The sequence below is a fragment of the Gopherus evgoodei genome, chromosome 3 (genome assembly GCF_007399415.2).
Source record: "Gopherus evgoodei ecotype Sinaloan lineage chromosome 3, rGopEvg1_v1.p, whole genome shotgun sequence".
NCBI classification, from domain to species: domain Eukaryota; kingdom Metazoa; phylum Chordata; order Testudines; family Testudinidae; genus Gopherus; species Gopherus evgoodei.
The window spans coordinates 143,847,600-144,374,952 of record NC_044324.1 but is presented as its reverse complement, the minus strand read 5'-3'; the positions used below and the strand labels follow the sequence as shown (position 1 = coordinate 144,374,952).

General features: G+C 41.6%; 4 protein-coding genes across 8 annotated transcripts; 1 reads left to right on the top strand and 3 right to left on the bottom strand.

The window, feature by feature from the left end:
• Positions 1-81,250: 81,250 nt before the first annotated feature.
• MAP3K21 (mitogen-activated protein kinase kinase kinase 21) lies at positions 81,251-145,128 on the bottom strand. 5 transcript variants are annotated; one of them, XR_003999667.1, is made up of 12 exons: positions 144,333-145,128; positions 122,643-122,823; positions 106,826-106,974; positions 105,688-105,863; positions 97,911-98,151; positions 95,665-95,787; positions 92,431-92,547; positions 91,718-91,868; positions 90,324-90,418; positions 86,799-87,587; positions 84,705-85,684; positions 81,251-83,751 (listed from the first exon to the last, which is right to left on the bottom strand). XR_003999667.1 is itself a non-coding variant. In XM_030556905.1 (11 exons), the coding sequence occupies exons 1-11, from the start codon at positions 145,126-145,128 to the stop codon at positions 85,227-85,229; spliced, it is 3,276 nt and encodes a 1,091-aa protein (XP_030412765.1). In that variant the 3' UTR covers positions 81,251-85,226. The 5 variants fall into 5 exon arrangements, 4 of the variants coding, with proteins under 4 accessions (XP_030412765.1, XP_030412769.1, XP_030412767.1 ...); XM_030556905.1 differs by having other exon boundaries at positions 81,251-85,684; XM_030556909.1 differs by lacking the exon at positions 92,431-92,547 and having other exon boundaries at positions 81,251-85,684; positions 144,333-145,088.
• Positions 145,129-145,528: 400 nt separating this feature from the next.
• PCNX2 (pecanex 2) lies at positions 145,529-393,855 on the top strand. The gene is given in 36 exon segments (XM_030556904.1): positions 145,529-145,757; positions 164,801-165,006; positions 169,202-169,319; positions 172,442-172,478; positions 174,033-175,343; positions 183,036-183,183; positions 183,355-183,500; positions 184,824-184,917; positions 205,539-205,674; positions 208,378-208,520; positions 210,583-210,736; positions 210,831-210,863; positions 223,983-224,154; positions 244,976-245,086; positions 246,126-246,217; positions 270,456-270,565; positions 274,146-274,242; positions 279,165-279,257; positions 279,814-279,964; positions 285,904-286,045; positions 291,695-291,872; positions 314,328-314,436; positions 319,284-319,413; positions 345,307-345,365; positions 347,813-348,028; positions 360,872-361,125; positions 362,830-363,063; positions 365,429-365,532; positions 378,518-378,662; positions 380,429-380,659; positions 381,093-381,367; positions 382,643-382,827; positions 391,028-391,126; positions 391,129-391,161; positions 391,164-391,432; positions 391,435-393,855. Coding segments are annotated over 35 exon segments (6,066 nt in total). The 5' UTR covers positions 145,529-145,757; positions 164,801-164,896; the 3' UTR covers positions 391,582-393,855.
• Positions 393,856-399,517: 5,662 nt separating this feature from the next.
• NTPCR (nucleoside-triphosphatase, cancer-related) lies at positions 399,518-416,979 on the bottom strand. The gene is made up of 5 exons (XM_030556903.1): positions 416,643-416,979; positions 412,665-412,827; positions 411,645-411,741; positions 406,559-406,768; positions 399,518-400,797 (listed from the first exon to the last, which is right to left on the bottom strand). The coding sequence occupies exons 1-5, from the start codon at positions 416,674-416,676 to the stop codon at positions 400,756-400,758; spliced, it is 546 nt and encodes a 181-aa protein (XP_030412763.1). The 5' UTR covers positions 416,677-416,979; the 3' UTR covers positions 399,518-400,755.
• A 92,739-nt stretch (positions 416,980-509,718) lies between these two features.
• On the bottom strand, positions 509,719-512,583 carry MAP10 (microtubule associated protein 10). Its single transcript, XM_030556902.1, has one exon. It carries the CDS (start codon positions 512,502-512,504, stop codon positions 509,841-509,843), a length of 2,664 nt encoding a protein of 887 aa, XP_030412762.1. The 5' UTR covers positions 512,505-512,583; the 3' UTR covers positions 509,719-509,840.
• Positions 512,584-527,353: the final 14,770 nt, after the last annotated feature.

The following is a 527,353-nucleotide window of genomic DNA, read 5'->3' as shown; positions in this document are numbered from 1 at the left end:
CGCTGAGCCCAGTGCTGAGGCATGAATAAATTTGTCTGCAAGCTCACTGTTCTGTAGGGGAAGATCACACATTCTTCCAATTCCGCATCTTCCTATTTTCCTACCAGTGAAAGTGGTAGAGGACAAAACTGGAGGGCCTCCTGATTTCCCCCACAAAAGTAAACTGGCAGCCACATTTCTGTGATCTTTATGCCTGGTCTGAATGCCAAATGTGACAAGGAGTCACTGATCTTCTCTGACACTACAACTGAGCAGCAGTGGCAGCCTTTTCTTGTCGCTAGTCGAGAGGCTTCTCCAGCATGTAGTCCAGAAAGAATGGGGCATTGTCTTCTAGATTATCCTCTTCCAGATTATCCTCTTCCAGTGTAGTCAAAGAATTTAAGGCTCTCAGGCCAGATTTTTTTTAAAGGTATGTAAGCACCCAGTGAGATTTTCAAAAGCACTAAGGCACTTAATACTATTGCCTGCAATGGGTGTTAGGCACCAAGATGAAAATACCTTTACAAATCTGGCCCCTTATTTAATGAGGATGATTCCAGAAGAAAATATCCCTTTAAATACCCACCTTCTATTAGGAGTAAGTAATAATATTGAAAAACTTTTGAACTCTGTGCAACATACCAAATAAAGTCCCCTGCCTGAACCCACATCATGTGAACAATCTTCATTCTGCTCTGTGATAGCCACAGTATGACATCACAGCACAGTCCACACTACGGTATCACAGCAGAATGGGAGCCAGATAGTCATTACTTTTGGAGAACCTGAAATAAACAAAATTAGCTTCAAGTTACAATGAGAAGACTGAATTGCAATAATGAACTGCCGCATCCTTCATGACCTTCCTTCAAATTTGGCTTTAGGGTAAATTATAGATGCATTAAATGTAGGAAATCAAAACCTTAAATGGTCAGATCATAAAGTATTAGTACAGTGTCAGCCAGAAATGTAGGCCCTCTATGACTTCACTTATAATGATACTCACAAGGTCAGTTGGTCCTGTGAACACATTTTATTAATTAAAAAAAAAAAGACACAAAAACAATTTCCTTCCACATCCTACGGAATCCGTTAGAGCTCCAAAATGAGGGCTAAAACATACCTAGAATCTCTGCTTCTTAGTGGGTCATGTACCAGAGGAATTACTTTAGAGCACTGGATTTATTTGTGCTTGTAGATATGTATATCACTCCGCTTGCCTGCTCTGCTCTTGTGAGCAGACGGCACGGATTTATAAGAATCCTACCCCTACAGCTTTGTGATGCACCAACAAGAAAGAGGTAAGTTGAGAAGCAGAAAATTAGTAGCCATGTTTTGCTGTTCTACTTGAACTAAAAGGAGTCCTGCCTAAAATGGGTTATCAAATATACATCTTTTAAAGTCAAAATTCACCATCTGATTTTATCCAGTAAAATAATTTCTCAAGGGAGGACTCCTTCCCAACCTAATGTAGTAGGAAAGAGACATAGTAGTAGGAGATTGATACATTTTAAAAACCTGAATGTGTCTGACCAATTTTTGACAGAAAAGCTATTGCTATGAAAGAAAAAAGAAACAGCAGAATTTGTCCATAACATTTTCAATATCCTGCCTGGTCCCATTAATCTAGAGGGATCAATGAATGATGGAGATAGAGTAGCTTCTTCAGATAATCCTTTTCTGTCAGTAATGGTGCAGAATTGTCCACAAAAGCTAAAACTACCAATTTGAGGCAGCAAAAAAAAGAGTGCTGCCAGTTATGGGTTATATTTAGAGAAAGGATGAGGTAATGGAATGGTATCATTTAGAATGCTTATTTTTCATATGAATGGCCAGACACAAACTTTTTCTAGACTGTTAGTCATGCCACATTCTTTGTAAAGGTAATATTCCTTAAATTTGCAATGAAGACTTATGTGACCTATTATCTCAATATCCTGAATATATTAGTGATGGATATGCACTTTTCACAGTGTAGTCAGTCTGTATCCAATAGGAAAGGTAATTTCCCTTTCTAATAAGGTTTACCCTATAGTATTATCCAAATATGAGTTTGGTCATGCTGAGTGTAACTCTTCCTAGCTTATTAATAGTTCATATTATAGCACATCATTAGCTTTATAGTAAGGTCTCCAGTAATGAACAAGGCTCTGTCTGTACCATCCTTTAAATTGCACCTAACTATGAAAGCCACTTAAGTGGTAGTGTAGTTATACCTACATAGTTATACCTACGTAGGTTATGTCACTCAGGGATGTGAACAAACCACCCCTCCCAGTTTAGAGCCACTACACTAGAGATTTTACAGCTTGTAGACCCCCTCACAATATGCACAAACAGGCAAAGTTAAGGATGTACATGCAAGCTTAACTTTCACAGTTCTTGACTTTTGAATGCATGCAGTAGTGAATGAACTAGTTCTTGGTGGAGAATTTAAAAAAATAAGTTTTCTTTGGTACAAAACACTTGATTGGAAATGTAGTGATGCAATAGTCAGTTATGCTGTTTTAGGATCAGGACTAGCCCTGGAGTTCGGAAACATAGGATGCATAGTAGATGCATTAATGGGTGTGCAGGTTATAGTAGCAGTCGGATTGTTTTGCCACTTAATACTATTATCTTACTTTTTGGCTCCTATTTAGGGGAATGAATGATCTGGCATGCTTAGCTTCACTTTCTGTTTCATGAATTAGCACCCTGTTTCTGGGTTTTAACTAAATGTTTAGAGGAAGGTTTACATTAAATTGTATATTTAAAATCATGAAAATATTTCAATTAATACTGGATACTAGTATCAGAGGGGTAGCTGTGTTAGTCCATATCCACAAAAACAATGAGGAGTCTGGTGGCACCTTAAAGACGAACGGACTCCTTGTTGTTTTTGTGGATACTAGTAAAATCTCTCCCCTCCCTCCCCTTTCTTTCTTTTTAAATACAAAAACCTATACTCTGGCAATATCCCTACCTTCACTACACCGGGGTGGCCCTGGAAGATCCAGTGGGAAACAAAGCAGATATCGTCTACCTACTCCAGATCCAATAGTTGACCCCTGTTTAACCACTCTAGATTCTCATCTTCTTCCTCCCACACATCAAGTGGAGTGGTGGAAGAGGGGATAGAGAACTTACAAATTCAATACTTTTCAGTCTCTCTGGCTGAATGAGAGGACTCTTTAGATGGTGATCTGGCAATCTGGTTTATTCAGCCATCGCAGTGGCTTTCCTCTCAACAAAAGCTGTTGTGTGCTTGGGCTCAGCCTCGCTGCCTTTCAAGCTGAAGGTGATGAGATTTGTGGTAGGTCTAATTATTCTTGCCAGCTGATCAGAAAACACTCACTTCACCCCTGCCTCTCTCATGCAGACACCTCTCACTGTTAAGGTTGATCATTCTGTTGTTCCAGTGGAACACAATTATTCTGAGGAGGCCATGAGCTTGAAGAGCAAGGTGTCTGATGTGTAGAATGCTTGTTTCACTGAGGATCAAAATTGTTCTTAACTCATCTCTCATACCACTATGTGAACATTACATTAACTAGGTTACTTCTCCTAACCCCCAAACTGTAACTGCTTTATGCCTTAACTGAAAAGGTACTTTCTAAGCAAGTTCATCTCCAGGACCAATGGGCTTCCACTTGTTTCTTTTAATGTTTTGTGAAAGGTTATCCTTATTGTGAGGTAGAAGAATGGTGCTGATACAGTGCCAAGCAGGCACAAACTACTGCCTGAGTAATGTCTGCTTGTATCTGGCTGAAGTATGAAAAAATGGCTGGCCTAATGATGCAAACAAACAGAGCAGCTGGTGGCAGCTACTTATGGGGAGGACACATTATGGAGTGCAATTTATGGTACAGATTTTGGAGCTGCGGTTGCTGCCACTTTGGAAAGGCTCATTCTCCTGGCTATCCTGCCTCAGCAGGGACAGTTTTGGTAGGTCTAACTCACACCCCCACTGGCACTTCTCTTTGAAAAGTGACCATTGGTGAAAATTCCATCAGTACCTGTTATTACAAGCACAAAACCCACTCCAGAGACCTGAACCCTGTGAAAATTTAGTCCTTTTATTCAGAGGTAAGGAAAACAAGCAACAGTGTCCTACTTTTTCCTCAACTGTGGGATCTGACTCAAAACTGAATCTGAGTCCTATTTTCACCCACTGACTCACAACCAACCTATCAAACTTATCAAAAAAGTAATGTAAAAAACTTAATTCAAATCAATTAAGATCTTCTTGCAACTCCTGAATCATCTTTTATATAAAGTTCATAGTGAAATGTTTTAAGATTTTAAAAAAGGTTTTATCTAACCTATCCATCTAAGGCACTAATCCTTCAAACACTTTCACTCTAAGGGAAATATTTTGATAGAGCAGCTCAGGGCAGTAAAGAAATCTAGTGAACTAAGTTGCCTTTAATATTAAGGCTTCTTGATTTCTGACTGAGCCAGATGAACTGCCGTACACTGTCATCTTAATTTAATCCAGTTGTCAGAAAATACTGTATATTCTTATACTATTTCCCTGGGTCCACACACACACACAAACCCCTAGGTATACAAACAGTTATTTTCAGCTTTCATTTGACTGGGGAGAATCCTTCAGTGGTTAAAGAAGGAAATGTGTTCATTTGCTTTTACCTAAATGTAGCCACTTTTGATGCTGTTCTTTCATTTTCTTGGTTTCATGTGTTTTATCATTGAATGTACAAACATAGGGGGATGAAATTCTTCTTGCACAAAGCTGAAGTGTAATGTTGGCATGCAGAGCTCATCAAATGCTGAGGAAGAAATACAAAGAGTTTTTGGCATTCAGCACACTCTGGCTAACAAAGTGCAATTCTAGTCTGAAAAAAGTCACTATATAAAAGTGGCACATTCTTACTAAACAGCTTTATTTACTGTGTGTATTCAGAGTCACAGCTGCTGACTTTAAAAGATAGAAATACGTTTTTCCTGCTATTATCATGGCAGAATCACCACATAGCTGTGGTGAGCTGGATTCTACTCTGGTGCATGGATCATCAACAGAATTGTTTTGAACTCCAAATGCAGGGCCCAACTCTGTCTTCAGTTACTGCTTGTAAGCATGTGGACTTACCACTGCAGTGCCTTCTGCTGGTCTTTGTTGGGAATTAGCTCTCCAGCCATCACAGTGCCCTCTGCAGGCCAGTGATCTGTCTTACTGCTGGCCCCATGTCCCTCCCAGGACCTTTCTCTGGGGTGCTGCCCCTCTGGCAGTAATCCCCAATCTCAAGGTCTCCCCACTCAGGGGAACCCCCACCCCCTATCCCCACATCACCTCAGTCGTGGCTGGTGCCAGTCACCGTCTAGCCCTCGCGCCCTGGGGCGGACTACAGTCTAATCAGAACAAGAACTTTCATGACTGTGAATCACTCATTTATCCAGTTTGAGCCTTCGAAGAGGCCATGAATGAGTAATCAATCAATGTTTTTCTGCTCAAAGTGGAGCTTCAGAAGGATGGATTAGGAGGTGGGTCATTTGCATTTCCCTTCACTCCACCTGTTTCCTAAGAAATCCACTTCATATGTATTGTCCCAATAAATCCTTTGAAGTTTCTAATACTTCCCAGAGATTGCATTAATCCTGTTTTCCTCCTAACAAAATTTTATTCAGTCTCATAACAGTATAGAAATGTTGTGATTTTTAATAATATGAGCTCCTAAAATACTTAATCCAGTAAGATTTACTTAATTCCATAAGGTTTGCCAGGATATTGCAAGGTATTATCCAGTCTGTCACACCATTCCCACCGGTGAGCTCTTTCCCTTTTCTATAGGAGCAGTTTCTCAATGGACTTGGCACATCCTCTTTCACTGAGGCCAAACAAGTGAAACTAGAGAACAGACAATCTACAGTATTTCCTGCCCACTTGAATTCTGGCCAGTTTCTTTATGGATGCTGTGACAAAGTGGGAATGTTCTTAATGTTTTCTCTGAATATTGTGTGGATGTCTCAGTTTCCCCTATGCATTTCTTAAGTACCTAGGTGGTGGACTAAGGGTGTGTGATTGTTGCAGGGCCCTAGAGGGCAGGTGTGCTGCTGTCTGCACAGAGAATGGCCGACATCCTGTCTCTTGGCAACTGATGGCCTGGGCCCTACCCCTGCAAGGTGCCAACTGAAGGTGTTGGAGAACTAAGAGATCAGGTGGCCTCCTTGGCCAGGAAAGACAGAAAGGCCAGAGGAGGGGCTGGAGGGAGTTTCAGTTTGGTGCTTGCTGGGGAGAGGCCCAGAACCTGGGTCTGGGCTCCCCACACCTCTAGGTAGACCTGACTGAGAGGCCCTGTTTTCTGTACCTTCAAGCTCTGTTTTAGACTGTGTTCCCGTTGTTTAATAAAATAAACCTTCTGTTTTACTGGCTGGCTGAGAGTCACGGTGAATTGCAGGAAGTGGGGGGTGCAGGGCCCTGACTCCCACACACTCTGTGACAGATGCATTATCTGCATTGCACCTCATGTGATTTTTATTCTTCCAGATGGGCCCAACTTCAGATAGAAGGGTAGCCCTCAGTGACAGGACTGTCAGATTAGGTCTTGTAATTAGTACTGAGCATACTATACCTCTTCATTATTAATGTTTATTCCATTAACAGAATATTAAAGTTATCCCACTCTCAATCATTGAGTCTGACTTCACTAACATCTCAGCACCATTTTCTAAGCTGTACTTGTCATTGAAAAACTGTTACTGCTGCTATGAAATATTGGTAAGGTTATATCAGTGTAACCCTGGGAGCCCTTCAGTACCAACTTGCAGAGGGAACACTGTACCATAACTCACATAAGGCCTGACACATTCATTGCCTCAACACATTGTCATAATCTGCATCTAAAAGGTTCTGTGTAAAATATAATATGCAAACTAGTAACTAGCTGGTCCCAAAAATCATTGCATGTATGTAGAGGTGGGGTGCAAAGAATTGTAAGTGTTTGCTGAAATATGTTCTTAAAACGTGTTTTGCAGACTGCGCATAAAGCCCAGCCTGCCCTAGACAAATGAACTTGGTATTTACATGTCTGAGCAGCTTCATAGCAGAGGACAATGAAAAGTATATTTACATATAAGGTAAACAAAGCCATAGAACTGGCAAGTGGGTGAGATGACTGCATAATGATCACAATGGAGAGCAAGAGTCTGTACCCCCAGGAAGCCTTCCTGGCTCTTGCAACAGAGACAATGGGGTAATATGAGGGGGGCAAAGAGACATTTGAGTCATCCATCACCCGAGGGACTAAGGGGAGTTCATGAAAAGGGGATCCTCTTGGCCTAGGAGGCAAGAGGACCTGGAAACTGACTATGGGGGAGAACTCTGCTTAGACAAAGATTATAACTTGTGAAATTAAGTTTTAGTCATTACAAAGCAAGTTTTGTTTTATTTGTAACAACCCGTCTCTCTTATTCTTGCTCAGTATCATTTAAATCTCTGTTAATAAACGTATTCATTAAAAAAAATCCCAGTGCTATATAAGAAACTGGAGAGTGAGTCCTCAGCTAACCTAACAGGCTGGTGTGAATGCTCTCTCTTTGGAGACAGCAAACTTAATAATGAGAGAGAGAGAGAGAGAGAGAGAGAGAGACTGGACACTGCAGAGAGACTCTCAGGGGAACCAGGAATTCACTGGTTCTTATCTGCAAGGCAGAGCTGGGACTTGCAGAGCCCTATAACATTTACTGGCAAGGCAGACCACTGGAAGCTGAGACACAGTGGCTCACAGCTCTGGGTGCCCCAAGAGAAGCATCACAAATAAGTAGCAATGTCTTTGATGTCATCAGTCCCTCGGCTGAGCGTAGCTAAAGTGGCACTACAATAGCCTTAAAATAAAATGGTTGTTTTTTATCAGCTAATAGAAGATTTAAGAAAAATCCACAGAAAGAACATGTCAGAGAAATAAATTGTAGTCAATCAGCCACATTCAGCTTTCAGTTACAAGTCTGAGCCTGGAGTAACTGACTACAGTATGAGACAGATCCTCAGCTGGAGTCAAGTGTCAAAGCTTCATTGATCTCAGTAGAGAATGGGGGGTGGGGCACCAGCCTATATTATAATGCTCTGAAAACAAAGGAATTTTCAAAATATTACTTATAAAATGTGTGCACTATTCCTGTTGCACTTTCCTCTTCTACATCTTTTAAGTGTTTCTGAGAGTACATACCTAGGCCTAATTTTTCACTGAAGTTAATGGGAGTTATAGACATTCAGCACTAGTGCTGTGCCAGATTTTTTTCAATTAACTTTTCTTTTGGCACAAAACAGATTCAGCTATACTGAAATGTTTTGTGAATTCATGTCAAAGTTTGCCAAGTTGTTTTGGCTAAAAAACAAAACAACCAAACAAGCATGCACGTGCACACCCACCCAGCCACCCCCCTAAAACCAAATATTGGGGGGAGGGGAAATCAAATCATTTTGTTTCAACATTAAAACATTTCATTTTGACAGGTTTTTTTATTCAAAATGGCTTTTTGTTTTGAAATTTCCTTTATTTTAAAAGATTTTATGATTTTAAAAAATGCCTGAAGTCAAAATGAAACATTTGGTTCTGGGTAGAGTAAGTGTTTTGTCTGAGCCCATTTAATTTTTTTTTTTTAACTTTTTGATTCACTAAAAATGTCAAAAAAATTTCATTTCCAGTTCAACCCAAAATGATTTCATGTATCGATTTGGAATTGTCCATGTACCAAAAAAAATCTGTTATTTGCCCCACTCAGCCTGCTAGAAAATTGGGAAATGTAGGTTTTGATACTGTAAGGTACTTAAGTACATTCATACTCGGAATCAGCACGTAATCCCACAGAAGTTAGTGAGAATTCCCACATGCATAAGTATTTTGTTGAATCAGGGCTTTAAGGTGATCCAATATGGAGTAGGTGCCTAGCTTTTGGCACACAAGTTGAAATATATTTGCCACAATAACATATTGAAGTCCTTTCAATAGAGCACAGACATAAGCGTAAAAAAAAAGAAAGAGCACCATGACCAAGCAGGAGTTAGATGGCAGCATGGCCTTGCCCTTTCCAGTAACATCTCTGCAATACTTATAAGTAAAGGATACTCATAAGATAAATTTACTATTTTCCACAGTGTATACTGAGCTTGCAAAATCACTGGGCAAACACCCTGATGCACCATTGTCAGGAAGAATTCCCTCACCAAGCAAGCTAGACAATCAATGCACTTTCCTTAGCTTATCAAAAATTCAGTAGGTTTCAAGTGACTATTGAAGAAAAGTGGTAGAAAGAAAAATCTGGCCCAAGGTACTTACTTTGTAATATGTTAACAGGGGAAATCACATTAACAGGGTTAATTCTTATTAAATACATGTGGTCATATGACCCATTAAGGAGTATAATATCAATGTGTGAGAGACACTAACAAATAAAAATAGTGTATTCAAGCACAGTCACACATGTAATAAGTTTAAAAATAAAGGCTTTGAAGAGCTATAACATAGCCCCAAAAGCTCTGTGCAATGAAAGTAGTGCCAGACAGATAGCAGGTGCTTCAAAGGGCTAACAACCTAAAGGCACAAAGAAAACAAACAAGGGAAGACAAAAACAGAGTGCACATACTGGCTGCTACAGGCTGAATTGCAAAACCAGTGAAGAATCATGTGATTGTGTACTCTTAAGTGAAGCATGGTGTGTATTTACTTCAAACGTTGAGATCTTGGGAGAAGAGCACTAGATAAGAGCTAAGAATTATTATTGTTAATTATTTTCCTACTATGTAGAAAAAGTAATTATGCTTAAGGTTACAAAAACTTCTTCTGGGCAAGTTATTCTATAATTGCCCATTACAAGGATTCTCAGAATACTGTCTAAGTTATTTATATGCCCCCGCCCCATAACTACAGTAACTGAGGGCCTCTCTTTAATGTATTTATCCTCACAAGTGCTTATTTTACAGATGGGAAGCTGAGGCACAAAGGGACTAAGGGGCAGATTTTCAAAGGTGTTTAGATGCCAAAAGATGCAGATAGGCACCCAGTGGTGTTTTCAAAAGTGCCTTAAGCAGATTAGGCACCTAACTCCTATTGAAATTCTAACTGTGTGTGCTTTTGTAAATTCCTACTAGATGCCTATTGCATCCTTAGGTGCCTAAATATTGTTGCCCTTTGACTTGAGCAGTTAGCCAACATCTGGGGCCTTGCCAGATTGTTTTCTTAAGGAGGAGAAATTATGTGCATAGAATTTTTGGTGCAGCCCTGTTTTTACCAAAAGTGTACACACAGTCCTCTTTCCCCGAACACGGTGGGAATAAACAACAGTGACAATTCCCTTGCTCAGAATTTCCAAGCCTGCCTTTTTCAGCCAGTCATGTGTCCCAAGGAGCTTTTTATCTCTACTCCGTCTCCACACATCTCATGTTGTCTGCTGGCTTTCACACAGATACACACAGCTATAGCCACTCAATGTCCCAGCCACTGAAACTGCAATCAGTACCCAGGAAACTCCTTCACCTGCATGCCTTAGCTGCTGATGCCTCATGCATGAGGCCTAGTGCATTGGGAGGTCGCTTCCATGGTCTTCGGCTGTCTTACTCCTAAAGGAGCTTAATTGCTCTTCCAATGAGCTTGAACGAAAGGTGACTAGCATGCCCTCCAGCTTTAATGGGGTCTGTGATTACCTATAGATCAAAAAACAAGTTTGTTGGAAGCTATAAACACTTTCCAGCACAACAAAACCCTTGAAAAACCGAGCCTTAAGGATATGTCTACAGTGCATCGTAAACCGAGGCTCAGATTCCAGTTTGAGCCCAACCCCACCACATCTGACTCAGGTCAGTTAGCACTCAGGACCCTGGTTTACACCACAGTGTGGAAACTCAAGCCTGGGCTTGGAAACATGGAGTCCAGTCTTGGGCCCACAGCTCTGGATTTACAATGCAGCATGGACGTACTCTTAGTGACCTGCCCAAAGTCACATAGGAAGTCTGACAGAGCAGTCTACTACATCCAAAGCTACCATCCTAACCACTGAACCACCCTTCCTCTCCAGTACTGGACTACCTAGACCACTGGTCTGACATAGTATGGCAATTCCAACAGTCCTGCAATTAGAAGCAGAAACTACCCCTCTTAATCTGTGTGATTATTTCCGTAGACAAGGAGACCATTAATCCCAAAGGACCATTTTGCTAAATCTCAAAGGGAGCTACAAAGGCTCAGCACCAATGAAAAAACAGACACCTTTTGTTTAGTCATCTAAATGCTGATTTAGGCACTTAGAGGTTGAACATTTTGGCCATAGACTACAGTGTGTAGAAGAAAAGCTTTATAGCTATCTAGCTTGGGGGCAGGGGGATGGTTCTGACACCAAATTACATAAGGAAAAGCCTCTCATAGAAGAAAATCTAATGCATAGCAATCCAATTCTGATTTGCTTGGCAATCACTCTTCATGTTATGTGATAGGTATATGGACATTTTTTTAGCAGAACAAAACGTTAAATGCCACAGAACCACATAATCTTGCCCCTGTCCTGAGTGGTTTGAATTGAAGTAGAGGCTAGAAGTACTTATCCTAAGGCATTAAATATTTATGAAAATTCAGCAACATTTTAAATATAATAGTGCAGCTTGCTTTTGACATTTAAGTGACTTCTATCCCAAGGTGCTTCTTTTATGACTGAAGTTACTGCCAAATAGTACAATACATAGCAGCAGAAAATGAAACACTTCAAATACAAGACTGGAAACATATTTCTTTTGTTGTGTTATAGCAGAAAATTGAATCTTCAACTTGTCACTTTTGTATTGACATTCCTGTTCTCTCCCACAAAAGGGGAAAAACAAGGAGACTATTTTAAGACTAGCCACAGTTAACTACAGAGAAAATTATATTGCCTGTTGAGTTTTTTTAAAAAATCTGTATATAGTTCAAGCATAACCTGTTTGAGCACATTTTCACATTCCTACGAACTGCAACCCTAGTGGAACAGACAGCTATAGCCTTTCAAAGTTTAGTCCTCTGTTATGAAAATTGCATTCTTGCAACATACTTTAGGTGGAATCTGTCTTTATATTTAGCTATAAAAATAACCTATTGTTTAGTGCAGTAATAGATTCTTCTAATGCCAATAGTACAATTTGTTATTTTCCTTGCTTCATGTGGTGCTATAACATAGAAGGAAATAGGCTCTTTTGTGGTTCAGGATAGCATAGAATTTTATTATAAATACCTTTCATTCTGTGACAGTGAAACTAACTCTTATTTGCTCTATTTAAATAGCACCTGCATTTCAACAGTGATATTTTATTTTGTTCTGGTGTCTTTTTATAAAAGCAAAGATTTAACTAAAATATTTGAAATGGTTATACATAGAAAAGGTGCTATAGTAATAAAACTGTGATGCATTTGTTATAATCACTATGGTAACTTACCAGCGTGGTTCCCTCTTCCCCCAAGAATGTAAGAATACAACTAACGACATCATTTACAACAACACATTTTTACAGATTCACTTGCAATGGCTATCAAAATGATGCTTGTTTACTTTGTGATAATATTGGTTTGCCATTTTATTTATAGATTTGTTTTTTAAACTCTTATGTTTGTATGTATTTTATCCTTTAATTCTTTATCTGTCACTTGCTCTAATATATCAGAAAAAACACATAAACCACCTCAGTGGAATGTAATAAAACTCATGGTCCTCTTAAGATTTTCTCTTAATTACAAAACCAAATGACAAATAATGTTGAGCAAATGGCTTGTAAGGATTATTATTTTAATTTCAACATTTTTTTCTGTCTATGGAATATTTGTAAATAGATTTCAATTTTCTAAAAGTAATTCAGCATTAATTTTGTTTAACTTTATAGCTGTTGTGTTATTTTTTCTTATGTAACCCTTCTGTCATGTAGAACCAGCAGCAACGAGGGCTGGGTTCAATATCTAGGGGTTCCTTTTTTACCAATACAACACCAAATCAGCTTAAGACTCCAAACAGTGACCTGGAAGAATTACACAGTGTAACAAGACTCTCAAAGTCTAAATTAGCTAAATTACCACAGAAAGAGGACAGGTCAAATAGTGTCTAGGACCCACACCACCAGATACAAATACCTATCCCCTCATCACCCCCGCTCCTCCTACTGGCTTTGGAACCCATGTCCTCTGCCTAGCAAATGCTATTCAGTTGAGGGTGAGTCCCCCCATTGTGGTATGCCAGGTACAGTTCTGCTGCCTTCACTTCACACAACAAGGTAACAACCTTTTATTACTCCTGCCCCAATAACAAGTAGATTGAGGATCCAACACCAGCCACAAGTGATCATTTGGGCAAGCAATCCCATCATGCTGAGCACCTAGGCAGGGTGGGTATGACCATGCAAATGCGATCAGCTCCTAAAGTCCTTTTCCACAGCTCACCACTAGATGTCAGGGGAGAGCTCATTCAGACTCTGCTTGCACTTATGATAATTAAGTTTCTGGAATGTAATGGGGACAACTTTTTGTTTCCAAAAGTGGAGAAATTAACTAGAAGAACAACTATTTTAGACTTGATTCTAATCATCAGAGAGGAAGTGGTTGTGAATCTGAAGGTGGAAAGCAATTTGTGTGAATGTGATCATGAAAAGTTAGATTTCATGATTTTAAGGAAAGGAGTGAGAGCAGCAGCAGAAGGACAATGGACTTCAAATAAGTAGACTTTAACAAATTCAGAGAATGGGTAAGTAAGGTCCCCTGGGAAGGAAATCTAAGGGATAAAGGAGTTGAGGAGAGCTGGCAGTTTCTCAAGGAGACAAGATTGAACGCACAATTGTAAACTATCCTGATGCAAAGGAAAGGTAGGAAGAATAGTAAGATGCCAATATGGCTTCATCAGAAACTCTTTAATGACCTGAAAAATCAGCAATCCTACAAAGAGAGGAAGCATGGATAAATTGCAAAGGAGTACAACAAAAGAATAGCACAAGCATGTAAGGATACAATCAGAAAGACTAAGGCACAAAATGAGTTACACCTCAAGGGACTCAAGAAAAGGTCCTTTAAATACATCAGAAGCAAGAGAAAGATGAAGGAAAGTGTAGGTCCTCTACTTAGCGGAGAAGGAGAGCTAATAGGACAGCAAGGAGGCTTATTTTGCTCCAGTCTTCACTAACAATGTTAATGGTGATCAGCAACTCACAGTTAATATTAACAATAAGGGGGAAGGAATGCAAGCCAAAAGAGGGAAAAAGCAGTTTAAAGACTATTTAGATAAGTTAGATGCATTTAAGTCAGCAGGGCCTGAGAAAATTCATCCTAGGGTACTCAAGGAACTAGCTGAAGCAATCTTGGAACTATTAGCAGTTATCTTTCGAAAACTCATGGAGGATGGGTGAGATACCAGAGGACTGGAGAAGGGCACCTATCTTTAAAAAGTGGAACAAAGAGGACCTGGAAATCACAGACCAGTCAGCCTAACTTTGACACCTGGAAAGACATTGGACCAAATTATCAAACAATTTATAAGCACCTAGAGCAGTACTTCTCACCTATTTACCATTGTGGGCTGCATCCAATACTACCTGTATGGCCCTGAGGATGTCACATGGGCCACAGCTCTATGCTGATTGGGCCGCAAGCAGCCTATGGGCCACAGGTTGAGGACTACTGACCGAGAGGATTATAGGTTTATAAGGAATAGACAACATGTATTTATCAAGAAAACCTTGCCAAACTAACCTAATTTCTTTCTTTGACAGGATTAATGTCCCAGTGGATAGGAAGAAAGCAGTATACACATGATATACCTTGATTTTAGTAAGGTTTTTGATATAATCCCACAACATTCTAATAAGCAAATGCAGGAAATGTAGTCTAGATGAAATTACTATAAAATGGGTGCACAAGTGGTTGAAAGCCAGAATCAAAGGATACATCTCCACTGCATACTTCTTTGGGCAGTGTGCAGAGTTCCTACCCACATAGCCCACCTAGCACAGATATAAATGTTTGGCCCCTGCCCCCATCCAGTCCCCCGCAACCCTCACCCCTATCCAACCCTCCCTGCTCCCCAATCCTGACTGCCCCCCCCGGGACACCTGTCCCCTATCCAATCTCCCCTGCTTCCCACACCTGACCGCCACCCTGGGACCTACCTGCCCCCATCCAACCCTCCTTGCTCTCCCCGCCCCATGTTACCTGTGGGTTGGGGTGGGAGAAAGGGCAGCTCAGTCTTTTCCCTGTGCATTTCCCCTTGCACAATGGGAATCTGACTTCAGCTGAAGCCTGCAGGTGCTACTGTAATACAAATTGTCAGAGAATCGTAGAAATGTAGGGCTGGAAGGGATGTTGGGAGGTCATCAAGTCCAGCCCTGTGCACTGAGTCAGGACCAAGACAACCTAGACCATCCCTGACAGATGTTTGTCCAACCTGGTCTTAAAAACCGTCTATGATGGAGATTCCACTACCTCCTTTGGAAGCCTATTCCAGAACTTAACTATTCTTATAGTTGGAGAGTTTTTCCTAATATCCAACCTAAATGTCCCTTGCTGCAGATTAAGCCCATTATTTCTTGGTCTACCTTCAGTGGATGTGGAGATCAATTAATCACTGTCTTTTTATAACAGCCCGTAACATATCTGAAGACAGTTACCAGGACCCACCCTCAGTTGTCTTTTCTCAAAACTAAACATGCCCAATATTTTTAACCTATCCTTATAGGTCACGTTTTCTAAACTTTATTTTATTATTGTTGCTCTCCAGTTAATCCACATCTTTCCTGAAGTTTGGCACCCAGAACTGGATGCAGTACACCAGCTGAGGCAGCATTCGTGCCAAGTGGAGAGGGACAGTTATCTCCACGGTCTTACATACAGCACTCCCATTAATAAACCTCGGAATCATATTAGCCTTTTTGGCAACTGCATCACATTGTTGACTCATATTCAGTTTATGATCCACTGTAACCTAACGCCCAGATCCTCTTCAGCAGTACTACTACCTAGCCAGTTATTCCTTATTTTGTAGTTGTGTGTTTGATTTTTTTCTCTTCCCACGTGTAGTATTTTGCACTTGCCTTTATTGAATTTCATCTTGTTGCTCTCACACTGATTCTCTACTTTGTCAAGGTGATTTTTAAATTCTAATCCTGTCCCCTAAACTGTTTGCTACCCCTCTCAGCTTGGTGTCAGCTGCACATTTTATAAGAATACTCTCCTCTCCTTTACCCGAGTCATCAATGAAAATACTGAATTGTAGCAGACCCAGGACTGACCCCTGTGTGCCCCACTAGATATGTCCTCCAAGTTAAACAGCAGTTAATTGATAATTATCCTTTGGCTATGTCTACACTACATACCACTTTCAGCAGCATGTAGTATATGTAGCTACACACTAGGGTATGCAGCTACATATCAGTAAAAGGCAGAATGGAGACAACAGGGAAAGACTTCAGCAGCTCCTTGCTGCCAGAGCCTTTCCCTGCTAACAGAGTGTTTTCTAGAGAAAGACTCCAGCAGCAAGGAGGCAGTGGGACACTTATACAAGTGTAGATGGGGAGGGGCAGCTTGGGTGAGTAGAGAGCCATGTAAGGTCTGTACTCGCATACATCCCCACAACCCTTCAGGCATGTCTTTACTCTATTTGCCTAAGCCGGGCCTCACTGGCTACCCTTTCCTCTGGCCCCCGAGTTCCTGCCAGGGAGCAGGGTCAGGACAGGCTTGTGGAGGAGCCAGGCCAACTCCCTGGCAGCATGGTGAGCGGGATGGATGCTAGCCCGACACCTCCCCTTCTGCTCCCCTCTCTCCCTGCGTCCCTCACAGTCTCAGTTCCCCCAGCGCCTGGGCAACATGGCTTCAGCTCCGGCTGGGCAGCACTGCTATACCACCACCAGACCTGGTGCTCCAGGGCAGCACAGTCAGGGGCAGGAAGCATTGCAGGGGCCTGGACCCTGCTGCCAGGGAAGGGGCAGAGCAAGCCAGGGCCCCCCTTAACCCCCAGCATGCTTGGCCCCTGCCCCCCAGCAGCCAGGTCCAGACAGGGAATGAGCCCTGCCCAGCTGCCAGGGAGAGCAGCCAAACGAGCAGGGGAAATACACAGGGAAAAGACTGAGTTCCCCTTTCCCCCACCCCAACCCACAGGTAACATGGGGCGGGGAGAGCAGAGAGGGTTGGATGGGGGCAGGTAAGGTCCCAGAGTGGCGGTCAGGTGTGGGGAGCAGGGGAGATTGGATAGGGGACAGGTGTCCCGGGGGGGCAGTCAAGATTGGGGAGCAGGGAGGGTTGAATAGGGGTGAGGGTTGTGGTGGGCTGGATGGGGGCAGGGGCCAGGCCATGCCTTGCTGTTTGGGGAGGTATAGCCTCTCCCAGCCTTCCCTACCTAGCCCTCTATACAATATCTGAACCTGATATGGCCCTAGGTCCAAAAAGTTTGCCCATCCCTTGGCTAGATGGACCTTTGCTCTGACACCATGTGGCCCTTATGTTCTTGTCTATTTAGACTGTAAAGCTCTTCATGGCAAAAATTGTTTCATATGTTTCTCCATTGCACAGCAAAATGGGATCCCAATTTGGTTTGGGACTGCTACATGCTACTGTAACACAAATAAACCACAATCACCACCACCACGAGTCTGGCCACTGACCCTAGTGGGAGCATAATCAAGCCTAACATGATATAAATCAGGGGGTGGCAACCTTTCGGAAGTGGTGTGCTGAGTCTGCATTTATTCACTCTAATTTAAAGTTCCGCATGTCGGTAATACATTTTAATGGTTTTTAGAAAGTTTCTCTCTACAAGTCTATATATTATATAACTAAACTAGTGTTGTATTCTAAAATAAACAAGGTTTTCAAAATGTTTAAGAAGCTTCATTTAAAATAAAATTAAAATGATGATCTTATGCCACCAGCCCGTTCAGCCCGCTGCTGGTCTGGGGTTCTGTTCACCTAGGCCGGCAGTGGGCTGAGTGGGGCCTGTGGGTGGTACAGGGCTCAGGGCAGAGGTCTGGGGTGTGTGTGTGGGGGGTGCAGGCCTCAGGGCAGAGGGCTGAGTGTGTGTGTGGGGGGTCAGGGCAGAGGGTTGGGTGACTGCCCCCCATGAGAACCTCCAACCCCCCCCCCCCGCTCCTTGTCCCAACTACCCCCTCCTGGGACCCCACCCCCGATCTAAGCCTCCCTGCCCCTTGTCCCCTGACTGCCCCAACCCTTATTCACACCCCTGCACCCAGACAGAACCCCTGGATTCCCATGCCTATCTAACCACTCCCCACCCCCAGAACTCTGGATCCATACAACGCCCCCCTGCTCCCTGCCCAAACCCCTACCTCCTGACATCCCCCCCCAGAACTCCCAACTCATCCAACCCTCTCAGCTCCTTATCCCCTGACCACACCCTCCAGAGACACCCCCACCCTAACTGCTCCCCAGGACCCTCCTTGCTCCCTGTCCCCTGACTGCCTGACCCCTATCCACCCCCACCCCCTAACAGACTCCGGGACTCCCATGCCCCATCTAACCCCCCCTGATCCCTGCCCCTAACCACTCCCCCCCAGGATCCCAATCCCCACATCCAACACCCCCCCCCCCGCTCCCTGTCCCCTGACTGACCCCACCCCTTATCCAACCCCGGACCTCTTACCATGAGGCTCCCTGCTCATCCGGAGCCCTGCCGCCATGCACGGAGCGCTGTGCGCAGGGAAGCAGGGCTCCGGATGAGCGGGGAGCGTCTTTCCCTCCCCATGGAGCCAAACGCTGTCCTGCCGGAGCGCACAGCCCCAGCCCCCAGAGCACTGTATGCGCGGCTGCAGGGCTCCAAGGGAAGGCGGGGGCAGCCCGCGACTTGCTGCGCTCAGCCTGGCGCTCCGGCACGGGAGCACTGACCCCGTGGCTTGCCGCGTCGGCAGGATTTTTAATGGCAGGCTGGAGTCCAAGCAAGCCCCAGCGTGCCATTAAAAATTGGCTTGCATGCCGCCATAGGTTGCCGACCCCTAATATAAATTTTAGTTATGTGCTGATTTAATAGGAGTTTGATCAGACCTTAAATGAACTGAAAGGCTTGCACTGACCTCAGTAGGGGCTGGATGAGGCTAGTCTATTAGGGCCCAATCTTATGATGGGCTGAAGAAGTTTATAGAATTGAACCTTTACTCATCATTTACTTGTCTAATGTTGAGAAAACCTCATGCAAAAGCCCTGGAACTTGATTAGATAAATGCCTTTTAGGATACCAGCTGCTTCTTGTATCTCAAAATCTTTTCTACTCCCAACTTTCTTTCTAGAGTTCAAATACAATCAGGTGTATGGTTAATTTATCCAAATCAGACACAAACATAGATGCATTTGTATGGAAGTTGCCAGCACTGATGTCCATGCAGCCAGGGCTTTATTTTACCGGGCATGAACTATACACATTACTCTGCAATTACATAGTGCTGGATTCAATAAAATATCCATCTAGTCTCTCCACTGTGGCAGCCACACAAGGCTTTGCTAGCTCTTAAATATTGATTTGTCTGCAGAGATTGTGCAGAAGCCATACAGGTTTTTTTAAATCAAATACACTCCTGCCATAGGGTGCATGGTCAGGCCCTCTTCTTCCAGGCCCAGTTGCTCTCCCAGATAAGTCCAGGGAAACTTCAGCTCTGTGCAATACCCATGTCCTTTATTCTTTAAGCATTTTCCCACCACCAGTGTCCAACTACATACTAGCCTGACAGGTTTCTTGCCTACTGCAGGCTAGGTTTGTCAAGGTTCCTCCTCCACTCTGAACTTTAGGGTACAGATGTGGGGACCTTCATGGACACTTCTAAGCTTAATTACTAGCTTAGATCTGGTAACACTGCCACCATCCAGAAATTTCAGTATCTGGAACACTTCCAGTCTCCCCAAAACCTTCCCCTCCCTGGGCAGCCTTGAGAAGCTTTTTCACCAAGTTCCTGGTGAACACCGATCCAACCCCTTGGATCTTAACACAAGGAGAATTTAACCACCCCTCCTTTCCCCCACCAATTCCTGGTGAGTCCAGATCCAATCCCCTTGGATCTTAAAACAAGGAATAATCAATCAGGTTCTTAAAAAGAAAGCTTTTAACTAAAGAAAGAAAGGTAAAAATCATCTCTGTAAAATCAGGATGGAAAATACTTTACAGGGTAATCAGTTTCATATAGCCCAGAGGAACCCCCTCTAGCCTTAGGTTCAAAGTTACAGCAAACAGAGGTAAAATCCTCTCAGCAAAAAAGAACATTTACAAGTTGAGAAAACAAAAATAAGACTAACACGCCTTGCCTGGCTGTTACTTACAAGTTTGAAACATGAGAGACTGATTCAGAAAGATTTAGAGAGTCTAGATTGACGACTGGTCCCTCTTAGTCCCAAGAGCGAACAATCTCCAAAACAAAGAGCACAAACAAAAGACTTCCCTCCACCAAGATTTGAAAGTATCTTGTCCCCTTATTGGTCCTCTGGTCAGATGTCAGACAGGTTTACTGAGCTTCTTAACCCTTTACAGGTAAAAGAGACATTAATCCTTAACTATCTGTTTATGACAAGGTTATTAACCAACTAGAGGGCTTCCACCTCCCCTTCCCCTTCTGTCTCCTTCCCAGCCTTTGTAGCACCTGGACTATCGGGCTGGTAAGTGTTGCCAATTCCCAGGCAGACAATAGGCTTTTCAATAAGCCCAAATTTATCTCCCTTGATTGGGGCTGATTAGGTGTTTGCAGCAGCACCCTGCCACAAGTCCTTGTTGTTATTTAAGCTATTAGCCATGCAATTGTTGTGCTATGATTACTGTAGTATATAGCTAGAACACACAGCATATAAAATATGCTCCTTATGTATGATACCTTTTTTGGCAATAGCAGAGAATCGTAGAGATTTGAATGCATAAGGCCAGATTTACAGCTGGTGCAAATCAGAATAGCACTATTGAATGATGCTGATTTACACCAGCTGAGGATCTGGTCCATGGTGATCCTGCTTAGGCAGGTTGCAGCTTTTTTCTATGCCTGCTGAGCCAGCTTGACCAAGGCTTTCAAGCCTAATGCCCCTACTCACCATTTTAAACACTACTCTAATTACGGAAAAATCAATCACTTGTAGGGGACAGCCAGGGAGCAGGATAACTGCCACATTGTTCCATAAAGGGCTGGATTTCCTCCACTCCAAATAAACTGCAGTTCCCAGAGATTTACCTTTGTCTTAATTGTTTTATCGGTAAATAAAACAAACATTATTGGTTGTCGATCACATATTCTCTATTTAGCTTTTCTGAATCTCAAAAGAAAAAATAACCATGTTACTCAGCTCAGCCATCTGAAAGGTTAAAAAAAAGATGCATCTCAGCATAAATTGTATTTGAAAACAGTTTAGATTAGATTGCAATTTGATTTCTGCTTGCAAGGATAAAGCGGTACCACTCGTGACATTAGCCAGATGTGGCAGAGTTTCAAACTACAGCACTTTTTGAACAGTGGCAAGTTCAAAACTGTAATTAAGAAATTTACACTGGAAATAGAAGGGGACCAAATTCTGCTCACCTTGCTCATGTGAGCAGTCCCACTGGTTACTTAGTGAGTATTTCTGGTGGTCTGGCTCTTACCTTTTAGATTGCTGGGCTTAGCAATCAGATGTCATTTCTTTTAAAAAAGCACAACAGGCTCACAAGATCTGTCATTGCGAACAGTCCCAATAATAATATATTTTTTAAAATCAATACTAAGGAACACATTCAACTAGAATAGTGTGCTTGCCTGGTTATTTTGAACTAGATGAAAGAAGAAAATGTAAAGAACAGCTAGCAGCCTGTGACTAGAACCATGAAAATACAAAGGTCTGAAACTAAAAACGAATTTCTATTGGAAACAATCCTTGATTCAAGGCCCCTTGAAATCAATGAATGAGAGTAAAATAGTAGTGTTTTTCTGTGTAGTTCTGAGAGAGCGCTGTGATGAAGAGATAGGATTCATTTACACTTTGTAGTTATTCTGCTACATGGGGCAGAGTTAAGGTTGTTTAGGTGCTGGTCATTGGAACTGTTTCTGTTTGATGGGTCACGTATGTGTGTGAGAAAGAACTGGCTGTTAAGATTGGCATTAGAATTCTTTATTACACCTTTCCCTGTGATTTTTTGCTGTTGGAAACAATCTTTATTTCTTAATAAGTATTCCTATGAACATAAATGGTTCCCAAGGGTAACAAAGGCAGCCAATATGGTGGTATTTAGGTCTTGAAAAGTGAAACTACATTCTGACATTGTTTGATGGATCAACACGTTCTTGAGAGATCCATATGAATAGATCCCCTTGGGAAATATGTCAGAGTGGATACGTATTCCCAATGGCAACTAGCTTTGAAATGCTAATAATTTGGTGCAAAAGAATGATTTTCCTTGAAACACTGGTTTCCTATGTATGACACTGGAGCCTCTCTTCTCTGAGTGACCAGGAGCAACCCTACCTGAAGTGTGCATGGAGAACCCTCTTTGCTTAGATCTCTTCATTTTCATGCAGAAGGGGAATTGTCCATTCCTGTCATTGTTCTCTCTTTCTCTGGAGTTCTCTCTATGGGTCTAGAATCCATGATACGGGAGGAGTTAGAGACCAGGTGGGTCAGGACACACATCTTTCCCCCTCTTTAGCACTATGGAAATTCCCTAGAAAAAGGGATATTACAGGTAGGGTTTTATCAGTATCAATTTCCATGCGGGACCTGGAACATGCATGGGCAATGAGTCCCCAGCAGTACAGTTGCAATGGAGGTGGTCTTGGCCTCCCATGAATCTTTGGATCCCCCATAACTATTTTCATAGGAAGAGGGAGAGCATTCCCCAAGTAAGATAATGAGGGTGTCTCAGTGAGATGATCTTCATGGAGAATTCCTCCTCAGAGAAGGGGATTTTCTGACTCAATACAATATACTTGATTAATATTCTCTCTGATTGCCAGGAGCGTACCATAGCCAGCCAATAAGCTACTTGTACAACAAATATCTTCCTGAAGTACTTGTACAAAATAAATGATTTTAGATTGTTCTATAAGTTGGCTGTATTGCCTTTTATTGCGTTAGTTACCCTCCATTAACATGGGGAACTGTATTTTGCAAATGTATTATGAGATATCTTGAAGTGTGTCATAATTACTTTTACTCTGACACACCAGGTTTGCTTATGGTTTAATAAGAATGACTGCATTTATACATCACATTTCATCTAAGGAACTCAAACCATTTCACCAACATCAACAATCCTCATACCAATATGAGGTAGGTAGATAGTGCTAATAGAAAATGTTCTTATATTTAAACAGTGTCCATTAGCTTTTTATCTCAAAGCCACTTTCAAATGTAAAGCTGTACCAAAGACCTATACTTTATATAGCACAGAAACTCAGTGTTTAACAGCAATCCCATACCACAGTTTAGGACAGGAAGTGAAGAATACCTTCACCATTTGAAACCATCAGAGGGATTTTCGGGAGGTGAAATGTAAATAACCAAGTTGGAATCTTGCCAGGATATCAAGGTGAACATCCATGATCTGACAGAAAGTTCTCTGAAACCCTTAATGATCCAAATGGTAACAAAATTCATTCTACAAGTCCTCCAAAAAGACAGCATGCTTACAGCAGCGCAGTGACCTCTCACAATATTGCTGGACTTTGTTTTAATGTCAAGCTACTGACCATATGTGACTGCTTCGATCACAGCATAAGGTAGTATGACTGCAGACCATAATATTATACCTATTTTAGAGATGGGTAAATTGAGGCACAAAAGGCCAAGTCACTTTACTAAACTAACACAGCAAGGCAGTAGAAGAGCGAGGAATAAAATCAGGGAATCCTGACTCCCAATCCTTTACAGTAACCGCTAGATGACCGTTTTTAAATGTATGCACAAATAACATACTATTAAGCTAATGATTTTTTTTGCCGAGTGACGTGTATGGAATGAATATAACAGTGTAAATAAGTTAATGTTAGAAATGAATGAGCTGTGCAAACTGAGCAGCTCATTTTGAGCTGCTTCTGATTAGGCAGCTGATCTTCTGCAACTAATGCTTTTCATGCTGAGCAGTAGGGTCTCTTTGTTGCCTTCTACTCACTCGCCTGTCTACAGCTACCTGTGTCTTGTGTCTTATACTTAGGTTGCAGACTCATGTGATCAGGGTACATCTTTTTTCCTGTGTCTGTACAAGACCTGGCAAAATGGGCTTCTGCTGTTTGACTGGTTCTTAACACTAATCAAACGCTAGTAGAATTCTAGCCAGTTTTACATTCCTGTGTATTGCTCATATGGAACATGTGAGTAATTGTTGAAGGCAGGATATCACAGTATACATATATTGCATATCTTGAAAAATGTATCTTTCAAAACAGCATGATCTCCTAAATCACAGTGATCTAGAAGAAATTCAACTCTAACTTTTCTTATATTCAGAATCCCTCCATTCCAGTGTCACTCCCATAAGCACTCACTGCAGAAAGCTCTCATCAACCAAGCGATTTCCATGGTGAGGTTCACTATTTAAGGAGAGAATGGTGAGTGCGTATATTTACTCTAATTTTATTTGAATAATTGTCTGTTAAGACATTTTGCTGGGGTAGTTTTATTATGTATGATCAATCCTAAAAGGGCTATATTAAAAAAACAAAACCAAAAAAAATCAAACACAAAAAACAAAACAAGGATGCTTTCCAAACTACTGAGATTTTCGCTTGAAACCCTTTCCCCGCACTTGGTTACATGCCATGCCTACTAGATTATATTGAATGATTTGGATACTGCATTCATGCTACAGACATAATATATTAAAGATTTTTGAAAAAAGATGATGGAGGAGAACTCTATTCAGTTTTGCCCCACCTACCTTTCCTCACCCCATGTCTCAACTACAGGACCATCCTTCTTCTCAGTTACCCAGTCCAGCCTGCTGACTAGTGCCTCTTTGAAGCAGCTGTCCCTGCTGGCTGGTATTTAATATGCATGTTAATGACTTGTAGTATTTTCTAGCATGCAGTGATGGCCTCTGGGCCAAAGGGGCTGCAGCAACCTTAATTAAAAATGCAACAAATACCGCAGAATGAGTTACTGCTAGCTAAAGGGGTTAAAAGAAACATGGAAAAAATGTCACATGTTGGAGCTGAAGGGGAGTAGTACTCAAGAGACAACAGCTCCATTAAAAATGAGAAAGGGATGAAATTAATAGTGACAAAATGGTTGAGATGGTGATTTTTTACAAATCTCTCTTCACTGTGTTAAATAAAGAAATTTGAACAATTAGGAAGTAGGAATAACCCTGTAAAATTAATTGCTTTAAAAAAGATTATTGAGAAAACGTGACTGTATACATACTAATACTAATTCTTATCTGTATCCCAGAGCAGTGATTTTCAACTGTTTTTCCATTCGCAGACTTCTAAAAAATTTCAAATGGAGGTGCGTATCCTTTTGGAAATCTTAGACACCACTCTGCATCACCTCAGGAGGAGCCCAGGGAAGGAACTGTGAATGAGAATGTAAATTAAAGTCTGACATTGACAATATTTCTATTTTATTCAGGTTATTACACTACACTCATTACCATGGTATTACAGTCTTACTGATACTGATCTCACTAGCTTTACTATTGTAACTTCACTGATTTTATAGCCTATAAGTCAAACCAGAGTCAGACCCTGAGAAAGGAGTGGTGGCTCCCTGTATATAGCTGTGCTTCAAGTGGCAGTGCTGTCATGCCAGCATCTTTCACCAACACTAAATTTGGAAGGGTTAAAATTTAAAGGAACTGACATGTCTTCTTCACTGCATTCCCATAAAACAGACATAAAAAGCGTTAGCAAAAAAATGTTTTTCCTGACTCCGATCAGAAAAGAATTTTCCCCCCTTTTTAAAACAAGACTAGTATAGACTCATAGACTCATAGGTCAGAAGGGACCAATCTGATCATCTAGTCTGACCTCCTGCACAGGTATCTTCCCCCCTTCAGTTCATTGTCATACCTTTAATCCATCAAAGGCAATCCCTGACAACAACCAGTCTTCATTAACTGGAAGCAGTAATGAGTCATAGCATCAATGTCTAAAAGCAATCACATCTTGTCCTAAAAGAGAACGCATTAGGCCAAGAAAATGAGACTTCTAAAGACCCGTGGTTCATCCTTTTGCCTTCTATCAGCCCAGTCCTCTTCCATCATCCACAAGATTTAAATTCACTGCACTGGTTTTGAAACTGATGTTGAGCTGCTGTAATCTGTACGCATTGTAATCTGGAGGCAGTGCTCCAATAAAGTCTCAGAGGCATCCCATAGAATGTCTGCGAGAAAAGAAGGAACACAGCTATTTTGCGAGTCGACACAATATGAAATATTAAAGGTTGCTTACTCTTGACATGGTGTGCTTGTACTTAGCACACCAGACATTAACATCAAGATGCTCAACTTGTGGTACCAAGAGATCAGTGGTTAAAAACCACCAGAATAGAGTGTCTGGTCAATTTACAAATCTGAGATGCTCAGAGAGTTGGCAAAGGTTCCAGTTCATTGCACTGACAAGATGTCTTACTTCACTTTGGACTTAAATAGTGTCATTTCTATTCCCTGATCTCAACTCTTCATGTCATTGTCAAATATAGCTCTGTGGCCAAGTGGAAAAAAAGGATGTTTAGATGTATCAAAATTTAAAGGATTGTAGAAAGTGAGATTCTCTCACTTTTGCATCCAGTGAAGTTCAATAGAAAATGGAAGATTCACCCATTTATCTGATTCTTCACTGCCCCAATTTATGTGGTCATTTACACCTGTGAAGAGTGGCTGCAAAACACTACCAGTCCAAACTCTCTATACAGTGACACCACTGGTAGCATGTTGTACCTTCTTTGCACAGGTGTCAATGTGTACATAAGGGTAAGGGAGGAGGAATGGTGCCAGTGGGGAAGGGGGGACAGCTGACTTTCCCCATGTTTTTCCCACTGTGGAGTGGGGAAGAGGGATCTTGGGCACACGATTTGGCTCAGAGGCAGGAACAGCATTAAGACTTCATGAAACTTCACCCCATTTCTCTTTGCCCACAGGATATGTGGTGGATGGCTTTCCACCCTGTGAGGACATTAGAATACCCCCATGGCAAGACACAAATGAGGGACAAAATCCATGTCAAATAGTCCCTCCAACTGATTTCAGCTTCCAGCAGCAGCACCCAGACTTTTTTACCCCAATCACTAGGTCTGCCAGTAACTGCATAGGGATACCAAGTCCCAGCTATTTCACCCATCTTAGAGACAAATATTTTAAGATGTGCAGCTCTCATCCATATCATACGTTCCCTACTTTTGATAGTATAGGTGGAGAGCAGCACCAGACTGGAGGAGACAGGGCTGTTCTCCTGGACATCACTTGATTTAAAGACAAAACACCATGACTGTGCTTTAACCAGGCTGCAACTTTATTAACTTAACAGATCTGGGAAACTATCTGGGAACGTTCATCCAGTGCAGGCCATCCTTCCTCTAGTAATCTGTACCACCTGGGAAAGGGCTGCCCACAGCAACATCCTATCCCTACTCCATCCTCCAAATCCTTGACCTGGTCCCAGCACCACTATTGTGACCCCTCTGGCTCTTCCTTCAGACCAGGGTTGAGGGCATGGAGAAAAGGAGGTGGCTCCTTGCTGTACCAGACATTAGGATTACCCCCTGCTTGTCCTCACTTTCTTTTGGGGAAGCCCTCCCCCAATCAGATTCCAGTTACAGGTTTTCAAGGAGCTGGAGCCTCTGTTAAAGGAGGGCCTGTATGAGAAACCTGCCAAGCTGCAACAGCATAAACACCTTGATAACCCACATACCCACTGGGCTGCTGAAACCCTCCCCCACTCCTAGGCGAATCTGGCAGTGAGGGGAAAATTCCTTTGCAGCTCCAGAAGGCAAGCGGTGTCTCATCCACAACACGCCCAGTCCTATTCTAACCCATGGCAGATGATGGGCATCTACCACAGCATGGCCAGTCAGTCACATGGCTAGGGTACACACAGTCTGCCATAGGAAACCCTCTGCCAAGCTCAGGAGGATGCTGAGAGCCAGTGGGTGTCACAAACCCATAAAGGGCCTCAGATGTTTCTTTTCCTGATATCCCAGAAAAATCCCCACAATTGCTGAGGCTGCAAAGGGGACATTTAAATCAACCCCGCCACTCCTGTGCGCACTTGCTGCCCCCATTGAGTTTTCTCCAGCTGGCGGGGGAAACAGAAAATAAAGTAAGTGACTAACTTACTGTGAAACAGAAAATAAAGTAAGTGACTAACAAACACTAAATATAATGAGATTCTGTGTCCCTGCTGAGTTTTAGCCAACTGTCTTTGAATGACCCATATAGTTACTATTAGTTAGAGAAGATTTTTTTTATATACTAACATACTATAATAATTATCACAGATGAACTTCCAGATGAGTTGGTAAGTCCCTCACTGCATGCTCTAGTAGATAACTTCTGCAAGCACAAATGGACAACACAACAAGTGCTGAAGAACTTTAAAACAAAAGATTTATATAACATGAGCTGTAGGCTTGTGTTCCCCAGAAAAATTAACGCCACAGGACAAATTAACAACCTTCTCATAGCACCCAAAATCCACATAAATAAAGAACATTTATGATCTCCCACAATCCTCTATTGGAACACTAATCTATGACCATATATGCCATTTTATTAGCTAGAAAGTGTGATATTGATGACCAATCTGTGGCAGACAGTGCTCTTGCATTATTAAGATACATCACTTCACACGTACAGCACAAACACTGTGTATAAAGACATTTCTGCTGATGAATGTTTTTGAATGAACACTTGGAGAGCAGAACTCAAAACTCTCTCATAAACTGGAGTCATTGACTCTTCCTTCCCCTCCACCTTCCCCCCAAGTAGTACCATTATAGTTAAAAATTATAACAAAGTATTTGCAAAGATTATACAAAGTGTGGTTCAAATCCTGCAGTCCTTTGCTTCAATGAGAGTTTGGACTGAACAAGGATTAGAGGGTTTTGCCCTTGACTTTTTTTTTTTTAAACATACACCCTCCCTATCATGTTCATTTCAATGTACAGAAGTCTAGGTAAGATCAAACAATGTCATGGCATTGATTTATTTTTCCATGGGCAGTTGAAAGTTGCACAAAGGACTCTGCTAATTATAGCTTGTGGCAAACTGACTCAACCAAAAAAAAAATCATCTATTGTGCAGCATTTGCAAATGCAAAGTAATGCACACTGGAAAACATAATCCCAACTAAACATATAAAAATGATGAGGTCTAAATTAGCTATTACCACTCAAGAAAGACTTTGGAGTCATTGTGGATAGTTCTCTGTGGATAGTCCTCTGAAAACCTCCACTCAATGTGCAGCAGCAGTCAAAAAAACAAACAATGTTAGGAATTATTAAGAAAGGGATAGATATTTTCTGTTTTACCATCATTTTGCCTCTATATAAATTCATGGTACTCCCACATCTTGAATACTGTTTTCAGATGTGATCGCCCCATCTCAGAAAATACATATTGGAATTGTAAAAGGTTCAGAAAAGGGCAACAAAAATTATTAGGGTTATGGAACAGCTGCCATATGAGGAGAGATTAATAAGAGTCGGACTTTTCAGCTTGGAAAAAAGAGGACTAAAGGGGAGGATATGATAGAGGTCTATAAAATCATGACTGGTGTGGAGAAAATAAATAAGGAAGTGTTATTTACTCCTTCTCATAACTCAAGAACTAGGGGCCACCAAATGAAAATAGGCAGCAGGTTTAAAACAAACAAAAGGAAGTATTTTTTCACACAACGCACAGTCAATCTGTGGAACTCCTTGCCAGAGGATGTTGTGAAGGCCAAGACTACAACAGGTTAAAAAGAGAACTAGATCAATTAATGGAATATAGGCCCATCAATGGCTATTCGCCAGGGATGGTGTCCTTAGCCTCTGTTTGCAGAAGCTAGGAAGGGGCAACATCACTTAGAATCATAGATTATTAGGGCTGGAAGGGACCTCAAGAGATCATCTAGTCCAACCCCCTGATCAAAGCAGGGCCAATCCCTAAATGCCCCCCTCAAGGATTGAACTCACAACCCTGGGTGTAGCAGACCAATGTTCAAACCACTTTATGATTACCTGTTCTTTTCATTCCCTCTGCAGCACCTGGCATTGGCCACTGTCAGAAGACAGGCTACTGGGCTAGATGGACCTTTGATCTGACTCAGTATGGCCGTTCTTATAATACAGTGCTTACTGTAGTACATAACTCTTTAAACATCACACGATTGTCATGGATAGAGCTTAGGTTTCACAGGCTGTGCCCCAGCATCCCCACCAAAACAAAATGTAGGTAGATTTGATTCAAACTTGTTAAATTGTGCAAAGAATCTGCAGGAGAGCTCCTCTGTTCCCACTGGCCATCTGTATTAATTGTACTTTATTGATAGGGCCTTCTCAAAATGTGCCCCCTGCTTCCACTACACTTCTCTCAACTCCAGTATGGAACGGAGGAAGCTACAGGCACAATCCTAGTGAATTCAGGTGTGGACAGAACTGGACCTATACTTAAGGTAAGGTACCTGGATGGAAAGAAGTACAAAAATGCTGAACAGCAAGTGTACAATATCAAAACAGAAACAGCCTGTTAGTAAGAGAGACTCACAAACGTCAGGGTCAGCTTTCCAAAAAGTTAGTTTTTAAAAGAAAGTGGGACAGGGAGGTTGGACCAAAACTGCCTCAACTGAACTTTTTAGCTGCTTGCCCCTGGGGTTTGGTGTTTGATTTCTCATGCTTGGAAGGCAAGATGATGGACTTTTACATTTTGCTCTGAGAATCTGTAGCCCTGACATATTTCAGCAGCAGCTGCCCTCAGTCAGGGAGCGCTGTTTCCTGCTGTGAGGTAATTCCTGTCAGTACAGTATGCTTGGGAGCCAGGGGTAAAACCTTGGTGAAGAGGGACATCCCAGCAGCAGCACCCAGCTGTGCATTAACAAGGTGGAATGGGAGGACAAATCCCCCTAAGCTGTTGCCGCTCCACAGCGCTAGTTTCTCAGGATTAAAGTAAGGGAGAGTTGGGGAAATGCAGCTCCCCAGACCCCTTTTCCAAGATCCATCTCAATGGAATTTAAATGGAACCTGATCAGGCTGATTCTCCTCTCACACTTGCAGTTTTGTGTCCAGTGCTTAAGACAGACAGGAGTCAGAAGAGCTGCCATAAATCTACAAACCACCATTTCACTACAGTGTGACCTGTAAATATCAAGGAAGGACACTTTCTTCTTAGTATCACTTTAGTAGACATCAGAATACTTAAATGTTATGAATTTTCCAGAGAGTGGATGTGGAAAGCAGGAGAGCGGTGATAATTCACTAAATGTTTACTATAAATGTCCTCTTTAAAGGAGATCCTTGTTTCAGCAGTAATCACTATCCAGTTTTAACTGCCACAACTCCATGAACCTGAGCAGAGCCATGCTGGTTTATATCAACAAGGGATCTAGCCCTAGATCTGTAAATATGGGAGGTAAATTCCCAAATAAGAGAAGATCCCTTTATGCATAAGGAAGATGGATGGAATGACATTGCTAAGCCTTTGTCCCTGTTCCACTGTCAAAAAGAGAAAACATTTGCGCATGATGTAACTTTAATTGTAAATGGCATTCAGAGTTGGAACTCCAAGTGCTAATTATATTAATGAGAAGGAAAGACTTTCCTGGAAATAAACTACTTTTTGTTGTTGTTTGTTCATCGCTTTGTTTATTTCAGATCATTTCTGATTTCTATTCAGATGCTGCAGCCATAATTTACAGCTGTCCTTGAGAAAACTGCTGTAGCATCAAAGACACTTTTTTCTTTTTAATTGTTTATAAAAGCAATGGATTTTTGTCTTTTCAATCCTTTGATAACTGCACTCACAGAGCTATTCCCAGGGAAGGAAAAAGTGACTCACCAGCCGCAATATATGTCCACTCTTGGAAAAGATGCTGAAATTTGCCATTGTAACAGATACAATGGAAATTAAGTCCCTGTCCACAGAGACCTCACTATTGGGCTGAATTATCACAGCCCTATTTAAATTCTTAATTGCACAATGAGCAAGAGAAGGTGGAGTAGATCCAGAGGGATCTGCAAAGAAAGTAGATTCTTAGACTGAGCTTGCTGTAGATGTAGTCCTCTGCTCAGAAGCAGCGCCAGAGTTTTTGGGGCCCTAGGAGGGGGTCCTTCCGTGCTCCTGGTCATTGGCGGCAATTCTGCGGAGGGGGGCTCCTTCCGCGCTCCCGGTCTTTGGGGCTCTTCGTAGCGGGTCCTGGAGCGAGTGAAGGACCCGCTGCAGAATTGCTGCTGCTGATCCAGAGCACGGAAGGATCCCCGGCACCGAATTGCTGCCCTCCCAAATTCTGGTGCCCTAGGCGACTGTCTAGGTTGCCTAAATGGAGGTGCCGGCCCTGCCTCTGCTCTACAAATTTTGAGTGTAAGAAGCAAGTCTATGATCAAAGTCTATGATCACATAGGGAAGTCTCCTTGAAGACTGAAGACCCAATTCTCCTCTCACTCACATTAGTGGAATAGCCCAATCCAACTCTCATTGAGAATGGGAGTTTGATCTAATTATTGATATACTCCTATGGCCTGTACTAGTGGAGTAACCTCCAAATCATAAATGGATTTTATCCTCACAGCACTCCATGAGGTGGGGGCAATTTTATCCCATTTTCCAATTGCAGAATTGGGAAATAAGATAGATTAAGTGACTTTCCCAAAGTCACACAGGAAGTCAGTGGCTGGGAAATGAATTGAGATCTCTGGAAAAGGCTGTATTGGCAGATTACTGCAAGTCTGAATGTACAGTGGAGCTGACAGAAATGTAAGATAGATAAGATGGCTGAGGAGTGGTTGCTCATTCAAAGGACACTCTGCTGTTGGTTTCACTCACATTACTTAGAATGCTAGCGTTATACTATTGGCTAGTAGTGTGGCATAGCAGCAGCTAGTCTCATTTCCCTTCTCTGGAAGCGGTTTAGAAAAGAGAGTTTTCTCCCTTCCAATTTTTAACCAGTGCATGAGTCTGCTCCATGACTGATAGAGATTCACAGATGTAGTGGTGCTGGTGCAGAGAGCAGAATTTGTGGAACTTGTAGAGGACATACAAACTCACCATGGAGCCCAGTTCCATGGGGAGTCCCTAGCTGTATTTCTCAACGGGCATTTGTGTTGGGCATACTGGGAGGAATAGTGGGGGTGGGGCTGGATGGAGAAACTGGGACGGTACCAGCAAATTTGAGGCTATATAGATCACCCATTACCCCAGGCCTGCAATATCAGCTACAGAGCTGTCTGGTGGGAGCATTCCAACCCCTCTTCCCACACCTGCAAAAAAAATTAGTACGTGGCCCAGCCACTCAGCAGGTGTACCAAGTACAGAATTTGTGTCCAAACACATTTAATAGAAGGATACAAATATTTAAAAAATCCTAAAACCTTGTCATCTTAATGGATTTACACTAGTTTGCCTGTAACTCAGTACACGTTTTCTCCATTAAAGAAGAACTCTTTATAAGTCTGAGATGATACTTACTCATTCTGCCCGCTGTAGCCTGCTTCTCTGTCAGTGCTTTCCTGCACAATATAATCTGACTATGGAAAATGTGAAAGATACGCAAAACCTGTGGCTAGCCTGAGACACTCAAACACTCCGACCTGGATTTAGGAGTTATGCTTAGCTCAAGCAGGTGGCTCCAGATCATTACACCACCATGTTTTGATGCTTCAGTGGCTTTAGTAACAATAAAATCCCATCAGGGTCTATATTAATAGGCATAAAACTGGAACAATCTCATAGCCATACACTAGAATCTTGTGATCAGCTTGGTCAGCAATAATTACTAGCTTGAACTGGGCATGTGAGAAGTCAGTTATAGAAAACCGATTCAGAGAAGCAGATGGTCAGATACAAGCAAAAACAGCAGAGATTGTAGGGGCTCTGTTTGCTTCACTAAATTACGTTCTGTATTTTTAAGAAAAAAAAGTCAGTGATCTGCAAGAAAGCAGCCTTTCCTTTCTCCTTCACGAGAGCCTGCCTTAGGCTTACAAAAAACAATAATGGCACCAAGAGGTATTGGGTTCTGATCCTGCCAGACTGTGTGCTGTGCTCTCATGGTCTCTAGTGGGAGTTCTGTGCTTGGAGTCTTGCAGAATTGGGACTGATTATTACTATTTGTCAGCTGACTAGAGAGGGGCTCATTTGGAGAGGACGAGAGAAGAGTAAGACAAGTAGGGTTGTGGTGGAAGAGCAAAACAAAGCATAAAAGGCAAGGTAATAACTGAGTTAATAAGTAGAACTTGGAGGGAAAGCCTAATGTTGAAAGACAGACCCCAGGAACATTTAAAAAAGAAAGATTGTAACAAACTTTAGAGAGGCATTGATGAAAGACTGTAAATTCAGTTCCAAATGTTTGGGAGGTTGTTAGGAGGAGTAATATTAAGAGCTATTGTAAGTGTAACGGCATGTAATATAATTTAAGTAACTAGGGAAGCATTATATAAGCTGAGAATGTTGATCTGTGACTGTGGGACTTCAATACTTTTAACAGAGTTTTTCACTGAATTTCATTTATTGCTATTAGAGGAAATGCTCATGCTGGAGAACCTGAAATTAATTGAGATAATTGATCACCCAGGGAAGTGTCTAAATTCATTTAAAGAAAAGTTTGAAATAGCAATTTTAAATGAACAAAAAAAAATTATGTTAAAGCCTATTTAGGGAATATTGGAAATTAAAAGGACATTCCAAGCAGTGTACATGTCTTGCCTAAAGGCTTGACAGTTATGTGGTCCTAAATCCAGTAGAAGGACGTGGTTTTTAAATCAACCCTTCTAATGCAACTTTTCCCACCACAAAGTGGCATCTGCACAGCCACACTGGCCATTACAACAGCACATTTAGGAATAAATTCACTAGTGGTGCAAGTGCCTGCAGATCATCTAAAACTGAGACTGCATGTGCATTTTAGTTGTGGCTTCTTATTTGGGGGGCTTACAGTAATGCCCACTGTAGGAGGCATAGCAGCAGAGGATCCCTGCCCCAAGGTCTTACAGTCTAATAGGCAAGACTGACAAAGGAAATATTGTCACCCTCATTTTAAAGAGGAGGAATGGAAAGATTATACAATATGACCAGGTCACACAATAAGTCTCTGGAATTGAACCCAGATCTCCCGAGTCCCATTCCAGTGCTCTCCAAAATTAGAGGAGATAAAAGATACCAGCATTCTGGAGAGAAAATTTAAAAAGTTACCATTTTTTATCCACTCTGGAAGCCTGGAAAACATCCTCAGTTACAATATTGAAATTTGGTGCCAAAATGAACTCTGTGCACATACATAGGGGGTGACTTTATATGGCTAATGAGTTCTTTAGAGCTATTCACTGAATTCAGCTCTAACTCTCCACAAAGTCCCTGAGCTTGTGTAACAGACTCAGACCCGGATCTGATAAATAAAAGGGGGTTCTGACTAAATTTTTCAGGTGGTTCAAAAGGCACTTCTTATCAGAAATGTGCTAGCCAGTCCAGCCCTGAATCTGGGGAATGGAGGGTGGTTGGAAAGCCATGTGAGCTAGAGAAGCTACAACGAGTCCCTTTGATAGTATGCTCTGTCCAGACCACAGAAGAGGGCTGCAGCTTCCACTTACACCACCTGTTCTTCTGGCTTCCCAAGACCTGCCTTCTCTTGCTCACCCAGCTACCATCTGACTTTCCAGCTTTTCTTTCCTCAATATTACCCTCCTGCATTTATTTGCCTGCTGGACCCTGCTCCTTAAATCCACCCCAGCTACTGTTAAAGCACTTAAGTATCATAAGAACAGCCATACTGGGTCAGACCAATAGTACATCTTGCCCAGTAGCTTGTCCTCTGACAGTAGCCAATGCCAGCTGCTTCAGAGAACGAACAGGCAAACAAGAAATCAATCCTCTGTTGTTCACTCCCTGTTTCGGGCAGAGGCTATGGAAACCCAACACATGAGGCTGCGTCCCTGACTCTCTTGGCTAATAGTCATTGGTGGACCTATCCTCCATGAACTTATCTAGTTTTTTTTTAACCCCATTATAGCATTGGCCTTCACTTCATTCCCTGGTAATGAGTTCCACAGGTTGACTGTGCGCTGTGTGAAGAAGTATTTCCCTTTGTTTTAAACCTGCTGCCTATTAACTTCATTGTGACACCTCTGGTTCTTGTTATATATGAAGGAATAAACAACACTTCCTTTTCTCTTTCTCCACACCATTCATAATTTTATAGACTGCTACCACATCCTCCCCTGTTCCCGCCCTACCACCCCCCCGCCAGTCATCTTTTGGCCAAGTTTAAAAATCCCAGTCTTTTTAATCTGTCCTCATATGAAGCTGTTCCATACCCGTAATCATTTGTTGCCCCTCTGTACCTTTTTCAATTCTGAGTTTCCAATCCAATTCTAAGTGTCCTTTGGATGTTTCATGGAGGTGGGAATTTCATAAATTCACTGACAATGAATGCTTCATAAATGAATGTAATTGAAATACTTCAGCCAATTAAATTGTTAACTGATGTGAACTAATTTTTAATGAGTGTTGAAGCAGGGAATCAGATTCTGCGGCAGAAGCAGTTTAATATGTAGCCATTTTAAAACTTTGAAGAAAGAATCTGGCTAATTAACAGAATATTAGAAACAAAATAACTTATTGGCAGTCAAGAAAGAGCTCCTTTGTAGCTGGATGGGGTTTGTTGGGTTAATTTGCTCATTTATATATGAGATTTAATGACATTTGGAATCCTTCTGCCTTGGAAAAAATCAAACATGATCTGGCTAAGCCTTAGCCCCTGCAGAGTGCTGAGACTAAGCGAGAGTTGGCCTGTGTTAGGGCAGCATCCAGTTAAATGAGACAGCAATCAGTTAAAAAGCTATTCAGTATTAAGAGCTAAGACTTGTACGCTGGTGTTTCAAAACCACATTCTGCTCTTAGGTCAAATGTTCTTCCCTACTGGCATACACTCCAACCCTCAGACCATGAGCAGTTGGGACCTCATCATTAGAAAGCAAGCAAAAAGTCTGCTACACCTGGTACCTTTAATAGGAGATAGAAAAATTAATGGAGGAAAAACAAATAATTCTCTCATCCCTTGTGTCTTTCTCCTCTCTCTTTAGAATTGTATCTCATTCCATCTAAAGGCTTTACTGAACGCAGCATTTCCCTTTTTGCAGGAGCCTGCCCGAAAGTGCCAGTGAAGAATAGTAATGAAAAGCAACACTTTGAAATAACACCCTACTGGGAACTAGGTCTGTGGGTTAGGGAGATGGTCATTCTGCGTGTTTGATTCTGTGAACTGGGAATTAGCTTTTTCTTGCCTTCCAAATGCACATGTAAACATCCCTGTTCTCTGCCGCACTGCCAACACTGCCTCACTTAATTAGAGGATTTTTCGTTGTTTATAGACAGTATTTTGCACTTCAATAAAGTAATCAGAGGGATTCTCAGTATTCTGAATTTTTTCTTTTTTCTTTTTTTTTTTTTTTAGCACTAGTGACCAACATTTGAGATGGCAAATAGGATATGGCTCCAACATATGCATATTTCTCTCCAGGGGTTTGATCCTGCACTCAGTAAAGTCAGCAATAAAAACACCTATTGACTTCAGTGAGGCAGGATGAAGCACCAGATTCCTTCATGAGTCAAAATAAAGTAATTGGACTCTTCATCTTCCCGGTATATAACTTCAATATCTTACCTCTTCAACACTGTGCATCTTTGTTTTTCCTCACTATTACATTCACTCGATTATACAGCTCATCCCTAGTTCTACTCTATCATATTATGAACATCCGTTCTTGGCAAATTTTCTAGTTCATTTTGTAACCAATGTTCAAACAACCACCATACACCACACACACCCTGGAGATAGACTTTAGACTAAGCAGCAAAGAGTCCTGTTTCACCTTATAGACTAACAGACGTATTGAAGCATGAGCTTTCGTGGGTGAATACCCACTTTGTCAGATGCATCTTTAAACTGTTTTGCACTTCAAGAAGTTAAACAAGAATGAGGGAAATAGTGTCTATCCTATACCTAATAAGGTGTTCTTGTTCCTGGTCTCACTATTAAGTCACCTACAGTCTTTTATAGACCCACACAACCATCCTCCTTTTTATTATTTTGAACCATAAATTGTGTAGTTATCTTTAAAGAGCCATTATTGTCCCATTTAGATTTCACTTCTATTGCTGTCATCACCTTCATTTCTGTTAAACGGTTTTATATTACTAATTGTGCCCTTACTTTTCCACTGTGACTGTTTTATTAATAAGGTAGTGAGGTAATATCTTTTATTGGACCAACCACTGTTGGGGAGAGAGGCAAGCTTTCAAGCCTACACAGAAGCTCATTCTTCCTTCAGATGGATGCCACACAGAGACTTTCAAGAGCAGAATGTAGCACAAGCAAATTCCTTTCTCTCCCTCTTACTTAAAATTGCAGATGTTCCCTTAGTTTAAATCTTATCCAAAGGTTATGACAAGGGAAGGATGATCACTTTCTACCCCACCCGCTCTTCAGAAGATACCATGAATATGGTAGATTTGGCCTTGAATATTGACTTTAGCATAACCTATAATGACTCTCACTGTCCCCAAAGATACTCATGAAATATTTTAGTAACCTGCAAAGTTCTTAAGTAAAAAGGACATTTTTTAAATATCTAAACATATTTGCTCTTTTATATGAGCTTCATTATTTTCTACCTAAAGAGTATTCTATTTTGCATTCATAACATTTTTCTGACCTGTTAAGCTCAATTTAGCATTCAGTTTTGTTACAGCCAAACTAACTATATCCAGACTATTTAGTGTTACATTTTCAAATGCATTGCTCAGCTCATTTAATATAATTTCTCCATAATTAGTCCCTAATGGGGGGCTGATAGTTGTTGCTATATCTTCACTGTTTAAATCTACAATTCACAACAAAAAATACACATGGATTTTTTTTGTAAATGTTACTGCTAATTGTTTTAGAACATTAACCTTAAATGAAGGCTGGAAGTCAATCTTGGATGAGCATTTATTAATTAGAAAAGTTTGATTATTCTAAAAGAATTTTAATTTACCGCCATAAAATATAAAGAACTGACACCGTGGAAAAATCGTTCTCTGACTAAACACAAATAACACATGCACAAGGAATTAGCACTGTGGTTGGACGTGCAACCCTAATTCTGTCATTTCCTGACTTTTGTATGTTTAACCATATAACTTCAATATTATCTTAGTTTTATGCATGGAATTTCATTTCTAATTTTATCAGAGATAGGAAATGAAGAAAACTAAAGGAGCTTCACTCTCCAGGTAATAGAAGCTCTGCTGTTATGGAAGAAATGGTGAGAGCTCATGTAAATGTCATGATCTGGAAGCATTTGGCCAGACACTGTCATACACTGTTGATTTGTTCCATACACAGGTGGACCCTTGGAGCTGTGCAGATGTGGAAGACCACTGCCTCTTTCCATCTGTGGACCTACAAGGTATGTTGGAGTAGGCATCTCTCCTGAGCAATTTACAAAATATGAAGGAGCCCCACTACCACTAACTTTGGGCCTGATTCTGATGTAATCTTCGACATGAGTAAGGGTACCGAAATCAGACACCTTATAAAATGTTCATCTTTTGAGACAAAGGCAGAGAGGAACTCCCCTCCTGAACAATGTGTAGTGGAACAGGATATTGTTATTATATAACAATATATTATTATATTCAATTACACCATTTTATCCCATTAAGTAAAATGGTGCTGTTGTTCAAGATGGCAATTTCACAAGGAATCTCGTAATTGTGCCAGCATGTCAACACTGAATAGCATTCTGACTGAGATAAAACTTAAGGAGCAGAGGGAAAAGCTTCAAAGCCAGAAGAAAACCAAGAGATTTTAGGAATGTAAGAAAATGAAGTATATTGATGCTGGTAATCTGAGAGCCCTAAAAATGTGCCCAATTCACAAAGAAATACTAGAAAAGTAGCTATTTTAGCTGCTGTGAAACTACTCACCAGTGGATGCAATAAATGAAATTTAGATAACATTTTATTTATATTGCCCTAAAGACTCCAACCAATACCTATTGATTTTACAGCTCTGTAAATCTAAAGATATTGATCCTATCCCCTCTGAGTGTAGTACATTTCATTTTCTACTCAATTAAGAGGGACAGTTTTGGAACAAAAGGTCTGCCAAAGACAGCTGGGATAACTCTGTAACAAGTTCCAGCATCCTGAGGGCTGCCCTGTACAGACAGGCTGTTTGCTCCATCCTTTCCTCCTCCACGCACACAGTTGCTTCACCTGAGTTTCATTCACCACCTGCCTCCTTACTCTATTCTCCCTCGCCACCTATCCTCCTCAGTTCCTTTCAGCTGATCATCTCCTATGTAAAATCCCTAACGAAAAAAAAAGAAAAAAAAAAGAGTTGAACTAACATGATATTTGCCACATCACACTGTTCACCCTGCTTGTCTATGTCTGGTCTGTTTGGACTGTAAGCTATTCAAGGCAAGGACATTCTATTGCTTTGTGTCCATACAGTGCCTAGCACAATGGGTCCCCATTCTTGATTGGCCCTTAGGTAATACTGTAATAAACATGAAATTGAAATTCCATTCTTCTTGGGATATTTTCTTTTAAATAGATGTCACCCGCCTGTTGAGACTTGGGCTAGACATTTTCAGATACTGTATTTAGTTCTTTCTGCTATGTCCACTGTGACAAAAATTTTCATGAGTCATCCCCTGTCCCATAGTCACTAACAAACCTCTAAGGACCCATGTACTATAATTTGGGAGGGAATCCTTGTTGTGCACCCAAGCTACATCATTACAGTATTTACTGGCATTGGAAAATTGTTATCAATCAGTTAGACTGAATCCTAGGCTTTCTGCCATCTGCCTATCCAACAACCATGCTCTCACTTAACTGAAAGTATATTTACCTGAGCTGCAGATTCCACGTATCCCTTTGCAACATTTGATGATGAGATTGTCAAGAACCATCTGCAATTTATTGTTTGGGGAAAATTTACATCCAGGGACATTCAGAGTGGACTACAGGAAAGGCCAAAAGGGCTTGAAAAAGGGAGGAAAAAATAGAGAGCTTTAGCATGTTTGGTTATGTCAAGATACTAATGTAAACAAATCTTGGTCTATATTATTAAAATGTAGGCCTTAATTCTGCAGTCCTTATTCCGGCAAAACTTCCATTGATGCCAACAGAGATTCTTTCAGTGTCAGAGGAAAACTAGATATTTGGCTTCAAGAATTTTTTATCATAAAGTGAGTTTAAAGATTATAGGGCAGGTCCAGAGTTTGGGACCCAGCTAGAGTTTCCAAAGCATAATACATAGATTTAGTAAGGGCTATAGAGGATCTTGGCAGAGCTAAGGTCTAAAGCAGGACAACTAAAGGTATTCTTTACCTTTACTTTCAGATTACTTGCTCCCTGTGCCCTGCTTAGAAGTTTGGAGATTACCACTTTTATGCAAAGAAACAGAATGATACTAGGGAGAAAGAAAATGAACTCATATGAAGCTACATTACCCTAATAAAGGCTCTTTAACTTGTTAGGAGTAACATGGCAAAACAATTTACCAAGGAACGGTATTACATGAGCAAGTGTCATACTGTTCCCTTCCTATTCATGTACACTATGTGCTCATATGAATTGCGATATTGATAGCTGCTTTTTGGTACAAGATATAAAGAATCTGTTAGGAATGCCAAATACCAAAGCAAACTTTCTTTGTCTGAAAATTGCAGATGCTGTAAATTGTATAAAACCCCTGCAGCATGCAGGTCAATAATTTATCGATATCAGAGCCTAGATTTAAGAGAAACATTTCAATGGTCTCTTGGAATGGTTGAATGCTGAGCACAAAAACAAGCAAGTTCTGGTCTCTTATTAGTCTGGCAACAATCAAGGTTTTATCCTGAACTACCACAGAGAGAAGGGTTGATCTGAAAAACAATAGTTCGAATGCCAATTTTGTAGACCTCTTCTCTGTAGCGGTTACATGGATTAGAGATATTTATCATTGTAGGAGCTTGTATCAATACCCATAGTTAAGACTGCCTGACATTTTTCATTATAAGACCTTGTGTTTTGATGCTTATAACGTTGCTAAACTTTAAACATTCTTGATGAAATTTTCTATGCCAAGGATCTGATCAGGCTGAATCATTTATGATAATTCCCATTACATGCTAGGCACTTTCTATAAACTAGAGAGAGACAGCAAAATGATCTTGGAGTTCATTAAACAACCTAGTGAATGAGAAAGGAATAAAACTTCTGAAAAACTAAGGTGTATCCATGAACTGCTGAATTTACCTACCCTTTGTTCTCAACCCCGCTGCTGTCAGGGCATCTCTCAAAAATCCTGTATTCATACTACTGTCCCTTATGAAGGAGTCTTTCTCAATTATAATATTTCACAAACATCTCTCTGGCCCAGGCATCCCTTTATGTCCATAGGATTGAGCACAGATGCAGAAGTTCACCTATGTGGATTTGACAGCAGGATACTGGCAACATAGAATCACAAAATGTAAGGATTGGAAGGGACCTCAGGAGGTCATCTAGTCCAACCCCCTACTCAAAGCAGGACCAATTCCCAACTAAATCATCCTAGCCAGGGCTTTGTCAAGCCTGACCTTAAAAACCTCTAAGGAAGGAGATTCTACGACCTCCCTAGATAACACTGGTCTACAATTTTTGAGAAGTCATCTGCTTCAGAGATAAAATGTGATATTTGTTATGTATTTTGATGTGCTGAATTCAAATATGGCAATTAAAACAACTGATTGGCTACCGTTTCTAAGATATTTAAGTTTTTACATTTTATGTCTATGTACATTGTGTAGATAGTAGAGTTTTAATCATAAATTGTAAACCTAGGTCTTTTCATGTGTTTATGGTTGCTTTACATGATAATATTTCACCTGTCCTGTTTATGTAACACTTTAAACATCAGCAAATGGGTTATATAAATAAAATTTATTATGAAACAAAAGGCAAAAAACTATTATGTACATAGTTTAGTCCTATTCAGTGTCTACTTGGAGCTTCTTGGCTTGTCTCTTGTATTCATTAAATGGAGCATCTCTTGTCACTGTCCAGCAATAGTCTGTAAGCATTGATGGGCTCCATTTGCCCTGATAGCCTGCCAGGAGATTCCACTGCTGTAGTCTGGAGCCCAACAGCTCTGCCTTACTCTTGGGTAGTTCCAAATCCCTGACAAGGTCATTCAGTTCACCTTGTGTTAGGAGGAGGTTCAGAGGAGGAGGATGGGAGAAAATGGGGGTCCTGTGACATTGATGGTTCAGGACCAGAAGTTTCATCCTCTTCCTCTTCCTCATCTGACTCAAGTGAGAATGATTCTGGTGCATCAGGAACCGGCAGTCCTTCTCCGTGGGGTACTGGGTGTATAGCTGATGGAATGTTTGGATAATGCACAGTCCACTTTTTCTTCTTTGACACACCTTTCCCAACTGGAGGCACAATGCAGAAGTAACAATTGCTGGTATAATCTGTTGGCTCTCTCTAAATCATTGGCACTGCAAAAGGCATAGATTTCCTTTTCCTGTTCAACCACTGGCGAAGATTTGTTGCACAAGTGTTGCAGCATATGTGTGGGGCCCGTTCTTTCCTGTTACTTTGGCCAGGTCTCCTCTAATTTATGAATCACATTACTGGCTCTTTTCTGGGCTTTACTTCATATTCAGTGTTTGTGTCTTTTCCTTCCAGGCCCCTCACCACACAACCCATGACTAAATCTGGGACCTGGTCTCCTTTTGGCTTTTCCAATCCCTTGCCCTTAATCAATGGTGCCAGACTCACTATGTTGATGAGAGAAGCCATTCTGCCGACATAGCACTGTCTACGTGGGAGATTAGGTCGGTATGACTGTGTCACTCAGGAGTGTGAATTTTTAAACCCCTGAGCGAAGTAGTTATACTGCTATAGGTCTGTAGTGTAGACCAGACCTAGGAAAGAACAGGTGTTAGCTAATGCATATTAAAATCCTAGTATGAACAGGCAATTGTGGTTTTAACTTGTTCTCTGGTTGTGGAAAACACCAAGGTCTTCCCCCAAGGTCTACCTCAATCAACTAACTTGTTACACACACTTTTTTCCTGGGGCTTGTCTATAAGAACAATTAGTGCGCAGCAAGGTGGGGTGTACATCTGCAGCACATTAGCCAGCTATGCACTAAATATGTCCATATGGACTGTGCTACTGAGCACTAAAAGGTCCCTAGTGCACTTTGATTTACTCTGCTTTGAGACAGAATACACTAGAGTGCACTAGTGAACTTTCAGCGCACTGTAGCAGGAGCAGCACGGACAGTTAATGAGCAGCAGACTAGTGTGCTATAGTACATCACAGCTTTTGCACTCTAACTATTCATCTAGACACGCTGGTAAGGTAGATATGGTGCTAGTTTCTCTGTATCTGATTTTCCATTCTGATTGCTTTCTGCTCCTTCCCCCTCACATCTGCTCATGAGAATTCAAGCTGAACTTTCAAGCCTGTAATGCTAGAGTGAGTTCATAACTAGGCAAGCAAGTTTGCCCATCCCTACTTCACATTTTCCAGAGGCAAACTACACAGCAGGGATGTCTGCCATAACTCTACTGTTGTATTATTAACAAGTCATTTGTTCAAATAAATGAAGCTTCATTAATTAGAAGTAATGACTGAGGAAGAGATACATAAAATGTCATCTGCACAAGATGTGCTTTATTCAGCTTGAATCCTAACCAATTTCTCCTTCAATTACTGATGGAATGAACATGGTGAAATTTTAGGTTACAACAACATTAGCAGATTTCATTTTTGAGAAGATGACTTCTAACTGGAGATCGCAATTAAAACAGTGGATATGTAAATGAGAAACATCATTTATACAGAAACTGTGATCCCCTGCTCTCTGAATTCATTTTAGTTAAAATCCTCTCTCTTTCCCCCAAATAAACATAATTCAAGATTTTAATGTATGAACATTGCTTTCCCCACCCCTTAATTGGTAGTAATAAAAGAGATGAGACTTCTGCCAAATACCTGCATTTCTTTTCCTAACTCTCCTAACAGGCCCAAATCAACAATTACCTAGAAAATTAAACTGGGAATATTTACAAAATTGATTTGGAAAGATGAAGCAACTAGACCATGGGTAAGAGGGTATAGGCACAAGTCAGTCAAGGTGGCCTCTTTCTGCCAAATCTCATCTGTCAGATAGCTGTTCTCTCTCTAAATAAATCACTTTCCTAACTCGGATGGATATGTCACCTCCAAAGATCACTGTCTAACACACAAACTAAGGGTGTGATATATATGAAAGAATGAATGTTTAATGAAATAAGTATTTGCGTACTATTGTGAAGGCTGACAAGACATAATAACCATTGCAATACTAAAAATTTGAACTCAAGATCTCCTCTAGGCTCCTCAAGGAGATTCTCCAACACCTGAAAATCTTCAGCTACAAGAAAGCACTTCACATGTGGGATGATGTGACGAAGTGGGGACTTATTCTTGGGGTTTTCTGTCTTTTCCAGGGTTTGCATGCACAGGGGGTGGGACTCAATGTACCTGGGTGTTACTGGTTTAATGAGGTGAGGGGAGAGGGAGTTTGTTGTTACAGAGGACCGGAGAGGGACTCGGGACCCCAGCCCAGAAGACACAACCGGTTCTGGCCAGTGGGAGGACAATGGGCTGCAGAGAGAGGACCCCGGTGACCTGACCAGCCGGTTCCAGCCAGAGGAGAGCTGCAAGGAGAGGGGACTCAGGCCTTCCTGTTTACGACCCTGTTTACCTGGAGAGAAGACAATGGACAGAGGCGGGGCTTGAGGCCGGGGATATCAGAGGCCCAGCTGGGAAGCAGGGGGGCTCAGGGCTGGCGAGGGAAGCAGGCAGAGCCCACCTGGATGCAGGGAGACTGGGATGTGCTGTTATTGTGAGAGGCCAGGCCTGAGGCCCTGAGAGTTTCCCGTGCTGTGTTCAACTCTCAATAAACCCTCCCATTTTATGCTGGCTGAGAGTCACTCTGGTCTAGAGAACAGGGTTGCATCAGCCCCTTCGGGGGTGAAGAGGCCCAGGGGTGCATGGACTCCAGGAGGGGGCCCGTGGCAGAGACAGACGTGTTAAGGCAGAGAGGTGCGGCTCCAGGAGGTGAAGGGGCCTGACCCCGAGAGAGAGTGGACCCCCGAGAAGGGCTGTCTCACTAAAAGGGGCACCACCCACGGATCGCACAGGGCCAAGAGTGGGCACGATCTGTGAGTCCGTGACAGATGATAATAGAGTTTCTCTACCACTGGAGATATTTCTGTAACTATGCAACATTTTTTCATATTAGTAGAGTAGAGCTTAGCAAAGTGTGGTCCACGACCCTAGTTTGTCAATAGACACATGCCAGTGGTTTTAAAAGCTGAGAAGTCACATAAGCTCAGATCTTCAAAGGTATTTAGACACCTAACTCCCATTGAAATTAATGAGAATTAGGCACCTAAATATCTTTGACAATCTGGGCTGTAGTGCTGGATCCCCAGCTTGTTTCCAGCTGCTAAATTACATGGAAAGATAAATTACATTAAATGTATAGATATAGAATAACATAACTTTACCTCCCAAGATGTAATGTGATATTTCACTAGAATTCTGGAGAACAATTAACAAATATAAATCACTTTAGTATCAGCCAAACAACAAGGCCAGCAACTTTTCAAAATACAGTTATTCTGTTCCCTGCTCATCTCCTCATATATACACACATATACTCAGACTCAAGAACATTTCAGTTAGAATTTCTCTTATGTAAGAAATGCTATGAGAAAGTCTGTCTTCATATCTGTCAGTGTCACAATGTTCTGGAACTGAAAAGAAGAATCTAATGCCATGCTAGTTAGAGAAGGACAGAACTGATCAGGAAGTCTCCACACGTAAGGTTAATTTGACCCCAACTATTTTGTTATCTGTCATCTAAGAACAATTTATAAATGTAACACCTGTACTAAATATCCACTGAACTGAGAGGGACAATAATTTTTTAATGGGAGCTTTTATGACACTTGGCATTTAGAAAACTTGACAGAGGCAAGGCATTTTACATAGAAGGTGCTGATTTATTGTTCATATGAAAAAAGCAACGAAGAGTCCTGTGGCACCTTATAGACTAACAGATGTATTGGAGCATTAGTCTATAAGGTGTCATAGGACTCTTTGTTGCTTTTTACAGATCCAGACTAACACGGCTACCCCTCTGACACCTGTTCATGTGAAAAAGTATCTTGATGAATAATCACATACATAGTATGGCTAATTTTTTCAGAAATATTCACTAATTTTGTGCACCTCCATTTTTTGAAGTCAATAGGATCTGTGGATTCTCAGCATCTCAGAAAATTGGGTACAAAGGTTGTCTTAGTTTCAGGACAAAAGACTGAAGGCACACAAAATTAGTGGATTTTTCTGAAAGCATGGATGTATGGTCCCAGGAGCCTACAGATAGTGCTTTAGCATAGCTTCCTTTCTCCTGGGTGGACAGGACCTGCTGAAAGTTAAATTATGTTTAGGAGAGGGAAGAGGTGAAGTGCCATGCTGGTCACAGAATGTCTAGGAATGTTGTGGTCTTTAGAGGGCCTGACAAAAAGCAGATGAGGTGAATAATTGGTTATATAGAGGGGAAATAGCATCAGCCAACACTAAGTAAATCATTGGCCCTCTGCTGCCTTTCCTACCAGGGTCATGTCCAAACACTGGGGCTTCTCTAGGACTGAGATGTCACAAAGAAGCAACATGGTGATTTATCCTGAGCTTGGGAGATTTGGCTTTGCATTAGTTGTGGCCATTGAAGACAATGTATAGTTCCAAAGGCCATCTCTCAAACTTACATGGAGTGATACGCAGCAGCAAACCAACATTTGCTATGCTACTCATATGAGAATGAAGACTAATTACCTAATCCTTCCTACTTGCACTATGATAGCTAATGTTTATTGTTAGTATTGTACAGTTCTGTTGCTCAAAACCGCTGGATATTTTTATATACAGAAATCTTACTGAAGGTCACTTTGCACGGACATATTTTTAATAGAACAATGGTCTTAGAGGAAATCAGTGATCATTGCAGTTAATGACTGGAATGCTGTGATGTAGTGTAATTACCAGGGCTATATGAGCTGTTCAAATGAGTGAGAATTCCTACCATCCACAAGAGCTGTCCAAAGAAAACCAAAAGTTTGAGGTCTAAGAGAAATGTTAATGAGAACACACTTTAAATGAAAAGTCACCACAACATAATTACATCTAATTTCCTGTGTAGTTATTGTATGTGGAGGTGGATGTTTCAATCTCCTGCAGTGGCTTAGAGCACATTGTAACAATTTTCCACTCAACACTAAGCAATTTTTATTATTTCTTTTTTTGTCATTCTTACCTATTCTAAACTTTAGCAGCTCACAGACCATCTTCCTGTCAGCAACCCACCATGATAGCTATGCTCAGTGAATGAGAACTCTGCAACGGACCATCCTCAGTGTGAAACTCTTATGGACTGGAGCAGTGTGTTCTCCGGGGAAAGTCCTAGCTGGCGTATTTCTCTACCACCATAAATCAGCAGAAGACAGAGCTTCTTTACCTTTAGGACTCCAGTATCTTTCTCTTTGTGCAAGGCTTCTCTCAATATAACCTGTGGCAGAAGAGCTTGGAAACATCACTTCTGGAAAGGATCATAAAGTGTGAATTTTCACTTAAGTTTGCAGAACGGGTCTTGTCCTTTAGAAGGGAAACATCAGTTTTCTTAATCAGGTATATGGCAGCCTATGACTGTAATGATGAGGCTATTATAAATGACTAGACAAGATATGGGCCTGAGGTTATGACAAGTATGTTATCTGGCAGTAGGTCTTTGTTTGTCAGGTGGAGAGGTTGGGTTTGTTTGTGTGATTAAAATAACTAGCTTGCCTGTAGCAATGCGGACTCACCCCTGCGGTGCCTCCTGCTGGTTGTCCTTGGGAATTAACTCTTCCAGCATCCAGAGTGTCCTCTACAGGCCAGTGATCTACCTTACTGCTGGCCTGTGCCCCTCCCAGGACCCAGTGCCCCTTTTACCTGGGGTGCTGCCCCTCTAGCAGTAACACCTCACAGCCTCAGGGTCTCCCCCTTCCAGGGGAACCCCCACCCACTATCCACACTTCACCTCAGTGTTAGGCTACTACCAGTCCCCATCTAGCTCCTACTCACTGGGGCGGACTGCAGTGTAAGCCACTAATCATAGGCAAAGGGGGTTTGGACCTGCTGCCTCTGCCTACCCATGGACTGCCCCCTGCAACCCAGTACCTAATAGGCTTTACCAGGCCTGCAGCCTGGGGCTTTCCTAGGCCAGAGCACCCCAGCTCCCTAGGCCTTTCCCCAGCCCTGCTCCAATTTCAGTTCCTTGCTTGGCACCTTACAGCCAGACTCTTCTCCATCTACAGGCAGAGGGAGACTGCCTGGGTCTCTGGCTCACAGCCTTTTATAGGGGCCAGCTGGGCCTGATTGGGGCATGGCCCCAGCTGAGTCTGCTTTTTCCCAATCATCCCAGGCTTCTTGCCCCAGCCACAACCCTCTCCTGGGCTGTTTCAAGCCTGGCAGGGCAGGAGCAGGTAACCACCCCGCTACATTGCCCTTTGTCTGCCTGCCCACTTCCCAGACATCCAATAGGTACATTGCCCTTTGTCTGCCTGCCCACTTCCCAGACACCCAATAGGTACATTGCCCTTTGTCTGCCTGCCCACTTCCCAGACACCCAATAGGTACATTGCCCTTTGTCTGCCTGCCCACTTCCCAGACACCCAATAGGTACATTGCCCTTTGTCTGCCTGCCCACTTCCCAGACACCCAATAGGTACATTGCCCTTTGTCTGCCTGCCCACTTCCCAGACACCCAATAGGTACATTGCCCTTTGTCTGCCTGCCCACTTCCCAGACACCCAATAGGTACATTGCCCTTTGTCTGCCTGCCCACTTCCCAGACACCCAATAGGTACATTGCCCTTTGTCTGCCTGCCCACTTCCAAGAAACCCAATAGGTACATTGCCCTTTGTCTGCCTGCCCACTTCCCAGACACCCAATAGGTACATTGCCCTTTGTCTGCCTGCCCACTTCCCAGAAACCCAATAGGTACATTGCCCTTTGGACTGACAAAAATTTCACATATAAACAAAGAGAGCCTTTTTGTAGGCTTCTCAAGGAAGTAAAAAGCAAAACTTCACTTCACCATTTGCCAGCACACAATGAAATCACAATCAAACAACATGGTAGAGGAACAGGCTCCAAGAATAAACATCTGCATCACAAGATCTTAATCTGAATTTCTTGCAGTGTGCACAGAGTGGCACAGTTTGGATGTGAGGGAGATTGTGACAATGTTGAAAGAAAATATAAATAAATACTTAGCACTTTCCTACTACTTTTCATCTTCAATGCTCTTCACAAAGATTAGGACAATCCATTTTTAAAGAGTGCCAAAAATAGGTAAGATTTCAATTTATATTTAGAGTTTGGTTTGGTTTCAGTTTTATGGAAGGTGGGAAGGATGCAGTGCAGGAATGTGAGAGCCTGGAGTTACATACACACAAAAAAGGAGAGAGAAAATCCCACCTGCAGAGTGGAAAAAGGACCAAGAAGGAGGAAAGAGAGAGTGGGATGAATCTGAGTGACTATTCCAAAGCCTAAGAAGTTTTCTTTGGCATTTATTTGAATGGAAAAGAGGCAGGGTGAGAGGGAATCTAGTAGCAGCACCTTATTGTCCTATTATAATCATGTGCATTTCAGCCTTTCATTCTTTAAATTATCAGTCTCCATTCCCATCTTCCTCAGAGTTAGAAACATGTGCTAAGTACATGGAGCTAGATCCACAAAGAGACTTGTGGTACCTAAATGTTGGACTTAGGTACCTGAGATCCTCAGCTGTCACTTAACCTTGTGAGCACCTAAATGCCCAATGCGCCTAAGTTTCTGCCAGTAGATACGCGCAGAGCAGCTCAAGTCTGACACCACTGAACTGCTCAGTGTCCTAGCTCACGTCTTAGCCCCAGTGGGGTTCACAAAGTAGGCACTCACCCACCTGTCTTGCCTGTGGTGCCCAAGCATGGCTAATCCACAAAAAAGACAGCTGGAAATGAGATCAGGAGGAGTGGTGGTGGTGTTTAAGTCCATCTCAAAATAGTCAAGAGCTCAATGGCTAGGGCATTCATCTGGGATATGGGAGGTCTATTTTCAAATCCCCACTCTGCCTGATTTGGAGCAGAGACTTGAAACCAGGTCTCCCGCCTCAATGCCCTAAGCACTAGGCTATTGACTATTCTGGGGTTGGGTTCTCTTAATTGCTCCTGTTGAAGGTGTTCCACTTTGTATAAATAAATATTCATTGGGCTAAAGACAAAGAAAGATTAACTCTAAAGCCCTGTAGTTAAGGCACTTCCCTGGGAGATGGGAGACCCCACTTCAAATTCCTGCTCCACATCAGGCAGAGGGAGAAATTGAATCCAGATCTCCCACAGCCTGGGGGAATGCTCTAGCCCCAGGGCTAAAATTTATAGGGTGGGGCACCACCTCCTCCTCCTCCCTTAATTTTGTGTGGGTTTAAATGTGCCCAGAGCAAGTCTAGCAGATTGGGACCCAAAGGCAAAAAGGGCAGGGGAATGCCTACTTTCTGAACCACACTGGGGCTTAAGCACAAGTTAGGTGCCAAATTGCTAGGCAGGGTCAGGACTTAGGTGGACACATGCCAAGCTGACAAAATTTAGGTGCCTTGGAGACTTTTGCAGTGGAAACTAAGCAACCTAGAGATTTTAGGCACTTAGAGGATTAGGTGGCAGCTGAGCAGGGGTTCTGTGCATATCAGTGGGCCTAAATGTGGGACCAGGCGCCTAAGTCCCCCTTGTGAATTCCATTCATAGAGGATGTCACAGGCTCACCACATGCATAACCAGCTGGCAGGAAGCACTCACAGGCCTATTATTCCCCACTTTGAGCATAATGACTGAGACCAGGAGAATGGAAGAGGGAGAAGATGTGGTCAAAGTTTTATACATGGTTAGTAATAATGAGGCAGAGCCAGAGAACCTAGAGTCCCAGAATCTCAATGTAGTGTTTGAAAGGCCTCCAAGGCTCAAAGGATTTGAGGAAGACACAATGATACACTACATGAATGTACATATTGCTTTATACAATGAGCAGAGGTACAAGAATGCCTAGATAATTGCAGACATCCTAACTAATCAAGAGAGAACAAGCAAGCAATACTTCACATACACTAGGTGGAAGAGTAATCATCTCTGAATGTGCTACAGTCTTAGAATATAATGCATTTATTTAGATGAGCCCACAGTAAATTATTAGGAATTAGCTGTTTTACAAGCAAGGAGACCTGGCATAATCTTGATTTATTGTCTCAATCTTAATCTCTCAGACAACTCTTCTTGTCCACATTCAAGGGTGCCTTGAATTCAAATATAGGGTTATGATTGCCATATAGTGGAGCAAACTTCACTAGTTAGCATGTTCCCTTCCTCACTGAATGCATTCTTTCAACATTGTGTAATCTAAGACCTGAGAATCAGGACTCCTGTGATCTTCAGGCAGCAGTTCCAAGGGAGTGAGCAAAGGGAGTTGTTGAGGAAGTAAACGTTTGGAATACAGTAGCTCTGTCAGCTGGAAGTCACTTATATATGACATCACATTTCCCTTCACGCCTGATAGAACTTTGGGTTTCACATTCTGCTGCCACACAAGACAAAGGTCTCTAGTTCTGTCCTACTTCAGAACAGGCTCCCTCCCCAGTACTCATGCTGACAACTATGAAAACATTCTGACATTTCCTTTGTGTGCTTTAAGTTTTATGCAGGGTTAACTGTACTCTTTAGTCTTCTCACAAGCTCAAGGTCTCATTCAGATCATAGGGGTTCCTTGAGGCACTGCATACCCCTGATTGCTTCTCACATCCCTTCTATTGAAAGATGACAAATTCAAGTACCTCTCTCAGTCTCCATTTCCAACCCTTTAAGAGAGTCTCCAAGAGCCTGTTGGGATCCCATAGATCACTCTCCCTGTTTTTCCCTCTGCTCCAAAACTCACAACCCCACATTGTGACAGTTAGCTGGAGGGAGCTGCCTACAATGCTCCTTTGAAAGTGTCAGAAAGGTCCCTTCAGGATAATACTGGGTCCTTCATTCCTTACTGGGGCTCTGAACACATTACCTCCTGTAAACGTCCAGCTACCCTTATCTCACTGTACAGTACATATGCGGTGGCAGAAAGACCTGGAGCAGCCACGGGGGAAAAAACCCCTCTAGAGATGGATGTTTCTTGCAAAACCAGGTGTTCATTATTTAAATGCATATAAAAGCCATATTTAAAAAAAAAACCCAACAAACGCTAACACATAAGCCAGTAAGCTTTATACAACACAGGACAGTCTGATAACCAAATGCATGTCTGCAGGTTAGTTTACTGCTGGGACTCTCTCACTCCTATCTACCACTGCTTCCTCTGACACAAAGGAAGGAAGAAAACCATGTATTAAAAAGGCATGAGCCAACTCCTTCCCAGGTCATTTCCTCCAAAGGCAGTTCTCTGTGAATACTCTGCACCTTACTTCTCCAGCATAGTGGAAAGGAGTGTAGAACGACTACTGGAGGGGACAAGAACACTCTCCGTCTCCCATTTAAAAATAAATAAATAAAACCCCGTATCCATTGGTCATTAGTGACCAAAGCAAGGTTATCTATTTTCTGTTTCAGTGGTATAAGTGAAGAGCCAGTTCTTGCATCAATACCGCTGAGCTAAACTATGATTAATAAAAAAAAGCAGTGCTAAGTGGCAGATATTGCCGCATTTTGGTATTCTGGTAAATTGTTTCGGTCCAGCCCTAACCCTACGTTGCGGAACCCTACCCACAGAAACCTCAACCCTAGCTCCAAGTGCCCTACCCACAGGAACGCCAATCTTAGGGTGGGGAGCTCTAATCATAGGAACCCTAACATCTGCTCCAAGAGCCCTATCCACAGAAATCCTAATGCAAAGGAGGAGAGCCCTACTCATAGGAACCCTAATCCTAGGGCAGGGATTCTCAAACTGGGAGTCAGAAGTGGGGGTCCCCATCCTAGCGTGATAGTTCCTCTGGGCAGGGCACTTGGCGCTAAGGTCAGGGTTTATGGGTAGGGCACTCGGAGCTAGGGTTAGGGTTCCTATGGGTAAGGCACTTGCAGCTAGGGTTCTGCTTTTTATGGGTAGGGCCCCCAGAGCTAGATTTCAAGGTGCCATGGAGATGGTTCCTATGAGCAGGGCTCTCCACTCTCGGTTCCTATGGGTAGGGCATTTGGAGCTTGGGCTACGATTCCTATGGATAGGGCTCCACACCTTCCAGTTGGGGTAGGGCACTTGGCACTTAGGCCCCTGTGGGTGCCAAGGTCAGGGTTTCTATGGGAAGGGGCCCCCACCCTAGGTTTAGGGTTCCTATGGATAGGACATTTGGAGCTTGGGCTAGTGTTCCTATAGGTCGGGCTCCTATGGGTAGGGCTCACCACCCTCTGGTTGGGGTCCCTATGGGCAGTGCCCTCAGGCCTAGGGTTCTGCTTCCTATGGGCAGGTCCTCTGGACCTAGGGTTCAGGGTGTCGTGCAGATAGTTCCCATGAGCAGGGCTCTCTGCCCTCAGGAGAGTGTTCCTATGAGTAGGGCAGTTGCAGCTAGGGTTAGGGTTCCTATGGATAGGGGTGCCCACCCTAGCATTAGGGGTTCCATGGGTAGGTTCCCTGCCCTAGTGTTAGGAGTCCTGTGGGAACCTATCCTTGCAACAAAGCCTGATGCCAGCTCTGTCCACATATCTATTCAAGTGACACCATCATAGGATCTAATCACATCAGCTGCGCCATCAGGGGCTCGTTCACCTGCACATCTACTAATGTGATGTATGCCATCATGTGCCAGCAATGCCCCTCTGCCATGTACATTGGCCAAACTGGACAGTCTCTACGCAAAAGAATAAATGGACACAAATCTGACATCAGGAATCATAACATTCAAAAACCAGTGGGAGAACACTTCAACCTCTCTAATCACTCAGTGACAGACTTGAAGGTGGCAATTTTGCAACAAAAAAACTTCAAAAACAGACTTCAAAGAGAGACTGCTGAACTCGAATGAATATGCAAATTAGATACAATTAACTTAGGTTTAAACAGAGACTGGGAATGGTTGGGTCATTACACTAATTTAATCTATTTCCCTATGTTAAGTGCTCACACATTCTATGGTTCATCTCAATTATCACTTCAAAAGTTTTTTTCCTCCTGCTGATGATAGCTCATATCAATTGATTAGACTCTTCCTGTTGGTATGCATACTTCCACCTTTTCATGTTCTCTGTATGAATAATATCTCCTGTCTGTGTGTTCCAGTCTATGCATCCAAAGAAGTGAGCTGTAGCTCATGAAAACTTATGCTGAAATAAATTTGTTAGTTTCTAAGGTGCCACAAGTACTCCTGTTCTGTGTTATACAGTTGCGTAAAAGGCTTATACACATCTGGGGTTTATTAATAGGAATATTGTATTTAAGATACGGGAGATTATTGTCCCACTCTATTTAGCACTGATGAGACCTCACCTGGAGTACTGTGTCCAATTCTGGTTGTCACACTTTAAGGAATATGTAGGGAGAGTCCAGAGGACAGCAACTAAAATGATAGAAGGTTCAGAAAACCTGACCTGTGAGGAAAGGCTTAAAAAAACAGGCATGTTTAGTCTTGAGAAAATAAGACAAAGAATGGACCTGATAAGTCTTCAAATATGCAAAGGGCTGTCATTAAGAGGACTGTGATCAATTGTTTTCCATTTCCCCTGAAGGTAGGACAAGTAGTAATGGGGTAAGTTGGCAGCAAGGGAGGTTTAGGTTAGATATTAGCAATAACTTTTTAACTATATGGGTAGTTAAGCTCTGGAATCAGCTTCCAAGGGAGGTTGTGGAATCCTCTCCATTGAAGGTTTTACAGCCTCCAAGGGAGGTTGAACAATCCCATCAGGAATGGTCTAGATTTATTTGTTCCTGTCTCAGTGCAATGGGGTTCCTGCCTTTCCAAGATCTTTGCCAGCCCTATATTTCTATGATTTCTATTATTCTACCCAAGGGGGCACCAAGCCTAAATGTTTTGGGTGTGATTATATGATGAACAGTGTGTTGGGGGAACATATCCACCAGAGCTTTCCACCATTTGGGGGATCACTTTTGTCCCACAGCTTGTGGTTCTGTAAGGGACACCTGAGCACTTTTGAAGGAGATTCTTTGCCAGCCTTCCATGCCTGGCTTTCTAGAGGCTGGAGCTAAATCTCCTCTTCCTGCACCCACCCCATATCCCACCCTGCAGATGTCTGACTAATGTAGGGCCAGATACTCACAAGGTTCTAGATGCCTAATTACCACTGTTTTTTTCAATGAGAGTTAGACACCTAAATACCTTTGAGGATCTGGGCTTGAGGCAGGAGCCTGGCTGGGAAGAGACAACACAACGCTTGGTTTGATGCAAGCTGGGCTGTAAATCTACCCCTCACTAGTCTGACATGCAGTAAGTGCCTGTGTGGATGCTGATGCCACAAACTAACGGTTCCCTAGTGCATTCTGTTGTAATAATTGGGTTTATGAATTTACTTGACTTGTAATCTCAACTGCAAAGAGTGAGTGAAATTTCATAAACTGTCATAATGTTACATAAAATTGGTTAAGAAAAGATGTATGAAGGAGACAGAAAGACCGAATTAATTTGAACAGAAAAAAGTTGTACTGATACCACTCAAGGATTGTGTTAAAATTATGATTGGTAAACAAGAGGAGTAGAGCACTGGAAATCAATGAACCAACATTGCTGTATTGGAAATTAGGCCTATTGGTAGACACAATAAATGAGGGAAGGAATGGTCCATCCTAAGATTCCTTTATTTTCTTCTTGGGCAAAAAATAGCAGCTGTCTACTAACAACCACTGCAGCAAGCTTTAATTCTGTTAAATCTCTCACAGTTAGGATCGGCTTAGTCCCAATCATGAGAGATGCCATAACCAGACTGGGTGACAAAGAGAGAGATCCAGATGATATCTCCACCTCCTACAACTTTGGCTAAATCATGACCATCACCTGGTATGGGAGACAAAGTCTCATGTCTTTCCTCCCATTCCCCATGTGTCTTTTTCCTTCCCCATCTTATTTCTCTCTCTCTCTCTCTATCTCTCTCAAAAATGTGGCTTAGCAGGCCAAGACTGCATATTTCACAACACTGCTGTGAGCTTGTGACCAGAGAGGCAATTTGGTACAAGTTTGCCAGCTTTCAAAGTGGCTAATAAGACTTTGGACTTGTGTCTCTCCAGCAGTGAGGCTGCAAGTGTCTCTCCAGAGACAAGCTGTTTTCTCTCTTTGCTGTTCTTTCTTCTCCCCTTTTATGTGTGTCTGTCTTGTTTGTCTTCTTAGGAAGCTGGACTGGACTTTAACAACAACAGTAATAACAGCACCAGTCCACCTCAGCTAACTCCTTTCCTCATAAGGATAGTTATTGCCATCTGAAAAAGACTGTCAAAGAAGGGTTGCTTTTGCTTCTAAATACTCTCTCCAGCTAAAGGGAAAGAGAACAAGGGATGTTAAAATGAAAGCATCATTTAATACTCTATATTTTAAGTGCTTTAACTTTTTTCCCCTTTTTTCTGTAACTTTAATAAAAGGCTAGGATTTTTAAGGATGTGTTTTCCATGGGACTAGGCAGCCTGATGTCTCTATATACCATCCCCCGAACCTTATTTAGTGCTGTTTAATGTTGGATGGTTTCAGGGTCATGTTAACACCTTTGACTCTTTGGCCCTTCATTCCATCTAAAATTTATGCAACATTTCTGATCTACCATGCTTTGAAACCCCCGCAGCGTAATATTAAATTGCTTGTTTAAAAATTGTTTAAAACTTATACCATATTAAATTGCTTGTTTAAAATTGTTTAAAATGTATGTACATTAATTCTTATGGGGAAATCAGATTCGCTTAACATCGTTTCACTTAAAGCCGCATTTTTCAGGAACACAACTACAACGTTAAGTGAGGAGTTACTGTAATAATAAAAAGTAAAGTAACAGCAACCCAATGGAAAGGGAAAAGAGATGTCAAAATAGCCAGCCAGCTCTACAGATCTACATGAGTCTATAGATCTACATGAGTCAAGTATCCACAGAAACTCAAACGCACCAAATGCACTGTGTTCCATGACTAATAATGAACTAATTTCTTAAGGTTGGCTTTGCAATTGGTCCCCTCCCATTGCCATGTTTTCTCCTAGTAATTTTCTTTCATCAGTTGTCGTTTTCAGTGTCTCCTTTCATATCTTATCAGCTTTCGCTTCATTCTCTTCTTTTGGCCCTATTGTATTGTGTTCTTGCCTGTACACATAATTCACTTTGTGTCTTGTTAAAAACTGTGGCACTGGGGAAACAGGGAGAATTTAATTACTAGCTCTTTCACTGATACAGTTTTAAAATGGCAATTTAATGTTTATTGCCTGCTTATTTTACTGCTGGGTTTCAATCTCGGTACCTCTGAGTCTGAACATGGGGTTCAGGGGTGTCCTGAATCTAGACAGATTCAGTTGGGAGGGGTTTCTGAGCAGAACTAAATTGGGTTGTCAGAAGCCTAGAGATTCTAGAGGAGTTCTGAGCCAGGATGGGGATGGCTTAGATTGGCAGGGTTTGGCAAATAGGGTTAAGTGGAGGGAATGGGTGAAAGTCCATGTGTGGATGAATGGGTGGGGGAGGGGACAAGTGTAGGAGCTAGACTGGAAGGTTAGACATACACCACACTAGGACTGGGACAGTATAGTAAAGGGTCACTATTGTTGTCTCATAGCACTCCCTTTCCTGCAAAGAGTCTCTGTTTTTTTCCAGTATGAAAGGGGCAGAATTGTGGGTAAGGGGACTATAAAGAGGACTGTTTTTCCTTCATGCTTCCCTCAGAAAAAACACTTCACTGTGACACTCCTGCTGATGTGCAATTGCATTTGGAATATTTGGCCAACCTATACTGGGGGTCGGAGGGAACAAATGGAGCTAGTGGGACTCCAATTCTGACTGCCCCCATGCCACCACGTATAAAGAGCCACTTGGTCTGTAATGCAGTCCAAGCAGCTGAAATCACTTTATTCCACGCAGAGCAATTTAAAAAGTTTCTGGAAAGTTTTATAAGCCCTTCAATTTACAAGCGTGATCAATATTCTGGAAGGGCACAGTACAGAAATGATTTATATTTTTTAGAGGATGTAACATTTTACAAGTGCTTCTCTTTGGAGGCAATTAGGATTTTGTATTTGCATGGTGCTGAGAACCCGTCACTAGTTATAGAAATACTTTACAACTGCAGGAGAGCTTCAGGCGCCACGAATTCCAGGAAATCATAGCAGAATGCACAAGTAAGAGATCCCTACTGATTAAAGGGGAAAAAAGATTTGAGAGATTTGGAATAAACCCAGAGAAAGACTACATTTCTAATGCAACAGTAAATTATACTTCCAGTGTCCTATCAAAATTAGGTATTTTATTACCCATATTTTTAAAAACATTAAACATTCATGCAGCTGCTGCTTATATATCCAACCTGATTTCATTTTATGTTACTTCCACTCCTTTCACTCTGTACAGTGGTGCCAGCCTCTACAATCCCTTTATTTTCGTCTCACAAATATCATGGTGATTTATGCTGTGCTACCCTCAATACCTGGAATGTTCTCTCAAAGCCACCACCATCTTCACCTCATGGAAATCTACAGGAAGTGAGTGATAACCTTATACTAGAAAGGTCACAAACAAGTGTTTCAGAAGTATGCACAAACTAAGACCCTGATCCTGTGCTGACATCTATTACCTTGGCTTTCCCACCAAAACAAAGATGTGTCACGCCAGCTCTCCTGGAAGGATTGACCTTTATTTCCTGGCCCCATGAAATGGGTCAAGGTTACAAGAGATTATGGTCCTGTCACATGCTCATATCAAACACAGAACAGCCACACACTAATAAAGCCAATTAAAAGAAACTTAAATAGAGACATAGATAGGGGGCAGAGTATTGGGCATCTGCATCCCAGTGGCCACAAATCTGCAATCTGAACCTCAGCGGCATGCTGATGATTCTGCCATTTATTGTTCTTAGAAGATTTCCTTATGCAGGGGTAGGGTGGGCTGCTGAGGTCAATCTGCCTGGTCTACACTACAAAGTTTCGTCCACCTAAGTTGACTTATTTCAGCTTAGTTTTGCATGCCTAAAATTGTCTCCCACTGGCACAGTCAGCCCATTTCATTGACACAATACCAGCACCCCAAACAATGGAGAGCCAAAGCAAGATCTACTTCCATCAATGTAATGCCAGTGTAGACACTGCATTACCTGTTTTGACCCTAACAGTCCTCCATGGCAGCTGTCCCACAATGGTACAGTCCCTACAACAGTGGCTGTTCTGGTCACAATTTTGAATTTCACAAGCCTGGGGGTCACAGGTAACAGAAGCTAACCTCCTGCCACCACCCCTTCACAAAAACCAGTGTGTTTTTAAAATGCTTTTTCCTGGTTGCCCACCACAGGGATGAGAATCAATGCTGGGTGAAAGCCGTGGAACTTCAGCAGATATATCAGAATCTGAGGCTGCTACACAGACCCGCTGTTTCTACAATGAACTGCATGCCCCACTTGGCAGGGAACCTACCAGCACTCTAAATGGAACTGTGGACATTTTGCAAGAGCTAGGAACAAAACCCCCTGCAGTGCACAGTGAGGAGGAATGGGGGAGACACAAACCATGTAGTGACCCTGGAGCTCTTTGAAACTCCACTTGAGTTGAGCCAGTTCTGTCAGGTGAGCACAGATGAGTCTGGTGATGAAGCATGTTTGTTTCCTTTTCCGGTGACCAAAACCCTTCCTCTTTCCCCTCCACCCTTCTTCCCTATTTAAAAAAATGGCACCCAGCCCATACACAACTTTACAGAACAAAGACATTGACTTTTGAGTCTTTGCTTTAATTTTAAAAACAGTACTTAGAATACAATTAAAGTTAATGCTTTGGAATGCACATATTGTTGCCATTTAATCAACTACTACTTACGAGGAAATGAATTTTAAAAGATTAGCATAGCAGTCAGAATTACAGTGCCCACAGTAGATCACTGTCCTGTGCTTGGATAGAGGGAGAATGTAGATGTGGCATTTTCTTTCCTTTGGTTTGTTGCCCGGTGCAGGGGCCAGGCACAATTCTCCCTGTGCACTGTACTTTGTTTATCTGAACAGGGCTGTCCCTTTAATTCTCTCAAACCATCTCCAAGACTTTCATGGAGATACTCTGCAATCCTCTCCTGAACATTTCTAGGAATGGCAGCCTTGTTTATTCCCCCATAAAAGGGGACACTTCCATGCCATTCTGGGATGAGATGTGCTGGCCGTGTTCAGTGAACAGGCTGGCAGCATACAGGCCCAGGTGGCTTCAGGACGCCAGTAGCAGCTGCTTTCTCTGGACTTTTGGCACCCTCTGGAGTGAGATATCAGCCAAAGTTACCACTGCCTGGAATGTACTGGCGATATTCACTGCACTTTCCCTATACTCACAGCCAGGGGTGCCCAGCATTCAAATTTGCCATTTAGCAGTTCCCCACCCCCTTTGCTAGTCTGTACTCCCTTTGGCTTGAGCTACAGAATGGTGTGGTAATGAGGTGATCCAAAGCTAAAGCAACAATTAGCATTTTTTATTAGGGGTGGTTATGGGAATAATGTAAGGGAGTTCTGAGACGTATCTTTCCTGTCTGTTGCAACTGTAAATGTAATGCTGTGTCTGTTTTTATCAGCAGCCTCTGGCATGGATGCTTTGAGATGTGCCCCCTCTCTGCCTGCTGAACAGCTGTCCTGGATCAAGCCAGGAAAGAAGCAGACCGAGGAGGATACTTTTTGCCAGAGTCTCCACTCCTCTATACGTTTCAGAGTGGTAGCCGTGTTAGTCTGTATCAGCAAAAAGAACGAGGAGCCCTTGTGGCACCTTAGAGACTAAGGTGCCACAAGGACTCCTCGTTCTTTTCACTCCTCTACGCAGGCTGCTTGCGAACATAGGGAGTGGAGAGGCTGAAGGTCTAAGACTGAGATGAATGACCAAGAATGGAGAGAACGATTGCTACCAGAGGCACAGGAGGTGCAGCAAGAAGTGCACCAGTACCTCATGGCTTTGCTCAGGCAACAAATGCAGACATTGCAGAATGTTACTGAGCTGAATTCCTGAAGACCTCACCCACAGCAGCCTTGCCATTACCTGGAATACTCCTTGGTCACTGCTCACTGTTTCCCCCAGCATAACAGGTGGCAGCATGGCATGAACCCTTCCTCCTACCCCTCTGACAGGGAAAACAAGGAGAACCTACACTGGCCTGTCATAATAACAGGATCAGTCAGCAAGCACACTGTAGTACTTATTTTTAACATGAATGAAACATTGTACTATGTAAACGTGTGTTTATTGCTTTCCTGGGCTTTTATAAGTATGGATCACCTTCTTACAGTGTTGCTAAAATGTTTTTAACTTGTTTGTTTGCACTTTAACTTTGTTTCCTCTTTATTTGCCTGCAATAAAGTTTTGTTTTTTGAAACTCAGTATATAGGTTTGCTCAAGGCAGACGTGTCACATTACAAAATTCATAACGGGAGTATAATGGAGAGCAGAAGCCCCACACCAGCTGAGAAGGGGTTAAACAGAACCTCTAGTCCAGCTAGTCCCACTCCACTACACCTGTAGCCAATGCCGAGCCTGGAGGGGAAATTACAGGAGACAAGATGGCTCAGTGCAGGGCTGAGGGTAGGTCTATACTTCAAATGCTGCATAGGTGCCGCTGCGCTAATGGAGCACTTAAGTGAAGGTGATACCTACACCAACGGGAGAGCTTTTCCCATCCGTGTAGTTAACCCACCTCCTGAGAGGCGGTAGCTATGTTGCTGGGAGAAGCTCTCCTGCCAACACAGCACTGTCTATGCTGGGACTTAGGACGGTATAATTGTACCGCTCAGGGGTGTGGATTTTGGACACCCCTGAGTGGCACAGTTATACTGATGTTAATTTATAGTGTAGATCTGGCCTAACTGGTGGGGAAGCAGGACAGAGGTCTGCCTCTCTGCGTGAAGGAACTTTGCTGGTGGAGAAACAGTCCTGATAGCCCAGGCAGCCACAAGGGAGAAGCACATAGACCCCAGGAGAGAGCGATGCTCAACTAAGAAACTGTTTAGGAGACTAGGGATGAGCTAACAGTGAGTTTACTTCACTTTTGCTTGGGAACATTTTGGGATAAGACCCTCCAGCAACTCTTTTGCAGGGAAGACCGTAGGAGCATCCAGTGGATACAGGGGATAGAGACTATGTCCCCCTACCTACCCCTTGCTTCTGAGGAGACTTGCAGCTGTGTCAGGCTGCCAGGAAGGTCCACAAGGGGCTGCTACTCCAGCCACACCATTACAGAGCATTAGCAACCCACACACGTTTAAGGTCTATTCATATGAAGGTAGACAAATTCCTAAAAGCATCATGCAATGCTACTATGGCTGACTGTTAGAATGATCTTTTATGGCACCTCTCAGCTTTATAGCTCCATGGTGGCTCTAACAGCCTTGTGCCTGGTTGTTCAAATTCAGACAACTGATCCACCTCACCCCTCTACCCTGCCAGTAGCATTTCCCCCTTTGCTTTAGAGATATTATGAAATATGCAATATGCAGTAACAATAGGAATGTTTGTCTCACTGAGACTGAGTCATTAAACACTGCCACTCGAATGGTATCTGCTGAGCCAGTAGTTGAATCTTTGCGTGATGCTGTTGAGGTGGTCAATGTATGGTTTCATGAGCTAGGGGCGTAAAGAGTAGGTTGGGTCTCCACAATCACTACTGGCATTTCAACATCGCTACTGGTAATGCACCATCAGGGAAGTATGTCCCCACTTGCAGCTTTTAAAATAGTCCTGTGTTCTCATTGGCAAGGGGGAGTAGTTCCAGAATAGGAATATGCATCCCCTCTATTGCCCCTGGCTGCAAACCTTGCACTATATCCTGCACAGTGCTGAGTCACACTTCTATGCCTTAATGCCCTCACACACTTGGATAACTATAGGCCCCATTGTGGATTTTCCAATTTCAAATAGATTCTCCTCTGATCAGGAGCAATCCATATTACAAGCTTCTAGAGAGCAAACTGCCACTTACTTTTGCACAGTCAATGCTGCTCTCATTCTGGAGGGTTGGGGTGATCTCAGAACACACAGATCAAGGAGTGAAAGCTGCAAGAATAGATTCTGCTATCTGATCTGCAGAATCTACAATGACAATGTGGGAAGGGTTTGAAAACGTAGTAAACAGATTAAGCACATCTCAGGTGCACTTGCCATAGGATTGCACTGAGATAAATTGCTCCTCCGTTGCTAGGTGACAGAGGATAACAGGTTTATTGTTTTGGCATGGTTGTGTTTCATTTTTGTTCTGCTACATTTGCCTGAGTTACTCTGGTGCTGTTGTTTCCTCTCACTGTTTTCTTTGCAGGCCAGGAAGGAGAAGGAAAAGTGCTTTTAGGGCCAACTGTATAAACAAATCCAAACTAATTTCTATCACATATTTTTGGGGCCTTTGGGGCTCAGCATCATCTGTGCCAAGTTTTTCCCAATTCCTAGGTGGAGGGAATGAATAATAGTGTCATGAGCCCATTTGCATCCTGAGGGGGTGGGCCTTAAGTCCACCTAGAACTAAAGGCCCACATCCTCAGTCATGGAAGGTACCACTGGGTACCATTGAGCCCAGAAGAGGACTGATTTTGGGGAACAAAAGAGCTGACAAAGGAAGAGTTAGGGACTATCTTTTGTTCTATTTGTCCAGCACCTAGCACCATGGGGTCCTGGACCATGAGCAGTGCTCTGAGTTGCTACCATCATAAAATAAATACATTTCCCTGTTTTGCAGCTAGAGAATTGGGGAGATTAAGTCATTTGCCCCAGGTCACACAGGAAGTCTGAGGAAAAGCCAAGAATTGAAGACTTAGGGCTTCAGAGTCCTAGACCAATTCCCTAACTACAAGCCAGTACACCCTTTTAGGCCATCATTTTCATGCCTAGATACAGAGAATTACAATAATCAAACCTGGAAGTCATGAATAGTTGCTACACTGTGGTGAAGTGCAAATCCAGCAAGAGCAGGTGCAGTTTCCTGCCAGCCATAGATGGAAAAGGAGATTTCTCCCAGCTCTGGCTCTTGATGAATCCAGAAACAACAAGGAGTCTAGGAGAATACTGGTACACTTATTGCATGCCCCTCCAGTTTCTCACATGGGTATCACATATAAAAGTACATAAACATGCCAAATTTTCCAGGACTTCCTGGTTCACATGTTCTACCATGTTTTGCAAGGCAGTCTGCAGAAGCATGATGAGCATTGATAGCACCACCCAGTAATTGCTTACAGAAGCGTAACTATGAGCTTATTACTCATGCTTAGCAACAGAAAAAGTAATGGATGTCATGCTGAATGCTCTATGTTCTTCTTCTTAACTGTATGCTTAGCTTTTAATAGGTTTAGATGTGTTGTATTCCTATAGTGACTGACAGTATCACTGCCTAAAGAAACAACTTCAAAATCCTTAATCAGTTTAGAGTGCAAATTGGCTGCTGGTCTGTGACTAAGGTTCCAGGGTGGTAGATTGAATGGAGCAGATTTCCATATAATTGCCCAAAAATATTTGAACTGGGGCTTTGAGTCGCTCTTTTGATTGAGAACACAGCAAAAAAATGTGTAAGTTTACCATTAGAAATTGTTCTATAGAGTCCTTTGCCTAAGTGTAAAAGCATCCCTTCGATTTGATTTGTGATGTCATACATTATCCGTTCTAATGTAGAGGTGATATTCTGTGTCACAGTGTTAAAGCAAGTAGATAAAGAAGTGCATTCAGCAACAGCTGTGGACTACATGATCCTTTGCCCTTGAGAAACCCATGGGAACATAGCAGAGGGAAAACGAATACTCCAAAGTTCATTTTATGGAATTTTCAGGAGTTAGTTCACCCTAGTGGAAGGGTCTCGTGGGAGAACAATGGAGTGGGCAGTGGAGAACGCTTCCCATCCCCACCATATCAGAGGACTCAAAACCAAAGGCACTCTCAAATCTTTGAAGACAGAAGCTTTCTTTGTATGCTTAGCCACACAGACTCTGCTGCACTGGTCCACATTTTCCCAGCAGCATAGCTCTTTCTTTAAGCCCCTGCTTCAATCTGCACCCCTAAAACCCAGGAGAATGAAGACTCTTATTGAGCAACAAAAAAGAGCTTTTCTAGGGTCCCAGGAAGGGGGAAATGCAGTATTATCTTTCTTCCAGATTACACCATCTCAACTCTAGTCATAATTTAAATATACATGGTACCTTCCGTTCAAAAATCTCAAAGTGCTTTACAAACATAAGTGAGCAATTCCAACCTCCTTATCAGGAAGTAGGTAACTATCTTCCCCCTTTGTAAAAACTGGAATATGGAGTCACAAGGTTAAGTGACTTGCCAAAGGTTGCCAGGAAACCTGTGGCTGACCCAGAGCTTAAAACTCAGATTTTCTGATACTCTGACCAGCTAATGCTCTTTCTTTACACAATATGGTTCACAAATTGTATTTATTCCCCAAGCCCTAAACTAAAGCTTTTGTGCACTTGCAGGAAACTAGGTAGCTTTTTCAACAGCTCCTATTAGGAATATGTAAAGGCTGTTCTCTTTGTATTCCCAGCCATGCTAGAGTGAAAATGTGGAAAATCTGATGTGAAAAGCCTCTTCCCACGTTTTTCCCCAGTAAGGTGCTTTGTGGCATGATTTGATGGGTGTTGAAAAGAAGTCCTAGAGCAATCGTTCTTTCAAACTGCAGGCATCTATTGCTTTCCCTTTTAGTTACCTCCATGGCTTTTATTTATAAAAGGAAAGATGGGAGGGCCTCTTGGTTTTTGAATACTGTGCTAAAGGTGAACATTCCTTAATACAGTGCTAACATTGAAACAAATTAGAGTTTTGATAAATACAGTAGAATTGCTAACAATAGAATGTGCATCATCCTCTTGAGCAGGGTCATTCACTCATGGCTGACTATCAGCAAGCCCAAACAAAGACCAACATAATGAGGAGATCAGAGACTGAGCAGAGACTTTTTTGTTTTGTTTTGTTTTTATTTTAGAGTTTTGTACTTTCAAATTCCCAGTGAACTATGCAGAGGGAAAGCTTTTTAGGGAAAAATGGCCATAAACACAACTGTAAATGCCTCAGAGAATTTTTTGTATTGATAGCCTAATGAGGCCATACGTGTAGTTATGATGATTCTTGAGTGGTTGCTACTGCCAGATGTATGAGAGAATTTTTTTAAGTTGATTTTTAGTAACCACCAATGTAGGGAGAAGAGAAAGGTTAGTTACTTCTTTACAGCCAGTGGATCTCATTCAGTAAGCACATTTCAGATGATTTGTCCCCAAACACACACACACTTGCTCAGGGGCAAAATCCTAAACAGAACTGAGATAAAAGTCCCAAAATGAATCAGGTAAGAGAGAACACATTTTAATTGTCTCCTTTTCTTCCACGTTTCCCTTAATAGTTCAAAGAACAAGACAGAGAAAAAGAGAATGACACAGCCCATGATAGTCTCAGATGAGCAAAAACAAGTTGTGAATATTCATTTTTTCCTCTTTCCTCAGACAGGAATGGCAGTGCTGCAGTGACTGTATGATCTGCATGCTGAATGCAGAAGCCTGGTTGACCTCTAATTTCAAATGAAACAACACTTTTGCATTTTAATGCTCATTAGCGTACTTATTATAATTCAATATTTGTATTACAATAGCTCCCAGAGGATCCCAGTTAGGATCAAGACCCCATTCTGTTAGACTCTAAGGCCTGGTCTACCCTATAGAGTTAGGTCGATGTAAGGTGGCTTATGTTGACCTAAATGTGTAAGCATCTACACTACAATGTTCCTCCTGCCAATTTAATTCACCTGCTACACCAATCTAATAATTCCTCCTCCGCTGAGGTTGATGTAGTTACGTTGATGCTGTGTCAGTGTAGACACTGCATTGCTTACATCGCCTGTTGCTGCCATTCACAGCCTGAACTGTGAGTCCTGCTGCCTCTGGGCTGGAAGCAGGGATTCGGCTGGCAGTGCCCCACAATGCCCCACATAAGTCGGTGCAAAGTGCTTCTGGTAAGAACATGCACTACCGACAGAAGCAGCATAGTGTGGACATGAAGAGCAGATTTAATTACTCTGGTGACTGTAGGTCGACCTAACTTAAGTCTACTTAATTTTGTAGTCGAGACATGCCCTAAGACATGTCATATTAAGAAACAAGCTCCACCCCAAAGATCTTAGCACATGTAGACCCATTGCCACATCTGGCATCAGATGCACACTTAATTTAAAGTGTATGTTAAAACTACCTCTGTCAAGAAGTAACACGAAAAATAACTACGTCTGAACTATTTAGGGCATATTCCTCTAACTCCAACTCATGTAAGTAGTATTGAAGTGAAGTGAGTATTGAAGTAAGTCAGAACTACTTGCATGAGTAAGGGTTCTAGAATCTGCCCCTTGATATGAACACAGACACACTAAGCCCTGGTCTACACTACGAGTTTAGGTCGAATTTAGCAGTGTTAGATCGATTTAACCCTGAACCCATCCACATGATGAAGTCATTTTTGTTGACTTAAAGGGCTCTTAAAATTGATTTCTGTACTCCTCCCTGATGAGGAGATTAGTGCTGAAATCCACCCTGCTGGGTCAAATTTGGGGTAGCGTAGACGCAATTTGATGGTAATGGCCTCCGGGAGCTATCCCAGAGTGCTTCATTGTGACTGCTCTGGACAGCACTCTCAACTCAGATGCACATGGCCAGGTAGACAGGAAAAGCCACGCGAACTTTTGAATGAGCTCCAGTATGGACAAAATGGGAGGTTCTGCATCTGTTCGCTGTATGGAGAGATGAATTCGTGCTATCCGAACTCTGTTCCAAAAGACGAAATGCCAGAATATTTGAAAAAAATCTCCCAGGGCCTGAAGGACAGAGGTTATAACAGGGACCGTAGAGGTGCCGCATGAAATTTAAGGAGTTCAGGCAAGCCTACCAAAGAACCAGAGAGGCAAACGGCCGCCCTGGACATGCTTCTTCTATGATGACCTGCATGCCATTCTAGAGGGTGCCCCTACAACTACCTCATCCCTGTGCTTCCCTCCTCCCCGACCCCTCCCAGGCACTTTGGCAGTTATCCCCCTATTTGTGTGACAATTTAATAAAGAATGCATGAATTTGAAACAACAATGACTTTATTGCCTCTGCAAGTGAAGATCAAAGTGGAGTGGGGAGGGGAGGGTGGTTGGCTTACAGGGAAGTAGAGTGAACCAAGGAGACGGGTTTTCATCAAGGAGAAACAAAGAGAACTTTCACACCATAGCCTGGCCAGTCATGAAACTGGTTTTCAAAGCTTCTCTGATGCACAGCGCGCCCTGCTGTGCTATTCTAATCACCCAGGTGTCTGGCTGCGTGTAATCACCCAGGTGTCTGGCTGCAATTTGCTTCAACCTCCCACCCTGCCATAAACGTCTCCCCCTTACTCTCACAGATATTGTGGAGCAGACAGCAAGCAGTAATAACAATGGGAATATTGGTTCGCTGAGGTCTAACTGAGTCAGTAAACTGCACCAACAAGCTTTTAAATGTCCAAAGGCACATTCTACCACCATTCTGCACTTGCTCAGCCTATAGTTGAACTTCTCCTTACTACTGTCCAGGCTTCATGAGCCATGGGAGCAAGGGGTAGGCTGGGGTAGGTGCGACCGCGTGGTGCTGCTGACTGGGAGAGCAGCCTGAGGCAGAAGCCTCCAGCTGGCATGATATTCCAGGCAGGACTGAATCTCCGTTAGCCAAAACTTAAAGAAGAGAATGACCTGGAGTCATTCCCATTTTTGCCCAGGCACCCCCAACCAACCTGGAGCACCCCTGTCTGACCAGGTACCCCTAATCTACCTAACCAAGGTTGTCCAGGAGCACCCATGGGATGATGACGATGGTTAGCAGTCGTATTGCACCGTCTGCCATCCACAAGGCAAGGCAAGGGGATGCAACTGTGTAGCACTGCAGTACTGCATCTGCCAGAAGCACCCAGGAGACATACGGTGACAGTGAGCTGAGTGGGCTCTGTGCTTGCCATGGTATGTCATCTGCATGGGTAACCCAGGAAAAAGGCGAGAAACGACTTTTTTCACAGAGGGAGGGGGGGCCTAATGACATACCCAGAACCACCTGTGACAATGTTTTTGCCCCATCAGGCACTGGGAGCTCAACCCAGAATTCCAATGGGCAGCGGAGACTGCGGGAACTGTGGGATAGCTACCACACTGCAACGCTCCGAAAGTTGCCGCTAGCCTCGGTACATGGGTGGCAAGTTTGTAGAAATTTTGGTGGTGCCCAGAACCCGCCCCCCAACTCTGCCCCCACCTGCCTAAGGCTCTGGGCGGGGTTTCGGGGGGGAGGTCTGGGGTGCAGGTCCTGGGCTGGGGATTAGGGTGCAGGAGGGGTGCAGGTTCTGGGAGGGAGTTTGGGTGCTGGGTGCAGGCTCCAGGATGGGGCAGGGGGTGGGTGTGCAGGAGGGGGTGAGGGGTGCAGGTTTTGGGACAGAGTTTGGGTGCAGGCTCTGGGCTGGGGGTGTAGGAAGGGGGATGTGGTGCACTCTCTGGGAGGGAGTTTGGGGATAGGAAGGAGTGCAGGGATGAAGGTTGTGGGGCTGAAGATGAGGGTTTCATGATGTGGGGGGGCTCAGGGCTAGGGAAGAGGGTTGGGTTGTGGGGTGAGGGCTGTGGGGCTGAGGATGAGGGGTTCATGCTGAAGGGGGGCTCAAGGCTGGGCCAGAGGATTAGGGGGCGAGGGGATGAGGGCTCTGGCTGAGGATGAGGGGTTCATGCTACGGGAGGGCTCAGAGCTGGGGCAGAGGATCAGGGTGTGAAGGGATGAGGGCTGTGGCTGGATTTGAGAGGTTCACACTGCAGGGGGGGTCAGGGCTGGGGCTGAGGATCAGGGTGCAGGGGGATGAGGACTCTGGCTGGGGCTGAGGGGTTTGGGGCGTTGGAGAGGCTCAGGGCTAGGGCAGAAGAGCAGGGTAAGGGCAGCCTGCCTTGCCATTAGTGGATGCTAGGACCCTGGGGCAGCAGAAAGCAGTTCTGCTGGGAGCCGTTCTGCTCCGGCAGCAGGAGCAAGCAGAGAGGCGGCTGTGGGGGGCGGTGACCCGCAGGAGCCGGGGCCCGATATAGGCAGGGCCGGGGGAGAGACCCAGCTCCAAATATTGCTGGAGCAGGGCACCCAGCCCTGAATATTCCTGGTGCTCGGGCACTGCAAATGTATATAACCTGCCGCCTATGCCTCGGTACTGTGGATGTACACCGCTGACTTAATATGCTTAGTAAGGACGCACACAATTGACTGTATCAAATCAATTTCTAAAAAAATCGATTTCTATTAAAATCGACCTAATTTCATAGCGTAGACATACCCTTAGTTTGATTCTACAGTCCCTCCTCAGACAAAATTCACCACCAACCTTAGAAAAGTAGTTTTTCCTGAGCCAGGACTGGGTTCTCTAGATACGCACTGGATATGCATACACAGCCTGATCCAACTTCTGTTGAAAACAATGAGTGTCTGTGTCATGCTATCTGTTGTGGCTCACAGCTGTGAGTGCCTGTCTCAGGGCTGACTGTCAGAAAACAGGGCAGACACTCCAACTGGTGGTGTGTTCTGTAATGAGATTTCACCAAGCCTGTACCAAATGTGAACTCCTGGATCACTGTAACAGTCTACAGATGGTCCAGTCTATCTTGCGACCCAGATACACTGGACTTAGTGAAAAAAGGTCACTCAAACCAAAAATCACACCACATCAGGCTGTTCTCAGTCCCAAGAGACCTGTCACTTACCCCAGATCAATTAGTTCTCCAGATGTTACACTGAAGCCAATGCTGGCAGGCAATTCTATAGAAAACTAAAGATTTATTAGCTAAGAAAAAGAAATGAGAGTTGAGAGGTTTTAAAGCAGGTAAAATAGATGTACAGGTAAGTCACAGTCTATAATTCCAAATGGTAGTAGAGATGTAGTAAACTGCCAGCAGGGGTGGCTCCAGGCCCCAGCACGCCAAGCATGTGTTTGAGGCTGCAAGCTGTGGGGGGCGCTCTGCTGGTGTCATGAGGGCGGCCGGCAGGCTGCCTCCGGTGGTTTGCCTGCGGAGGTCCACCGAAGCTGTGGGACCAGCAGATCCTCCACAGGCAGACCGCCAGAGGCAGCCTACCTGCTATGCTTGGGGCGGCAAAATCCCTAGAGCCGCCCCTGACTACCAGTTTTCCAGAATTCTCTGAGGGCTACCCAGAATAACTGTGGGGATCTGTCTTTTTGTTCAGTTATTCGGTCCTGTTAGAATCCAAACAGCCCAGAGATGAAGGATCATTCCTTGAATCCATTCTTATGGCTTCTTCTCACAGAAAACAAGCTGACAGGGTCACTACCCACAGGGCTTTTCCTCTGATGATGCAGAGTGAGCAATGCATTTTGAGTCTTTGACTTCCAGTCATCACACACGACTACTTGCTTTGAAATCAGCACTATTTTGTTAAAGTTCTTCATCTGTATTTCACAAGGTTTCTTCCTTGTCTGATGGGTTATTTAGTTACAGGGGTATTTACAAAGTAAATTATAAAAGACTTCAGATAAACAAACAATGCATGTAACATCCCATTAATTTTAATGAAATTTAAACACCAAATACACTTACACATTTAACAATTACTTTGATCTATACTAACACACAAGTGAATTGACTGGTTTTGGCATGAGCTGGCACCTGGTCTGCCGGTGTCAAAGTCTTTCCATTAAATTTAATGGAAGTTGGCCTATGGGATGAAATTCACTCCTGTGCAGAGGGCCAGAACAAGGCCTATGCACCTCTTAAATGTCATCTTATCCCTGTCTGACAGTTTAAGTGAGACATAAGCAATACATAAGCCTTCTGCATAAGAGTAAATTTCACCCAGAAACTGTGTGCGATCACACAAGTAGAATTTTTTTCATAACATATTTATTGCTATCTTTCTTTGGAACAGAAATATGTATATGTATAAGCCTTTTATGCCAGCTGTGGCACACCAGCCCCTTAAATACCCCTGGAGGAGTAATTGGTCTATTAACTCTTTCCTAGCTGTCACAGATTGAGGTCTATACCCCTCATCACAGGCCCCTTTAGGTAGAAGCAGGAGCCCCAGGCTTCACACTGAGGGATGGGATGGGAGAATCAGGAGTTGTGATCTCCAGCAGTATTGATTGATTGATTTTCTTTTCCCCCTTCAATGTCATTTTTAAAAACTTTTTTTATACCAGCATTGTTACATGTGTAAGCATGCACACAGTCCTGCAACTGGATCCACACGAGGTGATCCTACATCTGTACACAACCCCACTGAAGTTAGTGGCACTCTAAGCAGGTGCAGCAGTCTGTTTGCCTGGATGCAACTGTGGAATCAGGGGCTATGAATTTAACCCATGTTAGACTAGTCTATAGTTCTCTTTCAGCAATACTTTCACTTGCTTCTTTCAAGGAAGCAAATTAATTATCTCAGAATTTAATGAAGGTAAGTTGCTGAGACACAGTAATTTAGACATCTTACTAGTAGATAATAGAAATTTTACATATTTATTATGAATCATTCCAAAATCAATCAAACCTGAATTGTCTGAAATATTGAATACACTGGTGACATCTAGTGGATACAAGTAACAAAATAAATCAAACTATATTTATAAAGATTCAGTTTGTTAAAATAATTCATTCCTAAACCGACAATCTTGTGCATCTTTCACCCATTCCTCTTTACCACCATTCCGCTTTGCTCCCAGGAAACCATCCTTACCAGCAACTAACAGTGCCAAGGCACCAACACATCCAGTCAATGGCCACTTTTACGACTTGTGAACTGTGCACTATGTCCCTCTTACACAGCGGTCGTACCTAGTGGATCTGTAACATCGATGCCAACCCCAACTCCTTCACAATCCTTTCCCACATGGTATGGTTCTGTGGAATAGACCATAAGGTAGCACAAGTGAGTTTTTGTGTATGGTCTTTCAATAGCCTGCCCTCAAACCATATAATACAATAGCAGTGGTTCAACTGCATTTCAAAGACTTCTGTGGCCACAGTGGATGAAATAGCAAGGGCAGCAAGATATTACTCTTGGCCAGTCATATGCTGCTATAACATGGGAGTGGGAATAAAACTTTACACTTTCCCCCAACAGCCAAATTATGCTTTGAAGCAAGAGCTTTCATTATGTTTTTAACATTCTCTTAGCTTGCATAATTGCCACTGTTGGTGATGACCATAAAAGTATCCAGTCCTCCTCATAATCTTGTTGTACTATCTGACTCTGCACCCTGTGGCAGTGAATTCTACAACTGATGGTGCTGGGTAAAGAAACACTATTTCCTTTGTCTTAACTGTCCTTGATTTTGTCACATCTTGCCTGTGGCCACCTACTTTTCCTTTATTTGGATATTTCTCATTTATTTATTTTTTGTAGCTGAGGCATTCAAAATTGGACTCATCACTCAAACTAACTTCTGGCACTCTTTGATTTTGGCTAGAAAACTGATGCACATTAATGATAATAATAATGCAGCATTACTGAGTCTTTATTCTGGTTAGGCAGCTACAGCTTCCAGATTACTCCGGTTTCTGGCAGCAATAGCCTGGTATTTATAGTGTGGTGCCATAGACAAGTTAGGGTGTGTTTGAGCTAACACACACAGGCCTCACCTCAGAAGAACCCTCTGTTTCCATTCTTGGAGGCCCACAGAAAGCCTGAACAGGGGCTCTTGTGAGAGTTGGGGAGAACCAGAAGTGGAGCAGGATACCTTCACACTGGGCTTGCACTCCTTGTGCAAACATCTTTGTTGAGCAGAACACATTGACTTTGTCTACACTGGGAAAATCAGGACACAAAATTCACCATTACAACTGCTCTGGTTCACATCAGCATAAGTTCTGGTGTGAAAAGGACTTGGGCATGTTCTCTAATTCTCCTCCAACTCTACACCACACTCCCCACTGTTGCTACTGCTGGTAGAGCTACAGCAGCAGAGCACTATGTGTGTGTGGTATTCTCGAGAAAGCAGGGAGATTCAGGTTTCAGGAAAATGCTTCTAGTGAACAATTACAAACAACATCATGGAGTCAAGATGTCTTACTCATAGAACCCCTGTCTATCTCCCTATTTCCTACTAACCTACTTCCTGCTGCCTCTACACTTCCTGCTAGATACATACAATATCCATAAGATGTCCCTATTCCACAATAGGTGCCAATTTTTGTAGTATAGATGCAGCCAATGACCATTTTCCTAAGCTGATGTTGCTAGTTTTAGCTCTATTGTTACCTATAAAATGTGTAAATCCCCCCCCGCCCCCAGTAGGCCTGTTACTACCAGTATCCAGGCAACAATAAGCCTTTAAATGTGTTATGTTTTTCCAACAGCTAGTGGGGACAAAATGTCAAAACATTTAAACTGCGTTCAAAGAGTATTTTAGCCTACTAGTGAACTCTCACAAATCTCACCCCCAACAATACTTCAAAACACTTTTCACCATTGCCTACCTATAGTACCAGAAAAATGAGCACATTAAAATAACACTGCCTTTGTTCAAACAGGTTAATAGAAAGCCTGTTAGTATTTTTTTAATTACTTTTAAATACAGGGACATACAGTATTTGTTTAAATAACAGGACTATAAAACAGTTTTTATGTGCTCTTTTAAGTTGCTCCTGAAAATATACTTCTTTCAGATAACCTTTTTATTCAGAACAGATAGTGTGGTCCAGTGGATTAGATGCGGATTGATCTGGAGACCTGGGCCTTAGCCCCTATTCTAATAGTGACTCATCATGTGTCATTGGACAAGTCACATCCTATCTGCCTTTCCATTTCCTCACCTGTCATAGTGGGTCTCCCTACTTTGTGAAGCACTTTGAGATCTCCCAAACCCGCTCTCATACCTAGCTCCTTGCTCAAGTAGCTTAATTTTTGCTAGGAGGATGACTAAAAAACCCTGTCTCATTATTAGTATGTTGCCTCTTTTCCTTCCACCTTGGTTTGTATTTTGTACAGGCCTTCAAATTAAAATTGTGTATTCCCTTTGCCCATGATACAGGGATGCCCACGGGGAACAGGGGGCAAGTGGGGCAATATGCCCCAGGCTCCACAGGGGCCTCCACGACAATATAGTATTCTATAGTATTGCAACCTTTTTTTTATGGAAGGGGCTCCCAAAATTGCTTTGCCCCAGGCCCCCTGAATCCTCTGGGTGGTCCTGCCACAGTAAAGACAATAAGAGAATGTAATGTATATGATATACTAAAGTAGAACGTTGTTGTAAATACTGACGCTGACATTAACGCCTCTTATAAATCATGGCTTGATTCTGGACTTGATTATGCCCATCACAACATATTTCTTCCTCCAGCTACTGCAATTGTCACAATTTCTACAGTCACCAAACTTCACTGGCTAAAAAGAGTAGATTAATTTAATTCATATTTCATTCTGTGGGAAGATAATCTACTACACAAAGAGCCTTTGGGCAAATCTCATCTACTCTCCTCTGCTATTTACATTTACAAAAGCTTTTTAACACTATTTCAGTGTAGCAGCACACACAATAGTAACTATATTAATCCATTCCCACCGCTTCCTTATTGCGTGCTTAGGAAGTGACTTACTTTTCATGTAATATTTCTCTATTCATATTTTTTTACACACCGATTTATTCAGGTTAGAGTTTTGATTTGTGCAGAGCTGTTTTGATAAGACTGGGTAATACAAAACCAAGTGTCTAATGCATGTCCTGTCCATTAATAGGAGTCAAAGTCTTGGGCAGCTGAAACTTGACTGAGTAAAAGAAAGATTTATGTTTCTATAACTACTATAAAAAAATTCAAAGCACTTTATAAATATTAAGCAAAACTCACATGTTCTCACTGTGAGATAGGTTAAGGACATACAGGGACTACTGTGTGTTGTCACTGAAATGCCTCAGAGGGGTAGCCGTGTTAGTCTGGATCTGTAAAAGTAGCAAAGAATCCTGTGGTACCTATAGACTAACAGACGTTTTTGGAGCATGAGCTTTCGTGGTGAATGCATCTGACGAAGTGGATATTCACCCCCAAAAGCTCATGCTCCAAAACATCTGTTAGTCTATACTGTGCCACAGGATTCTTAGCTGCTTTTACTGAAATGCAGGCACCTGTGGAGTGCAATGGAGCAGTTTAATACCAGTCTATATCAACACTGTACAGCAAGTTAGGATCAGAGCAGCTGCAGCTTCATTATATCTATTAGGGAATTTAGGGAGGCAGAACTTAATTCTTGAACACAAGCTGGAATCTGGCCAGGATATTAGTGCTACTCTTGGGGGAAAATGGAACAGAATCTTGCAAACCACAAGAGGACAAGATTTTACTTTTTGTGTCTCACTCAAAGAACAAGGCCCAGGTCCTTAAAGGTATTTAGGCACCTAACTCCCATTGCAATCATACTTCTGCAGCTGATTTGAAACACCAGCTTGGAGCATTGGACCATATGGACCCAGAGGAGTATGCCACTTACACCACTTCCTGCAGCACCAAAATGTTTTGTAGGTTCTCCCATTAATGTACCAGCACAACCTAACACTGGTACGAGGTTCACTGCACAAGGTAATGATGAAAGCTGCTCCACTTAAAATGGAGGGGGGGAGCCTAGGGAGGAGCATCTAATCTGTTGGAATTCTCACTTTGAATTCTCTAGCTATTTAACTTCAAGAAAAACAACTACACCTAGGACTTGTATAGAGAGATGGCCCATTTGTTATACTTCTGCAACATAGGCAATGGAAGCCTCCTCTCCCTCTCCTGCTTTGCTGGGTGGCTCCCTATTAATTATTGTAGTGCCGAAAAAGAACCCAACCCATAGACCAGGACTCTGTTGTGCTAGGCACTGTACAAGCAGGACAGAAAGCCACTCTCTGTCCCAAGTTCAAGTAGACTCAAAGCTGAAGGCAGGAGACCATGCTGTTTGATTTTTCTTACTGAGATCTTGAAAAATGCTCAACTTCACCCCTGTAAGGCACTCAGCTACCATGGTGATGAATGCCAGGTAAATGCCTGAAATAAAGAAATTTTCTCCCATGCTTTCTTGTATCTTAGCACTGTCTTCAGTGCACACGTCCTGTCTCACATTACCTTAGAGACAGGATGCAATGTATAAAAAGTGCTATAGACAATTGAGAAGTAATGGGGAGAGGAAAGAGACTTATATATAGCATCTGCTTGAGTCAAGATCTCACTCAAGCTTCTGCAGCAAACTATCCACCTACTCTTTCTTTTCATCTGGTCTCACCATCACCAGCAAAAAGTATCAAAATGCTGCTGTGTATAAGCAGCATTAAACAGGAGCTGCTGAAATTTACTACCCTATCTTCAAATGCAGGAAAACTAGTATTCCCTGGGCTGGGACACATTTTAGAGGGAGAAATTTAGCAGCATATCGTGTGTGAATTAAGATTAAAAACAACAGCTGTCAGTGTTGACTGATGAAACTTTAAAAATAGATTTAATGAATGTTTATGAAAGTATTTACGTAAAAATGGCTTGAACCCCCCTCCCCCTCCCCGCACGCAAAATCCAAAAGCTTCTACATTGGAGTTTGAATGCAGAGCTCAATTTTTACAGTTTAGGTCCATCTTTAGAATTTAAGAATTATACAAATTAAATCTATTATGCTATAGTAAGACACGGTTAACATTTGCAATCAGAGTTTAATACAAGAATTCCCTACCTGGATCAACATTTGACTTGCTTGGAACTGTGCGTGTGTGCATGCGCATTAATAGCATAACCAATACTGTCAAAACCAAAGTTTATTAATAAACTACTACTTACCACCTCCAGTAACTTTCATCCCCAGATCTCAAAGTTCTTAACAGTGATGGGTGAAACAATTATTCATGTCTTACAGATAAGGGAACCAAGGCGCAGAAAAGTTAAGTAACTTGCCAAAAATCAGTGGCAGAACAGGGAGTAAAACTCAAGTGATCTGATCACCATTTGGCATGGTGCATAGTTAATACTTCACTTCTGATATCATTGCATTAAACAAGGCAGAAACTCAAATGACCAAGCTACTTTAGAAGTTCCTAATTCACTGCCATGTTTTCACTGTATGCAATTAAACTTGTCAATGAGGGAAAAGATAGAAGATCTCTAACTGATCAAAGGCAACATTTTCAAAAGCATCTAAGTCCCATTACATCTCAGTGGGATATAGGAGTCTTCTAAATCATGTATACACTGAAAATTTTATGCCCCCCACCCCTCAAAAAGATAACTAAAGTGACATCATTGAATCAATACAATTTCACAGCATTGTGTTTAAAACCTCTTCTGAAGGGGCACTGCTCATTATTGTTGAATATAGTCTTGAAGTGGGGCAGTGACTGTTTGACATAGAACAGATTTAAGGCCTTAATTCTTAATTAAAAACCAATTGGGACATACACAGTGTAGCAGTTGGGTTATTTATGAACCTCTCTGGCTGAGTTAAGGATATAAAACATAAAAAGTAACTTGGGAACAATCTGGCAGCATATGCAGAACAGGAGGTAGCAAGTCAGCAGCAGTCTTCACCCTATGGCAAACAAGGGAATGAGTCTCTTAAGCCCATGAAGGTGAAGTAGTGCAAGACTGTGAAGGACAGGGCTCTGGTTGTCCCGTCTCATCCTGCCCCCATAGCTACCTGCCCAAAAGTGCCTAGAAAGGCATCAGGGTCATTTGCCGGGCCCATTTTACATAGTACCAAGCCCGGTGCTTGCATGCCATCCCCCACTTGGGGACTCATCACCTTCAGGAGGAGCTGCTATTGAACAGTGGTCTGCTCCCGAATAAAATCTTGCAGGCTCCTCTGCTGCTCAGCTTACAAGCTGAGCTGGGCCTGCTTCTCCAGCTGCTGGGATTGCTGAAAGGTTTGCACTGCCTTCTACAGCTCTGCCTGCTGCTTGATCAGTCACTGCAAGACCTCTTCCATCTCAAGCTGCCAAACTCTTGCTCTGGCACAACCCCAGACAAGGCCCCATGTGTAACAGGGTCCCTGCAGGGCCCTCCTGGCTCCTGCCCCCGCTGGGCTGAGAAAGTCACACAGACAGCTTTAGGTGCAGTGCCCACCTGATACTCTTATTTACAGGCTGTGCTCCCACCACCTTTCCACCATACAAGTAGTCCCCTTCTTGCAGTCCACCAGCAAGAGAGAGGGGGACAAACTCTCTCTCTCTGCTTCCCCTCACTGCCTTTCCTCTGCTGCAGCTTTCCTCTTTCCAGCTTCCCCTGGCTTCCTTCCCCAGGGGCTCTTATCCATCCCCAGCTTGATGAGGCAGCAGCTGTTCAAACTTCCCCAACCAGGGCCAGGTGGTCTATCCTGCTCCAATTCACCTCCCTTAACTGGAGCAGGAGTGACAAAGGGTTAGCTAAGCAGTTTTCTGCTTAGCACCCTGTCACATTCAGATAATGAAAATGCATTGGTCCACACTGCTTTGGACTGATATCGAGCAGAACCAGTCATCAGCATGGACGCACGTCCCCTGGAATGGTGGTTGAAGCATGAAGGGACATATGAATATTTAGCGCATAGGCACATAAATATCTTGTGAAACCAGCTACAACAGTGCCATGAGAATGCCTGTTCTCACTTTCACGTAACATTGTAAATAAGAAGCAGGCAGCATTATCTCCTGCAAATGTAAACAAACTTGTTTTAGCAATTGGCTGAACAAGAAGTAGGACTGAGTGGACTTACAGCTTTAAAATTTTACATGGTTTTATTTTTGAATGCAGTTTTTTCTTTTAAACCAGACAATTCTACATTTGTAAGTTCAACTTTCGTGATAAAGTGATTATACTGCAATACTTGTATTAGGCGAATTGAAAAAAAATATTTCTTTTGTTTTTTTACAGTGCAAATACTTGTAAACAAAAATATAAAGTGAGCACTGCAGACTTTGTATTCTGTGTTGTCACTGAAATCAATTTATTTGAAAATGTAGAAAACATCGAAAAATACTTAAATAAATGGCATTCTATTATGTTCAATTGTGTGATTAATTTTTGCAATCGCTTCACTGCCCCTACCAGTAAATTTTTCAATCGCTTGACTGCCCCTACCAGTAATTACAATATGCAAAATGGCTCAGTTACTGTGAGAATCTCAATCTTTTGCAGTTCCTGACACATGCTTAAATACATAATTTTATTGTAGTAGTTTTTTTAAATGTATCCTTTTTTAAAGGAAGCCTGGAAGGGACTGCCAATGTCTGTTAACATATAAATGATCCCAACTTGGGACTGAATCCTGCCATTCATTACCCACATAAATATATTACTTGAATGGTTTCATTGAATTATTACTCACCTGAGGAAAGATTTTCAGGACTGGGCGCACTGCTTTGAAATTCACACCATCATTAGAGTTCAATGTGATGGGAGAGGTAATATTACACTTTTCCTGCTGCTATTGTATACACGGAGACACTTTCTTTTGCAAGGATGGGTTAACAAGGCAGAAGCATATCTCAGAAAAACTGGAAGGAACCCATAAAAACGATGAATACAAAAATATAAGGAGCAAAGTCCTGGCCCACTTAAAGTCACTGAGAATTTTTCTACTGACTTCAATGGGGAGAGGATTTCACCCAAGGTTTATATTCTTGTTCCAAAGAAAGTCAATTCTGCCACAGATTCACTATGTGAATCTTCCAGTGCCCAAATTATCTTTACAAAACAAGACACCTACTCATCATTGTAATGCACTGGGTTCTACAGATGAGAAGTGTTATGTTTACATGGATGAAAGAAAGTGCAGGCTGCTACTATTAATATTTTAATCTGCATTTCAAGATTGCAAAAATCTGCAGGACTTCTCAGATTAACATTAATCACTTACATTTAGTTCAGTGACAATAACTACATGTTCCCACATTCTGAAGGACTAAGAACAGGCTATTCATAGTTCTTGGTTACTCCCTGAAATTTGTACAAGGGAATTTAAGATATAAAAATGCTTTAAAACCTGCCCTAATTTCAAGAAGGCCAAGGCCAACATTAAATACACTAGCTACACAAGTTATTTTAAATAAAAAGATTTCAGTCATAAGGCTTATAAAACAGCATGTCAGTAGTTACCTTAATCTCTGCAGTGTAAGCACCTTGAAATTGTATGCTAACATGATCAGTATAAATTATCACTTATATGGTCAGACTATTCATATACATGACACTAAATACATTTTTTACCGCTATACCCAATACAGAAGTAAATTCATTATAAATATACACCAGATTCCCTTACTTGTACAAAGGTATCTCTGGTAACATGTGAAATAGAAATTGTGAAACTATGGATTTAATCATCTTTATTTTTAATCTTTGCATTTTAGTGAAGATTGGCCTATAATTTTAAACTACAGAAAAGAAGAAGTGAAAAAATAATTCTAAAGCACTATATATTACAGCTAAAAGACTGTATCAATAAAACCAATTTGCTGGAGATGGCTTATATACCTTCTTTTTCTTGGGGTGCAAACTCTGAGTATATAGCTCTTAACATTGTTACCATGCACTAATTGGGCCATAGCACGCCATTCATTTTTAAGAAGAATCCCCCATTAAAAGCAATGGTGAATTCTGCTTAAAAACAGATCACGATAAGGACCGCTGGTAAGAGAAAACAACAGCCCACAATGGGTCGTTTTTATGCTGACTGTAGACTCCAAAAATCTATGGTGCATAATTCAACATTCATAATGAAATAAAACCAAGTAAAATGAACAAAAATTTACAAGACAATATGACTACAGCACCTGAGATTTTCCTTTAGAAAGCCTAGTAGAAGTACTTTCCCCAGAAGGATAGTTGTATAATATAATCAATTCAATGTCTCTCAATATTATAAAGGCATGATTCCTCCTGAAACAGTTTAAGGAGACACAATGTTTCACAACTGTAACTTTCATCTTCAAAATTAAATACACTACCAAACTATATTTAAGATTTGATCCATGTTTTCCACAGAGCATTGAGTGTAATTAATTGTGTACAACATGAGAACCAATCATTACATTTTCAATTAAAAACTAAACTTCATCTACTGAAGTATACCTGATAAAATTAAGTACAAGTTTAAAGAATACAAGTTAAAGAACATTGTATGGTATTTGAAATTTGTGGTACCTAAGTTTTGAAGAATGCAGTACTTACAACAAACTTAATAGAAATTATACAGGTTACTGAAAACAACAGGATAGAACAAAAATGCAATAATTAATAATAACCTGTTATACAGTCACTCAGTTTACAGCCAACCATTGGTTAGTGTGTCAACATTTTCTGTAGAAATAATACTTTAAGAAATATTCTCTCATTTTCACTCTTAATATTGTGAGCTTGTTCTCAGGGAAGTTATGTCCATCTATCCACTTCTCTGCAAGGTTAAAACTGCATGATTGACATTCTCCAATTCTTCTCTCCCACTTTCAGTATAACCAATGTAGTGCACTAGAGAATAAAAACGGCTTTTTAATTCCTTTGCTTTGATACTAGGTGCTCATGAATTCTGCTTAACAATGGACAATCTGAACTCCCAGACTTAAGGGTAAAGGAGACAAGTATTTAAACAAAGGCCTTAAAACAAGAAATGTCCTGATGGGAAATGAAATTTCTTTTTCATTTAAGTAATTTTATTTCTGCAGCGTATCTAAGTCTAAAAATGACAGAGAATTTCTAGTTGTCAAAATTCAAGAAATACTCCTTAATTCGAATGCTGCTCTTCTTCAGCACTTCCAACAATTACTGGTAAAGCAGCCTTTAAATAAGTTACCACTAATTTAGTGATTTGGGAAAATGAAGTTGCTACATGGTCAAGTTTAAGTACACTTCCCCCCCCCCACAACTCTATATTTATGAATTTGTTGGACATTTACAGACAAGTGTATCAGATTTTTGCCTTTTCATACCACACCTTGGCACGAAAAACTGGGCTCCCCATTGACAATATAAGGAAGAAATGGCAGAGTTGACTTTGAAATAGACTCTAAAAGTTTGCAATTGTGCTAGAAACTTAAACTTGGTTAACTGTACTCTCTCATTTAAACAAACTCCTCTTTCCCAAACATATGGTACAGTAACCCAGAGAACTCAGTTTTAATTAAAAATCATCAGGAATACTTGTCTCAGTGCAAATATACTGATGTGTTCAAAAGAAGTCAGAGCACAACCATTAAAGTTCCAGTTTATCTTTACCTAATGGAATGTTGCTTCACATACACAAAAACCAAAGAACGTTAAATACCTTGAATCAAAATCCAGTCACTCAAATTTAAATTTAGTTTTAATTTAAATTATAGCACAACTTTCTAGGTAAGCTAATTCTACGATTGACAATCTACTGTATTTCAAAATAGTCAGGGGCAAAACTATGCAAATTCATTTGGTGGTGGTAAGTTACTCACATAATGTAATCAATGCCAAAGGAAAACCAACTACTTGGGGCAGAGTGGGTAGAGCACTTCTATTCAGGCATCTTAAAAAAAAAAATCCTTAACTCCACAGTTCGTAAGGGGCTGTTCCTGAAAAATGTATGTGCACAAAACTCCCCATGATCTGAATGCAAATCCTCTGCATGCCAATTAGTCCTTCAATGTGTGAGAGAAAACAAAAACAAAAAAACCACACCAAAAAGCAAGAGCTCTAGCAGAGAAAAGGTGAGATTTTGTGGGAGGTAATTGGACAAGTTAATTTAGCATTTCAAACTGTGCTTAGAGACGTATGTCAAGAATACTGTTTTCCAGCATTGTGTTTTAAAGTTACTAGATGGGTTTCCCATAAAAATTCAAGATAGGCCCCTTGTTATACATTGTACAAAATTAGCTGCCTGTTACAAAAATTTTGGTAGTATTGGCCTCAGTATTTTAGAAAACAGTAGCATGAAATAGTAGATGTACAAAAGAATTTAAATATTTTTCTTCTTCTCCTTAAAAAAGGCAATACTTCAAAAATGCCAGGCACTTAAGACAAAATTCTCTCTCCAGTTCATATATAGATGGCCGACAAGTTTTGTTCTTCATTCTACACAAAGGCACTGTGCAGTCTCTGTTTTGACCTTCCACATCAATATCAAGTAATGAGGGCATGTGGGATTTAGTTCTCTCCTCAGTATCTGGAACAAAGTTAACATTGGGACCTACATAACTCTCTAAATAGTCCACTTCTGAAGAGTCTGGTTTTATACTTTGTGGAAGAGCCTGCCATGGATCTATTCTGCTTCTTAGAGAAGAAGGTCGAGGCCTTGATATAATATTGACAGCTCTTTGCTTTTCAGGTGACGGGTCATGGTGCATGCTTCTTTGCGGAACAGATGTAGACTGCAGAATCCCAGAAACTGGAAGAACTGGCAACAGAGAGACTCCGTTAGGTGAAGTGATTCCATTAGCTAGATGGAGGAGAAGACAAGACAATATTAGATGATCACCTCTACTTCTCACATCTGGAAAAGCACATACCACTGACAGCAACTTTAGTGGTACTACTTGAACTACTACTTCACCAAAAAAGTTACAGAGGCTGGTAGGAATTAGTGATGCCCCATAAAGGCATGGCAGCATCAGATAATGGTCTGACACAGTCATTCAACACACAAAGAATTTCTCTGAACCGTATTGTTCCTGTGTTGGAAGCTAAGAGAGCCTACTTCTCATCAGTCAGAGAGTCAGCAGAATTCAGTCAGCTCAATAGCAGGATGCAATAAAGCTGAGAAGTTTGTCAAGTTTTGCCAAATCATTTTAAGACACATTCAAGTTGGAAACCCTCAATTATTAAGAAGAAAAACAAATTAATTTAAGGAATTTAAACCGCAAAATAATATTGAAGAGCAATCTTGTGTCGCAAAAGATGCTCTTCAAATTACATAGGGCAATGCTAGTATTAATAGCAAACACAAAACTCAACATTTCTACTGGATACCAGTAGATTAGAGGACAAGTGTTTTCAGTTTGGATATGTCTTAACAATAGCTCATTAAATATTCATTGTGTGGTAGGAGTCCTGTGCCAGTCAGGGAAGTAAAACTTATTAAACCTGTTTTGCTATGAGTTAATAAATGGACATCACTAAAATGACATTAATGAATTAGTCTCAGTTGAACAATTGCCAAGCTACATTAAGTAACAATTTCAGCATTTATTTCAGCCTCTTGAAGCTCTGATGCTACAATGTTTATAGAAATACCAACATTTCCCACTACACTTGGCAATCCTCAGCATCAATTTTGGTAATTCCACTGGCAACACTGATTTTGGTATATCCTACCAGGCAGCACGTCCCCACAGACTTCCACTAAATCCTTAGGTGAAGTTATTTTGCTGACATGAGTGGAATTTATATTGTACTTCAAATGAAACACCTGTCCTCCCCACATACTGGAGTAAGATACTATTCTTGATAATTACTTATTGAAAATATATTCAGTAAGTTATAATTCCATGAGATTTTCAATTTTGTTTATGCACTATAGATAAAGCATCTCTCTGATATTCTATGTTACCCACATGTAGTCTGGAAAGTATTTCCATCTGACATGGTTCGTCTGTGACCCAATCGTCTCAATTTTGATGAAGAGTCATTTGGCACTTTTTCAGATTCTTGTTTCAGAGGAAGAATAGGAGACTGGTTCTTTAACATCACAGGATCAGTGTCAAGCACCGGCTTTACCCTTTGTTCCCCCGTCTTAGTTGCTGAAGTTTCAGATGAAAATGCCTCAGTGGGAATGCCTGTGTCACAATCACCGGGAGCAATGCTTACAAACGCATCTTCACTGTCAGACTGAAGCAAGCATTTGGTGGAAAGGGAAGCCATAGAGAGAAGATTCACAGTATTTGCAGATGGACTTAGAGATGGAATATGGGTTTCCTCTTTTTTGGACTGCAATCTTGTAGGACTTGCACTCCTGCGAAACTTTGAAGCACGTTGAAATATTCCCTCCCGCTTCTTCTTCTCCTCCTTTGGCAACAGTTCGTCTGGAACCTGTGATTTGTTTAGCTCTCTAATATCTAAGCCCAAAGCTACAGATGCAAGGAGAACAGCACATCCATACAATATAGAGTCAGTTTTCTTTTTCTGCAGTGTTCTATTGAGACTGTTTGTAGGAGTCATTTGTGGAGTACTATTTGCAGAATTAGCAGAGGTTCCTTCTTCAAAGCTTTCATGTTCTATAGTGTTTTCTCCCTGATCATCCTTCCAAAGAGGTAGATCAATATAAGCCTGATTTGGCAACTTCATTTGCTTTGGTCTTTTTGCATCTGAACCTTCAAGGAAAAGTCTCTGCTCTGTACAAACATCTATAATGTAAAAATATTGGAAGGTACTTAAACATTGCAAAATAAGATACTTTTTTCTGGCAAACTTGTACATGTACCTTAGGATTCCTCATTATTAAATATACACATACATACCCTGAGATGTTCTGTGTCCCCCATATACACATCTTTTGGAGACTCAGAGGAACACACAGGGATAACCATTAAGTCAGATTCAAAATTTCCTCAAATCAAAATCTTTCCATATCCTTTGTGATAAATATCAAAGAAATCTCTAGTACTCAAAACAATAAAAGCAATTTTTCAACAAATACACTATTTTCAAAATGTAAATTCAAACAGCAGCATTTTTCCATGATACACCTCTACCTCGATATAATGCTGTCCTCGGAAGGCAAAAAATCTTACTGCATTATAGGTGAAACCGTGTTATATTGAACTTGCTTTGATCCACCGGAGTGCGCAGCCCCACTCCCCCGGAGCACTGCTTTACCGCGTTATATCCAAATTTGTGTTATATCGGGTGGCGTTATATTGACATAGTGGTGTAGTTATAAAACTAGCTACATATTGTTTGTAAAATTTGAAAAAAAAAATCTAAAAAACTGACCCTTACTTGTGAAAGTCTAAACACCAAACTGCCTCTGTATCTCTACCCATCACACAGCTAATACTGGGTGGATTATAAATACTTTTTTCCAAGACTATAAATACATATATTTCGCTGCTTCCATTTTCCTTTTGTGTTGAAGAACTTAAATTGCAGCATATTTCTGTGAATAGATTATTGTGAGTAGTATACACGATTTTTATACAGACACAAGCGCACACACACTCACTCACTCTATATTTGTGTGCAGCTTCTGAAGGCTGTGGTGTATGACCTGTTCAGTTGGCTCTGAATCAAAACTTGTATGAAGTCAATGGGAGTATTTCCATTAAGTTCAATGGACTATTAGGTCCACTACGAATAAGTTTGATATTTCCAGTCTGTATGATGAAAATGAACTCAGAAGTTTTAGCTCTTTGGCTCACAGTGGAATAACAAATGAAGGCAAGTGATGGCTGCAGAATGTTTCTGGACTCTTTAGAAGGCAAGCGTTTAAAATAAGAGACTGGGTCTTTTCTCTATGTGGTGGTAACTATATGGGGGGAGTCACAGTTCAAGTACATGAACTGTTATTCTGTACAGTAGGATAGGATGAAAGAGAGTTGACAGTAAACACTGATCGTTCAAATTACTGTTTCAGTCTCAACTACTGAATGTCCTGTCTTAGATAGTCAAGCTTAATTATAATGTTTTGCAGCTGAGTTCCATCCCTTCCCTTCCCTACTTTGCTCCCAACAACTTTGATGTTTTGCTTACATTTTCCTAAAAGTTTCAGCATAAAATTAAAAAGAAAGGGATTTTTTGTTTGTTTTTAAGGGGAACCTTGGAAGTAGATCAGTCCTCAATTTTATCTTATTTAAAAAAAATCTTTGAAAAGATGATGATGATAAAAATGGTTCCTCGGCTTTTTAAAATACCAAGAAAATTGTTTTGATATAAATATTTCCTAGCATAGTTAGCTAACTACAGTCCAACATTATACCAGTGCATGAGAAACAGAAAATGAAGCTGTTATTTTCATTGTCCGAATGGAGTGCAAATTCTAAAAATAGAAACAAGACATATACATCTAACTTCCCTTTTATTAATAAACAAATTTACTAAAATTTCATAAAATATTTTCAAGATTCCTTCTGTGTTGCTGATATTTTAACCTGAGGTGTCTTAGTTAGTAAAAACAAAACCCTCCAAATTAAAACTGGAAGTCTCTATGCTCAGGGCCATAATAGATCATCAGCTGTGTGTGTGGAACAGATACAGATCAGGCTGTGCCGGCAAAACTTGGGCATTCTCTATGCAGTGCCTGTAGACTATGCAAGCTTCTAATCAATAAATCAGGAAACATAAGGATTGCAGCACCTAAAGTTTTCTGTGTTTTTATGCAGTTGAGAGATCTGTACGTGACGCATACTTCAAAGCTCTGCAAAATATTGAACAGAAGTTATATTATTATTGTGGAGAAATCTGAGTAGCAAGAGATACTCTGGAAAGAAATTTAGGCTTATGCAATAGTTTTATTAAGGGTCAATGAGTAAAATATGTGTCTTTTCAATAAATTTTTTGAGATGTGAGTGAAGAATGGCCAAAGATTTCTCCAAAAAAGTAGAAAAAATTGTTTATATTTGTAAGTCCCATAATTTTAAGATTTCTGGCCTGATTACAAGCTTTCTAAAAACACATTTCTTCTGGTCTAAGACTAGCTATACAAATTTCAAAATGAAAGATTTATTGCTCATATTGGACGAAAGCATTTCAAAACTGGTCCAAGGATGGAATTGGTGTTACAACCCTAACTAAGGAGCTTTTACTAAAACTCAGTTCTATAGTTCTATGCAACTAAAACATCAGGATTGGTAAATGAAAAACAATTTCTAGTAAGAAATGGTGATACTATGGAACTTTATGGATTTCTCAACACAAACCAAGAACTACACTTCCAAGGCAAGTGGTCAAGACAGACAATGATTACTGATAAAAAAAAAATTAAGTCTTTGCAGAATTGGCATCTAAATATGTGCCTTAAATTTATATACAGGAATAGTTCAATGGACTATTTGTGTGCTTAACGTATAGCATGTGCGTAGGAAGTGGTGCCTTAATTCATATAATTTTATGGCAATTTCCATAAATTGATAAACAACTCTTACCTTGGTCCACAAACAGGGAGGCTAATGGAACACCTTTCTGACTTTTCATTAAAATAGTTGACCAAGGATTGTTGCCATCTGAGAGAGGTCTTATTCTGAAATCAGAATGATTCTTTAGACACTGTACAGAACAGCATGTTTCTATAACTTTTTTAATGAGAACTAATATAGGTTTAAAGAGAAAAAGAAGGAATAACTAGAAGCTATCTATTCTACAGAATTTCTTTTCTTGTGTATGTTTAAACACGTAACACACAAAGTGCTAAAACAGTAAAAGCTACAGTGGCTAGGAAGTTTGTATATGGTACAAGGTCTAAAACTTGTTTGATGGGGGTTTATAAAATTCTTTAAAAACACAAACTTTTGTAAAAGAGAACTGGGCAAGATCAAAGAGCAAGCACAAAAGAGGAAGCTGTATTCAGAGGTGAAAGTAAGCCAGTACGGTATGGTGTACCGGCAAGAACTAGTAAACAGCCAACTGTACCGGCAGGGGGCAGCTTCTTCAGGCCGGCAATTTAAAAGGGTCCTGCTGGAGCCCCAAGCCCTTTAAATTGCCACCAGAGCCCTGGGGCTTCCAGCCGCTGCAGCAGCTACCGCTACCATGGGGCTCCGGCAGTGATTTAAAGTGCCTGGGGGATTTAATGGCCCCACCCTCTCTGTGCAGGACCCCGACAACTGCGTACAGATAAATCCTTTAGTTACTTTCACCGTGGCTGCATTTAACATAGACTTATGAATTTATATTGATATTGTATGTTTAACAATCAAGGAAGTGCCCATTTCAATTGATGGACACTTGACAGACAAGGAAATATACCCTGAAAAGGAGATAAGAAGGATCTTGAGTGATTTATTTAAAAAAAAAAAAAATGAAGAGTACTAGTGAAAATTCAGACAGTTGATTTCAACACTTAACAACAAAATGACAGCATTCTAAAAACGTATTGCCTTTCAAAGTAGTAAAAAGGAAATACTTCCTTTACTCAGCATCTAGACAGCCTGGAATTCACTGCAGCAACAGGTACAGGCACAATGCCCTCGACTGCCTCTTCGTTTCCTGACTATTTCAGAATTCCAATAGAGCCTGACTCCGAAGGTGTGGGGTTGGAGAGTGGGTCATTGAAGCCACATCAAAGAATCAACAGAACATCTCAAAGAATCAGGGACTGTAAGGTAAGTGATTGTTCTAGCACCTGTGAGTCTTTGTCTGCATGAATCCCATTTATGACTACCAGAAAATTCCCAGATTAATAAAATGAGGGTCTGAGGAATTCTAGCTAAAAACAACCTAGCTAAATAAGGGTTGCAGAACTGTGCTCCCAAATTTGGCTTCCAATCTAATCATCAGAATATCTGTCCTCATGTTAAGTGAATATAAAATATAGCGGTCATACCTCTCCTTACAATCTGCACGTTCCTTTGTTTGAACTGAGCTTGGTCCCCATGTGCAACCTTTCTTTTTAAAGCTTTTCTTCAAGTCTTCAAATTCTTCTTGGTGGCAAGCTGTGCTTCTTCCCCAGGTTCTGTTGCTTTCATCTGAGGTTACTAGAGACAGGTACAGTAGTTTAGTTCTCATTAGAAGGATTGTTACAGCCAATGAAAGAATTTGGATTTTAGCAAAGCAGCCTTCTCCACTAAAACTGCATCACAATAGCAAAATCAAAAAGGTTCAACTTAAAAATTGAGATGATTCCCCCCCCCCACTGATGCCAAAATACAAACTGCACTGATCAAAATGATAAGCAAGCAAGGAACAATTTGTAAACTGACAAGAAAGATGAAAATGAAAGACAAAGCAGCAAGAAAGATCTTATTTTTCATGCTTCTTAAAACTCAGTACTTTATATTTAGGTAATTCATATACATGAGGCAAACTGAGCATTTACCAGTTAATATTTTGTTCAGTAGAACTTTTTTTGATGCAATCATATCAAATGAATTAGAATATCTCAGTTATGACCAATTACTGTGATTTTGTTTTTCATTAACCCAATACAAATATTTTAAAATAGATATTTTCTGTTTAAGTGCTCAGTCTGTCACTTAACACAAGTTCAGCTACAGAGTTAATACAACCAACACCCTTTACAATTTATTTGGATCTTGCCTTTTTTCATAACCCCACTGGAAAGTTCATATTCACTTGTGATATCTACATCTTGCTGGTACACATATACACTGTTTCTTCGGCCATTAGCTGTATTTGTGTCTGCTTTGGAAATCACTGAGGAAAAATTAAGAGAATGCAGTAGAGATCTTAGTAGTTTTACTTTATTTGCAGAAGAGGGACCAATTCTTCCTTATACTTTTAGCTCTAGAACCAGAAACCCAGTTCCAAAGGTGTAAAATGCCTCCTGGGAAGAGCCAAGCAGTCACAGGAGTACACAGTAATTGGCCCCAAAGTCTGTGAATCTGAATCAGTTAAATAAAATTCTTGTGTCAGATCAGCATCAGGTTGACAACTAGAAAAGTAAATTCTCAATATGCTCACAACTAAGATGATAGTATTGACATAGCACAACTTTTGCCATGACAGACCGTCTTTAACAAGGTAAAAGTTTAGGAGGTTTGTAATTCATCTATTTCTCACTCCTGCCCCAACTCTTACTCCAGTTTAACTTGCTCTGCAGCACAGATGCTTGTCTTTGCTAAGATATTACAACTGAGTTTTCAGGGTCCTCTGGAGACTACTCACAACCTACTTTTTTTTTAAATTAGTGTTCAGAAATAGCTGAATTCAAACCTCTGACTAAATTTTCTTTACAATAAGCTAGGATTTCTTTTTCATTTTTAAGAAACTTAGATTTGGAAGCTTGAAATATTATGAACAAAAGAGGTGTTATCAAATAAGCAACTGTTAGATACTCTTGCTCAATGCACACAGACTTGAATAAATCTTCTCTAAACAAGGGAGCTCTGAAGTTTAATCAAGACTAAATAGCACTGGAGGAAGGTATTTTACATAGGTAGAAGACAATTACACAGGGATGCGGAAATTAAGTTGCTTCAGCCAGATATATTCAAAAGATCTGAGCGCTTTGGCTAGAAGCTTGGGAATCCAAACTCAAAATTAGAAAGTATTCCATTTGAGGGAGAGACTCTTTGTTTAATACAGTAATTTTTATGGTCCTACAATGGGAAACATTTGCTCAGTTAGACCCATCAATTGAATTCCTCACAGGCATATGGGTCTGCACTGGCGGATCTCCTTGAAGGACAGGGGCCTATGACTGTGGGAGTTAGAATGGGTACAAATGTATATTATTTTCTGCCTTTTAAAAAAATTCTCAAGATTCTAGAGGTGGGCTAATACCTGAAATTTTTATTTCATTTCTATGTTGAGTGCTGTAGACATCAAAAATTAAATAGCAACCTTATTTCAAGATTTTGGTTTTATGAGATATACCATTAGAAATGTTTTGCCCTACCAAAAATATTAAAAAGATTAGCAGAATGTATAAAAGGTGATGTGCAGTAAGTGTAATTGGGACAGGTAATTGTGGTTTCACTCACAATTACAGAGAGTATGAATTCCAAAAACATCTCATGTAATGTGTTTTGTTTCATTTTAGCTGTCAAGTGCTAGAAGTCCTTTATAACTTGGGAAGGTCAATTTAAATTCATGATACAGTTTGCCAGAGTGGGTATTAAGCTGAAAGTATTGTCATGAAGTTGAAAATAGCTTACACCTAAACAGCCATGGCAGCACTTCAAATTTCACACGCAAACAAGGTAGATTTAATAAAAAATAATTTCTCTTCAGGCTGTAGCAAAAAAGGGAACATCAACCACACTTCTTATACCAATCTTGAAAAGACAAACCCCACAATTTTCTCTTGATGCTTTTTTCAAGCAATCTTGAGACTACGATAAAGAAACAGGTTATCCTTAACTCCTTCCCGTCCCAACCAGGTATGAGGTAACAGAGTGCTCCAAGTCTATGGACGTAGATCAGCTACACCCAACAAACGCTCAGCTGGTCATTCTAGTAAAGACAGCCCTCCACCTATAACTAGTGACTATGAAGAGATAATGATGAGGGCAGGCTTAAGAAGGTGATGCTCACCCAGAGGGAAAGAGTCTTTCTACCCAAGATTAGAGGGAGCCCAGGCAGCTAGTTCCCAAGATCCAAAGGCAACCAGAGAAGACCTGATCTCCAGAAGGGAATAGCCAGGAAAGTGAGCCATATACTTCTGATTAAGCACCAGAGAAAAGACTGGGATCTTTCTCCTCAGAGGATCTCGTGGGGGAAAGAGAGAAGACTGTATCATTCAGAAGCAAAAGATGACCTAGATTCTAAACTACTTTGGCACTAAAAACTGGTCCTGGGTTCATTTGTTGGGATGGACACTACATGACATGTTTGTCTCTTGGGAAATGACCCTGAATAAACAAATGGATTTTGCTTTACTGTTCATCCCATGTGGTGTTCCATTATGCCCATGGGCAGTCGGTCAGCCTGCTTTGTACACAAGGCCAGACACTATTAAAATCAAGAAACGACATATATATTAAAAGATCTTTTCTATCTCTAGATATTGTGTTCTCAAAAATCAATAGTGAGCATAACATCTTGAGTGTCTTGTGGACTAGTTCCCCTCCCATTCATAATTGCTACCTCATCCTGCCATTTATACAGACAACTTCCCTACAGCAACCCCAGGAGTTGCTTACAAAAAACAGCATTTAAGTATTTAATAAGTGTGTGATTTTCAATAAATAAAAAAATAAATAAAAGGCACTTATCTCCTCCCCAATCTGTTCTCTTCCTCCCTCCCCTGCTTCCCATGTGCTTGGTTCCCCTTCTTCCCCGCCTCCCATCAATTGGAGTTTTGCCCTTCTGAACATATTATGGCTGCATTATTCCCTGTGTCTTTGGACATTATGCTCCTGTGCTTGGCTGGCAGCTCTGGTCCAAGGACAGCTGATTTTCTAACATTCCATTTGGCAGCAGCCCCCTCTCACATGATACTTTGCCATTTATCATTAGCCCTTTGTTTATGATCCTTCAGTACTTCATCCAAACCAGATTATATTTTTTCCAAGTACAATGTCCTGAAACAATTCAACATTTTACTAAAAGCCAGATAAGTTACGATTTGCTGCATTCTCTTCAGCTACAAATCTTGAAATACTCACTAAAAACAGTCATTCTAGCAAGATTTTCTCTTTACCAATTCATGCAGCATGTTGTTCACAGAACATCTAGGGGCCCAAACACATTCATTTTCTTTACATCCACATATAACATATTCCTTCCAGTGTTTTGCAGTGTAGTTGTGTAAAATGAGTGTGTTCATAATGGTTAAAAAAATAAACTGAAATGGTGACGAAAACTTACGCTGTATAGCTCGAAGGCGAGGAATTATTGTGGGGCTATTTGGTGGACTAGAGCTGTTACTGTTTAAGCTTCTTCGTTTATCCAAATTAGGGGAAGCCTGCACTGTTATTTTGTGCTGGAAATCTGTTGTGAAGAAAGCAAAACTAGGTAAATTTCACTGTTCTAAAGAAAGAAAGATTATATTGTATTTTTTCAGCATTAACCAAAATGAAATTTATATTTATGTAAGTGAATTTCATTGGATAAGATTTCTATTGTAACAGAGAAAAATTCTAAGCCTGCTGGTACAATTATTGGTTTGAACTTCGAGTCATGCTGGTAGAATTTTACAGCTTCACTCTAAATTAGTTTGGTGGCTCAATGGGAGCTCAACTAAGAAAATCAACATTACAAGCCAATCTGCAGCCTTGTTGGTGCTCAGTAGATTAAAAAAAGCTAAACAGCTATTTTGTTTGGTTTCAGAGTGTTCTTTATAGGTCACAGTTGAGACATATTGGCAGGGCATTGTGGTGAAGGCTGTATTGGTGCTGGATGTTCTGTACCATTACGGGAATAGTCTTAGGACTCCAGTCTCTAGGACTCTCCATCTGGCACCCTTACAAATACTTAATTCACACACATTAAAAAATGCAGCAATCAATGGCAGGATTCTACTATCACGAAACATGTCTTTCCACTGCTTCCCACAGTCTTGTGAAGTGTACAGTGCCATCTAGTGACACCATTAGTACAATGCCATTAGTGAATAGATATTTTGCCATGGACTCCTGTAGGAACAATAACTTGATAAACCAGCAACGGGATATATCCATTGGGGGTTCAGATGCCACGATGGTGACCTTTTGCTACATGCCCATGAAGCCTGAAAACAGATCCTGAAGTGATATCCTCTTTAGCTATTACCACATTTTTACGCACTACATACAGCACGAGCACACACACCCCACACCAACTCCGCTCTCTTTTTTCTGCTCACTGTGCTTACAAGTCAAACACTCTAAGATAAGTGTGGTCAACAAGGCAGTGGGTTAAGAAAATTAGCTATCTACCTGCATTCAACCCAGGTGTCACTTTTTCTTTTGCCTTCTACAAAACGTTACATCGACTGCATAGTTCCAATACTTTTAAGTACTGAAATAAGTTTATGCCAACTGATCTTTCTGGACAGAGGACTGATTCAAATTTGTTTCTCACAATTTGGGAAAGGTGAGTACTGCTATGTCCACAAGTTTTGGTAACATTAAAGTAATTAATTGAACAGGATAGAAAAATAAGTTTTATCCACACCTCTCAACTGCAAACTTGGCCTATGTCTGCACCATATCTTTTAACTATGAAACCTGCTTTAAAGGATGTTTCCTCACTGAATTAAATAACATGTTTTGTTTTGTTTTTAAATTGGTGGGGGAGAATCTATCAAGTGGAAAACATGAAATCCTCCTACATGGGTCACTTGTGGGGTTTGAATTGTGGCACTTCTCATTCCCACCACAGACCTCTTATTTATACGGACCAGCCATGAGGGGGACATGACGCTTTGTTAATAAGTTATACAACAACTGTATGCTAGACAAAGCAGAATACTGAAGATCACAACTCCTGGGTTCTATTCCTGGCTCTGGGAGGAGACTGTTATCTAACTATTAGAAACTGGATAGCTAAAGCACGTACAACAGGCCCATTCATTGTGAGACACAATGTGACGGAGTGAATGAGACATGGTGTCTACTCCCAGCCTGGTATGGGGGACCTTCTTTTAACTCGTTTGTAAAATCCAGGGTGTGTGGTCCTAAAACTTGACTGCTACGTAGGATGGAGGTAGGTATTGGCGGCAGCAAAGGGACAGAAGTGCACAGAAATATAAACACTAGTTAGGCCAGATCTCATGATGCCCTGGCTCCAATTCAGTGTACCTTCCTCTAGGATACAAGATGTTTTTGGAGGGTAAGAGTCTCTCCCTCAACTTTATTCAACTGAAATGAGAAACATTTTGCAAACTCTGGTACATTTCAGAGTTCTGATTTTATCCCTTAAAGGCCATTTAGATTCTTTTTTTTTTTTTCCCTTTTTTTTTTTCCTTTTATCAACCATTGCATACTTTTTGCCTAAAAGATCAGAGACCATGGTGGTGTAATTAGGCACCTTCAGGGTAACATACAATATCTAAATGTTTCAGATAGGGAACTTTAATCTGAATATTTAATTGTGAAAGGAAGATTTTGTAGAGGAGGAGAAAAATTTCAAACCTGAAGGCAAACTAATTCTATGTCCATCTTTAAGTTTTAACCGGCTCCTTTTAAACTTTCCCTTCCTCTTCTTCACATTGGGCTTCTCTTGATTTAACTGGAATATCAAAATATTCAGCTCACGCTCCAGTACATCAATCTCGCGTTCCGCTAACTGCTGCTCACGTCGTTTTAGTAATTCTTCCTGAGATTTTTGCTGAAGAGCAGCCCTTGTCAGCTCTTCTTCACGTGAACATAGCTCCTAAGAATGAGATTTACATAGATATAGGTAAATCACAAAACAATTCTTTCTGCTATTAGTCTATTTAAAACATAGCACTAAATTATATATCCTTAATTAATTTTCTTGATACACTGTGTGCACATAATACAAGTAAGCATTATATTCACAGCTATTCAGGTCTTCAAAAGACGGCTCTTTCTGTAGCAAGCAAGTATACAGAAATTTCTTTCAGGCATCTATTTGCAATCAAAGTTTATTTAAGCTAGGGTAGCATTAGCACTATCAACACCACCATACACTGGGATCCCAGCATTTATAATCATGATATTGGTGATCATGAAAAAATACTTGGACCAGAACATATCTTCCATTTAGGGCTTGTCTACATTGGCATTTCCAGCGCTGCAACCTTCTTGCTCGGGGGTGTGAAAAAACCACAAACCCGAGTGCTGCATGTTTCAGCGCTATAAAGTGCCAGTGTAGACAGTGCACCAGGGCTGGTAGCTACACCCCTCCTGGAGGTGGCTTTTTAGCTATGCCGTGACTACACAAACCACATTAAAGTGCTGCTGTTGCAGTGCTTTAACACTGCCAGTGAAGACATGCCCTAGATTGTAAGCTCTTTGGGGACGTGAGTGTCTCTTATTCTATGATTGTATAGTGCAGGGGCGGGCAAACTTTTTGGCCTGAGGGCCACACCAGGTTCCAAAATTGTACGGTGGGTCGGTTGGGGAGGCTATGCCTCCCCAAACAGCCAGGTATGGCCTGGCTCCCACCCACTATTCAACCGCTCCCCCCTGCTTCTCGCCCCATGACAACCCCGCTGGAACTCCTGCCCCATCCGCCCCTGCCCGCCCCCATCCCTCCCACCCGACTGCTCCCCACCAACCCATCCTCTCATTCCTGACTGCCCCTCGGGACTCCTGCCCACATTCAACCCCTCCTTCTCCCTGACTGCACCCAGACCACCCCCACTGCCCCATCCAATCTCTCCTCTCATTCCTGACTGCCCCCCGGGACCCCTGCCCCCATTCAACCCCTTTGTTCCCTGCCCTCTGACCGCCCCAACCCCTATCCACACCCCCACCTCCACCTCCGACTACCACCCTGAACTTCTCTACCCTCCATCCAACCCCCTTGCTCCCTACCACCTTACCGCGCTGCCTGGAGCATTGGTGGCTGACGGCGCTACAGCTGCGCCACCCAGAGCACCAGGACAGGCAGCCACGCTGCCTGGCTGGAGCCAGCCACACCACCATGCAGCACCAGGTCAGGCCACAGTTCTGTAAGAGCCCCGCTGCCCAGAGCATTACGCCGGTGGCGGAGTGAGCTGAGGCTGTGGGGAAGGGGGAACAGTAGGGGAGAGGCCAGGGGCTAGCCTCCCAGGCAGGAGCTTAGGGGCCAGGAAGGAGGGTCCTGTGGGCCAGATGTGGCCTGCGGGCCGTAGTTTGCCCATCTCTGGTATCGTGCCTAGCTCCCTGTTCTCAGTTCAGAACTAGGTGCTACCACAACAAACATAATAAAACAAAACAAACTGATTAAATTGTTTGCAGCAGGCCCTGAAGGAATCCCCTTTGGCTAGGCAGCGCTGGAGGGTTGTTTTTTTTTGTTTCGGCGGCGGGGCGCTCAGGGGGACAGACTTCGGGTGGCACAGCACTCGGGGGCTTGGCGCGGTGCTGGGGGGGCAGGGGCTGATGCGGCGCTTGGGGAGGGTGGGGGCTTGGGGCAGCGTGGCACTCTGCAGGGGCGGGGCTTCGGGTGGCATGGGGCTCGGGGGTTGGCACAGCGCTCAGGGGGGCGAGGTTTCGGTGGTGCGGTGCTCGCAGGGGGGAGGTTACGCTTCTTTTTTTGCTCGGGGCAGCAAAAAAGTTAGAGCCAGCCCTGGCTGGCCCAGAGCTCACACAACTCCCAGGAATGCCTGAGCTGGGTTCTTCCACTCTCTGAGTTAACTGTTTTCTCCTTCTGCCCTATATTTAGTCCTGTAGCACAAGTGGAAAAGTCTGCACTGCAGTGCTGAAGGTTCAGGGTTCAAACCTTGCTGGCGATGCACGTGATTTCTTTTAAAGAAAAAAAGGTAACACCAAATTCTAGGAAATTACATTTTAAGAAAAACTAAGTTAAAACAAGTTGTAAAGTCAAGAACTTGAAAGGTAGATTTACAGTTACCTGTCAACCGCAGTTTGGCCCCTTTATGCAGGTGCATTATCACTTACACTTCATTCCTCAAGACCCCTGCCTCATTCAGTGCACAGACTGGATGGACAAGGGGCAGAATTAAGGATGCATGAGAAACCATAAAATTGGCATCTCTTAACTTTCAAGCGCTTTGAGTTTTGTTCATATGTGATACATGACCCCAGCACCAACAATGTATGAATTTGGATGAGGAGGATGGTCTTCTGGTTAAGGCAACTGACAGGGATTTAGAAGATCAGAATTCAGTTTCTGGCTCTGCTAAAAGACTTCATGCATAACCTTGCATACGGGAACTAATGGCTTGTCCACACTGCCACTTTCATTGGTATAAAACTTATGTTGCTCATAGGTATGAAAAAATACAGCTGAGTGACATAAAAGTTACACCAACAGACGTGCCGATGCGGACAGCGCATCTGCTCCCGTCAACATAGCTACCGCTGCTCGTGGTTGTTTCATTATGTAGACAGTTGAGCGGCTACACAAGCTATATTACAGTGGTGCAGCTGCATCAGTACATCTATGCCACTGTAGGCTCGCTAGTGTAGACATGGCCTTAGCCCCTTTGCCTCCTTTTTCCATCTGTAAAATGATGGAACTTCTCCTCCTCGTTTTTGTCTGCTTTGTCTATTAACACCACGCAAGGTCAACAAAGCACACATTAAATGTGTTACTGGCTAACAACTGGATCACATACATTTATTTTAAATGGGGAATTGTCATCCAATGAGGGCATTTCTAGCAGGGTTCCACACTGCGAAATGCTCCTCAACATTTTTACCAGGAATGCTCTTATATTTTCTTTCAGATCATTGATCAAGTGTGCAGACAATATAAAAACTGGAGGAGTGGTAAATAATGATAAGGACAAGTCAGTTTTACAGAATGATCTAGATCAGCGTGGGCCTCATGGGCTGTGATGTGGGGGGGGGGCAAAATTCCCCATACTTGTTGCTCCAGGATGCACCACCTTGGTGCTGATTGCTGGGGCCACCAGCAAGGGTTGGCCCTGCCCCCTTCTGAAGACTGCTGGGGCACAATGCTGAAGGAGCAGGCGAGTTCCTCACCTTCCCAAGGGTAGCAGGGCTCAGGCTTTGGGCTTCAGCTCTGGGCTAGTGGGACAGCAGGCTCTGGATGCACGGCTTCAGGTTCCAGCCACACAGCTTAGGGCTCCATCTGCCGGCCATGGGGCTTCAGGCTTTGGGCGCAGGGCTTCAAGCTCCAGCCCTCTGCTGCCTGCCCTGCCCCCCACAAATCTCCCCATTGCTCCTGGACCCTGCTGCCCCTCCTGACTCCCCATCCAGGGCTTAATTTCTCCCTAGGCTTGCCAGGGTTAAGTAAAGCCGCTGTAAAAAGTGATACCTGTATGTTTGTTACTATCACTTTTCATAACAGACTTACTAGCTAGCAGTAAATAAATTGCAATGATCTGGATGTGCGTACATACATATTTATTTGTTTTTTCTAAAGTTAATTAAGTATTTTAGGAAAAATTGCCAGAGTTGCCACCAGCAGGAGTTGGTTGGTGGCCGCAGTCTGAGGCCACAAAAAATTTTGTCCTGAGAATCATCTCTCTTGGTAAGCTGTGTTCACTTTAACACAACTAAATGCCAAGTCACACACATCTAGGAACCAAGAATAGAGGTCACACAGAGAACAGAGGTGTTGGGAGGCTGGTATTTTGGGAAGTGGTGACTTAGAAAAGAACTTGGGGGCCATGGCAGCTAATTCACTGAACATTAGCTCTCAGTGTGACGTGGTGGTTAAAACAAAAAATTGTAATCCTTGGATATACAAGTAAGGGAACAAACCATAGAAGCAGGAACGTGTTATTGCTACTGTACACAGCATAACTGAGGCCATCACTGGGGCCATTAATAGAATACAGTCCAGTCCTGGCACCCACACTTAAAAAAAAAAAAAAAGGAAACAGAAGCGGCAAACGGGAGTTTCAGAGGGCATATTTGCGGATACTGAGCTTGGAGGTAAAGGGACTTGGTGAGTAGTGTGTTTAGTTTGTCTGTCTGCTTTCCATGAAGGTTGTTTAGCTGGACTATGGACTCCTGAGCAGGTCAATTGAAATAGGACTGTGTTCTTTGCGTCTCAAAGCGTGATACGTGGCTAGGACCCATGAGTCGCCGATCAGCCCCAGTGTTTGGGGTCTTTGAGTAGATAATCCCTCCATTAGCGAAGGGGTGAAGCTGAGCAGTGAGTGTTAGTATACAAGCCAGTTGTTAGGTGAACTCCTGAGTAGGCAAACTGGGCAGTTATGAAGGGAATATGAGAGGCTGTCTTTATAGGTGCAGTTTTACACTCAATAGTGTGATGGCCAGAAATGGCTCAGTGGTTGCGACCTGCTATGTATGTGTCAGGTTTCCTTTCCTGCCTGAAGCCAGAAGGGACTTCCTATGTACGAGGCACAACACAAGTTGATGGCTGTGCTACATGAAAAGACTGTCGGACTGGAAGCACAATTAGAGATACTGCTCAGAGAGGCAGTTCTTGGACAACCAGATTCCAAAAGCATCATCACTAGTACAGATCCAGGAAAGCCCTATGGCCTGAATTGAAACATCCCTAATATTACTGTATTGAGTTTTAGAGCAGTGGTTCTCAACCAGGGGTCTAAAAAAATAAACCAGAGACCAAAGCTATTAAACTTGCTGGGGCGCAGGGCAGAAAACTGGATCCCGAGCCCCTCTGCGCGGGGCTGAAGCTGGAGCCTGAACAACTTAGGTTCATGGGGCCCCCTGTGGCATGGGGCTCCAAGCAATTGCCCTGCTTGCTACCCCTAACACTGCCCTGGCTTTTAATCTACTAGATATGCAGAAAAACAGTAGTTGTGGCACAGGTGAGCCATGGAGTTTTAATAGCACGTGGGGGGTGGGGAGAGGACCTCAGAAAGAAAAATGTTGAGAACCCCTGTTTTAGACTACAAACGTTGCCATGTTTTGTTGTACCATGTAGCAGTTCTGTAACAAAGAATATCATCCACCAAGGACTAAGGCTTTTTTTTTTTTTTTTTTTTTTTTTTTAAACTTGCAACCGTCAATCAGGATTCTAATCCTTAACTACTTTCTCATCCCTCTGATTGTGGTTCCGAAGTGCTGGAAGACACCATGTTCCCTTATGGGTACCAGCCACTACATTCTGCATGTCCTACTGATTTCCCTTCCAAACACAGACCACAATTGTTTTTGAACATTTGGACTTTTTTTTTTTTATTTAACATTTAAATATATTCTTTAAAAAAAACCAAACAAAACAACAACAAAAACTTACTCCCTCAGGGCCTGTGTGTTCCAAAAACTGATCTACTTTTTAGTATCAGTGAAAGCATAATCATCATCATCTTCACATGTCTGGATCTGTCTTTCAAAAGTACAGAAAAATAACTGCATATAACAGGGGTCAGCAACCTTTCAGAAGTGGTGTGCCAAGTCTTCATTTATTCACTTTAATTTAAGGTTTCGTGTGCCGGTAATACAGTTTAATGTTTTTTAAAAGGTCTCTCTCTATAAGTCTATATATTATAACTAAACTATTGTTGTATTGTAAAATAAAAAAGGTTTTTCAAAATGTTTAAGAAGCTTCATTTAAAATAAAATTAAAATGTTGATCTTACGCAGCCGGCCCGCTCAGCCCGCTGCTGGTCTGGGGTTCTGTTCACCTAGGCTGGCAGTGGGCTGAGCGGGGCCTGTGGACGGGACCCCGGCTGGCAAGAGTCTGGCAGCCAGAACCCCAGAGCGAAAGTGGGCTGTGCGGGGTCGGCGGCCGGGACCCCAGACCAGCAGTGGGCTGAGCGGCTTAGCCCACTGCTGCTCAGGGGTTCCATCTGCCGGCTTCTGCCAGACGGGATCCTAGCTGCTGGATCCGTTCAGTCCGCTTCCGGTCTGGGGTCCCGGCCCTGCCCACATACAGTGGGTACCTACCTCCTCCCTGGTTCTGGCCCATTCTCTTCCTCTCTGCACTGAGCAGAGGGTGGAAGTGCACTGAGCAGAAGGCTGGGGGTGAAGGGTCTGGCCAGGAGCTAGAATGAGGGAGGGGGCTCAGGGTTGGGACAGGAGGTTTGAATGTGGGGCACTTATCTGGACAGCTCCCATTTGGTGAGAGGGGTGCAAGTGGGAATGTGAGGAGGGGGTGCAAGAGCTCCCGCTTGGTGCTCAGGGTGGGGGTGGGGGGTTGTAAGGGTCTGGATATGTGTGGGGTACCAGAGTCAGGGCAGGGGTTATGGGGGTGTGTGTGAAGAAATCAAGTAGAGGGCTGGGTGTGTATAAGAGGGGTACAGGGCTCAGGGCAGGGGCCTGAGGGGTGTGTGGGGCTGCGGGACTCAGAGCAGAGGGCTGTGTGTGGCAGGGGTCAGGGAAGGGGGCTGGAGGGGATATGCCCCTATTCCACCTCCCCTTCCCCAAAGCCCTGCCCCCACTTCTCTGCCTCCACCAGGAGCAGCGAGCATGCTGACTCTGCTCCTTCCCGACCCCCTCCCTCGCAAGGGTCATCAGCTGATCGGCCGGCAGGGAGGGAGGGACAGAGACACAGAGGAGGGGCAGGAACCCAGCACACTATGAGAAGAGGCAGTGGAGCCAGCAGGACCAAGCTTCTGCCCCCTGCCCCTGGGGGGGGACTTGGGGGGAAGAGCGGAGCGCAGAGAAGAGCAGGCCAGGTCGGATTTTTAATGGCACGCTGCTGTCTGCCAGGACTTTGTCAGGCAGCAGCATGCCATTAAAAATCGTCGTGTGCCGTCTGTGGCGTGTGCCATAGGTTGCCGACCCCTGGCATATAAACTGGAGTATTTTTGTTTGATTTGGTTTTGGCGGGGAGAAGAGGGCTTGCACCTCTCTAAAGGGCCACCGTAGTCCTACTGTATGGGATAAAATCACTATGACTAACACAAGCAAGAAATTAAAATCATGCTTAAATTTTCAGAGAGTTCTCTTTGACCATGCTGCATGCAGATTTTAAAAGAAAAGAACATTCATCAATACATAATTATGCCAGTGTTCCCTCTTCCGAATCACATTCTTATGCAGTTACTTTATTTTTGAAATTAAGGAAAGTATGAGTATTTGAAACTTGAGATGAATTAAGTGACAGTTAACAAGTCCTTTAAACCTCTTCCAGAAGATTTACATATTTCAGTAATTATATGCATGAGAAAAAAATTATGAAATTTAAGAAGGAGTTTACTTATGAAAAAAGCTTAATCTGTCCTACAATAAATTCACACTTCTAATATTCTGGAACACTACCAGGAATTCCAAACCCACCTACTGCTTTAAAAAAAAAAAATAGCAGCTCCTCAATTGCCCTATTCTCTTGTTAAAATTACTGCATTTGCAGATGGAAAAATTCACTCACTTTTTCCTTTGTCCTTAGTTCACTAAATATCTGCTGAATTTCCAATTTCCAGTCATCTTGCATGGAGTGGAAAGATTCTTGAGGCATCTCAGTCATAACTGCCTCCTCAATGGCAGTAAGCTGTTCAAGAATTAAGGCAAACGATGGTCGGATATGAGGATCCTGCTCCCAGCATTCTAAAATTCATCAAAATCCCATCAGTTCCACTATTGACAGAATTTTAGGGGGATTATTTACACAATGCATGAATTTCAAAATATTTGTTATTTATACTTCAAAAGTTCTAATGCTTACTCCCCTCCCTGAGAATTGCCTAGTTTTATCATTGCTGGTATAGGGCATGCTTACCCTACAGTACATCAAGGTTTTTAAAAGGTTATGAGAAGTCAATTTTTTCCAACATAACCTCTATTTTCAGGATGTAAAGCAGCAGAACTGCCAGCACCGAAGTAGTTAAGCTTCTTGAGCTAATAAAAAACCTCAAAGAACTCCATTTGGACACTGTAGCATAGGGGGAGCGATAGCTCAGTGGTTTGAGCATTCACCTGCTAAATCCAGGGCTGTGAGTTCAATCCATTTGGAGATTGGTCCTGCTTTGAGCAGGGGGTTGGACTAGATGATCTCCTGAGGTCCCTTCCAACCCTTATGATCTACGATTCTATGATTATGCACAGTTGTCAGGGTCCCTCATCTCTCTGGAGAAGGAGGGAGAAACCCAACAATCTTTGGAAGTCAAAAAGACTACGAGGTAACAACTAGTGATATCTCCTCCCCACAAGAAGTCAGTCATATTGATTTTGTATTTTACCGCTACATTTGGTGGACATTATAGTTAGTTACATATAAAAGAAAAGAAAACAAACCACAAGAATACAGAAGAAATAATTCAACCACTGCTTAAGGTGATGCATTTTTAAAAATGATATGGGATACTGTAGTATTGCATGGCTTACTCTGAAATGGGTTAAAATGTCTTAGTACTGGATTGCCAAGAAAGGGAAAACCACTACTTTATACAGAGTTAGCACAGTACCAAATGAAGTGTTTGAGTTGTGTAATTATTATAAATCATAAGAAAAAGCATAGATATTAAAACACATTTACTTCTAGGATAAGTAGAGAGAAGCAGCACAGGTACCTTTCATTAGTTTAGCAAATGGTTCAGGACAGGTGGATGGAATGGGCAAGGTAAGCTTATTGACAGCTACTCCGTAAGCCACAGCAAGACCATCAATGCCACGGTAAGGAACTTCTCCTGTAAGCAGTTCCCACAGCAACACTCCGTAACTATAAAGCAAATTTTTAAATAGTTAAGTTTATCTTCTGAATACCGACACGGTTTACTCAGGGACAAAACAGATTGATACTCTGTCCAGTATGTAGTCCTAAAAGAGAGACTGTCTTCACTATCATTTGTCAAAATCTTCAGGGGACTATTCCCCCTCACCTGTTATCTTCTCTCTGATAGCAATTAGTAAAACTGGATATGCTAGTCAATGGATGGGCTATTGTAACCATATCCTACCTAAATCACTGTCACTTTGCTGGCAGAAAAAAAAACAACAAAACAAACAAAACTCCTATTTAAAAAAAAAGACTTTGGTTCCAGTCAACTTTTAATCAGATGTCACTACCATATAAACCTTGATGGAAAGAGGATGGAAAAGGAAGAGAATAAGCACAAAGAACAGATGAGAACTAAAAAGTTCTACTTCAAAACAATGAAGTATCAGACTGATCCCTGGACAATTTATCCCAATGGACACACCATTTTGTTTTTTGAATTAAAAGCGGCTTCATTTGAGAACTGAAATTTCTGCATCCCTATGGCATACTGCAGAACGAGCCCCTAACTTTTTTCCCCTTTCATAAAATGTACAACAGGATTGACTCATGACATAATTTCATTTTTGCCAGGCTAGGCAAGGAAAAAATATTGCTTGCTGTCAGAAGTAAGGGAGGAAACATTTCCTAAATTTTAGAGGAAAAGTTTTATCTCCTGATTGTGTGTCAGGTACCAATATACCTGTCACTGCTAATTAGATTAGCCAAAAGAAATTCGGATACAAACTCCACCCTAAAATTAAAACAATTTCACTCTCTTTACTTCTCTGACTTCCAGTAAATCTGTCTTGTAATAAGCATGTTTAATACTGGCTGGCCCATAGGCACTACCAGAGTAGAGTCCCATTGCATTAGGCACTGTACAGAAAAGTATATGGTGACTGCCCTGAAGAGCTTACAGTCTAAACAGACAAGACAGACACAAGTTGGGGAACGAGCTATCACACACAAGCAGAGTGAACAATATGACGATCGTAAATGTCATGTTCGTTCCACAACTTTTTTGGGGGTGGCTTTAATTGGGAGAGGATAAGGTAAGGAACCAACTTGAGCCTCATTATTTGTAGTTCCCAGTTCCTTATTCAAAGGCCAAAATTATTTAAAAATACATCAGTGTAGGATTACATTTTTAGAAGTTTCATCAAATTCTTGTGACTGAACGCAATAAAAGTTTAAATTACTAATTATTAAATAATCAAATAAGGAGTTGGATTTTGACTGGTTGGGTACATGACAGTATACCAGGTCACCCCAAGTGATATGCCCCTGTGACTGTCAGACTGTTCTGAAGTAGCTGGGACATGCTACCCTGACCTGAAGCTTCAATCCTGTGCAACATGCTGCCACATATCACACCTCTCACTTTTTTTTCCCCCATGACCCTCGAATAAGGAATTGGGATTTGACTAGCTGTATGAGAAATGTGTCTCAGATCATCCCCAAGAGACATGTCCTCACAAACATCAGATTGTTCTGAAGGAGCTAGTACATGACACTTGCCAACCCAAATCTTTATTCCTGCGCAATATGCTGGTGAATTCCAGACCTCCACCTCTCTTCCATATTATATATGGTATATGCATAAGCAACTGAGTTTTGACTGGCCGTTTGTGACAAAAGAGGTTCTGGGTCAACATAAGGGACACATCTTGGCAAGTGTCAGACTGTTCTACAAGCAGGACCAGCTCCAAGCACCAGCAAACCAAGCAGGTGCTTGGGGCGGCACATTTTCGGGGGCGGCATTCTGGCCATCTTTTTTTTTTGGCACGCTTGTGGCGGCAAAAACCTAGAGCTGCCCCTGGCAGCAGCAGTGCGTCCTGCACGGGGGCTGCCCTGGTGCTGCTGTGGTTTGCATCGGAGAGCAGTGCCCACACCTTACGGCCGGCTGGGCTCTGAGCGCGGGACACTCTGGCTGGGGGCCGCCCCCCGGGGCACATGGAGCTGCCTGCAGGTGCAGCCTGGTGGCCACCACCCAGCACCGCAGCCAGGGCTGGGAGAACCAGCCCGAGTCACCCAAGGACTCCAGCAGAGTGGCCAAGAGCAGCAGCAGCAGGGAAATAGTGGGGACCAGTGCCCAGGGCACTGCCGTGCAGGGCCCGTGCCCCGCTCTCCGGAGCTCCGCTCCCTCTGAGGCTGCCCTGCCCTGGCTCCTCAGCCCTCTGCCGAGTGGTCCCCCATCTCTGCCGTCCCAAGTCCTGGACGATCCTGAAGGCAGGAGCCCTGGCTGGAGGGACTCTGGGCTAATGCACAGCCCGGGAGCTCCGCTGCTTACCCCGACCCTGCCAGAACTGGACTGACTGGAGATGAGGGGGAAAGTGGGTGGAATCAGCATTGGTGGGGGGAAGCCCAGGGCTGGGGCAGCAGGGAGTGCAGATGGGGTGAGGGGGAGAGCCCAGAGTTCGGGCAGCAGGAGTGCAGGTGGCAGGGAGAGCCCAAGGTTGGGGCGGCAGGGGGTACAGGTGTAGGAGGGGGCAGAGCCCAGCGCTGGGGCTGCGGGTGAGGGGAGAGCCCAGCGCTGGGGTGGCAGCAGGGTGCAGAGGGAGCCCAAGGCTGGGGTAAGGGGTAGCCAAAATTTTTTTTCTTGGGGTGGCAAAAAACCTAGTGCCAGCCCTGTCTACAAGGAGCTAGGATATGCCGTCTCTGACCCAAAGCTTTGTTCCCCCACCTACATTTTGTATATGGAATTTATATAAGGGGCCAGGGTTTGAAGGGCAATATGATTTAAAGAAGAAAAAAGAAAAAAGTTTCATCTCAAGGTGGGTGAGATAATGTCTTTTAGTAGAACAACTTCTGTTGGCAAGAGAGACAAGCTTTTGAGCTACACAGAGCTCTTCCTCAGGTCTGGAAGAGCTCTATGTAAGTTCAAAAGCTTGTCTCTCTTGCCAACAGAACTTGTTCTACTAAAAGACATTATCTCACCCACCTTGTCTCTCTAATACCCTGGGACCAACATGGCTAGAACACCACTGTATATCTCACCTCAACTGACATTTCCCCACCACTGTTAAACTGTTCTAATGTAGCAAGGCATGGAACTCCCTGAACTGTTGCCCATGTCACCATTCCTCCCCTCAACACACATATACCCTTTAGCAGGGCAACAGCAGCAGCTAACAGGGATTTCAGAAGGTGAAACTGTGGATTTGTTCATTCTCTGTGCGTGTTGTGTGACTCAGCTGCGGAGCCCTGACGTGGCCAGGTGAGACAGGTCTCTGTGTCTGAGTAAGGGCCTTGCTCCTGGAACACTTGAGGCTTTGACCAGAACCAGCATTTGAAGTTTCTGTGTAGCTATTCCCTCTCTGTTTGTGAGGGAGGTAGCCTGGCAGTGAGGCTTAGTATACAAGAACTGTCAGGTGAACGGGAGTGGCAAACTGGATCAGTTTTATGAGGTACATAACCAGGGAGCCTGAGTCTAATTTTAGGTCTGGCTATACACATAAGAATGGCCATACTGGATCAGACCAAAGGTCCATCTAGCCCAGTGTACTGTCTTCCAACAGTAGCCAACGCCAGGTGCTTCAGAGGAAATGAACACAACAAGTAATCATCAAGTGATCCATCCCATCACCCATTCCCAGCTAACAGAGGCTAGGGACATCATCCCTGCCCATCCTGGCTAATAGTCATTGATGGACCCATCCTCCATGAATACATCTAGTTGTTTTTTGAACCCTGTTATAGTTTTGGCCTTTACAACATCCTCTGGCAAAGAGTTCCACAAAATGACTGTGCATTGTGTGAAGAAATACTTCCCTTTGTTTGTTTTAAACCTGGGGCCTATTAATTTCATTTGGTGATCCCTAATTCTTGTGTTATGAGAAGGAACAAACAGTTCCTTTCTCAACATGAGTCATGATTTTATAGACCTCTATCATATCCCCCCTTAGTCGTCTTTTCCAAGCTGAAAAGTCCCTGTCTTATTACTCTCTACTCATATGGAAGCTTTTTCATACCCCTAATAATTTCTGCTGCCCTTTTCTGTACTTTTTCTAATTCCATTTTTTTTGAAATGCATGCAGATCTGCATTCAGTATTCAAGATGTGGACCTATCATGGATTTATATAGAGGCACCTATTTATGTAGAACCACCTTTCAGGCTAGACTACAGCAGTGCAATTTCCTGGCCACAAAGCCTTCAGCACTTAGGAAACTTCAGCTAGTACAGAACACTGCACAACCTCTCCTCAGCAACACATTCATCCGCTAATACATCACATCCATACTCCACACTGGTTTCCCATAGAATTCAGAATCTAGTTCAAGGTCTCAGGCCCTATCTTCAAGGTACGCAATGGACTGGTCCTAGGATATCTAAAAGATTTCCTAAACTCCAGAACAAAGACCGTGGTCAACAATTCTGCTCGTCAGGAACAGTGAAACTCTATAATAAGGGTAAAGTTTGTCTGTGCAGTAGAAGGAACTTCCTCGTGGGCCAGCCCCAGACTGTGGCATGAACTCTCTCAGGAACTAAAATGCATCATAAACCTTGCCACTTTCTGCTCCAAGTGCAAGACTAATTTCTTTGAACTTACCTTCTCTAGCACATATATAGCAACTTGTATAGTTAAATTAAAAAACAAAACCTAAATCCCTGCAAAAATAAGAAACTCATTTGCACATGCTTCTTTTCCTGGGAAGAGGATGAAAGCACAAACACCATATGATAGATGTGTAGTCATACTGTTTGATCAACTACTGGAAGGTGCTCAGATACCTGATGAGGAGAGCGGTATAAGAACATCTGGAGAGTACATATACTTTGATTTAGTACTGCATGACACAGTGATACTGTATAGTGCTTTAAAAAAAAACCAAATCATTAAAGCATGTTATATGGATTAATAAATTGCTAATGGGGAAGTCTCAATGAGAAGCTGTCGATACAGAGTCATCACTGAACATGGGTGTTTCTAATGGGCTTCTGCAGGGAGCAACAGTAGTCCAACATTATTGAATATTTTCACCAATGAATGGGAAGTAAATATAAAATCATTATTGATGAAATTTTGGACGACAAAAGATTGGTGGAGCGGTAAATAATTATGAGGACAGAGCCGTCCTCCAGAGATCTGGATTCAAGCAAAATATGTTTTAATACCTCTAGGAACAATGGATGGAGGACTACCAAATGGAGGACTGCATCCTGAAAAGCAGTGACTCTGAAAAGTATTTAGGCATCAGAGAAATGTAGGGCTGGAAGGAACTTTGAGAAGTTATCCAGACCATCCTCTCATGCTGAGGCACAACCAAATATACCTCTAGATTATCCCTCACAAGTGTTTGTCCAATTTATTCTTAAAAACCTCAAACAATGCAGATTTCACTGCCTCCCTTGGAACTTAACTATCCGTATAATTAAGGAAAACTTTCTAATATCTAATTAGAATCTCCCCTGCTGCAGTTTAAGCCCATTACTTCTTGTTTTACCTTCAGTGGACTTGGAGCACAATTAATCACAGTCCTCTTTATTACTGTCCTTAACATATATTTGAAGACTTATCAAGTCCCCCCCTCAGTCCTCTTTTCTCAAGACGAAACATGCCAAGTTTATTTTTTTTTTAAAACCTTTCTTCATAGGTCAGGTATTCCAAACCTTTTATCGTTTTGTTTTCTCTTCTGGATTCTCTCTAATTTGTCCATGTCTTTCCCAATATGTGGTGATCAGAACAAGACAAAGTACTCCAGCTGGGTTACCAGTGCTGAGCAGAATAAGACAGCTACCTCCCATGTCTTATATATTCCTCGTAATATCCCAGCACTGTTAGCTTTTTTGGCCACTGCATCACATTGTCGACTTATATTCAAACTGTGATCCAGAATAAACCTAGGATCTTTTTCTGGAGTACCACTGCATAGCCAGTTATTCCCCATTTTGTATTTGGCATTTGATTTTTTCTGTCCTAAATGTAGTACTTTAGACTTGTCTTTATTAAATTTAATCTTGTTGATTTTATACCAATTCTCCAATTTGTCACGATCGTTTTGAATTCTAATCTTGTCCTCTAAACTGCTTGTAATTCCTCCCAACTAGGTGCCAATCTAAGTTTTACAAGCATATTCTCTACTCCGTTATCCAAGTCATTCATGAAGGTGACAAAAAACTGAACATGTGCTCCCACTGTGATGCTATAGCAAAAAAGGCTATTGTGATCCTTGGATGTATAAACATGAGTTATGAGTAGGTCTAGGGAGGGATTTTACCTCAGCGTATGACAGTAGTGAGACCAATACTAGAATACTGCATTCAGTTTTGGTGTCCACATTTTAAAAAGGAAGCTGAAAAATTGGAGCACACACAGAAAAGAGCCACAAAAATGATTGAGGGGTTGGAGAAAATGTCTTATGGTGAGAGAATTGAAGAGGTCAATCTATTATTTTATCAAAGAAAACTGAGATGTGACTTGATTACAACATATAAATACCTTCATGCGGACAAAACACTAGGTACTACTCAAGGCTCTTTAATTTAGTGGGGAAACAACGAACAAGAACAAACGTTTAGAAGCTGAAGACAGACAAAAACCAGTGAGAAATTTTATTTTATGAATTTATTAACAGTGAGCACGTTTACTACCAGAACAAACTACCAAAGGAAGTGATGGATTCTCCATCTCTTAATGTCTTCAAATCAAGAGTGGATGCTATTCAAGAAGACATATTCTAGTTAAACAGAAGTTGTTACTGAGCTGGGTCACTGGATGGCATCCTATGCTGATATCACAGGAGGTCAGACTAGAAGTCCTAATGGTCCCCTTCAGCCTGCAAATCTTTGAAACCCTGCTTGCCTGCCTGCCTGCCCACCTGCCCACACACACACCCCTTTATTAAAGTTTCCCCTCCATGTGGGGGGTTTGGTGCAGTGGTTGGTTGCGTTAGGACTACAGACCATAAAAACCTCTTTACGCAGAGAGACAGCACCAAATTATGCAGCAATACTATGAGGAAATTCATAAAAAACTTCCTTTCTGTGCAAAACAAAAAGTCTTATATAAATCCTTGTGAATACTTAAAGATGTCACCAGTGATCAGCACCAACATCAACAATTGCACAATTTTTTATTTTTATAAATAGCGACTTCTTTACTGATTTTACAGTTTCAAAGCCAAAGCAAACAAATTCAATCAAGTACATGTCATTTCATTAATGGTGAACCATTACTCACTACACTTGCATATAAGTCTGATCATAAAAGGATTAAAAATGTGACGGCTTGGCTATTTCCAGAAATTTCTGTGCATGATAGCAAATAAGTTGAAAGAAACCAAGATGCATTTTGGTGGAAGCATCTCAACGTGGTGACCTGCCTCTTTCAGATACCATTCATTGACTATTCAGACAAAATTGATATGTCCCTACCCAACAAAAATCCTTTATCTACCTTCTCTGTAGCTCTTTTCTATGTAACTGGAATAAAGCATTAATATTTAAAATAAAGTTTCAAATATTGCTTAGTTCAACAGAATCATCAACATTATTTACATAAATAGTAGACTTCATTATAGCAAAAGTGTTGTCATTACAGGTGCAAAGTTGCTGAGATAACATACAACGCTGGGAACCATTTTGGGATAACATACAACGTTATATGGTACTTTACATGTTTCCATAAACTTGGCCAAATTCATGAGTGGCACTTCTATGATGTATTTTGGGATGAAAAAGGAAAGGGATGTAGAGATATTCTAGCAACAAATAGAGTTCTCCGAATTCTTCTGAAGTGTACCAAGTCACATTCCTGCTGTATGAATCTCGGAGCAACATAAAGACATATATAGATACAGGGTAGCAGTCATTTAAGTAGTTTGTGAGCACTGTATTGGTGCTCATTGTTTTCTATGGTTTAAGAAGTATTCATTAAACTAAGACCTTGAATATTTGTATATAGTTAACAAACATGATTTTGTGGCAGTCAACTGTGTCCAGATAGTGTCGTCTTGATATTTTGTTGTGTAATGAGAAAAGGACATCACTAATCACAATAAATGTTTTCTATATTAACAATTTTTGATAAATGTAGCCATTTGGGAGGGGGCTCAGAGCTGGGGAAGGGGGGGTTGGGTGAAGGAGGGGATTTGGGGTGCAGGCTCTGGGCAGCTCTTACCTAATGCAGCTCCTGGAAGCAGCCAGCATGTCCCTGATGCCCCTTGGCACAGGGGCAGACAGGGGGCTCTGCGTACTGCCCCAGTCCATAGGCACCACCCCCAATTGGCAGTTTCCCAACAATGGGAACTGTGAAGCCAGTGCTAGCGGAAGCGCATGGAGCCCCCTGGTCACACCAGCGCCTACAAGCCGGAGGTACATGCCAGCTACTGTGGCCTATCAGGCTTTTAGCAGCCTGGTCAGCTGTGTGGACTGGACCCGCCAGATCCCTTTTTGACTGGGTGTTCTGGTCGAAAACTGGACACCTGGCAACCCTAGGTGAATGGCATGTCTTCTCCTTCAGCAGGGTCTGACAGTTGTGTGTCTCGGTCACCCCAACTGACACATCCCCACATTGCCACATACTGCTAGTCAAAACCTACCTCCTTATTTAAACTCCACATACAGTATGGGTGACCATGGTCCCGGACGGGCCACGCTGAGAATGTCAACTCAGGGAAGACTACAAGAATTAGGGTAGGTCAGACCCACTCCCTGTCCGCCCAACCGCCGTGCAGCTGAAGTCCCCACACCAGGACACCTTGCTGAGCTTCACCCCTATTCCCAGCCCAACCCACACCCCTCCTGCATCTGAACCCCATCTCTACACCCAGACCACCCTGCACTCACATCTTCACCCCGACAATCCCCACCCCACTGAGCCCAAACCAGTTGCATCCAGGCCCCCATCCCACCAAGCCCCACACCCCCAGCATCCAGACACTCTCGCCCCCCCCGGGAGCCCCATCTGCTCACATCCACAACCCCCGCCCCCACCCCCCAGCTGAGCCTCCACCATCATCATCTGGACTCCCCCACAGTCTCAATATCCCTTCACCAAGAACCTTCTCAATGAGCCCCTGTGCATCCAGATCCCCCACAACGAGCCACATGCACCCATAATGCCCCACATGGAACCTTCTCATAGACTCAGACTCTAGGACTGGAAGGGACCTCGAGAGGTCATCGAGTCCAATCCCCTGCCCTCATGGCAGGACCAAATACTGTCTAGACCATCCCTGATAGACATTTATCTAACCTACTCTTAAATATCTCCAGAGATAGAGATTCCACAACCTCCCTAGGCAATTTATTCCAGTGTATAACCACCCTGACAGTTAGGAACTTTCTGCTAATGTCCAACCTAAATCTCCCTTGCTGTAGTTTAAGCCCATTGCTTCTTGTTCGATCATTAGAGGCTAGGGTGAACAAGTTTTCTCCCTCCTCCTGATGACACCCTTTTAGATACCTGAAAACTGCTACCATGTCCCCTCTCAGTCTTCTCTTCTCCAAACTCAACAAACCCAATTCTTTCAGCCTTCCTTCGTAGTCAAGTTCTCAAGACCTTTAATCATTCTTGTTGCTCTTCTCTGGACCTTCTCCAATTTCTTCACATCTTTCTTGAAATGCGGTGCCCAGAACTGGACACAATACTCCAGTTGAGGCTAACCAGCGCAGAGTAGAGTGGAAGAATGACTTCTTGGGTCTTGCTCACAACACACCTGTTAAGGCATCCCAGAATCACATTTGCTTTTTTGAAACAGCATCACACTATTGACTCATATTTAGCTTGTGGTCCACTATAACCCCTAGATCCCTTTCTGCCATACTCCTTCCTAGACAGTCTCTTCCCATTCTGTATGTGTGAAACTGATTGTTCCTTCCTAAAAAAAAAAAAGCCCCATACCTGGATCACATACACACTAAGCCCCTCCACACTTGGATCTTGAGCGAGCCAGCCCACAGCTGGTATGCCTGGTGCAGGGCTGCTAACCCTGGTGAGTTGATTCACCTGCTACTCCTGAGGGAATTCTGCACCTGTCATAACTATAAAGGGAAGGGTAACAACCCTCCTGTATACAATACTATAAAATCCCTCCTGGCCAGAGACACCAAAATCTTTTTACCTGTGAAGGGTTTAGAAGCTCAGGTAACCTGGCTGACACCTGACCCAAAGGACCAATAAGGGGACAAGATACTTTCAAATCTGGGGGGCGGGAAGGCTTTTGTTTGTGCTCTTTGTTTTTGTGGTGTTCAGTCTTGGGACCAAGAGGAACCGGACATCAACCCATGTTCTCCAAATCTTTCTGAACAAGTCGCTCGTATTTCAAACTTGTAAGTAAACAGCCAGGCAAGGCGTATTAGTTTATCTTTGTTTTCTCAACTTGTGAATTTTACCTTTGCTAGAGGGAGGTATTCTTGTTTTGTTGTAACATTGAAACTAAGGCTAGAAGGGGTTCCTCTGGGCTCTTTGAATCTGATTACCCTGTAAAGTTATTTTCCATCCTGATGTTACAGAGATAATTTTTAGATTTTGTTTTTTAAATAAAATCTCTCTTTTAAGAACCTGACTGATTTTTCCATTGTCCAAAGACCCAGGGCTGTGGGTCTTTTGATCACTTTGTAACCAACTGGTTAGGGTGTTATTCTCAAGCCTCCCCAGGAAAGGGAGTGTAAGGGCTTGGGTGGATATTTTGGGGGAAGAAGAACTCCAAGTGGTCCTTTTCCTGTTTCTTGTTAAATCACTTGGTGGTGGCAGCGTACCAGGTTTTAACCTAAGCTGGCAAAAATAAGCTTAGGGGGCTTTCATGTGAATCCCCACATCTGTACTCTAGAGTTCAGAGTGGGGAAGGAACCCTGACAGCACCAATAAAATATAACATTCTGTGCACAATATTTTAAAATTCTGCAAATTTTATTATTCAATAAAAAAAAGTGGAAGCTCCAGCATGGCAGTGGGGAGCACAATGCCACTGGCTGCATGGAGGTGGGAGAAAGTCCTGCAACCCCTCCTTCCCCAGTCCTTGGGACCCTGACCTCTAGTGCAGGCCTGGCCCTTGCGCTGTGTCAGGGTTGGATACAGCCTCGCTGCCGAAATTGCGTCGGAAGGGGGATGTAGGGTGATCTCCTATCCCCACGCCACCAGTGGCCTGCGCTCCCCATTGCCATTCTGGAGCCTCTCCATTTATTTATTGAATAATCAAATTTACAGGAGTTTTAAAATATTTAAAATATTGTGTACAGAATTCCCTCACAAGTGCTGAACTTTGAACACGAATAGGAACTCTACTGAACCACTGTATCTCTTGCTTTTAAGTCCAACTTTAGGCAAACAGAGAAGTCTCATGTTCTTCTGGTAAACATGGTTCAGCCATTTGGCAACAGAAAAGCTTCAGAAACAGACTCCAAGGAGAAACTGCTGAGCTGGAATTGATACGCAAACTAGATACAATCAATTTAGGCTTAAAATAGGGACTGGGAATGGCTGAGCCATTACAAACATTGAATCTATCTCCCCTTATAAGTATTCTCACACTTCTTATCAAACTATCTGTACTGGGCTATCTTGATTATCACTTCAAAAGTTTTTTTCCCCTCTTACTTAATTGGCCTCTCAGAGTTGGTAAGACAACTCCCCCCTTTTCATGCTCTCTGTATGTGTATATATATCTCAATATATGTGCCATTCCATGCATCCAAAGAAGTGGGCTGTGGCCCATGAAAGCTTATACTCAAATAAATTTGTTAGTCTCTAAGGTGCCACAAGTACTCCTGTTGTATTAAGACACAAGGCAGCCATTGCATTCTCAGTTCAATTATTATTCCTAGCACAGCTTCTTCCTACTGATACAATCCTGAATGATAGTTGCTTGTATCATAACCTAGTCCCAGATTTGGACCTTAGCGTCCAAAATATGGGGGTTAGCATGAAAACCTCCAAGCTTAGTTACCAGCTTGGACCTGGTAAAGCTGCCACCACCCAAAAAATTAGAGTGTTTTGGGGCACTCTGGTCCCCCCAAAAACCTTCCCTGGGGACCCCAAGACCCAAATCCCTTGAGTCTCACAACAAAGGGAAATAGACCTTTTCCCTTCCCCCCTCCAGGTGCTCCTGGAGAGATACACAGAAGCAAACTCCGTGAATCTAAACAGAGAGAGTCCACCCTTTCTATTTCCAGTCCTGGAAACACAAGCACTTCCCTCTTCACCCAGAGGGAATGCAAAGTCAGGCTAGTAAATCTAACACACACAGATTTCCCCCTGACTTCTTCCTCCCACCAATTCCCTGGTGATCTGCAGACTCAATTCCCTGGAGTTCCCCACTAAAGAAAAACTCCAACAGGTCTTAAAAGAAAGCTTTATATAAAAAAGAAAGAAAAATACATAAAAATGGTCTCTCTGTATTAAGGTGACAAATACAGGGTCATTTGCTTAAAAGAATATTGAATAAACAGCCTTATTCAAAAAGAATACAATTCAAAGCACTCCAGCAACTATAGACATGTAAATACAAAACAACAAACCATCTTTGTACTTACAACTTGGAAACAGAAGATTAGAAAGCAGGCAATAGAAAAAAATCACTCCTCATAGCCGAGAGAGTACAGGCAGAAGACCCCAGAACAAAGGACTCACACACAAAGTTCCCTCCACCCAGATTTGAAAAAGTCTTGTTTCCTGATTGGTCCTCTGGTCAGGTGTTTCAGATTACTTCTTTCCAGGTGAAAGAGACGTTAACCCTTAACTATCTGTTTATGACAGCTTGAACTTAGATATTCTTTAAAAATGTATTTTATTCTCTGCTTCATCTCCTAAAGCAAAACCATACACTTAATTTCATCCAGTAGAGCTTCCTAGTGTTGCTAGATTTTGGAACAAGACACAAGGAGGAAATTCATCAGTGCCTACTGCTGATACTTTTTATGAAAAAAAGTCTTGCTGAAGATTTTTGGATTTGAGGTACACATATGTATGGCAGAATTCCTAAAGGTATTGCAGTTTAAGGTGAGAACATTCTAAAAGGAAATCAGTCAGTCACAATTTAGATATTCTGTACAGAATTCTATCAAACATGCTGTATGGAAATCCTTGCCAAGCTTTGCACCCAGAAGGTTTTTTAAGAAGCAATGCCCAGTCACAGTGTGACTACATTTTACAATCCATTTTAATCCATCTTCCTATTATTTAAAGCAAGGGTAAAGAGCAACGAAAGACAATATTTGGAAACCAAGAAAGCCTAAACCAAACTGCACAACATAAGACTTACTAATTAAAAACCTCTCCTGTTAAAACTCATCATTGAACTAAATACTTACATTTTTACAAGAGAGGCGTGCAGAAGAGAAGGAGAAGAAGAGAAATACTGTAGATTCCAAAAATGTAAACTAATGTTGTAGTAGAATACAACAATTGCACCAAAGCATACCCCCTTTCAGATACCTAAAAAAAAAAAAAAATCACAGCAACAAGACTGGACAGGACCTGTAATTAAGCATGGAACACAGCTGGTTAGGGAAATACCTACATCCATCCTCCACCCTACTCAAACAAAAATTAATGCCTCTTCTCTAATGGACACCATCTGAGACTGATAAAACACTCAACATACTAAGGAATTAGTTTCAAACTTAAGATGGGTAAAAGGTGCATCACAAAGAAGTGGTGAAGTCTACAGAACTAACCTGAACATACCAAAAGCATTACTTCATAATGCAGAATAGCAGTGAGACACTTCTTACAAAAAAAAACACAACAAACAAAAAACCACACAGGACTCTATATTAGTTTAAAAAAAATCTTGTGCATGTTCTCTGTTGTATCAGACAGACAATAGATTGTGGAGCTAAAGCCTCCTTCCTCCCCAAATTGCCATTTACACAGCCCCATATGTTTTGGTTTCTCCTAATAAATACAAATTTGGAAGACAGACAACAGGAGCTTTGCAGGTAGAGCACAGGAACTCGGAAAGCCCATTTCACAATGATTGCTTTTCACAATATAACTTACTTTTCCCCACACACAAATGATTTTAAATGATTTTATCCTCTGATCCTAAGAGACTTAACTGTCTCATTCAAAAACCTCATTGATACGCAAAGTCCTGTGGTTTACATGAAGTATCCTGAATGTCCTTATTGAATAAGAACTATACATGAATTTAAAATAAGGCGGCCCACCGCAGAAGATAAAGTAGAAATACAGTTTTAATTTATACTGACTGCACCTCCAACTCCATCCTGATTAATGGAAATAAATTTAGTACACATTTATGGGATTAAAACATGTTGATTTGTAATTAAATGCAGTCTTTACACTAAATTTTGTATTTTTTGCTAATCAGGAAGATGCACTATAACTACACAAATTTATTTAAGACATTATATAGCTTAATTTACATTTAGTCAGATTATTAATCTTTACATTTTTGTGATCCATTTCTTATTTACCAAAGGATTTTTTTTTTAAACTTGTGATTTGTCTCAGGCTCTACTTGGATGGATAATCAAACTCAATTAAAATGCACCAGAAAAGAGTATTAAAAAAATAAATAAAAACCACCTTAAATATGCTGGATACATAAGAAAAAAGAGAAGTTTAAACATGTTTTGTACTTAAAAATTAACCAAACTTATTAAACAAAGGAAATATTATCTGTCGTTAGTGAATTGACCTGAATTGTTTCTGGTCACTATGTCCTTCAAGATTTCAGAACTTGTACATCTCATCCTCACACCTAGTTTTCATTCCTAAATTGGAAGAGGAAAAACAAGCTCTCTTGCTTTAACTCCCAATTGCTTTCTGAACTTTGAAAGAATTATTTATTGAACTGAAGTAGTTCAATAAACAGAAATGAAGAAAATATTCCTCCGTATCTGCAGAAGAGGAAAGTGCTGTTAAAATCTGGTTTAGCATACCAACAAACTATGATTCCAGGTACTTAGCCAGTGGCTTCCACCAGTTCAGCGGAAACTCTGACAGCAAATGTACTTAACATTATTTTTGTGTTTAATTTTAATGATTAATAAATTGTAGTAAGCTTAGTACTTAAAGACAGGTTGTCAATTCAAATTTAATTTTAAATCAGGCTATTTAAAAAAACCTATGTTTAATATAAATAAAAATACATTTTTAGACGTCTGATTTTTTTATCCATTCTGTTTACTATACATAAAATAATCCTGAACTAGTCTCATTTGTTATATTCACTATGAGGCTTTCCGAGTAGAAAATAAATACCCTATTATCAGGCAGTGCATGCATTAATGTAACAAGAATAAAAGAGTCCTTTGTCTCCCAAGTAAAACATCTGGATATTCAACAGAAAAACTGAAGGGCTGCTCCTATTGAAATATTGTTTTCGTTTAAAAGGCCACTTATTTCCTCGATTGTAAGAATGATTCAGTCAGTCATTCTTCTCTTGGGACAGAATGTCGATCTGCAGGGATACCTACTGTGGGCAGTTAAGATAAGGGCATTCATAGTTAGACAAATCAGGGTATATTTTGAAATATTAGAATTTTACTTGGCAAATGGTAAATTTCTTCCACACTCTCAGACCAACACCATCAGTAAACCATTAAAACAGACAGAACAATTTCAACACAGAGGATTTCCTCAAATATCCATTTTTCAAGATTCTCAGGATGAGGAACTTAGCTATCAAGCAGTCTCAAGTGGGACAAAACACTCACCTCCAGATATCACTTCCTTTAGAAAACACGGATGACTTTATAACTTCAGGTGCCATCCATGCATAGGTACCTGCTGCACTCATTTTAGTTGTTCTATGCCATTCCCTAGCCAGGCCGAAGTCTGTAATCTTCAAAGTTTTATTACAAATGTCATCATGTTCTATCTTCTGAAGTAACAAAACTGCAGAAAAAACAAAGTTTGAATTTGAGAATGTTCTCATGTAGAAAATACATGTTTACATTTTAACATTTTAAATACTAATGTTATATTAATGCAGTGTTGTAGTTAATATTTTAAGTGGCCAGAAGTGACTAATTTTGAGTTTTGATGCGATAGCTACTGTAACCCTGCACCGTGCACCTATGAATTACCCGGTTAATCTACAGCATAATGTGCATGTTTCACTTAAAATTTCTTGACTTGTATTTAAAAATCTTAGCTACAGTGTTGTATTAACATAGATTTGGAATATAGATTCCTTTATTAAAAAGAGGCAGAGAAGTGTGATTGATCATGTGTTCTAACTCACAATGGGAGATCCAGATCACTACCCCAATGAATCATATCCTCTTCTGACCCTGCTTATCACAAAATTTTTATTCATTGTCCAGTTCCCACAATCCCTTCCCACAATAGCAACTGTTATTTTAGTATTTATGGCATACAGATCAAAGATTAAGTTACAGATTGGAATAATTAGAGCACAAGTGTTTTCTAGCAATATAAGCTGCAAAGCACGAAATAACAAGGTAACCAAGTAAACTGTAAATGAAGAATCATCTTGCCTTATAAGAAATTTGTTTCAGCAAGAATCTGAACTGATGACCTTGCATTTGTATTAACTGATCACTGTTTTAGTTTGGGGCAGTAAATTAAAAAGTTGTTACTGATATTTCAGAATTATATCTTAAAACTTAGAGGTAAAATACTGAAGCAAATAGGTCTCTTCCAATAAGTTTCTCACCAATATTCTAAAGGAGATACTAAGGGGCTAACATGAATGTGTAGGCTAAGATCTCAATAATTAGTATTAAGGGAACATTAAAATAATTATGAGTGTTATGCCTTTAGATTTGAATGAAAGGCCTATTGTTTTCAATTACATTTCAAATGAGTTCAGTAGAATTCCTGAAATTCCTTGTCAGTCAGTGTCACCGAAACTAAAAACAGTGACTCTTGCACAAGTCAATAATTGGAATATGACCAAGTTTCATTCTACAAAAAGTACAAAAAGGCTTATAGCACTTCAAACTTCCGTTTCCTGCTGGTAGTCAGGAAGAACTACTATACATACACACATATATACATATATATATATACACACACACACATATATATACACACACATATTATGCACACACACACACACACAAATCATCTGGGAAGCAAAATGCTCAACATAACTAAAACCCAGGTCCATAGCAAATTCTTCTAGACTGGTAACCTAGCAATCTGTGTTAGGCTATCCTTTTGTGACTTCTGCAGATTTCTGACCCTCATTAGCTTCATTCCAGAACTGGCCTTCACAACCTTGTTAGCCTGCTCACTCAATCCTGAGCCAATTGTTTTTCTAATCCCTATTTAGAAAACATATTTTCATAAACCAAGAAGTTTATTTACAGCAGATATTAAAGCAGGGTGAAAAACATTTTCAATTTATCACCTATTTACTCAGCATTCAGAAGTGCATAACAAGTTATATAATTTTTTGTTGAAAATTACATTTACATTAGTACTCTCGCATGTCTAAAATTTAAGCATAAACTATCTCAGAGCAAATTCCAAAAAGACATTTTTAAAAAGTTTACACTGCGAACAATAAATCTGTCATAATTAGATTAGAAAAGCACCAGCGCAGATCCTAAGTAACTCGTACACTTGTCCTCTACAGATAGTATATCCAAATTTTAAATCAGAAAAACCCAAAGCTACTAATCAGGACTACTCAAAATGTAACTGAAGGATTGGAGCCCCCCAAGACAACGTAGACACTAAATAAAACTATTTCCCACTGGCCCAAGTAAAAGCTTATGCATCCTTCCTCCTCTCCCCTCCACTCCACTCCCCACCCCCTGAAAACACACACATCCCAAAAAGTCAAACATTTCAGCTGTAACAAAACAGAGCTACAGAATGAGTTCTCTCTTTTGTAAGAATAGCATACATTTATCACACTGGATGCTTGAGGAAAAAAAATCTTTCCTTCCCTTCTTCAGTATCCTGTTCCCTTCTCCAGTACTGGGAAGTGATCAGTAGCCCTCTGGACAAGTGTTTAAACTGCTTCTGAAGTATTTGCTTTCTGAAAATTATGGCAACCTAACATGCTGTTTAATTAAAATGCTACATTTCTTAATGCAAAACTAAAGCCTGAAATACTTGCTATTCAAATGTTGCCTGTGCTGAACTATGAAAGGGTGACAATACGACCACATTTTAAAAATAAATAATAAAGATAGTATAAAAACTACTGGTTGTGTCACTTTTACTCCTTTCGACTAAGCTCCTGTCCTTTGCCCTTGAATATTTCCCAAGGTCTCTTCTAGACCACAACCCTCCACACAACTCTTTAATGGAAGAGAATTCTGTGCCATTTTGACAGAACCGCAAAAAGGCAAGCCCCCCCAACATCCTCCCTCTCTTTAGATATTGAATTCCTCTTTGGGACAGGCTGTATGAAATTCCCAGTCTGGGATCCAAACTGTAAAATTAATAAAAGGATTGAGATGATAGATCCATCTAAATCAAGAGAAACAGTATACATAAAACTGCTAGTTTATTTAGCCTAGGCATTATAGTAATATAAACAGTTACAAACTAACCTGACATTTGATAAACTAGGGAGGTACTATAGGGTTAGTTACAGTTTATATAGACCATCTCTCAGTGACAGCTTTTTTCTCTCACCCTCTTGCATCTCCTAGTCTGAGGCTTCTTTGAGCAAAGCAACATCTGATACATCCACTTTTTTCTTTCCTCTTAAGTACTTAGCTTCTCCTAGGATCTGTGTGTCATAATTAACTACCTCCTTTCAGTTACAAAAACTATGATCATTTTGATCTTCAAGGATATAAGAGTTCATTCTCTCTCTCATATGAAGGTACTTACACAGATATCCTGGCCTATCATCATACTAATCAAGCCTCCACCAATGTGGCACTCCCCAGCTTTAATACCAATGTGTTCTTCACTGCTTCATTTCACTCCAAATACTCTTTTCAAGGCAGTTCCCCACAACTACGAACTTCCAGGAAACAATTACTTTCTTCCCACCTCCTTATGGTCCCTTATTGAGAAGGAATCCTTCTGGAATGCTAATTAACATTTTCTAACGGAAACAAGTAGTAGCTTACTAAAGAGACTGGGGGAAGGGCAGGGAATTTTAAAGATTATTTATGATTTCTAATTGCACTAGCACAGTGAATAGGGACCCTCTGTGCTAGGCCTTGCACTGACACAACAAAAATGATGGCCCGTCTAAAAGAGCTTACAATGTAAGTTATAGGCCATATCTACACTTACCAGGGATCTACACTGCTGTCATCAACGCAGTGGGGATCAATTTAGCAGGCCTAGTGAAGATCTGGTAAACTGATCGCAGAGCACTCTCCTCCAGTCGACTCTGGTACCTTACCCCTCTCCTTCCGGTGGAGTAAGTCGACGGGACAGAGCCTCCTGTCAACTCAGCGCAGTTGTGACACCGCAGTAAGTCGACCTAAGCTACATTGACTCTAGCCACATTATTCACATAGCTGGAGTAGTGTAACTTAGAGATTGTTTGAGAGTGGAGGTACAGAGAAGTGTACAAGGAGCCCCAGAACATACCAATCCAGGATCCAGGCACACAGACATGGGGTGAAATCCTACTCCACTGAAATGAACAAGACCCCCACTAACTCCAATGGGACCAGGATTATACCCGAACTGCTTCCCTAGGTACTGAGGTGAAGGGCTAGCTAGTGTGGTTACAAGTGCTTCACAACACCAAAGAGTGTAGCCAAGGAATCCCCAACCCTCCTCAGTGCAATGTTCCTTAGGGAGGCTGGGGTGGAGTTTTAGTTTGCAGCATATCCAGGAGATTTCCCATTAGCACTAGTGAGCTCTAATTGTTACCCTTCTAGTTACACTTGTGCATTCTCTCCAAGTCTAATACATGAAATAGAAGAAAAAGGCCGATGTAATAAAAAAGCACAGTTTATTATATTTCTCCAATTTCTCTATAATCCCTATTTAATATAAATATGAAGCAATTGCTTACATCGTTTCTGTTTGACAAGGTTCATGAAATCTGTGGACGCAGTTTTGGAAGAGGTTCTATTGCATACTCCGATGATTTTAGTTGATCTGCAGTCCATAGCAGTTTAACTCAAAAAATTGTTAGCCTCTCTCCTAATTTTAACCATGGAGAGACCACAAAGACAGTCATATATTTGAGAGTTGCTGATGACAATCACTGACTGCACTTTGCCTGAACTTTCTTTTGATGCTTTGATTACAAAAACTTCTCCAGGAGTAGCTAAGTCCTTTTTTATCAAGTTTTTGCTATTGGTAGATGCAAACAGAAGAACAAGGACATTCACACTTTGTTTTCTTTAGTTAATAGTGAGTTCGTTTCTGCAGCACCCTCTGCTACTGCCTTATCTAGGACTTCTCTAAATAGCTCACTCTTGTGCATTTTGCAAACACAAGCTAGTTTGCTTAGCCATTAACCTAGCAAGATTAGAACGGAAGGTACCTATGTGCTACTACATTTGCTGCCACAGATAGTCACAGATCTTTGAGACTACAGGAGTGCAAATTATATATGGTTATACCACATATCCCATACTTCTCACTGCAATAGGCTGACTAGAAGTTGAACCATATAATTTTTTGGAGGGTGGCAACATCACTTCCCTCTCAAACTCCGTTTAAGTACTGCTTGTCAACTGATTCAGTTCCTGTAAATTCCAAATGAACATGAAGTAGAGTTGCTTGTCTTGCATTTTTATTTGAACTGACAGTATCATATACCTCTTCTTTCCAAAACCCAATTATTAGCCATTATATTAAATGTGTTCCATGCCTGCTAGTTAACAGCACACTACAGCAACAAGTGCCTCGTTTATATGGAGGGATTTGCCTCAATTATAATCTATGTTGCAAAAATGAGTATTTCTTGAAACTTGAGTAAACTCTGCCAGGGCAAATAATGGTTTTACCTGCCTACACTAGGAGTTTGCACCTCTGTCGATACACTTGCCTACAAGTTACTACAGCTGAAATTCCCTTTAAGTATTAGGGGCAAGGATATCACCTGTATGTTGTGCATGTAATGACTTTCAAGCTGTGGACTGAACTTTCTTACAGCTCACCATTCATATTAGAGGATTTTTTTTATCCTGGAAAATAAATAGTATGGGGAGACAGACTAGAACTTTTTCCACCCTCCAAGTCAGGGCTAGAGATAACCCGCAAAATGTTTCTCACAGCTTGTTATAGATCCTTTGATAGCTTTTTAACCACCATTTAGACAGTAACTGTGGAAGACTCCAACCCACTCCATTTTGCTCTCAAACTCACTACTGTTTAAATTTGACAAAAGGAGACATTTTTAGACTCAACCGCAATCACATTCTAAAATCAAGTCTGAAAAGAGGTGCTCCCAACTGCAGAGACAGAACTTGATGACAACTGTCATGAAAAGGCCTTGATTGAAAAAGCTGACATAGACGCTACTAATCTCATAAGAGAAAGACAACATTATAAACAAGGAAAATGCACCAGGTAAAAGCAATTAATGCACTCAAAATGCAAAATTAAATCATCTGATTTTTTCTTGGAAAGGGGAAGAGAAATGAAAAGCTAAATTACAACAATATGAAAAGATTCATGAAGCATACACTGTAGGTTGAACACACCTTGCATCATCATCAACTCTCCCTCCACTTCCACTGTTGCAATATTTATAACAGCAATTTAGGGCACATGGCCATTGTGGGGAGAATGAAACAGTTTAGACAAATTGCCAAGGAGACAAATATTGTAGATAAAGAAGTTACGAGTTACTTTACAGGTGTTCTAGCTGATGCTGTGCTAGAATGCTTGATAGAAATTTCAATCCTGCTCTAGGAGAGTGAACTTGAGTGGGAAGCCACTACAATTAGACAAAACCCTGCTATTTTAAATACTCAATTTAAATGCAGGAGTTAAAGCTCTCATTAGACAAGTTATTATTACAAGAACCTTAAATAGTAAGCATTCTGTAATTCTTAAAAGAATGGATTATTCAAGATTAGTTTTTCTATTTAAACTCCATGTTTAAAGAAACGTTACAGTACTAACCTGACTGTGATTTTTGCATCATACAGACAGCAATCACCAATAGAGACTGTCAACTTAAAATTTTGAGCAAATTCACTCAGAATTATTTCAAGTATTATACAATTACCCATGAGCTCTTGTTCCTTTTTTTTTTTTTTTAAATAAAGCCAGTCACTTTTCCTTTTGTTTTTAAACATAGCTTTCCTCTAGCCTCTGCCTTTGACCCAGCAACTGCGGAAAAATTCTGAATATGATGCAAGGAGATTCAAATATAAAATGCTCATAAATGTTACTTGTAACAGTAGTAATCACTTCTAAGATTTTAATATATTTCTTTAAATTTGTACAAAATTAAAGAAAGAGCAACTGACCATTCATTCTAGATGCCCTTATTTGAACACGCATTCCCTTCCAAAACAAATCAATGTATGCTGCCCAATATACAGTTCTCTTGCAGCAGGGGCTTCTTGTCCCCCTAAATCGAGTCTCATGGCAGGAGGTGGTAGAGGTTTTCTCCTCTCTTGATTGGATCCCAATCCACACAAAACCAAGGAGCAGCCCACTGAGTACAGCTGATAAGCTTTTTAAATCATGTGTCAAAAATCTGACTACTTGAAAAAGGACATTTTTCATTAAAAAATGATCTGTTTTTTTGACCAACTGTAATAAGGAGCAGGGAGGCCACAGCCAACCTGAAGACCAATGGTAGGGGGCCCCTCTTCCTACTACCCTTGCAGTGTCTCCTGCTCATAACAGCAATAGCCAGCCCCCCACTACCCTAACAGTGATAGCAACATTGGAGTTGCCACTCTGTAGATTTAAGAAAACAAGACTGCATTGGTTTATGCTTTGTTCACACCTGGAAATTCTCTCACAAAAATAAGAACTAAAACACTTCAAGATTTCATTTTTTAAAATTCTGCAGAATTTAATGATAGTCCCACAGAAAAATTCCTGCTTGCTCTCGGCAACTGGCTTTTCCGAATCTTGGCCCAAAGTACTGTATGGACATACTTTAGTGCAAAGTTAAGAGAGCTATAAAGATCACATACTTTGATAATTTAAAAAGACACCAAACTTTTCTCATTCTAAGCTGACCTAGGCTTTCCTAATTTACAACAAATGCTTGACTAATCACTATGACGACTCTAGACTAGAGAACAGTGTTTCAGTTTGGTTTTAATGACAAGCCAAGAATACAAAAATAAATGTGAAGCTTCTTTTCAAATTTCCAATATTATTGGGGGAGAGGAGGGGAGAATGAAACAATGAACTACAGAGGTGAAATAGTTACCACTGCAGTTTTAGGAGGAACAAAAGGGGAGGGGCTGCCTTATCAGGCCTGAGTTAAAAGCACACCTGTCAAAACATAGATTTCAGTTGCCAGGAAGAGAACAAAGCCCGATTATGCTGCCAACATTGGCACGTCTGGGGCTGATTTAACTGGAGCTATGACCCTAAACACAGAAGCATCAACTTGGCAAGAGACTTTTAGGGGGAGGGAGAAGATTTTATTTATGATTTTACTCAAATGCTTTAATTGTTCATATTAGTGTATATTACCCCGGGTTTTAATACACTAGCGTTGGATGCCACAAAAAGATTTTTAAAACTTCTGTAAAATGTAATTTTGGTATTTACTTTGAGTTACAGGTGCAGGAATAAGGTTTCAAGTATAGGAAAGTGTGGAGCAAGAAAGCAGACATGATGGAATTTAGGTGAAATCCCAAGAGTCACAACTTCCAACATTCAAGAAGTCAGAAATTTAACTTAGGTAAAGTCATGAAGTTTGTTACTATCCTTATACACCACAAGTTAATTTGTATTTAACAAGCATGTTAAAATATTTGTCTCATCTTATGATCCACAATAAGTAATTATAGCTCATCCATCAAATTTGATGAGAGACTCCATCAAAATTTTATGCTGCTATGCATGCTAATTCTACCTTCAGAAAATGAAAAAATGAAATTTTTTTTTAAAGCATATACTTTTTGGAGCCATTGTTAACTTAGGGCATTAGAATTAGTTTTGGAAAGAAGGAAAGACTAGAGGCTTTTAACTTTGCCCCAGTACCCTGAATAATTATTCAAAGTGCCCATCTACACATTTTAAACAACACTTATTTTACACAGCCATTTTCAGTTCAAGCCCTGCTATACAGAGGCTGAAAATATTTTGAGAGATAAGAAACTGACAGTCTGCAAACCAAAAAATCCAATAGCTTAGTTTAACCTTTAGATTCTTCAAGAATCTATAAATTGGTATTAAAGCTCCAAAGTTAATCTTAATGTTACTTCTCTACTTCTTACAAGTCTATGTAAAAATTTTAATGGAATTTCTATGTTCTAGTTAACAGTGCTCAAACACATTCATGCCAAACAGTAAAACATAAAACTGAAAATCAAGCTTGATCTTCTCAAGTTTACCAGCACCACACAAAGCCTCTTCTTCCCACATGATATATAGGCCTAAATAGCATGCAACATATTTTTCCTTTTATTTTGGCATATATATCACTTCAGAAGTGTGAGGCCCGAGGTTTTAAAAGCTCTTTTTTGATGTCTATTTCTGTTAATTTCAATGGAAGTTAAGACACAAAGGCACTTCTGAAAATTCCACTAGGCATCTATCTGCATCATTAGGTACATAAATACTTTTTAAAATCTGGCCTAATATTTCTAAAGACCTTGTATAAAAGGGGTAAATTATGAAGTTATGTTTTTTATTTGTGTGTGTACACACACAAGAGAATACTGATGTCATTACAACTAGGATAGCAGTAATTTGGCTATCACCAATCAAAAGCTCCAAAACATATTTTCCTTTGAGGAAAAAAAAGTCAAAATTAATGCGATGTTTGGGCTAGAACTGAACCCTGTTTTAGCCCTCGAAAAGGTCACAGAACCTGCCCTCTCCAAGATTTCCAGTGGAGAAACTTGACTGGAGGGAATTCAAGATGGAATTTGGAGGAAAGGAACTCAAAAGAACAGCTGTAAAACAGCTCACTTAAGTAAGATTGAAGATATAAAATAATAATTAAATGTAACAAGAAAGACGGGGAAGTTGTTGGAGAGGCAAGTAGGGTCAAGGGAAAGACTAGGTCATGACTACATTTTTGAAAGAACCAATCGCTGTTCAGGGATGCAAAGATGCAAATCACAATCTTTAACAAAATAAATGAATAGGTCAGAGTTAAAGCTGTGTATTTCAGGTTGCTTGTCAGCTGTTTGTTGGGCTGAATGAGTCCTGTTGAAATGAAACTGCGTATGTCAGAGAAGGCATTAGTGTTGTAGAATGGTGGAGTGTTGTGACTGTAGTGGACTAATGCTTGAAAATTCAGTTTGTACTAGGTGTTGCCTTTAATGTATGAGTTCCTGGCTTTTGGTATTTGCATTATAAGGAAACGTATCTGACCAACCTTAACTCTAATTTAAAGAAGTTTGTGTATGGGATTTTTAATTTTTTTTCACTTGTTAGAGTTAACACATTCAGAGGAGGCAAATCAAAGTTAACAGCTTTGGTTCAATAGGTTAGGTTTTCAACCCACATATGACATAACAACTTGATTATTATTCACTCTTTGGAAGGTTAAGGACTTTATACACAAACACTGTATTGCACAGAACTAATAAAATAGGTATATTTCCAAGAGATAGCCACTGTATGAAAAACAACATTAAATAAGTGACAATAATTTTTACTTTAAAAACATGTTGCAACAAGTCATCCAACTGCAGATTAGAATTACTAGTTTATAGAAACTACTTTAGCCACTGCAATAAAGTAATTTTTTCTCCAAACACTAAATTATCTTTAACACCACTTTCTGGACAAAGTCAAAAAATGCACAAAAAATACAATGTCCATCCTACTTAGGCACAACTGGTAAAGTGTAATATGTTTATGCTGTAATATGTTCTTAGGTGTCTGGAAAAGCCAATGGGTCTAATTTCACTGGTCTACAATTTTTGAGAGGTCGTCTGCTTCAGAGATAAAATGTGATATTTATTATGTATTTTGATGTGCTGAATTCAAATATGACAATTAAAACAACTGATTGGCTACTGTTTCTAAGATATTTAAGTTTTTACATTTTATGTCTATGTATATTGTGTAGATAGTAGAGTTTTAATCATAAATTGTAAACCTAGGGCTTTTCATGTGTTTATGGTTGCTTTACATGATATTTCACCTGTCCTGTTTATGTAACACTTTAAACAACAGCAAAAGGGTTATATAAATAAAATTTATTATGAAACCAAAGGCAAAAAACTATTATGTACATAGTTTAGTCCTATTCAGTGTCTACTCGGCGCTTCTTGGCTTGTCTCTTGTATTCATTAAATGGAGCATCTCTTGTCACTGTCCAGCAATAGTCTGCAAGCATTGATGGGCTCCATTTGCCCTGATAGCCTGCCAGGAGATTCCACTGCTGTAGTCTGGAGCCCAACAGCTCTGCCTTACTCTTGGGTAGTTCCAAATCCCTGACAAGCTCATTCAGTTCACCTTGTGTTAGGAGGTGTGGTTCAGAGGAGGAGGATGGGAGAAAATGGGGGTCCTGTGACATTGATGGTTCAGGACCAGAAGTTTCATCCTCTTCCTCGTCTGACTCAAGTGAGAATGATTCTGGTGCATCAGGAACCGGCAGTCCTTCTCCGTGGGGTACTGGGCATATAGCTGATGGAATGTTTGGATAATGCACAGTCCACTTTTTCTTCTTTGACACACCTTTCCCAACTGGAGGCACCATGCAGAAGTAACAATTGCTAGTATGATCTGTTGGCTCTCTCCAAATCATTGGCACTGCAAAAGGCATAGATTTCCTTTTCCTGTTCAACCACTGGCGAAGATTTGTTGCACAAATGTTGCAGCATATGTGTGGGACCCACCTCTTGTCCTGATCTCCAATTTTGCAGCCAAAATAAAGGTGATAGGCTCTCTTAACCATAGTGGTTATACTCCGCTTTTGTGATGCAAAAGTCACTTCACCACAAACATAGCAGAAGTTATCTGCACTGTTCACACAAGTACGAGGCATCTCTGTTCACTTTGGCTAAACAGAAATGTGTCCCTTTGCAAAATCAAACACTGACAAATAAGAGAGCACGACACTGTATGATTTCTAGAGCTGATATAGGGCAATTTGTTCAGCAGAGTGATGTAAGCTTCCTTATGATTGCATCATCCATGACTTCTAGGAATAACATGATGCAATTCATATCATGTATGACGCAATACCAGCTTCAGATTGCAGCATTCATTGTTTTGCCTAAAAAGCAAGTACTGTCCAAACCCAGTCATAGATTTATTCATAGATCCAGTCAAAGATGTATTTTAGTCGTTTCTGGTTTAAATTCAGATCCGTTCCCTTTATAACTCACTTATCCTCCGCCATTCCCAAGTCAAGGGTCGTATATACTGACCCAATAGCATATCTTGAAAACTAGAGCCAATCAACAATTTTAAGCATCATTTTTGTTCTCAGTGACCCAGAATTAGTAAAGTTGAACTACATTTATTTCAGAAGCATTTTGGCTGTAGAGCAGTGTTTTTAAGTGGTGCTGAGCATGTGGGGCTCCCACACAAGAACATGGGAATGTCAGGTGCTCAGAACCTTGGGGTGTGTGGAGAATCAAGACCTTGATGTGAGAGTATAATCAACCACGAAAAAAGATTCTTGAGAACGGTACAAAAGAAATACAAGGTAAGAAACTCAAAGCGTGACCTCATTTTACAAAAGATACATAGATAAAGGTGGCACATCCATGCCACTGAATTAAAACAGACCCTATTCCCTTAGGAAAGGCTTACTTTGGAAGTCATTAGGGAGAGATGACACCAACTAAAGTTTGCAAGTATTGTTCTATGCTAGCACAGCATTCTGAAAAGTTTGCTGCAAGATGGACAATACTACTACTTTCCACTTACATATCTCCTTTTTTCCATAGATCTCAAAGCACTTCAAGATGGGCAAGCGTTACCCCCATGTTATAGATGGGCAAACTGAGCGACAGAGAATTTAACGCTGCAGGTCTCTCTCCCTCCTCCCAACTCTCACAAAGCCAAGGGAGATCACATGAAAACATAGACCCACACTGCCCAGTGACTCCAGGATGGAAAAACTGTCCCCAACATTTTCTGAATGAAGCTATGGGTTTGTCTCTAATTGTCATACTAAGGAGAGCTCATGGTTTTGAAAAGTATAGCTCATATAGATTAATCTAGGACTTGTCAAAAGCCAAGAATTTTTCTCCATAAAGGAGAAGACAAAGAAAGAAAAGCTGAAGAGAAACAATCCTGAGTTCAGAGGGTTGAAAAGAAACTCTAGGGGAACAGAGGTCTTTGCAAGATTTCAGTATCATCTGCTGACTGGAATAACCTCTCTCTCTGTTATTTTAATAGTACACTCCACCATAATTTGAGTGGTCTTGCTGGGAAGGACCTCAGAGAAACTCTAGGAAAGACTGTTTGATTTTTGCCTTGCTCATGAGCAGCAGGGCCCTATCTAAGTCAGGAGCAAAGTAACAAGAGAGTGATTTGGTTAACAGCTGACAGCAGTTTAATGAGAGCAGGCTCTGCAGCCTCACCAGTACCCACCCTGGTTCCTGAGGCACCTCTGTCGTACTGTCTTGGACACCTTCTCACTATCCCTTTCTGGTGCCTCTTAACCATGACAACAAGCCCTTCAATATCTCTAAAACAGCCAACCTCTGTGCATTTGGGGGGTGGGGTGGAGAGGGAGATCCTCAGCATATTCTACATAACAGCATTCAATAAGTGCATGAGAATGCTATTTGTATGGGTACTATAGTGTTAATCTACTTACATCACAGTTGTTTATTCAGCTTTTAAAAACAGTTTCCTATTTTCAGTTTTGCTATTCCCTTCTTAATTTAAATAAAGCCACATCAGATAGACTGTCAACTTTCTGTTGTTTCATTGTTCACTTTGTGTGTGATTCCTTTAAAATTATAAACTACTGTACTCTGAGTTCCCATGGAAAGTTTCCTGCAGATATTAACACATGCATTCAGGATGTGGAACTTGTTTTTTCCAGCTGGAGGCACTGAATGTTCTAAAATCAGGTACTGGAATTAAAGTAGCATTTGGAAAGTGCAGGCTAATAGGTGTTCGCTAACATACAATATAGAATCCTAATCTAGACAAGATCCTGGAAAGACTGCCAACAGCTCAGGTTAACCCAAATCTCCCTAGCCCTCTCATTTAATTTGGTGCCCTTGTTCAGAAGTAAATGCTTGACTATTTAAAGAGAGAGTTAAATATTTAAAAACAAAAAAAACCAAACAAACAGTTATAGTCACCAAAACACCTTTAACTCTTTCTTCAGTATTATAACTGTGAACCAGAAACTCTTAGATAAACATTCAACCATCAGTTTCATTAAGTCAAACAGCAACAATAAGACAACACATTACTTTAATAGTAACAAACCCATATGACAGTTAAAGAAGACTTGAGTGTCTGATTGATTTCAGATTGTACCCCAAGGACACAATTAAGGATGTACAGGTAAGTAATTGCACAGTTTTGAACATTTTCTTTTTCTTAAGTGGAACGTGAATTTATAATTTCTCAACTTATTTATGTTTTGAGAAACTACAATGATTTCCTCGGGATTCTTTAAGCAGATGCATCAGATAAAGGAAGGTAAAATCCTCCTTTCAATCTTGATTACGTTTTTTTGCCTTGGAATTTCTTTAGATTAATACTAAAGTTTGGAATTGCTTAGTGACAAGAGACCCTGCAAGCCACTCAGAGGTGGACCATGTTCCTTTCCAAACAACCTCTTCCTTCATTACTGCCATCAATGTGGGTCACGAAGACTGCAAAATATACAATGCATACATGAAAATTGATAAATGTTACATCTATATTTTAAAAGTAAAAATGTGGTATTCAAAAGTGGACATCTGTTATGTATTTTTGTGATGACGCCTTTAAGTGTGAAAGAGGGGACATGGGGGAGCACAGCTGTGCATGCCTCTCCCACCTCCTCACCCCAGCTAAAAGTGTACCCTTCACTCATGCTTCTGGGAGCTCAGCTTCCTGTGAACATCCTCACCTTCTGTTTCTTCACAAGTTGCATGAAACAAGAACACAACAAATAGAAGAGATGGATCCTATATAGAGAGATTACGGTGCTCGGAGCCTTCCCACATGAAGTGATATCCTGTACTGATATCTGCCAGCTAAATCCATCCGGTAAGTCCTAACTACCTTTTCCTCAGAGAACAAGGGGAACAAGTGAAACTGACAGCATCACATTCAAAACAGGTAAGAGGAAACAAAGGTCCCTCCCCTCAAAATAAATCTACATTCCTTTATTCCCCCCATTACAGGAGGAGTTTTCTCCCTGCTAGTTTTCTCTGTCACCACAGGGATGGAAAATGACAGATCCTGGCACCTCCCAACTTTCCTTCTCATCTGGGGATAAAGAAAAGTACATGCCACTGGCTTCCCTCCCCATGGACACTGGTTTGAGGAAGTTTACACAAAGCTAGCCTGCCTTTATACTCATTCTACAAAAAATCTCATTAGCTAGGGACAGCTCTGGTGAGAGCATTCTGGGGAGCTGCCCCATGCCTCTGCCGGGGGGAGGGAAGCAAGGAGAAACCGCTCTCCAGCACTCATCGGTGGTGTGGCTGGGGCCAGACAGCTGCACTTCCCACTGCTGGTGAGTGCAGGCCCAGCCCTGCTGCAGTCCTCAGAGGAGTGGGGTTGGGGCAGGGACGGGAAGAGGCGGAGCTGGGGCCAGGGCTAAGGGGAGGAGGCGGAGCAGGGGTTGGAGCAGCACGCAGCTGCACAAGGCACCAGAAAATTTGGTGCTCCAAATTTCCTGGTGCCCTACACAGTTGCATACTTTGCGTATGGGTAAGGATGGCTCTGGCTCTCACTGTTGCTGCCCTGATCAACTAGGATTTTCTTCTCTTCTTCTAGGTTGGCAGCTGTGAGATAGTACTCTTATAAAGGTATTGTCCAGAAGACCCAAACTACATTAGATGACTTACATGCTTGTTTGGGCATATTCCATGTGTGCACTGTGGTTGTTGATCTTAAATTATTAACATCTTGCACCAGGTAGGTAAAAGATCAGTGAGTCTTAAGCCAGATTCTGCTCCCACTGAGGAAAATAGTATAAAATCAGTTTAGACTTGAAACCTTCGTCTAATTTCTAACCATCAGAGGAGTGACGTGTTCTGGAACAGCCTTCCAAGGGGAGCAGTGGGAACAAAACACCTATCTGGCTTCAAGACTAAGCTTGATAATTTTATGGAAGGGATGGTATGATGGGATAGCCTAATTTTGGCAATTATTTTGTCTTTGACTACTAGCGATAAAAATGCCCAATGGCTTGTGACAGGATGTTAGATGGGGTGGGATCTGAGTTACTACAGAGAATTCTTTCCTGGGTGTCTGGCTGGTGAGTCTTGCCCACATGCTCACGGTTTAGCTGACTACCATATTTGGGGTCAGGAAGGAATTTTCCTCCAGGGCGGATTGGCAGAAGCCCTGGGTTTTTTTCACCTTCCTCCGCAGCGTGGGGCACGGGTCACTTGTTGGAAGATTCTCTGCAACTTCAAGTCTTTAAACCATGATTTGAGGACTTCAATGGCTCAGACACAGGTTTGATACAGGAGTGGGTGGGTGAGATTCTGTGGCCTGCATTGTGCAGGAGGTCAGACTAGATGATCATAATGATCCCTTCAGACCTTAAAGTCTATGATTCTATGAAATGAATAAATAACCTCCCTCTTCCCCCCACCCAACTCTTATCTGAATAGAGCAGAATCCAAACTTTGAGTCAGATGGACCAATTATTGGACAAGAGGATGCTAGACAAATTTCAGATTCAGGTAATCCATTTCATGAACATATTTCAAAACAATGAGTACACATTAATACAGTAAATAAGTACCTAGATACACTCCCAGGCTGTGCTACATTAATTTTCTTCCCCAAACTATGAGACAACTCAAAGTATTTAGATGCCTTTCATAATCTTCACACTTCTCAATTGTGTATAGACCGAGCACTGGCAGACAGAATACAGTGATTGACCATCTCCTTCTGGTAGACTGAATGTCCATGCTGGTTATATTAGATTGCCTACTTTTGATACCATTGATCACAAGATGCTGTTGAGTAGCCTGCAAACATTGTCAGGAGTGATCAGTTGCCCTTTAGCAGCTTTTTATTTTTTTGGCAAGATTTCAACAGGTAGCTGTGGACAACTGATCCTTTTCCCAAAGGACTCAAGTGAATGGAGCTGCAGTGTGCTATTCTACCCTGCACCCGCCACATTAAACATGTATATAGGGCCATTAGGACAGTACTGAGCATAGGGAGTGGTGTTTTCACTATGCTGATCACATCCAACTCAGATGATGACATGGTTCTGAGTCTCAACCAGTGTCTCATTGAGATTAAGATTAGATGAGAGTGAGCTGGTTGAAGCTCAACCCATACAAGACAGAAATGATGATGGTTGGTTGGAAGAAGCAACCAGAAAGGATTCTGGAGATTATATCAACCCTTTTTATTGAGGAAATGCATCGACTAGCACTTGAATTCACAACCTGGTGGAGATCTCAGGACCTCCCCCACCAGCTGATGTTAGAACAGTAATCAAGTCATCTTTTTAACAACCACACCTGGCCAGAATGTTGTGACCTCTTTCAGATGTGGACCTTGCAATCTAGCTATGCCTCTCATTTTAAAATGTCTAATCTATTCCAATGCCCTCTGCACAGGGCTAAAGCTTAAAACCATTCACAGACTGAAGATGCAACAGCTCACTCGTTGAATGAGTCATGATATAGGTGGCCTATTGTTCTTTTAGTAGCATTTAAAGTGTTGGCTATGACCTATAAAACCCACAACAGCCTACTGTAGGAACCACTTCTTTCCTTGTGACATACCACAGCAGCTGCAATCACTAGAACCGTGGAAGCTGGATCCCCTTTGCTAAAACAAGAGAAGACTTATCAGCTGAGTGTTCTCACGGAGGGCCCCAGGACTCTGAACTTGGTCCCCATCTTGGTCCAAAACAACCCAAAGCTGATGACCTGCAAAAGTCTTGGTTTGGTAGGTCTTCTAGAGAAAGATGAGGGTATGTTTCTGGGTATGATTTGGGTACAAAGATTTTTCTGATGCTTTTCTCCATTTGTACTGTTAGTTGAAGTATATTGTTACTTCTGTATGATTATTTAAAGCTGCTGACTGATGAACTATTTTTACATTGGTATTAATGCTGATGGGTGATTATTTTAAGTATTTTTGTCACGGTGCTCGGAGCTTTTCTATGGGTGTTTTTATAATAGACTCATAGAGTCATAGACTCTAGGACTGGAAGGGACCTCGAGAGGTCATCGAGTCCAGTCCCCTGCCCTCATGGCAGGACCAAATACTGTCTAGACCATCCCTGATAGACATTTATCTAACCTACTCTTAAATATCTCCAGCGATGGAGATTCCACAACTTCCCTAGGCAATCTATTCCAGTGTTTAACTACCCTGACAGTTAGGAACTTTTTCCTAATGTCCAACCTAAATCTCCCTTGCTGCAGTTTAAGCCCATTGCTTCTTGTTCTATCATTGGAGGCTAAGGTGAACAAGTTTTCTCCCTCCTCCTGATGACACCCTTTTAGATACCTGAAAACTGCTATCAGGTCCCCTCTCAGTCTTCTCTTTTCCAAACTAAACAAACCCAATTCCTTCAGCCTTCCTTCATAGGTCATGTTCTCAAGACCTTTAATCATTCTTGTTGCTCTTCTCAGGACCCTCTCCAATTTCTCCACATCTTTCTTGAAATGCGGTGCCCAGAACTGGACACAATACTCCAGTTGAGGCCTAACCAGCGCAGAGTAAAGCGGAAGAATGACTTCTCGTGTCTTGTTTACAACACACCTGTTAATGCATCCCAGAATCACGTTTGCTTTTTTTGCAACAGTATCACACTGTTGACTCATATTAAGCTTGTGGTCCACTATGACCCCTAGATCTCTTTCTGCCATACTCCTTCCTAGACAGTCTCTTCCCATTCTGTATGTGTGAAACTGATTGTTCCTTCCTAAGTGGAGCACTTTGCATTTATCTTTATTGAACTTCATCCTGTTTACCTCAGACCATTTCTCCAACTTGTCCAGATCATTTTGAATTTTGACCCTGTCCTCCAAAGCAGTTGCAATCCCTCCCAGTTAAGTTTGCGGACGATACCAAACAAGCGTACTTTCTATGCCAACATCTAAATCGTTGATGAAGATATTGAACAGAACCGGTCCCAAAACAGACCCCTGCGGATCCCACTTGTTATACCTTTCCAGCAGGATTGGGAGCCATTAACAACTACTCTCTGAGTACGGTTATCCAGCCAGTTATGCACCCACCTTATAGTTGCCCCATCTAAATTGTATTTTCCTAGCTTATCTATAAGAATATCATGCGAGACTGTATCAAATGCCTTACTAAAGTCTAGGTATATCACATCCACCGCTTCTCCCTTATCCACAAGGCTCGTTATCCTATCAAAGAACGCTATCAGATTAGTTTGACATGATTTGTTCTTTACAAATCCATGCTGGCTATTCCCTATCACCTTACCACCTTCCAAGTGTTTGCAGATGATTACTTTGATTACCTGCTCCATTATCTTCCCTGGCACAGAAGTTAAACTAACTGGTCTGTAGTTTCCTGGGTTGTTTTTATTTCCCTTTTTATATAGATGGGCACTATATTTTCCCCCTTCCAGTCTTCTGGAATCTCCCCCGTCTCCCATGATTTCCCAAAGATAATAGCTAGAGGCTCAGATACCTCTTCCATTAACTCCTTGAGTATTCTAGGATGCATTTCATCAGGCCCTGGTGACTTGCAGGCATCTAACTTTTCTAAGTGATTTTTTACTTGCTCTTTCCTTATTTTCTCTTCTAAACCTACCCTCTTTCTGTAAGCATCCACTATATTAGACATTCCTTCAGACTTCTCAGTGAAGACCGAAACAAAGAAGTCATTAAGCATCTCTGCCATTTCCAAGTCTCCCGTTACTGTTACTCCCTCCTCATTGAGCAGTGGGCCTACCCTGTCCTTGGTCTTCCTCTTGCTTCTAATGTATTGATAAAAAGTCTTCTTGTTTCCCTTTATTCCCATAGCTAGTTTGAGTTCATTTTGTGCCTTTGCTTTTCTAATCTTGCCTCTGCATTCCTGTGTTATTTGCCTATATTCATCCTTCGTGATCTGACCTAGTTTCCATTTTTTATATGACACCTTTTTATTTTGTAGGTCACGCAAGATCTCAAGGGTAAGCCAAGGTGGTCTTTTGCCACATTTTCTATCTTTCCTAACCATCGGAATAACTTGCTTTTGGGCCCTTAATAGCGTCCCTTTGAAAAACTGCCAACTTTCCTCAGTTGTTTTTCCCCTCAGTCTTAATTCCCATGGGACCTTGCCTATCAGCTCTCTGAGCTTAGCAAAATCCGCCTTCCTGAAATCCATTGTCTCTATTTTGCTGTACTCCCTTCTACCTTTCCTTAGAATTGCAAATTCTATGATTTCATGATCACTTTCACCCAAGCTTCCTTCTACTTTCAAATTCTCAACAAGTTCCTCCCTATTGGTTAAAATCAAGTCTAGAACAGCTTCCCCCCTAGTAGCTTTTTCAACTTTCTGAAATAAAAAGTTGTCTGCAATGCAGTCCAGGAACTTATTGGATAGTCTGTGCCCCGCGGTGTTATTTTCCCAACATATATCTGGATAGTTGAGGTCCCCCATCACCACCAAATCTTGGGCTTTGGATGATAGATAGATAATGTTAAATCTAAAATGAAAGTTAGAATTTATCACCACTGGTTGCAACATGAGCAGTGTGGATAAGGTGCCAACAGCCAACAGCCACTAACATTTTAATCACTCCATTCAGAGCAAGTCTAAACAGGGTAAACCTCTTGTCTGCAAGAAAACTCCCCTCACTATCCCCCTCTGGTGAAACTACCAGTGTGAAATATTAAAGTAAAAAATGCTAGCATAGACAGAGCCCCAAAAACTTAAAATGACATTAACCAAAAGAACACAGCTTTTCACCATTAGATCACTAAGTCAAACATGTCCTAGGATAGTAAAAACCAAGTGTTATTGGTCTAAATCCAGTTTCTAGGGGACTAGCACTCATACGACAAAAGGATCTAAAATACCAGCAACTTTAGCAACTCCTGCAGAAAGATCAAGGATTCACTAGGCAAAAAAACTGAGCTCCCTCTCACTCCTTCAGGTGGTTTTCTATATTAAGAGCAGAGGAACTTCTACTGCCACCATCTCACTGCCTTTTTTTTTTTTTTTTTTTTGACATGAAAGAACTAGAATCTCCATGTCCATTAATCTGATACCAGTCATCAGCACTAAATCATGTTAATGAAAAAAGTATGATAGAAGTCAAATATCATGCGAGTCATCATCATTAAAATCTTTAATTAATAGAAAAATAGGGGTGGAGAGCACAAAATAAGAGACTTTGAAAAATATATTTTATTGTAGAGTGTTTTATAACCACAGAACAGACAAGGAAGAATGTATATTATGAGTCTGCTATTTTACTCAGGTTTTTTAAGTTTCTGTCTAGGAAGATAGGACTTTGCTCTCTGTGTTACAATTAGGTATATAAACTCTGTGCTAATTTTTAACAGAGATTTTACCTATTTAGTGATATGGTTGGCTTACATATCATGACTAGTCAGTAACCAAGACAACCAGCCAACCATGTCACTCTTGCCAGAAGCTCATACTGCCACAAGACTGTCTTCCAGTAGCAAATAAGCAAACACTTATTTCAATATAGCACTTCCTAATGGTGTCAAGTTTATGGTTTTAACCAGTTGTCATCCTCCTCTCTAACTCTCTGTACAGAAGGATATCCCCGAATGCATTACCACAGGACCTACTTGGAGAGGGGAGGGCATGTTATGCCTCGCTGAGGTACCACAGGCTAGCTGCCCAGATTTTCCCAGAAAACAATATAATGTAACCTAAACAACACAGTGGGTGCAGATACACCAACACAATCGCAATAAGTTGGTTTGTGGACACCAACTGAACTTGTAGCCAGTTAAGCTCAACATGTCTAACTGGTTACAAAAAGTCACAATTACAGGTGCAATGTGTAAGTCAAAGTTTCACGTGTTTGCTCCTTCATTCCAGCTGTCCACATCCAGCAGCCTGTGACAAATGTATAGCTCTAACAGGCCATGTCCGGCTCACTCCATAAATCTGATTTATACAGCAGCCTCTCTTTTGCTGATCATAATAAAAAACACGGTTAAAACACACTAAAGACATAGTTAAAATACCCTCCTAAAAGAGAAGTCGTTTAGAAGACTTACTGTTGCTCGATTTGAGGTCTCGGTGTAGGATGGGGACGATAGCTTCCTCGTGCAGGTAGAGCATCCCGCGGGCTATCTGCACTGCCCAATTCACCAGGATGTGCGGGGGTACGCGGCGGCCCCAACGGCTCCCCCCGCCGGCGGTAGCTGCCCCTGCCAGGGCTCTATTGAGGGAGCCTCCCCTCGCAAACTCCATCACCAGGCAGAGGTTGGGCTCCCGCAGGCAGACTCCGTGCAGCTCGATGATGTTGGGATGCTTCAGCATGGAGAAGAGCTTGGCCTCCTGCCTCACGCTCTCAGCTGTGGCCATGATGTCTTCATCGGGGTCCTGCCGGGCCGCTTTCACCGCCACTTCCTGGCCCCGCCAGGTGGCCCGATACACTTTGCCGAAGCCCCCCACGCCGATGATCTCCTGCAGCTCCAGATGCTGGAAGTCGATCTGGGCTAGGGAGCCAGGCTGGTCTCCCCCGCCTCCGGCCCACCAGTCCTGCGGAGCCGGGCTCGGGGCCGGCCGCCCGCCCTGCTCCTGCTGGCGCGGGTACCGGCCCGGCTGGTAAGTCACGTAGTTGGCCGGGAAGATGCCGAGGCGGTGGCGGATTTTGCCCGCCCACCAGCCATCGTCCCCCGAGACGGCCGCATCCTTGGACAGCACCTCGACCACGTCGCCCCGCCGCAGGCTCAGCTCGTCCTCCCCGTTCGCCTCGTAGTCGTACAGCGCGGTCCAGAGCGGGCAGGACGGGCCGCCGCCGCCCGCCGAGGAGCCCTGGGCCGCCGCCCCGGAGCCCAGCAGAGCCATGGCAGGGACCGGGGCACGGGCCGCAGCAGCCTCAGCCGCGGCATCCGGGAGAGCCGGAGGCGCCGCCGGGGAAGCTCATCCTCACCTGCCGCGCTAATCGCACCTGCGGGCGGCGTGGGGCGGGCCCCGCTTAGCGGCCAGGGGCGACCCACAGCTAGAGCGGCCAAGCCTGCGGGGTGTAACAGGGCAGGCCCAGGCCGGTCTCTGCTCCGCCCCTGCCCGCAGTTTCATGGGGCCAGCACCGGCCGCGCCACCCCGGCCAGAGCTGCTCCAGACACCCAGCCCAGCGGGGCCTACGTCCGCCCTCGCCTGCGCCGGATTGGCCAGTCTGGGACACGTGATCCACGGGGAAAGAAGGGGGGCGGGTCAAAAGCAGGTGCAGGTGCCCTGCCCGCTTCTTCCACAGATAGGCCAGTGGCCCCTTGGGGCAGCGCCCCACTGTGGGTGAGTCGGGCCAACCGCGCCGGGAGAGCGAGCGGGAAGGTGTTAGTGCAACACAAGGCAAAGTCCGTCCTCCAGCCCTGGGGGAGAGACTTAGCAAACACTTTGCATTCAAACCAAGCTGAGGAGGGACTCTCTTTCCCTGCCAGAGGGAGACTAGACAAGCCTGAGCACAGCGGTGCTGAGAAGTGAGTAACGGGGCAGAGAGAGAGAGAGAGAGGGGAGTGCCAGTATGTAAGCATGTGAGTTAGGCCCTGGCTGCATTGCTTTCTTTCCTCCCACCCCTTACAATTTCCCCTTATTGCTCCCACTTGTTGCAGATCATTAATGTGGACAGTTTGCAGTTTAAGTTTTAACTATGGTGCCATCTATATCTACTCGGACCAGCTCTAACCAACATGGTAGTTAAAATGCTGGCTACTGTTCATGGTCTACACTAGCATTCCCACCATTGTTATCTATGGTAAGAAAGTGTAGTGAAAAAAATGTAGTAGATAAGGCTATCAGGGAAGAGATTAAGGAAAAGAAGGAAACTGGAGGAAAAAATTATGGGAAGAAAATAATGCAAATTATAATGATGCAAATCAGACAGTAAAAACAGTAAAAGAAACAAAACTGGAGTGAAGGACTAAAGGGGAAAGGTATAAGGCAATCTAGCATTAAAATACATTAAAAAGAACAAGTGCACTATCTTGTAAAAAGAACAGGAGTACTTGTGGCACCTTAGAGACTAACAAATTTATTTGAGCATAAGCTTTTGTGGGCTAAAACCCACTTCATCAGATGCATACAGTGGAAAATACAGTAGGAAGATATACATAGACAGGGGAGATGAAAAAAATGGGTGTTGCCATGCTAACTATTAGGAGAGTAATAAGTTAAGGTGGGCTATTATCAGCAGGAGAAGAAAAACTTTTGCAGTGATAATCAGGATGGCCCATTTCCAACAGTTGACAAGAAGGTGTGAGTAACAGTAGGGGGAAAAATTAGCATGGGGAAATAGTTTTTAGTTTGGGAGTGGATGGGTCATTACATAGCCTTTATTCAAGCCTAATTTAATGGTATCAAGTTTGCAAATTAATTCCAATTCTGCAGTTTCTCATTGGAGTCTGTTTTTGAAGTTTTTTTGGTTGAAGAATTGCAACTTTTAGGTCTGTAATTGAGTGTCCAGGAAGGCTGAAGTGTTCTCCGACTGGTTTTTCAATGTGTGATGGGGCAAGGCCAGATAGCTACAGTAAAGTAGTGAGGAACAGGTATGTTAGCCCCAGGCTAAACAAATCCCTGGTACTGTGGTAACCAAATGGCAGTTGCTCCAGGTTAATCAAGACACCTGGGGTCAATTAAGATAGCTACATTGATTGGGACACTTGAAGCCAATCAAGGGCTGGCTGGAACTAGTTAAAAGCCTCCCAGTTAGTCAGTGAAGTGTGTATGTGAGGAGCTGGGAGTAAGAGGTGAGTGTGTGTACTCCTGGAGGATTGAGGAGTACAAGCATTATCTGACACCAGGAGGAAGGTCCTGTGGTGAGGACAAAGAAGGTGTTTGGAGGAGGTCTTGGGGAAGTAGCATAGGGAGTTGTAGCTGTCATGCAGCTGTTACAGGAGACACTGTAGGAAGCTGTGATTCACAGGGCCCTGGACTGGAACCTGGAGTAGAGGGTGGGCCCGGGTTCCCTCCAAACCTCCCAACTCCTGATCAGACACAGGAGGAGTTGATCCAGACTGTGTCAGGTTTCCACCAGAGGGGAAGATCACTGAGGTGAGCAAATCTACCAAATAAGTGCAGGACTCACCAAAGTAGAGGAGGAACTTTGTCACAAATGTTAGAGTTCTTGATATCTGATTAGTGTCCATTTATTCTTGTGTAGAGACTGCCTGTCTGGTTTGGCCAATGTATATAGCAGAGGGGCATTGCTGGTACATGATGGAATATATCACACTGGTAGACATGCTGATGAAAGAGCCTCTGATAGTGTGGCTGATGTAATTAGGTCCTATGATGGTGTCCCTTGAATAGATAGATATATGGATGGAGTTGGCAATGGACTTTGTTGCAAGGATAGGTTTTTGGGTAAATGTTTTTGTGTGGGTATGTCTACATCTAAAATTTTGCAGCGCTGGTTGTTACAGCTGTATTAGTACAGCTGTATAGGGCCAGCACTGCAGAGTGGCCACACTTACAGCAACCAGCGCTGCAAGTGGTGTTAGATGTGGCCATACTGCAGCGCTGTTGGGCGGCTTCAAGGGGGGTTCGGGGAACGCGAGAGCAAACCGGGGAAGGAGACCAGCTTCGCCGCGGTTTGCTCTCGCGTTCCCCGAACCCCCCTGCAAACCGCAGGGAAGGAGACCTGCTTGCACGGAGGTTCGGGGAACGCAAGAGCAAACCGGGGAAGGAGACCAGCTTCGCCGCGGTTTGCTCTCGCGTTCCCCGAACCACCCTGCAAACCGCAGGGAAGGAGACCTGCTGGTTCGGGGAACGTGAGAGCAAACCGGGGAAGGAGACCAGCTTGATTACCAGAGGCTTCCTCAGGTATGCTGGGATACCTGCTTATTCCACGGAGGTCAAGAAAAGCGCTGGTAAGTGTCTACACTTGATTACCAGCGCTGGATCCTCTACACCCGAGACAAAACGGGAGTACAGCCAGCGCTGCAAACAGGGAGTTGCAGCGCTGGTGATGCCCTGCAGATGTGTACACCTCCTAAGTTGCAGCGCTGTAACCCCCTCACCAGCGCTGCAACTTTGTGATGTAGACAAGCCCTAAGGTTGCTGATGAGTATTTGCTTCAGGTTGAGGGGCTGTCTGTAAGCGAGGACTGGCCTGTCTTCCAAGATCTGTGAGAGTGAGGGATCATCTTTCAGGATAGGCTGTAGATCCTTGATGATGTGCTGGAGAGGTTTTAGTTGGGGGCTGAAGATGACGGCTACTGGCATTCTGTTACTTTCTTTGTTGGGCCAGTCCTGTAGTAGGTGAATTCTGAGTACTCTTCTGGCTCTGTCAGACTGTTTCTTCATTTCAGCAGCTGGGTATTGTAAGAATGCTTGATAGAGATCTTGTAGGTGTTTGTCTCTTTCTGAGGGGTTGGAGCAAATGCAGTTGTATCTTAGAGCTTGGCTATAGACAATGGATCATGTAAGTAACCCTTAACATTCTTCTGTAACTGTGCTGAATTTAACAGAGTGGTTGCAGTACCTCAGACCAGTACCCCTCTTCCAAATTAAAAAGAATCTTTCCAAACCTCTTATTAGAATGTCAATAAGAGTTCACTCTCCCCAGATAGCGGGACTACTGGAGTGCTGTGTACATCATACCTTTTAAAAAGAGTTGATAACATGTCATGTGTACGTTTGAGAAGTTAAGTACTGAAGTCTCTAAAGGTTGTAGCACTTGGTGGATTCCCATAAGCACTCAGACACCCAGCTCAGATAAAGACTATTTACTCACAGGGAAAAAACTGTAAATATATCAGCAGTTTTAAAAGATACAGTTATTAACAGAATAGGTCCTAATTTGGCTAGTTGAGGGCAGCCCCCAAGAGGATAGGGTCCCTCAGGACTGTCTGGGGTGCATCCTTTAGTTCTTTAATCTATTAGGCAATAAGGTATTGCTGTTGGTCCTACCTGCCAGGTTTCAATCCCAGAGGGAGGGGGCTCCACATTGTCCTCCTACACCAGTGTAGCAGTTCTCACTAGCAAGCTGCTTCACATGTGGACAACAGCCTAAACCACACCTCACAGGTCCTCTTCATATCTATGTCCTATAGCTGCCTTTCCTAAGAACAAGGACTCTGCCCTCTGGACCCAACTGGCAGTCTGATCCACTGACTTCTTCCAGATAAAGAGGATTTACTTATTTGCCACCATTTATTGAAAGTCACCATCTCCTTTAGTACCTGATGGGGCAACCCCAGTGCTCCTGGATAGTTCTGCAGAAAGACAACATAAAGTTGTAGATAATGTTTTATTAAAATTTTATTTTTAATAAAACATTATCTACAAGTCAAATGATCAAAACCCAGTATGTCTTTATCAGCTCTCTTCCCCTTTCCTTATATAAGAGACTTGTAGCCATTCATGGGAGTGTTATGAAAATAGTCTCTGTCTGAATATTTGCTTGGCATTATAAAAGCTATAAATGTAATAGAAACATTCAGCCATATGAACAAATTCCATACTGTATTTTATGTAGTATCTGTCATAAGCCACAATGACTGATAAACTGTAGAATGTTTCACTTCCCCACTGTGGCACAAGTATAAATATTTTTTTGTTCTGGGTTTATACAGCACCTAGCACAAGGGAGGCCTGATCCATGTGTAGGGCTTGGAGGTGCTATGGTAATAAAAATTAAGTTATATTTAAAAAAAATAAAATACATGCATATAAATTCTCTAATGGCTCCCTCTAGTGGATTTTTCTTTAAGCAAATATAACCAATTATTCAAGAATTAGAGCTTCTTGCTCTCTTCAGCTAGCTTTCTCTGTAGGAATGCCCAGGTGTGTTAGCAGCAGTGCTAAATTGATTTTGGAATATAATATGGTATATCTGCATTGCATCCTCAGCAAATATCCTTATGAAATCTCTTCACTGGCAATTACAAAACCCCTTTTCCAGGGTAAATATATTACAGTATATCTAAAACAACCCCCCCCAAAAAAGCCCCAAACAAACAAATCCTAAACCTACATAAAAAGAACAATATAGCTGCAAAGTCAAGTGCCCAAAGGTTAGGTGAAACCAAGATTCCTTTACAACCTTAATTCAGCTCTTGGTGCATATGCATGATGACGCAGTTATTAATTTCAATGACCACATACTATTTTTTTCCCCACAGAAACTGCTCCTTCAGTGGATAGCTAGCTATTCAACACTTGTTTTATCCTCTTAGTTCAATGTGTGGCTTCAGGCCTTACTTAATGCACATCATCTACACCCTGGCACCTAATACAGAATTATTTTCCTCATGGCATTTCGATAGTGCTCTCCCCATGGTATCCAAGTGCTTCACAAATTAATGAATTTATCTTCAATACCCCATTTGAGAGTAGGTGGTATTATTTCCATTTTATAATTGAGGATTTGAGGCACAGGAAGATTAAAGCCAACATTTTCAAAAGTATCCACTGATTTGGGGTGCCCAACTTGAGACACCTAAGGTTTGATTTTTCAGAATAGCTAGTTAGCATTTTAATAGTACTTTATATCTTCAAAGCATAACTCTAATCAACCTCTGTTACAGTTGGAACCAGATTTGTAGAAATGCCTAGTGCTTACAAGTGTATCATGAAAATAGCATCCAGAAAATGAAGAAACATAATAACCAACTATGAAATGTTGGTTTAAGTAATTGCCTACTATCAGGTAGGAACTCTGTGCCAATGGAAGGGATGGAGTTCAGTTCTCCAGGATAGCATTCAATTTCCTTAACCAGGAGACCATCCTTTCTCTTCCAGCAATTAGGCCATATTCACTATCCACCTCCTGCAACAAATAATGTAGGGGCTCTGCAGACATCATCACTACCCAGCCGTGATTCATTCCCACAGCACAGTCCATCCTGTGCAAAGGCAAGGGTTCTGTGGAAAAAAAAATAGCATGTCACCATATAGCTATAGGTTCATTTTATTAAAGACTGTTTCATATAGTGCATACAGGAGGGCTGCATCAAGTTTTAGCAGGCAACATTAATTTTAGCACATCCTACTTCTGAGTACTTAAATTTTCAACCTTGATGTTTTAATGTAGGTTTGTTTAAAAAAACAAACCTACAACTAAATGGAAAAAACTTCTGTCATATAGAACCATCATTGCCCCCTACTTGGGTTACAGTAGGGTTCAGACCTCTACATCCATAGTATCACTGACCTCTGCCACTTCAGCTAACAGGTAATTGGTAGTAGCAATATACTGTTATCCTCTTTGTGAGCAAGTCACTAGATGGCGGTGGGGGGTGGTGGCAGGAGGAAGGGCGGAGAGGGTGAGGCGGGGGCAGGAGGACGGGCGGTGCGGGTTGGGGCGTGGGGTTTGGGGGCAGGAGGAAGGGCAGTGGGGGTGACGAGGGAGTGGGAAGAAGCAGGGGCTGAAGGGCTGTGGCGGGACTCCCGGTGGTTGGGGAGGGAGGAGGCTCCTGGGTCCTTCCCTCCAGCCGCTGGGGGGCGGGGCGGGGAGTTTTCAGCCACGGCAGCGGCCCGGGGCATGATGGGAGAATCCCCCGAGCATCCGGCATGGCGGCCGCAGCGCCCGGCGCCGGGAGGAGCCGCAGCCGCTGCGGCAGGGGCGGGTGAGGCGGTGGCGGGCGGCGATGGTGTCCCAGGCGGTGCGGCAGGGCGTGTGGGCGGTGCTGACCGGCGGCTGGTACCACGACCCGGAGCAGAGCAAATTCACCAACAGCTGCCACCTCTATCTGTGGCTCTTCCTGCTGGCGCTGCCGCTCGCCCTGCACCTGGTGAGGGGCGAGCCCGGCTCGGGAGCGGGGCACAGGACGGGGGTGGGGATAAGGGAGAGCAGGGCCCTGCCTATGGGGCGGGGGCGTAGGCCACGGTGAAGATGGATGGAGGAGGCAGGGCTGAGGCGGTCATAGGGACGCAGGCCATGGGGTAGGGATGGAGGTGGGGGCAAGGAACGGAGGGTTGGAATTAGGGAGGGGCAGCAGAGAGAGGGAATGGGGCAGGGAAGTAGCCTGATATAATGGTGAGTATTTTTTCTTGATGCTGTTTTTAAATCCCCCCTCCCACTTTGCTGTGTTTTACCATTTTGACTGTACTGTGGGACAGTGTCTCCTTGTCAGTGCCAGTTAAGTGCTGCCCTATTGTTGTTAGACATAGTCAATTTTGTGGTCTTCTGTGGTCTGTACTGATACCATTGTGCTCTGCTGAAATTTTTGAATGAATTTGCTGTCCTAGTGAAAGATGGATAAATAGTAATAAACACACTTTGTGTATATTTTAGTGGCTAATGCAGCTGCTCTAGAGAGGTGCATGCCAATTTTAATCCCACCCTTCCCCAGGATCTAATACTATAATTTTGCCAGCAGTACTTTCTGTGTTCATCCTGAAATATGGGCAGGGCCGGTGGTTCCATTGAGGCGAACTAGGCAATCGCCTAGGGCGCCAGGATTTTCGGGGGGCGGCATTTTGCCGGGGGGTGGGGCGGCATGCAGCTCTGGTGGACCTGCTGCAGTCGTGCCTGCGGAGGGTCTGTTGGTCCGCGGCTCCAGTCGTGCTGCCGCAGCCGTGCCTGCAGGAGATCCACCAGAGCCGCGGACCAACGGACCCTCCGCAGAAATGGCTGCAGCAGCTCCACCGGAGCTGCAGGAGCGGCGCGCTGGGTGGCGAAATGGCTGTGCACCTAGGGCGCAAAAAACTCTAGCGCCGGTCCTGAACATGGGTGAGCCTTATAGGCCCAATAATCAAGTTGTTATGCAGGAAAGTATATGAGCAGTTAAGCTGGCAGTCAATAACCAATGTGGCCAAATTATACTCTCACTTTCTCCCCATCTGTATAGAGACACAGATGCAACATAAATAATGTGTGAAAGCACACCGCTTTTCATTACATCCACTGCTCCACCTCTTTCTATTAAAGTGTGAGAAATGCAACTAAATTATAATTTAATGGATTGCAGTAACTAGGAACTTCATTCTGTTTGTTAAATATAAATAGTTTCCTTGAAAAAAAAATGAAATATTTTAGTCTATTCTTAGCATGATATCAATATGCGATGTAGGCAGAAAGAGCAAGAGCATATTGTTAGGTAAAGTAGTGCATGATTTTAGTATTAGGTTCCCCAATATTTAGCTTCTAATATTTGCCATTCTTTATGTCCTCATGGCTGTAGACTCAACTCATTTCTGCAGATTTTTCTTTAATGAAGAAAAAACCTTTCCTGCCATATTAAACATTCCTCATCAGTCTCCCTGTAAGGCTCCCTATGAAGTCCATAGGAGATGCAGATGCTTATCTTTGAAAATCAGGCTATATAGCCTATTTCCTGGAAAAAATGCCATTTGCTTCTGCTGAGCATTCCCATGGACTCCAATCAGGTAACAACATGAAGGTGGCTTCTTCCCAGGATGCCAGGTCAATATCTGGTGTGAGACAGTAAGAGCTATAGATCCTACCTCTGTTATTTAGATTGCAATTGTAAATGAGAACTTGTTCACAGACTCTGATTTGTGGTGAAATAAAACGTTGTTTCTTTCCCTAGGTGTGGATAGAAATATATCTGCAGGAAAATATTACTTTTCCTGGAGGATGTCGGAAACTAATCACAAATGAAATAGAAAATAGAGGTGTTTTAAAGAACATTGGGCCTAAAAACTATGGAATGAAACAAAGATGAAATAGTGAAAATATTTAGATCTTCTCCCACCAACACACCCCAGCTTTAATTTATGTGCATGACCTAACTTTCCACTTCCTGGGCTTCTTCCTCATCTCTCCGAGTAGACTTGCCTTTTTCAGGTTGGCTAATTTTGTGATGAATCATCTGATCAGCTGCAGAATCTGTTCTTAAGCAAGTGTACCATGATTAGGTTTCTTTATCCTCGATAAGAATATTATATTTATTACAGAGACTATGAGTAAGGATGTCCTTGACTATCAATTTTCTTGTTTTTGAGTGCTTGGATTTTGTAAACTTTGTGACAGGTAGCTACATTCTTCTCATTTAGCAACCTTAACGCATTCTGAATTGATTTGTTTTGTTTTGGGAATCTTATGCAATGTTCAGGGTTAAAAATTACCAGTTACCTGCCAGTTTGGTATTTGTAGTTTCAGTGTGCTACAACCATACTTTAAAATGAAATTGATCCTAAGAACAAACAAAACAACTGGACTAACAGGAAAAAGCAGGTGTTTTGTGATATGACAAATGGAAGACTTTTGTAGTATGCATATTGCAGTTGAATCCTGTTCATCCAATCTAATTGGGACTGGGGCCAGATTAGATAATCAAAAATTTGGATAATGAGAATGCGTGGGCCTCAGGATGTCAGCCCCGCGGGCAGTGGGGTTGACAGCCTGAGCCCTGCCACCCGATTCAGTCAATATGGAGAGCCAGATAATGGAGGCTCAGATAAATGGGGTTCTATTGTATTTCTATTTCTGACTTACATCCCCCCACAGATAAGTTTATTTTCATTCACATGTGGCATCTTGTCTTAAAATAAGATTGTGGGTGGAGATTTTCAAAAGTACAAATGGGAATTAGACACCCGTCTCACATTGATTTTTCAGTGAGGGTTGGGTTCTTAACTTCCCTTTTGCTTTTGAAAATCTTCCAATTAGCTGTTTACAAGAGGGGCTAACTTTTACAGCACATTACGCCCCCCAACCTACTTCTAGGTTCTTGGGCTTAAGGAGGTTGGAGGTGGGACTGTGCACCCCTGCCCTGCAACTGGGGCTGGCTGGAGTGGAACCAGGACTCTGCAGGCCCAGCCATGCAGCTTCCCCTAGGGGCTGCAGGCAGGTCCGCTTGCCCCAGCCCTGTGGCTTCCATCAAGGACTGCAGCTGGGGCTGCCCGCCCTAGCCCCGTAGTGTCCTGGGCTTGGCGGGGGCTACAGCCTGAGCTGTGTGCCACAGCCCTGCAGTGTCCTGGGCTTGGCGGGGGCAGCAGCCATGGCTGTGTGCTCCAGCCCTGCTGCTTTCACTGGGACCTGCAGCTGGGGCTACATGTCCCTGTTTGGCGGCTGCACTGGGGTCCATTCACCCCCCTCATGGCTTCCTAGGGCTATGCACCCTCCCACCGCAGCTGCAGCTGGGGCTTGACAGCAGCTGCAGCCGGGGTTGTGCACCTCTGTCAAGCAGCTGCAGCCAACTCCCGAGTTGGGGCTGTGTGCCTCCACAAGGGTGTGCCTCCTGCTGCAGCCGCTGGCAGGGTGCTTGGTCTCTCAGTCCCCCCCATGGTACTCTATTCTTCCCCCCTACCCAGACCTGTCCCCAGGTTATTTTCAGTAAAGTCATGGACAGGTCATGAGCTATGTGAATTTTTGTTTATTGCCCGTGACCTTTCCATGACTTTTACTAAAAATATCCATGATAAAATCGAAGCCTTAATTATCACTACCAGAAAGAATAGATGGGTAAAGGTAGTAGTTCAGCCACCTTGAACGTCTCAGCTGAGTTTAAGATTACCTTTTTGGAAATATCCTTTGCATGTTTAATTCTGTTTTTGCCAGTATATCTGTGAAATAAAAATCTGTCTGTCTTCCAAAGCACTCTCCAGTTCCAATTTAGAGATGAGAATGGCAAAATCTGGGGCAAATTGTCTTGCTTTTAACCAGATTAAAAGATATTTCTGTGTGAAGATCTGAGGAGTTTAGGGATTTTGTAATATATGCCTACATGGATTATCCACTTAATTTGATATTGGTTACTTTCATTTCCCTGCTTCATGGTGTCTCTTATATCTTCATTCATCTGTTTAGTGCAACATTTTTTATTGTAAACTCATCAGAATATGGACTAGTCTTTATCATGTGTCTAGTATGCCTGTAGGCTCTATAGACAATAAATAATGGGAGAGGTAACCTTTCAATTCTAGGTGGCTGGCTTTAATCTGGCCCAGGTTAGTAAGGATCAAAAGTCACTAACATCTTAAGCCTTTTTGAAATTAGTTTGGTGCTGCTTTCAGTTCATTTCTAAGGGGACATGTGTCAGCATCACACAGAATGTCACTAAACTGGTTTGAATTAATGTCATTGTGTTATGGAGTCACAGGTCCGATGCTCTGGAACTGCTTGGTATGAAGTCAGTCAGGACTCTGAGTAGCCTGATTCCCCTGAGGGCACGCTGCCCAGGGCAAAAAGCCTCCTTGCTTACCGCCTTCCTGGTCTGACCTTGGAGTATTCAACATCCCTGTTCACACCTCACACTTCCCCTTGGTGAGGAAGCCAGAGAGCCCTGCACCCCAACTCCGCAGTCATCAGTGCCTCTTAGCCAGCATTGTAAAGCAGAAGGGTTTATTGGTCAATAGGAATACAGTGTAGCACAAAGCTTGTTTGCACAGAAGTCCATGACTTTCAACAGAGTTCATCTTGGGGGAACCCTGGGCCAGACAGCCTGGACTCCCGCCGTCTCCAATCCCCCACAACTCGACTGCCCTGATTCCCCCTGCCTGGTCTCTCACACACCCATTGCTCCTCGTCTTTTGTCCTGCTTCCCCGGGCAAAAAGTGTCACCTGGTCGCACCCCCCCCCCCCCCGGATCTCAGATTACAAAGGGCATCAACCGTTTCCTTCGTGCAGACCTCTGAACAGCCTCCCCTGCCCTGAGGGCCTTAGCAGAAGTCACGCATCCAATTCCCACTGCCTAGTCTTTGATGCAATACAGAGGGAAACTGAGGTACGCACACAGTATTAGTATAGAACAGTAAGACTCACATGCAACATAACAAGGGGAATAAAACCCCACTTCGTAACACTTTGTTGAAAGTCTCAGCACTTAGGGTAAGTATTGAATAGGCACCTTCTCTAGAGGTGGTTTCTTCCAGAAGAAGGTTGAGAAACATTGAGAGCATAGTACTACCGATACTGAACCTGTTGCATGAACTGAGGATTTCAGTCCATAACACTGTCAGGACGGTACCTTTTACTATCAATAGTTTTACTATCAAGAAAAACAAACCTGTACCTCAGTATGAGTAGCCTCCTAATTGTCCCTTTGTAATGGTTGGCTTACATTTAGAAATTATGCATTGAATAATTATTTGCAACATAACTAGTATTGTAATCAACCTTCCAAAATTATCATATTTCTTATAACTGCTGTTTTATCAGGTCTAATAAGACATTATAAATTAGATCTTTTATACTACCTAATTACACTGGGCTCTAATATGTTCTGGGTGAGAGAATACAGTTACGAAGTCATTGGGCTGAATTCATCCTTACTAGTGTAATTCCATTAAAATCAAGGGATGAATTTGTGCATGTTTGAACTGCAGCATATTTTACAAGATATAAGACAATACACATCCAGGTATTTATGAGTCATTGGTTGTGGTTTTAGTGACTGTTTCTTCTGCCTTTTGTTGGACAGAATACTTCCCTAAACTTGCTATTGTAAAGGTTTATTGGTTCTTTCACATTATATTTTAAAATTGTATAATGATGCAATAAATCTAAATATGACACTTGAGATTTTGTTCCCAAGGAGCTTTTCTTTTCCTTTGCTTTCCCAGGTGATTGAACTGGGTTGTCTCTTGGTCATCTCTGCGATGAGGTGTACCAGGCACTCGCTGCCCTCTACCAAAGACTGTGGTGGCTTGGTTCAGCCCACTTGAGGAAGTGGCCCTTTATGAAGAGCAGAAGGGCAGAGTGTTTGGGACTTCTTGGGTAGTCTAGAAAGGCCTTCTAGGTTCAGCCACAGGTAGAGCCAGTGAGACCTAGAGCTCCAGTGGCTAGAAGGGCTGGGAGTAGCTGGCAATCAGTCAGGGCCCAGCAGGTCAAAAAAGAGCTGACTGCATCTTTCATATAGTTGCAATTCCTGGGTGAAGCCAGAGCCAGGGGGAAGGATCTTCCCTGTACCATAACCCAAGAAGCTAGGCTAGGTCAGGGCCCATTGCTGACCAAACTTTGTGTTTAGGTCACTGAGAGACTTCTTGAGTGTAAGGCCCTGGTGGCTTCCCCGAGTTAAATGTTGGTTGGGCTATTGAAAACTAGGTGAGCTCACTTTGCAAGACACTCATGGGCTCAGGCAAGTTGGTGACAATCGCTCAAGCTATTTTATAGAAACCAGAATATTTATCTTCTGCCCCAGCTTAACATTATCTCCGTCTCTCTCTTTATATGCCTCTTTATATGTGTCAGCTGATTGTATATTAGTTTATTCGGTAATATGGCTATTTTTACTCTGTAATACATGAAGACATAACAACCAACCTTAATTTCTCTGTCAAATTTCCAAGCTGCAATGTTTTGTTAAAAGATTAAATGTCTCTATATTAAGGAATATACATCTAATATTAATAAAAACCACACTATGGTAAAGGCTTGAAACTTAATGACATATAACATTTTCTATATTGTGGTGCTTTGGAAGCACTCTTAAAAGGTAGAAATGATGTGGGAGCTCAGTGCCTTCCATCAGCATATTAATTGCTTGCTTGTCAGAAACCCACACGTAATCCAAGGAGTACAATAAAATTATGCATATTTCTGTCTATCCAATTACTAACGCAGTGCTTTGCAGGCGTATATCTTATATATTACATAGAAAAGAGAAACTACAGTTCTTTAGCATTAGAGTTGAGAGTTTAACTGGACAAGAACAAGGAAAGCCAACATTATGGCTTTCACAGCACCTCTGTCTTGGCCAAATTCCCCATCATGATTCCTGTCCCTTGTTTTTGAGAAAATCAGGAATAATAACCGACCTACCGTGCATAACAAGCAAGCCTTTTTCAGTCCGAAGTTTTAAAATCTGGTTTCTTCAAAGATGGTTATTACCTTTATGACTATAAGCTTTCGTGGGCTACAGCCCACTTCATTGGATGTATAGGATGGAACATACAGTAAGAAGATATTTATACATATAGAGATTTATACATGCAGCCTCGTTCACCTGCACATCTACCAATGTGATATATGTTGTCATGTGCCAGCAATACTCCTCTGCAATGTACATTGGCCAAACTAGACAGTCTCTATGCAAAAAAATAAATGGACACAAATCTGACATCAGGAATCATAACATTCAAAAATCAGTAGGAGAACACTTCAACCTCTCTAATCACTCAGTGACAGATGTTAAGGTGGCAATTTTGCAACAAAAAAGCTTCAAAAACAGACTCCAAGGAGAAGCTGCTGAACTTGAATTAATATGCAAACTAGATACCATTAACTTAGGTTTGAACAGATACTGGGAATGGCTCGGTCATTACACTAATTGAATCTATTTCCCTATGTTAAAGTATCCTCACACCTTCATGTAAACTGTCCGAAATGGGCCATCTTGATTTTCACTTCAAAGGTTTTTCTCTCCTGCTGATAATAGCTTCTCTTAATTAATTAGCCTCTTACAGTTGGTATGGCTACTTCCACCTTTTCATGTTCTCTGTATCTATAAATATCTTCTTACTGTATGTTCCATTGTATGCATCCAACGAAGTGGGCTGTAGCCCATGAAAGCTTATGCTTAAATAAATTTGTTAGTCTCTAAGGTGCTACAAGTACTCTGTTATTTTTGCTGATACAGACTAACATGGCTGCTACTCTGAAACCTGTCTTTATGGCTATGTTTCTCCATTTGTTTTGGTAAGGTGCTGAGTTTTCTTTGAATACCATAATCTTTAAAATGGAGATTTTTGGTCTCCACTCTGACATGAATTTCCATGAAGTTAGTTGTAGATTTTCTTTGGATATTTTTGGGGAATTCCCCCCAAATGTACCCATTCTAGTGCAGATGAATTTTCTTACAAATAGCTGCAATACCTAGCAGCTTTGACTCATCACATCTTTTTCATCTGAGACTTAGAATCAGTTGATATGTTTGAAAAAAAATGCTTAATGGATGCATAGAGATTATATGCTTGTAAAGAGTACCTGTCTGAGAACTATAAAACATACTGGTTAGCATGAGTATGCAGTGTATTACAGTATTTCTTTTGATATGAAAGAAGGAAAAAGTTGGTTAGGTACAGGCTGCAAAGAGTTTGCTCTTACAAAAAGTCTAAATAAAATGTGAAGGTAAAACTGCAAGTTGGAAAAGCGGATGATGCATCGCAGCACAGTCGTTCTCATTCAGGCGCTTGTATTGTCCATATAGTATTGTCTATATAGTTTCCACATTAGTGGAAGCTTAGGTGGTGAGAGGACTCTGGGGGACATTGTCCTGGTAGAATGCCAGCCTCAAGAGAGAAAGGGAAAATAGAACAGGCGTACTTGTGGCACCTTAGAGACTAACAAATTTATTTCAGCACGAGCTTTCGTGGGCTACAGCTCACTTCTTCGGATGCATAGAATGGAACACACAGACGGGAGATATTTATACATACAGAGAACATGAAAAGGTGGAAGTATGCATACCAACTGGAAGAGTCCAATCGAGATGAGCTATCATCAGCAGGAGAAAAAAAACCTTTGAAGTGATAATTGAGATGACCCATAGAAGGTGTGAGGAGAACTTAACATAGGGAAATAGATTCAATTAGTGTAATGACCCAACCATTCCCAGTCTCTGTTTAAACCTAAGTTAATTGTATCTAATTTGCATATTCATTCGAGTTCAGCAGTCTGTCTTTGGAGTCTGTTTTTGAAGTTTTTTTGTTGCAAAATTGCCACCTTCAAGTCTGTCACTGAGGCCATGTCTACATCTAAAATTTTGCAGCGCTGGTTGTTACAGCTGTATTAGTACAGCTGTATAGGGCCAGCACTGCAGAGTGGCCACACTTACAGCAACCAGCGCTGCAAGTGGTGTTAGATGTGGCCACACTGCAGCGCTGTTGGGCGGCTTCAAGGGGGGTTCGGGGAACGCGAGAGCAAACCGGGGAAGGAGACCAGCTTCGTCGCGGTTTGCTCTCGCGTTCCCCGAACCCCCCTGCAAACCGCAGGGAAGGAGACCTGCTTGCACGGAGGTTCGGGGAACGCGAGAGCAAACCGGGGAAGGAGACCAGCTTCGCCGCGGTTTGCTCTCGCGTTCCCCGAACCCCCCTGCAAACCGCAGGGAAGGAGACCTGCTGGTTCGGGGAATGTGAGAGCAAACCGGGGAAGGAGACCAGCTTGATTACCAGAGGCTTCCTCAGGTATGCTGGGATACCTGCTTATTCCACGGAGGTCAAGAAAAGCGCTGGTAAGTGTCTACACTTGATTACCAGCGCTGGATCACCAGCGCTGGATCCTCTACACCCGAGACAAAACGGGAGTACGGCCAGCGCTGCAAACAGGGAGTTGCAGCGCTGGTGGTGCCCTGCAGATGTGTACACCTCCTAAGTTGCAGCGCTGTAACTCCCTCACCAGCGCTGCAACTTTCTGATGTAGACAAGCCCTGAGTGATTAGAGAGGCTGAAGTGTTGTCCCACTGGTTTTTGAATGTTATGATTCCTGATGTCAGATTTGTGTCCATTTATTCTTTTGCGTAGAGACTGTCCAGTTTGGCCAATGTACATGGCAGAGAGGCATTGCTGGCACATAATGGCATATATCACGTTGGGTAGATGTGCAGGTGAATGAGCCCCTGATGGCGTGGCTGATGTGATTAAGGAAAATAGTTATCAAACAAAATACATGGTAAAATTTATAATTACAGCACATCAGAAGTAAATCTATAATTTAATTCCCATGTGATCTACCTCCTCCTTATCTTAAAGCCAAATTTTATAGCCTTCATCTAACCACACCTAAGGGCACCTTGTCTAGAAGTCTGGTAGTTCCCCAAAAATCCTGTGATAGCATCAGGTACTTTGTGGAGAGAGCTTACTGTGTGCCTATAGATGCATGTGATGACTTAGATGGGGCCTGCTACTTTATTTATTTTGTGATATCTTATTGATAATAATCATACTCAGTATCCAGTGAAATTTAATGAATGTCACCTACAAAACATTCTTATTATAGCGGCTGGTTCTCCAGAGGTCTATTGAAGAGCTGGATTATGGGGTTCTGTGGGGAGTTGTCTAACAACCACAGGTCTCCCAATATGGCCTAGAGCTTGGAGGGAGTCCCTGGAGAGTGATGTGGAACAGTTTCTCTTGAACAAATTCGTATTTGATTTTTTTGCTACTGTAGATTGCCACGTACTTTTAGGGGCGAAAGAAAAATGCAGACCTGTTATTTACCAGGCTGCACGTGGCAATAGACTGTATAGGTAAGGGATGCAAGGAGAGTATGGGTCACGATGCAAACTGCAGGCACGCACACAACTGAAATTAATTAATTTAAAGTTTTATTGGGGATAGTTACAAGGGGTAGGGGAGCAGCGTATGATTAGCTAATAGGGTTAATGGAACTTAAAACATACAATGGCTAAAGTATTTACTATCAAACAATATTTATAAACAAAGATGCAGTAAACAATATTTATAAACACAGCTGCAGCATTTAGTAATAACCAATACTTACGAATACAAACCAACTCATAACAACCGGCAAACGTAGAAACTCTGCTTAAAACATGTGAGCTGAGAGAGGCTTTGAGGTGATCAGGCTCGGTTACAGGTGTGCACAAGATACACAGGATTTGTTTTTCTTTCTCCTCTTCTGCCTGCACATGGCAGACCAGCCTAAAGTACCCACTATGACATCATAGAAGTGTCATAGGGGACAGGGCCCAAAAACTGTATGTGTTCGTTTCTGATTGGTACAAGCAAAGTTTACACCAAGTAGGGGAGCAGGTGCCTAAAAGTCTGGCTTCGCCCCCAAAAGGTAAGGAAATGCATATAGTTTAGAATGCGTTTAACACTGAATGACAAAAGAAGCGGCCCGGGCAATACCGGTATGGGCAAGTTTTTAGGATGCAGACAGGAACTTATCTTAACAGCTACCTCCATTGTGATCTGAGTCCTGTAATGTTCAAAAACTTCTGTTTAGAACAGGCACTAGGACTAGTCTTAAATTATATTTTATCCACTGCTGATGACCAGGAATTTTACTTCTCTGAGGGCTCAATCCTACAAGCTGCTGAGCTCTTTGGCCTTTATCCAGTAAAGTACTAAAGTACATGCTTAACTTAAGCATGTGAGTATTCCCTTTGACTTCAGTGGAACTGCTTGTGTGCTTAAAGTTAACCATGCACTTCAGTACTTTGGACTGAGCCTCAATTTGTGGAAATTAACATCTTTAGTTATTTATAAAATGGTCGTCACAGTAACACCTAGTTGTTAATAGCTACTCCACTCCTATGCAATAGACTCCTTACCTAAGAATCAGATTGGATCTTCAAAAAAAGATTTGCCTGAAAAATTTCCCAGAAACATCTTGGAAAGTAAGTGCTACACTAAGCTGACATCAGAACAGAAGTAACACTGCACTCTCTGTATATGCTAGATCTCGTCTGTGTTGCTGCTATAAATTTGAAGATAACCACTGAGATTTTTTGAGTTGAAGGGGGAAAATTACTTTTTTGAAATAAAATGTGGTGTGTGATCTATTTGGACTCCAATGAAAAACTGAAAATTCATACCTATGTGTACAGAGAGATTCCTGGCTGTGTCATCTATTAATGTCTGAATTCCCTACTTGAAAAACCAATGTGAAATAAATCAAGATTTCTATTGGAATATCTTTTGTGTCCAAATGACCCTTGAGTTGATAGTACATCTAGGGCCCAATCTAAAACCCATTGAAGTCCACAGACTTTAGCAGGCTTTGGATGCTTGTGCCTCCCTCCCACTCCAAATTGTGCAGTGCTATACTGAAGCCCTTCTAAAAAGTTTCCAATAAAAGATCAAAATCTGCTATGAGACTACAAATTACTAAAGGGGATTCAAGGGAAAAGCCCTGTTCCTGTAAAGAGGACTGCAGTGGTCCATCTGCATGATTTTCTTTGCATGATACAGGGGCTTTAGTCATTAAAATGTGCATATATCATATCTTTGATCTGAAAGGACTTTGCAAACTAGAGTTAAAACTCTACTAATTCACTTTAATGATTGAGAGCGCCATTGCTAATCATTAACATTTGCAAAGATTTTAAAAGAAAAAAAGCTGCATCATAAAATATACTTCGTTCCTTTATTTTGACTAGATAAGACTAATTATTTATAATAGTTCAGGGCATACCAGTAAAGGTACTTTGTATAAAAGCAATGAAGCCTGAATAATAGAAGATCAAATTACAGCATTTTACTCTTAAAACCCTTGGCTGAGGAGTCTTTTTTTTGTGGGAGAATTAGCCAGTTTGTAGATTAATGATATACTGTGTGTCTGTATGCACACAGTATATGTAATGCTTGCTATTGTTGGTAGCCCAGGGACTGAGAGGGAAATGTTTTAAGAGCGCTCATAGCAACTCTCTATTGTAAAAAATTTTTGATTTTTATAATATTAGATATATCATAGCTAGCCAAAGGAAATGGTTTGAAATTTTGAGATTTACAGCCTTCTTATGAGTTGAAATAGTGAAATTCTTTGTAGATGCAACAATACTGAAGTGTTAGGAAAACTTAGTGGTGTTAGCAGTATCAGACAATAAGAAATAAAGGGTAAAACAATGTTATTACATTGTGAATAAATAACAGTATCTTCTTATGATAGATTGCTGACTGTTTCATTAACTCTTTATTATTCTCTTCTCTAGGCTTTCCCTCCAAATGCAGTGACAGTTTTTATCTACTGTAGTTCTGTGACTGTGTTCTTCACAATAATAAAGGTAGTCAGTTATCGTCTGCACCTTATGTTTGATAAAGGAGAAGTAATTCAACAAAGGATCTCGCAAAAGAATGGAAGGCAAAGCAAAGATAAAGAGGCCAAAAGAGAAAATGCAGTTTACTTCTCAAATCTTAGGTACGTTTTTCATCATGCAGAACCATTCCATAGTTTCATCACAAGTACAAGCTTGCAACCCGATCCTGCCTTTCCAGCCCAGCAGACACTCCTGCTGACTGTAATGAGTGTTTTGTTTTTGCAAGCAATGCACAAGTGGGCTGTTACTCTAATTTTTTGTTTATGTTCAGTATTTTAAGTCTGGCATAGGGACATACCTAACTCTAACCCTGAGGGTTTCCAGACCTCTCTTATCAGTGCCCCATCCTCATTGGAAAGGATCCTCTCCCCGCCCCTTGTGTCTTCTTGCATCATATCTTGGCACAATTGTCAATCTCTTCATTTTTCCTGTCTGTTTTCTCTCTTGGTTGTCCTTTTCTAGTCTTTTTCCTTCCACTTTCTAATTTCCTCCCTCCACATTCTTTTTTGTTCTCTTCTGCTTGGTTTCCTTTCCTCTGTTTGCCCCAGCCTTGCCCAGATGTTGTTCTGGAGAACATCTACTAGTGACTCTGCATCTGGACTGCATGTACGCTTGTGGCAGTACTCAGAGCCAAATGCAGGAGCAGAGAAAATAAAGGCTACTGGGCTGTTGCTCACTGAATGTGAGCTGCAAGGGGAGTTGCAGGAGCAAGGAAAGAAGGAATGTGACCATCTTTTTATTCATGGGAACATGTCTGCTGTGGTTTCAGGTTTATGCAGCTATGGTCTCTTAATTCTCTCTTTCCTACCTTGTGTGTCTAGTGGACTAGTTTGACTTCAAGTAAATCTCTGTATAATATAACTTCATCTCAGCAGGGAAGAAACTCTTGCTACACAATGCAATGTAGAATCACAGCAAATTTAATTACAGCCTTTAAAACTAAACGCAAATTAATTAAAAAAAAAAAATCTGAAAGGTAGGGCAAATAATAGTAATTATATAAGGAGCTTGGTTTGGTAAAAAGCATTATAAAACAAATTTTATTTAAACAGTAATGTTGAAGACTACTTTCTAGAAATTCAAATAAAACCAATTGAGATGGTCTGAATAAAGGGGGAAAATGGGGAGGGGGAGGACTAGAGAAGGAATGAATATCCAGTCAACAATGGTAATGCTAAAAACACATTTGGAATGAAAAGATTTTCAGATGCCCTGAAGAAGTAATGAGAGATGACTAAGATAGATGTTAGTGAGGAGGAAGTGCTCCCTGTTAGTGCACAAGGCACTAGTTTATACCATCTAATAATACAATGTTGGGATGCCCAAGAGTAAGGTTGTGTTTGAGCTCAGACACTCATTGGGATGAAGCTCAGGAATGTACACTCAGATACAGGCACTTAAATACCATATTGTTGGGCGTGGTATAAATATCTGTATACAGTAGATAGTTCAATAGAAAGAGTCAGCATAAAGCCTTGCAATGAAGACATATGGGATAAGGATTAACATATATGCTTTTTTGTCTTACAGTATTTGTGCTCTTATTATAGTGCTTCTTCATGTACATAGTAACTCTTTCCCCCAATATATGACTGAATACTGTACCCTCAAGTTGTTTACCCCTACTTCTTGAGCCCATAGTGGTTTCATTAGGCCCTTCTATAGTATTGCTCTAAAGGAAAACTTCAGCCTTTTCAGTTCCCTTGACTGATACACAATATATCACATTTGCCTTTCTCTGCTTTCATTGAGGACAGTGTTCTGTTTCGTATGAGCTCAGTTCTTGCACCATTATTCATTCTGGGTAGCATTTTACCTTACAAAGAGTCCATGGAAGTTAATGAGGCTGCTTGCACAGTACAATGCTAGGATATATAGCAAAAGTAGGCATTGTGAAAGCACCACTTGGTAACATCCCCAGATTCATGTTCATTTTAAAAAAAGTTGTATTTAATTTATTTATTTACTGGCAGTTTACTGAATAGAGAAGAAAAGAGAAATTAAAAGTTAATTAAAACTTTCACATTCTTGAACATTAAATCTTTGATAAGACTCTGAAAATTGGCATAACAGACTTGAGTTTAGTAGGAAAGAAATTAAGTTAGCTAGCAGCTTTTAGCATTGCTGAGGTACCTGTGAGACTGCACTGCCCAGCAGTAACTTCTTTTGAGAAAGTCAGTGTCTGCTTAAAAAAACCCTTTTAGCTATAAAAGTATCTTCCTTTGATGTGCAGATGTCAGTATTTATAAAAGATGTTTATTTCCACAGTGTCTGTCAAAAGTATATGTTTGCGTTTAAGATTCCCAGTCCTTTTAAATCCTGTCCGTTCTACAAAACTATAATTTTCTTTTTTACTCACATCAGATATACTGACATAGTGACATAAGAGGCTCATCCACTGTTTTAGACTTGTTGAAATGTAAACCAAAAATTCCTTAATAAATATGATCAATGGAAGACGCATACATTTCTACTCTTTTGCCTTTTGTATTGCTAATGATTCCAAGTAGTACCTCTTATAAAACTTTCATTTTATGTCAAGCAAGCATCCTCTGCTAGGAGATCCCATTTACAATGCTTAGTTCAGTTACATAATTCTTGGTCACAGTCTAACACACACTTCCACCATCAAAAATAAATACAAATATCAAATTAAACTGAAATAAAGCATTGTGACAAGTAAGCAAACCCATCTGCCTCATCTAGATGAATAGGTTTTCACTATACTCTTCTGGTTAAACATTCATTATTCAGCCATGTTATAGCAGAATTCTTAACCTGATAAAGAAAAATTCCTTCTCCATATGAGGGATATATTAATGGCATTTGATTACCATAATAGCTAAAGATAAACTGTATTCATGATTTTTAAGAGGTATTTTTCTAGGCCTTCTTCATTTTATAGTAGAAAATGAACGCTCTGTGTACTGTTTTCAGATATTATGGTTATAAGACAGGTGGCAAAAATTTTCAGTGGAGTCCAGTCATAGACATGTGACATTTGAATCATATTTAAATAGCATATTTGAAGCCAAATAACTAAATTAATATAAGCAGCAAAGAGTCCTGTGGCACCTTATAGACTAACAGACGTATTGGAGCATGAGCTTTCGTGGGTGAATACATGCATCCATGTAGTGGGTATTCACCCACGAAGGCTCATGCTCCAATACGTCTGTTAGTCTATAAGGTGCCACAGGACTCTTTGCTGCTTTTACAGATCCAGACTAACACAGCTACCCCCGTGATACTTAAATTAATATAGTGTGGTGATGAAGATGTTTGTGACTTCGAGGTAATACAGTTTATAGCTGACATAGAGCTACAAGTGTTTGTGTTTTAAAACTATAAATGGGAAAAAATCTTTTGGTGTTACGCCATTGGTAATAGCAGTGAAACTTTAAATGGAATATCTTTATATACATTGTACTTTGCCCACAAAACAGGGTCTGTGCTCATCTGCTTGCAAGAAAAACATCTCCACAGAATGGCTAAGTATACGTTACTGTAACTGACAGACATATCATATGCTAAACTGATTCTACATTTGACCTTAGTCAAAAGGCAGAGAAGAAACTATTCTGTTCAGTGTCTAATGGATATAATACAATACAGATCTCCTGCAACTCTGTAACTACAGTATTTATTTGTTTCAAATGGATAATTACGAGGAGGTACATACATGACTGAGCCATTAGGCACAGAAAGTATACCCGAGATGATAAAGTTGAATTATGTAAATGGAAAGTAACATAGAAATACTAACAGTTCATTATTATACTACTAGTAGGAAGGGCAAGCCAGTATTTGGTGCAATAAATCAATTTGTAAACCAGTATCGGGCAGACACAAGTGAGCCAGCCTATATACCAAGTTTGGAGTGGCGGCATTGTGTGTTTAGCTTGGCTGTGTCCTATTTCTCTGGAATGTCAGAATCATTTTGTGTTATTTTTTGGGTCTAAGATTTTGTCTTTTTGTTCCTCATAAAACTTCTACAAATATTATTTGGTCTATTGTTGATCTTTCAGTGTTTGTTTGAATTTGGGGGGAGTAGAAACTTTTGCCTTGTACAGTTTTCACAGCTGCTCATTTGCGGGTGGGAGAGAGGAAAACCTTGAAGCATATACTGTCACTTGGGGAGTGCCCTACCATATTCCTTACTCTGACCCCCAGTTCAAGTACTGTGATCTTGATAAGATTTTTGTCATAAATATGGGTCAGCGGCTGTGTATGAAAACACAGTCATAGTTATCTTAAGAGATGCCACCACTGACGTACTTTCTTCTTTTGGGTCAGCAATAACGTAGGAGAGAATGGTACAATTGAAGAGGTCAAGCAAAATGACTCAACCCCAACAATCCATGGCAGTTCAAGAGTACAGGCTATAAACTTGCACCACTCTTCTGGAGTTGTGGTTAGTAGGCTGTTTTCTGTATACCTTATTTTTGTGCAGAGCTATACAGTGTATCACACAGTGTCTTGTATCTTATGGGAGTACATACAGCTGCATGTAAATTATGGAACTGATCCTGCACAGAGATACATAGGCTGTTTCCTGGGTTTGACTTTTAGCAGTCTGCTTTTAGTACACAAGCAGGCCAGAGCAGCCAGCTTGCTTGCTGCACTGGATTGGTCAGTCTTTGCTAGTTTCAAAGAGCCATATTTACAAAGGCATTTGTAACCTGCTTAGGCACTTTTGTAAATTCCAGTAGGAATCTGTCTGCATCTTCAGGCCACAGAACAACTAGGACCTGCTGCTGCTTTCAAATCAAGAAAAGGGATCTTCCTGGAGGGTAAAGAGAGCACTTTTATTTCAGGTTGCTAAGACATGCGGCGTAACCATTTTGTGTGCCTAGAATGACTTTTCTCCTGGACCATTAGTAACAGCCCTTGCACAGTTATTCCTCATTACTGTATTTATTTTTAATAATCACCCATATCTCATCTTGGGGCCTGTCTTGAAATATACACATTTGACTTAACTCCCGCGATGGCGTTTACAACATGAATAGAACTCTAAACTATTGAAATATTCATGGCTCAGTTACATTCTAAAGCCAGTGGGGCAGTTGAAGTTGAGTGACAATGTACGTACATATTACATACCAAAAACTATAGAAAGAACACAAAGGTTTAGGGTGACCAGACAGCAAGGTTGAAAAATCGGGATGGGGTGGGGGGTAATAGGCGCCTATAGAAGAAAAAGCCTCAAATATCGGAACTGTCCCTATAAAATAGGGACATCTGGTCATGCTATAAAGGTTTGCAAAGTCAAGCACTCAGGAAATGACAAATTTAAGGTTGCTTGTGAAGCCTTAGTTCAGCCCCCTTGTGCATTATGATAAATTTTTAATTTCATAATCACATACTATTTTTCAATAGAACCTTTGCCTCATTCAGTGCACAGGTTGTATGGTGCTCACTTAATGAGTAGCTATTCAATATTTTATTTTTTCCTCATTGCTCAATGTGTCTTCCTAGCCCCTATTTACTGCACACTATTCAAATCTTGCACTGCATACAGAACTATTAATTTCCTTGTAGGTCTATCCAGGGTGTTTACCACTATAGCATTTCAGTTCTTCACAAACCTTAATGGAGTTATCTTCACAACATTCCTGTAAAGTAATACTATAACTCCCATTTTATAGATGAGAAACGGAGGCATAGAGACATTAATGTCAAAAGTGCCAATGAATTTCGGTGTGCAATTTGAGATCATTTTTCAGAAATTTAGCATTTGGTAGTGCTTTATTTATTCAGAGATGAGCTGTCATTAATTTCGGTTGCATTTGTTAGTGCTCAGACCTTCTGCATATTAGAATCCAGATGTATCAAATTAAGCACACAGAAAATGAATTCATCCGTGAAAAGTTTTTGGTTTAAGTGACTTGTCCAGCTTCACACAGAAACTCTGACAGAGGTAGGAATAGAATCCAAACTTCAAGGGCATCATTCAACTGCCTAAACAATAAAATCATCCTTTATTTGCCTGCTGTCCCATGCCTCATTCACTACACACTTTCCAACTTTGGCAACAAATGTGGGCAGGGGTCCTACAGAAAACAGCTTCTTTCACTACACAACCCTGAGTCAGTCGCACAGCACAGTTCTTCTTCTGCACTGAGTGAGGCAGGGTCTTGTAGAAGAAATATTACATGACCATGTAGTTAAAGACTGTGTCATAATGCATACACACAAAGGGGACGAATTAAGATTGCATGGACAATTTGAATTCTGTCACTTTCTGACTTTTGAGTGCTCGACTTTGCAACTTTAATGTTTTTTTAAATGTAGTTTTTAAATGTACTTTCCTAGGCTTTTAAGAATGTAACTAACAAAACAAATTCCATCATATATAACCATATCGAGTCCCACATGGCTCATAAGCAGGGTTAGACCCTTTAGATCCACAGAGCTCTGCCACTTGAGTAATAAATGGTGTAACTGATAGAAGTAGCAAGTTGTTACCCTCTATGTTGGACAACCACTAGAAGGAGATGAAACACACATTTTGCCAGTGGGTTTCACAGCTATTTGCTGATAGCAGAGGAATATTGACACTCAGGAATACTGGATTCTACTTCAGGCTCTGAGGGAAATGTGCTCTAGGTATTACAGACCTTTCTGCCTCTAGCTTTCCCCACCTGTCACTGTCTCTGTCCCAGTCTCCCTCCTCAGCTCCTTGTCCCAGTTCCACTCTTCCTTATTCTCACCTCCCCTTGTCCCAGTCTATTCCCTTGCCAGTCTAGGCTCCTTCTCCTGTTTGCCTGGGCATCAGCAGCAGGAGCATTAAGAGGACAGGAGAAATGGTCTTCCTGCTCTCAGTTCTAGTGCCTAGTGCCACAGGCACTTCTGGCTTCTAGGAGGAGCAACACTACGTTGATTTTCTCCATAGTACTCTTTTTCAGATTATCAACCTAGTCTGCTAAATTAGATGGCTTTCTTTTCCAGCACTGTGTAAGAAATTCTTTTCAAATACACCTCTACCCTGATATAACGCTGTCTTCGGGAGCCAAAAAATCTTACCATGTTATAGGTGAAACCACGTTATATCGAACTTGCTTTAATCCGCGGCAGCATGCAGCCCTGCCACCTCACCCCCGGAGCACTGCTTTACTGTGTTATATCTGAATTTGTGTTATATCGAGTTGCATTATATCAGGGTAGAGGTGTATTGGAAAGAAAACCTGATCATCTCACAGCTTAAAAAAAAATTCCATAATTTGAAAAAGGGAAACCAATATATGTGCTCTCTGTTTCCTTCTGACTAAAAACCCACATCTGGGGCTGCTGACTGACAAAAAAAAATCCATCTCAGAATTTATCCTGAATGTCACAAATGTGATTTGAACTTTTAGGTAGACCATGACTGATACTATAGCATCACCTTTCACTATCTGCAGTTCCCACTGGTACATTCACAAGTTACTGAATGTTATGTACTAACAATTGATGAGATGATTGTTGGATTTATATTCTGCATTTTTAAAATTAATTTAAATACAATTAATTTAATATATTTCTTTTTTTTAGGAGCTGCCAACACAAGAAACTGTTGAAGATCTCAAAGGTATCTTGAAAGCTTTTTTTTTTAACCTTTATTAATTGTTTTCTATAAACATTGCTTGCCAAAAGTATTTCAGCACATGCACAGCATGTACCAGAGGCTTACTAGTTCCAGGGCCAAGTGTGGCTGCTGCATCACTTTCCCCTCCTTGGGGATAGCTAATTGTATAGTTCCATTGAGTTCTCTAGCTAAATTAGAAAAACTCCACCTCTGCCAGGGTAAACAAAAGTCCAAAGAAAGTCCCAAAACTAGTTTCCCATCCCCTACCTTTCACTTGCTCTGGGCCACAGCCCTTCCTTAAGGATCTATGCATCTTGTGCACTTTGATTCAGGGGAGTGAAGGGGACTTCCTCACACTCTCTCTTGGAAGCCCTGTGCTATGGGCCCCAAAGCAGGAAGCTAGTGCTCAGCTCACACCTTAAACCTTCTATACTTCTTTTGATCATGGCCTCTTATTCCCCTTGGCTACTTTTGGCTCTTTAGCCTATCACCACCTTTTCCCCGGTACTTCAGAACCGTCTGTTACTAGCTCCCCAGCTTTATCCAACCCATGTCTCAGTGACAAAGTCCATAGAACTCTCTTTTCCATGGAGTTCCTAGTCCTTCTCATCATCTGCCCCTCTGGCTTCTTCCCAAGTCTTCCAGCTCCTAGGTGCTCCTCCATAGCCTGGCCCCTTTCAGTTCAACTCAGCCTGCAGAATCACTACCAGTTTTGCTTCTTCCCTTATCTCCACCAAAGACCCTCCTGAGCTGTTTGCCTGGAGAGACTCAGCAACAACACATCCTGCTCCCTTAAAATCTCTGGTTCTTCTCATACACTCTGACAACATTCCCAGCATGCCTTGGTGTGCCTTCAGTTCCAATGGTCCATGGACGACGAGTTCTGGAATTCCATTCTCCGTAGGTTCTTACACCACCCTCATTACTGTAGTGTCTGTGACGATTCCTGCAGTGCATGAGGTTACATGACTAATCTCTGTTGCATTGGTTCATTCTTTCTATCATCCTGTCCCCAAGGAGAGAATTGTGTGTGCAGTGTAATGTTTCGGTTTGGTAGATTGTTTGTTTGTTTGTTTGTTTGTTTGGGTTCTTGTGATTTTTATTTTATTTTTGTTTTTTAAAATGTATACGCTGCTGCTGCTACTATCTCTTGATCTGTGAGGAAACCTGACATAGAGTAGAACTGCAACTCTAACATATTGTAAAGGCCCCTTTCACCCTGAGACTGGGCCTGAGCCTGCAAACTCTTCTCTTATTGTTCACATGAGTAAGAACCATATTTCCAGATAATTAAAATAAAAATCTTTTTCATACAATTCCTAAACAGGAAAATTATCTTCCTAATTTGTTAACTAGATGCAAAAAATTGTGGAAGTTAGCAGAGAACAATTATTACATTCCATAGTAAATTTCTGTCTAAACGTATCAACAATTTTGTTCTGTATTTCCATGTTTCCTTAGGTCTGCGGGCTGGTTTTGATGCGTAGGAATATTGACATCTATAATGCATAATGACTTTTGTTTGTGCGACCTCACTCATATGTATGTTCTTATTAGGGGTAACAACGTTAGAAGACCAGGCTTCACCACCAGTTTTATCTACCTCACCCTATATCAAAGCAGATATGTTACCTATTTCTACAGCCCATATGTCAGATTCTACCACATCGGCAATAGTAACAAAGCCAGCAGCTATGGAGATGTTTATCAGTAATGGAACAAATGAAAAAGAGGAGAAGATGCACCCTTCTGGCTACTTTGGATCAGAAGATATTCTCATGGACAAAGATCTGGTTAAAAAGTTGTCAAACCTCTCTCTGTCACAGTATGACATTTTAAGAACTGGCATTTCTTTTGAGCAATGGGGCAGTGAAAATTCAGTTATTATTTCAGAGCATTTAAGTAATCCAAAAAGTTACAAAAGAGAGAAATTCCCCGATGGATCAGTGCATGAAAGCTTTAATCGTAACTGCCCACAGTGTAATACAATTGCAACCAAAGAGACTGATGGGCCTGTGGAAATTTCTTTCCATGTTGATAACACCGATGAAGATCTTGATTATTCAGATGGTGAGGTTGCTATTGCTCTTGTTGATGGTTCTCTCCCTGGAGACCAACTTAATTTACATGAACCCATTAAAATAGTTATTACAATGAGTAGTACACCAAATACAATGAATGATATAGAAGGTGGTCTCCATCTGAAGGTGTCAGGTACTGAGAAAACTGGCTCAAACCCAGACTCTGGTGTAGCTATAGCAGATCGCCACAGTCAAAAAAATAATGAACAGATCAAAATTCCGGTTATAACTTTTGAATTGTCTGATGATGGTGGAGGCAATGTTCATCTGGAAGCCAGTGAAAGTGAAAGAACACCAGAACGTTTAAAGGTTGATGCATCATCCAACCAGTGTTCTGGATATGAATCTGGTGATTTGGACAATGCAGTAAAGCACCATAGCAATCCAGCAAATAGTCATTCAGAAACTAACACTCATTTAGGTCCAAATTTAGAGAATGCTTCGGAGAATTTGCTGGTCACCGCTTCCAATTCTAAAGAAAGTCAACAGAACCTTGATCCTCTGTCATATAAAACTGCCCATGAAAAGAGACACATTCGAGTGCTGAGCGTAGACAGTGGGACAGACATCTTTTTAAGTAAGAATTCCATGGAGATAATCAGTGATAAAGAAAAGACCTTGCCAACTTCTAAATCTGACTTAGAAGCTAAAGAAGGACAAATACCAAATGAATCTAACTTCCTAGAATTTGTGTCCCTGCTGGAATCCATTAATACTGCAAAGGTGACAGCATCAAATCAGTCCAATATCAAAACAGAGACTATAAAAGATGATGGGTTTGTTGGAGGTATAGTATGATATCATATTTTAAAACTACTCTTTTGGAATAAGAAAATCAAAGATTGCCAGATTCTTACCTACTTTGTTTATGGTAATTTAATCTCAGGTCCATAAAAAGTTAGCCAAATCCAACTTGGAGAAGTACTAAAAAAGGATGGGCGCATAAGGGTCTATCCTAAAAAATACCTGGTGCGGTTTCCTGTAGTTTTAGAAGGCTTTTGAACATTTCAAAGCAAAAGATTTGAGCAAGTAAAGTAAGCACTCAGCTGGTATTTAGCTGGACTTCTACATTGGAATAACCGGCATGGGGCAAGCTTGGTTCTGTTAGAATACCAATACGTGTTTACAAAAACCTGCAAAATGGCTGTGCCACTCCCTGTCATACTCTTTCCATTAAGTGCATATGAGGACTTCTTAAATATATGCACATATTTAAAAAAGTCAGAGTAACTTATGTGTATTAAAAATCAAACTCAAACCCCAGATCCCTACATTTCCTGAGCAGCTCTAGTTGTATTTTAATAACCTTGAAAAAAAAGTTAACACAGGTTTTTAGGTTTACATCAAAATATTTATATATTTTGGAAGCTGAAAACTGAAAATTTGTTGGTAGTTCAATTTCTGAGAACTAAAAATATTCATTTTTTTCATAACAGAAAAGCCACCAAAATTTTGATGAAAACTGGAACTTTTGCACAAAAAATTCCATTTAGTCAAAAGCTTTTTTTGTTTAAATAGTTTGAGAATTTTTCTGCTGCTCTACCCATGACATAAAACCAAAGCTGTATATTCTTTCCCATATATAAGAATGTTTGGCTCTTCACCCACAACTAGCTCTGCTACCTCTCTTCTCCATCCCTGTGCCTCCCAACGCAATGTATAGGTGTGTTTTTTCTAATTGTTTTGGCACCTTGCTTTCTATAAAACAATAACTAAATCTAGCCTTATATCTAGCTGAACTAAACTAAGGGGGAGGGCTATGTGTTGTGGAGATGTAAGACAAAATACAGTGGAGAGGCCTCATGGTCCTCTCAGAGCAAGGTCTGAACTACCAAATGCAATTTCACATATTTTAGAAGACTTTAACCAAAACAAACAAATCCTAGGAAGCCTGCCTCTTATTTGTGTGGAATCGATGGTAAACTGTATTCTTTGAAGACACCCAAAAAGCATGCAACCAGAATGCACTTATGCCTTTCCCATAAAACACAGGAGATGTATTATAATGTTCTAATAAAACAGTGTTAACATTTTTAAAAAAAAGTTATCCTCCTTCTCCATGGGGAAGTTATCCTCCTTTTCCAGTAGGAAATATGGATTCCCATGACTAGCTGCAAACATTCTACATCCCACAAAAGAGGTCCAACACACACATACCTGATTGACTTTATAAAACATTTTATCATACGATATCCACTTGACTTGCTTTCTTCTTCCTTTGTATCCTGTTCCTCTTGTAATTATCTCCTGCCTTTTCATTTTTCTGACCCCTATCAAGCTCATTAAATCCTGCCCTCATCTTTCTCCATCTCACTCTGTAGTTCTAACCTTTCCTATTCCATGTTAGGTTATCAGTTTTGTTTCATTCCCCTTCTTCTACTCTTATTTACTCTCCCCTTTTCTGTTCACTCCTTGCTACTTTCTATTCCCTGCTCTCGCTCTCTTTCCTATACTCTTCTCTTGTCCCCTCCATCTATTTCTTTACTGTTCATCTCCAGCACTATCAGTCCATTCTCGGCCCTTCCTCCCAAGCCTCTCCATTCAGTTCTCTGCTTGTCTTTCATGTAGACTCCCCAAGGAATTCTATAGATCCCAATCCCATCAGTCTATTCTTTGTCCCTAATCAATTTTTTTACATTCCCCAACCCATTCAGGCATTGATTCTGCTCCCAATCCACACTCCCCCCCCTGCACCTCCAATCAATTTAAAGATCTATTCCATTTTTGTCACTTCCTACCCTAGAGCATCACTCCATTCTCTGTCCACTGGCCCTTCAGTACATCCTTTCTGACCACGCCTCCACAGACCACATTGTTCAATTGATTTTCTTCCCCTTTGGCTCCCATCAGTTGATATGCTGCTTCTTAGGCTACTCTAAACAACTAGTCGTTTGCCTTCCCTAGTCTGTCCCCAATTAGATTCCCTGCAAGTTATTTGTGGGCTTCCTTATTTGGGGGAGGCCTTACATGTTCATTTGGATACAGTATTCTTAGGCGTGGCAGAATTCTATTTTTATTTTTATAATTTTGATGGATAATATGGATGTTTTAAGCAATTTTTTATCAATTTAAATTTTCACAGTTGCAGGTAATTGCGGGTGGGGGGGGGGATTATTTAATGACAATAGGTACCAAGATTCAAAAAATTAAAGCTTTATATGCCATTAACACAAATTGTTAACATCATATGTCAAAACATAAAAAACATCAGTGAATATTATGCATTGCTACTGATGTGTTATACTAAGACATAAAATTGTAGTTGCAATCTTGTATTATTTGCATTTTATTTTCAACATCATTAAGGGTAACTGCTATTTAGTACTGATTGCGACAATTATTTTCTAGATCAGTGTCTCCAGTTTATGTTGTAGTGAAACAGTTTAATACTTAGTCACTAAGTTATGAAACAAAATAATAAAAATAATATAACTGCCCCATAAAATAAAATTTGAATGAAATTTTGAAATTCCAAAACAAAATTTTCCAAATCTGAAATTTTTCAGAAATTCCATCACATGGGAAATATTGAAAATATTTACTTTCATTCCAAACAAATTTTGAAAGGTCAACATTTACCACAAAACAGAAATTTGACTAACTGTACTCGTCATGTAGTGCAGTGCACAAACCACAATGTTGACTTTTCTCTTTTGGGTCTCAAAAAATTATCCCAGTGTTAGAAAAAAATTGTAATTATTTTAAAGACATTTTCAGATTTTAATATTTAAGTTCAAAATATAATGGCAACTCTTGCTGATGCCTGTGAGGAAATTGGGAGCTAATTTGGAGGTGTTCATGTGTGTTGTAGGTTTACCAGTCAAGTCTGGTGAACAAAGCACTTGACTGGGACTCTGGAAACCTGAGTTATATTCTTAGCTCTGCCACTGGTCTGCTGGGTGATCTTGGGCAATTCACATCTCTGTGTGCCTCAGTTTCCCCATTGGTAAAATATGGTAATGATTCTGACCTTCTTTGTAAAGCATTTGGAGATTTACTGGTATATATGCTGTTTATGAGCTAAGTGTTTTTACATACTTATTCACCATAGTGACTGAGGGCAGGTCTACACTAGAAGTGCTCCATCAGCACAGCAGCACTGATGCAGTCGCGCCACTGTAGTGCGTCTGGTGAAGACACTCTATTTCAATGGGAGAGTGCTCTCCCATTAGCATAATTACTCCACACTGTGAGAGGCAGAAGCTATGTTGGCGGGAGAGCATCTCCCACTGACATACTACCAGTGTGGACAATGCTTAGGTCGCTGTAATTTGCTTCGCTCATAGGGGTGTCTTTTTTCACACTCTTGAGCGACATAAATTAGATTGAATTAAGTGGTAGTGCATACTGCCCTGAATCTCTTTTTACTTTGGAAGACTCTTTTGTCTGAGGTTTGCAAAAGGTACTCGCCACAAAGACAATGCTGTCTCTTCTGATTTTAAACTTATGCTTAGGGATGGCAACTTTGAAGAGGTAAGCATATCTGGGTCTCTAGAGGCAAAGCTAAACAAAAATCAGATCTAAAACCTTAAAATTGCCATTATACATATGGATATAAGGTTCACCAAGCTACCCTAATCACCAACTATATTATTTCAGTACTTTGATCTCATACAGAAACCTAGTGATTAAAAAAATATGGTAGACACAAGTGTAGAGTCTTATGGACTGAGGAGGTGAAGCTGCTGCTGAGGGAGAGGGAGCTCCTGAAAGGGGAAGAGGACGGTCAGGCAGAGTGAGCTGATCTATGCCCTGCCACGTTAAATGCCAGGGCCCCACAGCCCCTCATACACATATATTCAATAAAGCACACTACAAGGTGAAATTCTGCCCCTATTTAATTTCTTGCCATTAACTTTAGTGGAGTATTGCCATTGACATCAGTGGAGCCAGGATTTCACCCCAGGACATGATGCAGATAAATTGCTCTCCACTAGCCTGAAGGGGGAGCAGGAACAAAATGTGTGTTTCTACGCTGTCACACTGCGCACCTTGCAGCATTAGTATTGGACCAGACTTAAGATCTCATGTACTCCTCAGAAAGCTTGACCAAAATTATAGAATCATAGAATATCAGGGTTGGAAGGGACCTCAGGAGGTCATCTAGTCTAACCCCCGGCTCAAAGTAGGACAAATTCCCAATCAAATCATCCCAGCCAGGGCTTTGTCAAGCCTGACCTTAAAAACCTCTAAGGAAGGAGATTCCACCACCTCCCTAGGTACCCCATTCCAGTGCTTCACCACTCTCTGAGTGAAAAAGTTTTTCCGAATATCCAACCTAAACCTCTCCGTCCCGGGATTCTACTGCATTGTGGTGGATATTCTGCCTCAGCCTCACATACATTTTTAAAATGTCTTTTTTTGCACCTTTCCAAGGCAGTTTGGGATTGTGGGAAAAACATATTAGCTAGACTGGGGGCGGTAACCTTTCAGAAGTAGTGTGCTGAGTGTTCATTTATTCACTCTAATTTAAGGTTCCGCATGCCAGTAATACATTTTAAGGTTTTTAGAAGGTCTCCTTTCTGTAAGTCTATAATATATAACTAAACTATTGTTGTATGTAAGGAAAATAAGGTTTTTAAAATGTTTAAGAGGCTTCATTTAAAATTAAATTAAAATGCAGAGCCCCCCGAACCGGTGGCCAGGACCCCAGGCACTGTGAGTGCCACTGAAAATCAGCTTGTGTGCCGCCTTCGGCACACGTGCCATAGGTTGCCTGACCCTGAGCTAGACGTTTCCACTGAAATGATCAACAGTGAAATAATTAAGACTATTGTCAATTAAAATGTCATCCTTAGGCGTCAGAGAGTACACTCTGAACATTTCACACGTCTCAGAACTATTGTTTTCTGCTGTGTACAGTCTTCTTACATTTACAAAATTATCTTTGAAACCATAAGGGCTAGAAAGGTCTAATTTTTTTAAATGAAAGTTTATATTCCAGAGTGCAATTCTCCTGAAAAGAGTAGATTCTGCATCGCAGGAATTACAGAATATATGACACCCAGAATAGACAGGTGCAAGTCTGTAAGATAAGATACAGATTTCAAATCAGATGGGCTTTAGTCTTAATATTATTTAGATATTGGAATTGTTGCTTAAATTTAAAACATATTATTAGTAGAACTGGGCAATTTTTTTCAGACAACTGTTTTGTATCAAAAAATGCAGATTCATGAATTCATAATAACTTTGCCAAAACATTTCTGTTCAAACTGCTCCCCCCAAAAAACTGAAAATATTGAAATGATTTTTTTTATTTGAAATGATTTTTTTATTTGAATTTTACTTCCATTTGATTTTAAAAAAGATCAATGAAACAAGACAAAATTAAAATGTATAGGAGCAGTGACATTTCAGTTTGCATTAAAATGAGGACAAAACTAAACCTATAACAGTGGGCTAGAGGCAGACACACTTAAAATCAGGAGCATAAACAGAAGAAACCTTGGCACACCAATCTAAAATGGAAAAAGCAGAATTCAGAGAAATATTTTAGCTGATCACAGCAGCAATAGATTTCATTTAAAATTAGCCAGCAGCCAAAAAATTGAGACAATCACATTGTCACACAGCTGAATTGTCTATATGCAAAAATTGTACCAGTTTAACTATACTGATGTAGTTAAAGCTGTACAAACCCTCTAGTGTGGATGCAGTTATACTAGTATAATAGTGCTTACAGAGGCATATATAATTCCCAGAGGGAAGGGAAATAAGCTATACCAGTGTAAGGAACATGTATATCTGCCTCCACACTAGAGGATTAAACCCCTATACATATACAGGTAAAATGTCACACCCTTAACTGAAATAGTTATATGGGCATAAAAGCTATGTATACCAGGCCTTAGTTATCTCTGTGCAAGTGATTAGAATTTTTTTCCTGAGCTTGACTTAGCAATAAATCTCAGCGGCTCCATCCTTGTGGATTTGAGTCAGAGGAAGTACATTTCCAGGTAAGCAAGTACTTACTGAAATGTAAACTCTACTAGATTGTCTGTTGCCTTTTTATGTTTTTTTTATCAGTTATTTTTATTTTGAATTTTGGCATCCTCTTGTTTCTCATGTGATAGATATTTGTTTAAAGTCTGTGTTTAGCAGTTTGCTTAATGAAAACCATGAAAAACAAAATGTAGGTTAGCTGACAAATTGCATTCGAATATTGCATTATTGACTAAACTAGCTCCAGGGTGCAATGTGTAAAAACAGATCATGAGAATTTTTTGCTGGGAACCAGTTTGTAAACAATAATGATTTTCAATCCAGACTGTAAATGTATTTGTTCGTTTTTGCAAAAATCAGTAATAGTTTCTGCATTTGTAAATTACATCATTGACAAAGTTACATCTTAACATGCAGAAGAGATGCAGAGAGGAAAAAAAATGAAGATTTTAATTTTAACGGTACTACCAAAATCTAGAGGAAGAATTGAGCTGACAGTTATGAGTCATCAGATTAATGTTTATTCATTGGCAGAGACTGAAGAACCATTCTCCCTTCCCCCTGCCCCCATGTGTTATCTCCATTCAAAACTTGAAAGTACAAGTAACTTGTACTCCGATAGACAGTCCACGTCTCTCAGGCGTACAGTAGAGTTGAAATCAGCAGGAATCACTGTACTAAAATCCCATTGCAGACCTTCCTGACATATATTTCTAGTGCTAAGAGCACTAAGAATTGTCATGCATTTTTATTTATTATTAATTTTCACCACTTCAAGGGAAAGAGAATTGAAAGATTTGAGACCTGAAATGGAAAAGAGTGAGACTTTTTCCCCCCCTTCAAGCCATTAAATCATCAAACAAAAAATCTTGTTAATTGTTTCAACCCTCGAGTCAGCATTAGGCAGTGTGAGACCAATTAGATTAATGTAACCTTTTTGTTGGCTATCAGTTATTCTTAATCCTTGAACAACCATAACTCCCTAGGGAAAATGGATTTAATTAGGTTTCTGCAGCCTCTTGTCCCCTGTTGGAGTATGAGATTATGGAACACTGTATCAGCTGCATAGTTAAACTAGAGTGAGATTTTGTGCTTAAAGTGCAATTTAAATCACTAGTTAAACAGGAAATGCACAGATTTATTTTCAAATGGGACTGTTTGGCTAAGGAGTAAAAATTTGATTTTCTAAATACTTTTGACACTTCTGCCACATTTTAAAAAAATGGGCCCTTTAAAAAAAATTTCTTACACATAATGGTCTGGAAGTTAAGAGATTTCCAGTTCGGGGAGGTTCAGCCTACATAGAAGCACAACACAGGGTAACTTGTGCCAAAAAAAAGAACCAAGTAATCCTCCTATTAGCAGTTTACCTTATTCACCCTAACTAACTTATTTTTCACCAATGGAAGCCAGCTGAGCACTGTGTCTTTGGACAACTTTCCCTTAAAAATGCTCTTGTTCTGAAGTGAATGAACAGAACTCTTTACAGTGATCTGTGTAGAACGTCTCCTTTCTTTATTCATGTATCTTTCAGATAGCAATACAACAGAGAGAAAAGAAGAAATGCTGGAAACAGGAAAGCACTACAAGCATGTTTCTAAACAGGAAAAGTCAGATGTACAAAGTCAAGACTGGGCTAGTGCTAGTCCAGTGCTACCAGAGCCTGCCCAATTTACAGCACAGTAAGGGCAGTTACTTTATATTTTTTGTACTTCAAAAGCATTATGATGCCAACTGTTCTGTGTTATTGAGTAGAATTGACGTAAACTTTTAATTAACTCCTCTCTCTCTCTGTTTTATTGAGAACAAGAAAAAAGTTCCTCATAGTAGTTTTGAAACATTTTTGTGTCAAGTTACCAGGGCAACAGGCAACGGCAGATAATCTACCGGGTAACTTCCCAGCAAGATAGTTCTGTCTTGCAAGTTATAAGTGGACCTGAGGCTTCAATGAAAGATGAAATATCTGTGGACGCAATGCATGTGTTCATAGATGAGCATGGTAAGTTTATGCAGCTGTAACTATTAAACCATGAGGAGAGATTTATAAAGAAAACTCAGAAGTTTATCTCAGACTTGTATTTGTCTGACATTCACTGTGGAGCTGAGTGTATTTTTCTGACGATAGCTTAAAAGACAGGTCTCTACAGTGTTTTTTGTGGATGCTGAAGATCCCATAGAACTTCTTGTCTGAGTAGGGAATTACGCCAATGTGCTTGGCCAAAAGGTTCCCATCCCTTGCTGTTAAATCTTTAAGCTGAGTGTGAATAGGTGGTGATTTCGATGGCAACCATCTCCCATTATGTTGGGGCTGCCTTCATTCAGAGTGATGGTCCTCTATCCTCTCCAGGGTATTGAACGAATGGACTCCTTTCCCCATCAGTACCTGACTTTGGTGCAGGGAACTCCCTGAGGACAACAGGCCACACCGAGCAGCACGGCCACTCCACAGCTACTCTAGTCTTTGGGCTGAAATAGTTGTAGTGGCTGTGCTGTTCCAATGCCATCTGCCTTGTGGGTTACTGGCCAAGTGCATTTCTGTAGTAGCAGATCCACAAGTCACTTAGGCCCATGTCAAATCGCCCTTCCAAGAAGCACAAAAGAAGCTCCCATGTAGCTGGGTTTCATGGCTCCTGGTATCCTGTCCTTTCTCCCCTCTCACTCCTGTGTAGCACCAGTGCAGCCTCTTGCATGCTGTGGACCCTCGTTCTGCATGTGTGTGAGAGGGCAGCTGTGGACAGGCCAGGGGAGTAGTATGCTTATTCACTGGAGGATCGCTGCCCCGTATGTATGTTAGGTAAGCAACGGGGATGTAATAGACCATGGCTACCCACCTTTTGCCTGATTCTCCGCTGCCATGTATCTTTCCTCTACACTTCTGCAAACATGAACAAATCAGAATGCTCCACTTGCTTATACTTCTGGTAATGTTTTACGGTAACCTTGCACACCTATGAATGGCTACTCAGTATTTAAGGTACTGTCAGATCAGGGCCCTCCCTCCCCCGGTTAGATTGGGGCAGGAGTCCATTTCTTCATTTGCACAGAGCTCTCTTACTCTGCTCTTACAACAAGAAACAGAATTTTGCCCTTAATATCTGTATTTGTGTGGCTTTGTCTCCAGTTTTCCAGTGTTTATTTTAACATGTATTTGTTCTATAATGTTTTAAAACACGTCCACACTGCCAATCACAAATATAAAGAAGCAGTTAGAACATTTGGTTTACAGATACTTTTTTTTGACTGAGAAAACCAGATTGCTACTAAATTGTAGGTGTAAACAAATAATTTACATCACGTAACTGATACTTTTATGTTTTTAAAGGGGAAATTAGATCCTGCTATTTAAAGGCTGGCAGTCAGAAGGAAGGAAATACTCAATATCAGACATCAAATTATGATTGTATTTCTGATGCTCAGTAAGTAAATTCTTATTTTTAAACATGTTAGACTTTCCAGTGCTGGAGGCTACAAAGCCGATTCTAGCTGTGAAAGAGACATATGATGAGTCAGAAATTTGCTGATCTGTTTTAGAGATGTCAAGGCATGCAGATTTTTTTTTTAATTTTATGTAGAAGGGGGGGAGGGGAAGCGACCATGTTGTAAGGATATCTATGATGTTCATCCATCATTGTCAGTGAAGACCTCAACAGCTCATTCGTTCGATGACCGGGCTCTGTGCGTCCAAAGATGACCGATCAATCCAATTTGGGTGTGGAACGTCCTGTCACACGTCGGGCAGACATGTGATGGCACTGTCAATGATGTGCGGACAGCTCTGGACTTGTGCAGCTCACGCTTTCTTTCAGCCTCAGTAGTACGCCTCGCCTTAGAAGTACTACTGCCTGTGTGAATGAGGCTGCACCTTGCTGGATGGTTCAGTGCGAGGGTTTCCCATGTGGTGGTGGTGTTCTCAAGGGACTTCAGAGAGGTCTTCAGCGTGTCCGTGAACTGCTTCTTTTGTCCTCCATGGGAGCGCTTTCCCTGGGTGAGTTCTCTGTAGAAGAGCTGTTTAGGAATGTGCTTGTCTGACATTCTCACGACATATCCTGCCCATCTGGTCTGGGCTCTCATCAGCAGTGTGTGAACTGACGGCAGACTGGTTCTGGTAAGGACTTCAGTATCGGGCACTTTGTCCGGCCATCTGATTTTTAGATGCTTTTGCACACAAGAAATGTGGAAGTGATTGAGCCTTCGTGCATGACTCCGATAGACAGTCCACGTCTCTCAGGCGTACAGCAGAGTTGAAAGCACCACTGCTCGGTAGACCTTCAGCTTCGTTGGTTGGCTGATCTCTCGATGTTCCCAGACGTTGGAGCACAATCGGCCAAATGCAGAGCTGGCTTTAGCAATTCTGCAGGTTACTTCATCATCGATTGACACTGCTTGGGAAAGGGTACTGCCCAGGTACATGAAGTGTTCCATTGCCTGAAGTCTCTGTCCATTTACAGTGATGGATGGTTCTGAGTACGGAGTGTGGGCAGCTGGCTGGTGCATGACCTCAGTCGTCTTGATGTTAATGGTGAACCCCGAAGTTGCTGCATGCGGATGAAAACTAGTCCATACTGGCTTGCATTTCTGGCTCTGTACTAGCATTCAGAGCACAATCATTGGCAAAGAGAAAGTCTCGAAGTACAGTTTCCTTCACCTTGGTGATGGCACGCAGTCGCCTCAGATTGAATAGTTTCCCGTCAGTTCTGTACTTCAGGCCTACTCCTTCAGTGCAGTGTTGAAAGGCATTAGTCAGAGTGGCAGAGAATATCATGCTGAACAAAGTGGGTGCTAAAACACACCCTTGCTGGACGCCGTTGGTGACTGGGAAAGCCTCAGGTGTTTCACCATCATCCAGAACATGAGCCATCATACCGTGATGAAATTGATGTACCATTCTTATGAATCTGTCTGGACAGCTGAATTTCGACATAATCCTCCACAGGCCCTGGAGACTGACAGAGTGGAACGCTTTCGTGAGGTCCACAAAAGTTGTGTAGAGCTCATGATTCTCCTCTTGACATTTCTCCTGTTGCTGATGCGCAGCGAAGATCATGTCAATAGTCCCACGTCCCTTCCGGAAGCTGCACTGTGATTCTGGCAGTAAGCCCTGCTCCAGGTGAGCGATCAGTCCGTTCAACAGAACCCGTGCAAGAACTTTCCCCACTGTAGAGAGCAGCGAGATTCCACGGTGATTGTCGCATACCTGGCTATTGCCCTTCCTCTTGTAGAGGTGCACAATGGACACGTCTCTAAATTCCTGTGGAATGGATCCCTGCTCCAGAAGGAGTGAAACAGCTCAGTGCGTTTCCGTAGCAGGACGGGTCTACCGACTTTGTACACCTCTGCTGGTATGGCATCTGACCTTGGGCTTTGCCACTTGACAGCTGGTTGATGGCTTTCTTCACTTCGTCCTCTTCTGGTGAAGCATCCATGGAGTCATTGACTGCAACCTGGGGCATCTTATCAATGGCCTCATCATTGATGGCTGAGGGGCAGTTGAGAACTGCTTCAAAATGTTCAGCCCATCTCTGGAAAATCTGCGTCTTCTCTATAAGGAGCACAGTGCCATCAGAGTTCAGGAGGGGAAAGCTCCCAGAAGACTTTGGACCATAGAGTGTGTTGAGGGCTTCATAGAACTGCTTATAGTCGTTCCTGTCTGCATACGCCTGTATTTCACCTGCTTTGGTGCTCAGCCACAAGTCCCGCATTTTGCGCAGTCGGTTCTGTACTGTTCTGCGAGCGTTGATAAAGGCTGTCGTCTTTGCCGCTGAGGATGGGTCGTTCTGATATGCACGATGCAGGCGGTGCTTCTCAGCAAGTAAGGCCTGGATTTCTGCATCATTTTCGTCAAACCAATCTTGCCGCCTGCGTGTGGAGGGCCCCAATACCTTCGATGCAGCTGTATATGGACAGTGTTGCGAAATCGCTCCCAGTTTTTCTCAGCGTCATCCTCAATACGAAGATCAGCAAGCTCATTCTCTAGGTCTTCCGCTACATTTTCAGTGATGCAACTGTTCTTCAACTTCAACACGTTGATCCTTTTGAGAGCCTTACAGCCTTGTTGTTGTCTCTTCAGCATGATATGAAGCTTCATTTTGGATACTATGAGCCTGTGATCCGTCGAACAGTCAGTGCCGTACAGAGCTTTTGTAACCCTGACATCTTGTCTGTCCCTTCTCCTGATGATGACATAGTCAATCAGATGCCAGTGCTTGGAACAGGGATGCATCCATGAAGTCCTGTTACGGGTAGGGAGGCAGAAGACCGTATTGGTGATCAGAAGGTCATGTGCTGCACAAGTTTTCAGCAGTAACAGGCCATTGCTGTTACACTTTCCCACTCCATTTTTCCTGATGACTCCTTCCCAGGCTGTGGCATCGCATCCGACTCTTGCGTTTAAAATCACCAGGCAGGATCAGCTTGTCTGTGCGGTGCACTGATGATAGCAGAGCATCTAGTTCTTCATAGAATTTATCCTTCACGTCCTCTGGGTTGATCATTGTGGGAGAGTATGTGCTGATCAAAGTAGCTTGTTTTCCTTTTTGAAGCGGAAGCTGCATTGTCATGAGACGATCATTCACACCCTAAGGGGGACTGGCAAGTTTCCGAACAAGATGATTCTTGATGGCGAAGCCAACTCCAGATTGCGATGCTCATCACTGCTCTGGCCACTCCAGAAGAATGTATAGCCTCCGCCTGACTCGGACAGCTGTCCTTCATTAGCAAGGTGAGTTTCGCTAAGGGCTGCAGTGTCAATGTTGTAGCGTGCGAGCTCTCTGGTGACAAGTGCTGTTCTTCTCTCCGGTCTGTCTGCCGTGATGTTGTCCAGTAGTGTGCACACATTCCATGTCCCAATGGTGATCGATGTCACTCGAAGTTTTTTTTGTTTTTGTTCAACCGCTTTTATGGGATCCCCGCCAGCTGTGGTATAGGTTAAGGTGAAGCAGGCAATGTTTAGGGCACCTTTTCTAGCCCCCTCCTCATTCTACAGAGGTGAGCAGTGCAATCCTGAATAGGGCTGCTCAGTCGCTCAAGAAGACGCCGAGCTCCGCTGCTGACCATTATACCTGAGCCGCCTGTGTGCAGGTCCGCGGCTGCAGCTCCCAGTGTATCCACACCTGCTGCTTCGTCACTTGTCCATCACTACAGGACTTGATGTGATGTGATATGATATGATGTCGATATCTATAAGGAAAAGGAAAATACCCACTATGGTTTGTTTTTCTTATCAGCCAGTAATAGCTACTTTATATTTAGAGCTGTCTTTAGCGCTGTAATTAAAACATATTGGGGTAGGTCTGAACTTTCAGCTTATTGTCCTATTGCTTATTTGACCTTGCCTACTGGCCTTTTATGGCTCTCACCATCATGTATTATGTCAGCAAGTGAGCATGCTTTTGCAGGCTCTAGGATATTAACCCTCCTAACTGTCTGAAATACATAATGACCATCATGACACTTCAGAACAGTACCTAAACAATAATGTTGTTGTTTTTTTCTCAAATTGGTTTTAAAATGACCCATGTTGATTACTTCCACTTCACAGTGTTCTCCCATCCCTTTATCTGTTATGCTCCATGTTTTTGGATTTTTGTATAAAAGTTCATAAAGGTGGTTTTATGATAATATTTGAATATTTTTCTATGTCATGTTGAACAGCACCTGGAGAACATCAGGACCAGGTTAGGGGAGAAGGCTGATTGGTCATGAGGCATAACTATTATTTTGTTTTAAAAATAAATGTGACATTGGGCATTTATAGGAGACTTTGCAAAGATGCCTGTATTGCCGTGCTAGGAATGATGATAGCTTAGTGGAATGCTGTAACAGGATGGTCTGTGCCTTTAAGGTCCTGGTACCAGCAGCCCTTTTCAGACTCAGCTGGGAGGATGTCAGGTGTTTTCTATAAAGAGCTGAGAGAGCTGCAGGGGGGACATGGGTGCCTGCAGTAGGCTCTGAAGCAGGAATTGAAGGGAAGGCATGTCCTTTTCTCAACACTGACAGAGGCAAGGGGAGAAAGCCTCTGGAAACTGTAGCCCATGCTTTGCTTTGATGTTTTGTTTAAGTTTTGTATTTGAGTTGATAAACTGTGCCCAGAGGGAAGGACCTGAAAGTTACTTGGGCATGGCATTGTTTCTCATGGGATGGTGAGGGAGCCCACTAGCCCTGCAAATGCCCTTTTACTTTCAACTGTCCCAAAGTTTTTTTCTGTGGGCTAATGGAAAGCTCATTGAAAATAAAGAGAGAGAACCTGAGGCCAAATAGCTGGAGCTTGAGTTGAGAGCATACTATACTCCAGGACTTCTGTAGTCAAGGGACTTTTAACTCTTCCTTATCCCCAGTCTGCAGTATAGCAATGTAGCCATTCTGGGACAGCTCCTACAGCTTCAGAGCTATCGTAGTCTGTGGCTATTGAAGTCTGCATTAAAAAGGAGGGGCTGGGCTGTTGAGCCTGTGTAGCTGTGAATCCACTGATCCTACCTACATCCAAAGAGACCTGCAAGTGCTGGGGTAGAGGAATCCCAGCAGAGAACTATTCTGGCATACACAAGAGATGTGGACTCCCACATCTCCCAGTATGACTGCTCAGAGCTCCAGTATGAAACTGCAGAAAAACCTGAGTGTCTCTGGATTAAGTATAGAAGTGGGAGCAACAAGGGTAATGTCGTGGTGGGAATCTGCTGTAGACCACCAGACCAGGGGGATGAGGAGGATGAGGCTTTCTTCAAGCAACTAACAGAAGTTACTAGATCACAGGCCCTTGTTCTCATGGGGGATTTCAGTCACCCTGATATCTGTTGGGAGAGCAATACAGCAGTGCACAGACAATCCAGGAAGTTTTTGGAAAGTGTAGTGGACAATTTCCTGGTGAGCTGGAGGAACCAACTAGGGGCAGAGCTCTTCTTGACCTGCCACTTACAAACAGGGAAGAATTAGTAGGGGAAGCAAAAGTGGATGGGAACCTGGGAGACAGTTACCATGAGATGGTTGAGTTCAGGATCCTGACACAAGGAAGAAAGGAGAGCAGCAGAATACAGACCCTGGACTTCAGAAAAGCAGAAGTTGATTCCCTCAGGGAACTGATGGGCAGGATCCTCTGAGAGAATAACATGAAGGGGAAAGGAGTCCAGGATAGCTGGCTGTATTTTAAAGAATCCTTACTGAGGTTGCAGGAACAAACCATCCCAATGTGTAGAAAGAATAATAAATATGGCAGGCGACCAGCTTGGCTTAACAGTGGAATCCTTCCTGATCTTAGATACAAAAAAGAAGCTTACAGGAAATGGAAGATTGGACAAATGACCAGGGAGAAGAATTAAAAATATTGCTCAGGCATGCAGGAGTGAAATCAGGAAGGCCAAATCACACTTCGAGTTGCAGCTAGCAAGGGATGTTAAGAGTAACAAGAAGGGTTTCTTCAGGTATGTTAGCAACAAGAAGAAGGTCGAGGAAAGTGTGGGCCCCTTACTGAATGAGGGAGGCAACCAAATGACAAAGGATGTGCAAAAAGCTAATGTACTGAATACTTTTTTTGCCTCTATCTTACGAAGAAGGTCAGTTCCCAGACTATTGCACTGGGCAGCACAGTATGGAGAGGAGGTGACCAGCCCTCTGGAGAAAGAAGTGGTTCAGGGCTATTTAGAAAAATGGATGAGCACAAGCCCATGGGGTTGGATGCACTGCATCCAAGGGTGCTAAAGGAGTTGGCTGATGTGGTTGCAGAGCCATTGGCCATTATCTTTGAGAAAACATGCTGATTGGGGGAGGTTCGGGATGACAGGAAAAGGGCTAATGTAGTGCCCATCTTTTAAAAAAGGAATAAGGAAGATCCGGGGAACTGCATGCGAGTCAGCCTCATTTCAGTCCCTGGAAAAATTATGGAGCAGGTCCTCAAGGAATCCATTTCGAAGCACTTAGAGGAGAGGAAAATGATCAGGAACAGTCAGCATGGATTCATCAAGGGCAAGTCATACCTGACTAACCTAATTGCCTTTTATGATGAGATAACGGGCTCTGTAGATGAGGGGAAACCGTGGATGTGTTGTTCTTTGACTTTAGCAAAGCTTTTGATACAGTCTCCCACAGTATTCTTGCCAGCAAGTTAAAAAGGTATGGGCTGGATGAATGGACTATAAGGTGTATAGAAAGGTGGCTAGAACATTGGGCTCAACAGGTAGTGATCAATGGTGCCATGTCTAGTTGGCAGCTGGTATCAAGCGGAGTGCCCCAATGGTTGGTCCGGGGGCCGGTTTTGTTCAATATCTTCATTAATGATCTGGAGGATGGCGTGGATTGCTCTCTCAGCAAGTTTGCAGATGACACTAAACTGGGAGGAGTGTTAGATACACTGGAGGGTAGGGATAGGATACAGAGGGACCTAGACAAATTGGAGGATTTGCACTTAGGATGGAAGAATCCCATGCACTGCTACAGACTAGGGACCGAGTGGCTAGGCAGCATTTCTGCAGAAAAGGACCTAGGGGTTACAGTGGACGAGAAGTTGGATGTGAGCCAACAGTGTACCCTTGTTGCCAGGAAGACTAACAGCATTTTGGGATGTATAAGTAGGAGCATTGCCAGCAGATTGAGGAATGTGATTATTCCTCTCTCTTTGGCATTGGGGAGGCCTCATCTAGAGTACTGTGTCCAGTTTTGGGTCCCACACTACAGGAAGGATGTGGAAAAATGGGAAAGAGTCCAATGGAGCGCAACAAAAATGATTAGGAGGCTGGAGCACATGACTTATGAGGAGAGGCTGAGGGAACTGGGATTATTTAGTCTGCAGAAGAGAAGAATGAGGGGGATTTGATATCTGCTTTCAACTACCTGAAAGGGGGTTCCAAAGAGGATGGATCTAGACTGTTCTTAATGGTAGCAGATGATAGAACAAGGAGTAATGGTCTCAAGTTGCAATGGGGAAGGTTTAGGTTGGATATTAGAAAAAAACTTTTTCACTAGGGGGGTGGTGAAGCACTGGAATGGGTTATCTAGGGAGGTGGTGGAATCTCTTTCCTTAGAGGTTTTTAAGGTCAGGCTTGACAAAGCACTGGCTGGGATAATTTAGTTGGAGATTGGTCCTGCTTTGAGCAGGGGGTTGGACTAGATGACCTCCTGAAGTCCCTTCCAACCTTGATATTCTATTCTATGATTCCCAGTAACCTGTGTTTCCTTCTACTTCCTCCTCCAGAATCACTGCACCAATACTGCTGTTTTTGGCTTTGTGGTCCTGTTATAACTTGTTACCTTGACTGGTTAATTACCACACTTGTGAATGCTAATCTAGACACTCCACAACCATTTATTCCAAGACACTTCTTTACTCTAGAGTTCATCTTACAGTCATGCTGGTTAACACAAATTACTCCACGACCACATATTGGATTCCAGATAAAGCCTTTGGAGTGTTCTGTGCCTGCTGGTTGGTTATAAGCAGTGCTAGATTTCTTCATTTGTGTGGTTCTTTCAAAAACGATTTATAAAGCATGCAAAAGAAAGGTGTCATGTATGAGAATAGCTTTCAGTTCTATTTCATAATTTACAGTGTGTGGTCTGGGAATTTTCTGTGATTAAGAATGTAGTTATAAAATGACACTGATCATAAAGTCTGTTACTGTTGTCCCAGGGTAGCATCAATGATGCTGAAATCCTGATGATGTCATCATGTTACAGAAGCAGTACTGGACTTGAAACTTGCTGCTTCTTGATGCTGTGTTCTTTTTTGTTGTTGTTCATATATGTCTTGCCTCTGCTGCTTACTTGCTTGTTGAGCTGAGAGCATAAGAGTGCATTAATAATGTGTAAAGAGTATGTGAGAGCATGTGTCAGTCTGAAAGAATTTGTACTCTTTTCTCCCCATACTCTCTGAAGGTGGAAAACACACCTTCAGGGGCTTGGCTGGATTCAGATATCAGCCGCTGTCACCCTGCATTGGCTCAACACTTTCATGATATGGTCTGGTAGGATTTTCAACTCATGGATATTCAATCTGCTAATATATATGCCACAGGTTGTCATTCTTCAATTTTATGGTTTTATTGCTTTTGTCTTTGGTGTAGGAAATTTGCCGAACATTTTTAAAGCTGGAGTTTTAATTCTTTGTGGTGTTCAGTTTGTTCTGAGATATCCCATTAGTTCCATCAGGGTTTTATGGGAGTAAAAATTCTGTTTAAAGTTTTGTCCAAACACTCCTATTTTCTATATCAAAATCTTGCAGGTTTTTTTAAATAGTGTTTTTGAATTTAAATGATTCATAAAGAGAGTCTTTAAACTTAAATAATATAATGTCTTTCCTTCTTAACAACCCTTGGACTGGTTTTTCCTGTTTTCCTGAGTTTGAAAAGGAGTTCCTTAAACATTGCCAGATAACTGATTAATTCCCCAATTAGATACGTGTTTTATACTCATGGCTGCTAATGTTAGTAACCAGTTATAACAAGTTAGTAGGTTTACATATTGGTCTATAAAACATCTAACTGTTCATATCACAATGGTATCAGGCAGTTAATATAGTTAGGGCTTGCATTTAGATGCAAAATATTTGCAAATAAACATCTCAAAGGAAGCTTATCCTATCTTCAGCATTTGAGGGACAACAAAGGTAGTCACTGTTAAGAGGAAACATGAGTTAGAAGTAACCAGTTTCTTCTGCAAACACTTCCAAGCATAAATGTTCTGAAAATTTGAAGACTTTAGAGTGTTTATAAAAGAAATCAATTTCAGTAAGGATATTTCTAGAATTCTTTGTGTGGGCTTAAAATGAAAAGTTTTTCTCTTTGCAAAGAGGAGAGATAAAGAGACCCACTCTGATAACACATTCTAAGCATCACTCATCTTTAAAATATTCTGACTGAAGAGCATCCTCACATTCTTTTACACAATCACATTTCTTTCCAAAACATAACTATTCTAAAAGGTTTTTTTGAAATAAAGCTCATGTCTGTATCAAACTGGTGTTTTGTACGTGGGGGAAGTGTCTGGTTGTTTGAGAAGACACTCTTTTTGATTGTTTTCCTTTTGACCAAATGGTTCCTTGATTTACCACATAAGGTGTAATACATTTACAGTTGAAGTCTTCTGTCAAATATTCTATACAAGGAATAAATCAGAATAACTAACAATTACATAATGTTCAGAAACATGGTATAAAATAAAATATGGAATATTAAAGCAAAATAGAAGTTATAAAGCCGCATTCCAGATTCAGTGAAATCACATTTATAAGGTAATAAATATGGTTTTAAGACTAAGGAGGTGATGTTTTCCTTGACATTTTTGGTGCTTGTCAGTGGTTGACAGAAAACAGATATTTACATGGAATTTCCTTAGTTACCATGTATATTTTATGTAATTAAATAACTAGTTTTAATAAGCACATCAGCTATCCTGTTCTCAAGCATATGTGTATGAAAATAATTGTAAATATCTCATAAAATTCAGTAAAGGTGAAACCAAGCTCTTAACCTACAATTACAATAATAAATGTAATAATTGTATCAATAACTATTTTTGCATCAGTAGTGAGTTCTATCCCCTGCAGTAGAGTGAATTGGGCCAGAAGCTTTAGCTCAATGTCAGCTACTGAATTATACAGTAGTAAACTGATCTGTATTCTTGCAGCACCAAGCTAATATATCCCTGAAACATATTTAATTGCTTGTCTGAACTGTGCTGTATTTACACATTAGAAGGCCAAGCTCTTAACAAGAATCCTAATGTAAAAGTAAAAATGTGTCAATATTTATTACCCTCTAGTAACATGGCATTCCAGAATGTATGTCTGAAATATTGTCTTCTAAGGATTTTGTCTTTTTAAATGGCTAAGAACACAAGAGATTGATTAACTACTATGTGGACACATTATACCTCCTGGTTTCACATCAATCAAAAACTGAATTCAGTTACTGCAAACTACTGCACTTTTTTCAAGTTACAAGTAGCAATGTGACACACTATGTGAACCTATAGTCTAGAGAAGTTGAATATTTGATAACCCTCTGTTTGTCTCTGACCTACTGGGGAGATGTTCATTTTAGAATTAAGTAATGGACTTCCAGAACCTGTTCACATACCCTCTCAATACTTCATCATGTTTAGAAAGACAAAAAGAAGGTGAATTGAAATAAACTTGAGGTTACTAATGTAAAACCAAGTTGAGTATTTTCATAGTGTGTCTAGATTTTTCTGCTAATGCTGAAAAATATATTGCTAATTTAAGTGCTAGTGTAAAATTACAAGTTTTAATATTAAAATAATGGTATTTGGAGAAATCTTGAACATAAAATCCAATATCTAAATGTGAACACAGAATGCTTAGCTGCAATCACAGAATAATCTATGAAATGTATACATCTATTGTCAAGTTTCCCTCACAGTTTGCTGTGCCATTTAAAATTATTTTGCTGCTTTTGGTAAATCTTTAGTGAAAGTTTTAGTACCTAGTATATATTCCCAAACTACTGGATAAGCTATCCAAACTTTCCATGGCATCTTTAAAGGGCTTGAAGTAGCTCACAGATCTATTAGCACCACAGTTATGCTTGCACTGTGAAATTTGGCTGCTTTCTACCATAGATTTTGGTGGTGATGATGAGACAGTGTTTTTTTTGTATCACAACATCTTACCCTAAATGTGTTCACATCTTCTGGCATGTTTACACTGCAGTAAAAGATCCGTGGCATGGCCATCGCTGGCCTGGGACAGCTGGCTTGGGCTTGGGCTGCAGAGCTATAAAACAGCAGTGTAAATGTTTGGGCTTGGGCTGGAGCCCAGGTTCTGAGGCCCACCCCTGTCACAGGGTTCCAGACCTCAGGCTCCAGCCCAAGCCCAAATGTCTATACTGCAATTAAACAGGCCTTGAGCCTGAGTCCCTTAGCCCGAGTCAGTTGGCACGAGCTGGCCACGGATTTAATTGCAGTATAGACGTACCCTAAATTACTGATGTATTGGCAAAAGATACGCTGCAGTTTTTCACACAGTATTTGATTAGATGTCACTTAGTGATGAAATACTATGGTATTCTGCCCCAGCCCCACATAGGGTGACCAGATAGCAAGTGTGAATAATCGTGACAGGGTGTAGTGGGTAATAGTTGCCTATATAAGAAAAAGCCCCAAATATCAGGACAGTCTCTATAAATCGGGACATCTGTTCGCCCTACCCCCACAATGCCTACTGCACTTTGATCTGTGGGAATGGGTAATTTGTCAACCTCCCCTGAAATGACTGCCAATGCAAGGTCATATGCCCAAAAATTACATGAGTCAGCATCATTCTCAGAAGTGCAGTTCTTGCTTGTAGTGTTTCAGAGGCTAACTTACTGATTTTAGACCCAAGTGTAGGTGTGCCCAAATAATTGATATTACCTATGGGCTTTGGAACATCTTTGTTTGAAGTGGTGCGATTCCTACCAAAGTCATCTATAGTTGCATCCATTTATATCAGAGAAGCATTTTGTCATTTAGTTTTAGGTAAGAGGTTCAGTTAGCAATACTCTTCTTTGGGAGATGTGAACTTGTATTCTTTAGCCTGTCTCCTTTCTGAAGTATTTAAACTCTTGCAAATGGAACAGAATCCATGCAGGACAGATTCATGACACACATGCATTGATATTGATTGGTACCGAGCTGATATCTGTTTAGAATGGTTTGTTCTTCAAAAATGGTTGCTAATCATTATGCAACCTTCTTTGGTCCAAAAGTGTTCGATTCATTCATTCAAATATAAGCTTAAGTCGCTTACATTTTTTTATAGTTCTTTATCATTATTTGTATTACAATAGCAGCTAGTGGCTTCAACAGTGCCCATTGTGCTAGGCACTGTACAAACACAGGAAGAGACAGTCCCTGCCCAGAGGAGCTTACAATCTAAATTGACAAAGGGTTAGAGAAAGGTGTACAAGCTGAAGATTGCGAATTGGAGCCTTGAGAAAGTAAGTGACTTGCCCAAAGTATGAGGCAGAGCTGTGAACTCAACTCAGCTCCCTTGAATCCATGTCCAGTGTCTTCACCTCAAGGCCATCCTTTCTCCCTAAGTGACCTTTGGGTGATCATTTTAAGACCCTTGTAGACATAAACAGAAAAATGTGCAGATTTATTCAATTCTTGATTTCAAATTAAGAAAGCAAGGGACTCTTTGCTCACGCTGTTAGATGAAGCCCTGCCGCTAAACCTAGGCTGCCAATAGGCCTTGTAATAGCTTATAATGTGAAATTCATTCCTACAGAAAGAGAACTCTCTGGTTTAATTGGTTTTGTCTGTTTGCTTTCACAGTCAGCTCTTTCTTTAGCAACAGTTGGGACCCTAGGCTAAAAAGAACTAATTGCAACAAAAATAGTGTTTCTAACAACTACTAAGAAAAAAGTTAATTTAAAATATCCTTCCAACATAGCTTTTAAAGGCTGTAAAATGCAAGTGTTTCCGGCCTGGGTCTCATTTGATTCACATTCACTTCCTTAAATAAAGTAGCTGCTGAGTGCTTTGTACTGTACGAAAGCATCTATCTGAACACCTTAGCAGCAACACACATCTTCTGGATAAGTGCATTAATATGTCATAGTTTTTACCTCTGGCAAATTCCCCAGACACCTTATAAATGTACCCTTGCACTTCAAACTTGTGTTGAAATAGTAACATACACTGTTTGCAAGTTGTTCAGCACTGAAAGATGTCATATCACTAAAACAGCTATTTTTTCCGCTCAACAAGGTGACTCAAATGACAGAGACAGCCTCTAGCCATAGTAACAAGCTGCTGATTCTTACTATTAGTGAAAAACTCACGTTGCCCTTTGACAAATGTATGCATTTGCTCCACTGCACAGATTTTGAACTCTATGCAATAAAAATACAATGGGATCTTTGGGGATTAGAGGAGAAAACTCAGAGACCCAAACCTACCCAGTTTTGGGATTTGATGATTTCAAAAGATTTGTTCTTCCAGGGTCCTTTTTAAATGTAATTCTATAGGAAAGTTTAAGCATTAATTTATTTTTTGTGGTTAAAAGTTATAATTCCATCCTGCTTTGAATTCTAGACTTACTTGTGAGTCACAGATTTTCCTAAACCAAATGGTGAACCGCCCTTTAAAAATGTAACACAATTCGGTGGCTATCTTTCTGGCATCCATTCTGTAAACAAGAGGAAAAGGATTTGTAACATATTACCATATATCCATTTACAGTCTCTTCTAGATTTTCAGCTGCTGCAGCATCTATTCTTGCATTTTTAACATAGATGAGAAATGGATCTTTTGACTGTAATATGAGTCCGTGAGGGCACCATTGCCACATGATGGCAGCAAAATCCTGTGGAGGAACAAAAGTCTCTACAGCTATATAGTTGTTGGTGCTTAGTCTGGAAGATCATCAACAAGGTTGCTTTACCTTTTTTTTCCCCTCGTGGAAGAACTGAAATAAAACTTTAAAATCACATGCCCTTCACCCATTCCATGCATTTGGGAAGTTATTTTGCCACTGTTAAGGTTTTTCCTCTCTTTGCTTTCATTCTCTCATTTTTTTTATCATTCTGGGAAGTGGCAATATTCTGGCTGTGGCACATTATGATTCAGTGGGTTCAGCTTGACACATACATTTTCTGTTTAGGCTAAAAACATATAAAATGCTCTATAGAGAAACACCACCAGTGCATTACTGGTATTCTAGTAATCGGGACGTGAGGAGTAGCAATGTAGTTAAATGACAGGTCGCAGATCCCAGAGTGTGTTCAATTTCTTGCAAGAGGAGTACAAAGAAAAGTGAGATGCTTCCCAGGAAAAATATTTTAAATCCCTCCCTCTCTCCTCCCCACTCCCTCCTCCCATTTTTCTGGAAAATGTATACTAAGCTGTGGAACTTTGAATCATACAACACAAAATCTGTAATTTATTCAAGGATTATTATCCATTTTTTATTTTATTAAAACTCAGACCAGATATTCCTTATTCTTTCCACTGTCAAATTGAAACTCTAACATAACCTTAACTGTGTTACAACTACCACTGTACACATAATACATAATGTTGTTTTAAAGAAACAATAAGAAGTCAAATTTGGATCAAGATTTAGATTGTTACAAAATATTTTTTCTCAACATTTAAGACTAATTAAAATGTTTTCAGGATTTTTTGTAACTTCTAATGGGAAAAGTTAAGTTTAAAACAAATAAATACTCCCCTTCAGTACTCTGTTTACACGGCTGCACTGAGAACCTGAAAGTGAAATTGCCTATTAAAAAAGGATATCTAATTTCACTAATATTATTTCCTAGCTGAGAGAAATGCAGAAAGTAAACAGAGTAGTACAGATAGCAAAATGCAAACTTGATTTTAAACTATTTTGGTTTTAATAATTAAGTTGCTCTCAATAATATTGTTAAGGAATATTAAAATATGGGGTTTTCAGTTGACAATGTCCCTTTAAAAATCATAATTAGTGAATTTATAGAAAAAGATCAAAGAGCGCTTCCTAAACATCACAACTTTTTCCTTGTCTGTCATAATCAGTTTGATGGGCAATTATCTAATCTTCCTGGTGCTCTGATTTTATATATTTCTACTTTCATTCTATATTTCAATTTGCCTTCTAATTTTTAAGAAGAAAGCCTTGTCATCTAATGTCATAATGCATTAAATGTAAACCTCCCATGGCTTAAAAAGAAAAAATCCTCATAACTGATGGGTTTAATGTCATGATTTATCTAGATGTATGAGCCAGATGAGTGCTGCTGGAGAATCATTCCAACAGCAATGAATGTAGAAGAGGGAGACAGCAGGAGAGCCATGCAAATGAGGAGTAAGAATGATAAGGAAATGCTGATGTAGATCCATTCTATAGGGGCAGGAGCAGCGAGTCTTGTGAAGTGGCAGCAGGAAGACAACAGTGGTGAGAAAAGGGAATCTGTGCAGATGTTGATTCAAGACTTATATCCTTATACTATCATAAATGCAAACTCCTGCATTAGTACAACAAACTGATAGAATTTGAAAGTGCACAAAAGGCAAGGAATTCAGAGTTATGCTTACCAAGTTAGCCTTAATGGGCTTTTGCTTAACTTCGTAAGTTAGGCCACAGTTCAGGAAGGTATTTAGGCACATTCTTAACTTTAATCACAGGAAGTCAAAAAGGAAACAGGCTGAATTAGGACCTTACCCAAATTTAAATTTTAAAAATGTGTCTTTTCTATATATATCACATTTTTCTTGGCTGCATTGTTCCTCTGCTTAGTGAGGTTGTGGTTTTTTCCTAGTTTTTAAAAAAATAATATTTGGCTAAAATATTTTAGTTGGATCAATTTACATGACTTCTTGCTAAGTTCATATGACCCAGTCGCTGCAGTCTGAAGCACTGACTATAGGATCTTTCCATTTAATAGCTTATTAGGCATATCTCTTTAGTGATGTTGTTTTTATTATTTAGGCACAATCATAATGTTAGCCACAGCATTTGCTGTCACCTCTTCACATTCATGCTGAAAGGGAAAGATCAGCCGAGGACTTAATCTAGGAGTTCTTGACATTTTTAACTATCTGAATCACATGGGCCATTTTCATTACCACTACAAACAGTTCTTTTTCTCTCCTGCTGATAATAGCTCACCTTAACTGATCACTCTCGTTAGAGTGTGTATAGTTGTCATAACCTTAGTCCCAGATTTGGACCTTAGCGTCCAAAATATGGGGGTTAGCATGAAAACCTCCAAGCTTAGCTACCAGCTTGGACCTGGTACTTGCTGCCACCACCCAAAAAATTAGTGTTTTGGGGCACTCTGGTCCCCCTGAAAAACCTTCCCTGGGGACCCCAAGACCCAAATCCCTTGAGTCTCACAACAAAGGGAAATAATCCTTTTTCCCTTCCCCCCTCCAGGTGCTCCTGGAGAGATACACAGACACAAGCTCTGTGAATCCAAACAGAGTGACTCCTCCTCTCCGTTTCCAGTCCTGGAAACAAAAGCACTTTCCTCTTCACCCAGAGGGAATGCAAAATCAGGCTAGCAAATTCAACACACACAGATCTCCCCCCTGATTTCTTCCTCCCACCAATTGCCTGGTGAGTACAGACTCAATTTCCCTGAAGTAAAGAAAAACTCCAACAGGTCTTAAAAGAAAGCTTTATATAAAAAGAAAGAAAAATACATACAAATGGTCTCTCTGTATTAAGGTGACACAATACAGGGCCAATTGCTTAAAAGAATATTGAATAAACAGCCTTATTCAAAAAGAATACAAATCAAAGCACTCCAGCACTTATATTCATGCAAATACCAAAGAAAAGAAACCATATAACTTACTATCTGATCTCTTTGTCCTTACACTTAGAAACAGAAGATTAGAAAACAGAACTACTTCTCGAAAGCTCAGAGAAAGCAGGCAGACAGAAAACAAAGACTCAGACACAAACTTCCCTCCACCCAGAGTTGAAAAAATCCGGTTTCCTGATTGGTCCTCTGGTCAGGTGCTTCAGGTGAAAGAGACATTAACCCTTAGCTATCTGTTTATGACAATAGTAACACCCATTGTTTCATGTTCTCTCTGTGTATATATATATATTTTCCAACTGTATTTTCCACTATATGCATCCGATGAAGTGAGCTGTAGCCTACAAAAGCTTATGCTTAAATAAATTTGTTGGTCTCTAAGGTGCCACAAGTACTCACATTCTTAATAGAGTATCTTGTGGACTCTCTTGTTCCCACTTGTAGAGGTGTACGGTCCCCACCCCTCCCATTCATCATTGCACAATTATCTCTGTGGCCACAACTGCAGCTGCTTACAATAGAAAAGTAATATTAGGAAAATATTTTATGTTCTTTCAACTGTAATTCAATACAGCAACACTAGATAAAGAGAAAAACCAGCACCATTTGGCTACCAGAAGGTGGACATTGGGCCACATTTTGGGGATCTCTCACTTTTAACCTACCAGAATATTGTCTCTGTCCATGCATTTATTGAACAGTATGAACACATTTTAAGTAAAGGGTCCACCGGGGGAGAAGTAGATTGCATTTGAAGAAAATGCACAAACTTCTTTCTTGATCTCACCTCATAACTTTGGTCTCAAGGCTGGATAAGTAGTGGAATATGGATCAGCATGAGCTGTGTTATTGCTTAGACTGATTTTTGGCAAAAATTTTCAATGACATAAAAAAAGTCATGAAAGACAAACAGGGAATTTATAAAACAGATTTTCAAGTGTTTTGTGGTTACAATAAAATATTTAGTGTTGTGCAATTGTTCAGCTAAATTGATGCTTGTTCCATGATGTAGTAAAACTGTATGCTGAGTAAAAAAAATATAGTAGAATGTTAATCTTTCAGTTATCAACAGAGGGTGCTCTGTGCCTTTCATATTAGTCCTGCATATGTTACATGTTTGTCAAACATATCTTTAGTTATTAATTTACAATTCAAAATTTAGTGTAATTATACATTTGCTTATATTAATGGTGCCGTTTACAGTAGATCTTGATAGCCTTAATTTGATTCTGCCAACTAATGTATTTTCTGTTCATCAAGGCCCCATCTTACACTATGATGTTCAGCTTTATTTACAATTATTCAGTAATTAGGGAGTGTTTGCTCCTATTTATACATTATATATTCTAATTTTATGGAACCCTGTTAAAGGTTTATAAAAACACAAACAGAACTGTAAAATTTCTTGTTGGTATTCATTGTTAGTGTGATAGTGATGTGTCATCAGACATGGTGTATATCTTTAAGTATAAGTAGTTTAAAAATTAAACTGTTCAGCATCGGAAAGAGGATGTAGCACATGAATGTGAGAATGATCAGAGCCATGTGGGACATAGGGAGGATGACGACCAAGAAGGTGGGGGCGGGGGGAGACTGATGATAAAGGCAGCATGAGAAATAAAGAACAAGAGAGAGATTAGGTAAGATTTTTTTTTAACCTATACTAATGTTCTCACCAAATGTAAATCAAAGTGTACACAGAAGCAGCTTTCCAAGTGCAGCACAGCCTCTATTTTTGAGTTGCTGCTTTTCCCACCTCTGCCTTCCCAGTTCACACACTCCACCCTCTGTCCGAACTGTCCTACAAGGCTTCTAAAGTTCCTGACTTTCCCACTGCTGGCCTCCTGGGTGTTGACAACCTCTGGAATTAATTGCTTCTGCCAGACACAGCTGGTGAGTGGAGCTGTGAATTCTGCTGCTGAGAGGAAATAGAAAATAGTGTGTTACCCCGCTAGGCTTTCCGAGTTATCTTTTGGTCTCTTGGGAGAAGAGCTGAACTCTAAGGGAAGGCTTGATTATAGGGAGAAGTGTCATGAGTCTCTGGTGAACAGATTTTTTGATTTGTCCAGAAGGCAAGGGCAAGGGATTCTGGCCAGAGGGTTGTGGTGTGTGAGTGTAGTATCATCATGCCAGGCCGTTCCTTATTAGATGTGGGGTAAAAGAAAATAGACAAAAGGTAAGAATGAACCAGACTTCACTTGGCTTTTTCAAAGCAATGGCTAAGGGAGTAGGCAGACAGTTTTAAAGAGATGAACTATGTAAACATAGCATGCAACAATTCATTCTTTTTTCTGTATCTTACTGGACAGCTACTTATCTGTTTACTTTTCCCTTTTGTCTGGCATATGCTTAAGGAATTTGAATGGAAGATCTGGCTTACTAAAGTTGAAAGGATGGTCCAGTGGTTAGGGAACTAGCTTGGAACTTGGAAGACCTGTCCTCAATTCCTTGTTCTGCTGCAGACTTCCTATGTTACTCTGGACAAGTCCCTTAGCCTCTCTGTATGTCAGCTCATCATCTGTAACATGGGGGTAATAGCACTGCCCTACTTCACAAGGGTGTTGTGTGACTAAATAAGATAAAGCTTGTGAGGCCCTCAGATACTATGGTAATGAGGACCACATAAATACATAGGGTTGATAAGGCTAGGAGATACTGAGATTAGAATGGAAGGCAGATGTGGAAACCCCAGTTGTGACAGGAAAAGTGAATAGGTATCCAAAAAAGAATCCCATCCAAGAGTAACATTTAAATGATGAATTCTCAGCAAGAATTTTATTTAAATAAAGTGATGTCAAGTAACGAGATTGTTTGTTTGTTTTTTGCAATCCAGTGTGTAGTTGTATGTATGTATGTATTTATTTAATTATTAAACAGTGTATATTAGACTCTTTACCAAGGTTTTATTATTTAAGTGCTAAATGTACAGAATCAAAAAGAAAGGACTAGAGAAAGACCTGCCATGGGGACTTGCATTCTAAGACCTTAATTACAGATGCAATTGAACAAGAAGGGAGTTTTCACAATATCTAAAATGATGGGCTAACAGACACCTATGCCTAGAGAGAAGGATTTAGGGCTGACTAAAAAGAAAAAGCATATTAAAGATTTCTCTTGCAGAAATTTAAAGTAAATTTTAGTGCTCCTGAAATGTGGTGGATTGACATAGTTGGAAACTGATATCTGTTGTCTACATGATAAGTACTAGTGGACAATGTTAACACAGTCATACGGTGTGCCTTCAGCCCATTGTGGATGGACCACCTCTGGGTCTTAAAGAGTTAAATCTCTGCCCTTTCATCCTTGAAATGTTTGCTGAGACTACCAGAAAGGGTGCTGTGAAGGAGCATAATACCTCTTTAAGGGACAGCCAGGGGCTCACAACCATAACAAACTGAGTAATTAAAGAGGTTTCCTACTTTGCCCTGGGGCTGGTCTATTTAAACAGGAACAGAGAGCTAAGCAAGAGCAGAGCGCCTGCTGGATTACACCCAGGGTTTTTTGGCTGCAAGATCCTGGCTGTTCCTTAAAGAAGTAGTATACATCTTCAGAAGTCCCTTTTCAGATAGTGGCATTTCTGAAAAGAACACTTTTCCACAGGGAACTGGACTGCGGTCAACAAACAGCCATCAAAAACAAATGACTCTTGGTCACTAGAGGCCTGAGCTATGAGGTGGAAGGCTCCATGTCCCATTGTGGATCCAATGAGCCAGCCAGACCTCCTGCTGTATTGTTTTAAATGGTATTGACTTGACTCTTTCTAAAACCATTTCATTTCTTTTTACCCCTGTGCACAGTGAAACACAGTTCAGTTCTTCTAGTACTACCACTTCGGAGAGTCAGGAACCATCTTCAGGAGATCATGCTGCAAGTGCACTCCAGCAGCAGCTCTTACTGATGGTGGCACGAAGAACCCTGTCAGAAACACCACGGGTACATTGTATTTCAGTTTCTAACATTTTAACAAATCGTGTCATGTAAATATGTTGTAGAACTGACCACCTGGCGTGAAGGCAACCATTTTAACCCTTTTGTATTTATATAGTATTGCTTTGTTGGGAGGGCTTGTTTGGCTACACATTGAGTAGTATCTTACTAGACAAGTAGCTCCATTGGTTTAAAAATAATAAGGGACTACTCTGAGCAAAGGTGGCAGAGCTGGGTTCTTAAGGAGCATTTTGGAGCTTTTTTTTAATAGCGGGGACAAATTTTCCAAGGTGCCTTAGAATATTTAGAGATTATTATGAGTCTAAGTCTGCTAAGCATTTGCATTAGGCACATGTTAGCTGTACAAAGAGACTGCCAACATGTAAATAATCTCTTATTGTAAAAATTGAAAACCAGAGGACACAGCTGTTAGGATTTTATACACATTGCCAAATGTTAATAGTTTGACACATCTACTTTGCAGATTAGTGTGGGCATGTAGGCCTAAAATATCAGGTCTGTCTGTTTTCTGAACTGGGAAGTAAAACTTTTAGGGCCTCATCCTGGATCCTGGATATCATTTGTGGGATGGCAGAGCACCCTCCACTTGCAGCAGCTGGAGTTGCTGATCACCTGTCGGAAGCAGGCCTTTAGTGTTCAGTTTGGTTTGTAATATGACAAGGACATAGTTTATTTTTATAGTTTTTGTGGGTTTGGGGTCTCTGACACCCTCCAAGCTGTCTTCCAGAGTTTGGAGATGCCCTAACACCTTCAGCATGGCCACTTCAAGTCTAATGTTAATAAACCTAAAACATCAGATAATTATTTATCTTGACTTATATTTTTAACAGGAACTAAAAGTTGACAGGAAAGTAGCTGTTGTAAAACTCATTTTTTGCCTATGTATGTTATAAATGCATATAAAATGATAATTTAGATTTGTATAGAGATTTCTGAGCAAGAATCTCAAACTTTTCAGGCTTAATAAATATTTGTAAACCACCTGCTAACTAGAGAATTATCATCACCCTTATCTTATCTATAGGAAATCTGAGGTATTGAGAAGTGAATGTCTTGCCCAAGATCATACTGCAAGTTTGGGACTAGAATCCATGTTTTTATGGCGTCTAATCTTGTGATTATAAGTGAACCCTGTTGAAGTCATTAGGAGTTTTGTCATTGACTTGGATGGGTCTATGTCCAAATTTCTTGGTCAAAGTATAGTCAAGGTCCAGACTCCAGAGAAAATAATAATAAAAAATAACTGATGATAATTAAAAAGATGTGGAGGTCCATTCAAAAGTGTCTGGGAGTCAGGATTTGGCCCACAGTCAACATATTGACTACTCCAGGTCAGAGCTTCAGACACCCATATAAGTTAGCTGAGCTTGTCTATATGATGATTTAGTTCGTAGCAAGCTGCAGTGTGAATCTACCTGCACTAGCCTGCAGTGCATTAACTCTCTGTGTAGACCTTATAGATGTGCACTTACAGTTCATGTCAAAGTGGAGTAAATCAAAGCACGCTAACAAACTGTCAGTGCATGTCAGCAGGGGCCACATGGACAGACTAATTCAGGGTAGAGTCACATTCCAGTTTGGTGTAAACTAAGTGTTCATGTAGACAAGCCCTAATTTAATTTCATTCATTTTGTGGATGGGTAAATGGAGGCACCAATAGATTTAGTGTGGCCTCATGCAAGTCACAGCCAGTCAGTGACAAGGCATTGACTACAACACAGAAGTCCTGATCGAGGCCCAAGTCCTGCAAACCCTTATGCACATGTTTAACTTCATGCATATGTATAATTCCAGTGAAGTCAATGGGACTGCTCATGTGCGTAAAGTTAAGCACATGCTGAAGTGTTTGGAAAATCAGGGCCATAGTGCCCTGTTTAGATTTTTAAACAATTCCTTTGCTAGCATTGTCATTTTTCTACTCTTTTTCAAGTCATAAAACTAAATTAGGAGAGTAGTAGTAATGAATTTAAGGTGAGTGTGATTAAAAATAAAAAGGAAAAAGAACAGGAAAATTGATTACTATAATACTTCCTGTTGGAGCAGAGGTTGTAGAGCCAGGAGACCAAATATAGAAAACACTCCTAGATGATAGATATTATCAACAAAAATTTTAAATGTTCATATTTCACTTTTGGCTTTTTAAAATCCTTCACAGTACATTAAGTAAAATGTCTGAATTGTAACTCAAATAACGTAAAAACTCTGTATTATTTGAATTCATATTTTGCTTAAAAATTACTGTGACAGAAGGAACACAATCTGTCTTAAATCATATTTGATGTCACTTGGAATTATTGATCACTAGGATTCTAGTGGCAAGAATCTTTTCCCATCAGGTACAGTTGTGGCTTACGCTGTGGTTGGTCTGCAGTGTGGAAGAAGCCAGAAAACCATAGACAAGATAAACCATGGGGATTAAAGTAACAATTTGTTACTAAAACTTGATAATGTATTGTTAATAGTATTTTGCATGTTTGGCATAACTTCTGACCATCTATAAGAAATGAGATTAATATATTGTGTTCCTTATAGTTGAAATAAAATGAAGAGTAAAAATTTTCACCAGTGTTCATTTATAAAGAAATTGGAATGAAACATTGACATATACATTCTAACTTTCAGACCATGTACTTTAGTGGCAACAGTATGCCAATATGAAACTCTGTCTGTGTTTTGTTTGTTTTAAAGCATCTGAGTCAGGACTTTGAGGACTCTTCATGCTCGTCAGCTCAACGAAAATTTAACAGGCAGTTTTACAAATTTATTATATTTCCTGGCAAGTGGATTAAAGTCTGGTATAATCGACTTGCCTTGTTGGCATTACTGGATCGGTAAGCTTTCTTCATACTAAGTGTCATGAATTTCTCCTCACAGGTAAAAATGCAAACTATTAAAAAAGGAGTGAATGGTGGGACTCCTTTTAAATAAATACCTGTTTAGTTTAAGTGTGGGAAAATGTTTCTGTGCTCCAAGCCTCAAACTTCAGAGCTTTTTCTGGCCCATGACCCTTCTATATAAGAAGTATCTGAGGGGTAGCCATCTTAGTCTGTATCCACAAAATCAACGAGGAGCCCGAAGAATTCCTCTGCTTCTGAAGAAGTGGTTTTTTTTACCCACGAAAGCTTATGCCCAAATCTGTTAGTCTTTAAGGTGCCACAGGACTCCTCCTCCTATATGAGAAGAGACCTTGATTTATGTGAGGGCCCATTTGTGCGATAGTCCCCAATTTGACTCTGGACTCTGGGCCCGCTGCCTCTGGCATAGGTGCCGACTCTGTGGGTCATCTGGGGCTGGAGCACCCATGGGGAAAAATTAGTGGGTGCTCTGCACCAGCCAAGCTCCCTCTGCCCCTGCCTTGCTGCCTCCTCCTTCCAAGCACGACGCCATGTCTTCGCTCCTCCCTCTCTCTCCCAGCACTCCTCTCCCCCCGACGCTGCCTAACAGTTGTTTGGCAGTACCTAGGATTTTCCGGGAGGGAGTGGGAGGAGCAAGGACGCCGCTTGCTTAGGAGAGTAGGTGGAAAAGAGATGGGGCAGGGGCGGGGACTAGGGAGAAGGGGGTGGAATGGGAGCAGGGTCTTTGGGAAAGGGGTGGAAAGGGGGCGGAGTGAGGGTGGTGCAAGATGGGAAGAGGTGGTGCAGGGGCAGGGCCAGGGGCAAAGAAGTGTCAAGCACCCACCTGGCAGAGAGGAAGTTAGCGCCTATATGACTGATTTGAAAATTAGTGTTGTGTGTGAATCAGGAAAAGAGAAGAAAAGAGGGAAAGGTGCCAGATTTTTGTCACTGAAACACTTCCAAATTTTAAGAACAAAATGCAGGAGGGAATCCTCCTGTTTCCCCCACCCTAACTCAATTATTTGACAAGACACAATTCTGTTTCTTTCTCTGGCATCTCTTCTTCTTCTTTTCTTTCCCCCATGTCAGTTGTAATCAGCTGTTTTGGCAGTGCTCTTTGCTGCTAGACCCTCTGCCCCTTATAATTTGTTAGACTATTATCAACCCAAAACAACTAAGCCTACATAGACAGTGACTGCAGGCTAGCCTGTCATAAGCTTGATCTGTCTTTGTGTGGGTGTATGCCCTATGTACATGTTAATATTATCTCTGCTGCAGATATTTCAGAAGACAGCTTTAGTGTATGTAGTAAGAGAAGTTAGATCTAGTATATATGCTGCTGTATATATGGTGCCTTGTCTAAGCACTTCAAGTGCATGGAAAAATATCCACAATACACTCTCTTTTTGTTATGGATTGAGTATTTAAATTGCTTTTCTCTGCACACCTGTTCTAATAAATCTTATTAAACATACGAAAGATTTAATATGTTTCAGTACTACAGATAAGAACAAATTGTATATCTTTTGTAACTGTATATTGTTAGGGTTGCACTTTAAAGAATAATTTTAACATGACAACAGTATTGCTTGCCACCTTTGGCCACATACTATATTTTGTCTTTAGCATTTTTAGTACATGAATGCATATCATTCCCTTTAAAAACTGTTTTATAGAGAGATTTACAGGGAAATGCACACTAAAGTATACAAATTACTTGGTGAAATTCTATGCAGAAAGTCAGACTAGATGATCATAATGGTCTCTGCTAGCCTTAAAATCTATTCAACTATGAAATAAAATAAACAAGTTTGAATACAAGGTTTGGGTGTCATAATGAGATGTACAACTAAAGCCTTGGAATGAAGAATTATACACTAAGTCCACAAGCAGTTGATGTAGAATTTTGAGGGCAGATCCTCTGGTGGTGTAGTGTTGTAGCCAAGACAGTGCAGCGATGGCAATTTACGTCAACTGAGAATCTGTCCCTTTATCTGCTAATAGTTACATGGGTACTTCTCTCCTTTTGAAACTCCCTTTATTTATTTTATTCCTGTAGGACTGACGCTATCAAGGAGAATGTGTTGGCTGTTCTTCTAGTAGTTCTTGTCTCATTTCTTGGGTTCCTGACTCTGAACCAAGGCTTTTGTAAAGACATTTGGGTCCTCCTGTTCTGTCTTGTCATGGCTGGTTGCCAGTATTCCCTTCTAAAGGTAAGAAATAAGTATATTTCCTATCCACAAAAGCTCCTGGAATTTTTGGGGATCCAAAAACCTGTAAATATTTTTTTTCTGTTTTTGTTTTTAGAGCGTTCAGCCTGACCCTGCCTCACCAATACACGTAAGTCTCAGCAAGCAGAGCAAGTTTGCTTTTTATAGTATCACTTTTGTACTGAGAGGGAATCAGTTGGTACTGCTATGATGCTACCCAAGGTCGTCATGAGACACCACTTTACCGCTACCTGCTCTTAGTGTGCTGTCATCTCATCTGTGCCTGTTGTAGTCCAGCTCCCTGGAACCAATAACCTCTGGCAACACAAGCGCTACCTTCCAGGCCTCTGCAAACCTCACTCCCTCTCTGCAGGCTAGTGATAGGCACGCAACAACTCCTGAGTCCTCGGAGCAATTCCTGTAGCATCCAACCCCTTGTCCACCAGCCACTCACAAGAGTTACCAGATATGGTGTCCCCAGAGGGACAGTATACACACAAGAATGCTGTAAGCAGGGTGGGATGAGCGAGGCAGCTGCCCCGGGTGGAAAAATGGGGTGAAGAAATGCCAAAAAAATATATATTTAACAGGCCAAGCCCCTGTCTGCAAAAGTTTGTCTCCCAAAGCAATCTCCCAGCATCTCCAGCCAACATGACTGGGATCCCTCTTTCATGAATGCAAAAAGTGCTGTCCTTTTGCTTCCTTGGTTAAGATAAAATGGTGTCCTTTTGTCTTCTTATATCTCCCAAACATCCATTGTTTGTCCCAAGAGTCAGAATGACCCCCCATGGTTTATTCCCTGGTGTGTTGACTTCATGTTGACTTCATGTGTAAATGGGGCTTCCTTGTATTGGCTTTAGATGCTTAATTTATATGTGAACCAAGACAGATAGGGGAATATACATCCTTTTGTCTGGCAGAAACCAATGCTGCCTCGATTGAGACTCTTTCTAGGAACATATTTTCAGTATATATACACAACTTTTTTCATGGTATTTGTGCATACGTTTCACAATGACATTAATGATCAGTAAGAACCCAGCTTTTATTGAAGACCTCATGTAACATTCTGTATGATAAATACTATGAAAGCAGGGTGCGAGGTGTAATGAGGTTGTCAGATCTGCTAGGAGTTGCTGTTACAGAGCAGTGAACCCTTTGTCTGTTGGCACTGATGGGTTCTTAGTGTCATAACAGTGAAACATTTAAATAAGTAGCTCTTGTAAATATTGTTGGTTGTTTATCAAGAACCCTATTGCATGTGGCTTTTGTGGCTTCAGTACTATTTTTATTCATGATTGATTATTTGAATTCATCATTACTTTTGGGTACTCTATGTCCTAAAATATAATAAACATAAATATGTCTGAATTAGATTATTCAGAAACTCAGTCATATGGCATCTGACCAACATTTCCTCTGTTTTCCATTAACAACTGTTGGCTTTTAAAACAGCAACAATCCAGACTCATCCCTCAGTCTTCAGTCAATAGGGATTTAAAATTCATCTTCAAGACAGATCATTGATTTTTAATCTGCTATTACTGATCTTTTCCTCAAAGTCATTAAGAAAAAGTACATAATTGACTGATCAAATAGCACATGCTTCCTTATTAAATTAATCTATTCCTATCATTGTATTTCTATATAATATTCATCCTTCCTTCACAAAGTACCATAACTGGGAGAAGTATAATTGAGGTATTAGCAATGTATTGTTGTATATTGTCACTAGCAGTATGTGTATTAGGTTACATTGAGAAGAGATATGCAGGATCTGTCTTACTGCGAGTATTAGCTGCTCTGGTATTCTGAATCATATCTCCAGGGCAGTAGTACATTAGAAATACTGATTCTATGTTGGAAATGCATTGGTTTGCTGGCATCTGATTGTCCTATCTAGGAATATGTCTTCCAGAAATAACGTGCACCAGGGGAAAAGATTCAGTGCATCTATTGCTCCCAGGATAGTGAAAGAAATGGCAGTGTGATATTGGATACAGTACATTAAACAAATAAGAGATGTGTTCTGACACTTATCAGTTGGTTAGCTGTAATGTAAGGCAACCAGTACTAGGTAAGGGGCATGAGCAAAAATCAGTACAGTTGATTTCCTTATCTAGAAGCATAATGTGATGTAATATAAGGGGGCGGGGGGAAGGAGTTTGCTAACTGTTGAAGGAGGACTGAACTTTTTCTCCAAGTCAGAATATTGGGTGTACTCACTCAGGATCTGTGCCTATCCTTCAGTTTGTTGATTTTGGGCTCTCTCACCTTCTGGGAAGTCTGCAGCTAGGTAAAAGAGCACCTGCTGTTTGCAAGCTGCTCTTGGGAATGGTGTGGTGAGGGTGGGAACTACAAATCAGCTCCGTCTCCTTGATTCTTTCCCTTTTATAGTGAGTTTTAGCCTGTCATTTTGAAGACTGGAAATATAAATTTATTTTTAAATCAGGGTTCTTTGCAGTTTATAGTTGTAAATTCTACCATTGTGAACTTGAAGGATTCTTAGTTTCCTTTCCTGCATCAATCATTCCTAGAAATTTATGGAATTGCTCAGCTATTGCACATTTGCAGGCAATTCATGCCTACCTGAAAACTGGACAGTGTTGATAAACATTCGTTTACAAATCCATTTCTTGTAGTGTATGTTATTTCCAGGGACTTTAAAAGATATTCAGACCTCAGGAAAGAGCTAATTTTCAAGATGCCAAAAATAGACCATATTTGTTGGTTCGACTAACACATTTCTACACACAATAAAGTGAACAGTAATCAAATCACTTGCACATGCAAACATTGATAATGTGCACATTTGTTTTAAGAGGGGTGGTAACCAGCATAATCAAAACTTCATTATAATCACATCCTAGCCTAAATTATTTGTAGTATCAAAGACGAAATAACTAATGAAGCTTTATTGAGGCATATTTTCATACAATATCATGGCTAGAATTTTACAGTCATAGTAAAAATGTTATAACATCATCCATCATACTATACTCTACATGTCATGCAGTATTATAACAAAGTGATGATATAACTGATTCCCTCCCCAACCGTCCCACAAGCCTTGGTTTATTAAGAAGTGCCTGTAAAATATTTTTTCATAGTATCTTTTCACTCAACATTTTAAACATGAAACATGTTTATATTTAACATAAATTAAACTAGAAGATTTAATCCGTATTGCATTATGCATTATAATCACTTAAAAGTTATTAAATTTTATAAAATGAGATGTATTAATGGAGGCTTGCTGGAATTAGTTGGCATCATGAAAAATAAGACAACAAGTAGGCTTGAAAGGATACCATACTGTACTGCTTCATAATTCACATAGCTACATTAAAGTTAAAGTAGAAAGATAGCTTGATGCTAATGAGAGGATGCAGAACAGCAGGGAGATTAAAGAATGATCAATGTTATAAAGCTGAATGACAATGCAGCTGACATTTTCCAAACAAGGCTAGGGAGCAGTGGGATAATCTGGGGGTTCTTCTGGGTCCATTCTTATTCTTGGATTCTCAGACTACAGTGGCCCCTCGTGCTTTTGATCATCTATGGCTTCTAGCAGACTCCAAACATTCTTTCCAATCTCTTTCAGGCATATCTTGCAGTTGTCGGTCATGGCTTTGTCATCTTGAAACTATACTACTGTAACAGATTCTATTTAGGACTGTCCTTGAAGACAGCCCAGAGTAATAAGAAATAAAGAATAAATTTTTGACAGTGAGGATAATTAACCATTGCAACAATTTACCAAGGGTTGTGGTGGATTCTCCATCACTGACAATTTTTAATTCAAGATCGGATTTTTTTTCTAAAAGACGTGCTCTAGATATTATTTTGGGGAAGTTCTATGGCCTGGGCTATACAGGAAGTCAGACTAGATATTCACAGTGATCCCTTCTGGCCTTAGAATTTATTAATCTAGTCAGGAGATGTAGAATGCCTGTGCCTAATGTGCAAGACCAGCTCCAGGCACCAGCTGAGCAAGCTCGTGCTTGGGGTGGCAGATTCTATAGGGCGGCATTCTGGTCAAACCTCGGGCGACACGGCTACTTTTTTTTTTCTTTTTTGGTATGCCAACTCAGTAGGGCAGCCCGCGTCCTTCCCTCCCTGCCGACTGGAGCGGCCCGGAACCCTTCTGGCAGGCGGCACGGCAGTCGGGGCCACGCGGAGAGCGCCCCACTGAAGCGCTCGTCTCCCCCCCTGCTCCTGCCCCCTCCCTCTCCCCTCCACTAGACCGGGCGCACACCCTGCAGCACAGGAAGTCCTCCTGCACCCTGGCTCCAGCTGCCCTGTAGGGTTTTTTGTTTTGTTTCTTTTCCTCTGCTTTGCCAGCTGCACTGTTTTTTTGCTGCCCCCCCCCGCTTTGCCGCTCCGTCTGTGCCATGTTTTTGTCCGCCCCCTGCTTTGCCACTCCGCCCCCGCCCCCCCCTTCTTTTTTGCTTGGGGAGGCAAAAAAGCCAGAGCTGGCCCTGCTAGTGTGGAGTGTGTCACTATGAGCATATAAGGCGAGTGCTCAGATCTCTACAGTGGTTTCCTGTTCACTTCATGATGCAATTTAAGGTGTTGCTGAATAGCCTGAAAGTCCTGTATGTCCGTCCAGAGCAAATTTTTGTGGTAGATATCACAGCAGGCCTCATAGAAGCAGTCTAATGAAATCATCTGGGATCCTACTTCTGTGAACAAAAAACCGAGGTCTCAGCAGAGTAGTGTCAGATACCAAGGTGGTGGGTACATTTTAGATAGGTAGATATATATGGCTTCTGCCTTTTGAAATTTTTTCCAACTAGTTGTCTGCCAGAGTCTCAGGTTAGTGAGCTTCAGAACAGAATGTAGAGCTTATTTAATGTGATTAATGTTCAGTTTTTGTGTTTAATGTTATGTTCTTAATAGTTTTGTTATGCTTTGCTTTGGCATTTAGTTTGGAATGTTCTCTGCTTTTAGTACTTAGTTGCCTAATTCTTGCTGCTGACAGTTCTAATGCTACTTTCTGAGAGAGGGTAGGGCCTGAGTTTCACTCACCCTGCACTGGGTTAGCTCAGGCAAGTAACTCCCACCTAACACGTGCTTAGACACTTGGCTTTCATTCATAAGCCCCTTGAAGTTTCCTGCTTTGTACGTACATGTGTGTACACACACACATGCTTCCTCCCTCTCCTCCCCCCCGACTTCTTCTTCCCCTCCTCCCCATTTTGTGTGTCTTTCAGAAATAGAGCCACACAGGAGAAGAACATTACATAGAGCTGGTTGAAATTTTCCCATCAAATTTATCTTTAATTGAAAAAATGGCTTTTCAGCTAAACAAAAATAGCTGGAAAACAAATATAAAAAACAAAAACAAACCAACTATTTTTGTTGAATATTTTGTTGAAAAAATTTAAATAATAATAATCAGGCTTGGAGTTATTATTTATTTTTTGACACCCAGACTCCAAAACCTAAAAATTTCAAATAATTTCACAAAATTAATTTTAAAAAAGTGGTTTCAAATTTTTCACAGGGGAAAATAATTTGCCAACCAGCTGTACATATAACCAGGTAATCCTAGTAAAAAATTTTTTTTTTAAATCTAAAGATGTTGCAGGAGGACTCAAGGGCAGGCCAGCTTTACCAGGATGAAGTTATTTCCTTATGGTGAAATTGACCAGTACAAAGCAAGTAATATTTTGTAGATTATTCCTTAAGTTTATAATTCCCTTGTGTCAATGATAAACTGCAATCCCTGCATCCCTTTTCAATGGAAGGCTGTCTGGTCTGGGAGCATGCCCATTGTAGCCAGCTGGCATGGGGTGAGAATGTGCTTTTCTCTAATCCTTAAACCTCTGAAAAGCGTTAATGTGTCCACCTCCAGTTGTTGATACAACAGGAACTTGTTTTCTCCAGCAAGTACTGCTGTAGGAGAATTAGCAGGTATTGGATCTCTTCAAGGAACTTCTACCTCCTGTCAATTAACCACTTCCCAACCTCAAGAGTAACCTCTCAGTGTTGAGCAATCACCCTCATGTGAGGCACAGTTGACAGGCTCTCCTTCAACACTCATATCAGCAGCAATACCCCTTTCTCTGCTACTGCTTGTCCCCTATGACTGGGGAGCTTGAGTGGTCTGTCATGATCTAGGCAATATTTGCTCCTTGAGACATCAAGTGGCAAATATGTCAGGATATCACCTTAACAGATGGATGCCATAGGGTATTTCTTCCTTTTTTTGATTGTCTGGCTGCTCTCCAGGCATATGGCTATATTTTTAGGTGCCTCCTAAAAGGCACTTAAAAGCCTGGATTACTACCAGAGCAGAGGACCGTCTCTTGTTTCTCCTTTGGACATCTCCCACCATCACATCCTCATCCCTGCTGCTGCTTTTTCTTTTCTCTAACTTCCTTCTTGTCCTATCGCAAATCCACAGAGATTTCCAAGATGAACTCACAACTATTTCATATAAACAAATCCTCTTCAGATGAATGTCAGCATAATGTGAATATTTAAGGGCTGTGAATTGTCACTGATTAGAGTCAGTGAGAATATTTATTAATGTTTTTGTTGATGTTTTCCCAGCTCTAAAGTCAACAGTCAAGGTGTTACAAAATTGGGGTCCTTGTGGATACAATGCTGCTCCTAACTGTGTTCCAGTGACCCACTGCCTGATTTTAGATAATCTCTATGAGCCTGAGTTTCCCCCTCTGTGCCTCAGTTTCCTTGCCTGTAAAATGGAAAAAATAGTATTTACCCACCTTTTGTAAACTGTTTAGAGATTCTCTGATAAAGGATCTCCATAAATCCAAAATGCTATGACTACTACACGGGAAACCTCATTCCAACATATTCAATAGCAGGAGTAAAATTTAAAGAACTATACTGTAAACATATTTATGCATGATCATATATCTGTTTGGGATTGAGGGTTGTTTGGAACTAAACCTCTGGCCAGCTAGTCATAAGACTTACAGTAGTTACTGTGCTAAAGTCAAAATTTGGGTACCAAATTTCAATAGATAAAAGACAAAAATGTAGCTCAAAGCTCAAATAGTCTTTAGCTGTCAGTGCACATGGCACTGAGGAATTGTTCCTAAAATTCAATGCTTTTTAAGTGTTTTTCTTGGATGCAGTTTGTCTCTAAGGTAAATGAATAACACTCTAAAACAATAACACTCTAAAGACAACTAGAAAACACTCCTAATTTTACCATTATACCTATGTTTCTACTTTGTTTTTCATGGACATACAACTTGTTTAAGAGAAAAAGAGAGAGGGAAAATTGCAGCCTTTAGTATAATATTGAGGCCAGGACTAAATGCTAACTAGGCTTCACTTTGACTTAATTCACATTTCCTGAATCCAAGATGCAATGTAAGCACACCAGTTCCTAGTAATCTGCTGCCTTGCTAACTGAGTGATCCCAAAAGCGATTACAAGTCAGTCAATATTAATACCAAAGTATGAGCCTGGCTGAAGGCCAAAAATTATGATCACTTTGTCTCTTCTTCCAGATTAAAAAACAGATTGTGAAGAAGTGCTTTTACTAGAGAAGAGTTGCTCACTTAAATTACATTTTGCAAATACAGATGGGTTTACGGCAACATTTTATAAGGCAAACCTGAATCCTTGTCACTTTGATTTTGGCTTTTCACACTCAAGGCATCCTTTGAATTGCCAGTGTATAAAATGTTCTATTTACCCTTGAGCTTGCTGTCAGAAGAGCTGTTAATATTTTCTTTAAATATCTGCTGGTATTTTCTCCATCTCTCACCCCACAGAAATGTTTCGGAACCAGCTTGAATCGTGTAAATGAAAGACATTTAATTTGTTCTAAATATACGGGGTTATTTACCCTCCACTGCAGCATTCCTATCAGAGATTGGCATTTAGGGCATCACTTGATGGGGGATGCTACCTCAGGCAGCAGCACATTAGTGTATGGTCAAATGACTCACGTTGATGAAAAAATAGAATAATATTGGTGATATGGTACATTTTACGTAGTCCTTTTCGTCTCAAAGAATCCCACAAGCCATGAGTTTGATCCAACTATCCTTACACGGGCAAAACTACTATGATACTTCAGTACACAAACAGGAATTGCTTCACTCACTGCTGAAATCGAGCCATTCCTGGGGAGGAAAGCTGCAGCTGTTTACCATCATAGTGTCACTATACAATGATTAAGGGCAGGAAGAAGAATACTATAGTGACTGAAACGGCACAGGGAATTAAAGCAAAATATAGTTACCCAAGTTGGAACTGAGATAGGAAACAAAGATTAACACACTTACTCTTGCAAAATATGCATTGGGATCTCTCATAACAGAGAGTGGGCAGCGCCTCACTTTTAAGCTTCCTCAGAAAACACCTCCAAAAGCACAGTGCCACTCAGCAGCACCATAAGGCATATGTTTAAAATTGGTTTTGAGAAAAGAGGTCCCACCTATTAAATCACCCATACCATCAGTCACTTCCTGGAGAAATCTGCGTTTTCCTTTGAGGTCTCTCATCCAAGTGCTGACATGACTTAGCTTGTGAGATATGATGAGCTTTCAACCCAAATGAGGTGGCATTAGTTCAGCTCTCAGTGAAGTGCTTTTTAAAAAAAACAAAAACAAAGAATGATTGATTGAAGAAAAAAAAAAGACCAAGACCAGCTGAGCTGAATCAGAACTGTAATTATAGGAGTTCATTTAAAAAGCAAAGGTAGGACATTCTGGGTAACAAAACATAATGTGTTTTTTCCCAGACTACATTGGAGATTAATGTAAGGATACAGTGAAAGGAATCAGGATTTTAATTTTTATAAGGCCTGAGGAAAGACCTTGGTATTGAAAGAGCTGTCAGGAAGCCCCTTATGAAAATGTACAGTATTTTAGTGATGGACAAACCACATTCCGATACAAGAAAAGAATAGACTCAGCTATCTTCTGGGTGATAAACTGAATTATTTAAATGTCGGAAAATACTTTTTAAAAAAAAAAAGAGTTTTCATTTTTGTGTTCTCTGTGCAGTTCCAAATAGTTATGGGGGAGGGGAAGTAGTGGGTCCCTCTATGTCAAGTGGCTTGCTTTAATTTAAACAGTAGTGAGAAGTAAGGGGACCATAAGATAGAAGTGAGATGGCCCATTAATAAGGGGCCTATTTCCCTACAAGCCCCCCCAGTAATTTAAATACTGATTAGGTGGATTGCAAGAGAGTTTTTAAAGGTATTTCTAGCCTGACTAAAAGCAAGGACATTCAGAAAATGTTGGGTGTGCCTGCCCTTAGAATTTCCATCACAGTTGCTTGGCCCCACAGTGTTTAGAGCATGTGGAAATAGCCACACGTCTGTAGTGTAACTGACCACACTGCAGGATGTCACTGTGTGTGATGAACACCTGTCCCTTAGATGTCTGGTAGGGTGCTCTGTCTACTGTGAGCTCAGAGGCAAGCACTGTCAGTGCTTCAAGCATTAGGCTCCACAGGTTTCCTGCCCAACCCTCAGCTTGCGGTCCTAGTTCTCAGGCTCATGTTCCCCAGCCTTCCCTCTGCAGCCAGCTCCCAGAGTGCTGCCTTCAGCGCAGCTCCAATCCCCTCTGACTTAGACACTTCAATTTAATGTCCTCTAAGAATTATGGCGCCTCAACTGGCTGGTTGTTAAACTGGGCAAGGCAGTGCCTTTTGCTGGCTAGATCAGGGTTTCTCAAACAGGGGTCGCAGCTTGTGTAGGGAAAGCCTCTGGCGGGCTGGGCGGTGTATTTATCTGCCCCGTCCGCAAGTCTGGCCAATCGCGGCTCCCACTGGCCCAGTGCAGTGATCCAGTACCTCCCTCCAGCTCAGCCTTGGTGAGGGGAAACTACCCAGTAATGAGCCAGCTAGGTTGTAACAGTATTATGCAGAGGCAGTTTTAAAAATGTTTCCTTTTAGCTTTTGATCATTAGGTAAAATTTGACTAGTAGAGTCTGCCCAAAACACCCAATCCTGTTAGCTGGTGTTGATCCTTCAGAGTAAGAGTTGATTGAGTTCTGCCAAATCTATCAGATAGGTGGCTTGTTATTGCTGTCAAGGTATCAGTGACTCTCTCTCTTGAGAAGATCTAGGGTCTGAGCTGAGCAATCTTGAGGTTGGACTCCCAGGACAAAACTTTAACTAAGCTGTGAATTTATTAACAAAGAAATAAGACATGAAAGCAGGCTGTGCAAGGCATCATCTCAGTTGGTGATCGTGGCAATGCCCATTGCAATAATATAGGAAATAGATTCCCATTAAGGATTTGGCTAATGGTAAAAATAAATGTTGAAGGGTGCCCACTGTAAACACTTCTGTATATTACTTAGAATACAGGTGGCAGGAACCTCTGATTTACAGACAGATTCCTGATTCTCATGTATGTTTGCAAGATTAGGTAAAAATAAAAAAATAAATATGAAGCTATCTTCTGAGTGGGTCATATCAGCTAATACTCTAACTGGACAGAGGCAGCGAGAGCTTTGCAGCTGGGTGAGCCAGACCAATGGGAGTTTGCCTACCAACTTCACTGTAGAAGTGTCACTACCTTTTGCTTTTTTCTGATGCTTTTGACGATCTCTCTCACTCTCTTCTCCCTTCCTCTCCCCCCCAGTCGCCTCATCAAGTAGCAACTCTTCCTTTGCCTGAAGAGCTAGCAGCAGGGGGAATTGAGATGAGTGACCATTCCAGGTGCACTTCTTCCCCTCCCTCTTCCTGCTCATAGGCTGCCCCACCCACAGCTTTGAATCAAGGATTGTTTCAGTTGGAGGGGACAGAGGGCTAAATCCAAAAGAGATTTAGCTGCCTAACTGAAACTTGAGGTGCTTAAGTTGAAAATTTAAATCTTCAAAACCTAACTTCCCTAGGTGCCTATGGTTCCACTGATAAAGTCCACATGGCACTTATATTTCTGCATGTGCACTGTCATCTAAGTCCCAGGCATCTAACTCATGCTTAAGCTATAGTGGAATCCTCAAACTAGGCATTGCTCTGCTTATCTCACCAATTTGATTTGGTAGGCATTTGTAGGGGTCTCTTTCCAGATCAGGCCTGTCACAAAACCATGTAGGTGGTGATGCTCCTGCTCCCCCTGTAATCTTTAGCCCAGTGGCTACAGCAGCATCAGGCAGAGGGGGAATTTGAACCTGGGTAACCCACATGCTGGGTGAGTACTGTAACCACTGGGTTAAAGGTTATCAGGGTACCACCACCAACTTCTCCTCCTCCATTGTTTTGTGTGAGAAATTACTTAGATACCTAACTCCAGGAGAGGGTTCATGGCTGTAAATCCTGAGCAGAGGGAGGTGCCTAACTCCATTTGAGAGGTGAGACCCAGAGCCTCCCTTGGGTACAGCAAATCGGGAAGACCGGAAGGCCCTGCGCTTTGGAGGCCCCTGCACTTCCATAAAACCATGAGGAAGCATGTAGGGAGGTGAAGCAGGAGGCGGCTGGACAAGCAGGGGGAGGAGGTGAGTGGCAGGTGGAAGGGGGTGAGGAGGTGGGCAGGCAGATGGTGAGGAGGAGAGCAGGAGGTGGGGGTGAGGAGGCGAGCAGTGGCCACCAGCAGCCCCCCTACCAGAACCTCTCCCTTCCCCAGCGCCTCCTGCTCGCTGGCAGGTCCTGCCGATCAGTATCTCCCTCTTGCTCTCAGCGCCTACCGTTTTTGTGGCATCAGGGAGTACTGGGGGGAAGTGGAGAGGAGCAATTCCTTTCAGAGGGGTCTCCCATTGGTTAGCTTAGTCAGTTTTTGTTGATCCCATTCTTAGATACTTAACTCTCTCCATGCATTGTATAGGGAATTTGGGAACTTAAATTGGTGCTGTAGACTTTATTAGGTGGCAGGGTGACTAAAAGTAAGGCATTGCAATGTTGAATCTAAGTCTTTTTTCTGGGTCTATCCCAGAAAGTCTGGAAGTGGTTGGAGTCCCTTCCTGTCTTCTCAAATGTAGGAATATGGCCCAGCAGGGGCAGCAGTACTAGGATTCCTGGTGCAGAGCCAAAACAACATTAAAGTAGGGAACTAGCTGTAATTGTGGCAATAGAGAGCGAAACAGAGGCAGAGGAGAAGTGGAAACCACTCCATCAGAGGTGAAAGAGAACCATATTTGAACTCAAGGGTTAATCTTCCCTTGTACCATCCCTACCCTTTCTGAATTGGAGAGGATGAGCTGGAAGGTGTTCTCTGAGCTGGAACTGCTTGTTCTGACAAACTGTGTATTAATTTTGTAAAATGACCAGGCATCTACCAATGGCATTTAAATCAAGACCTTTAAACTCATTTCACTTGAAATCTACAATAAGACACATCACACACAAAATTTTCTAACGGAGGAAGGTTGAAGCTTTATACCTGTTGAAGCTTTATGCCTGTGAGAGCCCCAAACTCCTTTTATACGTTGTTAGCAGCAAATTAAAGAGCAAGATTCAGCTAGATCTAGGTTTTTCTCAGAGTATGGTAATGACTTCTGTACAATTCTGTATTATTTTTAAAAGGTCTGAAAGAGCAGATTTTCAAAGGCACAAATGGCAGATTAGACTCTTCCTGTTGGTATGCATACTTCCACCTTTTCATGTTCTCTGTATGTTTAAATATCTCCTGTCTGTGTTCCATTCTATGCATAAGAAGAAGTGGGCTGTAGCCCACGAAAGCTTATGCTGAAATAAATTTGTTAGTCTCTAAGGTGCCACGAGTACTCCTGTTCTTTTTGCGGATACAGACTAACATGGCTGCTACTCTCAAAAATGGCAGATAGGCACCCTGCTCTGTAATTGCCATTTGTGCCTTTGAAAATCTACTCAGAAGTGGATAAAATCACTTTTTATCTACTATTAGTAGAACAAACAATTTAGGGGAAGTGTAAAGGTGGTATCAATTACAGAAACACTGAGGGAATCCGGGCTTAGGTGATTTAGGCATGTGAAAACATTGGAAAAATATAGAGGAAACAGGATGTTAAAATTAGAAGTGGAGAGTAAGAGTAGAGTTGGAAGTCCCAAAACTAGAATAATGGGTGTCAAACAAAAGGAATTGACTAGTTGTGGAGTTTGAGGAACTGCTTCAAGACCGAATAGAATGGAGAAGAAGGACTCGAAGAACTGACCCCGTATGGATGAAACTAAGACAAAAAGAAGAGCAGGAATATGGTATAGAAAATACTTACTGCCTGGTCTCTGCCCCCTATCAGTTTTATGCAGTGCTTAGCCACTGTCATGGATATAAAGAGGAAGATGAAGTGCAACATTAAGAAATATTTTATTTGTTTGTCTTTTCCAGGGACACAATCAAATCATAATGTACAGCAGACCAGTATATTTTTGTATCTTGTGTGGCCTTATTTTGCTGCTAGATGCTGGATCTAAAGACAAAAATCCTTCGATTTACACAGTATATGGCCTGAAGCTCTTTTCTCCTGGATTTCTCCAATCAGCCAGAGACCATATAATAGGTGAGTTGATACTTCGCCTGTGAATGTAAAAATGAGCTAACCATTAGGTGGAGAGCCTGCATTTTCCCATGTTGACAATCAAATTAATGTTATGGAGTAGTGTCTTTGTCTCCTTCGCTCATCTAAAGGTTAAACTTGTAGAAAAACTTTGAAGAAGTCAGCATGCAGATATAATGGCGCAGGGCATCCATCACTCACCCTAAAATCAGTTCTTAAAACAAGAAGGGTTATATCTATAGTCTCTGTAGAAAACTAACAGTCACTGATATTAGAAAAAGACATCTGGGAATGCAGTTATACCTTGTATGGTAGTCATGTACACAAAGACATCACATCACAGCTCAGCCACCTTCCCCACTCTGCTGCTCTGGGGAAGTCACACCTGCTATACCGCATTGTGTCTGGGCACCTCGTTACTGGTAAAATATTTGCAATCTGATGATGCTTAGGACAAGAGCAACAAATATAGATTTAAATTTTCATCGTGAGTCAAACAATGATGAAGGGGAAAACATTATAACAATTACTAGTATAATTAAGGATATAAACAGTAAGGGTGACATAATTTAAGGTAGAGAGAAGAAATGGGATGAAACTGAAAAAGAAACAAAAACAAACAAAAAAAACTTAGGCTTAATATTGGGAAAACTTCCTGACACTGAGATGGATTGGCTGTAGAACAGTCTCCCCAAGGAAGTGGTGGAAGCCCAGTTGTTTAAGACATTTAAAACAAGAGAAAACAAAGTATTAGAGTGAGCAAGCTTGTGGCATGGACTAGATGACCTAATAGGACTTTTCCATCTGTGATCGCTATATCTATGTGTAGCTGCAGCTAAAGTTTGCTTATGCTATTTTTAGGATGGACTTATGGCATTGTACATGTCTTTGTTGGCTTCCATTTCCCCTCACCACAGACTAGGGGGAAACAAAGACCTGCATCACTTATTTTCATTAGTTTTGTTTGCTCTGATTACAGTTTCTTCTTACATCTTATTTTATCTGCCTGTCAAAAGTGAACAATAAAAACTCTGATACATAATTCATCAAGAATCCTAAATGACTCCAGGGATAAGATAAATGGAAAAACTATAGCAACGGCTATAGAATGAGCGAGCTTATAAATGTGCTAATTTTGGCTGACCTTAGAGACGTCATAGAGCAGAGTCTTGAAGCAGACTGGAAAAGAGGGAGGGAGGTGGAGAGGGATTACAAACTCATATTGGCATTTGGAACCTATCAAAAATAGAAGCCAGCTGCCTTAAGCATCTCACCCTCTTGTTTTCTAGCTGTGAAAGCAGGTAATTCTTGGTATTACAGTGTCCCATTCATTATCATCATTCCACCATGTTTCTGGGATGCCTATTATATCAATATTCTCATTTAATACCAGGCACTCAAGTTCGCCCATCTCAATATTTAAACTTCTAGCATTTGTATACAAACACTTTTAAAAATAGTCACTTTTTAGTTGTCTGCCTTCATGTGATGTGACTGAATGGGACTCTTTTTTCATTTGACTGTTTCTCTTCAGTTCCTACCTGTACTTTATCAAATTCTATCCTCTCTTTACTAGGATATTGAGAATCTTCATTAATAGATCCCCTCTCTGTGGGATGTCTCTGTCTGAATTATGTGCTCCTTTGCGCCTTTTGGCTTTCCACCAGCCCTTAGTTTAAAAACTCCTTTCTGACCTTTTTAATTTTACGTGCCAGCAATCTGGTTCTGTTTTGGTTTAGGTGAAGCTCATCCTTCCTGTTTAGGCTCCTCTTTTCCCAAAAGATTCCTCAATTCCTAATAAACCTATCACAAATTCCTAGGCCAAAAGTAGTACTGCTTGTTTGCAGTATGCTTTAACAGATAACACCAGGTAAGTGGGTGGTGGCAATTTTTGTATTTTGCCATTTCCTTTTTCAATTCTAAAAGAAGAAGTTTTTATAGAATCTTTTCCTGGTTCTTCAATACAACATTCAAATGTCTCACTCACACTGAAAAGATGCCCTGCAAAAAGCAGCAGCAGCAGCAGCAGTAATGGCCCACAGATATATCTGGTACTGGGAAAAATCAAGGACTAGATTTTCTGTTAGTAATGCTCAGCACCCACAACCTGGGTCAGATTTCAGTCGTACTCAACTCCCATTTAGGTACTTAGGTGAAGTGGCTGGATTTTCTCAAGTGGTCAGCACCTACTAGCTTCCCTGGTTCTCAATTCAGATTGATTAGGTTCAATACTGAATGGCAAATAAATCTTTATTGGCATGATTGGTAGTTCAGGGGCTTGCTAATGAGACATGGATCCTATGTCACTAGTTCAAATCCAGCACAGGGCAGTAGTTACCAAAGTTTGCCAGCATCTGATGTATGGTGTTCAATGATGTATGTCAAGTGATTTGCTGATCTCACTCATAAGAACTACCACATATTGAATACATAACCACTTACATTAACAAACATGCTTTTAGCATTTATTGGCTGAAATAGGCTCAGTTCTGCACTTTTTATTTATGTTAATCTCCCAATGAGGTCAACTGAAATAAGGAATTCAAGATTGAATCCAATGAAGAAACTGATATAAAGGCGTGATCCTACAGCCATTTAAGTAGATAGCAAAACTGGCATTGATTTATTGTTGATCGTCTCCTAAATGGATTGCCTGCTAAGGCATAGACCAGTTTAAAACACATTGTATATGTAATGATGTTATGCATCTAACAAGTTTCTACTGAATTGAGTTTGTTTCACAATCTAGTAATAAACCTTTTACAGTAATTCACTGTGCAGCTTCAGAATGACCAGTTTCTTAGTCAGTCTTCCAAGTGCAAAAATTTTGGTTGATTTTCTTCATATATACTATATTAATATTCATAGTTATCAGAAATAAGACAGAAATAACACAGTACCTCTGGAAAACTTGTTTTATATTCTATGTCCCTTAGACAACAGTTCATTGATTTCTCAATATCCAACTCCAAAACACTTAAATATAATATACTTTGCTTGTAATTTATTATACTATGCCTTATTTTTCAGTTCATGCTGTTCCTATAAAGGGATCTCTACACCATGGGTGAAATCCTAGATCCATTAAAGTTAATGGCAAAACTTCCATTGTCATCAGTAGGGCCAGGAGTTCACCCCATATTATTAGCACAGTCTAGAATACTGAAAACAGAAATACTTGAATATCTTCACCATTTAAAGGAACTGTTTAAGTCCAGACAGCTCCAGCAGGCTGGCAGGACAATATGTAACCACTCACAAGACCTACATTTGAATCTACACTCAGAATTCTTCATGTGGTGAAAGAATGGATTTGCTACCTCTTGAGGGTACAAAGTTTACCAACTTGAAGAATCCAGAAGCTTGATATGATAATGTTATGTGTTCTTAACAGCAAGAGGTTGTCCAAATCTTTGACCATGAGGAAATATTACAACATAGCTGTTGCTGTACGGAGGGAAGATTGCATTATAAAGGAAGAAAATGGTGGGCAGGACTGCAGGGGTTAAGTCAATGCCCTGCATTCTCACTCAGGCAAGCCTTAGCCCTTAAACCATGAAATAAAAGAAATGAGAAATTTTGGTCAGACTATGGGTGAGAAAGAGCCAGAAATGATGCTTTAGGCCAGGGGTTCTCAAACTGGGGGTCGGGACTCTCAAGGGATTGCGAGATTATTACATGGAGAGTCGCTAGCTGTCAGCCTCCACCCCAAACCCTGCTTTGCATCCAGCATTTATAATGATGTTAAATATATTTAAAAGTGTTTTTAATTTATAATGGGGTTCGCACTCAGAGGCTTGCTATCTGAAAGGGGTCACCAGTACAAAAGTTTGAGAACCGCTGCTTTAGGCACTACTAAAATAAGTAAAGTTACAACAATTGCCTGCTTTCATGGCTAGAAAACAAGAAGAGGGTGAGATGCTTAAGGCAGCTGGCTTCTATTTTTTATAAGTTCCAAATTCCAATATGAGTTTGTGATCTCTCTCCAGTTCCCTCTTACATACAAAATATTGGGAATGACAAAGTAGCTTGTGCTGGTGGAGGAGTGGCGCTATATGTGAAAGAAAGCATAGAGTCAAATATAATACAAATCTTAAATGAATCAAACTGTACCATAGACTCTGTATGGATAGAAATTCCATGCTTGAATAATAGGAGCATAGCAGTAGGAATATGCTACCAACAACCTGACCAGGGTGGTGACTATGAAATGCTGTGGGAGATGAGAGATGCTATACAAATAGACAACTCAATAATAATAGTGGATTTCAGCTATCCCCATATTGACTGGGTATATGCCACTTCAAGACAGTTACAGAAATAAAGTTTCTGGACACCATTAATGACTGCTTTTTGGAGCAGCTAATTCTGGAACCCAGAAGTGGAAAGGCAATTCCTGATTTAGTCCTAAGTGGAGCACAGGATATGGTAAAAGAGAGGTGAATATAGCTGAACCACTCAGTAGTAGCAACCATAGTATAATTAAATTTAACATCCTTGGAGGGGGAAAATACCAAAAAAACAAACAAAAAAAAAAACAACAAAAAACCTCACTACAGTAACATTAAACTTCATAAAGGGGAACTACACAAAAATGAAGAAACAAGTTAAACAGAAATTAAAAGGAACAGCCAGAAGAATGAAATGCCTGCAAGTTGCAGGGAAACTTTTAAAAAACACCACAATAGAGGCTCACATTAAATATCCCAAATTATAAATAATAGTAAGGACCAAAAGAAGTCACCATGGCTAAACAGAGTAAAACAAGTGACTAGAGGCATAAAGGCATCCTTTAAAAATTGGAAGTCAAATCCTACTGAGGAAAATAGAAAGGAACATAAACTCTGGCAAGTGAAGTGTAAAAGTGTAATTAGGCAGGTCGAAAAAGAATTTGAAGAGCAATTAGAAAAAGAAGCAAAAACTAACAGCATTTTTTTAAAAGTGCGTCAGAAGCAGGAAACAATCAGTGAGGCCGCTGGATGATAAAGGTGATAAAGGAGCACTCAAGGAAGACAAAGCCATTGTGGAGAAACTAAATGAATTCTTTGCACCTGTTGTCACTTCAGAAGATGTGAGGGAAATTCCTACACCTGAGCCATTCTTTTAGGTGACCAATCCTGAGGAACTGTACCAAATTGAAATTTCAATAGAAGAGATTTTGGAACAAACTGATAAATAAAATAGTAGTAAATCACCAGAAACAGATGGTATTCACCCAAGAGTTCTGAAGGAACTCAAATGTGAAATTGCAGAACTACAAACTGTGAGATGTAACCTATCACTTAAATCAGTTTCTGTACCAGATGACTGGAGGATAGCTAATGTGCTGCCAATTTTTAAAAAGGTGATCCTGGCAATTACAGACCAGGAAGCCTAACTTCAGTACCAGGCAAATTGATTGAAACTATAGTGAATAACAGAATTATCAGACATAGATGAACATAATTTGTTTTGGAAGAGTCAACAAGGCTTTGTAAAGGGGAAATCATGTCTCACCAATCTATTAGAATTCTTTGAGGGGGTCACAAACATGTGGACATGAGTGATCAGGTGGATATAGTGTACTTGACAAGGTCCCTCACCAAAGGCTCTTAAGCAAACTGAGCAATGATGGGATAAGAGGGAATGTCATTTCATGGATCTGAAATTGAGTAAAAGACAGGAAACAAAAGGCAGCAATAAAAGGTCAGTTTTCAGAATAGAGAAAGTTAGATAGCAGTGTCCCCCAGGGATCTGCATTGGGAGCAAAGCTGTTCAAGGTATACAAAAATGATCTGGAAAAAGGAGTAAACAGTGAGGTGGCAAAGTTTGCAGATGATACAAAGTTACTCAAGATAGTAAAGTCCAATGCAGACTGCGAAGAGTTACAAAGGGATCTCACAACACTATGTGACTGCGCAACTAAATGGCAGATGAAATTCACCAGTGATAAATACAAAATAATGCATATTGGAAAACAATCTCAACTATACATACAAAGTGATGAGGAGTTAATTAGCTATTAGCACTCCAGAAAGGGATCTTGGAGTGATTGTAGATAGTTCTCTAAAAACATCCACTGTGCAGTAGCAGTCTAAAAAGCTGAAAATGTTAGGAACCATTAGGAAAAAACTTTAGGGAGAAAAACATTAGGGAGAAAACTTGTTCACCTTGGCCTCCAATGGTAGAACAAGAAGCAATGGACTTAAACTGCAGCAAGGGAGATTTAGGTTGGAAATTAGGAAAAAGTTCCTAACTGTCAGGGTAGTTAAACACTGGAATAGATTGCCTAGGGAAGTTGTGGAATTTCCATCGCTGGAGATATTTAAGAGTAGGTTAGATAAATGTCTATCAGGGATGGTCTAGACAGTATTTGGTCCTGCCATGAGGGCAGGGGAATGGACTCGATGACCTCTCGAGGTCCCTTCCAGTCCTAGAGTCTATGAGTCTATGAGGAAAGGGATAGATGAGAGGATAGTAAATATCATAATACTTCTATATAAATCCATGGTATGCCCACACATTGAATACTGTATGCAGGTCTGGTCACCCCATCTCAAAAAAGATATATTAGAAAGCCAACAAAAAAATAAGGGGTGTGGAACAGCTTCCATGTGAGGAGAGATTAAAAAAACTGGGACTGTTCAGCTTAGAAAAGAGATGACTATGGAGTGATATGATAGAGGTCTATAAAATCATGACTGGTGTGGAGAAAGTGAATAAGGAAGTGTTATTTACTTCTTTTCATGACACAAGAAGCAGGGGTCACCCAATTAAATTATCAGGCAGCAAGTTTAAAACACACAAAAGGAAGTACTTCTTCACACTATGTACAGTCAACCTGTGGAACTTGTTGCTAGGGGATGTTGTGAAAGCCAAAACTATAACTGGATTTTAAAAAGAATTAGATAAATTCATGGAGGATAGATCCATCAATGACTATTAGCCAAGATTGTCAAGGATGCAACCCTATGGTCTGGGTGCTCCTAAGCCTCTGACTGCCAGATGCTGGGAGTGGATGACCAGAGGTGGGTCACTGGATGATTGCCCTGTTTTGTTCATTTCCTTTGAAGTATCTGGCATTGGCCTCTGTCAGAAGACAGCATACTTTGCTAGATGGACCATTGGTCTCCCCATATGTCCATTATGATGATGTTATAGCAAATCATCTTTTATCTATGCCTGTTACCTCTAGCAATAACTAAGCTTCTCTGGGGGGTGTGGGGAGGCCTTCCTGAATGTTCTCTTCAGCTCCCTTTCTAAGAAAAGATTATTCTTTTGAGTAGTTGAATGGATGTGAACAAAGTAGGTGTGCATGCACCGCGTGCACGCCAGCCGGAAGATTTTCCCCTAGCAGCGTCCGTATGGTCGGCCCTGGCGCCTTCTGGAGTGGTGCCACTACGGCGCCCTATAAAGGGGCCCTCCCACCTTCCACCCCCTCAGTTCCTTCTTACCGCCGGTGACGGCTAGCTGGAACTTTGCTTGCTGATAGCAACTTTAGCAGTGTCCAAAAAACCTTGTGTATATAGTTAGTCTATCTAGATTAGTTGTACATAGTTCTTGCTGTTGGGTGTTCCCCCCACACCTACTTGTTGCCCCGCTGGGGCATGCCCGGGTCTGCCGGGTTTAAAAAACTCTGCAAGGACTGCGGAAAGCTCATGCCAAAGAGTGACCTGCACTCTTCTTGTCTGCAGTGCCTCAGGGAGAGCCACCAAAGGGACTGATGCACTATTTGCAGGGGCTTCCGTCCCAGAACTCTCAAAGACAGAGCACAAAGACTTAGAGTTCTTCTGATGGAGACTGCTTTGCAGCCACCTTCGGACTCGGAGCCGGCTGATGTGGTGCCCAGCACGTCATCGTCTGTGCTGAGCGCCCCGGCACCGGCATCAGGACTTAGGGCCCAGCCCAAATCCTCTAAAACCCAGCACCAGAGGGAGTCGGGTCATAAGAAGTTGGCCTCTGTGCAGCACCGCTTGCCCTCCCCAGTGCCCGCTAAGAAGGAGGGGAGGGAGGTATTGCCCCTCCAGGACCTCCACAGGCCGACACCGTCCGCTGGTACAAGTGGACAGGCTGGGCTACAGCTCCCAGCTGCTCTGTTGACTCCCGCACTGGAGAGAGGGCAGTCGAGTCCGGAGCAACCATCATCCCCGGGCCTTAGTGGAGACGTGCGTCCCCCCTCGACGCCGGAGGCATTCAAGGCAGCCTCAGATCTGCTGAGACTCCCGGTACCGGCCTCCCCACATCGTGGCAGGGAGTTGCCGACCATAGCTCGTCCCCCAGTACAGTCTAGGGGCAACCTGGCTATGCTGTCGCCTCCCTCTCCGTCCCGCGCTACTTGGGTGGCACCGGACCAGAGAGACAGCTCCGCACCGCTCCCCAGCGACGATGGGTGCCACTCCCCCAACGTCCTCTTATTCAGAGACCTCAGACTCAGAGGCGGACTCCTATCGCTCCAGCCGGTCGCAGAGCAGATCGACTTCGGGGGTGAGCCACCAGCAGCACCCACCTCAGTGGCAGCAGCAATGGCAACTGCCCTCTCAGTGGCTGTTTTGGCCCCCCTGGGCCTACCACCAGTCGGTGGGCCAGGCGTTTGGTTCTCGCTCCAGGTTGGCCTCGGTCTCCTCGACATCGATTGCCCCAGTGCAGTTGCCTCCTCCACCGTCGCCGGGCAGGGGTATGCCACATTTAAGTTCAGCACCCCCTAGCCAGGCATCGGCACTGGCGGCGACCACGGTTCATGCTCAACAGGTGCCGCTAGACACGCCAAGCCGTTCATTGGTGACCCCGGTACCGGTCGCGGTATCACATTTGGAACCGACAGTGGCCTCGCAACCTTGGTACCGTGTGCTGCTGGACCCCGAAGGGCTGGGAGCGCCAGAGGACGGGCCGATCCAAGTGATTTCCTCCTCTTCTTCCCTGGGTGAGACGTTCGCGGGCACGGGCACGGCACCGGCCCTGGAAGACGCTAGGGTCCTTCAGCAACTGCTCAGGTGAGCGGCTCAGAGCCTTGCAATCCAGGCTGAGGAAATTGAGGTGGACATAGATCTGGTAGTGGACATCCTGGCTCCATCGGGACCATCCAGGGTGGCCCTACTGTTGATCAAGACCATAGAGGACACGTCGTGCACCTTATGGCAAACGCCAGCCTCATTGACTCCTACTGCCAAAAAAACAGAGAAGCATTATTTTGTGCCCTCGAAGGAGCATGAGCATTTGTACACCCACCCTTCCCTGGACTCCCTGGTGGTAGACGCGGCCACCCAAAGGGAGCGTCGGGGGTTTCAAGGGTCGACGCCAAAGAACAGGGACTCCAAAAAGCTCGACCTCTTTGGTAGAAAGGTGTACTCCACGGCAGGCATTCAATTATGAATAGCCAACCAGCAGGCTGCTGTAAGTCAATATGGCCATAACACATGTTCGGCCATGTCGAAGTTTACCGAGCTCCTTCTCCAGGATTCAAGGGCAGAGTTTTTGGCCTTGGTGGAGGAGGGAAAGCTCATCTCCCGAGCCTCCCTTCAGGCTGCCCTAGACTTGGCCTCACGCTCCATGGCAACAGGTCTGGTCATGAGGTGGGGAGCCTGGCTCCAGGTCTTGGGTCTCCCCTATGAGGTCCAGCAGACTATCCAGGACATCGCCTTTTAAGAGCAGATGCTGTTTTCGAACAAAACGGATAAGCGTCTGCATAGTCTAAAGGACTCAAGGGCTACGCTTCACTCGCTAGGCCTGCATACCCCGGCAACCCAACATAGGCAGTTTAGGCCACAAGCAGTCTCGTGCCCTTACCAGCCTCAGAATCATCCAGAGGTTGGGCGCAGACGAGGCAGGAACGGGCGGAGGCGCCACCAGCACCACGCCTCCAGCCAGGCATCTGGCCAACCGAGGCTGTTGTTGGGGCATAGGCCCCCTATTTGATGGTATGGTTGATGACGGCCTATCAATCAGGACTACGGATCCTTCTTTCCCTGCCTTTTGGTCACATCTGTCTCCCTTCTACCATGCCTGGTCCTGAATCACTTCAGACAGTTGAGTGTTTCGCACGGTAGAGAGGGGATATTCTATCCAGTTCTCCTCCCTCCTGCCCCACCAGCCCCGCTCCCCGTCCCTCTTCAGGGACCCCTCTCACGAGCAACTTCTAATTCAGGAAGTGCGGTTCCTCCTCGTAGCAGGGGCAGTGGAGGAAGTTCCTCAGGAGCTCAGGGAAAAAGGCTTCTACTCCCGGTATTTTCTAATACCGAAGGCAAAAGGGGGCCTCAGACCCATCCTGGACTTACGGCGGCTGAACAAGTTTGTGAAAAAGCTCAGGTTCCGCATGGTCTTCCTGTCTTCGATCATTCCCTCCTTGGATCCAGGAGATTGGTATGCCGCCCTCGACTTAAAGGATGCATATTTGCCATAATCCCCCGACACCATCGATACTTCAGGTTTGTCATAGCCGACGCCCATCTGCACTTCACAGTGCTCCCGTTTGGCCTGTCGTCAGCACCAAGCGGCTTCAGTACCCAATGACTGGAAGTTAGCTAATGTAACGCTGATATTTAAAAAAGGCTCTAGAGGTGATCCTGGCAATTACAGACCGGTAAGTCTAATGTCAGTACCGGGCAAATTAGTCGAAACAATAGTTAAGAATAAAATTGTCAGACACATAGAAATACATAAATTGTTGAACAACAGTTAACATGGTTTCTGTAAAGGGAAATCGTGTCTTACTAATCTATTAGAGTTCTTTGAAGGGGTCAACAAATGTGGACAAGGGGGATCCAGTGGACATAGTGTACTTAGATTTCCAGAAAGCCTTTGACAAGGTCCCTCACCAAAGGCTCTTACGTATATTAAGCTGTCATGGGATAAAAGGGAAGGTACTTTCATGGATTGAGAACTGGTTAAAATACAGGGAACAAAGGGTAGGAATTAATGGTAAATTCTCAGACTGGAGAGAGGTAACTAGTGGTGTTACCTAGGTTGGTTACACCAACCTAGGACCAATCCTATTCAATTTATTCATAAATGATCTGGAGAAAGGTGTAAATAGTGAGGTGGCAAAGTTTGCAGATGATACTAAACCACTCAAGATAGTTAAGATCAAAGCAGATTGTGAAGAACTTCAAAAAGATCTCACAAAACTAAGTGATTGGGCAACAAAATGGCAAATGAAATTTAATGTGGATAAATGTAAAGTAGTGCACATTGGGAAAAAATAACTCCAAATATACATACAATATGATGGGGGCTTATTTAGCTACAACGAGTCAGGAAAAAGATCTTGGCGTCGTCATGGATAGTTCTCTGAAGATGTCCACGCAGTGCGCAGAGGCTATCAAAAAAGCGAACAGGATGTTAGGAATCATTAAAAAGGGGATAGAGAATAAGACAGAGAATATCTTATTGCCCTTGTATAAATCCATGGTACACCCACATCTCGAATACTGTGTACAGATGTGGTCTCCTCACCTCAAAAAAGATATTCTAGCACTAGAAAAGGTTCAGAAAAAGGTAACTAAAATGATTAGGGGTTTGGAGAGGGTCCCGTACAGGGAAAGATTAAAGAGGCTAGGTCTCTTCAGCTTGGAAAAGAGGAGACTAAGGGGGAATATGATAGAGGTATATAAAATCATGAGTGATGTAGAGAAAGTGGATAAGGAAAAGTTATTTACTTATTCCCATAATACAAGTGACCCTGCCAGCAGGTAGGGGATCTTGGGGGACAACTACTGCACTGTTCGGGTGCAAAATAAACTTTATTAAGAAAATGCAAAAACAGGGAAAATTCAGTAGTGAGGGGTATAGGGTTTGTTAAGGTAGACAATTGGGGAGGGGGTTATTTTAGTAAATAGTATATAGGGGGTTTCAATAGTGGGGTACAATACAGTGGGGTACAATACAGTTGGTAACCAATTAACACTGAAGTATAAATGTAACAGGTAGCTAACAATTTCTATGTAAAGAGTGTGTCACAGCAGCATATAACCAACTAATAGTTATGGATAAAATGTGTTAAATAACCAACAACTCTAGGTAAAAATGTGTCACAGTGGTGTAAATGTAAGATGTGAGGTGTTTCAGAGAGAAAAAGGATAACCAATGGGGTTTTATGCTAGACTTCAGTAATACAGTTGAGGTTTGGCAGCAGTAGGAGTGGGGTGAACACGTGGGGGAAGGGATTAAAAGAAAGAGAGAGAGAGAGAGAGAGAGAGAGAGGCAGTGGTAGAGGAATGAGGTTGGGGGATGGGGGAAGAGGAGACGTGATGGAGCAGAGACCAAAGGCAGAGTCACTGCGGAGGGAGATTTAAACTCAGGGAGACACAGAGAGCAGACAGCCTGCAAGTTTAAACAGCAGAGAGACTGCAACGAGTGACTGGGGAGCTCAGGGGGAGACACGGGCAAGCTTGTGGGGGGGGTTAGGGCAGCGGGAAGACAGACTTAACCACAATTATACAGAACACAGCAAAATCTTATTTATGATCTAACTTAACCAAGACTACACAAATTAGCAAGTAACAGAACACAATGCAACAATTCTTTTTTAAACCTAACTTACAGAGCACAATACAAACAATTCTTTAAACCTAACTTAACCACAGCTATGCAAAATGAAATTACAACTTATCTAGACTAAGAACCTGATTCTAATAGGTGCATCTTACACTATGCCGATTCTTTGATCTGGAGGGGGAGCAGTTCCAGAGGGCAGAGTGGTGTGTGCCCAGGGTACAGCCCCTGAGGGGCGGGGGTGGCTGCAGCAGTGGGGCGGCTGCAAGCCGGCGGCCCAGGATACAGTCCAGGAAGGCACAGCTTAGCAGCGGCACAGGCTTATTTTTAGCAGCAAAGGCGCTACGGAGCAAGAAACAGATTACAGATACAGACCAAGGAGTTAGCTTGGGTCTGTCTGCTGGGGAAACAAGGCCAGCAGCTAGGACAGGGGGACTCCGCAAGAGGGAGTTCTTACCAATCCCCAGGACAGCAGCAAGCACAGAGGCAGGAACAGCAGTAGCATCAGAGGATGGAGAGAGGACTCGGTTCACTTACAATAATCAGGAGATCTCCAGGCACAAATTCATTGTTCGTGGGAGGGGAGTTTAAAAACGGGGGTACGCTCAAAAACAAACGAGAGTGGGGAGAGGGCCCCCCAAAGACCCCTAGCTGATCAGACCAGGTGGCAAAGCAAGGACCTTCTCCGAGGTCTGATCAGAAAATGTCCGGCTTTAAAGGCAAACTTAAGCAATTTCCCACCAGTACTTTTGATTGGCTCCTCGTGATACAGGGGAGGAGAGAAGGCAGGGAAAGGCTGCAGGTAAGCATAGGCATGCCTGGGCATGTTCTGAGCCACAGGTATGACTCATATGCTTAATTAGTTGGCCACTTCAGGTCTTGCATTTCTGGGCAGTGCCCCCCACACCACGCCCGGGTCTGAACAAAGGAGCCAAACAAAGAAGCAAGAAGCCCCCTCCCTAGGCAGAGCAATGGCTCCAGTTAGTCTGTACAAGCAATTCCTATGAATAGGACTGTGACTTTAGTTAGCACAATGGCCGGGAGGGGTGGCCACACAGGACAAACAGAAAGGAGAGGGGAAAAAGGAATGCAGCAGGGGGACAGCTTTAACAGACAACAAGAACTAGGGGTCACCAAATGAAATTAATAGGTAGCAGGTTTAAAACAAATAAAAGGAAGTTCTTCACACAGCGCACAGTCAGCTTGTGGAACTCCTTACCTGAGGAGGTTGTGAAGGCTGGGACTATAACAATGTTTAAAAGAGAACTGGATAAATTCATGGTGGCTAAGTCCATAAATGGCTATTAGCCAGGATGGGTAAAGAATGGTGTCCCTAGCCTCTGTTCATCAGAGGATGGAGATGGATGGCAGGAGAGAGATCACTTGATCATTACCTGTTAGGTTCACTCCCTCTGGGGCACCTGGCACTGGCCACTGTCTGTAGACAGATACTGGGCTAGATGGACCTTTGATCTGACCCGGTACGGCCGTTCTTATGTTCTTCATGAAGTGCATAGCAGTCATGGCGGCCTTTCTATGTAAGCGGGGTATCCAGGTATTCCCCTACTTGGACGATTGGCTTAAAAAAGGCTTCTCCAAGCAGCAGGTGAAAGCTCAGGTGTTTTTCATCAGGTGGACCTTCCTTGAGCTCGGCCTCCTCTTAAACGAGGCCAAGTCCACCCTGTCGTCTACCCAAAGGATAGAATTTATAGGGGCGGTCCTGGACTCAACACACACCAGAGCGTATCTTCCGGAATCCAGGTTCCGGTCCATGTCTGAAATCATTCTCGGTCTGCACCACGCCCCGACCACCACGGCAAGAAACTGCCTCAAGCTGTTGGGCCACATGGCGGCGTGCACCTATGTGGTGAGCCGTGCCAGACTCCGGCTCTGCCCACTACAATCCTGGCTAGCGACGGTATACCGCCCGGCCAGGGATTCCCTGGACTCAGTGGTGACTCTTCCCTAGGTGGTTCTGAGCTCTCTCCAATGGTGGCTCAACCCACAGAAGGTGTGCTTGGGTGTTCTCTTCGCCACCCCTCAACCTTCCCTCTCCCTGGTGATGGATGCCTCGGATCGGGGATGGGGAGCACACTTGGGGGTTCTCGGAACACAGGGCTCATGGTCGCAGGAGGACCTCAAGTTACATATCAACGTCAGGGAGCTGAGAGCTGTTTGCCTGGCTTGTCTTACCTTCCAATCCCACCTGGCCGGCAGATGTGTCTCAGTCCTCATGGACAACACGTCAGCAGTCTTCTATATCAACAAACGGGGGTGCACACTCCTCTCCCCGGTGCAGGGAAGCCCTCACACTGTGGGACTTTTGTGTTCAGAATACTACCCACCTGACGGCATTCTACCTCCCGGGGGAACAGAATGGCCTGGCGGACGCCCTCAGCCACTCCTTCTGGGGCCACGAGTGGTCCCTTCGTCGGGACGTAGTGCGCTCAATCTTCCAGCTCTGGGTCATCCCCAGTTAGACCTGTTTGCTTCAAAGGACAACAGGAAGTGTCGGTGGTTTTGCTTCCTCCGAGGCCACAGCCCGGGGTCTCTGTTGGACGCCTTCCTCCTGTCGTGGAAGGAAGGGCTGCTCTATGCCTTTCCTCCATTTCCCTTGATACACAGGGTAATTCTCAAAATCCGCAGGGATCATGCCCATGTAATCCTGATAGTACCGGCGTGGCTGCGCCAACATTGGTACACGTTGCTCCTGCACATGTCCACCAGAGCGCCCCTGACACTGCCCCTGCTGCCGGACCTGATCACGCAGGACCACGGCTGCCTTCGCCACCCGAACTTGCAATCTCTCCACCTCACAGCCTGGTTGCTCATAGTTGAACCCAGCAGAGATGCAATGCTCCCAACAGGTCAGACAAGTGCTGCTCGGTAGCAGAAAACCCTTGACCAGGGCCACCTACCTGGCCAAATGGAAACGCTTCTCCTTCTGGTCCGGTCGGCGAGGGCAGGAACCGTTGCGGGCCCCGGTTCCCATTATCTTAGACTATCTGCTCCACCTGAGACATTTGGGCCTTTCCTTCTCCTCAGTTCGAGTTCACTTAGTGGCCATCTCAGCTTTCCACCTGGAAGAAGGGGGCACCTCGGTGTTCGCAAACCCTCTGGTTGGTCATTTCCTTAAGGGCATGGACAGGCTATTCCCACATGTCCGTCAACCAGCTCCTACCTGGGACCTGAACCTGGTCCTCTCCGCCCTCACAGGTTCTCCCTTCGAGCCCCTGGCTTCATGCTCTCTGCTGTACCTGTCATACAAAGTCGCTTTTCTTGTAGCGATCACCTCGGCAAGGAGGGTATCAGACCTCAGGGCACTGACATCCTAACCTCTGTACACTGTCTTCTATAAGGACAAGGTCCAGCTTAGACCTCACCCAACTTTCCTTCCCAAGGTTGTCTCCCGATTCCATATGGGACACGATATCTTCCTACTGGTGTTTTATCAAAAGCCACACTCTTCTGGTAAGGAGCGGAGACTGCATTCCCTGGATGTCTGCAGGGCCCTAGCCTTTTATGTTGAATGGACAAAGCCATTTAGACGGTCGACCCAGCTCTTCATTGCGGTGGCAGATAGAATGAAGGGGCTCCCGGTCTCCTCTCAGAGGATCTCTTCATGGATCGCAACCTACATACGGGAATGCTATCGTATAGCCAAAACCCTTATTCCTCCGGTTACGGCCCACTCTACCAGGGCGTAGGCCTCCTCCACGGCGTTCCTGGCTCAGATCCCGACTCAGGAGATTTGTAGAGCTGCCACGTGGTCCTCCATCCACACGTTCACGTCGCACTATGCCATCATGCACCAGGCTAGGGAGGATGCCGCCTTCGGTCGTGCAGTACTCCAGTCAACAGTGACCTCCGACCCCACCACTTAAGGTTAGGCTTGTGAGTCACCTACTTTGAATGGACATGAACAACCACTCGAAGAAAAAAAAACGATTACCCACTTTTAGTAACTGTTGTTCTTCGAGATGTGTTGTTCATGTCCATTCCAATACTCACCCTCCTGCCCCTCTGTCGGAGTGCCGGCAAGAGGGAACTGAGGGAGTGGAGGGTCGGTGGGCCCCTTTATAGGGCGCCATAGTGGCGCCATTCCAGGGGGTGCCAGGGCCGATCCTACGGACGTTGCTAGGGGAAAATCTTCCGGCTGGCGTGCACGTGGCGCACGCACACCTACTTTGAATGGACATGAACAACACATCTCGAAGAACAACAGTTACTAAAAGGTGGGTAACCGTTTTTTCCTCAGCCAAAGGAATCTCCCTTCCCTCCCCCCCCCCCATTCTGGAATAAAGCTAGTTAGCTCTCAGTTCCTGCAAACAGACCAGGTATTTGGATTACTAGCCTTTCAATACTAGCTCTTGATAAAATCACATGCTTATTTTAACCAATTACAAACAAAAATACTTGCACCAAAATTGCCACTGGTTACCATGGTATTTTAAATCAAAATGCGCATAGGTCCCTCCCAAATATAACCCCCCCCCACCTTCTATTACTCTATTGGAGGGAGCCTCCAAACTGCATGTGAAAATAGCAGCTCTCGGAGCTGGTGGTGTTGCATGTGCAAACACGCATTACTACTTAAACAAGAAGGTGCTAGGGACTTTAAAGAATGCATTGTACTCCAGCCCTCTCTGGGATTCATAATTCAACTTTAACTGTGTAACTAGCCTTTCTTAATGGTCTGCTCTTCCCAGGAGAAACCAGAAAACTCCTACATCCAGTCCTCTTAAAGGCAAGGACCTTTTAAACATCCTGTGTCAGGGAGTAGCCTGGGAAAGGGATAAGATTAACATGTTTTAGGATTACTCCAGGGAGCATCAAAGAGGGAGTGAGATGGCAAGATTGCTCTTATCAGCCAGCCTCCCTCACCCCACTCTCATGCTTACACCCCTTCATTCACACACTCTCCTCTGACACATTGACAGTGAGTTCTATTTCCTGTCCTATTAATTACTCCCCCGCTCCTACCCAGGCTGTTCTTGGGTCACAACAGATAGACCAATCATTTAGCCTTCAAACTAGTCATATCAAGCTAGCTATCAAGTGACTCCCCTTGCCTCACAGTGAGGATCTCTTTCTTGTTTCAGTGCCAGGCTTTTGCAAAACCCTCCTTGTGATCACTGAATTTCAAGTGATCTTGAAATGTTTGGTCTGGGGGACCAAAAATCTCTGTGATTAAATGAAGGGCTCCAGATAACTTTAGGTAGTTTGCCATCTTTACCATTGCTTTTCCTCAATAACAATCCAAGAATAGCTTGATATGACTAGAAAAAAGAGAAAGAAGAGAAGTAAAGGTAGTGGAGGTTGTAAGCTAGGGGTGGGCAAACTTTTTGGCCCGAGAGCCACATCGGGGTTGCACAACTGTATGGAGGGCCAGGTAGGGAAGGCTGTGCCTCCCCAAACAGCCTGGCCCCCGCCCCCTATCACTTCCCGTCCTCTGACTGCCCCCCTCAGAACTCCCAACCCATCCAACCCCCTGCACCTTGTCCCCTACCGCCCCGTCCCAGGACCCCTCCCCCATCCAGCCCCCCTGCTCCCTGTCCCAACTGCTCTGACCCATATCCACACCCCCGCCTCCTGACAGCTCCCCCAGCCCCGGGACTCCCACCCCCAATCCAACCACCCTCTGCTCCTCTTCCCCTGACCAACCCTTCTTGGGACTCCCTGCCCCTAACTGTCTCCCTGGGATCCCAATCCTTATCCAATACCCCTGCTCCTTGTCCCCTGATTGCCCTCCCGACCCCTATCCACCTCCCTGCCCCCTGACAGATCCCCCCCCCCGGGACTCCCACTCCCAACCCTCCCTGTTCCCCATCCCCTGACTTCCCCCTCAGAACCTCCGCCCCATCCAGCCTCCCCTCCTCCCTGACTGCCCCCCAGTAACCTCCACTCCCTTATCCAACCCCACCGTTCTCCGCCTCTTGCCAGCAGCAGGAGCTCGCAGCTGCAGCACCCGGCCAGAGCCAGCTGCACTCCCCACGCTGCCCAGCAGGAGTGGCGGGCCAGAGTGTGGCCCGCGTGGCTGTGGGGGAGAGGGAACAGCGGGGGAGGGGCCATGGACTAGGCTCCCTGGCCGGGGGCTCAGGGGCCAGGCAGGACAATCCCATGGGCCGCATATGGCCCATGGGCCATAGTTTGCCCACGTCTGTTGTAAGCACTTTCAATGGCTTTTACAAGCAAGAGATGGAGAACACAGTATTTCTGTATCCTTTTATGCATATGCAATTTTTGTTAGTGCTAGGATACCCCAGTGATGGGCACATTATAAATACCAGCATAGGTGTTCCGTTCATTGAGCTGTGTCACACCAACCCTAAAGCACTTATACTTTTTCTCTGAGGGGTAGCCGTGTTTGTCTGTAAGGTTAGTCTTTAAGGTGCCACCAGATTCCTCGTTGGTTTTTATACTTTTTTTGCATCCAGCCCCTGAGCTTGTCATGTCTTTTCTGTGTTTGAATTCTTCAGCAGGAGTTACAAAACTAGATACTTGTAGAATAATATGATAGGTGAAGAAGCACTAATATATGCAGTCAGATCTAACGGAGCATATTGCTGTATTATTTTAACCCAGCAAGATACATTAGCAGGAAGGACTGTAATAAAATAGGATAATTGGAATATAGCAAAGAAAACAAATATCATTGGTAATATTTGTTTTTGTTTTAAAAGTCAGCATGGAAATAAGAGAAACGTCAGCAGTTTATTGCATTTAAGTATTTTTGGGACAAATAAGAAAAAAATGCAGACAGCCCAGCATGTATAACTAATAAATACATGCTTGTTCACAGGGAAAATTGCCAGGAACAGCAGAATATTTTTTCTGTAAGAAATCAGGCAAACGATCCATGCAATTTGCAACACAATTTTTCACAGTCTTCCAATGGCCCTGTTAACATAACTATCAGATTGGTGTTTCTTTGACTAAAACTGTAATCTGCCATGTGTTGCCTCTCTCCTTTTTAACATGGACTACAGATCATATTTTCCTTAGTTCTTTATGATACAGTTTTAATTTGACTCGTGTTGGCAGCAATTCATGCGCTGCTCTTTTGCCATGCGCTGCTCTTCTCCTTTTATTTCCCCAGGTCTTACCAAGAAAATCTCTTCTTCAGAATCTGCTTATCTCATTTTTTTTAACATACTGGAATTTCTATCTTGTTTCTTTCCTCCTCATTTTGTTTGTTCTGCAGCACTCTGAATACTTCATTTCTTGCTTGTCTAAATTTACTATGCCACCTGCATATGTCTGGCTTCAGCTTCCCTCATCACTGATTAACTGCACCCATCCCAGTGTTGTTGCTTACACAGGGCTCGATCATGCAAGGTGCTGAGAATTCAGGCTAGGATCCAGCACAGTGTTTAAGCATGTGATTAAATTTAACCCGTTGAAGTTAGTGAGACTGTTCATCTGCTTAAAGTTAAGCATGTGCTTAAATGCTGTGCTAGATCATAGCCAGCATGCTCTGTACATTGCAGGATTGAGCCCACAGAGACAGCAGCGATGTGATCAGAACACAAGACAGGAAGCACAGACCCTGGTTCATTTGACCGTGGGAAAGTCACTTAAAGTGAGGGACCGCTCTGAAAAGTGGCTATGTATAAATGGCACTTACTCAATAGATCACCTTACCTTTGAATATTTTTTTTACAATTTAAATAAGTTTCTGTTTTTTAATTCTGGCCGTTCTGCAGAGTCAAGGCAGCTATGAGAGTGTGAGCTGGATTCTGTTCTTGCTCAGGCATCATCAGCAGAACTGGTAACTAACTTCCAGTTGCAGAATCTTAATTGATGATGATGTATGTATTAGCTAGAGCTCAGTAATTCCAGGTTGAGTTTGCAGAGCCCTCAAGTTAAGGAAAAAATGTTTTTTACTTTTAAACTGAACAGAATTGATTTTAAAAGTGGTTGAGAAATGGTGAATAGAGACTACATTATGCCATTTTTCCCCTGGTCCCTTGTCAAAGTAGAACTGAACTTTAACCCTTTGTGTATTAGTTTATCTATCTGTAAAATAGGAAATAATATTTACCTCAGACGGTTGTGAGAAATAATGTTGATAAAGTGCTTTGGAGGATAAATAGGTTTGTATGAATTCTTCATAGCTAGCACTACCTATTATTGCTTTTAGAGAAACATTAAATATTAATAATAATTTTAAATAACAATGAAATGCCTGCAAAATGTAACCATTGTTCCTAATATCAACATCTGTGCAGAAAGCATTACAATATAATGGAAAAGTAGCTTATCCCAGTTTGAGGCAACTTCTCTGTTTTTCATACAAATATGTTCAGTTATTGTGACATTCAAATATGTGCTAACATACATCTTGTTTTAATTTCAGTGTTTTTGTATTGCTTCCCTGCAATTTCTCTTCTTGGCCTTTTCCCTCAAATCAACACCTTCTGTATATATCTCTTGGAACAAATAGACATGTTACTTTTTGGTGGTTCTGGTAAGTAGTTTATTGTAGCCTGGGCTCATCTGTTCATGCCCACAGCCATAAATTAAGCTGGGTTGTACTGCACATTTTGAGGCCTCATTCACACTACAGTTGAAATGGTGCTAGTGGCAGTCATGCAGTTACACATGGTTTCTTGCATATGGACAAAGATTTTTTCTGAGAACAGCAGTACTTAAACTGTGTGCTAGACTATGAACCCCCCCCCCCACAGAAATATTTTTAGCATATCTAACATGATCCTTGGTAAAACTTAAATCCTTTTCCACATGAGGGAAAACATGTTAGAAGCATGGTGATTTCTGTCATCATTTCAAGCACAGTATCGATAAGCCCAAAAAGAGAGAGACTATTTAGTAGTCCCCACTCCCCTTCCCGTCGGCTCAAATAAGAAAAAAAAATCATATGGCTAAAACTACCATATGCATCTGGGGTAGCTTTTCCTTAACTTCTTGACTCTTGAATAATGTAGCAGATCTGAGGGCAAAACATGTTGGGTTAAAACCCCAACCCCACCAAAGTCAAGGGAAGTTTTGCTCTGACTTCCATGGAACCAGAATTTCAGCTGGTGAGAGTGCTACCAAATTTGCTGACTTTTTTTTTTCCTCTTCATTTTGTTTTTTGTTTCAGAGGAATGCTGCAATGGAATTCAGCAGTATAAGAGTTAAAGCATTTTAAAACAGCATCCTTCCTTTTCTCCTCTTCAAAAATGAAAAAAGGATAGGCAGCAACATTTTGGCAGGGCATACAAATATAAAATATAAAAAATGATAGATCTTTAGGCTGAAATCCTAGTCCCACTCACATCAATGGCAAAACTCCCATTGATTTAGTGAGGCCAGAATTTCACCTTTAAGTCTCTTGAGGAGCTTGTTCAACTGATCAAAATATTGAAGGCTTTCTTTATACAAAGAAAGAGGATAACACTGTGATACAAGATTTCTATTAATTAAATTCTGGTTGAGCGAACCTTTTTTTGTTTTGGTTGCAACTTGTTTCATCTAGAAAGTAACTTTTGATGTCTGCATTTCAGCTGCTGCTGGATTGGTATCTGCCCTCTACAGTATTTCTCGAAGCTTTGTAGTTGTGATTGTACTGCACGCTTTTTGCTTCAGTGCAGTGAAGGTAAGTGGGAATAACTGCAGTGGCAAAATGGACTATCCATGCTTCAGGAGATACTCTAGTGAGTGGCTTTAGTTCTAATTTGTTGTGCATCCATTTTATCAATTCTTATTTCCCAAAATAACTTAAACCATGGCTCATAAATGTACTTCTTATAAGCTACTCTATAATAATTAGAAATCTAAGTGAAATACTGGTGTAAATGTTAACCTAGCACCCATTACTTCATGGAACACTGGAGTCTTGCCATCCTACTTGAAATTGTTGCATTGTGTTTTCACTACAAAGGGCCAAAAGCAGCTGTGGTATAAATAGGCACCAACTTCAGTGCGAGTTATCCTGATCATGCCCATGATGAATTTGGTTCAAATTCTTAACAAAGACTCTGCTTTCGTTAAAACAAAATGGCACGCGCACACACACACACCCCAAGCAACTTCCCTCTCCCTTTTTTAAATTATAACAGCATGCAGTACAGTTGCTCTAATTTTGAGCTTGTTATATTTTCTACAGAACATTGTTAGGCTACATGTACAACGCAAAAACCACAAAATAAAACTGACAGCAGTGAGTCTCAAAGTCTGAGTCATCTGACTAAGACTCACAGGGCTCAAAAAAGCAGTGTCGACGTTCCCGCTCAGGCTACAGCCTGGGCTCTGAAACCCTCCCCTCTCCGTGCATTTCAGAGCCTGAACTCCAGCCCAAGTGGGAATATCTGTACTGCTATTTGGACCCCCATTGCATGAGCCCGAGTCAGTTAACCTGAACACTGAGACTCTGTAATTGGTGGTTTTTTTGGTGCTATAGATGTACCCATAATGATGGTGGCTACTAACACCACACTGTAATTAGAATCTGTCTACATTTCCATTGTTAAACCTGTTTCGGGGGGTGGGGGAGGAGGGGTTAGCATTGACCCCTAAAAGTATGGTCCATATTGAAATTTGTCCTACAAGATCTAGCATCAAAAATGAATTTATATAGACTATATATAATTTCTCTAATACCACACAGCCCCTGTCCTTCTCATTTGGCAATGCTTACGTTGCAGAAATAGAGGAAAATGGGTGTTTTAATTTTTGTTGTAATTTTATGCTTGGCATAATTCAATTTTTTTATGATCAGATTGTGCCTGTCCTCTGTAATTTTTGGTGTGTCGTTTAAACAAACAAACTTTGGAGGTCAAATCCTTGTTCCATTTAAGTCAGTGGTAAAATTCTGGTTGACCTCAGGATTTCACCCTAGATCTCGAGAGATAAAAACAAACTCTTCTTTTTCCTTAATGTTTTTATAGTACTATATAGCAGACTTGATACCTGATTATTGCACCTGTCCAATATCCATTGAGTGGTGTTTCAAAGATGTAGGAAGGTGTGAGATACATTTTCAAGCAGCTCTCAGCATCCTTCTAGGCCAGAGGTTTTCAACCAGGGGGTCTGTGGCTCTTCTGGGGTCGGGAGGGGCGGAGCGTGACAAGGCTTCAGCAGGTTCGCCAAAATAAACTAGAGAGCAGGACTGATGTCATTAGGGGCCCATGGCAGAAAGTTGAAGCCCGAGCCCCACCTCCTGGAGCTGAAGCCAAAGCCAAAGCAACTTAGCTTCACAGGGCCCCATGTGGTATGGGGCACCAGGCAATTGCTCTGTTTGCTACCCTCTAATGCTGGCCATGGCTTTTAATCTAGTGGATGTGCAGAAAAACAGTTGTGGCATAGGTGGGCCACGGAGTTTTTATAGCGTGTGGGAGGGGGGCTCAGAAAGCAAAAGTTTGAGAACCCCTGTGCTAGGCAACAGTGATTCTACCACTGAAAAATCTGAGGGTATGTCTACCCTACAGCGGCGCAGCAATGGTGCTGCAGGTATGTTGCTGTAGTGTAGATGCTTCCTACATCAACAGTAGGGGTTTTCCCATCAATTTAGGTAATCCACCTCTCTGAGAAGGCGGTGGCATCTACAGTGCGGTTAGGTCGATCTAACTACATCACACAAGGGGTGAAATTTTTCACAGCCCTGAACAATGTAGCTCGGTGGACCCATGTTTTAGGTGTAGATGGGGCTTTTGTCCCTGTCCCCCCCACGTATGTGTAAATGAAGGGTGAAATCATTCACGTTCCAAAACAGCAAAAGGAGAATCATGTTGACGCAAAGTCTAGCAGCCCATACAGAGGACTTAAGGAACTTTCATAGGTGGTGTTAATCAGTGAACACATGTGCAGTTAAGGTATGTTGCAGTGCCTCACTTAAAATGTTAGCCTACAGGTACTGCTGTCCCCAGTCCTCTATTGTATTGCTTTCACCTGGCCCACTTCCATGATGCTAGAAAACTTTCCCAGTCCCTGGCACAGTTCTCTGCATCGCTATCACCAGTTCTCAACTCTGTGAATGGGTCTGGAACTGGCAGTTGGGAGGAGGGTTGGGTCAGAGCCATGTGCAGAGAGAGGATTTTGAGGCGCCAATTAGTAGGAAACTGGTCAGGTGTGGAGGGACACTTTAGGGGATGGAAGTTGTTGTAGGTGTCTGGGAAAGGGTCGGGTCTCTTATGAAGATGGAAAAGGAAGGATCAGTAGGGTAGGGGAGAGTCAGGGAGGTTGTGAGGTGAAGAGTTTAAAAATAGCTTTTGTAAATAGCATTAGGGAAAAACCTTTTAAAATATTTTCCCGTTTATACAACTCTTTCTTTTTCAGCATATTAGTTTAAATTGCAACATGCAAGTGGCTTTGCAGATAAGCAATCTTGCCCAGGGATTTAGACTTCAAACTGCTTAGAAATATGCTTATAATTCTTCCCTGAAGTTGGAGAGTGCTGTGAGAGATTTACAAGATATCTGCTGTAAATTACCCATGTTAAGTGCAGACTTTCTCTTCACACAGAAAAATTATACCTAATTTGAATTTTTATTGTACTGTTTTCCTGAAGATATTTATAAGCAGGATAATTTAAAGCATATAGAGATAATTCCACTTGCTTTGGCTCATAACCTTAGTCCACTAGGGTTTTAAAAGTCTCATACATCTTTCCTTTATACAACATGAAAGGAGCACTGGCATAAACTTCCCTTGTTCCCAAGTCTCACCTAAATCATTTTGTCTCTTTATGCAATTACCTAGACTATTGTAAGGGAATAATTCTTCCACTCTTATTCATGAGTAGTACCTGACCCTGTGAGTAACCCCACTGAGTTCAGTGAGACTATTTGTGGAGGAAGCTCCCTAATTCAACTTAAGGGAGGGCAGCAGAATGTGGTCCTAAATAGTGACCGTTGTGAAATGTGTTCTTATGCCTATATCAGAAAGAAAGTAGTATTTCTTTACAAGTAGTGGACTTGATTCTTGAGTTATACTGAAATCATTGTTATAACAGTGCGCACTCACCTCTTGTGAGCGCCTTTTATGATCTGGGTACAAACCTGCACTCTCTCTGTTCAAGGGGCTCCCTGTTGGCTGTTGCCATCATCAGGTGGGTCTTCAGCGGCTCATCCCTCTGGCTAAGTCACACAGTCAAACACATGAATGAACAAACAGGGCCTGTCGCTGTGTCCTTGGTAATGTCTGCAGCCTTGTCTCTGGGCTCAGTTCTCAGCCCCTTCTGGGCTAGCTTTAAGCCTGCCCCTGCCCTGTTATAGAGTAGTGCCCCATTGCTTCCTTCCTGGAGATTCTTTAAGTCCTGCCCTTAACTTGGGCTTCTAAATAAAATTTGTCCCCTTATCAGGGCTTTGGCAGCTCTGCCAGTGAGCAGCGGGGGGACCCAGGCCTGCCCACTACTCTGGATCCCAACCCAGGGACATTATAAACAGCAACCTATGCTGCTTCCTTTAATACTGTAGTTGCTGTTGCTGTTCCCTGGGCCACTTCCCATGTAGCCCCTTACCTCAGGGATGAAGTTCTCTGTCTGTTCCCTGCTTGAGCAGGATCTCTCTGAGGCCTCCTCGCCTGGAGAGTTTCACAGCCTTCCAAATCCTCATCACCCTTCTGGTCCCAGCCAGCAACTGATCTGCTCAGAACCAGCATCTCCTTTTAACTGGGCCTGCTGCACTCTGATGAACTGCTTCCTTGTAACCTTTCTAGGCAGGCTGAGAGGACCCACTTTCACGTCTCCTTTCAGGGATGTAGTGTGGTAAGACCGTGAGGCCTTTGAGGCCCCCTGCTAAAGGGCCTGGTACACTCCATCACAATTGTACACTAGAAACTGAAGCTCAGGCACCATAGAGTCTAGTTCATTAAGCTGTAGTTCCCAATGAATGGAGGAAAGTGATATTATTAAGCATGTGGTAATCTCAAAGACAGAAATTATGAATTCCAAACTTGTCAGGCTTCAAAGCTACTATTTATTTATATTAAGGTAGTGCCTAGGAAACCGCACTGAGGATCAAGGCCCCATTGTGCTAGATACTGTGCATACCAATTACAAAGAAGACACCCACGAAAGTTTATGCTCCAATATGTCTGTTAGTCTATAAGGTGCCACAGGACTCTTTGCTGCTTTTACAGGTCCATGCTAACACGGCTACCCCTCTGATACTTGAAAGAAGACAGTGTGTGCCTCAGAACTTCATGTGGAACAAGATGCAACAAATGAATGACACAGATAGTTGGGGTGTATTTATCTTATACCCTATATGTGTTATGGCATGTAGCTAAAGAATTATAATAATACATTTGATTTGACTGGACATCTGGGTAGTGATGATTGGGAGGACAAAGTAAGGAACAGAGCAGCTAGCAGAAGCAGAAACTACAGTTCACCAGTGGCTTAACCAATGCTAAAGTTCAAAATTCACTATTTTTTTGGGTCTCTCTTTATTTTTATTCAAATTTGTAAGAAGCAACAGAAAAAAAACACACACTGGGTATTTTTAATATACTATGGAGATAAAGAAATACATCAGCCAAAAGATATAGGATTGGAAAACATGATAGCTTGACCCAGAAACAGAAATTATGAGCAGACAAAACATATTGCTTGTCTGAAACTTAAATCCATCAAATCTATACCTGTTTATTGACAGGACGTCTTATATCTCAGCAGGTGTAAGCAGCAATGTTCTATTTCCTGAACTAAATTGAAGAACAGATATGTATCCTAGTGGCTTTCACTGTTTTCACTGGCAGATTATTGCTCATGCCAAACACTCAGATGGAAAAAGACCTTCCAATGATATCAAACTTGAACCTCTCCTTCCTTAAAAGCTTCTTGTGTCCTTATGTTTTTGTAGAATGAATAGCTTCAGCCTTATTTCCCCCTTTAGGTATTTGCATAAACAGACTTTTTCTGGCCCTTCTTTAAAAATTGAAGTATGGATATACTTTTAAAATATGAAAACTCCCAAATTGGAAATATTTTTTAAATAAAATTATTTTAATTAGATTGATTATGACACTGTTCATCTTTTCCTTAGTGCCTTGGTTTGAAGGATGAACAGTGAGTACTAGAATAAACTAATACGGGTTATGCAAGTGTGAGAAATTGTGAAGAAAGTAGGTTGAGGAGGCTTTGTTAGACTGTTTCAGTTTAGAGAGTAATCAAAGGATTAGAAAGGTGATCAAACAAAGGTATTAGAGATGTGAGGTTTGTTAGCAGTAATCTGCTATTAGGTTAAGTTAGTTCTCATGCTGTCGACTGGACAACATACGGCCCTCAGAACACGTTATGTGACTTTATGATCTGTCTTGAGCCAAATCCATCTTGTTATGGGGTAAGATAGCTGTGAGGGACAGGTGTTTGTCCAGCTCTTGTGGTTTAGGCCTTCCAGGGGGCTCTTTTTCATCCTGCTTTCATTGGGTCATAGCTGAAGGTGATTTTTTAGGGAGTTTGGCAGGCATTTGGAGCAGATAATCATACTACCTTCGAGAGCATTGGCCAACTGTTTGAGAGACTGGGACTTGTTTAGTTAGAAAATGAATCTATTCATTTGATTTGAATTCATACCATTGGATGTTTTCAATCATTCAGAGATGCTTCCTCTCAGTGGGGTCCAGTGACTTTTTAATCTTGATAGAGAATGGCCATGTTTCAGTCCCATAGTTCAGAATACTGACCATCGAAGTCTCTCTTCTTATCAGTGATAACTAATAGAAATTAAATGGATTTATGGAAAATAGATCTTGTCAAGCTAACTTGATATTCTTTAATGATATTACAGGTTTGGTTGATAAAGGTTATAGAGTTGACGTAATACATACAGACTTCTGTAACAGAGAAATCTTTGGTGAGCTTAAACACAAAAAGGAAGCTTACAAGAAGTGGAAACCTGGACAAATGACTGGAGATCAGTATAAAAATATTGCTCGAGCATGCAGGAGGGTAATCAGGAAGGCCAAATCACAATTGGAGTTGCAGCTGGCAAGGGATGTGAAGGGTAATAAGAAGGGTTTCTACAGGTATGTTAGCAACAAGAAGGAGGTCAGGAGAAGAATGGGACCCTTCCTCAATGGTGGAGGCAACTTCGTGACAGACGATGTGGAAAAAGCTGAAGTACTCAATGCTTTTTTTGCCTCGGTATTCACAGACGAGATCAGCTCCCAGACTGCTGTACTGTGCAGCACAGTATGGGGAGGTGGTGAGCAACTCTTAGGGATGAAAGAACAGGTTAAAAACTATTTGGAAAAGCTGGATATGCACAAGTCCATGGGACGGATCTAATGCATCCGAAGGTGCTGAGGGAGTTGGCTGATGTGATTGTGGAGCCATTGGCAATTATCTTTGAAAACTCATGGTGATTGGGGGAGATCCTGGATGATTGGAAAAAGACAAATATAGTGGCCATCTTTTAAAAAAGGAAGAAAGAGAATCCAGGGAATTACAGGCCAGTGAGCCTCACCTCATTCCCTGGACAAATCATGGAGCAGGTCCTCAAGGAATCAATTTTGAAGCACTTGGAGGAGAGGAAGGTGATCAGGAACAGTCAGCATGGATTCTCCCAGGGTAAGTCATGCCTGACCAACCTGATTGCCTTCTATGATGAGATAACTGGCTAAGCGGCAGTTCTGCAGAAAAGGACCTGGAAATTACAGTGGACAAGAAGCTAGATATGAGTCAAAAGTGTGACCTTGTTGCCACGAAGACTAACAGCATATTGAGCTGCATTAGTAGAAGCATTGCCAGCAGATAAAGGGAAGTGATTATTACCCTTTATTCGGCACTGGTGAGGCCACATCTGGAGTATTGCATCCAGCTTTGGGCCCCCCACTACAGAAAGAATGTGGATAAATTGGAGAGAATCCAGCGGAGGGCAATGAAAATGATTAGGGTGCTAGGGCACATGACTTATGAGGAGAGGCTGAGGGAATTGAGCTTATTTAGTCTACAGAAGAGTAGAGTGGGGGTAGGGGGGATTTGATAGCCGCCTTCAACCATCTGAAGCGGGTTCCAAAGAGGATGGCACTAGGCTGTTCTCAGTGGTGGCAGATGATAGAACAAGGAGCAATGGTCTCAAGTTGCAGTGGAGGAGGTCTAGGTTGGATATTAGGAGAAGCTATTTTACTAGGAGGGTGGTGAAGCACTGGAATGAGTTACCTAGGGAGGTGGTGGAATCTCCATCCTTAATGGTTTTTAAGGCCTGGCTTGACAAAGTCTTGGCTGGGATGATTTAGTTGGTATTGGTCCTGCTTTGAGCAGGGAGTTGGATTAGATGACCTCCTGTGGTCTCTTTCAACCCTAATTTTCTATGATTGTCTGAGGGTGTTTGACTTGGTACCACGTAACATTTTGATTAAAAAAACTAGAATAGTATAAAATTCAAATGACGCACATTAAATGGATTAAAAACTGGCTAACTGATAACACTCAGAATGTGGTTGTAAGTGAGGAATAGTCATCAAGCAGCTGTATTTCCAGTCCCAGAGGGACTGGTGTTTGGCACGGCTGTTTAACACTTTTGTCAATTACCTGGAAGAAAACATAAACTCATCACTGATAAAGTTTGTAGATGACACAAAAATTTCAGGAGAGAGAAATTATGAAGAGGACAGGTTACTGATTGAGTAATCTTCTTGGTAAAATGGACACAAATGAACAATATGTGTTTTAAAGCAACTAAATATAAATGTGTAAATTTAGGAACAAAGAGTGTAGGCCATACTTACAGGAGGAGGGCTCTGTCCTGGGAAGCAGTGACTCTGAAAAAGATGTGGGGATCATTGTGGATAATCAACTGAACATGACCTGCCAAAGTGATGTTGTGGCCAAAAGAGTTAATATAATCCTGAAATTCATAAACGGGAATCTTGAGTAAGTGTAGAGAGGTTCTTTTTACTCTGTATTTCGCACTGGTGCGACCACTTTTGGAATACCGTGTCCAGTTCTGGCATGCACAGTTCAAGAAGGATGTTGATAAATTGGCAAGGGTTCAGAGAAGAGCCACTCAGAATGGTTAGATAGGGATAGATAATAAGCCAGTAAATATCATAATGCCACTATACTGAATACTGTGTGCATTTCCGGTCTCTCTCAAAAAAAATATATTAGAAATGGAAAAATACAGAGAAGGGTAACAGAATTGAATTCTTTATGAGGAGAAATTAAAAAGAGAGGGACTGTTCCGCTTGGAAAAGAGATGACTAAGGGGGGAATATGATAGATGTCTGTAAAATCATGTATAGGGTGGAGAAAGTGAATAAGGAAGCATTATTTAACACTACACATAACACAAGAATCAGGGGTCACTCAATGAAATTAATAGGCGGTAGGTTTCAAACAAACAAAAGGAAATACTTCTTCACACAACATGCAGTGAACCTGTGGAATTTGTTGCCAGGGGATGTTGTGAAAGCCAAAACTATAATTGGATTCAAAAAATAATTAGATAAGTTCATGGAGGATAGGTCCATCAATTGCTATTAGCCAAGATGGTCAGGGATGCAACCCTATGCTCTGGGTGTCCCTAAGCCTCTGACTGCCAGATGTGTGAGTGGAAGACCGGAGATGGGTCACTGGATAATTGCCCTGTTTTGTTCATTCCCTTTGAAGCATCTGGCATTGGCCACTGTCAGAAGACAGCATACTATGCTAGATGGACCATTAATCTCCCTATTATGTCCATTCTTCCCACAGTTCCCATTGTCCGGGAATGGTGAACTGCGGCCACTGGGAGCTGCAGGCAGCCGTGCCTGCAGACTGTCAATGTAAACAAACTCTTGCGGCCCACCAGCGGAATACCCTGACGGGTTGCTGTTTGCCCACCACTGCCGTATAGTGATAGACTGAAAGCACTCAATCTATTTAGCTTAACAAAGAAAAGGTTAAGGAGTGACTTGGTTATAGTGTATAAGTATCTACATGGGGACAAATATTTAATAATGGGCTCTTCAGTCTAGCAGAAAAAGGCAAAACACGATCCAATGGCTAGAAGTTGAAACTAGATCAATTGAGACTGGAAATAAGATGTAAATTTGTGACAGTGAGGGTAATTAACTGTTGGAACAATTTACAAAGGGTCATTGTATATTTTCTATCAATATTGGATATTTTTAAAAAGACGGGCTGTAGCAATTGTTCTGGGGAAGTTCTATAGCCTGTGTTCTACCCGGGGTCAGACTCAATGATCACAGTGTCCCTCCTGGTCTTGGAATCTATGAATCAAGTTGGTTGGGTTACAAAAGATGTTCTTGATGAGGCACCCCTTTACTGATGATGCTTTTGCTGTGCAGGTTTCAACTTCTTGCCCAGTGCTGCCCATATTATTAAAAAAGAGCTGAGGTCGGTGAAATCACTGACAATATCAACTGTGTGGTCACTCACCGAGATACCAGAGCCTTCAATGTGTGTGAAATTGCTGACTGAAAGTATTTTGGTTTTACCCCAATTAATTTTCAGGCAGACTTTTACCACTGAGCTTTCCAGGGCTTTAAGTGCCACGGTTAGCTCATCCATTGATTTGACAACTAGCACTATGTTGTCAGCAAAATCAATGTTGTTAACTTTCTTATCAAGGCATATGCCTAAAATCCATTTACTTAGAGTCTGGTGAAGCACTTAGTCTATGACAGCATTGAAGAGTTCTAGGGTGGCAGTGCATGCTTGTTGAATGCTTGACTGAATTTGGAAGCCAGTGGTTCTTTTCCTGTTTACAAGAACGCAGCGTGAGAGTCATCATATAGAAGATGGATCATTCTATAGAACTTGTCAGGGAGGCCTATGAGTTTCAGCCAAAAGATTACCTGTCAACAAGCTGGCACACTGAGCATTTATTCCATTGTAGAATGACCTGGAGTGAAGCCAACTTGTTGTAGTCTTCTCTTGCTCCTTAAGATATCAGCAGCTTGGGCCAACAAGACAGAAGCAAAAACTTTCTCCAGGACAGATAGAGTAATGCTGCAATAGTTATGAAAGTCTCTTTTGCTGCCTTTACATTTGCAAAGTGGTAAAATAAGGCCTTTTTGCTAGCCAGACAGGATCGACTCTGTTCTCCAGATGAGATCGAACAATGTCTGTCGCCACAAAAGAATAGCTGGTCCAGCATTTTTTTTTACAGTTCCACAGGAATTCCGCAGGTTCCTGTTGCCTTAATTCCTTATGCTTCTTTGCAGCTCTGTGGATTTCATGGATAGTGAATTTGCCAGGATCATTTTGTGCAAAATGAGTCAGCTTAGTAGCTACCTGTGATGGCCTTTGCTTGTGGAGAGCATTGGCTAGTGGTGAGCGCTTAGGCCCTCAACATGTGGAGGAGGGGCAGTTTTGGTGGGAAAGTGTTTGCCCTCTCACTCCATCAGCCTCAAACCCAGCGCCCTGTGAGGGCAACAGAAGGGTCTGACACCAGGAGTGCCTTCAGGCTGCCCTCCATAGGGCACTGCCTACTATCCTGCTATTCTCCAAAGTTTGCAGTCTATCATGGGAGGCTATGAAGGAGGTCAGCTCACTGGGCGTAGCTGTGAAGGATGGTAGCTCTCTCCCTTTTGGAGCAGCAGCTGCCGCCTCTGATGCCTTACCCCTCCAGCTAGGTCAGTGCCGAGTCTCTCTCCTTCAGAGGTAGTCCATAAATAAGAGAGGGAATCATCAGAGTTAGTAGATTAAATGGGGGAAATGCCTCCCTCTCTGGATATAACAGAAGCAGGTCCTCTTTTCTCTCAGGGAGGGCACGTCAGGCAGTTGTTGAGAAAGTGATCCTGCCATCCCTCAGCCCTTTTCTTGGGAGCTACAAAGTAGAGGTCCTTTCTCTTCCCTGGTCTGCCCACAAATGAGCCATTCTACTACCCTTTAATGCCTATTCCAGTCTGTGCATCCAGTTTTGCAGGTGTGGTGGGTTGGGCCTGGCTGAGCCAGAAGAAACTTCTCAACCCCTTGTTGCCCAGGCTGGGGTTTCAATACCTGTCATACGGCCCTAATATCAGGGTCCAAAGAAATTGGGAGTGCGTTTGGTAGCTGGCTGACATGTTCCCTCCAGTATGCCATGGGCTCGTCTGCATTGATTAGCTGACCAGAACTGGAATATACCACACTGAATGAATGACCTTTATCATCAGTTAGGTTACACAGGTGTGTATACAAGGGGGCGAGTTATTAATGGCAGAAGCTTCCTCGAGTGTGATGACTTCGGCTTCCAAAAAAACTTTATGATCAGAGTGTAATGCCTTGGTTGGTTGGTTGGTTGGTTGGTTGTTTATTTTTTGCTACAAGCAAAAGGGGTAAAGCTAGAGAAGCAGCATCAAGAAGAAAGAGAAGGTCAGAGATGATATGCTTTAGCCAAGCATACAAATTATTAGTTTCAATACAGGAGTAACTGGATGAAGTTCTGTAGCTCGTGTTATACAGGAGATCAGACTAGAACTAGATGACCTAATGGTCCTTTCTGGCCTTTAAATCTATGAATCAATGAAAAAATGGATGCCAAGTCTTGGTCAGGGAATAAATATTGATCTTGGCATAGTGGAAGCCACATATATACATAAGATTATTCAAACAGCAATGTTAACACCATGTTTTGTGTTGGAGGCACTTTTAAAAAAGAATACACTGCCATATAATTTTCACTTTTAGTATAAAGAGCAAGAAGTTACATTCCACATTTATGAATTTATGTTCTTGAGACAATGCAAGTGACCTTCATTTTTCCATTCTATAATAACTGAAAACATATATGTACCCAGAACAATAACTCCATAGCAGTCACATTTCAACATTGTTTTGGTTATGCTGCAAGGATAATTTCACATGGATTCCTTGTGCTGTAATTGTAAAAGTTCACTTTGAGAGCACCATGGGAATTCAACAATTCTTTTTGTATTCTTAGTTTTAACCAAATACTCAATAACTTTCCTCCACTTTTCAGTTAACTTTTCTGAAAACAATGCTTGGGTAATATTTTAGCTCTTCTGTAACCTTCTGCAAATAATTTCTCTGTTGGTTCTCTCAGTGGGGGTGCAAGTATGTGTCTCCATGTGTCCATCACTTCAGAACTTTTTTTTGCATGTTATGAAGAATAGGAGTTATACTAGTTGTGTTGCAGCTAACCTGCTTTTTCCTTTTTATTCCAAAATGTTCAGTAAACAGTGTGACAGACCCAGACCAGTGGGGTACAGGAGTCTGGTAGAAGGCAAGTATACTGGCCATTGGATGAAAAGTTTTTTCTGTTCCCTTAGTGACCAGAGCAAGGGCTTTCCTAGAGCAATCAGGAACTTGCTAGAACCAGTTAAGACAGGCAAGCTAATGAAGACACCTGGAGCCAATTAAGAACTTACTAGAATCAATTATGGCAGGCAGGCTAATCAGGACATCTGGTTTTAAAAGGACCTCCCATCAGTTAGTGGAGGGCGAGCAAGGAGTGCGGAGTGAGAAGGCGTGCTGCTGGAGGACTGAGGAGTAAAAGCGTGATCAGACTTCAGAAGGAAGATCCTGCAGTGAGGATAAAGAAGGTGTTGGGGGGAGCCATGGGGAAGTAGCCCAGGGGATTGTAGCTGTCATGCAGCAGATTCAGGAGACGTAGACAGCTGCTGTCCACAGGGCCCTGGGCTGGAACCTGGTGTGGAGGGCAGGCCGGGTTCCCCCCATTCCCCCTTACTCCTAATCAGACACAAGAGGAGTTGACCCGGTCTGTGAGAAACACCAGAAGAGGAGGTCTAATTTGGAAAGGGATCTGGCCTGTCCCTGACCCACTAGGTGGGACAACAGAGACTGCACGGATTGTTCTCCGTTTCCCCCATGCTGGCCAGTGATGAGTTTAACTGAGTGAACGGCAGGTTTGAGCCTCTAGCAGAAGCGGCCAAACCGAGGGCTGCTGTGAACCTCTGAGGCGAGCAAATCTGCCAAAAAGCGCAGGACTCACCAAGGCACAGGAGGAACTTTGTCACAACAGTAACAAAAAAAATTGTTCAGAGTAATTGGCCACAACTAAAGTCATAATAGCAAAAATCTCTAAAAAGGAATAACAGGAATTCAAGGCCCTGATCCTGCAAGATGTTCCACATTAGCTGACCCCAGTATGCATCCCTATTGAATAGTGGGTATTATATTATAATTGATATGCCTTGGATCAATCAGCAGAAAATTTCATGAGGGGAGAAAGTTTTTGAATCATAATGTTGTTTTTGACACAATTGGTGTACAGAAGCCACCGAGTGTAGTGATGGTTCTAAGTGATCTTGAAACATACAGAGTTTATTACCTAGGCAAAATTTTATTTCGTTTATAACCATTACCTGCTGCACAATATCTTTCCATAAATCTTATACCACATGATACTTCCACATCATATGAACAAAATGACACCAGCTGCCTATCTCAATCTTACATTTCAGACTACTGTATATTAATTTGATTGATTTTTACAGGGTGAGAACATAAATGTCACAGTCCATAGATTGCTAATACTTGTTTTTGTTGCCTGGTTACAAGGACATTTTCTTTTATTTCTCCTCACCATCACTTAGCTATATCATCCTTCAAGGCATCATTCCAATTCTTTCTGGCTTTTATTAATTTACTTTTTTAGCTATGGTTCCTATAAAATTAAATTGCCTGGTTAGGGTTTCATTGACTCTTTTGGTCATACCTTCCATTAGTGTATCTAACAGCATCAATTATAGAGCTTTCTTTTTCTCTTTTGAAGTGGCTGGTAACGTGTGTTTAGTTTTAAAAGTATGTTTGTTCCCTTGAGCCTCTCTCTTTATTTCTGCTCTACATGTTAGTTCTGTAAGCGTCAACAGAAATTGGGAGTCCTCCTAGCTATCTTAGAACCCAGTCTATGAAGAGGTTCTCTCTGTTTCCTGGAGGAGGTGGTTTTATTCTCAGATATTGTATTCATCAGTTTGGAGATGCAGACCCAAATTCACCAATGTGGAATCTGATTGATTTGAATGGGATGGCATGATGTGTTGACATTTTCTGCCCTCTTGAGCTGTTCTCTGGCTTGTGCCCAAATATTTAAGGATGCTTTTTTAAACCCTTTGGTATATCATCCTCTTTCCCCACAATTATTAAGATTGCTGGGTTTAGCAGTGTCACTTTTCGTCTTTACCGTTGTAATTAGTTTCCTTGCTGCAACCAGTCTGTCAGCATTCTGTTTTGAGTAATAATAATACACCATGAAATATTTTTGAATTGCCAGATTCTTCTCTTCTATGTTGTTCCCACTGTGGTGGACAGACCTCAAAACTGATGCAAAAATTATTATAACTTATTTTTTAAATATTAGGTCCATTACAATCTTGCACTTTTACTGAATATTAAGATATAGCTACAAGTATGTTATAGCCAGGGTGCTAGAAAATATAACACTATCTGTGTATGTTTTAGTTAGTTATGTTATAAAATGTTCAGGATGATTTAAAGAAATTTCATAAGGTTTCTGCTTTCTGTCCCCAAAGACAAGCAAATGTCAGGAAGATAACTTCTCCTTAGCCATAAAATTGTATGTATACACATTCAGAAAAGCTGCATTTTAAACTTGCTTTAATTTTGTCTTATGAAATTTTTATATTGTGTTTTGAGAAATGGATGTAAGCTTGGTTGTCGTGATTGGTGCTGTGTATAAAATATTTGATAGACATTTTAATTGTAAAGACTGCAACTAGTACACACAAAATGGGTGTCAGAGAAGAGTTACTGAAGAGCCTTATCAAACCATAAAACTTAAGGGTAAAGTGAACCTATATGAAGCTCCTCCAACCATTCTTTTTCAAAGAAAAACTTCTGCTTGTCTCTTTAAAAGCCTCTAGGAAAAAACATATATAGTTGGAAATATTTTAAATTTTTGTTTAGTTCTTAAATATTGAAATGGGAAATAATTTTGATTGGAATATTTTCAAGTATGTTAGTTAAGTGCAAAGCTCCTAATATAATTTCCTAATTTCATTGCTAATGGTAAAATGCTTGGAATTTAATAACCTTGATGAGCTAGTTACTAATGTAAGAAGCCATTTAAGTATAGAGTATTTATATTAATGCGGAAATAATTAATTACTTGCACTATGCAAGCAACCCCCTCACCTACACTGACCTGAAGAATCATTTCTCTAAAAATTGTTATAAAAGAATCAACAACTTCTTAAATAACTATTTAAGCTACTGGCTTTCTAAGAGTTATTTAATTTAGGATGATTGTTTTGAGAACTAAAAACTTTCATATGAAGAATAGGAGTGTTTGGACTTCTTAAAAACAGAATTTCATTTCTTGTTGAATTCTAATAAAATTGAAGAAAGGTTTAAAAAATGGACTGAATGAAAAGAAAAAGTTAACCTCTAACTTCAAAAGATTATCTGGGATTTTCCTGCTACATGAAGAACAAAGGTAGTTAGAAATGTTGCATATTCATTAAATAGACTGCATGTTCAGGAACTGAAAGTGTCACCTAAGCCAACCCTGACGGTACGGAGCCAATGAAGAAATGATTGTAACCAACTTAAATCTAAACAAGCTTGGAAGAGATAATTTTTCTATAATTTCATTGAAATAGGAAGGAGAAGAGTATAAAAAAAACTCTAAAGTGAGCACCTCTGCTACCCTGCTTAAACAGCAAGCACACCACAACTCATCCTGTCCATCTCTAAAAACAAGCTACTACAAAGAGCTTAGAAGAACAGAAAAGACTCAAGAAGAAACCAAACCAGAGAAACTTCCCCAAGATTTCAACATAGATTGGAGAGAGAAAATTAACCAAAATACTTCCAAGGGATTAGATTGTAAATCTCGTGTAATTTTGTTAGGATATGGAAATGCTGTGATAATTTAAAATTATTAACAGTTTCTCCTGTTAATCACCAAATGGTTAGACCAAGATGAGGCAAGGACTAAAGATTGATAAACAGAGAAATAATGGGATTAAATTAGATTTAAGATTCTTAAGATTCGTAATTGGCCTGTTTTAAAACAGATCCTTAAATGGCTTCTTCTATGTAACTGATTTAAATATTTTCTTCAGTATCATAGGATTTAGTTAAGATAACTTACAGTTGGGCAAAGTAAGCATTCTGGTTATTTATAATAACTAACAGGATCCACCTGCCATTAGACAAATTCTGTTGCCCACACATAAACAGTTTTAAATGATCTAATAAGGGCTTGTCTACACAGAGGAGGAATGCACTCTACAGGGGTGTGATTTCTAAAAAGAACTAATATGTTGCGCATTAATTGGTGTATGTAGACCCTGCTGGTACACACTAAAGGTTCCAGTGCACTTCAGTGTAATACTGTTTCAAACAGTACTGTGTTAAAACACACCAGAAGGGTTCACACGGACCAGTGAATGCACAACACATTGGTGTGCTTTAGAAATGACACCCTTATAGAAGGTATTATCCTTCTTTATAGATAAGCCCCAAAATACTTAATTAGGAAATAAGATACTTTAGTCTTAATTTACTGAAGAAAGAACACCCCCAGAGGCTTTTCATGCTTAAGGGTGTAATCTCTGGTAAAAGCTCTCCACAGATAGACATACAGAAGAGATTGTAATGGACATAACCATTTTATCATTAGGTTTAATGCTTAATGTTTTCTTTTCCTTTCTTTGATAATAAAATAGCCATGATTAATAATTCTGATTATTTTGCTTGGTCTCAATATTGATGGTTCCCTAATGTCTCTAAAAACCACACACACACACACACACACGCGCAACTAAAATAGTGGGAGCCACATCCTTGAGTTGGCAGTAAACACAGTAAATTATTAAGACCTGGCCTACTGTTTCTTGTTTTGCTAAACTAAATATTTTTAGTAATTTTTAAAATAAATGACTTGGCATCCAAGCATTTAAAATTAACCCTATTTGCACTACATAGCCACTAACTGATTTGTGGCTTATAAAGATCCAGATTAATTGTTGTACAATTTCTTTTAATTGTTTAAGGAACATATGGGTTATCTTAATCATCATGGAAAAAACAGATACTGGATTTAGGGAAAAATATTAATCTGAAGTAAATGTACTCATTTTATAAATGGCATGGGTGGCCTGTTCCATCTCTAGATAATTGCAAATTGTCTTCATTAGCAGTGTATTATCAGTATGTAAGTAGCTGTGCTATATGCCTGGAATCAAATATTACAAAATAATTTGTCTATGGTTTTTGGTGAGCCGTTTCTAAAGTTCAGTGCCCGTTCTAAGCCCCATTCATAACATCGCAGAATTGGTATAGTTTGATTTGTAGTCTGATTTAGGCCTAAACTCAGCAGTCATAATAATGAGTGGAGCAGTGCTTCTTAATACATGCTTTTTAAGAACACTAATAATTTGATATATATTTGTGCTAATTAAAGCTCTACCGTGGCAAAAAAATAGAATGCAAAGCTCCCTTTCAGACAGCTAGAACTGCCCCCAAAATATTTTCAAACAAAACTGAATGGACCCTTGTGTATACATAGAATTCCCAGATGAGTAAGGAACCAAATATAGAATTATAGGCCTATTGCAGTTTTATTTCAACAACATAAAATACTTCAAGCAGATTTCTGGAGACAGGTTCATCAATTCATATACTTTCCAATTTTGAGACCCTTGGGGACCAGACAAGAACTATTAAGGATGTAACTTTTGGAGAAGGCCATCAAATACTATGCTTTGCAATGAGTAGTAAGTTGTTTGTAACCATATCCATGTCCAAAAAACCCACCTTTGTTATATTTCAGTGTTTTTCACAGGTGATGAAAATATTATCTTCTGAATTTAAGAAAAAGAAAGTAAAATGTGTTTGCAGAAACCTGTTTGTAGAAGCAGAGAAAGTCCAAAATTATTTCTATGTGTGAGAGAATGAATATATTACTATACAGTGCCACATAGGAAAGCTGAATGGAAAAATCTGTTGGCCATTCCTTTCTAAACCCCTATTTTTAGAGTTTTATAACTAACAATTGAAAACTAGCTGAAACTAAGGTCAAACCAAGCACATGGAAACTTCGTTTTTAACACTGGCTGTTTTCAAGGTTTATAAATATAAAAAGCATTACCATTTTTGGATACTGTTTGGGATCCTAATAATGTTCTTGAGATTTATGACAACTACAAAGATGTCAGCAAGGGCTCAGTGCAAATTCAATACAATTTATTATGTATTTATTTGTGTTACAGTATCATCTAAGTGCTCATGTCATGGACCCATGACCCCATTATGCTAGGCACTGTACAAACAAAGAACCAAAAAAGACAATCCCTGCCCCAAAAAGCTTACAGTTGAAATATAAGAGAAGAGACAACAGATGTATACAGCCAGATGGGACTATGAGCAGGATCAGCTCTAGGTTTTTTGCCGCCCCAAGCTTTCTCGCCCCCAACCAGTGCCCTCCCACATCTGCACCCCCTGCCGCCCCAGCCCTGGTCTCCCTGTCACCAGTGCTGACTCCACCCACTCCTTCCTTGCCTCCAGCCGGTCCAGCGCTGGCAGGGTCGAGGTAAGCAGTGGGGCTCCTAGGCAGCACCTCAGCCCAGGGTCCCTCAGCCTCAGCAGTGGGGCTCCTAGGCAGCACCCTCAGCCAGGGCTTCTACCTCCAGGACCAGCCAAGACACGGGAGGGCAGAGCCGGGGGACCACCCCGGCAGGGGGGTAAGGAGCTGGGGCAGGGTAGCCCCCAGAGGGAGCGGAGCCTCGGAGAGTGGGACGTGGGCCCCACACGGCAGCACCCCGCCCTCTATGGCCCCGCTGCTGCTGCTTCTGGCAGCCCTGCTGCAGTCCCTGGATGGCTCAGGCCGCTTCGCTCAGCCCTGGCTGCGGCACTAGGGGGCGGCTGCCCTGCGGCACCTGCAGGCGGCTCCATGTGCCCCTCAGGGCAGCCTCTAGCCCTACTGTTCCCCGTTCGGAGCCTGCCTGGTCCAGCCACAAGGTGTGGGCGCTGCTCCCCTGCGGTGCAAACTACAGTGGCCCCAGGGCATTCCCTGGGCACAGCGCGCTGCTGCTGCCAGGATTGGCTTTAGGCTTTTGCCACCCAAAGGGAAAAAAAAAAAAAGATGGCCGGAATGCCACCCCTGAAAATGTGCCGCCTCAAGCACGTGCTTGGTTTGCTGGTGCCTAGAGCTGGTCCTGACTATGAGGAAACAATGAGACCATGTTAGTCAGCATAATAGGCACTGGTTTCAGCCCACAAGTGGCTTAACAGTTTTTTTGTAGGCACTATGGAACAGGAGATAAAAGGAAGGTTTTGAAGGAGAACAATGAGGTAGCTTTGCAGAAATTTATGGGGAGCTCCTCCCTTCACTCTAATAACTTTTCTGCCATCAACAGATCATCTAAATAAATCAGCATTATGATTCTTGCTTCCGGATTGACATAAACGGACTAATGAGCATAATAAATGCTCTTAGAGCAACTGGCAGTCCTCAGTCATTAACGGTCATTGAAAATAGAATACACTTGTTAACAAAATACTATGGTTAAATTTGTGGAGAAGATTCCGTTACAACCACGTGGTTCCACTTGCTCATAACTTTCAAAAAAATTATTTTTGGCTAAAGTTTGTTTTGTATGATCTCAGCCAAGAGGTAAATATTTTTACAAGAATAAGGTGAGGGTTTTTTCCCAATTATTGTTACAATGTCTTTAAAAATAAAGGAATAAAAAACAGCTGAATTTCAAATTGTAAATTGTGCCCAAAGAAGAGTACTGTGTGTCTAGGATAGGGCGAGGACAAAAATGGCTGAATGATGATAAAATTATAAGTAGTTGCAAAATCATTTCTCAACATGTGTTGCTAAAATATGTAGGGTTAGGGTTAAAACTCAGAACCTATACGTCACCTCTTACACAACTGATTCTTGTCTCAGCATCCAGCTACACTGCAGCCAGTGACCATGCAATTCTTACAACCTTTTTTCTTTCACTCCTGATATGGTAGCAGCAGCCTGCACTAGCTATCTGTGATGAGGAGGACTTTCCGAATCAAAACCATCATGATTACTACATGCTACCACAATGATTCTACCATGTGCAGGACCTTCTCTGGTGTTGAGTGGGGAGCAGGATTTACTACAAAGTACCTTTGAAACGTAAAGGTGTATCAGGCTTGAGAAGTCTTATCTTTTTTTAAAAAAGGGGACAAATGACATGAGAGTGGCTTTTCTGTTTGTTTGGATATTTCTACTATGCTTAACTTTTTTTTTTAAATAGTTTTTTATTTCTAGAGCAACAAACTTTTAAATTCCAGAGAAGCTCTTCTCCTTTTAATTGGTTGTTTTGGGAGTAGGTGAACCTTTGTTGAAACAGAACTTTTTTTCTTTCAGCTTCAGTGTTTATTTAACCCATCACTTTCATCCTTAATCCTGCATCTGCATTTCACTTGCTTTAAAAACTGCTATTTGTGTGTGTGGATCAAAGTCAAAATTGTATATAGAATGAAAGAGCAAGACATCACCTCAACAGAATGACGGCAACTAGGAATACAAACTCCCTCTCCAGAATGACAGATAACATCACCATCCAACAGTGAAACCCTGTCATTCCTTTTCTCCCGGGGAGAAAAATCATTGTCCAATTATTAATTATGTTTTTCTTTCAGCTTTTTAAATTTAGAGCTCTACCAGACATCATTAGTCAGGAAGGAAAATGACAAAATGGTTATGGTTCATTTACACTGATGCTAGAGAAATGGAAGCATTTTGTGTCCACGTTTTTTGTAAAACATACTACATTGGCATAGAATGTGCTTTCCCTGATTGCTGTGTAGTTTAATTCTGGAAAACAGTAAAGAGGTAACTCTGCAGAAGTGGGGGCAGGCTAAGAACAGAGAGGTGCATGACGTAATGGAATATTAAAGTAATATAAAGAATATATATTATCATATAGGGTTTATTTAATACTAGGAAGTGGAAGGAGTTGTGTCTCATACAGTATAAGGTAGTTTTGAAATCACAAGGCTCTTCAATGTATTTCAGTTTTGGAAAAGAAGTTACACATCGAAGGGTCAATTGTGGCTTTGGCATAAGACCCACGTATGGGGAAGTGTGTAGCTGCACTGTGTCAGATGCAGATTATGACTCAGTCATATTGTGAAGTATGTATTTGATGGAGCCATTTTTAGGATATTGGGCATCAATTAATTATCATCAAAGTTTCCATGAATATTCTGAGTTGAGAATAAACATGGAAAATTTTAGCCGAAAGTTAGGAACAACTGAAAGTGGATGCTGGAGCTGAGCCTTAACAATGGCAACCACTGTTTTTCCCCCTCTGATAATAAATAATAATGTTAGAGTTGTTGATCCTTGCAAGAGTGTTGTTTATGCCTCATTTTTTGTTTACATGCTGCTGTTTACATTAACATTGCCTATAGAATTTGGCATATTTCTCTGTCCATCTGGAGGAACCAGCTAGGCGCCATGTTCCTCTTGACCTGCTGCTCACAAACAGGGAAGAATTGGTAGGGGAAGTAGAAGTGGGTGGCAACCTGGGCAGCAGTGACCATGAGATGGTCGAGTTCAGGATCCTGACACAAGGAAGAAAGGAGAGCAGCAGAATGCAGATCCTGGACTTCAGAAAAGCAGACTTTGACTCCCTCAGGGAACTGATGTGCAGGATCCCCTGGGAGAATAACATGAAGGGGAAAGGAGTCCAGGAGAGCTGCCTGTATTTTAAAGAATCCTTATTGTGGTTGCAGGAACAAACCATCTCGATATGCAGAAAGAATAGCAAATATAGCAGGTGACCAGCTTGGCTTAACAGAGAAATCTTCAGGGAGCTTAAACACAGAAAGGAAGCTTACAAGAAGTGGAAACTTGGACAAATGACTCGGGAGGAGTATAAAAATATTGCTCGAGCATGCAGGGGTGTAATCAGGAAGGCCAAATTACAATTGGAGTTGCAGCTAGCAAGGGATGTGAAGGGTAACAAGAAGGGTTTCTACAGGTATGTTAGCAACAAGAAGGTGGTCAGGGACAGTGTGGGACCCTTCCTGATTGGGAAAGGCAACCTAGTGACAGACGATGTGGAAAAAGCTGAAGTACTCAATGCTTTTTTTGCCTTGGTCTTCACAAACAAGGTCAGCTCCCAGACTGCTGCACTGGGGAGCACAGTATGGAGAGGATGTGAGCATCCTTCAGTGGTGAAAGAACAAGTTAAGGATGATTTAGAAAAGCTGGACATGCGCAAGTCCATGGATCCTGAGGGAGCTGGCTGATGTGATTGCAGAGCCATTGGCCATTATCTCTGAAAACTCGTGGCGATCGGGGGAGGTCCCAGATGATTGGAAAAATGCAAATATAGTGCCGCTCTTTAAAAAAAGGGAAGAAGAAGAATCTGGGGAATTACAGACCGGTCAACCTCACCTCAGTCCCTGGACAAATCATGGAGCAGGTCCTCAAGGAATCTGTGGATATGGGGAAAGCAGTGGATGTGATGTAACATGACTTTAGGAAAGTTTTTGATATGGTCTCCCATTGTATTCCCATTGTATACTTGCCAGCAAGTTAAAGGAGTATGGATTAGATGAATGGACTATAAGGTGGATAGAAAGCTGGCTAGATTGTTGGGCTTAATGGGTAGTGATCAATGGCTCGATGTCTAATTGGGAGCTGGTATCAAGCAGAGTGCCCCAGGGGTTGGTCCTGAGGCTGGTTTTGTTCAACATCTTCATTAATGACACTAAGATGTGGGGAGTGGCAGACACGCTGGAGGGTAGGGATAGGGTCCAGAGTGACCTAGACAAATTGGAGGATTGCGCTAAAAGAAATCTGAAGAGGTTCAACAAGGATAAGTGCAGAGTCCTGCACTTAGGATGGAAGAATCCCATGCACTGCTACAGGCTGGGGACTGACTAGCTAAGCAGCAGTCATAGAGAAAAGAACCTGGGGATTACAATGGAGAAGAAGCTAGATACTAGTCAACAGTGTGCCCTTGTTGCCAAGAAGGCTAACAGCATATTGGGCTGCATTAGTAGGAGCATTGCCAGCAGGTTGAGGGAAGTGATTATTCCCCTCTATTTGGCATTGGTGAGGCCACATCTGGAGTATTGCATCCAGTTTTGGGGGGCCCCCACTACAGAAAGGATATGGACAAATTGGAGAGAGACCAGTGGAGCATAATGAAAATGATTATGGGGCTGGTCAGATGACTTAGGAGGAGAAGTCTGCAGAAGAGAACTACCTGAAGAGGGGTTCCTAAGAGAATGGAGCTAGGCTGTTCTCAGTGGTGACAAAGGACAGAACAAGCAGTAATGATCTCAAGTTGTAGTCGGGGAGGTCTAGGTTGGATATTAGGAAAATCTATTTCACTAGGAGGGTGGTGAAGCACTGGAATGGGTTACCTAGGGAGGTGGTGGAATCTCCATCCTTAGAGGTTTTTAAGGCCCAGCTTGACAAAGCCCTGGCTGGGATGATTTAGTTGGGGTTGGTCCTGCTTTGAGCAGTGGGTTGGACTAGATTACCTCCTGAGGTCTCTTCCAACCCTAATCTTCTATGATTTTATGCAGGCTATTGAGAGAGCTTGCCAAAGGTTGAGTAAACTACCTTTGATTTTAAGGCTTAGCAAATAAAATGTAATTTATTTTACTCACATTTCTAATTTGTTCTTTTAATGAGGATTATAAATTTTGCCTCTGGTGTTTATTTAGAGGGTAAAAAATCTGCTTTTCATGTGTTTTCTAGTTTCTTCTCTAATTGCTGATTATAGCGATATTTTTGTATATAGTTTTGTGTAATTCTAAAGTATGTCTGTAGTATTTCAGCCATTCTCACAATAATAGATTGTGATATGATTGAACTATAACTCTTTGATATATGATGTATTGAGTACTGTAGGTCTAGCACTGTATTGTAGGATTTAGCTTCCTTTAAAAAGTAAGTTTTGCATTCCTAACGTAAAAGTACTCTGCTTTTTGTCCTTCCCATTAGGAACCATGGGATGCTCGCCACATTCCAGCACTGTTCTCTGCTTTCTGTGGCCTTTTAGTTGCACTTTCTTATCATCTTAGCAGGCAAAGCAGTGATCCATCTGTACTTACGTAAGTTGTCAGTAAACTTTTTTTTTACTGGTTATATTGTGTGGCATATAAACTATAACTTGCACAGGGTGATATTTAAGTCTGGAGATTTTTGAATTCAGTGACTTAAGGGATCTTCTAACAAAGTTGGTTGTGTAAACTTGGGTCGCACTGAAAAGAAACGTGCTGAAAAAGTATGATAAAGGAGGGCTTTTATGATTATTGTACCAGTGTTTTAGAAAGCACTCTGTTTTTTTAGAGGGACTGGGTATCTCAAGGACTAGCAATAAGATACACATTTACCTCTAGATAAATGGTACAAAATAAGGTACTGATCCTGAAAATGTTTATGTATGTGCTTAAGTGTACTACCATGAGTAGTCCTATTGAAATCAATGAGATGATGTACAATAGTAAAGTGAAGCATTTGCAGGATCAGGGCCAAAGACTGCTGTCAGTGGCTGAAAGATAGTGTCATTAGTTTGGTAGTTATGAAATATATTTTGGTCTTGGTCCATTCCAGTAGCCAGCTGTCTCCATTGCAAAACTACCATCAGATTTGTCATTAAATGGTGCCACTGTCAGTTGTCTCAGCAGAAAGAACAATGAATGAATAAACAGAAACCAAGCTATTCAATTTCTCATCACAAGGTACTCAAATTACTTTGATGAAATGGGAAGTGTTCACACCTGCTGCCTATGATGTACCAGTTCAGTAAATGAATAAAGGGCTTCAACCACCAGGGCAATAAATCTAGTACCTTTCATCAGTACTAAATTCTCTGGGTCAGATTTTGCTGTCTGGGAATTATATGATTAACCCTTATGGAACTTGCTAATCCCCAATGGATGCCACCTGGGGACAAGCTAATTATCAGGGTTTGTGGAGATGCATTAGGAAGCACTTAAGAAGCAAGAGGAAGAGTTTCTGACCCTTGGGGAGCACGACCTGATCACAACTCTTTCCTAGTGTCAGTTCCATCACCTTTGCCTCTCCACTGACGTTAACTGCTCTTCAAGGTAGTAAGCATTTAAAGCTGAGTCCAGGGCCGCTGAAGAACCAGTGTAGAACAAGCAACATGGTGATCTGAAGGTTGGGCTGACAGAAGCAGAGATGCAGCTAGAAACATGAGGCCCCATGCCATCTTGGTGCAGGCCTTTTTTGGGCATTCATAGAGAGAGCCAGGTAATACTGAGGGAGACAATGGGGAGTTGTTATACGCAGGAGAGGAAACAGGAATAGGAAAGAAGGTGAAAAGGAGCTGTGGCATTAACTGAAGTTCTTCAGTGTGGTTTATGTAAATTCTGTCGTCATCCTCATGATCCCTGCTGTATTCTGTCTGAGGTGGAAGTGCGGTAAGAAGTTGTCACGCAGTCCCTGGACGATGCTCTGGAACTGCTTCCTATGAAGCCAGTCGGGACTCTGATGAAATCTCCTCTCTGTGAGCAGATTCACAGGGCTTCCACCTTCCTGAGTCTGACCTTGGAGCATTCAGCATCCTCTGCCCTTCCGTGCGCTTCCCATAGTGAGTCTGCCCAGGGGAGGTCCTGGGGAAGCCAGAGGGTCTGGCACCCCAACTTCACAGTCAGACATGACTCTCAGCCAGCAGGGCCGGTACTACAGTTTTTGCCTCCCCGAGCAGCGCGCCGAATTGCCGCTGCGGACACCGGGGGCAGTCTGTGCACCGTTAGGGTGGCAGGCACGTTTCCGTGGCGGTGGCAATTTGGTGGCAGAAGCTGCACCGCCGTGCACAGCTGAACATAGAAGCTGCTGCCGAATTGCTACTGCCGCGAAAATGCGCATGCCGCCCTAACAGCACACGGACTGCCCCCGCTGTCCGTGGCAGCATTTCGGTGTGCTGCTTGTGGGAAAAAAACAGCCAGACTGCCGCCCCTTGCAGGTTGCCGCCCCAAGCACCTGCTTGGAATGCTGGTGCCTGGAGCCGGCCCTCTAAGCCAGCCAGTAAAACAGAGGTTTATTAGATGACAGGAACACAGTGTAAAACAGAGCTTGTAGGTACAGAGAACAGGACCCCTCAGCTAGGTCCATTTTGTGGGGCAGTGAGCCAGACACCCGCGTCTGCACTCACTCCATATCTCCAGCCAGCTTCAAAACTGACTCACCTTCCAGCCCCTCCTCCTCTGCTTTGTTCCTTTCCCAGGCCAGGAGGTCACCTGATTCCTTTGTTCTCCAACACCTTTAGCTATCACCTTGCAGGGGGGGAGGGCCCAGGCCATTAGTTGCCAGGAGACAGAGTGGTGTTCATTTTCTGTCCCAGACAGCATCACATCTGCCCTCTAGGGCTCTGCAACAATCACACGGCCTTCTCCCACCACCTAGCTCTTAAGAACTGCATAGGAGAAACTGAGGCACCCACACAGTATTCAGAGAAAACATTATGAACATTCCCACTTCATCACAGAAGTGCTTCCACTTACTCTCCTGGAGCCTAATCCAAAACCCATTGAATCTTTTCATTTATTTCAATGGGCTCTGGATCAGGTTCACTACGAGTGACATATAACTCATTCTACAGGATGCTATAGAATACAGAAATGGTAGTGGGGTGAAGTACCATCGGTTCTTGTGTAAAATACACACAGAAAAATACCAAATAAGCTCTCAAGAATGAGTTATTTAGATTTTAAATGTGTATTTTCTTCAGGATATAATTCCCAGTCCACTAATGTGTTTAATTAAACAAAAACTCTTATCTTTTGTTTTAAATAAGGTGTTTTGAATCCTTGAATTCATTGCTTGGCCACCTTTTAAATCTAGTTTCTAATCCCCTAACGACCTTAATCAAATTCTCAGCAGGTCAAATGGTTGTTAAATGTCTTGTTTGAGATTAAAATTTGAGTTTCTGATTCTACAACAACATCAAGTATTCATTGTATAATCATGATTAAAATATATAATCCCCCAAAAGAGATTTTAGATATTTTTTAATGACTCTGAATTTAACTAAATGGAGTTTAGGGGATTGGAAACAGTATTTAAGGGATGGCCTATGGCATAAATTTTAAGATGAAGGAGAAGGTGTTGTGTAAAACTAAAATGAGGATGAACATGCAATTTTTATTGAGGTGAGCGTTTTGCCCTTTGTAATTAGGGTGACCAGATAGGAAGTGTGAAAAATTGGGATGGGAGTGGGGAGGAATTGGCATCTGTGTAAGAAAAAGCCCCAAATATCGGGACTGTCCCTGTAAAATCGGGTCATCTGGTCATCCTATTTGTAATATCAGTGTTTGACATCAGAAGTGGCACAAAAGAACCCCCTTGCCAGCATTCTCAGTAGTGGTCAAAGATTAGAAAGGGCATGGGACTGAACTACCTTCTCACATGACCCCTTCCCAATTAATGCTACTGTGCTGATTCTAGACTACACTTCCTTATTGGTGAGGAAGCTGACACTTCCCTGGCCAGATTTTCAGCTTTTCTATAGCAATCCCCTGCCATGCAGCAGCAGAATAGTCACTGCGTATGTAAGGTTAAAGTTGGGCTCTAAAATGTCTATTCTCCCCTTACTAAGGGCATATAATCCCATTAATTGAAAAGCTGTTATTCTGAAATATTCTAACAAATGTTTTTTTGTAATAGGTCCCTTATTCAATGTAAATTTTTTCCTCTCTTTCTACGTCAAAATTTGAGAGATTCCTCAACAGATCCACTCCCAGAGAAGATGAGAGAGTCGGTGGTAAGGCCTTTAAAAATTATTTATATTATGTACTGTAAACCTTCAATCCACCCATGTGGACACCCTTAACCATACTCAATTGTTGATGCTACTGCCTCAAGTGTAGAGGTGCTCTGCCAACAGAGGAAGACAGTGTGAATATGCAGCAACCATTTTCTTTTAGCGCTTTTTGATCATCGACAAAACTTTCAGTGAAAAAACTCTGCCACTGTAGACATGGCCGTAGGAAAGTATTGGTTACTGGTCCCTAGGGGGAAGCTGGATATCTCAGGAGTTCAGGCTGGTCAAAGATGGGGTTCCCAGAAGGGTTAAGGTTTGGCTAATTCCTTCCAAAAGTTCTGAATTGCCCTGCTTCTAGAAACCGTTCCTGCTCCTCAGCACAGCATCCATAATGGCCACCTCGAAACACTGGGGAGATAGATAATCCCTAAAGTGTAAGTATCTATGTGAGTAAGTAGTGTTTAAGGAGTGCATGGAAAATATGCTACTTCATTGCTTGGTGTAGAAGCCACATCTTCTGTTAAACTTAATTATTTTACTTTGTTAAAGTGCGTAGTAGAGGTCTGGCTATTAATGGAGGGAGGCTTCTAAGCAAAGATATAAAGTATGTATTATAAAGCTTGGCTACATACTCTGGTGTTTTTGGTATGTAGTTCATGGGCAAATCCACTTTCAACTGATTTCTGTGAACCGGTTGACTGTATTGTTGGTATAGTGGGAGGCATATTTTTTTTCTGATTTTATAATCCACACATCCCTTCTACGTATTGCTCTTTGCCTGAGTCAAATGTACAGTCCGACCTCATCTATTCTACAAGTCGAACCATGTCAGGAGACTGACCTGGTTAACAATATGACCATCCCTTGAACTGGTTACAATAATTTCATTTCAGAGTGCACATGAGGATCTGGTTAAAAACACAGTTAAGGTCTTGATTATATTGCAGTCTGGAACCATGTAACTAGGAAAAGTGAATAACTGTGTTCCACAGTAGTGCTCTGGCACGGCTGTACTGGTAATATGGACAGAGCCTTTGTGTCTTGGTCCCTTTTTTGTGGTTGAATTTGTTTCTTGGTGCTCTTTTCTGCCAGGGAATTGGTTTCACATGGTGCTTGTCAGCTGCACATTTCTGCTACACACGTTTGACATCTCACGTAGTTTTCCAGAAATGCAGGCTGTTTTTACTGGCTACTACAAGGGCCTCCTAATGCTGTACCTTCCTTTCTTCCTCTGTTTGGGTTTCCTCCAGTTTATATATTAATGTAAGCAGATGTGCACAAGTCTAAATTGGTTTATGTAGTGCTAACTCTTCCATGCTGGGACACAGATAGCACTCCCTGCAGGGGAGATTGCAATTGTCGTTTAATACATGCTCTGTCTAAACCCTTTAGTGGCTGGCACCTATGTCTTAAAAAATAGTTGAACCAAGTTAAGTAGGTTCTCCACAATTTTTCTCTCAGTGCAATGCCAATATAGCAAATTGGTGAGTGTACACAGCTAAAAAGATATGTGCATCAAATTTGAGGGAAACATTCAAACTACAATCCATTCTGATCTTATTCCATTATAGTTAAGGGAGTATGCTATCGTAACCAGCTCTGGTTTTGATTAATTTTCAAAAGCAAACTAAAAATAGCTTTCAGATCCTCTGTAAGAAGAACTTTGGTCAATCTGGGAATTGGGTGCACTGTTACATGAGGACCAGAAGGAGAAATTTTAATAGCATATCCTTCCCCCCTTTGTTTCCCTCAGCATGCCCCTGTGTAATGGCCCAAACAAGCTTTTTCCTCCACTGTCAATTGTATAAGATGGCAAAGTGCAACAAAATGTCCAGTGTCCATTGGCCTATGCACCTGTGTATAAAGCATGCATAATATTCAGGCTAAATTAGAACCTTTTTAATCAGTAAATTTAAGATATAAATAACTGGTTCACCTCCCAAGATGAAAGCAAATAGGTTTAAATATTAAAATAAATCTGTTGTGTTGCATAATGACTTCATATTCATGTTAGTAGTTATCAATATAGCATTTGTAATGTTTAGCTATATGACCTTTATTATTTTTTCTCTGCTCAAATGGCTATGTAAGAATTGTCAGCTTTGGAAACTGGAATTACAAAGCAGCTGTCATGGATAACTGACCATTCAACTTTGAGAATGGAGCTTCCTAGCATTATAATTAATTTCTATAGGCATCCCCATGGTTGATTACTACATTAACCAGTAGCCTGAGGGTGTTAATGTGTTACATTCAAACTCAACTTCCTTCCTGGCCTTTACTACAAGCAGTCAGATAGCTAGTAAAAGGATTTATACAAAGCTCCCAATGTATAATTTAAAACAAGAAGAAAAAAAATTACAGCATGTTTTCCTGTTTATACTCACAATCAAGAGGTATCCAGAATAGCCTTTAAAAAAATAAAGAAATATTTCTTTGATAGAATGGTGGGTGGGTGATATTGAGTCTTTGTCTGCATGATCTGTTTTTACCCAAAACTTCAAAACAATCCCAATGGTAATGATAATTTCACTATTGAATTTTTACTAGGGTCAGAGGTCACGCCTTTCACACACAACATGTATCAAACATTGCATTAAAAACATGTCAGTTCAGGTGCAAAGTCAAGAACTAGAAAGTTAGGAAATCATGGCCTGTCCAACTTTAATTCAGCCTGCTTTGGCATCCATTCTGTGCACTCCCCTGTGCATGGGGTCTTGTGGAAAATGTGCAGTGTTTTATTTACTCTCACCAACTCTCACTATCTTGTTGCAAATGTCATGATATATGATGTTTTTCTTAAAACCCCAGCTCTGGGAGGCATATGATTACATGAAAATATCGGCTTTCATTTTAAAAATAGTAAGTTTCTATCCTTCAGTCTAGCTTTGAAAACATGACCCGAGTACATTTATTAATTTTTAGCAAACCTCATGATTTCTTTGGGGCCTGACTCACAATTTTTGAATGCTTGGAGCTGTCATTACTGAGAATGGTATGTGATTATGTAATTAAAGATTATATTATATTATACTTTATATTATAATGCATATACCCAGCAGGGCTAAATTAAGTTTGTACAGGCAACCATAAATCTAGCATTTCCTAGCTTTCAAGTGCTTAACTTTGCAACCTAAATAACGTTCTTTTAATGTAGTTTTTAGTATGTGATTTCCTAGGATTTTTAGTAAGGAAAAAAAGGTAAAAATAAATTCCATTATGTGCATCATCATCAGGGTTTCAACCCTGAACTTTCAATACTGATGCAGAGCTGCTACCAATTGAGCTACAGGGCTAACTACATTAGCTGGTGGCAAGAGAAGGCTGTTATCCTGTGGGTAGGAATGGGCCATTGGGGCAGGACCAGGTACGAGATCAGGAGTTAGTTGATGGTGAGAGGCTGGCCTGGCCTGGTTCTCTCTTTCACTCTATCCCCTTGAGTTGGGATGCTTCTGTCTGATGTGGTATTTTCAGAGTTGAGTGTGGACCACTGGAGCCATGTGCTGAGTCCAGGCAGGCAGGGTGTTTGTTGGAAGCCTGCAGCAGCTCTGCTCGCACTCCTCCTGGCTTCCATACGTTGCCAGAACATGTACATGGTGGTTTTGGTGCTGCTGCTTTAGCAGTGGTTTGGATCTAGTTCTTTAGAATGTTCACGTTCCATTAATGCTTTGGCAGTCTGCCAAAAATTTCCTGAGGCACACAAGCCAGGGAAGGAAAAGGACAATTAACACTTTATATTTATGCTAAACCTGAGTGCAGTTTTATGGGATGCAGAAAAGGCACACCTCAAGCCTAAGGGCTTTAGTCCAGCTGAATTTCAAAGGCCTGCTATAAACAGTGTTAGTGTTCTCAGAAACAGGTCACAATCATCTTTTGATAACCCAAATTGTTAAGCATCCAAAATATAGTGGTTACTGATAGCTCCCCCTATGCTTTAAAATCCATTTGTTGATCAAGTGTTGTCTCCTACATCTCTGTTTCATTTTTATCTCCCTGTTGTTGGGTCTATTATCCTATCATTCTATGTTTTCTTCCTCCTCCCCACAGAAACACTTGTTGGCTAGGCTGGCTATTGGGGCTGGGTAAACAGGCACAGTAACATCTTGAATCAGAGGAGGTTTTCTTTTAAGTGAAATTTCGTTGCACTACAAGTCAATATTTAGATAAATATCTAGCAGCGGGCATTCAGTTTATGCCGGTCAGCACCTGCATTTGCCACCAGTGTTAAGTACTGCTAACCCTCTGTAATATATCTAGTCATAAGTCTAAGCCAAGTTATTGATTTGCTAACCAAAGACATTTCTGTAAGCTCTAAAATACATTGGTTCAAAAATTCACATAGCTCAAAAACTACCTTGTTAATTTGTTTATTCATGATGATATTTTAATCACAAGAAAAATGGATTAGGAAGAACATATTTTCCTATTTCTCCAAAATACAATTACTCCAACCCAGTTATAGTTCTTTACTTGAAGGTAGATTCTTATCTTTCATTATCATTACATAATACTAGAGAGAGGCCCACTTCTGAAAACGGAAATACAGAAAACCCCACAAATACCATTGCATAAACGGAGGCACAAATTTAATGTAAAACCATTTTCGTTTTAGTTTAGTTTAGTTTTAAGTACCCCATATTACAATTAAACAATGTTTACACAATATGTTTTTAAATGAATTTTGATAAAATTTTAATATGCTTGACAGGGTCTTTTTAACAAACGTAATATATGGGGAAATAATTTTGCAAAGCATATTGCAGAAAATACCTGTACATTAAAGTATATTTATATATTGTAAAACAATGACTAGTGTCATCACGATGCAAACTATTAGTAATTCATAATGGAATAATGTAATTTGTCCAGTGAAAATAGTATTCACTTGATAATTCTGTATTTTAAAAAAATTATATTCACAGAAGGAAATCTTGAAATCGGATCTCATTGTCTGCACAGTGGCTGCTGTCCTATCATTTGCAGTCAGTGCCAGCACTGTGTTTCTGTCATTAAGGGTATGTATTATAATCCCCTCCTTTTAAATATTTTTCCCCTAAGATATCATCTCTATTATGCAAAACTACATGGCTAAGAATAGAGAGGAGCTGTGAAGAGTCAAGGAAAAATTATTTAATGGCAAAGATAATTTCAAGGCTTTTGATATACACTGCAAATCAGTTATAGATATTATATTAGGCACAATTTAATACATTTAGTAATTGTTTTCCCTAAACCTTTGCTTTATACTAGTCTTTTTTTTTTTTTATGACATAGAAGCTGTTGGAAGAGGGATTCTTACATAAACCCACCAATTTGGTTTTTTTTATTTCCAGTTACGATACTGGTTAAATGTGTGTGTAAAGTACATTTTGAAAAAGAACAAAGGTTGTTGCTTTCATTTCCTGAGCCCCACATCTGCTTCCCACCTGTAGTCTTTGATGCTTTTTATGCAAGAATCAATATTTCTCGCAAATGTATAAGGAAGATTAAATTGTTGTACATTAAACATATTGTATATCTATAAAACATTATTTGTAAATGTGATTCCATTATTTTCCTCCTTTGGCTCAGCCATTTCTCAGCATCGTGCTGTTTGCTTTAGCATGGACTGTGGGATTCGTAACACATTACATACTTCCTCAGCTCCGCAAGCATCATCCTTGGCTGTGGATTTCACACCCCATACTTAAAAACAAAGAATATCATCAGCGGGAAGTAAGAGGTTTGTAATAAATATTGTCAGAATATTGATTGATGTTGCCTTATTTTGTCTTGTTTTTAAAGAAAAAAATTCTTGCTTGTGTCCATTGTGATGTTTAAAGATGACCATTTTTTTTCCAAGATGAGTTTCTTTTTTCATGTTTTACTTAGAAATATCAAGTTTTGATTCCTATATTTCTTTTGGATGACTCTCTCAGGGACTGGTAGAACGGAAGTGAATATAGTGACATCATAATAGGTAGAAAGGCCAACTTCAACTTTTCCACTTTTCATTGTAGAGGTGGGTAAGTTTGAATCTTTCATGCAGAGCTTTCTGCTAAAACTATCCAATTTTAGCAAAAACATTCAAGCCCAAGGAATTTTAAACTGTCTGTGTAAACATCACTTCCTGTCTTAAGTGAGGTCTAGCAAAACTGCCACTGCAAACTCTACCTATTGGAATTTCATTATCCTATAGTTCTCCAGTCCCCAGACAGTCTTCCAGCAGGAAAGAAGTGTTATTTCTAATGTAGAAAAGCAAGCCCTGAATCCATGGATGTGAGTAGGTAAACTCCACTTGACTTCAAGTGCAGTAGGATAGGGCACATAGGAGTTAAACTGAAGAGTGGAACATTTTGATTCACATTAAAAATGTGTCTAAACATTTCAGCTCCCTACCCCATTATTACACTTAGACTTGGAATGTAGTTCTGCATGAAATAACTTCTTCCCTTTGTATCTTTGTTGCTCCTTCTCTCCCCTTTTATTTAATCATTGGAAGTGCTGGTACCTACTTACACTTCACATCCTCTGTCCCTGTCACCAACCACCAAAGTGTCTAGGAAATTCACTGGGGCACTGAACAGATTTCCCCCTACAGAATAAGATTATTCCTTATTATGGGCCTCTTTCCCTTAAACATCAGCTTTCACGTATGTGACGGGTTGGGTCACAGAGACCTCTTAGGAATTGCCACCTGATGTACTGAGACTACCTCTGAGCCTGTTTTCCCTGGCAGCTTGGGACTTCAGTACCCTGTCTTGTTGAGCCAGACACACTAGCCTGCTACAAACACAGACCCAGGTCTGAACCACTTGCCCCAAAAGCTGCAGGCTTAACTGAAAACAGCTTAAGAAGTGATCTAGTCTCTAGCACCCAGACACCCAATTCCCAATGGGAATCAAAGCCCAAATAAATGCGTTTTACTCTGTGTAAAGATTATAGAGGGTAAACTCATAATTGTTCACCCTCTCTAGCACTGATAGAGAGAGATGCACTGCTGTTTGCTCCCCCAGGAATTAATTACTTACTCTGGGTCAATTTAATAAGCAAAAAATGATTTTATTAAGTATAAAAAGTAGGATTTAAGTGGTTCCAAGTAATAACAGACAGAGCAAAGTAAATTACCAAGCAAAATAAAACAAAAACATGCAATCTAAGCCTAATACAGTAGGAAACTAAATGCAGGTAAATCTCACCCTCAGAGATGTTCCAATAAGCTTCTTTCATAGACTAGACTCCTTTCTACTCTGGGTCCAGCAATCACTCCTCCCCCTCCCCACCCCCAGTTACTGTCCTTGGTTCCAGGTTCTTTCAGGCATCTCTTTGAAGTGGAGTGGCTATCCTTTGAGCCAGCTGAAGACAAAATGGAGGGATTTCCAGGGCTTTTTATATTCTCTCTCTTGTGGGCAGAAACCCCTTTCTTCTTCTGTGCATGATCACAGCAACAAGATAGAGTCTGTACCACCTGGGCAAGTCGCATGTCTATGGATGATTCAGCTTTTGCAGGCCGACGCCATTGTTTACATGTTAGTTTGAAAGTTCTCAGGAAAGCACAGATGTGGATTTGTGTCTCTCAAAGTCCATTGTCAGTTAAATGTTTGTTTCTTGATTGGGCACTTACTGAGAATAGCCCTTTCTCAAGAAGCTGACCAAATGCTTCACTGAGGCTACTTAAAATCAAACAAGTACATAGCCAATATTCATAACTTCAAATACAAATATGGTACACACATACAGACAGCATAATCATAACCAGCAAACTACAGCCTTTCCAGAGACACCCCACTTGGCCTCCTCTGTACAAGACCTGGTGCAGCCATAGAACCCTGGCTGCAACAATGATCTGTACATTCACAGTTTTATGTCATTAACATCACAATGTACCTCTGACCAGAACTTCAAAGTGTTGGAATATAATGGTGAGAAGAATCTCAGACTTTTTCTTCAAATTATTGGTAACAGGGCTGCTAGCCCATCTAATATTTATTCATGAGTCTGTCTTAAATCTGAGTTACTCCTTCCCTTGAACATGAATGTTCAAACATTTCACCTCTGTAGGCCTAGATTCAAATCTGAATTTATTTACTGGACAAAATGGATTTCCGTGCAATCCCAAGTGGATATTTATCCCTGTTTATTAAACATCCTAACCTCTTTTTTACCACTTGGTGTAAAATGCAAGTTGTTTTACCCCTGGTGTAACTTTTAGATTGTGGAGAAGGGGAATTGTTATGTATGGAAATGGAGGACATATCAAATATAATAGCTCTTCTATAGTGCTTTTCATCAGTTCATCTCAAACCACTTTTCAAAGGAGGCCAGTATTATCCTAATTTTACACAGATGATAGAAGGGAAGATGAAAGCTCAAAGACCTCCTTTGCCTTGCATCACATTGAGCTACTGTGTATGAGTCAAGTGACTGATGGCCTAATCCAGAGTTATGTAAACTGAAGGACAGCCTAATATTTGTACTGAAGTTTCTAGCCATTTTACATGGTATAGAGAAAATAAAAGTAATCCTTCTCTTTTTTAATACCCAAGACCTTTAGGGAATGTTCAAATTATTAATGATAAAAACTTTATATATAAACTTCTTAATGACAGACATAGTTTCCACTGTATTTCTGCAGGGCATAATATTCTGCTAGCAGAAGTAATAAGGCTAAAATAATGTCTTTCCCTGGCATCTGTGGCAATGGGATTTACTGAAAATATAGCAATGAAACAATGCAGGGGAAGAGTTCTTTTTTAAATGGCATTTCTCATTTTTAAAAAGTGTAACAAAATCAAGTTAAAAGTGAGAACATAGAATGTTGTATCAGTGATGTTTAGCCATTCTGTTCACTCTGTCGATATAAGCCTTAGTGGTTATCCATATAGACACCTGTAAGAGAGAATATAGCACAGAGAAGTTCCTTTATCAATAACATTTACCTCACCTACTAGCTGGGCTTTCTATTTATAATCACCAATTGATATGTACACCTGTATTAGCTATATTTTGAGAACACTGTACTGTAGCGTTTAACCCTGTGTTACAGTACAGTTACAATTACAACCTCTGTTACATATTGTGTGCAGTTTGATATGCTGTATTCTGTGTTTAAGACATCTGTGTTTAAAAGTGAATTATATTTGCTAAATAGTTTTTCCTATTTAAGAAACTGAGGCAGAATTATATTTACTTTGACTTTTGAATGATTAAAATTGGAGTGACATGGTTACTGAAGTCTGTAACTTTCATTTCCTGCATAATATCTCAAGAGAATCACTAAAGCTGAATGAAACAATGTAACTTCATTGATATTTTGATCTTGCTAATATCTACTGGCTTCAGCAGGTGCTGCCTTGGTATGTAGGAATATCTGTAAATATTTTAGAATCTCAGAGACTAATTTCTAGTTCTCCTGCAGTTTTTATTTTAGCAAACGACTTGGATTGTTTTTTTTAGCTATCATCTTCTCTTTGCTCCCAGCTGGAAACTTGCTTGTCATATCTTGATGGATCATTCTCAACCTATGTTCTTGAGGTGCTTGAAAACAATAATGTCAAAGCACAGTCTGCTGCAGGACTTCAGTATCCCGTTCTTCAAACTAGACAACAAAAGGGTTCTGCTCATCCCCTGCAAAATCATGCATTTGCCATACATTAAGGATTTAAACCTCTGAAAAATCATGTCTTCAGAACAAAACCTGGGTACCAAGAAGTACCCAAGAGACTTGATTGAAGGTTGCCTTTTAACTGTTACCACAAAATGCCAAGGAAAGTGTACTGGAAATGTAAATCTTATTAATGATTTGTATTCCAGCTGAAAGACCTTGTTTTAAAAGGCTTCATTTGCTTGATAATGAGCAACTCTTGTGACTGTCCTGGCTTTGTTGTCTTTTGCATGCATTTAATCACAGAAGACCGTTATAGGATTTCTTCCCTTATCCCCATTAGGTCTGTCTTCATTCATTGGAAAAACATAATTTTCATAAAGGTAACGGCTCAGCTTTTAAAGAGGTTGAGAGTAGAGATATACCAGGCAAATCCATTTTACACATTGACTGATCTGCATTGATGGTTCAGCTCATACTTTGGGAACACTTGTATCACTCAAGCAAAGAGTACCCTGTACAATCAGGAGTCAAGGCATTTTCAGATTCTTCTGTATTCTCTATTTCCTATGGGGTTCATCTAGTCTGTATTGGTTTAATTATTGCAGAAGTGTACTCAGAAATATCTGTTAGAATATATTGAATTTAGAATGTATGAAAAATGATTTTGAAAACAGGTCCCTCACAGCATTGCCATGGTCATTTCTACCTGCTACTTTGAAGGCAAAAGAGCTTGATTTTGAAATGTGAATCATATTTTTAATTAAAGCTATGAAAAAAGCCTGGCATCAGAGCCATAAGCAGTAATAAGAGGAAATACTTTAAGCTATAAAGAGTGAAGGATATTGAGACTCAGAAATTCATGTACAACTTTTTGAAAGCCTGTTACCACAACCAAAGATATCATAGGTCCATGAATTAAGGTAATTTGGAAGGATTGGTTCATGACTTTTCCGCTTGTATCTATTGAACATATGGTACAATGGAATCTTGGTTCACTGTGTCCTCTTGTTTCTCACCATCATATTGCTGAAATAACTTATTTTATTCTTCTTGCTGTAGGAAGGGGTGTTGGTAGTTCAGCAGGTGGTTCTTACTTTTCAGTCAGTACTGCATCAGTACTCCAGTATGGTGTACTCTGCTGTTGCAAATACTGTTTTTCAGACGACCTGAACTATTTGTGCTAATTAAAGAATTCCTGTCACTTTTGCAAGAATACAGGTTTTACTCAGGAAACTTCACTCTGCCTGCCTAATTTCTCTCTGAAATTTCAACTGGACACAGTAGTCACATCCTGTCTGACTGCTGAATAATATAGTTGTGCACTGTTAAAAGACTGTATTTACATATAGAATAGCTTCTTTGTAAAGTATTTTTGGGTCCTTTGGGATAACAATAATAATAATAATCCCTAGCTCTTTTATAGTGCTTTTTATCCTTAGATCTCAAAACACTTTACAAAGCTTGACAAATCATTATCATTTTACAGATGGGGAAGCTGAGGCACAGACAGGGGACATGACTTAGCCAAGGTCATCAAGCAGGCCAGTGACAGAGTGAGGAATAGAAATCCAGGGTTCTGGAGTCTTCATTCAGTGCTCTCTCCACTTGGTCACACAGCTTCCCCACTAGGTCACATGAAAGGTGTTTGTTAATTATAAATATTCTTTAATAAGTATTTAAGTTAAATAACTATTGTTAAGTAAGAAAAGTGATGAAAAACAAATATGTTTATTAATATCATGTCATGTTTTACTTCTAAAAACTTAGCAGGATCTATCCTTTAGCATGTACCATTTCAGCTGCTATATGTGCCTATCTGGTGGATGCAGCAAAAAGAAGCAAAATATGTAACGTATAAATATTGGCCAGACCCAGAGAACAAAATGATTGCTATATGGCAAAAGAATTAAGGATTACATGAAGTGTCATAAATTAGTGGTTATATTAACTAGTATGATATACAGAACTCATGATTTGTCCTTTTGACTTTAATGCATTTATTGTCTATACAGTATTTATACACTGAAAAAATAATAATTTGACAAAATGGTCTGTTATTTGGGTTTTTATTTCAGATGCTGCTCATTTAATGTGGTTTGAAAGACTCTATGTGTGGCTTCAGTGTTTTGAGAAATACATCTTGTATCCAGCAATAATATTGAATGCCCTCACCATTGATGCTTTTTCAATTAGTAAATACAAGAGACTTGGTATACAGTAAGTTTATTATAGTTCATAGTATGTGATTCATAGATTTAAGACTGTTCACATTCAGACTAATGTTCAAAACATGAAGCTCATGGAGTATAGGTCCATCAATGGCTATTAGCCAAGATGATCAGGGACACAACCCCACAATGTAGGTGTCCCTAAACCTCTGACTGCCAGAAGCTGGGGACTGAATGACAGGGCACAGATCATTCGATAATTGCTGTTTTCTGTTTATTCCCTCTGAAACGTCTGGCCACTGTCAGAAGACAGGATATTGGGCTAGGCGGGCCACTGATCTGACCCAGTATGGCCATTCTTATGTTTTTATGAAGTTTAATGTTGCATAAATTAGTCTGGTTATTTGTCACAATTTGGTTTTGTGCTATTAATGAATAACAATAAATACAAAATACTATCATTATTGGCTCTGTTAAAGGACAATTCAAACTGCCTTAAAATATGATAAAAGAGATGCTGTTGGTGCTACAGCAAACATGTTTGAGGCTAGAGAGATTTAAATTTATATAGCGAGATTACAAAACTAAATATGTATAGTATGCCCAAATGACAGCTAAAACCAGGAGATATTATACCAGTCTGCAGGTGTTCAAAGGGTGTAAACACCTTGGGAGTAACCAGGATTAATTAGATGAAATGAGAAATCTAGGTTGGATGTCAGGGAACTGTAAAGTTTATTAGACTGTGGAAAAGTGTCTCAGAGGAGGTGTCATAGGCCTCATTACTAGAGTCATTGAAGGCTAGGTTGGTCAAAGCCTTCAAGAATGTAGAGTGCAGAACTGTCCTGAATTAGCAGGGATCTGATCAGGAAAACAATATAAGGTTTTTCCATGTCTAATATCTGTGACTGTAATTAGAACTAAATGTTGCTAATCCACAGTATTATAATATGTTCTTTGAAGACAGCCTTTTGTGGTGACAATTTTTGCTTGATGACCTACAAACTGCTGTGAGATTCAGTGGTATTGTAGTGATTGCAATACCCTCACTGAGCAGAATCAGTACAGAGCCTTTTTCAGTACTATAGTGATTTAAATTATTAAAAAACTGGCCTGTGTTCAGGAACAAAGAACCATTACAAATAAAGCATTATTTTTCCTGTATCCAGATTGTCTGGATGTTTAGTTTTAAAAATCAGATTATTTTTAACTTGGATGTAGTGAAAAACTATTTGTTATTAATTAGTATTAATAATAATAATAATTTCTATGACAGTAGCATGTAGAGGCTCCAGACCCATGATTCTACGGACTGTACAGACATATAGCAAAAGAGGGTCTGGTCCTAAAGAGCTTACATTCTAAACAAACTCTATCAATTTTTGTACAGGAGCATACGGCAACATTTTCAAAAATACCTATTTTCAGAAGTGACAATAGGCACTTAAGAAGCTAAGTCTTATTGAATGTCAGTGAGATTTAAGCTTCTAAGTTTCCTAGGCATATTTTGAAAAATTTACCTGGAATGAAATACAGCTCGCTCTCGTAGATGGGGTGGTTCTGCAGGTCTAGCAGAACTAAAAAGTAGCCAAATGTTAGTTTGACACTTGTCAGCAGATATATCTCTGAATTCATTGGAGGATCGGATGTGTTGAGTAAGAAGATATTACTTTATACAGTAACTTTTCAGAGTAGAATTGCAACCCCAACTGTTCAAAATCATGAGTCAGACTCCCCTCCCCCCAATTCATGAGATTTTAAAAAGTAATCATATTTGGGTCTGCCTTCTGATAGTTTAACCTTTAGGGGAATGCCACCAGTCGCCAATGTAGGCGTGAACATCTCAGATTTTAAATTCACCCTTTTGAAGACACACTTAAAAATGCAGGTCCTGACTGTTGCTCACAGAGGACTCATTTTTTACTTATCCCATTTGGTGTGGAGAGCTGCCACACTATTCCTCTCTAGCCTCTTCCCAAACTTGACAGAATACTTAGAGAGGAGCATAGTGGGGGATAGAATGGCAGCTACCCCACACATGTTCTCCTTCCACATTTGCCCATATGGCCCCTATGTTTGCTTGCCTCCCTGTATTTCCTTCCCTTTCCCCTCACTGTTTCTCACCCTTCACATTCCCTTGTACCCCACTTTCCTCCTGCACTCCATGTTCACAGGCACCACATCAGCCTGTCTCATTTCTCTGCACTCCTCTTCAGTCAGCCTCTTGCACATTATAATCCCCTGCAACTCTCTGTCTACCTAATTCTCCCCACACTCCTCTGACTCCTCATGATCCTACCACAGTCTCCTGCCCTGCTGCTCTACACTCTCATTCCTTGTGCCTTCCCATTTTCTTATATCCTTGCTTGCCCTCACCTAATGACTAAGGTCTCCCTTAGTCCCTGAAGGCAGCCTGGCTCAGCCCCCAGTGAAAGCAGTGGGAGATGATGACCATTTAAATTTTGTAGATTTTCAGGCCAGAATGGACTGTTATAATCATCTAGGCTCACCTCCTGCATAAAATACTACATAGAATCATATCCAGTAATTCCTGCACCGAACCCATAACTTCTGTTTGAGCTACAGCATATCTTTTAGAAGGACATCCAGTTTTACCTTCAGTGATAGGGAATCCACTACATTGCTAGGTTAGTTGTTCCAGTGGCTAAGTACCTTCACTGTTGAGGGATAATACAGAAATCACATCATAAGAACAAGAAAAAAAATTCCAAACATTGCACAACTTGCAATAAAATCAGGAGAATTGTTAAGATAGTTGGACCTTGTAATCTGAAAATTAAAATCAGCTTGTATCACTCAAGAAATTGAGATGAAGAATTACCTACCTTCAGTTTTTATCTGACTTTTGCAAAACAAATGTGAGGATGAAATGCAGAAACTGCCAAATGTGGGTACCATATATATATTTTTAAATAATTCTTTTTTAAGGAGTTTATTTGGGAGGATTTAGGGCTCCCCAGAGCCTCTAGCACCAAACAAGGTTAAAGTATTGTTCCTGGTTATGACATCTGAAATGAAGTCCCCTGGGGCAACTGTCTAGAAGAATCAGGGTGGAGGCAGCAGGGCGAGTGAAGAGCAGTCCCAAAATCTTATATTATCTGAGAAGAGTGGGAAAGGCACCAATCAACTCCCAGCCCTTTTCCTCCAGAAATGATTAGTTGAAGGAGCCAACCTCAGCACTAAATATCTCTGTCTGGGTTTGTACATGCTAGTCATTAACAACACCTGCTTAACTGCACCAATACCTGGTTGCTAGGGCAAAAGGGTTTGAAAGAGTTTCAGCAAAGCAGCCAGCAAGGCTATCATCTCCTCCTAAGGCAGGGCAGCCCTAGATTCTTTGTTTCTTTAGTCCTCTTATTAGAGAGGACTGTATTATCTCTCCGTTCTTAGCTACATACTCTCCAGGAAGAATGTCATGTATACAGTAGCTTAAAGAAGGGAAAGTTACTTTCCACGCCTGCAATTCTACTTTTAAGATATCATCTTGCAAGATTCTCATTCACTTGTCCACCTACCCTCAGAATTTGGAAGGATGTTTTTTGAGACAATGTGTTTTTGCAATTTCATCTTCTTGTTCCTATCTGGCTGGATGTATTTGACTTTTCTAATTGCATCTGTTTTTGTGATTTAAAAAATGGCATTGCTCTGTGTGTGTTTTGGGAGTGTGTGGGGGGGGTCGGGAGGGATGATGAGCAGGGGTTGGAGCCCTTGCTTACGGCACTGTCAGAAACTGACTGGAATGTTCCAGAACCAAAGGGAGTGGTGGTTGGTGATGCATATTGGACAATCTGGGGCAGCTTACCATGTTGTCTGCGGCTGTCATTGCCTCAAAAGGTTAAACAACAAAAAGAGATCACTCTGAGCTAGGGCAGTTGTACCATGTTTCCACTGGGAGCAAGGGTGAAAGTAACTTACAGGACTTACTGGTGCTGCTGGAGTCCTGAGCGGGGCGTGGCCTCCTCCGGAAGGGGCATGACCTCATCCAGAAGAGGCGGAGCCTTTCAAGATTTAAAGGCCCTGGGGCACCGACTGCAGCTGTGAGCCCCAGGGCCATTAAATCAACCAGAGCTCCCAGCTGCAGAGGTGGCTTGCCAGGGAAAATTAAAGGGCCCGGGGCTCTGGCCGCCACAGGGAACCCCGAGCTTTGCCAGACTGGGGCCGGGATTTAAAGGGCCTGGAGCTCCTGCCGCGACGGGGAGCCCTGAGCCCTTTAAATCCCAGTCCCAGCCCGGCCGCCGGAGCCGCAGGCGGGATTTAAAGGGCTCTGGGCTGCCTGCAACAGCGGGGAGCTCTGAGCCCTTTACATCCCAGCCCCAGCCCAGCCGCCAGAGCCACTGGTGGGATTTAAAGGGCTCTGAGCTGCCTGCATCCACGGGAGCTCTGAGCTCTTTAAATCCTGGCCCCCGAAGCCAGTGCGGTCCGGCATGGCGTACTGGCTCTTGCTGGTATGCCGTACCGGCTTACTTTCACCTCTGAATGGGAGGTTAAGACAACCCCGCCCCCCCAGCCACCACCATTCTCCCCCCCCCCCAAAAAAAAGAATCCTGTGTGGCAATATCTTTAAAGAGAAAGAATTACCAGGAAGCAAATGCTCCCTTATCCTTTAGCAAGATATTATATGCTCAAAAACTCCTTTCTGCCTGAAATTTTGTGGATATTAGACGAGCATAAATATCGACCTGATCAGGAAAAGGGTCTTTCAGTTGCTGTTGTTGCTCTGTGATTTTATGCCTCTCCCCATTAAAATCTTCCTTGTTGCCCCAAAAATTTTGTTCTTGATGAACATCAAATCCAACAAATGTTCTCATCCCACTGAGGGGGTGTTCTAAGACGGTCACAAACACTTTATTTTGGTCCCTAGTTTTGCACTCAGAAATCCAAATAAAATTGAAAGAATCTCTGACAAGGTAAGAAATGAGATCTTTTGGCATTTCACCCAGACAGTGATGACTAAGCCTGACTCAAATAAAGCTGGATCTTCATTAAACATGTAGTGAATAAATGCCACAAAAAATAAAATAAATTTGGATTTGCACAAACTGTGAGCCTTAAAATGACAAAAATGCACCACTCCATTTAGAACTTTCTGAGCTGTCAATTGCCACATGCTTTCACAAGTATTCTGTTGTTTTGTAATTGGCATGGAGGATTATTTTCAGCATTTTACAAATAGTGGGTTTGATTCATCACTGCACCAGCCTAAAATTGGATAACATGGTGATTCAGGCTTATTTCCTGTAATTGGCAACAGGCTGCTTTCTAATATAAAGCTGTATAAATTGTAGTGCTATAAATTAATGGTGCCAGACTTAAGTCACAAGTTGAAAATGTATTTTAGGGAATTTATTTAATTATATCTTTATTATGTTATAAGGTACTTACTACAATAATGGATGCTACTCTTATAATACAGAATTGTTCCCGTGTTACAGCTCTGTACGTACTCCAGAGATATGTAATGCTGGCAATGTAAAACTGTGCTGTTGCAGATGGATTAAATAAACGTGATTATTAAAACAAAAACTAGTATTAATATAAAAATAAATTAATGGTATATGTGTGGATAGACATACCAATCAAGAGTAGGTCTAATATGGTTATTCATATTCATTAGTTATCGTTTAATTGTTTTTGTTATGTTAACTTTATTAGGTTTTCTTTTCCCTCACTCCCACAGCTGTGATATTTTCCTGATAACAATTGCTGGGATGAAGCTGCTCCGATCCTCATTCTGTAATCCGGTTCATCAATTTGTTACTTTGAGCTTTACTGTAATCTTCTTCCAGTTTGACTACAGAGATATCTCAGAGAATTTCTTGCTGGATTTTTTCATGATGTCCATTGTGTTTCACAAGGCAAGTTTACAAACACCATTGTTTTCTTGATATAAAATGTTTTCATAGTTTGAATTATCTTTCCAATGTCACTGCATTGATAAATGGCTAAAATATCTTTTTAAAACATAATTGTTATAATATCATTTTAATAGAAGCAGGCCATTGGTATCACAGAAAAAAATCTCAGTGGAGGATAAAACCAATAGTTTTAAAGTTAAATGTATTTTCAGTTTCTGTAGGGAACTTCATATTTACCTCTTTGTTTGCATGATGCTACAAAAGTTCACAATTCACATTTTTTAAGAATAGAGTCATAAATGACTTGAAAGAGGCCTTTTGAGCCATTCGTGCAGGGTTGCCCTTTGTATTAATTGCATGAGTATTTTTATCTAGTCTTCCTTTGAAAGCCTCTGGTGTTTGACTCAACAATTTGCTTTGGGAAATTAGTCCAATATCTAATCATCCTTATGATAAGAAATTTTTTCCTAATATCTGACTTAAATTTTTCCTGCCGTAGTTTCAGGCCATTATCCTTGTTATACTGTGCTTAACCTTAAACTCAAGCTTCTTCTTTACTTTTACAATATTAACTCTGAATTGTCATGGATTTTTAACATAGTCCTCTCTCTTTTTTTCCTCTGAGTTATAATTAGGCTTAAAACTCTTTTCATAATTACAGATTGTACCCTAATTCATGACCTCTGCAGCTCCTCACAAACCAAAAGCAGGTTAAACTGACATGGTGCTAAAATACCAGAAATTGCTTGAATTTTGTCTACACTAGGGCTCCCAGCAGTGCTAATACTGATTATCTACTTTGTTTTGTTTTAATGCAATCACCTATCACCATGGTATATGAGTCCTGATACAACTGGGCCTAGTAGTAGCTCTGGTGAGAATATTTTTTGCTTTACCCTAGTGTAGACATATTGTCAGTGTGATCCAGCTAAACTCTGTCACATTTCTGAGAGGGGAAAGGCATGATTTCATGGTTAACTTTAACAAATGTGGTGCAGAGATCCAACAATATAAGTATGGATGCCAGCCATCGCTGCAGCCAGTGCTGTCTCTATTCGATGTCCTAACCGCCTTACTGGGAAAGGTCCAGGATATTGACACTACCGAGATGGAGTTAGAGGGCCTTTGTCAAGCTTCTCAATTAGCTTACTCAGAAGTGAGAGCTGGGTTTCTGGGTGGTAATTGGAGAGGTTGGTTGTGTTGAGTGACATTTTTAAGTACGAGCTGGATTATCGTTTGCTCTAGGAGAGGTGGCAGGTTTCTCTTCTCTAAAGAGATTGTTGTTGATCTTGGTAATAGAAACTATAAGTGCTCTCAACTTTTTCACTAGCTCAAAAGAGCAAGGCGGATCCAGAGTTGCAGATGCTTGGATGCTGCAGTAAGTGCTGCCCTCTGAGAAGCAGGCCCCTTTAGGATATCTCAGATTGAGCACTCAGAATCAATAGTTACTTTTGAAAATAGCCATGTCACAATTTTTTTTGTTGAAAGCTGCATATTTGTGGCTGTGGATGATGTGGAGGTTTTTTGCTGTTTGTTTTTAAATGTTGGCTATTTGAAGCTGCTGTGAGATTTGGAGTGTTAGCCCTGGAAGAGATGGATTAGTGAGCAGAGTAAGGCCTGGTCTACACTATGCTTTTAAACCAATTTTAGCAGCGTTAAACCGATTTAACGCTGCACCCGTCCACACAATGAGGCCCTTTATATCGATATAAAGGGCTCTTTAAACCGGTTTCTGTACTCCTCCCTGATGAGAGGAGTAGCACTAAAATTGGTATTGCCATGTCAGATTAGGGTTAGTGTGGCTGCAAATCGACGGTATTGGCCTCCGGGCGGTATCCCACAGTGCACCATTGTGATAGCTCTGGACAGCAATCTGAACTCGGATGCAGTGGCCAGATAGACAGGAAAAGCCCCGCGAACTTTTGAATTTCATTTCCTGTTTGGCCAGAGTGGAGCTCTGATCAGCACAGGTGGCGATGCAGTCCCAAATCCAAAAAGAGCTCCAGCATGGACCATGCAGGAGATACTGGATCTGACCGCTGTATGGGGAGACAAATCTGTTCTATCAGAGCTCCGTTACAGAAGATGAAATGCCAAAGCATTTGAAAAAAATCTCCAGGCTATGATACAGAGTCCACAGCACAGTGCTGCGTGACAAGCGTAACGGAAAGCCAAAGAATCAAATGGACGCTTATGGAGGGAGGGAGGGGGTACTGAGGACTCCAGCTATCCCACAGTCCCCAGCAGTCTCCGAAAAGTATTTGCATTCTTGGCTGAGCTCCCAGTGCCTGTAGGTTCAAATACATTGTCCGGGGTGGTTCAGGGTATAGCTCGTTAATTAACCCCTCTCCCCCCGTGAAAGAAAAGGGAAAAAAGTCATTTCTTGACTTTTTTCAATGTCACCTATGTCTACTGCATGCTGCTGGTAGACGTGATGCTCTGGCAGTGAACAGCAATATCCTCTCCTCTCCCCTCCCCGGTGGCAGACGGTACAATATGACTGCTATCCATCGTCGTCATCATCCCGTAAGTGCTCCTGGCTGGCCTCAGGTGAGGTCGGCCGGGGGCGCCTGGGTAAAAATAGGAATGACTCCCAGTCATTCCCAGTAGATAGTACAGAACGGCTGGTAACCGTCTTCATCATAGCAACTGGGGGCTGAGCTCCATCAGCCCCCTCCCTTTCATGTGTAAAGAAAAGATTCTGTACTGCCTGGACTATCATAGCAGCTGGAGGCTGCCTCCCCCTCATTTTATCTCAGTAACAAGTCAGTGTTTCTTATTCCTGCATTCTTTATTACTTCATCACACAAATGGGGGGACCCTGCAACGGTAGCCCAGGAGGGTTGGGGTGAGCAGGGAAGCAACGAGTGGGGTTGTTGCAGAGACACCCCCTAGAATGGCATGTAGCTCATCATTTCTGCGGGATCTGACACGGAGCGGCTGTGCTCTCTGGTTCTCTGGTACACTGGTTCTCTAGTACACTTGCCCCATATTCTAGGCAAGACTGACTCTATTTTTAGATACCATAAAGGAGGGATTGACTCGGGGAGTCATTCCCATTTTTGTCTTTGCGCCCCCGGCCGACCTCAGCCGGGGCACCCATGACAGCAACAGACGGTACGAAACGACTGATAACCGTCATCTCATAGCCAATTTACAATGGCATGGCAGATGGTACAGAACAACTGATAACAGTCTCTGCTATCTTGCAAAGGCAAATGAATGCTGCTGTGTAGCGCTGCCGGTCTGCGTCTGTTAGCAACATCCTGTAGACATACGGTGACAGTAAAGAAAAAGCTGAACGGGCTCCATGGTTGCTGTGCTATGGCGTCTGCCAGGGCAATCCAGGGGAAAAGGGTGCGAAATGATTGTCTGCCGTTGCTTTCATGGAGGAAGGAATGAGTAACGACATTTACCCAGAATCACCTGCGACACTGTTTTTGCACTATCATGCATTGGGGTCTCAACCCAGACTTCCAATGTGAGGGGGAGACTGCGGGAACTATGGGATAGCTACCCACAGTGCAATGCTCCAGAAATCGACACTAGCCTCGGACCATGGATGCACACCACCGAATTAATGTGCCTAGTGTGGCCACGTGCACTTGACTTTATACAATCTGTTTTACAAAATCGGTTTACGTAAAATCGGAATAATCCCGTAGTGTAGACATACCCTCGGAGTGAGATAATCAAAAGTGTATGGTAAATTAAATGTAGCCTACCACACTGTGTGTTTTTATGGGAGGCTTGATATGGTAAAGTCTACAGTATTGGGCTGAAGTTATGTATTATAGACATGATTAAGAGTCTAGTTAAGAAGGGTCATAACCAGGGTGGGGCAAGCAGAGCAGCCGCCCAGGGCGCAAAGCTGACGGGGCATGTAAAAATGATGAAAAATGGTAGGGGGCGCAAATATGCTTGCTCGCCCTGAGCGCTGAAATGCCTAGTTACACCACTGAGCTATAGTATAGGTCTTCTACTGTTTCCAACTCTCAGTAAACCAGAAATTTTTCAGATCATTAGTTCAGCAGGCGAACCTGGCTTTGTGATATTTTAAAAAAAAATTAAAAATGGCTACATTATTTATATTAGAAAACCACATGCATAGTTACACAATGGTCATTAAAACAACTGAAACACAGTATTAAGGATGGTATTAATTTCTGATCCTAAAGCACATGTTTTTTACTCTAATTAAACTGTGAACTTTTATTAGTTCTAAAAATTGTATGGACCTTTCTTATAGAATCTCATCACTTTGGGGTTAAAGATAACAACATACAAAGATGGCGTAGGAATTTCTCCACACACTCAGCTTTAAACAGACTGCATCCACCTCTATTCTTGAAAGTTTTGTGGTTTGTACAGCTTCAGCAACAAGAGAAGCTGACAGCTTCAATCAATGCACAGTTCAGTAATCTCAATGTTCACAACTATTTTTTAAAAAAATAGAAAACAAGTTCTTATTACCACCACCTTTGCCGACGCAGAACAAATTCATAAAATGGCAGTTCAGATCCACTTACTCATTGTAGGTGTGAGGTTTCCACTGTCTGATAATGGAACTCTGTGTTATGTCTTACATAATCATTTTGATGATAATTTTTGAGCAGAGTTACTGTACAAGACAGCGTGCATGTTCTCTAAGTGATGCTGCAGTGAGCACCTATCCATTTTCTCTTCTGCCAGACGCAGGAGGAAACTACCTTTAAACTTGACAGACGTTCACAGTTTTGTTAGTTGATCCTCAGGCAGACTTCTGTTGAATAAGCTCCACTAGTAATGTCAGGTAGATTATCTCTGAATCTCCTAGTGATTGTGTTTCTTCCCTCTTCTCTCCATCGTGATGCTAGTAATGTAATCCATTCAAATCAGAGAATTCCAATCAATATGACTGCTCACTGAGCAAATCAGGACATTGCAGCAAAAATGACTGCTCACAGATTTTATCCACATTTGCAAATAACCATGCCACTTGCATCAAGGTGATGCAGATAACGTGAGAATGTAGTGAACTCGACTCTTGGTTTGGGGTCTTTTGAGGGGTGTTCTTTTTAATCAACATGAATTTTTCAGTTTTTTTGAATGCTATTTGACTTATGTCACATGACTAATTTACTGCTTTTTTGAAGGCATTTACTGTCCTCTAAATTCTACAACTTTTATATAAAATTTAAAAGTTTAGTATTAAAACTGGTTAGAAATACACAAAATGAGTATGCCATGTTGGGTTTCAAATTGCCATGGAAAAGGAACAAGGTAATGCTTAGAAAAGCTTATTTATTTATTTTTAATAAATGACTGACTCTTTAATTGAACTAGAATAGGGGGTTCTCAGCCTTTTTCATACTGTGAACCTACATTAGCTGCTCACAAACTGTCCTCCTCAGACATATCCAAGTGCATCCATTGCAAGTCTTTAAATCAAGATAGGTTGTCTTTTTAAAAGACCTGCTATAAAAGAAAAGTTATGGACTTGATGCAGAAGTTACTGGATGAGGTTCTTTGGTCTGTCCTATGCAAAAGGTCAGATTAGGTGATCGTGATGGTCCCTTCTAGTCTTCAAATCTACAAATTTATGAAATCACTTCAAATGAGCCATCACTTCTCTCAAGGCTACTTGGAAGGCATCCTGAGTATCCATCTGACAGCTTATGGGGTGCCTGTGTTATCTGAAAAGATCTAGTTACAAAGAGCTGAGAAAATACTCTTCAGTGGTAAGGCAAAGATGAAATGGGAACAAGAATTGAATGTGTATCACCTTAGACTTCTCAGCATGTGGGAAGGATCGGCATTGAGTATCTTCCTATAATCAGATGGAAACTGGAAGATTATTCAGTTTCAGGGAGGGAGGTGAGAGATGAACTATTCAGGGATATTAGAGAGGAAGGTCTGTTCTTCCATCTCTGTGACATCCATCAATCAATTGCTTAACTGAGTTAAGCCAGGGAAAATCACAATGTGGATAATACACATAGTTTACCCCCCACCTCATCCCACAAACACATCACAAATGGAATACACCCAGTACAGTTCCCTTTGACAGCCATGCAGCTATGGGAGTTGGCATAAGAGGAAGCTGCAACTTTTGGCTGAAAAAGCCAAGGAAGAAAGGGATAAATTTGGTAGTGCGATGAACCCATGAGGGTGATCTCACAGGCAGCCAAGGCCATAAGCCAAGAACAGGCATAATGCCACAAGGGATGATGGGAATGGAAATGCTTACCCAGCACCCTTGCTGTTTGTTAAAGGTGTAGTTTGTGCTTCCCCCAGTGCATCTGTGCACCTGTAAACTGCTGTATGGCAAGTGGGACCACAATCTGCACAATTGTCTGTGCAAATCTCTTCTGGAGCCCTGAATGCTGATGTCGCCCCTAGCACCCACCCTGGAGCTCAGAGGGTAAAGACAGTTTTAGTATGGCTGCATTGGTACAGGAATACTGGGGGTCCTCTCCTCTCTTCATTCTGTGCACCTAGATTTATAGATTCCAAGGCCAGAAAGAACCACTGTGATCATCTAGGACAGTGGTGGGCAACCTGCAGCCCTTGGGCCACAGTTGCCCACCACTGATCTATGATCACTTCCTGTATAATAAAGGACGTAGAAGTTCTCCAAAATAATTCCTAGAGCATGTCTTCTAGAAAAACATCCAATCTTAGTTTAAAAATTGTCAGCAAGGGGGAAATCTGCTCTGCTTCTGGGTAAATTGTTCCAATGGTTAATTACTTTCACCATTAAAATTTTACGCCTTATTTCCAGTCTGAATTTGTGTAGCTTTAACTTCCAGCCATTGGATCGTATTATATCTTTCTCTACTAGATTGAAGAGCCCATTATTAAATATTTGTTCCCCGTGTAGATACTTATAAACTATGGTCAAGTCACCCCTTAACCTCTCTTTGTTAAGCTAAATAGATTGAGCTCTTTAAGTCTATCATTGTAAGGTGTGTTTCTAATCTTTTAATCATTCTTGTGGCTCTTCTCTGAACCCTCTCCAATTTATCAGCATGCTTCCTGATTTGTGGGCACCAGAAATGAACACAATATTCAAGTCGTGGTCACACCAATGCCAAATATAGCGGTAAAATAATCTCTCTACTCTTTCTCAAAATTCCCCTCTTTATGCATCTATGACATTCCAGGGTGAAACCCAGACCAGTAAGGGATTGTGTCACCCTTACTCTGCAACTTGGGGTGCCTCAAAGTGCTTTGCTCCTGTAGTTCCCACATGTGCCACTCACAAACAGCCAAACAACATGCAGGTCACTCCATCAGAGTCTGTGTATAGCCATAGTCCTGGTCCAGCAATTCTGACCTCAGCAGCCTGTCCGCAAACACAGCTGCATTCTGCCTTCCAGTAGCCTTGGCTACTGTTTGCAGGACGACCCCAACACACTCCCAGTCTTGGATTCTCTCCTGCCCCAAACCTGTGTTCTGCACTGTCCAGCCCTCTCCTGGAGTCAAAATATATTAGATCCATTGCCCCTTTAAGGGGGTCAACATACAACAGTCTGCTACCTTAAATGAAGTTACCCAAACAGTTCGCAACACTGGATTAGTTTTAATTAAAGGATAAAACAAACAAGTTTATTTAACTATGAAAAGAGTTTTTTAAGTGAGTTCAAGTATAAATAGGGCCCTACCAAATTACAGTTGTGAAAACGTGTCACAAACCGTGAAATCTGGTCTCCCCTGTGAAATCTGATCTTCTGTGTACTTTTATCTTATGCTATACAGATTTCACAGGGGAAACCAGTGTTTCTCAAACAGGAGGTCCTGAGCCGAAAGAGGATTGTGGGGGGTTGCAAGGTTATTGTAAGGGAGTCATGGTATTGCCACCTTTTCCTCTGTGTTGCCCTCAGAGCTAGATGGCCAGAGAGCAGTGGCCGTTGGTCAGGCACCCAGCTTGAAGGCAGCACCCCACCATCAGCAGCACAGAAATAAGGGTAGCAATATCATACCATGCCATCCTTACTTTTGTGCTGCTGTTGGCAGTGGTATTCAGAGCTGGGATCCTGGCCAGCAGCTGCCACTCTCAGGCCACCAAGCTCTAAAGGCAGCGCCACCAGCAGCAACGGCATAGAAGTAAGGGTGGCAATACCGAGACCCCCCTTCAATAACCTTGCAAGCCCCCCACCTCCTACAGCTCTGTTTTGGATCAGGGCCCCTATAGTTACAACACCATGAAATTTCAGATTTAAATATATGAAATCATGAAATTTATGATTTTTAAAATCCTATGACTGTGAAATTGACCAAAACGGACTGTGAATTCGGTAGGGCCCTAAGTATAAGGTATTGAGTCAGAAATGATTACAAGAGAAATAAAGATAAAACCTTTCTAAACTTAACAAATTAGACTTGGTTCAAGGTGAAGTCCTTACCACATGCGTCCAGCAGCAGGGCTGGCCAAATTTCCGTTCTGGATCTGCTCCCAAAGACTGGTTAGTTTATCCTCTTAGATGAAAGAGAGAGAGATGGATAGGGAGAGAGCTAAAACTTGGGGTGTTTTTGCCCCTCACTTTTGTAGTTCCGTTACCCTTTGAAATGTATTTTCCGGAGGGTAGCGACTAATTAAAGTTATTCAAGCAATAAATAAGGTGACATGGTGTCTGGTGGTGACAGAGATGCATGCTGTTTCTTCTCACCTCTGTTTGCTGAAATGCAGATTGCCTTGTCTCCTGTCTTCCCCCTCTGCTGTCTGAAGACCCTGTTTATAACTTATATGTAAATTGAGGTAAACACACATTTCTTTGTTTAGGACCTGCTCGCCCTGACCAGTCCTACCTAATCAGGGCTATGTGGGTTTGAACATGTGCCACCAACACCAATCAGGGAGAATTAATAACTTGCTACACACATTGTACTGTGATATTATTGACAAGCAAGTTATTGGTTTTCAAATAATATCACAAGGTGTATTTTGTACAAAGATTAGTACAGTGGTACATAGCGTGTGGATACAGGAGTGCATTCAGTCATAGCATTCCAGGATTGCATTAGCTCTTTTGACCACGGTGTCACACTCAGAGCTCACATTCAACTGATTATCCACCATGACCCCCAAATCCTTTTCACAGTCACTGTTTCCCAGGATAGGGTCCCCCATTGTGTAAGGATGATCCGCACTCTTTGTTCCTAGATGTATATGTTGACATTTAGCCATTTTAAGAGATGTATTGTTTGCTGGCTTCCATTTTACCAGTCAATCCAGATCTCTCTGAATCAGTGACCTATCCTTTTCATTATTTACCCCCTGTACCAGGAAGCCATAATTTGGCCCTTAGTGTGCACACTGTATGCAGTGGTTTGATTATATATAAAAATCATATCCAGACAAATTAGTAGCCTGTTCTATGGGATGTGATTAGTAGGGTGACCAGATAGCAACTGTGAAAAAATGGGACAGTGGGTGGAGGGTAATAGGTGCCTATGTATAAAAAAATCCCCCCCAAAATGGGACTTTCCCTTTAAAAACGGGACATCTGGTCATTCTAGCTCCTAGTACGTTGCATTAACTCTTCTGTGCACTCACTGTGAGGTTGCTGGGAGGACACTGCACTTTCCATTGACCTGTCTTTTCCTGCCCTTCCTTATTTGCAGATCTTGGACCCAGTAGAGATCCCTCTGTATGGTCCTGGGAAGAGGAGAGGTAAAGGGGGCTTCCTTCCCCATGTGACAGTGGGTAGAGAATTTTAAAAAATTGCTTTCTTCTAATGCTGTAGGAGAAACTTAAACTAGAATAAAGAGAACAGTATTATCAAGCTTCTCTCTCTCTCTCTTTCACTGTAGAACTGCTTCTTAGAACCTTCCCAGCCTCACGCTCCTGCCTGGCTTCCTGATGCAAATTTAAGCAAACTATACATACGTCTGCCCTGCCCCTGCCCTTTTTTCTATATAAACAATCTTTTAAAAAGAGTTAATATTTTAAAGCAAAGATTCAGGTGCTCTAACCAGCTTCACCTCTTGTACCAATTTGGCCACTTTCTGGCCTTGAGGAGCATATGGTAGTGCTAGATTTACAATGGCACCAGTGGCTCCATGGAGCTGGGCCCATGCTCAGAAGGGGCCCTGGTCTTCTCCGCTTGCATTGCTCCCTGAGACCCCTCTCTCCCCTGCCCACCAATTGCTCCTCTTGGCCTGCCTGCTGGATGGCTGAAGGCTCCTCTCTGTCCCCTTGCCCCACTCCCTTGCTCCTCTCTGCCCCCTGGCCAGACTCCAGTGCACATCCGGCTCCAGGAAGTCTGCTTCTCACCACCTGTGGGCCCCGCCTGTCTCCCTGGAGCTGAACCACCTGGGACTGGTGCAGAAGCCTGGGCAGTCTCAGCCTGTGGGGAGGGACAGGGCAGTGTGGGGGGCTTGGCTGAGTCCCTCCAGGCAAGTGGGTCTTGAGGGAGCCCGACGGGGGCAGGCCCTGGTCTGGCTGATTGCGCCACAGTTGCCTCCCAGCAGGGCTGGTGAGTGCAGCCAGGAGGCAGGGCTTAGGGGAGTGGGTCTCCTGGGGGCCTGGGGAGAAGCTGGGCTGTGATAGGCTGGGGAAGATGTGTGTTGGGAAACTAGAGAGTGAGGGTTCTATGGGGGTGCTGGGCAGTTGTGGTGAGGCTGTGGACAGGGGTGTGCTGGGTAGGGGTGGTGTTATGCAGGGCCCTGTGCATTTGTGCGGGGAGGCAGCGCTGGGCATAGTGGGTCCGGGGGTCTCTGGCCATGGGGAGTTGGGAGGGGGCTGTGTGGCATGGCATGGGCCTGACCCCGAGGGGAACGGACATGCTGTCAGCGCACGGCCAGGCATACCACTATGTGCCTGGCAACTGCTGGTTTGTAAACAGTGCCCTGCACTGAGCTGGGTGGAGTGGGGCTGACCCTGCCATGCCCCATTGCCCCTGGTTGGCCCCGCATTCTGGGTACTGACCTCCTTGCACCATGCTCCATGGCCTCCATGGGGGCCCACAAATATGTTTGGCGCCAGGCCCACAAAAGGTTAATCCTGCCCTGGCATATGGTACAGTTAATTCACCTGGATTGTCAAATCCCCAAAGAGAGAGTCTCCTGTTTAAGAGGTTTATAGCTGTTCTCAACAGGTTTATCTCCTTTAAGGCTATAGTAATAGCATTATTCCTACTGGGAACACAGAATTCAACTGGCTTTGGAAGCTAAGGTGCTGCTTATTTCTTCTGAGTACCTTGATCAGTATCTACCATATAGGATCTTAGTTTACCTCTTGGATCATGCTTGGTTAGGCTTCAGGCTTCATTCTGATAACTAAAAAGCCTGTGACCTCTTAGAACTGGTGTATCTCAGCTTCCTATACTTTTAAGCAAGGCTACTTGCTATAGGATGAAGATTTGTCTCCAGATCTGTTCTGTTCTGATCTCTTAACCTATACCCAGCTGAGCTGGGCTTAATCCAGTGACTAATGTAGAAAGTTGCCCTATAAGATCAGCAAAGCAACAATGGATGCTTTGGTTGGAGGATACTCTTCACAACCTGCACTGCCGTCCATTCCCTTGTAAGTGGTGGGAGCTGGCAACAATGAAAGCAGCTTGAAATCATACTGTATGCCAGGAGCTTAAAATTCAGATCTGGCAAACTGGCTCGTTGTCAGATACTATTTCATCTGGAATGCCAAAATGAAAAAAGATGCCTTTTAACTTTTCTTGGCCTGTTTACTTTTGGGCCTAGTGAAAAACAGAATTTTTGTAAAGCTGTCTAGCTTCCTGGTAGTCTTAAAGAAACAGTACACACATCCTCGCACACACCATCTTGTATATAGATACTAGTGGGAAGCATCTGACCCAATGACATTAAATCTCTAATCAATAGGACTATATCTTAGCTTTTCCTGTCTTTAGTATGCTATTGACAGGCAGTCTAATGGCCTCTTAATTTGTGTGTGTGGATGAACTAATTAGCAATACTAAAATATGAACTAATCTTATATTTTCTGATAGTCAAATTCTCTGAGGGTTCAGAATTTATCTTTATGCATAAGACAGAGTAATCAAAGAGCTTGTTATATTTGCCTTCATTAAAACTGCATTCATTTGCCTAAGTAGTCTTACTCCTGCTGAGCTCACTTATGGATACATTTTTCATGTTTGATATTTCTTCTGTTTCACCCCCCATCCCTCATGAATTTTTAGAGTAATAAAAACTCCACATTTTGTCACTTTATTTTTAATAAAGGTTTGCTTTTTTAATATAGCCTCTCTCTGCTTTTGTACCATATGTCATGTATTACTGAAAGATGATCCTCGTGTCACAGCAACTCCAACTAAGAGCCGGGCAGTAACAACCTGCCAAACTTGTTCAGATTAGGCTTAATTCTGTGAGAGTTTAACATCATTAGCATGATTCCCTCAAGGAGAGTGAAATTTATGCATATCGGCTTATTTTTCACCATTTTATGACAGAATGTTACCCTTGACCATCTTCTTGCTTTGCTATAGCCCACTAATTAACATTTTGGACCTTTTGGATTGTCTTTGTGAATACAGACTACAGGACTCTTAGTTAACCTGCAAGCTTTTGTGATTTTAGTTACTACTGTAAGACAGAATCCTGATTTTTTTCTTCTTCTCTTCCAGTTTTCAGTCTCTTTCTGTAATTCTGATCTTTCAGTTAAAAGCTTCTGGCACTAAATTATTAATTCAGATTCTAATCCATTTCTTGCCTTTTGTGCATACTAAAATCCAATGTTTTAATCAGCCGCACCCTCGTAGCTCACAGCTGTTTCCTCAGCTTTTGATATCTGGCATGTAAGTCCCTGATAAGACACTTTCTTTTGAGCAAAAATACCCAAGGCTACATCTGATATTTGACAGGATAATCCCTGTGGTTAGCTGTTCATGTTTCCTTTTTTATATTGGAGATGTAGTTTAACTTATTTTCATTCATCCTTCCATCACTGACCTCCACATCAGACTTTGCTCCTGACACAGTCCCTGAATTTTAAGGGTTTAAAAAAAAAAAAAAGGGGTGGGGGGGGAGGGAACTAAGGCACTGCATAAAAATGGGACAAACACACCATTAGCAGTATAGTGTGGTACAATTTACACACACACTCTGTACTGATGAGGGTAACAACTCTCCAGGGGAGAGAAGGTTCTTATTATGAGTGTTCTGTATCATATTTGTAAATAGTTAAAAGATTAGGTGCCAGTAGACGGCACTCAAAAATATGATGTGCACTACAAATGGCCTCTTCTGTGCAGCTCTTTACATCAGGTCTTAACAAAGGTGATTACCAAGTTTTCCCTAGGCTCCAGCTGGGCAATACACTTTTTAGTTCCAAGTGGTGCTCTGTAGTAGCCATGTGCATGAGAAAGAAATGTTTTTAATTAAGATGATGTTTTACAAAAAAAAGTGAATGGTACAGAGTTTAAGCGTGGAAGTTTCTGGTTATCAGGGAATAATGTACAGATTATCAAGGGGTACGAAGTTCAGTTAAAGATCAGATGGCATAAGGAATACATAATCTGCAATATCCCCAATTGAGGATAAAAGATAAACTGGTCAAAGTACAGAAATTGAGATACTAGGGTATGTTCAGGTGTGGAGTATAATGAGTGGATACGATGATGAGGATGCATTGACCCTCAGTTGGTGAGATTTAACGTTCAGTGAGTTTTTGGTTCCAGTTCATATGGTCCAATGAACAAAGTCTCTCGGTCTCTTTCTCGAAGTCGAAGCATGATGTCGCTCTGGCTCACGCCTCTGCTACTATCAGTGGCCGGTGATGCGTTCGGTGTAGATGTCACTGGCCCATCAGAGGGTTTCTGAAACGATGAGGTGCCGCATAAGCCGTGCATAGCGTCGACCGATCTCGCAGGTCTGCAGCGCATGCTTGTTGCAGGGGTCCCAGGTGCCCAGGGCTCTGACGATCAGGGCATCCATCTGCACCTCATAACCCTTCACTCTCAGGGTGTCAGCCAGGGGAGCATACTTTTCCAGCTTATGAGTTTGGGCTTCGTGAAAAACGGGTATCCTGATCTCTAAGGAGACCGTGACATCAACGAGGATGATCTTTTTCTGGGCCTCATTGGTGACAACGATGTCAGGTCTCAGCTGGCTGTCAGTACTGGGAATGGTGCAGTTCACGGCCACCTTCCGCAGGTGTGGTGCGATGGCTTTCACAAGGAGTTCTGGATGGCATTGTGGCACAGCTGCCAGGCTCTGGGGTGGGGCTTGCAGCTGCACAGGACGTGGGGCAGGATCTCACTGGAGTAGTCGCACTTCCTGCAACGCTTGTCTCAGTTCCCGTGGCTGACAGCTCCACTGAGCGGGACGCAGTTGAGCTGGGCCCGGTGGATGAACTGCCATTCGGTGAAACGGGTGAAGCTGCTCCTGGTGAGGAAGTGGTTGCAGGCGTCCCACTTGTTGGTCAGTTCAAAGGCTTTACCCTGGTCCGGTTTACGCTTCAGGGTTTCCACTTACAGCGAGTGGACGGCGGCCTTCAGAGTCCTCTCCAGCATGCCCTGGCACTCGGGGTGACGATGGTGTTGTCATTGAACCTGATCTGCGGCACCAGGACTCTCAGCTCCTGGCGCTCCTTGCACCACTCTCAGTGGCAGCTGACACACTTCCCCTGGCAACGTGTGGTGTTGCTAGCGCAGGACCACAGTGAAGCGATGTCGCCCCTGTCCTGTCCGAATTCGCCATCCAGGGAGCCAAGGTGGTGATGTCTTGATTGGAGGGGGCTCTGCTGATCTGCTTCTTTATCACGTCTCACAGGGTGTTCACCACGATGTTCCTTACTGTGGCGTCAGGACACGTCAGCAGGTGGAAGGCGTGGGTGATCACCATGACGTCACACAGGTCACCCATGTGGGGGACGTTGGTGATGCTGTGCCTGTGGGCAATGTAGATCATCTCGTTGCTGGCTCTCTGAGAAAGGAACAGCCACTTCTTCACCAGCTGCCAGATGATCTTGTCTGCCTTGTTGAGGGGCACCCTCTCCACGGAGAATCCCCTTAGGATGAACGAGATGCGTGAGATCAGGAAGGTGTTCAGGGTGTTTATCTTCTGCCACTGTGGCCAGCAGGGAGGCATTGATCTTGGTGGCATTCTGCAAGATCTCCTGGATGGTATCCTCGGGTGTCTGCCAGACACGGAAACCCCTCGGTGTGCCAAGGGGATGGTATGCCTGCCCCTCTGCCAAGGGGATGATGAGCTCACCCGGGATCTGGAACCCTGTCGCCTGCACTGAGTTGCTAAATCAATCTCCCTCATGGCCTATTTTGGCTAACCCTGCCCATTTTGTAGGCTGCACTGGCTAGTTCCAAATCACTGGGAAAGTTTTTTAGTTTCACCTACAGGCAACACATTTCTTTCTACAGGAATGAAAATTGCCATTTTCCCAAGATAAGACCTGTATGGTTTGTTTGGTGCTTCTTATGTCATTCTCTGCCAGGTAATTTGTTATGCTCTGTGGCACTAAAATTACAGTGCTTGGAAGACTGATGTTACTGCTGTTTGTTGTTATACTGTGCCTTTCATCTGTAAATTTCAAAGGACTCTACAAACATTAAAAGCAGAAGACTTGTATCAGATCTTGACAGTGAATCTTTATGCAGATCCTGTCCCCTCCCTATTGGTGAAATACACCCATCCTGCTCCATTTAGAGCTGATAAATTTCACACTTCTGTGGTACACAAGGAATGCAGAAGCCCTGCATGCAGTCACTCTGCCATCCATATCCAGGTGTTGCGGGGCTTCCAGGATGTGGAGGACTTTTGCAGGGCCCACTGCAAAGGGGTGGAGTTCACTTTGTGCTGAACTCCTGTTGATATCAGTGGGAGATCAGCACATGTAGAGAGCAGATTATTAGCGTTATGCAGATAACTCTGCCCTGATAAACCCTCACAGCATGCTTGTGTGTTAGGTAAATGTAATTGCCACTTTACAGATGATAAACTTAGATGCAGCAAAGTTAAGTAAGGCAGTGACAGAGTCATAATTAGAGCTTAGACGCCCCAATTCTCAGTACCCCAGACTGATCACCCTCCCTCCTTGTCTGATATGTTGCATTTAAAAAAAAAAGATGTATGAGATTAATAACAAGTATTTTTATGTATCCGTTTTTTAAATTTGCTGCTAAAGCACATTATATAGCAAGAATTAACAAGATAACCTGTGAAGAGGAAAAATGTTAACTCAGTTTCCTTCTTCCATTTCTTGTTAAAATGGTGAGCATGCTATTAATGCATTAATGGTACATGTCTCATTTAGGTAAGCATCAAGAAATCATACAGAATAAAGGCTTCAAGCTTTCTGAAGCAGATGCAAATAGGGATTGTACAGAACCTGTTTGTTGCTGATTCAAATTGATTTTTCTGTTCAAATTATGCCAACAGAATGTTATAATGGCTTGTGGCAGTAGCACTGAAAAGTATTACTATTTCCAGTAAATCCTGTTTTCCAAGATTTCAGAAGAGGCATGTGTTTCAATTGACATTAGGCTATGAACTGGGGACATAATCTGCTCTGTTGCAAACATCAGCATAACAAAAACAAACAAACAGTGGTTTCAGCAGGTTTTAATTTAGTATTTACCACAAAAAACTTGACCATTTAAAAAAAAATATTTTTGTTAATTTATATGGACATAGGTACATATATAATCAGGAAGATGAAGTACAAATAATTAGGCCTACAAATACAGATTTTAGTTCAAACACACAAGGTGGTACCAGTCAGTGAAGTAGAAGTGATAGAACATGTGGAAAATTAAATGCCAAAGAAACATTTGAAAGTCTGAGCACAGAATCCTCCAGGCCTAACCTGAAATTTTAAGAAGTGGAACCATAAGGCATCCAGTTCCAATGTAGTAAAAATTGTTTTTGTATTTAAAGACGATGGTTTTAGGGGCCATTTATGTTGCACACAAAGCATACAAATATATTTAAAAAAAAATTCTGTTTTAACCAAACATGTTTACAAGAATTAATTATGGCAGGTAAATTCCATTTTTATGCTTTTTTAGCTCCAGTCCTACAAAGGGATCTACCCACACAGTCTCACTGGATGCCACACAGATAGACAGGTCCATGCGGACAAAAACTTTTGCAAGATAGGGGCCTTGCAAAGTATCCTTATCAACTTCAAACTCAGTTTATTAAATGAACTGATACTTGCTACGCTGATGATAGAAGCCCACCAGACCTGAGACAAGGAGATAATTAGAGAAACAAAACTGTATTTCAGATGCTACAGGACAAATTTAATGTAAGTAACTGTAATTACCCAATCTTGCTATTGAGTTAACCCACAGAATTTAATCTGTGATATCTGGTATGTATAACAAGGCAAGAATAGTCATACACAAAAACACATTTTTACAGATCAGGGCCTTTAGCTCTTCTTTCTCTTTGATGTACATTTAAGTCCGAAGGTATTTCTTATGAGGAAGAATTTTGTGGCTGCTAACAGCTTTACCTTACAGAAGACTTTAAAGATGATCAGTATAATAAAATGCATATCTGTATAAAATAAATATAATTAAGATCTATTTGTTCTGCTTTCTAACTTTACAGTGAAAGGAATGCAGTAGTTTAAAGTCACTGAATATACTAGTAATTTTTACTAATTTAAAAGCAAGAAACTGGTTGCTGTGCAAAACTATCACATGAGTAACATCTGGGAACACTAAAACTTTACATGCACTAAATAATATTTCATTCCTCTGCTTAGTGAACTGTACAAAACACTCAAGATCTAAAGAAATGTTATAATAAGAATACGTTTTGATAACCCACCCTATATGGGATAGAGGTAGTCTGAATTAGAACCTCCATCCTTTATGCAGCTCCGAGGGAGAGGTCATGGAGCTTCTTCTGCTTATCAAATTCAGCATAGGATTTAAAAAAAAAAAAAAAGGCTTTCACAACAGATAGGAGATTTCATTCTTGTGATCTAATATTACCATAAACGTATCAAGATCAAGTTAATTACCATCTTTCCCAAACAAAGTAAAAGGAAAGCTTTAGTAAGTGTAAGTTTATATATTTCTGATCATTTACAAACATTTAACCTTTTCTTTTAAATTGGCAGCACCTTATCTTTAATTGAAGATTTATATGAGAGTACCACCAGTAAAAGTCAATGATATTGCCTGTGTGGTTGAGGATAGTGTTTGGAGAGGCAAATTTTAGCTGCTTCAGTACCTTTCTGAAGCAAAAATAATGTTACTATGTAAATCCTTTGAGTTCTCAAGCTAGGCATAGAAGACTGTATTCAGTATAATTTCTGATCTAGGTGAAACAAGTGATGAATAAAACCTGTTCAGGTTGATCTGGCAAAGGAAAGTCTTTAGCTCTTGATTCTTTATATTGTGGTTGCTTAATAAATGAAGGTGACAATTTCTCTGGCAAATATTGTCAGATTATGAAAAGTGCTAGAGGTCACATCATCATTAAAGTGTTCTGCAGAAAAAGGAAAACTCACTAGAATTTTCCTTTTTGCATATAATTTTTTTTGAAGTTGGTAACACACTCCACCACCCATCTCTGAGAATCATTAGTTGTGTGATGGCAAATAGCAGAAAGTTCAGGAAATGGCCAGTGAGGAGAGCAATTCTTTTTGATTTGTCCTCCTCTTTGCTTCTGGAGGAAGAGTGCATTGAGCTTATGAACTGGCTGGATGGAGAAAGCATCCTTTCTCCTTCTGTCAGAAGTAGCAGTGGAGGTTGTGGGTGACAGGCAGCAGAGAGCCAAGACCTACTGAGTCCCTTCTATTCTGGAAAACGGTGTAGATATTAGTGATTCATAAAATGAATGAAACAAAACAGAAAAGGCTCCCCCTAGTTTAGGTTTTATTACAACACAAAACTTGAACTAAGTTTGCTGACTTTTGAGAACCATTTGGTGAATGTTGACTGCATTTTGAGTGCATTTGGGCTGATTTGTGGGCTTGTGATTTTCAGTATGAAAAGGCAGACCTTTGTGGTTTTTACCATACTTTCACTTTGAGTTTTTGAAGGTCTCAAATTTGAGTTGTTAGCTTTTAAGAAAAGAGAGATTTTTCTCCCAGCTGTTCAGTCAAGCATTTCAGATATATAGAGGTTAAACAAACAAAAAACCCAGAAGATTAAACAGCCTGAATAAAAGTCTGCTCTACTCTCAATCAGATTTCACTTGCATGCCATACTTAATGTCATAGTCCTCCAGTCAAAGTCAGAAAATCATAGAAATGTAGGACTGGAAGAGACCTCTAGCCCCCTGCAATGAGGTAGGACCGAGTAAATCTAAATGACCCCTGACAGGTGTTTGTTCAATCTGTCCTCCAGAAATGGGTGATACAGTTCAGGGCTACTGCACTCGTGTTTCCCCGTTGTGGTTCAGCAAGGGCACAACTCTAGGCTCCTAGCTCCTCAGCCGTCACCTCTCTTGGATGGAGACCCATGTCTCATTCCCTCCTGACCAGGATTTTTCCAGGCTGTACAGTTCTCTGCCTACACTGTGAGTTCCGCAACAAGCCAGGTGGCCTAACCAAGCCAGTGTCTGTGCTTTCCCTACTCTTTGAAGGCCATGAACAACATAATTACCCAAAGTTATAAGCTATCACATAGCCCTTTCTAAGCAAGCACATTAATTCTTAAGGTGAAAATGTTAGAGAAAACATATTAAAAATTATAAAAAAACTTACACACATGCTAACAGGCTTATCAGAGATCACCCCCAACTCCAACAAGGGCTCTGGCAGGATTATTCCTTCAAACCCCACCAAGGAGTTTTTCTGTGGTCACAAGTTCATAACAGCTTTTGCTCAGAACAAGAACACCTGTGCATGGGTTACCCTTTCTTTTGTACAGTCTGGGTCTTTGACTGCAGATACTATGAATAAGTAATCATCTAGCCAATGGTTCTCTTTTCAGGGTGTCGCATCAAAAGATTGGTTCTGGAGGTGGGAATTTGTATTCCCCATCTCACCACCAGGTATTTCCCAAGAAACCCATTTAATTTTGTTTGTCCCAAAAGTTCCCTCTTGCCTGACACATTGTTTAAAGTAGTTCTTTGAAACTCATAGTGCTTCCCAGAGTTTATGCTGGCCACATCTCCACACCCTGGAGAAGCTACATCTAAAAAATAATAACTATAATTCATAAACTTTGCTTTTATAATACAATAGACCCCAAAGCTATTTAAACTTAATTCAACAAGATTTTCCAAAATTATTGCAGGAAATTGATGTATTTGTTACAATGGAGAGTCCACAATCTGCCTTAGAAACCTGGTCTAGAGATTGCTGCAGATCTCTAGAACATTACTTCTTGTCCTACCTTCAGTGGACATGAAGAATAATTGGTCACTGTTCTTTTTATATAACCCTTAATATATTTGAAGACTGTTATCAGGTCCCTCTCTGTCTTCTTTTCTCAAGGCTAAACAAGCCCATTTTTTAACCTTTCCTTATAGGTCAGGTTTTCTAAATCCTTTGTCACTTTTGTTGTTCTCTGCTGGACTCTCTCCGATTTTGCCACATCTTTCCTAAAGTGTGGCACCCAGAATTGGACACGCTCCATCTGAGGACTCACCGATGGCAAATAGAGTGGGATAGTTACCTCCCAGGTCTTATATATGACACTCTTGTTGTTAACTCCTAGAATGATATTAGCCTTTTTAGCAACTGCATCATATTTTTGAGTCATATTCAATTTCTGATTCACCACAACATGCAGCTCCTTTTTGTTAATACTACTGCTTAACCAATTATTCCCCATTTTGTAGTTGTGTATTTGGTCTGTCCTTCCAAAGTGTAATCGTGTCTACTTTGTTTCCTCTGTAAGTCAAGACCTGAATTCCTTATATACCAAAACAAACAAACCTCACAACAGAAATTTGGGGGAGAGTCATGAAGGTTTGTTTTAGAGAGACCATACAACCTGGTTTTACCAGGACTATCCTTGTTTTTCAAATGATGTCTGGACTTGTCTTTGTAGCAAAAATAGTTTGAGTGTTGCTACTACCTTGAGTCCCATCCCCCACCACACACACACAAAAAGTATAGGGTGTTGTACCTTGAATTGGCTGGCCTGTCAGGGGGAATAGGCTATAGCTCAGTTTAGACAACTATGGGATATGCCTCCTCAAATCTTAGTGCCACACACAAATGAGTGCAGCACCAGAGTGGACACAGCAGATCAAGTATTATTTTGCAGTGTGAATGCTCTCACTTGAGCTAGGCTAATTCAAGAGAAGTAACTCGTGTAGATAACTTGAATTAGCTCTGCAGTGAAGTCATAGCCTCTGTGTCCTTCACGCTTTTCTTGGGAGGCCTAAAATATCCTGTTTTTTTCATTTCACCAGTCAAAATAAGTAGTAGGTACAAAATGCTTGTTCAGGATGTGTTGCTACAATGTTATGAAGTGTTGTGTACACTCCTTTTTCGTTCTTGTGTACAGTGCATGTGAGCTTCTTACCAACCCTGGTTGAAGGCCAAAGCTTGTCATAATTTGTCAGGTGACAACACTGCAATAGGAGTCTGTTGATGACCCAGTCTAGTCAGCACAAAAATTCTGCTCCGGGCCTTTGCAGAGGGAGCTGGGGGTAAAAATCCACCGCTTCAGGAAATAGACATATAGTGTTCTTGAGTAGGGAGCTAGCCATGTACATTTTACAAAAGTCAAAACCAATGTTCTTTGCCATTCTGTCCCAGCTGTGTGGTTCATTATATGAAGCGTTCCAGTTTTCTCTACTGACCACCCGTTACAGATTCACTATTATTCCCAATATATTTATCTCTCATCTTTTCTACCATATTGTCATGCACAGTGAAAAGAACATTTTTTTCTCTGGCTTTTTAAATGAATATGTTAGAACTTCTTAAGAAGTATTATTTAATAGAATGTGTTTTTTGTTTCTCTGACCAGAACAGCTGAAGATGTGAAAGGAAATTGATAGACACAAATCTCAGAAGACTTACGATGATTAGGCTGCATATAGATTAGATCCAAGAGGTCCCAATTTAATAAGGGAATCTCTGCTAGCAGAAACATGCCTATTCTTCAGCTGTATATGTGCCTATTCTTCAATTTTCCGTGGTGGTGCTAAAAGAATATCATAGAAGTTAATGGATAATAGTACAAGTTAGCAAGATAACTAAGTTAGCACATAACTGTACAATTTTACTCCTCCTTTGAGCACAAATGCTTTTAAAAGAAAATCACTTAGGCCCCAGTTCAGTTAGGTACTTAAGCATGTATCTAAACTTAAACACTTGAGTAGTTCATGGGACTAATCATGCTTAAAGTTAAGTGCATGCCTTAGCATCTTCCTGAATCAGGGCCTTAATATGAGTGAATAAAGTAGCACAATAGAAACTAAATTTCATTCATTCCAGTACAGTTATCAGACAATGCACAATTGTAAAGGATTTAGAATTTTAAAATTTTACTGTTGAAATTACCTTGATACCTGTAAATGTCATCATATTTTTTTTCTTTCTCTTGTTTTCAGCTGTGGGAACTACTGCAAAAATTACAGTTTATGATGACATACATTGCTCCCTGGCAGATTGCGTGGGGATCTTCATTTCACGTGTTCGCTCAGCTCTTCTCAGTACCTCATATCCTTTACAAATTTTTTGTTTGTTTTTTTGTTTACTCCCAGTTTCACTGTTCATGTATGTACAGGGTTTGAACAAAGAGAGTAACATTTAATAAAACACTGAAAATATTTTACACTGATTCTGGGATACCATGTTACTTCTAATAAGGTCTCTTTAGACAGAGGGGACCCAGTTTTTCTCTGTTATTTGGATGCAGCTGTTGACTGTATTAGGAATTGCAACTGGGGAATTGAGCAGAATTTGGACCAGGATGTTTAATGCTATTTCCTTCTTCCCCATTCATATTTAGCTAATTCTCTTTTCTTATAATGTTCTCTCTCATCCTAGCATAAAACTTAGTGGGTCTTGTGTAGAAAAAGTATTCTCAGTACAATTTGTCCATCTTGGGTGAACTGTCTTCTCTATAATGCTGTTCTTGTGGGGTGCTGAGCATCCTTTTAACAGCTAGCCTTGGCTAATGCCTGAATGTAGGAATTTGCTTCATCTGGTTTTTCCCTGTTGCATCCTTCTAAATTTTTCCCATCTTAATTGTAGTCTGACTTTGATTTTCTTTTACACAGATTTTCCATTGAGTGGGTTGGGAAGTTTCCTCCTTTTAAAATTTTCCACTTTTGGTTCTAAGACATTAAATGTCATAGGATAGCTGGAAACATACTTACAATAGCCCTCAAAAGGAAAGATTCCAAAAAAACATTATTAACAAAAGTTAATAGTAAAAGTAAAGCTGGCTCCAACCAATTTTGAAGCAGTAGGCGTAGCAAGAGCTATTATCAAAATCCACATTCTGTATTAATTTGAGTCCCTATTTTTATCTAGGAATTGCAATTAAGCAGTTTATTTAAAGTTATTTAGCAGAACATTTCAAAACTGAAGATTATATTTTAACAAGATTTCTCTTCAAATGCAATTATTTTGTAGTGACAGTAACTTTAATGTTAATAAAATCCCTAAGTAGGATTTTTTTAAAAAGTAAGGCAGTTACTGAATAGGATTTAGTTGATTTATGTAGTTATTGTTGAAGTACATTTAGACTGGGTATATATTATTTAAGTTAATGATATCCGTGTTAAATGCAAAACAGTATCTTAACGTAATGTTATGGTTAAGAATTCACATGAAAAAGTTACTGTTCCCACAACAACAATAACTCTGTCCTTGTGTATATAAGCATGGAATTTTCTATTAACTTTTATGCATCATCCCCATTAAAAATAATGCAAAAATGCTACATATGCACAAAAGAGCCAAATTACAGTATGGTTGATCTGGGAACCATAACTTGGAATTGACTACATTATGTTCAGATAAATTTCCAATTGTGATGTTACAATAACATAATATCTTTCATTTAAAAAAACAGAAAAAATCCAGTGAGAGATCACACAGTAAACCAAACATAACATGCACGTACTTTAATGTTCTCGCATGTATATGTAAAGAGACATTCAAATGAACACACTGAGGACCAGTGGGATTTGTTGTATGCTTAATGTAAGTAGGATTTGGTTTTCAAAGATGTATAGGTTTGGGGTGTACAGTAATCATTTTGAAACTTGCCCATTTTCTATGTCCTGACCCTTAAAACGAGAAGACTAGTAGTGACACTTATTTCCATCATCATATTAAAAGTGCTTTCTTAACATTTTTATTTGCATTGTTGAACCTTTTCCACATAACTTAATATAGTAAATACTTTTCCTTCCATGCTATGAACCATTGTAACAACATTGCCTGAAAAGATAATGAGATCATCTCACTGCTTCTATTATGTATATAATTTATATAACAACTATATGTGAACAAAATGGTTTTGGAAGTCTTAATGAATTTGTGGGAGTACGAGAGCTGTAGACCAAGGCCAACCCCGCAACCAGTTACTAATAAATGTAGGGTAAAATTTTCAAAAGCATCTAGGTGACTTAAGAGCCTAAAATGGTTTTATTTTCCTTTGTACATAAAACTAGAGAATATGACTGTACTCCATAAATTCCAACCTCATTGTTGACGTTAATATAATTAGAAGTCCATGGGAACTTTATGTGAATAAAATGGCTGTGGGATCAAGAGCAGAATTATTAGTATTTCAGATTACACAGTTTAAGATGTGCCACCACTGCTGCCTTGTGATTCCTGCACTGATATCAGAGAAGCAAGCCAAAAGCACCCATCTGCCCCATCTCCTTTTTCCAATTGCGTACACCCAGAGACCTGTGACTCCAGCGCTGGTCTCAGAAGGAAGCCTTTAAGACTCAGGTTGTGTGTTTGGGTTGGAAAAGATGGAATCTACCCAAAGCCCAACATATCATGGGCTGTAGTGGAACACCTCAGCAGTCACTATTCCAGCCTTCAATATATGCACAGAGATGGAAACCTATTTATACTAACCGCTCCATGACCGCACTGTAAGATTTCACAACTACTGGTTCTTGCAAAACTTGGATCCAGTTGCCCTCTCCCTTGGCCAGTTTTAGTCTTTTCTTCCATGCTGCCCTAAAAGAAGTCCATGCAGGTTTTTGTGGGAATTTGTGGAAGCCTCTGGTATCTGCTTTGTCCATCTTTGCCCCATATGGGCGTATTATGGAAGTTCCGTAACATGGAGGGTCTTGTGTGTGCCTTCTGCCAAGGGATGAATTCTGCTCATACAGCAGTCTTAAAGAAGATAGTGCACAGGGAAAATTAACTGAAACATAATATGGGAAAGTAAGCTTTTAAATTCATGGTAATAATACCATAGTACCATAATAATACTTGAACATTATCAGTGCATCGCTACCAAACATAAATGAACATAATAAAAATACGTTAGTTGCTATGAGTTAAAAGTATCTGTGATCACAGACGAAAATAATTACCCACACTACACATCAAAGTGAGGTAAGGAATATTTAGAAATGAACTTAATTAGAAAATTATTTATCATGTTCTATAAATATTCATGACACTTTACAATAGCTAAAGTATGTGTGACAAAACAAATTCCCTGTCCTGACATTTGGAAAATGTGGAGCATGTAGGATACAAATATTATAAGAAGATTCCAAAATTTAAAGAAAGAGGGCATGGTCCTGTTACCTGCTCCTATGATCTGTCTATGTATGTTACACTCTTAATTAAAACCGCTCTCCAAAAGTCAATGAGAATTGTCTTCCAAGTGACATAATAATCATTATGCCATTTGGCTGGAAGAGAACCCAATGACTGTTATTGTTTGATCTGTACATTTAATGTAAACATTCCACAGTGAAATCATCATGTTGACTGTTTTTATGTTCATTACTTTGAAGCAGTCTTTAGAAGACTGTCATTATCTGTGCTCCTTGTTTTCCTCCCATCTTTTCAGCTCCTCTGATCACTCAGCTTATTTGACACTTGCAAATAATTCTTTATCTTTCAGAACCAGTGTGGGTTACGATTCCAGTGTAATGTAACGATTGAAGTTTGCTGACAAACTTTTGCCCTTCTGTATGTTCTCTCTGATGGTTTTTGAACTTTTAGCCTCTTAGGGCAGCTCAGTTTGCAAACTCACTAATGCACTCAGACACCATTCCAGATCACTCTCTTTTAATAAGTTTAAGGATTTTCAATGATCGCTGTTGCTAATTATTTGTTGGTAAATGCTGCATATTGCTTCCAAAGCTTGGCTAATAGACTTCTAGTGGAAAAACTGCAATGTGAATATTTTTCAGTTTTAAAATAAAATATGCATTACAAATTGAGCTTTAGTTTTGCAAAAATTGCAGAATCTATATACTGGACATTATTAGAATAGGCTGAATCAAAAGTCTATTGCTCTTGAGTGATTGGACTTTAATTCTGGTTTCAGAGAGGCACCATTGGTGGTGTAATCCCAGTACTTTGATACTTGCCCAGCAGCCCTATGATGCTTTATAAAATACTCTTTTTTTCCAAGTAAGGTGTAAAATGAGGTAATTGAGTCTGTCATGCCAACAGGTTGCATGTAGCATTCTCTCCAGAAAATCAAGAGCCTGGTGTAACTAAAATGAGAATTTGTTCCCAAGTCTTTTAAATCATGCTCTTGTTACATCTTTCTTTATGTATTTATCCATCTCTTTGTTATGTTTCCTAGATTCGTTTTCAGCACATCTAGAATGTATAATATAATAATCATTTTAAAGTAGTAAACCATGAATGCATGCATGCACCAGGATGTTTACCTATGTTACTTCCCCTGCACTCTTCTTCCCACTTTGTGGACAATTCAATGAATATGATATGTAGAAGATTTTTACTAGGCAATCAGTATGTGATAATAAATATCTGAAGAAAGCTAGGATGAGTTCCACTTGTTGGAAAGCCTCATTTCAAATCAGCAGTTTTGATGATATATTCATGCTCTTGGGGAAGAAAACACAAGGTGAAATGATTGATCCATTGATACCAGTTGCAAAACTCCCATTGACTTCAGTGGGCTCAGAATTTCACCCAAAATGATTAAGGATAAGAGATTTCTGTGCCAGATCCTCTGGTCCACTAACACTGTTGTATAAATGGCATTAAAGCAGCTGGAGAAGGCTGGTAGAGAACCTCCCCACCTTCACCCCCGGAACAGGGAAACTCTGGCAGAAATCTGACACAAGTGGCTCTGCTGCCAGCCATTCCACCCTGCAACTTGTTCGCCTAAACATATGGCCTTCATTATTAGAACTATTTAAATTTGAAGAGCTACAGTCCTCATCTTAACAATTAGTCCCGTTGTGTATGACTTCAGAGCTTCTCGCCCACCTTGGAAAATATGATAAAAATAGAATAGCTTAGGAGCTGTCTGAAGAACTATTTAAAAGTGTGATGAACTCATTCATGTTGCCTTAACTTGAACTTTTCAGACTCTGCCATGCTTTTCTTTCAAACTCTGGCCACTTCGATCTTTTCTACTCCACTGAGTCCATTTCTTGGTAGTGTCATTTTTATCACATCGTATGCCAGACCAGTCAAGTTCTGGGAGAAAAACTACAAGTAAGACAATTAAAGTTTTGTATACCTGTTATTTGGAATGTTTTTTGCTTATTAGTTTCATTTCTGCTGTTTTTGTTTTTTAAAAGCTAGTTCCACATGTTGCTCTAGGGCATGAGAATAACCTTTTTCTTAAGGTCTTGGTCCTACTGTATTAATATTTTGTACTTACTCAATTATTTATTAAAATATACTTAAATAATTATCAGGATCATACATATGATATGTCATATCACATTTACTATACAGACAGACAGCAACAAAGCTATAGAAATCGTAAGTGTCCTTTATTGTTTTAGTAGCTAGTGTTAGCAAACTTTTACCAGTTTGCAGATGGTGGGGCGCTCTCAGCACTAAATGTGAATGGGCAAACCGATGAGTCTGACGCAATGATTTTAACAGGTAATATTTCATAGAGATTGAGATCATGTTTGGTTGTTTTTGACTGTAGTTTTCTGTCTTCTAGTTGGACAAGAAAATAAACTTAAGAACATAGAAATTATTTAATAATGATTCTATACATTTTATTTTAGTGCCTTTTATCCAGTAGGATCTCAAAGCAGTTTACAGACTATATATAGTTTTTTTCATCCACCTTTTATATGCAGCCTGCTTTGGAGTAAAATATTGCAGCTGTTGAACAGCAGACAGAAACTCAGAGTAGTTTAGGACAGGCAGTAAAGAATGTAAGCCAAAATAGGAGCTGGCCAGACCAACAAGGAGTGAAGCACACTTTGTGTGTCTGTTGCACATACATGGCCTCACATCAGCATGATATCTGAGCACCTCCCAAGTATTTAAATATAGAAATAACTGTCTCTTTTTCTTCCTTTCCAGCCTGTAGGAATAGTAGTGTGATCAGTTTGTAGATTTTTCTGTTAGGTTGGTTTTGGTTTATGTGAGTGAATGGATGGGTGTGAATGCACGGGGATGAAGAAATAAATAAACAAAGAATATTATGAAGTCAAAGAGGGTTTGTATTTATTTCCAAAAATTATTAGTTTTTTTTGGTTATCTTTTGTGGAGGGTAGGGGGGATTTCATAATCTGGGTCCAGCTTTTGTGAAAGTTCTGGCTTCTGCTCTCACAAGCATCCCTTAGTTTAATTGCTCTAGAATCTAGTGGAATGTAGCTTTTGTGTGAGCTCATAGAAATGGAAGGAGAGAGAACCTCTCAGGTAGCTAGAGTGCAAGTGCATGGAGTGGAGAACTGAGGCGATCTGTTCATGGGGTCCTGTGTTGCTAAACAGAAAGGATTGCTGTATTTTATGTCAGCTGGAGTTTTTTGAAGGCATGTGGCTTCTTTCCTAGATATGAGTTACAGAATCAAACATGGCAGTCATGAATGCATGGGGCACATCGTGCCAGTCCTAACGGTCAGAGATCTGGATATCTTCAGGTTATTTCTAGGTGGAAGTGGGCGGTTTTGGTTTGGTTTAGTTTGATATTTTTTTCATCAAAAGGAATTAAGGCCAAAATGTTTAAACTTGGATGCCTGATGTTAGGCACCTAAATCCATGTTTGAAAGAGACTGAGCACCTACCAGCTCCCCTTAAAATCAATGGGAGCTGCAGTTGCTCATCATCTCTGAAAATCAAACCACTTATTTAGGCACCTGACATTTGGCTCCCCAGTTTGAAAATCTTGGGGTAGACCTTTTAATATTTAATTCCAGTGCCCTTTCTCTCCTATTCAAAATAAATATATTCTAGTTTTGAAGATACACACAAACTTTAGGTTCTTTATGAAAACTGGGCAGTGGAGGAGGGAAGATTGGCTTTGAGCAACATTAACATCTGTCATTAAATTTTCAGTCTAACCCCTTGATAATTTGCCTGAGTGCTTGCCTAGTGCTTTCTTTCTCATGTATTTAAAACACTTGTTTCTGTTTGTCATTAATTTCTGTTTTCATCTTAGTTATTACTTTTGCCTCCCTAGTTCATTTTCCCCCTTACTCCTTGTATTTGTGTTTTGCATAGCCTTGTTCAGTGACATTTTATATTCCCAAGCAAATGGGTCTGTCTTCCTAAGTAATTTTCAGGCCTATGCTACCACTCTTGCTTGCATTGAGTAGTACCTTACTCCATAAGTATTCCAACTGAAATCATTGGGAGTACTCATGAACTAAAGCAATACTCTTTATGAGCAAGCAAGGCAGAATTAGACCCTTAATGGTCTTCACTCATCCAGAAGTCATTTTTACTCATTACACAAATGGCACACATATGGCAGTACATATTTTCTTTTAAGCATCCTGCATTTTTTTAGTGCCCTTCTGTAGTTCTTTCTTTGCTTACTAATTCACCCCACATGTAGCATATACTAATGCTATGTACTCAGAGGGTCAGATCCTTAGCTGGTGTGTATTCCCATAGTTCCACTGGAGTCAATGGATCTGTGAAAGTTTATGCCTGCTGGAATCTCCCTACTTTTCTCAAAGTTTGTCATTCAGAATTTTTTAAACATTTTGTCTTTCTTCTTAAAGTTGTTCATGTTTTGAAGACCATATTCATTTGCCAAATGTGCTCTTTGTTATGCACAAGAAAATGTGGTATGGTTTCTTGCTTCCTTTTCAACTTTTTTTAAAAGGGACGTGAAAAAGCAGCCTTGCAGAAGATTCTGATAGCCAGCCAAGTGAAATAAACATTTGCCCGAACATGTGGTAGCCTGCAAAACTTGTATATAATCACCTTACATGCATCTATATTCATTTTGTCATTAGCACTTCTGGCTCTGATTCCACTTTTCTTCACTTTCATGTCAATCTTTTATTGTTTTCATGAATAGTAGAGCTTTCTAAGCAGAGTGAGAGTTTGAATTTAGAAGTTCCTGAGGGCCTTAAAGAAACACTGTCAGATAAAAATTGGGCACAATATTATATTAAAAGTAGAACAATATACAATAATGGGATGAGGATAATCAGAAAGTGTCAAACCAACACTGTTTTAAGGTCTGATCCTGCAAAACATTACTTACATGAGCAGTCCTTCCTCACAAACTGTCCTATTGAAGTCAGTGAGGCTAATCTACATTCTTAAGCCCCTTGGTAGGAAAATATCTATTGTAGTAGTTACTAGAGATTGCTCCATGAAAGGGTCCGTCTAATGCAGAGAAAGTTACGAAATCAAAAGGATTGCATTTTGATGCATTAAGGGATAGGAAATCTTATGAAGATGATAGAACAAAAGACTCAGGAAGTTGAATTGGACTGGAACATTGTTCTAGCACCTCCCAAATCCTTCTTAGGGTGTGCAGAAGAATGCACACTATCATAGAATCATTGAATCATAGAAGATTAGCATTGGAAGAGACCTCAGGAGGTCATCTTGTCCAATCCCCTGCTTAAAGCAGGACCAACATCAATTAAATCATCCCAGCCAAGGCTTTGACAAGCCGGGCCTTAAAAACCTCTAAGGACAGAGATTCCACCACCTCCCTAGGTAACCCATTCCAGTGCTTCACCACCCTCCTAGTGAAATAGTATTTCCTAATATCCAACCTAGACCTCCCCCACTGCAACTAGAGACCTTTGCTCCTTGTTCTGTCATCTGCCACCACTGAAAACAGACTAGCGCCATCCTCTTTGGAACCCCCCTCCATCTTCAGGTAATTGAAGGCTTCTATCAAATCCCCCTTCACTCTTCTCTTCTGCTAACTAAATAAGCCCAGTTCCCTCAGCCTCTCCTCATAAGTCATGTGCCCCAGCCCTCTAATCATTTTCGTTGCCCTCCGCTGGACTCACTCCAATTTGTCCACATCCTTTCTGTAGTGGAGGGGACCCAAACTGGATGCAGTACTCCAGATGTGGCCTCACCAATGCCGAATAGAGGGGAATAATCACTTCCTTCGATCTGCTGGCAATGCTCCTATGAATACAGCCCAATATGCCATTGGTCTTCTTGGCAACAAGGGCACACTGCTGACTCATATCCAGCTTCTCATCCACTGTAATCCCCAGGTCCTTTTCTGCAGAACTGCTGCTTAGCCAGCCAGTCCTCAGTCTGTAGCAGTGCATGGGATTCTTCCTTGCTAAGTGCCAAACTCTGCACTTATCCTTGCTGAATCTCATCAGATTTTTTTTGGCCCAGTCCTCCAATTTGTCTAGGCCAAGTTTACATACATTGATAGCTAATATTTGTTAACAGGTAAATGGGTAGATACAGAAGCAGATGTTGCAGGAATTGGCATTTCATAACTAGATATGGAGTTCATTGAGGAAGAACTATTTTGTCCAGTAGTTTTTGTAAGGGAGAGCCATAGGTGCATATGTGTAAAGCTTTGAGTACTGTTATTATGTTGACGAAGCATTAGGATGGGTGGAGGGGAGATGATGACAGAGAACTGATGACCAGGACGGAGAGAGTCTTGAGGCCACCAGTCTGGGTAGCAAGCAACTTCTCCAACTCTGCAGTGGAGTGCAGTTTGGCTATCTCTTTACCCTGCTCCTTGGATATATGCAGTAGCTTCTTTATACCATGTCCTGCATTTCCACTGTGTCTTCTAATCTTTCCATTTCTGCTTAGACAGGAAAAATTTAATCCCTCAAGTCTGTACTTTGGCAACAGACCCTCCTACCTCTTTGGGCAGCAGAGTAGGGAGCTGGCAGTGCGAGACACGGAATTAGGCCAATTATTTGTTTTTTAAATTGGGATGGAGGAATGTAACCGGGTAAAGAAGCTGTACCAGTAAGCAAAACTTCCTTTGGGGTAGGGACTAGGCGTTGCTTTTACATGCCCTCCTGGGTCTGCACAGCACTTTAGCACATTGTGTGTAGTACAGGAACAGAATATAATAATTGCTTATAATAAAAATGTGTGCTCGCTATAGAGTGGCCAGATGTCCCAATTTTATAGGGAGAGTCCCAATTTTTGGGGCCTTTTCTTATATAGGAACCTATTACCCCCCACCCCGTCCCGATTTTTCACACTTGCTGTCTGGTCACCCTAGCTGACTATATACAATATCTAATAATCACTCCAATCCATCATAGAGATCAATTAGTTTTTTTAAAAAAAGAAACCTTCAAAGAAGTAAACAAGAAAAAAATAGGAGAATGATGGGAAAGGGCAAATTACAACGCTACTATTTTGTTTACAACTTAGCAAATGTGTAGACAGCACTGCATTTGGTGGGGGATACACAAAAGCGCAAAGTTATCTCACTACTTGATCGTTAGTTGCCCCATGGGAGTCAAACTCTGAGAAATTTTTGCCTTCTCTTTTTTTTAAAAAAAAAAAGAGGCTTGATACAAAACCCAGCTCTGTCCTGTCGCTAGCATGTGTTCCACTCCCAGTTTAAAGAGTCCTGTTTTACTCTTTATTTTCACAGCTGTTCAGATGATTAGACCATAAATGTCAGAGGGAGTGAAAAGGAAATAGCAGTAAATCTCATTTAATATATAGCACTTTAAAGCTTCAACTATCTCTTCCAAAACTACCCTTTCATTCCATTTTTTCTTGTTTTAAAACATACTTTGTCATGCTTCAGCTCTAAAGTCCCCCTTCTCTCTTCCATGTCTCTTATTTTATATCTTGGATATAGGAATGGACAGAATAGTGCAGTAAGTTTACTTTTCTTGCCCACTGAGTCTAATTGCTTGACCACTTAAAGCAGCCTGGTAAAGGTGTTTGCTGCTACAACTCTGATGCATTCCAGCAAGCAAACTGCCACCAGGAATTTTGGTATTTCACTTACAAGCCTCTCTCTCCCCTTCTTTCCTGTTTCTATTCTTTCTCAGTCATCTGTCTCAATTTCTATTTTGGGTATGGCACAGCTTACATTTGCTTTGAGGGACTCCAGTGAATTGGTGTGTGGTGTAACTAAATTAGTTAAGTGTCTCTAAAGAGGTTATGATTGAATTGCTGGTTATCTTAGAACTGTATTTCCAGCCTCCTTGCTATACTGAGAATCTTGTAACAAGTCTTCTTTATCTCCAGCTTTTCAAGTGTATCACAGTGTTTATTGTTCCAGTCACTGTGATCTGGAAAATAGCCACCTTGAAATGTTAAGTATCAGAGGGGTAGCCATGTTAGTCTGGATCTGTAAAAGCAACAACGAGTCCTGTGGCACCTTATAGACTAACAGATGTTTTGAAGCATGAGCTTTCGTGAGTGAATACCCACTTCGTCAGATGCATGTAGTGGAAATTTCCAGGGGCAGGTGTATATACATGCAAGCAGGAAGCAGGCTAGAGATAATGAGGTTAGTTCAATCAGAGAGGATGAGGCCCTCTTCTAGCAGTTGAGGTGTGAAAACCAAGGGAGGAGAAACTGGTTTTGTAGTTGGCAAGCCATTCACAGTCTTTGTTTAATCCTGAGCTGATGGTGTCAAATTTGCAGATGAACTGAAGCTCAGCAGTTTCTCTTTGAAGTCTGGTCCTGAAGTTTTTTTGCTGCAGGATGGCTACCTTAAGATCTGCTATTGTGTGGCCAGGGAAGTTGAAGTGTTCTCCTACAGGTTTTTGTATATTGCCATTCCTAATATCTGATTTGTGTCCATTTATCCTTTTCCGTAGAGACTGTCCAGTTTGGCCAATGTACATAGCAGAGGGGCATTGCTGGCATATGATGGCGTGTATTACATTGGTGGACGTGCAGGTGAATGAACCGGTGATGGTGTGGCTGATCTGGTTAGGTCCTGGGATGGTGTTGCTGATGTAGATATGTGGACAGAGTTGGCATCGAGGTTTGTTGCATGGATTGGTTCCTGAGTTAGAGTTACTATGGTGCGGTATGCAGTTACTTGTGAGAATGTGCTTCAGGTTGGCAGGTTGTCTGTGGGCGAGGACTGGCCTGGCACCCAAGGCCTGTGAAAGTGTGGGATCATTGTCCAGGATGGGTTGTAGATCCCCGATGATGCATTGGAGGGGTTTTAGCTGAGGACTGTATGTGATGGCCAGTGGAGTCCTGTTGTTTTCTTTCTTGGGTTTGTCGTGCAGTAGAAGGCTTCTGGCTACACGTCTGGCTCTGCTGATCTGTTTCCTTATTTCCTTGTGTGGGTACTGTAGTTTTGAGAATGCTTGGTGGAGATTTTTATAGGTGTTGGTCTCTGAGGGATTGGAGCAGATGCATTTGTACCTCAGTGCTTGGCTGTAGACAATGGATCGTGTGGTGTGCCCAGGATGGAAGCTGGAGGCATGAAGATAGGCATAGCGGTCAGTAGGTTTTCAGTATAGGGTGGTGTTAATGTGACCACCACTTATTTGCACCGTGGTGTGTAGGAAGTGGACCTCCCGTGTAGATTGGTCCAGGCTGAGGCTGGGGTGGAAGCTGTTGAAATCGTGGTGGAATTTTTCAAGAGTCTCCTTCCCATGGGTCCAGATGATGAAGATGTCATCAATGTAGCGTAGGCAGAGAAGGGGCATGAGTGGACAAGAGCTGAGGAAGCGTTGTTCCAGGTCAGCCATAAAAATGTTGGCATATTGTGGGGCCATGCAGGTGCCCATAGCGTTGCCACTGATTTGGAGACATATATTGTCATCAAATTTCAAATAGTTGTGTGTGAGGATAAAGGCACAGAGCTCAGCAACCAGTTATGCTGTGGCATCATCAGGGATACTGTTCCTGACAGCTTGTATTCCATCTGTGTGTGGGATGTTTGTGTAGAGAGCCTCTACATCCATGGTGGCTAGGATGGTGTTTTCTGGAAGGTCACCAATGCATTGTAGTTTCCTCAGGAAATCAGTGGTGTCACGGAGATAGCTGGAAGTGCTGGTGGCATAGGGTCTGAGTAGAGAGTCCACATATCCAGACAGTCCTTCAGTGAGAGTGCCAATGCCCGAGATGATGGGGTGTCCAGGATTTCCGGTTTTGTGGATCTTGGGTAGTAGATAGAAAAACCCTGGTCGGGGCTCTAAGGGTACGTTGATCTGTTCTAGTGTTAGTGTAGGGAGTGTCCTGAGTAGATGGTGCAGTTTCTTAGTGTATTCCTCAGTGGGATCTGAGGGAAGTGGCCTGTAGAATTTGGTATTGGAGAGTTGTCTGGCGGCCTCCTTTTGGTAGTCAGACCTGTTCAAGATGACAACAGCACCTCCTTTATCCGCCTCTTTGATTATAATGTCAGGGTGGTTTCTGAGGCTGTGGATGGCATTGCGTTTTGCACGATTTAGGTTATGAGGCAAGCAGTGTTGTTTTTCCACAATTTCTGCCTGTGCACATTGGCGGAAGCATTCTGTGTATAGGTCCAGACTGTCATTTCGACCCTCAGGAGGAGTCCATGTGGAGTTCTTCTTGTGCTGTTGGTGGGAGGGTAACTGTGTATCAGTGGGCTGTTCGGTGTTATCCTGAAAGTATTCTTTGAGTTGGAGAAGGCGAAAGTAGGCTTCCAGATCGCCGCAGAACTGTATCACTGTATCATATTTGTGGGGGTAGTTGGGCAGAAAGAGAGTCCCCGAGATAGGACAGACTTTTCTGCTGGGCTATGTGTGTGGTTGGATTGATTGACGATATTGCTGGGTGGGTTAGGGGTACTATGGTTGTGGCCCCATGTGGCAGGTAAGAGTTTAGACAACTTACAGTCCTTTTTCCTTTGTAGAGAGGTGAAGTGAGTAATGTAGATCTCCTGTCTTATTTTAGTGAAGTCTGTTTGTTTGTATGGAAGTTTGGTTATTTATGAGAGTCTCCAGGTTGGAGAGCTATTTTTTGATGTTTTCCTGTTTGCTGTATATAATGTTAATGTTCTTGGGAAAGGAGAGATAAGAAGCCCTGCATAACATATGTACTGAAGTCAACCTTTCCTTTTTCTAGTGGAGTACAGAGAAACTTCAGAGGAGAAGCATTTGCCAGTGTGGCCATAATTAGAACTTACCTATATCATGCATGCAGGGCACGGGGAGCTAAAAAGTAAGATGTGCCCATTCAGCTCCTTCCCCATATCTAAAATAATCATCCCTCCTCCTCCAAAAGCACATATCATGATACCTCGTGGTTCCTCCTGCTTGTCAATAAGCCCGCCTACCTCTCCTCTCCCATTGTCATGGCCTCTGGACTGGGACAAACTCTCCTCCCCCCCACCTCTCCATAATTCTTGTTTGCAAGTTACACATGGCAAACTATTTATATTTTTCCTTTCACATATGTTTAAAATGCAAGATGATGTCAAAAAGTCTTCTATTGCTTTGTTCTTTAGTCTTGTGTATCTGACATTCCTCCTCTTGTTCTTAGACCCTGACAATAGTGAGGTTTACTCAGGAACAAGGGCATTTCTAGACATTTTGCCGCCCCAAGCATGGCAGGCAGGCTGCCTTCGGTGGCTTGCCTGTGGAGGGTCTGCTGGTTCCAGGTCTGCAGAGGGTCTGCTGATCCCACGCCTGCAGAAGGTCCGCCGAAGCCACGAGACCAGCGGATCCTCCGCAGGCACACCTACAGCAGGTCCGCCGAAGCCGCGGGACCAGCAGACCTTCTGCAGGCATGCCGCCAAAGGCAGCCTGCCTGCCGTCCTCGCGGCGACTGGCAGAGTGCCCCCAGTGGCTTGCCGCCCCAAGCATGCGGTTAGCATGCTGGTGCCTGGAGCCACTCCTGCTCAGGAAATATCATAGCAGATACTGTCTAGTTCAGTAGTCTCTGACTGACATTGGTCTAGATACTTTAGAGAAAAGGCAAGAAACTCTGTTTGGAATAATCTGCCCATAACCTTCATGAATTAGAGGTTGCTTTATGCCCTCAAGCATATCCCTACTAAAGTTGTGTTATGTTCTGTCTAATATAACTGTGGGTGTTCCCATAACTCAGAGAAATTTTTTTATTCCCACTAGGCTCTTGGCCTCAAAGATCAATTGTGGCAGTGAGTTCCACAGTTAATTGCATTGAGTTAAAAAAAATTCTTTTATTGGATTTACATTTGCTGCCTTGCAGTTTCATTGAATGTCCTCATGCTTGTATTATGAGAGAAGATAAATCGGAGCCCTTGATCTAGCTTCTTAATACTGTTCATTACAGTAGAACCTCAGAGTTATGAACACCTTGGGAATGGAGGTTGTTCGTAACTCTGAACAAAACATTATGGTTGTTCTTTCAAGAGTTTACAACTGAACGTTGACTTAATACAGCTTTGAAATGTTACTATGAAGATGAAAAATGCTGCTTTTAAGACCTCTTAATTTCAGTTAAACAGAGAAACAGTTTCCCTTTATTTCTTTAGTAGTTTACGTTTAACACAGTACAGTACTGTATTTCTTTTATTTAGTTTGTTGGTGGTGGTGGTGGTGGTTGTTATTATTATTATTATTTTGTCTCTGCTGCTGCTTGATTGTGTGCTTCCGGTTCCAAATGAGATGTGTGGTTGACCCATTAGTTCATATCTCTGAGGTTCTACTGTAGTTTGTATTTATTTTTCATGTACCTCCTGTTAAGCTCCACTCTAAAGAACTGGTAAACAGTCCCCATTTTTTCAGTCTCTTCTCATTCTGAAGCCTCTCTGGTGCTGCTCTGTTTCTGCAGTATCTGTATGAGTGTGGGTGGCTGGAAGCTGGCACATTATTCCAGGTCAGGCAGGGAGTACCATGGAATAATATCATGACATTATAATAGTCTCAGTATTATTTCTTTTCCCACTCTCTGTACAACTAACATTTCTGTTTGCTTTTTGACTACCATGGTGCACTTATTAGAAGTTTACATTGAATTGGCTGCAGTGACCTTCAAATCTTTTTTTTAAATGGCTACAGTTAATTAACAGACAAATTATTCAAAAGCCTGTAAAAGAAAAAAGACTTTTTTTTAAGAGAGAGGATTTATAAAATAAAACAAGTAGAGGTAAATGAACACATTAGTGGCAATTCGAATGTTCAGGGTCCAGCATTTAATACAGAGTGGTCACCTAGGCCTGTTCTAAAGCCTGCTGAAATCAATGGCAGTCTTTCCATTGGCTTCAAAGGGCATTGGATCAGATCGCCGGGGATGCAACTATTGTACTCTGGAAACTCCAGATCTGATCTTAGTAGCCCTCTGTGTGCGGAACTCCTGCAAACTACACACCCAGCTGGGAACATGCAGAGCAAGCCAGCCTGAGCCAAGGGAGCATTAGCACATTCAAATCCTGCTGGTTGCTCCCATGATAACGCAGTGCCTGTTGGGAGCATCTGAAATTTTCATGCCAGTCTAGAAATGTGCCCCTCATATCTACTAAGGCAGGGACAGTCATCACATTCCCAGTCTAGTCAGAGTGTGTGCACAGCAGGGAGCAGCCACCAATTATAGTAATGCAGCAGCGCCACGGTAGCCAAGGTTGCATCATATCCGTTTGAAGATCGACCTTTCTAAGTCCCTTAAAATTGACATGATTAGTCAGATTCCTTTGAAATTTGGTGTGCCTCAGGAGAGTATAAGATCGGATTAATGACCCAAATTTTGAGTAATTTGAGCCAGAGGTTCCAGAGATATAAGGCACCCCCAAAACAGTCATTTTTCATAAAAGTTTCTGGATGGCTGTTTTATGTACAGAGCCTAAAGATCGAACTATTGATGTGATGCTAGTGAAAAATATCTGTTAAGTTTTACACCTGGCACCCACTAAGTCTTTGGTGGACCTAAACTGAGAACTGTATTTTTTAAAATGTAGATTTTTACATGGTGCATGTGCCAGTACAGAAAACTAGAGGGTTTCCATTCCCACCATTTTTATGCTTTTAAAGCTTGGCTCTTGTAAGGGCTCTAAAATCTGAGTGGTTACTTGGATTCCTTTGAAATTTGATGTGCCTCTTGGGGACATGGGATAGCATTAGTAAGCCAAATTTGAAGCCATTTAAGGGGTTCCTGAGTTACAGATTCTCCCAAAATGATTTCCTTTTGTTGCCTTGTACTGCTAAATTGAGAGAGATTTATGACTGGATGAGTCACAGACCTCATTGAAATTGATGGCTGTGAACTCACCCTTCAATTATTATAACTAAGAATAAATTAATGGCAAGGCCCCACCTAACACAAAAGGAGTTTTAGATTGAGCGGCTGGAGGTGGCTGCAATTTGTGAGTCATGGATGGCATAGCTTGGGGGAAAGTAATCAAAGTATTTTTTGGGGGGAAATGAGACGTGAATGCTTCCTAGGAGGGAAGGAGTATTAGGGTGTGGAGGACTATGGGAATATGGGGAGAGGAGTTTGAGTCTGCAGCAAGAGGAGGGGGGTAATGCAGAAGCGGATAAGTGGGAATGGGTGGTAGAGCTAGGGAGAAAGTTTGGGACACAAGTGAGGGAAGTATTGACACCTGCCAGTGTGCCCCAACCCTTTTCACTCCCAGCCCTGCCAGTGCACCCCAGCTCTGTCAGTGTATCCCAACTCTAGTGCATCCCCCAAAGTATTTGGGGGAATAATTAGACAAGTCAATGCTTCCTTGAAGGTGAAGATTAATTGGGAAGGTGTAGGAATGTGAGAGAATAGGGAAAGAGGGATTTGGAGCTACAGCAAGCCTAGAAAAATGGGGATGGATGGTAGGGGAAGGGAAAGAAGCTGAGGGCTTAGGTGAAGTAGGTGTGGGGGCTAGGAGGAGTGAAGGGGTGAGACTGTGGGAAAGTAATATGGTGCAGGAATGGTGGGGGACTGGGGAAGCATAGGGACCGGGGCACCAGTCAACCACACATTCTCCTCTCTTGTGTGTGTGCCCAGATCTGGGAGGGGTCTTGCCCTTCTAGTGGGTTCTGAGACTCTCTATCTGCCCCCCTCATATGAGCTGGGATATGGGGGTGTCTGAGCCCATCTCACTGTCCCCCATACATGGGCCAGGATCTGGGGGCCCCATGTCTATCTACAGTGACTCTCACTCCCTTCTCCCCTCATGTAAGCCAGATTTTGGGAGGATCTGAGGCCCCCTCCCTGCCACTCATGGGAAATCCCTGTCCTCTGCTTGGGGAGCTTACAATAGGCATGATTAGCACATGCACCAAGAAGAAAGTACTGCTGAGACTGGGGCGAGGAGCTGAAAACTAGTCTGTTTGACACACATCAGAAACTCTCCAGCACTATGGAGTAGGCAAGGCAACAGCCACTGACATGAATGGGGCAGTTTGTGCATCTCAGAGCTGTTGTTTCCAGTTGTATTCACTTCCATGGGGTATTCTCTTTCCTCTGACAACATCTAATTGAGATGAATAGGCCACTTAACACCTGTCTTAGCTTGCAACTTTGAGCCTGAAACACACTTTGAGCAGAAATCTGAGAATGAACTGTAAACATTTGGGAAAAATCTGTCTCTGTCAAGTGTGTTTTTTCTATGTAGCTGCTTTTTTATTTTGAAGAAATCTGAGTACAGCAGAATATTCAAAAGGTGCACCCACTCCTTGAATACTGTATCCAGTTCTGGTTGCCCCCTCTCAAGAATGAAATAGGCAAACTGGAAAGGATTCAGAGAAGTGCAACAAAAATGATCAAGGGTAAAGAACAGCTTCCATACAAGGGGAGACTAAAAAGATTAGAGTTGTTCACCTGAGAAAAGAGACAACTAAGGGGAATATGATAGAGATCTATAAAAATCACTACAGTAACATACGAACTGCAAACCTAGGTGAGAACTACAACTGCTTAAATGACCACTAACGCCTTCCAATAAACATTTCTCTTTCTGTTTAAAAAAACCTAGGAAATTTAAATGGCAAAAATCTTCATTAACGCAGAATTAAGGTTGCCTGATAAGAGCTAGTGCCCTATGAAAACCAGGAAATAGAGTTAAGGTTAATGTCCCTGCAACCTTAACTCTGCCCTCTTAGAGGAATGCTCCAAAGGCCCATAAGACAGATTCTCCTACTCTGCCTTTTTGCTGTAATGGACAGGTGCTACTTGCACTTACCCTATACTCAAACACTGAGCCTATTACTCCAAAAGAATAACTCATTTGTAAAATTTAATCACCAGTTCATACCCTTTTACAAACCCTTCACACTTGCACACGGAATATAGTACCTTAACCTATACTTTTTGCTACTCATCATTAAGTCCACAGTTTGCTCTCATACCCCACCTCACTACTGATAATACCCATGGCAAGAAGACTCCAGTGCCCTGCTGAGGACTCAGCTTACAGCAGTGGTGGGCAATCTGCGGCCCGTCAGTGTAATCTGCTGGCGGGCCGCAAGACAGTTTTTGTTTACATTTGCACGGCAACCCGCAGCTCCCAGTGGCTGTGGTTCGCCGTTCCTGGCCAATGGGAACTGTAGGAAGCATCAACCAGCGTGTCCCTGCAGCCCACACTGCTTCCCAGAGCTCCCGTTGGCCAGGAACGGTGAACCCAGCCACTGGGAGCTGCGGGCGGCTGTGGAAATGTAAACAAACTGTCTTGCGACCCGCTAGTGGATTACTCTGATGGGCCACAGATTGGCCACCACTGACCTACACAGTTCTGTACTGAAATGATGCAGACTGATAATAGGGTTGATGTAATATGCGTAGATTTCTGTAAAGCCTTTGACTTAGTACTGCATGACATTTTGGTTAATTTTACATCATTGTTTTTTAACATGGCACACATTAAATGGATCAAAAGCTGACTGGCTGATAGCTCTCAAAATATAAATGTAAACAGGGACTCATCAGCAAGCAGATCTGTTTCTAATAGGGTCCTGCAGGCTTCAGTTCTTGACCTTACACTATTTAACTTTTATTAATGAGCTGGAAGAAATCATAAAATCATCACTAATAAAGGTTGCAGATGACAAAAATATCAGGAGAGTGATAAATAATGAAGAAGATGGGTCACTGATTCAAAGCAATCTGGATCGCTTGGTAAACAGGGCGCAAGCAAACAATGTGTTTTTAATATGGCTAAATGTAAAGATATATGTCTAAGAACAAAGAATGTAGGCCATATGTACACAATGGGAAGGGGGATTCTATCCTGGGAAGCAGTGACTGAAAATGACTTGAGTGTGGATAATCAGCTGAACATGTGCTCTCAGTGTGATGAAGTGGCCAAAAGGACTGAGGACATCTTTGGATGCATGAACAGGGGAATCTTGAGAAGGAGTAGAGAGGTTATTTTATTCTGTATTTGGTACTGGTGTGACCGCTGCTGGAATATTATGTCCAGTTCTAGTGTCCACAATTAGGAAAGATGTTGATAAATTAGAGAGGATTCAGAGAAGAGCCCCAAAAATGATTTAAAGATTAGAAAACATGTCTTATAATGATATACTCAATGAGCTCACGCTGTTTAGCTTAATAAAGAGAAGGTTAAGGGGTGACTTGATTACAGTCCATAAGTATCTACATCCAAATATTTAATAATGGGCTCTTCAGACTAGCAGAGAAAGCTGTATCATGATCCAATGGCTGGAAGTTGAAGCTGGACAAATTCAGATGACAAATAAAGCATACATTTTAAACAGTGAGAGTAATTAACCAATGAAACAATATACTAAGGATCGTGGTGGATTCTGCATCACTGACCATATTTAAATTAATATTGGATGTTTTTCTAAAAGATATTTTTGGGGAAGTTCTCTGGCCTGTGCTATACATAAGGTCAGACTAGATGATCATGGTTCCCGTCTGGTTTTGGAATCTATGAATCTGTAAGCCTCCAGATATGTACATACTACTTTCCTTTGATACCACAGATAGTGGGACTCAGACACAGATCTGTTCATAACACAAGCACAGCTCTAGCATGCCCATCAAACTAATCCTCATATCTCATAAGGACAGCTCTTCCAAGGTGCTCCAGTTTATTCCTCCAACTTTCAGTACTGCTGCATCTAACACAGTGAAAGCCTCTGGAGTGCATGCAGATAATTGCCAGCTTCAGGAGGGCAGAGTTAAGGTTATGTGGGCATTTACCTTAACTCTGTATTCCCTGGTTTTCATATGTTTGAATTGTGCTGAACTCAACATTCTGGAAAGGCATGCGCTATCGCTGGACAACAAGAACTTTGCATTACTGGAGTTTTTTGTCATTTAATTTCCGATGCAGTCAGAGACTACTTACAAACTTCACCAACTGCTAGTGCTGTTGGGGACTGTGCACATTAATCTAGCCCAAAAACGGAATAGCTGCAAAGTACCAGGGTTCCCCTGCTGCTTAATGTTTTCCCTCTTAATTCAAGCACTGGGCAGGATGGAGCACTGTGATCATAATGTGGTAGTGACTCCTTGACTGACAGTGATACAAAGGCAGGGACATTCGTGTATTTTTTTTTTAAAGATAGAAAATGGTTTTCCTCCTTGATTACTTTTATTCCTTTACTTGTAACTGAAAAACATTGATGCTCCCATCAATTATGATCTTTGGTAAAAATCTGGAACAGTGGGTCTGTAAAAATATTTGGTAAGAAACACCCTCTCCTTAAGAGGCACATGTACCAGTATGAAAGTATCAGTGTAGATATGGCAAAAAAAGTTAACAAAGAATAAGAAATATATTAGTTTGTGCTTCATAAGGTATGGTTGGGGGAGAATAGAAATATTTGCCAAGTGGATAAAACTGGTATAAAAATAAATGGCTTTGAAGCTTCTAAGAGTTTTTACAACCAAGGGAGAGTACCAAAAAAAAAATCAAAGTTATATTTTAAACATTTGACAGTATCCCTTTAACTGGTAGCATATTTTTTCTCAGATTTTGCCTATGGCAGCCAATAAAATAAATTAAGGCTAATTGAATAGGTGCCATACGCGTGGAAATGAATTGGGAATGCATCCAAGATTCTGTGCTCAATACTTCCCTGCCGAGTTAGATGCATTCACAGCTCCAGTTCATTGAATCATTCTAAGATAGAGTAGGGTAAAGACAGAAGGGAGGCATCAAAGAAAGAACACATGGGGGCCAGGCAAGAACCCAAACACAAAGACCAAAAATTCAAACAAGAAAAACAAATAAGAAAAGAGGGTAAACAAAAAGGAGAAGTCTTGCTGTGAAAAGTCATCTGAGTGAGGAAAGAAGACCTGAAGAAGAGTCTGTGTAAGCTCAAAAACCTCTCTCTCTCACCAACAGAAATTGGTCCAATAAAATATAATAATTCACCCATTTTGTCTTTCTGGGGAAAGAAGACATAGGTTCATAATAAAGAACACAACACCAAATATGTGAAGAATAGAAAAGTCTCACTTCTCTTCTTTTTTGTGACTATAAGAATTTAACAATTATATAGACACAGTTTTGCAGACAGTTTTCCCAATGATCCTCTTAGCACTCATCCTTAAGAGGCAGCCAATAGCAGCTCTAATAGACAACCAAGTTTTAACCTCAGTGGTAACAGTTTCTGAAGCTTGTCTTCGAATAAGACAAAGATTTTGCTGTGTACAAAAGTCTTTTTTAAAATATTCTCCGGTCACCCAGCTAATGGGGTCAGAAGAGTGCCTTTTGAAATGGAAAGGCTGTCCTTTGATTACTTTTTTTCCTTTTCTTGTAACTAGAAAATACTTAAGATCCCATCAGTATGATCTTCGGTGGAAATTTGCTACTATATGTTGAAACAGTGGGTATGTATAAATGTTTAGAGAGAAACATTCTTGTGCTAGTGAGAGAGGTTTTTGAGAGAGGTTCTGAGAAGATACCACCTTAAATATGATGCAGTCGGGATTATAACCACAGTATTTGACACGAGTTCAGAATTATGCATCATATAAAACATGAAAGTATAATGGAATATACAGAACTGGAGGACTAAAACCTATCTAGTATTTTTCTTCACCCTTTTGGAAAGCATATTCACAGAGAATAAATAAGATTAATAAATTTACAAACATCACTTTTTACTTAAGATAATAGTGGTTGTAGAAAGTGTAAGACAAACAAAGAAGGGAAAATTGGAGGCTACCGTGGCTATAAGGACAAAGTTACGCTTATCTGAGTGCCTTGACTATGTATTTTCATATGTGGCAGCTGCAAGTGCTCAGCACCTTTGAAAATCAGGTCCCTTGTATTTAGGCTCTTGAATCCATAGTTAGGCACCTGGGCACCCACATGTGAAACTCGTGGTCTCTGTTATTGATACCCCAAAATACCTCGAATTTACAAACTTTTGCATGGTAGGTTCTTGTTTGTACAGGGGCTCACTAACAGCTCATCTACAGGAGCATGAGGCTTGAGAAGAGATGAAAGTTTTTAATATAGTTCAAATTAAACAATATTTCACACTGCTTAAAAAACAGCCATGATTCTTATAACTGAAAAAAAAAAGATCCATAATGAATGATTAACAGGGTAAATAAGAAGCAGGCATTCTCATTTTCCTCCTCATCTCTCCAACCTGGTTTACTGTAGTCAAATCTTATAGTTCAAATTTTATTTTAGTGGAAATCTTCAACAATGTTGCCTTTTTCTACAACTTTAGAAAGCCTCCCAGAGTAGCTTTCCTCCAATTTTCTACTGTACAGATGGTGCTACTACTACTGATGCGATAGCTTGAGAAGCAGAATGTTTGCTTACATATTATTATATGGAGCACTGAGGCAGTGTGGGTGTAATGGTAGGGAAAATAGGACTCAAATTGAGTAAAGAGAAGGGAGAATATATCTTTCTTTGTTATAGTGGGTGTTTCAGTCTAGAGCATTGTGTGCATACAGATGGTCAAAACCTGGGGATGCTTATACATAAAGGGGCTTTTAGAATGTGTTGCAGTAATTGCTATGTAATCATTCTGCATCTTACATTATATTGCTTTAAAACGACAGGGGCATACTCTCGCTTCCAATGAATCCCAACACCTCTGCCTTCTGGCATCTTCTGCATCTTCACTGGTGCCTGCTTATTCTGCCATTGGAGAACTCTCATTTTCCTCCCCATCTCTCCAGCCTGATCTACTTTTTTTCTTTTACTGTAAACTTCCCCTTCATAATGCCAGCAGCATAATGCTTCCATGTGGGAAATGTAGGGTTTCAGACACCCAGTGCAGCTGCATTATAGTGCTGTTTCTCTCATGGCCACTTACTAGGCTTCTTGGCTGTGTATATTAAAGCAAAAGGGGGCCCAGATCCACCAAAAATTTGGGCTTCCTCGAGAGAGAGACTTTCCCACTCACATACCCAGTGGGCTCTTGTCTTTGTACCTCTTCTTCCAAAGTGAAGGGCCCCTTTTACTTTGAGCATCAGATCCTAAGGGTCCAAAGGTTCTTCCTTAATCTGCTTCTTGGGGTGAAATCCAGCAGCAGCAGCAAGGCTGAAAGAGCAGATGTGACTTCACTTTCTCCAACTTCTGGAAAGAAGCACAGGAAGCAGCTTTCCATAAAGCTGACTGATTCCTCACTATGAATCATATCTCACACATACTATCTGTGACGTTCCGCCGGTGTTATCTGGACCAGTGATTTGCTGCTAGGTCACTCCAATCCTTGACTCTGGGAGCCAGCCTTACCCAGCTCTGCTGTGAGAACCCCCACTTCCGGGTTGTTCTCACACAGCCTCTGGCATGTAAGCTGCTCTCAGCTATGTGAGTGAGCACTTTTGGCCAGCCGCTGCTTGAATTGTGGAACCAAATGACACTAGCTAATATCTCCAGTCCCAGACACAACCCTAGGAAACTCCATCTTGCAGTGTCCAGTTATGTCCGCTGGATGCTGCAAGCTTATATGACTTTGTCAATTTAATAATGAAATTGATATGTACCAGGGTTGTTATCCCGAGGAGAGTCTCTGACACACATCAAACCAAACGCACTGCTTCAGGTAGAATAAAAAAACAAATGTATTAACTACAAAAGATAGATTTTAAGTGATTATAAGTCAAAGCACAGCAAGTCAGATTTGGTCAAATGAAAAGCAAAATGCATTCTAAGCTGATTTTAACACTTAAACAACGAGTCCTTGTGGCACCTTAGAGACTAACAAATTTATTTGGGCCTAAGCTTTCGTGGGCTAGAACCCACTTCATCAGATGCATGGAGTGGAAAATACAGGAGCAGGTATACATACTTGAAAAGATGGGAGTTGCCTTACCAAGTGTGAGGTCAGTCTAATGAGGCAATTCAATTAACAGTAGGATACCAACGGAGGAAAAGTAACTTTTGTAGTGGTAATGAGTGGCCCATTTCAAATAGTTGACAAGAAGGTGTGAGTAACAGTAAGGGGTAATTACTATTGGGGAAAATAAGTTTAGGTTTTGTAATGACCCAACCACTCCCAGTCTTTATTCAGGCCTAATTTGATGGTGTCCAGTTTACAAATGTATTGCAGTTCTGCAGTTTCATGCTGGAGTCTGTTTTTGAAGTTTTTTTGTTGAAGAATTGCCACTTTTAGGTCTGTTATTGAATGACCAGGGAAATTGAAGTGCTCTCCTACTGGTTTTTTAATGTTATAATTCCTAATGTCAGATTTGTGTCCATTTATTCTTTTGTGTGGAGACTGTCTGGTTTGGCCAGTGTACGTGGCAGAGAGGTATTGCTCACGCATGATGGCATATATCACATGGTAGATGTGCAGGTGAATGAGCCCCTGATGCTGTGACTGATGTGGTTAGGTCCTATGATAGTGTCCCTCGAATAGATATGTGGACAGAGTTGGCACCAGAGTTTGTTGCAGGGTTTGGTTCCTGGGTTGGTGTTTTTGTTGTGTGGTGTGTAGTTACTGGTGAGTATTTGCTTCAGGTTGGGGGGCTGTCTGTAAGCGAGGACTGGCCTGTCTCCCAAGGTCTACGAGAGTGAGGGATCGTCCTTCAGGATAGGTTGTAGATCCTTGATGATGCGCTGGAGAGGTTTTAGTTGCGGGCTGTAGGTGACGGCTAGTGGTGTTCTGTTACTTTTGTTGTTGGGCCTGTCTTGTAGTAGATGACTTCTGGATACCCGTCTGTCTCTGTCAATCTGTTTCTTCACTTCAGCAGGTGGGTATTGTAGTTTTAAGAATGCTTGATAGAGATCCTGTAGGTGTTTGTCTCTGTCTGAGGGATCAGAGCAAATGCGGTTGTATCTTAGAGCTTGGCTGTAGACAATGGATCATGTGATGTGGTCTGGATGAAAGGTTGGAGGCATGTAGGCAAGTATAGCAGTCAGTAGGTACCAGTATAGGGTGGTGTTTATGTGACCATTACTCACTAGCACTGTAGTGTCTAGGAAGTGGACCTCTTGTCACTGCAGGCTGGCAGGTTGCCCTTCAGCCAGGTTCTCTCCTTTGATCAGTGCTTCAGTCGCTTGGTGGTGATAGTGTCTGTAGATGAAAGTGGAAGAGAGACAGCATGGCAAACATGTCTCCCTTTTTATCATATTTTTTCTTTCCTCTTGGCTTTGTCCCCGCACTCTTCAGAGTCAAGTGAGCATTACCTCATTGCAGTCCCAAACTGACCAAGGGAAGGGGGGGTGACTCACTCAAAAGTCCAACAGATCCTTTGTTGTTGCCTAGGCCAGTGTCCTCTGTTCCTGTGAGGCTGGGCTGGGTTTGTCGCATACATGCCCTGATGAGGTGTGAACTTCCCCTCTGCTCCTGGAGAGTTTTGCCTGGGCTTGTTTTAAGCCATGAGGACACATTTTCAGCCTCATAACTATATACATGAATTTACAACCTGTAACATGACTATAACAACAATGCTCAGTGCATTATGAGCCTTCCGAAGACACCCAACATGATAAACTTTGCATTGGATAAAACACAATCATATAAGGATGAACATGAGGGTGCTGGGACATGGGATGTACAGAGCATCATACTTTCCAAATCTCTCTCTCTCAGTCCTTGCTTTATTTTACCTTCATGATTGTTATTTTTAGTGGCAGAGGAAGAGATAATGACTGTGGAGAGAAACTATTTCTAGGTTGGAAGGCAAGGCAGTATTTTTGTGGGAGGAAAATATTGGTGGTACCCCATTATAATAAGAAAAGAATGGTCTAAGTCGTACCAAAATGCTAGGTTTCTTGCCTGGCTCGGTTCAGTTTACTTCAGGCACTGGATAAAACAGGAGGTAGTGAGATATTTTAGGAACGAAGTGGGATGCGGGCTTTAAAGTTAGTTAGACCATTGCTGAAGAGATTCAGACATATTTCAGGGGAAGTGCCCAAGGACCTTTATTCAGTTTGTGTAGATTAATGCAATTCAGGAAGAAATCCAATTACTGAGCTAATTATCACCTTAGCTGAATGGTAGGAACTAACTTTGAAGTAACCACTGAAGGAAAGCCCAAATTGCCCAGTAGTCCCAGAAGTTCATTTTTAAGAGATCCTAGCTGACAGCAAAAAGCCCAGGGGAAATGTGCAGCTGAGTTTGGTTATGAGATGCAGTATATTATAATTCAATACTATGAAGATTCCTTTTAGGAAGCTACAAACAGAGCTTCAGTTACCATAATTGTGCAATATTTTAAGATCCAAAGTGAACTTTGTGGATAAGCTACTTGAGCTCCACTGAATTTCAGTACCAAAGTCATTTGTGCATATTTTGTTTTTCAACCACTATCTACTATATTTTCCACTGGATTTTTACACGATATTAAAATTATTCCTTGAAAGTATCTGGATGAAGACCCTGGGTTTTTTCTGTGATATTAGGGAAACTAATATTCCGTATCCTCTTTCATCTTGAGCCTCCCTATTTTCATAGCTTAAGTGATCTAGAGCAGTGGTTCTCAAACTTGGGCCACCGCTTGTTCAGGGAAAGCCGCTAGCGGGCCGGGCCAGTTTGTTTACCTGCCATGTCCGCAGGTTCAGCTGATCATGGCTCCCACTGGCCGTGGTTGGCCGGGGCAAGGGTGTTTGGTTTTGTGCAAATAGAAAGTTGGCAACCCTAGTCTATACACCTATCTAAGTGCTGTGTGTTAAATGGAGCAGTGATCTGAGGTATAACTGGTATAGTGGGGTCTACTGCTCCTGCAGAAACAGTGTATCTGTGAATGCTGCATTTGTCTAGAGCTGATGACTCCAGGCTTGGGGACTGCAGTGTGCCAATGACTAACCGGTAGGGAGGCAGTCAGACCTGTGTAGGGCTAGAGAGGTGTGCGTATGTTACCCATGGCTTGTGAAGTTGGGGACCTGGCCCCTGGCAGGTACAGAGAAGACTTCCTCATGCTAAGGGTAGCCCAGGGTAATCCTGAGAAGCATCATAATCTCTCACTCCTCAGAAATGAAAACTACTGGTTGGATAGAGCAGCATCCTGAGCCGAGTGATTCCCACTCATATAAATTATAATTTTCTGAGTAATGGTGGATTTTTATGGCTAATTCTTATCAGATAAGAGTCTCATTGTAGCAGACGTTCTGCTTTACTTTGTGGATCAGATGCCTAAAAATCCAACCGTATTGCATTTAGAATAATTCTTCATATTTGGCATTACCTTAGAAAGCCACCTCTGCTTGTAACTGTTTTCTATTGCATTAGGGTTGAAGACTAGTTACAGTGCAACAAGCCAACTGGAAATAGAAGGCACAGAGATAAATAATACATCAGCTGAATTGTTAATGTATGCAGATGATATTCTGATACTAATTAAGGCCCATATTTTATCCTACAATATTTCCTGTAGAGCAGAGTAGAAAACCTACTTCTTTTGAGCAAAAATCAGTAGCAGATGGGGAGTTGAGGCAGAGCAATACCAACTCTCTTGCACTCATCCTGTGGAAACTCCTGTTCCAATTTCTGATGGCTGATTTTCTGCTGAGTTTTGTGGTGGAGGTAGGGCTGGAGGAAATGGCCAGCAATTTTCTGCTTGACATTAGGAAAGTTATTGGGATTTTATACAGCAAGGTGATATGGAAAATGTCAGCATTGACTTATGCCAACTCCAGTTCTGAAACTTCAGATCTCCTGACTGGGATGTGTGTGGTATAAGCAGAGAGAAGAGACATACTGCCAAGGGGATAGGGACAAAGGAAGGACTTAAGGAGCAAACAGGAGGGCATGGGCTCTGAGAGTGACAGCAATTCCTCATGGACCTTGGGACATCTGTGGGTTACCAAGAACATGTCCCCTGCTTCCTCTGCCAATTGACAAATCCCACGTCATGAGCACATGATGAAGCAGGCATTAGCCCCTCTCTTCCGCTACAGGAGAACATGAGCTGAGATCCAAAATCCAACCCAATGTCTGACACATTAATGAATTAAGCCATATCTCTGTATAGGTAATCCCAGAAAACCTAAAGTTTTATCCCTTTCCGAAATGTTGCCTTCTGCCCATTGCTGTTTTGGAAATGAAATTCACAGTAGTCACATGAACGTGTAAGATGTGTTGGGGTTAGGTTAAATCAAGGCTTTTAAACCAAGGTTGAGGTAATTGGAGTGTGGTGATTAAAAAAATCATGAGCACCAAAAAAAAGAAAGGAGGGGATAAAGGGGAGAAATAGATTTTATATCTTTGAGTCAGAATACCCTTCAAGTGGTTTCAGTCACCAAATTAAGTTACATTTCATATGTGCTGCCATTATAAATCTAAAAACTGTACTTTAAAAAGTTTAAGAAGATATTTTCTATTTATATAGGTGGGAAGAAAGCCCAAATGGAAATACATTATTTTGGCCTTTTAATAATTGGGAGTTATAGTGCTATACCTGTAGAATTACCAATGTGTCTTCATGGTGATGCAAAAGAGGAAGAGCAGGGCCTGAACTGGGAAGAGAACTTGGAGAGAGAAACACCAAGGCTGAGGTGCTGTGCTTTGTGGCTTGGCCCAGAACTTGCCTCCCAGATAGAGTGGGCTAATGTGGCTTTACATTGTGCCTGTCTACTCTTGGGCTGTTCCAGGGGCTAGAGACACCACCAACATAATTTAGACAGCTCTTGGGGTGAGGAGGGGGCTGTCTAAATTATGTCAGTCTCTCCAAGCTACCCTATGGGCTGCAGAATTGCTCAAAATCTCTATATCGCTGTGTCCCACCCTAATACTCCCCTCTCCCCCAGGGCTTGTTAATGGGTCCGTGGAGGAGAGTCTGTGGTTGTCTTCCTCAGTTCCCGTGTCCGGGGAATTCTCCCATGGCTGACTGTAGTGCTTTTGGAACCCATTTATGCTCCTCTGGCCCTTTTACCCAGTGGAAAGGGTAAAGGGGCTGAAGAGGAGATGAGAATCTCATCTCTGACATGTAACCAGATACAGTCTCCATCTGTAGCCTTGGGCAAGTCACTTCATCTTTTTATTTTATCCCCATTTTACAGAGGGGGGGGGGGATTAATGCTTACAGACCTGCCTCGCAGGCTTTTTATGGGGATTTCTCATGTAAGATAAAATTTTCAAATAAATTACAATTTCAGTTACATCCCATCCTGTCAGACTCCGATCTGGACACAGTTATGGTTGCATTCATGACCTCCAGGCTTTATTAGTGCACCCCATTATATCTATGAACAAAACCCTGAGATCCCTAAGTCATCCCCGCTCTCTCCATGACCACAATGCTCCACTGAAACTATTAAAATGCTGGCCAACAAGGAGAGGCCAATTAATGTGGGAGGCAGAAGTCTCACAAGTGGAATCTAGACTATGGAACTTATTTCCTTCAGAGGTAAGAATGACCATGGGCCTCGCACTTTTAGAACTAACTACAGAACTCATTTATTTGACTTGCCTTTCCCTCAATAGAATTGCGAAAAGTTCAAAAAACCCTAGAATTTAATTCAACTGTCTCCCCTAAGGACTGGGGAGGAAGGGAGAGAGAAATTGTTATATGTGTAAAATACCTGGGAGGCTCTTGGCTATTATGGCAATGGAGGCCATGTAAGTATTTAGATATATATTGTTTGTTATGACAAAAGCTAACTTTCAGCCTGATTCTGCTACCCTTACTAACACCTTAGCACACGAATAGTCCCATTGGAGTAAGGCAACGAAGGATGGCAGAAACATACCTTTTGATTGTAGATGCTCATAAATTGCTTGCATGATTTATGTTAGAAAAAGAAATACTTCATAGTGATAGCCTGTTAATATTGAGAGTAAACCAATTAATAGATTAGGAATATGGACTATATGATTGTACAAATAGGAAGTGTGGGAAGAAATGTTCAAGGGGGAAGGGGGGAAAGGAAGTCTTGTTTCAAAAGAGAATTAGCTATGGAATGTGTGTCTCTATTTTCAGCACAAAAAGAGTGGACCATTCCAATACAAGACTGTCAATTCAGATTGAAAAGGACCCAGGTATGGCATGGGATTTCTTCTTACATAACTTAGAAAATGTTGATTTATCGTATTGTAGCTTGCCTGTAAGTGTAAAATAGATGCAAAGTTTTTAAGCATTGGGTGAATAAAGCAGATAATTTAAAATATAACAGCAATTAAAAACTATGCAAAGATCCTGATTAAGTCATGTGATTTGGTATGTTATTTAGAGTTGATTAGGTAGCTGCTGAGTTGTAAATTAGTTTCAGTTTGAGTATAATAAATAGCAGACATAGTAAATCAAATCCAAGGTCAGTCTTTGTTCAAACAGGCTTCTGAGAGAGAGAGAGTGTAAGGTGGTCCCCTACAAGTAAGAAATGTAGACATATGATCTTCTCTAATTCTGTTTGAAAACTAATTTTATTAGAGCAAGTAGAAATTTTGCAGGAGGGGAAGGGAAGATACAAGTGACAAAGTGACATGGGCTGCTATCTGGCTTAGCAGCCTGTAAGGCCAGTCCTGATAAATGTTAATATAGATAGACTTGTCAGAATTCAAATTTTATTTATTCATTTTTTATAATTTTCATGGATAATATAGATATTTATTTTAATCATTTTTTCTATTTGTATCCATTTAAATGTTCATAGTTGTATGAAATTAATTGGAGGGAAGTCAGACAATAACCATTTAATGATAGTAGATGTTGAGATTTAAAATGTTAAAGCTTTATAACCATTAAAACACAAATTGTCCACGTCATACATCAAAATATACAAAGTAAATATCCTTTAATCAAACACCAATAAATTTTCAAGCAGCATTTTTCTTACTTTGCCTATCTGTAATTTTGATGATCGTTGATGGAAATATTTTTGTATTGGCTTATGTGTGTATTGTGAAATCGGCGTTTACTGATGAAAATCTAATCCTCCCAAGCCCAAATACAGAACATACTCCTGCTTATGCTGAGCAGTTCCTGGAAGGTAGGAAGAACCTTCATCTCTCATTGAAGTTAATGGGAATGGAGAGCATGCAGCAATTCAGAGATTTTGCTCAGTGTCCTGTAGGATCAAGACCTTACAGAAGAATCTGATGAAATCATGGTCCCTTTGACATCAATGGCAAAATTTCCACTCGGTGGGACCAGGATTTCACCTGTGGACTTCCCCTTATAATATATTGTAAATATGTTTTTGTCCTGTCATCAAAAAAGCAGTTTTACCCATGTGTCAAATATTACTCAGTTTTGTAACTTCCAAAGGATATTAAGAATAGCTTTGAAGATACATTTTAATTTTTTCCTCTCATACAGTCAACTCTATTACCACAGCATTTTCAATATTTTTGAAGTAGAAATTAGAGTGAACAAATGTATCTTTAGATAGTGGGGGAGATGTTAGTGCTTTGAAACTGTGGGACATCTTAATGAACCACATTCGCTATTTATAATGACAAGGTATGGAATAAAGATATTTCCCAAGTCATTTGATAGCAAGTCTTCAGCATTATGATATACAATAACAAATTGTGGTTTTAAACACATAACTCAGGCAAAACATGCATTTGCTCTAATATGGCTTAAAGCTCCATTTTCTGACTTGTACCACTGATGTAAAGTAGAAAATGAATGCACTGGCCAAACCAAGCATACTTATTATGTAAGAGAATTCAAGCATACTGACACTTTATTAGACTCTGTGACACTGTCTTGGCATGTGTGAAGATTTTATTTCATTTCACTAACCATAATTAAGTGCTGATTATAATCACATTTTAAATGCCCCTAGCATGCATTCCCCATGAGTTTTTTAGACTGATTTGGTGCTACTTCACCCAACCTTCCGAAGACTAGTTGAGCTGAGAACTACATATCAGGACAGCTGATTTGGTTCAACCTGGATCTTTTTTCCTCTGTGTTAAATTTGTTATAGAAAAGTGGTTTTCACATAAGTTTGATAATAGCAACACATTTTTAATTACCCATCATACATTGTGGTGATGGAGACTTTCAAAACTAATTAGGGCCTTTACCCACACAACTCCGATTGAAATTAATTGAAGTTGGGTGACTAAATCTCCTAGATGGCTGTGATAAACTCAACAAGTATTTCCCTACAGTTAATGACAACACAAAGAAGAGAACCTATCTTAATATAGTAGAGGGCCTTCAGCCCAGTAGTCAGGAGCTTCCAGAAAATGCCTGCTATCATAAAGCATGAAATATATGAAGTGGTTGTTGTCACTGGTGTATTGTTCTGTTTTACGGTATTTTTCTTATCAGCTAAAGACTAGGGGTCTGATTCTGTGAGGTGATGAGAACCAAACAGGAGTAGAAGGTGCAGTATGTCTCCAAGGAGACACTATCATCACCTCACAGGAACAGGTTCTAGTACAGGAAGCAATAAGAACATAGGTCTCCTCTCACAGAGGCATGGTTTCTAATGCATTTTACCTTTTAAAAATCTTTGTTGCTCTGATTTTAGGAAATGATGACAATAATCTCAACTCCATTTTTTATGAGCATCTGACAAGATCTTTGCAGGAGTCTCTTTGTGGAGATTTGATTCTTGGCCGCTGGGGAAACTACAGTTCAGGAGACTGTTTTATTCTGGCATCGGATTATTTAAATGCCTTTGTTCACTTGATCGAAATTGGAAATGGCCTTGTCACTTTCCAGCTCAGAGGGCTAGAATTTCGAGGTAAGGATCTGCATACCTGAAGGAGGAAAAGACAAATACAAACAAATTAATCGTCAGGCTTCCTTCACATACTGAAATCCCCAGCTAGTGCAGCATAGCATACTGTTGAAAGGACTTATTTCTCTAGGTATTTATAGGGAGTACTGCCAACCCCAAGCATTCAAAAATCAGAAGTCAGGCCGCTGAAAATCTTGAGATTTTAAAAACACAATAAGCACTGAGGATTTTTTAATTGCCTTCTAGTTTCTGAGTCTGTCGGGTGTACTTGGATCATGTTTTCAGGATTTTTTCCCACAATCAGGAGGACTAGAAAGTTTATTTAAAATGAAAGCTGAGATTCTCATGACATCACCTGACTCTATGTGCTGAGGCTTGAAGAAAAACACTAGATATCGCAAGACTTGCAATCAAATCCTGAGAGTTGGCAACACAGATGTCATCTCCATCACCATAGAACATAAGCACCTCCCAAGTAGTTACAGTTTTTAAGTGTCGCTGTTAAACTATTCATGGTTAGCATGAAGGGCTAGCTCATGTCTTGAAGAGGTGCTGAAGGCTGTCAGAGGGAGAGATGGCCTTGCCTGCATTCCTGCTGGGAGGGAGGAGAGGGGGAGAGTAGGAACTGATCCCTGGATCAGGGCTTCATAGCTCCCAGGTTTAGAAAGTGCAGCTGCTGAGTGAGGTCCTGGAAACAGAGGAGGGAGGGCTCCACTTTGCCTCTTGCTGGGAGAAGAGAGGAGAATGTTCCTCTCTGGGTGCTTTTCATTGTGGAGTCACTCCTGTCCTAGGTCTGTTGCTGATAGGAGGGAAGGGAAAGAGAAGTTAAACCAGAATTTACCAACAGCTTTTAAGTTCTCTTCATGCGGCAGATATGGGCGGGCTGTGGTTGCTTGCTGTAGGTCTGATCTTGCCTGTGTCAACTGCTGCTAAGAGGAAAGGAGAGGTCTCATTATTATTTATGTAGCACCCAAAATGTGCTAAGAACGTTACAGGTGTTGAAAAAGCAGCTCCCTACCCCAAAGAGCTAATTATCTAAAGGCACAGCATACAAAGGAATGGGTGTAGAAGGGAAGTAGTAGGCAAGGCTGTGGAGTAGGAGGAAGAAATATGCAGAGCCGGTTATGGGGTTCTTGGGTACACATAACATTAGGTCATTGACTTATGTTTTTTGAGAAAGGTTGTGTGTTGTACAGGGCCATTATCAGATGTCAGAGGAAAGATAACCTTATAGGTAAGGTACTAGACTGGGAAGCAACAAATGTGGGTTCATTTCCTGGCTCTGTCACAGATTTCCTTTGTGACTATGGGCAAGTCGTATAATCTCACTATTCTTCAGCGTCTCATCTATACAGTGGGATGATAATGTTACCGAACCCCAGGAGCCGCGGAGAAGTGAGGAAGAGGGGTTAAGCACCCCAGTGGCGCTGCTCCTAGTTCGCCGCAGCCGTCTGGAATCCATTGTCCGAGCTAGGAGAGTCCCGTCTGGAGTCGCCAGAAACTGTTACCGAAATATTGGGTTTGCCTAGCTGAGAGCCAATTAACAGCCTGACAGGGATAAGGAAAAATGCTTTATTTTGCAGAAAAAGGAGAGCCTGTACCTTGGTACAGAAGACTCTGTCTTACACAAATTTCACAAACCTTTTATACACATTTAGACAAAGACCCTTGCGTGTTAATACTTGATTGGTAAGTGTAAAATCTCATGTTTCCCTTATCTAAGTAGAACTAACTGGTTTGGAGCAGGATCTTCCTGCCTTGAGGCAGAGGAAAAGAGAGGGTGCAAAAATGCAAGCTACTGTGTTCATGAGCAGTACTTACCCCCTCCCCCCCACCTACTGGCCGCTTGTAATCTATTTAGGGGGGTTAGCCAGCTTTTACAATAATAATATGTTGTTACCTCACAGGAGTGCTGTGGGGAAAATCATTAACATTTGTGAGTTCTCAGACACTATTATTATGTATCAGAGGTGTAGCCGTGTTAGTCTGGTTCTGTAAAAGCAGCACAGAGTCCTGTGGCACCTTATAGACTAACAGATATTTTGGAGCATGAGCTTTCATGGGTGAATACCCACTTCATCGGTGGGTGGGAATTTCCAGGGGCAGGTATATATATATGCAAGCAAGAAGCAAGCTAGAGATAAGGAGGTTAGTTCAATCAGGGAGGATGAGGCCCTCTTCTAGCAGTTGAGGTGTGAAAACCAAGGAAGGAGAAACTGGTTTTGTAGTTGGCAAGCCATTCACAGTCTTTGTTTAATCCTAAAGTGGCCATCCTACAGCAAAAAAACTTCAGGACCAGACTTCAAAGAGAAACTGCTAAGCTTCAGTTCATCTGCAAATTTGACACCATCAGCTCAGTATTAAACAAAGACTGTGAATGGCTTGCCAACTACAAAACCAGTTTCTCCTCCCTTGGTTTTCACACCTCAACTGCTAGAAGAGGGCCTCATCCTCCCTGACTGAACTAACCTCGTTATCTCTAGCTTGCTTTTTGCTTGCATATATATACCTGCCCCTGGAAATTTCCACTACATGCATCCGACAAAGTGGGTATTCACCCACGAAAGCTCATGCTCCAAAATGTCTGTTAGTGTATAAGGTGCCACATGATTCTTTGCTGCTACTATTATTATGGGGGCCATATACTGTAGGTACCTTGGTAGATGGACAGATTGTAAGAAGAGCTGACCTGAAGGAGAAGTAAAGGAGAAAAAAAATGTTCACTTATCTGTCCTGTATATTTATATAATTATTAGGATAATACATAGCCCTGCTCTCTGGCACTCTTCATTTTCAAAGACATCTTTACCAACATTAACTTCTCCTCATGTCCCAGTAGTAGTATACTTATTTTAGAGATAGGGAAATTAAGGCAGAGAGAGTATGTGCCTTATTAAAGGCCACAGAGGAAATTAATGGCATGCTTGTGATTTGCTCAGGGTTTGCTGACTCTTACTTTCATGCCCAGACCAGCAGACCCCACCCCCTTTTCTCATTCTTTATTCATAAACAATAAGCCACAACAGGAAATGCATTAACTTATTGGTGTTACAATGAAACCACTTGTATTTGTGGGCAGCCTGGCCCATGTCAGTTCTGCCTTTAGCAAGGACTGTTACATAGCACTGATTTCCATCACTGAAAAATCTGTATGTCAAATAATTAACTTTTATGAAGCCAATCAGCTTTCTAGACACCCTCTCATTCAGAATGTCTGCTAGGTGTAGCCTAAAATAAAATACATAGTATCTTTTCTTTTTCCCTTTTTTTTTTTGGTTTGGGGTTTTTTGTTTTGTTTTTTTTGTTAATCTGAAAATAAAAGTAACGTCCAGTAACAATTATCCTATATTAAAACAACAAATCATAAATGATCTAGAGAAAGGGATAAACAGTGAGGTGGCAAAGTTTGCAGATGACACTAAACTGCTCAAGATAGTTAAGACCAAAGCAGACTGTGAAGAACTTCAAAAAGATCTCTTAAAACTAAGTGATTGGGCAACAAAATGGCAAATGAAATTTAATGTGGATAAATGTAAAGTAATGCACACTGGAAAAAATAACCCCAACTATACATACAATATGATGGAGGCTAATTTAGCTACAGCTAATCAGGAAAGAAATCTTGGAGTCATCATGGATAGTTCTCTGAAGATGTTCACGCAGCATGCAGAGGCGGTCAAAAAGCAAACAGGATGTTAGGAATCATTTAAAAAGGGAAAGAGAATAAGATGGAGAATATATTATTGCTCTTATATAAATCCATGGTACGCCCACATCTCAAATACTGCATCCAGATGTGGTCTCCTTATCTCAAAAAAGATATACTGGCATTAGAAAAAGTTCAGAAAAGGGCAACTAAAATGATTAGGGGTTTGGAACAGGTCCCATATGAGGAGAGATTAAAGAGGCTAGAACTTTTCGGCTTGGAAAAGAGGAGACTAAGGGGAGATATGATAGAGGTATATAAAATCATGAGTGGTGCAGGGAAAGTGAATAAGGAAAAGTTATTTACTTTTTCCCATAATATAAGAACAAGGGGCCACCAAATGAAACTAATGGGCAGCAGGTTTAAAACAAATAAGAGGAAGTTCTTCATACAGCGCACAGTCAACCAGTAGAACTCCTTGCCTGAGGAGGTTGTGAAGGCTTGGTCTATAACAGGGTTTAAAAGAGAACTAGATAAATTCATGGAGGTTAAGTCCATTAATGACTATTAACCAGGATAGGTAAAGAATGGTGTCCTTAGCCTCTGTTTGTCAGAGGGTGGAGATGGATGGCAGGGGAGAGATCACTTGATCATTACCTGTTAGGTTCACTCCCTCTGGGGCACCTGGCATTGGCCACTGTCTGTAGACATAGTACTGGGCTGGATGGACCTTTGGTCTGACCCAGTATGGCCGTTCTGATGTTCTTCGTATGTTAATTACATTTATGAGAAAAAGCTTGGATTATTTTTCTTTCTTTTGAGGTGGGGGAATATTTAAACATGGACAGAAGCATCTCCGTTATATTTACTTAAAAGCTGTTAACATGATCTTCCCTTTGGGTGAAAATATCTCATTGTATAGCTTTAACTGCCTAAAAAGAAAAATTCCCACTTAAAAAAAAATAAATAAAGGGAAGGAGATCCTCCAAACTCCATCGGGGGCGGGGGGAGGAGAAGAAAGAGAGAATCTAGACAGATTTCCTCTGATTACCTCTTGATCCCAGTGAGTGACCCCAGCAGCCCATCCCTTCCTTCTGGAGGCATCACTTGGGATAGGAGCCCCACACACATACAGCTCCCAGGGCAAGGAGCCGGGCCAGGCTCCTCACAAACACAGTGCCAACAGCCATCTCCTGCTGCTAGCTGATGCAGTTAGTTTTGTTCAGGGTTCGAACCCTCTTGATGATGCATGGTGGGTTGTGGTGTTACAGTTGTACATAAGATTTTTTTCACATTTTTCCTTAAAATAAATCTGAGAAGGTACCAAAAAACATGTAAAATAACATTATTTAGTTTGCAAAGTCAAACAGTCTGAAGTTAAGAAATGCCAGATTTATGGTTGCATGTACAACCTTAATTGTGCCACTTTGAGTGCATGTATAATTATCTTTAATTACATGATCATTCAGTGCACAAGAAAGCAAAACTAAGGTTGCATGGGCCACCGTAAATCTCAGATTTCCTGACAACATCTAAAACAAGATGTGTATTGAGTGGTTCCAGATTTTGTTGTGAACATTTCTTACTGCTGTACCTGGGAAGCTATGCTGATAGTATAGGTGAAAAAGGGAGTGCCCTGGAGGGAAAAGTTTTAGGTTTCTGAACCACAGGGATCAGAGGAGTAGCCGGGTTAGTCTGGATCTGTAAAAGCAGCAAAGAGTCTTGTGGCACCTTATAGACTAACAGACGTTTTGGAGCATGAGCTTTCATGGGTGAATACCCACTTCGTCGGATGCATGTAGTGGAAATTTCCAGGGGCAGATATATATAAGCATGCAAGAAGCAGGCAAGAGATAACAAGGTTAGTTCAATCAGGGAGGATGAGGCCCTCTTCTAGCAGCTGAGGTGTGAAAACCAAGAGAAGAGAAACTGGTTTTGTAGTTGGCAAGCCATTCACAGCTTGAGCTGTGGTGTCAAATTTGCTGACTGAACCACAGGAGGCTTGCTAAAAAGGTTTGCTGAAAGGATGCAGTTAAGTAGCTGGGAGGCTGTAACTTGAATTGCATTTCAGCCATGGCAGGATGCTGGCATTATAAGCACCCTGGTTCAAACTCACTTCTAGTTTATGATAAAATAAACCCATTGAAAGTTAAAGGGATTGCATCATTGTATCTGATAGGCAAATTTGGCCCAGCATTTAACTGAAAAAATCTCTCAGATCACGGTATGAATATAGGCTAAACAAATTGAAAGAAGTGGGTCAATTAGTAACTATACATGATATCTTGGACTTCTACTTCATACTAAAAGCAATGTGCCAGAAAAAAACAAAATGCCAGTCATGGAGTGCTGTTTTTCATTTGATTTGAAGCCAAGAACAGAGAAGAAATCTGTGATAGAGGAAGGAGCAAAAGCACTGTCATTATTTCCAGCCAAAATGGATTGGGGGGATCTTTCAATTGAGCCTGTGCATCAAGAAAATGTCTCTTGGAGAATGTCTAGTAAAGCAAAATATGTGGGGAAATCACTTATGGATAGTGGTGCTGGTATTATTTTCTAACTGACTCCTTTTATCTTTCAGTAATATAATTAGCTACTAAATTTCTCATGATTTTTGTTACTGATGATGCAAATGTAATATTCATGATTCACTTGGAACTTTGTAAGATGAATTGAAAAAGTGGGCACAGAGCAGGCACAGATATAACTGCACATCTGGAAGGCAGCTGTTATAGTGGCAGTGGAATCACCTATGAGGTTTTCTATGTATTTTCTTGTTTATCTGCCCACCAAAAAAGAAATGGTTCATGAACGTGGTCAGTTTAAAAGATATATTCCAGGCACAGTAATGTCATTAAAGTGATAAGGCCAGATATTTTTCTGTTCTACAGTACATTTGTACTTTATGTAGTTATATTGCAGTAGCAAGCACATTACCATTGTAGGGAATATTTATGTGAATTTTGTGTCTGAAGACTTTGTACTATTAGCTAGCATGATTCTTTAAATAAAGAATGGCTGTAACTCTTTTCATATTTAATAAACAATAGTTTCATGCTGTAGGGAAAGAATAGTCCCTATCTTTATAGATTTTGTGCAATTGCACTTGTGATACTATGTTTCATTCTCTGCACCAAATTGCCAAAAAATATTGTCAAACTGAAGGGAGTTCAGAGAAGAGCAATTGAATAAATAAATTAATAATACTCAGGTATCTGGATCAATTAGGGTGACTGGATGTCTCGTATTTATAGGAACAGTCCCGGGATTCAGGGCTTTGTCTTATATAGGTGCCTATTACCCTCCCCCCCTGCCACCCTCCTGTCCCAGATTTTCATGCTTGCTATCTGGTCACCCTAGGAGCAAATCACCTTTTGAGGAAAGACTAAAAGAATTAGATATATATCATTTAGCTAAGAGAGAGCAAAAGCTGGGAGACTTAACATTTAGGCCTTCACATACAATCCTAAATAATTCCTCTCATCCTGGGGTTTCACACCTTTCTAATATTAATAGACAGATATTTCCTCTGCACCAAAGAGTTTCATCTTGGGATCCATCAATAACAGTGTTTCTGATTAGAGAATTTTATGTATTCTGTGCAAAGAGAAGGGGTCCCTAAGGCAGTCAGGTCTTAGTGCACAGAAGGTTTTGTAAATTAGGTCTCAGCCCTCAGAGGTGCTTGGATATCATGGTAGGAAATGAATGGAATAGAACTAGAACCGTTATTGGATGGGGAGCCAGGGTGGCATATGGAACACCATTGTGATATGTGTGAGACCATCTTAAACTTCTGTATAATGTCCACTTTCAGCCCTGAGCAGCGAGTATTTCAATAATCCAGCTGCAGTGCAACAAAAGCATAGATCACTGGCAAGATGGCTATCAAATTGGTCTTGCATATTGTAGGTGGAAAAATATGTTTCTGCTCACTCTTGATATTTGACCCTCTTACTACACCTTTTTTGACCCTCTTACTACTACACTTGAGACATGTAAAACTAGATTAGATAAAATATTAGAAAATGTACTATAGGAAGCAATCCTGCATTGGGAGGGAGATGGGAAAGTTGGGCTGCGTAGTCTAATAATAGGTGTTTTCCACCTCTAATATCTATGATTCTGTGAAGGACCTAGCATTTTTCCTCATGGAATTGCTCTGAACATTCCTTCTTTAGAAGATTATGTGCACAGAACCATTTGAAAATGTGGCTGTGTGGGGCACAAAGTTGGACACAGTACTCCAGATGAGGCTTCACCAATGTCGAATAGAGGGGAATGATCACGTCCCTCGATCTGCTGGCAATGCCCCTACTTATACAGCCCAAAATGCCGTTAGCCTTCTTGTTAACAAGGGCACACTGTCAACTCATATCTAGCTTCTCATCCACTGTAACCCCTACGTCCTTTTTCTGCAGAACTGCTGCCTAGCCATTCGGTCCCTTGTCTGTAGCAGTTCATGGGATTCTTCCATCCTAAGTGCAGGACTCTGCACTTGTGCTTGTTGAACCTCATCAGATTTCTTTTGGCCCAATCCTCTAATTTGACTAGGTCCCTCTGTATCCTATCCTTAACCTCCAGCATATCTACTACTCCTCCAAGTTTAGTGTCATCTTCAAACTTGCTGAGGGTGCAGTCCACGCCATACCCTAGATCATTAATAGTGTTAATGCATTTGATGTATTTCTCTGTAAAAAATTTAAAAGGTTTTTCCCGCTACTCAGCATGTTTGCAAGTTGAAAATCAAAAGCATATTTTTATTTCATCCATTATTTTTGCAACAGTGAAATGTTTTTTGCTGGATAGATGGTCATCAAATAGGGTCAGTTTGTATATCCTATGAGTCAGATTAGAGTCATGAGTTTCAATTTCCTGACTTTCATTTAGGTCAGGTAATTCTGGCAGAGTGAAAGTGAGTTTTTAAATCCTGATGTGTCAGGAAAAGAGAGAGGTCAGTTCTTACATAGGTTTTCTCCTGGGCTCAAATAGATTGACCTTGCTTCACTGATCTGGCTCATATTTTTACATTAACAGAAGATTTTTGGCAATCATCCAGTGTGGATACCTTGTAAATGAATCTGTCTCATCTATACTAGCAAGTATCACAGCAAATGATGAATGTTGTGTGAAAAGTAATAGAACTTACTCTCTTTATAAAATGTAAAAGATTTTTTCCCTTGGATTTTAAAATCAATAATTACTAGTAAAAATATTCTCCTGTTATTTAATATTTAATAGTGGCACACTTAATTATTGCATAAATGAATGCCTTTTCTACTCCACTGCTCTTCAGTTTTATGAATAATTCTTGGCTCAGATTTTTGAATGCTTGGGGTTGACAATACTGACTGATTCTGCTAGGTCAGGACCCCTCTTTGGAGGAAGGACAAGATTTGCTCCTTAGTAAATAAATCTTGTTTCCCATACATAAAACACTCTAGCCTGTCATCTGAAAGTCAGTGCCCCCTTCAAGATGATAAATCTGAAACCTGCTGAAAGCAAGTGTAAATACTGTGATTTGTCATTTAGAAATTAGCACTAATCTCAAATGGGACTTCCTGTTCAAAAATACTTGCTATTTGTTTCTCAGGCTAAATCTGCAAAGTAACCAGCTGGACTGCTTGGTTTGTTCCCTGACTCTTTGTAAGAAAATGTTTTCACATTTAGAATGGCTTCTCCTTTCAAAGTCCAAATGCTAACCAAAGTGCATATTGCTATCAGTCAGGGTGGCCAGAGTTCAGCACAGAGTTTTCTGCAACATGACCTGTGTTTGCCTCCATCTGGGGGGGTGATGCTCCATGCTGGGATCTGTAGTTTTCACAGGTTGAACTTCACAGATAGTTTAAAGATGGCGGTGTCCACAATCTGCGTTATTTTATGCACATTAGCATGAGTCTTTTGGGCTTCTGGCAAGTTGTCAGTATGGCCTTTAACTTCACAAAATGTGGGTACTACCTTTTTGGTTATAATTCCTGCCTTTTGGAGTACTTCCTGTTCCACAGTAGCACAGTGATTATATTGTATATTGGTTTAATTAATGGTGAAGATTGTCATATTTTACATACTTTTATGCAAGCAGCACATACAACACCAAGACTCTTCTTGATACAAATCAACTCAGCCAAACTTAGGGCTGTTTATTTTGCTTTCATTTTACATCAACAATAGCATAATATCAGCTTTATGTAGTATTGTTTATATTAGGGTCTATGACGGAGATTTATGTTTTGTTAATTGCATTTAATATTTTGAGGTCTAACTTTTCAAAAAGCTAAAAACAGAAACAAAAATGAAAAAATGCAAATATTGTATTTTTCTTTAGCATCCAACATATATAAGCCATGTGCATAGGAATATTTCTTTGCCCAGTTTACTTTGAGTACAATGTCTTTTGACTTTATTTAAGAAAAAGATCCATTGACCAAGAGCAGTTGCTGCCTTTTTTTTATAGTTGAACGTTAAACCTTAATTCATGTAGAAATCTGTGAAATGTAACGTAGAAACAGCTCTCTTTGTATCTGTCCAGCTGTAAACGTCACACTGATAGGTCATGGTTTATACTTTGCAGTAGACTGGAAAAGAGAGATATTTATTTTAGGGCTATCTGAGGGGGTATATTAATCTGTTTTATTGTATGTACCTGTAGCACTTAAATTGTCCAAACAGTAATGCTTATTTGTTTGTGAACTACTCTAGAGTACCCTCAGATTGCATACATTAGCAGCTTTCGTTTAACGAAAACTAATTGGAGAACTTTAAAAAATAATCCAATTTTTTTTATTTTCAGTGCTGGAAAAAAAAGACACAAATATTTGCTAATCTTCTTATTTCTCTTAAAAAAGCATTCAGTCTCCCCCCTCTCCCCTTTACCATCTTACTTTCTAGATACTTTTGCTAATCGGATTATTAGATCTGGGGATGTATATGAAGGAGAATGTAAATAAATTTAGATAACAGTATATTATGAAATGTTTTGCTGTTAGCGTCATTGGGGTCAGAATTTTACCCTGTATCTTCATCTTTGTTTAAAAAGCACTGAGCACACACTGGGTGTTACCTCAATCTAAATTACAATGCTAATTATTAAACACTGATATAGCCAAATTCTTCTCTGTTACATGGGTGCAACAAAATTGACTTCAGTGTGTTCGTTTGCATAGATATGAAAGGAAGTTGGCCCATAATAAATCCTTAAGGGGAATTTTACCTAATTTTGTGGTATTGTGTGGTAGTTCTACTTTTTGTTTATGTGGTCTAAAGCAATCACATTCTCATTAGGAGTTGCAGAAATCATTTTTAACCAACGCTACCCAAAAGAAAAAGCCCAAAGTCTTCTTTAAACTAGTGAGTTTTTGTTCTATTTTTTAACTATAGAAACATTGTGCTTCATCTGGGGTGTACTTGCTGCTGGTGTGTGAAGAGCAAAATTCTGTGTCGCTCTTCCCATCAAAATTAAAGCTAAATGATGATGGAGATGCAAAAGCAAATCAGCTGGTGATTAAGCTAAAGAAAATGATGATCTTGTAATAGAAATGATAAACAGCAAACAAGATAGTGCCTGTAAACATGGTCACCTTTGTTTCAGGTCCAAAGTGTTGTGCGGCCAGTGTCCTGTTTGGCCAGGTACAGTTTAACTGAGTAGGTCTTCTCTCTGATGAATGACATCGCCAGCAAATTTCTCTACTATTGAGATCAGTTGAAAGCTGAATTCAACCACTCTCTTACTGAGTGAAATTAACCATTTGCAAAAGGTCCACTGAAGATTTATACACCACTTAAAGCTGACTTATGGCCTCAGAAAAGGGCTTATGTTGGACTTACGTGGTCGCATGGGTTTTGTAATGGTCCATAATATGGGTAAATGTGCTCACTAAACCAAGCCATTCATCAATAGTACATAACACAGATGTTCTTTGAGCTGCACCGGTTGCCTGTGGGTTTCCTGGTGCCATTCAATGTTTTGGCTTCGATTTTTAGTGCTATAACTTGTTTGGGACAAGATGAATGGATTTTAAGACTGGAGGGAAGTGTTATGATAATCTACTCTGACCTGCTTCGTAAAGTGAGGCTTAGAATGCCATCAAGTGTTTCCTGCATCTAGCCCATTAGTTCTGGAGGAGCTGGAGCATATCTTTGGATATAATTTTTAGAAAGACTTCAAGGTAATAGCCTACTTCTCTTCTCATGGTCTACTCTCACAGTAGCTATCAATGGAGGCAGGTAAGCTGAAGCTGCTTTGAATTGATTGAGAGGGAGCTGCTAGCTGGGCAGTCTCTCTGGAATCTGCCACCCAAGTGACCTGCCAGAACCCAGGTTGGTTAGTCTCCTCTAGGTTATTTACCAAAAAAGAAACTATTGGAGAATTTGACCTGCTAGTTTTGGCCAGAGAAGGGTTTCAAGGCCAGCCCATGTATCTGTCTGTCTTCCTTTGTAACCTTTAGTCTAGTGCTTAGATGTGCCTTGCGTAGGATGTGGGCGACTTAGGTTTGAACCCACGCTCTGGAGCAGAAACTTGAATTCAGATCTCCCCCCTCCCAGGTGAGCATCCAGATCACTAGGCTACAGGTTATTGTGGGGTGGATGGTTCTCAATTTCCACTTTGTATTAATTCCTAAATATTTATTGAGCCAAAGTGGGAGAGAGTAGGAATGACTCTCGCCTGGTGATTAAGGCATTCACCTGGGAGGTGGGAGATGTGGATTCAGTTTGCTGGCTGACCCAACAAAATCAATTATTCACCAACCTCTGCTTGTGACATACTGCAAAATCTATGTTCGTCTTCTGTGCATTTTGGGAGAAGTGGGTTGAGGACCCAGAGGGGTTTGTTAACATGCCTGGTGCAAGTCTAACTCCCTGCCAAGATGCAGGATTTGAATATTTAGATAAGTTAGATGTATTCAAGTCAGCAATTCATCCTAAGTCTTTATTGCTGTTTTCTGGTGAGTTTTTATTAGGGGAGGTTGTTTACTCCAATATGTGATATGTGTAATCATGCCATGATGCCCAGACCATGAGATTGAGCTGTTTGGATTGAAGTATTAAATAGATGATGTATCCTTCATTATTCTCTGCTTTACACAGATCAGTTGGCAAATTTATTTCATTGTTGTAGCTCTTTTTTATTTGCCTTTAATTAAGTGCTTGAAGTATTTGGTTACACTTTTATAACTGCCATTGTGTTATCCTTTCTAACTCTCAAGGGACATATTGCCAGCAGAGAGAAGTGGAAGCTATAACAGAAGGAGATGAAGACAATGAAGGCTGCTGCTGCTGTCAGCCAGGTCACTTGCCTCACTTGTTATCATGCAATGCAGCCTTTAACCTCCGATGGCTGACATGGGAAGTAACACGAGCCCAGTATATACTGGAAGGATATAGCATCATTGATAACAATGCCGCCACAATGCTGCAAGTGTTTGATCTGCGAAGAATACTCATCAGATATTACATAAAGGTACAGTATAAGTGAAGTGAGTTCTATCTACCGTTCCTAGGTAGGAAATTTGCAGTCTTCAAAAGATAGAGAATGACGTTTACCTACAAGAAGTATTAAATTTTAAATAGCAAGGTTTACAGCAGAACTTTGCTAATTTGCACTGATTGGGGGAGACATTGTAAATTAGTGAAGTGGGTGATTTGTTAGGTAAATGAACAATACAGTAAGAATCAAGACTACTGAATCACTTTGTTCATTTATTTTGACTTTTATATAAAACAAATGGGAATTTCTTAAACAATTTTATACACAGAAAGGCCGTGTCCACATATAATCTTGCACTGATTTAACTAAGCAAACACTCATATTTCAAGTTAAAAATGGTTAGTTTAAAGCTGTTCCTAATTGATTTAAGCTAAACTGAAATATGCCTTTTTTAAACTGAAATAAGAGTGTCTGCATAGCCATTTGCACCAGTTTAACTATATCAGTTTGAAATCATACCTAAGCTTAAACTTGTGTGCAACACTCAGTACATTAGAGTCTTCATGGGGTCAATGAAATCTGTAAAACAAGCCTAGTTAGACTCAAATTGGTTCATTAGTCTTAAAGTACTGAACAGCTGTATTTGGCAAGTTGAATTTTTTTTTAGCTCTTTTAAAATCAGCTAAATCAGAAGAATGTAAGGAGTTGATAATATGAGGTCATCAGAAACAGAGAAGGCAGAGTTTAACAGAAAGGTAATTAAATAGTTAGAGTTCCAACCTATGGGTGTTCCCATGGGGCTAGCATGTAGCAGGACTAAAGATATGCAATAGTGGAGGTATGTGAAGGTTATGTTTCCAGTAGGGTGCGGTTCTGTGATGTTCACAGCCTATTATTTGGCAGGTGTTCAAATCTGTTCAATATTTTGCTTTGATTTAACTATAAGTTTGACAAAGTTGAAATGCCATTTACATTGCACCAGATTTCTTAGAAAACTTCATCCTTTGTTCAACTATGAAACAAAAACAAATTTTGAAACCTCTAAATGTGCCATGACATGGAATTGTCCACCAGTCAGCTCTTGTGTTAAGCATAAGTATTAAAGAAATCCCATTTTTCTTCTTCTTATACTCACCTCATCCAATAGGCAACAAAAACAAAATTATTACTGCAGAGGGAAGAAAGCAATTAAAAGAGGGTTTTTCAGAGCTATAGTCTACACTCTTGCAAGTTCTTATTTAATAGTTAAATTGATGGATGTGTTCTTGTTGAAGAAATGGGGAAACTGTACCCTCAGAAAGCTGAAAGTTCACATGGGAAAAAGCAAACATTTCTGACCATATAAAACTGCATATTGTTTTTGAAAAATATAAGCTTTTATCATCATCATCCATTATGGTATACACTATAGAGACAGCCACATTTTCAAATTAACTTACCCTTGACACTATCTACACTATTCAGAGTATGATGCTTGTGATTAATATTCTTTTTAAGTTTCATTCATTTAAATTCTGTTAGTAGTTAACTGACTTCTTTCTCATTTAGACATAAATTATTACAATCACACAAAATAAATACTCTTATGAATCAATGATGACAAGTAGCAGGAATATTACGTAAGATTATGGATAGTGTCATCTTCTTATTCTGATTTGTTCTCTTCTGTGTTGTCAATAAGCTGTTTCTGGTTTAAACAGAGGTACAATAACTAACCATTTTGCATTTTGTCAACAGAGTATAATATACTTTACAGCAAATTCACCCAAAATCTCACACTGGATAAAAGATGAATCAATCCAGAAGACACTACAGCCTTATGCCAAATGGCATTACATTGAACGTGACCTTGCAATGTTCAACATTAACATTGATGAGGACTATGTTCCATGTCTTCAAGGAATAACCAGAGCTAGCTTCTGCAGTGTTTATCTTGACTGGATTCAGTACTGTGCTGGAAAAAGAAGGGAGGTAAATGTATGTCTTTAACACTTAGAACATTGAATTACTGAATAGTTACTCTTTTGTGACTCAAGAATAATACAAGTAAATTAGTTTCTATCTAAACCGTACAACATGACACTTTGGGGAAATGTATGTTTTTGTACAACAGAAAAATGTTTGTAGAGAATATTATAATGAAAATATGCATGAAAAACATTCCAAAGGAGTGAACCTTTGAATTTTGAACAGTTTTCTTTGAATACGCTTTCCCTACCATCATTAGTTTTGTTTTCTGCAGTAACCCTGCATTTAGAACTTTTCAGAAAATATTATTGCTCTTCATTAGGGAGATTCCCAATCAAGGAATAGCAGAGATGGGATCAGAATGCCCAAACGATCAGAACTTCAGTGTTTTAGGTCCAATGCAAAATATGATTGCAAATTTAGAAAAAATTACCCTTCCAGTGACACGTGGGTAAAACCTTCAGCTGTTAAGGAAGTATAGCACTTATCCAAGAGCTCAGGTCAAATCTGAGAAGTCCTGGTACAAATCTGACACTTTATTGCAAAACTGTGGAAAATTACCGTTCAACTCTAGAGAACCAAGTGGGAGCTTATAGTTACCTTTTCATATATTCTGAGCCCTGAGATAATGGATGTTCAGCATTCCCAACTAAAATACATCATTATATTTCAGTGGGATTCTGTTGACAGCACACAGAGTAAAATAGAGTCAGAGAAATGCACATTTTATTGAGCAAACTCAGATTATTGATGACAGTGTAAATAAATCAACAACACATTTTTTTCACCCATCACATTATATTATTTGTGCACTTGGGATTGTTGATTTTCACATTCCATTGCTGCCACTGTCCAGAAGCTTGGCAAATTCCTTGATTCTTAATATTCCTTCTCCAGTCTGTCATATCTGTAAACCTTTCTATCGCTGCTTCCACACCATTTCCCATCTAGATACTACTTTGATTCCAGTTCCATTGAATTTCTCCCCTGTGACTTCAGCTGCTTCTGCTTTCACCTTGACTATTATTTTTAAATCTGTACCTGGACTTTCTGTACTCTCTCTCACAGAACTTATTTCTTTCTCTACTCTTCTGTCTGCTTTCTCCACTCATTTAGCGCCTACACTCTCAAGTGCTGAGCATCTGTTGGGAGGTGCTGAGCTCTTGAGTTGAAGGGAGATTCATCACCTCCAAAAGAGATGCTCAGTCCTTCACAGGGCTGGATCTTTTGACCCTGCCTCCTCTCCCTTTTGTAGTGCAAGGACATTCTCCTCTAGTTCTTGACATCTGGAACAACTTTCCTGGACTTCTCTGCTTCATCAGTACTCCACCTCTCTTTAAATATTTAAATTTTGGAATATTTCTGATCTCCATCTTAACTCGTTTCTCCCACCCTTATTGTTAAGTGCTTTAATTATTTTTTCATACAGTTGTTGAGATTTTCAAAACTTATGGATTTGTAATGCAGTTTCCGTTAAAGTTCATGGGACCTGGGCATCCAAATCCTCTTGGTGGCCTTGGAAACCCTACCTAATGTCTCTACACAATTCTTCTGTGCAATTTGCATCTCTCTTCTATTTTTAATACTGTGAAACGTGTTGTGAAACAGTTTGTGTGGAAGATGCTGTATAAAACAGAGCTGCACTGTACAGCTCTGAACATTTTTGTACTTTATAGAGAGAGTTGCAAAATGTTTGCCTCAGTTTCAGGAACAGGGTAAGGGCAACAAGAAGAATTCATCAATGTATGGACTGAAACAGAACAAAACTTTAAACTCCCATTATGTAATTTCCCTTGTGTTTGACATCAAGCTTTTTGGAAGAGTTGTAGAAAAGGGTCTGCTGAGGTGGTGAATGCAAAGGAAATGGTTTGACCACTTGTCAAAATGTGATGGCATTGTCATCATTGATATAACTGATGATGTCAGTCACTAAAGGCCCAATCCTGCAGATCTTCTCAGAGTCAGATTGTGCTTCTAAGATCTGAACACAGGGTATGGATTTCAGACACATCCTGCTTCCCATGTGGAAACAGATGTATTTCCTCCTCAATGATGCTCATCAACCTCTTTCCAAGACTCTGATCACTAAAGCACCAACCCTGGGATCCAACTCATATTAAAACTTCTTGTTTCCAGCTGTTACACTAAATGAGCTTTCATTTGTTTAGCAGCAGACCCTCGGTCATGATGGTCATCCTTCCTATTCTGATTAATTGCACAGCAGAGTGCTTTGTTTGGTTATAGTTACATGACACCATAAGTCTTATGAATTTAGTCATGCATTGATCTATTTTAGTTATAGGATTGTCATAACACTTTTTTATAAGGTTGCATGTAGAACTAATACACTGTCCTTAAACCTTTGCAGCATCTGGATAGTGATGAGGATTCTCCTTTAGTAACTCTCTCCTTTGCCCTGTGTATTCTGGGTAGAAGAGCTTTGGGAACAGCAGCCCACAATATGGCCATCAGGTAATTTCTAGAAATGTAGTAAAAGTTTTCCAGGGATTCAGGAGTTTCCTCATCTTAAAATGAGAAGCTGTTTGGCTCTTTCACATATTATGAAAACTAAAAGGTCATTAGATCAGAGACAAGAGCTATTTCATCCATATATTAATTTTAAACTCTGTCCTTGACCACCTTTTGTCCCTGTAACATGTACAATAATGAATATTATGTTTTTTTTAATTTAACAAAAATCATACACAGCAGAGGATCCAGAGTAATTATTCATTTTAGGTTGAATCTTGAAATGAGATACTGCAATGATGGCCATCTCCAAAAGGTCAAGAAGCTGCTAAATGATCTGGCAGTTGACCTGTCAGTAGAGGGTTGCAGTGAGACATGGATTCATAGGCTAAATAATAAATCAGTAGGCTTCCTGTGTTCAACAGAGCTGTATTCACTTTTGTTGTGCAATAGGATGACTTGATGGAGCTTTGTGGTGTCTCAGAGAGGATCCAGCTCTTCATCTTCCACCTTCACTAGTGAATCTGGTTTGTTTGGCTCTTGATAGTGTGTATTTTATGGTGTCTTAATTATTATTGTTCTGCCTGAGCAGCTCGGAAAGCAAAAGGGTGCTTTATAAATAAAATTATTGCTACTTCAACAGAGTATGGGATTTGAGCTGATTCTATCCATATCAAGGATATTTGAATTCACCCAGGGAAACAAGTCACAGCCTCTGCTTTAAATACTAGTGTTGCATGATTAGGAGAGTGGTGGATCCCCCAACTGTTAGCTCGGTAAATTGATACAATTGCCTGGAAAAGTATTAGGATCATTGATTTCTAAAAGAATGTCTTGGATTTATGGGGACTAACTGGAAACAGAGACAACAAGAAAAGATCTACACCCTTTACACCTCTTAGAGGTAGAAGATATTTAAATGGAGTGAGTAAGAGATCACTAAATAGCAGAAAGGCATCCCCTCAGGAATCCTAGTCTTAGAGCTCCAAAAAATTTCTCATTTAGAGTAAGTTCAGCATTAGGGCAATGACTACTTGGTATCGCAGGTTCAGGATTAACTGTTGGGTAGCAGGTTGTAGGCAAGCAGTATGCTCTAGAAAAATTTTTTAAGCTGAGACTACTGATGATGTGCACCAAGTTCATTCTGCTGTTATCTCATCCTCCCCATTGGTCTGTTTTTGTCCACTTGTTGAATCCTATTAGAAATGTAAAGAGAGAAGGTGGGTGAGGTTATAGCTTTTATTGGACTAAGTTGTGTTCGGGAGCGGCACAAGCTTTCAAGCTCACACAGACCTCTTCTTCAGGTCTAGGAAACATACTCTCACCAAGAGAAGTTGGTCCAATAAAAGATATTACCTTACCCACCTTGTCTCTCTAATCTCCCGGGACTGACATGGCTACAACAGCACTGCATAAACTTAGATAATAAGCTGTCTGAGACAAGGACTGTCTGTATACTTCTTTCTGTGTAGTGCCTAGCACATCAAGGCCCTGACAGTTGTCTGAGGCCCCTAGGCTCTACTGGAATACAAACAAGACATTATTACAACTTGTGACGGTCTGGGCAGATAAGGCCTATGGGTAGCAAGACAAAGGCAAAAGTTTGGTGCTGAAACAAATTGACACATTAAATAATGACAGTCATTGGAGCTGGTGGTACTAATATAAGGGTATATCTACACTAGCGTGTTTGTCCTGTAACTTGATCTAATTTTGTCTATTTTGCACTACTTTTCTGCCCCCATCACCGTAGTATCTGAGTGTCTCTCAGTCTTTAATGTATTTTTCCTTACAACTGCTCTGTGAGGTGGGCAGTGCTATTATCCTCATTTTACAGATGGGTAACTGAGGCACAGAGAGGCTCAATTACTTGACCAGGGTCACACAGGAATTCTGTGGCAATTGCTAATTAACTCAAGGTAACTAGCATGGTTGTAAATTCTACTGTAGACCCTCTACAATGTGTGTTTCTGCTTGTGGTTCACCAAGACTTATGACAGTGTGAACCACAATGAGGAACAAACATTTATGGAAAGCCTATTATAATTCACAAGTTTTTTTCTGAATATCTACACTAACATTTACAGTTAATTTGTGCTAATTGGCAATCAATTAGCTCAAATTACAGTATGACCAAAAACTCTTCTGTAGACTAACCCTCAGGCTATGTCTAGAGAGAACTTTAAGATGAATTAACTAAAGGTGTGAAGTTCAGTGTGCAGAAATTAAACCATGGCTATGTCTACACTACAATGCTTTTAGTGACATGGCTGTGTCGCTACAGCCATGCCGCTAAAAGGCGCACAGTGTAGCCGCTGTTTGTCTACTCTTCCTCCAGCGAGCATCATTTGCTTTTTCAGCAGGAGAGCACTCCTGCCAGCAACACGCTGTTTACACCAGCACTTGTCATGGCAAAACTTTTGTCTTTCAGGTTTTGGGTTTTGTTTTTTTTTAAACTCTTCTGAAAGACAAAAGTTTTGTCATTCAATTGCCAATGTAGACGTAGCCTAAGGAGTAAGTTACAGCAAACTAAAGTTACTTCAGTCCTGAATGAGAACAGCTGCACAGGAATTAACATGCTCAAATTTATGCTAATTAACTTCACACCTTTAGTTGATTCACCTTAAGTTTCCTGAGTGTTTCATGTAGACGTGCCCTAAGAGTTCTGAAGGGTTTAAGAAGAAGTTAACTCATGATAAAGGAAGTGGTTATAGCTAAGCCCCTTCGTTTTCAGTTTAAACAGATTTTTACTGAAAAATTCCCGGGTTTCACAAAAAGCATTATTCATTTTTTTCTGATTTTCACCTTTCATTTGTATCATTCACATATATAAAGAATAACTTGTTTTATTAGGAAAATACAATACATTACATGATATATGTATTATGATAATACATTAATCTGTGTGTGTATATGCAAAGCTACCTGCTGAAGTAAGGCTTTGTACTAGTCTAGAAGATACACACAACAGACAAGCAGCACGCACACTAGCTCTGAATGCGTGCGCATCTGAATGTATTGATGAATCTTGTGCCCATCGCATACACATTTCAAGCTGCTAGCAGATAATGGTTTAAAGATTTGCCAAAATAAATGGGAAGAAGATGAAAATCTATGTCAGAATATGTTCTGAACACAAGGAAGTATTCGAAAGTTTTAACAAAACAAGAGAAAAGGATGAAGTCCACTGTACCTGCTGTAAATGGTATGGCCCAATTATTAAACGTAAATATTTCTAGGCTAATAGTTCTAAGTTTACAACAGTAAACTCTTTATTTAAACGAAAAGTTTTATTTGGGGATTAGAGATATATTGTTTTCTTAAACTTAGAGGTGGCACTGTGCTTTGAGTTCCACTTTAGTTCTGCAGCAAACCACATTGATGAATGGAATTCAAAGCAATAATCTACTGAATACTTTATTTCCCCTGTCATTCCAGCCACCAAAATAATCCCCAATGTTTACCCAGAAAAATTATTAATAGTTTTTTATTCTGATTTTCCCGTTTTTATTGTGGTGGTAATAAACACTCATAAATTCCTGGGAAAAATAAAATAAAATAAAAACTGAAAATGGAGGGCCTTGGTTACAGCATATACCTTCTCACCTTTGAGCGCATTTTGAAGTGGGAGACAGAGACGTCAAAGTGCTTCCATTCAAATGAAAAATGGGACTAAGGTCCTGTCTAGCCGCACAAATGATACTGCTTTAACGATACAGATATAGGCCTTGGCTACACTGGCACTTTACAGCGCTGCAACTTTCGCACTCAGAGGTGTGAAAAAACACACCCCTGAGCCCTGCAAGATACAGCGCTGTAAAGCATCAGTGTAAACAGTGCCGCAGCGCTAGGAGTGTGGCTCCCAGCGCTGCAAGTTACACCTATAGAGGATGTGGAGTACTTGCAGCGCTAGGAGAGGTCTTTCCCAGCGCTGGCGCTCCGACCACATGGCAGCGCTTTGAAATTTCAAGTGTAGCCATACCCTTAGTTAGAGATGGTACAACTCTCTAGTGTGAATGAGGTTAGATGGGTAGAAAAATGCTTATCTGGTAAAGCTTATTCCCATATGGGAAGGGGTAGAAAGTTCTTTTATTCCTGTATAATAGCGTGCTCCCTGGGAACTGCATCGGTAAGGCTATTTAAAAAAGCAAAAAAGCACATTTCTGATTGACATAGTTATATTGATATAAAAATTGTGAGTAGACTAGGCCCAATCCTCCCCAGCCACTCTGCTTAGAGTGTGTTTGTCTTATTTGAATGCTTAAGGAAGAATGAGCACACCACCAACTTCTATTACTTTGAAAGCATTTTATGTGGTAAGCCTGTCCCTTCTCAAGAGAAAGCAATCCTTTAAATATTTGTTATAGCTTTCTCATCTTTATTTGAGATGTCTATAAAGTCTGCTTTTATGTCTTCCTCTTTGAGCCAGTGACTCAAAACATTCATGGCCCACATTGCTTATTTCTCAGTGTGTTGCTTTTCTCTGCTTTCTTCAGAGGTTTCTTTATCTCGTCTCTATTAACAGCTGCATGCTTCCTTGCTGTTTTAACTTTATTTTAAATGGGGTTGACTTTTTTCTTTTCACTTTTAACCACTCAAATTAGTGTGATTTTTAGTAAGCGAGCAATATTCCAGTCTCTCCTGAAGTTACACTGTTTTCTCTGCGAATCTAATTTTAGAATAAGCAGACTTTGTGGAAAAACTGATGTGTACTGACAAGATTTTCAGGGAAAATATTAAAGCAGTCTTGGTCTGTGCCTAGCAATAGATATACCACAGTGATGAGGGCATTAGAAATGCATATATAGATACCAGTAAAGCTGCCTAAAAGCTGTTACCCTCAGGGACTGAAATCTCCATTACTGTGCATCAGTACTATAGCAAAGGCAACTACATTTAATCAGCCTGGATGGTTAGTAGATAAATGGAGTGGCTGCCAATAATATCTTTGCTACTGCAAATAGATAATTTTATCTCAGTCTTCCCTAAGTTTAATATAGAGAGAATATTGCAGGTAAGGTTAATTACCTGCAAAGACTTTTGTACAAATTTTAATTGTGACCCCTGGAGGTAGGTTATAGATTCCCGTGCACACAGAAGCATTACCAGCTAATTGGATGTCTCTTTTCCTGAGCCTACTTCATACTTAACAATACCTTTCTTGGGAGGTGGGAGAAACATATACATGAGATATGGAGTGGCCATGTTGTTTGTACAACTATATCAGTACTATGATGATTTTGTTTTCCTCTTATAGATATTTTGGCACCTCCAATTAAGTTTGTGTCTTTCATTTTAGTAATACTGTACTGATGGGCTGACTAGTGTTGTGGACAATAGTACCTTGCAAGGGTATGTGTTAACAAAAAAAAAAAAGGACTTAAAGTGAGACTTAAGATAGTGCTGGTAATATCTTCTTTGCTACCACCTCACAAAGCACTTCCCTAGAAGCCTGTCGCTTAGCCTATCTTTTTAGTTCACAAATCTTATAATAAACAGAATCTCTCAGAATAGATTTTTTAAACAATGAAGCCTACTATCAGAATCCAGGCTATGGAGTGACTCATCTGGAACATATGTCATAGGGCCATGGTGAAATAAGTATATATCTGTCTTTGAGGGTCCTTTTTAATCAGAAGCACATAGAGATGAACTGAAGAAAAAGGTCAGAATAAAGTTTATATGGCTGTTATAGGGACCCTGAGAAAAACAATGCTAATTGGTACCAAGGTGAGAATATTTCCCTGTTGACATCAAGGCTGTTACCAACAAAGAAAACTACAGATCCATTATCTTCTGCAGCAAGCATAGTTCTTGTCATATTTATCATGTTTACCATCTGAAACAGTGTCACAAGTTGTTAAGAACACAAAGAAGCCAGAATTCAGTGGAACTCATATCGTAATATACCCAAATTATACTGGCATTTTATTAGTGTTGAGACTTTTTGTCTACTCAGAGAAACGATGTTGAGGACTTGGATTGTATTGCAGTGCTGTATTAAAATAAACTGAAGGAAGAGTAGGTAAGACAGATATGCATTTGATACTGGAGGACACAGATAAATTCTTTGCCAGTGGAAAAGGCAAAAATTCAGCCCCTTTCCATGGAAGGACGTCAAAGCATTTTGTGGATCTTATTGGATTAGTGTTTTTTTATTTTTTAAATTAGTTTGGGTTTGGTGCACAGATTCTGTTCAAATGGGTAGTAGTTGGTAAACGTAGACCAAGATGTGTGTTAGTGGCCTATCAGATAAGTAAAAGGACTTAGCCCCAATTTATAAGCAGTCAATAGGGGCGGCTCCAAGCACCAGCATGCCAAGAGCGTGCTTGGGGCGGCAGGCAGGCTGCCTTCGGCAGCATGCCTGCGGAAGGTTGGCTGGTCCCACGGCTTCAGCAGACCTCCTGCAGGAACGTCTGTGGGAGGTCCGCCAAAGCCACGGGACCAGCGGACCCTCCACAAGCAAGCCGCTGAAGGCAGCCTGTCTGCTGTGCTTGGGGCGACAAAATGCCTAGAGCCGCCCCTGGCGTTCAGGACCACGAAAACATTCTCTGTCATGTCCAAATGCTAAAAGATTATGTATGGGCTTTCTTTGACTTAGATACAATCATAGATAGGGTCTTCAGAAGTAACCTTGGACTCCTACTTGTACTTTCCATTGTGCTATATGATAATACACTAAAATCTTCCCCTTCTGTGATTCCTGTCTACATACTTCCTAGAGGTTCTCTATGAATTCCCATTAGGAAAACCTGAGATGTAACAGGTAGTCAGGATTGTAGAGTGCTAGCTATTTCTATTCAGTAGATCTCATGGGAGAAGGTGCAGCATTCTGACAGAGGTGAATGAATCAGCAGAGAATCTGTGACGCTAATGTATATCACCAAAGTCATGTTCAAAAAGCTGTGTTGAGCTGCACACACTTACAGCAAAATGGAAGTTTACAAAGTGTATGTAAACTATCAATTTACACTCATTTACACATGTTTTTGTCTAATCTATTAATCAGTAAATGTTATTCTGTAAACCAAGGTTTTAAATCTTCTTATATAATGTATGCAAATAATTTTTCAGTGTGTCTGTTCATGTAAATGTCATTACAACCCCAGCATTGATACTAGATTACACAATGAATTTACTCATTAAGGAAGCAGAATATTGCTATGCAAATCACATATGCTCTTCAATTGCAATTAGGCAACATCTTGCACATTTCAGCAGGGTGACTTGAAGAATGACATCATATTACCACTAGTTTATTCAGGTATAAATGTCATTTTTCATTTAGTGTAGGAGGTTTTGTGTATGAGAGTTAAAAAAATAAAGAAATATGTTCATTAATCCTTCAAAGAGAAGAAAAAGCTACATTTTAGAATCTTTAATATAAATTTGACTCTGGAAAAATTCCAGATATGTCAATATGTTCCAGTAAAGAGTCCCCACATGTCATAGTTTTGGAGCATAGGAGGAGGTGTGAGGACCAGATATCTGTTGAAGGTTAAGAAAAACAACAGTATTTTGTAATGCAGAAAATAAGAAATGAGATAGCCCTGAAACTAACTGAGTTCCAGGAACTTTGAGGGATGGATTCTCAGGTCTGCAGAATTCACTTTGTGCTGCATTATTCCAGCCAGCTGAAGATTCCCCCTGGAGAATTCCTCTGTGCAGGGGAATCTATGGCTCCAGTAAAGCTGGTGGAGGCAGCTAGCTCTGCTCCATGATCAGTCACCACCACTGCCTCCTTCTCCATCAGGGCTGCACTGCCTATCATGAGGGGGAAACAGATAGGGGAGGCACAATGAAGCAAGACTCCACTATGCCTTTACAGATATTACATGTAGATTAAAGCAGCCCCTCTGTGGATTTGTCTGCCAAGGATGAACAGAGCAGAATCAGGAAGCCATGATCAGCTCACTGTCAGCACACCCATCTTTGCTATGCTCGAGCTTCGGACTGGTGCAGGGGAAGAGTTCAGCCCTAAATTTCTTTTACTGCATGTAGTCATTGTGATTTCTCTCAGTTTAATCTACTTTCTCTTGAGGCTTTAAATGAGATTATCCTAAAGGACAGTGGCAGGTCTTGTGCAGAAGACAAGTGAAGGAAGGATAGGATAATGTTAGACTAAACAGAACAGAATAAGGGGCACATATTTTGCTATCAGTTACATTTGTGTATATTCCCATTGGCATAAATAGGAGTTGCATTTGTATAAATGATGGACGAATCTGGCCCATGATGTTTTTATAACACTGTCTGTGATACTACCAAATAAATATTAAGTCCCTGTTGATAAAATATATTGTCTAATGATAATACATGTAGATTTCTTTTTTTCAAATGTGCCTAGTGTGAAACTTTGAGGTTCCAGAAAGTAAAGGGACAGAATTGTTGAATATTCACCATTATAACTTTTACTGTTGTTGAAACTGTGAAGTAAATTAATCCTCAAAGGCTTTGTCTAAAATCTATAGGGTGTGTGTATTCTATCATAGATGTTTGTGGATAGTTCTCATGTATGCAAATAGGAGTTACATATACTCATTGAAGCAAAGTAAGCCCTTAGCTAATAATATTTTAGGATCCAAAATATCCAATGCAGCTGATTCAAATAAGCATGTCTAGCACAGCAGAAAAGATATTCCCAGTGTCAGCTAAGACATACAAATCATTGTAAACTTTAAGGGAAGCTCTCTCTCTAACGCAGGGGGATAAAAATCCTCATATAAATCTAGGGCTAAAGCATCGCCTGCTGCAACAAGATTACAGGAAAAGTAAACTTACTAGGGAAAGTTCATGTGGCTTCCTCTCTGGTGTTTCTTAGCTATTGTCTCATCTGTGGGGTGGTATTGTGGCTTTGCAAAGAGCACATTGGGAATAATCTGTGAACGGCATGGATTCTGAGTTCTTGAGGAAGCAGAGTGTCTAAGGTTTCAGTGTGATATATTTATTGGGGCTTTCTCTCTTTCTCAAATATTTTTACCAACTGGTCTCTCATCACCAATATGTAGAATTCTCAAGGAAGCAAGGAGTCTCAGGTTCCAGTAAACAATTACTCCAGCAACACAATGGGTGAAACCAGAGTCAATATCTTACTCAGAGAAATCCTAAACTCTCTGTCTCCCTGTCTCTCTCTAGCCTCATTCATGTTAGAAGTCTGAAGAATCCATAAGTAGACACTAGGCCCCATTGAGGATCAATGGAAAATTCTGTTATCAACCCATGCAGAGGGCTTGCCCCTCCTTGTTGCTTCTCACCTGCCCTCACCATCACGGCCAGCTGAGGAGCCAGTATGGACCGCTGATTGCCTCCCTGCCTGTGTTTGCATTCCCCTAACCGTTAAGGGGTTAGAATGTTCAGAGTGGGAGTTAGAACTAGCTTAGGTTTTAATATACTACCCAACGCTATGGTATCTAATGAGGAGCAATGACTCCCTCTAAAATGGCTGTCAGAAATGGGTTTACCAGAGGAACAAAGTTTTTTGTCCTCCTTTGGCTCGCTACATCCCCACCCAGTAAACCCAGGGTCTCATCTATAATAGGCTTTTAGGCTGAGGAATGTCCCAACATTTCTTCCACCTCAATAGTGGTACCACTAATCTAGACAAGGCACCAGAATCTTTTTTTACCACCATGCCATACAGACTTCTTCTGAGCAGAATATGACTACATTGGTTAAAATGCTGGTGGCTGTCCAGAGCCCTGTCTACACTTCCTTTCCTACAATTGCTACCATTAGTGCAGAAGATCCAGTGTTAGCAACATTAAGGCATTTTTCAGGAAAAAAAGTAGTGTGGGCACACACAACCATTGTTTATGTAGAATGGCTGCCCTGGACTCAGAGAGAAGAAGGACAATTCTACTTTGGCTTGGTTGCCCTGCCTCTGATAATTATGGGGCCATCATGGCAGATTATCCTGTCTCTTAATCCCCTCCTCACTGGCATACTTTAAGGGACACTTCAGTCCTAAGTATCTTATAATTCTCTAGAATAGTCTTTAATTTAATTGACATCAGTTTTTAATGCTTTTACCTAATAGGTTTAGAAACCGTGCCACATGTAGCACTTACATCTCCATTTAGTAAATGTACTTTCTTTGGCATGGAAGTTTATTGTAGCCAAGTGGGTTTGGTGTGAGCTAATAACTACAACAGAGATACTAAAATGCGTATGTTAAAACTGGGCCAAGAAACAAAACCCAGCCCTGAGAGAGGCCAGAAATCAAAGAACTTGGCTATTGCTTCATGATAATCTCATGTGACTCTTCAATACAGAGCATGTTAACACGAGAAATAACAATGGCTGCATGTTGTGTTGACTAATAAATATATGGTACATGGAAGTGATGAACTGAGACTGTGTCCAACTAAAGGAAGGATGTACTCACATCTAATTATGATCAGCATAAGAAAAAACTTGTTTAATTTGTTTTTATTTTTTGGTTTTTTTATAGAATAAATTCATCCCGTTGTCTCAGGAGACATGTATAATCTGTCAGGGATGATAAATAGACACAAACATCCATCAGGGTAGTCTAAGTGTATTTAATCCTATCTCAGCATGGGAGACTGGACTAGATGACCTCCTGAGGTCCCTTCCAGCCTTGTTTTGATGATATATAATATTTAATGTAATTGCCCTTTAGATTCCCATCACTACTGTTTTGTTCCTGATATGAATCTCCTTTGCAGTAGCAATACTGACTGGTTCTTAGGAAATTTTGGTGGGTGAATTTAGTATACATCACAATGTGTGGTTGACAGTGCTTTCTAAATCCAGGCACAGTGAGAACAGGTGCTGCGTAAGCTTTCCACTCACCACTCTGCTGATTCAGTTGAATTCTTACGTGCTATATCCATAGCCATTCTAATCCTGGACCTTTCTTTAGCAGGTGTTGCCACTCACACCAGATTGTGTAACATGCACAAATGTCCATAAGGGTCTTTGTTGAGAATGCAAACTCTTCATTAGCTGTGATTCTAAGAATTGGATTTGAATCTCTAGAAATGAAAAACCAGTTCACTGTGCTGCCTACTCTCCTCCCATCCCAGACAACTGCGTGCTGCAGATTTAGTGTTCTTGACTTAGAAAAACTGCACTATAGAATCTCATTATTAGTAGCTTTTTCTAAATTTTTATCCCAATAAAAAGGATTTAAATACAATAGCAATTTCTCCATGTGAGGATTCAGTTGTATGCTGGATGTTTCGTCAAATGGGTGACTTGGTTGAGGCAGCAGGACTTCTTCTATCCAGTTTTAAGTGAATATGACTCATTCTGAAACATGTGTTTCACTAGACTAGATATACATATTAATCTGTTTTCTAAACTGGTTCCTTATACTGATTTCCCAGGTACAAACCAGGATGTTAGCATTTTCCAATCTCTGGGTGAGATTGATTGAAAGTCAAAAGGAGTTAGGTGTCTAATTCACTTGGGCCCTTTTGAAAAAATCCCACCCTGTGTTATTAAATACTAATAACCATAAGTAAATTAAGAACTCAGAGGGGCTTGCCTATATTTATAACATTCCCTGCAGTGACATCAGTCTCTGCCTTTCAGTCTATGTGCAGTATGGCTTCAGTTCATACTGATAGTTGGTTTTTATTACACAGCATCTTTAAAGAGAAAATTGGTATGCAGCTGGTAATAGCCTATATCTTTCTATTATAATTTTTTAAACATGCTACCCACTAAGACCAAAATTAGAAATGTATTGCAGCTGAAGATAGACCAGGCAGTTTCCTAATCTCCCTGTTCTCTCCCTTGGAAAGAGAATTACTTCCTCCCTCCCCTCCTCCTTCTCCTAAAATAATTACAAAAACTCAATTAAGTGAAGAGCTCACACATTCTCTGGAGAAAGCCTGGATGGTAATGGAAATCTCTAAGATCTTATTGCTTTTCTCCTTAGAGTCTTTAAAATGTAAAAAACTTCACTCTTGTAAAAGTGAATAAAATCATGTCAGGTAGATTAAACAATGTCCTGTGGGTTTGTAACAGATGTCCCAAGGTCTAATTCTATTTTCTTGAACACCATGGCCTGCTTCTTCTGAATAGTTTTAGGACTGCGATTTAAGTCATTTTCATTAAAAATACAAACTTTTTGTAAACATCTGTTATAGTCCTGGGAAGCTTTTGGTCTCAGATAAGCATTAGAGCTGAACTTAGTAGTTTTGCCTCCCAGGTGTCTGTGCAAACATTTTCTTTGGTTTTGATCTCCTGAATTTGCACCTTGTATATCTTGCTTTGAGTATGTCAAGCTCAAGCAAACTCAAAACCTCCAAACCAAGCTCAGTCAGAAGCACCAAGTTCCAACTGGCTTCTTATCAAAACCTCACCGAACAGTGTTGTTTTTATTATTTCAATGCAAAACACCCCAATGTTTGCTCAAAACTGTTCCTAAGTTTCCTTGAAATGTTCATGAATCTTAATACACTTTACAGCATGCCTGGTTTAACTTTCAGGTTTGTAATGAAACCCTAAACCAGGCAGGTTTCAGGCTTCATTGAAAGGGTTTTGTGCAGCTGTGTTGGCATCTGCGTATCTATATCTAAACTTCTGTGCCTTGCCAGTGCAAACTACTAAAGTTAATGGCACTAGATGCATTTTAAAGGTCAACAAATAAGGAGCCCAATCTTGCAATGTTTATTCATGCAAGTAGACCCACTGGTATCAATGGGACTCTTCTCTTAGGTGTAGGTCAGATGATCAGCCAAGATATATTTAAAACTCTTACTAGTAAGCAGCCACACTTGTTTAGTAGTTACAATCCAATTTACTCTCATTTTGTAGTCACTCATTTACTGTGTAAGCTGCAGGAGAAAGTAGTTAAAGTTGAACCACAGTTTCTAAACAGAACTACATGTAGCATTTCTCACTTTTTCAGGGACGCTATCAACTCCTGTAACTTGTGAAAATGGAAAACTATTTGCAATGATTGGTTCAACATGGAACTGTTGTTCTGGGAATAACTAATGTTGTTATTTTACAGTTTAGATTCCTTTCTTTATGGACTCCATGCTCTGTTCAAAGGAGACTTTCGAATTACAGCAAAAGATGAATGGGTGTTTGCAGACATGGATCTGTTGCATAAGGTGGTCGCTCCAGCAGTCAGAATGTCCCTGAAGCTACATCAGGCAGGTTTTTCACCATTACTATTATACATGTTTTCCTAAGGAAATGCAGGAATGCTCTGAAATTGGTCCAAAATAAAATGAGAGAGGAAGGTTGTAGTTGTGGCTTTCTTCTGAATAACTTGCTTGACAAAAATAGAAAAGCTTAGCACGTGATTATATTTGTTTCATGTATATTTCACCATCTGATCTTTTTTTCTTTGTCTCCCCACCCCCACACACACACACAATTTTAAATCATTTATATTCCAGACTCCTTGATCTTCATGGAGATAAAACCCATTGACTTCAATCAAAGTTTTACCTGCACAAGAACTACAAGATTCATTCCTATATATTTTTTAAAATTAGACTGATTTGATTGCTATTTTATTAACCGTTTATGTGCTAACAAAGAAATGACTTGATATTGTTGCCTTTTAAAAATATAGTTGAGGGGGAAATTGTTTGGAAGGTTTAAGACGCTTCTTATCAGTCAAATGGCACAGTTGTTTCATTGACTGTGCTATGAGGTTTCTGAACATGTAGACAATGGGGCCACATTTTGATCTCAGTTACACAGATGTAAACCTGGAGTGTCTCCATTGAGGTCATTGCAGTTACTCCAGATTTACATCTGTATAACTCAGAGCAGATTATGGTTCATGTAAACTAACCATACAGTAGTTTTTGTTCTATATAATGTGTTATTTAATTGATAGCATTGTCTCTACATGTTGTGAATGTAGCGGATGGTGGAGTTGCTATGTAATAATCTAAGAATACTGGTCAATAACAATTTTCTGAAGACTGGATGCAACTGGGTCAGTGAATTACTGCCTAGATATATTGGGTTATTAGACTTTCCGGTATGGATGTATTGATTTAGCTTGCTAGGGAGCTGTTGGAAAAACAAACAGGAATGCACCCCCAGTGGCTACAGATAAGCAACCCTGCAACAAACACTTGTGCAGGGACAATCCAAAGAGTGGCCTAGTTGCAGGCTCCATCTCATAGTTACACATATGTTTTTCCAAGGCTGTGAGCCTAGAGATCAAAGGGACACTAAAAGTTTAAAAGGACATTCTGGAGAGAGATGGGGGGGGGTTGTGGTGCTGATAAATTATAAGGGACTATTAATTTAATGATGTCGTAGACAGGAACAAATCTTTTTTGCTTTTAAAACAGCTATAAACATTGCTATATAAAGCATATGAACTCCCACACTTCATTGACATTGTCTCCTTACATTAACAGTAGTAATATTACTGTGTATCAGATAAAGAACCAGCACAATAATGTGATATCTCTAGGTGTTATTCAGCTTTGTAGGTTTATATATATATAAAATCAATGATGGAGTTCCACCTAAAGTACAACATTTCACAGGTTGTTCTATTTCAGTCACATCCTACATGAAAGAACTTGCAGGTCTATCTATCTCAATTCCATTCTTTTTTCTTAAAGTGGTTAAACTACCATTCTTTGTGTCTATCCAGTAAAGAGGCTGGATACTCTGTGGGTTAGTTGTAATCATACAAACATTTTCTTCATGTAGCCTTCTATAGTACTAGAGTGTTAATGGTTCTGTTCCTTTTCCCTCATCCAATCCCCACCCTTACCCTGTGTTATCTCTAAGGTAGCCTTTATAGACACAAACCTGTTCCAACTGAAGTCAACAGTGCTTTGTCATTGACTTCAATGAAAGCGGGAACTAGTTTATCTTCAATAGCTGTTCTCTTTTTGTGGAACTGTCTGACCATAGTAATATTCATTTCATTTAATACCAGGACCAGTTCACCTGTCCAGATGAGTATGAGGACCCTGCAGTTCTGTATGAGGCAATCCAATCTTTTGAAGAAAAGATTGTAATTTGTCATGAGGGTGACCCTGCCTGGCGCAGAGCTGTACTCTCTAACAGAGAAGAGCTGCTCACCTTGAGACATATAGTGGATGAAGGGACAGATGAATATAAAGTTATTATGCTCCACAAAAGCTACCTGAGCTTCAAAGTTATCAAGGTACCAAAGACATCTTTCTAGTATTTCAGATTTGTATTATTTCATCTGTGTCCAGGGCACTACACAAACAGGCAATCTTCACTTGGTGAATTCTTGGGACCTGGATACCATTGTTGAGTAAGCAGGTTTAGCTAAGAGAGGGAGGTTGATCAGGCTGTTGGAGCAGGGGACTGGGAGCCAGGACTCCTGGGTTCTATTCCTGACATACTGTGTGGCCCGGATCAATTCAGTTAAATTTCCTGTCCTTCTGTTTACTCATCTGAAATAAAAATTCAAGCTTATTTGAGTAATATTTGTAAAATTTCTTGAGACTTGTTGATAAAAGATACTATGTAAATACAAAGTATGGTTCTATTTGGATTATACACCATCGTAGTATTTTTTTTAATTGAAAACATTTTCAAATGGTCCATATTTTTCTATTTAACTGCAGGTAAACAAGGAATGTGTCAGAGGGCTTTGGGCTGGGCAGCAACAGGAGCTAATTTTTTTGCGCAATCGTAATCCAGAGCGAGGTAGTATCCAGAACAATAAACAAGTCTTGAGGAACTTGATTAACTCTTCATGTGATCAGCCACTGGGATATCCAATGTATGTTTCCCCATTAACCACATCTTACATAGGGACACACAGCCAGCTGATGAACATCTGGGGTGGACCTATCAGTTTGGACAACATTAAAACATGGTTCAGATCCAAGTGGTTAAGGTAGGTGGTTAGACAATAGTCAGCCTGTATTATGATATGCAGGGGAGGAAGTCTGCGATCATGTTATTTTCTATTAAGAAGTATATAGAATAGCTTCCCAACTACTGTGGAAAGAAAACTCTGAACTCCATTAATGACATTCAAGTATAGTCCTCTGTCAGCCAGACAGCATCATCATCATACTACTTAGCCTTATTGGCAATGATCTTATTCAGAAAAGAATGATTTCTCAAAATAAAAATGATTCCAAGGCATTTTATCTTTTATTTTTTGTAAATAGCAATATGTTTTCCACATTGCAGTGACTCTGAACGTGTTGAAACATGAATATAGGTGTTACGCTCTAAACTTTGGCAGTTTGGGTCAGACAGGCATTCCCAAGTTCTGATATTTATCCAAAATACACCTAACCTTTTTTTATTTTTTGTGTAATTTTCATAAAGGAACAAATAACAAAAAATACGAACAGATATAGCTTGCATATGTTACCAAATACTGCAAATTTTTGCAGGATATCCAATCAAATTATACCACTATGAAACTTTGTCACTTGTCAAAGTTGCAAGACCAGACAATGCAAAATCAGACAGTATTACACAGTCTAACCTTTTACTGAATCTCCACCATCAGGCCCCAACTTCCAGGATATATAATCCCAATAGCTCTCTCTCTCTCCCCCATTAATTCTGTATCTCGCATCTTTCTTTTTTCACTCTGTAAGCACTTTTCATGCAGGAATAGTGCATTTGACCTGCCATCCACTCCATTCCTTTCATGGCTGTAGAGAAGGGACAGGACCCTGGTTTGCTTGACCCATCACTGCAGCTCTGTTTGCTCTAACCTGCACTCTGGGGTTTCCTTTGTATATTAATCTCCCAGAGTGCACTTTATTCCCAGAGCATATGAGATTTGGGAGAGAAGAGACTGCCACTTGGCTGCCTCATATAAAGATTCACCTTTTGGGACCAATTTGACATTGGATTGGTTTCAGGGCTCCAAGGCCAACTACTAAGACAGATTTGGTTTGGGCGATGAATGGTGTTTTATGTTGCTTTTTATTTTGACTAAACCAAATTATCCACCTCTAATATTAAACTATAATGTAATATAATTACTGTCTTCAAAACTGTCAGAGCTCTGGTGTTTGCCTGTTGAATACATCTAGAGGGCTGGTCGGAGCACAGCTATTCACTTGTACTGTGAGTTTATCTAATGTTGGCCGCACAAATTCTAATAAGCAACGTAACTTGAGAGTACGTCTCATCTCACAAACAGAATGCGGAAGGACTGTCATGCCAGTCACAACAGTGGAAACAACATTGAAGAGGTGGATAGTGGAGGTGGGTCTTCATCCAGAAACAATTCCGCAAGTAATTCAAGCCAGAGTAGTAGCTCACAACACACAAGAAGTGGAACACCCCAGATGCAGCCTCCTTCACAAGATTCCCATCAGTATGCAGGTAGGTATACCAAAACATGGGCTGTATTAACAGTCTGTTTAGGCTTGTTGTTCCTCAGGGAAAATGTGACTGGGGTGTTTGGTGTTTTATTTTATAGCTTTATGACATGATGCAGTCAAGTACTTAGAGGAACAACTATCTAAATTTCTAGATTCTGTGGAGTCAAACTGTATAAACTGTGATTCAAATTACTATATCTGCTGGTGTTTCTGGCCTCAGAAAAGCTTCACAGCTCTCAACTCACCAAATTTTACATTTATTAGGTCACTCCTATATTTACGTGCTCTGGTAAAGCTGAGGACAGCACACACAGTCCACTCTTCACTTTCTCATGGTTGATATCACATTATCAAAGAGAGGAAGACAGCAGGGGACAGGGAGGAATGTGGTTGCTGGAGCTGATTTGCGTTTGAATGTTCACAAAAATTAACCAAAGTGAAAAAGAGTTTCTTTGCTCTGAAACTAATTCCAGAGTGATGGGCTAACTTATTGATGAGCTGGATAGGATGTGTGAGCATGGCAAAGATGGTGAAGCTGCCCAGAATCTTGCCAAATTATTACACTTCATACCAAATACAGTGTTTTGAAAAGTTAAAAAAATCGTAAGTAACAACATGGGCCAGGTTCACCTCTGTGTCTAAGATCCACTCAGTGTAGATGATTAGAGGAGAGGTGTGTTAAGGAGCTGGTTAGGGTTACAGCTCCCTGATCCTGGGAACCAGTCCACATCTTAAGGGACCATATGATATTAGCCACACCCCCTTCCTACCTCCAACTTATCTCATATACTAGTAGTGCAAATGAGCACAGGAGTCAGTTCCCCTGTTTATACAGAGGGTTCCCCTTCACTCAGAGTATTCTCTTCTGGTTAGCTATGATCAGATTCTGGCACCTTTGTGACATCTGAGCAGTGCAAAGGGGCCAGAATGCGAACAAAAGAAATATCCACTGGAAATCCTAATTTAAGAAATAGAGATCTCAACTTCCCTAATTTCCAAGCAAATTATTAAGCAGGCATGTTTAGGAGGTGACCTTCTGACTTATTCTTCCAGGGGAGGGTCATTGGGAGGGCATAGGACAAGCAGAATGGCTATCAAAGTTACCTGAATCCCCACTGACAAACTACTGAATGCTAGATCTCTGGCCCAGGAGATGCCTTTTGTAATGGTGGAAATTCAAACACAGATGGGAAGTAGTTAAAAAGTGAATTCAGTGAGCCCTATCCCTTGACTGTTTATTGAGAACTCTAACCCTTAAATTGTGCCAAACTCTTAACTAAATTGCTAAATGGGAGACATTGGGGAAAGCAAACAAAATGTCCTGATTATATGAGCAAGAGGGTTTCCTGATCACTAATGCACGTGGGGCTGTTTCTCTAGTGTAGCTTCCATTACATAAATACAGTACTCATCAGAAAAGAACCAACATTTAGACCTGGCCAATCATTCTGATATGAAGTAATTCATGTCCTCATCCCTTATGAACAAAAGCATGCATTGAACTTATATTGTGAGCCAAAAACTATTTTAGATTTGTGATGATCTATAAGGCAGGGCTAGCTGCCTGCTCACTGGAAATACTGATGTAAAATAAGTCATACTCATCACATCTCTGAGGGCTCAGAACTTGCTGAAAGGTTGAGTTAATTGACTGTACACCACAGTTATGCTATAGGTTATAAATTGAGGCAGAGAACTAGGAACAGGATACTTGTTCATTTCTTGTTATATCTGTTGGCTCTTACATTAAAAATAATGAACAAGGCATAGAGAATCTTGCCCTGAATATAAATTATATTGTAAGTTTACAACTGCTGCTTTTGATTCCTGTGTTGAAGCAAAATCCCCATGTGCAATTTTACAATTTGACAGTGCCGTAATCAGAAAGGTAAGCTTAATTGTAAAATAATGACCCCGAGGGGCTCAAATGATAATGAAAGATAACTGGGAACTGTTTAAGAACATTTTTGCTAGATGCCCAAAAAGCCACAATAGTGATAAAATGCTACATTGTTAAAAACCAACCTGTCTGAGAGGAGAAATGAAAACAGCTATAAAAATCATTTAAAAAATTATATATAACACATGCAACAAAGGGGAAGATGAAAGTAATATAAATCAGAAGCTACAGTTAAGGACAAGGAGGAGTTTTTTAAAATTATATTAGGAATGACAGGAATCCTATCAATGGTATTAGTCCATTACCAAATGGAAATGGTAGAATCATCAATAATAATGCAGAAAAGGCAGAAGGGTTAAATCCATTTCTGCACTGTATTTGAGAAAAAGCCAGATAATGTATTTATATCATATGATGATGATGAAGATGCTGTTGATGATGAAATAGTTTCCATTCCAAAAGTAACCAAGGAGAATGTTAAGCAGCAGCTCTGGTTTGACATTTTTTAATTCAACAGGTTCAGTTAACTTACTTTTAAAAGAGCTGGTTGAGAAGCTCTCTGGATCCTAATGTTGATTTTCAATAAGTCTTAGAACACTTAGAAGTTCCAGGGGACTCAAAAAAAGCTAATATTGTGCCAATAATTTAAAAGGGTAAACAAGACGGCCCAGGTAATTATAAGTTTGGCAGCAGGGCATCAATCTTGGCATAATAATTGAACAGCTGATTTGAGACTTGATGAATAAAGAATTGAAGGCGGGTAATATAATGAATGCCAGTCAACATGGGTATAAGGAAAATCGATCTTGTCAAACTAACTTGATATTTTTTTGGATGAGATTACAAGTCTGGTTGATAAAGGTAATAGTGTTGATGTATGTGATAGACACAGGCCAGCTGGTAACAGCAGAGTAGTAGAAGGGAGATCTACTGGCCACTGGATAAGCAGTTTTCTGTTCCCTGAGTGACCAGAGCAGGGGCTGCTCCAGACTAATGAGAACACCTGATTCCAATTAACCTGCTAAGGGTCAGGTGAGGCTGTTAAGCACCTGACTCTAATTAAGGCCCCTCTGATGCTATAAAAGGGCTCACTCCAGTCAGGCCAAGGGGAACCAGAGGGGGGTGGGTGGGTGTGTTGAGAGTGAGTAGACATACTGCTGGAGGACTGAGAAGTACAAGCGTTATCAGACATCAGGAGGAAGGTCCGGTGGTGAGGACAAAGAAGGTGTTGGGAGGAGACCATGGGGAAGTAGCCCAGGGAGTTGTAACTGTTGTGCAACTGTACCAGGAGGCACTCTAGATGGCTGCAGTCCACAGGGCCCTGGGCTGAAACCCAGAGCAGAGGGTGGGCCTGGGTTCCCCCCAAACCTCCCAACTCCTAATCAAACACAGGAGGAATTGACCTGAACTGTGGCTTCTATCAGAGGGGAAGATCTCTGGGCTGTTTCCCGACCCACAGGGTGAATCTGTGAGGCGAGCAAATCCGTCTATAAGCACAGGACCCACCAAGGTAGAGGAGGAACTTTGTCACATGTGGTATACTTAAACTTTTGTCAGGCATTTGACTTGGTACTGTGACGGACTGACAATTATCTACAATATCCTGAATGAATTTTATTGGATTAAATTATTGATTTAGGTTTAATACCTTTGGAGTCCATTGTATTAAAAAAGCAATTGTGTATGTGTTATTGTGGCATTGTACGTACCTTCTCTGGTATGTGGCCGTAGATTCTGCTAATGTAATTCCTCTGGTTATCAGCCCTTTGAAGATACCTCCCGGCCCTCGGAGACTACACGTATACTACTCAAACTAGATTCTCCGGGACCAAAGAACAAAGAAAGAGACTTTTAGATAAATAGCCAGATTCTTAAACTGTTTTGTGGCCATTCTTCCTGATCGAGCAAACGACTCCTGGTTTATGGGATCCCCTATCCTTAGGATTGATTTGGAAGGGCTAGGCCCCATAAGACTGGGTGCTTGTCTGAGCTGACTCATCACAACGCCACCCCATGGGTGGGGATTGAAGGACTGCTCCTGCCGAGTCCACCATTAGAGTTTGTGATGGTATCTCGTAAACTTATTAGCGTGCATATAGGTTTTAGTATTGTTTTAATACATAATTTTTTAAGCTTTTTGCCTTAAGAATAAAATAGCCTTGCATAGAGCAAAGTCATATGTACAAATAAGCTGTTGAAATCACTTGTTATTAATCACTGAAGAGAAAGCAGCACGGTGTGCTGGGCAGCCTCTCTGCCTGCGAATAACATAAGTGAAGGCAGGGAACTGTGCAGCTTGGAAATACCCCTGTCGGAAGGAACTGAGACCTGGGTCGTCTTCATCCAAGAAAGGCAATGGCTGGGGAAGCCTGAGATAGTGGGTGCCCTTGTTGGATTTCATAAGGCCAAAATGTAAAGTCAACATCAAGGAACGAAGTGAGGGATGCATCCTGGGAACGTGGTGACGCTAATGGATTATTTGAGATCATGTAGAGGTTATCAGTGAACGTGTTGCTCCCAATGTAATGCTTGTGGCCAAATAGACAGATGTGATCCTTGGATGTATATATATGAGACTAGAGTAGAGAGTTATATTACCTCTGTATTTGGCACTGACATGATTGCTACTGGAATACTGTGTCCTGTTCTGAGGTCTACAATTCAAGGAGGATGTTGATAAATTGGAGGGTTCAGAGAAGAACCAAGTGAATAATTAAAGGATTGGAAAACATGCCTTAACAGACTTGATTAGTTTACAAATAACTGCATGGGGAACAGAAATTTGAAAAAAAGAGGCTCTTGCAAACAAGAGCCAATGGCTGGAAGCTGGAGCTAGACAAATTCAGATTAGAAATAAGGGACACATTTTTAAAGTGACTATATTTAACCATTGGAATAACTTACTAAGGGTTATGGGGGATTCTCCATCACTGGAAGTTTTTCAATCATGTTTGAACTAGAGCACATCTTTTAGGAAAACATCCAAATGGGAATTAATTCAGGGACGTTCTAAGGCCGGTGTTATACAGCAGGTCAGACCAGATGATCACAATGGTCCCTTCTGGCCTTACAATTTATGAAACAACTGTATTTCATGTTCTTAATTTAATATTTCACTTTACTGGCTGGTGCCATTCAGTCTTCACATATTAACAACCCTACATAAAATGAGGAAAATCAGAAGCATGAAAATACGGTGGGTGCACCAAAAAAAGTGTCTTTACTTTACAGTACAGTATAGTAAATAGAACAGCCTTTGTTTCCAAAGTGTTTTCAGGGGCTGTACTATTTATGTGTAGATAGGGGTGGTCCACTACACAGCACTGTAACTGCTGAATTTGGGCTGAATATAGAATATTTTTGGACAGCGGTCAGCTTGGCAGTTTAAATCATGAACAGATGTTTGTACATATTTGGCGGAACTCACAAATCACAGCCTCTCTGTTCTTAATTCATATCTGTCCTTTATATTTTAAGAAGATAACATTAAAATAAGCAAGTGACTAGAAATAGGGCTTAACCAAAACCCCTGAGTTCAAACACTTTGGATCTTTGGGAAAGTCAGAACTGCATCTAGATCCAAACTTGGCAGCTCAGGCCTGTCTTTAATTACCATTAACACTCTCCCCAATCATCCCATCTGAAGTGCAGAGCATCCATTGGCACGTTTTTGAATCAGTGCATGAGGCTTAGCTGCATTGGTCCCATTGGCTTTAGTGGGAGTCTTGAGGCTTTTATTACAGGGGCCACTGCCCAGTATGCAGTTATTGAAAGTGTACTTTTTATCGTTCTGAGTATAAAAGTAAAAATAATGTGGTGTTGTAAATGGTATGGAAAATTGCTCACTACTTGCCAGGCCAACTAGACTTTCTTCCAGCTAAGCTGATTCCATCATGTTACTGCCAGTTTATATATGGAAAAGAGATGAGAGCAGCCAGCGGATAGGACACTGACTGAGTCACAAGATCTGGTTTCTATTCCCGGCTCTGCGCCAAGCTATGTAACTTCTCTGTGCCGCAGCATCTGTAAAATGAGGATAATGATACTATTCTTTGAAAAGCACTTTGAGAGGTATAAAAGAGCTGAGTAATAGTAATATCCTTGATGTTGGGTTATTATATTAATTTCATTGAAATTATTCCTGAATTCAGCAAGCAATCAGATTTATAGAGAATTGTCCGTTTAGGATTTATGTTGCTTTACAGCTGAGAAATGTCAGTTTTTGAAGGAATTGGCTGCTTATAATGGAACTTCAGCACCTTTGCTTCCCCCTCTTCCTATTTCATGCACTGGGGGAAAAGATCAACAACCTAGGAATTCCTGAAAGGCAAAATTCATGCCTGCATCATTAGGTCTTACAGATTTGCTGTTTTTTAAAAAATATTAATACTTTTTAACCCCCCAATTACAGCTATGACATTAAAGTACCAGCGTATGTTAACATTTTGGGTTTCCTGGCTATGGAAGGTGAAGCTTGCAGTCAAATGAACAGGCGCTCTGTGTGAGTTTGACATAGAATCAATACAGAGAAGCATCAAGCATATTAGGTTCCTGCTGTGCGTGCCAACCTGCTGTCTGTGATCTGCGGACTTGATTGTGTCCACAAGCAGGTATCTGGTGTGTTCAGTGGTTTGTGGGTGGGGTTTATTATTATTTTATTCTGTGAACATGCAAACGTACAAGAATTAAATACATAAATCAACTGTGCATTTAAGTGGTCCTCTTTGCTCAATCACAATCCTTCTGTCCAATCAGGGAGGAGCAGAGGTGGCCCCAGCGGGAATTCTGTGTAGTCTTTTGGCCACGTGGCTGATGGCTGTGAGTGTGAGGCATTGGGTTGTAAACATTAGGACAAATTTGGGATTATGTACAAATGTAGGAATAGCCAGACCAGCTCAGACCCGAGGTCCATTTAGACAAGTATCCTTTGTCTGACAGTAGCCGGAAGCAGGAACTTCAAAGGATGGTGCAAACACCCCGCAGTAGGTAGATGTGGAATAATCTGCCCCTACATAGGTGTCTTCCTCTTAAATTCTTGACCTCAAACAACTTTCTTTGTTGTAAATAATTTGCCCTGTGACACTGAGGTGGAAGTGTCTTTGCCCTCAGGGACTAGGAATGTAAGGGTAATTCTGTGTAACCTTACTTTGTTTTAATTTGCAATTAAACTATATAAAGCTTTAGTAGTGGAATTTTCTAAGGTACTCGGGCTGAGATTTGTAAAGGTATTGGGATGTTGCTGTGCTCAGCGTTGCAATGCCCAACTGATATAGGGGCCTAAATCTCATTTTCAAAAAGGGATTTAGGCACTTAAGAGTTCCACAGTAGAACAGCTTCAACAAGAGAAATTGAGGGAGCCCCACATCAGAATACCATTACCTCAGTGGTTAGGGCATGCATCTAAGCAGTGGTAAATCCCTGCTCAATCCCCTCATATTGTAAAAAACGAGTCTGGTGGCACCTTAAAGACTAACAGATTTATTTGGGTATAAGCCTTTAGTGGGTAAAAACCTGCTTCTTCAGATGCATCATATCCTAAGGGACTCCAACAGCCTAGGTAAGTACTCTAACAGCAGGGCTAAAAGTTGAGGAGAGCTGCCGCCTTCACTTCTGGTAGAAAGGGTGGAGGCACCTAACACCTAAGAAACGGTTTGTAGCGGAGAGTCCCAAGCAGAGGAAGATGCCTCCCTGCAGCCCATAGGCACCAACTCCTGAAGAGGGATGGGCTTAAGATACACCCCTTACTTAGGCATCTCCCATTGGCTAGCTTAGGCAAGGAGCCACCTAGCATGCTGGCTTCTGTGAATACCATGCCTGAAACACCTATTCATTGTATATTGAGCCTGAGCATCGAACACTGGCTTTGTGAATTACAGTGATTTTCTAGACACCGAAGTTAGGCATGGTGACACTCAGCATCAATACACCTACATTTTCTTTGGGAATCTTGCTCTCTCTTTCTCCATTTTATTCATCTGTGAATGGATTTAATAATTACATTATTATGTTACCTCACAAAGGCTCAAATTCTGCCCCAGTCAAAGGCAACAGAAGATCTGAAACATTTTGCACTGCCAGTAGGATGAATCCAAATGACTCATATGTTTTACAATCTCTAATTTTTTATTATTCGCTGACTGTTTGTTTGTAAAGTGTTAGATCCTCAGTATAAAAGTGTATGTGTGATAAGAACGCTACGTAAAATATACCCCTAGTAAATGGACTAGAACCAGTAATGTGTGTGCTTTGATGGTATGTAACTGAAATATAATTAAAATAAAACTATTTCTCTCTTTTAAAGGCAGAAGAAAATTCAGGAGTCAGTCTGTTCAGACACATGCTGCCTTAAACCAGAGGCCACCGGTTTCAAGTCATTCTGAACCACTTGTAGAAAGTTACCAGCCATTATCCAAGCTTCAACATCTGCCCATGAATTGTCCGAAGGCTTTTCCAGAAGCAGTTGTCCTTCCACAATTCAGTCACATCTGTGTTTTCTCAAACCCACTGCCATTCCTGCTGGTGGCCAGTAACTGTCCAGGATAGAGCTGGAGCAATGCTCAGGTCCAGTCTGGCCTCTCACCAGCTCTACTCTCAGCCCTTCTGTTTGGCAAGAGAAGTTTTCACGTGCTTTGGTGATATCGGGCTCTCGGCTGCTGATGGAGGGAAACACAACTGTACCCAGTCATCCAGCAGTGTCAAACTAATACCATGGGTCCATCTGCTAGAGCTGCAAGCCAAGCAACACGGGTAAGGCAGAGTCACGTTAGCAGGAGCTATAATTCTGTTCTGTTATACTCATGTTCTTATGCTGCCCTCACCACTGTAGTATTCAAGTGTCTTCCAGGAGTGCATTAAGCATCGTGACTAACATCTGTCACGTGCTTTTATTCTCTCTTCCTCTTCTTCTCTCCCGAGGGAAAATTTGTGTGTGACACTTAGTATTTTGTTAGGTGGTTACTTTATGATTTAACTTTGATTCCAATCAGACTCCTTCCTGAAGTCCATCATCCTCACTACAGACCCTCCAGAGTGGAAAATAAAATCATAGTCCTTAGACATGATGCAGTTGGCAAATCGAATGAACGTTTGACGGCATAACTAACATTAAATAATTTGGCATTACCAAGTGGAAAGCAGTAAGTGATTTGTTGTCATTCGCGACAAAATCATTGGATATAGGATAGCCAAGTCTGGTTTCTCATGTACCTAGCATACAATATATAAACCCACATGATACCAAGGTTGTCTATGCCTCAAGTAGTTTCGTCCTAACCAGCATCACGTAATGATCAGTCCTGCTCCAAATGAAGGCAGTGAGTTCTGCCATTATCTCCATTAGGAGCTGGGACTGAGCCTATTCACCTAGGCCCTACTGCTCGCCTTACTTATGCCAGTATTATTTTTTGTCTTTCTACAACACCAGTAGACATGCAAGGCACTGCACAAACAGATAACGACACAACCCCTGCCAAAGAGTTCACAGTCTAAGGTCTGGATCTTGTCAACCATTCTCAACTCCCTTTGCAAATTACGAGAGCTAAGCTGAGCACTTTGCGTGGCCAGGCACAAGTGAGCTCTTGCAGTCAGTGTGGCTACTTGCCAGCATGTGGTGTGAAATAAGGCTTTTATTTAAACCTGCTGCTTTAGCATAGGAAGTCTTCTAGTGAAGTTGGAGCAGAATTAAATTAATACATTTAAGGGTAATTTGGAGCATCCTTTTCAGACTTACATGATCAGGCACAGTACAGTGTAGGTATTACTGCACAATCTCTATCTGGTAGTCTGCTCATGTGGGCAGTTCTATGCTGTTATCACATGAAGAGGGACAAGCACTGGGGTCTTCTCTTGTTCCTTTTTAGCTCCTGAAGTTCACGGTATAAGTAAATGTGAATCATATAAAATTACACAAAACAGTATGAAGTCCAGAATCTAACATCTTTGTTTCAAAATGTCCTTTTGAAAAGATCCAAGTGCCATCTAGACATTTCCTAAACTATTCTAAATTTTGTTTTAAGCAATTCTCCGAGTCTTCTATGAAGTGGACTGATGCTACAAAATCTAGACAGCGAAAGACCTAGGTCCTGCCCGTGCCATTTTTGAGAGTCATATCTGGAGTGTAGAAGAGCCAGCCAGGAGGATTATGGCCCTGGAGGATACAGCTTCTCAACAGAGCCCTCTCAGAAGAGCAGTGAAGAATATCCTAGGTCAAGGGCCATATGTACGCCTTCAAAGTACAGAAAAACACATCTAGGTCAGTCAGCTGCAGTTATTTCAAGTGTAACAACAAATCTCAAAACGCTTTATTTTTCTAACTTTGGAGAAAGAATCCCATTGTGCAGATGTTCTTCAGCAAAAAGGCTTGGATGGAAGGACCTTTACAGAATTTAAAGATGTCCTAAATGCAGTGCCACTTCATCTCAGGTTCTTCACATTTCTAAAAACAATGAATAAACTCTTTCCTGATATCCTTCCCCCACAACAGTGCTGACACGCTGGTGTGTGGAAATCTGGACATGCTCAAAAAGAAGCATGCATGGAAGTGCAAGTGAAAGCAATGGAAGATCTTAATACAACTCATCTGTGTGCTTTTCGCCATCTGTTTCCTGCCATAATGAAAGAGGACTGCATGTTAAATAATTGGCATTTTATACATAATGCATCACAAAGAACAATTCTGAATAGAAGCAATGAACATGTAATAGGGTAGTACAATACACACTAACATTAGAGCTGAATCTGAGAATTGTTAAAAGCAAACCTCATTCTTCCTTAAAGTGTTACGCAGATGGAATTATATATAGCAACATATTAATATAGGTGAAGATATACTGCATGCAGCCATGTTGAAATACTGTATGAGAGAGAGACTACACATTGCAACAAGGCAAGTTTTGAGAACAAAGTATAGCCAGTGCATGGAAAGCCTTCACAAAGCATATGGTGCTCCTTATTTGCAAGCAAAGCAGTTTTAGATACAAGACTGCTCTTACATGTAATCTCGCACTCCTGTTCAGTTTACAGGAATGCATGCCTATATCTGAAGCCAAGAGGCTAAAACAAATCCTTAATGTACTATAGTATATACACACACACGCTCATAAATTTTTTTGTAATTAAACAATTTACAACTATCGGTGTCTCAGTGTTCTTCCTTACTGTAATTACAGCAGCTCCTTTCTAATCCTTATCACACTAATCCACACCCATGGTGGTTTTCTACACAAAACCAGGTTGTCTCGTCCCACTAAATGAGCAAGATTGAATAGGTGATGCTGTAGCAAGGTCTCATGACTTTTACACAATATACGGTTGCCCTTCACATTTACAGGCCCTGTCCATCAACACAGCATATTTATTTAATACTGTAAAAAACCTGAATGACACTGGTCAAAATAAATGAGCCAAGTACACTCTGTGATGCAGCAATTTTCATTCTTTTCAGTCACATTTATTTGCTTACTTGCTGATTTGCAAACTTTGGAAATCCACATTTTGTCTTCCACTCATTAATAGCCTGGTGCTAAAGCTCTGAACATTATGGGCAAAACCCTGCCCTCCCTCATTATGGCCACACAAGGGAGAAAGTGGAATGTGCTTCAGAGGCATCGCTGAGAGATCCTGCCTCCACAGGGCCTGAATGGAGCAAGGTGACAGGTGTATGTGCTTTAGTGCTGCTCCACTAGAGAACAGCAGAGGCTTCTAGTCCTATTTCAAGTCAACACACAATGGCCTCTTGAGGCAGCTGTGCACTAGGAGAGTGCTCATAATGAATCCCAACCTGCTGCTGCACAGGTGCGCAGATAAAGGTGGCTTCCTATCCAGCCCCCCCCCCCCCCCCCCGCCAAGCACAGCGTGCCCGGGCCTCTCACAACAGGCTTTAGACCTACACATTTTAGTTATTTGAAAAAAAAAATCCTAACTGCCTATTGGGGGGAGGGAGGGATTTTTTCAAGTATCCAGTTACTTTAGCATCTATATACGTGTTGCAGATATTTTTCTTTTGTTTTAAAATTGTTATTGAAATATCCTGGCTGGGTGAACAGCAGAATGTTAAACTTTCCCAACAGGAACAATTACAAAGTGTTACAGGTATTCTCCAAGACAATAGCCCATAGATTTGTATTGACCATGTTGGATATGTTGTCAATAAGAATACTTATATCTTCAATGTATTTAAGATGAGCAATAGTACCCACTGCATAATCAAAAATTATAGGAATCATTAAATTGGGGTCCAGGTAGATGTTTTTATTGAATGACTTTTGGTAATTGTCTTGGTTTTTTGAACCCTGGGTCAGCACTGGAGCTAGAGGAGTTGTAAACAGATTACACAGTAGAAGCTCAGAGTTACAAACCCCAGAGTTACGAACTGACCGGTCAACCACACACTCCATTTGGAACCAGAAGTACACAATCAGGCAGCAACAGAGACCCAAAAAATCAAATATAGTACAGTACTGTGTTAAATGTACACTACTAAAAATAAAGGGAAAGTTTAAAAAAAAAGATTTGGCAAGGTAAGGAAACTCTGTGCTTGCTTCATTTAAATTAAGATAGTTAAAAGTAGCATTTTTCTTCTTCCTAGTAAAATTTCAAAGCTGTATTAAGTCAGTGTTCAGTAGTAAACTTTTGAAAGAATGACCATAACTTTTGTTCAGCGTTACGAACATAACTCAGGTTCTACTGTAGCTAATATCCATCCAGCAGTGTATATGGACTAAGCTGTTACGGTTGAACAGTTTGTATGTGTTACATGTTCAGAATGTGCAGTGACAGTGGTGCTTGGAGGATGGCTGTGACCAATAAATATATATTGCATGATCCAACACATCAATATTTTGAAGATTTAGGTGACATGCTGAAATTTTCCAAAACAGCAGGGGCAAGAAGTCACTTATGACCCATGCAGTGCAGCAATGGGTAGCCAGTCAGCTGCCAGGTGAATCCTTTATTGCTGCTTTCAAGTAGGACACCCCAGCTTATTCGGTAACTGCCCTAGCCTTTGAGAGAGAGAACCTCCCACTCTCCAAGCACAATCAGCGTATGTGCTACTTTTATGAAAACACCACCAGTGGTGAGGGAATGATGGCACCACCCCATTCACTGATCCACCTGAAGAGCCTTGCCCCAAATACTGTAGTTATAGGCAAAATAAAAATCTTCAGAGTGTTGTATGAAGCCTGGCTCAGTAACATTTTACTGATGACCAAAGTAGGAGGAAAGCAGTGGGGGAATCCCTCTAATGTATCAGGACTGAGCGAGGAAGCAGAGTAGTGGGGTTATATGGTAAAATAAGTGTGAACAATGCAGAACTAGTCTCATTTAGCCCTCGGATTAACTGTTTTTCCCTCTCTTGGTTTGTTTCTTTAAACCTATTTTATTCTTTCACTAATTTGTTCTTGCTCAAGCCATGCAGTAAAGGTTAGGCACTCATTTCATTTATGCTGGTGGAAATTAGGTCAGAATCTGCCCAGAGTATCTAATCAATGACTTCAGCAACATTAGTGAAGCCAGCCAGGGGCTGCTAAATCAGTTATGTTCACCCTAGCATCTGGTCACCAGTTGGCAGACTCCAAGCCTTGTTTATAGAAGTTGTCTGATTGTACAGTCGGTAGGAAACAGAAGGATTTAATATATACATACATTCAAGAGCGGGACAAACTTTGTCAAGCCTACTTGAGATCAGTGCGATTTCCCTTCTCCATCTTGCAACTGTTTGGTGTTCCTCGTAGTCATCAAGTTCTTGGGAGTCCTCAGGGTTTAATTCGCAGCTCATCTGCTTAGGTTTGAGGATAGGGGAAGGGGAAAATGGCTTCTTTGGTCTGACTTTAGTCTACCTCCAGCCTACTACTCTTTGGGTAAACAGGCTGTGTAATTCAGGTTCAGGATTAGATGTACTCAAAAAACTCACCTTAGGACAGCTGAATAAATACTAAAATTTGTCAGCATGTAATAACCCTCTCCTTGTCAAGAAATTATTCCTCTTAACTACCAAATTTAGTGCCATTTTTATCCTGCTCCATAGAAGGGAGATTGGTAATTAATTAGAGCACTTTACTGTTTCTTGTACTTAATTCTGTAAGACTGACATTTCTTAGCCCTATTATTAACTCTGTAGCAGGTCAAGTGTTAAAGACTTACCCTTCTCTCTGACTTCCCAAATGTCATGAGTAAAAAATTGGCTGGCACATGCTCAATAGTGCAGCCTCTATTTATGTCAGGCTGCCTGCACTGTTTTATGCTGGAATTGTTATAAACTTGTTGCCTACAATGTCCTCGATGCTCGAGCTTAAACAAAATAGGAGGCACTAATTAATCTCTCCCTTTTACACCAATTAAAATTTTCAGGTGCAGTAACATTGTCATCAGGAGTCTTGCTGCCATATCAGAGGTTATCATCACACAATGTTTGCTATTAGTAAATGAGCTGATTGGGGGAATTGCCAATGCTCTAGCTGTCACTGTGCTGTTAAGGCTTCCCAAATATGCTGCACACGAGACCAGGCAATACATTTTTGCCTTTACAATGAACATAGGGTACCTTAAAAGCTGACCTTAATTTGGAACTTAGTTTCTGAATGCCCCCCTTACTGAACATTTGAAACAGGTACATTACATTACTTTGGGACTGAATTAAATTTAAAGGCCAGAAGCAACCATTAAAATCAAAGTCTGACCACCTGCATAACACCAGTGAGAGAATTTCACGCAGTAACTCCTACATCACGCCCATAGCTTATGGCTGTGCTATAGCATGTTTGTTTGTTTTTTTTAGAAAGAGACCCAATCTTGTTTAGAGGGTGAAATCCTGGGTCCTGTGAATTTAGCTGAAAAACTCTTATTGACTTCAATAGGATGGGTTCTAATCCTAGGCCAAATTCTGGTGAATCCCCCAGATTCCTTGGTAAACTATTCCAGTTTAAGTGAAAGACTTGTGCCTTATTTCTAACCTGAATTAATACCTTTAAAGTGCCTTTAGCAAGTGGAGGAAACACGCTAGTTGGAGATAGTGGGATGTGTGGATTAAATAATAGGGAATGTCCTCTCAGCACAGTATTATACCACTCACATTTGGGGATATGTTAAGTGTAATATTATAATTTTTGCATGATGACCTGTTCATTAGCGTGGCTAGTATGAATCACTAATAGGGCTGTAACTCAAGAAACCTTGCTGGTTGAATAGGGACTTGGAAAATGAACTCTAAGCACCACCCCCTCTGGATTTTTCCCTGGGCAGTTTGAGAAAACTGCTACCAAAGCAGAACAGTCTTCTTTCCCCAATTCACTGTGAAGGAAATTACATATAACTAATTTTATTCTGAAGATAATCATGGGAATGACCAGAAACCACAGGGCAGTGGTGCCTAAGTCCAATTACACCCACATTATGGAGGTATATTTTTGGCTAGACCACTATGTGTGTGCATACAAGACTACAGATGTATAGTTAAAAATCTGACCCTATATATATCATTACTAGGAAGGAGGGATTCTATGTAGAGAGGTGGGTAAATCTGAGAATGCAGTTTAAAAAAAGGGCTTTTCTATTGAAAGTAGTGTCCTGAATGCTAAAAGGGTTTGACAGATGCTTAGCTAGCATTTATCATGGAAAAATTAGTAGTGTAAAGTGCACAAAGGTCCCCATTGGGAGGGGGGATCCATCTAACTAGTACTATACAACCTACAAGATAGTGTCACACCCCTACAAAATGAAGTACAAAAATTGCAAGAAGGATCAGTAATGATAGAGGACAATTATATTAACACCAATTGCACAGCTGGGTAATTTTAGCATTATGAAAGCAACAGGCTCTTGAAAAGGTAGCACGAGTAACGGTAAAGAGCTTCAGCAAGTCAGATTAGCTTCTCATTTCACTTTACATACAAAACATTTAATCAAAAGAGTGGATTCCCAACTTCGTAGAGTCTCCAGCTGAGAGAGGTGATGGGGGAAGCAGCTGGTAAATTTGGCAAAGGTTCTGTCCACTGTCTTATAGAAGAGAGTGAGTCACACCACTCTCCTCAAAGAAATGTCCAGGGCTCAGGATTCTGGATTGGGCTGGAGCCCAACTCTGGGGACCCTCTGACCACACAGGGTTCTAGAGTCCAGGTGCCAGCCCATGCCCAACATCCACACTGAAATTAAAACAGTCTTACAGCTCAGCCAGATGCAGGTTTTTAATTGCAATGTAGACATACCTACAAATTCCCTAGATTCAAGTGCTTGAGGACAAGGGCTTGGCTTGGCTATTCACAGTGAGAAACCTCACTCTCATGCCTTGCTCTGACAAACCAGGATTTGTTGAACTTCAGGTAAGTTGCACATCTAAATGTTTTGCTCTTGGATAAGATTGGGTCACCCATAGCAGTATTTTAAGTGATAGCTTGGAGTTGTCCACAGTTCCTAGCTAATGTGGACATCTGATGTTTAATTAAGAATCAACTATGGCTTAAAGGCACAGCCCTGTGGTGGGTAGCAACAGAGCTGCACAAGCCCACAGGGAGCTCTGGGGGGAATTCTCCCTCTCTAGTACATATTAAGAACAGTTCCCTAGCCCCACCCCTTTGGGAGTGATGTGCACCTCCACACCTGGACTCACTTCTAACATGCCCTTGCACAGGGTATGGAGAAGAGGACGGATCCTCCTTGCATGCTTTCCCACAGCCTCCTGCACACTTGCAAAAGGGTGGTCAGAACCTGGCTTTATAAATACACATAGATCTGTTATTGGAGCATAACTATGAACTAGTGTACAAATAAATGACTAACTACAAGGCAAGTTTCCATATGCCTTTAACCAACATGTTTATTTTAACATTTGTTACACTCTACACAAGAAAGGAAGGAATTCAGTCCTTTTCATTCCAAAATCTTTGAAGTAGAAACTCTTTAAGCTGCATGAAAACAAAAGTATACCTGGCTGGAAATTTAGTTTATGACATGCAAGACTGATTAAGTGGTAATGCTTTTTTCCTAAACACATTTACAAACCTCCTGGGGATATATGTTGTCTAACTACTCTCATTCTTGTTTCATCATTACCAAAAAAACATGCACAGAATTGGAAAAGGAAACAATTGTTAAGCATCAATAAGCCATAATGGAGTTTTAAACCTGGATAGTCAATGCAGCATTAAGTCTACTGCTTGAATATTTTAAACATTTTATGAAAAACATCTGTCAAGATTTATGAAGAAAGCCAGGGTCCTGAAGACTTTTTTTTTTAGCTACAAGAAAATGTGAAAAACAGAGTAGGTAGCATTCCTATCAAGCACTGTCTGAGCAACTTAAAGTTAATCTTTTCTCTAAATTCAACTCTGTAAATGAATTGTCCATTTATATTATGTACTTGTCTTATGATTTCAGATCACATTTGCTCAGTTTACTTATCCTGCACGTGAGAATCAAGCTATCTGTTTTGTTCATCATCATTCGTAATGCTGACCCATTGAGGTATACTGGAGAGCTAGTTGAGGCACACTGCTGTAGAACCCCAGGGTCAGTGTTAGTGGTGGTGATAATGCACAAAGCAGATCGAGCAAAATCTTGCACAGACAACATTCTATTACATAGGTGTCAGCCACCAGTTCTGCAATGTGCAGGAGGCCTGTGGGGCCTGTGCAGAGCTCTGACTTCAATGCTTCTCTGTAGACACAGCACGCTACCCTCACCATATGTTGCAGGATTAGGGGCTGAATCAATAGTTCCACTGAATTTAATAAATAGTTAATTGAATTTGCGCTACTATTATTGGCATCAGAAACAACTGCTTGACTTTCGGATCCCAGGATGAGTCTTTTTAAACCTTGTGAACTGAGTAAATTATATGTAAACAACTGACAAACAAACAAACATGGAAGCCCACTGTCCCATTTTCACATTTAGAGTGCTACAGACTCAATCCTGCTCATATTGAAGACACTGGTAAAGTTGCCCCAGGCCTGGAGTAGGGTTGGGCCCTCCAATATAAGAGCTTATGGTTACAAAAAAGAAATGGTCTTCATTTCCTGCAATTCTGCACAGTTGTTACAATATCTTGCAAAATGTGTCTCTATTTTCTTTAGTAACCTAGATGGGAGGGGTGGGGGAAAAAAAAATCAAAATTTTAACATATTAGGATTTCGCTTACCCTTTAAATAACCAATCTCTGTCATTTGAATTTAAAAATATATATATATCAAGTCCAGCATATAGTTCCCTATTAGGAGAGAAATACTCTGTGAAACATCTGCTTCCTCTTGTTACAGGCCACCCCCATCTGCTACACCTAGAAACCTATGTAAAACTGTTAGAATAAATCTTTAGAAGTGCTGCAAATACAAGTGATTATTCACTTGTGAATGACAGACAGAAATCATTCAAACAGCCACCACATACTTTCTTCATTACTAGAAATGCTTTACAAGATACCTTCAACCATTCACATGCTGCACAGCAGTGATTTTTCTGTCTTCAGTATTTGATAGGATTATATTTCAATAAGGATGTCTTATTTGTGTCAACCACTTCTGCAGTGAAGAATTAAAACAAGCTCTTGAATATTATACAACACTGCTTTGATGCTAAGATACCTAGGTTTCTCAGAATATTTGGATAATTTTAAAAAAAAAATTTAAAAAAAGTTAAAGTTTAGGTGTTACTGTAGCTGTGTTGGTCCCAGGTTGTTAGAGAGAGACAAGGTGGGTGAAGTAATATATCTTTTCTTGGATCAACTTCTGCTGGTAAAAGACAAGCTCTTGAGCTTACATGGAGCGCTTCTTAGGTTCAGACCTGAAGAAGGACTCTGTGTAAACTCAAAAGCTTGTGTCTTTCACCAACAGAAGTTGGTCCAAGAAAAGATAACAGCTCACACACCTTGTCTCACAAAGTTTAGGAGCTTCTGAAAGTGCAAACACCACTACACATAACTGATGAATTCTTATGCCTGTACAACCGTTGGATTTTGTGAGTACAAGGTCTAACACTTATGCAAGTGTTTGCACTTCAGAAGTGTATGTACAAAACTACTTGTGCCCGCACAAGTGGAGACCTGGGGTAACATTTGGCCCCACTAGAGTCAATGACAAGACTCCCACTGACTTCAGTGGGGCCCAAGATTTCACCTCTTATATGCAAGTGCAATAACTGGATCAGACCATGGTCTACCTAGTCCAGTATCCTGTCTTTGATAGTGGTCAGCAACAAATGTTTTAGAGGCAGGTGCAAGAAAGCGCAAAGTAGGCAGATGTGGGATCATCTGCCCCCAGTAAAGTCTCACTGTAAACAAAGATCGAATTGGCTTAAGCTCTGAAGCATGAGATTCTATATCCCTTCCAATACAACAGTTAATGCTGAAAACAGAGAGTAATTCTGGGTATTCTTTTTATACATATAAACATATTGGTAATATCGAATCTGTTACTCTATACAATAAATGAAGCCATATGTAACTGCTGACCACAGACATTGTGAACCTGAAGAGAGACAGTATGCAATTTGAGATAGTATTTTCATCCAGGCCGTTTTAATTCCAGGGAGCAGATACAATAATGGGCAACTGAAAGAGTGACATGGAAAACAGGAGGGAGGGAAGAAGTCTTTGAAGTGTTACTCAGAATGTTGGCCAAGAAAAGTAACAAAAACACAGAGTGAGGCACTCAAAAGTGCAATCACTCTACAGGATATTTATCATGGGACACAAGGTACAGTGAACAACACAGGTAAGTCAGATGCCATGGTCCCACAGTAAACCTCTTGACTTCACCCATTATCTTGACTTTCAGGTGACCCGCTGAACATTTAAAATAGCAATATCCATATGTTCAAGGCATGTAAAATACCTTTGTATCCAAAGCCTTTATGTACATATATGCAGCAAGAAATTATCTAAACTGAGAATACTGGCAAACATATTGTACAGATTAGGAAATCTTCACGGCTATTTTGCAAGACTTTCCGTACTTATGTTCTGCTCTTATTAACCTCTAGAGATGGTCTAGTCCCAAGTTGTGGGCTGACTTCCAGACAACATGACAGAACAAAAAACTGCAATGCTTATATCATATTAGAAATGCCAGTATTTATATTAATATCCAGAGAGCTGAAAGTGTTTGTGGACATCACTATTACAAAGCATCTAGGTAAGAAAGAAGGAACCACCACCAAGATTCCAAGCATGCAAAAACACTATGAAGTCCATTATCCCAATAAAAAGACAAGTATGTTCAGGGAAAGATCAATTTGCAAAAAAATCTCTGTTTAGAGCCCTTTTCTCTTCTGAGCATAGGAAGAAAAAAGGGAAACCAAGTGGACTACAAAAAAAAAAATTCAAAATAAACTGACACAGATAGATCAGGAACATCTTGGGCATTTGACTTTAATGATTTTGTGTCTGGTACCTCTGATTTTACTAGGCACAATACAAATAGGATTTGACATGTAGTTACCAGATGCCACAAAAACCAAATGCAAGATAACTATATCAAGAGCCGAAGACAGAGGAAAGGAAGTGTTGTTATTTAAAAAAAAATCTCCATGAAAATGTTGCAACAGAAGGGACAAGGTGAAAATTGGAAAGGGAGAAATATTGCTTTCAATAAACAGCATAAGTGTAGGGCTTAGAAAAAGGTCATGTTTCAGAGGGATGATTTTATAAATTAGAAATACATCTCTGCTGATGGGTGCTTTTCATTCTACTAGTAAAAAAAATCTACATAAATTCAGTTTACTAGAATTACAATGATGATGTATGGGCAGTTCATAAAGATTATGTATTAACAATCCATAAACACACTTACTCCATGTCATACGGAATCTGACCGAATATCAGAGAAAGAACGTGCATTATTTATAATTCAAAGATGTTAACTTTCTGTAGACTCTGGTTCCTAACCTCCTGTGACGCGTTGAGTCTTGCACCATGGTTTGATTGCCCTGATCTATGATGATGCTATGTTTTTCCACACTGAAACCTACTATGGATTCTTGTTGTCTTTAAAAAAAAAAAAAAAAAAAAAAAAAAAAAAAAAAGCTGGAAACCCAAACTTCACTAGTGTATTTTCACAAAAGCAAAAGGAAGGTTTTAAGGAGAAAATGGCTGCAAGCCAGCTTTGGAGTATAACCTAGGCTTCTATACTATGTATAATACTACACCTATAAAGGAAAAGTTCTAGGGAAATGGGCAGTGAAGGTGGACCACCCTGCATTATCACTGGGAAGATTTAGTTCCCTCAAAAAGATGGAGCCATGCAAAAAGAGAGGGTAAGTTCTTTGAGGGCAGGGACAATAGTCTACAGCATTTACCACAACTGGGTCCTGATCTAAGACTGAGGCTCCAAGATGCTACCCTACAAGAAGTAATTAAAATACCACCACCAATACAAAATTGCTCTTATTACATAGGAGTTTCATACTTACTACATTAAATATTAACGCCTATATGCTCAACCACTGTTAGCGGCACTGCACCTATTTTCACCAGCTAAGGATTTGGTCACAAGTGGACAACAATGGTGCAAGCAAAAGAACAGCAGCCTTTGCATGCTCAGCTTTGGACATTAGAATGCCTATTAAAAGATTAATTAGAGGATATGAGATAACTATGCTAAATTCCTCATACATGGCCTAATTCCACAATAAGTCATCAAGGTTTGGTTTGGAGATGCCTGTCTACCTGTACACTGGGAGACAAAAACAAACTGCACCATGGCAAAAATCAGCAAGAAATGGCTGAGGACTGCGAGGCTGTGCAAGGGCTGCGGGGGCATGCTAAGTCCTCCCCCATGTTATAGCAATTCAAGAATGGAGACTGATCTATTGCTTACAATAGCCAGCAGAAACACCTGCATCATTACAGACAGCTTCGGTTCCTGCTTCATGCACAAATTTGAACCAGCAGGGAAGGAACAGATAAATATATTCATGTTAACATGCAAGGCAGATATCCTGCTAGATGATGCTTCAGGACATTAGGCCCCTGTGACTTGAGAACCATCACAGGCTGTTACATTCCTCATCACCTGCACTTCAGCTAATGGATTAAGTAAGCAGTTTTCCTTAATCAGAACTATATATCCTGATCCTAGCAATGTAAACAGACTGCTGACTTTCTCAGAGAATGTGATACGGTTGTCTACAATGCTAGTCCCAGTAGAGACCCAACAGTTGTTCTTGACAGTAGAGGCAACAGCAAAAAATTCCAATTGACTTCAATAGTGAATGGAGATGGCCTAGTGTCCAGAAGTCTGCTGAGACATAGGTGGAGATGGCATGAGTGATGCTGTGATGTTCAGTGAGGAAGATGTGGCCTGCTACCAAGAAGAAATTTGGCTTTCCTGGGTTTTAAAGCGAGGAGACTTTAAAGCATATGGTGGTTGATGACAGGGATGGATAAATCACAATTGATGCTGCAGATACAAGGCGCTGGTTCTTAGATGATGCAGAAATGGTCAATGGCATTCCTAGTAAGGACACTGTATAGCTCCAGTGTGGGGCGGGAGGAGGACCATCCCATGCCATTAGTATTATTTCACGTACCACATAACATGTGACACTATAAGTGACTATTTAGGGGAGCTGCATGGCACAGTAAGGCAAACATTTTCATGGGGGAGGGATAGCTCAGTGGTTTGAGCATTGGCCTGCTAAGCCCAGGGGTGTTAGTTCAACCCTTGAGGGGGCCATTTAGGGATAGGGGGCAAAAATCTGTTGGATGATTTAATTGGGAATTGGTCCTGCTTTGAGCAGGGGGTTGGACTAGATGATCTCCTGAGGTCCCTTCCAACCCTGATATTCTATGATTATGTGCTTTAAACAGAACCACTAAATAAGATTATTCAGCCTATAAAGCAGCATCAGAAGAAATACTTATTTTGTTTCATCATCATTTATTCAGTCTTAATTACTGATGTACACAAAATATAGTAAGCACACATCATAACTTGCATCACCCTAATCATGAACTACAATACATTAGTATCTACTTGTATGGTGTATTGCATTAAAACATTCTCTCCATGCATCTTAATTTTCTGACAAGTCACAATTATTGACTTTTTGTAGTTCATAAGAATCTATTGTTCTGTTCTGGAAATATGGTCTAATTCTGTGTGCTAGTTTTCATAAATATCAACCAAAATTAAACTGAATGGCAGAGACCAAATTTTTTAATTTTATTTTTTTGCTTGTTTTGTTAAACGTTTAGCATCTTTCTGGATGCTTAATAAACAAACATCTTAGACTGGTATTTCTATGAGGAGACTACATAACTGTTAGGATAAGGATTTGAGAATTTGTCTATGCTTGATTTGCAGAGTCTTAAAGTGCAGTTCCTATCTGAAAACTAAGTGCTGTAACAATGGGTTCCATGTTATTGTGACTCCAGATAAGGCATGCTGAACTTATGGGGGTGGGGGGGGGAAGCCTTCTTTCTCCTCTAATTAACAATCCTGCAAACTCAAAATTAGCTCAGTGTCAAGGTAGGTTCTTTTCTTCTCACATATTATTGGTGGCAAAGGTTCTGCAGGACAATTTTCAAAGATGAACTATACTTGAAAGAATGAATGAATACTGGTCTGGCACTTTCGTATCATGGTGATGGGAACACTAGAAACAACAGTACTAATATTCCTTCAACAGACCCATCATTCAATCTTTAGTTTCTCTGGTGAGAGTCTGCCAACAAAAGTGCCCATTGTGCTTTTTCTGTGTGTGAGGTGAACATCTGCCCATTAAGAACTCAACTGAGACCACTGACTTCATTTCACTGGAGCTATCCAACAGGCATCCATTGATAGCATTCAAATTGAGCCAGATTCACACTGGTGACCTAAAGGTATCAGAGGTTACTTACATTGAACACCTTAACATCCTTCCGACTTCTTATTTCCTCCACAAGACCCAATGGCTTGCCTTTAGGTATTGGTATAGTTCCAAGAATTGTGGTCCCTGAAGCAGTCAGAGTTTGACGAACCACTTGAATAAAAGATTGGCTGAAGAGTTCCATTTTACCAACCTCATCTATTACGTGCACTTTTTTCCCTGTGTCACTGCCAAGATCGACCTACAGGAAAGATACACAAATGGATTAAAAAGCAGGAAGAAATCAAGACTGAACTAAGAGCCACTCTTCTCTGTGGGAGAAATGTCAGTTCAGGAAAAACATTTCTTTGAAATAGTGTTGGAGCATAAGGGCAGAAAAGCCAGTCACCCCAGTTGCTAAGGATGCCAGCAGCCAACCAGCCTGTAACCTAGGAAAACAACAGGATCCCAAATGGGAAGAAAGGAAGACCCAACAGTTGTTCTTGACTGAGATTTGCAGTTTTAGGGCAGCAATCACCTGATGACGCAGTCACACAATTTTACATGTTATTTTTCTTAGCATGTGAGTAGTGTAGAATCTTTGAAGATGCAGTATATTGTTTTTAGTTTTGTGATGTAGGTTCTTTTGGGGGAAGCTGTTGGAAACAGCAGGAGAGCTTGCTCTCCAACTTAATCTCCCTAACTAGAGTCAATTCTTGGTGAAGAGTTGCTTCCTATGAACAAGTTATTAGTGTTTGGGCTAAGATTTTAGAAAAAGAGGAGAATGTCTGCTTGTGGTTTGTGACCACCTCTGTTCAATGACTGGTGTATATAGTATAAAGAACAAGTTACAATAAGAAAATGCTTAGACTCCAAATTACTGATACCTTCTCCCAAGGAAACTGACTTGCAAAGCCTCAACATCTGCTGCTGCTTGGCAGAGATGTGATAATATTTTTACGTGCCAGCTACTGTCGTTAAGTCTGAGGGGCACTAGATTTTCAAAGCTGCATTCACATCACTGCACCCATAAAACTCTGTATTTATCTGTTGACCCATGCAAATGCACTTAAAATTAGGGCAGGGGTTTCCAAACTGTGATATGCGTGCCATTGATAGTATAGGCGCTCGATGCTTCATCTATTCACTTCACAACTACTTTTTAAGATGGCACATAAAACAATTGTCAAACAGATAAGTAAGAGTTAACAGAACAAAAATACTTCATATCTCTTTTGCCTGTAAAGGGTTAACAAGATCAGTGAGCCTGGCTGTCACCTGACCAGAGGACCAATCACGGGACAGGATACTTTCAAATCTGGAGGGAGGGAAGTTTGTGTGTGTGCGGTTAGAATTTGGTTGTTGTTCTGAGAGTGACCAGACGTGCAACCAGGTTTCTCTCCAATCTCTCTGATACAGTCTCTTATATGTCCAGAATAGTAGGTACTAGGTAGATAGAACGAGTTAGGCTTATGTTTGTTTTCTTTATTTGCAAATGTGTATTTGGCTGGAAGGAGTTCAAATGTGTATTTTGCTAAAAGGATTTTAATTTGTACTTGTATACTTAAGCCGGGAGGGTATTCCCAGTGTCTATAGCTGAAAGACCCTGTAACATATGCCATCTTAAATTTACAAAGATAACTTTTACTGTTTTTTCCTTCTTTAATTAAAAGCTTTTCTTGTTTAAGAACCTGATTGTTTTTTTATTCTGGTGAGACCCCAGGGGACTGCGTCTGGATCCACCAGGGAATTGGTGGGGAGAAAGGAGGGAAGGGAGAGAGAGAGAGAGGTTAATTTTCTCTCTGTGTTAGGATTACTTTCTCAGGGAGAGTCTGGGAGCAGGAGAGATAAAGAGGGAGGGAAGGTGAATTTTCCCCTCTGTTTTGAGATTCAAGGAGTTTGAATCACAGTGATCTTCCAGGGTAACCAGAGAGAGGAAGCCTGGAAAAGGCAACGGTGGGGGAAAGGGTTTACTTTCCTTATGTTAAGATCCAGAGGGTCTGGGTCTTGGGGGTCCCCAGGCAAGGTTTTGGGGGGAACAGAGTGTACTAGGCACTGGAATTCCTGGTTGGTGGCAGCACTACAAGTACTAAGCTGGTAATTGAGTTTAGAGGAATTCATGCTGGTACCCATCTTTTGGATGCTAAGGTTCAGAGTGGGGAATTATACCATGACAACAATAAAGTACAGAAATCTGACAGGCTACAGATTAGATGAAAGCAAGCTCACCACCCTCTTCCAAGGCTATTAACTGAAAAATCAAGTTCTATTATTTATGTCTGTAAGCAGCAAATCAACTCAAGTCAAAACCCCACTGTTAATCTATGAATAAGTGCAGACATCACCTATGTATGTAACTTAAGGAGAAACCAGTCTACATGTTGTCCCTCGTGAAGCTAGAAAGTGTTAGCGCCTTCGAAAATGGATGCACTACGTAACATATTTCCTAAAACCTTTCAGAGCTGAGTCCCTGCAGGGTGGGGTAGTTTTATCTAAAACCTTTCACAGATCAGTGAACTGAGAAGTCAGTACCTGCTACTAGGAAAAGTGCTAAGAAATGGAGCTGCTTCTTTATACAGAATCCTCAGTCCCTTCAGGTGTAGTTTCCAGAGCCCCAAACAGAACCCACTTTAGCATTCACTCTATTTCCCGGTGAAGTCAGTGTGAGCTGGTCCATAGAGTCTAAGCAGTCCCACAAATATGTTAAGTAGCATATACTGTTTCAAGAGGCTCTGTGATCAAAGCAGGCTAATCCAATTCTAAACTGACAGTCTACATTTTCCAGTAAATTGTAGTGGGGCCTTGGGACTCAGAGACTAACATCTGATATATTTTGTTATTTCTACAAACCATCCACTAAAGGACTTTAACTATCTGGCATATGCTGCTGTCCCATGGTCCCTACAAAAATATTAATGAGATCCCTGTAGATGTACTGGTAACCATCTCAGGGTATGGCTACATTTGGAATTTCAAAGCGCTGCCGCGGGAGCGCTGCCGCGGCAGCGCTTTGAAGTGTGAGTGTAGTCAGAGCAGCAGCGCTGGGAGAGAGCTCTCCCAGCGCTGCATGTAAACCACATCCCTTACGGGTGTAGCGTGCAGCGCTGGGAGCCGCGCTCCCCGCGCTGCTGCCCTGATTACACTGACGCTTTACAGCACTGTATCTTGCAGCGCTCGGGGGGGAGGAGGGGGGGTTTCACACCCCAGTTGCAGCGCTGTAAAGTGTGAGTGTAGCCAAGGCCTAAGATTATTTGTATTATTATACTTCTACTAGCTTACCACCCTTCTGCAATACCTACCTTCCCCTTTAGTTCTTATATATCTACTTTGCTTCACCTACCCTTACTTTCCATTGATCTCTTCCTATTCCAATCTGATCCTGTCCTTCCCTTTCACACTATTCCTTTCCCATTCTGTACTACCTATAGGCAAGATCCTGCTCCCACTGAATCAATAGGACTTTTGCTACTATTTTCAATGGGAGCAAGATGAGGCCCTATCTCAATTCTCCAACTCCTTTCTACCCTTGATTCTCTTTCACACATACACACAGCTCCATTATGCTTGTGAATAAAATGACTACTCCTCGAGTCCCTTTAGTAAGATCCGTGTTGAATTTATATTATTAAATAATCAGTTACATTATCCTTTGTGAGTATATGAAGTGCAGCCCTTGTTTAGCGAGGTCTTTTCCCCAGAGATTAAGTTTACTATAAGTGAGGTTTCATTTTTTAAAAAAAATCAAAATCTGTAAATATTACTAATGTCGCCTCTCCTCTTTGTCTTCCTACCCTCTTTACATTCCTTCAATCCTCCTTGTTGCCATATGGTTGTATTTTTGTTCCTTCTCCAAAGTGTTAGATAGGCAAAAAACCTCAACTTCATCTTTGTTTCCTACCCCCTCTGTTTCCCTGTCCTTTCCAGATGCCTTGCAAAATTCTCTTCTCCCCTAGCCTAACCTAATTTTAGCAATGTAGTTAAATCACCATCAAAAGGGTTTCTCTAATAGTGGTGTCAGCAGCTGTTGCAATATTTATTTGAAGATGCTGACAGAAGATCTGTTCTAGTTTAATTTGGGTGCGAGGGGTAGGAGAGCAGCAATTCCAGTAAGGACGTTGCCTATTATTCACTACAAGCACAGTATCTGATGTGTCATCACCTACCTACTTCACATATGATTCAAACAAACTTCAGATAGCATGTGAATGGAAGGAAAGAGGAGGATGGAGCACAAAGGAACACAGGAACTGGAGGCATTAAGCCATTTCATTATTTACACTTCAGACACCTGGTTGTGCCAATTTTGTCAGCAATACATTTCATAAGTGAAGAAATGGAGCCTGGAAACAGAAATTGTAAATCCAGACCCCAGTTTATACTACTGGATGCTGGTGAAAATTCTTTAAACCTATGCTGACAACACTTGTACCATTGAATGTGCTTTGAACAGATGATACCTAGAATGGAAATTAAAATACAACAGAGTGCTCTGTAAGCAGCAATAGACAGATCCTCAAGTTACTATCAGCAACTCCCAATGTAACACATTTGCAAATCTCTTGAAACAAGGCTAATGAAAAAAGGAAAACACTGATTTAAAAAAACCAAACTGTTTCCACCAGAAACATTCTCTCTACATTCACAGGAAGGGGAAAGCTAGGAAAAGTGGATCATAGTAAGAGAGAGGTTCTGGCTCCGCAGGAGGCTCCCCTTCTTGGAAGCCCATGGAAACTCCTCCACTGCAGCTCTGCAGGAAGAAAGCATACATTTTGTGGGTGTAGGAGTGAACTGAAACAGCAGTTTGCCACAACAAGATCTGCTGCGGAATCCTCCAATATCCAAGATTGTGGCTCCCTGTCACAACCGATACAGTGCAGTCATAAGAGTAGTTCTACAAGATATGTGCTGCCACAGGGACGCGGGACCAGGAAGAGTGGTTTTGAGGAGGCAAAGGGATCTCCTGAAAGTCTTTCAGATCACAGGAGAACCACTCCCCACACCTCCTTCAGATCCTACAGTGAGTGCAGGACAGCTAAACCTAAAACAAGAGTCATTGCTACCCAACAACTTTAACCTATCAAGTCGTCTTATAATACTCTGTTGTACCTGCTTTCTAGAAGCTTTCATAAGATACTCACATTTCTCAGCACAGGAAGCACCAAGTGCTCAAATGAAACCAGGTCTACTAAGTATTGTCCAACACAATATTCGCGTCTTGCAGTAGAAGAATCAGAACTGAATTTACAAAAAAGTTGGTGTAAATAATATGAACCACAAACATGCTGATAATTTGCTTTAATACTTTTAGCTGTGCTGATGGAAGTGGTTATCTAACCAGCCAGATTCCTTTAAAATTCGACTCCCTCCACCCCTCTAAAAAACAAACAAACAAAATCCCTATATTGGATATGCTGCAAATTGCAAAACAGGAAATATACAGCTTTTCCTCCTAGTATATAGACACACTATCATAGGTTAGTCACAGTATCATTTAAATGTGGTATTAAACATTGTTCAGAAAGACAGATAACAGGGTGAAGAGGCCAAAGTTTTGCATGGAGTGTTAAATGCTGAGAATATGTCCAGTGAAGCAGGAGAAACTTTGAACTCATATGTATTTTAGACCTCCTGTATGGGGATCTGAAATACTTGCCTAGTTAAAAACCCAGTTATGGGATTTATGGGGCAGTCAGTGGCTTGTTGTAGACAGCTTATCTGAACTTATCTTCTCTGATTCATGATCATCAGGTCTGTCCCTTAGAAAGTAATTGAAGGAACTAAGTTATTTTCCTTCCAACCTGAAAAAAATAGTGTCTGAGATCATGAAACCAGCCTGCATGTTCTATTTTTCTACAGGGACTCAGAGACCATTCTGCAGTCAGAGGACCCAGTTCATTGCTGCTCTGCACCAGTGGGAAAGCCGGAGGACCATTCTGAGCTGGTAGAGGGTTTTAGGTTAACTTGGCAGAGATGCAAATGTCTCCATAAAGTGAAGGATAACAGTGAATCAGACCCAGAGAATCTAAAGACAAAGAACGTGATCCTAAAGCCCTGTGTGTGTGGAAATTCCACTGACTTCCAGGGGCATTTAGTGCGTGGAAGGGCTTGCAGGACTGCCCCATAAGCAGTAACCACCTTAATCTATAAAACAGCAGTACCCGAGTCTAGATAAAGTTCCTCGTCTCCCAGACAAAGTGACGACATCAAATCCTATCCTCCTGCCGCCTTCTCTGACTTCCTCTGTGTAAAATCCATCAATAGGGACCCCAGAGGATTTTAGGGCTTCAGTGGCTTTCTGGATCAATGTCGTCTTTCCAATCCCTAAAATAAGGAAGTGCCGATTATTAGTGCAAGCAAAGCATTAAAGCCTGGTTTTAAACTTGTCCATTCTGAGGCAGCAATCACATTTGGCAGACAGATAGCTGGTTGCACACATTTTATACAGATTGATGTTTTTCCTAATTCTGATTTCTCCAAAAAAGTTTTAATATTTGAATACTTTCCCCCTATTCGGGAGAGGGAAAAAAAGAATGAACAGAAGTCAGGTTTCATATTACATTTTGAAAGTCTGTAGGCCTCTGGTGTACATAACCTCCCTTTATTCCAGTGCCATTTGTTCTCTCGTTGGCAAAAAGGTCTGAGTTCATCACATCTTTAGAGTAAATGGTTAAAAATAACTGCATTCCCTCTGAGCCTGATTTTCACAGATGCTGAGCATCTGCAGCTCCCACTGGCCTCAGAGGAGCGGTAAGTGCGCAGCTCATTGCCTCTGAAAAATCAGGCCTTAGAAGACAAAATGACTTCTAATGAAAGGAATAAACTTCTAAACAAATAGAAGGGAAAATAATCCATCCCAAAGTGGATCTAGAAATCCTTCTCACCACATACCCCACCAGGGGAGGACAGACTGTATTTAATATGCCTCTTCCTCTACGTGAATGCTGGCAGTCTTCCAGAGGTTCTCTCCAATCCCACAATGGACGTGTCCTTCCCGGCTACATCACAAATATATCTCTTGGCTGACTCTTATTTTAAACTCAAATTTACCTCCATCTCACACAAAATCTGGTGTCATTATTTCATCTCTTTTATCATACCAGTCAGCTGTCTTGTCGAAGCAGATTTATTTATGGATCAAAAGTGTCAAGTATCTGGCAGAGCAGGCCTTTAAACTCCTGGAGGCAGAGACTATGGGTCACATTTGTAAAGGTATTTAGGTGTGTGACAACACAGGCAGACATCTAATGGGATTTGCAAAAATTGCCCAGGTGCCTAATTTGATAGGGATTAGACACCTAGGCCCAGGTCCTCGAAGATACTGGGACTTCTAACTGTTGATTTAAATGATTTAATGGAAGCTGGGAGCCTCTGAGGATCTGGGCTATTGGCACTTTTGAAAATCCAAATGGGCGCCTATCTGCATCTGTCCCATAGTCTATCGTGTCTTGTACAGCACAAGCATACTAGCATAATTATTATTTGTATGACTGTAATGCCTAGGAGCCCTAACCATGGCCCAGGACACCTTTGTGCTAGGTGCTATACAAATACAGAACAAGAAGACTGCCCCATAGAGCTTTATATCTAAGTAATAAAGGTAGCAGTCAATTTATCCTCAGATACCGGTCTAATCTATAGTACAGTTTGCACAGGGTTAGGCTAGGTAAGGTAAGAGTTTTTTTTTAAAATACAGTTGTACCAGCCACATATCATGGTGGTGAGTAATGAAAATGCCTATATTTGACAGAACTTAGTTCAAACCAATCTGTAAAATTCTAAACATCTTTAGACCTTCTCTTTAGTGAGATTTCTACTAGATGTTAAAAATGCTCCATGCTAAATATAGTTTTCTAATCTGTCGCTGGTTTTAGTAATTACTTCTGCAATTTACGGCTTTGCAACAGTTGCAATGGATATTGAAAGAATGAGAAATTAATGAGATTAATACCTGTACTTCATTATGCTCACTAATCACATGTATTATTATCTTTGTATAACTATTATATTCATCTATGAAAAAAAAACCTAATCCCTTTAAATTTTTTGAAAAACCAGAAACCAGGCATTTTTAACAAAGACCATTAGTTTGAGATTAGTGGCTAAATGAGGTGCATGTATTCTGGTGGGCTGCACAGAAAATAAAATAGATAATGAAGAAAAATGTCCCTCAAAGTTATGCCCCATCCTCACCAACCAGCATTAGCTTTCGCAGAAACCAACGGCTTTTAAGCCTGTGCTTAAAAATTGTTTTTTAACATGTTGGCAGTACGATGGTTCTCACCCTGTACTACGGCACCACCCTGTTAAACAAAGAAATCTAATGATTCTATTACTATCTAATGTTTCTCTAACAAAAGCTTACATGCATCTGAGGAAGTGGGTAGTCACCCACGAAAGCTCATGCTCCAAAACATCTGTTAGTCTATAAGGTGCCACAGGATTCTTTGCCGCTTTTACTGTTGTAATGATTATTGTTTTGTCTATGATGTTTACATTGCAAGGATTTGTGAATCTCTTAAGACTTCTTTCTAAGGGGCCAATATTTAGGCAAATCTCCAGCTGGCTTCACTGGGATCAGCAGCAGGTCACAATACAGAGGAAACTGTAGCACAGATGAAGCCAAAATGACCGTGAGCGTTCAAATCAAAATAAAATGACTAGTATGGCAGTATCCGCTTCCTCACCAGCTTTGTCTATAGGAGACAAGTTGTACTAGTTTAACTAAATAGATTTTAAATCTGTCACTGGGTCATTTTAATTCAATAGTTTACCAGCACAAACTAAACAGATACAAACAAGATTTAAACTAGTTTAAGTGCCTATGTGGAAGAGGGAGGGTGTCCTGCTTTAACTGGATCAATTTAAAACCATATGTAGTTAAACCAGTATAAATGAGGTCTTTGCAGCCTTAGGCCCTGACCTCCACTATCTTGCACCTTCTGTAGTTATTTATACCTGTGCAAAGTGAGCATACATGCTACCACTTTAACCTGGTAGTATTTTATGCTCATGCTACACAACTACAGAAGGCACAAAGCAGTGGAGAATCAGGCCCATATAATCTCACTTCCTGAATCTGATAGCTAAGCAGTAAGAATTGTTGGTTTATTAATTAAACTTGTAACAAAACAGCAATAGTATTTCTGCTGCCTGTTTTACCTCACTGATAATCAGATTCCCTCGCAGTGATAAAGTACTCAGGCTTCTTCAACTCATAGTCTAGCTTATCCATTTGGGATTCCAATTACCGCCTCAGAATAGAGGGACAAATGATATTGTACATTTAGATTTAACATTCTAACTCATTCCAATTAAATTACAGAAAATATTAATGCAAAGGCAATTGCTAATGTTTGCAGTTTAATTGATCTGGGCTTAGTTGTCTAGGAATTTGTCAAGACACAGAGAAAAAAATAATAGTGCCTGGAAATTCAAGTTACATGCCATTAATCTGTTGAGAATAAAAGTATATTTATAGCCTTGATTTAGTGAAATCAACATTTCTGACCTAAACAGCAGACAGCAAGAGTGAGATACAGATCTGCAATTTGCAGATTACTTCTTTGAAAGGAGACTGGATTAATTCAAAAGCAGCTTTTGTATTTTTTTTGTATTTAAGGGTTTTGTTGGGCGTTTCAATGGAGAATTTGAGAAATCAAGGTAATCACCAAATAAATAAATCAATCAATCCCTCCCTCACTTACACTGCCCCGGGTTGAGAACCCAGTAGAGAAATGGCCGCTCTTCACGCAGGGTTTTTGCAACAGTGTAAATGACCGAATTAGTTACAGTGGTGCGACCCCCGCCGCAGATGGAGTTCAGCCAGTTTAAATAGCATTAAGATGGGTGTAAACTTCATCTGGAAATGTACCAACCTGAACTGGGATAAAGGCTCTTTAAGTAACATGGGGGCAAGTTTTTGCAGGGGCTCAAGGGAGGCCAGGTCGGGGGGCGGACCGCCTGCAGCTCATTCACCGCGGGCCCGCGGCGGGGCGGTGACTCCCGCTGCACTCGAGGAGACCGGGGTGCCAACCCGAGTTGGTTTGGGGCCCCCAGCGCTGCGAGCCCCAACGCGGCCCTGCAGGCGCCCGGAGCATCCCCGCTGCTGGGCCGCGCTGCCCGGGGCGGGGGGTTACCTGGGGGTCCGGTGAGGAAAACATGCTTGGCCATGGTGAGGGGCCGGGGGCGGCCTGCAGGGATCCTGCTCCGCGGGCGGGCGGGCGGAGCCTGTCACGAGGGCCCCTGCTGCTGCTGTTGCTCAGGCAGGTCCCGCTCGCCGCCCCGCTGCCTGCAAAGCGGCGGCCGCCGGAGCTGGGCCGGCGAATGGCGCTCCTCGCTCAGCCGCGCGCTGGCTGCCCGGGAGCGGGTCTCCTGTGGGGATTTGTGGAGGCTGGTTATTAACGTGGCACCCGCCGGGCAGGGGCCTTTCCAGACTCAAAGGCCAAGTTTAGCGCTCACCTGCCCCTTCTCTTGTGGGTGGGGCTGAGGGACAAGCGTGGGTGGAGCGGGAGCCTGGCACTGAGCCCCCCCCCCCCCAGGAGTTTGCCTGGGGGGGCTGTAGGCAGTGTTGGGTCATGCCCTAGAGCTAGGCTGAGAGTCTTTTAAACAAGAAAAAACAACGAGGAAGCCCTGTAGCACCTAAGAGACTAACACATTTATTTGGGCAGAAGCCTGGGCTATAACCCACTTCATCGGATGCAGGAAGACAAAAATATAGGAGCAGGTATAAATACATGAAAGGATGGGGGTTGCATTACTAAGTGCGAGGTCAGTCTAACGAGATAAATCAATTAACAGCAGGATACCAAGGGAGGAAAAATAACTTTTGATATGTTAAGAGAGTGGCCCATTACAGTTGACAAGAAGGTGTGAGTAACAGTAGGGAGAAATCAGTATTGGGGAAATTAGGTTTAGATTTTGTAATGACCCAACCACTCCCGTTTTTTTTTTCAGGCCTAATCTGATGGTGTCCAGTTTGAAAATTAATTCCAGTTCCACAGCTTCACATTGGAGTCTGTTTTTGAAGGTTTTTTTGCTGAAGAATTGCCACTCTTAGGTCTGTAATTGGGTGACCAGAAAGAGTGAAGTGTTCTACTGGTTTTTGGATGTTATGATTCTTAATGTCAGATATGTGTCCATTTATTCTTTTACATAGAGGCTGTTTGGTTTGGCCAATGTACATGGCTGGCACAAAAGTTATATTTCTTTCCTTGGTATCTTGCGGTTGATTGATTTACCTCGTTAGATTGACCTTGCACTTGGTAAAGCAACCCCCATCCTTTCATGTATTTATACCTGCTCCTGTATTTTTCACTTCATGTGTCTGATGAAGTGGATTCTGGCCCATGAACGCTTATGCCTAAATAAATTTGTTAGTCTCTAAGGTGCCACAAGGCCTCCTCGTTGTTTTTGCTGATACAGAGTAACACGGCTACTACTTTTAAATGAGACTTTGCTTGCTACACTCTGTAAGGGACTAGGGACTGCCTGGTGTGTGTTTACCAACACCTCATGGTCGATAGGCTGTTGCCAACTCTCATGCTTTGTCCTGTTTTTTCTTAGAGGCCCAAATGAAGGAATCCTATAGTTACATGAGATTCTTGGCCTTCATTAAACAAGAACAAGTGAATTTTTGGAGCCTTTTTGGCTGTTGAGAAAACTGTGTAAACATGAAGTCCTTGATTTCACTAGGAGTTAGGCCCCTACTGCCATTTTCACTTAGCTACCTATTGCTATCTTTAGACCCAAAACCCACTTTTGCTTGTCTGAATACCTGTGATCACAGGAGTCGGTCAAGTTGACAATCCCCACTTTTAAATGAGAAGGGACTAGTGGCTGGGGTTCTTATAAAGAAGTCATTAACTTTGTAATATGCTCACCCTTTGCCCTAACAGGCTCTGGATTTTGTGGCTTTGAAAGCAACTGCAAGGTTAATCTATTTCCTTAGGTTTTTTTGAGAATAGCATGGGAAGAACATTGTCTGGGTTGAGATGGGAGGGGAGAAATCAAGGTGTCAGGGGTGTTTTATTGTGGTCAGCATGATCTATTAACTTCCTGAATATATATTGGTCGCTCCATTCACAAGCAGGTGCTTGTCATACATGTAAATAAAATATTCTAGCATGCAGGAAACTAATCATTTAAAGAACAACAAAGCCGTTAAATGAAATGACCTTAAATCATTTAAGTAAATGCTTTTTGGAGCAGCTACTCTTAGAATCCACAAGAGAAGAGGCAATTCTTTATTTAGTCCTAAGTGGAATACAGGATCTGGACCACTTGGTAATAGTGACTATAATTAAATTTAACATCCCAATGGCAGGGAAAACACCACAGCAGTCCTACTCTGTAGCACTTAATTTCAGAAAGGGGAACTACACAAAAATGAGGTAGTTAGTTAGACAGATTAAAAGATACAGTGCTCTAAGTGAAATCCATGCAAGTTGCGTGGAAACTTTTTTAAAACACCATAATAGAGGTTCAACTAAAATGTATATCCCAAATTAAAAAACATAGAGAACCAAAAAAGTGCCACCGTGGCTAAACAAAGTAAAAGAAGCAGTGAGAGACAAACAGGCATTATTTAAAAAGTGGAAGTTAAATCCTAGTGAGGAAAATAGAAAGGAGCATAAACTCTGGCAAATGGAGTGTAAAAATATAATTAGGAAGGCCAAAAAAGAATTTGAAGAATAGCTAGCCAAAGACTCAAAAAATAATAGCAAAAAAAAATTTTTTTCTACATCAGAAGCAGGAAGCCTGCTAAACAACCAGTGGGGCCACTGGATGATTGAGCTGCTAAAGGAGATCTCAAGGATGATAAGGCCATTGCGGAGAAACTAAATGAATTATTTGCATCAGTCTTCACAGCTTAGGCTGTGAGGGAGATTCCCAAACCTGAGCCATTCTTTTTAGTTGATGAATCTGAGGAACTGTCCCAGATTGAGGGGTCATTAGAGGATGTTTTGGAACAGATTGATAAACTAAACAATAAGTCACCAGGACCAGATGGTGTTCACCCAAGAGTTCTGAAGGAACTCAAATGTGAAATTGCAGAACTCTTAACTTTAGTTTGTAACCTATTATTTAAATCAGCTTCTGTTCCAAATGACTGGAGACTAGCTAATGTGATCCCAATTCTTAAAAAGGGCTCTAGAGGTGATCCTGGCAATTACAGACTGGTAAGCCTGACTTCAGTACTGGGCAAACTGATTGAAACTATAGTAAAGAAAATAATTGTCAGACTCATAAATGAGCATAATTTGTTGGGGAAAAGTCAACATGGTTTTTATAAAGGGAAATCATGCCTCACCACTCTACTAGAATTATTTGAGGAGATCAACAAGCATGTGGACAAGGGGGATCCAGTGGATAATAGTGTACTTAGATTTTCAGAAAGCCTTTGTCAAGGTACCTCACCAAAGGCTCTTAAGCAAAGTAAGCTGTCATGGAATAAGAAAGAAGGTCCTTTCATGGATTGGTAACTGGTTAAAAGATAGGAAGTAAAGGGTAGGAATAAATGGTCAGTTTTCAAAATGGAGATAGGCAAATAGTGGTGCTCCTCAGGGGTCTGTACTGGGACCAGTCCTATTCAACATATTCATAAATGATCTGGAAAAAGTGGTAAACAGTGAAGTGGCAAAATTTGCAGATGATACAAAACTACTCAAGATAGCTACGTCCCAAGCAGACTGCAAATCGTTAAAAAAGGATCTCACAAAACTGAGTGACTGGGCAACAAAAGGACAGATGAAATTCAGTGTTGATAAATGCTAAGTAATGCACATTGGAAAACATAATCCCAACTATACATATAAAATGATGGGGTCTAAATTGGTTGTTACAACTCAAGAAAGAGATCTTGGAGTCATTATGGATAGTTCTCTGAAAACAATCACTCAATATGCAGCGACAGTCAAAAAAGTGAACTGAATGTTGAAAATCATTAAGAAAGGGATAGATAAGACAAAAGATCATATTACCTCTATATAAATCTGTGGTAGGCTCATATCTTGAATACTGCATAAAGATGTGGTCACCATATCTCAAAAAAAGTATATTGGAATTGGAAAAGGTTCAATAAAGGGCAACAAAAATCATTAGGTGTATGGAATGGCTGCCGTATAAGGAGAGATTAATAAGACTGGGACTTTTCAGCTTGGAAAAGAGACAACTAAGGGGGGATATGATAAAGGTCTATAAAATCGTGACTGGTGTGGCGAAAGTAAATAAGGAAGTGTTATTTACTCCTTCTCATATCACAAGAACTAGGGTTCACCAAATGAAATTAATAGGCAGCAAGTTTAAAACAAACAAAAGGAAGTATTTCTTCATACAACGCATAGTCAATCTGTGGAACTCTTTGCCAAAGGATACTGTGAAGACCAAGACTATAACAGGTTCAAAAAAGAACTAGATAAGTTCATGGAGGATAGGTCCATCAATGGCTATTAGCCAGGATGATCAGGGATGGTGTCCCTAGCCAGAAGCTGGGAATGGGCAACAGGGGATGGATCACTTTATGATTACCTGTTCTGTTCCCTCTGGGGCACCTGGCATTGGCCACTGTTGGAAAACAGGATACTGGGCTAGGTGGACCTTTGGTCTGACCCAGTATGGCCATTCTTATGTTCTCTTTGAGAAAGTCCATTTGCTGAGTTACAAAGATAACCTTCTGTTACAGATAACAAAATTAGAGTAATACAATAGGCTCTTGGAAAGCTGAGCTAATTGGGTCACAAAATAAAATGAGTTTGGCAAGCTTAACAAAGACTCTGATGGACGTATACCCACCTCCCAAAACACCACATGTGCTTGGCCTCATTGTTTGTGCTGAAGAGATGAAGATTTGTAATAGAACAAAGGGATGTGGATGTCAGTCAAGAGTGAAGTGTATGGGCAAAACTCTGAGGAAGTCTGCACAGTACTTGCTGGCACTATGCCTGGCTATAGTGTTAGTTCTTCCCTTTCAGAAGCACCAAAAGAATACCTAAAACCTAGAAAAAGGCTGACATGTCCTCTTTAGTGCTTCCTTTCATTAGAAATGCTCTTTTTCAGTTCACTGCCTTTATCACACCTTTGTTTTAATATGTCACTGTTCTCCACAATTTAAGGGTTATTCATCATTTTCACAAAAGTACTAAGAGTATTCATTTTTAGCTTCAAGAACCATAGATCAGCAAGAGAAAAATACATGGTGGTAGACAGGTATTTCCATTATTTAAAAAAGTATTTTAGATATGTACATTACACATGGCCACCCTTGGATGGTTTTGTACTACACCTCTACCTTGATATAATGCTCACCTTGGGAGCCAAAAAATCTTACCGCATTATAGGTGAAACCGTGTTATATTGAACTTGCTTTGATCCACCGGAGTGCTGCTTTACTGCGTTATATCCAAATTCATTTATATCAGGCGGCGTTATATCGAGGTAGCGGCGTATTGCTAGGATGACGAACAGCCTCTTTTCTAGTTACTCTTTCTGCCTCTTTAAGCATTTCTTTAGAGGGCAGTTAGGAATGAGGTCTATAGAAAGCTGGGTCATCTAAAAATGTGATAGAAACAAGAAGTTATTTCAGTGTATGATAATAGTGCTTTGCATTTTTATAGCTCCTTCGTTCTGAGGAACTCAAAGTTCTTTCCAGACACTAATAAAATACAGGTCAACATTTTTGTGGGGTAGGTAAATTATTATTCCCACCTTACAGATAAAGAAACTGAAGGAAAGAGAGAATGAGAGAGAGAGAGAGAGAGAGAGAGAGAGAGAGAGAGAGAGAGATTAAGTGACTAGCCCAAGGTCTCACAAAGAAGTCAGTAGCAGAGAGGAGAACAAAACCTAATAATCAGTTGACTGTTCTCTCCACCAGGCCACACACTCATGTATGTCTACATGGCAAAAGAAAAAACCCTGCTGCAGCGAGTCTCTGAGCCTGGATCAACTGCCTGAGGCTTGTGCTACCAGAGTAGGTTTCCTGCATGGGCTGGAGGCTGAATTCCTTGCTGGGATTCAGAGCCTGGGCTCCAGCCTAAGTGAGAATGTCTACATTGCTATTTTTAGCCCTATAGCACAAGCCTGACTTACCTGACCGAAACTTTGAGACTTGCTGCCATGGGTTTTTATTTGTTCTTGGTTTTTGCAGTATAGATGTATCCTCGGTTTAATTACATTATTCTTAAAATCACCTACAAATTCCCTTCCTTGTATTGTCCTGTTAGTGTCACAACAGGGAGGAAGTAGTATTGCTCAAATACGAAGGGTTTGTCTACACTGCCAATTGAATGACAAAAGTTTTGTCGTTCGCAGTTGCTTAAAAAAGCCCCCCCCCAAAGATAAAAGTTTTTCCACAGCAAGTGGCAGTATAAACGGTTTGTTGTCGGCAGGAGTGCTCTCCTTTGGATAATGTGAACCCCTTTCATAGGAGATGGAAGTATTTTGTCAGCAAAAGTGCTGACAAACAGCGTTTACACTGCCCGACTTTTAGCAACATGGCCATGTTGACACGGCCGTGTCACTAAAAGCTGTGTAGTCCTCTAAATACAGCATTGGTGAGGCCAATAGTGGAATACTGCATCCAGTTCTGATAACAACACTGCAAAAAGGATGTTGGAAAAAATGAAGAGGGTGTAGAAATGAGCCACAAAAGTTATTTGGAGGTTAGGGGAAATGCCTAACAGTCAGACTTAAGAGCTCACACTGTTTAATTTATTAAATGGGGACTGAGAGGTGACTTTATGGTGTCTAAGGGTATGGCTACACTTGAAGGTGTGCAGCACTGGGAGTTACAGCTGTGTTCATACAGCTGTGTAGGGACAGCGCTGTAGTGTGGGCACATTTGCAGCATTTGCAGCGCTGTTGGGAGTGGTGCATTGTGGGCAGCTATCCCACAGAGCACCTCGTCCCATTTTGGTGCCGTGGGTTGTGGGAAGGGGACGGAAGGGTGCTTCCTGTCCCAACGCCCCGTGGTGCATCGCTTCACATCCCAGCAGTTTGGCGCCATTGTGAGTCTCTGTGTGGCGCGATTTATGTGGGAAATGGAGCCCTAGCTGCTGAGGACTTTGCTGATGAATGTCGCCAGCACATCACATTTAGCAGTTGAGCTATTTCTTCAGCTCCAAAGTGACAGTGAGGATTCCAACGGTGATATCGAGTCGCCTGACGTGTGTGACGCTAAATTGCTTGTGGCAGTAATGGACATGCTTAGCACTGTGGAACGCCGCCTTTGGGCTCGGGAAACAAGCACTGAGTGGTGGGATCACATCGTCCTGCAAGTCTGGGATGACGAGCAGTGGCTGCAGAGCTTTCGGATGAGAAAAGCCACTTTCATGGGACTGTGTGAGGAGCTCGCCCCCACCCTGTGGCGCAAGGACACGAGATTGAGAGCTGCCCTGCAGTGGAGAAGCGGGTGGCTATTGCAATCTGGAAGCTGGCAACTCCAGACAGCTACCAATCGGTCGTGAACCAGTTTGGAGTGGGAAAGTCGACCGTTGGAATCGTGTTGATGCAAGTTTGCAGGGCCATTAATTGCATCCTGCTAAGAAGAACCGTGACTCTGGGGAATGTGCAGGACATTCTGGATGGCTTTACACAAATGGGTTTCCCTAACTGTGGAGGGGCGATAGATGGGATGCATATTCCTATTCTGGCACCACCCCACCTGGCATCCGAGTACATTAATCGGAAGGGGTATTTCTCTATGGTTCTCCAGGCGCTTGTGGATCACCATGGGCGTTTCATTGACATTTACACAGGCTGGCCTGGAAAGGTGCATGATGCACGCATCTTTCAGAACAGTGGCCTGTTCAGGAAGCTGCAGGCCGGGACTTTTTCCCCAGACCGGAAGATCACAGTAGGGGACGTCAAAATGTCCATTGTGATCCTTGGAGACCCCACTTACCTGTTAATGCCTTGGCTCATGAAACCGTATACAGGGAAGCTTGACAGGAGCAAGGACCAGTTCAACTACAGGCTGAGCCGGTGCAGAATGACTGTGGAGTGTGCTTTCGGCCATTTAAAGGGACGCTGGCAATCTCTTTATGGGAAGCTAGACTTGGGGGAAAGCAGCATCCCTGCGGTTATATCCATGTGCTGTACCCTCCATAATATTTGTGAAGGGAAGGGTGAAACGTTCAGTCAGGAATGGACCTCCGAGGTTCAACGCCTGGATGCTGAATTTGCACAGCCAGAGAGCAGGGCTACTAGAGAGGCCCAGCACAGGGCTACAAGGATTAGGGATGCCTTAAGCGAGCAATTTGAGGCTGAAAGCCAACAGTAATGTTTGGTGCCTTGCACGGGAATGAAGTGCAGTAGTTACAATGATTTGCAGTGCCTGTTTTTTCCTTGGGGTACGGTATCTCACTTTCTGCAATAATAAAAACTGTTTTAAAAGCAAATAAATCATTTATTGAAAAGAAAGTAAGTAAAAGGGCAGGGGGGTACGATGGTGAACTGTACAGTCAGAGGTTTGAATATGTCCTGCCTGGAGTGCTGTGCAATGACTGCTGCACTTCAGGATGAAAATGCTGCATGGTGATGGGGGTTGAGTGCAGAGGGTACGGGTCGTAGTTCTCAGGGCTGGTAGGTGAAGGTACAGGTGTTGGGGGCAGCTGGTGGTGGTAAGAACCTGGATGCTGGAGAAGGGGGTTTTGAGCTGACACTGGGGCACAAGGGAGAGAGCTTTGGGACTAGGGGCAGGGCAGCACGGTAGTGCTCTGCCTGCATGGCTACCACTGACTGCATACAGTCCGTTTGGTGCGCCAGGAGGCTTATCAGCTGCTTAGTGCTTTTCTTCTTAGCCAATTCCTTTCTCCTGCTTTGTGTTTCCCTCCACTGCTGAATCTTTTCTCTCCAGTCCTGAAGCCTCTTGCTCTCTCTGGCAGACTGATTCATAACTGCTTTCACCAAATCTTCTTTGCTTTTTCTTGGTTTCCTCCTCAGGTTTTGTAGCTTTTCAGCAGTCTGTGATAGGGCCGGTATGTTACTAGTACTAGTCAAGGACACTGTCATTAGAAAAAAAACAAAAATGGAAACATTTATTACAGAGGCTGCATTGTGTATAATCACAGTGAAGGAGTTTTTAGTCTCATTGTAGCATACTTTACACATAGCAAGCACAGCACAGAGAGGCCACAGCAGCGAAGACATGGTGAGTAATGGGAAATGAGTGCTCTCACTGCCGCGGCTCACCTGGGAAGGGGAACTGCTTGGGTCAGGGCTGCACTGGGGTTTCGGTGCATTGGGGAAGGCAGAGAGCAGCGTGGTGGGAACTGCGCTGAACACTATCCCTACATTTTACACAGGAGTTAATCCTGCAAGATACCTCGCTGCTGCGGGTTACCTGGGAAGAGCGGGAGGGTCTTTTACAGCAATGCGGATTCCGCCCTCGTCCCTATGCAGCTTGCCTGTGTGCAGCAATGGTCCCCCCACCACTCGCGGCACAGTGGCTAGCCTGACTGGGACAAGGACCACAGTGGCGCTCCCTATAAACTTGCGCAAGCGCATTGCCCACGCTCTGGAAGAAACTTTTGAAGAGATTACAGACGCCGATTACCGAGACGTGATACACCACATCAATGGGCTATTCCACATCTAGGCATGCATGCATGCAGCCATAACCCCCCCTCCTCTCCCGAAACATTTCTATCCTGAAGATAAAAGCTGATTACCGGGAACACATTCCTCTGCTTCTTCTTCACCAACAAGTTCCAGCTGCTGTGACTGGCTAGCTTTCTCCTGGCTTGAGAAGAGCTCCTGGCTGCATGCCTCCTGGGACTCCGGGGTGTCTCCCCCAACCCCAGTACCCTCACTCTCAGTTTCCTCCCCCCCCTCCACCTCCCTCTCCTCTCCCTGCTCTGAACTGTCCATCATGGTCCTCGGATTGGCAGTAGGGTCACCCCCAAGTATCGCGTCCAGCTCCTTGTAAAAACGGCAGGTCGTGGGGGCAGCATCTGAGCGGCGGTTTCCCTCACGGGCTTTGCAATAGGCACTCCACAGCTCCTTCACTTTAACCCTGCACTGCACCGTGTCCCGCTCATGGCCCCTTTCCAACATGGACTTTGATATCTGCCCATAGGTATCATAACTCCTACGGCTGGAGCGCGGCTGTGACTGCACAGCTTCCTCACCAAAAACACTGATGAGGTCCAGCAACTCGACAGTGCTCCATGCTGGGGCTCATTTGGTGCCTGGAGGCATGGTTACTGATTGATTGATTGATTGCACTCCACACCTGGCTGAGCAAACAGGAAGGGGATTTTTAAAATTCCCGGGGCATTTAAAGGGCGGGTCACCTGAGCCCAGGGCAGTAGAGCACGAACTGATGAGCAGACTGGCTGAAAAGGTATTCTGGGATACCTCCTAATACCCTGGAGGCCAATAAAAGCGCTTTTGGTGGCCACACTTGACGAGCAGCTCTGCAATCGTTACACCCCAAGCAGACCAGGTGTACAGCCAGCGCTGCAGCCAGGGAGCTGCAGCGCTGGCTGTGCCTTGCAAATGTGGACACAGAATAAGTTGCAGCGCTGTAAACCCACCACCAGCGCTGCAACTCTCCAGTGTAGCCATGCCCTCAGTACCTTCCTGGGTAGAAAATACTGGGTTATAAAGGGGTCCTTAATCTGGTGGAGAAAGGCATAACAAGAACCAATGGCTGGAAGTGTAAGTCAGACAAATGCAAATTAGAAATAAGGTACAATTTTTTAAGTGTGAGGGTGATTAAGTACTAAAATAAAGTGCCAAGGAAAATGGTGGCTTCTTAGTCTCTTGCTATCTTCAAATCAAGACTGGATGCCTTTCAGTGGAATAGGCCAAATTCCCAGACAAATTGATACTAACAAAACAGACTTCCTGGGAAAAAGTTAGCAAACATGTTTTCTTTCACAATTTGAACGTGCTGAATCTGAAAACATTTACCAAGCTGAATTTTAAGGTAAAAAACAAAAAACAAAAATAAATAAAAACTACCACTCGTAACTTAAAAGTAAAATAGAAAGTAAGGGAGAGGTACTAACTATGGAATATGTTCCTAATCTGGAATACTGTGCTATCAGAAAATGCAGGGAGCAGTCTCTGGTGATGATCATACTCTCTGCTTCTTCTGGTCACATAATGAGATCCACTTGAATTTTGTTGGTTTTGCAGTTAGGTCAACACTTAAGATTAAGTAAGCTACTTTTCAGGTATTTTTGATATGTGAAGGAGATATTTGCATTGCTATTGTCATAAACAGATAGTTAAGGGTTAATAGAACAGGAGTACTTCATGTCTCTTTTGCCTGTAAAGGGTTAACAAGTTCAGTGAGCCTGGCTGTCACCTGACCAGAGGACCAATCAGGGGACAGGATACTTTCAAATCTTGAGGGAGGGAAGTTTGTGTGTGCTGTTAGTTTTTGGTTGTTGTTCACTCTGGGGGCTTAGAGGGACCAGACGTGCAACCAGGTTTCTCTCCAATCTCTTTGATACAGGCTCTTATATGTCCAGAATAGTGAGTACTAGGTAGATAAGGTGAGTTAGGCTTATGTTTGTTTTCTTTATTTGCAAATGTGTATTTGGCTGGGAGGAGTTCAAATTTGTATTTTGCTGAAAGGGTTTTAATTGTACTTGTATACTTAGGCTGCGAGGGTATTCCCGGTGTCTATAGCTGAAAGAGCCTGTAACATATTCCATCTTAAATTTACAAAGATAATTTTTACTGTTTTTCTTTCTTTAATTAAAAGCTTTTCTTGTTTAAGAACCTAATCGTTTTTTTTATTCTGGTGTGAGATCCCAGGGGACGGGGTCTGGATTCACCAGGGAATTGGTGGGGAGAAAGAAGGGAAGGGGGAGAGAGAGGTTAATTTCTCTCTGTGTTAGGATTACTGTCTCTCTCAGGGAGAGTCTGGGAGGGGGAGAGAGAAGGAGGGGGGAAGGCGGATTTTCCTTTCTGTTTAAGATTCAAGGAGTTTGAATCACAGTGATCTTCCAGGGTAACCCAGGGAGGGGAAGCATGGGAGAGGCAACGGTGGGGGAAAGGGTTTACTTTCCTTGTGGTAAGATCCAGAGGGACTGGGTCTTGGGGGTCCCCGGCCAAGGTTTTGGGGGGACCAGAGTGTACCAGGCACTGGAATTCCTGGTTGGTGGCAGCGCTACAAGTACTAAGCTGGTAATTGAGCTTAGAGGAATTCATGCTGGTACCCCATCTTTTGGACGCTAAGGTTCAGAGTGGGGAATTATACCATGACAGCTATGCATCACACAAAACAGCATGCACAACACAGTATGATATAGTTTATTTCTGTAAATTCTCCCCTTTCAAAAAGAGAAATTATTAGCTCTAACCACTAACTTAACCTAACGCTGACTTTTGCTTACAGTGAGAATTAGGTATCCAAATCAATACTTCTGTCATGGCATGACCTACGTACTGGTAAATATTTGTATTATTTATTCATTATTTATGTGGTAATTTATTGAGTACCTGATATTAATAGACAAAACAAGGAGGCAGTCTTGAACCAGAAGCATCCCTCAACAGTATCTTATGGAACAATGTATATTCCAACAAGTGAAAAAGAACACAGTTTTTGCTTCTGTGAACAGATCAATCAGTGCAAGACAAACTCAAGGATTTTCAAAATAGGGATGCAATTGATAGAACTCCAACAGGTCGTTAGTCTGAATGCATGCAATCATTACTTTGGCACAAAGACTGTTGTGCAATGTACACAGATAAAGGAAAAGTTATCAGGCTTTGTAAATCCACTGAAGCTACTTCACCAACTATTAAGGGTGAACTGCAAGCCCAATCTTATGTTACAAACACTAAAACCTCAACAGATCTTCAGAGCATAAGAACAGCCATATTGGATCAGACCAATGGTCCATCTAGCCCCCTATCTTGTCTTCTGGCAACAGCCAATGCCAGATGCTTCAGAGGGAATGAAAAGAACAGGGCCATTATCAGCTGATTCATCTGTTGTTCAGTCCCAGCATCTGGCTGTCTGTGGTTTAGTCCTCTTGGCTCATAGTCATTGATGGATGTATCCTCCATGAACTTATCTAGTTCTTTTTTGAACCCAGTTATACTCTTGGCCTTCACAACATCCCCCTGCTGGCAACAAGTTCCACAGGTTTCCTGTGTGCTGTGTGAAGTAATACTTTTGTTTATTTTTAAACCTGCTGCCTATTAATATCATTGCCTGAGTCTTGGTTCTTGTGTTATGGGACGAGATAAATAACACTTCCTTATTCACTTTTTCCACTCCACTTGTGATTTTATAGGCCTCTATCATATCTCCCCTTAGTCTCTTTTCTAAGCTGACCAGTCCCAGTCTTTTTAATTTCTCAGTGTACAGAAGCTGTTCCATACCTCTCATTATTTGTGTTGCTCTTCTTTGTACCTTTTCCATTTCTAATATCGTTTTTTATATTTGGTGACCAGAACTGCAGCAGTATTCCAGGTGTGGGCATACCATGGATTTATATAGTGGCATTATGATATTTACTGTTTATCTATCCCTTTCCTAATGGTTCCTAAAAAGATTCCCCAGTGAAATGGAGTCTTTGCATTTTCTGCCAGGATGGAAGTTACAGAACAACATTTTTGTCTGGAACAACATTCAAAATGAACAAACAAATACTTGAGGCAGCAGAGTATAAACACAAGCTCAGTGTATATGTAGCTGGGGTAGTGACCTTATAGCCTCAAAAAGAAACACACCCTAATTACTATAAGTATTTCTTGAGAAAAGTCACAAAAGCTAAGTATGAAACCACTCACAGTGCTACTGACTTGCAATGGCCTGGCTTAGTAATGAGTTAACACGTTGTGCAGAAGAAGGCCATCTTTTGGCACTTTCACAAGCATGGACTCAGTACTGTTTCTCTCTCAAATGAAGCTGATGGAGAGGTCCTATATTCATGTATAAGCTGTATGGCAACCTTCAAAGAAAAACTTAATCTACCTCTTGATGGTACTTACTAGTCAACTATCTTATGTGATCAACCTGCTTCAGAGAGCAAACATGATTAATGCCTGTCGAATTCCATTACATCCCTTTCTGTAAATTGGTGGACAATGCAGGAAAAGAAAATTGATCACCCATTCCAGGTAACAAGACTGAGCTGGAAGATGAATTTCTTTCAATGGTATGTACAGCCCTGAAATTACACTTACATATATTTGTTCCTTATGGATACCCTGGGCTTAATATCGGTGAGGAAGAGGCACTAACACTGCTTGTCACACAGGTATGGATGTTTTTTTGCAACTCCTCGAGGGGCCAGTCTATTCTTAACGTAGAGGAAGTTAATAGGGGAAGTTAAAGAAGGTAGCGTGGAGGAGCAGGACAGAAGATAATGTTGCAGAAGCATATGAAGGTGAGAAACAGGAATCATGCAAGTATTGCATAAGATTTAATATACAATGTAAGTGGAGATAAGAAGTGGACACCCAAACATGTTGGGCTTGGAAGCACACTTCACCAGGACACAAATCAAACCATTGTCCACATGTTTCACAATGGTGGGCACTTTATCTGCTACAAGGAGGTACTTTGAGTTGACACAGCACTGCCCAAATTGCAGCCCAAAATTGTTGAAAATTATTCAGTTGTGGACTTGATCACCAAATGACTTGCAATGAATCTACACCAACATGAAAGCAGCATGATCCTGTTGATGAAAATAAACTGTTAATGCCACTTAAAACATTCAAATTATTAAGTAGCGAGCCAGCTTCCAACATGCTCCAAAACATTTGGCTACAGAAGTGACTCAGAAAGCTCTGCTGAATGCAGAAATCTTTGGGCAGGAGCAACTGAATATCTTTGTTCAGGAATGACTAATGATGCCAAAGGAGGGAAGTGGCCATACTGAATTCCATGACCCACTGAAAAAGACAAGGGCTCTGACATTTCTCACTTTATACATTTGGGAGAGAAAAGGAAAAGCAAAGACAAAGTAGTCATAATAAAGGCTGATCATGTCATAGTACTGTGCATCACTACAGCCTATAATGCAGAAAAGACAATGGAGCTGTGCATCATATTGCACCATGAGTAAGACTGCAAGTTTGTCATGGAGGTTATGGAAGTCACAGATTCCGTGACTTTCTGCGACCTCTGACATTCTGGAGCTGCAAGTGTGGTTGACCCCAGGGCTACCGGAGCAACTGGCTGAGGGGCCAGCTGCTCAGGCAGCCCTGGGGCTAGTCACATTGGCCACTTCTGGAGTCGCCCCCTGAGCCAGATGCTAGAGTCGCCCCGGGGGTAGCTGCACCAACCCTTGCTTGATGGCCCCTGGCAGCTGGCCCTGGGGACTGCCTGAGCAGTGGCCTTGGGGGCGACCACATCAGCCACTGCTTGGTGACCCCAGGCATTGGCACCCTGGGGCCTTCCCAGTGTAGTGGCACCTTGGGGCAACTAAGATATGTCAGGGGTGTTTATAGTAAAAGTCATGGACCAGTCACTGGCCATGAATTTTTGTTTATTTCCCATGACCAGTCCAGGACTTTCAGTAAAATACCTGTGATTAAATCTTAGCCTAAGTCAAGAGCTAATGCCAGTTCCACTTGCTCTTGCTGAGATAAATGGGTATCTTGGAGTTGGAAATCAGTCTGCTATGACAGACATTTTAACCGGAGACACCCCTTATCCTCCTGAGATTGCACTTCATAGTACTTCCTTTTTGGGGATCAATGGCCAAGTATGGCACTAGGGAAACCTCTTCCATGTATAACCTTTAGTGACTTTGCAAACATTTTTGGTGAGTCAGTTCTTCATTCTGGACAGCCTTTTAGCAGGTTTGATGTAACCTTTGATAGATACAGATGGGATTCTATTAAAGAAATGATCCGACAGACACTCTCCAAAGTTTCCAAGCTAATTTGGAAAATCATTGATGATAGATCTGTTTCTCTTGCCAACAGCTGGCCAGACCTCTTGATCCATTCCAAAAATAAAGCTGATCTGGCTTGCTTCTTCTCGAGCTCCTTGCCAATGCTCCACAGCACATATCCAGAGGGTTAATAGAAGACAGCGCAGTTAAATCATCAAACCCAACTCTGGGCACAAGTCAGTTGCAAGCTGACCATGAAGATGTCAACACCAGGACCATACTGCCCTGCATGCACACAGATACTGACTGTGTTGTTGAGTCAGCACAAGACACTGACGTTCTTCTGTTAGTGGCATACTATAAAATACCTTGTAAGTTGTGAATGAAGGCTAGATCAAAAAAACCCAAATGCATTCCTGTGTATGCTAGTCAAGAGAAGCTTCTGCCTGTAATTCCTCAAGCAGACATAGAACCAATACTTTCCTTCTATACATTGACAGGCTGTGATACTGTTTCCCATAGCACTGGGCACAGCAAGAAAACTGCTTGGACAATATTCATGGAGAAATATGGACTTCTGAATTGAAAAAAAGAAAAAAATCATTTCAGTAGAAAAGTTCATCTGAATCCTGTACAATTTACCCAGTGAGGAGAGCTGCGACAAGGCACAGATGATGCTGTTCTCCAAATGCCAATCACCAGAGGCTCTGCCCCCCACAAGTGACGCACTGTGCTATCACATCCAAAGAAGTCGCTTGCAAGTCAGGGTGTTGTGGCAGGCAAACTGCAACAGCCCCACAGTACCCTCACCAGAGAATGCGGTTTGGAGCAAATACAATTGAGAACTGATACCCGAGTAATGTCACTGGAGCCAGTCACCAATAGCTGTACAGAAATTGTTACCCGTGGATGTGTCAAAGGGTGTGTATCACAATGCTGTAGCTGCAGAAATGCCACACTGGCAGGCACTGGGACCTGTACATGCAAAGAGTGTGTTGGGAAATGTAGGAACTGATAAATTATGCTTGTCTAAATGATGTGCAGGATATTGAGTAACTGTATTGGAATTAAAACCATAGAAATTTACTAATTTTTCAAATTATACTTAAGTTTTGAACTCTAAATTAGAAGGCTAAATATTCAAAATTCAACTTGGGAAACACTTTTTTTTCAGATAATTTATTTGCTTACTTTCCCCCCCAAAAAATGTCTCCTCCCTCTTAGTTTGTAGAAAATGGGCCCAGTCTCTAGTCAAACTCAAGTTGCTGAGCTCAACACAGGAGTAATTGGTTAAAATTCTATGGCCTATGTTAGAGAGGAGGTCAGACTAGATCAACTGGCTCCATCTAGCCTTAATCTGTGGCTCTAAGAATTTTCCCATTCCCCAGCAATGTATTTGGCCCCTATACATTTCTTCCAGTTCACCAGCCCAATTTGAAACTGCAGTGTTTCCATCTGGGCAGATTTAGGGAGTAAGGGGCTTCAGGTGCCTTCTTCAACCTTGCCTTATGCAAAGACTTAAAGACACTAGTAACATGGTGTCACAGGGCACATCACTCACCACTGGTCTTGCACCTTCTCCTGGTCACTCTGGAGATTAGTTTGAGGCCAAGACTCCCTGTCTGTGGTTTGCCCACCATCACACCTCTATGTTGTCCGCCTGCAGCCCCTCTTGTAGCCTCAGGAACCACAGCATCCTCTTTATGACTCAGCCTTCTAACTGCATCACCATCTGTGTTTCCCCCTTCCAGTGCGCAGGAGTGGTGAGTTAATATTGCAGTCAAAATCCTGTCACTTTCCCAGTGGCAAGGGGGAGACCCAGACCCACCCACTACTCTAGGTCCCAATCCAGGGACCCTATAGATAGCAGCTTCTTGCTGTGACTCCTAACTTCTCACTATGCTGCTATGTCTCTCTGGTCCACTTTCCCATGGCCCCAGCCCCTTCTTCACCCTTGTCTCAAGGCATGCAGCTACTTAGTCCCAGCAGCCAGCCAGGAGCTCCCTCTTGCTCCCCCAGTCCCTGGCAACAGTTGGTCTGTCCACAGTGCTACAGGTCTCTGCCTGCTAGAGATGCAGTCTTCACTCCTTGAGCTCACAGCAGCAACTCACTCATTGTGACCCTGCATCTCCTTTTATGTGAACCTGCCTGTCCCAGATTAGTTGCTCCCTGCAACTCCTCCCTGATTGGCTGTGCCTCACTCAGCCTCTCTGGGCCACTGGGAGGACTCACTCCACTGCTCCCTGCTGAGATTAACCCTTTGTAATCTAGTGTGGGGGCAGACATCCCATCACACATGGATAGAACTTGAAATGAAATTCAGCTTGGAAAAATGCAAGCAAATAGATCCAGGGGGAAATTAATCCAAAACATAAATACTTCAGTAGGGGAGAGAAACTTGTAAAATTCTATGGCCTGTGGCATACAGGAGGTCAGACTCGATAATCAGAATGGTTCCTTCAGGACTTGGAAGCTATGAATAAAGCATTAACGCTGAAAAGAATGTAGAGTCAGGGACAGCAAATTAGATTAGACATGAATTTGCAAGAAGTTATGCTAAGAAATCACTGGTACCATTTTGGGCTGCACGCACAGAGGTATCACATCACAAAATAAGGAGATAATAGTACCTCTTTATTCTGCTGTAGTGCAACAGCCCCTGGAATGCACATTCATTTGTGAGCACCTCATTGTAATGTCATATTGGAGGGAGCTCAGAGAAAAGCAATACAAGTGTTCAGAGGCAGGGTGGTTTTCAATTAAATACTACCATAGCATATTATGCATTTTATAGCACCCAGTAGGGTACTTGATGTTCCATAGTAGAATGGGAATATAATATATGACTTGAAGATCTTGCATTTAAGGTCCCAATCTTATAAGCACATGCTTATCTTTACTCACGAATAGCATCATCTACTACTGTGAGTAAAGTTTGCAGGACTGGGGCTTAATTTCAGACAATGAAGGAAAGAATGGAGCAGCAGAGCAATAGGATGGGGTGTTGAAGGTGGAGTGTTACAGTTTCTCAGCAATGATGGAGCAGGATTTCTTTTCACTAGCTGTAAAAACAGTTGTCTTTGACTCCCCAGTGAATCATTTGGAGTAATTGTAACTTATTTAAAAGTTAAGGGTAAGATTTTTTTAAAATGCCCAAGACTTAAGAGCATAAGTCTCATTGGAAGTTACGGGTTAAGAAAAATGAAAGGGAGGCACAATTGTCCATGGATATCTGAAAGGTATAAATAGGGAAATCTATTATATCTAAATAATTGAACTCAGAGTAATGGTATAAAGTCAAGAAAACTGAGTTTTAGCATTTAAGCATAATATTTTGTAAATGCTTCCTGGCTGTAAGAAGCGTCTTTCAAGGGAAGTGGCAAAAGCTGTTTAGGATAGTTAAAACTAGACAGGACAACACTCTAGTAAATGTCTAACGGGATAACATCATGTTGGTAGAGAGATGGATTTAGATGCTCTAACAGGTCTCTTCCACTTCTACCTTCAGTGAGTAGAGGGGATAAATGATTAATTACACTAGTGTAAATCTGAAGTAATTACAGTGAAGTCAATGGAGTCAGTTGCCCCATGCTACAATGATAGTGTATATTTATTCCTAAGCATGTAGTGCAAACCGCTGTGAATTCATGAGACTTTCCAAATGACTCCTAAAGCTCTTTTTCACCAGCTTCCAAATCACTGAAATGGCTACAGTCATTTTAAACTGAAGCTGAAGTTAGAGTTTATCCTTGGAGGTTTTCAGGCAAGGGGAAGTCTACGTTTAATACAGAATATTGATAGTACAGTGAAAAGCTTGGGTGAATTTCTAAAGCATTAGCTTGAATGGGAGAAACTAATTAACAGCAAGTTTTCAGACCAGTGGCTAAGAAATATCATTTATCCAAGTGATGTTCCCTGGGGTAGAGCTGACAGGAGAGTGAGAGCAATCTTCTATCTTTGACCTGCTCTCTCCATTTGGGTCAGTAGCTTACACTAGTGGAAGCCTGATAGAAGGAATGCTTACCACAGTGCTACACTCCTAGTTTTACTAGTGGGGTACCAGTTTTTACTATAGCTAGAGTCACTTTTTGGTTCTTTTGGGAGAGGTTGTTGAAGTCCTTTCCTATCCATTAACCTGATCTGATTTTTTTAGTACATGCCAGACTGAAATGAAAAGCATTCTTGTGCAGCAGTGGTTGAGTCAGGCCAGAAAGGTATACGTTGGTATCTTAATATTGGAGATCTTTCAGTATCTTTGTTTTTGTTCTCACTGTTGCTCTCAAATGCTGTACATGGCTGTGCCTCACCATGTATCTTATAAAATCAGCTTTATTATCATTTAGCTAATGTGACAAGATTCTGCACAGAGAATAGTATTATTCATTAATTATCTGATAGGACATCAAGTCTCCACTGCACATCCTATATCATCTTGTCTTTTCAGACAGATTAGCCAACTTGTCCACTGGGTAGTTCAGGATGCATCTGCAAAGGCAGATTCTGCTTATGGAATAGGTTGGAAGCAGCAGAAAAGAATGTTCCAATCGCTCTAGCCATGTGTTATTTCACATAGTATTTGTGAGAGCAAGGGGGAAAGCCTTAGTGATGGATGGGAAGCCAGCGTGCAGCGATTAGCTCAGTGGTTCTAGCAGACAGCCTGGCATACCGTAGAAAACAAACACTCATGGGATGGAAATGCTACCAGGGATGCCTACTGTTCAGATTTTGGGTTATGTCTCTGAACATGTTAGCCTGGGAGTGGGTGAGCGTGTTGCAGAGTCACCCAGAGGATTCAGGGGAGCTGGGGTGGAAGGACCCCTCATCGCGGGTCTTTGGGCGCTTTGGCAGGAGGTCCCAGAGTGGAAGGACCCCCCCCCCGCCACCAAATTGCCATTGAAGACCCGGAGCGCAAGAAGCTCCAGGGTCCTGGGCCCCGTGAGAGTTTTCCAGGGCCCCCAGAGTGAGTAAAGGACCCCACTCCAGGGGCCCTGAAAAACTCTCGTGGGGGCCCCTGTGGGGCTCGGGGCAAATTGCCACACTTGCCCCCCCCCCGGACAGCTCTGGAGTGTTGGCATGTAAACACTGCAAGCACTGAATGCTATTGAAAGGATTAAGTGCAATGATGACTCAGTGGATCTACTGTAAAGCTTTTTTTATGAAACTACATTTAAAAAACAATAAAACTTTAATGAAGCCAATGGAAAACCAATATCTTTGAAAAACACATTTAACAAACCAATTTTCTTTCTTAACCAATTAAACACAAGCCTTTAATTACTCCAACAGTGCAGACAAAACTTAAAGTCCAATAATAAGAACATTTCAAAGACAACAGGTTTTGGGAGGCAAGAAGGGGAGTGAAAGGTGAATAGATGCTTTGCCTTTGGCTCTTCTTGCCTGCATGGTTCTGGGGTTGTGTACCTTTGCTCAAAATTTTCAGGGGCATTGCAGGCTGGACACCCACATATCTCAGTTCCCAGAAGTTAGATCGGAAAGATGAATGGGAGCTGCTGCAAGCACTCTTGTGGGAATGCAGTGGCTAGGTGGTGCTGCTGGTTCTAGTAGCCAGCTTTGTCCAGAGGCTGAAGGACTTGGCTGGGTCCCAAATTATGGAACTGCAGGACCTGCTGGCTTAGCAGGAGCATGTTTTGGAGGAGGATTTCCAGCTCTGGATAGTATCCATGAGTTGCCTCTGCACCTGTCTCCTTTCATACTCTCTTTCACTATGGTAACACACTGTCTTTGGCCACAGCCACTGTGATGCTGTCCTTGGCCACTGCCAGAATCTCCTGGGAGAGTTGCATTTCTCCCTCTGGGTCCTTGTGTATAGCCTCACCCTTTCAGCCAGCCTGGTTTTCCTCTGACTCTGTCATGGGTTGTGGGAACATCTTGTCCTGAATCTTCCTTTTGCTCCCCCTTAAGTTGGCCAGCCTGTCAGCACTATATGGAGGCCCTGAAAAAAGTTGCTTATTTTTCATATCCCAGATAAGTTACAATAGCTGTTTTTCTTTAGCATGTATAGATTTCCTTTTCTCCTTGAGGTTCTCTCCATTCTTGAGGGAACCTTAGTGATGATGAGTGATCTACATATATGGGGGGTGCAGGGTACACTTGGATTTCAGTCTACCATACCTGCTTCCATGCTGTTGGGGGTGCGGTGGTTGGAGCTACGTTCCAGGTTTCTTTTTGCAGTTTTGTTTGAGCATTGGAGGCGCTATTACGTCATTGGAGGTGTAATGGGGGCGTTGTAAGGGTGAGCTGGATAGCAATCCCCTATACATTCTCTTTAGGCTGTTCTCGCTCTTAATGTCGCCCATCTCAGCATAACTAGCAGTCAGAGAGTGGCCTGATTCAAAAAGGCAAAAGGCAGACAGATGAGAGAGATCCTGCTGAATAGCTTTACAGGGTGGTCCCGCTCAGAAAAGCTGCAGGTGAGGAAGGGGCTTGAACACTATACTGGGGGTGCATGGGGGTGCAACTGTTTCCTACAATGTGCAAAACAAAACATTGAGCAGTTTCTCCGAGCAGAACTGATGACTATCACCCCTGAAGGCATGGAGAAAGTGTAGAGAAAAATAATCACCCTACAAACACGGTTAGTAACTATTGACCTTCAAAGAATTGTGGATAGCTGTTGAAAGAATACAAAAAGTGATGCACTGCAATTGCATGCATATGAACAAAAGTCCTAACTGAACTAATTTAGTTTGAAGCAAACCCAGTCCACTTTGCAAGCGGACTCCAGAATTCCTGATGAATGTGGAATTAGAGTGCAGTGTGATGGGTTGCATTGTGCATACACAAGCATTTTTCAAACTGGATTAACTTGAGTTCATCCAGTTTAAAACCCCCATGCTGACAAGCTCTCAGTAACATCTCTTGGAGTAGGCTCTATTAACATGCAAATGAACAGCTCACATGAGTAGCTAGCTCATTAGCACAATGCAACGCATAATTCCTTTGGGGAAGGCAAAGCCTTGTATATTTGTGCAATGAAGGCACAGCTCTTGGTATACAGGATGCTGAAACTCAAAAGTATAGATGTCAAATTGCTTTAAACATGAGAGTGGATGGTTATTTAATGGTCTCAGTTGGGATGGGTCAGGTTCATTCCCCAACATTGCAGAGAGTACAATCTGGGCAGCTGAGGTGACCAGGCCACAGAAGAGAAATCATCTCCTTTGGACAACATGGCTGCAGAAACCCATTTTTAGTTTCAATTGATGTAATAAAAACGGCACAGTCAATAATCTGGGTTTGAAACAAGTCCCAGCTATTGCCTGGGAGACCAAGATAACTTCCTTTTTCCCAGTCCTCTTTCCTAAAACTTCTGACATCAAGCAGTACTCACAGTTGCATCTGCTCTTGTAGAGCAAATGCATAAAGCCGTATTCCAGTTAGACCAAAAAACAAACAAACAAAAAAAACCTCACCACAGGATGAAGTGAATAATAAAAATCCAGGGAAAAGGAAGCAAAGCATGTCTCACTGGGGCCTTATTTCCTGAAAACAAAATTAATCAGCATGAATTGCTAAGTGTTAGCTTGGGGGAGTGTGTGGCAGAGAAACGCCAGTTTGATAAGGTGTATTTTCTTTTAGAAGGATGTTCACCACATGTTTTTTTAATGGTGAGTGCTCCTGTGATCAGGGTGCCTTGATGGGCTACACTGAGAATGCCACACTAAGGGCAGAGTGCAAAAAATAGGGCAGGCAATCCCCCAAGATGGTGGTTTATTCTATAATTAGATTCACCAAGCCAGTAACGAAACAGCTTCTGCAGTACCACACTGGTTAACAAGAAGCCAAACACAGTCCTCTTTAGGCATTCCAGCCCTTGACTCCTATGAAGACAGTCACGTCTAATGTATCAGAGGGGTAGCTGTGTTAGTCTGGATCTGTAAAAAGCAACAAAGAGTCCTGCGGCACCTTATAGACTAACAGAGAAGTTTAATGTAGTGAGAGGTTATTGAAAACCTGATTCACCATATGTGAGGCTCACCAATTCCAAAGAACCAGTCATTTATCCCCAGGTCAATATGAGTCTCAGATTTTACCTAATAATCATGTTGATGCCAATCCTCTAGTAACTAAAACTAAAGGTTAAATGATAAAAGGAAAAGAAAGAAGAAAGCTGCAAATTGTTAAAAGATCAATATACATACAAATATGTGTAACATCCTTAGGTCAGTTTCATAGCACATATGGTGAGGCTGCTGATTTGTAAAAGTTTTCATGGAATCAACTTAAAAGGTTATCGTCCAATAGGTAGTTCAGGTGTAAAGTCTGTTCAAGCCCTTCCATGCATTTTCTGGGGTATTCCATATAATTATTTGCAGGATCTCTGTTTTACAACTTATACATTCCCTGTTCAAAGTTTAATCAGCCTAGAGATGAAAGGATCATGTCTGAAGCTTTCCTGTATAGTTGAAGCAGGCTGGGTGCTGACAGGCAACTCCATCACGTGGCTATGAAGAAAATGAGCTAACAGTTTGTGATCTCTATTCAATGTGTCCTTTTTTCAGACAGTACTTTAGCAGCAGCCATTCAAGACAGTTCACAGATGGTTTACTGTGTGGAATTACAGGTTTCAAAGGGTACTTCTATACTACATGCCAGATCAGCAGGTAGTGTTCGATGTATCGGGGATCGATTTATCGCGTCTCGTCTGGACGTGATAAATCGATCTGAGAATCGATGCCCGTACTTCCACCTCAGCAGGAGGAGTAAGTGGAGTCAATGGGGGAGCCGCGGCAGTCGACTTGCCGCCAAGAGGACGGCCAGGTAAGTCGAACTAAGATACTTCGACTTCAGCTACGCGCATAATGTAGCTGAAGTTGCGTTTCTTAGTTTGAAGCCCCCCACTAATGTAGCCCAGGCCAAAGAGAACTGAAGACAATAATAATGCACCACAAGTCCCATCTAAATGATTATATCCCCTTTTGATCACTGAGTCGAATGACAATGCAAGACAGGAACTGGATTTCGCATCTACAAGCTATCACATTGTTAGATTTCTAATAGAATGCAAGTAAACAGACACATTTAGCACTTATTCTTTGATTCTCTAACAATATAGGCAAACAGGTTAAAGATTCTAGTCTATTTAACATGGCTTTGATAATTCTGTCAACAAGGAATGGCCCTGTTTGCCTTAGCCCAGCGGTACAGCTCCTACTTGGCTATTCATAAAGAATGCAATTGTGAATCTGCAACGTATCGGCACAGGAGTAACAGGGTGTAAGGAGTCCCCATATGCCTGTGCATGGACTACCTCCATTGCTAGAGCCTGTGCAGGGGAGAAAGCAGATGCTATATGGAGTGATCACTTGAGCACTCAGAGGTAGGAGGGGACAGAGCTTTGGCTTCAGCCCTGTGATGCACTGGAGAGGGGTGTGCAATCTGTGCTACCCCTTCTGCTGACTGAGGCTATGCCTTCTCCTAGAACCGGGGGAAGCAAGGACCGGATTATCACCCACTGTTCAGTTCCTGCCCTGCTCCACAGGCAGTGAAGCTAAGCATTGACCCTTACTGGGACTGGGTTCAACATAGAATAGGTTGGGCATTTTTTGACAGCTGTTTGCATTTGATTTCTATTCTGTAGCCCTTTCCAAGTCTTCACTGGAGAGCTAACTTATTATCTACACTTGAGTTACCACTTTTGAGTTAGCCCAGCTCAAATGAGAGCAGCCATATTGCAAAATAATACTTGAGCTTGTGTATCTACACCAGTGCTGCATTTGTTCATGTGTGGCACTAAGACTTCTGGAGGCAATATCCTATGGTTCTTTACAATGTAGCAAGCTGAGCCACCATATGAATTTTTCTCCAGTGACTTATGGGAGAACTTGTCTGTCTTTTCTGGGCATGTGAGGGGAATTGTGGGATGTCAGTGGAGGACTAGTGGCACTTTTGTGGAGCATCCACACTACTGTGTGGCTGTGTTAGCAGCTCCTGAGTTGTGCTAACTCAGGCTTTAGCCTATTCCCCCGATGGGTTAGCCAGCTTGAGTTAAAAATACCACCACAAATTAAGGGCTTTTGTGTGTGGATGAGACTAGAGTTAGGGGTGTTGCCCTTTTTGTCTCAAGTGGTTAGCCAATAGTTGAGATCTCACGGGTTATTTCCATTAGAAGGAGAACCTGAAGATGGAGTCAGGTATTTCTCTGCAATCCTATTTACAAAGAACATACACAAAGTCCTGTCTCCCTGAACACAGAGAAATCAGTGTCTTTGCTTACCATTCTAAGCTTCCTCCCAAAAAAGCTTCCTTTTCATGTTCTCTGTATGTATAAATATCTTCTTGCTGTATGTTCCAGTCTAAGCCCACGAAAGCTTATGCTGAAATACATTTGTTAGTCTTTAAGGTGCCACAAGTACTCTTGTTCTTTTTGCGGATACAGACTAACATGGCTGCTACTCTGAAACCTGTCATTACAGATTTCATGCAGATTTATTACAGGGGAAGCTGTTGATTAATTTTGTGTAACTTTCCTACGCCTGTGTTTCTTTGACAAAACCACAGGATGGCACCAAGTGGCATTTGCTTAGCAAGCGGAATTTTCTTCTCTTGTTCCATTTTCTTATTTTGGTGGAAACAGATAATTTGTTTTTCTTACAGTTAGTATGACCCAAGAAGAATGTTCAAATCAATAATATGCGGAGTGTGGGGTGGTACAACGAAGACATACAAGCATTCTCTCAGTGTAGACACTGAAATGAAGACCTGAAAAGGTTATCTGTATGTATAAATATCTTCTTGCTGTATGTTCCAGTCTATGCATCCAATGAAGTGGGCTGTAGCCCACAAAAGTTAATGCTCAAATAAATTTGTTAGTCTCTAAGGTGTCACAAGTGCTCCTGTTCTTTTTTCTGTAGTGACAGTTGGTCATCTGTTGACTAATCTGAAAAATCAAAGCCACCTTTGGCTTTTTGTATCATGAGATTGTGATTGCTCTGTGGTTCTTCCAGTTCATGGTCACTTGGAAAAAATTAATCTAAACAACCAGATGTATAAGAATTTTATTCAAAAGATAAAAACCATCTTCATGGTTACCATTTGGTTTAGTTACTATTTGTTAACGTGTGTTTTACAACTTAGTTACATTTTTCATGTTCTTTATTATGATGTGGTCATTATGCCCAATTTCTCCTATAAACTGTTCTAAAAGGCTGCTCTACAGCTCTGTTGCTGTCATCATAAACTCTGCTTCATCATTTTCAGATTATTCTATAATCTCAGTTGCTAGGTATAGTGGCTTGTCTTGTAGCCAGATATTGAAGATTTGTTATCCCAAGAGTAAAGCTCATTTTACTTTTACAGTTCTAGTGCATAATATGTGCTTTCTAAATGCACATCTGCATGACTGAGAGTTGGATCCATTTCTAGTGTAGTTTTTTAAAGAAAAAACCCTATGGTCTAGTACAGTTGTGTCCAAAACTCCAGTACTCTTGGGGTCCAACTCCAGTCTTGCAAACATTGATGAAGGTGTCTAATTTTACTACTGTGAATAGTGTCATTGACTTCAATAGGATAGTTCATGGTAGTAAGGTTAAGCACTTGTGTGTTTTCAGGATTGTGGCCATTCTGTACGCAATGGAAGAAGGTACCTTTCTTCACATTGTTTAAATATTTCCATGTTATAATATTTTTACCCATTTGGTGTTTATCCAATTCCTTCAGAAGCTTAAATCCAAATCACAGACAGAAGCTATGTTAAACTGGAGTTAAGGTTGACTGTACATATCAGAAACTAGCCCTTAAAGACTACTTGAGCTGCCAGACCTGGAGAAAAGAGCCAACAGCTGTGGCTTGTTAAGCTGTCGGGACATGAAACTGACACCTGTGCCTCCTAAGTAAGGGAAGCCATGAAACAGAAACAAATTGGGATGGGAGGCAGAGAAAGAAAGGGTTGTGGTTCTACTGATGTTCTTTTTAGCCTCCTTCTCAGTTAGAAGACTCCTGAACCAGAACCCCAAAGGAAGGGAGGATGTGTTTGTCTGGCTTGTACCTAAGACAACACTGATGCCCAGAGACTAACTATGGTAAGAAGTATTTTCGTGTTTTCCCTAACTGGATCCTAGGCTGAAGGAAGCAGTTGCCATGTGCCTTGTGGGTGCTCAGACTAGGAGGAAAGATGCTGGCCTGCATTGATTTGGTGGTGTTTGGGCCTGTTTTCAAAGGAAGCTGCCTTATGACTTTATTTTGCTTTTGGCTAAATGAAGGTGGAATTCTTTTCTCCTTCTTGGAACCTGACTTAAAAGGAATGTGACCCCATCCCCAACACTTTAAGGTTAACTATGGAGTTGTGATCAGCACTTCAAGGAAACATTCTTTTCACTACATTTTCCTAATCTGCAAAGGCCTTCACCTGTAACTCTTACGCATACAAGCACTTCTGCTTGCTACAAGAAACAACTCTGTGTCTGGGAGGACTACTTGCTTGAGGAAGGGTTGCAGAAATAAGCCTGACATTAGTAATTGCATTAAACAAGGGTTTGGGGATTAACATAACTCTTCTTTTCACATGTGCTTGTGGCTTTTGGTTTGTTTTGGCAATCATTATTATTCCACAATGGTGACCATTAAGAAGTCAGCATTTACCAAACAGTGGCAGCTGAGATCCTATGAAGAGTTATTTCAATACCACTATTTGGTAGGTATTGGCAAATGGTGTTTGTGTGTGTTCTCTCTCTCTCTCTTTGGCCTGATCTGCACTATGCTTTTAAACCGATTTTAGCAGTGTTAAACCAATTTAACGCTGTACCCGTCCACATAACGAGATCCTTTATATCGATATAAAGGGCTCTTTAAATCGGTTTCTGTACTCTTCCCCAACGAGAAGAGTAGCGTTAAAATCGGTATTATCATATCGGATTAGGGTTAGTGTGGCCGCAAATCGACGGTATTGGCCTCTGGGCGGTATCCCACAGTGCACCATTGTGACCGCTCTGGACAGCAATCCGAACTTGGATGCACTGCCAAGTAAATAGGAAAAGCCCTGCAAACTTTTGAATTTCATTTCCTGTTTGCCCAGCGTGGAGCTCTGATCAGCACGGGTGGCCATGCAGTCCCAAATCCAAAAAGAGCTCCAGCATGGACCGTACGGGAGACACTGGATCTGATTGCTGTATGGGGAGACAAATCTGTTCTATCAGAGTTACAGAAGACAAAATGCCAAAGCATTTGAAAAAAATATCCAGGCCAGGATACAGAGTCCACAGCACAATGCTGCGTGACAAGCGCAATGGAAAGCCAAAGAATCAAATGGACGCTCATGGAGGGAGGGAGGGAGGGGGTACTGAGGACTCCAGCTACCCCACAGTCCCCAGCAGTCTCCGAAAAGTATTTGCATTCTTGGCTGAGCTCCCAATGCCTGTAGGGTCAAACACATTGTCCGGGGTGGTTCAGGGTATAGCTTGTCAATGTACCCCCTCCCCCCCGTGAAAGAAAAGGGAAAAAAATCGTTTCTTGACTCTTTTCAATGTCACCCTGTGTCTACTGAATGCTGCTGGTAGACGCGATGCTGCGGCAGTGAAGAGCAGTATCCGCTCCCCTCTCCTCCCTGGTGGCATACAGTACAATATGACTGCTATCCGTCATCATAATCAGCCCGTGAGTGCTCCTGGCTGGCCTCAGGTGAGGTCGGCCGGGGGCGCCTGGGTAAAAATAGGAATGATTCCCGGTCATTCCCAGTAGATGGTACAGAATGGCTGGTAACCGTCCTCATCATAGCAACTGGGGGCTGAGCTCCATCAGCCCCCTCCCTTTCATGTGTAAAGAAAAGATTCTGTACTGCCTGGACTATCATAGCAGCTGGAGGCTGCCTCCCCCACATTTTATCTCAGTAATAAGTCAGTGTTTCTTATTCCTGCATTCTTTATTACTTCATCACACAAATGTGGGGGGACACTGCCACGGTAGCCCAGGAAGGTTTGGGGAGGAGGGAAGCAACGGGTGGGGTTGCTGCAGGGACACCCCCTAGAATGCCATGCAGCTCATCATTTCTGCTGGATCTGACATGGAGCGGCTGTGCTCTCTGGTTCTCTGATACACTGGTTCTCGAGTACACTTGCCCCATATTCTAGGCAGGACTGACTCTATTTTTAGATACCATAAAAGAGGGAATGACCCAGGGGGTCATTCCCATTTTTGTCTTTGCGCCCCCGGCCGACCTCAGCCAGGGGCACCCATGACAGCAGCAGACAGTACAGAACGACAGATAACCGTCATCTCATTGCCAATTTACAATGGTGCAGCAGACAGTACAGAACAACTGATAATCATCTCTACTGTCATGCAAAGGCAAATGAATGCTGCTGTGTAGCGCTGCAGTATCACCTCTGTCAGCGGCATCCAGTACACATACGGTGACAGTAAAAAAAAGCTGAACGGGCTCCATGGTTGCCGTGCTATGGCGTCTGCCAGGGCAATCCAGGGAAAAAGGGCGTGAAATGATTGTCTGCCATTGCTTTCCTGGAGGAAGGAATGAGTGACGACATTTACCCAGAACCACCTGTGACAATGAATTTTGCCCCGTCAGGCCCTGGGATCTCAACCCAGAATTCCAAGGGGTGGGGAAGACTGTGGGAACTATGGGATAGCTATGGAATAGCTACCCACAGTGCAATGCTCCAGAAATCGACGCTAGCTTCAGACCATGGATGCACACCGCCGAATTAATGTGCTTAGTGTGGCTGCGTGCACTCGACTTTATACAATCTGTTTTACAAAACCGGTTTATGTAAAATCAGAATAATCCCATAGTGTAGACGTACCCTTTCTTTCTCTCTCTGCAAAAAAAGTGGCCATTGGGGTTGGGGGGTGTCAGAGAGAGAATCTACATGATGGCATGGGGAGATGAAAAAGCAAGATCGTCCTAAAAGACATCATGATATCTTTTGACAGAATAAGGCTGTTAACCCCAGTATCCTGATCAAACTGTATTTGGAGTAATTCATCTGCCTCCCTCAAAGTCCCCTCTATAGTTACAGTTGGATAGTATAGTATTCTCCACTGCCTGTCCTAATCAGTCTTGGGTTTTATTAGTTTAGATAATTTTTTCACATCTTAGCTAATAAAGCTGAGAAGCGACACTTCACTGCAGAAATGGCCGTCTAAGCATTTCACTCTTGGCATGATGAGGGCGAAGGAAAGTTATTCCCACAGTGTATACAGTTTGTAAAGGAATCATTCTAGATGATAGGTGCTCTATAAATGTAAGATCACTATCAAGATAACTATAAACACCTATATACTGTTTGGAGAGTCTTAATTACACTTCTGACAAACTATGCTTGCTGGTAGCACTGATTTTTCCTGGCCATTCTTTCAACCTTAGTCATAAAGTTTGTCAGGTGAGCAGTCTGGCAAGCCTGTCTCTGTTAACTGTTACTCAACTCTAGCAGGTCCCCAAACCTTCCCGCAAGGAGTCGTTAGCTACAATAAAGACTATAGCAAAAAAGCATGCAAAGAAAATACCAATCTTTAAACTTTTCAAGACAGGCATACAGTTCCTTAAGGCACAGAGTGATATTTAAGTATGACGCCTAGTGAACAAAGATACTAAATATTCACTGAGAGCTTCAGTTGTTAAGGCCAAATCAGGAGCAGTATGAAACCAAACTTTGGCTCACATCTAAGCCATCTGTGCCATGGCAATACGATCTCTGTAATATGTACTTTATTTTATTCTTTCACTGACCTTTACTTTCTCTCTAGACTCCTACTTGCTCTCTCTAATTTTATTGGCAGGTTTTATGCTTGATTTTCCATGTGCTAGTGAGCAGCCCTTCTTACAATCAAAAGAGCTAAAATCTCTTTCCATACTGGAACATGCAATTCCCTCTCCCTGCCCTGACACAAAATGGCAGATATCCTCCTAAAACTGAAATTTCCCACCTAAGAGGCTGGAAATCCTGGGCGTTTGCATTCCCAATTCCATTGTTGGTGTAACAGTGGGTTTGCCACACCACCACCACCTGGAGGGATTTGGACCTGGAGATTTACAGATAGCCTGATATCCCTGCTAAATACAGGGTACACTGGTGACTAGGACAAGCTGCATAATGGTTCTATATTTGCACTGGTTCCAAGGGCCCCACTTTCTCTAGCTCTTGGCAGCATGTCTTCAAAAGAGCTACCACTTCCCCTAAACCTCACTTAGTGTATGGCATGGGAAATAGCTCTGGTGTGGACTAGGTCAGCATTAACTTGTACTGGTGTCAGGAAGGAAAATGTAGCATAATGGCTGGCCTACACCCTCCAAATATGTGGCTCTAGAGCCCCATAGAACCAGCCAAGGGCTGGGTTGTGATGTGGACTGGGTGACTTTGAACTGTGCACATCAATCCTTGCTACAGCAACCTGGTTTTTGTTATACTATCCCATGCCCCCACCTGCTTGGTTATTTAATGCACCTGTGGATATCTTGTCTCTTTGACTGCATGCAGTTTGAGGCAGAGATTGTCATTTGATATGTTTGTACAGTGCCTGGTACATTGGAGCCCTGATCTGGCTGAGGCTTTTAGGTGCCACTGTACTATAAATCATAGATGATGACAACCCTCAGAGTGACTTCTGCAGGGTTGGGCAGAAGAACAGGGTGTGCCCCCCAGAGCTGGAGATACTTCTGACCCTTTGGATCAAGATCTGCTGATCTAGGCTTTCCTCTGTTGCTATGAGCAGGGGCAGGGGAAGTATTTGGCTCACTGATATCATGAAGCTTGGATAGATCTCTAAAATAATGTGAAGGGGGATTTAAGCAGGAGTGAAAGTAAAATACAGCTCTTACCACTACGGGACCCTCTCCCACCCCCAGCCCCTTCCGAAGGGGCAGGGCTTCAGATGGAAGGGGCGGGGCCAGGGGGATTTAAGCAGGGGTGAAAGTAAAATACAGCTCTTACTGCTACGGGTCCCTCTTCCGCCCCCCAGACCCCTTCTGAAGGGGGAGGGTTTCAGATGGAAGGGGCGGGGCCAGGGTGGGAGTAAGTTACATTTCTTACCTGTACAGTCCAAACACAAGCAACCCACCTCTCTTAAATACCTCATGGATCTTTCCCATTGCATGATCTAGATATAGAAATAAAGCTACTATTACTACTACCAGTACTATCTGTAATAAAACTTTACTATTGGAATAAGCCTGAGAAACTGAAAACTCACTGTCACATTTTTCTCCTTGTCCTCCTTCCTCCTTCTCCAGCCAGGCTGCCCGACATGGCTAGGGTCCACATTCCCCTGACCCCCACACTCAGCAGGGGCTCCCCTCTAGCTTGTAGCAGGTAGCAGGGGGACTGGCTGAGGGAGAAGCCTCCCCAGGTAGCCTGCTGCCTGCATAAGAAGAGTTTAAATTTAGCTGTTCACCCCACGGTCTGAACTACGGGATTTGGGGCTATTTCTGGCAATCTTGTTCATTTTGTTCAGAGTTGTTGCGGGGATGGGGGAGGGGGTGAGCAAAGCCGGGGCAGTTCTTTTCTGCCCCCTGGATGAGGCAATCTTCAATCATATAAATTGAATATAAATGAACTGCCCCGGCTTTGGTCACCACCACCCCCGACAACCGAGAGTGAAATTAACAAGGATGCCAGAAATAGCCCCTAATCCAGGTTCAGACTGGGAGTGAACAGCTAAATTTAAACTGTTCCTATACAGGCAGCAGGCTACCTGGAGAGGCTTCTCTCTCAGCCAGTCCCCCTGCTCCCTGCTACAAGCTAGAGGGGAGCCCCTGCTGAGTGGGAGGGTCAGGGGAACACGGAGCCGAGCCCCGTTGGGCAGCCTGGCTGGAGGAGGAGAGGGAGAGAAACAACAAACAAATGTGACAGCGAGTTTCCCTTTTCAAGCTTTTATTAGCTTTGAGTTTGAACTTTTTGTTATGCAGCCAAAAGAGGTGAAAGTAAGCCAGTACTGAACGTTCCACTTATTCGCCGGTACACTACTGCACCTTTTTTTACCAGTACTCCATACCAGGCCATGCCGGCTTACTTCCACCTCTGGATTTAAGACCAGACAAAACATTGGCAAAGTAAGAACATTCTAAAGAATTCATATCTATAGGACCTTCCTGTCCCCAATACTCTGAAAATGTACACACAGTGCTGACCCTCCCACTCAGCAGGGGCTCCCCTCTAGCTTGTAGCAGGGAGCAGGGGGACTGGCTGAGAGAGAAGCCTCCCCAGGTAGCCTGCTGCCTGTATAGGAACAGTTTAAATTTAGCTGTTCACTCCCAGTCTGAACCTGGATTAGGGGCTATTTCTGGCATCCTTGTTAATTTCACTCTCGGTTGTCGGGGGTGGTGGTGACCAAAGCCGGGGCAGTTCATTTATATTCAATTTATATGATTGAAGGTGGTCAAAACCAGCGTAATAGCTCATGTCCCATAGTGAATGAGAAGCAGCAACCATAAGAAATACCAGACTATTTGGAAACCAGGAATGGTGGCTCAACAAAGCAGTCTTGTATTAGCTACTCTTCAAAGTTTATATGAAAAAAAGTATTGTAGGCTCTTTAGAGAGGAATGTAATTGTGCCTTATGGCAAGTTAAGGCGCCTTGGAATTTGTCACCCTTTGTCAAGGCAAATGCTGTTCAGCTTTCCCTTACAATATGCATCAGAGTAACAGCAGTTAATTTTTCAAGATAAAGCGCATGGCAATATGCCTGCCATATCAGAGAGAAACAGACTAGACCTAAATGTTTCCTTTGGGTAGATATAATTCATGTGTCAAAACCCAAGGCACAAGCACTAAAGCAAAAATAAAACAAAGAAAATGACTTAGTAAGGAATTTCATTCTGAACACTTGGAAATAAATAGCTTCTCTAGATAAGGCTGTCTCGGCCATGCTTGGAAACACTGCCACAGCAAAGCATAAATTACACCTGCCAGCACCTGTGGGTCCTATTGAATTGCACCATGTGGTGTACCTTGAATTTCCATCATTGCCCTTCCTTAAGGCTTTTGCTATAGAGAGAGTCTGTTTAAAGCCTGGTGGAAGGCACTGAATTGGCACACTGCCCAGCCACTCCAGAAGTGCCTTCTTCCTGTCCACCACTGCCCACTCCTTGGGTTGTGCTGGTCCCTTTATAGCAGCTCCAATTCAAGGAAGGTGGTAGGTTCTGTGTGCACCAGCCCTCTCTTCTTGGGGACTTTTTGCCATCAAAGCCTTCCTCCTGGGTTTATGGCAATAGAACCCAGCATAAATCCTAGTGGAATAAGAGCCACATCTTGAACCTTGTCCTCTAACTGGCTACCATGAAGCTGTAATTATTTTAAAGGTCTCTGTGCTAAGCCTGCTACTGGAGATTTAGAGGGGAGATCCTGACCATCAAAGAGTTCTGACCACCCTGAAGAAGGGATTCTTAGAACCAGACTATAACAGGTTAAGATCATGCTATAGAAACAGAAGAACAACCCACTCAGTTGTAACACTTAAGTTAGTATGGTTCTGGGCAGGGGGGAATTCCCCTCTTGATTATGATTAGGAAGAGGACAGGAACAACAGTGTTTAAATACACTTTTCACTAGCACAGTTCAAGTCATGGGCTTAAGAGACACTGATTGTCTCCTTACAGAGCAACTCCCCCAGAAGCAAGGGAGCATTTAATTTCCTGAATGTCCATTTTAATAGTTTTGGAAAATTGCTGATGGAATGGATGGGGTGCAGGGCCATCATTGTGCTGTCTGTAGATGCACAACAAACAGAAGCCTAGGGCAGCTTTATTGCTTGAAAATGGCAGGAAGAGAGGTCTGTAACTAACCGTCTTTGTCACTTATACCAGATTTTCATATCTAGCATAAGGAAACAAACCTTTGTAAATTCTAATGAACAGAACACAGGGAAGAAACTGTGCGCAGCTATAATGAAGATGAACTGTTTGCATATCACACAGCTCCTCTAGTCCAAGCTTACTATCATCCCTCAGATTTGTATCCACTTAAGCTATGCTGTATCCCTCACTCTGGCTTTCTGTATAAAGTACTTTATGCCAGTAAGACTTAAAATGTGTTCTGTGTTTGGCATTCAGTTTAGTGAATCTGATCCTATTGCATATATTGGCAGTTTGCAATCTGTTCCATAAGTGCATACTTCTTGCACTGGTTAACTGATACTTTAGAATACTGTTACCAGGGAATGTATAAAGAGGCGAGCTTAATGAAGCACCGCAAAACGTTATAGTGATGCCTCTCTCCACTTCTGGTGTTAACAGGAATATACAGTGTGTATCCTGCTGCTTGTCACAAAATAATTGACCTGTTTATACAAGGTGCTAGGTGTGCATGATGCAGGGCTTCTTTTTTTTTTATGCCAATGACTCTAAACTTGGCCACTTGCATCCAATCTGCCTTAGATTTGCTCCATTCCTCTTTAGCATTGGCCCTTAAGTACTTAATAGGAAGTACTGGGTCCTGTAGTGCCTCAAAGGGGGAAATCAGTGCAATGGTTCAAGGGAAGCTCTTGGCAACTGTGGGGAACCCAACAGCAGTCACCCCACACGTATTTTGTGGCTAACTAGAAATAGAGTGGGAGTGAGTTTACCGCTTACCTTCCCTCACCAACTGCTGTTGATCCCGGGGCTTGGTGAAGCTGGTGTAAGGCTGGAGTACTGAAAGACTTAACATTGACTTTGTACCTGGAGTTAGAGAAGGGAAACCCATGACACTGTCAATGGAATGGGTCTTGAATAGCTACCTCTGGAGTCCCTGTCGTGTTTCTGAGCCCAAGGCATGCACCCTTGACTTTTCAAAACTCATTGCTTCAGTGAGACCCACAAGTGTTAAGTCATTGTGGCAAAAATGGCACAACTCTTCCCCTATTTAAGAGAACTGGCCTCTGGGTCTGTTAGTACTTTATGTTGTCAATCTACTTTATTTGGAGAAGGGACCATAAGCTGGGTCCTGCTCCCACTTTCAACACCTGGAGAGTTTTTTTCCCCATGAATGTCAGTGGGAACTAGGGTGGCCAGATGTCCCAATTTTTTTTAATATGAACAAGCCTTTATCTTATATAGATGCTTATTACCCCCTACCTTCTGTCCCAATTTTTCACACTCGCTATCTGGTCACACTTCTGGGAGCAAGATCAGGCCCAGTATCTTGATTCTCTGGGCTCAAAGGTGCTGCCATGTAGAGGCTGGTTTTTTCTTATTGATTTTCAGTCTTAAGGTCAGCACTTAGAATGCATGTCTTTCCTGATGTTGGATTGTGTGTGCAATTGGAAGAAACAGTTTTTACCTAAATACTTTGCACAGCTTCAGCGCCTTACAATGGAGGACGTAAGCATTTTACAGACAAATGAAATGAGCTTCACAGCCTAGCTTGTGAAGCTGGTAGGCAAGTTATTACTCCCATTTTACAAACTGGAAAAACCTTCTCTAAGTGACTTGCCCAAGGTCACACAGGAATTCTATGACACAAACTGACTCCCATCACATGTTTTACCCACAAGCTCATGCTTTCTTTACCTAGGCTCTCTGCATTCCTTGATTGTGAAAGAAGCAGTTGTTTTGAATCTGCAGTGAGACTATTCTAAAGTACACAATGTTTCAAGTCCTCCTTAGATGCTGTGAAGGGGTTGACTCCCCGCTAGTGCCTCTTTGTGGCCAGGTGTGGCATGGCAGCTCTCTCAATCAGGAATCACCTGCTAATGATCACTCCAACACTGCGGTGATCTGCCTCTTCCTGTGACTTGGTCCTCTAGCCAGATCACTTGAAAGACTATCCCCTTCTGGAGTATTCAAAAAACAGCAGCATTTTTGTTTCTGAAGCTGGAGATAAACGAGAAGAGAAGGAAGTAGCTGAGCTTGTCTGGACCTCAAGACAAGGTCAGTTGAAGTGTGGTTTTAATGAGTCTAAGACTGAATGGATAGGGGGTAGGTGGAGAGAGGAGGATTCTGTTTATATAAGCCAGTGGTTTTCAACTTTTTTCGTTTGCAGACCCCTACAAATTTTTGAATGGAAGTGTGGACCCCTCTAGAAATCTTAGGCATAGTCTGCAGACCCCCAGGGGTCTGTGGGCCACAGGTTGAAAATCACTATTTTTCCCCTTCCTGCTAAAGAGACTTGTTTTTTTAAAAAAAATCATAAGTGTTTTTAATATTAGTCCTATAAAATATTTTAAATTCCACTCAGAGGGCAGAGTAACACATTTTCATCGAGATGCCAGCTTGAACCATTAGGAGCCTTATTTCATGTTGTACATAAATATCAGCCAAACAACATTATGATGGCATGGAAGCTTCTTCATGGGATATAAATTATTTCCTCCCACTTCAATGTGCCAATGTAACTAAGTCACATTGGAGAACAATGCCCTATTTTTTAACGTAACTGGTTCCATTTAATTCAAACAGTCCCCTCATTACAATCTAGTTAAACAATACCCACATCCTAGGGAAACAAGCAATTGGAAACTAACATCTGCTGTAATACATTGGCAAAGGCTGAGCTTAATGGTTGCCAGTATCTAAACAGATGTCTGGGTTTTTGTTTTTTTGTTTGGGGGTGGGGGGGGGATATATTAAACTATTTAACTTTAAGCAAACTTATACTTTAATTAAACTCTTAATTAGCATTATGTGTTCAAATAGCTTTGCTCTCAAGTATACATGTATTCCTCTTGTGTACAGTTTGCTGAAAAAATATTAGCAGTTAAAAGGACTCTATTCCCCTTAGGAAGTTTTGACTTAAATATTTGTTATCTAAACTGGCATGAGGAATCTGCAAAGAGAATTACGTTGCCAAGAATTCTCTTTCCCCTCCACCAAACTTATATCTTAGGTTTGAAGTTGCTACTATACATTAGTTAAACAAAGCCCCGACAAATTTAAAAATGTGGAAAATGAACAGTTAAGGGAAGGGATGCAAATATTCAGATCATACAGTCAAGTAAATAAGGTTTGGGGGATATTCAGAGTGTGTGTGTGTGTGTGTGTGTGTGTGTAACTGTCCCCTTTCCATGCAAAAATTTATTCTCATCAAGCCCTGACCAAAGATCAACCCCTCCCCCTTCCATCATATATATATTTATCAAATGTATGGGCTACAAACTCTCTATGCAGCATACACATACCCCATAAGCCTCACACACCCAACCACAGGTCATTCTTTGGTCAATCCACTCATTGTTAAACACTACAGCATGTTGCCTCTTACCCTCCCATATATAGTTTGGCGACTGTTCTTCCATCCAAACTGTTCATTATGAACAAGAGATAATGTATTGTCATCTTATTCTCCATATGGTATCTTGCAAACCTCTTTCTGCCTCAGCTGTGAGACATAAAACCCATTTACCTTCCCTCATTGGCCTACAGATGGCACTGGAGAGGATGATGTATATTCAGTATTTTGAGTATGTCAGCAAGCTATGTGGTGTATTTTGTCTTTGTAACAGTTTTTCTGTCTGTGATAATGTCTTAGAAATTTACAATAATGTGTAATTAGATTACCTCCAACTCTGATCGAGAAAGAAGAATGGTGGTGAATGAGATCTGTTACTTCATTTAAATCTCTGGAAATAGAGACAGACGAATAGAATCTGATACCTTGAGGTGTTGTCCATGCCCTTGTTTTTCTGTCCATAGAACCTCAATATACTGTGCATAGTTAATGAACAGTGCTGTGCAATGAAAAATGTTAAAATGATTTAAATTAATAGACATACAACTTTTAGCAGCCTTTCTTGCCTTTTATGACACGAGTGTATTCGATCAATGCAGACTCTGTACTTCACAACAAAGCTAGGCTCTAAGAGCTAGGCTTCATAGGTTACTTTTTGTTCCTCATACAGACGTCTTATCATAAAGGAGTCTTGGTAAGATGAACCTAAACAAATACAATGAAATCCTATGGGTGAGGTTCCCCCAATGATTTCTGTCTTCACAAAGTAGAATTCCCTGAGCCACTCACCACCCCTAAAACATGTCTTTAAAAAAATCCTCTCTGATTTGAATCTCTCTAGCAAGTGTAATGCCCTGATTGTCTTATAAGAGCTACTGAACTGACTTCCTATTCATTTGCCTCCACTTCTGTTCAGATGATTCTCCAGCACATCGTGAAACCTAAGGAGGAAGAAAATTGATAGGCGGATTTAACTGAAGGGTATAAAGGAATGAAGCCATGAACCCTAATCATCCTAGTAGTATTCATAATAAATGCATTGGCTGTGAGTGTGGAATCCATGCAGAATTTTTCCAAGTGACAGTTGGTCCCTTATACTTGGCAGGTATTATTGGTCTTGTGTTTGTAATACATTCTGGGACACAGTCAACAAAACAAACGATTGTGTTTGGTGTCACTACCATTTTTCAGCACCATTTGTGATGCTAGTACTGTGCTAGGGCTTCTGGTGTTCTAAAACCTCTTAAATATTTGCATTTGTGTAGTTTCCCCTCAACCTACGTAGATCGAAAGCCACAGGGCTAAATTTGCCTCCTCCTTAGACACATGTAACACCACTGACTTTAGTGAAGTTGCACAGTGTAAAGGGCAGAATGCTCCGCACCGCCACTGTAAATGAGGGAAGAATTTGGCTCAATACATTTCAAATGTCACTCTTTCTATATACATATAGTGATTTTATTAATAACCTAACCTCCTATATTTCTCTTTTGATATGCTGTAGCTGTTTGATACAGACAAATAATGAAGTGCACTATTAAATCAGAAACCAAACAGTCACCAAGATGGATTGGGTAGTATTTATCCAAGAATTCTGAAGGAACATAGACATGAAATGGCTGATCTGCCAACAAAAGGTGCAATCTTCTGTTAAGATATGGTACCTATTGTTGAATCCATCTTGGTGAATTGGTTGAAATGCAGTTGAAGTTATGGGGAAAAGCCTAGATGAACCTAATAGGATAAGGACAAACCAACATAACTTCTGTAAGAGAATCATGCCTCTCCATTCTACCAGAATTCTTTGTCAGCCAAAAGTGTATAAAGGAGACCTGGAAGACAGACAGAAGAAATATACAAAATAGGGGTGGAGAGATGGTAAATCACTCCAATTTATGCTTTCTCACAATACAAGAATAAGGGAACATGCATTTAACCTGAAAAGCAATGTATTTTAAAACAGAAAGGAGGATAGGGGTGTGTGTGTGTGGTTTTTAAAAAAAAAGTATTCATTACCATAAGACTTTTCACTGAGGCCAGGTGATTAGGAAAAGTGTATAAGATATGACCAGAAGGAAGAGGTTTTATAAGCCAATTACTATAACTGATGGGACTTTGGAAGACATTTCTGTGGGAAAGCAATTTATTTTTTGTCCATTGTTCAGTATTCTTGCACATTCCTCTGAAACATCTGATACTGGCCATTGTTGGAGACAGGATACTAGGTTGGATAATACTTTTATCAAATGAATGTGTTCAAGTCCCTCTGTGCCTATTAAATACCAGAAAATGGTTGCCCAGATGTTTTATAATCCTGTTACTTCCCTAAAGTGAACACTAGCCATTCTTAATTGAATAATTAGCCAATATTAATTGAAGCTCAGGACCACTGAACATAACTTGTTGTAATCCCCCAACCTTCATAGGGAGGGAGTTGTGCAACAGTGTTGTTGTTGTTGACCTAAAGCAATCTTTGCTAGATAAGCTTATAGGCAACTGCAAAAATGGGCTGTTAAGAGTAATCTGCAGTAACATGTTTTACGCTAAACACCTTAGTTTGATCATGGTGCCTAGCTGAGTTAGTAAAAAGATGCAGCCGTTTTGGACTGCTGTATATCTTGTACAGGAAAGATATAATTTACCTGACAAGGGATTAAGATTATAGCTGTAACTGCCTCACATAGTGGTTTCTCAGAGCACTATGTTCTGAGCACAATGCTATTTGCTATTTGATATTTTTACCAGTGATAGAAGATGTTACAAAATTGTGGTAACGCTTGTGGATGATACAGAGTGGTGAGAAATGACAGGCCACTTTTATACAGCACAATCTGCTATATCTAGTAAACTGAGCATGCAAACATGCATTAATACAGCCACATACAAGTTCATATTTAGGAAGAAATAATGTAGATCATGCTTATAAGATGGGGGCTGTTTTGTGGAAAGCAGTGATTCTGGAAAGGACTTGAGGTCACGGTGAATAACAGCTGAACGTGTGCTCCTACTTTGATGCTGTAGTTAACAGGGCTAACATGATCTTTGGATGTACAAGCAGGGAGGTGATATTGTGGCAATACCGGTGAGACCATTACTAGAATACTGCATTCCATTTTGGTGTCCACGCTTTTAAAAGTATGTTGAAAAATAGAGCCACAACAGTGATACAAAATAAAAATGAGACTTAAGAAGCTCCATCTATTTAGTTTATGGACAAAAAAATTAAGGGGTGGCTTGATCAGCCTATACTTGCCTACCTGGAGAGAAGATTTCTAACTGGAGGAGGATCATTGATTTAGCAGACAAAGGTATAACAAGACCCAATGGCTGAAGCTAGAGAAATTCAAACTGGAAATAAGCCACATGTTGACAGGGATGATAATTAACCATTGGGACAGTTCACGTGGTGATGTAGATACACTGGAGGGTAGGGATAGGGTCCAGAGTGACCTAGACAAACTGGAGGATTGGGCCCAAACAAATCTGAGGTTGAACAAGGATAAGTGCAGAGTCCTGCAATTAGGATGGAAGAATCCCATGCACTGCTACAGGCTGGGGACTGACTGGCTAAACAGCAGTTCTGCAGCGGATAAGAAGCTGGATATGAGTCAGCCTTCTTGGCAACAAGGGCACACTGCTAATGGCCTATTGGGCTGCATTAGTAGGAGCAATGCCAGCAGATCAAGGGAAGTGATTATTCCCCTCTATTCAACACTGGTGAGGTCACATCTGGAGTATTGCATCCAGTTTTGGGCCCCCAACTATAGAAAGGATGTGGACAAATTGGAGAGTCCAGCGGAGGGCAATGTAAATGATTAGGGGGTTGGGACACGTGACTTAAGAGGAGAGGCTGAGGAACTCGGCTTGTTTAGTCTGCAGAAGAGAAGAGAGGGGGGATTTGATAGCAGCCTTCAACTACCTGAAGAGGGGTTCCAAAGGGGCTGGGTCTAGGCTGTTCTCAGTGGTGGCAGATGACAGAACAAGGAGCAATGGTCTCAAGTTGTAGTGTGGGAGGTCTAGGTTGGATATTAGGAAAAACTATTTCACTAGGAGGGTGATGAAGCACTGGAATGGATTACCTAGATTGGTGGTGGAACCTCTATCTTGACAAAGGCTTGACAAAGCCCTGGCTGGGATGATTTAGTTGGTGTTAGCCCTGCTTTGAGCAGGGCATTGGACTAGATGACCTCCTGAAGTGTCTTCCAATCCTAATCTTTTATGATTCTATGTGATGGATTCTCTATCACTTAAAGCCTTTAAATCAAGACTGGATCCCTTTCTAAAAGATGTGCCCCAGTCCAACCAACAGTTATTAGGGATTGATGCAGGAATTACTTGATCAGGTTCTATGGCCTGTGTTATGCTGGAGGCCAGACTAGATGCTCATAACATTCCTTGCTAGTCTTAAATTCTATGAATTACTATTTTGTAACCAATCTATAATCCTTACTGCAAAAATACAAGGCTTTAGTTTACTATATATATATTTTACTTTACTAAGTCCATTAGACTTTCAGATTGATGAATTAAGCTGCAAAATTGTAAATCATAACCTTTCCAATGATACCTTACAAGACCCACCGTGCATATAATATATTATGCCATATCAGGAGCATAATCCTATAAAGGATATGGGGTGTAACATCACACATCACTAGATTTTTTTTTCCAAAGCAAGGATACAACCCTGAAACAGGTGGGAAGGAGCTGGTGACTGAATTAAGGATGAGTCCCTGCTGAGCAGAACAGGGTGACTAATAAAGGAGAACTTCAAAGCAGTAGAGAGGCAGGGAGTCAAGGGGGAAAGTAAGGTTTGGGGTCCTTGCCTGAAAAAGAGCACTGGCAAAGGGCCAAGGCAGACACTGAAGAGCCACAGAGTGACTGAGCTACTGAGTCACTTGACACCAGGGAGGTAGCCTGGAGTGGATTTCCGGAGGCAAGAGATATGGACACCTACAGAGCACTGGGGGAGGCAGACAGGAGACAGCCCTCCTGGGAGATGTAGCTCAGTACAAGAGCTAGAAAAATGCTGCAGAGAGTCTGTGGAGGAGTGATCCCAGGAAGGGATTAGAGACAGGCTGAGGGAGCAAGGAACCTGAAGGAACAGACCTTAGCTGCTTGCTACACAGTCCCTGGACTGGAATCCAGGGTGTTTCCTTAATAGCAGCTGAGAGGTGGCATCAGGGCTGGCTTCAGCGTTTTTGCTGCCCCAAGCGGTGACAAAAAAAGCCACGATTGGCAGCACTTCAGCAGCAGCTCTACCGCCGCCGCTTCATTCTTCAGTGGCAATTTGGTGGCAGGCCCTTCCCTCCCAGAAGGACTGAGGGACCCACCGCCAAATTGCCACCGATGAGCCGGATGGGCTGCCCATCTCCATTGGCCGCCCCAAGTACCTGCTTGCTGTGCTGGTGCCTGAAGCCAGCCCTGGGTGGCATTGAGAGCCCACAGAGCCCAGGGTTGGGCCAAAGACATGGCATAAGGTCACTGGACTTTTGTTTCATGGGATTCTGTTGCCAAGGAAGGGGTGGGACTAAATGTGACCTGGCAGAAGGACCAAGTCACAGGAAGACGCAGAACACCACAAGATTGGAGCAGCTGTCAGCAGAGGACTCTAGAGGGGGGAAGAGCCTGCTACAACATGCGCTGCCACAAGTGGGTGCTCACCAGCTAGGAAGTCTCTCTTCTGCACCCAAATACCAAGTACTGCAACTCCACTTCTCTTTGCAGCATGTACTTTTCAGGGAAACTGGTACATCAAAGAACCTAGCTGAAGAACAGCAAAGGGGTGGAGCACTGTCAATAAACCAGAGTAGCATGCATGGTACAAACAGGGAACTGATCCATCACCTGTTGGAAATGAGATTGCATCAAACTCTGAATGGCAAAAAAAAAATCTCCTCAGAGATGGGAAACGCACAAGAATCAGATTTCTCAGCTAATCTCTTCAGAGAACAGTGATCTATGCACCCTACAACCAGTTCATTTACTCCTCACAAAGCTGTTGTGAGTGAAATATGCTGTCTTATAAAAAGAGAATAATGGGGAGGGGGAGACTTTTTACCTTTTTGATATCATGAACTAAGTGAAAGACAAATTATAATGACCTCTGAAGTCTATAAATCTACTGATACTAATGAGACTCAAGCAGAATGATCTCTCCCCTTTCTTGTTTTTCTCTCCCTCACCTTCCCTCTTTCTTTTTCACACCAAAAGCTCATTTACTAGCTTTCTTGCTGGCAGAATCTGCTGGGTTTGTTTCTTTTCCATGCATTTTCTTCAAAAGACCTGAAATGTTACCTAGAGGTACATCGTAACAAGATGTTCTTGTCTTATTAATGTAACAATGGGTGTTTTTAATTAGAAAACACAAAGTACCATGAGCCTGTCTCTACTCTACTCCATATTTACCAGGAGACATTGACATACTATCCTAGACTCATTCTGTTAGGTGTGTGAAGAACTGGGAATTCATCTAGACAGTTTTGGGTTATGTAACCACAGGCAGAGATTTGTTCTTGGAGACTGTTTTCAATGTTTTTTCCAAATATGAGTTCAGAATAGATAACTTCTCAAATATCTCCATGCACCTTGTATCTACTCTAGAAACAGTATGAATTCTTAATGCCAGTAGAGAATTGGTGCCTAGGTATTAGAGCGGTGCAGGTTTGAAAATCTTTACTGTAACAAAGGAACATAAGTTAGGAGCCTATCCTTCACTGCTCCCACAGACCTCCACATATTGAGTTATTCATTTTTGCACTAATTTATAGAACAATAAAAGAATTTGACCCAGTAGGAGCTCTTGGATGCTCATATAACCCTCTAGTGAATGTGTGTCAGGTCCCCATCTATCTTTGATTTGCAGAGGATCTGACTGTGCTGCAGCCCCACCTAGCAAGCCTTGGTTGTCAAGCTGCTGCAGCTCAAGCTAATGCCTTTAGCTCCGAAGCTCCTTGGGTCAGTTCTTGGTGTTTCAGCCAAGAAGGTGGTCATCCCATTCAGCACTTTGAAAAGCTGGCAGGAGCCTAAATATGGATTTAGTAACCTGACTTTAGGCTCTTATGTACGAAACTATTGGCCTAGATTGATAGCATTGTCTGTGCTTATACTTGTCACTAACATTGGTTTAGGTCAGGGTTTCTCAAACAAGGGTCTCTGCTTGTGTAGGGAAAGCCCTTGGCGGGCCAGGCCGGAGTGTTTACCTGCCCCGTCCGCAGGTCCGGCCGATCGCAGCTCCCACTGGTCGCGGATTGCTGCTCCAGGCCAATGGGGGCTGCTGGAAGTGGAGGCCAGTAAATCCCTTGGTCCACGTCGCTTCCGGCAGCCCCCTTTGCCCCCAGAGCAGCGATCTGCAGCCAGTGGGAGCCGTGATCAGCAGGACCTGCGAATGGGTCAGGTAAACACTCCAGCCCGTCCTGCCAGGGGCTTTCCCCACACAAGCAGAGACCCCTGTTTGAGAAACCCTGACCTAAACCAATGTTAGAGACAAGTATAAGCACAGATAATGCTATCAATCTAGGCCAATAGTTTCGTACATAAGAGCCATAAGAGCTGTGGTTCTTGCCTAGTGATTTTGGTGGTCTCAACTTATTTGCCTAGAATGAGACCATTTGTAAGAGTTAATTTTGAGAGTGGCTTTGTGGCAGTTTTTAAAGTGCCTCAAGTTGGGCACTCAATTACTAGTCACTTGGGCCTAGGCTTTCAAAATTAGCCAAGGACCTAATCCTGCAAGCAAATCACACACAACTTACTGACTTGAGTGAGATGCCTTTGTGTGGAGCACCTCCAAGGAGACCCCCTCAGGTAACCTGTATTTCTGTAACCTAAATGAGCCCCTCTGTCAATTCTGAGTCTGCTCTCTCTTCCACTTGAGATGGAGTTTCATCAGTATAAAAGGAACTACCACAGGTGTGAGGGAAGGATTAGCCTTACGATATCCCATTTACTTCATGCACATGAGTCATGTTTGGAGAAGACCAGATTGGGTCCCAACTCAGCAAAGAAATTGAAATGCTGAAATATATGTTGATAAGTTGGGGGACATAACATAGAGGTTCTTCGTGGGTCTTGCTTTGTGAGGTCACCAAACTTTTCTCCACTGAAATTCCTCTGCAGAGCTAGAACATAATTTTCCAGGGAGAGTGACTAAGAATCTATCAGTTTTATAAGCACATGATGTACAGTATGCACTGCTTTAAACTGTTAAGGCTAGTGTGAAGTCAGTCTTGAGAGAGTTTTTTTTGGCATGATTCATGTGTTAGGCTGGGTTATCCATGATCAATTTACAGCTAGATCAAAAGAACACCCCCCTCCAAAAAAATTGGAAAAAGTAAAGTAGGGGCATGGATATGCTCACCTAGAAAACTGGTCTATGTATGATTGATTGAAAATAGGGGCCACATAGTGCATAGGTGAAGGACCAAGTAGGTCAAGGTGTATACATTATTGATGACAACAGAATCTTAAACTAAGCACAGCAAGCAGGAATGCCTAATATGTGTTCTAAAAGATAACACACACCCAGATATTGACACAAGTTTTCTTTGTAAAACCTGGGCTCCTGTGTTGGTGTGTTCATTGGCAGCAAGAAAATCTGGCCTTGCTCTAACTTTTTTTTTTTAATTCCACAAAGCATTTTCATTTCGCTGAGTGCCAGTTGTACTAGGAGAAAATGAGAATAGTGGCTTGGTCCTGCGCACTTTTATTTCAATCTGTAGCTTTGACTCGTGTTCTGATGAGGCTTTTTTCTCTTGGCTATACGTTTGGCTTCAGTAGGATTACTTGCATGAGTAAGGCTTGCACAACTGAGCTCTTTGAGGACAGCCCTGAATATTGTAGACCGAAATGACCTATTTATGCTATAAAGCTGTAATACTAATTCTTCCTGGATTGTACATTTTACACACACCACAAACTGTCTTAAAAGAACATTCTTAAGGTTGCAAAGTCAAGCACTCAGTTAAAAAAAATTGCAGAATTAAGGTTGCCTGTGCATGCCACCTTGTGCTGTATACTTTGATAATCTTTAATTATAAGATCACATACTATTTTTTTTTCCCCGCACAGAATCCCTGCCCCATTCAGTGCACGGGATAGACTGTGCTCTGGTAGAGAATCAGTGTATTGTGAAGGAGACTGTCTATAGGACCACTGCTTCTTTTGTTGCAGAAGTTGGAAGGGGTGGAGAGTGAGGCAGGGTGTTGCAAGAAGAGAAAAGACAGTTGTCTGGTTATGAGGTTGAGTGCTGCCTGAAGACATGCACTCTCTTGCTGCCTCTGTTGCAGAGTTCTATACGGTGCTGGGCAGCTCACTCAAACCTGACTTTTTTTCACAGGTGGTCACTAATTTTCTCATTTTCTGGGTGCCCAAGGTCTAACTTGCAGAAGTGCTGAGTGTACATAGCTGCAGCTGAAGTCAGTGGCAGCTGGGCTTTCAACATATAAAGTGGTATATAAATACTCTGAACAATCAGATCCTAGGTGTTTCAAGTTGGACACCCAAAATCAGTGAATACTTTTGTCCTTAATCTTTCTGTGCCTCAGTTCCCCATCTGTAAAACAAGACAGGGTTGTGAAAGTGAATATTTGTGAAGCATTGAGACACTAGTGTTGAGTACCGTAGAAAAACCCATACAGGAAACTAATAATCCTGTCTTCAGAGCAGAGTTTGAATAATATGCAGTAAATAAGACCTGGAGCCTCACATGCAGGGCCAGCTCTAGGCACCAGCCTAGTAAGCAGGTGCCTGCCTGCAAGGCTGGTGCAAGGATGTTTCATGCCCTAGGCAAAACTTCCACCTTGCACCCTCCCCCCCCCACACCCCTGCCCTGAGGTCCCCCCCTGTGGCAGCTCCCCCCTCTGCCCTGAGGCACCCCCCCACCCCAGCTCACCCCTGCTCCATGCATGAGCACCCCAAGCACGCTGTCACTGTTTCACTTCTCCTGCCTCTCAGGCTTGTGGCGCCTAAGCTGATTGGAGAAGTGAAGCAGCTCACCCCTGCCCCACCTCCTCCCTGAGCACGCCGTGGCTGCTTCACTTCTCCCGCCTCAGTATGCTCGGGGAGGAGGTGGGGCACGGGTGAGCTGGGGCGGGGAGTTCCCCTGCATACCTTCCCCACCCCCTTACTTGCTGCAGGCGGCCCTCACTGCCCTCCCCTGCCCCAGCTCCCTCTGCCTAAATGCCGGCGGTGACCAGGGCGGCCAAAGATCCAGCCGCCATGGCTGCTGCTGAAGAAAATGGCGCCCCCCAAATCCTAGTGCGCTAGGTGACCACCTAGGTCGCCTAAATGGTTGCACCGGCCCTGCCTGCCTGGGTCAGCAAATAGGAAAGGGCGGCTCCCCTGGTGGTCTTTTGGCGGCACACCAGTGGCAGCCCCTCCGGTTCCCTATTCAGCTGCAGGTCCTTCAGTCCCTCTCTTCCTCTTTGAGCTGCCGCCGAAGAAGAAGAGAGGGATTGAAGGACTCGCTGCCAAAGAATGAAGCGGCACAATTGAACTGCTGCTGTCAAAGTGCTGTCGATCGGGTTTGCCCCTCACCCCCCGCATGGGGTGGCAAAATAGCTGGACCCAGCCCTGCCCACATGGTACAGTGAAGAGAAAACAAAGCACTGAATCACTCATTAAATGAGCACCATCCATCCCATGCACTGAATGAGCCAGTGTCTTGTGGAAAAAACAGCATGATCAGGTTAAAGACAATACCATAATACATATGCACAAGGGGACCAAATTAAGGTTCTACTAGCAACCTTAATTCTGGTATTTCCTAACTTTTGAGTGTTTGACTTTGCAGCCATGATAATGTTCTTCTAATGTTTTGTTTAATTTCCTAGGTTCTCCCCTTCCCCCCCCCGCCCCCAAGAAAGGGGGGAGAGAATTGACAAAATAGAAATCCAGTTTATTTGGTTGTTTATCATGTGGCATCGTATTGAAACCCACATGGGTTATAAGCAGGGTTTGAACCTATTACCACAGTCCTCTGCCACCCTGAGCTAACTGATAGGGGATTACAAGCTACTTCTGCGATGTGGGCCAGCACTAAAGGGGGATGAGATCGTTCACCAGAGGGTTTTGCAGATATTTGCTGACCACAGAGGAATGTTGAGACTTGGGAATCTTGAGTTCTGTTCCATGCTCTGGAGGAAAGTCTGCTGTAATGGGCAGAGACTCGTTTGGTTTGGTTTGGTCCCTTTCCATCCAACCTGTCCCAGAGCTGTGTTTGTTTGTGTTTGTTTTGTTTTTTATTTTTTTGTTTTGTTTTCCTCATCCCCAGTTCTCTCTCTCACCCCATCCCAATCTCCTCACCTAACTGATCCCAGCCTTTACTCCTTGAGTTCCCATCCCAGTCTCCTTGCTCAGCCAGTCCCTGCAGCTCTCTCTGTGTCTCTGTCTCCTTCTCCTCTCCCAACCCCAGCCTTCAGTCACCTCCACACCCACCTTCTCTGTACTCACTGGTTCCCTATTCCAGTCTCCCTTCCCAGACTCCTTGTCCAATTTCAGTGTTTCTGGTTCTCCCCTTCTCCAGCTACTTCCTGTCCCTCCCAATCCTCTAGTTCCATTCAATTCTGCATTCAGTTCAAGCAGTTTTCTCCTCCATAGTGCATGGGCCCAGCAGGGGGAATTGTTGAGAACAAAGGACAGACTGGCTCCCTGCTCCCAGCTCCAGTCCCTGAACCCAGCTCTGATATGGCCTAGAGCAGTAGGGAACTGTAACTGGGGAAAGTCTTGCTCAGCCCCAGGCAGGAGCACGCTCAGCACAGATGGAATTTTCAAGGAATGAAGCTGCAATGCTCTAGCAAGTTTACTGAACATATGTGAACTTTAACTTTTTTTCAAAGGCTTATAACTTGATCAAATTTGGATGAATTTTCATGCGGATGACAAGGGACATCCCTTACAGTAAGACCACCCCCCTCCCCAAAGTTCACGTCCCTGCTATAAAGCAGGGGTTCTCAGACTTCATTGCAGCATGACCCCCTACTGACAAAGAAAATTACTACACGACCCCCAGAGAGGGGACTGAAGCCTGAGCCCTGCTGCCCCAAGGGGGTGGGGGAGGAAGGGTGGCAAAACTGAAGCCTTTGGCTTCAGGTCTGGGCAATAGGGCTTGGGGTTTGGCTATACAGAGACACAGAGAGAGCTGCAGGGACTGGCTGAGCAAGGAGACTGGGATGGGAACTCAAGGAGTAAAGGCTGGGATCAGTTAGGTGAGGAGATTGGGATGGGGTGAGAGAGAGAACTGGGGATGAGGAAAACAAAACAAAAAAATAAAAAACAAAACAAACACAAAACAAACACAAACTGACCCACAGTTTGAGAACTGCTGCTATACAGCATCCGAATGATAAAGCTTCTCAAAGAAAAAGTTACAAGAGTTCTTGGTGGGGGGTGGGTTTTTTGTTTTGTTTTTATTTAAATATGAGCAAAAAAATGTATTTTTTTCCCTCCATAGGCTCATTCTCTGAAAGAGCTCAACCATTTTGGCTGCAATTTTACTCTCCATCCTCTGCTCCATGTTACAATTTCAGCTCAAACAGTTAGTCTGGCAAAGTTATGAGCAACTGAAAACTAGGTCTTCATAATGGGAAATGTTGGGCAACCTTAATAAAAACCTGAGTTAAGGTTGCACACAAATATGCTTCACACAAAAGCAGGGGAATTAAAAGTTGAAGCATCTATCATGCCGTAACTTCTGCTCCTCCCCCACAGAGATGCACCGTGCACCACCAGAATGACCACTACACAACAGATGACACAGCACACTCTTAACTCTGTGCCACTAGGACTGCCAGCCTTTCAGCACTCTACCATCTCAAACACTTCCACTGCCTCTCATCAGACCTCCCACCTCCAGAGCATTTCTACACAGTTCTGGAAAATTACTGTCATTTAATTGTGGGGAAGGGGATGCATGTTTTGAAAAACACCTTACTTTCAAGGGTAACATACGGTAAGAAGATTCTTAGACCTGGTCTTAACCAAAAGTTGCATTGGCCTATTTCATTTTTATACTGACTTACATACATTGGTGCAACTTTGTTTGTGGCCACTCTTAAATTGCTTTAAACTTGCCTTTTATTGGTTTGGCTTGTGTTGGTATATGTACAGCTGCAAGCTAAACCAGCATAACCAGTTTAAAACAGATATAGGAGTGCCCATGTAGTGTTCTCAATTGACTTAGCTAAACTGGACTTTAACAGGGATTCCCAGAGGGTTCAGGGGGCCTGGGGTGAAGCAATTTCAGGGGCCCCTTCCATAAAAAAGTTGCAATACTATAGAATATTATGTTCTCGTGGGGGCTCCTGTGGGGCCCGGGGCAAATTGCCCCACTTGCCCACTTTCTCCCTGTCATAAACAGATAGCTAAGGGTTAATGTTCTTTTACCTGTAAAGGGTTAACACAGGGAACCAAACACCTGACCACAGGACCAATCAGGAAACAAGACTTTTTCAAATCTGGGTGGAGGGAAGTTTTGGATCTGAGTCTTTTGTTCTTGGTCTGTTCCTTTTCTCATCTCTGAGAGTGATCTTTCTATCTCCTGGCTTTCTAATCTTCTGTTTCCAAGTTGTAAGTACAAGGATAGTAAGACAATAGGTTGATATTGTTTTCTTTTGTATTTACATGTGTGTAGTTGCTGGAATGTTTTAAATTGTATTCTTTTTGGATAAGGCTGTTTATTCATTTTTTCTTTTAAGCAATTGACCCTGTATATTGTCACCGTTATACAGAGACTATTTTTAATGTCTTTTTCCATTCTTTTTATATAAAGCTTTCTTTTTAAGACCTGTTGGAGTTTTTCTTTAGTCGGGACTCCAGGGAACTGAGTCTGCAGCTCACCAGGGAATTGGTGGGAGGAAGAAGTCAAGGGGAAAATCTCTTTGTGTTAGATTTACTAAGCCTGACTTTGCATACCCTCTGGGTGAGGGGGAAGAGAGATTAGATCTCTCGGTACTTGTGTTTCCAGGACTGGAAGCAGGGAATCTCCTAGGGTCATCCAGGGAGGGGAGCCTGGGAGGAAGTAACAAGGAAACAAGGGGAGGGGGTTATTTCCCTTTGTTGTAAGACTCAAGGCATCTGAGTCTGGGGATCCCCCAGGGAAGGTTTTGGGGAAACCACAGTGAGCTAGGCACTGTATAATTCCTAGCTGGTGGCAGCGATACCAGGTCCAAGTTGGTAACTAAGCTTGGAGGTTTTCATGCTAACACCCATATTTTGGACGTTAAGGTCCAGATCTGGGAAGAAATGTTATGACATTCTCCCCCCCCCCCCGCCGGCGGCCCTGGACTTTAATCAGATTTAACTTGGAGCAACTTGTGTGTAGACTAGCCCTTAGCTGAATCCATAAAGACTTAATTAAGAATCTTCTATTCAATTTCAGCAGGAACAAATGAGAACAGACAATTTCACAATAAAGCCATTCCCATTTGCAAAAGGTCGGGGGGAGGGGAAAATTCACTCCCTCAGCTAGGACCGTACACTCATGTCAGATGTAATAGGCTCAAGTACAAAGGTTGGGCAGATCAAGCCATGAAACAGATGGAGACAAGCTGTGAATTAAGCTGCTGGAAGAAACAGCTTCTAATGGAATTAGAACAAATGGAAAGAGTGAAGTAGGATCCCACTATGTCTGGTAATCTAAACAGCAAACTGGGAGTACATGGTTGGGGAAAACCTGCTTCCGTATATGCATGTTTGTATAAATTCAAAAAATACTCCATAGATAACTGAGCTGTGAGGCTATAGACATCAAACAGACCTGCAGACTTTGAAATAAACAACTATTGTGGTAAAGAGTATTTTTAACACTATCATTTAAAGTTGAATGAAAAACTGATCTATGATGTCTCACAAATTTATATCACTCTTTAAGAGTATGGTCCCTGCCAGCAGGACTCTATTAGGTTAGTTTTTGTTAAAATAAACAAAAATTCCTGTTATTTAAAATACAGCTTACTGGCTAAATTGTGGCCTCAGTTCCTTTAGAGTCATTGATAGCACCATGAATGGATTTGAGAGCAGAACTTGGCTCTGTTGAGAGGGTGTTGGAGGAGGAATTTAACACATTGGTCCAAAACCTGCAGTCCTCATTTGCACAATTGAAGCTTGGTGAATCTGGGGTGAATCCTGTTCTTTTGAAGTCAATGGGCAGGCCAGCGGTGTAAATTAGAGTCCCTTTGTACTGAGCAGAGCTGCTAGTGACCATGGGAAGTGTAGAATAGCTGTATGCCCTTCTGTCATGTTCCCTGTGCCTGGGGCTGCAAAGAGGTGGGCAGACCTAAGCCCTTTCAGTACCTCTGTGCTGGTCACAGATACCCCATATGCTGAAGGCATTCAAAGGCCATTTCTGCATGGTTAGGGCTGTTTTGCATCACCAATGCAGGGGTCAAGAAAATTGGGGCCACAATCTGAGATGCATATTATTTCCAATGTCTCAGAATGGGGTGAGGGGGTGTGATTCATGACAGCTCAATATATCATATGTATTAACTACTTACATAGAACAGTCATACATAGAGTGGTATAGCACGTGTTCTTATTTGGCTACCCACCTGGCTTCCTAGCTAGAGATTTGCTAATGGACATAAGCTTTTCTCTATCAGTATGAAGTCAGAATGAATAAACAGTGATAAGAGTTGCTAAATATTGTGTCTGAGCTGTGTTTTGACAGCTGTCTGATGTACCCCCATTCAGTCTTCTAATTACATCACGTTAACACACTGTTTCATCTGTTAGGTTTGGCTGACTGCAAAAAGGGCCAAACTCAGCCTGGGGGATGTAAATACAACTTCCTTTACATCAATGGAGCTGCATTTGCCGACACCAGGGTGGAACTGGGCCCCAACTATCTGTTATCATGGCTAGAAAAATAAATGCTCTGTAGAAGGATTGTTAGAATAATAGTACAGTGGGGTGGCTAGATTTGTGCTTTGCATAATGTTTTAATCTAGCAACTAAGGCACTGGTTATCTGATTCTATTGCCCATGATTTAATTGAAATAGTAAGAACCTACTGAGTGCTTATTGTCTACAAGTGCCTAAGAATTAGAGCTATGTGAATAGTGAGGAAAATTATTCTTCATAGTTCAGTGATTTGTAACCAGAATTTCACTTGAATTACAGCCTTTTTTAGTTGAACATTCATGCCAATAGTCTTGTTTGGTTGAATAGTCACAAAAAACAAACTTTTGAGCCTTTTAAGATTCATTTGCCCATTAAGTGCAAGCTTGTTTCATGAAAAAATATAATTTTATTTTGTCCAGAAGTAGTTACACCTCTACCTTAATATAACACTGTCCTTGGGAGACAAAAAATCTTTGCATGTTATAGGTGAAACCACATTGTATCAAACTTGATTTGATCCACCAGAGCACACAGCCCTGCCCCAGGAGCACTGCTTTACTGCATTATATCCAAATTCATGTTATATCAGGTGGCATTATAACGGGGTAAAGGTGTATTACAGGTTAGATCATTCAGTCAGGGAACATACTGTAGCTCCCATCTCAAATTGCAAGGAGTGACTACTAGAAGGAATGCTTGCAGAAAAAAGCCCATGAGCAGTCCACAGTATGACACTAATTAATTTACAGAAAACATTCACTTAATTTCTTCATATTCGAAACTTAAAAATTTGTTACAAGAACTGCTACAGCTTATCTGTGTTTAGCCTCGGGCCAGAGCAATGCTGGGTTTCTCACATAAGAACAGATTCTCAGCAGTCTGGAAACTGCTTAGACTATTGTTCTGATTAAATTTGCTTTCAATATTAAATCAGAAATGAAGAATTATGCAACAGAAATCCAAATGCCAGCTTTGTGATTCTTCCATGCACAACAGAGATAAATAAAAATCCTGTCTGATATGTGAATTGTATATTTGTTATCCTTCTAGATCAACATTTTATTTAACACCTCCCAGGAAACCTCAAGCCCTGAAAGGGGAGAAGGGTGGGAATTTTGCCTACTTTTAGCCAAGGAGGGATAATTGTACTTCCCTGCTTTTCCTCCTCACTTGAACCACCTCCACAACTGGCCCTCTTATCTCTCATAGAGAGGGAGAGTCCAAGGAATGAAGGGGCTTGAAAACTGAACTATTCTCCTGTGCGTAGCTGTTTCCAGATATAGGCTGCAACATGTTGCCTGGATGCTATAGAAAAGCTTGCACTGGCACTGCCCAAACTGCAGCTCACGTATGAGTAAAATGGACATCTGTCAGTTTGACAGCTTTCATGGGCATAACTAATAATTTAAGGATCTAGAAGTGCTTTGTGCATTGTCACCATTACTATAGGTCTTGATGCAATGCCTGTACAGTTCCATAGGGCTGTCTGTTCTCTGTGGTGGCGGAAAAGATGCCTGTCACATTTCTGACTTATCAGTGTGTGCTGTTGGCACAGAATTTGATTCCTGTGTTCTAGTCCCTCTCCCTCTGTGAACACTCCCCCTCTTCTCCCCCCCTCCCGCACTAAGGCTACCACTCCCCCTTCCCTCCCTAAATAGTTTGACGCTGCTAAGAATGCAGACATAATGCAGGTAACTTCCCCCCACTTGGAGCCTTGACAGCTCCTGTGTCTTTGTTTGATCTGGCAGTTTTCATGCTCTGGGTTGTCTTTGAGAGTTTTGTTTCAGTAGTGGATGACTTACTCCATTTGCCAGCTCCTCTGACAGGTCTTTCCTTCTCCATTTGGCAGTGTTCTCTCTCACAGTTAGGGGGTGTGGGATGAAGAAGGAGGGAATAGGCAATGTGGATGATAGATTGTGCTGTATTCAGCAAAAAACACACTTACAGGGTTCGTTTTGGTTTAAAAAAAAAAAAAACCTCTTGCCAGAGCTTGTCTCTAGATCAGATGAGTGAGTCAGAAAGAATCATGAAGGATACTCAGAACAGTCAGTTTGGGGTCATCTTTCTCCACCTTTTCTGCTTCTCATGTTTCTCTTCTCACTGAAGAATAAGATCTTTCAAGAAGATCCTTTGTGGGAGTAAAAACACAGATCTCTGCTTCCAGCTTCTTTTGACAGAAGACTATCAAACTTCCCGCCAATAGCACCCATGTATCCATTGGTCCCCATGTCCCTGTTGCTAATAGCTGCCCACCTTTGGACCAGCAGGGAGGGGGTAAATTGCTGGGTTTGTGGCTCTGCAAAAGCTGTGTGGGAGCCATTCCTCTCAATTTGTGGAGCCTGTGTGCTCCACAGATTAGTGGCTGCCATGGAAACCATGCTGTATGCCCCCCGATCCTCCTCACCCCTTCTAACCACTGATAGCATGGCCCATTTAACATCTAGGCTGCCAGAGCCTTCTCTACTACTGCCGAGCAGTGCACTACAAGGGGAGGCAGAAGCCACTGAAGTGCAACTAATACTGCTGCAAGCAGCATTAACTTCTGCTGGAAAACCTGCTGTCTGTTGAAGTGTGCTCCCCTGAACCACATAGAGTCTGATCTCTGCAATGTTAACAGAGGAGCTTCTACTGGCTCATGGGGAACATGGTACAAAGCTATTGCTCCCCTTTCACCCACTTCCACTGTTTTGCCCTTTGTCTGTCTGTGCAGCCCTTTCTTCCCTTCGTCACCATTCAACAGAGACTGGGGCGGCTCTAGGCCCCAGCAAGCCAAGTGCATGCTTGGGGTGGCATACCGCAGGGGGTGCTCTGCTGGTCGCCAGGACGGTGGCAGGCGGCTCTGGTGGATCTCCTGCAGGCATGTCTGTGGAGAGTCCGCTGGTCCTGTGGCTCACGGGAGGTCCACCAAAGCCGCGGGACCAGTGGACCCTCCGCAGGCACGCCTGCAGGATGTCCACCGGAGCCACCTGTTGCCCTCCCGGCGACCGGCAGAGCACCTCCCGTCGTATGCCGCCCTGCTGTGGCGAAATGTCTAGAACCGCCCCTGAACAGAGAAGACTGTTTGGATCATGGCAATCAAAAGCAGGTATGGGATTATTATTATTGTATTGCCATTGCACAAATCTAGTCCTGACAGGAATCTATTCTCAGATCCTAGAATAAAGAGGCCAGCTCTTCCTCTAACATACGCTGGGGTAATGCCACTGAAATCAGTGGGGTTAAACTTACTGCTGTATATGTGACATCGAATCAGGCCCATGGACTTCAATTTAATTAGAAAATCAATCAGAATGAATAATTTAGTACACCTCAGTTTAACAAAACTTCTTCACAAAGACCCTGGACTCAATGAATATGAGGCAGTCAAATAGAAAATGTTGGTTTGTGTTGAAATAAAACAGAGGGCATGTGACCTTATTCAGAACCTGCAGTGCCAAATTCCACCCGGGCTTAACTGTGACTGATGCTGGATTTGAATGGGTTTTAACTACGGGCAGAATTAGTTCCCTAATACTGAGGTATGTATGTGGGTATTTGATCTGTGCCAAATTCTGCTTGTTTACCCCAGTGGAAATCCAAAATGACTCTCATGCAATCTTTTTGTCAGCCAAAAGTTGTTATCCTCTCCTAAAGACTGCAGTGTATAGTTGCAAGAGCCCAGATTTGCTAGCTTTCTCAGTGCTCTGCAAAGCCCCTCTTCCCCCCTCTTCATTAATGCTGTTCAGAGTGGGGGTTGAAGAGAAAATATTTATGGGCAGTCCTTTGTCTATATTAGCTGTAAATCTAGATGTGTTTTAATGAACCTCTGCTGTACTTCACTAGCACGTAAACAATCCCTTTATGTTTATGAACTGCAGTGTGTTTTGGAATCATTCCATATGAAAGCTTTATATATATATATACACACACACACACACACACACTTCAGAAACCAAAAGGACTGAAAGGTGAAAACAGGTATGAGTAGCTCTATGTAGTTCTAATCAAGAATATAAAGGCACTCTAATGTAGGGAAAAACAGTTGGATAGGTAGCTTTCTGGTTTAGGAATCAGGTTTGCAGTTCAGACAGTTAGGACTGAATGCTATTCCTGGCTCTGCCATACATCATTTCTCATTGGAATGGGATCTTGGGAAATCATACCTCTATTTCCTCATGTCTGTATTGGGGATAATACTGTACTTCTGTCAAGTATGTTATCAGTTTTTACTTTTGTCAAGGTATCTTTCCCACTTTGAACTTTAGCGTCCAGAAAGTGGGGACCTGCATGTACCCTTCTAAGCTTAATTCCTAGCTTAGATCTGATAGCGCTGCCACCAACCAGAAATTCCAGTGTCTGGTACACTCCCTGTCCCCCAAAACCTTCCTTAGGGGACCCAAGACCCAAACCCCTTGGGTCTTAAAACAAGGGGAAATAAGCCATTCCCCCTCCCAGACTTTCCTCTCCCTGGGTTACCCTGAGAGTTACACTGATCCAAACTCCTTGGATCTTAAAACAGAGAGAAATTAACCTTCCCCCCACCTCCTTCCCCCCCCCCCAATCCCCTGGTGAGTTCAGACCCAATCCCCTTGGGTCTTAAACAAGGGGAAAAAATCAGTCAGGTTCTTAAAAAAGAAAGAAAAAGTAAAAATTATCTCTGTAAAATTAGGATGGAAAATGTTTACAGGGTCTTCAGCTTATATAGACTAGAGGGACTCCCTCCCCGCTAGTCTAAAATACAAGTTACAGCAAACAGAGGCAAAAATTCTTCCAGCAAAATACACATTTGCAAGGTAAGAAGACAAACATAAAACTAATCCGCCTTTTCTAGCTAGTACTTACTATTTTGAACATGAGAGACTATTTCAGAAAGATTGGAGAAACCTGGTTGCACATCTGGCCCCTCTTAGTCCCAAGAGCGAACAACAACAAAACAAACAGCACAAACAAAGACTTCCCTCCACCAAGATTTGAAAGTATCTTGTCTCCCAATTGGTCCTCTGGTCAGGTGTCAGCCAGGTTCACTGAGCTTCTTAACCCTTTACAGGTGAAAGACATTAACCCTTAACTATCTGTTTATGACAACTTTATTTTGTGTGCACCATCTGTAATGCTCAGTGCTGCAAAGGACACAAAGACAGTCCCTGCTTTGAGAAGTTTACAGTCTCTAAAAGGCAGACAAAGATGAAGGCTGAGGACTAAAAGATTTTGACATCATATAATGTTTTGTTTTCTTGTATGGGTATAACCTGCAGGCCTACCTAAGAATCATTTCTTAGTATCTCTCACACACACAGGCCAAAGATGCACACCATTCCTAACTGCGCCACAGCTGATGATCAGCATTTCTTCAAGTGCTAGCTGCTGATTCATTCAGAAACACCCCACTTGTAACAATAGGGGTACTAGTGCCATCTGTTGATTCCTGATAAAGTTATGGTGATAAATTTTAAAATGGTTTCAGCTGGCATAGAAATGGCATAATCTTTTACCTTAATTGAGTTTGTGGGCATGTCTGTATTACAAGGCTGAGTTAATTGGTGTTTGTAAAGCACATTAAGGTCCCTAGATGGAAGGCAGTCCAGAAATGTTACATTTTTTTATTATAGATCCTGTTAAGGATACAGTTGCATTTTCTGAAGCTTTTAATAATTTCTAAGGAAATATTCCCCCTTTTAGAGTTTTGGGGTTTCTCTTAATATAAAGAATCTTCTCCTTCAACAGTAACAATGAAACAATTTATTAATGTTGCTCTAGGCAGCGTGTCTTCTGCATAGTCCTAGAAAAGACACTTGAATTTTCACTTAATTGAATGATCTGATTGGCTGAACATCTGGTGCTTTATTATAACTACAATAATTAAAAAGCTATTCTGAAGTTATTGCCATATGAAATTAACTTATTGTATGCTTTTACATTTGTATCTCTCTGCAGGTCTGATCTGGCATCCTGGGAGGTATGCTGTGTGCCAGGGGCTCATGTCTGAGACATGACAGAAGGATTGCTGAGGATCATCCAACCCTCTGACTACTACCCCATGCTGCTCATCCATGGTACTGCAAGGTATGACCCTGAGCAGATCAGAAATGACTACAGGGGTCTGGGAGTGAGGGAGGAGCAGGTGTTGTTTTCATCAATCCTTCCAGTCAAGGGGACCTGGGCAGAGACATCATGGAGGTAAATACATCACTGCATGGATAGTGTCAGCAAGAGGCCTTTGGCTTCCTTGCCCATGGGATCCTGTTGGGAGAAGGACTGTTGAGGTCCATCTAACAAGGAAGGGGAATAATATCTTTGAATACGTGCTGGCTAACCTAGTGAAGCAGGGCTTTAAACTAGGTTGGAGGGAGCAGGAAACAAAAGTGCATAGTTAGGTCTCCATATTTTGGACTTGGGTCAGAATCTGGGGGGAACATAGGCAATCACAGCAGGGACACAGGAGAGACAAGAGGAAATATAGGGGTGAAATATAATCCTCTTAGATGTCTATATACTAATGCAAGAAGAACTGGAAATACTAGTGAATACTAACTGCCATAACTGGCATCACAGAAACTTAGTGGGATAATTCACATGACTGGAGTATTAGTATTGAAGGGTACAGCTTGTTCAGAAAGGACAGGCAGGGGAAAAGAGCGGAGATGTTGCCTTGCTATAATCAAAGATGTATACACATTGAGATTGAGATACAAAATTCAACTCATCTTCTCTGGTGATGGGAGCACCTCAAAAGGTTTAGAGTTTCTGTTTGGATAAACAACTATAAACGTTCAGATATAGCTGTTGCAATTTCTTGAGATAGCAAATCTAGGCTGGAAAATGGGCAAGAACAGGCTCTCTCATAAGTTTTCCTCTACTTTCAGTTTCTTGTCAGGACAGAAATATTGGAAAGACAACTCAAGTTTGTTTGCTTTTTATGGCATCTCAGCTTTCTATGACTGGAATTGGTAAGCACAGAAGTTGGAGGTATGGGGGACACTATCCCACCATTTTTCAGACTAACAAACAAGTTTGGTCTGAGTTGGGGACAATACTTTAGGAGTGTCTTCCATAGGCAGCGACTTATATGGGCCCGTGGTGTCCGTGCTCCACCAATATTTAGGAACGTGGGCCTGGCTTCACCAATATTTGGGCTTACTGTGCTTTGGGGGGCCCCCTATGCTTCAGGGGAATGCAGGACCAAAGCGGACTGGGGGACTAGCAGGGGGCCTGGTGGAAGCCGGAAAGAGGTGGGGCAGGGGCTTGGAGGAAGGGGTGGAATGGGGGAAAGGGCGGGGCAGAGCAGGGGCAGGCTGGAGCCAGGTTTCTCACTGCTGCAGATGCCAGGCCCTCTGCTAACTCCCCAGGCTGCCCTGGACCCCACATCCCCCTGAAGTGTGGGGCCCCCCAAAGCACAGGGCCTGAGCCGGTTGCACCTGCCCATCCTATGGACAGGACAGTTCTGCTTGAGCCTGTTCTGGGCACCACCAAAAATTATACAAATGTGGCACCCATGGTCTCTTCCTAGTTTGTGCAAATCAAGTCTTGAAACCTAATCTTCTATCATTTCACTATTCATAGCTATCAACTCAAACAAAAGTTTTCCCTCACCTATACATGAGCAAGTATGGTTTTGCCTTGAATAAATTTGAAGGTCTTATGCAAACACTTTGTTCACTTTGCAATTTCAACAAGGAGTGAAATGTCTGAAGCGACAAATATCTTCAGCATGCCCCAAATGAAATCCATGAAGATGTTTCTGTTTAAATATCAAACATTGTTTAGACTCAAGTGTTTTAAATCAGACCTAATTCCCTGTGCCCCTTAAGCAAACTACAGCACTCCATAATTTTAAAAATAGTTTTATATTATTATTCCCTTGTTGTATATAATGACAGACCGCCCTGGTTGTCGTCATAAAATTTCTGAGGCAAGCACTCAAACCCTAAGAAGCAGATGTAATGGAGAGGAATAGTAGGATAATGACTTAACCTCTCTGTGGCTGAGTTTCTGTACAAAGGGGTGACAATAATACCTGCTTCATGGTTCTGTTGTGAGGCTGGGTTAATTTAATGGACAGAGTGAGATTCTTAGATAAAAGCAGCTGCAGACGTGCTAGTACAATGTTTTGGTTAATCTTGCCTGTGTTTGGCAATTTCTTTATTTGCTGACACTGTGTTAGACAGTGGACTAGAAATGGCTCAGTGACATACTAGTGTGTGGCTCAATTTCCAGCAATCCTTTCTCACTTTATTTGCTGCATTGAGGAAAATGGCAATGATCTTATGAAACTTAAGTGTTGTGTCAGCCAGGCTGCTCTAATCTAGCGGAGGATTCACTTGAAACATCTTCAGATCTGTGGTGTACCCATTCACAACTTCTCTAACTTCCTGTTATTGTCCTATTGTCAAGATCGTGACCTTCTAAAGTGTGGGAATGGTTTATCAAAGATATCTACAACTTTGTCATCTTTCTAGTGAGACAGACTCCTCAAGGGCTTGTCTACATTACCAGCAGGATCGATGGGCAGCAATTGATCCAGCGGGGGTCGATTTGTCGTGTCTAGATTAGATGAGATAAATTGACCACAGAGTGCTCTCCCATGGACTCTAGTACTCCACTCGAGCAAGAGGCGGAGTCACCAGGGTAGCGTCAGCCATCAACATACCATAGTGAAAACATCGCAGGACGTTAATCTAAGTATGTCTACTTCAGGTACGTTATTCACGTAGCTGAAGTTGCGTAACTTAGATCAATTTTCCCCACACACACACACTCCCACTCCCAAAGTGTAGACCAGGCCTAAGTGTATAGAGGAGACCTGGAATTGATGTGAAGGTGGAAACAGGCAAATTCCAGAGACAACTGTGACTTTATACAAACCCATTTCTGTTGCCTGACGCAAAAAGCAAGGAAATGCTAATACATATTTCAGCACATCTAATGATTTGAATCTGACCTGGATGCAGTTTCATTCCTAGTAAGCTTGGCATAAACTGTTGCATCCCTATTTACAAGAAGAAGCTCCTTACATTACAATACTAAAATTTGGTAGTGAGACATATGAGCTCTATGGATCTCCACATGAAAATTGCACAGCTCAGACTAAACTCCCCAGGTCCTAGCCCAGACCACATTACACTCAATGTAAAATATAGATTTCTTGGTGGTTTCATACTCTGGAATCTGGAACGTCTCTTTTCCACATAAGCTTAGCATTATGTCCTGGGGATCTGTCTGCTTCAGCATATAATGGAAGGAATGAAGCTTTGTTGCTTTTGATGATTAAAACAAAGCTATCAATACATGAGACACAACTAAGGAAAACAAATCAAAAAGCTTAAAATCAGTGTTCTTCTCTGCATGAGCTAGAGTTCAGTTCAATGCTCCTATGCCACAGAGCATTATGGGTATTACTTTTAAAGAGGCACCTTTTTGAAGCTTATCCTAACTAATTAAGTGTCTGTTTTCCCCTTAGGGCTGGCACTTTTACTAGATGAGATAACAGCTGCATCTCTGAAAAGCCATGTGAAGGGCAAAATATTTGTTAGCAGTTGCTATTTTCAGCCTTGCCAGAATAAACAAAAAGCTCAGCACCTGCAGTCATTTCTTTTAAAAAGCTAACCTAATTTTGTACATAGGCTGGGGGCAGTAAGGATGGGGGGGGGGGGCATGGGCAGGTTCATCCATAAGGTTGTGGAATGGTGCTTTTTGAAGGGAGTGACAGACTCCTCTGTTTGGAGACCCCTGGGAGTGTGTGGAGATAAATAGCTCTCTTCCAGAAAGAGTGAAGAATCCACAGAAGAACTGAGGGCTTTGAAATTATTAATCCACTTTGGGATAATCCAATGTGGAAGTAAGTATAGCCATAAACAAGAGAGCAAGGGGTGGGATGGGGGGAGAGGTGAGTTCAGACCGAGGCTAGTATATGGGAGAAAGAGATACCATTTATACTTATTCATTAGCCAGTTCATTTATAAGATGACCCCCCACCCCCACAAGATGGATAGGTAAAAATGCCAAAAAGTGTATGACCCTTTCATAAACTGACCCTATATTTCAGGGGTTGGCAAACTTTGGCTCCCAGCCTGTCAGGGTAAGCCGCTGGCTGGCCAGGATGTTTTGTTTATCTGGAGTGTCCAGAGGCACGGAGCCCCTCAGCTCCCACTGGCCACGATTTGCCATTTCCCAGCCTCCTCAGCAAGTCTTTCTAGATGTAAAGATCTAGAACCTTCACACCCAGCAGGCAATTCACCATGCAGTTCTCCTAGTCATCACAAACCCAACTAACTGTATTTCTAATAATAAAATCCCTGATTACTGTCCCCCATGTCAATATCAAATGTCAAAGTACACAAAGTAAATACCCTTAAATCAATAAATCAGACCCGTTTTTAACTATTCATTCACTGAGCCATTTGTAACAAACCTAATTCAGAAGTCTATCATTGGATTTTGACTCTAATGTGTTTACAGGCATCATGTTTCTTTGCCTTTCTGAGAATTTTTATTATTGATGGAAATATTTGTCAGTTTGTGTGAGATGTGAAATTGACATTTATCCATAAAGATCAAATCCTTTCAAGCTTAATAATAATCAGCTCCTTAAACTCCACCCAGAGAGCAGTATGTAGTCTATACACGTGTATCATATGTTCCCCACATGATACCCCTCTCAAGAATGAGCCACTGCGTTCTGCAGTACTGTTGGTCTCCAAGTAGTTTTAAGGTATAGCTTCTAAGCATATTGCAGTAGTCTAATCTTGAGGTAACAAGACCATAGATAACAGTGACAAATTCCAAGTCTGAAAGGTAAGGTTGAGAATTCCTAGACAGATGCAGATGGTAAATAGCTGACTGGGTTACTGCTGTAATATGATGATCAAAGAGCAGGTGGAGGTCTAGAATCATCCCTAAATTGCAAACTCTACTAACTAGTGATGGATGTTCTCCCTCAAAGGGACTGATATTACCCTTGCCATCTCTGTCAGCTTCTTCCCCTAAAACACCATCACCACCTCTCCCTGGTGTGGATTAAGTCCAGGCCACCTTGCTCTCATCCATGCCCATTGTCAACTATGAGTGAAACCAATTGATAGTTAGCAACATTATCAGGGTCAAATGATGACTTCTTGGGTGGCGAGGGGGGAAGTTTCCTTCAGAGCAATAGACAGCCTACTTACATTGAGAGGCAATGACAGTCTTCATGTGCAAAGGACCTGCTACTTCCCCATTGACCTTCACCAGACAGGTCATAGATCCAAAGCACCGGTGGTGGAATGAAGTTCTCTTAACATCTCCAGTACCATCAGTGCTGGAACTCTAGTAGAGAAAATGAGGCCTCTGTTTTTTCAAGACCTAGGTCCCTCTACCATGGAAGCAGACAGCCCATCCAATCTGATCACTCTTGTTAACAGAACAAGTAATAGAATGGACTCAGGCTAGCTAACAATCTGAGCTACTCAGGTACATGTGGATTATCTACCACCTGAAACAAGTTTACTTTCTGAGATCTTACAGATATGATGATGGAGGAAAAGAGCTTTCTTAACCTCTTCATGATACTTCCACCACCAGTGCTCTAGCTATCTTCCCTCTTGTTTCATTCGTCACAGATCATCCATAAGCCAGGGTGAGCTATGAGAATGAAGCCAGAAAAGAGGACACATAGGGACCACCTCAGTGGTTGAGGACAATAGTATTCTAATGTCCTGTCAAACCATCAAGGGAGAAGTCTATTGATAGAACAAGACACCTTCTGCTTACATTAAATGCCTGAAAGCAGCATGGAAACTTATTAAAAACACCATGTTAGAGGCTCAAACTATTTATATACCCCCCGCAAAATAAAATTAAAAATAAAAAAACAGTAAGAGGCCCAAAAACGTCACCATGGCTAAACAGAGTAAAAGAAGCAGTTAGTGGCAAAAAGGCATCCTTTTAAAACTGGAAGTCAAATCCTAGTGGCAAAAAGGCATCCTTTTAAAACTGGAAGTCAAATCCTACTGAGGAAAATGCCTAGCCAGAGTTTGTTCTTTTGTAAGTGTAAAATTATAATTAGTCAGGCCAAAAAGGAATTTGAAGAGCAACTAACAAAACACACAAACTAACAGCAAAAGAATTTTAAACTATAGCAGAAGCAGGAAGCCTGCCAAACAATCAGTATGGCGCTGGATGATCGAGCTGCTAAAGGAGCACTCAAGGAAAACAAGGCCATTGTAGAAAAGCTGAATGCATTCTTTGCATCAGTCTTTACTGCAGAGGGAGTGAAGGAGATTGCTGCACCTGAGCTACTCTTTTTAGGTGAAAAGTCCGAGGAACTCTCCTTTATTGACACTTTGGTGTGGGATGTTTTGGAAGAAACTCATTAACAGTAATAAGTCACCAGGACCAGATGGTTCTCACCCAAGAGTTTGGAAGGAACTGAAATATGAAATTGCAGAACTATTAACTGGTGTAACCTATTGTTTACATTAGCCTCTGTATCAGATGACGGGGGGATAGCTAATGTGATGCCAATTTTTTTATGGCCCCAAAGGCAATTTTGGCACTTTCAACCAGTTTGCATGGTACTGGACTATAATTGTAGTATAGAACAGTTATCAGACACACGAATGAACATGATATGTTGGGGAAGAGTCAACAGGGCATTTTTGTAAAGGGAAATCATGCCTCACCAAGCTATTAGAATCCTTTGAGGGGGTCAACAAATGTGGCCAAGGGTGATCCAGTGGATATAGTGTGCTTGGACTGTCAGAAAGCCTTTGACAAGGTCCCTCACCAAAGGTTCTTAAGCAAAGTAGGCAGTTATGGAGTAAGTGAGAAGGTCTTTTCCTATTGTATCCAAATTATTGATCTATGAAATAAAGGATAAGAATAAATGGTCAGTTTCACAGTGGAGAGAGGTAATAGCAGGGTCCTCAAAGGTTTTGTATTGGCACCATATTTATATTCATAAATGATCTGGAGAAAGGGGTAAATAGCAAAGTAGCAAAATCTGCAGATAATACAAAGTTACTCAAGATAATTAAGTCCAAAGCAGACTACAAAGAATTACAAAGGGATCTCACAAAACTGGGTGACTGGACATCAACTGGCAGATGAAATTCAGTGTTGATAAATGCAAAGTAATGTACACTGGAAAACCAACTATATGTGCAAAATAATGGGGTCTAAATTAGTTCTTGCCAATCAAGAAAGATCTTGGTGTCATCACGAATAGTTCTCTGAAAACATCCACTCAATGTGCAGCAGCAGTCAAAAAAAGATAACATTAGGAAAGGGATAAATAAGAGACTCTATCATCATGCCAGTGTTTAAATCCATGGTATGCCCACACATTTAATACTGAGTGCAGTTCTGGTCACGTCATCTCAAAAAGATATATTATAATTGAAAAAGATACAGAGAAGAGCAACAAAAATGATTAGGGGTATGGAACAGCTGCCATAGGAGGAGATATTAAAAATACTGGGACTGTTCATTTTAGAAAGGAGATGATTAAGTGGGGATCTGATAGACCTTTATAAAATCATGAATGGTGTGGAGAAAGTGAATAAGGAAGTGTTTATTCACTCTTTATATAACACAAGAACCAGGCATCACCCAATGAAATTAATATGCAGCAGGTTTAAAACAAAGTACTTCTTTACATACTGCACTGCCAACATGTGGAATTTGTTGCCAGGGATATTGTGGAGGACAAAAGTATGCTTAGGTTAAAAAAAAATTAGATAAGTTCATGAAGGATAGGTCCATCAATCACTATTAGCCAAGATGGTCAGGGATGAAATCCTATGCTCTGGGCGTCCAATCTCTGATTGCCAGAAGCTGAGTGTGGAAGACACGGGCTGGATCACTCGATAAATTACCCTATTCTGTTTATTCCACAAGAATCTGGCACCAGCTACTGTCAGAAGACAGAATAGTGGGCTAGACAGACTATTAGTCTGACTCAGTATGGCCGTTCTTATGACAATTTGTTTTTAAGGGTTTATAAAGCTCTAACTTGTTGAACCACAATGTTTTATCATTAAATAATTCTGTCCCTCCCCCACATAATTCCTTGCAACTGTGAAAATTTCAATTGATAAAAATCTTTTTTTAAAAAATGCTTAGAAATAAATATTGATATTATAAAAAAATCAAATTCTGCCAGTCCCAGTTATTACCTATAAAGCTCCACATATCCTGATACTGGCCTACCGAGTGATCTCCTCTTTCCCTGTACCATACTGCAACATCTGTAATCAGCAGGGCTGCCTGGGCTGGATCACTCTCCTTATAAAAGAAGGGGGTGGAGGGCGGGTGTCAAAGTGCTCTCAGAAGGACTCTGGAACTTCTCTCTTCCCCACCCCCTTGGTTTGAAAGAAGAATGAATTTGGTGGCAGGGCCGACGAGAGGAGGGGAAGCAGGTACAAATTACTGGGCCCTGGTGGTCCAGAAGTGGGCCTGGGGCCCAGCTTCCCCGGCTTCGTCGGCCCTGTTTAGCCAGTCCGTCCTTGCTGAGCGGCCAGAAAAAATTTTTCACCAGGGCCCAAACACACTGTCGGTGGCCCTGTTTGGTGGCCTTCTGAAAGGGTAGAAAGGAATCTCTGTAGGTGGCTGACTGGCTGAGCTGTTGAAATGACTATTTTTATGCTGCTGGGATTTTGTTATACTATTAATGATGTTTCAGAGTAGGTAAAGACTTAGATAGGCACCTTTAAAAATTATTATTTAAATAAAGGACACCCACACTTAGATCCAATTTCACCAGAGGGGCAGAGAGTTTAGTGTTTGCAACAGACCACAGAGTGTAGCAAAACCTTGCCTCTTGTGAAGGCAAGCTGGAGAAACCTTACCACTGGGATTTGTTTTATAGGGTATAGCTTCTCTTCTTTGGTAGTGTACTTCAGCGACATGCTCCAAGGAGGTAGCATCTTTAAATACGATGCAATCAAAGAAAATTGTAGCCTTTATTAACTTTTATACATATATAAAAATAAATACAGCACAGGAAACATGAAATAACATGGGAAAACGCAGCAACCAATTTACTAATCTGTTCAGTAGGAAACTGTTCATTCTATTGGAAAGTTCTTCTATCAAGAAAAACAAACATATTACAAGTTACAAACAACCATTCATAGGTCCCTGGCCTGATCTTGGTCTCGGAAGCTCATAGGCAAATGGGAGATAACACAGTGACTACCAGTGACAAAGTTTGGAAATAATGACTGATTGTCCACTTTGTTCTCAGCTAACTCCTTAGCCCTCTACCTTTCTGCTCTGTCATGAAAGACTGAGAGTGAGGATTTCTGAACCTTGATTGACCATCCTGATAGGTTCATTTAAAATTCAGCGTAAAATGATTACGTACAAGGCTATCTAAGTGCTTATAATGGCCCTTTCTTTGTGCTTGGGGAAATAACATCATAGGCAAATCTTTCCAGTGGCCAAGAAATTCCCAGTTGTAAGAATTTTTGAATTTGTACCCTGTAAACAAGAGAGCACTTTCCACAATAGATTCAGGCCTGAATAATTTAACAAGTACAGTATTAAGAGACCCACTTCGTTTCTTAAAGCAACTGTTACTGAATCCCCAAACTACTTGAGCTAAACTACTCATGATTTGGTGGATTTTTCTTAAATTAGTGTAACATTTAATTTCTCATAATGGGGTACATTAAAGAAAAAATAAACATAAGGCCATCCAATGATGTCCCATTATTTGTGAGATGACTTTCTGAAAGAAAAAAGTATATTTAACACTTTTCTTAAATAATTTCAGAGAACTATCTGTGGAATTCTAAATAAAATCAATGTTCAAAACAGAAAATAGAAGTTGAATTTGGGCTCTTCTGGGTTTTTGTTTTCTTTGAATGGGGAGTATGCTAATTATTATTTTGCAGACAAAGAAATCAAAACAAAAGCAAACAAGACTTCCTATTTCGTAGTTCATCCCTACTTTTTACATGTGGCCTGATCAGACTGACTTATAAATATATCTAGGGAGTGGGCCTGAAGCTGGTTTGTCTACAGGGGAAGGTATTGTGTGAATTTAAAGTGTAATAGCTAGTTCACAATAGTAATTATGCTAAATGGCACAAAGGCACTCTTAGTATAGAATAAGATTGCCCACACAGGGCACCAGAGTGGACTAGCTATGCTACAATAGCTCTTCTGGACTATTTCCCATATAAGCAAGTTACATTCAGGGAGATTAACAGGATAGGGAGAAGTTTTAAATTGGGGGGCAGGGAAATGATGGAGGCCAGGAGGTGAAGGGTGGGCTGTTCTCCCTCCCGCTACCCAAAACTTCTCCCTATCCTGTTAATCTCCCTCCATTTATAATGCATTCTTGGCTTTTCACACTCAAAAATGACTCAAGGGTGTGCACTAACTTTGCTCAACAATTATTCTTGAAGATTTTTATTTTAAGAGCTATAAAATGTCACCTGATGAGTGAGTTTTGGGATGTTCTGACTGACTCAAAACAAGAACTTGGAATGGAACCACATAGGCAGCTTTATTTGTAGCTGCCACTAATGCACCAGAAACTATATAGTAGATTGGCTATATGGGAATTCAAAAGCTTTTCAGAAAGTCCTGAAGATGATTCCATTTTTTCCCCCAAATTAGCACTCACCACCCTAATCTCCTAAAGAAACTGAATGGACAAATAGTTTTCCAACACTCATAACCTAGGGAGCAACCATGCCTTGATTGTGCTACTGATGTTTTGGCTGACTGCTGTGTGCCTGATTGCAATGAGTAGCAGCATGTATGAGTGCTTGATTTCTGCATTCATTAAACATCACAAAAAAATTGGCTGGCCTATCAAAGCCCATTTTAAAAGGTGAAAAATACTTTTCTTGAGGCAAAGCTACTGGAAACAATAAATAGAGATCAACTCTTCTCCAGTGTCCTATGATAGCCAGTATCATAGTGGTGATGTGAAATGTACAGTCTTCAGACTTATGACAAAGTTCTGTCCTTGACTCCGTGGGTCCTGCGTTTCCTAGCAGATTTTGCTAGCCTCAGAGGCTCACTGTGACCCTCCACATAGCCCTTCTCTCTCTAGAGGCAAGGGTCACAGCTTACTGAGCTATTTTCATCATAAGCCAACAACAGAGGTGAGGAGAAGCAATCCTCCCTCACAGTCTCTGTTGTCTTCCAGTATCAGTGATTAATCAGGGAGGGGAGGCTGGAGCCCAAGCCCACCCTCTACTCTGGGCTCCAGCCCAAGGACCCTAAAATTAGCAGCTATGGTAGCTGACTTTTTGGAAATAGGACATGTATTCCTCACAACATCCCCCACTCAATATCTCCTTCACCATTACCTCAGGGCCTCCTTCCTTGCATCTGATATGGAGTCATATTGTTTCATTCCTCCAACAGCACAGCTTCCTCGTATAGCTCCTGACACCCACACCTCACTAACTAACTGGGAGGCTTTTAACTAGTTCCAGCCAGCCCTTGATTTGCTTCAGGTATCCCAATCAATCTAGCTATCTCCACTTCTAGAAGGATCTTAATTGGCCCCAGGTGTCTTGATTAACCTGGAACAACTGCCATTTGGTTACCATGCTACCAGGGATTTGTTTAGCCTGGGGCTAACATACCTGTTCCTCACTACTTTTCTGTAGCCATCTGGCCTTGCCCCATTACAGACTGTAGTAGCTTGCTTATACAAACTTAAACTAAGGAGCTGGCTTGACACCCATTTCATTTTTTAAAATGACTCGTCATCACAACTGGATGATGCTGGTGATAGCTTTCACTTCCACAGTCAACCCTGCTAAAGGATGAAAGTACCAAAAACTTCAATATAAGCAAATATACAAAAAAAAACCCAACCCCACTACATCTCCTTTTCCAGCTGAATGATGATCTAAATGTTGACCAAAGTAGAGTACCTCCTCATTTGCCTGTTTGAATATGTACACTAAGCATATTCAAGAAGTTCTCCAATGCTTGGAGCAGACTCTGATCTCTGTTACACCAGTGTAAAGCTGGAGTAACTCCTCTGAAGTAAATGGAATTACTCCTGAATCACACCAGTGTGAATGAGATTAGAACTGTGATATCATTTATGAATCTGCAGTTGTCAATTTTAGAATTTAGGGTGCATGCAGATTAAAATATTAATTCCAGGGATTGAGTGAAGGCAGAATAGGTCTAGAGGTGCCTTCTACATGTGCTGACAGTACAAGATTTGCGTGCTTAATCTGGCATTGCCTTCACTGCTTCAAAACTAAGAAGATCTGCAGTAACTATCATGGATCAGCTGCTGCAGAGTGTATTTTTGTTAATGAAATCCAAGCTCTAACTATAGTGCGGGGAAAGCCAATAAAATAGTTTTGGGTTGGGTGACTGGAATTAATTTTTTGAGAGTTCTTTAGTATTATACTTTTTTTAAAAGGGGGGAGGCATTCATAGCCAGTGGTAGCTATTATGGCTGATACAGAATAGGAAATGTAGTGCTTGTTCATCCAGTACAGGAACATATTTCATAGTTGAAATGCTAGTGAGCCTTTCCATGCTACCTCATTAATAATCTGTCTCTCTTTCCAGAAACTTGCTGATGGTGCTGAGATAATCTGGTTTTCTCCTGGGACCTCTGAGAACAGCAGCTGAATCACTGTCTGGTAGCAACATGAATTCTTTGGGAGAGGATTTGTACTTCATTGCATGGTTCCAAATGAATGTGAATACAACTGCTTTGTGACCTTGTGCAGTCATTTTATTATATATATTCAAAAATCTTGCATGTGATTTAATTCTGGCCTATCGGGCTAATGGGATAATTCACTCAATTGTATCACCCTGCTCTAAACACAATGTGATCAGAGCCAGATTTAGGGCAAGTGACCCAGGCGACTGCTGGGGGTATGGAGCTTGGAGGGTCCCAGGCTCGGGGTGCTGTTTTTGTTGTTAGCAACAAAAAGAAAAAAGAATGTTTGAAGTAACCTGTTTTGGGTATTCCGTATGTGGATTCATTTTTCATTAACCCCCTAGAATGTTCTGGACCTTTGTATAATCTCGTGGAACCTTCCAGACTGTGAGAGCTACACTTGCCTCAGACCTCCTAGGATGTTGTCAGCCATACCCTCATGGGTATATAAGGGGAGGGGCATTGCAAGTCAATAAGTGAGATATAAGAACGAACTGAAGTGAAGTGAGAGCCCAGCTGTAATATTTGTCTCGTATAACAGGGATAAATCATGCATGCAAATCATGCCTCAAAGTCATGAAATGGGCTACAAATTCAATAAAAAGGTATCCAAAAGTTTAACAAATTGAGGGGAGGGGAGTGCTGAAGATGCTTATCGCCTGGGGCACCATTTGTCCTAGGGGTCAGCCCAGAGTGTGACTGTTCCAATTTACCTGCCATATGGGCCATTCTTTAAGAAAACAACAACTGGATAAACAATTCATTTTCAAGAACAGGGGAAAGGAGCACATTATTTACAAAGTATATAATCAGTGCATGTGATCTAATTCATTAACTGGATGACATCCCAATCTTTATATAGGCAGTTTACTGGCTATGAAATTTCATATGGGATCTGTCATTTATACTTGCTGCTGACAAAACTTAATTGAAATTTCATTCCTGTACAAGCACGTGCCAAATTAACAGTTGGTCTGTAATTATGTCCACATATTTTATTCCATACAACTGTTGCCAATCTGAATGCTAGACATCTTTGGAAATTTTTAAACCAAACCCCCTCTTGTTTAAATATTGTAAAAGCAATTGTCTAAGCATTTAGTTAATACCACAAAGCAATGAAAATAGCACAGGAATTCTGAAAAAGCGGTATTTTTTTGTGTTTGTTTTTTTAATCAGCAAAATTCAACTTACTTTAGGATCCCATTATCATATTGTGGTTCTAGTCATCGAATTGAGGAGTCATTCATAGATTGATTGGTCCCTTGTGGCCTTAGAATTTATGTGTTAATCATCTCATCTGATCTCCTGTATAGCACAGGCCATAGAACTTCCCCACAATCATTCCTACAGCAGAGCTTTTAGAAAAATATCCCATCTTGATTTAAAAATTGTCAGTGATGGTGAATCCATCATGACCCTTGGCAAATTGTTCCCATGGTTAATTATTCTCACCATTAAAAATTGATGCCTTATTTCTACTCTGCATTTATCTAGCTTCAGCTTCCAGCCATTGGACTGTGTTATACCCTTCCTGCTAGATTGAAGAGCCTATTCTTAAATATTTGTTCCCCATCTAGGTACTTATAGACTGTGATCAAATCATCTCTTAACCTGTGATATTAAGCCATAGCCCTGCATCGGGGGTGGTACAAAACTGTGCTGTCCCAGTGGGACTTCCAGGATGCAAAGTACCTTAGGGAGGTGCAGTGACTCCTGGAAAATGCAGCCACTGCACCATCCTTAAAGAGGGTAACAGGCACCTCATTGCTTGTGGCCAGCTGGCTCCATGTACCCTCTTCCCTCCCTTGTACATCCATATGTGAATGTATTCTAGCCCTTCAGGTGAAAGATTAAGTGACCAAAGCTACAGCAGTGGATGAGACACCATTCCTCTGCCCTTCCATGCCCAGGCCTAGGAATTTTTACCCTTAGCCCATAAAAGTGGAGGTGATGACTTGTCCATTAGCTTGTAGCCCCTATGGTGAGTCAGTGTACAGAGTCACGTCTGTAGGTTTATAGCGCCAGATGATAAAATAGTGTTATTGCAGAGAATTCTCACAAAAGCTGCAAACTGGCACATTATAAGAGGGGATGTGAAGAGGAAGCTTTCATGCAGAACTACTATTCCAGGATATTCCTAGCTATTCCAGGATACTTATGGAGCAGCAAGCATGGTATTATATGACAGAACCAGCTGCCTGCTGGGACAAATGAGTTGAGGTGACACATAAATATGCAGACAGCTTTTGGAAATGGAGTGAAGTAACCGAGGATCTGGTGCTTTAGGGATTCCCAGACTACTTACAGGGTCTATTTTCCCCGTGATATGTAGAAGTAACTCATTTGCATCAAAGGGAGTTGTATGCACATGTGGAGAGTAAGTGCTAACAGTATTGCTGATGTTCTCAAACAGCTGTTTGGGGGATGGGGCAGAGCAGGTCATCTTACTGGCTGATTTACCACTATCTCTAAAACTGTTTAACTGAGTGGAAGTTTAACAGTTTCTCTGCTCCTCCTGGTGTTTTAAATTTGTTCTGCCTTTCTACATTCTCTGGAAGGGGAGGGGGCAAAGGGTGTTCTCTTTTGCTTCTAACTATTGGTGAGAGAATAATAGAATGACTGACTCCAAAAATGAAAGGTAACAAGGCCTATCAACAAGCAGTAGTGCTTGTTACAGGGACTGAATGAAACCTGGGCTCGTATTCATTTTCTGGTTGCAAATCAAGCTGTTTGTTTTGACCAATAAATGGTTTGGGTCCAATCTACCTTACAAGCCACACCACATGATGATAGCAGCTGGGATCTGCTGAAGTGTTTGAGCTATCACCTAGAGAGGGAGCAGCTGGAGGAAGGGTATTCTCAGCAAGGAGAGTCCTCTTCTCTAGAAGGCTACTCCCCTCCCTGTCCCTGCATAGTTGGAGTTTGTTGACATACGGGGCATGCTGCAGGGCCTATCTGGAAGGGGTAAAGTTCCTCCTCTGCTCCTGGGGGATAGAGCATAAGTGTGTTGTCATCGTATTTATGTTTGTAGGGTGTTTTTTTCTTTTTTTTCAGAGTAGTTTATTTTAAAGTGTACATGTGCTGAGTGGTGTTTCTCTGATCTGTTTTTATTATAAAATGAACTATCTTAGCGATAAACTTTGGCATTTATTCTAGTTGCTGAGTTGTTATGCACAACTGAGTTGGTTCAGAGAAAAACAGTACTGTTGTAACCTGAACAATTGTTGAAAACTCCAAAACAAAAAACTGCATCTCCCAGTTTCCTAGGATCAGCAGTGAAAGTAACAAATACAGTGATGAGTGAGGCTGCTCTGACATTTAAGGCACAAATGGACTCTGAAGTATTAAAAAAACTTTTCAGAAAGATCAGATGTCTTTCCTCCTATACATTCCCACAATGCCTTTCAATATAGTATCTAGGCACTGTACATGGATTATAAAACAATGAGGACTTTCTAGAAGGTGAATCAGTTTTCTCCTTCTGTTGGTTTGTGGGCCTCTGCCTCGAGAGACTGCAAACTCTATTTTGCAATCTAAAGAGACTCAAAGGTTCAGAGGAGCATCTGAAATTTACCCCAAAACTTTGCCTTGAACCTTTTTGAAGTCTGCTCATCACTCATGAGTGCAGCAGGTTCATAAGAACATAAGAATGACCATACGGGGTCAGACCAAAGGCTCATCTAGCCCAGTATCCTTTCTTCCAACAGTGGCTAATGCCAGGTGCCCCAGAGGGAATGAACAGAACAGGTAATCATCAAGTGATCCATCCCCTGTCACCCATTCCCAGCTTCTGTCAAACAGAGGCTAGGGACACCATCCCTGCCCATCTGGCCAATACTTTTTTGAACCCTATTATAGTTTTGACCTTCGCAACATCCTCTGGCAAAGAGTTCCACAGATTGACTGTGCATTGTGTTTAGAAATACTTCCTTTTGTTTGTTTTAAACCTGGTGCTTATTAATTTCATTTGATCACTCCTAGTTCCTGTGTTATGAGGAGTAAATAACACTTCCTTATGTACTTTCTCCATAGCAATATCAGAGGGTGTCACTTCACGTCTGATTATTATATATAGCAATCAGATGCTGTAGAAGAGGAAAGTAAATCTTGAGGGAAAGGGGAGGGAGGGCAGAAATTCGGAATAATTCAGTCCACAGAAGAATGCATACGATTGTTAGCCTAAACTCCGTGTTTTTACTTGATGAAGTAAACCAGCGCTTTGATGGAGTTTAAGAAATAACCAGATGGTTAGAAAAAGGAAACAGCTAAAGAAGATTTCATAACTTAGTGCTCGTTCGCAGTGTGGAATCCACTGACTGGAAAATTTGCTACTCTTAAGAGAATGGACTGAACTTATTAATGGTATAAGCATGTACTAATGGAGAATCTGCCTCAATGTTTCTATTTTAAAAAGCAATGTTACAATTTGTTAGAAATGTATTTTAAAGAAGCCTCAGAATCGTATCTGGAACGGCAGATAAAAATTGTGTAAAGCACACAGGACTGTAATTCAGAATCTTAGGAGCCCTGCTGAAGGAAATAGGCTTGCAACAATTAATAGAGAGGCCTCCTATGATTGCAACTATATCTCAGAAGAAGTGACTGTGAATCTGAGGTTTTCCTCCCTCACCCAAAATGATGTTATGTATTTTTTCATACTTTTCTAGAACTATGACAGAAATTTAAAATTACTTATAAGATGTAGTATGCCAGAGCTTCATTTTTCATACCAGGCAAGATCAAGAGAATAGCTAGGCATCCATTCCAAGAAGTAATCATCTTAGTTTGCAGCAAAGGAAATTTAGTTTAGATATTAATAAAAACTTTCTAACTATCTAATTAAGCAATGGAATAGGTTACTTAGAGACAATGAATTCAAGTCATTGGAGATTTTAAAGAACAGGTTAGACAAAAATCTGTCAGACAGAGGACTGGACTAGATGACCTCTGGAGGTCCCTTCCAGCCCTGCATTTCTGTGATTCTATATCATCGTATATACCATGCTACTTATAGCAGAGTTTATCCACTGTTTGTGCAGTGGTGCTGAAGACAGTTTGTCCTCAGTTATGCTCGCAGTTAAATTGTGTTCCGGATTGGTTAACTGTAGCCAATATTGACACCCATTTCCAGCAATTAGTAATTTTGCTAGCCAACCCCTCTGAGGGCAAAAATATGCATCCCAGAAGAACTGAGATGAAGGGAAAAGTGGATATGTGACAGTCAGCATCAGGTAGTGGGTTCCAGGCCTAAAGAGTTGCATGGAAATAAGAACAAAAACAAGAGTGAAAAGAGGTAGAGGTTAGTTTTATGGTTTGGACAGAGACAAGGAGTGCAAGGTAGGAGTGAAAGTAGAGTACATAAAAATAGGAAGCGGTTAAATTGTGCAGGGCCTTGAAAGCAATAAGACAGAACTTCAGTTTGATGTGGAAGAAGAGGGGAAACCAATGAAGGAATCTGAGTAGTGTCTGGAAATTTCTTCAGTCATGGATGTGCTAGATGAGTTTTAATGCTATATTCTAGAAGGACTGGAGGAATGGGGTGTGTGATGAGTTGGGGGTAGAGCTGTCTATAGGGAAGCCACTGAGAAAGGCATGGCCATAATCAAAACACGGGAAGATCAAAGCATGGACAAGGGTTCTGGTGTCAAGAATGGATGAATTTTTGAGATATTGTGGAAGGAAAACTGGCCACACTAAGTGATGGTGTGAATGTTTAAGAAGATAAATCAAAGATGAGTCTGAGTTTACAAGACTGAGGGACAGGAAGATGATGGAGTTGCTCACAATAAAGAAAAAGAAGCGTTCTGATTATTGGGGAATATAGTCAGGATTTCCCCATCTCTGGGGGAGTTCATCCCTGACTCATAATACTGATAAACCTTCCAGGTCAGCAGGAAATTTTATCCTTAGATAAAAAAAAACATACAAAAATTCTGAAGTACAATTTTTTGGCTTTGGAATGTAAAAATATTGTTGAAAGACACTAGAGCTTCAATCCCCTTAGGTTTGGGTTGTGAAAAATAAGAAGGGGGGTGCAAAATTTAATCCGTCTATGGGCAAAAATTAGCTCCATCCTTGTGCAAAATTGTGTATCTTTAATAAATGAAAATGTTCTTTCTTTATGATAAAGAAAAGTATGTTTTAGATGCTGTCTCGAGACCTGAAACTAGAATATAATGAAGACTCTTTATATACTGAACTCATCTTGAAGCTGCTGCCTGATAAGCCACTTGCTAGTATTAGTCTTCATTTTGCAATCCCTACTTTGGGATTGTGGAAATTTTGCAATTGACCACAATAGGGCCAGGATTTCACCCCAGCAATCCAGTGGAAGCATTATAGTCATAGGCTAGAATATTCAAGAGCCTGAGGTTAGGTGCTTAACTTCTATTGAATTTCATGGGATCTGGGCATTTAAATTCCTAAGGCTCCTATGAAAACCCCACATAAGGACCATTAAATATAAGAGAGAGGGTTTGCAGACTCAATCCATTCTTGTCTAATTTAGCCCAAAAGCTCATAATGTAGCTTTACCAATGCACAAAGAAACAGCATGAGGGTTTCCACCCAAAAGATTTGGGGGTTTGAAATAACCACCTTATCATGTGTCTGTAGTTAGAGTAATTATGCTAAATTAATTGATACAGTCTGATATAAATTTGAAGTCCTTTCTTTCACTCTCACTGTTGTATCCCCTCTTTCCCATTAGGGGAAAACTGAATACATTTTAAAAATGTAATTTTGCAAAGAGCAATGTTAATGTCATATGTTTGTTAGAAATTTCCTCCATCATGCTGTGTGATTTATAAATGAATCAATTGTAAAGGCCTTCTCTGCAAAATTGAAGATTGAAACAATAATTAAGAGTTCTCAGGCAATGACTCAGCAATGAGACTTTGATCTACATCTTCCATAACTTGCTGGAGAATATTCCTAATAAATCTTCTGGGAAGCTACAAATGAGTCTTCAAAAATCAGGAGAGGGGTTCAAATCACCATCAATATGTTGTAAGGGAGTGGGACATGGGCAGTATGGCCTAAAGGTTATTGCTGGGCTTATATTGAAAAGTCAAAGGGCGGTCACAAAGCAGTGGTCAGTGAGCAGGGATCAGAGTAAATGCAAGAGCCAAAATCAGTAGGCAAAAGTCAGGACAGAGTCTTTGACCAAAGATCAGGGAGAGTGGCAAAATGAAGCAATGTCTGGAGCCACAGCAAGTCAGTTGGAAGTTTGCATGATTGCCCAGATAACTTCCTGGGGTACCCTTGAGCATTCAATAGTAATGTGGGCCAATCAAAGGGCTGCAGTTTGCTGTCATTCTGGCCCTTTAGGCACCACAGGAATTATGGCCCAATCTCTACACTGCTCCTTGGATGCAGCATTACGTTGCCTGCCTGTGGTAATGTAGGAACATGAGCTGCCCCAGGCTCTGCAGACCTGGGTTCTAGTGCCATGGATCCTTATATTACCCTCACTTCAGGGTGCCCTTTCTCTGGGTTAATACCAGGCCCAGATGGTCTTGATGAAGCCTTTGCTACCAAGTTGGGGGAATGGACATAGTAAGCAAGTTCCCAGGATAAGTCTTCAGGATCATAGCCCTCGCAATCTGTGAGGCAGTACAGTCTCTCCCTTCCACTACAGTCTAAAGTTAACAGGGCAGACTATGCATTCCTCGTGCCCTTGGATCTGGACTGGTTGGGGTGGCTGTTCAGACCGATCAGGAAAGGGTTCCTCAATGTAAGGCTTCAGGAGGCACATATGGAAAATAGGGTGTATCTCGAGGGACAGGGGTGCTGCATTTGAAGGTGATGGAGTTGATTTGCTAAGAAACAGACTGAGGAACTGATCCAGGATGTCTCTAAACACATCATTCACAAAGTGATGAAAGGTTGTGGGGGCATTAGTCAGATGGACAGGTATCACTACGTATTCATAGTGTCCATAGCAGGTTTGGAAGACCATCTCTCATTCATCTCCTGACCTAATGTGCACTAGGTTGTAAATCTCTCAAAGATCCAGTCTGGTGAAAATACTGCCAGAACAAACACAATCTCGCAACTTCAAGATCAGGGCAGGAGACACTGATTTTTTTGAACCATCACTTTGTAGATTATCAGGCTCTGAACTAAGAGATAGAGTGTTCCTTCCTTTCTCTTAACAAAAAGGACTGAAGCCCATGCCAGGAAGATGGAGCATTGGATGAAACTCTTGGCCAGTTGTCTTGGGTGTATGAACAAAGGGTGGCTAGTTTCAGCTCAGGCATTGCATAGATTCATCGGTAAGGGACCTTTGCCCCAGGCTTTAGGTCTGTGTAGCAGTTGTAGTCTCAGTGTGGAGGTAGCGTGCCTGCATTTCTCTTTTCAAAAATGTCCACATAAATCCAGGATTATCAGTGAGATGGAGGCTCAGACATGGGAGTGGTTTCTTCTGGCTAATTGCTGCTGTCCAGGGTTTCCCCACAGGTGCTATTGCCTCTGATTGGGTGCATAAGTCCACATCTGGGGAGTTGAAGCCAACAGTATGCAGGAAAACCCTTTGGCAATGTTTGGAGAGAAAGCTGATCCTCTTCTCTTGCCAGGAAACGCAAGAATCATGCTAATCTAGCCAGGTGATGCTGAGAATCATGGGAAGTTTGGAGAATTAATCACATTAAATTGCAATACTTCCTGATATCATAGAATCATAGACTATTAGGGTTGGAAGGGACCTCAGGAGGTCATCTAGTCCAACCCCCTGCTCAAAACAGGACCAATTCCCAACTAAATTATCCCAGTCAGGACTTTGTCAGGCCTGATCTTAAAAACCTCTGAGGACGGAGATTCCACCACCTCCCTAGGTAACCCATTCCACTGCTTCACCACCCTCCTAGTGAAATAGTGTTTCCTAATATCCAACCTCCCCCACTGTAACTTGAGACCATTACTCCTGTTCTGTCATCTGCTACCACTGAGAACAGTCTAGATCAGGGCCGTCCTTAGGCATAGGCAACATAGGCAGCTGCGTAGGGCACCTGAAAATTTGGGGCACCACTGGGTCTTAGTGTCCACCCTCTTGTTTTCCTATCCCTGTTCTAACCCTTCCTGCAGGCTCCCACAGATGGCTGCTCTAGCCTGGTGAGTCTTCCTTGGGAGGGAATCTAGTAGTTAAAAGTGAAAAAACCTCCAGCCTGCCAGACCTATTAGCACAACATTGAAACTGTTAAAGAGACATTCAAGGGGTAATAAAGCCATTTAACAGGCATTTGCCAACCCCAAGGTATATACTGACAGGTTTCAGAGTGGTAGTCCTGTTAGTCTGTATCAGCAAAAACAAGTCCTTGTGTCACCTCAAAGACTAACAAATTATTTGGGCATAAGCTTTTGTGGACTAGAACCCATTTCATCAGATGTCCACGAAAGCTTATGCCCAAATAAATTTTTATACTGTCAGTTTCTGACTTTACTGACAAAAACAGTTGTGCATTAATGTAATATTTACACAGAACATGTCAGTCTACAGGACCTTAGTTTAAAATTTGCTTTAAAAATATTTCATTAGTGAGCTGGTGAAGATTATAAAATCACATTTCTAAAAAATGCTTGCATAGAGTTTTAGATGCACAATCATCTTTAGCCTTAAATATGTGGATCTTCATACATAGTTTTTTAAATAAATCCTTCAAAAGACCTCCCTTATCTAAAATACACATTTTAATTACTATAGTTAAAAAAAAAAAGTGCTTCCAAGTCTTCCTGTCCTTTCTGTCCATCCCTTCACCACCTCTCCCCCCACACCCCACTGAAGAGAGCCCTTAAAGGGACAACAGTCCTTCCCTTCCAGATAGCTGGACAAAGAGTTCCCTTTCTTTACTTCTGACTATCCGACAAACTAGTTTTAAAAGAACCCTCTAGCAAAATCAGTACCTTAGTAAGACAAAATTCTTGTTATACCTAAAATCTTTGGAAACATATTTTTTTAAAGTTGGTGAAATTTCATAACCATGTCTCTTGTTATGGAGATCACACAAAGTAAATTACTGTTCCCTTTTTCTAAAAGCAATGAACATTGTTATGAACACACTAAACCTCTCTGATTAATTTAAAAGAATGTTTTTGTTTCAGTGAGTTAAATATGTAGTAATCTGGAATGCTGTCTTAAGATCTGAGTACATTTAAAATATAAATTCAACTTAGAAATACTGATGAAGAAAATGTAAAACAGAGAGGAGCTGCATCATGTATTCCATTATATGTAATGTTGTATTCAGCAGAAGAGCTGACTCACCCTTACTATGAAGTTTTTGCAAATAAATCTCTGACAAACTTCAGGGCATATCAAAAAACCTGTGACTGACATTTTTCATTCCCAAATTTTAGTGCTTTTAATTAGGTACTTTCTTCATGTCCATTCTGCATGAGGGAGAGTGCATGGAAGTCTCTGCGGGGAACTGTGACTCTCCGCCACCATGAGGCAGGCTGGGCATCTCATTATCCTTTGCTGTCAAGTCCCTCCTCCCCCTCCCCCACCAGACTGTTAGCTTGGGCTGCCATCCGGCATAGGGGCACCAGTTTAATAATAATGCGTAGGGCCCCATAAATCCTAAGGACGGCCCTGGTCTAGATCCATCCTCTTTGGAACCCCCTTTCAGGTAGTTGAAAGCAGCTATCAAATCCCCACCTCAGTCTTCTGCAGACTAAATAATGTCCTAGAGTACAGCCTCTAATGATACCATTTCCTGCATCACTGGCTCTGAGCACAGGAGTGACCTGTCAGTTGTGTCTACAAGATCTGACCTAGTCTTCAACTGGAGGGGGCTTCGTAAGGCTCAGGCAGCTTTTATGTCTATGAAACTATTGGCGGCCTTGGATTCAATCAATGCCCACTGAGGGGAAATCAACTTGACTCCATTCGTGATACATAGCTGCACCTGTACTTAGAAGTGTGGAGAGGACCTGCGTGTGCTGGATAGAGTCTCCATCAAGGGCTGGGGGTAGTTCTGGAACATAGTGTCCTGGTGGTGCCAAGTCAGCCTCCCCATGAGGCTTAGGTTCACTCGTTTTCCTCTTCTTTGCTGGTCGAGATCCTCAATGGGTAAGAGTTGAAGTCATGTCCCATCGCTTAATAAAACAAGCATAAGTTATTAAGCCATTGCTGTTCCTTCTCTTTCAGGGTCAAGTTTTGGTAGGCCTAGTCAACCCACATCTGCTCACGGTCTGGGCCCTAGGGTTTTCAGCATGGCATGTGAGCGAGGTGGCAACATGGTTCTCCTCTTTTTCTCCTTTTGCTCACGCAGCCAGTTGTCACTATGGAGAGAAATATCAATAAAGGCTTCCAAGATGGTGGGGGATCTCGATGCGGGCTAGCTCATCTTTTACTTCATCACTAAGTCCTCACTGAAATTGGTACAGTTTGGCTGCCTGTTCCATTCAATGTCTGCCATGAGTTGCCAGAACTGGACAGCATAAGAGGTAGCTGGTTCTTGCAGAGCCTTCATAGTACGACCTCCGATGAAAGACCATGATGAAGATCATAAAAAATTGCAGAAAATGGTCCCAGGAAGGTGTTCCAATTGGTTAACACTATGATGTCCAGCTCAAGCTCATCTACTGACCACCAGTTCCATTCTGGCCCAGTCAGTGAGGTACATTTGAGGACTCTACAGGAAAATGAGATTATATTGGTTCAGAAACCCCCTGAATGTCCGGCAGTTGCCATAAAAGATGTTTGAGTACTTTAGTACCATGTTCGGAAGGCAGTGGTCCAACCCGAGCCTAGAGCAGGCCTTCAGAATCTGACCCAGAACTGATCTCTGTGAGACCCCACTTGATAGGCTCTTCCAGCATGACTGTGAACCACTGATAACTACTCTCTGGGAATGGTTTTCCAACCAGTTTTGCACCCACCTTAACTGGTTGGAAAACCGTTCCCAGAGAGTAGTTATCAGTGGTTTAAAGTCAGGCTGGAAGGGCATAACACGTGGGGTCCCACAGGGATCAGTTCTGAGTTTGGTTCTGGTCAATATCTTCATCATGATTTAGATAGAGGAATATAGAATACACTTATAAAATTTGTGGACGATACCAAGCTGGGACGGGTTGCAAGTGCTTTGGAGAGTAGGATTAAAATTCAAAATGATTTGAACAAACTGGAGAAATGGTCTGAAGTAAATAGGTTGAAATTTAATAAGGACAAATGCAAAGTACTCCATTTAGGAAGGAACAATCAGTTGCACGTATCCAAAAGGGAAATGACTGCCTAGGAAGGAGTACTGTGGAAAGGGATCTGGGGGTCATAGTGGACTACAAGCTAAATATCAGTCAACAGTGTAATGCTGTTGCAAAGAAAGCGAACATCATTCTGGGGGTGTTGTAAGCAAGATATGGGAAGTAATTCTTCAGCTCTACTCCACTCTGATTAGGCCTCAGCTGGACTATTGTGTCCAGTTCAAGGCACCACATTTCAGGAAGAATGTGGAAAAATTGAAGTGAGTGCAAAGAAGAGCAACAAAAATGATTAAAGGTCTAGAAAACATGACCTATGAAGGAAGATTGAAAAAAAAATGGATATGTTTAGTCTGGAAAAGAGAAGATGGAGAGGGGACATACAGTTTTCAAGTATGTAAAAGGTTGTTACAAGGAGGAAGAAGAAAAAATATTTTTCTTAACCTCCAACGATAGGAAAAGCAGCAATAGACTTAAATTGCCACAAAGGAGGTTTAAGTTGGACATGAAGAAAAACTTCCTAATTGTCTGGGAGGTTAAGCACTGGAATAAATTGCCTAAGGAGGTTGTGGAATCTCTATCATTAGAGATTTTTAAGAGCAGGTTAGACAAACACCTGTCAGGAATGGTTTAGTACTGCCCCTGCCACGAGTCCAGAGGACTGGACTAGATGACCTCTCGAGGTCCTTTCCAGTTTCTATGATTCTCTTCCTGGGACTGTGCTAGCTAATCACAGAATGTCTGATTTTTCTGCTCAGAGCTGCATCACTTAGGCCCATAGCACATGGCTCTCATTTTGAAGATACACTCCTGTGTACCTGATACCCCATGGAGTCATGACAGACTTGCCCATTCCATATCCCTGCTAAGTACCTTCCATGGAGGGAGTCAAAAGGGGTCTGAGCAAACTGTAAGGGACTGGGGCGTAGGCAGTCTTGCCTAGTGGTTACTGCTGGGTTAATGTTGTGGAGACAAGGGATGGCCACAAGGAAGTGGTCACCAAGCAGGGAGCAAAGTAGTTGTGAGAGCCAAAATCAGCAGACAAGAATACTAGTCGGAGTCAGGCCACAGCCAGAATTTCAGGTGTAGTTAGAGATCAGAGTCAGGAAGCAAGAGTGAGGATTAACGTCAGGCCAGGGTTGGAGACTGACGACTGGGGAGTAAGGTGAGGACTGGAGTCACAGCAGCTAGAAGCCTGTATAGTTGCCCAGACAACTCCCTGGGGCTACATTCAGGGTTAAATAGTAAATGTGGGCCAATTAATGGGCTGCAGTGGGCCAAAGGGGCAGTACTTCATGCAGCACCTAATCTCAACAGTGTTCTTTGGATATTGCTCTGCACAGCCTCCTGGTGTCACTATGAGAATGTTAATTGCTCCATGGAACAGAACAATGTGCATCAAGATTGAAGGATAACTCAGTGGTTTGAGCATTGGCCTCCTAAACCCAGGGTTGTGAGTTCAATCCTTGAGGGGGCCATTTAGGGATCTGGGGCAAAAATCTGTCTGGGGATTGGTCCTGCTTTGAGCAGGGGGTTGGACTAGATGACCTCCTAAGGTCCCTTCCAACCCTGACATTCTATGTTCCACAGACCTGGCTTCTAGTCATGTGGATTCATACGTGTGCATGAAATCTACATAAGACTCTCTAAGGAATATTATTAAATAAAGGAAAAATTAAAAACAAAATCTATGTATGTGAAGGCCAGAGTCAAAAAAACAACACCCCCAAACTAAAATAGGAGTAATCATCCTACCTAGGGAAGTACCAGCTATGAAGATGTAACTTATATGGGTGTTTAAAATTGCACAGGAAAATGTGTACAGGAAATATAAAACCAGTCAAGTATGTGAAAGGGGGTTTGGGAAATCTCAGGAACAAAGCTGAAATCACAAGAAGGGTGTGTAAGGAAAAGAGGGAATTAAATAAATAAAAATGCCCGCAGCTGAGAGGGCATTGCTAATAATAGCAATAGCGGATGTGATTGGCTTCATTTTAACAAACCTCTAGAGATAATAGCAATCCACTCCTTCATAGTGATGAGCTTCAGCTATCTAACATAAGGTTATTCTAGAAGCTAAAAAATGTAAAAAGGATTGGAAGCAGGACAATTTGGTGAAGAGGAGTGGGGAAGGGAGAGAAAATATTTAGACTATGTGTCCCAAGAACACAGGTCACTGCCAGCCATCATCTTTAGAGGTTTGTCCCTCAGATGAGAATACGCAGGATTACTCTTTTCAGAAGCTAATGAAAGTGCTGTAATGCAAAATTTAACAAAACCTCTGAGATTATGAACATAAATTTTATGTCTAGAGACTCAAACCTGGAATCTTTGAGCAAGTAATAAAGTAGCTGCCAGTGACAAATGCTGAGAAAATAGAAAAGAAAATAAAGTCCCATGGAATTAGAAATAGCAAGTGGCAATTTATATATAATATAACCATTAAAATTAAAAGAGATAAGTAGAACTAATACAAAATCAGTTGTCATAAAAATACTAGGCCCCAGGTCAATATAAACTACAAATAGTGAAAACTTCAATGCAATAATTTCAATGGTAAATCTAAGTGCATAATTGCTGAAATTGGACACAGATGATCGCTATATTGAATATTGCTTCAGGATATCTAGGAAAACAACTTCCTAAACTATGCCTAACTTGCAGCATATAAATCCCTCCAATGAGAACGTGGGCACAGGAGCCAATGAGAGTAAAGAAATGGCACAGCTTGGTCAAGAACGTGTTAGAGTTGAACAAATGCGTAATGGAGGAAATCACTGTGTTCATGTTACTGCCTCCAGACATGTTTGGTATCAAGGAAGCAGCAGAGGAGTCTGCAGCTGGGAGTGAGTCAGGGAGACAGTGGGACAGTAGGAGAAAAGGATAAGAATCAGTGGTGAATGATTTGTCAATATTTGATGTATTGGTCTTCCCCCCCCCACTCCGTTTTATAATATGGGATATTTACCTGAATAAACAATGATGAAATATTTGTAAAACTTTACATGCTTTGCAATAACAAGTTATTGTACTAGTCTTAACTGTTGCAGGATATCAGCCTGTTTGGTTTGGGTTTTTTTTTAAAACATGTTTATTTTTTATTTTTTTTTTAAGTGGGTTAGCTAAAGGTTTGGGTGAAGCTTAAGGTTTTATTTTTTATAACTGGTTCAATCATCTCTAGCTTAGGTAACTGAAAACTGTTGTTCATAAACACCCACATGGCCAATCTTATCTAGAGTCCGGATCTGCAAATGCTCATGCATGTATTTAACTTTACTATTACGAGCAGCCCCACTGATTTTTCGATGGGACTACTTGCAGTAGTAAAGTTAAACACAAACTTGTCTTTGTAGAATTAGGGCCTTAAAGCAGCATATTTGCAAGTTACAAGGAAAGCACCAGCTGAACAGTTTAGTAACCGTTAGTTATTTTTCACTTTTTCATTCATTTATTTTCAAGCATTAGGAGTTTCATTTTGACATTTGAAGTATGCAAGAGTTTGGCAGTATATGGCATGCTAAATATATAACTTACGCATTCTAAGTAACTATAAGGTAGTTGATTCATGGCTCAATAGAGGAGTGATTACAAGATTTTTTTTTAGAGTTCATGGGGCTAATTAGATTTTAAGAAATTACATAATAGTTTATCAATTTATTTTAAAACTTTGAAGGATACTACAGGCTAGATCAGTAATTCTTGATGTAAGTAGTGCTTCTACGTTACACTTTACATTTTAACCTAGTTGTTGTGTTGACCTCTAACACTTAAAAAGCACTTAACTTTGTAATAAGGGCAGTATGTTCAGGGGAATTGTACAACCCTAATGTTAATCTCAATCCATCTTGGGATGATAATGATTGAAAGCTGTTACAATTTGGCAGCTGTTTGGCCTATGTGAAATTAGTTCCAATGGACAAGAGTCTACATCTGAGTGGGTGGACATAAAATGGCAATCATTATGGTGATCTTGATAGAGAAAAAGGATAGAATGGATATGAGAAATGAACTGTTTTCTCACCCACACAGCGTGAGGGTGGATGTGCATTTGTGCGGCAGCGCTGGGAAATTCAATATCTGGTGTATGTATCAGTCTTCAGGGGTGTTGATCAAGCACTTTCATGTGCACTAAATTCACTTGAGGTTATATTAGGCCTTTCAAGACATGAAGATAGTACAGAACCACACCAGAAAATGCCTGTTTGTGAGTGAGACTGCTACATCTTTCTTCTGCTACCCCTACTCAGAAAGTCTGCTGTGCTGGTCAGCACAGAAGTGGGAAATGGAGTTATGGAATGGAAATGGAGCCTTTTGTGGTGGCAGCACTCCTTGTGCTCCTGAGTTCCAAGGCTGTAACTCTAGCCAGCCTTTATGCAGGACACACAAGGATAGCAGGAAGCGCCTGATTCTTCCTCCCTCACATCCTACCCTGTCTTGCATAAGCCAGGATAGCAGTTTGCCCTTAATTTTTAAAACATCTTTTACTAAAGAAAATTTGTTCAGTTCAGCTAAAGCGATTCCTTATTATAGCTTCTGACGTTAGCAATTTGGTCATGAGAACACTTGATACAAGTACATGTAACAGAGAAGCTGACTAACTAGTAAGCCACAGTTGAATTTGTAAGTGTAAGGCTACCCTACAGGGCTTACTGTGGTGCAACTGCAACGCTTTCAGTGCAGATGCTCTAAGCCAGTAGTTCTCAAACCTTTGTACTGGTCACCCCTTGTACACAGCAAGCCTATGAGTATGACCACTCCCTTATAAATTAAAACCACTTTTTTTATGTTTAACACCATTATAAATGCTGTTGGTGAAGTGGGGTTTGGGGTGGAGGCTGACAGCTCACAACTCCCCACGTAATAACCTCATGACCCCCTGAGAGGTCCCAACCCCGTTTGAAAAGCCCTGCTCTAAGCCGATGGGAGAGAGCTCTCGCACTGAGTGCTGTCACATCAGCGCTTCGGTTGGTGTAACTTATGTCACTCAGGGGGCTGGCTTATTTAACCCCCTGAACATCACTTATACCAATTTAAGAGGTAGCGTGTACATAGCCAAAGATTCATGCAAAAAGGCACCTCTCCCTGATACTCTCCTGTTTCTTATACCAATAACTACTAGCTGTGGTTTGTTCTGCTGGGCAGAAATCATCCCATCACTAAAACACACTTCCTACATATTTGTGCTGGTTTATAAATCTTCAGCAATAGACCACTGAAACAAATTCTCCTCTATTTCTATTAATGGAGAATTATTTGAAGATTAGACAAGGTTGTGAATTGATTTCCATAACAGATGGAAACTACAGAGAAAATGTCTTGGTTTTGTTTCAACCTTCCTGTGATACAGGAAGGCCAGGGAACAATGGGAGAAGGGAAGTATATAAGCCCTAGTCTAATTAAGGTGTGGTTCCCTGTAGACTAGGGAGGGTTGCTACAGATTAATTAGAGCACCTGTAGTCAATAAAGGCCCTGTTAACAACCTAATAAAACCCCCTGCTTCAGGCAGTCAGGTGAGAAGACTGGATGTGTGCTGTGAGATTTGGAAGAGCAGAAAACTGGAGTAAGGGAGACTGCCCCAGCAGGGGAGGGAGACTCTCTCCCCCAGTGTTTAAGGACCAAAGGTACCCCACTCAAGGAGGAAGCAGGTAAGAACCTGCAGGGGTTGAGAGGGGCTTGGACTCATTGTGAGGAGCAAACCCAGACCCCTCCCCTGCTTCCCTCCTTTACCACCTTCCTGGGCCACTAGTGGGGCCCTCAGTGCCCCAAGAGCAGGGGCAAGGGGTGGCATCTTTGCTCCCTGCCAAGAAAAGTGCAGGATCAGCTATACTACATTGGTCATCTTGTCACACTTCCTTTAGATGCTACTTTATAAAACTTGAAATGTATTATCACTATGTAAAAGAATCTCAGATGAGTATCACTATTTGTTTAATAAATATTACTGAATACTGATTCATCCATATACTAATAGTGTGGCCAAGAACTCCAGCCATGTACTTCAATGGTTGTTTTGTCCATAAGTATGACACACAATTTTGTCTATCAGTAAAACAACTGAGTTTATGCTACATTCAAATACCATTTGTGTTTGATATGCACTGGCAGAGCAACACCAGTGAGAGCAGGAAAACAGCCTCAATTCATTTCTAGAACTGAGCTGATGAAGTATCTCCAGCCACATCTGACTGAAGATTAAAGCTGGGTGAATAACCGGTTTTTCAGTTTGGAGCCAGTTCTGGGTGGGAAAAATTGGTTCAGGTTTAACCAAATCTGAAACTTTTTGGAATGTGAGCCTCCTGCAACCTAGGTGATTGCACTAACCACTGAACTAAAAATTGAGGGATGAGAGTGGTAACAACACTAGCACCACCTCATCCTCCTCTTCTGGCCATTTTGACTATTCATGTCAAACTAGCATATAGTTTCTGGTCAACCAAAACTGCACTTTGTCAAATAACTGTATCTAAACAGTTTACACAGCTCTACTGTAGTTTACTTTGAGTACAGGAACCATGTTTTCTTGTCTTTGAAACTGGGGTGTTTAATTTATTCCCAATAATGGGAATTCGGTACTCATTAGATCATATTCATCATAAAGTGATTTAGGTAGAATAGGGAGGTATTGGCCTATAGGTGAAAAAAGCAGTAATTAGAAGAATACCTGTGACATTAGAGAATGGATTTGGGCAATGCTTAAAAACAGAATTAAGTCAGAAAACAGGAAAAGGGCATAACCATTCAATACTTGGAAGTGGAAGTCAAGAAAAATAAACTGGAAATGAAATATAAATTTAAAAAGGGGTAACTAACCACTGGAGATTACTGAGAGATGTAAATTCTCCATCACTTGGCATCTTTACATCAAGATATAATATCTTTCTACAATATATATCTTAGTTCAGTGTTTGTCAACCAATGAATCATGAAAGGCAATCAGGAGGGTTGAGAGGACTGAATTTATTACCATATAAAGCAATGAAAATTTCTCACCCAAGCTTATCTTTCAAGGTCAAATATAATGTCAACCTCCTGAAATACATACAAATTGGCTTATCAATTCTAGGAAGGCTTTTTTGTTTACTCCTTTATAATAGATGTAAGGGGTCATGAACATGTAAAAGAGTCCCCCAACTCAAAAAGGTGAGAGTACTTTAGTTTAACCACAAGTTAATGGGATCAGTGTTACAAACACTGGGTGAAATGCTATGGCCTGCGTTAGTCATTATGATAGTCTAGATATGCAAGTCAGATTAGATTATCATCATGATTCCTTCTGGCTTTACAATCTATACTGCTATTGCCTATGACAGGCTGTGTGCATTAAGAAGCAGTTGTACTGCATTTCTTTCCTGGAAGTGTAAAGATTACTTTTGTGAAAAAGGTTACATGATTTAAAATCAGTTTATAAAAATGGTTAGACATAATTTGTACTCATAAATTTGTACTTAACTGCATGGTTGTTTCTTTAGCACTAATATTTTCTTCTGACAAGTCTTTGGATATTCTAGGAAGGCTTACTGCTTCCATTTTCATTTCTACAAGTGAAAAGATGGTGTAAACGCTTTTTTGCTTGTCTGTCTTTTAAAGCTAGGCTCAGACTATTGAACTTATGTTGTATACACTAAAGTTACCACCTTTATTTTTACAAAAACAAATTTATTAAATTCATAGCCATTCATATCTGTTATATATCCAATTACAAATATCTTAATGTTTATAAAAATAAACATTTTGTTTTGAGGAAGAATGTATATTGATTACACTGTGTATCCAGGAAGTTTGTTTACTACTAGTTCACTGATGTGCTTATATTGATAAGGAATATTCAGTGTCCCAAAGTCATCATCCTCTTCCTTGTCTGATGTATTGTTTTCCACACCACTGAGTTCAAGATCAGACATGTTGGATGGCAAGTAGGAGCTAACTTGAGATGTCCTCAGTGACTGGCTCTTTTCCAAAGAGGTTTGGCCCTTTACTACATTATTCATATCAGAATTGGTTTGTTTACTCTTCACCTCAGGGGTCTGGAAAATATTTTGGTCAATTTTGCTATCTTCTTCCTTGATATGTGGTGCTAACTCCTGCTTATCTAATGAACCTGTAGGAGGAGAGGAGTCACTAATGGATACACTGACAGCCACACCTGTACTCTGTTTTTTTGCTTTTAAATCATAGGTTCTTTTAAGAGAATGGACTGGAGATGCAGTTGAAGGAACTGGTAGAGGAGCTGCAATACTTTCAGTTCTCAGACTTTTTTCAGAAAGTCTGGACTTCTTGGATTCTGAATCCATGTCTGAGCAAGCTTGCTTTGGGCTTACCAATGCAGGCTCTGGGCTGCTATCAAGAGTTTCTGAGCCTCTGCCTGTATCATCAGCACTGGTGAAATCTTCTGAATAGCCTGTGTTCTCAGGGCTGCCAACAAAGTCATCTGAATACTTGAGTTCAGGGTTACTTTCAAAACTGTTTTTTGGGCCTGAGTGATAATCACCTAATGTGGAAGCATTATAGTCATCCATGTCTTTGTCATGAATAAATTGTACTGTTTCCTCATCTACTTTATTTCTCTTTGCATCAGTATCCTGTGTGAAAGCTCTTGGCAGGTGGACATTCACACCCTTTACTTTGTAAGGGCTTTTAATTGTAGTTCCTTCCAGTGAAGAGTTTGTATTCACTTCATACGGATTCTCTTCCTTTGTGTTTTCTTCATGATTGTTCGGCCTATTGCGAGCATGTTTTTGTAGATTAGAAATATCTTCCATTTTAGTGGTAGAGTAATCTTTTTCAACACTACGTTGTATTAAAGTCTCAATATTTTCATGAAGCTGAGTATTCTGTTCTAAAATTCCTCCCTTGGCAGGATGCCTGTAAGACATCAGATGCTGTTCAGCAGTGTTTCTCAATAGTTTCCCTCTGGACAAAGAGCCTTTGCCTTTCTTTTCCCTCAGCATCTCTACTTGCCTTTTTCTATATTGTTCTCTCCTTTCATGAAGTATTAACATATCTGGATTGGTCTGCTGTAATCTTAACCTTAGTGTATGTGTGAGTCCATAAAACAGTTTCTTTCTTGGGGGTGTTTTCTCTTTGGTTCCACTCTTCTTTTCAAAATCGTTGTTTCCTGATGCTGTAGCTTTCTTGGTTCCTTTACCGGCCCCAGTCTCTTGTAAGGAAGAACAGACCAATTTAGAAAACTCCTGCTGACTTTTTTTGAATGTTTCACTGGGGTTAAGTGTTTCCTTGTCCTTTCCTGCCAGCCATCTGCTTTTAGCAAGAGGGCTTGAGGGCTTGAGATTGTCTTCTACTTCTCGATATAGCCAGGCCAGCTGAGGGTGAACAGTAGAAGGTCCCAGCTGCAGGGGCTGACTGGTCAGCAGGGACAGTTCTACCAGCAAAGCATTGATCAGAGGTAGCTCTCTGAGAGCATTTCTGAGCAGCTGGGCACTACCCAGTGAAGGGGCCAGGGAACTAGATGCCTGACCTCTGTCTGGACAAGCTTCCTGCAATGGCACTAGGGGTACACTTGGGATCTGCTCCTGCGGTGCCTGAGGCTGTACTACCACCTTCCCAGGGGGCTGCGGTGGTGAGGGTTCTGTGGGCAGGTGGCTGTAGTACAAGGGGGGAGGGCAGAAGATATTTGCTTCTATCTCCAGCTTCCTCACCTCCTCCTCACTTGGTGGATGGGTTGGGCCAATGGAGGATGAGGCTGGGCCGCTGGGCTCAGGCTCCAGCTCCCCAACCTCATCCCTGTCCTGCGGCTCCCTTGGGCTGCTGATAGATGTGCAATGCCTACTGTGACCAGACACCTGCTCCCCCGGAGTCCCCTGCGGCCTGGGCCCACTCTTGCACTGGGTATCTGGGGGGCAAGTAGGGCTCGGCAGGGGCGCTCCCCCAGCCACCTCCTGCCCCAGGTCCGCAGGCAGATGCCCCAGCAAGGCCGGCCCCAGGCTGCTGAGGCGGTAGCCCAGGGCCAGCTCCCCAACCCGCTCCCCCATGAGGTCTCGCAGGGGGTAACGGCCCCTGCGGCCCCGGGAGTCGGGCGCCACCCCGCCCTGAGGCGGCCGCAGCAGCTCCTCGGCGGCCGGGGCCAGAGAGACACAGCAGCTGCCGAGCAGCCGGGCCGGGCCGGGCCCTGGCGGCAGCGCCAGCAGCAGCGCGTAGAGCGGGGCGCGGCGGAGCAGGCCCCGCAGGGGGCCCGGGCCCAGGCGGAAGAGGCAGGACTTGCCCCGGCCGAAGGGCACGAGCCGCCCCGGCGGACAGCCCGGCTCGGGCGGGCGCACCAGCAGGGTGGGGAAGTCCAGCAGCCGCAGCGCCACGGCCGGGCGCAGGGGCCCGCGCGGGGGCAGCAGCCGCGGCTCCACCCGCACCCACTCCACCAGCAGCTCCAGCGAGAAGAGGCCCTCGCGCGCGCCGCCCTCCTCCTCCATGCCCCAGCATCCGCGAGGGCAACAGCAGCGCGCGGGGGGGTCTCACCGTCGCCGCAGTCAGGTCTCGCGAGAATTGGTGGCGGGCGCGAAGTGGGATGGGGTTGGTGAAGTCTCGAGGGGATAAATTAAGTTCTCGCGAGAGGAGCGTGGCGGCTCACGGATTGCGTATAGGAGCGGCACAGGAAGTTATCGCGACAAAATCTGCCAGCCACCGCAAGACTTCGCAAAGCCCCTTGGGAGTTGTAGTCTCAACCCTAGTGCTGGAGTGGGAGAACCCTCCTAGTGCTGCTGACCCCGCACTAGGGCTGGAGGGGACTGGGGCTTATGAGCTCAGTCCCCAGATCTCCAGGGGGTAGCACCCAGGTAGGGTGACCAGATGTTCTGATTTTATAGGGATAGTCCCAATATTTTATGTTACATTATGTGAGGTCCTATTACCCCCTACTCTGTCCTGATTTTTCGCACTTGATATGCGGTCACCCTACACCTAGCCCTGGAGTGACATGTGCCCATCCACTGTCACTGCATGTGCCCCAGGGGCTCCCTCATCCCTGCCTCCCTGTGTGCTGCCAGGGCCTAACAGTGTGGGAGGAACCTGACCAAGTGACTTGGCAGGATGCCTGCCATTTAGATGTGGGATTTGCAAAACTGTGTGCAGCTCTCCTGAGGAATAAAAGTTATTGTATCAGCTGTAAATGCCATCTATTCATTTTTAATACATTCCTCTCTGTAGTATCAGAGCACCATGCAAACCCATTGAAAAATACCAGTCTAAAATCTCTTATCATGCTCATGTAAATAAGTAGCAACTTACTTGAGCTGTACCAGCTTAAAAATTGAGGTGAGATAAGAATCATGCTCAGCATCTTATAGCCAGAGCATTATGTGCCTTTGAACCTTTCTTATCCCCCTCTTCCATTTTAAACCAGTCTCATTGCCACTAATAGCATTTTTTTTCTATCAGTGAGGTGCTTACTTTTTGAAGACTATTTTGTTCAATTAAAATCACTGTAAAATAATATGACCTAGATTGATGGCATTCAATTAAAGTTACAGAATACTCCTAGCATTTGCCAGCAGGGAACTAGCTAATGGAAAAGAAAACTAATTCCTCCCTTCTTTTGTTCTGTTCTATTCCTTCCTTTCTCTTTCCTTTGCCAACAATCACAATCATCCATCTTACAAAATTTCCTTTTCTTTTTTTTTTGAGGCAGCATACTGACCTTCCACTTAGCCAGCACTGAAGGCTAGAATCACCATGCTGTCAGAATCCAACCCAACACTTTGTCTTCATTAGGTATTTTGCCTGAGTAAAGAGTTATGGATGTGATCCTTTATTTGTGACCGGTTGAATGGGAAACACTTAATGGGCAACAAGAAATCTGCAGTATAACTCTGCTAGTATTCTGTTAATGCCGTTGAACAGGCATTATCTTTGAGACAAAGCAAAATGGCAATCTGTCCACCTTTTTAAATGAGTTGGAGGAAATAAAAATACTTAGCAATTTACAAACAACTCTCAGAATACCCTAGCAGGGGTACATGGGTACGGATCTGCATTTTACAGATGGGCAAACTGACACTAAGGTTGTAGTCCTAAATTTCAAGGTTAGTGGAGACTTCTGAAAATGCCCAACCTGAGAATCTAGGGTCAAATTAATCCTTGGTGTAACTCCATTGAAGTTAGTAGTTACGCCATGGATGAATTTTACATCTGTCGCCTGATTTTCAGATGCTGAGCACCCACAGGTCTCACTGATTTCACTGGGAGTTGCAGATGTCCAACACCTCTGAAAATCAGTCCCAATGTGTCTCAGGACGGAACCCAAATATGGAAGCACACAGAATTAGTGGATACGTCTGAAAATGTGACTTGGCCAAGATCACACTGTAAAGCAGTAGTAAAACAAGGATTAGAACAGCGAAGGTTTTTTAATGGCTCCCAGTCCCACAATTAGTTGGCAGGAACATGCTGCCTGTCTTGAAATCCATGTGAAAATGATTGCTGTAGTAGTTACAACAATTTGGGGTGGGGAGGGGGGAAATGATAAAACTTCTGTCCCACGCATCATTATTTTTAATGAGCAACATCACAGGAAGACTTATGGTACTATTTGTTTCAGGTACTAAGACAGAAGCATTCTGCAAAGAGCTATTTAAGAAAAAATCATACAGCTGGGAGACTGGATTCTGGAATCCAGCAGTAGCTGTAAATGAAACTACATGGGTAACAGGCAGTGTTTTACATTTTTTTTTCTTCCCATTCAGGTGGATGCAAATAGTTCGATATGGCCAAATCAGATGACAAACAGAAGTACATAAGAAACAAAACCACACTTTTTTTTTTCAGTCTGTATTATTCCCCCTCCCCCCCACTCCCCTGAAATTAGCACTTTCATTCATCAGTTTCTTTCTGAGGCATCTCAGATTGCTAGATTTGACCTCAAATAGATGAATTTTGGGAGAGTTGTGAAAAAAATCCAGACTTGCCAGTTAGATTTACATTGAGTGTTTGGATGTGGGTTCTTTCAAATCCTGAAGAAAGACAGTTGTGAATTCTAGCTAAGAGCTGCTCCTTTAGCAATGCCAAATCCATGTTCTGGAAGGAGAAAGGCAACCAAATAATATGTCATGTTAAGGTGGTAATTCTAGCTTCAGCCTGCAGTGCTGGCTAAGTGCAAGATCAGTGTCTCATCCATTTTGCCCTTTTTCATCCATTACTCCAGTCAGAAGATATGAAGCTGCTTAATCTATCAGTTCTCCCTTTTTGTAGCTGGTCCTCCTTTCTTGGAGGGTCTTCAATTCTTTCTGAGAAGCTGGGAGGTTGGGGAAATTATCTTTGGAAACTTTCACTTAACTTTTGTTGCAGTGTGAGTTATTAACCCTTCTTTCCTAGGACTCACAGCATAGAGAACTGACTCTAGAAACTCACCAGCTTTTGGTTTAAATAATTATTTAAAGGATACAAGAAAAGTGTTAAAGGTCCCCTTCAGAGAGAGTAATGTTTTTAAGTCTTTAGATTTATTGACCATCCTGCAAGTGATTATTTCTTTGGTGAGATACCACTGTATAAATTAAGAGGTCTAACATTTGGAAAGAGATCCTGGAAAAAATTAACTACATGGTCCTACAGATAGAAGATGCTTATTCTGGTGACCAAGGCCATTACAAAATGTTCTGAACATGAGAGGCTGTGGCAATTTATTCATCTTCCAACAATCTCTTGTTTTATTAAATATAAAATAATCTTCCCAGTCCTGGGCCTTGAGGATGGCATTTGGAATTTGTACAAATGTTTAGCTTGACAGAATTCATGTTCAGAAAGAGGTCAGTCAGTCTGTTGGAATATTGTAACAATTGTAACAATAAGAGCAATTCTTGAAATACTGTAGCTTACAATAAGTTCAAAGAAGTCTTATTTGGTCCTTTCTCAGCCACTGTGTTGAAACATCCACTTGTCAAGTTTAGTGAAGTACAAAAAGAAATTCAGAAATTCATGTGGCAGCCTTCAATAACCCCCTCTCGGATCCTATCAGCATTCATCTTCTTCAGTTCAACAGAATACAGAGTTGTAAATTACAAGGGTAAAGCAGAGGGTCAGAGCAACAATCCTCAGAATTCCCTCTTGGAGAGTCCAAGAAGGGTTTACAACAATAGCTAATTCAGGTGGGAGTGTGAAATAGCTTTAAGAATTACACTGTGTGTGTGCGCGCGCGTACGCATCTCAGGCCAACAGAGGCTAAGACTCCCCAAACAGCCAGGAGCCCATGCTCAGTCCTAAGGCCCCCTCCTGCCTCCCGCTCTTCCTCCTTGGCCCCAGCGCAGGCTGCTTTTCTTCCCCGAAGTGGGCTGGGGCTAGAGTGGGCCAGTTGGCTGCTCAGGACTCGGGACATCTGGGACTGGTACTGGGGCTGGCCAGCGCTCTGATGCTGGGGCTGGCTGATGCTGGGGTGGCCCAGCTGGGGTGGGGTGGTCAATGGTCTGGGCTGGCTGGTGGGCAGGGACTTGTGGGGGCTCGTGGCGGGGCTCCTCCAGCCATGATGGGGGGGTGGGGCTTGGGGCTCCGGAAAGGGAGGGAGGCAGAAGGAGTGGGGCCTCAGGTGGGAGGGGCGGGGCCAGGGGCTAGCCTCCCACAACAGCAGTTCACACTGTGAATGTAAGGTGATGAGTCATCCCTGAAATAGAGTCCGATTAACACATGCGTGTTGATGAGTCATTCCTGTGCTAGGCTCCAGCCAATCCACAATCCAGGAACTGGTCCGGTGAGCCTAACAAGAGGAAGGGCAGCTCAGTCTGCTCAGCATTGCTCCAGGGCTTGGAATTCTCCCTTGCATGATATTGGCAACAGACTCCCCAAGTCATATCTTACTCCAGCCTTTCACTTGCTCCAGCTCTGTTCCTAGTCCTGCTCCAGCCTTGCTCTCACTCTGGCCTCGCTAAAATCTGGCTCTGGACTCCTGATTCAAGCTCCAACCACGAGGCCTGACCATCCCCATCATGGTTTATGACAATGTGTCTGTATATACACGCAGGGGATTTAATTATTGCCTGCACCCAAGATCCACTTGGTGCAAGGAAGCGGAGAGTATTAGACTCTCTAATCCATTGCTGCCCCAGCTCTGGCATGAGGAAGAGCAGCCTAGTGGCTGCTCTAATTATTTCACTGGAATTTTCCTGAAGGCCCCTTATGCTAGTGGAGGACCAGCTTTGTGGAACTCTGCTCCACTTCCACCATGTCTCCTCTTGTCCCTGGCTTGTTCTCTATGCTGAAAAGGATGGAGCCAGCTGGTACAGGAGCTGGCTGTGCTGGCTTTATACCAATAGTGTGTTCCTCTCTGCCAGGGGAATTCTCAGTGGTCACTTGTATGAGACTTTTATGTTGCCCAAGTAGTGCAAAAAGCTGGAGTGCAATGGAGAATCTGACTATATATATATATATATAGTTATAAAAATATAATTATAATTACACACAAACAACACCTACACCCTTCCTTTCCTGAATTATTTGTCCTTTCTATGTCTGTCTCTAACCGGTTTATCTATGAACAGCCTGATTGTGCAAACATTTGCTCAGAGGAGTAACCCATAAGCATTCTGGGTAAGCCCATTATCTTCATTGGGGCTTGTTGCTTGAGTATCAATTTTCTGGATCAGGCCCTATATGTTTGTAATATGTCACATAAGTATACAGAACTGTGAGTAGTTCTTGATTACACATTTTACTTGCATATTTAACCTAGTTAGGAGAACTTTTAAGCAGTAAAAGAAAAGGGTTCTTGTAGGTGTAACAAAAATGTTGTCAAGCTGTCTTCAACTGGGACTTCATGGAATATGTTGGAAGGGTATTGTGTATTTGTGAGTGCATTCCCTGCATGACCTATTGTCTCTGGAAATAGAATTTCTGAAATATCATGAAAAGGCTGTTTCTTGTTCAATTTCTGACTCAGGCAAAACCAGAATGCACTGAAAATCACTTGCAAGAGACTGATCCTGCCAGAGTTCCAGCCTCAATTCTAGGCCAAAAATATTTGGATTGTTATTTGAACTGAACCTCAGAACCTTTGGAGGTTCCCACCGTGAATTTTTACTGTACGTTTGGAGCTCTGGCTCCAAAGCACTCAAGTCATAATTTTTTTTAAATGATGCTATTAATGACTTTATTTTAATACAACAGGTTTTGAGTTTATTTTTATTCGCTGTTATCTTTAACACCTCTTGGAAGTTTAAAAGTAATCATTATTTTCCTAACAGTGCGGTCCTTTCTTATCTGGCAAATAGTGACGTATTTCCTGTCTTTTTAGGGAGATTAAAATGAACTAATGCTGTCCTTAATATTTTACTTTCCTTGAGTGCTAAGAGAGAAGCTTTGTGGGTTAATTAGTCCTGCAGAGTCAGCAGGGGGGCCACACAAGATTGTTCTCTCATTGCCTTAGCAAAAAATAATGGTTGGTTTTTAAAGTGTCACATGAACAAACTTGTGAGGGTAAGTGGTTCTCCCAGCCTGCTCCAAAACACAATCCACACAAACTCATCCTCTTTTTGGACTTTGACTTTTTTCAAGGGTTAGTGGAATGGGGAGTGCAGAGGAACACAGCTGTCCCTTCTCTGCTGAAAGCAGAGGGAATGTTGTTCTTTCACCCCCTTTCCCCGACTTGAGGAAGCTCAGCTGAAATAGGCAGGGAAGGAGAAGAATCAAGAGAGAATTATGCAGTGAGAGCCAGTGGCAAACAGGATGTTAAGGAGAAGGGGATAGGCAGTTGTATGAAAAGTGGCAGAGAGAGGTGGTCCATGTGGACCCATGCCTGAGGTCTTTGCTCATACCTTATTCAAGCAAAACTCTTACTGAAGTTTATAGTAGTTGTGCTTAAAAAATGAAGTGAAGTATGGACCTTGGAATCCAATCCTATGTGAATATCCTTCTTGGCATTGTTTTTACAATCCAGCAGCACAACTTCTTTTATTAAAGACCTGTATGTCATTATCACTTTAAATTAAAGGTCTCACCCTCATTCTTTCCCATTATTTATTGTATAACATCATGAACTCATTTGATATTAATGGAAACCCCATGAGCATTTGTGCTGTAACTGAGCATTAATTAATGTACCATTGTTTAAATACTGATACCTACACATCCGGTACATGGGAATTCTTGCAAGGGATTAAAAAAGGTCAGTTTATTTTCTTTGGCCTTATGGCTGCAACCATATACTCGCTGTGGTTGTGTACATTGACTGATGTTAGGATTCCATTTATTTAGTCATCCATAAAGGACGGCGTAATCAGGGTTGCACACTTTTTATGTGAAGCAGAGAGTCTTTGGGCTAAATATTGTGAAGTGCTGAGACCTCGTGCAACTCCCACTGAAACTGATGAAAGCTGCAGGTGCTCAGCACCTCTCAGGATTTGGTTCTTTCTCTGTAGGCAAGGATTTGTCTGGCTCAGTCAACACCACCTAAAAAGCTACATTTATAGCGTTCTTATAGGTCAATCTGAAACCACCAGGGGGCAAATTGCAGTTAAGAGAGCCAACAGCGCTTTCTACAGTGAAAGCTCTTACAAGCCTCAGGGTGGTTTTTAAACTGAATTCAACAGTTAGATGAGCTTTCATTAACAAAAAACTGGAGATGTCTGCAAATATTTGGTTAGGAAACTGTTTGTAGTGTGTGCATTGTAGAATCACATGCCTGACACTCGTTAAGTTCAAGTCATAATTGCCATTGCAAACCATGTTTTTTAAGAGGCTTATAATATGTCTATTTTGTTCACTGCAAATTTCCAACCTGGAAGACTTTTTTTTTTTTCCCCCTTTTGCCTCAAAATGAGTTTAAAATCAATGCTGCTGCTCTGAGAGATTGCAAAACATGTGGTGGAAAGTAAGGGGCCAAGGACTTTTGCTGTCATTAGTCCAAATCCTCAGCCCAGTTACGTGGGAGTGAGGGCTGCATGAACCTCTTACACTCAACTATATCCACACCAGGCTGAATGATACTGAGGATGTTCAGGCCCTGTGCAGAGGGAGGCAGAGGTATTCCATCCTCGCTCAGTGAGATTGAGGTAAAAGATGCTTGTGGGAGTGGAGACCTAATATAAAGACATTTGTTGCCCTCCATCAGCCCTCCACAGATCACTGTCCTTCTCTTTCCCCAGTTAGGAACTATGGAAGTTACTGCAACCCTAAGGCAGCAGTAAAACCAATGGAGCAGCAACATTATCCTTTGAGGTGGAGGGGGTTGGGGGTGTCTTCTGAGCATGGCAAGGTGGGGCTGTCACCTCATCTTGCTCCTCAATTGCCTGAACATGGGATCTTCACCCTGCTGGTATTCTTCTCACTCCGACTGACTGCTCTGTTTCAGAAACTTCAACTGTGATGTGCTTGTGGGTCATCTAGCCCATTCAGGCTTTTGCCCTTGCTGCAGCTTAGCTGTGGAGGAACATGCTGCCGACATGGTCCTGCCTCCCCTGACACCTTCCCCCAACAGCCAGGTTGCTGCGTAACAGAGATGAGCAATTCTTCCACTCCCTCATTTTCTAGCAGGACAATGGATAGATATTAACTTTCATTAAAGATTATTCACAGGAGAGCAGGATCTTTACTGCTTGTGTTAATCAGAAAACTTAACTAGGTAGGTGGGCCAGGATTTGGCTCAATATATTGTCTTACTGATTAGAGAGGAAGGATGGTTTTAGTGGTTAGAGCACTACTCTAGGGCTCTCAAGATCTGAGCTGAACTCCTATAGCAGAGCAGATTTCTTGGGTGACCTCAGGCAAGTCATTTAATGTCTCTGTGCCTCAGTCCCCCATCCCTAAAATGAGGCTAATACCTTGGATGTTGTATGGATAAATACATTAAAACTGCAATTACCTTGGATGGCTAGATTATACAGCACCTCTTGCCAGCCTCACAGTCCTTTGTACCATGGTAAACCCCAGTATACGCATATAGAGATCCCTCACCCAGCACCGAAAGGTGGTGCAATGTAACCGTTGTTATGACGACATCAGCAACACTACACCATAGCTTTATAAAAACTGGAAGTGAGGCATTACATAGTCAATCAAAGAATCAGCCTTTCCCCACCCCCACTTCAGGCCTAGGCATTGTAGTACAAAGAGACTATTCAAAGGGTCCCACAACCGTAAATATTTAGCTCACCAATATTCAGATGGAGCATATTTATTTCTCCAATATAGAGGAAGCCAAATAATGCTGTGGTACATGGCAAATTAGAACATGTTTTTACACCACTTGTGCTGCTGTATGACAATCTCTATGTGCAGGAACACAGAGTACTTGTCTGTACAGTATCCCACTGTGTTGTACGACTCTCTCACAGAAGACCCTACAGCTTAGGAACATTGGACCAAACACATCCTGGTCTAATGCCATAGAATTTAGGTGAGCTACGTCAGGAATATATTTGTCTCAGTGAGCTGAATTATAGGTGGAAATTCTGTGTGAAGGCAACCCTGTTTACAGATAAGTATTTTAAGCTTATTACTATCTCAGTGACATTTTGTGCATTTCACATTTGAATTATTCCTGTTGGAGGCATGTATTGTTTGGGAAGATGTTGCAATAATTACTGTGTGAATCATTTGTTGTGGGGAGTGCTGTGGAGGAAGTAGATGGGAACTATTCCAAAAGGTCTTTAATGAGTTCAGTCATCCAGGATCCTGATTTCCATCTCATAAATAATAAACTGTCCTCAATATGCTAATTCAAACTTGGCTTTAAATTGCTCATTTTAATTTTGCAAGGAAAATAATCAAGAGCGAAAAGTTCTGGAAAACGCAAATCTGCCCTGTTACTGTGAGAAGGCACTCTGAGGTTGCAGCAGCTCTTCTTATTTAGAACTTTGTAAATGCTGCATGGTGCTCTTGTGGCTTGTCTGTCTTTGTTTTTAGACCCTAACTTGAAGAGCGAAATATAATTCTAATTCAAGAAAATAGATATGTAATCCCTGCTTCTTAGAGGAAGGGCAGTTATATGGCCTAGTGACCATGCTCTCTGGCCTGCTATGCCATCTCCTGTGATGCGAGACAGTCTCAATTTCTGGTCCTGATCTCTTGCCTGCCAGGCCAACAGAGTCTATAAGTGTTGCATAGACAGCAGCCCCAGCATCTGCTTGATTAAGTGCACTTCCAACACACACTAAGCAAGTCTCATCCAGCCCTGCCCAGAAGCAGCCTTGTAATGAAGAGGGGTGGGGAGTGTTTTGCAAGAGACCTTATTGCATTTGAAAACATTCATATTTTAAATGTACAATTGCTAGGCAATTAGCACTTTCAGAACTATACATAGGCATTTCTGCTTCAAATAGATAGCTACTCCACTGCACACCAGAGACTACATGTTAGCAGCTATTACAGCAGCAGAAGAGCAGCATTATAGTTAAGGTTGAGATTATTCCACTCTAAAAATTTCCTTTTCAATCATTCACATTTTCTCAAAATAGTCTTATTTGAGTAGATACAGATTCTGATCTTATATTGCATCATAACCTATAATAGTATCCCAGAACTATGAAATCAAATTATTTAATTTTAGATATGTACCAGTAATATATTTAATTTAACTTAAGTTTTAAGTGCTTGGTAAATAGGCATGATTGAAAGAGCCTGATTCTAACCTCCAGGCACATGGTTCTGCAAACACAATTGTAGATTTTTGTTTCCAAGACAAACCACTGAAACACCCCTAACAGGTGACCAAAATTTCTGCCCTGGAGAGAATAGAAGCTTTTTGGGAACATGAATATCCCCTGCCAGGGATCACATAATGCATATGTTTTCTGTGCCTTTAAGGAATAATAAAAGGTAAAAATAGAAACCACTCTGAAACAACCCAGGGGCTGCCAAGTGCATTCATTCATTTCTTAAAGTCTCCTTGAAAGATGCCATTATTAACACTGACAATTCTCAGAGGTAGATCCCACACCCCTTCATCATGGATGTCTAGGAAGCTATCCCCATTTTTCTGAGGGGGTGGGGAGAGGAGAACATTCCTTCTGAAGCATTCTTACTATACTTCTTAGGCTGATCTTAAGATGAAAAAATTATTTCTGCTGTATGCATTGAAAAAGTAGTGCTGTAACTTAAAACAGTAGGGAGGCACTCTGATAACAGAGTATCTGTTCTTCGAATAGTGAATGGGAGATGTGAAAACGGGCTATGTTTGGTGTAATTACTGGGACTTACATTTCACCCCAAGCACCTGAAGATCAGAATTCAGCTCCTAAATCTTAAATCTATTTTCATTCAATAATGAGTAGAGGTAAGGATACAGCCTTTCAGACCCTCCTTAGCTTTGGAGCAGTTTCCATTTTATCTTGTATTCAGCTGAATACCGATAATACTTCTACCCGATCTTTGTGTTTACAAACTAATTCTATAAAGCTGTCTTTGGTAAACTGTCTTTGATGAAGATTGAATCAATGGGTCTGATTCACTTTTACACCCATTTTAAGTTTCCTTTACACTACCAGAGCACTTTAAGGGAGCCCAAGGGCTTTTCTATGTGGGAAATTGTTCCAGTATAAGATAAGGTGTGAATTTAAAGCACTCTAGTGATGCTATTATAAACCCCTATGTACATAATCTTATTTTAGTCTGAGAGTCTTTTTCCAATTTAGTTGATGGCACTTTGGAAACAATTTAAGCTAAACCAGAAAAAGCCATTCTTATAAGAGTGTCCATACAAGGCGTTATACGGGTGTAACCATAGTTGTTTAACTATATAATTCTGTCAGTATAACTACTCATGTAGACAAGCCCTTAGTGTAAATGAGAACCAGGCCTGCAGGAATTTTTCTTTTATAAACAAAAGCTCTGTTTTTCTATAAACTACCACTTGCCAGCTTATTTATTCTGTGTGAATGGCAGCTCATTAAACAATGTGCTGTGATCTTATCACCGAGTTAATGTGTGGCAAACAACTTGCATAGACATGGTCAAATGCATTACAAACTACTCTGGAGTTGCATAGGCAAAAGTGGGACAACATTAGCTTTAAATAAATAAATAATAGTCTTAACAGCCCAATGAATACATGCTTCTCCATGGTTACAAACTCCAGACGCACTCTGGCCTGGAGCAGACAGGAGATATTGCATCTCCTGGGCCTGTGGAGAGAAGAGACTGTGCAAGCACAGCTACGAACCAGCCATAGAAATGTGGACATCTAAGAGCAGACTGCACTGGGATGCAGGAGAAGGAGTGTGACAGGCACCCAAGGCTGGCTCCAGGCCACAGCGCATCAAGCGCGTGCTTGGGGCGGCATGCCGTGGGGGGCGTGTTGCCGGGAGGGCAGCAGGCGACTCCGGTGGAGCATCCACAGGCACGCCTGCGGGAGGTCCACCAGAGCTGCGAGACCACCGGACCCCCCGCAGGGAAGCCTGCGGGAGGTCCACCGGAGCCGCGGGACCGGCGAGCAACAGAGTGCCCCCCGCGGCGTGCCGCCGTGCTTGGGGCAGCGAAATTGCTAGAGCCGGCCCTGCAGGCACCAGCAGCAGTGCTGTGTGAAAGCAGAGGAAATTTGGCAGGCACACCAGAAGCCCAGGGAGGCCAATGCCAAGCTGCAGACCTGCCAATTTTACAATAAGCTGCATGCCATACTTGGCGGAGACCCCATCACCACACTGCAGACCACTGTGGATGTCTCTGAGGCGCCTGAGAGACAGACCCCTGGTGTGAACAGCGAGGACCAGGAGGAAGAGGAGAACAGGAGACGTGTATCCCCCTGACAAATCTCAATGAAACTTTCATGGAAGTACTCTGCAAGCCCCTCTCAAAGGTTTCTAGGGATTGCAGTCTTATTTCTTCCTCTGTGGTAGGAAGCTTTTCCATGCCAGTGAGTGACAACTTTGGCAAGCACCATTGCAGTAAATGAGCTAGTGGCATATGGGCCCAAGTGACTTTGGGACACTAGCAGCAGCTGTGCTCTCTCTGCCTTTGTTACTCTCAGGAGTGAGATATCATCTAAAACCACCATTACCTGGGGAAAACAGTGCAAGTATTCAGTGCCATTGCCCTATATTCATAGTTTCATGCAACCAAGCAATTCCCTCCTTATTTCTCTCACCCCTGGTGAGCTATACTCAACATGGCTAGTGCTGTGAGTGTTGCTGTGCACAAGCACTCCGAATCAGAAGGGTCAATAAGAATGTCTTCCTTAAAACTGTAGGGAAGGGAGTTTTGAACCTTAACTTTTGATTTCCATTGTGACTTTACTGACAATGGTACCTTGGTGTGTTTTATCTGTCGCTGCTACCATTGAAGCCTGGATGGGTTCCCCCTTCATGCCCACAGAATGGCTGAGCCAGATAAGGAAGAGAAAGAAGACTTAGGATGACAAGTTCAGCAAGATCCTGCAAGCCCTGGCTGCATCAGACCATGAGCAAAGGGCCTGGAGGGTGATTATTTCAGACTGTATGGAGAAGAAAAAAGAATACAAGAAAGGCCCAAGAGCCCCAGCAGGAAAAGGAGAGGGAGGTGCACCAGGACATAATGGTGGTTCTCCAGCAGCATATGCAGATGCTGCAGATTGTTGTGGACCTACAAGTTCAACAGTTCCTGGCTTGCCTCCATTTGCAATTCATGGAGAACTCCATTACAGCACCTCCCTCCTCAACATTCCATGTGGTATCAGGGCCTACATCCCTACTCCTACCACTCTTTACCGGGGGGATAATAAGGACAACCACAGCTTCGCATACAGCCAGTTGCTGTATGCATAGCCAAAAATGGACATGAATGTTCTTTCCCATTAAAGTTTTTAACGTATCTGCTTTTAAATTGCAGAGGTTTATGCACTGATTTTGTTACTCAATAAAATTCTATTTTCTGGAAACTACTTCATCTCTGTTAGGTCACAACACGTGCTGCAGAGTGCCTAGCTGTACTGAAAGCACCAACTTACTTGTTACCATACAGCAGGGGTTGGCAACCTACAGCACGCGTACCAAAGGTGGCATGCGAGCTGATTTTTGTTGGCACGCAGGGCGCACTGAGCCACTCAGCCCACTGTTGCTCTGGGGTGCCTACTGATGGCCCCTTGCCAGCCGGGGTCCCACTCAGCACCTGCTGCTGGCCTGGGTGAAGGAACCCCAGGCTGGCAGGGCTGAGACCCAGGCTGGCAGGAGCCAGCAGCTGAAACCCCAGAGTGTGGCGGGCAGAAACGCTCAGCCCACTGCTGAAACCCCAGAGCTGAGTGGGCTGACCCGCTCAGCCTGCTGCCTCTCTGGGGTTCCAACTGCTGGCCCCTTGCCACCCAGGGTCCTCGCCGCAGCCCCACTCACCTTGCTTCTGGTTGGAGTTCTAGCGCAGGCCTCCTGCTCAGCCCTATCAGCCACCAGCTCCACTCACCTCAGCTGCTGATCTAGGGTTCCAGCCAGTCAACAACTGATCACTCAGAAGCCGGTGTGCAGCTTAAAGTCTCCAGATATGTGCCACCAGACATTGGAAAACTCAGCAAGGAAAAGCAAGGGCAAGGATCACACTAAACTAATAAGATCTGCATTTTAATTTAATTTTAAATAAAGCTTCTGAAAGATTTCAAAAACCTTGTTTTACTTTCCATATAACAGTAGTTTGCTTATATAAAATAGATTTACAGAGAGACCTTCTAAAAAATGTTAAAATGTATTACCGGCACGCAAAGCCTTAAATTAGAGAGTATAAATGAATACTTGGCACACCATTGCTGAAAGGTTGCTGACCCCTGCCGTACAGTGTGACAAGTCATAGGATCAGTTACAAACACAGTATAATAAACATAAATGTACTGTAAGTACCGCAGAATTAATAGATGCATTGACCCCAACAACCGTTCCAGCTCCACCTTCCACTCTGGTGGCAACTCTTCCCTCTTTGTCTCACAGATATTATGCAGGACACAGCAGGCAGCTATAACCATTGAAGTATTTTTCTCACTGAGATGCAATCTTGTGAGTAAACAATGCCATTGTTCCTTCAATCTACCAAAAGAATATGCAACTGCCCTTCTGCACCTGTTGAGTGGTAGCTGAATCTCAGCTTGGCACTGGTGTATGGCTTCATGATCCAGGGAGGACTGAGCAAGGGATAGGTTGGGTCCCCCAGCATCACTATTGTCATTTCATCACCAATGGTAATCTGGTGGTAAGGGGGGAAAAGACCCTGCTGCCAGTTTTCTGAACAATACCGTGTTCTTAAAGCTATGAGTGTCATGCACCACTGACACTTTCATACCCATAGAAAAGTAGCCCTGTCTGTTGATGTGCTCGGTGACAAAGTGGGCTAGTGCCAAAATCGGGATATGCCATCAGGATATACTGTCTGACTCGCCACTACAGTTCAGGAACCCCAT

Coding starts and splice junctions, on each gene's coding strand:
- MAP3K21 (XM_030556905.1), bottom strand. CDS start 145,128: ATGGCTCTGCTGGGCTCCGGGGCGGCGGCCCAGGGCTCCTCGGCGGGC. Junction 122,824..144,332: donor AGACCTCAAATCGAGCAACA/GTAAGTCTTCTA, acceptor TTTTTTCTGCAG/TTTTGTTACTTCAGAAGATA. Junction 92,548..95,664: donor TCGCCTTCGAGCTATACAGC/GTAAGTTTTCGT, acceptor ATTTTTCCTCAG/TGATTTCCAAAGCAGACACA.
- NTPCR (XM_030556903.1), bottom strand. CDS start 416,676: ATGGCCAAGCATGTTTTCCTCACCGGACCCCCAG. Junction 412,828..416,642: donor TTTCCTCACCGGACCCCCAG/GTAACCCCCCGC, acceptor TCCTTATTTTAG/GGATTGGAAAGACGACATTG. Junction 406,769..411,644: donor TGCTTCCTGTGCTGAGAAAT/GTGAGTATCTTA, acceptor TCTTTCCTGTAG/GTCGATCTTGGCAGTGACAC.
- MAP10 (XM_030556902.1), bottom strand. CDS start 512,504: ATGGAGGAGGAGGGCGGCGCGCGCGAGGGCCTCTTCTCGCTGGAGCTG.